Source organism: Peromyscus maniculatus, chromosome 7, assembly GCF_049852395.1.
Source record: "Peromyscus maniculatus bairdii isolate BWxNUB_F1_BW_parent chromosome 7, HU_Pman_BW_mat_3.1, whole genome shotgun sequence".
In the NCBI taxonomy this organism is placed as follows: Eukaryota; Metazoa; Chordata; class Mammalia; order Rodentia; family Cricetidae; genus Peromyscus; species Peromyscus maniculatus.
This window is the reverse complement of record NC_134858.1, coordinates 63,096,260-63,591,650: the sequence shown is the minus strand read 5'-3', so window position 1 is coordinate 63,591,650 and position 495,391 is coordinate 63,096,260. Positions and strand designations below refer to the sequence as shown.

General features: G+C 43.2%; 8 protein-coding genes, 1 long non-coding RNA gene, 1 other non-coding gene and 1 pseudogene across 33 annotated transcripts in view; 5 read left to right on the top strand and 6 right to left on the bottom strand.

Annotated features, from left to right (window-relative positions):
- Positions 1 to 13,847: 13,847 nt before the first annotated feature.
- Snx22 (sorting nexin 22) lies at positions 13,848 to 17,029 on the top strand. Its single transcript, XM_006979349.4, has 7 exons — positions 13,848 to 14,007; positions 14,356 to 14,439; positions 14,817 to 14,921; positions 15,402 to 15,496; positions 15,817 to 15,849; positions 16,042 to 16,109; positions 16,418 to 17,029. The coding sequence occupies exons 1-7, from the start codon at positions 13,933 to 13,935 to the stop codon at positions 16,492 to 16,494; spliced, it is 537 nt and encodes a 178-aa protein (XP_006979411.2). The 5' UTR covers positions 13,848 to 13,932; the 3' UTR covers positions 16,495 to 17,029.
- Ppib (peptidylprolyl isomerase B) lies at positions 16,989 to 23,628 on the bottom strand. Its single transcript, XM_006979319.4, has 5 exons — positions 23,433 to 23,628; positions 22,204 to 22,317; positions 20,775 to 20,868; positions 18,074 to 18,258; positions 16,989 to 17,327 (listed from the first exon to the last, which is right to left on the bottom strand). The coding sequence occupies exons 1-5, from the start codon at positions 23,565 to 23,567 to the stop codon at positions 17,205 to 17,207; spliced, it is 651 nt and encodes a 216-aa protein (XP_006979381.1). The 5' UTR covers positions 23,568 to 23,628; the 3' UTR covers positions 16,989 to 17,204.
- Positions 23,629 to 47,207: 23,579 nt separating this feature from the next.
- On the bottom strand, positions 47,208 to 181,253 carry Csnk1g1 (casein kinase 1 gamma 1). 11 transcript variants are annotated; one of them, XM_015998006.3, is made up of 14 exons: positions 180,950 to 181,253; positions 144,936 to 144,984; positions 132,664 to 133,061; positions 122,693 to 122,733; positions 115,735 to 115,804; positions 93,024 to 93,175; positions 90,736 to 90,970; positions 83,365 to 83,450; positions 81,493 to 81,577; positions 81,078 to 81,226; positions 79,052 to 79,159; positions 72,646 to 72,756; positions 55,644 to 55,750; positions 47,208 to 47,739 (listed from the first exon to the last, which is right to left on the bottom strand). In XM_015998006.3, exons 3-14 carry the CDS (start codon positions 132,842 to 132,844, stop codon positions 47,685 to 47,687), a joined length of 1,380 nt encoding a protein of 459 aa, XP_015853492.1. In that variant the 5' UTR covers positions 132,845 to 133,061; positions 144,936 to 144,984; positions 180,950 to 181,253; the 3' UTR covers positions 47,208 to 47,684. The 11 variants fall into 11 exon arrangements, 7 of the variants coding, with proteins under 7 accessions (XP_015853492.1, XP_015853494.1, XP_042137089.1 ...); XR_013052796.1 differs by lacking the exons at positions 47,208 to 47,739; positions 55,644 to 55,750 and adding exons at positions 57,522 to 57,761; positions 73,928 to 74,077 and having other exon boundaries at positions 72,549 to 72,756; XR_013052795.1 differs by lacking the exons at positions 47,208 to 47,739; positions 55,644 to 55,750 and adding exons at positions 57,522 to 57,761; positions 73,928 to 74,077.
- An 11-nt stretch (positions 181,254 to 181,264) lies between these two features.
- Positions 181,265 to 257,672, top strand: Trip4 (thyroid hormone receptor interactor 4). Of its 7 annotated transcripts, none has more exons than XM_076576535.1 (13): positions 181,265 to 181,673; positions 206,401 to 206,570; positions 207,877 to 208,010; positions 211,114 to 211,326; positions 213,109 to 213,187; positions 215,645 to 215,774; positions 218,135 to 218,350; positions 221,873 to 221,978; positions 224,076 to 224,257; positions 227,509 to 227,633; positions 230,324 to 230,415; positions 249,766 to 249,868; positions 257,372 to 257,672. In XM_076576535.1, exons 5-13 carry the CDS (start codon positions 213,181 to 213,183, stop codon positions 257,437 to 257,439), a joined length of 1,029 nt encoding a protein of 342 aa, XP_076432650.1. In that variant the 5' UTR covers positions 181,265 to 181,673; positions 206,401 to 206,570; positions 207,877 to 208,010; positions 211,114 to 211,326; positions 213,109 to 213,180; the 3' UTR covers positions 257,440 to 257,672. The 7 variants fall into 7 exon arrangements, with proteins under 7 accessions (XP_076432650.1, XP_076432648.1, XP_076432647.1 ...); XM_076576533.1 differs by lacking the exon at positions 181,265 to 181,673 and adding an exon at positions 189,255 to 189,388 and having other exon boundaries at positions 207,880 to 208,010; XM_076576532.1 differs by lacking the exon at positions 181,265 to 181,673 and adding an exon at positions 189,255 to 189,388.
- Positions 187,324 to 199,323, bottom strand: Pclaf (PCNA clamp associated factor). 2 transcript variants are annotated; one of them, XM_006979322.4, is made up of 4 exons: positions 199,192 to 199,323; positions 198,845 to 198,925; positions 196,496 to 196,661; positions 187,324 to 189,307 (listed from the first exon to the last, which is right to left on the bottom strand). In XM_006979322.4, the coding sequence occupies exons 1-4, from the start codon at positions 199,235 to 199,237 to the stop codon at positions 189,262 to 189,264; spliced, it is 339 nt and encodes a 112-aa protein (XP_006979384.1). In that variant the 5' UTR covers positions 199,238 to 199,323; the 3' UTR covers positions 187,324 to 189,261. The 2 variants fall into 2 exon arrangements, with proteins under 2 accessions (XP_006979384.1, XP_076432653.1); XM_076576538.1 differs by lacking the exons at positions 187,324 to 189,307; positions 196,496 to 196,661 and having other exon boundaries at positions 198,484 to 198,925.
- On the top strand, positions 208,504 to 208,667 carry LOC121831255 (U1 spliceosomal RNA). The gene has a single exon (XR_006074629.2). It is a non-coding gene; the product is annotated as a U1 spliceosomal RNA (small nuclear RNA).
- A 5,636-nt stretch (positions 257,673 to 263,308) lies between the features above and the next one.
- Znf609 (zinc finger protein 609) lies at positions 263,309 to 410,798 on the top strand. Of its 5 annotated transcripts, none has more exons than XM_076576529.1 (10): positions 263,309 to 263,441; positions 297,337 to 298,210; positions 368,951 to 369,176; positions 397,920 to 398,007; positions 399,320 to 401,660; positions 402,829 to 403,195; positions 408,059 to 408,234; positions 408,484 to 408,700; positions 409,496 to 409,574; positions 410,042 to 410,798. In XM_076576529.1, the coding sequence occupies exons 2-9, from the start codon at positions 297,464 to 297,466 to the stop codon at positions 409,567 to 409,569; spliced, it is 4,236 nt and encodes a 1,411-aa protein (XP_076432644.1). In that variant the 5' UTR covers positions 263,309 to 263,441; positions 297,337 to 297,463; the 3' UTR covers positions 409,570 to 409,574; positions 410,042 to 410,798. The 5 variants fall into 5 exon arrangements, with proteins under 5 accessions (XP_076432644.1, XP_076432645.1, XP_076432646.1 ...); XM_076576530.1 differs by having other exon boundaries at positions 408,619 to 408,700; positions 410,042 to 410,181; XM_042281148.2 differs by lacking the exon at positions 263,309 to 263,441 and adding an exon at positions 276,523 to 276,737.
- LOC121831187 (U6 spliceosomal RNA) lies at positions 314,563 to 314,652 on the bottom strand (annotated as a pseudogene).
- A 4,591-nt stretch (positions 410,799 to 415,389) lies between the features above and the next one.
- Oaz2 (ornithine decarboxylase antizyme 2) lies at positions 415,390 to 428,550 on the bottom strand. Its single transcript, NM_001291405.1, is given in 5 exon segments — positions 415,390 to 416,593; positions 416,801 to 416,886; positions 417,665 to 417,840; positions 419,059 to 419,216; positions 428,324 to 428,550. Coding segments are annotated over 5 exon segments (570 nt in total). The 5' UTR covers positions 428,344 to 428,550; the 3' UTR covers positions 415,390 to 416,462.
- A 14,866-nt stretch (positions 428,551 to 443,416) lies between these two features.
- On the bottom strand, positions 443,417 to 477,207 carry Rbpms2 (RNA binding protein, mRNA processing factor 2). Its single transcript, XM_076576528.1, has 8 exons — positions 476,822 to 477,207; positions 453,530 to 453,607; positions 452,935 to 452,973; positions 452,098 to 452,160; positions 451,625 to 451,775; positions 451,020 to 451,168; positions 444,793 to 444,862; positions 443,417 to 444,549 (listed from the first exon to the last, which is right to left on the bottom strand). Exons 1-7 carry the CDS (start codon positions 476,891 to 476,893, stop codon positions 444,800 to 444,802), a joined length of 615 nt encoding a protein of 204 aa, XP_076432643.1. The 5' UTR covers positions 476,894 to 477,207; the 3' UTR covers positions 443,417 to 444,549; positions 444,793 to 444,799.
- Positions 477,208 to 477,819: 612 nt separating this feature from the next.
- Positions 477,820 to 495,391, top strand: part of LOC121830883 (uncharacterized) — a 29,576-nt gene continuing 12,004 nt past the window's right edge. For 2 of the 3 annotated variants that reach the window (XR_006074182.2, XR_006074183.2), the window contains exon 1: positions 477,820 to 478,696. This is a non-coding gene — a long non-coding RNA (uncharacterized LOC121830883). The remainder of the gene's footprint in view (positions 478,697 to 495,391) is intronic. The other variant, XR_013052794.1, reaches the window with a different exon arrangement.

The window sequence follows — 495,391 nt, the reverse complement described above, 5'->3', positions numbered from 1 at the left end:
CATTTCTTAATATGTATATGTTCTTAAGTGTACAAACATGTACCAGGTGTGTGCAGGAGCTCATGGACGTCAGAAGATAGCGTTGGGTCCCCTGGAAATGGAGTTACAGGTGGTGGTAAGCTACCATGTGGGCACCAGGAGTCGAACCTGGGTCCTCTGCAAGAGCAGCCAGTGCTTTTAGCTGCTGAGCCAACTTCCCAACCCCTCAGCTCCCAGTCTCAGTCTCAGAATTATACCTTCCTGAAACAGTCATTTCCAACCCTGTGGATGGGCGTGGACGGGAAAGGATAGGTGTGGACGGGCGTGGATGGGCGTGGATAGGTGGTGTGAGAGTTCACTGAAGATCCTCATGGACACTTATAGGAACTAAGTACTAAAGACAGCTATTCATAGATGTCCGCCATGGCATTGTGGACAGCTGCAGAGACTGAAACCAACCTAAATGGCCGTTAGGAAGGAATGAATGGGGTATGGTACAACCATGCTGTTAGATATTACATAGACATTAAAAGTGATGGCTAGTTGTATTCATTGACAAGGAAAACATTTTTGAGTGAAAAAGGAAGGAAATAGAATTACATGAACAATATGATCCACATTTAATGAAACTATATTTGGAAGGGTATTGATTGAACTGTTTAGTTACCTCTAGAAATGGAAATTTTCTTTTACTTTTTTATGTCATTTTATATTGCTTAAAATTTCTGTATAATCAGAAAAAGTGACTTTCACTATTGAGGATGAGTTGTGGACATCTTCAACATATGTAAACTTTCTGATAGGAATGGTACATGTGTCTTCTTAGGCATTGGTCCTTTCTGCCTTGTGTCCTGTAATCCCCAAAATGACCTCTTCAGCCTCCTAAGTGTTATCTGAAGACCATGGCCTGCTCCATATTATTACCTGTGGGTCCACCAGGCCACTTTTTCAAGGGATCCAGAAATCTGTGCTAATTTAAGATTTTTTTTTTTTGGTCCGGAGCTGAGGACCAAACCCAGGGCCTTGAGCTTGCCTACCACTGAGCTAAATCCCAAACCCCACTAATTTAAGATTTAATGGTCCCCACCATGGTCAGTAAGACTGGTGTTTGGCAACTTAGGCTGAGCCTGCATCCTACCTCATCATAGGTGCCTGTCCCATGAGATTTGCCTTCCACAGCCTCTTCCCTCGGTCCCTGGTTCAATTTGTAAATGCCCCTGTGGCTGTGATGACCAGACCTGGACAGAACGTTCCACCGGCCTAAGGCAGCTCAGAGGCAGCCAGCAGCTTATCTTCCAAAAGATATACTTCGGGTCCAGAAAAAACCCACAGAAAAACCCTGTTCAGTCTGAGACAGGACCTTTCCCTAAAGAGATTGGACAACTGTTTCCAAATGACTATCCCCCAAGCTTTAAAGCCCTCAGCTTCCCCTTGCATTATGAGTGGCTGTGTGAAGACCACAGGGGCCCAGCCAGCCTGTCTATCTTCTGGGGAACATCACCAGAAAAACACGGTGAGGCACAAGGCAGCCAGGGACATGTGCAAGGCAGGGAGCACAGATCCTCGACAGCCCTTGCCCGCTGTGGATCTGACAGTTAACTACAGTAAGAGGTGCCCTCTGGACACTGTGCCAGGCACTGCTCAGGCCGTGGGATGGCGCTCTGCCAGGTGGGCATTATCTACAGGAAGAGTGTGTCAAATAGTTTGCTCAAGGAAACACCCCAGAATTGAGAATTAAACCCAGGCCGGGCAGTGGTGGCTCGCGCCTTTAATCCCAGCACTCGGGAGGCAGAGGCAGGTGGATCTTTGTGAGTTCAAGGCCAGCCTGGTCTACAGCATTCCAGGACAGCCTCTACAGCTACACAGAGAAACCCTGTCTTGAAAAGAAAAATAAATTAAATAAACTCACTCAATGGGGAAATTATGAACAAGTCTCATTCTGGTACCAACTTGTCCTTATATTTGAGCATATGAGACCGTCTCCTGGAACGCTCACCAGGCCACCCGGTCCTGCGGTATTAGGAGGAGTCACAGCAGGACTAAACACGACTCTTGTTGCGCCTTGTGTGGGTCCGAGCTACATGGGAGGCTGAGGCAGGAGGATCATTTGAGCCTAAGAGTTAGTGGTCAGCTTGGGCATCTAGGCATCTCCAAAGGGACATGGGTGGGCTGGGGATCTAGCTGAGTGGTAGAACATGTGACTGGCATACCTAAGACCCTTGGTTCAACCCAGTATATGCAAAACAACCCCACTTTTTGAGAAGCCTCAGACAGCACCCTGTGGAATGCTGGGGTGTGAGGTAGGGACACCTCCATTCCAGACCTGAAGATGTGCAGCAGCCACAGACCCTCCTGGACTATTTCTGCCTGTTGTCCTCAGTTCTTACTCAGTAGTCATCTTCATGAAATAGAGTTACATGAGTGTTTCTCTGTACCCCAGACCCCATGGTAAGTACACTGGGGGGCTAATGGGTTGACTTAAATTGTTTTGCCAAAAATATCTATATGCCATGGAAAGTGCTGAAAGAATCCCTGAGTCCTGTCCCCTGTCCTACCTGGGCAGGGAAGAAGTGGCCGGCAGGAGTGATACTGTTGGCTGATGTCCTGGATTTTGCTTTGGGGTAACACAGGACATGCTCACCAAAGGTGCCACAGCCCTTTCTAAAACCCGCTGTCTTCCTTCCTCAAGCCCTGTTCTCACTTTGTAAAAATGGAGAGTTTAGACTACCTCTGTAGTTTAAAATGCTTAGCAAAACTTCTTAAAAGGTTTCTTACTCTGAAAGTCAACACTCATACGTAAAAATACTTTAAAATTTTTATTATTTTAAATTTAGAATGTGTAGACATTGGTACATAACTGTAAACCTAACATTTGGGAGACTGAGGCAGGAGGATTTCTGTGAGTTTGAAGCCAGCCAGGGGCTAAACATAGTGAGTTCAAGGCCAACCTGGGCTACATGGTGAATTCTTCTCTCAAAAGGAGGGGGCGAAGAGGAAATAGCTGAGTGAGTAAAAGAGCTAGCCACACAAACTGACAACCTGAGTTTGATCACCAAAACCCCCATTAAAAACAAAAATCCAGATGCAATGGTGTGCATCCATAATCCCTGCACTCCAGCAAAATGGAAGGCAGAGAAAGGAGACCCTCCCAGAAGCCTGAGGTCCAACTAGTCTCTAGGATGCAGCTAGCAGCAGAAACAAGAGAGCCCCTGTTCTACAATGTGGGAGACTAGTAACACACACACACACACACACACACACACACACACACACACACACACACACACACACGAGTAATTTTTAAAAATCAAGCTTGGGCTGTAGCCTGGTTGGTAGAGTGCTTGCTGAGCATACCCAAAGCCTTGGGTTTGATGCCCGGTGCTGCCTAAAACTAGACAAGGTAGCCTACAACTGAAATCCCAGCATGTCCCAGGAAGTGGAGTCAGGAGAATCAGAAGTCCAGGGTTAGCCACAGCTAGTTGGAGGCCATACAGGAGAGCCCATTTTTAAGAAATTAAATTAAAAATTATAAAATGTCTTTTAGCATGTCTTTTAGTGGTTCATGCCTTTAATCCCAGCACTCAAGAAGCAGAGGTAGGTGGATCTCTGTGAGTTCAAAGCTAGCCTGAGCTACAGAGTGAGTTCTGGGACAGTCAGGACTACATAGTGAAAAGAAAAGAAACAGTAGTGTGTGTGTGTGGATTTTTAAATAATATATATGTATGTAATATATATTTATAAAATCATATATATAGAAAATCTTTTAAATAAAATCTTTTAAAGACAATCAGTAGGAACAAAGCTCATCTGTTGAACAAGACCTGCCGGTTCGCTCCAGCCTGTCTCCAACACGTCTGTGCACGATGGAGGAATTGAAGCATTTAGCACTTGAAATAGTTGTATCTCCAACCTTTGAATCTTAATGTACTGAAAGAAATCAAATGAATCAGTAATAATATATTAGATGAACCATATTTGGTTACCAGTATCCCACTGGTTTATGGAATACAAAAATAGTAATTTTGTATAAATAAAAAAAAAATGCTAACATTTATTCACTGTGTGCCAGCCCCATGCTAAATACTTTAGCAGCATAATGTCATTTAACCCAAGTACAGACCTCCTGCAGCTAAGGATTCGGGTTGGGGATGGAGTCGAAGATTACACAAACAAGCAAAGCTGGGGTCTGCTGGAGCAGGTTAGACCCTCCCTTGCACAGGCAGTCCTGTGGAAGCCCCCTACCCCAGCGTGCCTATGCACCCCAGAAAAGAATCCAGCCTCTGTGCCCCGTGGCGCCTGCAGGCTGCAGCCCAGGAGCTGTTTGTTTTCTTAACAGGGTTAACCAAACCTCCTGAGCGCCTCTCAGCTGCAGAAGGCCCGCGGGTGAAAAGGGGCTTTGTGCGATGGCCACTGAGGGGAAGGGCGAGGGCCCCAGCCAAGGCGGGAGCAAAGCCAACCAAGCACCAGCATGGGGCGCTCCCCACCCCCCGGGCAGGAGCAGGGTTATGCTGGGGAGACACTCTTACCCTCAGCGTCTCCTGTCTATTGCTTAGTCCATGATCCTGCCTACGAGTTGTAACCTGTGGGCTCCATCCATGTCTGCGCGGTATAAGGAAGACTGGTGTGAGAGTCCAGAGACAGGCAGGTGCCATTTGGGTCCCAGCCGACGATTTTTTTTTTTTTTTTTAGTATGTTGAAGATCAGAACATGATCTGGAACTCACTGAAAATGCCACTGTCAGGCTCCTCCAAGCTCTATGCAGTCAGAAAATCTGGGATGAAGTATTGCTCTATAATAAGGGGGTATAAGATTCTAATGTGACCGACCATTCTGTGAGATGGCTCAGAAGGAAGGCGCTCGCCACTAAGCCTGATGACCCAAGTTTGATTGCGAGGGACCTGCAAGTTGTCCTCTGACCTTCACACTTGAGCTTGTGTGTACACAAATAAATAAAAATGTCACAAAACTTTAAAAAGCAGCAGAGTACTTTTAAGCAACTGTCACTCCACAGCTTGGAAATGAAGTTCACATGCTAGACAGAGATGGGGGAAAAAAAAGACAAGATCTGCCCTTAAAACATCTGTCCTTAAAACAGACTTTCTAGACAGAAGTCACTTTAGGGTTTACAGACAAATCATCTAAGTCTGGGACAGAGGAATCCTTCACACGCCCCAGTGGCCGATGTCCTTTGTAGTACTGCTCTGGTGTTGACACCATGACATTTATTGTTCTTTGGAGGAAAAGAATCCACATCACTTGTAGTGGCTCTGCAAAGATACTGTTAGTAAGTCCTCTGGGTCAAGGAGATTCGTGTGTGTGTGTGTGTGTGTGTGTGTGTGTGTGTGTGTGTGTGTGTGAGAGAGAGAGAGAGGGGGGGGGCGTGATGCTGTTGTTGATTGAGACAGGGTCTCATGTAGCCAAGGCTGGCTTGACACTCACTATGTAGCCGAGGATAACCCCTGTCTCTACCTGCCAAGCGCTGGGATTGCAGACCTGTGCCACCACATCCGGCCTCTTGCTTCCTGTTTGATTGTGCACTCTTGTTCTGTGGAATCTGGGGACCTAGGAGCAGGAAGGTTACTGCAGATGTGCTTACACCCCAGCTGCACTGATCTTCATTCTATAACTGGTGAGGAAAAGGCGCTGATTTGAAAATACCTAGTAATTTGGTTCAGCGGGTAAAGGCGCCTGCTGCCAAGCCCAATGATCTGAGTTCAATCCCTGGGTTCCACATGATGGAAGAGAAGACTGACTTCCCTGAAGCAGCCCTCTGACCTGTATGTCGTGTGCACCCTCTCCCACAGTAAATCAACATAACTTTTAAAAAGAGAAAGAATACTTGAAAATGGAGTAAGAATGAAATGCACAAGTCTGCCCAGAGAGACAGAGACAGAGTTAAACCCCGAAGTGAAGGTAGGAAGTGACACTGTGTCTCTGTCTGCCTGCAGCAGGCTTCTCCAGCCTTCAGCAATCCCTGGTCAGTAAGCTCTCAGGCCTTTCCCCCCCACCTCCCCCTATAGCCTTCATTCAACCCCCCCACCCACTTGTTCATCACACAGCCTTTCAGTAAACAGAGGCTTAGATCTGCGTGTGAGGGATCCTGCCAGAACAGAATACCCAAACCACACTGCCTTAGCACACCCAGGTAAGGAGACTGGACTGTGGCACTCAGTGGCAGCATGTGTGCTGTGTTTAGTATGGTCCTGAACTCAACTGGATGGGGGTGGGGGTGTTGGAAGGGCCTCAGAAGTAAGGTCCCTCTCATCTTTGCCCTACTGACTCCCCTGAAGTGGTCCATGAAAAGCAGGGTTTCTCTTCTACGTTATTTTAAACATAACATCAGAACCCATGGCCAGTGAGATGGCTCAGCGGATAAAGGTGAATGCACACCAGCCTGGTAACCCGAGCCCCGTGCCCTGAACCCCGGTAAAATATGAAAGAAGAGGGTGGACTGTATGCACTGTCCTCTGTCTCCCACACATGCACAGTTAGCACCCCTACCTGCAGACATCACGCACACACACCTGAAAACTAAACAGCAACGCAGGCAGCCCAGCCAGGGCATGGTGGTGGACGTCTGTAACTGCAGTATTCAGGAGTTCAAGGCCAGGCTAGGCTCCTCACCCCTACAGCTAGTCATCAAATCCAGAAAGATCATTCTTGTCAGGTCCGAAGGAAACTCCAACTTGGCCAAACTCCAAAAGGCAGTTCAGAAATGACAGTCTTGATTCAGCTGGATTGCTAAGAGCCTCGGTCAGCATTTTTCAGGAACCTGAGAAAATGAGCTTCTGCCTGCCAGAAAGGGCCACTTCCCTTAGCAATGTACAGGTAGTGACGTGTCAAAGCCCATGCTAGCCTCTAGACTCCTTCAGCCTCGACTCCAGGGTGCTTGTCACACATTTCCAAGTCTGTGCTAGCCTCCTGGGCCTCCTCACCTCCCGCACTCCTCCTCCACTCTGCTTGCTCCAGGCTGTTACAGGAGGTCCCCGTTCACTCCATACCATGGCCCCTAATATTCTCTCTCTTCCTATTTATTCTCTCTGCTGCTCTTGCTTCTCTGGCAGAGAGCACTGGCCACATGTCTGCTCTTTTTCCTCTCTGCTCTGGACTCTCCCAGATGCCTCTGGGTGTTCTCTTTCTAATCTACAATAAAAAAAACCTTCCCCCTAACCATGGAGCAGCCCTTTGGGTGGTTACTTCACTGCACCCTCACTTATAATTCTTTCCTTACTCCCCGGGAGACCCTCGTTCCAGAGTGTCCTGTCCCACACCCAGGAGAGGAGGGAGGAATGCCATACATACAGGAGAAGAATCTGAGCAGACAGGCCTCACTGCGTTTCTTCCTTTATCTCTCGACGTTACATCACATCCTTTGGTCAAATCTCATTTCCGTATAGCTGTCTATTGTAGCAGGAATCTTAAAAGTTCTTATTAATAAAATCAAACCTGGAGCCAAGTATTGGGGTCAACACTGGAAGATCAGAGAGATAGAACAAGCCACAGCTAACCTCACCTGGTCAACTTCCCAGCTGGTCCTGTTTCCTCAGACTGGAAGCCTCTGTGTCCTCATCCCAATGGCTCTCAGCTGAACTGTGCTGCTCGAAGCCTGAATGCTTAACCAGCTAAAAGCTTCTAGTTCCTGGTCCTCACGCCTTATGTATCTTTCTGCCTTCTACCATCACTCCCTGGGATTAAAGGCTCGCTTTCTGGGATTAAAGGCATGAGTCATCATGGTTGGCTGTATCCTTGAACACATGGATTTCTGCCTCTGGAATGCTTGGATTAAAGGTGTGTGTTACCACTGCCTATCCTAAGTATCTAGTGGCTTTTCTGTTCTCTGACCCCAGATAAGTTTATTAGGGTACACAATATTTTGGGGAACACAATACCACCACAGTCTATTTCTCATGAAACCCAAGCATAAAAACAAGTGGTTTTTCTTTGCTTTGTTGTGCCAGAGATTGAATCCAGGGTCTCATGCATGCTCTACCACTGAGCTACAGTCCTGTCCTTTCCACCCCCAAAATTTTCCCAGGATCTTTGGACCTTCACTTCTAAGGTATTCCATGTCACATCAAACTTTGACTAGGCTGTTGGCAGTATTTTAAGAGAAAAAAAAAAGTTTTATGTATGGGTGTCCACCTGTGCTCCTGTGAGTGCCTAAGAAGGCCAAAAGAGGTCATCGCATCTGGTGCTGGAGCTGTTGGTAGTTGTGAGCCACCATGTGGGTGCAGGGAATCGAACCCGGGTCCTCTGGAAGACCAGTCAATGTGATTAATTACTAAACTGACTTTCCAGCGCTAACCTATCTTTAGCTATAGGAATCATCAACATGATTCTTATAGGGTTTTTACTGCTGTGATGAAACATCACATCCGAAAGCACTTCCGAAATCACTGTTCATCATCGAAGGAACTCGGGGCAGGATCTCAAATGGCAGGAACCTGGAGGCAGGAGCTGATGCAGAGGCCATGGAGAAGCGCTGCTTCTGGACTTGCTCCTACGGCCTCCTACGGCCTGCTCTGCTCTGCCTGCTTTGTTTTTTCTTGTTTTTGTTTTTGTTTGTTTGTTTTGCTTTGTTTTTTGAGACAGGGTTTTTCTTTGTGTAGCTCTGGCTGACCTGGAACTCACTCTGTAGACCAGGCTGGCCTTGAACTCAGAGATTTGCCTGCCTCTGTCTCCTGAGTGCTGGGATCAAAGGCTTCTGCCTGTTTTCTTATAGAACCCAGGACCACCTGACCGTAGATGGCTTGGCATGCACCACCACCACCACCCCACCACCCCGCAGCTGGAGGCATTTTCTTAATTGATGCTCACTCCTCTCTTATGACTCGTGTGACATAAAAACTAGCCAATGGCCCTTTAATCCCATCGCTTGGGAGGCAGAGGCAGGCGGATCTCTGTGAGTTCGAGGCCAGCATGGTCTACAAAGTGAGTTCTAGGACAGCCAAAGCTACACAGAGAAACCCTATCTCAAAAAACCAAACAAACAAACAAAAACCTAGCCAAGAGAGTGGTGAGGAGAAGTGCCTCGCGCCCTTCTCCCTCTCCTATGCTGGAGACCCAGCAATACAGACCGGACTAACTGCACACAGAGTGATGTGGACGGAAGCCTCGTAAATTCACCAGAGGAGTCACGAAAAAGTGTGTTCCAGGTAGGAAAGAATGCGGAAGTTTGAAGAACTAGGAGATTCCGGTGAGCAGAGTCTGGTACCTGTCAGGAGGACTGAAAGTGAGATGGGTGGTGAGTGTGGGGCTGGAGCCATCTTAGACTGTGGCAGCGGGTGTGAGTCTCAGTCCCAAGTGGAACGCTGTGGGGAGGCAGGCGCTCTGATAGCAGTTTGTATTGTGAGGTAGAGAACCGGCCTTACACCCAGGAGAGAGACAAGGAAGCAGAGGCCAGGAGACAAAGGCCTCTGCTAGGAGGATGCTCTGAACACTGGGGTGGCCCCGTAGGTGAAAGAGACTTAGTGCCCCTTTGTTCAGTTCGGATACCAACATCCCACAGAGGAAATGAAACCCGAGCACTTCCCTCCCTGTGGCTCATTTCCCTTCCCGAGACCACACCTCCACCTCGCTCTGGGAAGTTTCGGCTTCCTGATTCCTGGGCCATGGTACCTTGAAGTTGGAGAAAGAGAATGTAGGACTCAGTATTGGTGAGCACCTCTGTGCTCACTTGTTGGAGCAAGGTGTCTCCCAACCTCAACCCGTGAGACAGATGCTCTGCCCTTGGTCCTACCCCAACACCTACTCCCAGGTATGAGCCTTGGAAAGGCAAGGCTTCTCACCTTCTTTCACAGGGCCTTCCATTGTGTGAAGTCCATGCAGGATTCCTTGGTACGCACAATAATTTTACAACTTACTAAAAATGGAAGCAAGTTGCACAGCAATGGGATGAAGGTGCTTGTTTATTTCTACAGAAAAAAAATGAAATATTGCTGGATATTTGATGCTATAGGACATAGGGCACCATCAATGTTGATCAGAGTTGATGGGTATTTTGAGTTTAAAATCATCAATGGTGTGAGCATCATTTCACATAAATACATAGTACAAAAAGTGGCGGAAGTATGTCTAGGGCCATTTCAGAAATTGTTGTAAATTCTGTCCTAATCCCAAGATAAAATTAATGTTTTCATTTTGAGACAGGGTCTCACTAAGTAACCCTAGCTGGCTATGTAGGTCAGGTTGACCTATGAGAGCAAAATTTTCTTCCATCAAAGGTAGCTAAGCCTGCTGAGGACAAATATTCTATAAATCTCCCCAACTTTGTAAAACTCCATGCCAATCTTTTGTTGTTGAGAAAGGGTCTTTCTAGGTAGCCCTAGCTGTCCTGGAACTTCTCACATAGACCAGGCTGGCCTTGTACTCACAGAGATCCACCTGCCTCTGCTTCTGGATTCTGCAGGAGCTAATGCAGAGGCCATGGAGGAACACCTCTAGCTTGCTCCATATGATTTGGTCAGTCTCCTTTTCTTTTTTTCTTTTCTTTTCTTCTCCTCTCCTCTCCTCTCCTCTCCTCTCCTCTCCTCTCCTCTCCTCTCCTCTCCTCTCCTCTCCTCTCCTCTCCTCTCCTCTCCTCCTCTCTCTCTCTCTCTCTCTCTCTCTCTCTCTCTCTCTCTCTCTCTCTCTCTCTCTCTCCAAGACAGGGGTTCTCTGTGTAGCCCTGGCTATCCTGGAACTCACTCTGTAGACCAGGCTGGCCTCGAGCTTTCTTTTCTTGTTTTTTGTTTGTTTGTTTTGTTTTGTTTGTTTTCTGTTTGTTTGTTTTTGTTTTTCAAGACAGAGTTTCTCTGTGTAGCTTTAGAGCCTTTCCTGGAACTCATTCTGTAGCCCAGGCTGGCCTCGAACTCACAGAGATCCACCTGCCTCTGCCTCCTGAGTGCTGGGATTGTTTTCTGTTTTGCTTGTTTTGAGACAGGGCCTCTCTCTGTAGCCTTGGCTGTCCTAGAATTCACTATATAGACTAGGCTACATCTGCCTCCCAAGTGCTGGAATTAAAGGTGTGGGCCACTACATCCGGCTATCAGTCTGCTTTTTTGTTTTCTTTTTGTTTGTTTGTTTGTTTGTTTGTTTTTTTTTGTTTTTTTTTTTTTTTGTTTTTTTTTGGTTTTTCGAGACAGGGTTTCTCTGTGTAGCTTTGCGCCTTTCCTGGAGCTCACTTGGTAGCCCAGGCTGGCCTCGAACTCACAGAGATCCGCCTGGCTCTGCCTCCCGAGTGCTGGGATTAAAGGCGTGCGCCACCACCGCCCGGCTTTGTTTGTTTGTTTTTAAGACAGGGTTTCTCTGTGCAACAGCCCTGGCTGTTCTGGAACTGGCTCTGTAGATCAGGTTGGCCTTGAGCTCAGAGATCTGCCTGCTTCTCTGCCTCTTGAGTGCTGGGATTAAGCCTTGCATCACCACTGCCTGGCCAGTCAGTTTTCTTACACCGCCCCAACCACGGTCCAGGGGTGGCACCATCCAGAGTGGGCTGGGCCCTCCTACATCAATCATTAATCAAGAAAATGCAGACGGGGCTACAGGCACTGATGGCAGTGTTTTCTCCACTAAGGCTCCTCTTCCCGATGACTCTAGCTTGTGTCAAGCTGGCAAAGAACAAACGGGGCACATACCTACACACTGCCATGTAAGAATGGCAGAGGAAATACTAAGTCTTTGTTTTTTGACTCAAATCACTATGTTTTTTTTTATAAGAGTAAAAATAATTGTACATTAAAACCACAGCATTTCATTAACAATCAGTAATCTTGAATTACAGCTGAAGTGTTGTAGGTAATCTTCATTGGCAGTGTGTACATGGTGTGGCAGCAGGCACAGTGCAAAGTATGCATGTTGTGAGCTCACAGCCAGGGCCGAAGTGACTTTTCAGGGTGCAACATGGGCAAGGGCTGCCAGACACACCTTAGAGATGTTGGAATTTGGATACATCTTTAGTTGTTGCATATTCAGAAACTTTATATTGTTGCCACCCACATCTAGTTACACAAATGTATTCGTCAGGGTTCTCCAGAGGACCAGAACCAATAGGGTGTATCTCCCCCCAACTCCCACCCCACGTGTGTGTGTGTGTGTGTTTGTGTGCGTGTGCGTGTGCGTGTGTGTGTGTGTGTGTGTGTGTGTGTGTGTATGAGATTTATTCGAGTGGCTTACAGGCTGTGGCCCATCTAGTCCAACAATGGCTGTCTACTAACAAAGTCCAAGAATCCAATAGGTATTCAGTCCATGACGCTGGATGTCAGTTGGTCTTCAGTGTACGTTGGGAATCCCAGCGTAGGCTCTAATGTGGGTGACAGAAAGCCTGTGCAGCAGGATCCGTGAGAATGAGGGCAAGTGAGCAGAAAGCAAAAGCTTCCTTCTTCCATGGCCTTTACATCGGCCGCCACGAGAAGATGTGGCCAGATTTAGGGTGGGTCTTCCTACCTCAGAGGATCCAGTTAACTAAAAATCCCTCACAGCTGTGCCCAGCTGCTTGGGTTTTCAGTTCATTCCAGCTGCAGCCGTGTTGACAACTAAGAATAGCCATCACATACCACCCAGTTTAAGAACGGAATACTTGCCATTGTGCTCCTGAGTGGTGGGAGCTCCCTGAGAGCTGAGTGAGGGTTGTGGATTGAGGTAGAAATAGAGACCATTTTTATTTCTATCACATGACGTAAGAGTTCTGTATTAAAATCCTACTATAGTCAGGCGGCGCAAGCCTTTAATCCCCGCACTCGGGAGGCAGAGGCAGGTGGATCTCTGTGAGTTCCAGGCCAGCCTGGTCTACAGAGTGAGTTCCAGGACAGCCAGGGCTACACAAAGAAACCCTGTCTCGAAAAAACAAAACAAAACAAAAAACAACTGAGTGAGGCTGGGCAGGGTGGCACGGGCCTGTGGTTCCATGTAATTGTGGGACGGAAGCAAGAGAATTGTTTGAGGCCAGGAGTTCAAAGTCAGCTTGAGCAACTCAGCTGACTTTGTCTCAAAAAAAAAAAAAGTTGCTTCTTTAGGGGCTTGTTCTACTAAGATGGGTGGGCAGTGATGGGTAGATAATAAAGGTAGCTACAGGGCAGGGTCTAAGGAGAGGAACTGTGGAAGGTTCTGGAGGTGGCACCAGGCTGCTCTTCTCTGCCCTGATAGTCTTTCTTGGAATGTAGTAGGATTGTTGGTTTGGGTTTGGTTTTTTGAGACAGGATTTCTCTGCACAGCCCTGGCTGTCCTAGAACTCGCTCTCTAGACCAGGTTGGCCTCGAAATGATCGCCTCTTCGCCACACACTAGTTTGAAGCAAGTTAGGGCTGCTAAGGTAGGATGGATGGCTGGGTGGATGGATGGATGAACAAATGAGGTAGGGTCTGTGGGTGCCTATCAAAGCTAGGACGGATCCCAGCCTCACCCAGGCATTGTCTCAGTTGGAGACTCTAGGTGGCGCTACCAGGGACCACCTGAAAGGGGAAGGCTGGGGTGACCAGGTTCCCTGAGAGCAAGGGTGGTCCTGGGGCGGACGCCCAGGCCTGGACCCTGCCTGTGCCCTCATCTGCCACTTCAGAATCCAGGGCGCTCAACAAAGACCAGGTGAAATTTAATCTCTGCTGCGTATCTGGCAGGCAGTAGATGCTAGGGAAATGTTTGACAAACGGGTGACTCTGCCGAGGGTTCCTCCCCCTGGTACCGCGAGCGACGTCACTAGACCAAGGGTGTTATCTTTTCGCTTCAGGACTTTGGTGAGCCAGGGAACGCCTCGGGCGGGGCAAGCCTGGGACTCAAGGGCGTGGTCTACTGGTTGGGGGCGGGGTCCTGGACAAGAGGGTGGAGCCTAGGCCTGAAGGACCACAAAATGGGGCGGGGCCTACAGTCGGGGGCAGAGCCTGGAGCCCGAGGGCGGGGCGACCTCGTAGGGAAGCCTGGCTGCCCTAGGGAGTTTGGGTGCCTTTGCGCGCCATCAAGGAGAGGCTGCGGTGGGGTCAGGGCGCGGATGCTGGAAGTTCACATCCCCTCGGTGGGGCCCGAGGCCGAAGAGCCCAGGCAGAGTCCAGAGAAAGGCCACATGGTGAGCAATGGATGGAGGGTGCGCGTGGGGATCCGCGGGAATATCCCCTCGACGAGCGCAAAGGGGACCCAGCATTCCGGGCTAGGACGTCCATCTCAAAGGTTCGGGGTTACTGGCTTTGCCAGTCCCTCAGATGATGGTCTGGGCTCTTGAGGGATCTCGTGGAGCAGAGGGGCGGGCCCGTCAGCCTTTTCTTTCAGGTGTATGTGGGGTGCGGGAGGGGTTTCCCTGAGCGGCCGCACGCCAACTCGTCTTTGTGCCTTTCGAACGCCAGAAAGTGGGTGCGTCTCGCGGCGCGGGTCCTGCTGCATCATTTGGACCCGCCGCCCGCACTCCTCCGCCCGCTAGGTGTTCCAAGTGGAGGTGCTGTACAGTGGACGCAGACACACCGTGCCGAGGCGCTACAGCGAGTTCCACGCTCTACACAAGCGGGTGAGGTGGCGTGGACTGCCCATCAGTCTGTCTCCAAGCCAGTCCCCTGGGTGGCAAACGAAAGGGCTCCGGTTCCAGCTTCTGGTTAGCCACCCCCATTACCGTCCCAGTCCCAGGAGGGTGCAGATCATGGGCAACTACCCAAGGACTGCAGGGCCCCTCTCGGGGAGGACGCAGTGGCTAGATCCCAGCTCAGACTGACCTTGTCTGCGTGCGTCCTTTCCACTTTCGGGCATGTCACGTCTGTCCCAACCACCTTTCACCAGCAGACCCAGGTCAGAGCTTAAAGGCACAGAGGGAGGACTGGAGAGAGGTCTCAGCTAGGTGGAATGGGCTCAAGGGCTTTGCTGGGATCTCACCTCGGTAACCGATGACAGATCAAGAAACGGTACAAAGTGCCTGACTTTCCCTCAAAACGCCTGCCCAACTGGAGGACCAGAGGACTGGAACAGCGCCGGCAGGGCTTGGAGACCTATATCCAGGTGTGCACAGGTCACCCGGTTGTCCCTAGCCTCAGGGACTGGGGTGACCCAGAGATGTGTGTGTGTGTGTGTGTGTTGTTGACTTGGTTGTTATTCACCATTCCAAGCTCTGTTTTTCCAAACAATAGTGAGTGTGAACTTTTCTACCTGGATTATTTAAAGTTTTGAATAACCCAACAGGTAGACACTTGAAGATCCTTCAGCCCTGGGGTAAGATTCTGTGTTATCTTCATGAGGTGTGTGTGGACTCATTCTGCCAACAGTGATAGGCATTATTGAACTAGCCTGCCCACTTTAAGGGGGCAGTCTTTGCAGTCCATACTGGGTCGTGAGCTTGGTCTGATAATGCTTGCCTCCACTGCCTTAAATTTCTTATTAATTTTGGAACAAGGGTCCTCAAATTTTTGTTTACAACGGATTGTATTGTGTAATAATTAGTAGCTGTATCTGATTCCAGTCATCTTCTGTCTTCCTCCCTAGGGTATCCTATACCTGAATCAGGATGTGCCCAAGGAGCTATTGGAATTCCTGAGACTTAGACACTTCCCCACAGACTCCAAGGCCAGCAGCTGGAGGCAAGGATGACCCCTGCTGGGGCATGACAAGGACTCTTTCACAAGCAGCTCGGAAAGGGTCCTGAAGGACAAGCTTTCTCCCTTTTCAAATGCTGGGCCCTGGCCTGGTTCTGATACATAGCCTCCCTTACCAACTTTCTTGACCTTGGTGGAGGGGCTGGGTTTTGAACAGCTTTGATGACCCCAGCCGCCTCCACCTCCGGAACTGGGCTTATTACAAAATAGAAGCAAGTCCCCTGGGCTATTCTGTGTCTCCACACCCCCTCACTTCCCCTGGGTACCCTTAAGCAGTTTACAGTGAGTGTTTCTCTTCTTTCCAGCACCCTGAGGGAATTCCTGCCTAGCGACACCAGGCAAGTCCAAGTCCTGCCCTAAGTGCCTGCTGCCCCCTGGTGGCTACATGCGAGGAGGCAGGCCAGCAACCTGTCTTCTGGTTCCTTCCTTTGTGGGTCCCTGCTGACTTTGGTCCTTAGTGTCCATCCCATGTGCGTCTGTGCGCTGCCACATCTCCACTCTCATGGTTCACAACTCTTTCCTCCTCACAGCTCACAGCTGCACCACAGACCCGTCATTGGCTTCTGTATGGACCCCTACATTTACAGCCCTTCCCCAGGTGAGGCACATCAGCACCTCCCTCCTACTGTCCTTTGGGGGCCACACTGTGGCTCCTGTAACCTGCTTTGTAACTTACTTCATAGAAACTATATGCTATACAAGCCTACTTACTTCAAGCTATACAGTTGGTTCACCCGGTCTCTGCCCGCTGGTGGCCTGTCTTCAAAAGCTAATGGGGACGGAATGTGGGCTGGGCAAAGCAAACAGTGCCTCCCTTTGGGTAGAGAGCTGAGTCTGGGCAGCTCAAGAGTGCTGCACGCCCAAGGCCTAATGTATGCTAACTCCGTTTCACTTTTTCTCCCACAGCACCTCTCCCGGAAGTGGTGGTGGACGGTGTACTCCAGGGCCTCTATGGCTTCAGCACTAGCCCAGCCGAAGGCTAACCGTCATCCTGCTCCATCGCCAATGTCCTGACTAGCCCAGTCTTTGGGTCACTTGTCAGGACAGTTATGTGCCTCAGTCCTAGGAGTTCCATATGAGAAACTGGGTCTTCCCTTGGACTGGTCTCAGGGTGTAACTAGCTGAGGCTCAGGTGTGCCCAACCCCACTCAAGGCTCTGAGCTCGGCTTGCACTGACAGCTGCAGTTGGTAGACCTCAAGACTCTTCCAAGTCAAGATCAAGAAAAAAGCATAAAGTCATTCCAGACACAGGCTGAGAAGATTCAGGTGTATTTCCTAGCCCAGCTTGGCAGGTGGCAGAAGCTACCATGAGGCTCAGTAGCTGGCTAGCCTGTGCCTGATGATTAGTGGGTACCACCTAGGCACATGCTTAGGCAGGAGCCCAAGGAAGGGGCATGCATCTATCGCCACGTAAGAGTCCTAGACATGCTGGGATGTACACTCGGGACAGGTGCTACAGACACAGCCCACACCTAAGTTATTAAAAAAAAGAAAACCCACTTTTTTTATTGATCAGAATTGATAATTTGATATAAAAACCAGGCCTGTGGAATGTGAGGGGTGTGAGTCCACCCCCTCTGATGGAAGCATTGGGGCCGAGTGGCATGGGGCCTGTGACTGGCTACCTTCACCCCTGGGGGGTGGTAATGGGACCTGCAGTACAGCCACTTGGAGGGATGGGGTCCCTGAGACTCTACTCCTTGGCAATGGCAAAGGGCTTCTCCACTTCAATCTTGCCACAGTCTGCAATGATCACATCCTTCAGGGGCTTGTCCCGACTGTCTGTCTTGGTGCTCTCCACTTTCCTCACTACATCCTAGAAAAGAAAGGCAGGAAAGGAGGAGTGGGCAGGGTGGAGGTCGAGACACACACACACACACACACACACACACACACACACACACACACACACACACACGCGGATGTGCGCGCCTGGGAGTCAGCCCCAAGTGAGTGGCTTAGAAGGGTTGAGACCCTCATGAGATGAACACAGAAACCCAAGGAACTGAAGGCCAGGGTGAATGCAGAGCATGATTAGCTGACCCAGTACCGCTCAGAGTGTCTGAAAATCCCTGATTCAGTGAACGACTGAACACAGGTCCTGGCAGCTGGACAAACTCAACAAGGTCTTCTGGACAGGCTGTCTGGGGTCTGGGAGGGCTTAGGACCTTGCGGCAATGGAAATGAAGGCTGAGTATCATGTATTTTCTTCTTTTTTCCTGATTGTGGTGTTGGGGGCTGAACCCAGGGCCTTATGCGTGCTGGGTTAAGCACTCTCTCATGCAGCCACAGTCACATACATGGACAGTCTGAAATGTGGTCTCACATTGTCCAGCCTGGCCTTGGACTTCTGAGTTCAAGTGATCCCCTTGCCTCAGCCTCCCCAACAGCTAGGACCAAGGCACTCGGTCAGGCTGTTTGTTCTTACACCCCCGGCCCTATGCCAGGCTGTGTCTGTGACTCAGGTGCCTGTGGGGAAGCTTTCCTACTTGAAGTCCTTGCCTATTCCAGCTGGATCCTTGGTAAGGACTAGCGGGGTTCAGCCCTCACTTTTAAACTTACCATGCCCTCTAGAACTTTGCCAAAAACCACATGTTTGCCATCCAGCCAGGATGTCTTGACGGTAGTTATGAAGAACTGGGAGCCATTGGTGTCCTTGCCCGCATTGGCCATGCTCACCCACCCAGGCCCGTAATGCTTCAGCTTGAAGTTCTCATCTGGGAAGCGCTCACCATAGATGCTCTTCCCTGGGGAGAGAATCAGTAGGTCAGGGAGTTGAGCCAAGGTGGGCTGAACCACAACAGATGCCCGGGTGAGGATCTATGGGACTCAGACTGTCCTGTCAGGCCAGGCGTGACTGGCAAACAAGGACCTGAAAACAGCCTTCCTATCTTCTACCCAAGCCATCGGAAACTAGACCACCTGGGGTACGAGGTCAGGCTGACTTGGGCGATGTACTATGAGTAGTTTTATGACTGTCATGGGACATAATATCTATCCTTGGCTGTGTCCTGAGGCCTATAGGGAGGGACTTTGCAAAAGAGATGCCTTGGTGCTATGCAGGATGCTGGGAGTGTGGAACCCTTCAGAAAAAAAAGGGCTGCTACAGCCAACCAGATTGCCTTTCCAGAGTCACAAGACAGGTGCAGCTGCAGAGCAGAAGAGAAGATGGGGTCAGCTGGGGAAGGAAAAGCAGGACTCAGGGCCGTTCTCTGGTTTCTTAAAAGCCAAGAGCCTCTTATCAAGACGAGCATAAAATAAAAAATGCTTATAAATAAGTGTCATCTGTGTGTGGGGTATGGGTCTGGGGCCATGACAGTAAGCACAGAGCTCCACACCCTTTCCAAGATCCTGTCTGCAAAGTTGGTTTCCCCATCAATGGACTGATGGGCCTGGGAAAAGTAGCATGGAAGCAGCATCTCTTCTTTTCTTTCTTTTTTTTTTTTGGTTTTCGAGACAGGGTTTCTCTGTGTAGTTTTGCGCCTTTCCTGGATCTCTCTCTGTAGACCAGGCTGGCCTCGAACTCAGAGATCTGCCTGGCTCTGCCTCCCGAGTGGTGGGATTAAAGGCGTGCGCCACCACTGCCTGGCGAAAGCAACATCTTCTAAGGCTGCTGAGACGGCATGCACGTAAGGGAACTTGCTGCCAGGCATGGAACCAACTCCTGTAAGTTGTTCTGACTTTAACATGCATGCAATGGAATGTGCTGGCCAGCCCCAGATACATGCATAGAAAAGGCCAGCTGTGACAGAGAATGAATGACACTAACCCCAGCACTTAGAAGACAGAGCTCTAGGAGTTCCAGGCCAACCAAGGCACACAGTCACTTTCTTTGGCTCAATGCTCTCCACTTCACCTGCATGCTAACCTTAGCTCTCAGCACATCTGTGTTCATCACACAGCTCCTCAGGATGCCCCAGGTTAGGACCTACCCTGGCCCGAGACTGACAAGGGAGATACAGTTGACTGTGCAGCCACTGGGGATGCAGAGAAGCAAGACTAGATTAGGTGGCAGGGTGGAAGTGAGGTGGCCTATTTATTTCCTGCAGTGATTCCTGGCTGTACACTGCTAACGCTTCCTATTTGAAAAACTTCCTTGGAAATCTTAGTCAACCATGGGATTTCAACTGCTCCTATTTCAATCACTTCCTCAAGACACAAGGAGCTCCCAAGTCTCAAGAAATAAAAAATTTGAAGAAATTTATACTTTAACCTTTATGATGGTAAACATAAACCACATTTAATCTTCTATCCCAGAACTTCCATCCAGCTGCCTTGCAAACAGTTAAGCTTCAAGCCCACCAATTTTTTTTTTCTCCGAGACAAGGTTTCTCTGTGTAGCCCTGTCTGTCCTGGAACTTGCTCTGTAGACCAGGCTGGCCTTGAACTCAGTCAGATCTGCCTGCCTCTGCCTTCCCAGTGTTGAGAATAAGTTTGCGTCACCACACCCAGCTTTTTTTAAGTTTAAGTGTATGTGGGTGTCTGGCCTACATGTATGTCTTTGTGCCACACCTGGGCCTGAGGAGACAAGAAGAGGCTGTCAGATTCCCTGGAATTGGAATTATAAACAGCTGTGAGTCACCAGGTGGGAACTGAACCCAGGTCTCTGCAAGAGCTGCCAGTGCTCTTAACCACTGAGTCACCTCTCCAGCCCCTGGTGGTTGATTTTTGAGACAAGTTCTCATGTTGACTGGGTTGTCCTTAAAGTTATCCTGGAACCTCCTGCCTTAACCTCCTAAGTGCTGGGGTTCCAGGCACATACCACTACAATTGCCTTGAGTTCTTCACGTTTATTTACTTTAGTGTGTGTATGTGTACTGGCGCACACGCTCATGCCACAGAGCATGCGTGCAGTCAGAGGACACCTTGCAGAAGTCGGTTCTCTTCTTCCAATGTCTGAGACCCAGGAATCAAACACAGGTCACTAGGCTTGGCAGCAATTACCTTTATCCACCTCACTGGCCTTTTTAATTTATATATTTATGCGCATATATGTAATACAAGCAGCAGGGTGTGTGGTACAAGCTACAGACGTGTATCAATGGTGGGCACCTGGAAGAGAACACAGCCTGCCTGACCCCACCTCCCTCTCCTTTGCACTGGGTTCTCTTTTCAAAGAAGGGTGCAGCTAATCTCCATGCAAGAGAGAGGCCGGCCTCCACAGCAGGCAAAAGAAGACACTTGGTTTAACGGGGGCGGCCTGGCCACCCCACCATGGGCACTACAATGTCAAGGCTCCTCTGTTCAGAGGATCTGAGGTTACCTCCTGTGCCATCTCCCCTGGTGAAGTCTCCACCCTGGATCATGAAGTCCTTGATGACACGATGGAACTTGCTGTTTTTATAGCCAAATCCTTTCTGGAAAAAGGGATGAGAGACAAGGAGGTAGCAGATGTCAAACTGTCCCCGCAGACATGCACCTACAGCGCTTCCGGATATAGACTTGGCATTTAATGTACTGAGTGACCAGCTACTGCAGGCCAAACACAAAGCATGCACGTCTGGAAAAGACCACATCCCTAGCCTCCACCCTTACGCAATTCCTGAAGGATGTAACCCAAGGTCCCATACTTTTTTTCCCTTCTCTGTTCTTCTCGTCCTAAGAAGAAGTGCAAGGTCTGGGATACATCTCAGCTGGCATAGTGTTTGTCCCAGCACGAACGCCCTCCTGGGCTCTACCCTGAATACTATATGAACTGAGCATGGTGTGCACACCTGTGATCCCAGCACTCAGGAGGTAGGGGCAGGCCTATCAGAAGCTCAAGATCACCCCCGGCTACACATCAGGTTCAAGATCAGCCAGAGGCTACACAAGACTCTCAGGAAAAACACAACAAAATGAGCAAAGACGTTAAAAATAGATAGAATATATATTTCCTTAAAAGTCTATGGTATGTCAGGCGGCGGTGGCGCATACCTTTAGTCCCAGCAAACAAACAAAAAAACCCACAAAAAGTCTGTGCCATATTCTAGGATCAAGTCCTTTGGACCCTTTCTTCTCCTTTTTAAAATTTGAGCCGGGCAGAGGTGGCGCACGCCTTTAATCCCAGCACTTTCTGGAGGCAGAGGCAGGTGGGTCTCTGTGAGTTTGAGGCCAGCCTGGTCTACAGAGCGAGATCCAGAACAGGCTCCAAAGCCTCACAGAGAAACCCTGTCTCAAAAAGCAAAACAAAACAAAAGGACAGCTCTTATTTTATTCCCACAGCAGTCACATCATGTGGACTAAGAACATTCAAATAAAATCAGATGTTAAAGATTAGTCTTCACACATTATAGCCAAACAATGACATGTTGGTCTAAGTTCTCTCCACCAGAAAACCACATCACCACCTCAGCAGTCATGGAACCATTTGGCACAGCTTCCTTAACTGTGAAACTACAAGTTTTAGCACTTTGGATTATTTTTGTGTATGTCCTGTGAATAGTTGTACAAAGCAGCAGGGGTTGGATCTTTGTATAATGCCAAAATCTGGGCCACGGAGGCTTTGAGTAATTCAGCAGTACCAGGGCCTTCTCCAAAAGTTAGGGACAAACTGGACCCCTTTATCCTTAATATGCAAAAATATTTGGTCCTCAGGGAAGCCAGTTAGTGAAGTCAGTGTAAGCCACTGCTGCAGACGGGTCACACACTGCAGTCCCTCCTACTTCCATCCCTGGTATGTGGAGTTGCTTACCTCTGTCCCAGCCACTTACCTCTCCTGTAGCTAAGGCTACAAAATTATCCACTGTTTTTGGAACGGTCTTCCCAAAGAGTCCAAAGGTCACTCGGCCTACAGGTTCATCTCCAATTCGGAGATCAAAGAATACCTAAGGAAAATGAACAAATGCAAGCTTAGCCTTTTAAAGGGTCCTTGGTAGATTAGGAAGGGCCCAAGAAATTACCCTGATGAGAGAGAGCTGTGGCTAAAGCCCTAAAGCTGTGGCTGAGTCTGATTTTGGCAGAGGCAAAAACCTCTGTACAAACCAAATGTAAAGGCTGGACAAATGACTCAGTTGTGAACAGCATCTGCTGCTTTCCCAGAAGACATAGCTTCTGTTCTCAGCACCCAGATGGTGGCTCACAATCATCTGTACACTGTAAAGCTCTAGACTTCCCCAACTCCATATTAGGGACTGATGAAACGGCCTTGCCCACTATAGGCAGGCAAGTGCTCTACCACCGAGCTAATAACCCCCCAATAGTTAATATTCTGAGACAGGGTCTTGCTAGATTGTAATCCTCCCAAGTGTCTGGGATTACAGACATAAGCCACAACACTTGACTTGCTGCATTAATCACCTCCTATCCTCACCCCACCAAGAGAAATGATTCCAGGCTGGCCAATGCCTTAGTGGGTAAATGTGGTTGCAGCCAAGCCTGAAGTCCCGCGAGACCCACATAATGGATAGAGAGAATCCACTCCCGCAAGTTGTCTTCTGACCTTTACAGTTACACTGTGGCTCGTATAAGTCCCTCTCCCCAGCAAGTAAATTATGTAACATTCTTAAGAAAGTTTACGTTCTCAGACTACAAAATAGCAATCTGTGCTCTTACAATGACTGTAGATGACAGAAACTGCCATTAAAAGAGGAAAATACATAAAGAGATCACTATGCTTGCAAGTTTAACTCTATTTACTGTGCGTGCTACAAAGTGTCCACAGTAAAAGAAGGGTATTGCAGGGTATGTGCAAAGGGCTGAGGTTGTTGGCACTGGCCGCAGCTGAGCATCCTCGGTCAGGGCGGAGGCTGGGGGAGTCCAGGTCATTCTTTAGTTTGAGTGGGTAGGGCGAGCCTGGCTCCAAGAGGTCATAGCCGACCCAAGGATGGGCTGAACCAGGACAAGGACGCTCAGGTCGGAACTACTGAGCCAGACCCGCTCAGGCCGGGGCCGGACCGCAGGCAGCGGAAGACAGGCCTCGCCGGGAGAGGAGATCCCAGACCTTGACTGTGACTTTGGGTCCCTTCTTCTTATCGTTGGCCACGGAGGGTCCCGGCAGCAAAAGGAAGACGACGGAGCCCACGATGAGGGCGGCGGCGAAGAGCACCTTCATATTGCGCTCCGAGAGGCGCAGCATCCACCGACAGCACAGAGAGCAGTCGCGGGAGCCCGGACCGGAAGAGGGTGTGGACACGCGGTGTGTGCGCGTTGCCGCCGGGGCTCGGGGGTGGACCTGGGGCTGCGGGAGGCCTCGCAGCGCGAGGAGCGCGCCACGTTCCCCCTGCGCTGCAACGCCGAGTGGTAGGCGCCGCCGCGGGCGGGGCTGTGGGTGGCTGCCACGTTACAGGCCTCTGATTGGATATGCGCCTCGCCCTCCGTCTGCGTCGAGGCGGTGCGCGGAAGGCGGCGTTGGGATTGGCCTTAGAAAAAAGACTACGAACCCCAGCATGCCTTGCGGCCCGACCGGCCCACCATACCTTCGGGCGATTGTCAGGCTGTGTAAAGCCCAGTCACTACCCAGTTGGTGGGTGGTCTTCGAAAACTCGACATACTTAGCCGAAGTGCTAGGGGTTGAATTTAGCGGCTGAGTTTTACAGCATCGCCTTCTATATCTTCTTCTATAATCTCTTGCCCGGGGACTGGGACTAGTGGCTCGCGCCTGCGATCCTAGCTTTGGGCAGGGTGAAGCGGGATGGTAACAGTGAGTTCAAGGTCAGCCTGGGCTACAGAGCTGAGTCCCAGTTCCTCTTGGGCTAGATAGAGTGAGACCTTACCTCAAAACAAACACGACCGGTCGTCGTAGCGTGTGCCTTCGATCCCAGCACCTGGGAGGAAGAGGCAGGCGAAGGTCTGTGAGTTTGAGGTCAGCTACCTCTACGTAGTGAGTTCTGTGCTAGCAAGAACTACATGGTAACACCTGTGCCTCAAAAGAAGGGGTCGAGGGGTCAAAAGGCGGCTCAGTGTGTGAGTGCTTTGGCTGCAAAACCAGAGGACCTGAGGATTTGGATCCAGCAGCCACCTAAAAGCAGACCATGGGCGTACGTTACGTACTCCTAACTAGTGCCGTAGGAGTGGTGGGTGTAGGTAGGAGAATCTGGTAGACTTGCCGGGTGCTAGACTAGTTCTTAGTCAAGAGACCCTGTCTCAGAAAGAACGTGGAGAATGATAAGAACAGTCAGTACACGCGACATCTTCCTTTGGCCTCTGCACACATAAACTGTGCGTGCGTACACACACACACACACACACACACACACTTCCATTTTTAATTTTTGACACATCACTACTCATTTTTCTCTTTGAATTCTGTGCTTAACCACTGTGTGAGCCAGTGCATTCTATTGTATAGTTTGGAATTTATTTTTTTTTCTTTTTTGGTTTTTCGAGACAGGCTTTCTCTGTGTAACAGTCCTAGTTGTCCTGGAACTCGCTTTGTAGCCCAGGCTGGCCTCGAACTTACAGAGATCCACCTGCCTCTGCCTCCCAAGTGCTGGGATAAAAGGCGTGCGCTACCACCACTCAGCCCCTATTTTTTCCTTTTTTATGTGTGTGTGATTATATTTGACTGGGTAGACATGCGATAGTATGCACGTGGAGAGAGTTGGTTCTCTCTTTACATCACATGGTTCTGGGATTTGCACTCAGGTACTCAGGCTTGGAGGCAGGCAGCTTTACTTAAACTGAGCTACATGGCCAGCTCCTGATTTTTAACTTCTTTTCTTTGCCCATTTTCTAAAAATAGACCACTTTGTTTCTTTTAGGAGGATGGGACTGTGTTGCACAACATCTGTATTCAGCTTCCTTAACCCTTCTCCAGGGCTCTGTGCTCAGGAAGTATTGGCTGGGATGGCTTTCCATTAATTTATGCGTGCATACATTAATATACATACAAACACTAATATATGCAAAGGCCTGAGGCTGACATTGGCTTTTCTTTTTCATAGAAAAAGATGCGAACCTGGGCTGTTTCAGGTTGTACCACACACGGTGTTGCTCCATTCTACAACACACATACTTTGAGAGCCTTACACACTGCTGATTTCAGTGAGATTGACCCTGTAGACTTGGCCTTTGAACCCTTGATCTCCAGTTGTGTCACTGTTTGGGCAGGTTTCGGGGGTGTGGCCTTGCCGGAGGAAGCATGTCAGGGGCGGGATTTGAGGTCTCAATGGCCTACACTATTTCCGGCTAGTGCTGTTTCCTGCTGGGGTTCTGGATGTGAGCTCTCAGCTCACATCTCAGCAGTTCCTGCTGCCATGCCTGCCGCCTTGCTGAGTCAGTGTCCTGCCATGATGGACTCTGATCCCTCTGGACCCCCAAGCCCTAATAAACTTTCTTCTATAAGTTGTCTTGGTCATGGTGCTTTATCACAGCGTAAAAAGAGCAATAGACATACCTAGAAAATAATGGCACTTTTTCTAAAAGACCTGTTAATCAGAAATAACTTTGTAGGAATTTCAGTTTGTCACCACCCAGGTTGTACACATAGCCTCGTTTTTATGGGGGTCCCTGCAATCGTCACGGCGGTAGTGAAATGATCTACTGAGGGGCAAGAATGAAACTTGGTTCAGCATGACTTACCAGTTGGTTCAAACTTCTGGAGTCTGACACCAAGCAGTTTATTTATCTTATTTGTTTATGTATGTATGTATGTATGTATGTATGTGTGTATGTATGTGTGTGTGTGTGTGTATGTATGTATGTATGTGTGTATGTGTGTGTGTATGTGTGTATGCATGTGTGTATTTAAACAGTAGAACCTTGGGGGAAAGTTTCCTCATGACGATTATCACAACAAAGCTTAAGGCATGGCTACATTGAAACTCCCTTAGAATGTGCATGTCTTTTGCAGAGCACCTGTGACCTCTTCCACAAGAATGGGCTCTGTTGACTGAGAAACAATACTCAGGATAAGGGCCAAGGGAGGAAGGGCTTATGATAAGCACAAGGATGAGTTCTATTGACTGAAAAACAATGCTCAGTAATCTGAGGGATTCTAGGTAAGTTTAGGCTGCATTCATAGAATAGCAAAAGATCACCAGGTTATTTCTTCTGTTGGAGAAAAAAGCCTTGTGTTTACAATTCTGGTTTCTCTGTAAGCATATGGACCTTGTGCCCTCCACACATTTCTCTATTTGGAACTATGTAACTTGGTCGGTATATGGTATGCATTTGAATTATGGGTTACCATTGATATTCGTTAACTTGTCCTCCTTTAAAATTTTTTTATTGAGCTGGGTTGTCCTGGTACCCAGTACCTTTAATCCCAGTACTGTGTAGGCAGAGACAGGCAGATTTCTGTGAGTTCAAGGCTGGCCTGGAAACAAAGTCAAGTTTCAAGACAGAGCAGCTATACAAAGAAACTCTGTCTCAAAAAAAAAAAAACAAAAAAAAAAACCCAAAATAAAATTTCATTCCCCCACTTTTAAAGTTATCTCTAAATCTTTGCTCTTGGGTAAGCAGTAAATACTGGGTCCGGAAGATCATTAGCCTAATTGAGGCAATTTTGTTTGATGAATTTTAAGGCCCCACAGCAAGTCCTTAAAAAGGAGGAATAATCCCAGCACTTGGGAGGCAGAGGCAGCCGGATCTCTTTGAGTTTGAGGCCAGCCTGGTCTATAAATGGAGTTCCAGGACAGCCGAGGCTGTCTCACAGAGAAACCCTGTCTCGAATACAAACAGGAGTCAGGGGCCAGCCAAGGCCGTGAAAAGGACTGAGAGCCATGGACTGTAATCCAACGTTTTATTAGAAAGTATTTATTTATGTTTTTGTTTTTATTTCTTTTTCATTTTTTGTAAAGTTGGTTGGTTTGGCTGGTTTCTTGGATAACTTTTGTTTGTTTGGATAGAAGCAACCCGTCTCCTCCAGGGTCACACCAAGTCCTCCTTGGGACATGGAAACCAAGTCTAAGCCTCTCAGCCTTGGAGGACTGCTTCTGTTAGAGACTCCCTGGGTACGAAGCCAGCGAGGGAGAGCTGAGGGTATCTGAGGTCTGCATCTCTCTGATTGTTCATCTGTCGTAGACACATTTATATAGGTGTTCTGAGGCCGTACAGTGGGGGAGACTGGAGGTACAAGCAAAGCAAGGTTCTGGGGGAGTGTAATAAGCTTCTGAGTTAAAAGTTACTAGCTGGGCGGTGGTGAGATCCAGGACAGGCACCAAAACTACACAGAGAAACCTTGTCTCAAAAAAACAACAACAAAAGTTACTGTGAGACTAGTGTTACAAGAGGCGAAAGGGGGAGCTGGCAAGTGGGCAATCTGTAGGGACAAGACCAAGTGATTTTAGTCACATTTTTCAGTGTAATAGTGGTTTGTGAGCGTGGACAATAGAAGACATGGGAGACGTGGTTATTGGAAGTTTTGTTCTTAACCTGACGTGTAATGGGGGGCAGGCTTTTAAGCAGATCCAGCAGCCTTGTGTCAGTTCAGGCTGGGTGTAAAGATCAGGCAAAAAGAGAACTCTTTAGGAACAGGAACTAAGGCAATTAACAAAGCCCCTGGGGCTGATAAATACAATGGGGCCATTGGCCACAGGAGATTCTGGCTCCCTTACCTGGAGGAAAAGGAGGGGAGGGGGATGCAACCAGAGGTTTATCCAACTGGGCTCTGGGGCCAATGGGGTGGAAGCGTCCATACAATCTGCTCTGGGAGTACACAGAGCACCCCAATCATGCCCAGTTGAATTTAATCTTATTCCCCATGGAGTAAATCTTTTGTGTCTATCAAACAGGTGGCAGTGTGTTGCCAATAGAAGGTCATCTGCATACTGGAGCAGAGTTGAATTAGAGTGTGACACCCTGAGTCTGTTAGGTCTTTTTGTAATGTCTCTCCAAAGAGTGTAGGCGAATTTGGAGTAGTCATGTTCAGGTTAGCTGTCTAGTCTTGGACATCGAATCAATCTATTTAAAGGCAAATATGGACTGACTAACTGATGCCAGGGGAATAGAGAAAAAAGTAGCCTTAAGATTCAGGATTATGGGGCTGGAGAGATGGCGAAGAGGTTAAGAACACTGGCTGTTCCTCCAGAGGTCCTGAGTTCAGTTCCCAGCAACCACAAGTTGCTCAAAACCATCTATAATGAGATCTGGTGTCCTTATCTGGCCTGCAGGCTTGCATGCAGGTAGAACACTGTATATACAGTAAATAAATACAGGAGTATATAGACCTGATGGCCTCGTAGGAGGTGACTGAGTAAAGTGGATGAATTTGGAACAGGGCAAACAGATAAGCTAGAATAAGACAAAGTCCAGGCCCGGGAAAAACTGGACCAATCAAGGATGAAGCCGTACTAACCACCACCCCCAAGAAATTTTGTGGGTTTTGCCTATAAAAACTAACTTCCCCAAGAAAGAGTAACTCCTCCCTGCCTCACTGCTAGTGAGTTGAGTTCCCTGTCATGACTTGAGCAGAATAAACCTTGCTTTTGCATTCTGGTATGCTCGTCCTCGGTGGTCTCTCTGGGGGTCACAATCTGGGCACAACAATGGCTCAGTGGTTAAGAGCACTGGTTGCTCTTCCAAAGGATCCGGGTTCAATTCCCAGCACCCACATGGCAACTCATAACTGTCTGTAACTTTAGTTCCAAGGGACCTGAAACCCATGGCAAAAAAAAACCAATGTACAATTTTAAAAAAGTAAAAATAAATAAAGAAAAAATATTTGGTTAAAAAATAATTGGAGGTCACCACAACACGAGGAACTATAGTAAAGGGTCACAGCATTAGAAAGGTTGAGAACCACTGATTTAAGGGATATTGTCAGACCAATATCGATGTGGCTATAGCCAAGAGACTTAGCTGGATCAGGGTCCCGGGGTCTGACTTTATTTTTGTGTGGAGTCTGGGAGAGCTAGAAGATATTTTAAAATTTCATAGATGATCTCTGCCCAGAATGAGGAAAGGGGAGTCTGGGACCATGAAGGAGTGACTTACCTGTTTTTGGCCCACACAGTTTTTGAGATGTAAAGAGATTATCCTTAATTGTGTTTGTGGCTCCTTGTACTGGTATCTTTTTATTGGTAAGTGGATTTTTAAAAAGAGAAACCTCTGTCCCAATGGATTTTTTAAAAACAGAAGCATCTGCCCCAGTGTCTATCAAAAACCTCATTAGGCAGCTTTCTATTGTTACAGTGACCAAGGGCTCTTGGAGGCCTAAGAGGGCAGAGGCCCAGCCCTTCATTCTGATTTACCGTCCGTCTGTCTTGTGGTCAGAAGGTTACTGTTTTTCTGGGTTTGGGATGGTTTGGATTTGTGTGTCTTTTTTTTTTTTTTTTTTTATGATATGCACTGAATGGGGGAAGAAGGAATAAACAGGAAAGGGGAGGACATGACTGCTCCTAGGTATGGTGGAGAAGAGGTTTGTTGTGGATAAAAGGTAGAGCATAGGCAGAGGCAGGGACATCTGGGAGAGTCCAGAGTGCACATGACCAGGCTGAACTCCGTCATGGGGGGAGGGGGAGGAAGGGGAACGAGGTGCAGCAGCCAGGAGGCCGAAGGTACAAAAGAGACCATTAACCCAAATGTCTGCATTATAGAGGGAAGAGCCTCTGAGGGACGGGCAGCCCAGCCCCTGGGCTGGAGAGTTCAGGGTAGAGGGCAGGGTGTGCCAGCCATACCCAGTAACAGGTAGGGATTGAGGGATGCTGGGAGAATCTGGTGGCCAGGTCCACTCTGATATGTTAAACTGGTCCTCAGCCTTTGTCCTTGTTTGAAACTTAACATGTTCTTTGATCCCTTTTCCGTCGGCCTGTGTTCCATTTTTTGTTTTGAGGATCTCTCTCTTAAACACAAGCACTCAGACTCAGATGAGTGGAAAGCAGCCAGCATAATCATTGTGTGTGGCTAGGCTAGCAGTCGAGGCTGCTTGCCTCTGCCTTTTAGTGTCTTGGTTATTGTAAACCTTTTGGGCTACTTGGATGAGCTGGAATGTATTTATTCCTGTTAAGACCTCTAGCTTTGCCAGGTGGTGGTGGCGCACACCTTTTATCCCAGCACTTGGGAGGCAGAGCCAGGCGGATCTCTGTGAGTTCGAGGCCAGCCTGGTCTACAGAGTGAGATCCAGGACAGGCACCAAAACTACACAGAGAAATCACGTCTCGAAAGACCTCTAGCATTTGGAAGTTTTTGCACATGTCTGGAGCTGATGGAGTAACAAAAGCCAAATTTAATGCCCTATTTTTTGTTTGTTTGTTTTTATTTGTTTTTAGAGCCAGTGGATTGTAAAGGGGTGTAAAATTTGAAAGCTTTTTTTTTTTTTTTTAATCATCCAAGAAATGCCCCAGATTTGAGCTCTGAAGAACCTCAGTAGTCTTAAAACAAGTAAGTGGGGTTTTTGGAGCTGTACCCTGAATTTAAGTCATAAGATACCAGTGAAAAGTGTCCAATGCCTGGGAACCTGCATGTGTACTGGACTTCCAACCAGGGCATTTGGATAGAAAAGCTGCCTCAAAAAACAGTAGCTTTTCAGCATCCGTACCAGTGACTTGAGACCAAAAAGCCTTCCTTGCCTCTGCCCCAATATGTTCCCTTTCCTCTGAAGTAAACAGAGTCAGGAGTTGCTGGCAGTCATCCCAGGTAGGGTATGGGGTGTTGAGGACAGGTTCCAAGATGGCAGTTAGGGGGCTTATCAGAAAAAGGAGCAAGGGGTCTGGGTCTTCCAGTTATACAGATCTGGATTAGAGAAAGGAACATCCATAGATCAGGAAAAGGGCAACACCCTCCCTCTAAGTCCTTGTCCCCTGCCCCAGGAGGAAGCAGGAGCCTCCTGCAAGGGAAAAACAGAGGCTGGGACCTGAGTCGGGCAGTCAAAGGTGGAGAAGAAAGTACAGGAGGCTGGGCAAATGGATCCCTCCATCAGAAGGCATAGAAATAACCACACAGGAGAGGAAACGGGTACAGATCCAGAAGGCAGAGTGGGTGAAGAGAGAATGGGGGACAGGGGGTGTGGAGGTGGCTAGAGTAGGGGAGGCCACGATGGAGCGATGGAGGGGCCTGGGGAGGAGGAGGAGGAATCTGGGAGAGGTGAGGGAAGAGGAAGATGGGTTGTAGACAGGGGGAAGGGAACCAGCCCAGCAGAGGTAGCAGGACAGTGTGACCTCCTGCTAGTGACGGAGTTTTTGTTGTTGTTGTTCAGCTCTGAGGGCTGAGGGCAGGGGGTGGGGTGGGGTGGGGCAACACTGAGATGCTCCAGAAAAATTCCATGACCCATGAGATGGGCTTGGAGAGTCGCTCTTTCAGGACTAAAAGGTTGATTCAATTTACAGCTTAGAGGGGTTGTTACAAACTGTTAGGGTAAAAAACAAATCTACTGTTAGTCTCAGATACTTCATGCTGGTACAGGTTTTTATGTGTTGATGTAAATTTAGAGTTATCTTTGCTATGATACATGTCCGTTTCTGCTCTTGTTTAAAGTATTGTTCAAACTACTGAATTTGAAAAGAAACCATAAAATAAGTTGGTTTTCTTCATTTTAAAAATAACTGATGATTCTTCACTGTAAAATGTTTATGTTAGAAATGAAATCATGCTCTTTAAAGAAGGGAGAATGGAGGTCCCATGTCAGATATCAAACTTATTTAAAAATATAATATATAATTAAGAACACAGGTTAATACTTAATCATCTTGTCACAGCCCTCTCGGTTACAGGGTTTCATATGATTGGCCTTCTATGAAATGGCTATTCAGAGTTTCATAGAAAAGTCCAAACCTGTTTCTTAAAAATTGTCAATATCACATCTATGATCTGTAAATGAAAACTGCAGTATACGTGCTCCTGCAATGTCTGAGGGTATACATGTATCTATGGACAGGGAAAAATGGTTATAAGATGAAAATAAAACTCTGGCCTGCAGAAAGCAATACTTCTAAAGAAGGTATTTCAGAAAAACATGGCTCTAACATTATATTTGGTATAAACAATGGTTGCCATCAGACCTAGAGCCTCAGCACTAGTATGGACTGGTGTATGATGACAGAAATATAAGGTTATATTTTCTTAGTCTCCTGTATATATTTTCAAAGTTAAGCTTAAAACAAGTAACTAGAGACAAAGCTTGTCTATTCAGAAATATACCTAGTAGATGGACAGTCCTCAAATGCTTGAGATCTGCAGAATATGGCCTTTAAAATGTCTAATAAAAAGCATATTAAATCAGACAGAGACTCCCAGATCCTAGCCATGACTCCCAAGGTCTCCAAAGAAGAACACAATGACTCTACCCACATTGTTGATAACACTGACCACTGGGCAAGATGCACCAGTGCGATGCCTGCCACCAGGACTCCACCCAGACTGTAGGACATTAGAGAGTTGAATGCCCCCCCTTTCCTAGACAAAGTAAGATCAGTCTTTCCCATGACCCTCTTCCATAGGAAAAATTCTGATCTTAGTGAGCCTGGCAGCCAAAGACTGATGCTGTCTTGATACTTCTGCCTCCAACACTATGGAGAGTATGGGGACCTGGGATGTCTAACTGGATATGGACTGCTCTCTCTCTCTTTCTAGACCGGGTTTCTCTGTGTAGCTTTGGAGCCTGGTCTACAGAGTGAGGCTGGCCTCAAACTCACAGAGATCTGCCTGCCTCTGCCTCCCAAGTGTTGGAATTAAAGGCATGTGCCACCACCGCCTGGTCATCTCTGTCATTTTTAATAGATTCAGAAGCGGCTTCTCAGATCTTCTGATAGTATTGACAACTAGGCTAACTATAACTTAGTCAGCTTAGCAGCATCAGGCAACCAGATTCTTCTTCAGAGCTATAACTAGCTTGTTAGCTCATTTTATATGTAAAAAATCAAGCCTTGCTTTTTCTAAAGCTACTAGGTCTCTTGATAAGAAAAGACAAACAGGTTTGCCTTACTCACAGGCTTCATATTAAGGGATAATAAACAGGCTTCAAATATTATTTGAAATGACTGTTCTCAATAATAGCTGCTTATGTGTCTGATAAATGATTGGATGGAAAAATATTAAAGTCTATGCAAGTTTTGAGGCTCTAAAGAAATGTTCTAAGATATGAAAGTTTAAGTAATTCATGAAGGTTTGAGTATGGGTCTGAGAAAGTAATTTAAGACAGGTCTGAGGATATGAGAGTTTATATAAGTTCTGAGGGTTTGAGATATATAAAGGTCAAAGGATAAGAAAGTCAGAAAATTATTTAAAATGTAAATACAAGTTACAAAGGTATAAATAGATGACTTAAGATATGGAAAATGCTTCATATTTTTAGAGACCCACAGAAGCTTCATCGTGAGAATGTACTCAGGGTCAGAGAATCTGGGCTTGCTTTACCCAGCAGGGCTGTGTAAGGAGATGATTTGGCCACGGGCATGTTTACCAGGTGTTTGGAAGGGTCTACACTTGGCTGTACAGTGTGCTTTGATCTTGCAAAGGGGAGGTCTTTTGCCTCTCCCTTGGCATATTATAAAAAGCCCTTCTGAATTAAGTTCTGGGCTGTTGGGTATTGACCCAGGCCCTCAGAAACTATCTTGTGTCTCTGTCTTTCTCTTCAAACTCACAGAGATCCACCTGGCTCTGCCTCCAGAATACTGTAATTAAAGGTGTGCACGCTATCTTTCTATCTGACATTTTCTCCTTCTGCTCTTCTCCACCTAAGAACCCTTCAAAATGTGGGATCTGGACTCCCACACAGATTTCTTCCCCCTTCTGTGATATTGTTATATTAGAGTTTAACATTAATAAAGTTCTGATAAGGTAATAGAGCAATAACTACTTACTGTTTGGGTCACAAGCTCAAGATTTTAGATTTATTTTGGTTGTCTTCTAAATATAAACTTAAAGGTTCTTCTCATCAGGCCAAAGACATCTCTGTCCAATTTATACCCATCTCTCTGGACAGAAGGGAAATGTACATGCTTTTAACCCAAATCTGTAGTGTTTGCTCAGACTCAAAGGTATGAATCTACTCCTGCTGTTATACAGATATCTGTTACCTGCTTTTTCTATGATATGGATTACAGAACAGATTGGTAATATTAATGTATCTAAAACTTTTTTTTTTTGGTTTTTTGAGATGGGGTTTCTCGGTGTAGCTTTTCGCCTTTCCTGGAACTCACTTGGTAGCCCAGGCTGGCCTCGAACTCACAGAGATCCACCTGGCTCTGCCTCCCGAGTGCTGGGATTAAAGGCGTGCGCCACCACTGCCCGACCATGCAACTTTTATGTCACTTTGTAAAATAAGAATTCATATAAGCTTCAGAGGATTGAAAAAGTCATAAACTTGGATACACTTCACACAGGTCAAAAGGACTCCAGATAAGTATGGTCTTTGTTTTCCCTACCTGTCAATTCCTGAGGATGGTATTTTTCTCTCTCCTGGTTTTGGGACTCCTCCCCTTCCCAATCACTAAGATTATGGACCTAAAAGTTCAAATAAGTTAATAAATTTTAACATCTGTTTCTAGTTTAAACTTATTTCAACAGGTTTCCACTTGGCTGGCAGAAACATCCAAGAATCGGCTGCTTATTATAACCTATTCCAAACTACTATAAGCCCTGGACTTGCTGAGAGCTGATGTGGACCAGTTCAGCCAGTTAGTGATTCCTGTCTCTACATCTGGGTCAGATAACCACATGCATCTGATAAATGCCCCATTGCCCAGTCTTTGACTAGCCTTTCAGCCCTCCTGGGCCCTGACAATGATGCCCCAGTGTCAGCTGGAAGTAGTTACAGAAAAGAATACATCATCCCATGCTCCCTGACCTTAATATGTTGAAATGCTGAGTCAACAGGAAACTCCCTGGCTTTTTTTAATGGGACAAAGTGGCTAATTTAATGCCCATTGACATGCCAGGAGAAAGGGCTCAGGTTTGTCAACTGACAGATTAACTAAAGGTTCTGCAATAAGACCCTTGACCTTCTTTATGCAGAACCAAAGAGGTATTATATGCCCTTAATAAAGTGTTATTTCTATATAAATCATCCAGGATTATAACCTGGTTGTACTACAGGGCCTTAAAAATGGCAATGGATACAGATGTTGCTGCCCTAGAAAAATCTGTCACACATTTAGAAGCATTGCTCTTCTCTCTAGCTGAAATAGCTATCTAAAATAGAAAGGGCCTTGACCTATTGTTCCTTCAACAAGGCGGCCTGTGCAAGGCCTTAGGAGACCAATGCTGCTTTATGTTAACCATTCTTAAAAACCCCATGGCCCTACTTAGAGTTTCCAAGACAGACAACAAGAAAGACAACAAAATGAAGGATGGTATGAATCCCTATTTAACTGGTCTCCTTGGTTAACCACTTTGCTTCCAGCCCTGGCAGGACCTTTAATGATCCTGCTTCTAGTACTCACTTTAGTCCCTGCCTCATTGATAGACTAACTGCCTCTGCCCAAACCTCTGTCCAAGAGAAGGTCAACAACATTTAGCTAATGGTTCTTTGGTCCTAATACCATCCCCTTGAACTCCTGGACAGGCAGGACCCATGACTGAGTCCTGTCATTGGTACTTGTGAAGGGGGGAATGTAGGGCCCAGTGCATCTTGACCACACTGTTGCCATGACAGGTTCAAGGGGGACCAGACAGAGTAGGCCTAAGTTTCAGTTTACTGTAAAACAACACCTGATTCCAGGAAGAAACACAAACTGACACCATCCAGGGATGGGCCAATCAGCATCCAGGGGGAAAATGCCTAACATTCCAACCATTATAGATAACACCAGATGTCCCTTAGCATAGCACACACCTATCCCCTTTTGCCAAGACACCCCTAGACAAATGTCAGCCAATCAAGGGTCCCAAACTTTGGAAATCCCCTCACCCCAATCTCAGCTATGATAAATCCCTTCCCGGACCAGGCTCAGGGCTCTCTGATCATACTGCTGTGTCAGACTGAGGCTCTAAGCTTGAGCTTGAATAAAGACTCTTTGCTTTTACATACAGATTGGAACTCTTTGTTGGTCTCTGGGGAACTCCGAGATTTGGGCTAACAAAAACAGCAGAATAATCCTTAGAGGCACAACCCTTAAATCAAGTGGGTGAGTTTTGAACAAGAGCCAACCACTGATCAGTATAAGGGAACTGATTAGGATGCATCGGGATCCCTGTGACCTTGAGTCAAATTGTCTTCACAGCTGTGTTCAGCGGGCTGGTAGGTGGCCATCCCATTTCATAAGAGGGCCAGTCATTCTCACAGTAAGTATGTAGACTTTATTAATTAATTAATTATTCCAAGTGCAACCTTGTACTCCTCCACAAACCCTTGGGAGAAATTTTTTAGCATACATCGAAGGGGTGAGAGTTTAGACTCGGTGGTCCCCATTTTAGGAGAAAATTTAAGTGACTTGAGGAAGTAAAAGATTAATACAACCAATCCAGCAGCTCTGGCAATGAAGAGATGATGGCCCCACGTAAGACCTGCCACATCCCTCTCTCTTGTTGTGGGACCTAGAGAGAATCTGGGGCCTGGAGAGGTGACTCCAGGAGCCGATTAGTATGACTGGAAATTTCCCATCCTGGAGAGGACTTTTTTTTTTTTTTTTTTTTTTTTGTCTTGCAGAAGAAGACAAACAACAAACAATGGCATATAGAGAGTGCTGCCCAGTGGCAGAATCCGGAAAAACAAACCAACCAACACAACCAACCAACCAAACAAACAAAAACCAAACAACAACAACAACAACAAAAAAAACAACAGAGGACACGCCAGTGACAGAACAATGGCGTGCAGAGGGTGCCACCTAGTGGCAGAATCTGGAAAAACCCAGCAGAATCTCAGTCAGCTACCCTTTGGATGACACAAAACACCAGCAACAAGATCAATCAATGAACATTTAAGAGTCTTTGACCTAGGCTTGTATATAATGTCCAGTTTTTTTGGGGGGAAGGTTGTTGGTTTGTTTTTGAAAAAGGGCCTTCTCACTATATAGCCTTGGCTGGCCTCAAACTCAAAGAGATCTGCCTGCCTCTGTCTCCCATGCTAGGATTAGTTGTGCCCGCCACTGCCTGGCTGATAAAATACTTTTCATATAAAACTTTTATTATCATCTTATTTTCAGATAGGGTCTTGCTATGTAGCCTAGACTGGCCTTGAACTTGCAATACTATCTCAGCCTCCCAACTATCTGGGAGTAATAAAGTAGAAACCAAGCCGGGCGGTGGTGGCGCACGCCTTTAATCCCAGCACTCGGGAGGCAGAGCCAGGCGGATCTCCGTGAGTTCGAGGCCAGCCTGGGCTACCAAGTGAGTTCCAGGAAAGGCACAAAGCTACACAGAGAAACCCTGTCTTGAAAAACCAAAAAAAAAAAAAAAAAAAAAAAAAAAAAAAAAAAAAGTAGAAACCAGCCATCCAGTTATATGCCCAGATAGAGTTGTTTCGGTGGCCATATATGCACATGTGATTTTACAGTGTACCACACAGTTGTATCTCCCATCTGTATGCATGTTCCTCAGCAGAATTACAGCCACAAAGGTTATTCCTTGGGGCTGGAGAGATGGCTCAGTAGTTATGATCTCTGGCTGCTCTTCCAGAGGATCAAATTTCCAGGACCCACATGGTGACTCACAATCACTGGAAAATTCAGTCCTAAAGATCTGACACCCTCTTCTGGTTTCTCAGGGGACCAGGCCTGCAAGTGGTGCATATGTAAGTAAAACACCCATGTAAGTAAAACAATTTTCTTTTTCGAGACAGGGTTTCTCTGTGTAGCTTCGCGCCCTTCCTGGGACTCACTTGGTAGTCTGGGCTGGCCTTGAACTCACAGAGATCCGCCTGGCTCTGCCTCCCGAGTGCTGGGATTAAAGGTGTGTGCCACCATCGCCCGGCATAAAACAAAATTTTAAAATCTTTTTTAGAAGCCAATATTAATACACATAAAAATTTTATAAAAATCTAAAAAACACTTTTGAAAAAAATTGTTCCATGAAATGGTTCTAGTTGGAAAAAGAGGTTCAGTGGGAGGGGGATGAGACAGGGCTATGGGGTGTGTGAAAAATGACCAAAACACATTATATACATGTGTAAAATTGTCAAAGGGAAAAAAATGAAAATGAATTGTGATTAAGACTAGTTTTTTTAAAAAATGGTTTTTCTTGTGCCCCCTCCCTCCCAAGACAGGGTTTCTCTGTAGTTTTGGTGTCTCTCCTGGATCTCACTCTGTAGACCATGCTGGCCTCGAATTCACAGAGATCCGCCTGGCTCTGCCTCCCGAGTGCTGGGATTAAAGGCGTGAGCCACCATGCCTGGCATAAGACTAGTGATATTTAATGGCAGATTAACATTAATATCATATGTAGTGCTTTTTGTATGTGTGTGGTGTGCATGTGTGTTGTAGGGCTATTATCACTGTGATAAAACATATAACCAAAGCAACTGGAGAGGGGTTATTTGGCTTACACTTCTACATCACTGTTCATCACTGGAGGAAGTCAGGACTCAAGCAGGGCAAGAACCTGGAAGGAGAAACTGATGCAAAGACCATAGAGGAGTGCTGCTTACTAACTTGCTCCTCAAGGCTTGCTCAGCCTGCTTTCTCATAGCTCCTAGGACCAACAGCCCAGGGGTGGCCCCACTCAGGATGGGCTGGGCCCTCCCCCATTAATCAGTAATTAAGAAAATGCCCTACAGGCTTGCCTGCAGCCAATCCTATGGATGACATTGTATCTTCCTCTATAGCTGTCCACTTATTCATTGAGGAAGGATCTTTCAGTTGAGCCCAGAGCTCAGTAATGCTTCTGGTCTGGCAAGCAAGCCTGATTTGGGGTTCCTCTCTGCCTTCCAAGTGCTGGAATTATATGCAGCTCACCAGTTTTTGATGTGGGTTTTGAGGATCTGAACTCACGTTTCCTCAGGCTTGTACAGTGTTTTATCTGATGAGCCATTTCCCTAGCCCAACAAATGTTTCTAAAAATTGCAAGTTAAACTGGGCATGGTGGCACATGGTTTTAATCCCAACACTCAGGAGGCAGAGTTAGGAAGATCTCTAAGTTTCAGGTCACCCAAGACTACACAGTGAGAAGACCCTGTCTCAAAATAAACCAACAACTTTCCCCTCAAAACAACTGGACACTATATACAGGCCTAGGTCAAAGAATCTTAAATTCATTGATGAATTTTTATCAAATTCTATCAACATTATCTTTTGGACACTAACTTTGTGTTTCTCACGCAAAAACCTCTCTGGTTCTGTTTCACATCCCATTTGTGTGGTCAAAACTAGCCTGCTTTAAAGGATGGTTTTCTTGTCCTGTAGTCTCAGAAAGACCATAGTACAAAAGGCTCCTCGATGTATTCTTTCCATAATTGTCATAATTGTCTGCACTGGGCTGGAGAGATGGCTCAGTGGTTGAAAGCACACACTGCTCTCCTAAAATTTGGTTCCCAGCATTGGGCAACTCACAACTGCCTGTAACTCCAGTTCCAGGGGGTATGCATTTCTTGGCTTCTGTGGGTACCCGCACATATAGACACAAAAATAAAAACCTTAAAAAGCAAAACTATAACTTTTGCTTCTCCTGACACTAATCTTCCACTCAGAATTCTTTTTTTTTTTGGGTTTTTTTTTTTTTTTTTTTTTTTTTCAAGACAGGGTTTCTCTATGTCGCTTTTGGAGCCTGTCCTGGATCTCACTTTGTAGACCAGGCTGGACTCAAACTCACAAAGATTTGTCTGGCTGTAGATGTAACCAATTGTCTTATTAAAATAAGAAACACAGAGTCAATGTAAAAGAGAAAGCCGAGGGGTCAGAGCTCAGAGATAAAATCTTACCTCCTGCAGTGCTCCTAACTTCCCTGAGAGAGAACTTCTTCCTGTTTGTCTTTAAATAGTCTTTCTGTTCTGCCTTCTCATTGGTTGTAAACCCAACCACATGACTGCCTCGTCACTGCCTGTAAGTACCGCCCTCCAGGTCTTAAAGGCGTATGTCTCCAATACTGGCTGTATCCCTGAACACACAGAAATCTACCTAGCTCTTCTAACCACCACGCTCTTGCTATGGCTCTAATAGCTCTGACCCCAGGACAACTTTATTTATTAACATAAAATTAAAATCACAGTTCAGTACAAATAAAATATCACCATATCTGGCTCTGCCTCCTGAGTGTTGGGATTAAAGGCGTGTGCCACCAGCGCCCGGCCCACTCAGAATTCTTATGCTGTCCTCTTTTGCTGCCACACCTCAACCTGTAACAGAATGCCTTTCCTACTTTTTGTTATTTTCTAGATCTCACAGAGATCCACCTACCTGTGCCTTCTGAGTGCTAGGATTAATGGTGTGCACTGTACTGTCCCTTTCCTCCTTGGTTAGTGTCTGGCCCAGGCCCAGGGATGTACTCTGAGAAGCTTGCACTCTAACAGTGTCCCTGTTTGCACGTGCCTCTGCTGTGTTCTCACTAAACCTTTTCTTCAGCACTTCTCTCAAACGGTCTCCTTATCACACAGGAAACCACCAGGGACAAACCATCCCTTCCCTTTCACAGTAGGTACCAGTTAATTCTTGCAGGAGTCTTCAGCTTCCCCCATGTGAAGTGATGGCTCTTGATGACCGGCTGTTTTCCTCCAGAAAAAAATTTAGAGGTGCTAGCTTCTGTCCATCACCTGGTGCCAAAAAGTACTTCCCAGAGCCAGTTTCATATCCTCGTTCAACAATAGTGAAAGACAAATTAAGTCCAACTAGCATAACCCTATTTCTTGAAGAACTCCCACCTACAAACTACAGCATGTGAGTGATGTCCTTGAACTTGGTATGTATCTATGGTGGCCTTAAACTGACCCTCCTGCCTCCACTTCCCAAGTGCTGGGATTACAGGTTTGTACCACAATTCCTAGTTTGGAATACTGGTGTATTTGTGTGTGTTCGCATGTGTAGAGGGCAGAGGACAACCTCAGGCATTGTTCCTCAAGTGCCTTGTGTCCTCTATTTGCTATTTTTATTTGTGTATTTGTCTCTGTGAGTGTATGTAGGTCTCAGTGGCCACAAGACAGCTTGGATACCTTGGAGCTACAGTTACAGGCAATTGTGAGCTGCCCAACATGGGTACTGGTACCTGAACTTGGGTCCTCTGTAAGTTCTCTTAACTGCTGAGTCACCTTTTCAGCCTTTCTCCTTCCATTTTTCTGAGACAAGGTCTCTTAATGGGGCTGAGGTTTGCCTTTGGGTTGAAATGGTGGGTGAGCCAGCTCCAGGGATTTGTTGGTCTCTTTCCTTCCAGCACTGGGATTACAAATGTGCCACCATACCCAACTTTTCACATGGTGCTGGGGACCAAATATGGGTTCTCATACTCATGTGGCATGCACTTTACCAACCTATTTTCCCAATCTTTAAATATTAAAAACAGAATAGTGTGTGAGGGGTGGTGGTGCATGCCATGGCACATATGTGGATGTCAGAAGACAACCAACTGCTGGTTCAGTCTTCTCCTTTTTTTTTTTTTTTTTTTTTTTTTAACATGGATTCTGAGGATGAAACTCAGGTTGCCACTTATACAGCAATTCCCTTTACTCTCTGGGCATTCTGCTGGCCCTGGGATATTTATTTTTAAAGAGACTCAATACTCAGCCCAAGGAATGAAGGCAGAATGCCAAAGTACCAGACATTATTATTATTATTTTTTTTAAAGACATATTGATTCCCACCAGTCAGTCCTTGCCAGATTCTTAGAAATAAAACCAGGGAGACTAAAAACCAACTAATGAACCAGGGAAGTAAATGTAGCCAAGAAAGGTAGGACATTTTATTTTACATACAAAAAGGGTGCAAACTGAGTCCTTTCCTCCCCAAACTGGGAAGAGGTATACTTAAAATCACATTTGTGTTGTCCATGACGCCCTATGAAATGGGCTACTCTGAGATAACACATCCAGACCCACATTCCATTTTCCCCAAAGGCTATTTCCTCTGCAGAGGAGTTCTCCTCAATGGTGTCCACATCTCTCTATTGGAGGAAACATTTCAAATACACTTGAAATCGACATTCATTTAAAAAATACTACAAGTTTCATTCTTCACAGCTGCGTTTTTTTTTTTTTTTTGACCAGTGCCAGGGTTTATGAAACATTATCTTTAAAAAAAAGTAAAAAAAAAGGCATTTAACAATAACTAGACACATCCACACATGAATTAAAATTGATTTCCACAGCTGATTTATACATTATCTACTTTTAAAAAATTGCAACCAATATCCCAACATCTTTTAAAGAGTACAATGGGTAAAACTTAAAAAAGACAATAAATTAGAGAGTGTAATCTATCCAATGGGAATTGCTGCATCAACATTTCTTTCCATTGGAGTGTTGGAGCATTTTTGGTTTCGTCTTTTCTGTGGTTCTCTGCTTGATAAACAGGGCTCCTTCCCAGAGTCAGCCTGCTCACTGAACTGAGCAGCTCACACTTGTCACACTGTCTCTGAGAACACTGAGGAACACACAGTTCCCAGGAGCCTGTGCTGTCTATGAGAGTAAAACACACACAGATGAGCACATATATCCATCTGTAAATACATGTATCCTCCAAGAAATGGCTCATGTTTCCTGAGACATTCCTAACAGATTGGTAAGCCTTCTAAAAGGCTTTGGTGCATGGGCTGGCCTGGGATTTGGTCTAGAGCTCTTGAAGAGGGGAACCAAAAGGTTTCACCTACCCTGGAAGGTGAGTTTGGGTTAGTCAGGATGGCAGTCGTCTGTGCATTGCTGGAATGACTGCAATGCCCTCTGGCTTATGACCACAGATAATCCTCTGCTCTGAGACCTTAAAGGTGGTGATGGCACCAGACAAGTGATTGTGATGGGGGGCGGGGCAGGGGCAGGGGATGGGGGAGGGTAGACAGAGAGAGAGACAGAGAGAGAGAGACAGAGAAATATCCTGTCTATACAACCGAGGTTTCTTTATAACATCAAGTTTGGTAATTCAACTAGAGATATGTGGAGTACACGTTCACTTTTTTTTCCCTTGATAAGCTGATCTGTAAATACTGGAGTGGGTTTCCTGGTTGTTGTTGTTGTTGTTTTTTTGAGAAAATATGTCAACTACTATTAACTATATTCAGGGATCTACTTACTATTTTGATACAATAAGAACTCTATTCTTCTGTACTTAGTTACCTGCAAAAGGAGTAGGACAAACACCTTAAGACTGGTTATTGGATCAGACTCCCAAGACTGGTGATGAAAACACTGTTCAGAACTCTACAAACTCACAGAAGGACCACAGTGGCCTCTTCTTTTTCATACTCAAAAACTAACCTCCTTAAAACAAAGTCCCCCAACAAACAAAGGAATTCTTATCTGAGTCCTACCAACCCATTATGGGGAAGGCTGGAGTTATTGGCCATCAACATCTACATGGGACTTCCTTGAAGTCTGCAAAATCAAGAAACCCAGAGATAAGTGCTTGTCACCCACATGGCCAATCCAGATGGGGACCTAATTACCCTGGCTCCCTGAGGGTCCCTGGAATCAAGCTGCCCACTTAGGGGCAATGGAGGGGATGGTGGCAGTGGCTGGCAAAGGCAATGTCGGTTGTATGACCATGCAAACCCCTGGTCTTAAAAACTCAAGCCCTGGCATGACTGACACTGGACAAAGCATTACCAGGGCAACTAAACAGGAATGGAAAACTGGTTTCGGTATGAGCATGGAAGAGGTGGCTGGGACACAGGAGTCATGTGGGCTTGGGAGACCAAGTTCCTCTGAGGAAATGCTTTCTAGGCTTCTGAGAAAGTTCTTCTCGAGAAGTGCTGCTATGTTTGCTCAACACGGAGGGGAATGGATTATCTTTTACATTGTTTTTTAAATTAAGGCTATGATCCTTAGCAACCACTTTAACATAACATTGCCATTGCTGTATACTTCTGGCATTACAAGTGGTTGCTAACATTGGACATCAACACTACATAAGCACTACAGCATACTTTTCCTCTGAACTAGACTGGAAGTTATTTTACACAAGATGGACACCATCTGGCTAATGGACATGGGCTGATTCCGAGTTCTTGTCCTTCACTAAAAAGGAAAAGGAAACACACTTTCAGAAACTTTAGGATCCTTGCTGTCTCCTGTAGCTTGTTCCAATGGAAATGGGAATTTTAACTGGAGACTTACCTACTCACCTAATTTACACATACCTTCACAGACCCTGTTTGCTCCTAGACAGACCCAAAATAGAAGAATGTTAATTAAGGCAGTCATGACTGCTCACTAGCTGCTGGCACATTCAGCGCAGCCTTGTGGGCAGTCTGGAGTGAGAACTCTGAAAATCCACTTCTATGATTGGACACTTTACACCTTGGTGTAACCTCTGGCCTGCTTCTACCCAAGTCTGCTCAGGCTGCAATGCCTCGAGGACAGCAAAGTTTGAGGAAATAAAACTCCGAATATTACAATATCAAATGCCCCTGTCCCTGGAACAGATGAATTAGTTTTAAGGGGAAGTAAATGCATCAATCCTAAAGAAAACTGTCCTCAGGTGTCAAAACTGAGATAGAGCAAGTGGATTTACATGAGGGGAGATGGAAGGAGTGCCTGTGCCCTGGGATCTGGCTGAGCTTGCAGCCAGGCAACCGACAGAAACAGGGATGTGTATGGAGCCTGACGTACTAGTGGGGCTGGAACAGATGAGCAGATTGTTTCTGGGGAATTCAGTATGTTTTAATTTTAAGGAAGATCTTAAGAGAATTGCCCAGCTTTGGGACCACCTTAAGAGTGTCAATGGCCTTGAAAGGTCACCACCGCCCTGCATGTTAAAGGGACCTTTGCTACAAAAACCAAATATCTAGTAAGGGATTTGTGGGGGCTGGAGGGTGCCAGCAGTGCATTAGGAAGGACCCTTTCCCATTCCCACAAACCACTCAAGTTCAACCCCTCAAGAGCTAGCCTATAAAAATATTTTAAGACAAAAAAGGAGTCTTAGGCCCAGCTGCAGGGCACCCTACCCTGCAGCCAAGCTGGTCACCGCCTTTGCTTTATTGTGGAAGCAGGGTTGGGGAGGCACTTAGTGGGACAGAGAGTGCCAGGATGCTCTAGGCCTTGCCACCATTTCCTGGGATGAGGACTTTTACGTTTCTGTGGGGGAAGTCAGAGTTGCCCACATGCCAAACTAGGGACTATGTAAATTTCAGCGATGAGCTTTAACTACTACATAATGAAAAAGAAGCAAATCCTAACACTCAAATTCCTTATGGGGAAAAGTGGTTTGACCTGACTTTTCCCCGCTACTCTGTTTCATGGACAAAGATATTTCTTGTAAAGAAATGGACAGGTGGCAATCTTTACAAATGCTGAACAGGTTTGAAGCCAATGAAGAGAGATTCCCTAGTCAAGGTCCAACAGAACAGGCAAGGTGAATAAACTCTGCTTCATTTGATACTATTTCTGATACATGTCCACAAAGAGCCCTGGCATCCCCCAGTCCTTTACATACATACACAGCAGAGTTCTCTGCTGCACTAAGTCACTAGCCAATGCCATGTGGGTAGCTCTATACACCCAGATACAAGACCTCTTTGCCCATGTGAATAATCCTTGCCACACTAGGGTAAGAAGCCACTGTTTGGAAATGCCACTAAAATGAAAACAGAACATGAGAAGAGTAAGCACCATACTGTTAACTATGCAACCAGTGATGCTTCATGGTGGTATGTCCAGTGAGGACGTATGGTGGTGGGCAGAGAGTGCAGTGGGGAAAACATGCTAATATATGGCTGTATTATCTGGGAAGAGTCTCTGTTCAATTGTTAAGATAGAATTTTAGACCTTTCATTACAGTTTCCTTTTCTCTGGAATTTCCCAGCATCAACCAACCTTCCCTTCCCTGCTTACTGCAGCCTCATGTACCAAGTTCTAAGCCTGCTGCTATGGACCTGCTCCAAGATCACCACAGACTTAATTTCTAAGGCAGACCAGCCTAGATGCTCTAATTTAGTCTTGGGGCGGACATGACATACTGATTTTCTTTTCCTGGCCCTAAGATGCTGCATCCTGAGGCTTCTCTGGCAGTTGGAAGGCAATTTGCTGCCCTCTTTTGTCCACTACTGGCAATATGGTGGTGGCTGTTTAGTCACTAATTTTGTCCTCCAAGTCAACAGAAAGTCACATGGCTATCTAGTAGGAAGTCCCTGGCAGTGGAGGAAACAGACATTTTGCTTTGTTGTTGTTATTAAGTATTTCCTCTCTGAGATGAGGTGCCTTCTGGTTGGTCACAGTCTGGCTCGGTGCTCATCCCAAGTGTTCAGGAGCTGGGCTTTCAAGCTCTAGGCTGATTAGGTCAAAGGGATCTGGTGGGGACTTTTCTCTGCAGCGGAGAAGATGAATGAAAATTCAAGTATGTTTCCTTGCCAACCTGAGAATTCACTCAGGATGACACAGAGTTTGGCTTCTTCTCTTCCATGTGCTGCAAATCAGACTCTTTCCATCATGAATATCCTCTGGACCCACATTTTCTCTGAATGGCTTGGCTGGCCCATCCCCCTTGAAACAGAAAAAAGCACCCCCCCCAATATAACCAGACACAATATGCATCTGCCATGTTGTTTATAAAACAAAAACAAAACCCCAAAAAACTAAAAGTGCAATAAAATCAGTTTCCTTTCCTTTGCTCAGAACCACAGGCTTGTTTTGCTACAGTCGGAGCAAGGGATTTGCTCATCAAAAAAGCTAAGAACGCCAACACACAGGGACAGTAGACTGCAGATTTCTCACAGCTTGTGTCCTACAGTGTAACTTCACGGGAGGGAGGGAGGGAGGGAGGGAGGGAGGGAGGGAGGGAGGGAGGGAGGGAGGGAGGGAGGGAGGAAGAGGAAGCCTTACTTGTAGACACACCTGGGAAGTGGAGAAGCCCTCCAGCCCAGGCTGCCATCTCCCTCCGACCTTCCTGGCCACACCACCAGCTTCTTGACCTCTCCTTTAACTTCGTAGTTCTTATGCTGGAGAGGTTGAGGGTGGTGCAGAACCAGGAGTAAATTTAGGAAGAGGAGGAAGAGAACAGTAGTCCTTGAGTTTTTGTGAATGACACCTTCACTGTAAACAATGGGAAGAGAGTCAACCAGAGAGCCCAGGGCAAGCAGTGGAGAAGCAGCAGCTCTGGACCCGCTCAGAGCTCAGCCAGAGGGATCGCCACTGGCCCACTTGGCCCTGGCTGCCTGCACTGGCTCCTTCTGGGGGCATCTGTCTTCTTCTTTTTGGTTTGGATCTCCACCCTCCCCCACAGAGGAGTCCTTTCCAATGAGAAATGGCAGGAGCTGCAGGTGCAATTGGAGCCAGAGTCCCCAGGACTTGAGGACTCCTGGGAGGCACTGGTCACTTGTGTCGCTGAGCAGTCTTCTTCCTTTTCCTCTTAAAGAAACAGCAGCACCTGGAGCACAAGAACGTTTAAGTCAGTCTAGAAGTTTCCAGCTCCAAGTAGATCTCTGCCTGCTTCTGCTTACTGCAGGGGGTAGGGTTGTTTTATGCTGGTGCCCACCCAGATGGCCGCCCATCATCTTCGGCACACATACACTGAAAGTAACAGGCAGCGTCTGTCAGAAGTTCAAGGCAACATCTGATTGCAGCCATTCCACCCAATTAGCAAAATGCTGCCCACTAGACATGGCTGCCACAGACATTCCCGATGAAGGGTGAAGAAGGCTTTGTTCCTAGACTACCATCAAACCCAGATACTCCATCTTTGTCTAGAACCAAGATGGAGGGTGCTCAGGGTAACTTGGAAATAGCCTGCACTGTATGCCCCTTGATAACAGCAGCTGTTCAGTGCAGCTCACTAGCCAGCAGGCAAGGGCTAAACTGAGGCAAATCAATCTCACACAAAGTAGGATATCTAGAACCTTGGCAGTCACAGGATGCCAAAGGACTAAAGACTTTCTATCTTGTTCTTGGCCCCAACATGATGCCTGGAGTAAGCAGAAGCTCTAGTTCATAAAGGGTAAATCTTTATCTCCTGACAGCAGAACAGGTGCCAATCACCCCAAGGGGACCAATGCCCAAAGCCCAGGAGCTAATCCTCAGGAAACTCTGGTCACAGGGAATCCCCTACTTAGTTCCCTAAGACTGCCACTGTTCCAGACAGGGTTAGCAACTGGTTTGTTTAAGGTGGAGGCTGAGGCCCCCCCGAGTGCCATGTCTTGGGGGAACAGCCTGCAGAAGAGTGGCAGCACTGGTCTACCCTAACCCTGAAGATGCCCTCCTTACTCCAGCCTTTGGACCAGGAGGTGTGGCTGTTGCTCAGGCACTAGAGAAGGGGATGTCAAGGGAGATGGCGAGGTTGATGTAAAAGGTATGTTCTTTCTAGAAATGTCAAATGGAAAATTAGGAGGTGGGCAGAAGGCAGTGGATGAGTCAAAGATGCCAGATGATGGAGGAGAATAAAGTTGTAAGTAGAGCTCAGAAGCTTGATCCTTGAAAGACGACTTTTTCTGAGAAAACTATCTTAAGTCTCTCAGCTAACGCTTCCAGGGTTCTTTAAAATGACTTTTATTACTTTATGTTATGAGTATTTTGCCTGCATGTATGTCTGTGCACCACATTGAGTGCCTGGTGCCCACAGAGGCCTGAAGACGTCAATAGATTCCTGAGGACTGGACTTACGGACAGCCGTGAGCTGCTCTGTGGTTGCTGGGAAGGGAAACTTGTCTGGAAGTCGTCTGCAAGAGCAGCAGGCGCTCTTCACTTCTGAGCCCTCTCTAGCCCACCTCCTGGGCTTCAGTGCAAGGACACTCATGAGAAACAGACACCACTGCTCCCTTTCCACCTCCTACGTCCTCCCCTGCAGCTGATCCCTCCTTTCAGACCCCTTGTGTTACTGTCTTTTCTAATATTTTCATCACTAAAAATCTGGATAAAGTTTTTTCTTTTATCTTTTGAGACTGGGACTCATTATTATGTAGCCAAGGCTGGCTTCAAATGTACAATCCTCTGGCCTCGGTTTCCCAGAGTTCTAGGATTTAGACTGAGAAAGTTTCTTAGAATGAAGAAATAAACATTTACACAGACAGCAATGTGAGCTTTCCAAGAATTGAAATTCATGAATGAAATGTGGAATTTTCAGACAGGAGTTCCTTCCTTCCTTCCTTCCTTCCTTCCTTCCTTCCTTCCTTCCTTCCTTCCTTCCTTCCTTCCTTCCTTCCTTCCTTCCTTCCTTCCTTCCTTCCTTTCTTCTTTTCCCTTCCTCCCTTCCTTCCTTCTTCAAGACAGGGTTTCTCTGCATAATAGTCCTGGAACTCACTTTGTAGACCAGGCTGGCCTTGAACTGACAGAGAGCCGCCAGCCTCTGATTCCTGAGTGCTGGGATTACAAGGGTGCACCACCACTGCCCTGGCAGACAGGGGTTTCTTCAGAGTCTTACAATATTTTCTTCAGAATCTGGCCATGGCGACGCATGCCTGTACTTCCAGTGCTTGACAGTGGAAGAAGGGCGAAGAGCCCAGAGTTATTCTTGGCTACTTATCAAATTTGAAGCCAACCTGGACTATAGGGGGCCTTGTTTCAACAGGTACATAGACTGTGTGTGTGTGTGTGTGTGTGTGTGTGTGTGTGTGTGTGTGTAGCCCTGTGTATATCAATAACATTTATAAGTACTATTAATAGGTGTGAACCAAAGTGGTAAATACAACTGGAAACTGAGTAAGTTATTTTAAATAAAAATGATCGCTGTCTTAAAATAGTCCTTAATGGAAACATTGGGGAAGAATTCAAGAAAAAAAATCTATACATATGTATTAGAAATGAACTTTTTTTTTTTTTTACAATTTTTTATTCATTTTATATGTATGGGTATTTTGTCTGCATGTATGTCTATGTACCATGTATGTGCCAGGTCAGAATATGGTGTTGGAACACTGGGACTGGAGTTAGAGATGGTTGTGAGTACTACTATGTGGGAGCTGGGAAATGAAACTGTTTGCTCTGAAAAGGCAACCAGTGACCTTAACCACCGAGCCATCTCTCCAGCCCCAGAAACATAGACATTTGCCAGATTGAATGTCCAGAACCTAGTATTTAAGTAGACAAGTCAAATCTTATGAAGAACTAGTATTTCAGCAGTCTTAAAAAAATTTATTTATTTATTTTATGTATGAATGCTCTACCTGCATGTACACCTTTATTCCAGAAGAGGGCATCAGATCCTACCATAGATGGCTGTGTGCCTCCATGTAGCTGCTGGAAATTGAACTCAGGACCTCTGGAGTGCAGTCTGTGCTTTTAACTGCTGATCCATTTCACCAGCCCATCAGTCTTACCTGTTTCAACTATGATTTTCAGTGGATTTACTGACTCTAAAATTAACCTCTATTCTTACTTTCTGTGTGGAGGACCCTAAGATGATGACTTTTATGTTTTCAAATAAAAATGTTAAAAAATAAAAAACAAAAAACAAAAACCATCTGAAATACTGGGCCCATTTCTAAGTGTCCAGTGGATTCTCTTACTTCCTCCAGGACAATCCATAGGAAGTAGCCTGCCCTTCTGCTGAACCAGTGCAGTGTACATGAGCAGAAGCTGTCATTCAGAGAACAGCAGCCATAGTTTGCATTTAGAGCCCTATACAGCTTCAGCAGGAGGAGAAGCTTTTAATTCCACCAACAAGGAAGGGGACCCCACAATCTGTTCTTAAAGGCTTCGGTTTCTATGGTGACCACCAGTAAAAGGATCTGGACTTGAGGCCAAGTCTACCAGTAACTCTGTACAGATATGCTCCTCTCAGAACAGGGTACGGACAAATAAGTCCCTTTGTGTCTTAGGTTCTCTTCCAGTTAATCCTTTACGAGTGACAGCCGAAACTGATCCAGGATTCTCCACACAAGCCATCAAACACTTGGCCACAGGCCTCTAACCTGACCCTTGCCTTCTTCCTGTTATTCCTGTACCATGTCATCTCTGCAGTCTCCTTGCGGTCTCTCTTCTTTATCACACTCTTTTTCTCCTCCTCTGCACTCCAACTGGCTCAAGTCGGCTGTGTCTAAGAAGTCTTCCTTGAGAACTCACAGGGATTCCTCACCCCTCAGTCTTCCGGGAACAGCATGAGAACTCTGAAGAAGGCCCTGCCTTTTACAGTGTATGACTCACTTTACAGCCAGGTGACAGTCACCTCTTGGGCAGGGCCCCCCTTCACGTGCCCTGTTCTTCCCTGCTACCCCAGATCCCCGACTTCTGTGCACAAGGTTGGATGAGCACAGCAGGACCTAAAGTATTCACAACTGGGATCATGTGACTGACACCTCACAGAAAAAAACAAAAAAACAAGACCATGACAACGTTAGATTACACAGACACATGAATAGACCAAATGTCCTCTTTGAAACCCTAACACTACCAATCATATTGCCATAAAACCCAACTGTCATCTTCAATAAATATCTATTCCTAGGCAAACCCCCGTGGACAATTTGGCTTAGTCAGGGTTCAGAAAACAAGGTCCATTCCAGTTACTGAAGAGAATTTTTCAAAATGAAGTAGTCAGAATCCAGCAGGCTATTGTCATAGCATAGACTATGACCTGATGTGCACAAACAGGGAGGGAGAGTTACAGACTGTCACTAACATGAATCCCTCAGCGATTTCCCTCCCACATCCCCGTATACCCTACATTTGTATTAAAGAAGCCTTTTCTGGAAGAAAAGACAGGCTCCCATAGCCCTGTCAACCAAGTCAACCCTTAACCCACTATACTCTCATCAAAGAAGAAAGGGAACAAATAAAAACCAGCAATGTCCAATCAACACCAAAATGTTGATTTTTTCTTTCAAGGAGCTCTCCTTTCTGAGAGACTCTTACTATAGATGAAAAATTAACGAAATCAACAAGGCATTTACAGATTTCCTCCAAACAGCCTACTTCTGCATTTCAAACCAAGCTGCCAAAGGTGAGATTATCTGGTGGTTATTGAAACATCTAAAACCTTATCTTTCTAATCTTGGTCCCTCTCCTTCTGATACTATTAGTCATAACTTGGGAGAAAAAAGTTCACTCATCCAAAAAAAAAAAAAAAAAAAAAAGAGGCAAGTTTAGATAATTGTGAGGTAATTTTTGGTAGGAGGGTGCAGTGATAATGAGGTGGGATTGAAAGAAAAGAAGGAAAAGATTGATTTTTGGGTACAGGCCTGCCTCACCCCACTCTGTGGACCTAATTCCCCCAGTCTGGGCGGCTAAGACATAAGGAGGTATATGGATTTCAGTCAGTGTCGCTAATACTCTGCAATCCCAGTCTAGACAGGTCCGCTCCCCTTGCATGTGGACTGGAGAGAGGGACTCACCACAGGTTGAGCATTTTCAGGCAGCTACAGAGTATATAAGGAGAAAAACACAGAAAAGGAAGAGAGAGAGAGAGAGAGAGAGAGAGAGAGAGAGAGAGAGAGAGAGAGAGATATTAGTCCGCGGATGAGATGGAAGTGGCTCCCTGTGAGCATGCACACATGCAGTACGTGTCTGTGTTTAGTTCCCTCCTGCTGAGGGAGGCTGAGCAGGCCACTTGGCCTTCACACTGAACAGGAGGCAGAAGCCCGACAGGATGATCAGTGTGGGAGCTGCATCTCAGAGGATGCAGAACAGAAAGAGTTGGTGGAAGCCTCAGGGTGGGCTTTCTAGGAAAGCAGTGACCTGGCCTGTGGGGACTCAAGCAGGAAGGCTGAACCATCTGGCTTCACACCAGGTCTTGTACAATGCTTAGCTAACTTCCATACTCCAGTTCAAAAAGCAGCAGCTAGCACTGAGCCCTTCGTAGGAAAAGCTGAAGAGATACTTTATCTTATTAGAAGATGAAACAGAGGGAATTTACCACTTCGAAATAAATACTAGGGAAGGACCTAAATTCTAATCACACTAATTCTCAGGAGAAACTGGGCCCACAATCATCAAGATATAGCCAAAGTATAGATAATAAAAATTCTTATACTCTTACTATCACAAAAATTGACCTAAAAATCATCTGCCCTCACATTCCTCCAACCATACTTCAACAAAAGTTGTCTTATACCTAAAAGAAAAGGGAAGTCAAGTGTCCATTTTTTTTTTACACTGATCAAAACCCTCATCCTGTGATTTTTGTTCTGCCTTTACATTTAACAAGCTGGGAAAAGGAACCTAAAACCAAAAGCTTGGAGGTAAAGATTTCACACTTTCCCTGTACTTGAGTTTAACTACAATAGAAGCAACAGCCCTTCTTATCCCATCAACAGGCTACATGAACAAATGGCACCATAGCTGTGTGTAATGAGGGCATGTTTGGGGGGACCTCATGTGTCTCTAGCTTTGACTTTTCCATGAAAATGATCTAGTGGATATACGGCTATCGTGTCCTTACTCCCACATATATCAACACAGATATACCATGTGCACATGGCTGTACCCTGACAGTTCCCTAGGCAAGATAGATTGGTAGCTCATGAAACCACTACAAAAACCAGTATACAAAATGCCCAAGCAAGGCTTTGAGTGACAATTGTCCAAAGACAACTGTTCCATTTAGATTCTACACTTTTCAGAAGGCCTAAACCTGGAGTTGGAGGCAAGAGGTATAATAGTCCTTTCTGCTAAATGGGAAGACTTTAATCTCTCTTTATATTCTAGTGTTTAGAATACGACAGAACAGAACACACCTGATTGAACTCTTTCTGTATGAATGGCCTCTATCTTTCACATTGAACACAAACACCACACTCACACACAGTTAGTATATACATTTACCAAAATGAAATGAAATGAATAGGTCCAAAATATAAATCTGTTTAGGGCCTAAGACTAAAGGTCAAAAGAACTTGGTGCTCAAAGTATAGTATTAGATTCAGATCTGAATTTCTAAAGAGCAGGTACAAATGTGAAATGGAGAGTGGGGTGGGGTGGGGTGGAAAAAGGTATGGCTCTCTTTCAAGATCAGAGCATGCAGAGTGTGGTAGTTCCCAATTTTGCCTGCATGTTAGAATTCCCTAAACTTTTACATATTTTCATTATCAGGCCAAATACTAATCAATTAATCTCAAATTTCTGGGTCCATGCAGAAGTATTTGTATTTTCTAACATACTCTAGGAGATTCCAAAGTGAGAGTTCAGGAAGTGGGAATACCATATAATTTATGGAGAACGGAAGAAAAAGTTATAGGCACCATTAAAATCTCCCAAGCCCCTGAGAAAGAGGACCATGTTTAATTATTAAAATAGTCTCTGCCTGGCATCACTTTCCCACCCTACACCTTGTCTCTAGGTATCACAAGATAGAGGAAGAGTTATCCTCATTCATGTTTTTATCTGTTAAGTAGGAAAAGACCTCCTAAGGGCCAAGTGAGCTCACCAAATAGATGGGCAAGAATACAACCATGCCAAGTACATCAGGAAAACAGACCGAAATGTTTGGTGACCCTGACTGATGCCCAGGTGTTATGGTCTGCACTAAAATATGTTGCTGATGTTCTTGAAGAGCTTAGAAGAAAGGCCACCCATGTCAGGATTGGCAGTAGTTACTGACTCCCGTCTCTCTAGCTTTCCCTACCTGATGTCTTCTTCAAGTTTAAACCTGGATCTGAGTTTGGGACAGGGAAAAACAGAAAGGAAGTGGTAGAAATGCTGTTTGTACAGCAGAATCAGCATTACCTTCCAGCCCAGAGTCTCAGAGCGTAAACACAGACCATGCAGAAGGCACCAAGGGGCTATGGGAGAGCACAGCAAGACACACACACATGCAGGAGAAGCAGACGAGGAAGTGAGCAACTGCCTTGCTTCCTTGGGAGCAGGGTCACTTCTTTGCTGTCCCAAGATTCTTGTATTTACAATTATCTTGCCTTGTCTGAAAATTACTTAGTTTTTCTGAGTCCAGACAATCTGAAAGTTTGTCTCCCAAACTCTTTTATTCAGAGCCACCAATCCAGAGTGGTTAGGCAAAAATTAGAAATGTGATTCTATACACCAAGGCCCAAGGTTTAACACATTTTTCTCTGTAACCCATAGGGAGCAAGAAGCTCTAGAGGCTCCAAGAAACTCGTGGCTCCTATCTACTGTAGCTTTCACTTTTAGTTCACTATGTCTTTTGTCCAAGGCAGCCTAGAAAAATGTAACTATCTGCCCAGAAACCAATATTAAAGAAGGGTGGCACCAGCCTTAATGCACCATGCAAAAAAATAAAATAAAATGGTCAGAAGAAGGAAGCTGTGGATACAAGCATGAAGATTCCAGTTTGTGATGAGCAGCACACTGAGGAGACAGAATAGAGTTTCCAACCCATGATAAGAAAAACCCTTTAAAAGACAACACAACCCCTCTGAAAGATGAACGTACTTAGCTTCCTCCACTACCTCCACCTCGGCATGAGCGGTGATTGGTGCATTTGAGTGAGCTCCAGTGGGGTCATCAACATTCAGCTCTCCATTGGTTGAGCTAACCACCTGAAACAGAGACAGACTGCAATAAGTACCATGGCTGTATGAAGTTCCTGCCTCCACCAGAGTAGATTAAGAGAGATTAGGTCTCACACTTAGGTACTAACCAGACAGGGTGTGGAATGTGTGTTTACTTGGGTTAAGGGAACACTGTCCTGATTTAGGGAGGGTTCCTAGACCTACATCATGTCAGAACACTTAACTCAATGATATCATACAATGATGACAATTAGCTTCATATTGAGTGCCTACTTTGTGCTTAGCACTCTGCTACACTATAGGTGTGTGTATATATTTAATCCTTAAAAATCCCTTACTTAATATGTCATAATTACTTGTGTGTATTCAAGTGTGCATGTGTGCACGAGGGTCATGTGTATGCATATGCCCATGCAGATCAAAGGTGAACACTGGTGTCATTCTTGAGGAACTTTCCACCTTATTTTGGGAAAGAGTCTCTCACTGGGACATGTAGCTTGCTGATTAGGCCAGGCTGGCTGGCTAGTGAAACCCAGAGATTCCCAAGCCTCTATTTCTCTAGTGCTGGGATTACAAAGGACAGGCTACCACTAGCTGCCTTGAAAAACAAGAGGCAAAACAAAACAAAAACCAAAAACAAAAACCAACAAACAAGCTGGGAGGTAGTGGTGCACACCTTTAATCCCAGCACTCAGAGGCAGAGGCAGGCGGATCTCTGTGAGTTTGAGGCCAGCCTGGTCTCTAGAGCAAGTTCCAGGAACCAAGGCAACACAGAGAAACCCTGACTCCAACCAACCAACCAACCAACCAACCAACCAACCAACCAACCAACCAACCAACCAACCCTAAGTTCTAGGGCTCCAATTCAAGTCCCTGTGGTGCAGTAAATACTTTACCAACTGACCCATCTCCCTGGCTCAATTACTTAAAACAAAACAAAACAAAACAAAACAAATTATACTTATGTGTATGTATGTGTTAAGGGGTCAGTCTCAAGTGCCACAGTGTGTATGCGAGGTTGGAGGATAACTTACAAGAGGTGGCTTTCTCTTTCTACTATGTGTTTCATGGCTGTTGAACTCAGGTCATCAGGCTTGGTGTCAAGTGCATTTACCTACTGTGCCATCTTGCTGTCCCCCGGCCCCAGTTATTTCCCTTTAATGGACAGGAATACTACAAAATGTCTTAACCAAGGGTTAAGTTAGGATCTATAGGCTTTTATGGTTTCCACCTGTGTCTGTCCACACAGTCTTTCATTTTTCAAAAATGTGTATAGTTCTGTATTGAAAAAATAACTGAGCCAGGCGGTGGTGGTGCATGCCTGTAATCCTGCACTCAGGAGACAGAAGCAGGCAGATCTTTGTGAGTACAAGGCTAGCCTGGTCTACAAAGCAAGTTCCAGGACAGCCAGAGCTGTCTTGAAAAACAACCAACCAACCAACCAACCAACCAACCAACCAACCAACCAACACCAACACCAACAGCAAAAAATCCCCACAAACCCTGTATAGCTACTTCTAGAGGTTAACTCATTTGCTCCCTTGACCATGGTGGGTAAATTCTACTACTCTCAGTTAATTATACTACATAATTATATACTTTGAGTAATGATGACTTAAAAAATAAATTCTCAAAAAGAAACCAAGAGTGGGCATCAGAAACCATAAATAATGGCACTTTCCTTGAGAAATTTCTTCATGGCTTTGATCACTGGTTTGAAGTTACTCAAACAAGAGTGCTACACCCTCTCTGTTGAGAAGGAAGACGGTAAAGACAAATTTCCCTTGGAAAAGCAGTCTTATTTCAATGGTCTTTATTTCAGGCTCACTGTCATCCTATGTCTCACTGACGGTCCCCGAACTGTAATTGATGGCTCTCATTCCTGTCATCTGGTTCACGGACCCGTTCAGGCTTGTCTTGCTTGTGCAGCTGCTTCTGCCACCTGGTTTCAGTTCCAGCACATGATTCCTGTTTATGTGGGTGCTGGGGATTGGGAAAAGGGACCCCGCACAAACCACTCTGCTGTTAAAGATCTTGGCTGAAACATGGGGAAGAACCACAAAATAGGATAAATGGTTCAGATAGCTTATGCTATTGGGTAATAACTTCATCTATTTGAGACTATTCTTATAGACTGATGTGAGGAATACATAAGGAGTGGATTGGGGACACCTTGTATATAATACTGGAGGAAGTAGGAAATAGTAAGAACTGCATTATAAAATTAGGCAGTGGGGGCTGGAGAGACGGCTCAGCAGTTAAGAGCACTGGTTGTTCTTCTAGAGAACCCAGGTTCAATTCCCAGCATCCATATGGTAACTCACAGCTGTCTGTAACTCCAGTTCCAGGGAATCCAACACCCTCACACAGACATACATATAAGAAGCAAAACACCAATGCACATAAAATATAAACAAATAAATCCTTAAAAAAAAATAGGCAGCCATGCGTTTGAATTCTAGCTCTACAGCTGTGGGTACCTGGGTAAGACCTTTAATCTTTCTGTACCCCAGTTTCCTGGGGGAAATGGGGAAAGAGTGATGTTTATTCTAATGGGGTTACCATGCAGGTAAGTGACAGTAAGTATTCAGCCCAGAGTCAGGGGATAGAGTAACGGCTCAAAAAATATTCATCTAAGCTGGGCGTGGTGCGTATGTCTTTAATCCCAGCACTCAGGCAGCAGAGGCAGGTGGATCTCCATGAGTTTAAGGCCAACCTGGTCTCCAGAGTAAGTTCTAGGATGGCCACAGCTACACAAAGAAACCATGTCTCAAAGAACAACAACAAAGAACAAAATAAAAAGATTCATCTTACTGATATTCTTATTTTCCTCAAGCTATGGGGTACTTACTAGCAGCTAATTTGCCAAAATTTCCTAAATGATCATAAAAAGGAAAGCAGGAGGAAATGTTTACTACCTTTGGGGCAGACAGAGTGAATGCTACCTACTTGTAATGTATAACCACCATTATTTCTACAAAAGAATACTTACTGGGTTTTTTCTTCTTCCTCCTTTTTTTTTTTTGGAGGGGGGCAGGAAGAACAAGGGTCTCATGCTATAGCTCTGGTCTGGAACCCACAATATAGCCTGGGCTATATAAACTCAATTTACTATATAAATTCATGGCATTGCTTCTGCCTTAGCCTCCACAGAGGTAGGATTATGACAGGTCTAGAGTATCATGTCTGGCCTTATTCTTGTTAATAAGATATGAGTGAGAAAATTACAATAATGATATATGGTTAATGAAAAAAAAAAAAAAAAGAACCCTACTACATTAAGACTTACCTGAGGAAGACTCAAATTTCTGCTAGTGATCACATTTAGTATCTCTGGTTAGTGGATAGCCTAACATTATGCATTAATTATACAACACAATATTTTCCCTTCTCTGCAAACAGGTTTCTTTTGAATCTAATTACAATTTCAAAAATTAGACAAATCCAAGACTTGGACTTTTCAAAAAGGATCATGTTATAAAAACCTTAAAAAAAAATCACTGGTGATTGATAATGATTAAAAGAGATTAAAGTGATAGATGATTAACAGTTAAGAGAGTTTGTTGCTCTTATAAAGGACCTGGGTTCAGTTCCTAGTGCCTACACTGTGGTTCACAATTATGCATAACTCCAGTTTCTAAGGTACCTGATGCCCTCTTCTGACCTCCAAGAGCACCAGGCACATGTGGTGCACTTACATTCATGCAGGGGGGGGAAAAAAAGGTAGGATTAAGAGACTAATGAATTAGGCATGGTGGTGTACACCTAAACTTCCAGGCCTTAGGAGCTAGAAACTGAAGGACCAATATGAGTTGGAGGCTAGCCTAGGTTATACAGTAAGATGTGGGTTAGCCTAGGCTACATAGTAAGACTGTCTCAAAACAACCACAATAAACAAACAAAACAGAGAGAGATTGAAGGACTGAAAGAGATGGGAGAGGCCAAACAACCAATGGGATGCAGGGATCCCGGTTAGATTCTGGACACTATAAAACTTTAAGGACAACTGGAATTTGGGCTGTTAGATATTATGAGATACTAATTTTTTTTTGAAAGGCAATGGAGTTACTGCTTATGTGAAAGAGTGTATTTATTTGTTTTTAGGAAATGTAGGTGGAAGTGTGTGGGGATAAGATACACTGTTTTAACTTTCAAATGGTCTAGAAAGTAAACACATATGCATGCAAACACACAAAATTAAAGTAAATGTGGCAGAATTTTAATACTTTCTTAATGGAGATTAAGGATAGTCCCAACTTTTCTGTAGATTTGAAAGTTTCAAAATAGAAGTTGGGGGAAGTCCAGTATAAAAGGCTGAGAAGGTTAAGGGATTGCAAACCACATCCTGCTGACTTCCTCAGTTCTGCTGTGATTCCTGGGGACATATTTTCTAGCACACCCAACTGTTAACACTGGTGAGTGGCTTATTCTATGAGCACAATGGTTACACATGAAAGTAGTCACCTGAAAAATTTCATTCATTCATTCATTCATTCATTCATTCATTTTTTGCACTACTGGGGAGTAAATCAAAGGCTATGTGTGCTCTAGGAAAGCACTGTAACTGAATCACTAATTCTTAATGAACTACTAAGGACCTAGACAAAATGATATGTAAGGTGTCTTGGCTAAAAGCCAAGTATAGGGGTGCATACCCCTATAATGTCAGCATTCAGGTATCTGAGGCAGGAGGATTGGAAGTGTGAAGCCAGCATGAGCTGCAGAGGAAATTCAAAGTTACCCTAGCATATTTATCTTTCTATCTAGTCAATCCTAATATGAAAGAATTAGCCGGGCGGTGGTGGCGCACGCCTTTAATCCTAGCACTCGAGAGGCAGAGCCAGGTGGATCTCTGTGAGTTCGAGGTCAGCCTGGGCTACCAAGTGAGTCCCAGGAAAGGCGCAAAGCTACACAGAGAAACCCTGTCTCGAAAAACCAAAAAAAAAAAAAAAAAAGAAAAAAAGAAAGAATTACTAGTAAGAGTCACTATGGAGAATTACCTGTGACTCTGGGTCAGAGTAAAGTCTTATACTTTATAATTTCTCCTCCCTGTGAATTGCTACTTGGCCTACAATCAGTGTCCTTAGGCAATCTAAGGAAGAGGCTAGTCTCACTTTATAATCAACAATCTGTATCAGAAAGCATATAATTTCAAACAAATCAGGCACAAAAGGAATGTTACTCCTGTCTCTACCCTTACACTTATCTGTATCTAAAACATGTGTGAAGCACATGATAGCACTCTGGAGGAAGAGACAGGATGACCGAGTTTGAGACTATCATGGGCTACATAGTGAGACCCTGTTTCAGAAAAACAAAACCAAAAAATAAAAGAACCTTAAAGAAAATCTTAGATAACATGTCTGGGTCTTCGCTCCATTGGTAGACCACTTGTATAGCAGGTACAAAGCCCTGGTTTGATTCCTAGCACCACATAAAACCAGGTATGGTAGCACATGCCTGTAATTCCGGCACTCAGTAGACAGAAGAATCTGAAGTTCAAGGTTATCATCTGTTACATAACAAGTTTGAGGCCAGTCTGACCCTGTCTCGAAAAATAAAAATCTGGGGGTTAACAGGTACTGAATCTTTGTATCTACAGCATGAACCTACTTCAAGTTTGCAAGAGTTTATATGACTATACTCCTACCTGGATGTGCAACAGGACAAATACTATTGTGACAGGGCTGGATTCAAACTCCACTGTTGACATTCTCTGTACATGTGTATAGGGCCACTAATGTTCATATTATCTACCATATGTTATATGGCAGTTAACTATGATATCTACTAGAGATCTGAAGCACCATAAAGAACTTCACAGATGTAATGAATTGCCACCCTTTTTCTTTTGTGAGATGGGGTCTTGTTAGGATATTCAGGTTAGCCTCAAGTTCCTGAGCTCAATTGTTCTTCCTGCTTCAACCTCCTGACTACCTAAGATTTTCCAAGACACCTGGCTCAAATTACTATTTTGGGGGGGGGGGTCTGGTAGTTTGAGATAGGTTCTTACTATATAGCTCTGGCTGTCCTGGAACTCACTACGTAGACGAGGCTGGCCTCAAACTCAAAGAGATCTATCTGCCTCTGCCTCTGCCTCTGCCTCCTGAGTGCTGGAACTAAAGGTGTGAGCCACCACAGCTGACTCGAAAAGTGTTTTGTCTTCTTAAATTTAGGCCTTTAAGAAGAGCTGTGGAAGCCGGGCAGTGGTGGCGCACACCTTTAATCCCAGCACTTGGAAGGCAGAGGCAGGCAGATCTCTGTGAATTCGAGGCCAGCCTGGGCTACAGAGTGAGTTCCAGGACAGGCTCCAAAAGCTACACAGAGAAACCCTGTCTCAAAAAACAAAACAAACAAACAAAAACACCTTACATTTTGGGGGTTGGGGATTTAGCTCAATGTTAGAGTGCTTGCCTAGCAAGCACAAAGCCCTGACTTCGATCCTCAGCTCTGAAAAAAAGAAAAAAAGAAAGAAAGAAAAAAAAAAAGGAGCTGTGAAATACAACAAAGATGAAAACCAAAGTGTCTTGCCCATTAAGTTAATTAGAACCAGAATGTCCACACTTTATCAGAACAAATGCTCCTTATCTTGGCAATTTGCAGTCCATCCAAGAGAGATGGTGTTAGAGGTTATCTAGATTAAGCTCAGCATGATTTCACCAAGTGCCTCTGCAGAATGAAAGAATGTAGAAACATGCCAGGCGGTGGTGGCTCATGCCTTTAATCCCAGCACTCGGGAGGCAGAGCCAGGTGGATCTTTGTGAGTTCGAGGCCAGCCTGGTCTACAGAGTGAGATCCAGGAAAGGCGCAAAGCTACACAGAGAAACCCTGTCTCAAAAAACAAAAAACAACAACAAAAAAGAATGCAGACACATATCTAGACATGGTAGTGCACTTCTGTAATCCCAGCATTCAGAAGGCTGAGGCTGGATGACTGCAGTCTGAAGGCTAATGTGGAATACACAGAGAGATCCTGCTTTGAAAAAAAAAAAAAGGGGGGGGGGACCATGCCAGGTATAATAGTCAATGTCTTTATTCCTAACACTTGGGAAGCAGACATAGTGGCTAGGAGAGATGGTGGAACTCTGAGGGAGATCCAGGACGGCCTGGCCTACATAGTGAGTCCCTATCTACAAAAGCAAAACAAAAAAGGAAAACAAGTAACAACAAAATTAAAAACAAAACACAACAAAAAACAAAAAACACAGGGACATCTGCTGTGCTAGAAATATTATTGATTTGCAAAAAAGCATAGTCTTGGCAAGAGTGGCAGCACATGCTTGTAATCGTACCATTCAGGATGTGGAGACAGCATGATAAGTTCACAGGTAGTCTTGGCTTCATAATAAGTTCAAGGTCAGTCAAGACTATGTAAGCCTCTGTCTCAAAAGCCCAAAAGTTTGTCTGGAGAGATAGCTCAGTGGTTAAGAGCACTTGCTGCTCCCCCAATGACCTGATTTCAGTTCCCAGGATCCACCAACATCAAGTAGCTCACAACTGCATTTAACTCTACTTCCATGGCATCTTGTACTCTTTTCTGTCCCTTTCAGGCACCTGAACATGTGGTACATATACACGCAAACAAATTTTAAAAAATGGGCTGGAGAGATGGCTCAGAGGTTAAGAGCACTGACTGCTCTTTCAGAGGTCCTGAGTTCAAATCCCAGCATCCACATGGTGGCTCACAACCATCTGTAATGAGATCTGGTGCCCTCTCCTGTATACATAATAAATATATCTTAAAAAAAAAAAAAAATAATAATAATAATTTTAAAAAAGTTAGTTAAAAACAAAATTATTTGATGTATTAATTTTCAATTATTAATGGTAAATCATTAATTTCACCCAAAGTCTTATTTATTTATTCATGTATTTATTCATTATTTACTGCAGTGTGAGGGACTGAACCCAAAGCTGTGTACATGCTAGATAAGCGGAATACATTGAGCTATACCTCTAGGTCTGTCATTTACTTAAATAGCTTATTTAGATATTATAACAAAATAGCTTATTTAGTGATATTATGACTATCATAGTATCCTAGATTATCATCATTTTGCTGAAATAAATAGCTCCCCAAACTCCTGAATACCAGTTTGGTGAAAGCTGCCCTTCTGTACTGGCAGCTAGGGTCACTCCAGGAGTCTCCTAACTTTTGATTATACTAGCAAGTCTCTTTGCTTCTTTGTTGGGTAGGATCTCTTTTTTTTTCCCCCACTTTTTAAAATTTATTTTTCTATTATCAGCTTGATACAGTATAAATTCTTATCCTAATTGTGAAATGTGTCTTGAGGCTTGCCCAGTAATTGAGTAAAACCAAAACTTATTATAAGCCACAGTCTGATTGTTCTTTGCTTTATATCTAGAATCCACTTATGAGAGAGTATACATACTATGTTTGTCCTTCTGGGTTTGGGTTACCTCACTCAGGATGATTTTTCTAGTTCCATCCATTGCCTGCAAATTTCATGCTGTCATTGTTTTTCTCTGCTGAGTAGTATTCCACTGTGTATACATACCACATTTTCTTAATCCATTCTTCAGTTGACGGGCATCTAGGTTGTTTCCAGGTTCTGGCTATTACAAATAGTGCTGCTATGAACATAGTTGAGCATGTATCTTTGTGGTATGATTGAGTATTCCTTGGGTATATGCCCAAGAATGGTATGGCTGGGTCTTGAGGTAGATCGATTCCCAATTTTCTGAGAAACCGCCATACTGATTTCCACAGTGGTAAAGTTTGCACTCCCACCAACAGTGGAGGACTGTTCCCTTTGCTCCACATTCTCTCCAACATTGACTGTTATTAGTGTTTTTGATCATAGCTATTCTGACAGGTGTAAGGTGGTATCTGAGTCGTTTTGATTTGCATTTCTCTGATGATTAAGGATGTTGAGCATTTCTTTAAATGTCTTTCAGTCCTTTGTGATTCTTTTTTTTTGAGAATTCTGTTTAGCTCTTCAGCCCATTTTTTAATTGGATTGTTCAGTATTTTGATGTCTAGTTTCCTGAGTTCTTTATATACCTTGGAGATCAGTCCTCTGTCAGATGTGGGATTGGGGAAGGTCTTTTCCCATTCTGTAGGCTGTCTTTTTGTCTTACTGACTGTGTCTTTTGTCCTACAAAAGCTTCTCAGTTTCAAGAGGTCCCATTTATTAATTATTGTGCTCAGTGTCTGTGCTGCTGGTGTTATATTTAGGAAGTGATCTCCTGTGCCAATGCATTCAAGAGTACTTCCTACTTTCTCTTCTATTAAGTTTAGTGTAACTGGATTTATGTTGAGGTCTTTGATCCATTTGGACTTGAGTTTTGTGCATGGTGACAGATATGGATCTATTTGTAATCTTTCACATATTGACATCCAGTTATGCCAGCACCATTTGTTGAAGATACTTTCTTTTTTCCATTGTATAGTTTTGGCTTCTTTGTCAAAAATCAGGTGTTCCTATGTGCGTGGATTAATGTCAGGGTCTTCATCGATTCCATTGGTCTGTATTTCGGTTTTTATACCAGTACCAAGCTGTTTTTATTACTATAGCTCTATAGTAGGGCTTGATGTCAGGGATGGTAATTCCTCCAGAGGTTGTTTTATTATACAGGATTCTTGTAGCTATCCTGGGTCTTTTGTTTTTCCATATGAAGTTGAGTATTTTTCTTTCCAAGTTTGTGAAGAATTGTGTTGGGATTCTGATGGGGATTGCATTGAATCTGTAGATTGCTTTTGGTAAGATTGTCATTTTTACTATGTTAATCCTACCTATCCATGAGCATGGGAGATCCTTCCATTTTCTGGTATCTTCTTCAATTTCTTTCTTTAGAGATTTAAAGTTCTTATCAAAAAAGTCCTTCACTTGTTTAGTTAGTGTTATCCCAAGGTATTTTATATTACTTGTGGCTATTGTAAAGGGTGATGTTTCTCTGACTTCTTTCTCAGCCCTTTTATCATTTGTATATAGGAGGGCTACTGATTTTTTTTTAGTTGACCTTGTATCCTGCCACATTACTGAAGGTGTGTTAGGACTGAATGTTCTGTAGATATCTATTAAGTCCATTTGAGTCATAACATCTGTTAGGTCCTTTATTTCTTTGTTAAGTTTCAGTCTGGTAGATCTGTCTTTTGGTGAGAGTGGTGTGTTGAAATCTCCCACTACTAATGTGTGGGGTTTGATGTGCAATTTAAGCTTTAGTAATGTTTCTTTTATGAATGTAGGTGCCTTTGTATTTGGGGCATAAATGTTTAGAATCGAGACTTCATCTTGGTGGATTATTCCTGTGTTAAATATGTAATGTCCATCCTGATCTCTTTCAAGTGATTGTAGCTTGAAGTCTATTTTATTAGATATTAGGATAGCTACACCAGCTTGTTTCTTAGGTCCATTTGATTGATAAGCCTTTTCCCAGCCCTTTACTCTGAGGTACTGTCTGTCTTTGAAGTTAAGGTGTGTTTCTTGTATGCAGCAGAAGGATGGATCCTATTTTCTTATCCATTCTGTTAGTCTGTGTCTTTTTATAGGTGAGTTGAGACCATTGATATTGATGGATATTAATGACAATCGTTAATTCCTATTATTTTTTTGTGGTAGTGTTGCATTTTCCTTCTTTGGTATTTGTTGGTGTGGGATTATCTATTGCCTGAGTTTTCATGGGTGTGTTTAGTTTCTTTAGGTTGGATTTTTCCTTCTAGTGCTTTCTGTAGGGCTGGATTTGTGGATAGGTATTGTTTGAATCTGGTTTTATCGTGGAATATTTTGTTTACTCCATCTATGGTGATTGAGAGTTTTGCTGGGTATAATAGTCTGGGTTGGCATCTGTGGTCTCTTAGTGTCTGCATAACATTTGTCCAGGACCTTCTAGCTTTCATAGTCTCTATTGAGAAGTCTGGTGTTATTCTGATGGGTCTGCCTTTATATGTTACTTGGTCTTTTTCCTTTGCGGCTCTTAATATTTTTTCTTTGTTCTGTATGTTTAGTGTTTTGATTATTATGCAGCAAGGGGACTTTTTTTTTTTTGGATCCAGCCTATTCGGTATTCTGTAAGCTTCTTGGATCTTCATAGTATTTCTTTCTTTAGGTTAGGAAAGTTTTCTTCTATGATTTTGTTGAATATATTTTCTGCACCTTTGAGTTGGTATTCTTCTCCTTCTTCTATCCCTATTATTCTTAGGTTTGGTCTTTTCATGGTATCCCAAATTTTTTGGATGTTTTGTGTCATGACTTTTTTGTCTTTAGTGTTTTCTTTGACTGACATTCTATTGTGTCTTCAGTGTTAGAGAGTCTCTGTTCCATCTCTTGCATTCGGTTGGTTATGCTTGCTTCTGTAGTTCCTGTTCATTTAGTCAGGATTTCTATTTCCAGCATTCCCTCAGTTTGCCTTTTTTTTATTGTCTCAATTTCAATTTTCAAATCTTGAATTGTTTCTTTCATCTGTTTAATTACTTTTTCTTGGCTTTCTTTGATTTCTTCCAATTTGTTGTCTTTTTTTCTTCCATTTCTTTAAGGTTTTTTTTTTAATTTCCTCTTTAATGGAGTTTTTCATTTCCTCTTTAAGGGTCTCTATCATCTTAAAGTCATTTTTAGGACTGATTTCTTCTGCTTCTTCTGTGTTGGTGTGTTCAGGTCTTGCAGATGTAGAATCAATAGCTCTTTATTTTTGCACTGGTGTCTACTCATCTCTTACTCTGCTCCATGTAGGCAGTGTCTGTGTCTGAAGGTGCCTCTCTTATTCTAATTGTTAGTCTTGGTCCACTAGGAGTTCTTGGTTAAATCAGTGCTGTTAGGCTCTGTTTCTTCGGGAGCAGCTTAGTCCAATCAGTGTTAGTGGGTTCTGTTTCAGGGAGCAGTTGTTCCCAGTTGGTGCATGGTGTGCTTATGGTTTCAGTGGTTGTTAGGTTCATAGGGGTTGGTTTTTTTTTTGGTGGGGGAGCAGGGAAAGGTAGCTGTCTGGTCCCTGGGACTCCGATGGGTAGGGCCTAGGGGCTACAGACCTGATCTGCTGGTTTGGAGATGGGGGCTTACCTGTACCCACTCGGTGTAGTGATCTGGTTCGGTGGCTGGGCAGCGCCTTCTTTTGTGTTCTCAGGTCATGTTTTGCTCCTTCGTCAACTCCTCAGCTGATCTTGTTTCCTCAGACTGCAGACTGTAGGATTCTGAATCCTCTCTTGAATGGATCTCAGCTGAGCAGGTTGTTTAGTAGGGTAGTCTCCCCAACGCCTCCAAGTTATTGGGTTTCACAGGACCAGCAACTGGGTCCTGAGTTGGCTTCAGACAGAGTGTTCAGGTCTGTTCTGGTTCCGTCCCACGGAGATGGCTCCTTCCCCGGATGCTGGGATTAAAGGCGTCCTTGTTCCAAGCTCTTAATCTCCTTCTTTAAAATAATTCACTAACTCCTCAGCGGGTAATAGTTTAGTTTCTGGTCTTTATTACGACCACTTCTTGGCTGCAGCTCTGCCTGCCTCTACCCGAAATTTTGTGGATTTAGTTCTCTCCTATTTTAACATGGACAAAACGGCTTGGGTAGGATCTCTTGTTCCCTAGATCCAGTCTATGCTTCCTTCTTGTTTTCACTCATCTTGGTAACATACATCCTGTGTAAATTCATATGCAAAGGTTCATGAAGTATAGAAATTTTAAGTTGGTTAAAAAAAAAAATTAGGGCCCTGGAAATTATTTTAAAGAAGCCCATACTCATTCTTTCAGCAGTCTTACTTTCCTTCTAAGTCCACCTTTTTCTCTTAAAAAATGTTAGTTTATATATTTATTTCAAATGGTGGTGAGGCACATACCTGTCACTGCATACATGTGAAGTCCGAAGATAACCCGAACTCACAGAGATCCACCTGTCTCTACCTCCTGAGTGCTGGGATTAAAGGCACGCACCACCGCCCGGCCTGCTCTGTTTTCTTAAGTTTATATTCAAAACTAATTGAGTTTTAAGATTGTTTTAATTTCTAGGAGCTTTCTTTCTAAACATTATTTACTATTATTTAAAAAAAATAATTTAAATTTATTTTGTGTGCATTGGTGTGAAGGTGTCAGACCCCTGGAATTGAAGTTACAGAAAGTTGTGAGCTGCCAGTGTGGGTGCCAGGAATTGAACCTGGGTCCTCTGGAAGAACAGCCAATGCTCTTAACTGCTGAGCCATCTCTCCAGCCCCTCCACCACTTCTAATATGAGCAGAGAAGCAAGGGTTATCAGGTGACGTCTCCACTCCTCCTTGAGGATTAACAGGTGGTTAGTGATTACTGTGGGAAGGAAGGGACATTTCTGTCAGTGTTGTAGGCACCAGTAAGTTGCCCATGCTCCTGTAAACAACTGGAATTAAACTCATTGGCATGCATTTGTGTACACACACACACACACACACACACACACACACACACACACACACACTAGTTATAAAGAAGGGGTTTGCAGAGTGAGAGAAACAGAGGGTAATGGGTGGTAAATACATTATATAATGTATGAAAATGTCATAGTGAAGCCAATTCTATATAATGTATGCTAATAAAACTTTGGAAGATGATTTACTTTTAATTATATGTTATGTATGTCCAGTATAGGTGTGCCAGTTAATTTTTTGTCAACTTGACACAAGCAAGGGTCATCTGGGAAGAGGGCCTCAATTTAATTGTTGACTGCTGTGGGATGGCCCAGGCTACAGTAGTCAGGTGGTCCTGGGTTGTATAAAAAGCAGGCTAAGTAAGCCAGCAGTACACAATGTTTCTTAATGGTCTCTGCTTTGGTTCTTGCCTCCCTCAGTGACTGCAAGCTGAAAGAAATAAACCCTTTCCTGCCCAAGTTTCAGGTCAGGTGTTTATCAAAGAAAGCCAACTAGGACAATGGGTATGCATATATGAGTGCAGGGAGGACCAAAAGAAGGTGTGAGATGCCCTGGAGTTGGAGTTAGGAGCCTGATGTACTGGGAACTGAATGAGCTTAGGTCTTCTGCAAGAGCAGCATGTGCTTTTCACTACTGAGCCATCTCTCCAAGGCCCTAATAAAAACTGTTGAAAAGAAGAGGGTGTGGGGCTGGAGAGATGGCTCAGCGGTTAAGAACACTGACAGCTCTTCCAGAGGTCTTGAGTTCAATTTCCAGCACCCACATGGTGACTCACAACCATCTGTAATGAACACCATCTGGTGTTCTCTTCTGGCCTGCAGACATATATATATACAAAATAAATATTTTTTTTTTTTTTTAAAGAAGAGGGTGCATATCAATTGACACCATGAGAACAGCTGGTCTTGACAACTCTGGATTATACTTCAGGATGACTTGGGTAGGCCATTTCAGTTGCGGGAGAGTAATGCTATTAGTACCCTCTAATTTTCTTTCTGGCTGGTTATATTTTCCAGAGTATATTCCTTTACTTCTTGCCTGGAATGTCCAGACCTAGCTTTTGGCTTTCTAAAGCAGCCAAACCAGTCAGTAAGGATACTACTCATCTACTCTCCCTGTTAAGCACTGTATCTTACCTCCAAGCATATCTCATATCCTTTAATCTAGAGCCCCACTTTAAAACAAAAACAAACAGCCAAGCAGTGGTGGCACACACCTTTTATCCCAGTACATGAGAGGCAGAGGCAGGAAGATCTCTGTGAGTTCGAGGCCAGCCTGGTCTACAGAGTGAGTTCCAGGACAGCCAGAGCTACACAGAGAAACCCTGTCTCAAAACAAACAAACAAACAAACAAACAAATGCCTTAGCTTCTTTTTTTAATTCGTCTTTTATAGAAGACATGTTAATTTCATTTTGAATATGATATGTAAATATCCTCAACTTTCAGGAAAAAAACTGTGTAACTCCCCAAAGAACTTCTCTGTGGCACTGACTGATACAGAAACTGTTAGCACATTGTTAATTTGGTAATTCTGAAGAGGGAAGCACATCCACTTTTCTACAATGAGAGATCTGTGCACTTTTAGATAATTCATTTTGTGTTGTGTTGCTATTTCACTGCTTTCTCTTTGTTCATTTGTTTTGGTGTGTGTGTTTAATTTTGTTTTTTTTGAGACAAAGTTTCTCTGCGTAGCTCTAGCTTTGCTGGAACTCACTTTGTAGACCAGGTTGGCCTTGAACTCATAGAGATCCACTGGCCTCTGCCTCAAAATGCTAGTCTGGAATTAAAGGAGTGCACCACCACTGCCCAGCTTTTTGTGTGTATGTGTGCTTTCTCTTTAATTTGATGTTATTTTGTCATGTTTTTCTATCAGAAAAATTACACCTTGTTCTTAAACAAAACTACCAATTTTTCCTTTGTATTTCTTCCTTAACAATTTTTTTACATGTACTGGCATTTTGCTTGCATATATGTCTGTGAACCTGATGCCCATGGAAGCAGAAGAGGGTGTTAGAGCCTCTGAAACTGGAGTTACAAATGGCTGTGAGCTTCAATGTGGGTGCTGGGAACCAAACCTGCGTCCTTTGCAAGAGCAAAAAGTGCTCTAAATTGCTGAGCCGCCTCCCCAGCTTTACCACTGTGGTTTTTTATTTTAGTATCAGCCACTCAGCATTTCCAGGTGTGAAGCATCAGAGTTGAACAAGAAATCGACCAGCTGTATGTCACTGACTTATGTCTTCACCCACAATGCCTCAGGTCCTGCCTGATGCTGCCCCTAAAACAAGGTGAGGCCTGTGCTGGAGGGTGGGAGGTGGGGGTAGGAGGATGCAGAATCAGATGGGATGGTCTGACCCCCACTTCCCCTCTCCAAATAAAGATTTAGTCTCTTGGTGAAGAAAGGAGGGAACATACAGGGATCTTTGCTTTCTTAGACTTCCAACCACTCTTTTTTAATATATGCCCTGCTAACACTCCTCCACTTAAAGAAGCCCATTCTTGAGCCTTTTGGGAAATTTTAAGGTGAATAGACTAAGATCCAATTTTCTCCTGCTATTTGAACTGTATTTCAACTTCCAACATTCTCTGCTGCTGTTACTGTTTTCCCACCTTTCTATAGACATATGCCTCTAAACAATTCTTGTTATTCTCTTTGTTTCTATCTATCTTCCTTCCTTCCTTTTTTTTTTTTTTTTTTTTTTTGAGACAAGGACTCTCTATGTAACCTTGGCTGGCTTGAGCACACTATGTAGACCAGGAGCCTTGAACACATAGAGATTCACCTGCCTCTGCCTCTTGAATGCTGGAACTAAAGGCCTGCACCACCACATCAATTTAAAAAGATTTCTTGCCAGGCAGTGGTGGCGCACACCTTTATTCCCAGCACTTGGGAGGCAGAGGCAGGGGGATCTCTGTGAGTTTGAGGCCAGCCTGGTCTACAGAGTGAGATCCAGAAAAGGCGCAAAGCTACCCAGAGAAACCCTGTATAAAAAAAAAAAACAAATGTATGTATGTGTGTGTGTGTATACACACACACACACACACACATAAATGCAGAGAGTTCATTTCTATACCTCAACTAGTGGGTCATCAGTATGAGAAAAATATTCAGTTGAATTTTTTTTCCTGGTTAGGATTTTAAAAGTTACACACAAAAAAAGTGAAGAGACAGAAGATATTCCTGGTACCAAACAGAAAAGAAAACCTCATGCTAGCCCAAATAAAAACAGAAATAAAGTACTGGAAGGATTTGAAGTTTCTGGACTTTATAATTCAGATACTAACACATTTCTACCTTGATGGTATTTTGCAGATCATGAGTAGATCAAGATTGTAGGGTGGGTTAACTCAATACAGAAATCACACAGATGTTTCTAAGTCAATGTCAAAAAGCAGCAATTATCTCAAAAAAAAAAAATGACTTTTACCAAAGTCCACTTAGATAGAAAATCAGCACAGAGATTATCAATTAAACATAAGCAACTCACCCCTGCTGTAAGTGGCCATCTGAAAGGAACCCAAACTGCAAGAGCAAGGCAACATTCTACTAGCCAGGCTGAGAAGGCCAGGGAAGACAGTAGGTACCTGTACTGAACCCCCATGGCGGTCTGCGGCCAAGTGAGACGTCAGGTATGAGGTATTGGTCTGCCGGCTGGGCTGGATTTCCCACTCTCCTCGGCGCTCTGATGATGCAGTCTGCTTAGGCATTAGAAGCATGACACCAAGATATGGAAGGAAAGGTAAAGCAACAGAAAGCAACAACAAAATCCAGTAATTAGTGCTCCTGCAGGGTGTCTGTCTGGAGCTTGACATTAACATTTGCTGCAAAGCACTGAGAAGTAGCACTGTGATTGTATTCATTTCCACTAATGAACCACCACATCAGTCGAAAGAGAACCTGTACTGAACAAAAGTAGAGAGGGAGCCAACCAAAAGTTGGGCATCACCCTTCAGCTTTCACGTTCGTGTAATTTCAGCAGCTAATAAGCAGATCAAATTCAGAAAGTTCAAAGAGTGTTGAGCAAACAGTCATACTCATAATTTCATTGGTTAAATAACTGAGCAGATAAAAGTTTTTACACGAGGAACCGAGACAATGTCATTTCCTTAAATAGGTAGCCTACTATTTATTTTCAAGATTAATGTCCATGACACTTTCTTTTTCTTCTTTCCCTCTTCCTCCTCCTCCATTTCTGAGTCAGGGTCTCACTCTGGTAACCCTCATTAGTATGGAATTCATAGCAATTCTTATACTTCAGCCTACCAATGCTGGGATTACAAGCATAAAACACTGTATCTGACCACAGGACATTTACTAAAGTGAACAGTGGATGAAATATGCTTTCATATTGAAATGAATGAACAAAGTATTTTTTTAAATTTTTTTGATAATTTTACTTATTAAAATTTTTTAGATCTGTTTTATATGTATGAGAGGTTTACCTACATGTATATATGTGTACCGTGTGCCTATGGAGATCAAAGAGGATGCCAGATCCCCCAGAACTGGAGTTACAAATGGTTCTAAGTTACTATGTGGGTGCTGAGAACTGAACCTAGGTCCTCTAAAGAGCAGCCAGAGATGTTAACCACTGAGCCATCTCTCCAGCTTCCAAAATATCTTTTTAAAGGAAGTTCATATGCCAAGAACAAGTAAGCACAGAAAGACAAAAATAAAGCTTATGATTCCTTCAGCCAATAGTATCTAATTTGGAATTAGAAACAACTTATTAATTGACATGACCAATGTGAATTACTTTCTTTTAGAAAGTAAAAGGGCAGATATGTATTCAACAAAAATAGGGTCTTCAATTAATAAAACCTCTTTGGACTGTTTCTATTTCTGCTGCTATCATGCCTTCTTTACCTGATTGTTGTTTAAGATCTCACACTACTCTGATCTCAATGAGGTGAGACTTTTCATTTTGAAGGAGCTGCACTAGGTACCTCTTGCCCTGGGCCAGATGGCTGAGGAGGTACTAACATCATGATGCACAGCTGTGGCAATCCTAAGACTCTGAAAAGTGAAAACAAGTCGTGTGAGAGGCAGTAGTGAGGAATTAGTAAATCAAATTTTAATTGCTGCTGATTAACAACAGCAGCAGGGGTTGGGGTGCAATATTGCTGCTCTACATGAACACTAGATAAGGAGCCTATAAATCTCAGAAATGCTGGTAGCTATAAATGTGTAGTCTATAAAGAAAATGGAGAAGACAGAGGAGGGGAGGAATGAATTAGAACAATGTACAATAACATACATATAAGAAACTTCCATTACTTTGTATGCCAAGTTGAAAAATTAATAAAAAATAAAAAAAAAAAAGGAGAAGGCAATAGCTTAAGGCTCCATACTAACTATCTCCCTCCCTCTAAGGATTTCATTGACAGGAACTCCTTAAAGCTCACTGGTAAGTCACCTAAAAGACATTTCCTATAAAGCTACAATTTACTCATCGTTATTAATAGACTATGAGGTCACATGGATAATAATAGCATTGTAAAAGATTCTGGCCATATTTGCTGTTATTTCCTGCAGAGATGAGGCGGTTCAATAAGGAGGTGGCTGTATTAACTTGCTTACTATGTAATTTCTACAAAGTGGGGTGGGATTTTGTGTTGACAGCACAAGAGTTCAAACTATTATAAACATTGCTTCCCCCACCCCTATGGAGTTTTTGCTAAGCTGCTCAGGCTGGCCTTGAACTGGCAAACCATCATCTCACCAGTGACCTGTGTAGCTGGGATTAGAGTACACACTACTCTGATGCTTCCCTTCCAATTATTTCTGTTGATAGATATTCATGTTAAGTTTTTCAAAATAGGGCTATTGTGTACAGCACAATTATACCATGTTATAAACTTAGTGACATTGTCTGATGCCTAGAGATAATAGATTAAATCTGTTTTTCTGATGTTAGAATAGATACAACTAATTTAGTAAAGTTTAAGTAGAATATTTAAGGACTTACACTATTATGTAATATTAGTTCTATAAAACTTTGTTTACTTTTGAGACAGGATCTCATCATGTAGGCCTAGGTTGGCCTCAAACTCATGATCCCTTGCTTTAGGTGTGTGCCACACAGTGCCCATCTTCCCAAGATTTAAAGGATTAAAGGGATTGAAGGGGATGGCTCAGCAGTTAGAGGACTTGCTGCTCTTGCAGAGGACTCAAGATCAGTTCCCAGTGCCCATACTGGGGCTTACAACTGTCTATAACTCCAGTTCCAGGGGCTCCAATGCCCTCTTCTAACCTCTGTGGGCACCAGGCACACACAAGGCCCAAAGACATACATGCCAACAAAACACTTATATGCATAAATTAAAAAAAAAGTGCCAGGCAGTGGTGGCACATGCCTTTAACCCCAGCACTCAGGAGACAGAGGCAGGTGGATCTCTGCAAGTTAATTGCCAGCCTTGTCTACAAAGCAAGTTCCAGGACAGCCAGAGCTGCAACACAGAGAAACCTTGTCTCAAAAACCCAACAAACAACAAAAACAAAACAAAACAACAAGAACAAAAACGTAAGAGGAAGGGTTCTCAAAGACTTGCCTCTATTTGAGGAACTATAGACAGTTAATAGTTGCTGGGGGACGTTTTCTTCTGCCCTGTAGCCACTGGTAAATTGCCCATTCCCCTGTCAGTAACCCTAATTAAATTCAATGGTCACCAAAAACAAAAGAAGATGTGGAAATTGGAGGGATGATTCAGCAGTTAAAAGCACTTTCTGGCTCTTCCAGAGGACCAGAGGGTTCAGTCCCTAGCACTCACACTAGGGAGCTCACAACTGCCTATAACTCCAGTTCAAGGAGATCTAATACCCTCTTCTGTCCTCTTCAGGCACCTGCATATACACAGAGTGTGTGTGTGTGTGTGTGTGTGTGTGTGTGTGTGTGTGTGTGTGTGTGTACACATAAGGTAAGTAAATCTTCAAAAAACAAAACAACAACAACAAAACCCCCCAAAAACAAAAAACCATGGTATGAAAGTAGAAGAGAAACTAGTTAGGAAGAAAGGATTAGTAGGTGTGAGAGGGGAAAGGAAAGGGTGATGAATAAAAATTGTCACAATGAAACTCATCATCATGTATAACTAACATATGTCAATAAAAACATCAAAAAGTCCATTTACTGGCCAGTTATCATTATTTTTCCCTCCGAGACAGGGTTTCTCTGTGTAGCTTTTGCGCCTTTCCTAGAACTTACTCTGTAGACCAGGCTGGCCTTGAACTCACAGAGATCCACCTACCTCTGCCTCCTGAGTATTGGGATTAAAGGCGTGAACCACCAGTTAGCATTCTTTATAGTGTTTTATGAACCAATTACTTCTCCATAAATGCTGGTTTTGTTCTACTTTTCTTGTTTTGGTGTGTGCATGTGTAAACATTTGTGTACATAGACATATGTTGCCTTGGTGATGTTTCCCCAGTGGCCATCCACATTTTATTTTCTTTAGGAAAGATGATCTCTCACTGGCTCTGAACTCACCAAGTAAGATAGGCTGGCTGGCTAGTGAGCCCCAGGGAACAGCCTGTCTCAATCTCCACACTACTGGGATTATAGGTGTGTGTCTGCCACCATTCCCAGGTGTTTTTGTTTGTTTATTTATTTGTTTTTGTTTTTTTAAGGTATATTTTGTGCTCAGAACCTAACTTGGGTCTTCTGAAGAGCAGCAAGTGCTCCTAACTGCTGAGTTAACTCTCCAGACCCCACCCAGCCTTTTTCACGTGTGTTCTTCAGAGACCGCTCAAGTCCTCAGGCTTGCAAAAGGCAAGCATTTTACTGACTGAGCTATCACCCAATTCCATAAAAGTTGTTTTTAAGAAGTTGTTTTTGAGTCACATAAAATTGGAAAAACAGGCTTGCACTAAGAATGTAGCTCACTAGAAGCACACTTGTGTAAGGTCTTCAGTTTTATCTTCAGAACAAAAATAAATAAAAAAATAATAATTTAAAATGAAAGAGGGCCAGGTGATTGTGACATGTGCCTTTAATCTCTGAGTTTGAGGCCAGCCTGGTCTACAGAACGAGTTCCAGGACAGCCAGGGATACACAGAGAAACTGTCTAGAACCCCTCCCCCCCCCCAAAAAAAAAAGAAAGAGAAAGGAAAGGGCTGAAATGCACATTTATTTACACTCACATGTGTGTGGATGGTTGAACCCAAGCTCCTGTGCAGGCTGAGCAAGTACTCTATGACTTATCCAGAGGTATGGATCAGTGCTCAAGTGTTTTGTGTGTACTATGTTTATGTCTAGAGGTGTATGTTTATGTGAGTGCAAGTGTACATACATGTATGTTTGCATGCGGAGGCCAGAAGACAATCTTTGAGGTCATGTTCCTCAGAAGTCTGCTACCTTGCTTTATGAGACATGGTCTCTTCACTGGGACCTGGGACTTGATGATTTTCACCAGGCTGACTGGTCACTGAAACCAGGGATCCTCCTGTCTCTGGGACTATAAGCTCACACCACCAAGAATACTCTGGATCAAAATTGAGTTCAGGGATTGAACTCATGTCCTCATATTTTAATTTGTTCTTATTTTTTTTCCCACATTTGTTGCCAAGTTAAAATAAAAAAGTTTAAAGCAAATTTTGTCATCCTCAGTCTTCTGTTTTTTATCCCAAGTACCTACTGAAGTTAAGGACCAATTCCCCAGCCTAGCATTTGGGGGGCTTCTTAGTTTTCTAGCCTTGATTCCTAGGTTTCCTTTATTAGATGTATAATGTTGTTGCTCACACTCTTTCTGCTTGTCTATCTCTATTTCTTTCAAGAGCATTTCAAATGAGGCATTTTTTTTTTTCTCCCATTGAAATAATTTACCATGCTCTGACTAGGGGAAGTATTTCCTTTGAATTCCAAATGAGACTGGGCATGATGGGCCATGCCTTTAATTCTAGCACTCAGGGGATATCTGTGTTTCTGAGGTCAGTCTGATCTACAGAGACCTTGTTTCAAACAAAAACAAAAACAAATTCCAAGTGGTAATACTTTTTAATGTTTATCTGTTCTGCCTTGTGCTATTACCTGGTTTCATGGCCTATCTACTTGTCAGATCTTTGGAAATAAGAGCTCACTGCTTATCTCTCTCTCCTTCCACCATGTGAATCCTGGGCACTGAACTGAGGTCATTAGGCTTGGCAGCAAGTGCCTGCACCTGCCAATCCCTAGCACAGACTATATAACACGGAAGTGGGGAAGAGTAAGGAAACTACTCAAGGGAGGAAACAAGACAGGGCAAGAATATTACTATGGAGCCCATGCTGGCCTCTACTTACAGCAATCTTACTGTTTCCAACTTAAAAGAACTGTGATTAAATGACTCCGTCCCATCACACTGAGCTCTAAACATAGATGAATCTTCTTTTGTGGCTGTGCCAGACTCTGAACCCATGGCTTTGTATGTGCCAGGCAAATACTCTAAGGTATCTTACACAACTTTCAAATCAACCTGGGTATGACTGCAACTGCGCAGGATGCAGTTTATAGCAGGTCAGCTGAAAAGGCAAATCATCACCCTTAGCACCCAGCAGAGAGTACAACTGGCATAAGCTCTAGACTCTAAGTATACCACGTGGTACATCTGCATGTCCAGCAGTCCTTTGGACCTTAGATCCTAACTCATAGCCAGTGATTAGGTCTCCTAAAAACCAGAGATCTCTTCAGGCCCAGATTCTTTTTTCTTTTTTGGAGACAGAGTCTCATTATCCAGCCATGGCTGGCCTGGAACTCCCTATGCAGACCGAGCTGGCCTTGAACTCACAGAGATTTGTCTGCTTCTACCCAATGCTGAGGATAAAGGTATGTGATACCACAGTTGGTGGGTCAGGCTCAGATTTACCATGCTCTGACAGTTGCTCCAATGTCATACTAAACCAGCTGTTTTTCTTAACTCCACATAAACAACTGACATAGAGAAGAGGGAGAATCTGAGTTTTAATAATAGCTATGAAGAAGGGTTATGATTAAAACAACTAAAACCTAACACATACCTGATTTCGAAGAGGCTGTTGTTGTGATGGCCGATCCCTGTGCGCGTGGCTTTCTCGAGTTATTGCGGATGCACCAGAATCGACATGAACCGATCCTACTGGAGTAGGCTAGAAAAATTAAAGTAAATGTCAAATGGGTAACCTGGCATGGTGTGCCACACACCTTTTATCCCAGAGTCAGAGTTGGGTGGATCTCTGTGAATCTGAGGCTAGCTTGGTCTATAGAGTGAGTTCCAGGACAGTCAAAGATACACAGTAAGACTCTGTTTCAAGCTGGGTGGTGGTGGCACACGCCTTTAATCCCAGCACTTGGGAGGCAAAGGCAGGCGGATCTTTGTGAGTCTGAGGCCAGCCTGGTCTACAGAGCAAGATCCAGGAAAGGGGTAAAGCTACACAGAGAGACCCCGTCTCAAACAAAACAAACAAACAAAAAGACCGTTTCCAAAACCCCCACCCAAAAGACCAAATGGGGGAAACAAGTTTAATGTAATCGTTCTACAAAGGGCAGCAGCATGTTGATTCTTACAGAGGGGGAATCAGTCTTTTGTTTTATTTACTAAAAAAAATTTAAATTTATTTTTATGTGTATGGGTGTTTAGTTGCATGTATGTATGTCTGTGCACCACATACATACATGCAGTGTCCATAGAGGCCAGAAGAGGGTGTTGGATTCCCTGGGACTGGAGTTACAGATAGTTGTGAGCTGCCACGTGGGTGCTGGGAATTGAACCCAGGTCGTTTGGAAGAGCAGCCAGTGCTCTTAATTGCTAACCATCTTTCCAGCCTACTGCTGTTTTTCTTTCAAATCATCTTGTTTTCCCGAATTTGGTCATTTGCAGAAGGGAAGGTAGTCTGGTCCTAAACAATCCATTTGAGAGCAGGCTACCTTAGGAAGTAGAATAACTGTTTTGCAGCATTATCTGTTAGCACAGTCTCTGATACTGTGGACTCTGGCCAGAACTATTAAATCCAAGTTTACTAAGGTGCTGAATTATATTCCTACAGAAGTCAAGTTCCTCTATAGCACAGACAGAACTAAACTGTGAATCAGTTAAAAGAAATGTGTAAAAATTGGCTTAAATTGTAGTATCTTGGGGTTGGGGAGATGTCTCCGTGGTTAAGAGCACTGACTGCTCCTCCAGAGGACCTGGGTTCAATTCCCAGCACCCACATGGCAGCTTACAACTGTCTGTAATTCCATTTCCAGGGGACCTGACCTATGGCAAAACACCAACGCACATAAAATAAAAGTAAGAATAAAAAAAAATTCTAGTATCTCAGGATATACATTATAATCTTTGAGGATCTGTTTTATTCTATGTGTATAAGTGTTTGCCTAAATATGTGTATGAACACCACATGTGTGTCTGGTCCTCACAGAGCAGAAGAAGGCAGGGCACTGAATCCCCTTGAACTGGAGTTACAGATGGTTGTCAGGCACCATGCAAACTCAGGGAACTGAACCTTGGTCCTTTGTAAGAATAGCAAGTGCTCTTACTTGCTGAGCCATCTCTTCAGCCCTCACAAGTCATAATCCAAAAACCAGATAACTCATTGATTGTTCTAATGACAGCAAACCATCGTGTTCCTTGGAAAAGGTTGGTAAATGCAAGCGATTTCCCCTCAAAGATATAAGCAGAAGGACTGGCAAGTAAAAAGATGGGGCAGTACCGGCCTGAGAAACTTTTTTTTTTTCCGAGACAGGGTTTCTCTGTGTAGCTTTTCACCTTTCCTGGAACTCACTTGGTAGACCAGGCTGGCCTCAAACTCACAGAGATCAGCCTGCCTCTGCCTCCTGAGTGCTGGGATTAAATGTGTGCGCCACCACCACTTGGCTTTTTTTTTTGGTTTTTCAAGACGGGGTTTCTCTGTGTGACAGCACAGGCTGTCCTGGAACTCACTCTGTAGACCAGGCTTCAAACTCACAGAGATCTGCTGCTTCCACCTCCTAAGTGCTGGGACTAAAGATGTGCACTATCACCACCACCCAGTAAGATTTTTTTTTTTTTTTAAAAAGGATACTTACAATAGGCCTTCCAACCCAATCATAGGCATAGTCAAAGGTGTAGCCTTTCCGTTCAAACAAATCTGTGAAGAGGGTGCGTAAATACTCGTAATCAGGCTTTTCAAAGAAGTCTAATCGCCTGACATACCGAAGGTAGGTTGCCATCTCCTCTGTTAAGAAAAAGGTAAAAAGCCATTCCTATTAGCTGAATGCCCCAGATGTTAGCTCTGAGCCATACAAGAGATATATGTACAGATTACTTGACACTAATGTTTTCTTTATGGACCAAATAAAAGTGATACCTTCCTTGGGCTGAATAATAATAAGAAAAAATGTAAATGATCTGGCCAACACCCGTTGGTGTTTATAGATACTGTGATATAACCTACTTCAAAGTGTCAGTCACACTGGCTATATTATCCTTTTAGCATCCTACCTGGAAAGTTCTCACAGAGAGCTTCGATGGGAGTATTCCTTTTGGTATCACCAATTTTTTGATATCTCTCTTTTAATGTATCAGCCTGTAGACAGTAAAGAAAGAAAATTATCTGGAAAAACATACTAAGTCAGTTAAGTTTAAACATGTTCTCAGGCACTGGGGTTATTCTTTTCAAGACTTTACTTTCAATTATTTGTGTATCTATATGTAGAATATGTGCCCAAGGAGGCCAGAAACACCACCAGTTCCCTGAAGTTAGAGTCACAGGTGCTGTGCGCTAACTGATGTGGGTGCTAGGAAATGAACTTGGGTGCTCCACAAGAGCAGTACATGCTCTTAAACCACTGAGGCACCTCTCTAGCCACCATAATAGTTATTTTCAAACTGGCAGGAATTGTTAGTGGATCCATTTTTTTTCTCTTTAACAAATAAGAATATATAGAAATTCTGTATTTAGATATACATAAACCTCTGCTGCTTTCTAGAAAGTTTCACTTGAAAATATGTTTAGTACTCTCAGGTGAGAAGGACAGAGAGGAGAAGAAAACAAAAAATGTTATGCATCAGTATTTTAAAGATTGCAGCAGCTTAGAAGACTCCCCTGGCCAATGAGAGAGCCAACAGTGACTCAGCCTTCTCCCTCTATGATCAGTTCCATTTCCTACTAGATGCATATACTAGTATTTGGTTGACATCTAAAGAAAGAACATGTTTTCTCAGATGAAATCTCACACATTTCTGTCAACTTTTCTGCTGTTAACTTATTTTTCTATTTCAAAGGAGAGAAAAACTACACATACATATATATTGTCAGAAGGACAAGAAGTGAAAAAATCCTTTAAATAAAGGTTACCAGGGTGTGGCTATTTGAAAAAACTCAATAGCAATGAGAAGACATACATTACTTGAGGATTATGGATGAGAGGTGTCAGGAGAGAAATTTAAGAAAAAAAAAATTTTTTTTAAGAGAATAGAGCTCTGGCTGTAGCTTAGAGAAAGAACACGTACCTAGCATGTACAAGGCCTTGTGTTCAATCAGAGAAAATGTCCTAGACAGCATAGGAAAATGAATTATTCTGCCTACTTGGAGGAAGGAGGTGTAGGAATACCTCAAATTATATAAAGGGCTTTAGGAAAAGTTATTTCAGCCAGGCAATAGTGGCACATGCCTTTATTCCCAGCACTTGGGAGGCAGAGGCAGGCAGATCTCTGTGAGTTCCAGGCCAGCCTGGTCTACAGAGCAATATCTAGGAAAGGCACCAAAACTACACAGAGAAACCCTGTCTTGAGAAAAAAAAAAAAAAGTGACTAAAACTATATGTTTGTAAGACATGGCTATTATTTAGTTACTTATTTACCAATGTATTTGAACAACAATGTTAAACCTCCATTTTTTCCTGCTATTTTAGTTGAGTCCTTTGTCTATGGAGGATGAATAAATATTTTCCAGTTCACCTTAGGAGCTTGGAAAACCATGCTGGCTTTTTTGGTAAATGTGTAGCAGCTGCTGTCATCAATTTGTTCTAGAACTTCCCTGATACCCTGGGAACACTCCTCCGGCAACATAATGATAGTGGAGGAGGGACACCAACATGCAGAGAAAACAGCATGGCCAAGGCCGGGAGGGAGTGAGGGGAGGATGATGGAAACCCAAACACAGAGAGGCAGGATTAAGATAAAAAGGTGAGGAAGCCAACTGTGAACAGACTGCAGCTCCCAAGGCCCAGGTGAACACTTAGAGTGACTAATGTCACTGATCCCTGCCTCTCGTCTGTGAAGCCGACCTTCCCCTTTGTGCTTTTAGAGACACCAAGCCAGCAGCCCTTTCCTTACCACCTGAGCAGAGAGAGAAAGCACTTTCAAGGATACCTTGAGTCCTTGCCAGGGTAGGCTGCCTCGGAGGAAGTACATGAACATATGGCCCAGGGCTTCCAAATCATCTCGCCGGCTTTGCTCTAAGAGGGAAGACAGATCACACATTATGTTTGCAGTTATTACAGCAGAAAGAGCTTTAAAACCAAGTAATCCCCCCAAGCCCTTCTGCTTTGGAAAGACTGTGCTTACTAATCTTTGTATACCTAAACCAGGAATAATATTTTAGATCAAAACTGAAAAACAGTGGGTGGCCTTCCTTTGTTGTTAACAAGTAAATAGCAAGTGAAGAGCAAATTCTAAATTAAGACCAAGGCCTAATGCTAGACAGTGGGTAAACCGCTCCTTACTCAGCATTGTTACCTATCTGAACGTGAGACACTACACAAACGAATCAGGACTTGTAACGTATGAGCTGCAGTTACCCTTTGGCTACCATAAGGGAAAGCTAGCAGCAGACTGGGCAGCTGAAGCTATTTTCAAATCGTCCGTCCCCACTGTCTAGGCCTCCAAAGACACAAGCTGCAGAATGCCTGGCACACATGTTTAGCACCCCCTGCCTCCACTCCCAGAAGGGTTTCTCTGTGTGATATCCCTGGCTGTCCTGGAACTCTCTCTGCAGGCCAGCCTGATTTACAGAGTGAGATCCAGGACAGGCACCAAAACTACACAGAGAAACCCTGTCTGGAAAAACCAAAAAACAAAAACCAAACCAAACCAAACCAACACCAACATCAACACCACCACCACCACCAACAAAAAACCCAAAAAAACAAAAACAGTTCAGTTTCAAGTCAGCAGAGAACAATCACTTCTTGGTTTCCATTTGTTCCATGTAAAACCCATAACCACTTAAAAACCCAGCAAGTTTGATACTAAGGTGACTTCTATGGATATACAAAACAAGCTACTATCCTTGGAACTTGACTAAAAAACAAGTTGTTAGTTTTTTCTCTCCTTTGAAATGGGAAGATAAATTACTAACTGCAGAAAAAGTTCACAGAAAGTTGTTTTTTGTTGTTTTGAGCTGAGGATCAAACCCAAGGCCTTGTGCTTGCTAGGCAAGCACTCTACCACTAAGCTAAATCTGCAACCCCAGAAATTTGTTATTTCACCTGAAAAAACATCTTTGGATGTCAACTGAATACTAGTATATGCATCTATTTTGAATTTACCAGTTATGGCTCATCACAGACATCTTATCATTTACTGTTCTTGTTTTACAGAGCTAGTACTGTAGGATATTTTGTTTGTGTTCTGACAAAGCCTGCCTGGAGGTCAGAGGGCAGAGCTAGCCACTAGTTAACCAGAGGCCAAGCAGTGGTGGCACACACCTTTAATCCTAGCACTTGGGAGGAGGAAGCAGGAAGATCAGAAGTTCAAGGCCACCCTGGGCTACACAAGATTGATCCAGTCTAAAAGAGAAACAGAGCCAGGAGGTGGTGGTGATGGTGGTGGTGGTGGTGGTGGTGGTGGTGGTGGTGGTGGTGGTGCCCGCCTTTGATCTCAGCACTTGAGAGGCTCAAGTCTTTGATCCCTGCACATGGGAGGCTCATGCCTTTAATCCCAGCATTAGGGAGTTAGAGACAGGATCACCCCCATTCAGTCTGAGGATTGGTAGAGGTAAGAACTCTCAAGTAGCTGCTGCTCTGCTTCTCTGATCTTTCACTCTAATATCTGACTCTGGGTTTTTATTGTTAAGACTAATGAGGTTCACGCTTCAAGCTAAGGTGTCATGTAGCACAAGGTGGCCTGGAACTGCTTTGTAGCTTGGGATGATGTAGCTCCTGCCTCTACTTTTCAAGTGCTAAAATTACAGGCATAATTTATGTGTTTACTTTTTGTTTTAGCTGAGTTTAGAGCTTCACCGAAAGAGATTATAGCTGAGCTTGGTGCTGCACACCTTTAGCCCTAGTACTAAATAGGCAGAGAGGCAGAGGCAGATGATCTCTGTGAGTTCAAGGCTAGCTTGGGATACATGAGACTCTGACTCAAAAAGGTGGGGAAAAGTACATAGGGAAACTAAGAGACTACCTTCAACTTGTTTTACTTTTTAAGACAGGCTGGTCTAAAACTCGTGGTCCTAATACCTTAGCCTCTCAAGTGTTGGGATTATAGGAATGCACCATAAAACTTTGCTAAGTACTGCCTTCAACTTGATTCTGATTTTTTTAGCAGAAAGTAAAATCCAAGATTGTTATCTAGGCTGGGAAAAATTATAAACTAAAATTACAACACAACATGCATAACTGTTGCCTCAAGTTATGTGAAGCTTGTACAAAAAGGCCTGAGCAGTGCTGGTCAAAACCTCATGGCTGGAGAGGAAACTGGCCCTAAGTGGGAAACCTACTACTGCTGTTTTGCTAAAGACACTTCAAACTGCCTTCTAAATTGTATGTTTATACCCATATATTAATGCTCTCAACTTTGGCCAGAGAAGTTTCTGAGAGACTTAATAACTTTCAAAGTTCTGGGAATAAGTGACTGCTGAGTATGTCCCCCTTATTGGGACATCGCTACCTCCAGCAGGACTCAAGGACCACCAAGGAAGAAGGTGAGGAAAGAATGTAAGCACTGGAGGATGGGGAAAGACACCATCGTTTAGATATGAAATGGCCACTGTACTCAGGGACTTACAGCAGCTAGTTACCTGCACAGAATCAAGCCAGTCAGTACTCCAACATGAGCGAGCGAGGTGTTTATGAAGCTCCACCACCAGCTGAGAAGTGACTGGCAACTGACGGCTGCTGGAGGAGGTGGAAGCCATTTGATTTCTGGGATATGGCTAATGCTCATGAAGGCAGCACTAACTGGACGTGGTGGGTCATTTAAAAGAAAAGGAGGAAGAAGAGGAGGAGATAAAGGTGAGAGGAACATGTGCTGGAAGAGTTGGGAGGTGAATAATATAAGGACAAATTTTACACACACACACACACACACACACACACACACACACACACAAATTGTTGAATAAATATTTTAACAAAAATGAATAGTACTCTACAGGGTAGGTGAAAATATTTCAACTTAAAAACTTTTTTTTTTTTAAAGATTTTATTTATTTATTACGAATACAGTGTTCTGTCTGCATGGTTGCCTATACACTAAAAGAGGGTATTAGATCTCATTATAGATGGCTGTGAGCCAACATGTGGTTACTGGAAATTGAACTCAGGACCTCTGGAAGACCAGTCAATGCTCCCAACCTCTGAGCCATCTCTCCAGCCGCCTCTATTCTATCTCTTTCACATGCACATACCACTGTATCTTGTTACTACTTCATATCTGCCTTCCCAACACTCTTCCTACCCCCAATACCTTCGAGGTCATCTTCTTCAACTAAGAGTACCCGCTTCTAGAAAAGGCAACTTTGTAAATAGTACTGTGATGGAAGGATGATTTTCATTGATTTTTTTGTTTTGTTTTCTTTTGTTTCTGAGAAAGATGTCTCACTTGGTATCCAGGATGGCCTGGAACTGACTATGAAGCTCAGGCGATCCTTGAACTTTTGGTGATCCTCCTGTCCCTTGCTTATAAAGAACTGAGATTACAGGAATGGGCCACTGAGCCTGAAAAGTCAGTTACTAATAGAAAAAGAAGACACCCATGATTGGGGCATAATTCTGTGCCTAGATCCAAAATCTCTAGGATTAAAAGAAGAAATGGGGGGGGGTCTTTAAAAGAATAAAATAAATCAGCAAGATCTCCAGACACTTTTGTTTACATGGGTTGTGTGAAATTTGCAATAAAATATTATACATGATTGAAAACAAGTAGTCAGACAAAAGTTTGTAACAGACTATAAAAAATAAGGACAAAAACAGTATGTGAGGTGAGCACAGCAGTGAGGGAAAGCACACTGAGGGAGTTTCTCACAAAGCATCATACCTCTCCAACTTTATTTATTTATTATTTATTTAGTTTTTCAAGATAGGTTTCTCTGTGTAGCCTTGGCTGTCCTGGAACTCACTTTGTAGACTAGGTTGGGCTTGAACTCACAGGCATCCATCCGCCTGCCTCTGCCTCCTGAGAGCTAGAATTAAAGGCTTGCGCCACCACCGCCCGGCCACACCTCTCCATTTGTATATTGTTTCCTGTATGTTATAGGAAGTCTCTTGATAAGAAAAAAATTCACTAGGTAAGTGCTTGAATTGTAGTTAAGTGAGCACTAGAGGGCGAGCTCTCCACAGATTTACAGATTTTTCAAACACACACTCACCCATCCAACCAAGAAAACCCATAGCTTTTTAAGTCCAGAGAAGGATAAAAGCACAGGTGTGGAACAAGAATAGAAAAACCATGGTACCCTAAGTCAGGTGTAAAATCTGGGTCTGGGTTCACCATTTCTATTAATTCAGTCCAATGAAATGAAAACACAGCCAACTCACCTACTTTGGGCCTCAGTTTCCTATATAAAAATAAAGTAGTCATTTAGATTATTTGAAAAGTAATTTTTGAGCTCTTAAATTTTTAAAATAATCAATGTTAAATCATTAGGTCTTAATTTTACTTTCCCCCAAGACAGTTTCTCTGTGTATCCCTGCCTGTCATGAACTCTCTCTGTAGACCAGGCTGGACTTGAACTCATAGGGTTTCACTTGCCTATGCCTCCTGAGTGCTGGGATTAAAGGCATAAGCCACCACTACCTGGCTAGGTCTTAGAATGTTAAGAATGAGAACCAGCATGTGCTTTCTCCATACTTGTTTGGACAGTCTGCACTTGTTTAATTCATTAATTCAACAAGGCCTCCTCAGTTTTCACAGTGGGTATTTGTTTTTAAAGAAGTTCCCATACTAGGAAATAAACAAGACACAAACATTTTAAAAAAGGCCCAGCCTTGGCAGCCTGGTGTGGTAGCACACACTTTTAATCCCAGTACCTGGGAGGCAGAGACAGGTGGATCTCTGAGTTCCAGGACAGGCAGGGCTGCACAGAGAAAAACCAAAAAAGGACACCAACATCTTTAATATGGTGGAGACTCACTTTCAGCTTATAAGAAAGATGTGCTTGCTTTACATGCACAACAGCCCAATTTTAGACTAAATGTTCAAAGAAAAAGAGCAATGTAGCCCCCAGTGGTCTCGCTTTAATTCTAACCATTAGGTAACACAAACTGGGCTGTCTCAATCAGTGGGAGGTAGCTCATCTGATGTAATGCCAGCTAGGAGGCCTTCCGATTTGTTCATTTCCATTACAAAATTATGAAAAGCAATCCTCTGAGTTTTTGACACTACATTTCCCAGGGTCTTTCTCCTTTATTATAACCTACAAAATATAACACATTTTAAAACCAGCAATACTAGAGCTCTGATGGAAACTTTTCTGATGTGACACCTGAGACAGTCTGTGAGTTTTGTTTGAGATAGGATCTCACTATGTAGCTCCAGCTGGCCTCAAACTCAGAGAGAGCCATCTGCCTTTGCCTCCAGAGTGCTGAGATTATCGATGTACACTACCATACCCAATTTCAAGAATTCTTGCCAGGCATGGTGGTACATGCCTTTAATCTCAAAAACTTGTGAGGCAGATGTGGAATATTCCTTTACACTGTGTGAACATGTCACTGGGATTTGTTTAATAAAGAAGCTGACTGGCCAATAGCTGAACAGGATAAGGGTAGGCAGGAGAGAGCCAAACTAAGAATGCTGGGAGGAGGAAGAGTGGAGTCTGGAGTCTCAGCAGACTCAGAGAGAAGCAAGACAGGCATGCCAAACTGAGAAAAGGTACCAAGCCACATGGCAAATCGTAGATAAGAAATATGGGTTAATTTAAAATGTAAGAGATACCTAGTAACATACCTGAGCTGTTAGTCAAGCATTCATAATTAATATTGAGTCTCTGTGTCAGTTATTTGGGACTGGCTGGTGGGAAAGAAAAGTATGCCTACAGGCAGAGAAACCCTGTCTCAAAAAACCCACAACACACACACACACACACACACACACACACACACACACACACACACACACACACAGAGAGAGAGAGAGAGAGAGAGAGAGAGAGAGAGAGAGAGAGAGAGAGAGAGAGAGAGATTTTTTTTTCTTCCCGAGACAGGGTTTCTCTGTGTAGTTTTGGTGCCTGTCCTGGAGCTCACTCTGTAGCCCAGCCTGGCCTCGAACTCACAGAGATCGGACTGCTTCTGCCTCCCAAGTGCTGGGATTAAAGGCATTAGCCACCACCACCCGGATTTTTTTTTTTTTTTTTTTTTGAGACAGGGTTTCTCTGTGTAGTTTTGGTGCCTGTCCTGAATCTCTCTCTCTGTAGACCAGGCTGGCCTCAAACTCACAGAGATCCACCTGGCTCTGCTTCCTGAGTGCTGGGATTAAAGGTGTGTGCTACCACTGCCCTGGCGAGAGAAAAATTCTTTACAAAATGGAGCGGAAAAACAAAATGTTATGGTAGGTTAGATTTGACCTGAAGAACACTTAGACCTCATGAAACCCCACTCTGGAGATAATTCTAGTGGCAATGGCAGCACATCAAGATGATGAAGTACCTTAGTATCATACAGGGTAGATGTTCAAAACACCGTGTAGAATAATAAAAGATAACCACCACATGGAATGACCCACTGGGCTAAACATTCTATCCAAGTCACATTTTGCCTGAATGTATGTCTGTATCATGTGTGTTCCTGGTGCCAAAGAGGTCAGAACAGAGTACCAGATCTCCAGAACCAGAGTTACAGATGGTTATGAGCTTCCATGTGAGTGCTGGGAACTAAATCTAATCCTCTGTAAGAGCAGCCAGGGCTCTTAACTGCTGACTCATCTCTTCAGTCTCCTAATCCATACTTCACTAACACAGACACAAGCCTGATGTTCTCCTTTTGTCTGCTCATATACAGAATTACACATGTGTAAATACAAGTCTCATTATTAAACCCACTCAAACACTACTATAATTTTGCAGTAATTCAAGTTCTTAAACTACTGAGGAATGAAGCATCAGAAAACACAGTTAAGGGCTGAAGAGATGGCTCAGAGGTTAAGAACACTGGTTGTTCTTCCAGAGGTCCTGAGTTCAATTCCCAGCAACCACATGGTGGCTCACAACCATCTATGATGAGATCTGGCACCCTCTTCTGGCCTGCTGGCATATACTCCAGCAGAACACTGTGTGCATAATAAGTAATCTTAAAAAGAAAGAAAAAAAAAGAAAAGAAAACACAGTTGAAAGAATTAAGTCTCCATCAGTATTAAGGTATTTGGGAACATCACTTACTTACCATTTCACTACTCTTAAGTACAAAAAGTCACTTACCTTGTGATGCAACAAATGGTACAAGTTGTAATGCACAATGTATTGCACCAAAAAGTGCTATTGAAAAAGAAAGTTGTTCACATGACCTGCCCCTCTAAACACACCTTTGCCCAGATGCGTGTTGATAGACATGTATCGTGCCGTTCCAGTTAAGCTTTTGTGCTCTCTGTAAGGTATGTGTTTTTTGGTTTCAGGATCAATATATTCCTTGGCCAGTCCAAAATCTATTATGTGTATTACATGCTCTTTCTTATTGCCTTGTCGGCCAATCAAGAAGTTCTCTGGTTTGACATCTCGGTAAATAAGATTCTTTGAGTGTACATACTCCATTCGAGAAAGCTAAAAGAAAGAAAAAAAAATAATAGAAATGCCTTGAAATAAGCAAAAGGGGAGGTATAGACCCAAAATGCTTCCTTTTTTTTTCTTTTTCTTTTTTTGAGACAGGTTCTCACTATATAGCTCTGGCTGGCCGGGTGGCGGTGGCGCACGCCTTTAATCCCAGCACTCAGGAGGCAGAGGCAGACAGATCTTTGTGAACTTGAAGTCAGCCTGGTCTACAGAGTGAGTTCCAGGACAGCTCCAAAGCTACACAGAGAAACCCTGTCTTGAAAAACAAAACAAAAAAAAAACAAAACAAAACAACAACAACAACAACAACAACAAAACAAGCTCTGGCTGTCCTGGAACTCACAGAGCTCTTCCTGCTTCTGGGTTCAAAGGCATGTGCCACTATGCCTGGCCCAAAATATTTATTCTTAAAATCATGCTCGCTTGCTTATTTACTGATTGATTAATTAATCTATTTATTTATTTACTTACATGATGTGGCAGCCAGATTATTTATTTATTTATCTACATTTTAGGGTTTTTGTTTTTTTTTAAATTTATTTGTATGTGTATGTGCCTTCCCGAGTTTACATGCCCCAGTTGTATGCATGTGCCCACAGGGCCAGAGGCTGTCATATTCCCTGGAACTGGAGTTACAGGCAGTGTTAGCAGTCTAATGTGGGTGCTGGGAACCAAATTCAGGTTTTGTGCAAGAGCAGTAACTGCTCTTAACTGCTATCTCCAGCATACCCCACCCCTAGTACTTTTTGTTACAAATATGTAACAACTATTCAGATTAGGGGAAAAAGGAGACAGTAGAATTTGGCTAAATTGGTAATACTTTACTTTACACACTGTAACTTGCAAACCTGCCCTCTGGGACAGGAGCAGTTACCACTTCACCTCCTGTCCACACTTTCTGTCTTCAGTTGCTCAGGATTCTTTAACCCCAATTTCGGTATTGAGGAAATAAGAAAACAGAGGCTTAGTGAAATTAATGCGAGCCTGACATCAGCTAGCCGGCTGGCAGCAGAAGGAGGATGCACAGTCTTTACGCTATATGGTGACCAGAGCTTGAAATAAGTAACTTTAACACTGTCTCAAATTTAATTAGATATTTCTATCTATAAAGTATTTCTACTTAGCGTAGAAAGGGAGACTTAAGTATTTTGAATTTGAAGTGTTTCCAAATTGCTTTTGGATAATGGTGAGACCATCACTACTTCAAATGAATTAAGATATACCTTAAGGCTGGAGTGGTGGTACACATCCACTTTAATAGGCAGGAGGCCGAAGCAAGAAGATCTAAAGTTCAAAGCCAGTCTAAGCTGGTGAGAACATCTCAACAAAACAAAACGAAAACTATCCAACATTTGAATTCTTCCCTTGAAGGTCTAAAAAACATCTCAAAGAGACTGTTCTAATTGCTTAAACTGGAACTAGTATGTAATTTGGCTGCAAAGCTTCTTGGCCAGCCCCAAAGTATTATGTAAGATGCCAGAGAATTAAACATCTCAGTTACAAGGTGACTTCTGAATGAATGTTAGTGCAGGGGGTAGTACCTTCAATTGTTTCTAGTTTTCAACAGTGAGAGAAGGAGGGCATGATAAAACCTTACAGCTATGTGCCTAAGACCTATAAATAAAATGCTGAAGCAATTACTTGAATGTGCACAACTCCACCTATTCGTCCTCTTTCTCCCTAATGTAAATTATATTCCTCCACTTCAGTTACAGAAAAGGTTCTGCTTCAAGGTGCAAATTCTTAAAATAGAGCAAACTGCAGATGCATTGTGACTTCTCTCAGTTAACACTTTTGTAACCCTCTAAGTTATGTGACCAAGAACTTACCTTAGTTGTTTGGCATATTACATACTGGCCAAGAGTCTTTGTGGCCAAATTATACACAGAAATCAAGCTAATAATAGTTCCTTTCAGAAGTCTGCTAGATTCTTCTAGCAGGCTATTAAAGCTGTAAAAACTAATTCGGATGTCACATCAGCTAAAGGCCCATAAGGATATGGGTAAGGGATCTATTTATCTTCTGGAATAGCACATCAACTCACCAACTGGATGGCTATCATTAACACCGTCTTCAAAGTAAACGTTCGGTCACAGAGGTCAAATAAATCCTCCAAGCTAGGGCCAAGGAGCTCCAGCACCATGGCATTGTACTTTCCACATGGTCCAAAATAATATACCTGTGGGAGACCTTCACCTGAAAGCAGGGGGTAGGGTGGGGTATGGGGTACAGAGTGGGAAACACAAAAACCAAAATATAAGACAACTGCATTAGCAATGAATATAATAAAAAGCAAGTGTAATCTGTGAGATTTCAATTTCCTTTCACAGTCCCTCCTGGAAAAGTTAAACTGAGTATAATAGCTTCAGTGGGAACCATTACTGGGTGGAAAAGGCTAAGTCATTGCACAATATGTTCAAAATAAGCAGTTATTTAATACCAGAGTGCCAAAGGCATTTCCACTACTATATAAAAGAAAATGGTCCCTGGTCCATTATTGGTTCAGAGTATAAACTATTCTTCCCAAAGGACGCTGAAAGTGAAGTATCATAAAAGGTTCCAAGGAAGCCTCACTGAGCTCGAACCCAGGCTAACAGCCCTTGTTCCATTAGCTGGTTTCATTAGCACTCCCAGTGCTTACTGCTAAAGCCACTGGGAGTGGTTTGCAACTGCTGCCCATGGAGAGTTCAGATTGAAGAGGCCATATCAAAGAGGTGCAGCCTGGCCCTAGGCCAGCACAACTGGCTTTCTTTTCACACAGAATCTCTATAGGGCTTTGTTTTCTCTCAGCTAGGAGTCAGCAGACACTTAGCATTTGGTTGCTGTTAATTATAAAAGGAAAAGGGGAAACTAAAATCTCAAAAGCTGCAGTTTTCCCAAATTTGAAATTCATAGATATGTGAAGCTAAAAATCTGGATTTTCTCACCTAAATAGCAACTTGTGAATGAATTCCTCTTTAAAGTGAATTATAAAAACAAGGTATTCAGTAAATGTTTATAAAATTACACATGAGAACAGTGGGTACTTAGAAAGCTGCAAAACATTAAAAAATTATCTCATCTAGCAGCAACATTTCCACCCCACACATGTATATATTATTCTACATTTAGGCTGGCCTCTAACTCAGAGCGAAACGCTTGTCACTGCCTCCCAAGTCAGAGATTAAAGGTGTGCACCAACACATCTAGCTCCATCTTTTTGTTGTAGTTGTTTTTGTTTTTTGAGACAGGATTTCTCTGTGTAGTTTTGGTGCCTGTCCTGAATTTTGCTCTGTAGACTATGCTGGCCTTGAACTCACAGAGATCCGCCTGGCTCTGCCTCCTGAGCGCTGGGATTAAATGTGTGCACCACCACTGTCCAGCTATTTTTAAAAAGAATTATTTTGGGGGCTAGAGAGATGGCTCAATCTAAAGTTAAAATTTTTTATTTATGTTTACCATGCATGTAAGGTGCCCATGGAGGCTAGAAGAGGGCATATGATCCAATGGAGCTGGAGTAACAGGTCTTCTGGAAAAGCAGGAAGAGCTCTTCACGGCTGAGCTGTCTAACCATCATTGTTTTTAATTAATATGGATGAAATATAGGCAGAAGCAATATAAATCTAACCATCCTTTCCTCCAGGGAAGGCCTTATGTATCCGGAGTTACTGTGATTCATTGCCGCAATGCATTCTCACATACCGCATTAATCTATCTTGTTCCTCTTAGACCCCAAACAACTTGAGTATTTTAATATGTTCATACCTAGTCTGTATCATCTACTGGGGTACTCTTGCTCCTACTAGTTCTGGAGTTACTTTTATTCTGTCTCCAAACAGAAAAAGGATTTAAACTGAATTGTCTTTTTTCCCCTTCTGTTGTTTTGAAGTCATTTTTCAAGATTTTAAAAACATACAAAGTGTAACAGTTGTTTCCAAGGAGTCTTGCTGAGAAAATCAATGTAGAACATTCTACCAAAGAGGTTAATTGCTTTTATCTATCAAACACAATAGAGTTTGGGAATATTTTATTTTATTAAGAAAGTTTTTATTCATTCCACATACCACAGACCCACCCCCATCCCTCCTCCTGCTCACCCCCCAAGCCTTCCTCCCCAGGTCACCACTCATCCCCTAAATATTTATTTATTTAGGGGCATTGATGTTTTGCCTATGTGTATATCTGTGTGAAAAGAGAGTGCCAGATCCCCTGGAACTGAAGTTACAGTCAGTTGTGAATGCCATATGGATGCTGGGAAGTGAACTTGGTCCTCTGAAAGAGCAGCCAGTGCTCTTAACCGCTGAGCCATCTCTCCAGTCCCGTGTTTGTTTGTTTCTTTCTTTCCTTTCTTCCTTCCTTCCTTTCTTTCTTTCTTTTTTCTTTCTTTCTTTCTTTCTTTTTTTTTTTTTTTTTGTTTGGTTTTATTCAAGGCAGGGTCTCTCTATGTAGCTGTGGAGCCTTTCCTGGATCTCGCCCTGTAGACCAGGCTAGCCTTGAACTCACAAAGATCTGCCTGCCTATGCCTCCTGAGTGCTGGGATTAAAGGCGTGTGCCACCACTGCCAGAGTTTGGGGATATTTTAAATTTATACTCAATTTAATAGTTTTTTTTAATGTCTCTAAAATTTTATTTCCCTAACATTAATATTATATTCCTCAGAGCTAGTTGTAGCAGGTCTGTTAGTTGTCTGGCAACAATCATTGTTTCTTTCTCCCTATTTACTAAAAGAACTTTTTTGTTGTGTGTGTATTTATGTGTGTGCAATGCCGATGTGTATGCATGTGTGTATACATTTGTGTGTATGCTAGAGTCAACCTCAGGTGTTGTTCCTGTCTTTGCCTCCCTAGCATTGAAAAGACAAGTGTGCACCACACTGTGCCTGGGTACTGGGTGAGGTGTTGAACTTTTTGGTCTTAAATTTACTGACTGACCACTGAAACTTCTGACCACTGCAAAAGCAACCTGCACAGTTACAATTAATTATAGAAATGGTCAATGAGATGGAAGCAGAAAATTCTGGGTAGGGTGGTTCTATCTAGAAAAGCCCTTTCAAGAGAGCTGATTCTAGTGGATGGGATACCTTACGGAACTCCAGAAGCCAAGGAGAATCAAAAAGTACCTTCAAAATACAATACAGCAACAGGAACAGATGCAGCAAACAAACAGCCTGACACCTGATGTCTGTGGAATAATCACACCCAGGCTGAATCTTCCACCCATCTATAGCTGTTTGTTTTTTTTAAAAAAGATGCTAGGGATTGAACCTTAGGTAAATGGCCTATCACTAAACTATACCTCTATAACTGTTTTTAGATTTTTCTTAATCTGAGCTACAGTTACATGCTTTATCTGAAAAAGAAAAACCAAAGCTAACCTTACTTAATAAATACACTGTTCCTTTACTTGGCTGAATTTTAAGTCTAGGCACACTATCCTCTTTTTAAACACAGGCTCCAAGTCAGGTCTACTTAGTTAAAAATGAGACTAATAGCTGGGCAGTGGTGGCGCACACCTTTAATCCCAGCACTCGGGAGGCAGAGACAGGTGGATCTCTGTGAGTTTGAGGCCAGCCTGGGCTACAGGGTGAGTTCCAGGACAGGATCCAAAGCTATACAAGAAACCCTTTCTCGAAAAACCAAAGAGAGAGAGAGAGAGAGAGAGAGAGAGAGAGAGAGAGAGAGAGAGAGAGAGAGAGAGAGAGAGAAAAGAAGAAGAAGAAGAAGGAGGAGGAGGAGGAGGAGGAGGAGGAGGGACGGGAGGGGAGGGGAGGGAGGGAGAGGGAGGAAGAGGGAGAGGGAGAGGGAGAGGGAGAGAGGGAGGGAGAGAGGGAGAGAGGGAGAGAGGGAGAGAGAGAGAGAGAGAGAGAGAGAGAGAGAGAGAGAGAGAGAGAGAGAGAGAGAGAAATAAGTTGCTTGTTCTCAACATCTCAACAACCTTCAATATCAAACTTAGGTATCCCCTTGTCACAAGTTTCCATATTTACTAAAAACTCAACAAAAGCATTTTTGGGTAATGCCTATAATTAATTTCTCTCTCTCTCTCTCTGGTTTTTCCATATAGGGTTTCTCTGTGTAGCTTTGGAGCCTGTCCTGGATCTCGCTCTGTAGACCAGGCTGGCCTTGAACTCACAGAGATCCGCCTGCCTCTGCCTCCCAAGGGCTGGGATTAAAGGTGTGCGCCACCACTGCTCAGTACCTATAATTTCTAACAATAATGTCAACAAGTTCTGCTAGAAACTTAAAAGAATGAGGAGTTCCTGTCTGCTGCAGGCAAAACTTAGGAAGGTCTTGTGAACTTTGGGATGTCTGAGACCATATCCAGACCACTGAGTAGCTTTACAGCATTTCTAGGGAGGTACTAGTTCCAAGACATTAGTGCAGAAAGAGTTCAAGTCAAGAGTTTTGTATCTAGTGTTTGCTTCTGTTACTACTTCTAGCAAATTCCTTTGCCCCCCTCTGTAGATTGGCTTTTTCAGAAGAATTTAAACTAGTTCCTCTTTAAATCTAAATTATGACTATAATTTCCTTCTGGCTACATCTTTGTAAGGCCAGAGAATCAGTATGAATTAAACTTAGATTCCATGTGGAGTAGCAATTAAAATGTAAGCTATCAGTGGTACATAACTAGAAAAATGTTCACCTGAAACATCTCTAAAACTTAAAACAGATGAAGTGATTTTGCTTCACACCTTCTGAATTAGACTCTCTAGGAGTAGAGCAGAAGCAAGCACTCTGTAAGTGATGGGCAGCCCCAACTAGAAGCTGCCACCTGGAGAGGAGAAACAAAGGGCATTGCTCTGTTTTATGACTTACACATTACTAGGATTCAGAAAATACAAACAAACCAGTTTCTACACAGTTCTTTCAGATTGGAACAACTGAACTTATTTGTCTATTAATTTAAGATTGTGTCTCACTATATACAGTCCAGACTGGCTTCAACCTTGCTTTCTTCCTGCCGTAACCTCCTGACTGTTGGCATTGCATGTGTGAATCACCATATCCAGCTTGGACACAATTCCTTTGAAAGGAAATAATTTTAAGATTATTTATTTAAAAGAATTCCTGGGGGTGAGGGCAGCTTTCTATGCCAAGTTTCTTAGATAATTACAAAAAATGGACTACCAAGCAGGAAATTTTCTTTAGGAGAAATAATTTAATAGAACTGTTTGTACAAAGAGTTGCGTATAAGTGCTATTCTGTATCTATGTATTTTGCATGGCTATCCATACAGTAGTAACAGACCTCCATGACTCTTGGCTAGAGATTATCATACAATAATGTTTTACCTACCCCTAGGCTGAATGCAAGTGAAAATCCTGAATCTTTCCCTCTTTTGTACAGTCATCTTCAATTCACTGCTTAATAGAATTTAAATTAACATTATGTTGTGGAATTCTTTAATAAGACCTGGAGTAAGTGTGGTAATATTGTGTACCCTAATAAAGCTTGTCTTGAGGATCAGAGGACAGAGCCAGCCACTAGATTAGACATAGAGGCCAGACAGTTATGGCACACACCCTTAATCCTATCACCCGGGATCTCTGTGAGTTCAAGGTCACACTAGGAATACAGTCAGGCAGTGGTTGGCACATACTTTTAATCCCAGTACTGGGAAGCACACACACGTTTAATCCTAGGAAGTGACATGGCTGGGCGGAGAAAGGTATATAAGACGTGAGGAAACAGGAACTACAGCAGTGGGGACTCAAAAGCTTTCAGTCTGAGAAAACAGGCTGAGGAGTTGGCAAGGTGAGGTTGGCTGTGGCTTGCTCTGCTTCTCTGATCTTTCAGTATTCACCCCAATATCTGGCTTAGGTTTTTTTTATTAAAAGACCATCTAAGATTCAAACAACAAGTAAGGACAGTATAAATGCAATACAAGCTATATACATGGTAAACAAGGCACTTCCTGTAGATAATTAGGGGAGAAATGGGATAGAGGAGATGAGCAAAGCAAATATGCACTGTATTCTTTGATTACAGCATATCAGAAACTAAAGTAGTTTTATATCTCTCTTTGTCTCTCTCTGAGGGGTTCAGGGTTTCACTATCATCTAGACTAAAGAACTCACTGTGGTCAAGGCTAGTCTTGAACTTGAAATAATCTTCCTGTTTCTGTCTTTTGAGTACTGAGGTGTCAGGCTTAAAACTACCACATCAGGCTAGCTTTATAACCTTTTATCTGCTCTGGAAATAATGCATTCATAAGTGAGGTCTCCCATTAAATCAGCCAAAGGTATAAGAACAGTTTAATCATAGGTTAAATCCTCAACAAACTCAAAGTGCAAGATTATATATCACATCATCCTGAGTATTTTTCCAGAAATAGCCTTTACATTTAGCAAAAGCATTTTCTTATAAATCCTGCCAGCCATATGTCTCACACATATATCAAGTTGTATAGCACAGGAAGTAAGGTTACAATACCACAGCTAATTATCAGTGTATCATAAATTTAATTTGTGTTAAACTTACAATACCAACACTAACTGCTTATTTATTATCCAAGCTGTCTAAGATACTGCTACCTAAAAAGATCCCATAATGCACTATGAACAGTAATTGCTCTAAGCAGAGATATTTTAAATGAACATCAGGCTGAGAACTTAAATAGAAGCACCTGAAATTTTTGGAATTGCCTTAACTTGCTTTGTAGACCAGGATGGCCTCAAACTCAGAGATCCACCTGCTTCTGCCTCCCAAGTGTTGGAATTAAAGGAGTGTGCCACCACTGCTTGGCTCTTTCTTTAAAAACAAACAAACAAACAAACAAACAAACAAACAAACAAACAAACAAACAACTATATTGTCTAACTGTGAAGCAAATTCTATCCATAATGAAATTCAGACAGAAACTTATATTAAAACTTCAATCTAGCCAAGCGGTGGTGGCGCATGCCTGTAATCCCAGCACTCGGGAGGCAGAGGCAGGCGGATCTCTGAATTCGAGACCAGCCTGGTCTACAGAGCTAGTCTAGGACAGGCTCCAAAGCTACAGAGAAACCCTGTCTCGGGAAAAAAAAAAAAAAAAACAAAAAAAAACAACCAGACCTTCCATCTAGAGGACTGCTGGGAGTTTGAGGCCAGTGTGTCTCAAAAACAAACCCAGACAAAAAAGGGCCTGGGGAGATGGCTCAGCAGGTGAGAGTACTTGCCGTGGAAGCATGAGGATAAATAAGTTCATATGCTAGTATGATTTATGGGACATAAGAAACAACACAGTAGGTGTATAATTTTTTTCTTTTTGGTGGGTGGTGGTGGTTTCACTATAGCCTAGGCTAATGGGAAATTCACTATGTAGCCCAGGCTGGCCTCAAACTCACAGTAACCATAGCTCTGTGGAGGATAGAGACAGGATTGCTGGGGCTGTCACCAGCCTGAGGTTCAGTAAAATGCCCTCCCCGAGGAATAAGGCCTTGGTGTGCATATGTGTATACACACCACACAAAAGCATGCATACATACACACACACACACACACACATACACACACACACACAAATGCACAAGAGCAACTAATACAAAATAATTATTAAAAATAAGTATATAAGGAGCTGGATGTGGTGGTACAGACCTTTGACCCCAGCACTATGGAGGCAGAAAAAGGCAGATCTCAATTCTAGGCCAGCAAGAGTTATATAGTGAGACCCTGTCCTAAAAATAATAATAATAATAATAATAATAATAATAATAATAATAATAATAACAACAACAACTAGGTATAGTGGCACATGTCTTTAATCCCAGTACTTGGGAGGTAGACAGGTGGGTCTCTGTGAGATTGATTGAGGTCATACTGGTTCACACAGAGGTTTTCAGGCCAGCCAGGGCTACATAGAGAAACCCTGTCTCAAAAAAAAAAAAAAGAAAAGAAAAAGAAATGCAATTTGATTTTTAGAAAGTACATATCATCAGTGACTATTTCTGAAGTCAAGCTCGAGAACACTGTAACAGGCATAAAGACCCTGACAAACCTTGCTTTGCTTTGTTTTAAGAGCCATTCAGTTCAAACAGTTCATTAGGCGTTCACAGCAAACGTTTTAGCCACTATAGATCTCACTACTCAGAGTTTAAGCTTAAAGAAAACAGTGCAAAGTATGGTGTATGCCTCCACTCCCTGCACTGTGGAGGCAGGCAGAAGCAGGAGGATTGTCCACGAACTCAAAGCCATCTAGGGGGACACACGGTGAAGACTACATAGTAAGACCCAAACCCCGTCTCAAAAAGCAAAACAGAAAAGAAAAAAGAAGAAGGGTAGGGAAAGGGAAAGGAGGGCAGTGGGGAAGAAAGCAAGCAGGAACTAAATGTAACCTTTAAAATGCAGAGTAACTTTACAGAAACAATGTACTGGTACAGAGATGAAAGGGGTGTGTGTGTGTGTGTGTGTGTGTGTGTGTGTGTGTGTGTGTGTGTGTGTGTTTAAAAAGGACAGAATTCCTTTGGCTGTGAAAAATGCAAGTCTGTATTATAAATCTGTTTTACATATAAATTGACTAAAAATGCTGGCGTAATAATAAAAACAGTTGACAGAGAACTGAGGAGTTAGGACTTCTCTGTCTTTCCCATAATGAGGTGTTTTACAATCACTATGTTCACAGGCCTCTTGGGAGCTGGAGTACTGTCAATACCAGCTCAAAGTTGTTGGGTGGCGTTAGAAGCAGTAAGGAAAGGCATGAGATGAGTGATAATCCTGACATTTCTAAACCACAGAGACTGAACCTCTACAGCTTTTCTATTAGGTAATCATGCTCACCATGCCTATGAACCTTTGAGCAAGTTTACATTTGTACTTGAATAAAGGAATTAAAACAAAGTCGATGATAAAATGGATTTTTTCAGTGGTAGCTAACACTAAAACAAACAAACAAAACCTTTTTTGCGGGGAGGGTGAGTTTGAGACAGGGTCTCTCTATGTAGCTCTGGTTGTCCTGGAACTTGCTATGTAGATCAGGCTAGCCTTGAACTCACAAGAGATCCACCAGCCTCCATCTCTTCAGTATTGGGATTAAAGGTGTGCACCACCATGCCCAGACTAAGGATTTAAAAAAAAAAATATTCACTTTCTTTTAAGAGAGAGTGTGTGTGCATGTCTGTCTGTCTGTGAGGGTGTCATCCTTTGGAGCTGGAGTTATAAGTGGTTATGAACCACTCGATGAAAACTGAACTCCAATTCTGCAAGAGCTGCACATGCTGTGCAGTACTGAGCCAGCTCTCCAGCCCTGTGGTTGACTGATAATGACAGACTACTAGATATTGGATTTCAAAAGGTACCTTGAAAGCTAAGAGATACTGATTCCTAACACACATGTGAACAATAACAACTAAAAAGTCACAATTCTAGAGAGCAGTTGGAAGGAATTAAAGGAAACATGAGGCTACCCAAAGAACAGCAACATTTGACGACTCATCTTCCTGAAAAACATGCCAAACTCCTATTATATTGTCTCTATTCATGTATGTCTTCCTTATGAACAGAAGACTATCTGTAGGCAGTAACTATGTATGTTAATAATAGTTTTTCATCAGTATCTATCACTGGTCCAGGCATTTAGCTGATTTGAGGAAAAGGAGCACTAACTAACAAATCCAATTTGATGAAAAATGATGAGTTTCTATTGGAACACATGCTTACCTTAAGATGCTATAATGCGCACACACACACACACACACACACACACGCAGCAATTCAAACTCAGCAGATTTTAAGTGTATATGGAATGCAAACTAAATGGATCCCATCCTCTGTCCTTATCTGGATTTCTTTGCATTTAAAAAAAAAAAATTCTTGCCAGGCAGTGGTGGCACCTTTAATCCCAGAACTCAGGAGACAGAAACAGGTGGATCTCAGTTTGAGGCCAGCCTGGTCTACAGAGCAAGTTCCATGACAGCCAAGGCTACACAGAGAAACCCTGTCTCAAAAATACCAAACCAAGTCAGACTAAACCAAACCACCCCAAAAGTTCTTTTGGGCTCAAGCCTCAGTTGGAAAGATTCAAATTCAAAGTAATTTAAGGTTGCAATCTTTTACACTTTGACTTTCTTCCATGATGGCTATTTATAGTTTACCTTGTGCTATTCCCTTAAATAGGTGAACATCCAAGCAAAATTACTGGTTTTAGTTAACAGCACTAAAAGCTACACTTAAAGGTCTTTACTCTTTAAACACCCGCAGAACTGAGCTTGCGTGCAAGGGTGGCAATCTCAGTTATTAAGGAAGCTGAAGAACAAGGATCACAGGTTCATGGTCAGTTAAACACAATGAAGACCCTGTCTGAGAAAAAGAAACAACTAATTAAACTATAACAAAAAAAAATCATATTACCTGTCCCATCTACAAAGATTATCTGAGGGTCTAATACGCAAAAAAAGGAAATTTGATTACACCCATCTCTCTCTGCCTTGCCTCTATCCATTTATAGATATACATTACTTTGGTTCTGTCTACATTGGTCTTCCATAATAAGAAGCTCATTCCTATCTCACTGGAATCTGACTCATCCTATGAAGAAAAATAAAAGCAATTTATTGATAATCCCATTTTACAGATGAGATAGATCTCCAAGGAACTCTCTGAAGTAACATGACCATGTAATAATATCGTAACAGTAGAACTCATGGAGATGGTTACTAAAGGATAAGGGTCCAGGTACATACAGCATGGATAAGCTGGGCAAAGGAACAGCTCATATCTAGGGCAAGACAGTACACAATTTCATCATTCCATTCAAATAGTGTGCAATTTAAAACTGAAGAAGAGTTTATTTCAGGAATCTTTCATGTAATATTTTCAAATAATGGGTACCTGGAAAACTGAACATTATACTTCTGACTTCTCACTCTTGTGAACCATGAAAGTCTCTTATCTGAGTTTAAAATGGGATTTCTAGCCTTCGCAAATGAAAGAATCCAGACAAACATTTATACAATACTAAAAAATAAAAATCCTTATTCTCAATTTTTTATCTATCTATCTATCTATCTATCTATCTATCTATCTATCTATCTATCTATCTATCCATCCATCCATCTATTTTATTATGAGGTGCTGGAGAATCAAACTCAGGTCTTTTGGTATACTAAGCCATGAGCTACAGCCGCAGCACTCATTTTTTTTGGCATTTATATAAACAAGTTTTGAATGTAAATTCTTTGAAGATTAAATGACAAGTCAAGGAGTATATATACTTCAACATTTTACACATGTGTCAGCTTCAATTCACTGTTGGAAATTTTCTGAGAAAAACAACTTAAAAGGGGAAAATGTTTACTCTGTTTTAGAGGTTTTGCTTTAACACTTTTGGGGCTTGTGGCAAGACAGAAGCATGCTGCTCTTGTCATGACAACCAGGAAGTGATGACATGGAAAAAAGTAAGTGTCCCAATATCACCTTCTGAATGTGTTATCTCAAAAGGTTCTGTCCAATACCACCACAAGCTGGTGTCCAAGCCCTAAAACATGAGCTTCGGCAGAACATTTCAGATCCAAATCTAACAGTATATAAAGCAAAATTGCTGGAGTTCTAAATCCTATTCTGTCTCTAGTGCTGGACCTGCATTCAACAGTTACTGCTGTGGTCCTATTACTTGGGGACTAAGCTGAGGGGTACTTGCTGTCCTCACACTGGAGTTAACACCTTTTATACTCAGTCATGAGTGTTTGAAGGAGTCTTTTCTTCTTTTTATTTAAAGTATTACTGATAATTCAAAACCAGGAGAATGCTTCTTGTGCAGTTTGTTTAATGCCACAATCAGAGAATCTCACTTATAGTATTATTTAAGTCTACTATAAATAAGGCTTTATAGTTTAGACAGGAGCAAAGTATTTTTCTTAATCATTTGTGTCAATAATCCATCAACCTCATCATCAGTGTTTTTGACTGTCATTGGGGCTTACATACTTATAAGGTAGTGAAACCCATAGGTTTTGTTCCTGTCAAGGTGATGTGACCCAGAGATCATGCCACCACTCTTAAAGTCTATGAATTAAAGTCTATGAATTTAGGTCACAGATAAGTAGATGTGATGTAGCAGAAAAGCCTGAGACCAAGACTTGGAAGGTAGAAGTCAGGATTTTAGGACTTGACTGTTCCACTCACCTGAGCAAGTCACTTCAGATCAATTACCTATAATTTTTACAATGAGCCACATTCACAGCTGTTCTGGGTCTCCAGACTGACAACCTGCATGGTTTATACAATCACAGAGTTCATCCTTATCCTATAGTGTTGGGTCTCAGATATCAGTTCTTTTCTTTGGCCAACTAACATAGTTAATAAAGGGTCATGCCATGTTGCTTCATTCCTGGAATGACAGGTGGGAATTCGTAGAACCACTATTTTTTTTTTTTTAAATCCAGACTTTCTTGGTGTAGACAAGATATATCAATTTTATTAATTTTTACTTTATTAATTTTGTTTGTTTTAGACAGGATCTCAACTACATATCCCTGGTTTGCCTGAAATTTACTATATGTATACCACTCCTTGAACTCGCAGAAATATGCCAGTCTCCGTCTCCAGAGCTAGGAGTCAAGATGTATGCCACCATATCTGGCCAAATTCATTTTTCATCTTTAATTCCTCTCATTTTATTTTACATATATAGCTGTTTTGCTAGCATGTATGCCCATGCATCATGTTATACAGTACCCTTAGAGGCAGGAAGAGAGCACTGGATTTCCTGGGATTGGAGTTACACATTGGGAGCAACCTGACATGGGTGCTGGGAACTGAACTTGGGTCCTCTGGGGGAACAAACTGTACTGAGCCATCTCTCTAGCCCCATTTTAAGCTATTTTAACTCAACAAAACCAACTTGAAAATTTTCTGGTATTTAACTTAGAAACAACCTCAATTAAGTTTTCTATAACTTCAGTTCTAAAGGATCTGACACCTCACCTAACCTCAAAGGGTTTCTGCATGTATTTGCTGCATATAAATATACTCAAAGGCATATACATGAAAAATAATTTTTAAAATTAAAAACAAATAATTAATACCAAATAAGTGATTTATAACTTTTTGAGCTCAGTAAATAAAACAACCTTATTTCCTGCTGCCTCACCCCCCCACCCCACCCTTGATCCCCAGCATCAGGTATCAGTCACTGATTGGACTTAAACACATCAGTTTCTTTAAACATTGGTTTACAATTCTTTCAGAGTTGATATGGTATAATCTTAGCACTCTCGAGACTGGAACAGGAATATAACAAGTCTGAGGCCAGTCTGGGCCACATAGAGAGTTCAGATCGGGTAGGAAGAGTCATGGAGTGAATGCCTGTCTTTCTGTACAACATAGGGAGATTTGGAATCTCCCTCTTTGTCCCCTCCCCATCAGCTTCTGCCACTTTCTCAAGAAAAGACAGCCACATGTTGATTTCTCTGAAGCTTGTCCCATTATTATTGGAACTCGGAGCAGCTTTTCATAGAGCAATGTCAGGTTCTTGCTGACTCATCAACTCATGCACATGTAGATTTAGGTTCTGCTCCCCAAGCAGAGCAACTACGGCATTGGCAGTGTTGCTTTTTCTGCAAAAAATATTCAAAAGCTCAGCTATCTAACCTGGAAGACAGGACTGTACTTTCTTTGTTTTTAAATGAGGATTACGTATTTCAAGCAGGCCACTTCTACAGAGAGGAGCAAGCCACGAAGGAAGAAAGTTTGACAAAGTCAAGTGTTAACCTCAACTCAAGGAGAAAGCTGCTTCTCTTGACAAACACTTGCTTCTCCTAAGCTGATTCTTTACCAACAACAGGGTGAACACAGTCTGTCTTGAAAGGGCAGCTTTCTGGGAGTACTCGCTGTCCTAAGGCACGACACTACACAGTAGTGTCCCCTCCTATTCTCCCCCTTTTTTCTTTCATGAGTGCACGAGCTAGGACGAGGGCTTTGCACATGATAAGCAAGGACACTATCATTTAGCTACATCCTATTCCCACATGGTTGTTTAAAATGTCTTAAGGCAGGTGGTGAGATGGTGTAACAGGTTGCCAAGCCTGGTAACCTGTGTTCCATCATTGGGACCCCCAAGTCAGAAAGAGAACTCACTCCTACAACTTGTCCTCTGACTCCACATGCACATGGTAGCATGCTTGAACACACACACCACACACACACACACACACACACACACACACACACACACACACACACACGTGTCTGAATTGAGATGTCTCCACAGACTCAAGCATTTTCAATACTTGGTCTCCAGTTGGTGGCACTTTGGGGATAGATTTAGGATAGAATTTGGAGGAAGTCCGTTCCTGGGAGTAGGCTTTGAGAAGTTAAAATACTTGTGCCAGTCCCAGTTCCTTCTCCGCTGCCTGCCTCCAATCTGAGACATGACCTCTGAGCTGCTGCTCCAGCAACCATTCCTGCCTACAGCTATGCTTCTCCATTGTACTGGTGACGGGCTTTTGTCACCCTTCTGGAACTGTAAGCCCAAAATAAACCCTTCCTTCCATAAGTTGTCTTGGTCATGGTGTTTAATCAGTGCAACAGAAAAGTAACTAGCACACACATATACACACCCCTAAACAAGACATAATATTTATTATACACAATAATATAGTATTTGCATAATAAACATAATTTTAAAAAATTTATATGTTGGAGTAGGAGAGATGGCACAGCCATTAAGAATATATACTGATCTTGTAAAGGACCTCAGTTTGGTAACTAGCACCCATGTCAGATGGATCTGGGATGGGTTCCCAGCACCCCACATGGCAGCTCACAACAGTCTATAATTTCAAGGGATCTGACTCTTGCTTCTAGTCTCAAGGGTATCGGGCACACATGTGGTACACATACACATATGTAGGAAAAACAATCATGTATACAAAATAAAGTGATAATTTTTCTGTGAACCCCCCTCCACCATTCTCTTGTCATACTGCCAACCATTTTCTCACAGTTCTTAAGCTATAGTCTTAGAAAATTTGTTCTTGGCTGTGTGGTGGTGACTATAGGATCCCATAACCCCTGAAAAAGCTATCAGATAAAGACTAGAAAGCTAACCTAAACTGGATCTGCCAATCAGCTGAAGCTGGGACATAAAGATCCTAGCCAGCTGGGCGGTGGTGGCACACACCTTTCTTTAATCCTAGCACTCAGGTGGGCAGAGCCAGGCGGATCTCTGTGAGTCGATCGAGGTCAGCCTGGTGTGGTGGTATTGTGTTCCCCAAAATATTGTGCACCCTAATAAACTTATCTGGGGTCAGAGAACAGAACAGCCACTAGATACAGAGACTAGAAAATGGTGGCACTCATGCCTTTAATCTTGGCATTCCAGAGGCAGAAATCCATCTGGATCTCTGTGAGTTCAAGGCCACATTGGAAACAGCCAGGCATGGTGACTCATGCCTTTAATTCCAGAAAGTGAGCCTTTAATCCCAGGAAGTGAGGGCAGAAAGCAGAAAGGTATATAAGGCATGAAAACCAAGAACTAGGCTGGTTAAGCTTTCAGGCTTTTAGCAGCAGTTCAGCTGAGATCCATTTGGATGAGGACACAGAAGCTTCCAGTCTGAGAAAACAGGATCAGCCGAGGAATTGGCAAGGTGAGGTGGCTGTGGCTTTTTCTGCTTCTCTGATCTTCCAGCATTCACCCCAGTACCTGGCTCCAGGTTTGATTTTATTAATAAGACTATTTAAGATTCATGCTACAGCCTGGTCTACAGAGCGAGATCCAGAACAGGCACCAAAGCTACCCAGAGAAACCCTGTGTCAAAGAAAAAGGAAAAAAAAAAAAAAAAAAAAGACTCTAGCCAACCCCGGATGGTGCTTAAATTTAGAAGTAATTCTGGCTGTCAAGATGGTGTCTTCTATCAAATGTTAGAAGCTGAAAAGGCTGGTAATGAGGGGAGAGAAAGGGAGATGAGGCAGGTAAGCAGAAAAAACTATGGAGAAAGATGAGGAAGAGTGTAGAGACAAGAAAAGTTAGACAGAAAGCCAGAGACAAAGCAGTTCTTTTCATCTCCAGAGGTTTCCCAAGCTCTCTGCTCCAATCCCTCAAGATACGGGTATTTTTCCTTTCTTAGTTTTCTGACATGTCCCTACAGTCTTCTAGTAAAGCTGAATTAGCTGCAATCAAAACAGTGATGACGACTCCATACATATACTGCTCATCTGTCTCCTCTTTATCCAAGTTTCTTAAGTGCTCATTATATGACAGGTACTATACTATAGATCTTCCTACAGAGTGAGAGAGAAAAAATGAAGGAAAGACACACCAGGCTCTGCCAGTATGGAACTCTCTGAGAAGAATAATACAGTAAGATCCTGCCTTAAGGAAAAAGAAAAAAAGAAATTAGTAAAATAAAGGACATGTGTGATGTGCAAAGGGACAACAACAAATTTAATCATGCATGTGTGGGCAGAAAAGTTTACAAAACTAAAACACTACTACAGGTTATTTTGCAAGTGTGGTTGCTGTTATATAAACTTTGTACTACTGCACAAAGTACACAGTGAATATAGCTGTATACTGATGTATAGCATACATACACATTAAACATATCCACTGAGCAGGAGCACATACACAAACCTAGTCAGAAGGGATTCTAAAGAAAACTGAAGATTTCTAAGACTAATTTTGATTATCTGTACTTTTCACCTTTTATGCTAACTTTAGAACCTAACCTCACACATGACTCTTACTGTTTCTCAATAGGTTTCTTTATAAAGAACTGTCACCCTTGAAATCCTAATGTTCTAAAAGAGATACCTATAAACTGATGTGATCTGTGACAACTTTGGTTGGTTTAGTTATCTGATGATGATGCTATCGCAACAGCTAAATGCCGTGAAATACAGTACTGTGAGAGTCACAGAGTTTTTGCAAAAAGCCTTGGAACCAGTGGCCCTGCAGCTGGCTTGCTACCAGAGCCCTACAGAAGCAGATGCTTAGTATAGGAAACATGGATGAAGCAGCCCATAGATAGGAAACTTATTGTCCAGCATTATTATCCTTGCTTTCAGTTTTTTAGTATTTTAATTGTTTTAAATGACAACATTGAACTTACTGACATCTTTGTCATAGTTAGGGTTACTATTACTATGATGAAACACCATAACCAAAAGCAACTTGGGGAGTGTGGTGGTTTGAATAAAAATGGCCCTAACAGGCCCACAGGGAATGACTCATTTAGGAGGTGAGGACTTGTTGGAGGAAGTGTGTCACTGGGGCTGGGGGTAGGCTTTGAGGTCTTGGATGCTCAAGCCTGGCCATGTCTCAGTCTTTTCCTGTTGCTTGCATATCAGTATGTAAAACTCTCAGCCTGTACACTGCCATGTTTCCCACAATGATAATAATGGACTGAACCTCTGAAACTCTAAGTCCTATTAAATGTTTTCCTTTATAAGAGTTGCTGTGGTAATGGTTTCTCTTCACAGCAATAGAAACCCTAAGCCAGGGAGGAAAAGCTTTATTTGGCTTACTTATCCTGAATCACATTGAAGAAAGCCAAGACAGGAGCTCAAACTGGGCAGGAACATGGAGGTATGGCTGAGGCAGAGGTTGTAGGAGGAGGGATGCTTACTGGCTTGCTCCTCATGGTTTGCTAAGCCTGCTTTCTTACAAAACCCAGTACAGTAGGAAAGTATTTTAAGGTGTGTTACTTTTGTTCATGTTGCATTTGTTTAACTCTATGAAGCTGTGTTACTGTGCCTGTCTAAAACACCTGATGGTCTAATAAAAAACTGCCAATGGCAAGGCTGGAGAAAGGATAGGCAGGGCTGGCAGGCAGAGAGTATATATAGAAGGAGAAAACTGGGAGGAGAGATCTAAGATCTAGCAGCCAGAGGAGGATGTGGACTCCAGGGGCCAGCCACCCAGCTACACAGCAAGCCACGGATAAGACTAAGATTTACAGAGGTAAGAACTGTCACCCTTGCCCACAAGAAAAAGGTAGTTGGGATAATTTAAGTTAAGGAAAGCTGGCTAAAAACTGAGCCAAGCTAAAACCGGCATTCATAAGTAAGAATAAGCTCTGAGTGTGTTTTATTTGGGAGCTGAATGGTGCCCCCCCCCCAAAAAAAAAGAGCCTAAAAACCACCAACATCCCAGGACCACCTGCCCAGAGGTGACACCATCTACAATTAGGTCCTCCTACATCAATCACTAATTAAGAAAATGCCCTAAGGCTTGTCTACAGCTCTATCTTATAAAATCATTTTCTTAGTTGGAGTTCTCTGCTCTCGGATGACTCTAGCTTGTATCAAGTTGACATGAAATGAGCCAGGACCCCCTTTTTATCCCATTTGTGTTTTACTCTCAAATCTGTACAAGGTAATTCAGTTTAAACGGCCAACTCTTTGAAGTATAACCTTTTTTTCCACTGATAAACGCACCTTAATTTTTAAATCAGAAAATATTTAATGAAAATACATACATAAAAAGACTAAGGTGACAGGTATAGTTATGTTCACCTGAAGATTCAGCTATTCAGGAGGCTAGGGCAGGAGGCTCCCTTGAGCCCAGGAGTTAGTGAAGAGATTAAAACTTTAAGATACTTTTCTGAAATGTAAATGTTATTTTCTCTCCAGGATTTTATATACAGTTTTACACACACACACACACACACACACACACACACACACACACACACACACCCCTTCATCCCCCTTTTTAGGTAGCAGAGTAGTAGGTTTAACTGAGCTGAAATTGTTGAGAGTGGACAAGATACTATTTGTACACTGGTTCGATATTAAAGAGTACAAAAAAATTCTTTGGTTACATTTACAGGCCACTTATGTTTCCAGATCTGAGAAGTGATAGCTACTATAATTCAACTTTTAATAAGAACTACACAAAATTCCTACTGGAACAGGCTTACATTCCAGAACTTTTTCAATGGAGTTTTTGTTTTTTTGGGTTTTTTTTTTTCGAGACAGGGTTTCTCTGTGTAGCTTTGCGCCTTTCCTGGAACTCACTTGGTAGCCCAGGCTGGCCTCGAACTCACAAAGATCCGCCTGCTTCTGCCTCCCGAGTGCTGGGATTAAAGGCGTGCGCCACCACTGCCCGGCTTTCAATGGAGTTTTTGGTAGCTTTGAACTCATAACAGATTAAAAAGATGTATCTTGTTTACTTAGTCCTTATAGAAGTAATTAGGATACTCCACCCAAATACCCTGAATTTGTACTTCATATCTCTTTTTTGCTCCTGAAGACAAATAATCATGAACTACTCACACAAGCAATAGCAGGATGAGTGTGAAAAGGACAAATGTACATACAGACAGAAGCTACAGTTCCCTGAAGTAAAATATGGCTCCAAGTGTTTACATGCTGAGAGCTCATCAATTTAACCAAATGCCTGATCAGGTGCAGGGAATTTACCATAAGTCCCTCGAGTACTTTTACTAAATATGTCAAAGTTATTGTTTAAAAGCATTATTATGGGGAACAGCAAGAGGTCACACAGGGTAAATCATTTGCCACACAAGCCAAAGGACCCATTTCTCTTAAAAAGATTAATTTTTATTACTTTTAAATCATTTGTATACATGTGTGTTTGGGTGTGTGCATCCGAACCCCAACGTTCATGGAGGTCAGAAGAAGGCATCCCATTTCTTTCTAATGGATCTTCCATCTTCTGTCTTGCTAACACAGTCCTGGTAATCATTATCTCCCCGGACCAACTTGTGAATGCTAGGATGACAGCCAGGTACCAACATGCCTGGCTCTCCATTAGATGCTTTTGCTATGGTTTCTGTCAGACAGTCTCATGTAGCTCAGGTTGGCTCCAAACTTTCTATGTACCCTGATCTTTATTTCCCAAGTGATGAGAATACAGGCATGTGCCATAACTTGTGCCTTTAATCAGACACTTGAAAGAAATTTTGTATATATGTATTTTTCCCTCCGATTACACAAAAAGTACCATTTTAATATTGTTTGGCAAAATCTTATCTCCTTATATTTCCTTCAATAATTTTTCTAGAATCATTAAAAATAACATTTCACCTTTGATTTTCTTACTTTTTAAATATCTGATAATCAACCTATCACACGGGGTGTTAAATGAAACAACATAGCAGCCTATCATGGTAGTCCATGCCTACAATCCCAGTATTTGAGAGGCTAGGTTACATTTAGAGAACTCTTTGACATATAGTAAAACCCAAAGTAGTCATTAAAAATTTAAAAAAAGCAGCAGGTGGTGGTGGCACACACCTTTAATCCCAATGCTTGGGAGTCAGAGGCAAGCAGATCTCTGAGTTCAAGGCCAGCCTGGTTTACAGAGCAAGTTCCAGGACAGCCAGAGCTACACAGGGAAACCCTGTCTCAAAAAAATAAAAATGAAACAAACAAACAAAAAATCAAAATGTTAAAATACATACATACATAGATAAATACAGGGGCTTAAGAGATGACTCTGTGGGTAAAGTGGATACTGTGAAGGATAAGGATCTGAGTCTGGATCTTTAGCACTACATAAATACTAGGCGGACATGGTGATCTAGCTGCAATCCCAGCCCTCAGGAGGCAGAGACAGAGGTTTCCTGGAGCAAGGGGACTAGCCAGATTCTCTAGATGTCACCCTCTGGCACCCACACATATACATTTGCACCTGCATATACATGTGTGCACAAATACATAAGAATATGCATAAACACACACATTTAAAAGATCAAATAAAAAAACCAAAGAAAATTTAAAATCTCCCTTAAAATATCCAAATATTTTATATATCACAGGCCTATGATAAATAATAGCAAAGCACTGGTGAGCACAATACATCTATTTATAAGGCTGCGACAAAACCTTGGTTCTGAACACACAAGCGTATGTGCTTTGGCTGCTCACACCTACTAAAGAGTCACAAATGCAGCCAAAACTTGGAACAAATGCTTATGATTATAAGATGGGAACACTGAAATCTTGTTTATCTTCTTTTAACTCATCTACTTTCAAAACACGTTTTCCCCTTTTTTGGTCATCCTAAAGGAATATTTTTATTAGTAACTTGGTAAAAACATAAAAAGACAAATTTGTTGAATAAGCCTAACTTTTTCCTGCCACTGAAATACTGACTACCCATCATGTGATTGAACTATGTCAGACCGTAAAATACACTTGAAAGCTAGAAAGATGGTTCAGCTGTTAAGAGTATTGCTCTTCCACAGGACCTGAGCTCAATTCCCAGCACCCATACTGAGTGTCTCACCAATGCCTGTAACTCCAGCTCTAGGTGATCCAATACCTTTGGCCTTCTTAGATATCTGTATTCATTCATACATAGCCCTTCCCACACCTATAAACAATTAAAAATGAATCTTTAAATCCTTTTTCCTTCTCATTTATTATGTATATATGTGTTTTGCCTCATGTAAACATGCAGAGCCTGCAGAGATGAGACGAGGGCATCAGAATCTCCTAGGCCTGAAGTTACAGAAGGTTGTAAACTACCATATAAGTAGCTTGGGCTATGAAACCCTGTCTGAAAATGAGCAATCCAACCAACATGGCCTTGGTGTTCTTAGAGAATCTATAAGGAATTTCAAAGAATAATCCATTTTTAAAATGCATGTATCAAATGCTATGATTTTTTGTTTTGTTTTGTTTTTCAAGACAGGGTTTCTCTGTGTAGCTTTGCACCTTTCCTTGAACTCACTCTGTAGCCAAGGCTGGCCTCAAACTTACGGAGATTCGCCTGCCTCTGCCTCCTGAGTGCTGGGATTAAAAGTGTGTGCTAACATCGCCTGGCTAATTCTATGAATTTTTAAATCATACAATTACTGTGGTTATATATGTGGTAATGTTATTATAAAATAATACAGAAATGTCAGAGAAGAACCAAGGACACGAAGAAATAATGGCAAGTTAGAAGGACTAAAGATAAGCATGTTTGGCAAATAAGTCATCAGGTGAAGAACTAACTTTTTCATATGAAGAAAAACAATGAATAACCAAAAATGATCTGGAAACCCTGAATTACAATTTGAGTGTCCTTCTGAACTTACAGTGTTTCTCAATGTATACGAGCTAGTTATATATGGAAATAAGTATGTATAATTATTTATTTATAAACAAACAACAATAAAATCTTACCAGTTTTATTCTCGGGCTAGGGAAACAAGCCTCAAGTTATACACATATCCTGAGAACTTAGTTTCCAGTTAAATAAAAAAATTACTTTATTATTATTATTTTTACATTTGTGGGTGTTTTGCTTGCACATATGTCTGTGCACCATATGTGTGCCTGGTGCCTGAGGAAGCCAGAAGAGGATGTGGGTCCCCTGGAACTGCAGTTACAGATGGTTGTGAGCCACCATGTGGGTACTGGAAATCAAAACTGGGTAGGTCTCCTGGAAGAGCAGCCAGTGCTCTTAACCACTGATCCATCTCTCCAGCCTATAAGTGGCTCTTGTAAATGAACAAAACAATGAGTAAACCCGTGTTGTATTCTAGGATTTATTTCAATCAAAGCTCTAAAGCATAGCATGCAAATGACGAATCCTTTCTCCCTTTTTTCCTCTGTTATATAAAGTTAGGAAAGGGACAGATCTCAAATCCTCACAGCATGTGTGTTTAAGCAGGTGAAAACATCTAAAGGTTGACCTGTGGGCAGGGTTACAACATTAACAATCCTCCACTCAACTGTACCTCGAGGAACCAGAGATCAAGCAGCTTTTGGTGGGCCACACTGATCACCTACCCAATAAACAGGAAGATCCAAATGGTGTAGGAAGGAGGCAAACCAAATAAACTTATTTTAGAGTATCCAACTAAGCTGTATATTAAATAATGGGAGGAAAATAAAGGGACTTACCTGTACTGCCAAGCTGTTTATAAAATCTGTACTCTAAATGAAGTTGTGGAGCGCGTGATTTTATTGGTTCCTGAAAACCAAGAAGAAAAACTGTGGTCAAATTTCAACAAATGAGCTTCTTTTCCCCAATCTTAGATTTTCAGAACGAACAGGGCTAAGACCCTTTCATGTTTCAGAAACGATCTGCATATAACAGTGTTCTTACCACAGTTGTCTTTGGAAGTACAGTCAGAAGAAGATGAGCTGAATTATATGTAACCCCTTTCACGGGCAGTCAAAAACACACTCTCCATGAGCCATCACTCAAGGGTAGCTCTCTTGGTGTAAAATACTCTCACAAAATGTGTACATTCACCCATTTACCTTCTTTCCTTCTTTTACTCCCTGCCAATAAATCACTATGTAGCCCAGGATGACTTCAAAGTCTCAACCCTCCTGCCTCTCTGACTCCTGAGCACTAGGATTATAGGTGTGCACTACTGTGCCTGGTTTAGACAGCAAATCTTTTTTTTTTTATTTGTTTCTTCGAGACAGGGTTTCTCTGTGAAGCTTTGCGCCTGTCCTGGAACTCACTTGGTAGCCCAGGCTGGCCTTGAACTCATAGAGATCCACCTGGCTCTGCCTCCCGAGTGCTGGGGTTAAAGGCATGCGCCACCACCGCCCGGCCCATTATGCCACTTTCATACACATAGATAATGGAAATTTCACACACAAACCCTACTCCCCTCTCTAGCATCCCATAGGTCCTCTTCTTTTTCCCAAATAGTTCACTTTTTACTTTATGTGTTGTTGTTTTCCTTCTTAAAAATCTAGATTTCATGTAAAAAAAAAAAACCCACAAAACAAAACAAAAAACCCCCATCTGGTTGTTATCAGTCTTTCTAACAAAAATGGGACTCTTTCATGCCTTCAATTCTAGCATTTAGAAAGCTGAGGCAGAAAGATCATCTACAAGTTTGAGCCTAGCTTGAGCTATATAATGAGTTACAGGACATCTTATGCTATAGAATGAGACCCTGACTAAAAACAACAACAAAACCTAAACCAAATAGAAACAATAACAATAATGAAGAGTTTCTAAATCTTTATAGAGACAGCAGGCAAACAACCACATATTGTGCTACGTCACACCTAAGAACTGGCTGGTTAACTGTTCTGAACAGATGTGTGGCACTGGCAAATAGCTAACAAGGCAACAGAAGGCCATCATAAAAGATGTCAATTTGGTATATATAAATGATAGATTTAAAAACTACTACAAGATGGTTCTGACCTCTTTTTTAAAAACTCATTAACAGCTAAGTGTGGTATCACCTGCTTTAATAGGCAAGCAGATCTCTGAGTTAGAGGCCAGCTCGGTCTGCATAGCAAACTCCAGGCCTGCTAGAGTTACATGGTGAGACCGTGTCTCAACAAAACAAAACCACCATCAAAGAAACAACCCCCCCCCCCCAAAAAAAAACAAAAAACTAACTAAACAAACAGAATTCATCATCAAGCCAGGCATGTCTTAGTATTTAAGATGATGAGGTAGGAGGTTCTTTGAGGATAAGCTGGAGTATATGGAGGGCAGCCTGGGCTACAGAATAAGGGCCTTACTAACAAAACTAAAACAACCACCACAACCAAAACTTCTTGAACTTGTACACTCAACTAGGATGCCTACTATCAAAGCAGAAAGGTAGTTTAGTACTATGGAGAAACTAGGACCCTTCTGTGTTGCTAGCCTTAATTTAAAATGGTGCAGCTGCCAGCACGCCCTCTTTCCTAGCACTTGGGAAATGAAGTCAGGAAGATCAGGAATTCAAGGTTATCCTTGGCTACAGACAAGTTTGAAGAAAGCTTAAATTACATGAGAGCCCACCTCAGAAAACAAAACAAATAACTAGAATGATGCAATTGAAAATGTTGTAGCCAATCAATTCTACTTCTGGGTATAGATGATAAGCATGTGGCACCACAACTGGTTTTATGTGGTGGGGGGAATAAAAGTCAGGACTTCATCCATGCTAGGCAAGCATTCTACCGAGTTACATCCAGCTCCTCAAACACATCATATTTTGGCAATAGCAACATTTAAAAACTTCTATTTCAAGATACACAATAAATTATTGCTATCTAAAAAAAAGTCTGGCTTTTTCCCCCCCAGACAGGGTTTCTCCGTGTAGCTTTGGAGCCTGTTTGGAACTTGTCCTGGAACTTGTTCTGTAAACCAGGCTAGCCTTGAACTCAGAGATCTGCCTGCTTCTGTCTCCCGAGTGCTGAGATTAAAGGTGTTTGTTACCACTGCCTGGCTTCATTCTATGTTTTTCTTAGGACCCAGAGTCTATAAATCACAGAACTCAGAAGTTTCTTTCAAATTACCTAATTCACTCATTCTTTGCTTTTAGGAAATTTTAAGCTAAATAAAGTCAGACATTGAGTATTTTATATTCTCAAGGAACTCCATTAAAGAACTCACAGCATCCAACACTCACTACAGTTGAACTTTGTGTTTCCCAAGATTATCATAGTTAATTAAGAGAAACACACATAATACCTGATAGTCCCTTGACTGCTCTCTTCAGAATGAAGGGACTCTTCATTTGGTTACAGGTTACCTACTTTATCACCAATAAAATAGCCAGTTACAAAATGTGTTAATAGCAAAACTACCAGCAATAATTTCATGAGAAACAGAGAAGACAAAATGAGATGGAATAAGAACAGGAAAACTACTGCCTGGAATCTCTAGAGAATGGCAAAGCACAAGGAAAATGAATTTAAAAACCTTAGGATCTTTACTTGAATTTCATGCTAGAAACCTTAGAGGAAAATATGACCTTTATTATCTTAGTTAATGAAGAAAACAACAGTTAATTTTCATAGAATTTGTGTTGACAGTGAACTTATACCTTACACATATTCATGAATGACAGTGTTTTGTTAATCACAGGAATGCACATCCTTCAGCTAGTCTCCTGAGCACATGGCTGAAGACTATTCAAGCATATGGTTTCAGGACCTGTTCTGGAAGCATTAAGAATAGAAAGCCTTCCAAACATACAAAGAGCAGTGTAGAGAAAAGTAGTAAGATGAGTAACTTGCTAAGTAGCTGAGAATGACCTTGAATTCCAGATCTTCCTCTACCTCCTGAGTACGAGGACTGCAGCTATGAAAGAGACAGACACATTGGTTTTTGTTGTTGTTTTTCCGCAGGCATGACCTCTCATTCTATAACCCAGGCTAGCCTAGAACTTTCCGTGATCCTTCTGCTTCACCTCCCAAGTGCTGAAATTACAGATAGGAGCCATCATGCCCGGTTACTTTGTATATGTGTTTAAGATTTACTTTATTTTTATTTATGTATATGTGTTTCTATCTCTGTATGTGCATGTATGCGGTGTTGTCTGTGAAGGCCAGAAGAGGGAGCAGGATCCCTCCAGGCTGGATTCCAGGCAGTTTTAAGTTACCTGACATAGGTGCTAGGAACTGAACTCCAGTTCTCTGCAAGAACAAGTGCTCTTTACAGTTCAGCCACCTCTGCAGCCCCTACTTTGCATATTTTAAACAGTCTTCAATTATTTATTATAATGTGTGTATAAGAAAGGGGTATATGTGCCTCTGTGTGTGTGTATGTGTGTGTATGTGTGTGTGTGTGTGTGTGTGTGTGTGTGTGTGTGTGTGTGTGTGTGTATGTATGTAGGTTGGAGGACACTTTGGGAAGTTGGTTCTTTCCTTCCACATTTATGCAGGTTCTGGGTATTGAACTCAGGTTGTCAGGATTGCATGGCAAGCATATACACCTTCTGAGCTACCGCAATTGGCTCTACTGGGTGAACTTTTAAATGTTCTTAAAAACTAAAGGAGCACTGGGCAGTAGTGGCACAGGTCTTTAATCCCAGTACTTGGGAGGCAGAGGCAGGCGAATCTCTGTGAATTTGAGGCCAGCCTGGTCTACAAATCCAGTTCCTGGACAGCTAGGACTGTTATACAGAGAAACCCTGTCTCGAAACAAAATAATAAACAAAAAACAAAAAACAAGCAAAAAATTGGAGGATTCCCTCTTTAAAAAAAAAACAAAGAAACAAACCTAAACCTAAAGGAGCAAGAGCTACAATGAAGATCCAAACAAGGCAGAATTGATGTGCTGGTATACACCTTTAATCCCAGTACTTGGGAGGCAGAGGCAGTTGGATCTCTGAGATCAAGGCCAGCCTGGTCTACAGAGCCAGTTCCAGGACAACTGCAACTACACAGAGAAACCCTGTCTCAAACAACAACAACAACAACAACAACAACAACAACAAAGAAATAGCAGTACAAAGTTTCCTGCAATTCTGTAACAGATGTTGCTTGCCTATGAACAGAGAGCTGGCCATCTGCCAGAATCACGGCTATTCTGGAACACACAAGCCTGCCTGAAATTCTAGATTAATGGCAGATGGCTCTCTTACACAATGAAAGGAGATCAATTACGATTGCTCTATGTCCCTTGAATAAGCTCAACATTAAGGGATGAAACTCACAGATGGAATCGCTATATTCTAAGTAGGAATTCTCATTTCAGTCTTGCCTTCCTGCCTTCCTCCATCTTTCTTCCTTTGAACTTCCAGGACCCCACGCAGGTTATACAGGCACTCTACCACTGAGCTAGAACCCTAGCCCCTAATTCTACTTTTTATATTGGCTATACAAAAGAGAATAAAGCTTAATAAAAGGAAATGAAGGAAAAGTGAAATGTCTGTCAATGATATTACTAATATGTTATAGAAACATATTTATATAGGTCAAAGTGGTATGAACTTGATAGAAGAAATCTAGACAGAAAGCCCCAAAAGAAGCCTTGAAAAATAAAGGGACAATGTCAAATATATAGTGGTAATACAGAAATTTAAAGGTACAAGTTATCACATTGTTTTGGTTTTTTTTTTTTTTTTTTTTTTTTTTTTTTTTTTTGCAAATGTTGTTTTGTTTTTAGTTTATTGAAACAGGGTCTCACTGTAACTTACTATATAGCCCGGGCTGACTTCCAACTTCAAATACTCCTACTTCAGCCTCCACAGGGCCACTAACACACTAGGCTTTGTTTGGAGGAGTGCTTCTTTTGTTCAGTAGCCTCAGAAAATTAAAGACATTTATTCTGTGTGAAACAGAAGAAGTCAAATGGCAAATGCACTAGAGTATACTTTCCCAGAACTAAACTTCTCTACAGAAAAACAAGTAGATAAACCCTTACTTGTCCATCTTAAAAGACATTTGACCTGCATCAGTACATGTGCTCTTTCTTTTCCTGCTCTGATTTCTCCACCAAGTCAAAGACCAACAAAAACCAGTGTAGTCACACAGTAATCCCAGCACCAAGGGTGCTGAAGCACAAGAGTTGCCATAAATTTACAGTCAGCCTGGCTACCCACTGAGAACTGGGTCAGCCAGGGCTACAAAGTGACCCTATCTCAACAAGAAAAACAAGCAGGAAAAAAGGGGAGGGGGCCGTGTGTGCTGGTAACATAGGCTGGTAGTTGAGTGCTTGTCCAGCACACATGAAGTCCCAGGTTCAAGCTGTTACAGCAAACAAGCCTGAGTATGGCGGCACAAACCTGTAGTCCCAGCACTTGAAGCAGAAGGATCGGATACCTCAGGTAACACTGAGTTTAAGACCAGCCTGAGTTACATGAAACACCTCAAAGGGAACAGAGCGGGGGAGTTTCAAAGAAATTGCCTGTTCTTAGTCCCAATACTTGTCTTCTCCTTTGGAGAGAAATTAACCTGGCAACTCTTTCGCAAAAGAATCCTAACAACCCACAAACTGACGAGCTAAATAAGATAAAAAGACTAAGCAGGGCCGTAGGGAATGTTTTTATGGGAGTTTGTATGGTTTGTAGAGACAGGGTCTCACTGTGTAACCCTGTTGGCCTGGAACTCACTATGAAGATCAGGCTGGCCTCGAACTCACAGTGATCTACCTGTTTCTGCCTTAAACTCAAACTCAATATAAACTCAAGGATGACACTGAACTCCTGATCCTCCTGTCTCCTCCTTTCAAGTGTTGGAATTAAAAGCATGTGCTGAAAACCATATGGTGCCATACCTGGTTTGGCAGGTTTTTTAAAGCAATGGTTCTCAACCTGTGGGTCATGACCCCCTCAGCAAACCTCTATCTCCAAAAAATATTTACATTATGATTCATAACAGTAGCCAAATTACAGTTATGAATTGGCAATGGAAATAATTTTATGGTGGGGGTCACTATAGCATAAGGAACTGTATTAAAGGGTTGCAGCATTAGGAAGGTTGAGAAACACTATTTTAAAGCATTGATGAGATAGTCAGACTTGGTTTTCTTTTGTTAAATATACTAATAAATGCCATACATTTAAAAAGCACATGTCACAGGGTAGTGGTGGTGCATGCCTTTAATCCCAGCACTAGGAAGGCAAAGGTAGGCAAATCTCCATAAATTCAAGGCCAGCCTGGTCTACAAGTTCCAGGACAGTCAGAGTTACACAGAGAAACCCTGTCTCAAAACAACAACAAACAACCAAACAAATAAATAAATAAATGACAAAAATAGATGGCAAGAAATGCTCATTGGTTTAGAGCACTTGTTCTTGAAGATGACCCAGGAACATGACTCAGGTTCAATTCCCGGCATTAGCAAGTTAGTTCACAACTATCCAGTTCCAGTTTTCTGGCCTCCATGGCACCAGGCATACACACAGTGTGCACATATACAATCAATTAAATTTTGACTCATCTTTGCTACCACTAGACTTGGTACCATTTATATGACATTACACAATATATAGTGTTTTATCATTATAACATCCTGATGGAGGAAAAATGACTATCTGGCATCATATGCACAGTAAAAACAGCATTAGCATTATTGTGAATGCCTACAACAACTTCCTGTAAGAAGACATTAGCAATGAAGGCATCAAAACACAAAGACCACAAACACACACATTCTACTCACCAGTTTAATGGCTACATATTCATTGGTGTAGAGATTTTTACCTAAGGGAAAAAGAGAATGTATATATTTAGTGACATTAGCTTACAAGGTCATGAGAAAGGTGGATTTTCTAACTGGTCTCCCATATATGAAGACAGAGCTAAGTGAAAAGCTAAACAGAGATAATGAGAACCAGCAGGACTAGGACAAAAACAGCTTGAGAATCTAAAAATGTAAGCTACACAAGAGACCCTGTTTTGCTTGTTTTAAAAAGGAGAAAACCAACCAAATCCACCCCCTCTTCTCTCCCTTATGGCCCCCCATACATGCAACCTTATTACTTCTCAATTATTATGGTATTAAGTGAACTGAAAAGAAATGCCACAATTTCAAAGATAGAAATTTAAACTTGGAAAAGGTTGGAGGCAGGAGAATCAGGAATCCAAGGTCATCCTTGGCTACACATTGAGTTTAAGTCTAGCCTGGGCTGCATGATCTCATGTCTCAAATCTCCCCCTACCTCTAGAAAATATTTAAGCACAGATCAGTAAGTAGTTAGGAGGTAGGATGAAATGAGAGATCTAATATTTAAGGAGAACCAAGGTGGTAGTTATGTGCACCAAAGGAATAAACCTGGATATTGTTGTGAACAAAAAGAGGAAATAAGTACTGTAGATGACAGAACAACCAGGGAAATCTCAGGAGTTGAATTTTCCCCTTTGACCTCCCTCCTCCACAAAGTTTCGAAGAACAAGCAGTATTTTAACAGCTGGAGAATGGGTAAGATCATTTCAGGGAGAGGAAACTGCAAAAACAAACAAAAATAAAGCAGGAGATGCTATAGACGAAGAGTGGTCCAGAGTCTGGGGGCTGGATGAAGACTGACAAGGAGAAGTTAAAACAAAAACTGGGAAAGGCTGTGGCTGTATTAGGAAAACCTTAATACTATTCTAGGTTTAAAACAAGATTTGGAAGTAATCACATAATCAGATCTATGACTCTGAAGGATTATGTATGAGGCAGCATAAAACTCAAGTAGAAAAGCAAGAGAGCAGAAGTACGGGGATGTAGCTGGATGACTTAACACCTATCACATCAAACACCACCATCCAAGTAAAGCTTCAGAGAATATACTCGAGCTCCTCACAGTCCTGTGTATTTGATGAAAACCTCGGCTAATAAATTATATAATGTGATGATGTAAAGACAAAAATCAGAAAAGTACATAGAAGAGTCTGGATAATAGAGGAGAAAGCACATTTGGGTACAACCAAGTGACCTAAAGAATAAAGGTCACTTCCTATATTTAAAAAAAAAAAAAAAAAATCCAGGTTGGGCATGGTGACACACCTCTAACCTCAGGAGTGGGGAGTCAGAGGGCAGGTGGATCTCTATGAGTTCAAGGTCAGCTTGGTCTACATTAGCATTTCTAGGCTAAGAAGAGCTATATAAGACCCTATCCTATCTCAAAAGAAAGAAAAAAAAAACCTGTGATTTCTTTGAACACTGCATTAAAAAAAATGGTCCACACTTTTTAAAAAAGTGGTCTGATTTTTATATTATAAATTCACTTTAATATACATATTTTTTTCTTAATTCTACAAGTGAAAAAAAAAAAGGTTATTTGTTCTGCAGCTTCCTGACCTATTAGGATACACTCCTGGGTGTGTGTACTGCAGAGAAAATGATTCACATTCGAGGCTACCCACAGGTTGTCTCTAATGAACCTTTCTGGCTTCTTACCATTTCTTCTCATGTATCATATTCTCTAATTGTTTGAGTCCAGTCAGAATATCAGGTTACAATTAGGGGCATTTCCTCTTTTGTTTTTAGTGTGTGTGTGTGTGTGTGTGTGTGTGTGTGTGTGTGTGTGTGTGTGTGTTTTGTGTTACTGGGGATAGAATTCAGGGTCTTCCACATGCTAGGCATGCCCTGTGCTACTACTGAACAACATCCTCAGCCTGAAAGATTTTTTTTCCTTTAGAATTTTTTCCTAGGGGGGGGACAGAGGATCTCATTATGTAGCCCTGGGCAGCCTGGAACTAGCTTTTTATATGAGGTTCAAGAAGCTTAATAATACAAATGAACATCTAGTTTCTAGAAAATTGTAATGTCATCATCATCATCCATCCCCCCCTCCCCCCTGCTTTTTTATAAAGACAGGTTCTCACTATATAGCCCTTGTCAGCCTGGCCTGGCCTTGAACTCAAGAGATCCACATGCCTTAGCTTCCTGAGTGTTAGGATTGAAGGCATGTACAGCCATGCCCCACTCTATCTATCTATCTATCTATCTATCTATCTATCTATCTATCTATCTATCTATCTATCTATCTATCTATCTATCTACCTACCTACCTACCTACCTACCTACCTACCTATCTATGTTTGGAGACAGGGTCTCAAAATGTTGCCAAGGTTAGCCTTGAACTCATAACAATTTTCCTGCTTCAGCCTCTCAAGAGCAGAGTGACAGGTACTGTCAGGTTTTTTCTTTCTTTCTTTCTTTCTTTCTTTCTTTCTTTCTTTCTTTCTTTCTTTCTTTCTTTCTTTCTTTCTTTCTCTCTTTCTCTCTTTCTCTCTCTCTCTCTCTCTCTCTCTCTCTCTCTCTCTCTCTCTCTCCCTCTCCCTCTCCCTCTCCCTCTCCCTCTCCCTTTATTTATTTATTTATTTATTTATTTATTTATTTATTTATTTATTTATTTATTTATTTTTTGAGACAGGGTTTCTCTGTGTAGCTTTGCGCCTTTCCTGGATCTCGCTCTGTAGACCAGGCTGACTTCTTTGAACTCAAGAGACCCGCCTGCCTCTGCCTCCCAAGTGCTGAGATTAAAGGCGTGCGCCACCACTGCCTGGCTGTGATAAATTTTAACCTGGAGCTATGAGCTCAATAAACCACTTCTCCCTTAAATCAATTTTGTCTAGGTATTTTATCACAACAACAGGAAAAGAAACTAAGATATTAATAAATATTGGAAATACTTTGTAGATATTTTATATTATGTAATGAAATATTTCTGTGAGTTCGAGGCCAGCCTGGTCTACAGAGTGAGATCCAGGGCAGTCACCAAAACTACACAGAGAAACCCTGTCTCAAAAAAAAACAAAACAAAACAACAACAACAACAACAACAACAAGAAACCAAAAAAGTCATCACAGCCAGGAATCATAGCAGCAGGAACTATCTTGAGGAGCTAGTTACTTGCATCCGTGGTCAAGAAAAGAGGCCTTCAAGACTGTGGTGAGTGAGGCACTTGCCATAACAATCTGAGTTCAATCCCTGGAACACACATTGTGGAAACTACCCTGACAAGTTAAGAGGTTGTCCTCTGATCTCTCTCTCTCTCTCTCTCTCTCTCTCTCTCTCTCTCTCTCTCTCTCTCTCTCTCTCTCTCTCTCACTCACACACACACACACACACACACACACACACACACACACACACAGAGAAAAAGAAATTAAAAAAAAGAAAGAAACAAATGAAATATCTGTATGCTAGTGTCTAGCTTGCTTTTTCCACTCTTTAACAGTCCAGGATCTGCTGCTTAGAGAATGGTGCCACTCACAGATGGCAGATAAGTGATCTCACCACAATTAACACTATCAAGAGAGTCCCCTACAGACACGCCCAGAAGCTCATCTCCCAGGTGATTCTAACTTCTGTCAAAGCTGACAATTTAACATCAACCATCACAATTGATACTTTCTCTCCTAAATCTTCAAATTTACACTATCTAATGCAACAATATATATAAGTAAGATTTTGTAGAAATCATCTTTCCAGCACTATGAAAGTTAGCCAGTAGTGAGGAAACTCCTAGGTTGGTAACAGATTGTTTTCTCCACATCCTTTGACTAAATAGTGTCTTCAGCAATAGGGTCTCTGTTCGTCTGTCTGTCTGTCTGTCTGTCTCTCTTTTTAAAGATTTATGTATGAGTGTTTTGCTCATGTTTATGTACCACATGCGTGCCTGATGCCCTTGGAGAGCTGAAGAAGACATCAGATTCCCTGAATCTGGAGTTATTGAAAGTTGTGGGCCATTATGTGGGTGCAGGGAACTGAACTCAGGTCCTCTAACTGCTCAGCCATCTGTCCGTCCCCGGCAGTAGAGTCTCATCTTCAAGTTTTAGAGAGTAGTCAAGAACAATGGCAATACATGGTAATGGGGGTAGGGGTGGGGGTGGGGAGCTGGAATATGGACTCCCACTGACCAACAACGTAAAAAGTGGTAACCATACCTGGCACTGGGTGTTATACAAATTGATATAACAATTTGTTATACCAATGGTGTCTAGGAGAAACAGACACTGTCCGCTGTTACAGGGTAGAACCTTTTAAACACCCCCTCTCTCCACACCACACACACACACACACACACACACACACACACACACACACACACACACACGTCTATGTGGAAGCTTCCACAGCACTAAGTTTCCCTATGGCTTTTCAAAAGGTCTTTAGTATTAGCTGTCTCTTCTCTACTCTGCCCTCCCACCTGTGCACACTGAGGGGGAGAAAAGCAATCAACCAGCATATGAAGCGTGAACCCTATGGGCTAAACAAGACCAAGTCAACCACAACACCAGAATGGATGTGGACGAGTGCAGGAACTCCTATCTTAGTTGAGCCACTTCCACAGATCCCGTACACAGATTTAAAAAAAAAAGTGTCTGCACACTCACATGTGCAAATGTGTGAGTTTATGTATACCACATGTATACATGCACCTGAGGAGGCCAGGGGACATTGGCTTCTCTGGAACTGAAGTTATAGGAAGTTAGGAACCACTAATGTGGGTGCTGAGAAACATACACAGGTCCTCTGCAAGAGCAGTAAATACTCCTAACCCCTCCAGCCACCGCGGTGACCCCCCCCCCTTTTGTTTTTTAAAGAGACAGAGTTTCTTAGCTGGGTGGTGGTGGTGCATGCCTTTAGTCCCAGCACTCGGGAGGCAGTGCCAGGCGGATCTCTGTGAGTTCGAGGCCAGGCTGGTCTACAGAGTAAGTTCCAGGACAGGCACCACAACTACACAGAGAAACCCTGTCCCGAAAAACAAACAAACAAAAGCAAACAAACAACAACAACAACAACAACAACAACAACAAAAAAGAAGGCCTGCACTACCACCTACAAAAGCCATGGTGATTTCTCCCTTCCTTCCTTCCTTCCTTCCTCCCTCCCTCCCTCCCTCCCTCCCTCCCTCCCTCCCTCCCTCCCTCCCTCCCTCCCCTCCCTCCCTCCCTCCCTCCCTCCCTCCCTCCTTCCTTCCTTCCTTCCTTCCTTCCTTCCTTCCTCTCTTTCTCTCTGTCTCTTTCTCTCTGTCTCTCTCTCTTTCATTTGTTTAGGTTTTTTTGAGACAGGGTTTCTCTGTATAACAGTCCTGGCTGTCCTCGAACTCACTCTGTAGACTAGGCTGGCCTCAAATTCACAAAGATCCGCCTGCCTCTGCCTTCCAAATGCTGGGATTACAGGTGTGCAACACCACCGCCCGGCTTGGTGATTTCTTAATTCCTTAATCAAATCTAAACTTTCTAAATAATAGAAACACATGTACATAGGAATTTAGGGACTATGAGCTACACACTTGTCAAAGCTAATATAGTCACAAGCTATCTTACTTGTTTATCCTATCGTCCACTCTAGTCCTTTATTACTAACTCCATTAAAGTCGTCTTTATTCGCTAGGTCTCCTAAAGCTAGTAAATTTTTTATCATGTTGACTCTTTTCTCTCAAACAACTAGTTTAGTTAGTTCTAAACTAAAAACTCAGATGCTAACTTGACTTATTCATCTAGCCTTTAAAATATATATAATGTGTATGGGTGTTTTGCCTGCATGTATGTCTGTGCACCACATGTGTGCAGTGCATGCAGAGACCAGAAGGTGTTAGGTCCCCTGGAACTGGAGTTACAGACAGTTGTAAACTGCCACATGGGTGCTGGGAATCAAATCTGGTTTCTCTTGAAAAACAATTAATACTCTTATTCACTGAGACATCTCTCCAGGCTTCCCGCCAACCACTTTTTTTTTTTTTTGAGTAAACATTATATATCATACATAATGAAAAGTTATGGATATGAAAACAAAGTGCTGAGATACAGCCACATCTTGGAACAGATTAAAGTACAATGTGGAAAGTAGCACAATTAGAGCAAGGACAAGATGAGATGATGGTATCTTCTTTCCTAGATGACTGCATCTGCACTATCTTCCTAAGATATAAACTAGATCTGTGTCATCCCTTTCTCTTCAGATCCTTTAGGATTCTACTCCACTGAATCATGGAAACACTTTAGTCTGGTCCCTCCTTGCCTAACAACCCATCTCTGGTTTTGCTTTGACTTCACATCTAATAACTCAGCCACTGATAATCAAGTGCTGACCTGATAATATGCTGAATATTCTCACAATACCTAGCACTTTTGCATCCTGCAACTGGAAAGAGTCCCTCCTTAATATCTAACAACAAAAATCCTTTTACAACTAACTCCTTTCTGAAACCTTTACTTATGTCTGCCGATGTAGTTTCTGTACAACTTGTTAACATATTTGTTTTATATTTTAGTTTGGTTTTCTGTTTGTACCTGGAGACAATGGTATCTTTAAAGATAGAAACCAGATTCTACTCTATGTAACCTTCCCTAAATTTGACATTAGTAAATATTCAAGAAACAGTTGAGTATCAAAATGTATTAATAAGGCAAGGAATAGAAGCATATCCATATATTCTAGCACCTGGAAGACTGAGGCAAGATACTACATAGTGAAACAATGTTTCTAAAAAATGAAGGCTAAAAAAAGTGAGAGAAGGAAGAGGAAAGTAGACTAATCTTGCCAGTATTTTTCTTTGGGTTCTGTATACTTAAACATTAAGGCCACCGATTACTACTACTGCCACACAAGGAAAGAAAAAGGAAGCACATTTTGCTCCTTTCAGCTAGCTATCTGACAATCGACTTAATAACTCATTAAAAATACTTGGAAAACTCCCTTCACTTGAAAGGAGAGGCACCATGACACACATTTGCAATGCCAGCATCTAGGAGGTAAAGGCAAGAATCACAGGTCTTTGGGGTGGTGGTGGTGGTGGCGGCGGCGGCGGCAGCGGCGGCGCACGCCTTTAGTCCCAGCACTCGGGAGGCAGAGGCAGGCGGATCTCTGAGAGTGTGAGGCCAGCCTGGGCTACAGAGTGAGTTCCAGAATAGCCAGGGCTGTTACATAGAAAAACTTGGTCTTGAAAAAACAAAACAAAACAACTCCCAAAACAAACAAACAAACAAACAAACAAACAAACAAACAAACAAACCAGCGGTCCAATGCCTGCCGAGGCCACACAGCAAGTCTGAGAGTGGCCTGAACAAATAAAACATCCCAATGAAGGAAAAAAAAAGATCAAGTAAGGAGAAACCACTAGCAGGTAAACAAATGAACAATTGTACTTTAGATAGTGATCAATGAGTTTTACAAAGGAACTGGGGCCCAGTGAGATGGCTCAGCAGGTCAAGTTCTTGCCATGCAAGAATGACCACACAAGTTTGATCCCTGAAGTTCCTTCCCCCATCTTAGTTTTTCTAGACAAACTTTCTTTGTGTGGCTCTGGCTGTGTTGGAACTTGATTTGTAGTCCAGGCTGGCCTTCAACTCAAGAGGTCCACCTCTGCCTCCTGAGTGCTGGGATTAAAGGCATACACTTCTACACCAGGCTCAGAGAAATAGTCTTTTTTTTTTTTTTTTTTTTTTTTTTAAAGACAGTGTTTCTCTGTGTAGCTCTGGCTGTCCTGGAACTTACTCTGTAAATCAGGCTGGCTTTGAATTCATAGAGATCTGGCTGTTTCTGCCTCCCAAGTACTGGGATTAAAAGTGGGCACCACCCTAGGGAAATTCCCAGGAATCCACAAGGATGACCCCATCTTAGACTACTAGCAATAATGGAGAGCATGCCTAAACTGGCCTACCCTGGTAATCAGATTGGTGAATATCCTAACTGTCATCATAGAGCCTTCCTCTAGTAACTGATGGAAGCAGATGCAGAGATCCACAGCCAAGCACCAGGCCGAGCTCTGGGAGTGCAGTCAAAGAGAGGGAAGAGGGGTACATGAGCAAGGGGGTGGGGGGCAAGATCATGATGGGGAAATCTACACAGACAACTGAACCAAGCTCGTGGGAACTCACAAACTTTAATTTTGTTTCTGTCCCCCCCCCCCAAACTTTACACCGACATCTGTGCATGGGACCGGACTAGACCCTCTGCATATGGGAGGCAGTTGTGTAGCTTGGTCTGAGGGGCCCCTGGCAGTGGATCAGGATCTATCCTTGGTGCATAAGCTGGCTTTTTGGAGCTCATTACCTATGGTGGGACATCTTGCTCAGCTTTGATGAGCCCTGCCTCAACTGAATATACTGGGCTTTGCTGACTCCCCATGGGAGGCCTTACCCTTTCAGAGGATGGGCTGGGAGGGGGGAGGCTGGGGGGGCAGTAGGAGGGACAAGAAGGGAATCTGTGGTTAGTATGTAAAATGAATAAAAAAAAAATCATAAATTAAAAAAAAAAAGTGTGTACTACCATGCCTGGCTCAAGGAAAAAACAAAACAACAACAAAAAATTAACCTAGATTTGTCTTTTTAATGGAATGGATTTTTCTATTTTCATGTAAATTTATAGCATAAATCTTAGACTTCAAGAAAACAAATTTCCAGTGCCACTAGCTAAGGATTTTCTTGGTCAGCATAGAAATTAAGCCATTTTTGGCTCTGAGAATACACAAATTTATGCATTAGAAAGTGCCTTTCAGTGGTAATTTTGTAGCATATCGAATACAAGCAGTTAAGTCAATCCACCAAGTAAATGAATATTTGCAAAAGTAGTTGCTGAAGCAACTAAGTAGTTGCTAGGAAGGCATATAGTGTGAAATTACCATCTTCTTCTCTCAGCATCTTAACCCAAACATGAACACATCTCTAAATATCACGGTCTTTTTATCATCCTAGTAAGGTTCAATGCCAGGCTGCTAGCCTTCTATAATTAAGGATAAATTCATTCTTAGCAAGGATAAATTCATTCTTAGCATCTTTCAATTCAATTCTGTACCTGGATATATATATATAACTAGTATAGTGATGTTTCCCTAAGAATTGAAAAAGATACTCATAGGCATAAAAAAAAAATTCTGTTTTCTTTTGCAAGATCATCAAAAGTAGCAGAGGTTTAAAGAAAAAAAAAAATCATCCCATGTTCCTAGCCTCACAATGGTCCAAAAGTCAAGGTTTCTTATGATGAATTTTCATAATAATCCATAGCTTCAACAATTATTTAGGGGCTGGAGAAATGGCTCAACAAGTTAAGAGTCCTTGATGATGCTCTTTCAGAGGACCCTAGTTTACTTGCTAGTACTCACATAAGGTGGCTCACAACTACCTGTAGCTCTAGCTCCATGAGATCTGATACCTTCTTCTGGCCTCCTTGGGTACCTGCACACACATAGACTATAATCACATGGACAAATGCATATAAATCAAACTAAAGTTTTCTGGGTTTTTTTTTTTTTTTTTAAAGATTCATCTGTGGGGTAGTAGTGGTGCACACCTTAATTCCAGCACTTGGGAGGCACAACCAGGCGGATCTCTGTGAGTTCAAGGCCAGCCTGAGCTACAGAGTGAGTTCCAGGAAAGGCACCAAAGCTACACACAGAAACCCTGTCTTGAAAAACAAAACAAAACAAAACAAAAATTTAAACATTAATAAAGACATAGTCTAACTTGATGGAGAATTAAAAATCGTATCACACATAAAGGGAAGCCTTGGATAATAGCATCATGACTGATAATAACTGTAACTCCCTTTGCAAAATCCTCATTTCTTATTCTAGTAAGTCCTACTTTCTCTAAAGTACCTACTAAAGCATCACCTGCTTATCTTGAAACACACCAGAGAATATGGTAGTCGTTACTGTTGTTAGTAGAAGTGACAGACATAAACAAGATCTTACCTAATCTCAGCTCTCCAAAGTTCCCACACCCTATCTTCTTGCCAACCCTGAAGTTGGGTCCCACCATGAGAACTCCAGAGGATGCTGAGGTGCCAGATGGTCGGGAACAGTGTGTATTCCTTTGTGCCATGGTTTTAGTTGTCCGTTGTCTGTCATCTTTTTCCCTGTTAGAATGGTCCATGATCCTACACGACAGTCTCTGAACAATGAGTGGCCTCAGTGTGTATACTTCTCTTCAACACAGAAGTATGTCCAAACCAACTGCAGTCAGAGAATGAGAATGAGTTTTGGCACCATATTTATGCTTCTAGTGTACTACCAGAAGATGAAAAACCACTGACGAATTCTTGAAAAACATGTAGTCTGTAGGTCTCAAGCACAGGAGGACGTTTCGTAACCTGGTAAAATACAGAAAAATACAGTTAAAAACTAATTGGAGGTGGGGTGGGGGGTTCGAGACAGGGTTTCTCTTTGTAGCTCTGGCTGTCCTGGCACTCTTTCTGTAGACCAGGCTAGCCTTAAACTCAGAGATCCTCCAGCCTCTGCCTCTGGAGTGCCAGGCCTAAATGCGTGCACTACCATGCCTGGCAAAAACTAAATTTTAAAGCAAACTGAGAAAGTCACTAACTAGAATGGATCCTATCCAATGGTAAAGCACAGAGATCTTCAAAGCTCCTTAAAACAAGTTTTGGTTTTATATCTTTTAACATGTTAGCCATCTGCATTAGTTTACTTATGAGTTAATGCAAGCTAAGTAAACTGCAAATAAGGAAGCTAAGGAAACACACAAAAGTATTTAACATGAAACATTTCTTTTAGTGATGTCCATATAACCAAAAAGAAAAATATTTGCTAAGTTGTTTTCTTTTTTGTTTTTTTGAGACAGGGTTTCTCAGTGTAGTTTTGGTGCCTGTCCTGGATCTTGCTCTGCAGCCCAGGCTGGCCTCGAACTCACAGAGATCCACCTGGCTCTGCCTCCTGAGTGCTGGGATTAAAGGTGTGCACCACCGCCACGCAGTGCTAGGTTGTTTTCTTAAATCACTGTGTATTTAGCAGAAAAGGTTAAAGCTAAGTTAAATAAACTATAGACCACTTAATTCAAAGCTCCTTTCTTCAGATTAGTCTAGAACTTACTAAAAATGAGGCTATTCAGTGTTGCTCTTCCCTCAGCTCACCATTTACAAAACATTGGCAGCAATCATACACTCAACATGCATAAACTGGCAACAGTCTCTCAGAGAAGCCCACACTTACACTTTCTGGTATTGTTTCTCTCCAAGTGCCTCTCTTAACTCTTATGCTTAAGCAGATATTAAACATATATTTCATAAAACCCCAACTCTGCTTTAAAAGAGAGAAATGAGCTGGAAGTGGTGGCACACACTATTAATGCAGCACTTGGGAGGCAGAGGCAGGAGGCTCTCTGTGTGTTTGAGGCCAACCTGGTCTACACAGCAAGTTCCAGGACAGCCAGAGCTACATAGTGAAACCTTGTTTAGAAAAGAGAAAGAGGCAAAGACTGACATGCTGCATTTTAAAAAAGAATTATTCATTTTTATTCTGAGTAGAAAAACAAATTGAAAATAAAGGCACAAAACTAAAATCTTAGCCTTCATCCCTATTAGAAATTCTCTAGTGTCTCATGTGAAAACCGAGCCCAAAAGTTGACAATAAGATCATTTTATTGCTATATTTGATAATACATGTACTTGTGATATTACGTTTTGGATTTCGTCTAGTGTCCTGGCTCATTACTCACACAGACATAGTTCTTTCCTAAGTGACCAGAAATGCCTCAAAAAACAGGGCCTCTATCTCACCTTTATTCTGTTATTTCCTCTCTTTTCTCTCCAAGGCATAGCATAAAACTACAATTTCTCCTCCCCAAACTCTAGGTCACACAAACCAAAATATACTCTTATCTTCCCAGCATTGAAAATGACCATAAAGAAATTCTCATTGACAGACAGTGGATCAGAAGACCACTACCCCTCGCACCACATTTCATGAGAACAGCCTCCTACCCAGAAAGCATGAATGCCACCGTAGAGAGGTCCAGAGGAATATGAACAAGAAGCTTCATTGGGTTTTCCCACAATTGGTATTAGATCATACTCCTTTTTGTCCAGTCATATTTCTACATGCTTCAATCATGACTATGCAATAAAGTCTCCATAACAACCCAAAGGGACAGATCCCTGTAGACACTGAGGTTCCTCAGAGAAGGCATGGAAGGCCTATTACCCCTCTCCCTATGCACCCCTTCACCTGCACCCATAATTTATGATAACCAGAAAATCATAAATTATGTTTCCACGAGAAACACTCAAAACAAATCAATCTAGAAGTGAGGGAGAAGGAAGCTATTTATGGCCAGTTGGTCAAAACCACAAGCAAAACAACCAGATTCAGAAGGGGAACCTCAACTCTGGGGAAGGACAAGTTTAAGGACTTATGCTCAAGCAATAGAATCTGATGTAGTTTCAAGGTTGACAGTGTCAGACCCTCTAAGGCCATGTCTCCCTCCACAAAATTGCTTACTCGGTGTGGAGAACCTCCATACCTTTTGGGTGACAGAGTCTTCTGTATGATCATTATGGTGTAACAACTGTTAATACTCTTTAAAAAAAGAAAATATGCTATCCCCCCTTTTTAAGGCAGGGTCTCAGGGATTCACTTGCCTCTGCCTTCCCAGTGCTGCAACTAAAGGTGTCTGATATTATGCCCTGCCAATCAATTTCCAGGTTACAACAGTTATCACTCGTATATAACAGGGCAAAGGTTTCTAGATCATAAGCTTCCTAAGCACACTTCCATTTCTAATTCCCTAGCAATACAATCACAGGTACAAAGCTACAAGCTGACCATGGACACATAATATATAATCCAATCCAAGGATATATGCTTATAGAATACTAGCTAAAACAAGCTTATTTTTATACTATTATGTTTTCTATTTGTTTTGTGTTAAAACTGTAAAATTACATTAGAATTTCCACAATACTAATTATCAATAAAGTCAATTTCCTACATGAACAATAGAACAAATCCCTATTTCTGTTCATTTCAAAATGCATCCAATATCTTCTTGTTGTCTTTTATACAAATCTCTCAAACAGTAATGCTGAAAGAAAAGGAAAATAAAATTGAAGATGCTTTATTTATATAGATCTCTTAATTGTTGAAGGCATGTGTATGTTAGAGACTGGCAGTTCCATTTTCTTTCCTTACATTACACATTGTTTCAGGACACAAATAGAATGTGAGGCCCATGTGCACATTCAACTAGCATATTTTTTAATAGTTTGTGTACAGTTACTAGTAGGTAACATAAAAACAACCAGATTGAAGAGAACAAAGTAAACATTAAATTTTATTTTAAAGGGAGGAGAGGAGCTTTAGATGGGGATACAGATCAATCATAGAATGCTTGCCTAGAATGGGCAAGAGCCTACACTTAATTTCAATTTCAAGGGCTTTTAGTTTTTCTTTGTTTTGTTTTTGTTTGTTTGTTTTTGAGACAGGGTTTCTCTGTGTAGTCCTAGCTGTCCTGGAACTTGTTCTGTAGGCCAGGCTGGCCTCAAACTCAGAGATCCGCCTCCCTCTGCCTCCCAACTGCTGGGATTAAAGGTACATACCACCACTGCCAAACTTTTTTTTTTTTTAAGGCTCCAAGGAAAGCAGAAAAAGACAAGCCATATGCTTCTACTACTGTATCATTTGCACTCTTTTATTCTTACCAGAAGAAAAGGGGCAGGAGAGAAACTATATAATAGACAGTCAATAGGTGTCTATTTTTCTAGTGAATAAATCATCAGTCATATTATGGTGAACACAATTATTTGAACCTGTATAGTCACATCAGCAAGTTAGGTAAGAAGCTTCAATTCTAAAGCCAAGCAAGGTGGTACACACATATAATCCCAGTACTTGGGAGGTGGAGGTAGAAGGATCAGTAGACCAAGGCCAGTCTTGATACACAACAAGTTTGAAGCCAGTTTGGGAGACATAAGGTGCTGTCTCAAAATCTACACAAACAAAAATACTACAGAACAATTTAACTACAAACAAAAGGCTTATAAGTCAGTTCTGCTAAAACAAAAATCACATAGCTTACTATATATATTTTTTGTTTTAGCTGAACTAAGAACATAATAAACCTAAGAAGTTACCAAGGTTGATTTTAGCCAAAATATATTTACTAGAGGGCTATTTTTAAAGCAAAGAAAATGGGACTAGAGAGATGGCTCAGCAGTTAAGAGCACATATTGCTCTTCTCAGGACAACTTTGGTTTCCAGCACCCATGGCAGTTGGCTTACAACCAGCTGTAACTCCAGCCCCAGGGAATCCAACAAACTCTTCCGGCCTCCACAGAAATATGTTACAGGTTCCGGTGCTACTGTTTCTCTTTTCCACAATTCCAACTGATGTCACCATTTTCATTATCTTCACTCCTTAACTCTCAGTCTGTTACAATACTATAGTTTTCAGTTCTCACATGTTCCACATTTCTTCATTTAAAGGGTTGTACTCAGAGTTGGAGAGATAGCTCAGAGGTAGAGAGCACTTGCTGTGTAACCCTGACGACAGTTCAGTTCCCAGCACCCACATAAAAAGCCAGGTATCCTGCAAATGTCTGCCGTTTAGTTCTGAGGTGCCTGACTCCCTCTTCTGGCCTCTGCCTTTTCACAAGCATGTGCACCTGTACATATACTCACTCACACAGACATATCCACACACAAATAAATTAAGCCTTTCAAATTGCTTCTACTTAAAAACAATACAAAACTCATCTTAGCTAGGCCTATGAATGCAGCTGAGTGGCAGATGCTTGACTAATATGCACAAGACCCTGGATTCAAGCAAAGTTGGAGATTTTACAGGTTATTTTGAAGTTCTAGTAATCAAGACACTAGAGTACTGGTGAGCTAAACAAACAAATCAAAGAAATAGAATAGATGCCCAAAATAAACTGATATCAATATGCACACACTTGTTTTTTTACAAAAGGACAAAGACAATTCTAGGAAAACCATACACATTCATGAGTATGACTGTGTGCATGCTCAAATGTATGCAGACACACACACACACACACACACACTCCAGATGTAGACATATACTTTTCTCAAAATTTAACTCAAGTTAAGGGTAGTGTTGCATGCCTTTAGTCCTAGCACTTAGGAGGCAGAGGCAGGTAGATCTTTGTGAATTTGAGGCATGCTGAGTCTACACAGTGAGATACTGTGTCAAAAATACCAAAACCAACCAAGCAAAAAACCCAAAAGTCCAGCTCAAAAATGGATCATAGACATAGCTGCATGTGTATATGTGTGTCTGTGTGAGTGAATGCCTTGTGTGTAGATGTACTCAGAGGCCAGAGCAGGGTGTTAGATCCCTTTGAACTGGGTTATAGATAGCTGTGAGCCACTTGATGTGGGTGCTAGGAACTGAACTCAAATGTGCAAGAGCAGCAAAAGCCCTTAACCATTGAGTCATCTCTCCAGCCCCCTTTTAAAAGTTAATTTTATTTTTTCAGTTTTTTGAGACAGGATCTCAGTGTAGTCCTGGCTGGTCTAGGACTCACTATGTAGAACAGGCTGGCTGTGAACTCAGAGTTCTATCTGCCATTGCATGTGCTGGGATTTAAAGGTGTGGGGTCTCAATTCTGTGGTCTCTAGTATAAAATGAGACACTGTCTTAGGGTTTCTAATGTTGTGATAAAATAACATGACCAAAAGCAATTTGGGAAGGAAAGAGTTTATTTCATCTTACAGCTTATAAATCCACCACTGAGGGAAGCCAGGGCAGGAACCTAGAAGCAGAAACTGGAGCAGAATCCATAGAGGAGTCCTGCTTATTGGCTTGCTTCTCACAGCCTGCTCAGCCTACTTTCTTATAGAATCCAGGACCACCAGCCCAAGGCGGCCTTGTCAACAGTGATTTGGGCCCTCCCACATCAATCAAGAAAATACTTCACAGGGTTGCCCACTGGCCAACCTGCTGGAGGTATTTTTTTCAATTGAGGCTCCCTCTTCCAAAATGAAGAACTTGTGTCAAGTTGACATAAACAGCTATCTAGAAAGTAAAAACAGTACAGAGAGGAAGAGAGGAAGGAAGAAGAAAGGAAGGAAGGAAAGAATTACAATTTTTATGATGCTGAGAATAAATTCAAATATATCTTGTCTGTAGAACATTACAATTTTTGAAAGGGGAGGGTAGATTTTGAAAAAGCACCAAACATACTAGGGAAAAATGCTTGTTGAAGAATAAAATGTATAGTTATGGTCCCACTAAAAAGCAAATCTAAAAAAAATATTGAATCCTTTTGCAAACACCCTTCTGTGGAATGTCTTCATGTTCTTAGAAGTCGAAGTTACATCAGAAAACAAACAACTGATTGCAAAAGAACAGGGTTACAAGAAAAAGAATGGATCTAAATCTTTCTATTTGCAACTGGGAAGATGCTGCTTCAGTGGGTCAAGTTCCTGTTGTGAAAGCATGGGAGCCTGAGTTCAGATCCCCAACCATGGTAAAAGCTGGCAGTAATGGGAAGTTAAAGATAGGAGGATCCTGAATACCTGCAGGCCAAAATGGTAAGCTGCAGTTCAGTGACAGACTCTTTTTTTTTTTTTTTTTGGTTTTTCGAGACAGGGTTTCTCTGTGTAGCTTTGCGCCTTTCCTGGAACTCACTTGGTAGCCCAGGCTGGCCTCGAACTCACAAAGATCCGCCTGCCTCTGCCTCCCGAGTGCTGGGATTAAAGGCGTGCGCCACCACCGCCCGGCTTAGTGACAGACTCTTATCTCAGAAAAAAAAAAAAAAAAAAAAAGAGGGGGTGGGGGAAAGAGACACCTAACACTGTCCTTTGTCCTCCACATGCACACTCTACACATGTGCAAATATGCATACCCCATATACAATTGTTCTCCTTTTTGAGACAGGTCTATGGAGCTCTGGCCATTCTGGAACTCACTATGCAGAGCAAGCTGGCCTCAAACTCAGAGATCTGCCTGCCTCTACCTCCCAAGTGCCAGCACTAAAGGTGTGTGCCACCACTCCCACAATTCAAAAAAAAAAAATTGTTTTATTTCATTAAAAAAAAATTAGGAGCTGGAGAGATGGCTCAATGGTTAAGAGAATTAACTGTTCTTCCAGAGGGCCCAGGTTCAATTCCCCGTACCCACATGGCAGCTCACAATCATTTGTAACTCTAATTCCTGAGGATCTGATTCCTTCTTTTGGCCTCTAAGTGTGTATACACCCAAAACACTCATACACATAAAATACGTTAAGTTAAATTTAATTTTTCTAATTAAAATTTTTAATTTTATTTTTTAATTAAAAATTTTAATTTTACTTTTTGACACAGGGTCTCATTACTAGCCCAGCCTGCCCTAGAACTCACTGTGTAGCACAGACTGACTAGGGATCCACAGCAATTCCCCTTGCCCTTGGCTTCTCTAGTACTAGGATTACAAATGTGAGCCATCATGCCCTGGCTTCATTATAAATAATCTTTTTAAAATAAATAACTTATTTATTTTACTTTTTATTTTTTTATAAATAATCTTAAGCAAGTGTAGCAGGAATCTTAAAAGTTCTTATTGATAAAAATCAAACCCGAGGCGAGTTATTGGGGTCCATGCTGGTAGATCAGAGAGACAGAACAAGCCACAGCTATCTCACCTCGCTGGATCCTCAGCTGGTCTTGTCTCCTCCGACTGGAAGCTTCTGTGTCCTCATCCCAATGGCTCTCAGCTGAACTGCTGCTGGAAAGCCTGAAGCTTAACCAGCCATATGCTTAACCAGCCAAAAGCCTCTAGTTTCTGGTCCTCACGCCTTATATATATCTTTCTGCTTTCTACCACCACTCCCTGGGATTAAAGGCTGGCTTTCTGGGATTAAAGGCGTGTGTCACCATGCTTGGCTATTTCCAATGTGGCCTTGAACTCACAGAGATCCAGAGGGATTTCTATCTCTGGAATGCTAGGATTAAAGGTGTGAGTGCCACCATTTTCTAGCCTTTGTATCTAGTAGCTGTCTGTTCTCTGACCCCAGATAAGTTTATTAGAGTACACAATATTTTGGGGAACACAATACCACCACAAGCAAGCATGTACTACTTCATTTTTTTATTGATTCTTTGGGAATTTCACATCATGCCCCCCAATCCCACTTATTTCCCAGTTTTTCCATGTCTGCCTTCCAGCTTTGTAGCCTCTCCCCCCACAAAAAAGAAGGAAAATACGAGAATAAAGATAATTAAAACAAAACAGAACACTTCACTCCTCTGTCTTGCTCCTCTCCATCACATATTCATTTGTCATAGAGGCCTTGGGAGCTGCAGTGTATCACACAGTCACTCTTTTGCCCAAGCAGCTTTACTTGCAAATGTTCACTGCAGTGAGTTGTTGGTCTGGTTCAAGGCCCCAGGCTTCTACCTCACCAAGGACATCCTGCTGTTACCCCTAGTCATGGAGAGCCAGGGGCTATGGTTCTATAGGACCGGTTCCTTTAGGGGCTCCAGCAGGTCATATATGGGGTAGGCCAATTCAATGCCCTGGATGTGGGCCTGGGTGGTAGCTAAGTTGGTCAGTCTGGGCCTCCACTGGAACCACCCTCCCAAGTGAGGGCCAGGGCCATCTCTCCTGTGCCCAAGTTATCAGGGCCAGTTCTCCCCAACATATGGTGAGGGGTAGCGTCAGCTCTACCATTGCAGAGGCCGGTGGTGTTGGGCCTCAGTTTTCCCAGGACCATCAAGGGTTAGGGACAGCTCTCCTGTGCCCACAACATTGGGGCCAGTTGGGGGAGGCAGCTCTCCTGCTGAGGCAGCTAGTGAGGGGCCAGACCAGCTTTCCTGTGTCCAGGCCACCGGGGCTCTCTCTCTGATGGTCCCCAGTGGTAACACTGACCCTGGCTGTAGTAGGACCATGAACCTACTATATATGGCCCTTGGCTGCAGCAAAGGCCTGGACATCACCATGGCCTTGGGTGGCAGTGCAGGCCACTTGGATCAGTAAGGCCCCCAGCAGTAGTGGCATGGTTCTCAGACATCAGCATGGCCTCAGGTGGTAGCCCAGACCTCGAGCATCTGTATGGCCCTCAGTGGTAACATGGGCCACGGACATCAACACCAACCCTGGTTGCAGTAGGGCCATGGACCTAGACATGACCCTTGGCTGCAGCTCGAGGTGTGGCCATGGCCCTGAGTGGCCTCAGGTGGCGGCCCAGACCTCAAGCATCCAGATGCAGGGCTTTTGGTGGCAACACAGGCCATGAACATCAACACAGACCCTGGTTGGAGTAGAGCCATGGACCCAGACATGGTCCCTGGCGGCAGCACAGGCCACTCTTCTCAGTCTGTTCCTCACTGCCATTGCATCTTTGGTTCTGCTTCTCTCTAAGGTGCACAAATTGCTCTCTCACTTCTCCTTCTCTCCCATTTCTCCACCACAAACCTGTTCATCGCAGCCCGCTCGCCCGCCTGCCCACCTGGGCTGCTTGGCACTTGGCAGCCTGTCGGCAATGGAAACTTTTGTCCTGGGCTAGAGAGACAGCTCAGAGGGCTGGAGAGATAGCTCAGGGTTAAGAGATCTTGCAAGCTGTTCCAACAGACTTGAGTTTTACTCCCAGCATTCACATTGATTTTAACACATAACTACCTCTAACTCCAGCTCTAGGAAGTCCAACAAACTTCCGGCCTCCACACCTACCTGCTCATCTGTGTATGCATGCATGCAAGTGTGCGTGTGTGTATCTCAAGAGTGAGCACACAAATACTTTTAAGAAAAAAATTTTTGTTTTGTTTTGTTTTGCTTTTTTTTTGAGACAGGGTTTCCCTGTGTAACATCCCTGGCTATCCTGGAACTTACTCTGTAGACCAGGCTGGCCTCAAACTCACAGAGATCCATTTTTTAATCTCGTCAGTTAATAAAAAACAAATTCTGGGCCAGGTGGTGGTGGCACACACTTTTAATCCCAGCATTTGGGAAGCAGAGGCAGGCAGATCTCATTAAGTTCAAAGCCAGCCTGGTTTACAGAGTTCCAGAACAGGCTCAAGAGCCACACAGAGAAACCCTATCTTAAAAAAAAAAAAAAAAAAAAAAAAAAACAACTACTACTACAACAAAAAACAAATTCTGGAACTGGAGAGGTGGCTCAGAGGTTAAGAGCACTGGCTACTCTTCTGGAGGTCCTGAGTTCAATTCCCAGCAACCACATGAAGGCTCACAAGCATCTACAATGAGATCTGGTACCCTCTTCTGGCATGCAGGCATACATGCAGGCAGAACACTGTATACATAATAAATAAATAAATATATCTAAAATAAAAAAAAATAGAAAAGTAAAAGGAAACAAATTCTAAGATGAGGAGGCTGGGAAGATGGGTCAGTAGATAAAGTGCTTGCCCCAAAAGAATGGAGATAAGAGTCCTGATTCCGAGCACCACGTACATAACCAAGTATGCATAAGCAGCCCACTCTTAATTCCAATGCTCGGAAGGCCTGAAGACGGGGATCCTGAGTGTAAATTGGGTAACTGGACTAGCCAGAAAGAAGAGACCTAGGTTCAATTCAGAGATCCTGCCTCAATGAATTCAGAGAACAGCAATCAAGGGAGATGCATGATGTCAGACTCATGCCTCCAAACACATGGGAACACGTGTAAACATGCTCATGTGCCCCATTTGGACATACATCACACACAGAGCCATATTTAATTATAAGATGAAAATTCCCTAGTTTTCTACTACCAAACTAGGAAAACAGGTCTATAGAACTTACCTTCATCTCATCTCAATGAGGAGCCTAAGGCAAATGACTTAGTAAGCTACACTGAACTCCCTCTCACCATAACTACCTCTGTCCTCTTCCGAGAACTTTTCCATTACAAAGACATTCTGTGATACTCATCTCCTGGTCATCATTTCCTATCTACCATCCTCTCTCCCACAAGTCCTACACACACACACCAAGTGCTCTGCTTCTACTCCTGTCTTCAACATGCAATAACTGCAGTTTTACTTTCAGCTCCTCAAACCAACTGAATCTTTGTCCTGTCATAGTAAGTCACATACATTTGAAGCTAAACCAAGAATACTTTCTAGCCCTTCTTTTTTGCTTTTTTGGAATGTTGAGAGTTAAATTGTAGGCCTCAAGCGTGCTAGGAAACATGCTTTTTCATCTTCATCTCCAGGCAAAGAGAATCCCTGTCTTGAAAAATCAAAAGGGAAAAAAAAAATGTATCTGTGTGGGAGTTTGCTCATGTGCATTCAGTTGCCCGTGGAGGCCATAGAGGTGTTAGATCCCTGGAGGTGGAGTTACAGGTGCTTGTGAGCTGCCTTACAAGGGTGCTGAGAACTGAACTCTGGTCCTCTGAAAGAGCAGTGCACGCTCTTAACCACTGAGCCATCTCTCCAGCCCTATTCAAAGCATTCTTAATTAAACTAACAAATATTTACAAAGTTCCTTCTAAAACTGGGATAGCACTGTTAGCAGGAACAGTGACCTCACATTTACAGTTGGTTCTGTTCTTACAGCTTAGAATATAGAAGGGACATCATAAAGGAGCACACACATAAAAGAACAACAAATGCTGAGATCGTGGTGTAAATTAGACGAGTTGCTGAAATAATGAATTTAAATTTGAAGACTGAATTTCAGATAGATGCTGGAACTACTACGGCTCAGTACAGAGGGTCTGCCTAGCACGCACAAAGCCTTGCGTCTGACCCTCAGCACAAGGTCTAAGGATCAGACAATGATGCTAAGGACCCTCTTGATTCAGCCCCACTAAGTCACCACTTTAATAGTGAACTACAGACAGAGTATCCAGACACAGGCAATGCCAGCCTAGAGATGAAAGGCTCTTGGCAAAAGGAGACCAACAAGGCAGGGCATCATAGTCAGAAAGGTGAAGAGGTAGCAGGAGTCCATTATTCAGTACTCTTTTAAAGGTCACTGAAAGCAGTGAGAGGCCTTTTAAGCAGGGAGTGACATATATACTTGAAAGGATATCAACTTGTAAGAGACATTTAGATTTTTAAAGATGATTAGCCTGGGTATGGTATCACCTCTTGAGCAGGTTCAACCTCCATGTGCCTGCTTTCTCAAAGAGTAATTATTGCTTTTCATAGAGGACACTGGGAACAGAGAAGACATGGTCACTGCTGCCTCAGCTAGTCCAATCTAGCCAGAAGAATGCAAAGCTTGAGCTCTCTTCCTTCTGCTACACTAACAAAAGGTTCTTACCCACCACTTACTTACTCACCCCTTCAGTCCCATTGAGTCAAAAGAGCACTGGCCTCACACCTGTCCTCCTGAAACAAACAAAAACAAACACATATAGAATGTTTTTAAAACACATTCACAAAGCTTTTGCTGGGCAAGCAAATCCTCCCTCCCTTGAGCATCTTAGTTTCTTCTATTTCTCACACTGAACATGCCCCATTATTTGAGTAGCATATTTACAATATACTCCTTTTATGGCAAAATTTCTTTAAGGGGTTAAATTTCTATCTTTAAAAAATTGATTTGTTGAGAAACATTTCACATACTATATGATCCATCTATATAAAAGCCAAGGGAAGAGGGTGTAGCTCAATAGGTAGAGTATTTTTCTAGCATACATGAGACCCTGTTCAACTCCATAAACTGAATAATAAGTGGGTGCGGTGGTAGACACCTGTAATCCCAGCACTTGGTAGGTGCGAGTGGGAGGATCAGAAGTTCACTTACCCTCAGTGAGACAATGAGTTGGGAGTCCAGCCTAGGTTTAATGAGACTCTGACTCCAAAATGCACACACACACCCAAAAAACAATAAATGTCATTCCTAGCATAGAGGTTAACTTTCAAATGCAGAGATTTCAAGTATACTATACCTTAGCTCACAGTTAGTACAAATGGCTTTTATTGAAGTCTTTGAAATTTATTATTATTGCATGTGCATACATGACCTATGTGTGTGGGGTACCATCCCAAGCATGTATGTGTGGAGGTCACAGGACAACTTCATGAAGTTGGTTCTCTCCATTTACTTTAACATTGTTTCTGGGCATTGAACTGAGGTGGCCAGGCTTATGGCAGGTGATTTTACCTGTTGAGCCATTTCATCAGCCCATTAAAGACTCTGGAACTGAACATTGAACCAAGAACTTTTGTGCAGGCTAGTCAAGCACTGTACCACTGAAACAGTGTATTCTCTACATATCCTCGGCTGTCATAGTACTCTATTTCTACTGTATGTGGCCTCAAACTCACAGAGATCTGCCTCTGCCTCCCAAGTGGTAGGATTAAAGGTGTGGGCCACTATCATCCAACACACAGCAATTCTCCTGCCACAGCCTCCTGAGTACTAAGAATACAGGTGTGCACCTCCTACCCAATTCTTGAATGTATTTGCCTGGTTAAACAGCTTTTCTAGTTGGTTTACTCATCTTGAGTTTAGGCTGGGGAAAGATTTGATGTCAGTGTTCTTCCTTTCTCTTGGCTTTAAAAAATATTTAGTTTGAGGCTGGAGAGATACTCAGAGGTTAAGAGCACTGGCTGCTTTTCCAGGGGACCCAGGTCCAATTTCCAGCACCCACATGGCAGGTAACAACTGTCTGTAACTCCAAGATCTGACACTCTATACAGACTTACCTGCAGGCAAAATACCAATGCACATAAAATAAAAGGAAATAAATTAAAAAAAAATAAGTATTTATTAGTCACTTAAACAGTTAAACATAAGTAATTTTGCCTGCCTGGCTAGAATGTGTGAAATTTTATTTATTTTCTTCTTTCCTATTAATTGCCATTATTTGCTTATTGCTTCATCTTATAGCTTATATGAAAGTGAGAAATGTATAGATTTCACTTGGTAATCTTAAAACAAAGCCTGCTCAGCCAAGTGAAGTGGCACATGCCTTTAATCCTAGCACTTGGGAGGCAGAGGTGGATCTCTGTGAGTTGGGGGCCAGCCTGGGGGTCTATGTAGTGAGTTCCAGAATGGCCAGGGATACATAGTGAGACCCTGTCTCAAAAAAAGAAAACAAAACAGACAAAGCCTGCCTTTCCCCAGATTTTATTCTCTGTATTCACATCATAGGATATAATAATAATAATAATTATAAAACTATGTTTGATAAAGATATTGGCCACATTTTAGAATGGCAATATCTAAAATATCTTAGTTCAAAGCTAGGAATGGTGGTACATAACTATAATCTCTGCAGGAAGCAGGAGTATTATGAGTCTGAGGCTAGTGTGGACTACATAGTGAGATCTTGTCTCAAAAACTCAAAACCAAAGCTAAATGTAATACAAAATTGTACTCCCAGCACTTGGGAAGTGGAGGCAAGAGGAAGAGGAGTTTGAAAAAGCATTTTTAAAAAAAGTCAGTCATCTTTAGCTACATAGTGAGGTTTGAAGCTAGTCTGGGTTCATAAGACACTGTCTCAAAAAATTAATAAAAAATAAAAAAACAGTAAAATATGTATTTTTATACAAACACATATACATATTGGTCCTTATATGCCATTACACTTAAATGTTCTAAGCATATTAGTTAAATCCTTCCACAAGCATCATCCTCAAGTCACAGAAGGAAACCAAGATGCTTAAGATCACAAAGCTGCAGAAGTGGAAAAGGGCGTCTGACAGCCTATCTCAATAGCCTCACTTATACAACTATGCCTTAAAAACACTTTACTGACCGATCATCAAACCCTGCAAAAAGAGAAGTATGACTGTCCCAAGACCACATACTCTTGTGGTCTAAGATTATAAATGAACCTCACCCAATTTCTTCAACTGATCCTTAAGATTCACTTCTGACTATGCAAAAATATACAGATTATCCCATGAGAATTCTTTCAGGAAATAGGGATATGTTTTGATGTGTAAGTACATGTATATTTTTGTCACCACAATGCTGTTGAATTAAAACAGAAATAAAATTTGTTGTATGTAGAACACTGCGTTATAGTGTATGCTGGGGGTGGTGGTGGTGGTAACTTTTGCACCCACAAAAGCACCTGAACCACAAGAACAGATGTAGGACTGAAGGAAGGACTCTTTGGGCCTCTCAATGTTTTTAGTACTTAGGAACAGTGGACACTTTTTTTTCTGTGCATCTTTTATAACTAAGTAGTAACAGAACAAATAAAAGTTTATTTTAATAAGAATGGAGCATCTTTTTTAAAAAATGATTTGTGTTTATTGGCGTGTGTGTGTGTGTGTGTGTGTGTGTGTGTGTGTGTGTATGCCATGTATGTGCATATCCATGAAAGCCAGACAGAAGAGGGCACTTGTGAGCTGCCTGACATGGGAACTGAACTAGCAAAGCAGCAAGTGCTCTTTTTCTTTTTTTATTTACATTTATTGTATGTACATTTATTTTACCCACAGTGCTAGGTTTCCTGGAACTGGAGTTACAGACAGTTGTGACCTGCCATGTGGGTACTGGGAATTGAACCCGGGTCCTCTGAAAGAGCAGCCAGTGCGGTTAGGAGCCATCTCTCCAGCCCCTCAAAGGCACTATTTTTTTTTCTGTAAGCATCTTTTATAACTAAGTAGTAACAGAACAAATAAAAGTTTATTTTAATAAGAATGGAGCATCACCTTAACTGTTAAAAAAAAAAAAAAGAAGAATGGAGCATCATGAAGTGGTCTTCAATCACATTTCACCTTTCTGGAAGGGAGCTATGGATACGGTCTCTCTCAGAAACAGCACAGCAGGCTTCTATTTGAATTTTTACAAATATATATGATCAGCACCTTTTGATATTTTCAGTAAAACTCACTCTATATTGTATCAACTGAGAGAAGTATGAGTAGGCAGCTCTAACCTAAAAACCAAGCGATCTGTCCTATCATCTATTAACACTACACTATTCTCACATTTAATGGCTTACCAAGAAAAACTCTGCAGCCCCAGCATCATAAGAGATAAATTTAATTTCTACAACAAATTAAAATAGTAGATAATTGGGTCCACAACTACTTTAAATATTATGCAGTTGTTTTGTTATTATTGATTTTGCTTCTGGGCAATTCTGGGGATGGAACCCAGGGAGGGCTGCATGCATGTTAAGCAAACACACTACCATTGAGCCCCACTCCCCAAACCCACTGCTACTTTAAATAATGGGTTTCAAAGCTCCATGATTATAACTACCTGCAACTACTATAAACCCTAGCGTTTAATCCACATCTCTCAGCTTTTAGAGTTTATAAAAACACTGTTTGAGTGCCTACTGAATACCATGTACTATACAATAAGGTGTGACTAAACTATTCTATGAGAAGTACTATTTTTCTTACCTTACACGACAGAAAGTTTAGAGATTAAGTTGTCTGACAGGACATGGCTAAGAAATGGCAGGGGAAAAAAAAAAACCTCAAAAATCAAATATGCTGGATCCCAAAGGGCCTACTTACATCATGTATATCATACTATATCATATTTTAAGCCCTTTCAATGTGAATGAAAATCTCTATCTCAATTTTGTTGGTCTTACTGTGGTTTAATTAATCAATTTTAGCTTTTTGAGACAGGGTCTGTTTACCAACCCCTGGCTACCCTGGAACTCACTATATAGACCAGGCTGGCCTCAAACTCACAGAGATTCACCTATCTCTGCCTCCTGAGTGCTGGGATTAAAAGCGTGCCCTCCACATCTGGCAGTTTTACTGTGATTTAAGACACGGACAGCAAAAGGAAATGTGTGCATGTATGTGTACCCAGGATTTTTATTTTATTTTTTAACACCAAGGATGGAATCCAGGGCCTTGGTCACGATAAGCAAAAAGAAATCTCTGCCACTGTGTCTGGCAAGATGTCTCAGCAGGTACAGGTGCTTGATGCCAACCCTGACAACTAGAGTTCAAACCTTGGAACCCACATGGTGGAAGGAAAGAACTGACTCATACAAACTGTCCTCTGACTTCCATATTAGCATGCCCCTCCCCCCCTCTCTCTACACACACACACACACACACACACACAAGCAATTAAATTTAAGTTTTAAATACTGTTTTGAAAGAAAGAAGAAAAGCAGCTAATATGGGAGGTTGTTTCGAAGTTGAAAATTTAGAGAATTTTTTCTGAGTCACCCTCTCTATCAGATCAGAGCTACTAGGACAAGTTGTGATATATGCTTAGCTGTGTTTTGCCTCGGTTAGTACATGACCTGAGTCCCATTCCTAGAATGCACAAGGCAGAAGGAGACGTGACTCCTACAAGTTGTCAAGTTATCCTACAATATCAACATGTGGACTGTGATGCACACCCATACATACATACATACATACATACATACATACATACATGCAAATAAATGTTGCAGAATATTTGTTTACACTGTGTGAAGATGTATTGCTGTGATTGATTTAATAAAGAACTGAATGGCCAATAGTTAGGCAGGAGAAATAGGCAGGATTTCTGGGGAGAGAGAGGAAGAGGAGAAGGAATCTGGATTACACCAGAGAGACTCCAGGACACTGAAGAAGTTGGACATATGGTACAGAGAAGTACCAAGCCATGAAGCAGAATGTAGATTAATAGAAACAGGTTAATTTGAGTTATATAATTTGAGTTGAGGAGAAGCCTAAGTAAGCTAAAGGCCAAACCTTCTTAATTAATAAGTCTCTGTGTCATTAGTTGGGGGCTGGTGATCCAAAGATAGTCCGACAAGAAAGCTTGCTGCAAACAATTTTTTGAAGAAATGAAGTTTCTCTATATTGTTTAGGCTGGTTCTGAACTCCTGCTTTCAAGGGAGCCTCCTACTTCAGTCTCCCAAGAAAGTGGAATTACAGTATCACTACTATGTGTAGCTTAAGATATATCTTAAATATTATCACTGAAATGATTTCATTTCTCAGAGATGATGCTACAAAGAATGATCAGCTTTAGTCCATCCATGACAGTCTGGTGGAAACTAGCTGGGCACTTAGAATTTGCCACATAGAAGGGGACAGAGAAAGAGCCAACAAAGAAAAAGAAAGGAAGACTGAGTAGAAAAGGTAAGAAAGAAATGGAGAAAATACCGCAGAGATAAAATAAATTAAAAATACAAATGAAATGCTTGTGAGTGGATTAATTATGCTTATGACATTATAGCCAATATGCTGATGTTTTAATTATAATCTTTGCGTGGGAGAATGTGGTTATGATCTGTTTAATGCTCATTATTTTCCAATAAATACTTACACCAAGCAATGAAAAAATTTTTCTAAGGCTTATTTTAATGCTTTGTTGTTGATTTTCTTTAGCACTGAGGATCAAATTCAGGGCCTACCATATGCTAGGCAGGCATGTATCACTGAGCCACACTCCCAGTCTCATGCTTAATTTCTTTTCCTCTTTTCTTTTTTGAGACAGGGTCTCATTTCTGTCTAAAATATAGATAGATAGATAGATAGATAGATAGATAGATAGATAGATAGATAGATAGATAGATAGACAGACAAAACAAACAAACAAATAAATAGTTTCTGGTATGGTCGGGTGGTAATACAGTGAATCCCTGTCTCAAACAAACAAGCAAATAAAAAGTATTTCTGATATAGCTGGGAGGTGGTGGTGCACGCCTTTAATCCCGGCACTTAGGAGGCAGAGGCAGGCGGATCTCTGTGAGCCCCTGGTCTACAGAGTGAGATCCAGGACAGCCAGGACTATACACAGAGAAATCCTGTCTCCAAAACCCAAAAAGTTTCTGATAAAGCACAATTTATACTAATCTACAAACATTCAAAACTTTAGTGTAATAATAATAGACCAGGAAATTTATATTTATTTTCAGATTATATACACAGTTTAAACATGAGCTTACAGAACAACAAAAGGATATTATTTTCCCTTTTGTTTTTGTTCTTTTAAAGCTGGGTCTCATGTAGCTCAGACTGGCCTCTAGCTAAGGGTGACCTTGAACCTCTTCCTTCCACTACTCAAGTAGGATTACAATGTGTGTCACCAGGCCAGAGAAGACAAGAATACTATTTTCTAAGACCACCACATTCAGTGGACTTGAAAGAAGTGCTTATACATGTTTTATGTTTGTTTATGTTTTTGCCTGCCTGAGTTAATGTACACCATGTGTACATATATGCAGGAGCCCTTGGAGTTCAGAAAAGAACATTGGATTCCCCTGGAATTGGAGTTACAAGTAGTTGTGAGCCATCATGTGGGTGCTGGGAACCAAACCTGGGTCTTCTGCAAAAGCAGTAAATATTAACTGCCTAGGTCTCTTCAGCCCCCAAAGAAGTGCTTTTAATTTAAAATCCAAGTAATGAGAATAGCCAAGTTTGAACTATTGAAATCATGTATCTAAGTGATAGTTAAACTTCACCAAAACATGTTCTCAAAGTTCTATCATTTCCTCCATTAGAACAGTTTTTCTATCTTTAATTCTTTAATGATACTTACAGAAGAATTAGTACAAAGATTCTGGTCAGTGATTTATTTTTTAAGTATTGTTAGTTAAGACAACCTATAAAGAAAATGAAATTCTGTTTTAAATACTTCTATGTGCCACTCCAGTATACATTATGTATGAAAAGGGTAGAACAACAGTGGGTTACGAGGAAAATATGTTTCTCTTCTAATAAAACAGTTTTCATTTCTGTATTCCTAAACACTTTCTTTAAGCCAAGTTATGCTAAAAGCAATTAACAAAAACTAACTTTCAAGGCTGAAGAGATAGCTCAGCAGTTAAGAGCACATAATGTTCTTGTAAAGGGCCTGGGTTCCATTCCCAGCACCCATGTCGAGCTGCTCACAACAGCCTGTAACTCCAGGGGGATCCAAAAAATCTTATAGAAACAAATAAACAAAAAACTCTATATAATTTTATCTGAGTGATGGGTTCCTCCCCCGATCTACTCAAGTAAAATAAAGATTCCTCACACAAGTTTGTGTCCAGCTTGGGCTACATAGTGGATTCTAAGCCAGCTAGAATACAAAGGAAGACCCAATCTCAAAAGAGATAATAAAAAACAACAATAACAAAACCAAACAACAACAAAAAACACTAACCAGGGAGCCTGGCAACTTTCTCAAATAATTGTTGGCTTTTAAAACTTCTTTATCATTAACTATCTCCCAAAGAGCCAGTATGTTTTTTCCATTAGCACTTACTTTATGATTGAGGATTTGAACTTTAAACTTTGATAAGCAACTCTTTGTCTTATAATCTTAATATTGCTGGGAGAGGGGAAGGCTGCCCGGGAAAAGGGAGGGAATCAGCCAGAGGATGGGAGGAGCACAAGGAGGCAGTTGAGGAGAGAGACAAATTAGAACAGAGCATAATGACACATTTGAAATGCCAAATAAAACCAAATACTTTGTATGTTAACTTAAATAATTTTTTTTAAAGAAAACAAAAAGCAGATGGAAGCAGCTCAAGTTTCAACTATTTCTGTTAATATCAGACTTACATACAACCTAGACCATGGCTTGAGTTCCTTGGACTTTGAGAGTCAGCTCACTTTCTGTTGTTGTTTTTGGTTTTTCAAGCAGGGTTTCTCTGTGTAGTTTTGGTGTCTGTCCTGGACAGTCCTGTCCTGTCCTGTCCTGTCCTGTCCTCCCCAGTGCTGGGATTAAAGGTGTGCTGCACCACCACCACCACCACCACCACCACCACCACCACCACCACCACCACCACCACCACCGCCCAGCGAGTCAGGGTACTTGTCTTAACCTACTTACATCATTTCAGAAGCTTAAAGGGGATATATCATTTTTGCATCACACACTTACATATTTCAGTGTAGCCTCACATTTTGCCTGTCATATCACTGAGCCTCCAGTACCAACATAAGGCTTTAACATAGTACCTACTGGATAGATTTATGATGCCTGAATAAATAGTACTCTTCTTATTTCACATATCCATCTATCACTACACATGATTGTGGCTTATCCAACTAGCAAATCAGATTTCTGCAACTCTATGGAAGAAGAGGCTCTTGTCTGTCTTATGTATGTATAGTACCAAGTATTGTGCACAAAAAAGCAAATAAATGTTTGGTTGAATTGACTGTTTTCAATTAATTTAAATTTACTTAAAAAGCACCTCCAATTAACTAGATTCTATCCTGTTGTTTTCATTTCTTATTCTAATTACAAGAAAATTAGGAAAGAAAAATCACAATATACATAAAACATACAATTAGTACTTTATATACATCTTACTTCTCTTCTTTCTTGTTTTAAGCACAAGTAGCCTATTGGGGTTAGAATGAACTACCTGTTCTCAATAACTATATATATATATATATATATATATATATATATCACTAAATATCCTGCTTAATCAAAATGTTTTACAAATAATTTAAGAATAAAAATGTAGATCAAGAAAAATTTAATATATAAAGTGTTTGGTGAGATAGCTTAGCAGTTAAAATCACATACCATTCCTGAAAAAGAAAGACCCAAATTTGGCTCTATGCACCTTTGTTGGTTCATAACCACCTGAAACTCCAGCACAAAGGGACCTGATGCCCTCTCTAGTCTCTGTGGGTGCTATACACACACACACACACACACACACACACACACACACACCCTACACACATAAAAAAAATTTAATTTGACATATGCAGGAATGGTGGTATATACCCAGCATTTGGGAGACTGAGGCAGGACCATCAGTTTGAGATTAGTTTGGGCTACATATCATAATTAATAGTAAAAAATACCAATAATAGCCGGGCGGTGGTGGCGCACGCCTTTAATCCCAGCACTCGGGAGGCAGAGCCAGGCGGATCTCTGTGAGTTTGAGGCCAGCCTGGGCTACCAAGTGAGTTCCAGGAAAGGCACAAAAGCTACACAGAGAAACACTGTCTCGAAAAACAAAACAACACAACAACAAAAAAATACCAATAATAATGACGGTGGGTATGGATATAACAAATCAGAAAAGCATCCATAACCATGCTAGGAATGCAGCTCAGTTGGTTAAGTGATTGCTTGGATACACAAGGCTCTGCCTGGATTCCCAGAGCTACATATACCAGGCTTGGTGATGCATACTTGTAATCTCAGCACTTGGAGGTAGAAGCAGGAAGATCAAGAATTCAAGGTCACCCTCAGCTACACAGTGAGTTTTGAAACCAACCTAAGCTATACAAAACTGTCTCAAAAACATCCACCACCACCAGGAAAGAAACAAAACACAACAGCAAAAACACTCCACCATATACTACTATATGATTAAGCTACACACACATCCTGGGCAAATATACAAAGGATTCTAAGAGAGCACATTCCAGAGATACTTGAACATTCATGCTTACTGCTGCACTATTCACAGTAGGTAGAGATATAGAACCAGACTAGATGTCTATCAACACACAGATGGATAAAGGAAACGTGGTATATACATACAATTGAATTGTACTCAGCTGTAAAAAGAAGTCAAATTATGACATTCACAAGAGAATGGATAGAACAAGAGATTTCATGGTAAATGAAATAAGCCAGAATCAAAAGGACATAAATGGCTTGGTTTTTCCTTACACGTGGAATCTGGATTTAAATTCTATATATAAGTAGGACATGAAAGTAGAAAGCAGTATGAAAGAAAAAAAAAAAACTACGGGTAGGTGGTGGTGGGAAAACAACAGAGTTGTCAATGCAATATAGTCAATGAGAGGACAAGGATGAACTATTGCAGGGGAACCAGTAAGAGGAAGAGGAGAAGGGCAGGGGAGGGCAGTTGGAGAATAAAAACCAAGTATAATGACATCTATAAATAAAACTTTAACAGTGAAACCTATTTCTTTATATGCTAACCAAATAATTTAAGGAAAAAAAACTTCTAAATTCTTCACATTCGTACCAATACTTACTACCTTCTTCTCTATATGTATTTTTTAGATAGCAGCCATCCTAAAAGTGATACATGGTATAATTAGGACACAAAGTATTAGGGAACATAGTAAGTAACTACAGAAAAGGGATATTTAACAAAGTGGTGATTAGGAACAGTGTCAAGGGGCTGAAGAGACACCTTAGTGGTTAAGAGCATTGACTGCCCTTCCAAAGGACCTGGGTTCGATTCCCAGCACCCACATGGCAGCTCACAACTGTCTTTAACCCAAGTTCCAGTGAATCCGATGCCCTCATACAGACAGGCCAAATACCAACACACATAAAAGTTTAAACAAACAAAAACAAAGAACAGGGCCAAGAAGAGACGGGGTGGGAGTTAAATAAGAAAGGAGGCTGATTTAATCTCAGCACTTGGGAGGGAGAAGCAGTTTGAGCTCTGAATTCCAGGTCATATACTACAAAGTAAGATCTTCCTTCAAAAACTACATGAAATTTGAAAGAAAGAAAGAAAGAGAGAGAGAGAGAGAGAGAGAGAGAGAGAGAGAGAGAGAGAAATTAAGAAAGAAAGAAAGAAAGAAAGAGAAAGAGAAAAAGAGAAAGAAAGAAAGAAAGAAAGAAAGAAAGAAAGAAAGAAAGAAAGAAAGAAAGAAAGAAAGAAAAAGAAAGGAAGAAAGAAAGAAAGAAAGAAAGAAAGAAAGAAAGAAAGAAAGAAAGAAAGAAAGAAAGAAAGAAAGAATGCTGTGTGTGGTGGCACACACCTTTAATCCTAGCACTGGAGGCAGAGCCATGTGGATCTCTGTGAGTTCAAGACCAGCCTGGTCTACACAGTGAGTTTCAAGACAGCCAGAGCTATATAGAGAGATTATGGATGAAAAAAAAAAAAAACCCAAAGAAAGAAAAGAGAAAAGAAGCTGGGCCTTTAATCCCAGCACTTGGGAGCCAGAGGAAGAATTGCTCACAAATAGGAGGCCAAATTAATTTACATAGTGAATTCCAATTCATCCAGTGATACACAGCAGACAAAATTTCAAAAATTAAAGGTGTGGCAGCACACACTTTTAATTCAGCAGAGGTAGGCAGATCTCTGTAAATTTGAGGTCAACCTGGTCTACATGACAAGTTTGGGGCTACACAGTGAGACTGTCTCAAGAAAGGGGGGAAGACTGCAGGGAAAATAATTGACAATTACAAAAACATATGGTCAAGAGAGTATAGTTTCTAGCATAGAAGCTCTCAAACCATGGTCCTATGGTCAACAGCATAAGCATCTTCTAGTAATTTGTTTAAAATGAACGTTCTGGAATCCCATGCAAGAAGAGTTCAACTGGAAAGTCTTGACAGTACAACTTTAACAAAACTCTCCAAGGGATTCTGATGTACACTACAAACTTAGAGTCACAGGGCTAGTCCCATCAGAGAACTAGAATTACATCTAATTAAAGGAAGTGGTAGCATGTGCTTTCAAGTGCACAGGGCCTTTAATATATATTTATGTTATATTAAATTAGGAGCAAGAGCAGAGAGAGTACTCAACTTCGGAGGCCCTGTTCCTCTTAATTACCACTGCTCTCAGGAAATGAAAAATATATTCTTTTAAGCTTTCCAAAAAATATTGACAAAATATGACTGTATGCCATGCCCAAGAACCACTAACCTGTGTCTACATTTTTTTGGTTTGCTTTCTTATTGGTTTTGGTGATGGGTATAAAAGCCAGGGCCTTGCATATGCTAAGTACATTCTTTACCACCACAAATTTTGATGTTACATTGTCATTATCATTCCTTCCATCATGTTTTCTACAACCCTAAGAGTTATTAAGTAATTTTAAAATTATAAACACTGTTAAAATCAATTAAACAGACAGCACTGTTTCTCTGAAATTTTATCTTTGGTAATTCTTTGAGATCTTTCAGGGGAATATTCCAGCAAAAAAAGACTGGGATTTACTCTCTCTTTTCCTAGAAACAATACCAAAATTATTCACTTGAAACATTACTCACTTGAAAGAAGTCTTAGCCTAGAATTTTTTTCAACAGCAAATAGTGTCCTAAATCTTTTTGTTGTTGTTGTTGGTTTTTTGAGACAGGGTTTCCCTGTGTAACAGTCCTGGCTGTCCTGGATCTCGCTCTGTAGACCAGGCTGGTCTGAAACTCACAGAGATCCACCTGTCTCTGCCTATCAAGTGCTGGGATTAAAGGTTCAAGTCACCACCTGCTGGCTAAGTGTCTTAAGTCTCAATCAGGGCATTTCCAATTATAAATGCCCAGGGCAAACTTCCTTCTCCCTCTAGTCACAGTTAAGGTCAAAAGGGAAAAGTTCTTTGAGCATTTCTCTTTGCTAGGCTAATTTTTTGGGGTGAGGAGAAGGGTTCGAGATAGGGTTTCTCTATGTAACAGCCTGACTGTCCTGGTACTCACTCTGTAAGACTAGGCTGGCCTGGAACTCACAGAGATCGACCTGCCTTTGCCTCCCAGGTGCTGGGGTTAAAGGTGTGGGTTGTTTTTCTGTTGTGTTTTTTGCAGAAGGCATACAGCCTTTGGAAGTAATTTTAATTTTTAGGCAAGTTGCTCTCTGGTCTTTCTCTCTACATTATATTTGGCTCCTTTTGTTGACTTCTGAGTTCTATGAGTATCTCCCTTCAGATATAGTCTTGCTAGTCAGCTAACTTCAAACTCACTGAGTAGCCCAGGCTGTCTGTGATCTCCTAATCTTAGTTTAGCCACCCTACAGCTAGGCATTTACCTCCACACTTGTCTCCCACTCACATCTCTTAAAAACTTAAAAGGTCATTTGGAACCAGGAGATGCCCTGGGGAAGCAGGTGCTTGGTGACTAAACAGTCATTTTAGTATTTTTTCGCTTGCTCCTTTCAAAACAACAACAACTATACTTTTTAACATTTATTTGTGTTGTGTCTACTTGCATGGATGCACACCATGGGTGTGTCTGGTGCCTACAGAGGTCAGAAGAGGGTGTAAGATCCCCGGGAACTAGAGTTACAGATGATTATGAGTCACTAGGCGGTACTGAGAATTGAACCTGAGTCCTCTGCAAGAGCAGAAAGTGCCCTTAACCACGGAACCATTGCTCCAGCACCTTAAAAAAAAAAAACAACAACAACAAAAAGCCAGGTGGTGGTGGTGGTGGTGGTGGTGGTGGTGGTGGCGGCGGCGGCCAGGATGTTTCATAGAGAAACCCTGTCTCAAAAAACCAACCAACCAACCAACCAACCAACCAAAACTTTGACCTCAAACTCTATCATTCTGCCTTCACCTCCCAGATGCTCACATTATAGAAATGTACCAACACAAGGAAGACCACCATTGCAAGGGGTTTCCTATATTACTGGAAATAAATCGTACCTATTCTTAGTACAATAAATGTTAAACTGCATTATGGCAGAAGTTTGAAAATTATTATGCCCTATCTATATTCCCATTTTCTCATTCTTTTCTTTTTCCATCTTTTAAGATGTTTCCTACCAAAAAAAAAAAAAAAAAAAAAAAAAAAAAAGCCGGGCGGTGGTGGCGCACGCCTTTAATCCCAGCACTCGGGAGGCAGAGCCAGGCGGATCTCTGTGAGTTCGAGGCCAGCCTGGGCTACCAAGTGAGCTCCAGGAAAGGCGCAAAGCTACGCAGAGAAACCCTGTCTCGAAAAACCAAAAAAAAAAAAAAAAAAAAAAAAAAAAAAAGTTTCCTAATTTACTAAATAACTACTGTGAAGTGTTAATTTCCCTAAGGTCCCTCAATTTTCTCAACATGTATCATGAAATTATAAAATCTTTTATTATGAAATACTAAAACCTGGTATAATTATAGACAAATAAAATAGAAGAACAGAGAAAGCGATTTATATTAGAGTAGTGAAATTCTCATTTTCCTCATTATTCTTATTACATTATTCATTCAACAAAATAAGTATCACTACAATTTTAAACTGGCTAGCTTCCTTTTCTACTCTTGGTTAAAAAATTTACATACAAATATGCAACTTAACTCCATTCTTTTTTTTTTTTTTGGTTTTTCGAGAAAGGGTTTCTCTGTGTAGCTTTGCGCCTTTTCTGGAACTCACTTGGTAGTCCAGGCTGGCCTTGAACTCACAGAAATCCGCCTGGCTCTGCCTCCCGAGTGCTGGGATTAAAGGCGTGCACCACCGCCGCCGCCCGGCCTTAACTCCATTCTTAATACATTCTCTCCTGTCATTGTTTTAGGATGTGGTTAAATTTCTACTGGTATAGAAAACTTAAACAATCACTGTGAAGCGTATCATACAACAGATTTTATTTTAAAACTACATGCATCTCATTCTTCATGGCCTATCAAAAATTACTCCGAAATATATTTAATGGCCCAAACCAATGCAATCCCAATATTGCAATGTGCTAAGAAAGGAAATGTTCTGAAATCACTAACAAGTAAATGACTATTATTTCAACATATCTCTGTTATAGAGAAATAAGAATGGTTTCACAAGATCAAGGGTAGGGGAAAAATACTGACTCACAGAAGGTTTGAAATAGTAGAGCAAGGGCAGTAAATCCAGAGAAATAGGAATATCAGAACATATATGCCTCGATTTCTTTATTGATAAAATAGGAATGACCACTATAGAACAAAAACAAACCTAATCAGAGATGTGGGACTACCCACCAGGAATTCGTTACCCTTATCCCCGTTCCTTCTGTAAAACAGCTTCAAGGCAGCATATGAAAAGGCAGAGCTTATTAAATGAAACCAGTTAGACACAAAATACCCATAATTTAATAAGAGACCTCGCAGCCGGGCGGTGGTGGCACACACCTTTAATCCCAGCACTCAGGAGGCAGGGGCAGGCGGATCTCTGTGAGTTCCAGGCCAGCCTGGTCTCCAAAGTGAGTTCCAGGAAAAGCACAAAGCTACACAGAGAAACCCTGTCTCGAAAACAAACAAACAAACAAACAAAAAAAAAAAGAGACCTCTTCTCAGATCCATACACAGAGCTGAAGGAGTTGGTCCTTGTGCATCTACATTAAATTAATAACCCTGAAAAGAGCTTCAATTTGTTTTATTCTGGCTTAGATGCTAGTTTACCTTTGTTCTGTGAATAGGGCCAGAAACTTTTCCTTTCTTTTCTGTGACTCTATACTGAATTTGTTGTTTTTTGAGACAGAGTTTCGCTGTATAACAGCACTAGCTGCCCTGGAACTAGCTCTGTAGATCAGGCTGGCTTTGAACTCAAAGAGATCTGCCTGCCTCTGTCTCCTGAGTGCTGGGAATAAAGACATATGCCACCACTGATCAGTTTATGCTGAATTTTTAAGGCTCTTAACATGACTTTTAAGTCTATGTGCAATACTAAAGATAGTAATAAAAATTGGGGCTGGGGCTCTAGCTCTATTAGTAGAGTGCTTATGTAGCATGCATGAAGCCCTGGGTTCAATCCCCGGCACAGTGACACAGTGCAGTGCGATCTAGGCCAGGCAGGGCTACATGAAACTGTCCAAAAATTGAAAAAGCAGTATGACAAGCAATGCAATCGAGTACAAATAAATGGCTTGCCTTTAGCCTGCCAATCCAGATTACCAGAACCATTAGATGAAAAGTACTTGACTAGAAAATGACCCCCTCAACTAAAAATTGGGTGGAAAAAATAGTTTAAAAGAAGCAAAGGAAAAAAACTGCCAGTAACCTGGAGCACCATTACATGAGAATAAGAGACAAGCAGGAACAGCAGTTGAGCACACACTCACAAGTCTTGAGTTCAGTCCCCACCACCAAAGGGATAAATATTATCAGCTATATTTCAAAATTTTAAAAGCACTAAGTGAAAAAACAAAATGAGTAAGAGTTGGCAAGATGGCTCAGCCAATAAAGGCGCTTGCCACACAAACCTGACCATCAGAGTTCAATCCCTGAACCCCACAAAAGATGATGGAAGGAAACCGGGCAGAGGTGGCGCATGCCTTTAGTCCCAGCACTTGGGAGGCAGAGGCAGGCGGATCTCTGTGAGTTCGAGGCCAGCCTGGTCTACAGAGAGAGATCCAGGAAAGGCGCAAAGCTACACAGAGAAACCCTGTCTTGAAAAACCAAAAAACAAACAAACAAACAAAAGATGGAAGGAAAGAAGTGATTTCCAAAAGTTGTCTTTTGACCTACATATGCACACTGTATCATACATGTGCCAGCACACACACAGAGACAGTATATGTGTAAAATAGGTGTTTCTTACAGCAATGAAAGGAGGGAAAAAAGACTGGACCACCATGAACAAGCAGAGGAAAATAAAAACCCCAAAGTCACATTTTAGCACTACTTCTGGAGACATTTAAAATCAACCCCACTCTACTGTTTGCTCAGAAGTTATATTACTTAGTGGAAACAACGAATACCCAGGAAGAGTCCCATGATCTTCAGCCAAATTCCTTGATCAAGGATATAGTATGATGGAGGCTGTGGAAATGGCTCAGTCTATAAAATCTTAGTGAAAAAGCATGAGGGCCTGAGTTTAATCTCAGGGACCCAAGTAAAAAGACAGGCATGGTGGCACACGATTATAATTCAAGTGCTGGGGAAGCAGAGGCAGATGAATCATTAGGGTTGATTAGATAGCAAATCTAGCCTAATTAAGTGGTAAGTCCCAGGTCCCAGAAACAGAGACACCGTCTATAAAACCAAGGTGGGAGAGAGCCTATCAGTTAAGAGCAGAGGACCTGAGTTCAGTTCCCAGAACTCACATCAGACAGCTCAGATGCCTGTAACTCCAACTATAGGGGACTCTAACATCTCTGGCCTACAAGGACATCTGTACTCATGTACACAATCCCACAAATATACATGAAATTAAAAAAAAAAATCTGAATGTGGTGGTTCATGCCTTTAAGCCCAGTGTCTAGAGGCAGACGCAGGTGAATCTCTGTGAGCTCAATACCAACTTGCTATACAAAGTGATTCCTAGACCAACAGGGCTACAGAGTGAGACCCTCTCTCAAATGAACAAACAAATAATCAAACAAAACCTTTGGGGCTAGAAAGATGACTGAGCCATTAAAAGCACTAGCTGCAGCCGGGCAGTGGTGGCACACGCCTTTAATCCCAGCACTTGGGAGGCAGAGCCAGGTGGATCTCTGTGAGTTCGAGGCCAGCCTGGGCTACAGCGTGAGTTCCAGGACAGGCTCCAAAGCTACAGAGAAACCCTGTCTCGAAAAACCAAAAATAAAAAAAAATAAAATAAAATAAAAAAAAAAAAGCACTAGCTGCTCTTCCAGAGGACCCAGGGTCAACACCCAACACTCACATGGTGCCTCACAACCTTCATTTCCAGAGGTTCTGACTACCTCCTCTAACCTGCATGGGCACCAGGCACATATATCGTACACATACATGCATGCAGGCAAAGTACACATACATATAAAATAAAATAAATAACTCTTAAAAAAAATTTAAGAAGAGCCAGCCTTGGTGGTGCACACCTTTAAACCCAGCGCTTAGGAGGCAGATGGATTTCTATGAGTTCAAGGCCAATGTGGTAGACATAGTTCCAGGCCTGTCAAGACTACATAGCAAGATCCTGTACAAATAACTAAAACAAATAAATAAAAGCATACATACTCACCTTGCAGAGGACCCCAGTTTAGTTCCCAACACCCACATTGGACAGCTTATAACCACGTGTACCACCTGCTTCAGGGGAGCTGACACCCTCTTCTGGTCTCTGAGGGCATATGTGCACACACACACCAACACACACATATAAATACAAATTAAAAATAAATCTTAGACTGGAGACATGGCTCAGTGATTAAGAGTATTTGCTACTCTTCCAGAGGGCCTGAGTTCAGTTCCCAGCACCCATATCAGGCAGCTAATAACTATAACTCCAGCTCCAGGAGGATCCAACACCTCTGGCTTCCACATGCACATGTACATACAAGCACACATCCCTACACATAATTTAAAGTAATAATAATTAAAAGAAAAAAACATGGTGGAAAGCTGCTGCAAAAAGACATCTGAGATTCACCTCTGCCTCCACATGCATCTGTGTGATGGAGGCAGGAAAATCAGCACGCTGAGTTCAAAGATAGTCCTGGCTATGTAAAACTCTGAAAATCATTAACAGCAACAGTAACAAAATTTAATGACAGTACAGGCTACCTGAAACTCTGTCTCAAAAGTAACAACAGTGACAATACCGAATTCCACAGATAAACAAACGAACCCACAAAATATCAAAGTATCAAACTTAAAATTCCTCTATAGTATATAGTATAAAAAAAAGTATTGATACTTTGTTATAAAGTTTTAAAACATTAGAGCTTTCAGTAATGACTGTTTTAGCTTTGTAGTACCCTACAATAGTTAAAAGTCTTGAAGATCTATTACTGTTCCTAACAGTTGAATTATTACTATTTAGAATTAAAATCATATTTTCATAGAAACAACCCAAGAGTTCTGTGAAAATTACCCCTATTTAAAAAAAAAAAATGTAGTAGCCTGGTAGTGGTAGCTACTACTTGGGAGACAGAGGCAGGCAGATCTTTGAGTTTGAGGCCTGCCTAGTCTACAGAATAAGTTCCAGGACAGCCATGGCTACAAAACAAAACAAACAAACAAAGGGTAGTGAAGTTAACAAAAACAATGCTTACTATGAAAACAGGAGGACTCAAGTTCAAATCCTAAGCACCCACCTAAAAGGAGGCAGGCATGGCTGTGCTTGCCTGCAACCCAGCACTGGGCAGCAGAGAGAGGTGGATCTTGAGAACTCACTGGTCAGATACCTAGCCAAAAGAGCGAGTTTCCAGTTTAGTGAGAGTCTGTCTGAAGGCAGTAAGGTGGGTAACAGAGGAAGATACTTGATGTCTTCCTGTGGTCTCCACATGCATGGGTGCACCCCCCCCACTCACAGTTAGTGCTTTTACATGCACATAAGAAAAATAAACGTTACATCAAAAGTAATACTATTGTATCTTTTATACCTCATGACATTACAACTGTTACATTAAATTCACAATGTTATAAAAAAACATCATGTATATGTTATATATGCTATAGTTGTATATGTTACAGTTTTGGAAAAATTAAGTTCCATATGGTACTGTTTCTAGGACTAGCCCTTTATTATTACATGACTAAATTATGTACATGGAACATGTCATTTTTTATTGAGCACACCACAGAATTATCTCAACTAGAAGTGTAAACTCTTTTTTGGTCACTCCAGTTAAAATACAATGAAATTCTACTTTTATGGCTGGTAATTCTAGGAGAGGGATTTCCTAAAAAATGTAAGGAATGTACTTTGAGTACTGAGGACTAAGTAGAGTTGATGTTTGGCTCTCCTCAAATAAAAACATATCTGATGAATTAGAATAATTCAGTATACCCTAATATACTTCAGTATGAAAAGAAAAATATTCAAGAAATCTAAAGTTGAACAGAAAAGAATGTCCCATGAAGAGGAATAGAATGTTGATGAACTTAGGACTAAAAATTCTGAATTCTAAACATAGGTAAGCCCCTGACGCAAGTCAACATTTTTCAATCGTAAATTGGTGGGACTATTCAAATGTAAGTTATAAAATGCTTGAAAAACATTTAAGAAGTTGTTTGTTTTAAACTAAAGAGAAAAAATTCACTGTCCTAACCTGCTCTACACACAGACAAATACCGATGGCTCTGAACTCAGTACCGGTAAGTGTGGCAACTTTTATTGAAAGTATGCTTAGTAACTGCAAGGCAGTATTTCAAGGACTAAGCTCAGTTTAATCACAGCTGAGTGCATAAAGACATTTATGCTGTCAGTGCTGTCCTAACAAGAAGCTCAATTTCAAGCTACAGCCCAGCCTCGTCTGTGAGAAAGCTAAAATTTCAAGACCAAAAGAAAATTGTTAACTATATAAAATACAGTAAAAAGTAGATATTCTTTATTAAATGCTAGTTATATTTAATGATCTCATATTTCTAGAGTCGATACTCAGCTCCTACGTTAGCCAATAAGGCTAAGAAGAGTTGTTAATGGCCGTGCTAGGCACTATAAAAATTTCCTAACGCAAAAATAGCCAAACCTAGCACAGTTTCTCTCTGTGTCTGTCTGTTTCTCTCTTCTGTTGTGGAATATTATTTCTAACTAGGTAAAGATGTGTTACATTTGTTTATGCTGCAGAATACTACTTTAACTATGTGAAGGTGTGTTACATTTGTATATGCTGTATTTGTTTAATGATGTAAAGATGTGTTGCTGTTTCACCTTGCCTGCCTAAGGCCCTTGATTGGTCTAATAAAAAAGCTGAATGTCACCAGTAGCTAGGCAAGACAGGAATAGGTCTTATACAGAGAGAATAAGCAGGAGGAGAAACCTAGGCTTGAGAGAAGAAGAGAATGAGGGAGAAAGAGAGGGACACCTGGGGCCAGAAGCCAGGCAGCCGCCAGCCAGCTACGGAGACAGCAGGAAAGTAAGATATACAGAAAGAAAGAAAGGTTAAAAAGTCCTGAGGCAAAATGTAGATAAAGAAAAATAGATTAAAATAAGAGCTCAGATAAGGCCGAGCATTCATAACTAATAATAAGTCTCTATGTCATGACTTGAGAGCTGGTTGGTGGCCCAAAAGAAAAAGTCTGGTATACTCTCTCTGGTGACTTTTCCATTTTTCCTTTTCTGTATTTAAGGAAAAATTTTCAAAACACTAGCCATTTACTAAGCTAATGGGATAGATTCAATAGTCACATACAATAAATGACTTTAAAATACACTTTGGAAGCACATTCTACAATTATATAATAACTATTAAGGAGAAGGGAGTGTCCAGAAGAGAAATGAGTAGGAAAAATAACTGCAGAAAAACAATTACAAAAAGAGACAGAAACAAACAAAAAAAGATAAAAAGATAGAAAATAAAAACTAAATAGCAAAAGTCCTCCCTCACAAAATACTTTAAAGTTCTGTATAGTCCACATGGGTGCACACATGGCACAGCACATATGTGGAGGTCAGAGGACAACTTGTAAGAATCAGTTCTCCACTCCTCCACTGTTGGTGGGAATGTAAACTTGTACAACCACTGTGGAAATCAGTATGGCGGTTTCTCAGAAAATTAGGAATCGAACTACCTCAAGACCCAGCCATCCCACTCTTGGGCATATAACCAAGGAATGCTGATTCATACCATAAAGATACATGCTCAGCTATGTTCATAGCAGCACTATTTGTAATAGCCAGAACCTGGAAACAGCCTAGATGCCCATCAACGGAAGAATGGATGGAAAAAATGTGGTACATATACACAATGGAGTACTACTCAGCAGAGAAAAACAATGAAAGCATGAAATTTGCAGGCAAATGGATGGAACTAGAAAAAATCATCCTGAGTGAGGTAACCCAAACCCAGAAAGACAGTTATGGTATGTACTCACTCATTGGTGGATTCTAGATATAAAATAAAGAACAATCAGACCACAAAAAAAAAAAAAAAAAAAAAAAAAAAAAAAAAAAAAACAAGAATCAGTTCTCTCGTTTCACCATGTGGGTCCTAGAGATTGAATTCTGGTTGCTAGGCTTGGGGCAGGTACCTTTACCTGCTAAGCCACCTCACTAGCCCACAATTTTTGTTTTGTTTTGTTTTGTTTTTGAGACAGGGTTTCTCTGTGTAGCCCTGGCTGTCCCAAAACTTGATTTGTAGACCAGGCCGGCCTTGAACTCAGAGATCCATCTGTTTCAGCCTCCCAAGTGCTGGGATTAAAGGCATGTGCCGCCACCACCTGGCTCACATTTTTAAATATGTATGTGCAACGTACCCTTGAGAGATGATAGGCCACAAAGCACAATCTATTTTAAAATATTTTAAGAGACAAACAATACAAAATATCCTTAATAATCACAAAGGAATGAAATTAAACAACAATTAGCAAACAAAAACCAGAGAATTCATAAATATATAAAAGCTAAAAGACATATATTCATGACCAACAATCCCAAGAAGAAATCACAAGGAGGAAATGAGACAATTAGAACTCAAGAGGCTAAGGTAAGGTGGTATCACACGCCTTTAATCCCAGCACTCCGGAGGCAGAGACAGGTGGATCTCCATGAGTTCGAGGGGAAAAAAAGGACACAATGCACTTCTTAGGACTTACACATTTTAACCACCTTGACCCAAGCTTACCAGCCCCATCAATAGGACAAGTATCCAAGACCTACAGACTCTCAGGGGTCATTTAACCCAGTTTACAAAACCAGAGGGAAGTAAAGAATTCCAGGTACACAGTAGTAAATGTCATTTCAACTACTTAACCATTTAAAAGACATGCATCCAAATGTTAGACAGCAAGTCTCATCGATGTAAAATCAACCAAATCATGAATCCATACAGATACAGAATCAAGTATATTTTGCTGATTCTGTGTACTGATCCCCATGTCTTCTAACATGTCAATGACTAAGAGGTTAATAAGTCTGTGTTAACAATTCTTTTAGCCCAGTGGTGGTGGTGGTGCACACTTTTCATCCCAGCATTTGGGAGGCAGAAGCAGGTGGGTCTGAGTTTGAGGCCAGCCTGGTCTCAGAGCTAGTTCCAGGACATGCAGGGCTGGCTACACAGAGAAATCACTTCTCAAAACAACCAAAAAAAATTGTATTTATAATAAATTTCCAGCTGATGCTGATGCTGCCAAGTAAGAAATGATACCTACAGAGGATGGTGTCAAACACCTTTAAACCCCAGCAATCGGAAGATAGAGACAGGGGTCGCTTGTGAGTCAGAGGCCAGCTTGGTCTGCACAGCAAGTTCCAGGCCAGCCAGGGCTACACTGCAAGACTCAGTCTCAAACAAAACAAAACAAAAATCAAACAAATATGTTCAGCTGCACTCAGTGGTACAGTGTTTGTCTATTATGCCAAGGTTTTGGGCTCAATACATTTTAAGAGACAGATATATCCTTTACAATTACAATGGGATGAAATTAGACAATCAACAAACAAACAAACAAAAAAGGCAAATACATAAAAGCCTATAATTCCAAGAATAAATCACAGGGCAGAAATTAGATAATTATCATTCAGGAGGTTGAGATAAGAGAAAAAGTTCAAGGCCACTAGCACCACTTAAAAAAACAAAAACAAAAATGCAGACCATAGCCTTTACTCCTAGCACCCTGGAGGAAGGGGCAGGTAGATCTCCATAAGTTTGAGGCCAGCCTGGTCTACAGAGTTCCAGAATAGCCAGGGCTACAAAGAGAGACCCCCATCTAGAACCACCTCCACCACCCCTACACCCTCAAAAAACCAAAACACAAACCCAGACCCTATTCTGCCACCTACATTTACTTCTCCTTATATTATAAATAGTATTTGTTGGTTGTTGTTGTTGTTTTGGGTTTTACCAAATGTATCTTGGGATGTGCCCTATTAACCCTCCTTTTCTTCAGTTACTCTAATCCATTTTCTTACCAAGTCAAATCATAGTCATCCTCTAAGTCTATGGTTCTCAATATTGCCTGTCCACTGCAAACACCTGAAAAAACTTGGTCTTCAAACATTTGGTTTATTGGGGTATATGTGTGTGTGTATCTGTCTGTCTGTTAAGTCCCTGTGTGTGTACACATGCCTCAGAGCACACGTGGAAGTCAGAGGACAACTTTGTGGAGTTGGGTCTCTCCTTCCATCCTACACAGGTCTGTGGCCAGATAGAATTCAGCAGGCACTTTACCCTCAGGCCTTCTCACCAGATCCTGGACAGGCTTTTAACATCTGTGGATAAAGCCCAGCCTAGTGGTGCACACCCATAATCCCCACACTCAGGAGACTGGAGCAGAAAAAAATTGAGTTTGAGGTCAACGTGAGCCACACCAAAACATGAAGAAATACAAAAATTCTGTCTCCAGAATGAATGAATGTATTTTCCCCTGGATGAATAAGTTTCCCTGGGTGAATTTCTGGGGGGTCCCTACCCCACCCCAAGACAAGGTTTCGCTGTCAAATAGTCCTGGCTGTCCTAGAACTCACTCTGTATACCAGGCTGGCTTTGAACTCCCTGGGTGAATTTAATGAACAATCAGAGTTGAAATTCTCTAGCCTGGCTCTCCTTCCATAAGAATTATCTCCCCTTTATATTCCTGCAGTACTCAGAGATTATATGAAGTTTGTACTTAATTGTTACTCTACCTTTGAAGTCTTGTTTCTCCAACTTGATCAATAAAATACACACCACATCTTCATTTTTTTTATCACTATAGTACAAGGATAGTGATGGATATGTGGTAGCAACTCCAGCACTAGTTCTTCATTGAGTATTGATTCAATTTAGAATTCAGGGCCTGGGCCTGGAGAGATGACTCAGAGGTTAAGAGCACTGGCTGCTCTTCCAAAGGTCCTGAATTTAATTCCCAGCACCCACATGATGGCTCACAACTATCTGTAATGAGATCTGGTGCCCTCTTCTGGCCTGCAGCATACATACACTGTATACATAATAAATAAATCTTAAAAAAAAAAAAAAAAAGAATTCAGAGCCTGAAAATATTTCTAGTATATTCAATTATTCAATTCAGGAAACTATGTTCTTTCCTTTTTAAATATAGTTATGCAACAAACTCATTTTGAGGCCATTAACTCCTTCGTTCCCTAATAGATAAACTGGAGAGAAAAATATTAATATACCAAAATGATATGAATAATAAAATAATTAATAGTTTCCAAATGGCTTCGTAAGCTACTTCCTTAGAGCAAATGGCTTTTCTAAATCCATTAAAGAATGTTTCAAAACAATTAAAGAATCAAAGCACACACATTTAAAGACTCTAAAGCTCTGAATAGTTGTATGATGATTTGTTTTCTCAACAGATGTGCATCCTTCAAGCCCTGAATTCACCAGATGCATATTAATCTCTACTTTCAGTTTTTACATAACACCCATTCTAGTTTTATAAATACACTATCACATGAAAGCAAAATTCAGATGTTGCTTTATGGCATTAAGTATTAACAGGTTATTCCCACTATACTAAAAAAAATACATTAAGATTCATTTTAATACAGCCAAATGTTTGTTCACTAAGTACAGGCTATGATAATCTCACCATTATTTTTGCACTTGCTGATTTCTATCTAGAATATGAAACTTAATTTGCTAGAAACAAAAGCTGATGCCACAGGCCTGTAATTCCAGTACTGGGGAGGCAGAGGCAGGTAGATCTTTGTGAATTCAAGGCCAGCCTGGACTACATGAGACCCTGTCTCATAAAAGAAAAGAAAGAAAAATACTACAATAGTTTATAAAGATATTTTTAAAAAATATATGTGAGTGTACGAACCATGTGCAATCCTGGTGCCCTCCGAGGTCAGGAGATAGTGTCAGATCCCTTGTAACTGTAGTTACAGAATGTTATGAGCTGCCATGTGGGTAGGGGAACTGAACCTGGGTCCTCTACAAGAGTTGGGAGTGGTCTGAACTGATGAACAATCTCTCTCGCCTCAATAGTTTAAAATGGCCTACTTAAATTTCTGAGGAAATGTATGTCTTATAAAAAAATGATACCTTTACTAATTTTTTTCAAAATTTAGTTATATCACAAACAGCACTACAGTGGAAGTTAGGAGGCCTGAAATTCAGTCCCATTCATTAAAGAGCTACACAACTCTAAGCAAATCACTTAGCTTTCCTGCACTTAAGTGTCACAGCTGGAAAATGAATGTGTCTAATGTAACCTTCTCCATGCTTCCTTTTAGCCTTATGATTTCAAAATATTTTTTGTTTTTAAGTTTTATTTACTATGTCGATGTATGGTAAGTATGTAGCTGAGCATGTTTCATGGCATGTGTGTAGAGGTATGAGAACAACTTCATGGAGTTCTCTCCTATCTTTACATGGGATCACAGAATCAAACTCAGGTCACCAAGCTTTGGTCTTTAGGCCTGTGCAGCAACACCTCTCTGGCCCAACTTCATAATGTTTGAAACTGAAGAAACAGAAGCATTAACCGGATGGATTCCATTAAACCCAGTGTGAGCTTACATACTGATTGATTTGGAGAGCTTCTATCTCTGAAGAACCTAGGGGCTTACACACAGATAGTTCCTTTAGTCCATTATTAACTAAGTAAAAACAAAGGGATGGTGACATGGTTGAATTGGTAGAATATGTGCCTAGAAACACAGCCCTGGTTCCATCTGCAGATGACATAAAACTGGTCATGGTGGAAAATACCTGTAGGTCCAGCACTTGGGAGGTACAGGCAGGAAGATCACAATGTCTTCTTCCTCTAGCAATTTAGAGGCCAGCATAAAACTGTCTCAAAAATGGACCAAAAACCCATGAAATACAGTGCTAGTAAACTATTCTTGCACTGTATCCTAAATGAACAAAATATTTAGATGTTATGATACCAACTAAGGTTAAGATGTTTTTGGAAAACAAGGTGTAAGAGGACAGGACAGTTATAAAGCCAACTACAAGAAGATCTGGCTAGTTAAGTGAACACTTAAGCTATGTGAGAACGGTCTTAGAAAATCATTCTATTGCTTTTAGAATCAAGATTTGCAACCTTAGTGATTTGGCTCAGGGCAAGAATACGTGTGATCTATCAGATCCAAGGCCCAGGGTTCAATGTCCAACACTAACAACAAACAAAAGACCAGGAGAAAAGATGGAGTATCCACAGGCCAAAATAATAAAGCATAATTCTTATACCTCTTACAAAAGTTAACTCAAAATTGATCACCGACCTAAATATAAACAGCAAAATGATAATATGTAAAGAGAGTACAGGAGAAAATCTTGTGCTCAGCAGTAACTTTATAGATTCAACACCAACAGTACTATCCATAGAGGGAAATTTACTTAGACTTCATAAACATTAAAAATGGGAGGAGCATCCCAGCACTCAGGAGGCTATCCCAGCACAGCAGAGCCAGGCGGATCTCTGTGAGTTTGAGGCCAGCCTGGTCTACAGAGCGAGATCCAGGACAAGCACCAAAACTACATAGAGAAACTCTGTCTCGAAAAACAAAAACAAAACAAACAAAAAACAAACAAAAAAAAAAGGAAGGAGGGAGGATGGTGAAGAGAAGGGTCCCTGATTATGAGCACTGGCTCCTCTCCCAAAGTATCTAGGTTCAGTTTCCAGCACCACACAGTAGCTCACAATCATCTAAAACTCCAGTTCCAGAGGATACTTTCTTCTAGACCCAACAGACACTGCAGAAAGGAACATGGTGCACACATGATACATTCAGGCAAAACTTACACAAAAATAAATAAGATCTTTTTAAAGATTAAAAATAGGCCAGCAAGATGGCTCACTGGGTAAAGACACTTACCACTCAAGCCAGATAACATTAGTTCTATTTTGGGGACACAAGCAGAGGTGGGATAAGACAACCAATTACACACAGGTACACTCTTGCACATGTCCACACATCATACACACACATACATACAAAGTTTTCTTTTCTATGTGCACACCTGTTTGTATGTGCACTATGTGCAGTGTCCCCAGAGGTCAGTAGAGAGTATTAGATCCTGTGGAACTAGAGTTATAGGCAGTAGTGAGCTACCATGTAGGTGCTAAAAACCAACCTCAGGTCTTCTGTAAGAACAGCAAGTGCTCTTAACCACTAAGCCATTTCTCCAGCCCTAAATAAAATAAACTGTAAAATTAAAAAAACAGGCCAGTTAGATGGCTCAGTGGGTTGCTGGCAACCTGATGATCTGAGTTCCATGCCCAGAATGAACAAGGTGGAAGTAAAGAACCCACTCCTAAAAGATGTCCTCTGACCTCCACATGAGCACTATAGTATGGGCTCCCAAGCACACACTAGTATTTTCTTGTTTTGAGACAGTCTCCCTGTTTAGCCCTGGCTGGCCTGGAACTTGCTATGTAGGCCAGGCTGGCCTTAAATTCACAGAGATCCATTTACTCATGTAATGGTGTGCTTCTCTCTCTCTCTCTCTCTCTCTCTCTCTCTCTCTCTCTCTCTCTCTCACACACACACACACACACACACACACACACACACACACACACACACACAAATTTTTAAAAGTTAGGCCAGACAGAAAAAAATTGAAAAAACATGATAAAGGATTTGTATCAAAATATGTATTATAGAATAAAACATAAGGAAAGGAATTGGGAGGATGGTTTATTGGTAAAGTACATGAGGATCTGAGCATCCATTTTTATTTACTTTTAAACCAATCAAGCTCTGGTGATGTATGCATTTAATCCCAGCACTAGGGAAGCAGAGGAAGGTGGACCTCTGTGAGTTCCAGGCAGCTAGGGCTACAAAATAAGACCCTGTCTCAAACAAACAAAACAAAATATCCAGGAACAGCAACTCACATCTGTAATTCTAGCACAGAGGAAGGGAAAAGCAAGAAGATCCCTGGAGCTCTTTGGGCAGCCAGCCTAACCCAATAGGTGAGCCCTTGAATCAGTGAAAAGACCCTGTCTCAAAAAATAAAGTGGAAAGGTTGGAGAGATGGCTCAGTAGTTAAAAGCACTGGCTGACCTCTTCCAGAGGACCTGGTTTGATTCCTACCACCCATACAGCAGTTCACAACCGGCTATAACTCTAAGGGGTCTGACAGCCTCCTCTGGCCTCCAAGGGCCAGCATACACTTGATGCACAGACATACATGAAGGCAAAACACCCATACACATAAAACTAATTAAGTAATTAAAATAAAAAGAGAATAAGTGAAGACAGTCAGCACTGACCTCTGGCCTCCATATATACATACATATGTGAGTATACATCTATATCCCAGAACTTGAGAGATGGAGGCAGGAAGATGAGTTCAAGGCCAACCTATTAGTACATTAGAGTCTTTCTCAAAAAACAAATAGCATGGTATGACCCATCAGTCCCAGCACTCAGGAGGCAGAGGCAGGCAAATCTGTGAGTTCAAGGTCAGGCTGAGCTATATAGTGAATTCCAGGCCAGCCAGGGCTACAAAATGAGACCTTGTCTCACAGGGGCATGGGGGAAAGAAACTGTAATGGTAGGTATTTCTACAAGCCATCAAAACCAAAACCTTCAAAGGTAAAAACATATCCTAAAGGAAATTATGGACTGTAGTTAACAACACATCCACGTATTAACTAGCTTTAACAAATGTACAGTACTAATGTAAAATATGAGGTAAAATAAGAGGTGAAACCATTAAAAAAGGAGACATATATAAACTCTGTACTTCCTGCTCAATTATTCTGTAAGTCTAAACTATTAAAAAATATTAATAAAAAAAGGAACTGGGAACACACACAAGAAAAACACAGTGAGGCATACACAGCTATACAGGGAAGAAGGTACCACTGTAAACTACAGAAATTCTAGAAAAGTAAAAACAAAAAAGTCAATACTCCCTCCATTCCCCTGGCATTGACCATGCCTCTGTTTACTGGCATCTACATCAGAATGACCACTGGGAAATGGACAAAAATTCAACTGGGAAGCTAGAAGAAACTGTAATGGTTACTGATTTAGGAATCTGAAACGTAATCTGATTATCACAGACACACTGAGTGCATGTACACACTCCTTTCCTCATTGCCAATCAGAAGTATTTCATAATTTATTAAGAGGATGTAAATCAGCTTGGCGGGGGTGGTGGGCCTTTGTCCCAGCATTTAGGAAGCTGGAGCAGGCGGACCTCTGTGAGTTCGAGGCCAGCCTGGTCTACAAAGTGAGTTCCAGGACAGCCAGAGCAGTTAAACAGAGAAACCTTTTCTTGAAAAACAAAAAAACAAAACAACAACAACAACAAAGAAAATGTAAATATACGATACTTTTATTGAGAAGCCCAGAAATCCTTTTACTGAATAAGGAGTTAGTGTGTGTGGTAGAAATGAACATAGATCCAATGCTACATCTCCTAGAAAATTTATGCAGCATTTTGATGTAGGCATCAAACTGTAGCATTCTGATTTGCCCAAGCACTAAGAGAGGTGCTGTACCAAATCCTCTTTGGTGAAAAAGGCAACAGCTATTTTGTCCACCCACCTTCTCTGGCCACGCTGTAAAAGCCAAAAGAAAATCCTTTCCCAGAATGTCTACACCTCCATTGTGACAGGCAACTAAAGAACAATTCCTATCCCTGGCATCCCAGCCCCCACATAACTACACTGCCCACTTGAAGCTTCTGAGTGAAGGACAGACTACAGTGGTGTAGGGATAGTCCATCTGTCTTCCTACCTCACCAGAACATTCCTGCTGGAGACAAAGCATGACTCTCTTCTGTCCAGATGGCTCTCTCTTCAGGCCATTTCTGGGATACCACATTAGTTCTCCTTTACAGCCTATCCAAGATGCCTGGGTCTCTCAGGCCATACTAAGTACCAACTACTATAACCTCAGCAAGGTATGCTTTTTCTCAGTTCTGGAAATCCAACAGCCCTTCCCTGTGATTTATTTAGATTCAAATGTGACTAGCACCTGCCTGCCAAAATAATCCAAATTGAATTGGGCATAAGTTTTGGATGAAAACTAAGCCATAGTATATAGGTAAGGAAAAACTATTACTACAAGGAAAATTAAAGAGGGTTTTTCACTAAGTAAAAATTCTCAGCAGACTTCTTTTTTCTGGTTGTGATCAAGTGAATAAAGATTTATTCTAACACCATTATTTATTCTAATACTCTCCTTTTTTATATTTCATTTTATTGTTATGTGCATTCGTGTTTTTGCCATGGGTGTCAGTGCTCTTAAACCCTGAGCCATCTCTCCAGCCCTCTCCTTTAAAACAACAACAACAACAACAACAACAACAACAAAAAAAAAACAAACAAACACAGCTTTCACCAAAATTAGACTATAGTAAGCAGGAATAACAAAAATGGTTTATTAATACTGGGTCTGATGGCACAGGCCTGAAATCTTAGCACTTGTGAGATATCAGCAGGAGGATCAAAAACTTAGGGCCAGCATTGGCTATATGGCAAGTTTGAAGCCAGCTTGGGCTACATGAGGCCCTGTCTCAAAATACCAAAACCAAACAAACAAACATTTATCCAGACAATAACAAAGATGCAAGACACTAACTCATGCACAAAAAATGTTAAATAATTCAACAATTACCTTTAAGCAATGCCTGCTATTGTACTATAGAACACCCTAACAATCCAAGTTACTTAGTTACACATTCACTCATAGTTGACGTTATATAATCTAAATCTACTAAAGGTTTATATTTCTGAAAAATAATCTGATGAATTCAAAGCCATAAAACATGGGAGGGGAGAGGAAAGAAGGAATGTGAAACAGATGGCATCTAATTTTTTTTCCCTTAGTCCATCTTGAACACAATCCCAATAATGTCAAAATCCAATTTAGCTTTCTAAATAAGTAATCTATAAAACTTAAAATGGTAATTCTCAAGTAAATTCACTCTTTTTTCTTCCCAGCTTCTCACAGATTCTATATTAGGCACGAATGGGTAGAGTCAGCTATTAAGAGAAAAACTATCATTTTACAAATTCAAAGTTCTTCCAGGAAAGTCTATTATGTATGTAAAGCCACTGAAGCAGTTTTTATCAAAAACTGGTCACATTAAAATCTAGCTACAGGGGCTGGAGAAATGGCTCAGCAGTTAAGAACACTGACTGCTCTTCCAGAGAACCTGGTTTCCATTCCCAGCACCCATATAGCAACTAACAACTGTCTGTAACTCCAAGATCTGACACCCTCACACATGCATGCAGGCAAAACACCATGAAAATAAAATAAAAATAAATAATTGTAAAAAAATGTAGTTATATTGTCTTTTTTCTTAAATAAAGATTAATGAACTTGATAATCTAAATAATTATCTATATAAAATACACTGTAAGATAGAAACAAGCTCAGGAGAGAAGAGTCACTTGGTTGGAGTAAAAACAAAGTATTTTCTGAACCTTTAAAAAAAATTTTAACATTTCCACAGTAACTTTTATTTCTGATTTAACAGCACCACATCATAATTAACTACTTTGCTTATTCTACAATTCTCCTACATGGTATGTATGTACAAATGTATGTATGTGTGTATGTTTCCCTACATATAGCTCCTCTATCATGCCTAAACTTTTAAGATCATCAAAGATACGCTCAAAGAAGGGTCAGTAATTTTTAGATTCTCTCACAAGCAAATTCCACAACTGACAACTGCAAAATTGGATTGGTCACATACTTATTTGTGGAAAAGATCACCAAGGAAAGTATCTCCAACAGTTTTGTATTTGTGGCATATAATTTTGGCAGAATTTTTCATACCAACAGCTACTATCCTATTCCTTATATGAAAATAAATGAAATATTAACATTTTAAAAGACAGGTAAAAAATGGGCACTGCTAATAGCAAAGACAATGTGACCTTAACTTTAAGATTCAAAAAGTGATGAAAAATAACAATTCAAAAAACATAGCAAACCCCTAGATTTATAATTAACACTGTTCCCTTAAAAGATCCATTTAGAAATTTGAATCATCTTACCAAAAATCAACAATAGCAAAACATAATTTCAACTCAGCTTAAAACAGAGATATTGAAAATTTCTCTCAATTTTACAAAAAAAAAAGAAAAAAAATGTACAAACCTCTCTGAAAGGTCACACTGAATTGGAAACCTTGTACCTACTTTTCATGCAAAAAATATTAAAGGGAGTTATTTATATTCAGCCTCTTTTGAATATAAACTACATTTGAAATGTTTTAAATTACTAACCACAAAGGAAACCCGTTAGCTGAAAATCCGACATAATCTGGGTGTGGTAGTGTCTGCTTTTAGTCCCAGCATTCAGGGAGCAGAAGCAAATGGATCTCTGTGAGTTCCAGGTAAGCCTGGTCTACAAAACAAGTTCCAAACCAGCCAAAGCTATACAGTGAGACCCTTTCTCGAAAAGAAAAGCCAAAAATAATAGGTTACATAGAACTATTACTTTAAATCCACAAAGCAAATAAGTATATATCGTTTTCATTTTCTAAAGTATTTCTACATTCTGATAACTAATGATTTAAAGGAGAAATTTATTGTGTTTTCATTTATTTTATAGTTTATATGTAAGAATTCTCTAGAACTCAGATGAAGTAGTATACAGCTGTAATACCAGCACTCAAGGGGACAGAGTATCTCAAGATCAAGGTCAGCCTGACTTATATGCTGAGACTGTTTCAAAAACAAAACAGAACTAAATTTTGCTAACATTATAAACTAAATCTAACTAAGATGATTCATGCAAATGATGTTGACCTTAATCTTAAAATTACAACTATATTCTATTTTATGTTACAAGTCTAATTGCCTTTAAGACATATGATGTTAAGATTTAAATAAATTACTTATAAATGTTTTTCATTTCAATCCACGCTATATACAACTGCAGTTTATCTGAGAAATATCTAGAAAATGTACTTTGGTCATTTCAAGAAACAAACAAATAGTATTTACTACATGCTTTAAGAAACTATTGAAGCCAGGCGATGGTGGAGCACGCTTTTAATCCCAGCACTTGGGAGTTTGAGGGCAGCCTGGTCTCCAGAACAAGTCCCAGGACAGCCAATGCTGTTACACAGAGAAACCCTGTCTTGAAAAACCAAAAAAAAAGGAGGGGGGGAGGAGGACACTGCTGTTCCAAAGGACCTGGGTTCAATTCCAGCACCCACATGGGAGCTCACAACTGTCTGTAACTCCAGTTCCAGGGGATCTGACACCTTCACACCAATGCACATAAAATAAAGTTAAATAAACTATAAAAAAAGGGAACTATTGATAATTGCATTTTATGATACTTATGATAAATTTTTAGGGGCTAAAGTTGTAGCTCAATAGTTGAAAAGCATTGTATGTGTGTGTGACCCTTCTGGGTTGGATGCTCAGCACCACAAGAAAAAATAATAATAAAGCTGGACATGGTGGTGCAGGCCTTTAATTCCAGCATGGGGAGGCAGAAGCAGGTGGATCTCTGTGAGTTGAGGCCAGCCTGGTCTACATAAGACCAGCCAGAGCTACATAGTGAGAGCCTGTCTCAAAAAGACCAAAATAATAATTTTATATACATATATATATACATAATGTATAGAACCCCTCAAATTCTTGTTGCATACTCTTCAAATATTAGCCCGTTTCCTCTTCAAAATCCCCTTCCACTAAGTTGGGCTACCGTAACTATGTATGATTAATGACAATCTTGAAATTCAAAGGTACTTGTTTTAAACGGAGTTATATAAATAATTACCTCTCATGACACTGATTAAAATTTAACTCCTACTTGTGAAGACTGAAACTCTGCTATAGTCTATGACTTGACCAAGGTCAACAACTCACAGAAAGCACAGGCTGGGTTCATTCCCAGAATTATCTTTCTCAAAGCCAACATTTCCACTTGAGTACAATTATCTCCTTAAAAGATTAAGAGATAGCTCAACAGTGTAGAGGGACTCTCTTCTCTCCAAATGTTCACTTGTTATTCTAAGGCATATATCACAAAACTACCTCCAATTCGGTCACTTAAATATAAATGAGGAGAATATTTCTTATTCGTTTAAACCACAGCAGGTTTACTGGCAGGTGAGAAAGAGGTTGGAAAAGGCTTGCCTCAACATGTCTCATCTAGACCTCTATATGGATTTCCGTGTGTGTGTGTGTGTGTGTGTGTGTGTGTGTGTGTGTGTGTGTGTGTGAGCGTGTACATTTATAAGGCTATGTTTGAATAGTTAGATGCTTTCCAGTATTGCACTTTTCTAAGAAAATTCATACCAGATACACATCGGTCTGGGAGACTGCTAGAATATGCCATTCTTGTCCTCTGCAAATATCCGAAATACCATCCAGGAGCAACAAACCCAGTTCCACACTCTTTTCTTTTACGAGGTAATGCGTGCCCACTTGGGGGACACCGCTGCTCTAAGGGCGCCCGGGCGAGGGAGCAATAAAGGAAGAAGCGGGGGAAGCGCACGGAAGTTGGGTTGAGGGAGGTCTCATTACCCACTCTTCTGCCCTAGCTCTGCCAAGGGCGGCTCCGAGATGCCCAGCAGCCACGAAACCCCCACAAGCTCTCGAAGCCCGGCTCTGTCCCAGCAGAAAGGGTCCGGGACGCGGACAGCGTCAAGTGTGGGATGACCACAGCCCCCCGGCCAAGTCCATACACCCTGATTTTGGTCTGAGATGATGCTCCCCGCTCCTTCCCCTTTCAGAGCGGGCACTCCAGGTGGGAAACTCCCGGTTTGCATTGGCCGAAGTCGCCACCTCAGAAAGAGAGCCTCTTGCGACCGGGTCTCACCGGCCACCCACAACTCTTGGCTCGCCAAGCCCCTGGTCCCCCCGTCCCGCCCACGCCACCTTCCACAGACAGGCCCGCGCCCCACCCGGGATCCCGGCGTCCACCGCCCCGCCCCGGCGAAGGGCCCCCCCAAAGCCCCTCTCTCTCTCTCTCTTTCTCTCACACACACGCGCACACACATCCACACACATCTCCGCAGATCCGTCTCGCAGACCCGGTCGAAGCCAGAGCACCTACCTGTATCGGCCGCGCTCCGAGGTTCCAAGGGGGCGGGCGCGGTCCCCTCCCCGAGACGCCGAGTGCTTCTCTCAGCCACCCTTAAAGCGACGGCTTCGCTTTCCCAGGAGCGGGAGGGAGACGAGGAGGCGGAGGGGGTGGGGGTTAGGAGAGGAGTTGAGGGGCGGCCGAAGCCAAGCCGGAAGTACTAATGCTGGCCCCACCCACCTCCCGGAGCCGCAGAGCATCCTGGCTCTCCTGATAGGACAAACCCTCAGCAGTCACTGAGAAATTCAGACCACCACTTCCGGGTCGTCCATGCTGCAGCCCCTCCTTAGCAACAGCGTGGGGTTGCTAAGCGGAAGTGCCTGTAATGATACCCACCCCCATTTCTTCGGGGACTGTTGGGAGGTGGGTCCGGAGCTCCGTGCTGTCGTCGGGAAAGATCCTTCGACCTTTCGTTCACAGTGATGGGCCAAGTAAAGGCTTCGCTGCCGCAGGTAGCAGGCCTGTCTGTCTGGCTCCCTCGGCTGTTCGCCAGCGCCAGCCACACTACACACACCTCCCCGCCCCTTCTCGAATCCTAGGCCAACTCAGCGGCTCCTCCCAAAGCTCCTCTCTCAGGTCCCTTGCGTGAGTTTCTCCTTGTCTAGCAAGCATCTCCCTCTGGTGGATTTCCTGTCATTTCAACCAGACTTTTGCACGCATGTCGATGTTCTGAAACGGCCCAGAAGTCGAATAGAGGGTAAGAAAAGTTTTGTCTTAGCTTGTCTTCTTTAAAAAAAAAAAAAAAAAAAAAAAAAAAGATTTAGCGTATTTATGTGTAACCTGGAAATAACCTAGTTATATCTAAGTGGGGGGTTGGGGGGGACGGTCCGGATAAATGGACCAGGGGAATTTTTTTTTTTATTCCCTAAAACAGCGAAACAAAAGACCAAAGAATGCCAGTAACCAAGGTTGAGTAGGAAGACAACTAATCCTCCCTTCAGAATAAACCATCATACCTATACTGTGAACAAGAAATGGTCCATACAAGAACCTCATTTAGGCTGGGGATGTAGATCTATGGTACAGCCCATGCCTGGCGTGCACAAGGTCCTTAGTTCGATTCCCAGGCACTGTAGAAGGGGGAGGGGCAAAACCTCATTTTAAACTGAACATGATAAGTAGGACTGTAATGCTCGGGCGCCAGAGGAAGAGAGAAGAGGATAGGGGGTACAAGGCCTAGGCTACATGGTGAGTTGCAGTTTTAAAACATTTTACCTAGCATGCCTCGGGCACTAGGTTCAATCTTACATTTGAAAAAACGGGTAAATGATTGTTGGGCAGAAGCAAACAAAATAATGCTCCCTTTATAAAATGGCCCATATAATTATTGTCATTACATATTAAGAGAAACCTGGGGGGGGGGTCATCATGTGACTTTATTTTTTGAGTCAGGACCTCACTATGAAGCCCTGGTTGACCTGAAGTATGTGGACCAGGATGGCCTTGAACTCAAGAGATCCACCTGCCTCTGCCTGCTGAGTGCTGGGATTTAAAGCTTGTACCACCAAGATGGACTGGCTTTGGCTTTCCTATCTTAAGTTTAGCTTCTGAATTTTTCTCTGTGCCAGTGAAAACATTTGCAACTTCAGGCCCCAATTTTATTGGCCACAAAATTATTGGTAGACTATTGTTCACCTCAGCTAAGACAGAAAACTGGGTTTAGTAACTTAAAAAGAAACACCAGGTCTGTTCATTTCCTGGACTCATAGGATGGCATTAAATTGATTCATCCTAGGTAGTCAATTCAGCAAAGCTTTTAGGAAACCACTTTAGGCTCTAATGTACCGGTAGTAGGTTGTTTAACAAACGTAAAATATTTCCACCTCCGCCATCATCGTGAGTACACATTGAAACACACAAACACACACACCTGGCCCAAAGCGATGAGTGATAAATGTGTTACCACAGTTAAATATTTCAACTGCCAATAGGTCTAAATACAAACGTTTAAATTTTAAAATAAAGACAAATATGAGCCCAATTGCTTATGATGTACCTAAAGAACTATAACATAATTATGGTTTCAAACAAAAAGATGTGGCCTACAGAAATTACTGCCTCATTAAATAAAAGTAAGTTATAATCAACCATGAGCATAAACTAATATGGAAATGCACCTACCTTTGCATAACGCATCCACTGCCTGAAGTGGTTTATAAGCAGCATGTAACTACTTTGCTAGAGCTTGGGGCTTTTTAAAATTCACTTTTCTATTAGTGTATGAAAACCTGGGTTGAGTCCTAAATGACCACGTGAGCTTTTGTAATGCTTTCTTTTTCAACACACTCATTGCGTGGAGACCTTGAAAGGTGAGTAGCAAAGTCCTAACCTAAAACTACATGTGTGAGTTTAACTATGCATTTATAAGTTTATAAATATTACAGGACTCCATATTCTTTTTATTATCATATCTATTTGTGTGTAGGTGTTGCTGCCTTTGTACCACTGTCAATGTGGAAATCAGAGGCTATGCCGAAGGAGCCCTTCATCCTTCCACCATGTTGATTCCAGAGATTGAGCTCGGGTTGCCAGGCTTGGCATTAGCAGCAGTTGCCTTTCCTTTTGAGTTATTTGGCTGGCCCAGAATATACTCTTAATATGAACTGTAAAACAGTACTATGTGTATATGCTAGATCTCAATTGCCTTCGTAAGCCAGTACAGTACCTTCATCATATATGTTTACTGTGGGACTTCCAGCCTAACAGTGTCATCTTTGTGGCACCACCCTTCCCCCCAGCTGAGGACTGAACCCAGGGCCTTGCCCTAGTTAGGCAAGTGCTCTAACACTGAGCTAAATCCCCAACCCCAACAGTGTCTTTTTTAATTCACTTTTTAATTGTTTTATTTTTATTTTTTTTATTTTTTTAAAAAAGATTTATTTATTTGTTATATATACAGTGTTCTTCCTGCAGGCCAGAAGAGGGCACCAGATTCCATTAAAGATGGTTGTGAGCCACCATGTGGTTGCTGGGAATTGAACTCAGGACCTCTGGAAGAAGAGCCAGGGCTCTTAACCTCTGAGCCATCTCTCCAGCCCCTAATTTTGTTTTATTTGTAATGACTTAAATAATTAAATTGAGCATGGTGTCTGTAATTCCAGCACTTCAGAAACTGAGTTAAGCCAGGTGGTGGTGGTGGTGGTGGTGGTGGTGGTGGTGGTGGTGGTGGTGGTGGTGGTGCATGCCTTTAATCCCAGCACTTGGGAGGCAGAGGCAGGCGAATCTTTGTGAGTTCAAGGCCAGCCTGGGCTACAGAGTGAGTTCCAGGACAGGCTCCAAAGCTACACAGAGAAACTCTGTCTTGAAAAACCAACCAAACAAACAAACAAAACAAACAAACAAACAAAAACAACCAGAAACTGAGTACAGAGGATTGACATGAATTGTAACCCAGCCTGGACTAAACAACAAAAAGAACAAATTTGGGAGCCGGAGAGATGGCTCAGTGGTTAGGAGCACTGGCTGCTCCTCTAGAGGACCTGGGTTTAATATCCCAGCACCCACATGGCAGCTCACAACTGTCTGTAACTCCAGTTCCAGGAGATCCATGGCATCAGGTATGTACGTGGTGTGCATATATATGCATGCAGGCAAAATACTCATACACGTAGAATAAGTAAATCTTTTAAAAAAAAAATTTAAAGTAAATTTGGTGGGGTTTTTTTGGGAAACTCAATACTTAGAGTAATTAGTGCTGAACATTGTTAGAGTGCTAAATATGGTAGAATACATGTATTGTCACCAGCACTCAGAAGACAAAAGATCAAGTTCAAGGCCAATCTGAGTTATAAACAATAAAACAAAATAGGTACTGCTAGAGTTCGTCTGGTTTCTCTAAACATAAAAAAATACCAAACTCGGGGCTGGAGAGATGGCTCAGCATTTAAGAGCACTAGCTGCTCTTCCAGAAGAACTGGATCCAATTCCCAGCATCCACATGGCAGCTCACAACTGTCTGTAACTCCAGTTCCAGGGGTCCGACAGCCTCACACAGACATACATGCCAGCAAAAGACCAATGCACATAAAAATAAATGATTAAAAATAATACCAAACTAGAAATGAATAGTTTATGATGAATATTCAGGGCCAGTAAGAAGAAATTTAGCCAAATTCACTATTTCTGTACTTAAGCAATAAACAATTGAAAAGATAGAAGTGATTCAGAGAAACTCAGGTATGTGACAAACAATAAAACGTTAAACCTGAAGAAGAAAAGGCTAAATATATAACATTTATTTTTAAATAACTGAAGGTTGACATGTAGAATAGCATGTTCTTTCAAGAATGGACCAAAAATAGATGAGTTAAAATGACTCAAACTCAACATTTTTTACAATTATAGTTGTTGAGTGATAGGACAGTCCATTCATTGAAGAGTTACTAGTTGGCTTGGGTTGAACAAGATGGCTTCTAACAATCTTCCAAATCTGATTTGATGACAGTCTCTTTCATGTCTGTACACTATTCTCAAAGTAAATATATATATGATAATGTTGGTTGGATAAGATCCTCCTAAACTTCCAGTTTTTCTAAAAAAAAAAAAAAAAGTTAATCTGGAAGATTCTAAGTATAGTAGAATTAATAAGCTGTATATAGGGAAACTATCTCAAAATGGGGTGGAGGGGAAGGGCAGAAAGGAGCTGGAGAGACGGCTCAGTAAGTAAAGGTGTGCTCCCTACCAAGTCTGAGGACCTGAATTTTTGATCATGGTGGAAACCATTGACTCTTACAAGTTGTCCTCTGACCTTTATGCATATTCAAAACATCTACACCTATATATATATATATGTATATGTGTGTATGTATGTGTATGTATATGTATACGTATGTGTGTATATATATGTATATATACGTGTTTATGTATATATGTATATATACGTGTTTATATATATACATACACACACATACATACTTATATACACTGTAAATAAATCCAGTACATTACGTTTTGGAAATAATTATACACATCAAAATTTGACCTCATTAGGCTCACCAGCATAAGTAGCTCTACTAGTGAAAAAGAGCAAATCAGATTTCAGAGCTACTAAAATCTGACTTTAAAAGACTTAGTTTAGGGGGTAGAGAGATGCCTCAGCGGGTAAGAGCACTGGTTGCTCTTCCAGTCATGAGTTCAATTCCCAACAACCACATGGTGGCTGATAACCATTTATAATAGGATCTGATGCCCTCTTCTGGCCTGCAGTTATACATGCAGAGCACTCATACATAAAACATAAATAAACTTCAAAGAAAAAAAAATACTTGGTTTAACCTACTTCTTAAAAACAAACCTAAATCAGGCAATGGTAGTGCATGCCTTTAATCCTGGCAGAGGCAGGTGAATCTTGAGTTTGAGGCAAGCCTGATCTACAAAATGAGTTCCAGGACAGCCAGGGCTACAGAGAGAAACCCTGTCTAGAAAAACAAAATTAGATAGATAGATAGATAGATAGATAGATAGATAGATAGATAGATAAAAATAAAACAAATAGGCCGGGCGGTGGTGGCACACTCCTTTAATCCCGCACTCGGGAGGCAGAGCCAGGCGGATCTCTATGAATTCGAGGCCAGCCTGGACTACCAAGTGAGCTCCAGAAAAAGCGCAAAGCTACACAGAGAAACCCTGTCTCGAAAAACCAAAAAATAAAAAATAAAAAAATAAAACAAATAACAAAAACAAAACAAACTTACCCCTTTGGCCGGGTAGTGACACACACCTTTAACCCCAGTACTTGGGAGGCAGAGCCAGGCCTGCATGGTCTACAGAGTGAGATCCAGGACAGGCACCAAAACTACACAGAGAAACCCTGTCTCCAAAAACCAAAAACCAAACCAAAACAAAAAACAAAAGAACAACCACTTACCCCTTTGTTTAGGCAACTATAATCCCATCCCTTGGAAAGATGAGGATAACTGTCTCAAGGTCAAGACCAGCCTGGGCTACATAGAGAATTTCAGTTCAGCCTGAGCTTTGGTGAGACCCTCTCTAAAGCTAAAACATGGGACTAGGAGTGCACGCCTTTAATTCCAGTACCTCTACAGAGTGAGTTCCAGGACAGGCTCCAAAGCTACACAGAGAAACCCAGTCTTGATAAACTGAAAAAAAAAAAAAGGGGGGGTGGGTGGGGTGGTCTAGAGAAATGGCTCAGTGAGCACTTGCTATTCTTGCCGAAGACTCAGGTTCAGTCCCCAGCCCCCACTTGACAAAAACTGTCTCTTCACTCCAGGTCCAGAAGATCTGAGGCCCTCTTCTGACAACACACACACACACACACACACACACACACATTCACACACGGTCCACATATATGCATGCAGGCAAAACACTCATAGACAACAAAATAAAAATAAATCTTTATTTAAAAAGCCAAAACCACAAGCAAAAAAAGAAACAAGAAACATAATTTTCAAAGTACTGAGATTAAAAGAAGTTCTGCTTAATGTCTAAGTGTAAAAGACAAAAAAACAAAAACCCAAAATCTATAATCAGCTGACCTGGCCTCACATGATATGTAAATTGATTTAAAAAATGACACCAATACTTGTATTTGTATTTGGAAATAAAATAGTATAGAGGATAGGAAACACAAATGGATACTGTATTGTAAAACTGAGCATTTATTTTAAACAAGTTTCACAAAAACATGGTTAATTTTGAAAACGGATAGTCTGTCAGTAAACAAAACACAATGAGAAAGTCAAATGTATCAGTTAACAGGGTGGCACATACCTTTAATCCCAGCACTTGAGAGACAGAGACAGATCTCTGTGAGTTCAAGGCCACCTTGCTCTACATACTGAGTTCAGGGCACTTAGAGTCTACATGAGATCCTGCCTCAAGACAACTACTACTATACCTGTCTCTTCAATAACCTCAAGTCATCGTGAGAAATGAAGAGAAAACTGACTAGAGACCTAAAACTTCATTTATAGCATGATTTTTTCAAATATTTTATTTTCAACTTAAAAAATAGAGGCAAAACCTGGGCATGGTGGCAAAAGCCTTTAATCCTAGCACTCAGGAGGCAGAGGCAAGTGGATTTCTGAGTTTGAGAACAGCCTGGTCTACAGAACAAGTTCCAGGACAGCCAGGACTACATAGAGAAATTCTGTCTCAGGAGAAAAAAAGAACAAATATACATATGCAAAAAGGTAATATTTTATTATACTAAACTGAATATATATCCAAGAAAAATTATTCTTTTAGTGCTGGAGTGATAGATTAGAGGTTAAGAGCACTGACTGCTCTTTCTAAAGGACCCAGGTTCAGTTCCCAGCACCCACATGGCAGCTCACAACATTCTATAATTCAGGTTCTAGGAGGTCTATCACCCTTACACAAACCTACATGTAAGCAAAACACTAATGCACATAAAATAAATAATTAAAAATAAAAAAAAAAGAGCAAGCCAGTAAGCAGCACCTCTTCATGGCCTCTGTATCAGCTTCTGCCTCTAGTTTCTGCCCTGCTTGAGTTCCTGCTCTGACTTCCTCCAAAGATGAACAGTGATATGGAGGTGTAAGCCAAATAAACTCTTTCCTCCCCAGCTTGCTTCAAAAAAAAAAAAAGAAGAAGAAAGAAAATTTCTTCTTTTAATGTATCTATGGAATCTTTGTTCCTGATTCCATTAGTATTTTGTTTTATTGAGATAGGGTTTTTCTGTACAACTGAACCTGGCTGTATCTGTAGATGAGGCTGGCCTCCAACTCAAAGAGATCTGTCTGCCTTGGCCCCCAGAAAGCTGGGATCAAAAGTGTGTGCCACCACATCCAGCTAACATTCCTTAAAAAGCATACAGTTAACTTTTTCAACATTTTATCTTTGCCACCCCCCCATTTTGAGAAATGACAAGAGATTAAATTTAATTAATACTAATTTTTTAATGTGAAAACAACTAAGCCGACTTTTTAAAGCAAAAAAGCCATAACAATACAGCACTATTTCAATAATGAAGTGCCCATAAAATGGTATTAGTACAAAGATCTAAGCAAATCTCAAAGACTTAGATTAGTAATTAGAACATCACGCAATATTTATTTTAGCAAGAAGCTTAATGGGTAAAAGAAGCAACATATGATAGTATAAATTCAAGTATGCAATTATAATTTACAAATTATAAAAATTCTCCCTTTTCATAGCCAGTTGCTTTTGAATGGTGAAATTTTAGCGCCACCCCCTTAACTGAATGCCTGCTCAACAAGCCAACTGAACAAACACATCTACCCAAATTTGCATCCCAGAATACCTAAGTAAACTGTAGGCATTATTCAGGAGAATGAGTTCTATTCATTTTCGTCATCTGTGTGATCAGGTTGCAAAGGACGTGCTCTGTGAAGAAAAGAACTTCAGTCACTCAAGTATCAACTGTTTTGGAAATCAGAACATTAATAATGAAGTAGGTCTGCTCAAGTAAGTAGAAATGAGAGAAAAATTAAACTCCAGTAATTAGCAAGTGTAAACAAACTCCAAAAACTAGTGCAACAAAACTTTTTTTTAACACTATTCCCTGTTATTTCATGGAATCAGCATTTTTCTTTTACTTTTTTCTTTGGGAGCCTGTCCTGGATCTTGCTCCGTAGACCAGGCTGGCCTCAAATTCACAGAGATCCGCCTGCCTCTGCCTCCCAGGTGCCACTGCCTTTTTCATTTAGGACATGCTGTGAGTTTTATTTCAAAGGACCCAGGTAAGCAGTGTGTGCCTGTACTCCCAGCACCGAAGGAAGCCGAGGCAGTAAGATTGCCAAGAAAAAAAAAGTCTGAGGCTGCTCTGGTCTGCATACCAAGTAGCAGATCAGCCAGAACTAGGTGGTAAGACCCTGTCTCAACAAAACAAGAAACAAACTGGAGAGGTAGCTCGTTCATTCTTGAAGAGGACACCAGTTCAGTTCCCAGCACACACATCAGGCAGCTCTCAACTTCCTGGAACTCCAGCTCCAGGGGATCCAATACCTTCTTTGGGCCTGACAGGTACCCACGTGTGTGCATGTGCGCGCGCGCGCGCGCACACACACACACACACACACACACACACACACACAAATGAAATAAATATTACAAAGTGATAAAAAATAAAAATGCATATCTTAATGTGTAACTCCTGCACTGGGAGGCTGAGGCACGAAGACTGCTGAGAATTCCAAGTCCTGCTTGGATAGCACGGGGAGTTCTGGGACAGCTTGGGATACATAGAGTCTACAAATAAATAAATAAACGGGGCCTTAGAGACTGCTCACAGGTTAAGGGCGCTTGCTGCTCTTATAGAATACCCAAGTCCAGTGCCCTGGACCCATTGGATAGCTCACAATGGCCATAATTCAGTCTCAAGGGACACAGTGCTGTCTTCCGGCCTCCCTAGGCACCTGAACTCACCATGCACATACCTATAAACAGAATTTAAATCTTTAAAATAGAAATATGATCAAGGGCTGGAGAGATGGCTCAGCGGTGAAGAGCAATGGCTGCTCGTCCTGAGGTTCTGGGTTCAATTTCCCAGCACCCACATGGCAGCTCATAGCTGTCTATAATTCCAATTTAAAGGATCTGACACCCTCACATAGGCACACATGCAGACAAAACATCAATGCACATAAAAATAAATCTTAAAAAAGATATTATCAAATATATGTATAAAACTGTTAAAAATTATTAAAAATATCTCATTCCCACAACATTGGTTTTAATGTTAAGTGGACTAATAAATAGAATATAACCTGTTAATAAAAATTTCATGGTATACAAAGTAAAAAGATTCATTTGTATAGAGAAAAAAATATAGCAAACAAATTGCCATATTCTTTGGGCTACATGGATGTATTCTTTTAAAAAATAACCTCTAAATCATTTGGTAGGCTATGATAATCACAACATTTGAATAAATGTACATTAATATTAATCCAAAACCATTCTGTACTTACCATCCTTTTTATAGTAAGTCAATTAAAAACTTTCTCATAAATCACAATTTTCTTTTAGAGTTAACAAAGCTTAGTGATATTTACTCTAAAATCCTTAGTTTCCAAGTGAGATAATGAGATCCAGTGAGCCTGAATGGTCATAGACCAGATACTAAAAGAAGGAAGCTATAACAAAGTATTCAGCCTTGGTATGAGATTACCATTGCTTTGTGTACTAATAGATTATGAAAGGTCTTCATTGTGTTTTCCTGGAAATTAAGACAAACACATCATGACCCAAACTTCCTTTTTGCAAGGCCTGATTTTCTTTAGGCATAATAGTTATGTTCAAGATTTATGTAAATGGCGCTGAAGAGACTTCTTGATAGGTAAAATGCTTGCAATGCAAACATGAAGAGCTGAATTCCATCCCTTCAGAATCTACATTAAAACGCTGGCACAATGTCATATGCCTGGAATCCCAGTGCTGGGGAGGCAGAGACAGGAGGATTTGAGGCTCACTGGCCAGCTGTCTAGTCAAATCAGCATGCTCCAGGTACAGGGAGAGATCCTGTCTCAGAAAAATAAGGCACAAAGTGATTGAGAAAGACACTTGAAGCCAGGCTTGAATGGTGGCACACACCTTTAATTCCAGTACTTGGGAGACAGAGGCAGGTGGATCTTTCGAGTTCAAGGCCAGCCTTGTCTACAGAGTGAGTTCCAGGACAGCCAGGACTACACAGAGAAACCCTGTCTCAAGAAAAATAAAATAGAAAAGGAAGACACTCCATGCTAACCTATGGCTTCCACATGTACAAATGTATATGCATATCTATGCACATCCAGACAGACACACAGACAAACACAAAACTTAAGCAGATGCTTGCTGTACTCATCACAACAGCTAAGATATGAACTAGCCTACAGCTGTGTCAATAGATGAATGAACAAAGAAAAGTTGACACATCTACACAATGGGATTTAATTTCGCTACAAAGAAGAATGAAATGACATTTGGAGGCCAGAGAGATGGCTTTGTGGTTAAGAGTGCTTACTGTTCTTAGGGGCTGGAGAGATGGCTCAGAGGTTAAGAGCACTGGTTGTTCTTCAAGAGTGCTTACTGCTCTTGTAGAGGACAGGAGTTCATATCCAGCCCTCACATACGCTACATAAGTACTCCACCATGGAACTATATCCCTTCCACTGGCTTTGGTTTTTTGAGACAGTCTCACTATGTACTGTAGGGTGACTTTGAAGTCATGATCTGTCTCAACCTCTGTAATTAAGGCATGTGTCACCATGTCTGGCTATTGCTGATTTATATTATAGATTAAACTTGTTTATGAGACTATATAATTTCTTTCCATGTGATGGAAAGTCATTTTTTGTCTTATGTTTGTTTGTTTGTTTAGTGACAGGGTCTCAGGTAACCCAGACTGACCTGTGTAGCTTTTAAGTATATATGTAAGAAAGATGAGTTGTGGGCTGGAGAGATGGCTTAGGAACCAAGAGCACATACAGAGGACACAGTTCAGCACCTACACCAGGTGGCTCACAAGCACCTGTAGCTCCAGTTCCAGGGAATCCATGCCCTCTGGCCTCTATAAGTACCTGCACATATGTGGTATACATAAACTCATGCAGACACATACATATATGCATAAATAAAAATAAATCTTTTTTAAAATTACTAATTGAGCATGATGTAAAATGCCTATCAAATGCATTATCTTTTTTTTTTTTTTTTTTTCAGTGTTAAGATGTTGAACCCAGGGCCTTGCACTGACAAGTCTCTGTCACTGACTGAGGCACATCTCCAGGCCCAGTCTCATCATTATGGCAGCCAAAGCAGAACAGAGTACAAGGCTCTAGCTCCAGAATGATTTCAATGCAAACCTGGGTTACCAGGTAGAGGGTTATTACTCGGGAAGCAGATTCAAACCCATCATTGCCCCAATGTCACTTACTGTACAAAAAGCTAAACGCAGCCAAGTATGGTGGCTCGCACTTCTAATCCCAAAACCAAAGAGGCAGAGATAAGGTAGGAGAGTTGCCACTTGTTCAAGGCCGACCTGGGCTGCAGAGTGAGACATCTCAAAAGGAAGGAAATGAAGGAAGGAAGGAAGGAAGGAAGGAAGGAAGGAAGGAAGGAAGGAAGGAAGGAAGGAAGGAAGGAAGGAAGGAAGGAAGGGAGAGAAATGAAGAAAGGAAAGAAAAAGAAAGAAAGAAAAAGGAGAGCTGGGCAGTGGTGGCACAGGCCTTTAATTCCAGCACTCAGGAGGCAGAGGCAGGTGGATCTCTGAGTTCCAGGCCAGCCTGGTCTACAGAGTAAGTTCCAGGTCAGCCAGGGCTACAAAGAGAAACCTTGTTTCCAAAACAACAAAACAAAACGGGGGGGGGGGGGGGGGGCCGACACAGAGTTAAATGACTTTAGCACAGTGGTAAAACTTATCTAATGCTTACAAGTCCCAGAGTTCATATGTAGCACAGAGAGAATGGCAGAGAAGAGAATTTACGGTAGTATCTTGTACATCCTTCCAAAGTACATGTAAAGTCTGAAGTATTTTCTCATTTTCTAACTACTTTATAGGCCTTTTGGTTTAGTGAACCATACAGAACACTGAATCTCCATTCCACACTGCACACTTTTTCTCTAGATCAAAGTGAAATTATTTTCAAGGTGGACTTTTAATGATCCATATTTCATAAACCACATTTAATGAAATCATTAACCAATGTTCAGCATTGTCTTTTTTTTTATTGTTACATGTGAAACTCCAGGAGATTTACGATTGGTGTCCACCATCTAATTAACCCTTGAGGTGATCTTCAAGGCAGTCCAGTTTGAGCTTCTCGGCATTTTCTGTGTTACTAACCCAGTGGGATGAGTAGCTGTGAAGACCTGGTTGTTTTCCTTGCAACACTGGATTTGCAGGTGCCACTTGGTCCAGTATTAGAGTGTGATCTGGTTTGAGGCTCTTAACGGATAAGACACAGAAAGGTAAGCAAGACCCCAAGGATACTGGTTATAGCTTTTAGGGAGCTGCTGGAGGATACCACGGTGGTGGTGGCTTCGGGGGCATCAGTTTCATAGTAGGTAGGGCCGGCTGTGCTGGTTAAAGGGACAAATGACTCAACCTGCATAGGAAGGACCACAAGGAGCCACAGCCCCAAACAGAGTCTGACCGCCATCCTCTCGCCCCTGAGGGTCAGGGTGCCGAGTGTCCAGCTTGCTGCTTGTTGAGCTGGAAGTTTTCTAGGCTTTTGGCTGGGGTGGAGATTACAAACTAGGTCTTACTTTCATGGAGACATCACAATGACAGTGTCATGGTGCCACACCCTCTTTCTACACTCAAGTCCTTTTTTGGTTTTGTTTTTTGAAGCAGGATCTCAGGTAGTTCAGGCTAGCCCCTCAATCTCACAAGTCTTTCCTTTAGAATTAAAGCATTTTTGAAAAGGAAATAGTGGGCAAGACATGTTGGTGCACACCTCTAATCCAGCACTCAGGAGGCAGAGGCAAGTGAGTCTCTGAGTTCCAGGCCAGCCTGGGCTACAGAGTAAGTTCCAGGCCAGTCAAGGCTACATAGCAAGATCCTGTCTCAAAAAAGAAAATGAAAATGTGGGGGCAGTGAAATGACTCAGCTGGTCAGCTTGCTTGTCATTTGAATCTGGACCCCTGAGTTCAACTCCTGAAACCCATGTAGAAGTGGAAAGAGAACTGACTCCTTAAAGATGTCCTCCGACCTCCACACGGCCTCCATGGTGTATGCCTTGGTTTCAATACTTACAAACCTCCAAGAATTCAAATACTTTTTTTCCTAATTTTTTTTTTAGGTGCAGAGTAATGAAGCTAATGCCTCAAACATGCTAAGTTTTCTCCACTGAGCTACATCCCCAGCCCTTTTTTTTGTGATTTTTTTTTTTCAAGACAGGGAGGATTTCTCAGTGTAGCCCTGGCTGTCCTGGAACAGTATAGACTAGACTGACTTGGAACTCAAAGAGACCCACCTGCCTCTGCCTCCTTAGTGCTGACATTCAAAGCATGGGCCACCATGCCTGGCTTTTTTTTTTTTTAATTCTTACTAAAGTGATAAATGTTGATTGTTAGAAATTGATGGTAGGTAGCATGAGACAAGATTTTTTTACCCAGATAAATAATTATTGATACTGTTATATTTTTGTTATATTTTGTTATAAATATTGTTATATTTTCTTATAGTGTGTGTGTCTTGCAAAGCAGATTGTACTTTGAAAAAAAAAGATTTTATTTTTATATACATTTATTTTATGGGTACATGTATGTTTGTACCCAACTGTATGTATGTATATCACATGCTACAGGAACCCAAGTAGGTCAGAAGAGGTATCAGGCCCCCTGGTACTGGAGTTATATACAGTTGTGAGCTGCCATGTAGATGCTGGAAACCAAACCTGAATCCTCTGTACATGCCCTTAAACACCAAGCCATCTCTATAGTCCCAGATATTATACTTCTGTATCCAGAATTTTAGCTCAATCACTAGCATTCTCATTTCATTAATCTTAAAAACAAACTGGCATGGTGGTGCCTCTAATCCCAGCATTCAGAGGCAGATGAATCTCTCTGAGTTCAAGGCCAGCCTAGCCTACATAGTGAATTTCAGGACGGCCAGAGCTACAGAAGAGGCCCTGTCTCAAAAAAGTCAAAAAAATAATTTAAAAAGCTCAGCCCTAGTTTGAAGAATTCTTAAGGATTTATAGAGAAGGTACCAAAAAAAATTACAGAATTCTATTGATTGTTTCTAGAGTGATTTCTGTTTATATATTATATATATTAATTATATTTATATATGTTTATTATATATTTCTCATGAAAGTTCAACACATAGTATTATTACTTGTTTTGGTACTGGAGACTAAACAGAATGCATGCACACTAAACTGAGTTACACCCTCAGTTCCTAACTAGTAATTTTATGAGGTATAAGGGGCTCAATGGAATTCAGACTAAATGAACTGCCATAGAAATTTCTTTTTGAAAAAAAAAAAAGCCAGAAAAAAAGGAGCAAAAGGAGGGAAGAGAGGGAAGGAGGAAGGTAGGCAGACTATCAAGTGTGGTGGCTCATGCCTCTCTTCCCAGCACTTAGCAGGCTGAGACAGAAGGATTACAAGAAGTTCAAGTCTGTCCTGGACTACATACAGAGACTGTCTCAAAAAAACAAAACAAGCCGCGTAATGGTGGTGCACATCCTTAATTCCAGCACTCGAGAGGCAGAAGCAGGAGGATCTCTGTGAGTTTGAGGCCAGCCTGGTCTACAGAGTTCCAGGACAGCTAGGGCTGTTAAACAGAGAAACCCTGACTCAAAAACCAAGCAAACAAACAAACAAAATAAACAAAAAGTAAAAACAAAAACAAAACTGTAAAAATTAGAGAATAATAAGTGAATAGGAATCAAGCCTCTTTAGAGTAAGTAAAAATTAATTTTTGAAAGACATTTGAAATTTCAGAGTGACATAAGAAAGTTAAAGCATAGTTTTTCTTTTCTTATTGGCTTGAAGAGGAACTTTAAAATTACTCACTATCCCATTTGTCTTTTATTTTTAAGGGGACATTTTCTTTGTCTTCCAGAACATAAACACTTACTTTCTCTTTGCTGTTCCTAAGCCACTGCACCCGGCTTCTTCGGGAGGAAGCTGGTTCTCTTTTTCCGAATCTTTCGGGGACAGCCTGAAGAACTCTCCGATGCCTTTTTGCCACTTCGGAGTTGGGCGCACACAAACTGGGTTCCCTCCCGCATACTTATTTTCAGCTATAAAATAGAAACAGAACTAAATAAAAACATATAATTGCCTTTCTTTAATATCAGACTCCCAGAGGTATTAAGTAATATAACAAACATCTTAAATTAGAAAAATCAAGCTGGCGCGATGCTCAGTGGTAAAGAACACTTGTTTCTTTCAGAATACTCAAGTTTGGGCTGGAAAGAACTGATTTCCACAAATTGTCCTCTGAGTTCCCTATGTGTGTAATAGTGTACAAATCCATGCATATATGAACACACACACATACACAAACACACAGACAATAAATATATGTAATAAAAATAATTTGAAATGAGAATACTACAATTTCCCATATTTTTTGGCCTTAAAAACACAAATCTATGACCATTTTTATTTCATTGGCAGAGTCGGGGATGAGTCAGTATTTATATACCCCAGGCTGGCTTCACATTCATTCTTTAGCTGATGCTAGCCTTGAATTCCTGATCTTCCTGCCTCTACTTCTCAGATGCCGGGGCTGCAAGCACATGCCACTACACTAAGCCACTTCTTGTTTTCTTGATTATTCTTGTGAGACAACATATTGCTAGGGCCCCTGGTATACCTGGTGCTCACTTCGTAGCTCAGGCTGGCTTTGAATATACAGTAGTCCTCCTGCCTCAGCCTCCAGAGTACTTAGGATTAAAGCCATGCACTTTTTGCCAGGCTGCTTAACACATATTAAGGACCTATTCAGTTAGATCTAGTGATTTAGCAGTAGGCTAGACAGTGGGAGGTGGCCTTGATAGAATTAACTCCAGTTGTACAAAATATAAGACATTCTTTATATGTTTATCTACTTTCAAAAATTTTGTCTACTACTGTATTATCTGAAGAGGTGAAAATAGTAAATATTTTCTAATGAAATTTTTAGATTTGGTGAAAATTGAGGGCTGTGTACGGTGTAGTACATGCTTGTAATCCTAGCACTCCAGAGACTGAGGCAGGAGAAAATCAAAGCCAATCTGGCTAAATGCACATAAAGATCCTATCTCAAATAAATAATGGTGTATGGTGGTGGTGGTGGTGGGGTTGGGTTAGCATAAAAACCATGAATTATCGGGCATGATGGCTGACTCCTGTGATCCTACCTACTCAGAAGGATAAAAGCAGGAGGGTTTTAACAGCAGCTGGGTAACATACCAAGGATCCCATCTCAAAGAAATAAAGCAGGGTGTCGGTGGTACATACTTGTAATCCCAGCAATCAAGAGAGAGAGGGAGAAGAGGGAGGGTGTATGGATGTGGCTCAGTAGTGTACCGAGCATGCACAAAGCCCTGGGTTAGAGCTCCAGCACAAAATAAACCTGGCATCCATGGCACATGCATGTAACGCCAGCACTGGGGATGTAGAGGATCAGAAAGGGGGCTAAAGGACCTGGAGTTCAAGGTTATTCTCTGTATGTGGAAATTTTGAGGCCAGCCTGGGCTGCATGAGACCGTGGAAGAAGGAAGAGAGAGGGAAAGAGGGAGAAGGAAAGGGAAGCAGGCGAAAGGGAGGGAGGGCGGGAAGGAACGGAGCAGTGGAGGAGGGAGGGCAAAGAAAAGCAAAGAGACACTTGTACTGCACAGTGTGGGTGAAGATGTAGCTCAGTGGTAGAGTGCTTGCCTGCAAGGCCTAGGGTTCACTTCCCAGAGTTGCCCCCGAGGCCTAGGGTTCACTTCCCAGAGATTTCCTGCACAGTTGGATAGACAGACAGGCAGGCAAACAAGCGCGCGCGCGCGCGCGCGCACACACACACACACACACACACACAATGTGGTAGTACTGTCAACTATCACTCTAAATCTAATGAGGAGGCACTTAAGTAGCCTCCAAGAAAATAGTAACCGTTACTATTAAGAAAAACTAAAAAACACTATTCAACAACAACAACAAAATAGGTTTAAAAAGAAACTGTCCCTCACCGCTAAGACTTGAGAGTTTTACATGAGACCCTCACACCCCTAACCAAGCCTGCTGAAAGAGCAAGGCCCCCTTAGAGAGCAAGGAAGAAATTTAGGAGTGAGAATGTCAAAGGAAACAAATTCCAGAGGAAGGAAACTAAATAAAAAAAAATAAAAAAAAGTCCACCGTGGGTCAGGGCCTCCCAGTTCAGGGCCGCTGTGCCAGGCCTGACCTCCTTCCAGGGGTGTTCTTTTACCTCCTAAGCTTCCCGGACCCGTCCTACCTTTTCTCGACGAACACGATGCAGAATTGGTGACAAAGGTGGAAGAGCCAAGCACCTTCCTAGGGGCTCGAGAGGCCACCACTGCAAAGAGAGGAAAGGGTGGCGTTCAGAAGAGGCTGGAGAGCTCGGACCCTGGAGCTTTGTTCTACCAGGCCCAGCCTAGCGGACAGTGGGGTGATGCCCAGTCCCAGAACGACCTCGCCCGGTCCTCGGCAGCTCCCTTAAGGTGAGGGCCTGGAGCCTGCCCCCTAGCTGGGCTCGATGGGGGGTGGGGGGCAGCCACGGGCTTCTCCATCCCAGGGACAGGCTGCCTGGGGAGCCCCCAGCCCCGCGCTGCATCCCTTCACCTTTTCTGTAGGCTCCTGGGACGTAGTTTGCTTTGGTCCGCACCATGTTCCTACAGGAAGAGACAACTCGCTCCGACGCTCCAGCTGCGGATGTCTTAACTGGACAAGAACCCGAAAATGACGTTCCCGCCACAGTTTAAATGGTTCTCTTTCCCGCGCGCTCCAAGCTCTTGAGAACCGTGGCTCTTATTGGTTCCGCGCCTTCACCCTGAACCAATTGGCAGCGTCCAGCGGGTGACAGCCTCGAGACCAGGCTTTGCTGGCCAGTCCATCAGCCCCAGGGGTCGTGATTCGTACCCACTCCTAGTGGGCGGTACCAGGACTCCAGGGGTGCGCCAAGTGTGGGCCCCGAGGTAGGTTGTGAACTAGCCAAGTGGGTCGGCTTATAAAATAAAACATAGTAAAGATAGGAATTGCAATATTTCTTCAAAAGTTACCACAGAGTTAAATCCATGGTGATTAAACCCTGAAAGTGAAAATAAAAATTAAGTGGATTTTTAGATGCAAATCAAAGCTAAAGTTTAATATCCTTAATATCTACAGTGTTTTAAATTAACTTTCTGAGGTGGGAGAAAGGAAAACGCAATTTAGTTTTTTACAGTGTTTTTAAAAAACGTTTTCAGATCACGTAAGACTAAAAAATTGGACAAATTGTCCATACACACATAAAAATGAATAAACATGGCCACAAAGCTAAAAATCTGCTAAGTGTAAAAAGACTACAGTTCCAACCCACGTGAGAATAATGCTATAATAAAGAAATCATAATATTTTCTGACCCTATGCTTCAAAAATCATAATATTCCTAAGAATTTGTCTTTGTTCTGAATGTCATGCACGGAGCGAGAGCATTTGTGCTTGCTGCAGGATGCTTCCCACTAACACTTGTTTGAAAGGCCACCTTCAAAGCATAAGTACAGAGCTACTTCTCTCCAGTGAATTAGGCTCGAACAGCAACAAAATCTGCTCCGGACCTTAACCAAACCAACAATTCATGGTGTTATACAACCTACAGATTTCAAAGCCAGGCCTAGTGAACCTTGTAATCTCAGCCCTGAGGAGGCAGTGAGTTCCTTGCCAGTCTGGGCTACACCACAAGGCAAGGAAAGGGACTAATGGGAGGGGAGAAAAGGGAGGGCAGGGGAGGAGGGCAGGGGAAGGGGGCAGGGGAGGGGGAGGGGAGGGGGAGGGGAGGGAAGAGAAGAGAAAGAAAGGGAAGGGAAGGAAAGAGGAAAGGAGAAAGGAGAAAAAGAAAAGAAACAAAGAAAAGAAAGACACACACACCCTGGAAAAAAAAATAGAGGAGAGATGGCTCAGCAGTTAAGAGGTTGCTCTCTTCCAGAGGCCCTAGGTTCACAGGTTCAATTCCCAGCACCCACATGGCCTCTCACAACTGTCTGTAACTGCAGTTCTAGAGGATCTGACACCCTCACACAGACATACATACAGGCAAAATGCTAATGCACATAAAATAAAAACAAATAAATCATTTAAAAAAGGAAAATAAAGGGCTTAGACAGTCATTGAATTAACATGATAATATTAGCAATAGTAGTTTATCTTAACCCTGGAGTGTTAGATTACAACCAAATTCCCACCAGAAAAATCAACAAGCATTCCTTTATTGTCATTTAGCCTCATGAAAATGCACACTGGCTCTTAAGTGGCATTGTTTCCTTTTCAGTTAAAGACCTTCTACTCAGGTCTGAATTGCTTAGTTAAGCTCACATTCCAGAGTCCTGCAGAGAAAAAGGACCTAGAGAATGTGTCTTTTCTCTTGCATTTCTACCAAATGGCTAGAGAGAATGTCAAATATACCTCTTCATACATGGACAATCTACATATTATTGTAGTTGTGATTGTTTTTTGTCTTTTAACACAAATGATGTTGATGAGGGATGCACGTTAGAGAAAAACACACACAAAAAAGGATGATACTTACCAAATGTTTTTAATTAAAAGGCTACTTTGGGGGCTGGGAATGTGACTTAATTGGTAGGTACAGCACTCACCTAATATACATAAACCCCTGAATTTGCTCCGCAGCACTACATAAAGATAGGCACGACGGAGCATGAGTGTAATCCTAGCATTTGGGAAGCAGAGGCATGTGGGTCTCTGAGTTTGAGGCCAGCCTGGGATGCATGAACCCTGTCTAGAAGGATGGGATGATGATGATGATGATGATGATGATGATGATGATGATGATGATTGGGGCTGAGGCAGAAGCAGGAGGGTGTCTGTGACTTGTTTACATATGGAGTTCCAGAACAATCAAGGCTACATAGAGAGACCCTGTCTCAAACAAAACAAAAAGATTGCTTTGGAAAAGGCCTTCTTTAAAATTAAATAAAACAGAATTGTGTGACTTAAATATAAACATCTTGAAAACCTCACACATTAAGAAAAGTTGCGGCAGAGCTGGCAAGATGGCTCAGCAGGTAAGCACTCTTGCCATCTAACTGGATGACTTGAGTTCCAGTCCCAGGATCCACAGGTAGAAGGAAACTTGTGACTCCTGCAAGTTGTCCTCTGACCTCTACCTGGGTGCCACAGCACTGAAACACCCCCGCCCATGTACAAAATAAATGTCTTAAAGGAAAGTTACAAACATTTTCAAGAAAAGGGGAACAGAAAAGTTGTGTATTATGTATTAATGGAATTTGTTTAAATTTATACCTTGCTACAGGAGATGTGACCCAATTAAGTACAGTCTTTACCACTGAGCTAAACTATGGGAGTGAATAAATATAGAAGAGTAGATGATTTGAATAAACTAGAATTAAAAATGAATGCATCAGATTTTTATGAAAGGATAAAATTTATTCTCACCATTAATGAACATTGACTGTATTTTGCTTTTTTTAGAAAAGCTGGTGGGCCAGCAAAATGGTTTAGAAGGTAAAAGCTCTTGCTGCCAAGCCTGACCACCTGAGTTTAATTCTCAGGACCCACACATACAGTAAAAGGGAAGAACTCACCCACAAGTTCTGTCACATGTGCATTGTGCGTTTGTGGTAACCCACAGACATATACACACATGGACAAACACACAAATAGATATGATAATTTTTTAAAGATTTGTTTATGTATATTGATGTTTTGTTTGCATGTACATCTGCAGACCAGAAGAAGGCATCAGATCCCATAGATTCTGTGGCATAGAAGGTTGTAAGCCGCCATATGGGTTCTGGGAATTGAACTCAGGACTTCTGGAAGAACAGTCAGTGTTCTTAACCGCAGGTCCATCTCTCCAGCCCCAATATGATAACTTTTTAAGACAGGGCATCACTAGTAATCCTGGCTGCCTGGAACTTACTACATAGACCAGGCTGGTCTTGAACTCACAAAGGTCTCCTTGCCTTTGCCTCTTCGAGTTCTGGGGTTAAAAGCATGTGCCACCATGCCCAGCTAATGTAATTTATTTTTTTAAGTTTTTTTTTTTCCCCCGTATGTGTAAGTGCCTGCATGTATGTCAGTGCACCACCACATGCATGCCTGGTGCCTGTGGAGGCCAGAGAAAAAGGGTGTGGGAGTCCCTGGAATTGGACTTCCAGATGGTTGTTAGTCTTCATGTGTAGTGGTGTGATTCTAGTCTCAATTACAGATGGCACTAAAAATAAGCACCACCATCATCAGAACAAAAACTACTACAGTACTTACAAACAGCCTGCAAGGAGTGGAGTTTTTGTTTTGCTTTGTCTGGCTGAGGATTGAACCCCGAGATTTTCACATGCTCAGCAGGCAGGGTACCACTGAGCTTTATGCCCTGTCTCCCTCCACCTTACCTCCTTTCTGTTTTGAGACAAGGCCTCGCTAAGTTACAAAGACTGGCTTTGAGTTCACTTCGTATCACAAACAGGCTTTGGATTTGTTATCTTCCTGACTAGAGCTGTTGTAAATGTTCTACATTTGGAACCCGACTAAATTTGAAAGCTGTACCCATCCTTCGGGGTCCTACTTTCTTTTATTCCCATTACAGCTCTTCTATAGGTGCATATATTGTCTTAGCACAATTGCCAATATACTTTCTGGAGGTACACCTGTATGTGGAAAAATCACTCAAGCGCAGAGCACCCCCCCCCCACACACACACACACGTGTAAACAGACCCGGAAGCTGATAGAAGCCGGAGGCGGCCCAAGTAGGCGGGATCAGCCTCAAAGGTGGTGCGACCGAGCAGGGCGGTGCAAGCTTGCGGAACCCTAGGCGGCGAGGTCGCCGTTGTGAAGGGAACTAGTCCGGCGCAGGACGAGAAGCTTTTGCAGCCCAGCTGGTTCCGGTTGGGGAAGATGGCGGTGGCTGGGGCGGCGTCCCTGGAGCCGCTGGTACACTGGTGCACACAGCAGTTGCGGAAAACTTTCGCCCTGGATGTCAGCGAGGAGATCATACAGTAAGATGGGTTCCAGGGACGAGGCGGGAAGCAACTTTGTGGTACGACCCGGTAGGGCGAACCGGAAAGCCAAGAGGACTAAGAAGTTGATAAGAAATATGATAAAAGGGGCTGCCGAGGGACTTTAGTGTTTGAATTTTAGCCTCCACTTTTTCAGTTTAGCCCCTACATCAGTATGTCAGACCATACGCACTTTCCTAGGAAACTGACAGCATCGTAATAATTAGACCTGTAGGATTGTCTCGGGTGGCTCTGTTGACTCCCCATGGGAGACCTTAATTTGGGGGATGTGGGGTGGCTAGGAGGAGGGTGGAGGGTGGATCTGTGGGTGGTATGTAGAGTGAGTAGAACATTTCTTAATAAAGAAAAATGAAAAAAAAAAAAAGATTGTCTCGGGAACTGGTTTGCTTACAGATTGTGTGGAGAGTGAACAAATCAAGACTCGCTTTCTAGAAATTTCTTACTCTGAACGTTGTAGTTTGTATCAAACAGAATCCATAATTTACATGGGGACAACATTAGTACAGTATAGATAGTTCTAATTGGAGAGTCACAGCTTCGGTTATCTGTTGCCACTTAATCAGTTTTGGAACCTTCAGCAAATGAATTTACTCTTTTATAACTCCCAGCCCTTTATTTAGAAAATGAATAATTAATAGAGCTTGCCTTTAAAATTCTTATGAAACAGATGATGATTATTTAATATTTGCTTGAAATAACTAACTTAATTTGTTGCTATAAGCCAGTCTCTGGGGCAACCAAGATGATATAGACAAATTGGGTTTACTGTGTTGACGAGTTCTGCGATGTGAAGAAGCTGAGGGTTTTCTGGGAACACAGAATAATCTTTTCAATACTAAATAAACTATCCAATAAAGGATATGGATTATGATTTGAGACTCTTTAAAATGTACTGGAAAAGATGCCTCTCACCTGAGAACAAAATTAGCAGAAGCTGAGGTTCAAAGTATCCATGTGGAGGGAAGATTACAAAAAGAAACTGGATTAATTGCTATTCCAGAATTATAAGAAATACGGTCAGTTTTCTGAGGCTGAGAGAAATTAGTTTTTTTTCCTTTCTTGACAAGTAAGAGTTCAGATAACCTGAGTGTCTTAAAGTTGAAACTGTAAGTATGGCTTACCATTTGCTTACATTTTGAAAACATTATAAGTTAGACAGAAGCCTGCTGATCATAAGCATTCAGGCTACGCATGCTATAATATTATTTAAAGTACTTATTAAGTGTTCACTAGTTGGCAACAAGCTATTACATCAGGATGAAAGCAGTTGCTGGGCTTTGTTTGACATTTAATTGAGAACAACACAGATGTAATATTGTAAGAATGTGGATAATTTCATATGTGTCTTAAATATTAAAAGAATTTTGGTTGTTGTTTTTTCAAGATAGGGTTTCTCTATGTAGCCCTGGCTGTCCTGGAATTCGATCTGTAGAACAGGTTGGCCTCAAAATCACAGAGATCCACCTGCCTCTGCTTCTTGAGTTCTGGGATATGCCACACTTTCCAGCATAACTTTCTAGTTTTTTTAAAATGTAATTTTTTTTTTTTTTTTGAGACAGGGTTTTTCTGTGTAACTCTGGCTGTCCTGGAACTCACTCAGTAGAACAGGTTGGCCTCCAACTCACAGAGATCCACCTGCCTCTGCCTCCTGGGTTCTGGGATTAAAGGTGTTCCAGGACAGGCTCTAAAGCTACACAGAGAAACAAAAACAAACAAACAAAAACAAAAACAAAAAAAACTTTTAAATTATTTATTTATGAATGTGTACACACATTTGTGGGGTCAGAGGACAACTTGTGGGAGTCGACTCTCTTTTTCTACCACTTAGATCCACCAAACTGAGGTCATTAGGCTTGGTGACAAGCACGTCTACTTGCTGAGGTGTCTCATCATCCCATATTTAACCTTCTGAGAGATACTGTCATCTACAAAATTCACACTTCAGAATCATGTGATAGAGTTAGCAAAAGGAGGGGGCCAAAAATTTTGTGTTGAGCTACATTCATAGCTGTCCTGGAGTGCATGAAGCCCATAGGCTGCAGTTTCCACACACCTGTTTCTAGTACATGTGCTTCCAAAGATGGGACAGTTCCTTCTTTACAGTTTATTTATTTATTATGTATACAGTGTTCTGGTTGCTGGCAATTGAACTCAGGACCTCTGGAAGAGCAGCCAGTGCTCTTAACCTCTGAGCCATCTCTTCAGCCCCCAATTCCTTCATTTTTAAAAGATGGATTTATTTTATGTGTGTGAGTGCTTTGCCTACGGAGGTTTGTGTACTGTGTTTGTTCCTGGTACGCACAGAGGTTAGAAGAAGATGTTGGATCCTCTGGAGTTGGAGTTACGGAGGATTGTGAACCACCATATGAGTGCAGGAAACTGAACTCATGTTCTCTGCAAGAGCAGCAAGTGCTCTTAACTGCTGAGCCATCTCTCCAGCCACACAAATTTCATAAAATCCTGAGAAACAGTAAATGCCTACCGTGTAAGTTAGATTATGACCTACTTGAAGCCAGGGTCTCTGTCCTCATCAGATTTATATCCTTAGCACCTAGCATAGTACATGGCTCAAAGTAAACCCTCTTAATAAATTAATGAATGCTTTTTGTTTGTTTGTGTTTTTGAAGTAGTGCTGGAATTGAACCCAAAACCTCATGTGTGCTAGGCAAGTTCTGTATGACTAAGCTACCCTCAGCCCTGATGAATAATGTTTAGTACCTTCATCCCTGTTATGATTTCTGAAAGTCATACAGTAAGCTATTCTTGTTTCAACAATTTCTGTCTTTACCTCTGAGGTATGTTTTGTCAATCGAGAGTGCTGAAGAGCTGCGAGAGTACGTGACAGACCTTCTCCAGGGGGACGAGGGGGAGAAAGGCCAGTTCATAGAAGCTCTTATCGCCAGATGGCAAAAGAAGGAGCAGGAGTTGATTTCCGAGTCTTTTCAGCAGGGCTGGAAAAAAGATGGTAAGTTAGCGTGGTAAAGTGATAATTGAAGTGTTATTGGTAAGTGCTTGGCTTTAAAGCTCACTGTTTTCTGCCACAAGGTATTACTTGTTCACAGCTAACTTAAACAGAATCTTATGTGTACATGTTTTCAGCTTAGGTCTATTCAGTTAGTAATAAATATTGCTCTAACCTATCAGGCTTTTTCTGTCTGCCTCTGCCTCTCAAGTACTGGGATTAAAGGCATGTTCCACCATGCTGGGTACCAGCCACCGTTTTTAAATTAAAAAAAAAAAAAATCACAAAAGAATCCATTTCTAGGCACAGTAATAACTTCAGAATAATTTCAAAAAGTTACAAATGGATAAAAGAAATATCTTTCAAGGGCTGAGTCTTACCCAGTGATAAGACATTTGTCTAACGTGTGTGAGAGCCTGCGTTCAATCCCTAACACTACAAAAAATTATTTTTATAAATATACTTTTTAAGATGTCTTTCTTTTTAAATTTATTTATTTGATGTGTATGAGTGTTTTGCCTGCATGTATGTCTATGCCACATGCATCCCTGGTGACCTTGCAGAACAGAGGACAGAACTGGGTTCCCTGGAACTGGGGTTTCAGACGGTCTGAGTTGCCATGTGTGTGTACTTGAAACTGAGCCATGCCTAGCCAGTGCTTTTAACCGTTGAGCCATCTCTTCAGCCCTGTTCTTTTTGTTTTGTTTTGTTTCGTTTTTTTCTTTTCTTTTTCTAAGACAGGGTTTCTCTGTACAGTCCTGGCTGTACTGGAACTCATTTTGTAAACTAGGCTGGCCTCAAACTCAGAGATCTGCCTGCCTCTTCCTCCAAGTGTTGGGATTAAAGTCAAGCACCACCACACCCGGCTCCAGCCCTATTTTCATAAATATTTTTAATGATGTGTGTATACTTGAGTGAAAGTATTGACTGATTATGAATGATATTTATATAGCACAAATGATGAACACCAAACTAAATAATATGTCATTATTACACAGTGTAAAATATTACATTATTAACTTCCATTTAGTATTATTTGGGTTCTCCTTTTTCTTTTTCTTCTTCCAGTACTGGGGATCCAATCCAGGGTGCTTGGCAAGCACTCTCTATCATTAGCTCTGTTCAGAATTATTTATTATTGACCACCATCATGAAGATGGTTTAATTTTGAATTGAGAGTAGTTCTGCTTGATTTTGTGTCTTGACTGTAAATATTAAGAATTACCTTCAGGTTTTACCTACAAAAACTAAGTAATAAACCTTGCTATTCTCTTTCTGTATTGTGTGTATTTTATTTTATTCTGTAAAGAAGTTTTAGATACACAGAGATCAGTAGACCAGCTAAAGCGGAGTAGGAGAAAAGGAAGAAACAAACAGGAAGTTCCTACATTTCCTGAACCTGATCCAACTGTAGAGGTCAAAACACCTTTAGATTTAGCCAAGGTAAGTGCTTACAAAATTAAGCTTTTCCTGGCTGTGTGGAGAAGAGGAAATGACTAATATGTTTCAGAGACCAAGTGTAGAAATTGGTCTACCAAGGTGGTTTTTAACAAATGGGTGGGTTTTAGGGACAGAAGCTGACATACTTCTTTCTGTGTGGTGTGGCAGACCTTTTTCCTTTTGAGATAAGGCAGCGTGTAGCTCAGGCTACCTCTAACTTGCTGTTATCCTTGAACTCCTTCTTCCTACCTCCCTCTTCCAAGTTCTAGATTACAATTGTGTGCCACCACTCTCTACAAGACTTATTTTATTTAATACTAAGGATCAAACTTAGGACCTTGTACATGCGTGTGAGACAAGCACTCTGCCTCTGAGGTATATTCCTAGCCCTGGATGGATAATAATTAAAAAGCGCCCTACTTTCGACTTCAACATTTGAGAGGGCAGTAAAAACTAAATGATTATATAGTTCTTGCTTTTACTAAAATTGCCAGGCCTGTTTACCTAGCAGGGGAAATACCATGATCACAAATGTGGTTTTCCCAGCGCCAGGCTTATCCATTGCACTCTGGATGTGTTGACCTCTGTGATTTTCACAAATGTGGGAAATTCAACTACATAATTTGTGGTGGTGAGGAATTGTGTTTGAACTCTCCCCTGCATCAAAACAAACAAATACGAAACAAAACAAAAACCTCACAAAAACACCCCCCAAAACAAACAAACAAACAAACCAAACTGTTAGGCAACTGAGAGACCAAGGCAGGAAGATTGAGAGTTCCAGGCCAATCTGGGCTACTTAGTGAATTCTAGGCCAGCCTGGAATGCATAGTGAGACTCTACCTGAAAAACAAGAAAAGATAGATGAATAGTATTCCTGTTTTGAAAGTTTTCTCTTCTACCATTATTATCATTATTCAGTCTTCAAAACTCATTAATAACCATGCCTAGAATTCTCTGTGTATTCCAAGCTGTCTTTGAACTCCAAACCCTCCTGTCTCAGTCTTCCAAGTGCTCAGTTTATAGCCACTGTACCCAGATAACTGAAACATTTATAGTCAGCACAACTTGACAAGGTAAATGTCCCAAAAGAAGAAAATGAATTAATCTAAGGAGTATGGTACCATGCATAAAAAATGGGTGAGAAGTGGACATGGTGACCTCAAGCCATAATCCCAGTGCTCAGGAGTCTGAAGCAGAAGTTTCTCACATTCAAGGCCAGCCTAGGCTGCAGAATGAAACTTTTTCTCAAAAAGCTAAAAAGTGGGGCCTGGAGAGATGGCTCAGAGGTTAAGAGCACTGCCTGCTCTTCCAGAGGTCCTGAGTTCAATTTCCAGCAACCACATGGTGGCTGACAACCATCTGTAATGAGATCTGGTGCCTTCTTCTGGCCTGTAGGCATACACACAGGCAGAGCACTGTATATATACATAATAAATAAATCTTTGGGAAAAAAAAAAGTAAAACTAAAGCAAAAACAAGGGGAATGAAATTTACAAAAGATTACCACAAATGAACAAAGAACATATAACCAATAGTTATATAAGGGTATTTAAACTCACTAGGAACCAGGGTGACCAATTCTTCATACTCCTAGTTTGTTTTGAACTTGTTCAATTTTAGTACCTAAAGTCTCTCATGCCTTTGCCCCAAGGCATGAACAAACCAAGATGTGTATACTAATCAGATAAATACACATTAAATCACTGAGATATTTCCTATTAGATTGTCAATGATTAAAAATAAAATTAGAGTTTGGCAGCATGCATCTAGAACTATAGAAATGTTTATATATTCTTTACTTTGAATCCCTATCCCCCACAGCCTTGTGTATGCTAAGGAAGTACTTCAACCACTGAATGACACCAAGTGCTATGTTGTCTTATTCTAATGGCTAAAGATGTTGCACACCTTTTCATGTTTGTATTGATCATTTGAATACCTGTTCTATGAAATTCCTATTTTTATTGTGTTATCTTTTTTCTTATGTCTGTTTTTCTCCCTAGTAATAGGGATTGAAGGTAGAGCCACATGCATGCTAACCATATGCTGTGCCAAGAGTTACACTCTGTCTCTTTTCTTATTAATTTCTAAATGAATAAGTTTCCTACTGATTTTTCTTATTTTAGTGATTGCCTATGCTTTGAGATCTGTGAATGTGAATTCAATAACCAACACAAGAAAAGAAAAAAAGAAAAAATAGGGCTGAGGGTGTAGCTCACTCACCTGGTAGACGGCTTGCCTGGCGTGCATGAAGAAGCCCTGTGTTCTGTCCCTTGCACTGCTTATCAACTGAGTGTGTAATCATGTGCACCTGTGATCTCAGCACTCAGGAGGTACAGGCGGAAAGATCAAGGTCGTCTTCTAGTTTGAACATAATAGTTCAAGCCAAATGTTACTAAAAAAACAAACAAAACCCAACTCACTACATTTGGGTGATAAAACATCTGCATGTGCAATATTAAATATCTCAAGGGGCAGCAATATGGCTCAGTGGATCAAAGTGCTTGCCACCAAAACTGATGACCAGAGTTCAGTCCTCTAAACTACATGGTAGAAGGAGAGAACTAACACCTGAAATTTGTCCCCTGACCTCCACATGCACACTGTGGGATATACACACTCATACATGTTTTTACACTTGTAAAAATTCCTTTTGCCGGGCAGTGGTGGCGCACGCCTTTAATCTCAGCACTCGGGAGGCAGAGCCAGGTGGATCTTTGTGAGTTCGAGGCCAGCCTGGTCTACAGAGCAAGATCCAGGAAAGGCACAAAGCTACACAGAGAAAACCTGTCTCGAAAAATCAAAAAACAAAAAAACAAAAAAAGAAAGTTCCTTTTAAAAACATATGACGCTGATTTAATTGCTATATTTACCTTGCTCTAGGCATATTAGGTGATTGAGAGCTACTAACAAATAAAACAAGTGCTAGAAAACAATTACCTTGCTTTGATCGGGCCCCTGACTATAAGTAATCTGTATCCCCTTCTTTAGTGATGTGTGGACAAGTGTAAGGTGTTACTGAACAGGACTCAGGCTTTCGATTCCTCCTTGGCTCTTTTTGTTGTTGTTGATCAGTGCCCCCGTGGTGTCTTTGTACAATTAGGCACAAGAAAGCAACAACTCGGTGAAGAAGAAGACGAAGTTTGTCAATTTATACACAAGAGAGGGACAAGACAAACTTGCAGTCCTGCTTCCTGGTCGCCACCCATGTGACTGCCTGGGCCAGAAGCACAGGCTCATCAATAACTGTCTGGTCTGTGGGCGGATCGTGTGCGAGCAAGAGGGTTCTGGCCCCTGCTTATTCTGTGGCTCTTTGGTAAAGTCCTTCTTTCCTGTTCTGTTTTTACTGGGTGCCCTGGGGTTGATTCTTTTTTGTCAACTTGAGTCATCTGAGAAGAGGGGACCTCAGTTGAGAAAATGCTTTCCTAAGATTGGCCTATAGGCAGTCCTGTGGAGCATTTTCTTAACTGGTGATTATTGTGGGAAGACCCTGAAGTTGTGTATAGTGCCACCCCTGGGAAGGTGGTCCTGGAATATATAAGAAAACAGGCTGATGTATGATGATGTTTGCCTGTAATCCCAGCACTTGGGAGGCAGAGGCAGGAGAATCTCTGAGTTTGAGGCCAGCCTGGTTTATATAGTGAGTTCCAGGCCAACTAGAGCTGCAGAATGTGACCTTGTCTTTAAAAGAAAGAAAGGGAGGAAAGGAAGGAAGGAAGGAAAAGGCAGATAGGTGGGTGGGCAGGCAGAAAGCAACATTCCTACCTTACCTGTCAGTTCCTGCCTCAAGTTCATGCCTTGAGGTCCTACCTTACTTCCCTCAGTGATGAGCTATTACCTGGAAGTACAAGATGAGATCAATCCTCTTGGGGGCTAGAGATGGCTCAGTGGTTAACAGTACTGGCTGCTCTTGCAGAGGACCTGAGTTCAATTTCCAACAGCCACATGGTGGCTCACAGCTGCCTCTACTTCAGTTCCAGTTGGGCTTGATGCCTGCCTCTGACCTCTGCAAGACCAGTCATACTTAGGTTGAACAGACACACATGCAAGCAAAACATTCAATAAAAATAAATAAGGATATTAAAAAAAATAAACCCTTTCCTCCTACCAAAATTGCTTTTGGTCATGGTGTTTTATCACAGCAATAGAAACCCTAAATAAGACACTCTGCTTTGAGTTAATAATCACAGCCATTCAAATCCTCTGTCGTTTCTCTTAGGAAATTTCTTCCCTACAAAGTTTAATGAAATCCCAGCACTCTGGAGGCTGAGGTAGAAAAGTGAGTTACTACATAACTAGGCTGGCCTCAAGCTCCCTGCGTAGCCCAGGCTCATTAATAACCGTCTTTGAGCTCCCTGTATAAACCAGGCTAGCCTCAAGTTTGTGGTAGTCCTCCTGCCTCAGGTTCTCAAGTACTGAAGTACTGAGGTTACAGACCTAGGCTATCATACTTGCCTCTGATTCTTTCTTATTTTATGTGTATAAATGTTTTGCCTGCATGTATGTCTGTGGACCACATTTGTACCTGGTCCCCTCACAGGCCAGAGGAGGGAATTAGATCCCCTGGAACTGGAGTTACAGACACTTTACGAGCTGCCATGTGTGTGCTGGGAATCGAACCCAGGTCCTCTGGAAGAGTAGCCAATGCTCTTAACTGCTGAGCTATCTCTCTAGCTTCAAGCTTCTGGTTCTTTCTAATAAAACATCTCCTTATAATTTCTATTGTCAGATTTGGAGTTTATTGTTAGAAGGAAAAGCTTTTGAAAAGTGCCATGATTTTTTTTCAGTATTCTCAACAGAAGCAAATATTTTTCCTTTGAAAGTAGGTATATGTATATTTATGTGTATAGACATATATTATTTTAATATAAATATATATATATATAATCATCTAGTTATTTAGGAATATCTGCGGCAATGAACTTTTTGGTTTTTTGAGACAGGGTTTCACTGTGTAGCCCTGCTGTCCTGGAACTCACTGTGTAGACCAGTCTGGCCTTGAACTCAAAGATCTACCTGTTGAGGCTACTTTTTATAGCATTCCAAGCAAGCAATATCTTTCAACTGCTGAATGATAATTCTTGCTTCTTCTTTATAGGTATGTACGAATGAAGAACAGGACATTTTACAGCGTGACTCAAACAAAAGCCAGAAACTGCTAAAGAAGCTCATGGCAGGTAAATCTCAGGTTTCTTTCTTGCTTTGTTTTTTCATCCTTTGAGATAGGGCCTCACTATGTACCTCTGGCTGGCCTGGAGCTCACTGGTGCCAGAATTAAAGGTGTGCATCATTGCCTGGCAGACTGTTTTTTGTATGTAAGGGGGCCTCCCTTATTCAACAATTCAATTTTTTTTCTTGGTTTTTTGAGAAGGGTTTCTCTGTGTAGCTTTGGAGCCTGTCCTGGAATTCTCTCTAGACCAGGCTCAGATATCCTCCTGCCTCTGCTTCCAAGTGCTGGGGTTAAAGGCATGTACTGACCCCTCCCTATTTCCCCCACCCGCCTGGCTCAACAATTTTTTTTTTGCTGCTGGTGATTGAAGCTAAGCTATGTCTCAGCCCCTCAACAAGCATTTTTTTAAAACTTCCTATTAAAACTGTATACCATTGAGCAGCAAAATGAGCAGTAATGTTAGATTATAACCCAAAGAAAAAATTCATATCCATATTCATTCTGTAACAAATGATTAAACAATAAGGAAGAGAGAACTCTTACAGAAGATACTGAATAATGAAGTAGAAAAAAATGAGACTGATAGAAAGAAAGTCACCATCAGAACATGAATGACAGTTCGAACTGCTGTGGCCAAGATGTTATGATGGTGGGTTGAAAATTTAAGAATAAGGACATGGAAGATGAAAGAGACTGAGGAGATGCCAGATGGAAGCAGGCTAAGTTACAGCTAAATGCTGGGACTCTTGAATTCTATCCTAGAACAGAAAAATGATAGTAATGAAAATAATTGTAAATTAGTTAATAATAAATTGTATTGATTACTATTAATTATGTTACTAGTAATTAATAGAATTATGCTGATGCAAGTTCTCAGTGATGTCTTGTTTTTGCTTTTTTTATTAAGAAATTTTTTATTTATTTTACATACTGCTTTTTTTTTAAAATGATTTATTTGTTTTATGTACATTACTGTTTTTTTTGCATGTATGTCTGTGTGAGGATGTCCATTCCCCTCAGAGGCCAGAAGAGTGAATTTGATCCCCTAAAAATGGAGTTACAGACAGCTGTGAGCTGCCATGTAGATGCTAGGAATTGAACCCAGGGCCTCTGGAAGATCAGTGTTCTTAACCACTGAGCCATCTCTCCAACCCCCAAAATGATGAAACTATATTTTTTTGTTTGTTGCTTGGTTTTTTTTTAGACAGGGTTTCTCTGTGTAGCCATGGCTGTTCTGGAACTTGCTTTGTAGACCACATTAGCCTTGAACTCACAGAGATCTGCCTGTCTCTGCCTCCTGAGTGCTGGGACTAAAGGTATGTACTATGGTGCCAGGCTCTCAGCTCCAATTTTTCAGTTTTAATCCTTATAAAGATAAATGCTGACATCCAAGGGATGAACATATATAGGAATTGTACTCTTTTTTCTAAAAATGTTGTGTTTTATTTTTGAGAACATCTGACAAAAATGGTTAAGGACCTTTTTGCTAGGGTGACACATACCTGAAGTATTATATTTGGGAGACTGAGGCAGGCGGATTGTTGGAGTTTGAGAGTTTCAGACTATCCTGGATAACACAGCAAAACTCTTATATACTAAAAAATAAAAATAAAACAAAATTGAGCTGGTGAGATAGCTCAGCATGTAAAGGCACCCTCTGCTGAGAAAACTGACTCCCACAAGTTCTCTGCCTTCCATGTGTGCTTCATGGCTTGTACACAGACAGACAGACAGACACACACACCCCGCAAAACAAATAAAATATAAAAAGAAAAAAGTTAAGCTAGGCATGGTGGTGCAAATAAACCTATAACGACAGCATTCTGGAGTCTGTGGAAGGAGCATGGCATGTGTGAAACCCGCCTGGGACACATAGTGAACTGAACATAGGCTAGACTGTTTTTAAAGACATTTTTTTTTTGGCCTCTTTGAGAATCCTTTTCCTTTTCTTTTCTTCAGAGAGATAAGATCTCATGTAGCCCAAGCTACTCTCTTTTGTTGTGGTGGTGGTTGTTGTTTCGGTTTTGTTGTTGTTGTTGTTTCGGGTTTTTTTTTGTTTGTTTTTTTTGTTGTTGTTTTTGTTTTGTTTTTTGTTTGTTTTTGGTTTTCAAGACAGGGTTTCTCTGTGTAACAGCCCTGACTGTCCTGGAACTCACTCTGTAGACCAGGCTGGCCTCAAATTCACTGGGATTAAAGGTGTGTGCCAAGACCGCCTCGGTAAATTTCTTTAAAGAAGAATAAACCAAACATACCTTTTTTTTTTTTTTTCTTGACAAACTGTTAGTATCAGATACCACTTGATGTTGGTTGGGCCTGACCTGAAATGTTTCCATTTCATTAAATGCCTCAGATCATCAGGCTGGAACTAGATCTGCAAATATTTTGTTCATTGCTGCACAACAATACAACAAATTTGTTCTATAAGAGAGAGCTGAAACTATTTGTTTTTCTTATTGAATTTCAGGGGCAGAAAATTCTGGAAAGGTGGACATCTCTACCAAGGACCTTCTTCCTCATCAAGAATCTCGAATTAAGTCTGGTTTGGAGAAGGCTATCAAGCACAAAGAAAAGCTGCTAGCGTTCGACAGAACTAGGTATTGTGGGCTAGACTAACGTGCTAAGACAGAAACTCACCCATAGATTCTCACCATTCGGAGGGCTGGAGAGTCAGTTCACAAACTAAGAGCATTTGTTGCTCTTGCAGAAACCCAGGTTCAATTTCCAGCACCTGTGTGGCAGCTCTCACTCATCTGTAGCTCCAGTCCCTGAGAGATGCCCTCTTCTGATGCCTACAGACACTCGGCAGTCACTCACAAAGAGCACACACATACATGCAGGCAAAGCACACAAAAAGTCATAAAATAAATACTGCTTTGATACTTGATACCTTCTTGGAGTGGAGTGTGAAAGGGCTCATAAGAAAGAAGAGCTAGCTGTATTGGGGGGTTTTATGGCATCTTGGCTTTTCTTTTTGTTTGACAGGGTTTCACTATGTGGACCTGGCTGGACTAGAACTCACTCTGTAGAGCAGTGTGGCATCCAACTCAAAGATCTGCCTGCTTCTGCCTCCCAAGTGCTAGGATTAGACACCACACCTGTCTCTTCTAAATCTTTTTTTTTTTTTTTTAAACATTCTGCACAAAGAACTTACAGATCACATTTATTTATTTAGTAACACATTATCTAGTTGTTGGGTAAAAAATTTTGAAGACTATATTTTCAAACCAAAGAGCAGCTATGTTAAGTAAACCATGTATATTGCAGAACAGTATAAATATTACACAGAGAGCACACAGATTTTTGTGCTAAAGACAGAATTGAAGAAAGTTTAAATTAAGCAAAAACCAAGCCAGGCATATTGGTGTATGCCTCTAATCACAGCACTTGGGAGACAGAGGCAGGAAGACAGATCTCTGTGAGTTAACACCAGCATCATCTACAGAGTGAGTTCCAGGGCAGCCAGGACTACATAGAGAGACCCTGTCTCAAGAAAAAAATAATTATCAAAAACTTCAGGTAATAAATATTTAAGATTTTCTGGTTTAACAGAGTTTTTTTGTTGTTGTTGTTTTTGTTTGTTTTGTTTTTTTAAATAAGGACTAGGGTCTCCATGCATTAGACTTTTGTAAAAATAAAATCCTGGCAGACACGAGCTGCATTCTTTTTACTTAATCCAGAGCCCCAGAATGTATTAAGCACATCTATGAACAATGTCAATTCCTTAAACTCCCAGTACAACCCTCCAGATGCTGACTGTTACACACTCTTTGAAACCACACTGAACCAAGACCCTGTGCTAGAGAAGGCACTGGAACATGCCTGGAGACTTTATTCATGAATTCAGCAAATATTTATTGAAATTGTATTTCTAGCTCTAGGAAGAGCCCGACAGACTTCTGAACCCTTGCCTCAAAGAGCTCACTCTCTAGAGCAGGGCTGCCCAGCTCTCACTCAGTTACTGCCAGCCTTTAATTCACCATACAAGAGATGCTGAGACTAATTTCCTCTGTCAGGGAAAATACAATCTTTTTAAATTTTATTAGTGGGGAGCGGAGATGGGCACACATCAGATTGTGTCAAGGCCCGTACCAAATCTTTCAATACAAAATCATTTTGTACCCTGAATATGAATGTAATTTAAATGTCTTCCTTATGCTTATGTGTGTCAATAATTAGTCATTATGGAGAAACTCGGTCTTAACTAGGTTTATGGTTTTGGTGTATTCAATTTCTGTGAGCTCCAGGTTTATTTTCTGTAGAATGATAGGAGGGTTAAGTTGTCAGAATTCCAGCCATCAAGTTTCTTATCATTACAATCTTAGAACTTGGGCATGTATTAATGAAGAACTAGAGAGTGAGGAGGAGGGGTATAGAAACTGTTACAGTAATAGATGAATAAAATACCCTAAGTGTTAATAATTAAGCCATAGGATTGAGATTTCAATGCAAACACCAGCAGACAGACGGGTCTAGAGTAATAAACCAGACCCTAATGAATTGTAGATGGGGTAGGATATTGAGTAAGTTACTGGAATAACAACTGGTATTGGACAAAACCAAGGTACATCTCGGTCATCAGGTGTAACCTTTGATCCACAGCCGGGAGGGCTGGAGCTTGAATGGAAGGGTGTGTAAAAGGTTGGGCTTGTCAGAAAGGAAGGACAGTGAATTATGATGGTATGTCTTCCACTGCCTGAGGCTGATTAGTTCTAGGAGCAGAACTGAACCTTGCAGTAGACATAAGATAGACATTGCAGCTTCAAGTCAGGAAGAGCTTAGCCTGATTTTAGAACATTCTGGCCTTTCATAGTTGATATGGGAGCCTCCACAATAGCAAAAGTTAAGTGGTAATTAGTCCATATTTGTCAACCCATGACCTACTTGCTGTGTGTGTGTGTGTGTGTGTGTGTGTGTGTGTGTGTGTGTGTGTTCTTTCCACCTTTTTCCTGCTCAGTATCCGAAGGACCCAAGTCATTGATGATGAGTCAGATTACTTTGCCAGTGATTCTAACCAGTGGCTGTCCAAAGTTGAGCGAGAAGCCCTGCAGAAACGAGAGGAGGAGCTGAGAGAACTCCGACATGCCTCACGGCTCTCTAAGAAAGTCACCATTGACTTTGCAGGGCGGAAGATCCTAGAAGATGAAAATCCACTAGCCGATTATCACAGTAGGTAAGTGGGAGGCCTCCGGGGAGTTGGGGGGAGCTGAGAACAGGGGCAGTCTGACTGTGAAGGGTTTCCCTCTAATGGATCTGGTGTTTGGTTTATTTAAAAAATTATGATGCCCGGGTGTTGGTGGAAACACCTTTAATCCTAGCACTTGGGAGGCAGAGGCAGGTGGATCTCTATGAGTTTGAGGCCAGCCTGGTCTACAGAGTTCCAGAGCTACACAGCCAAAGCTACACAAAAAAGAAACCCTGCCTTGGAAAAAAAAAAAAAAAAAAACCAACAACAAAAAACAAATAATAATAATGATAATGATGATGACAGCCCAATGTGTAAAGCTCTTGCTGCCCAGTCTTAGGGCCGGAGTTCACATCCTCACAACCTGTGTGAAGCCATTGTGCAGTACCACATGTCTATCATCTCATTATTCCAATGGCAACATAGACAGAGATAGAATTGCCAGAAGCTCATGGGCCAGTTAACCTGGTGTGTGCAATGACAAACAGCAAGGAAAACTTGTCTCAACCAGGACAGAAGGTGAGGATCAACAACTCAGGTTGTTCCCCGACCTCCATTATACGTACTATGACACATATCTGCCCATACTTTTACACATACATACATGCACACATCATACACAAAAAGATAAAAATAAAGAAATAAAAATGATGGAGGGCCAACAAATTAGCTTGGCAGGTAAAGGTGCCTGCTTGCTAAGCCGATAACCTGAGTTTGCTCTCTGAGACCCATATGGTAGAGGGAGGGAACCAGCTCTGCAAGTTGTCCTCTGATCTTCACACACATGCTATGGCACATGCATTCATGCACATTCTCACACACAAAATAAAATTTAAAAAATGCTAATGATGGTGGGTTAGAAATATATTTCAGTTGTATAACGTGTCTAATATGCACAAGGCCATAGATTAACCCAGGTACCATACACATACACAAATAATTTTATAATGAAGGAGTTCTGTATGGCGGCATATGCTTGTAACCATGGTACTTGAGGGACTAAAGACACAGGATACATAGTATAAGGCTAGCCTGGACTACATACTGAGTTCCAGATCAATCTGAGCTATATAGCAAGACCCTGTTTCACAAATAAAATAACAAAATAGTAAAAACAAAAATAATAAACCCTAGCATTACAAAAAAGTAAAGAAAATGTTTAAGGCTGGGATGGTAGCAAAGTGGTATAGCACTTGCCTAGTATCCTTAAGTCTAGGCCACATTGTTTGCCAAAATATCACAAGAATGATCTCTAGGTCACTTACTAATATTCTTTCCCCTTTGAAACCTCTTGATCTGGGCTGTCATAATCTACATCATTCTTCTTTTTTTTTTGAGCTGAGGCTCTAACCCAGTACATTGGGCTTGCTAGGCAAGAGCTCTACCACTGAGCTAAATCCCCAACCCAATCTACATCATTCTTAGCACCACTGTCTTCCATGCTTCTACTAGGAGCCTTAGTTAAAGCATTCAACTACTTTTCTAGTCCAAAGTCCCAAAGTCTTCCATATTCCTACAACCAACAGCATGATTAGGCCTATCACAGCAATACCCACTCCTGCTACCAACTTCTGTCTCAGTCACTGTTCTACGGCTGTGAAGAGACACCATGACCAAGGCACCTTATGAAAGGAAGCATTTAACTGGGGGCTTGCTTACAGTGCCAGAGGCTTAGTTCATTATTATCATAGTGGGGAGCAGGGCTACATGAAGGTAGGCATGGTGCTGGAGCAGTAGCTGAGAGCTACATCCTGATCCACAGGCAAAGAGAGAGAGAGAGGCTGGGCCTGGCATGACTTTTGAAACCTCAAAGCCCATGAGGATCAGACAAAGGACAGATCTCCTGTAATTGGAGTAAGACAGTTGTTAGCCACCATGTATAACTAACACCAGAGGGAGCCTAGGTCCTTTGGAAGAGCAATCAGTCCCCTTAACTGCTAAGCCCTTTCTCCAGTTCCATAGAACAATTTTCTGACAAATATATTTTTATTTGAATTCATGATTAAGCTCAATCTTTTCTAATAGTTGACGCTTTGCATTATGTGGTGCTTCAGAATTATCACCATTACTCAAAAATGTTGGGTAAGCATTCAGCAGGCCAATGGAATACAGCAGTAAGTAAAGCATGGCAGTGGAGTGGATTAAAAAACCCTTCTCTGGGTCAGGGTATTCCTCCTTCCAGGGTATGATCTCTTTTGATCTATAGTCAGGCACATTATCCATTGAGCCACTGGCCTGCAAAGGTATGATGTCTTTTTGTTTTGGGTTTGTTTGTTTGTTTGTTTGTTTGTTGAGACAGGGTTTCTCTGTGTAGCTTTGCACCTTTCCTGGAGCTCACTGTGTAGCCCAGGCTGGCCTCGAACTCACAGAGATCCGCCTGCCTCTGCCTCCCGAGTGCTGGGATTAAAGGCGTGTGCTACCATGCCCGGTTTGTTTTGTTTTTTGAGACAGGGTCTCACTATGTAGTCCTGACTGTCCTAGAACTATGTCACTATGTAGAACAGGCTATCCTGGGACTCAGAGAGATCCTCCTGCCTACACCTCCTGAGATCCTGATTAAAGAGGTAAGCCAGTACTCCTGGAATGGGTATGCTGTCTTAAGAGCCAGAGGATTCCTGTCTCTGTCCTTCTCTGCCTCTCTCTCTCTTTCTGTGCGTGTGTGTGTAGTGATTATTCACACAGTACATGTGAAGTTTCACTACAAAACTTTAGAAAAAGAAGGAAGCACTGTGTGTTGGACAAGTAAGAGTCCTCTTTAAAAGTTGTGAATGTTGGAACTAGAGAAATGTCTCAGTGGGTAAGAGCCCGTGCTGGGCTTGCTGAAGACCCAAGTTCAGCTTTCAGCACTCACCACCTGTGACTCCAGCTCAGGAAATCCAATGCCTTTGGTTTCACATGGCATTCACATGGACATATTTACACACAGACACACAAATATATACATTGTTTTCGGGGTTTTGTTTGTTTGAGACAGGATCTCTTCTATGTAGCTCTGGCTGTCCTGGAACTCACTATGTAGACCAGGCTGGCCTCAAATTCACAGAAATCCACTTGCCTCTGCCTCCCTAGTTCTGAGAATAAAGGCTTGCACCACCACATCCAGCAATACATAGATCTTAAAAAAGAACAGAAACAGAACCTTTTGTGTCTTGAAGCGAGAATAAAGTCCAGATTAGTATGGAGGAGAGGAAGGGGAACTCCAGTAGGCAGAATAACTATGGTTCATTTAGTAGATGAGTTGTAGAATCCTCTGGGTTAGGCTATTGCTAGACACCTTTTCTAATCTTAGCATGATGTTGATCTTGTTAAGTAGATGAATGAGTAATGTGCCCTACCTATTTTCCTTAGAATTCTTGGTATAAAGAGAAAGAAGGTGGAGTTGGGAACAGGGAAGGTTGTGCATGTCTACAGATAAAACTTTCAATTTCAATTTATTACTAAAGGTTGCAGGTGGTAACTGTGAGCATAGAAGATGACCAGTTATTGCCTCCTTTTGGTTTGTTATCACAGACTAGATGAGACAATACAGGCCATTGCCAATGGAACTTTGGATAGATCCTCTGAAGAGCCTTTGGGAGTGTTGGTAAATCCCAACCTGTACCAGAGTCCTCCCCAGGTTAGTGAATGTTTCCTCTGACTGATAATGAGACAAATAGTCTGTTTCATAGGCCCTTAGATACCAATTTCCTCTCAACATGCCCTTCAACACTTAACCTTGCCCAATATTTTTCTAATTTTTATCAAAACATTTCTGATAAGATGCTTTGTGTTATCTTCTGAATATTGTCATTTAAATGTTTTTATGGAGTCTGGTATATTTTTGTGTGTTTTTAGGTATGGTATATGCAACTCTGTATGTATGTTTGCATGTGTAGGGCTGATGTGTATGTGCATAACATATGTGTATATGTGTGTGGAAGCCAGAAGCAGACATTGGGTACCTTCCTCTATCACTTCCTACCTTACATCTTGAGATAGTACATAATGAATATGTTTTTAGGGCCTGGGAGTATACTCAGTATAGCTCAGTAGTAGAGTGCTTGGCTATGTATGAGGTCCTCAGTTTAATCTTTAGCACTGGTTGAGGGAAAGGATTTTAGAGCCTTTGTCTTCTTGCTTTGGAAGAAACACTAGCCATCCTTTTTTATTGTCACAACTTGTTAGTTTCCTACAATTGCCTGTGCCCTCCAATTAAAATACCTGTAATTCTCTGTTCCCCTTTATAGGGTGAGAGCCTTGTTTACAGCAGTGTTCCACCTTTTTTTTTAGGGCACAAGTCATTCATTTCAGAGTAATAGAATATTTCATACAATCAGGGGTTGGAACTGCTGCTCCAACAGCATCTGTTTAGCTTTTTATGGTACCAGTATGAGACTCTGAAGTATCTCATGAGGAGTTATGGACCAAAATGTTGACCCTGTCTTGGAAAATTATCCAGAATCAAACATAGGTCATTAATAAGTACAAAGTGGAAATAATTACAAGTCTTTTTGTCCTGGTCATTATGTATTTTCTAGAAGAAGGTAGAATTGTAGAGACTTCAGCATTATATCTATCCTTTAAGATGGGACATGTGGGTGAGGATGGTGATTCAGCAGATAAAGGTGCTTGACTCTTCGCCTGAGGACCTGAGAATACTAATTCCATAGGTTGTCCTGTAGCTAGAGTTTTCCTGCCTTGCCCACAGTCAGGACAAATCTTTGTCACCCGCCAGTCCCACAGCCGCTCAGACCCAACCAAGGAAACACAGAGACTTATATTGCTTATAAACTGTATGGCCGTGGCAGGCTTCTTGCTAACTGTTCTTATAGCTTAAATTAATCCATTTCCATAAGTCTATACCTTGCCACGTGGCTGGTGGCTTACCAGCGTCTTCACATGCTGCTGGTCATGGCGGCAGCTGGCAGTGTCTCTCTGCCTCAGCCTTCCGCTTCCCAGAATTCTCCTCTCTCCTTGTCCCACCTACTTCCTGCCTGGCCACTGGCCAACAGTGTTTTATTTATTGACCAATCAGAGCAATTTGACATACAGACCATCCCACAGCAGTTGTCCTATGGCTTCCACATGGGTGCTGTAGCATGCATTACCCACTCTGTCCCCAAAAACGCATGAATGAAATGTAATTTGGAAAAAAACAAAAAACAATAGCTTGGTGTGGTGATTCCACCTTTAGTCTTAGCACAGATCTAACAGGGCTAACAGATCTCTGAGTTCAAGGCCAACCTGGTCTACATAGTATGTTCCAGGTCAGGTGGAGTTACATAGTGAGACTCTATCTTAAAAAAACAAACAAAATGCTGCAACCTTGTTGCCATGTTTGGTACTCCTAAAAATTTATAACATCTCTATACTTTTTGTTCTTATTTAGAAATGAGATCAATTTTTCTTAAGAGAGAGAGAGAGAGAGAGAGAGAGAGAGAGAGAGAGAGAGAGAGAGAGAGAGAGAGAGAGAGAAGCTCCCTGAGCAATGGCACAAACTTGTAATCCCAACATTTGGGAGATGGCAGCAAGAGAATCAGGAATTCAAAGTCATTCTCTGCCACATATCAAGTTTAAGGCAAGCCTAGAACTTGAAACCTTTTCTGGGAAAAAGAAAGAAAGTGACACGTGTGTGACTCCTTTTCACCAGCATTAGTCGCTTTGGTTCACCTTCCCTGAGTTTCCTCCCTTGTCAGCACAACGGTTTCTGTTTTGTGTGTTCTTTCCCATGCAGTGGGTAGACAACACTGGCTCAGCCCCACAGAAGAGGACCCCACTCTCAGCAGGACTAGAGCACACTTTACATCAGCACCAGCTGCGAATCCAGGACCAGGAATTCCAGGAAGGCTTTGATGGTGGCTGGTGCCTCTCTATGCATCAGCCTTGGGCTTCTCTCCTTGTCAGAGGGATTAAAAGGTAAGAATTGAAGTTCTTAGGGCTAGAGAGATAGCTCAGCGGTTAAGAGCACTGGCTATTCTTTGAGAGGTCCTGAGTTCACTTCCCAGCAACTACATGATGGCTCACAGCCATCTATAATTCGATCTGGTGCCCTCTTCTGGCATGAAGTCATACATCAGACAGAACACTGTATACATTTTTTTAAAAGTTTTTAAAAAAAGAGTTGGAATTCTTACCTTTTCAAAATAATTGAAAGTCACAGTCTTAGAGTGATAGACGTTTGACTTAGAATTGTGAATTGGTGCTCCTTTGTACCCGTCTGCTGGAGACTTAGATAGTGTTCAATGCATATAACTCTAAACATGGCTAAGTATGTTACACAGCAGGGTAGCGGTGGTGCTAGGATGTGCGCCACCACCACCCAGCTTACTGTGTTTCTTCTTAATTCATATTTAAACTCCCCTTTTCTTCACTTCTATACATGGAAATAGAAGGTTGTAAAAATGAAAGATAGCCAGTGGCGGTGGTGGCGCACGCCTTTAGTCCCAGCACTCGGGAGGCAGAGCCCTGTGAGTTCGAGGCCAGCCTGGGCTGCAGAGCAAGAGCCAGGACAGGCACCAAAACTACACAGAGAAACCCTATCTCATAAAAACAAAAAATGTGAAAAATAGCTAGAAAGAGATCATATATAATCTTACTCCCTAGAAACAGTTAGCTGCTGTTAGTGCTTTGAAATGTTTCTTTTATCTTTTCTTTTTTTTTTTTTTTTTTTTTTGACATGGTTTCTCTACAGAGCCCTTTCTGTGCTGGAACTTATAATGTAGACCAGGCTGTCCTCGAACTGAAATCCAGAGATCTGCCTGCTTCTGCCTCCAGAGTATTGGGATTAAAGGTGTGCCACCATGGCTGACTTAGAATGTTTATTTCCATTGTTTTCCTATGTGAATCAATACTTAGTGAGACCATGTTATATATTTTGTTTGGGTTTTTTATTTCATTTATCATTTATACTGTGTGCTCATTTTTCCCTTCCTCTTCTAGAATTTTATATGCTGGCAATGTCCTAATATTTATATGTTATTTGTTTACTGATATGTATGTATATATTATATATGTATACATATATTAGTGTATATATTAGTTATGTATGTTAGTACATACTTCTTTTGAAATAGGGTTTTAGTTTCTAAAGGAGTAGTTGTGAATCCCAGGCTAGTACTTTACAGTTCACAAATGAAGACACTGAGGCAGGCAAAGGTAAGCTAGATGCTCTGACTTACAGAACCAGACTTCGGGTTTTCAGTGTTCCCGCACTCTTCTGTTTCGGCTGCAGTTGTTCTCTATTTAGAAATGGTCATTTGTGGGTGTTGTTAACGTCTTCCCTCCTTGGTTTACTAAGGTGCACCAGGCACTTTCCTCCCCTGAAAGTCATGCTTTCTTGCTTTGGCTCTGTTGCTTGACAGTCGGTCCATGTGTACAATGCTGTTAGTACAGAGAAGCATGAGTCTGCTTCTCTTTATGACAGCCAAGCCCTCAGATGTCTGTTCTCATTCACTTCCTGTTTCCTTTCGTCCTTTTCCCATGTAGGAGATGGAACAGCATACACTCCTCAGCTTTGGGAGTCCAAATGCTTTTGTTCTCTCCTGGTTTGGGTCTGTTATGTGTCTTTTCTCATGCAAAAGAACAGGATGAACAGCATCTGTCACATAATCACTCACCCTCTGGGAGTCAGTGGGTGGTTCTTTCATGCTTGTGGGACCATTTTCCCAGTACTCTTCAGGTTATTTGGCCAGAGGGAAAACATACATTGCTTCATTCCCTGTAATGATCACTCACAGTGTATCTGACATTCTTAATTCATCTATATTGGAACACTAAGAATATGTGCCTGGGGCCTGGTGGTGGTGGTGGTGGTGGTGGTGGTGGTGGTGGTGGTGGTGGTGGTGGTGGTGGTGGTGGTGCACACCTTTAATCCCAGTACTCAGGAGGTAGAGGCAGGTGGATCTCTGCTTGGTGTACAGAGCAAGTTCCAGGACAGCCAGAGCTGTTACAAAGAGAAACCCTGTCTTGAAAAACCAAACCCCACCCCCCACACCTCCAAAAAAAGAATGAGATTGGGGTAAAGATGCTTGTTACCAAGCCTGGCAAACTGAGTTTGATCCCCCAGAGCCCACATGGTAGAAGAAAACCAGCTCCCCAAAGTTGTCCTCTGACCTCCATTTGTGCCTGTACATATACATATATGCACTTAAATAAATACATGTCTTTACAAAAAAAAGAGAGAGTGCTGTAGAGATGGTTCAGTGGTTAAGGGCCCTTGATGTACTTCTGGATGACCCAAGATAAGATCCCAGAACAAATATCAGATGGCTCAGAACCCTTTGTTGGAGCTGATCTTCCTTGGGTCTCTGAGGACATATGTGACATATATACATAGAGACATACGGACATACACATAGTGTCTAGGGACTCACTAGATATCGCTGCCTGGCCAGGAATTCACCCTGTAGACCAGGCTGGCCTCAGACTCACAGAGATCCTCCTGTTTCTGTCTCTCAAGTGCTGGGATTAAAGGTGTGAGCCACCACACCTGGCCCCTGACACTAAGTTTGATCCCCAGAACTCATAATGGAAGGAGAGAAGCAACTCCTCCAAGTTGTCCTCTAGCCTCCATAAGAAAGCCGTGTGTCATATGTGCCCTCCCTACAAGTAAATAAATGTAATAACTTAATTATAAACTTGGGCTATAGAAATCCCAAGACAAGTAACAGTTGCGGATCTGAATTTCAGAGATCAGGTGACAAATAAGAGTTGAGAGAAATGACTAATGGTGAAGTCAGGAGAGGTTATCGGACAGAGTTCAGTTCAACTTTAAGGGAAAGGTATTGTGGGAGAAGTATTGCTAACAAAAGAATCCCTCTTGGGGCTGGAGACATGGCTTAGAGATTAAGAGCACTGACAGCTCTTCCAAAGGTCCTGAGTTCAATTCCCAGCACCTACATGGTGGCTCACAATCATCTATAATGAGATCTAGTGCTCTCTTCTGGCATAAAGGTGTACATGCAGGCAGAACACTATAGATATAATAAATAAATAAATAAATCTTAAAAAAAAGAGAGAGAGAGAGAAAGAGAGAGAATCCCTCTTGATGAAGTATCTTCTTTTGATCTCTTGGTCCAGTTGGATAATTTGCCATAGGATTTGCTGTATATTATGGGATCTTCAAGGAAACTAGAATTTAGAGCCTTCCTATTAAATTTGTGTTTAAGGGTGGAGGGCAGATCCTGGTATACGGCTCACAGAGGAAGACTTTGGATAGCAGCCACCGGCAAAAAACCCTCCCCTCAAGAAGTCTCAGAACTCCAGGCTACCTATTGTCTTCTTCGTGGGAAAGGTAACAGCCACATATGTACTCGGTTTTCAGTCTCCCTTTTTCCTGATTGTTCATTCTCCTATTTCCTTCTTCCTTTGGCTTTTTCTTGTGTTAAAACCTCACATTTATCTATTAGTTTGATTTGGAGACAGGGTCTCTCAGTATAGCCCAGCTGCCATGGAACTCACTATGTAGTTAGGCTAATTCAAACTCAAGGTGGTTTTCTTGCCTCAGCCTCCCAAATTGTAGGATAAGAGGTATCAGCCTCCACACTCAACTATTAATGTGTTGAGTGATAAGTCACAGATGCCTATTCAAAGCATTAATTTCTCTAAAAACTCAAGACTGTGTATGGTGGGACATAGCTTTAATCCCAGCACTTGGGAGGTAGAAGCAGATGGATCTCTCTTGAGTTTGAGGCCCATTTGGTCCTTGTAATGAGTTCTAGGCTAGCCAGAACTTCATAGTGATACTCTATTTAAAAAAATTTTTAAATTAAAAATTAGAAAATGTAAATAAATATTTCACAAACCAAAAGAAATCAATCAACTAATCTTCATTTTTTAAAAAATTTTAGTTATTTTATAAGTTTTGTCTGCTTGTAAATATGTGTGTGCAGTGCCCATGGAGACCAGAAGAGGGTGTTAGATTCCCTGGAACTAGAGTTGCCAATAGATGGTTGTGAGCTGTCGTGTGAGTGCTAGGAACTGAACCCAGGTCCTCAGGAAAAGCAGCCTTAACTACTCTTAAAAAAAAGTGCTCTTAACTACTGCACCATTTATTCAATCCTTAATGGGAGATTATCTCTCTGTCTGTCAATCTATCTATCTATCTATCTATCTATCTATCTATCTATCTATCTGTCTATCATCTACCTATCTATCTATCTATCTATCTATCTATCTATCTATCTATCCATCTGTCTTTGAGACAGGGCCTTATGTATACCTTGGTTGGCCTGGAACTTGATATGTAGACTAGGCAGCCCTTGAACATGCATAGATCCACCTTCTTCTGCCTCTTAAGTGCCGGGACTAAAGGTGTGAGCCACCACACCCAGCCAACCAGCTAGTCTTAGTTGTGTAATCTGAGAAAACCTTCCATCTGTTTATTGTGGAAATAAAATAAGTGATGGGAGATAAAGTAAGAAAAAACCCACATAAGAATTTCGTGAGGCTGGAGAGATGGCTGGGTGTTAAGAGCTCCTTCCGCTTTTTGTAGGGGACCCATGCTGGGCAGCTCACAAGCGCCATAACTCCACCTTCAGTGGACTCTGACACCTCTGACTTAGGTGGGCACCTGCACTCATGTGCACATACCTGGACACATATGTACATATAATTCCAAGTAATAAAAATAATTCTTACTTTTAAAAGGAATTTTAGCTCTTGGGCACCTTGTGGTCCCTCCTATTCTGGCCCATACAGTTGTGAAGACAAAAGGAAGATAGTTATAGAACCACCTTTGAAAGTTCTGAGAAACCATCTGATGCAGTCACAGTCAAAATGCATAGTCCTTAAAAACACATTTCTGGGGCTGGAGAGATGGCTCAGCAGTTAGGAGCACTGACTGCTTTTCTAGAGGACCTGGATTCAGTTCCCAGTACCCACATGACAGCTCACAGCTGTCTGTAACACCAGTTTCGGGGATCCTGCACCCTCACACAGACACACATGCAGGCAAAACACCAGTGCACATAACAAAAATAAATTTAAAAAACAAATGAAGCAAAGCCCCGATGTATACCTTTAATCCTAGGGAGAGACTGGTGGATCTCTGAGTTAGAGGCCAGCCTGGTCTATAGAGCTAGTTCTAAAATAGCCAAAGCTACATAGGGATACCCTGTCTCAAAAAAAAAAAAAAAGAAAAAAAAGAAAGAAAGAAAGAAAGAGAGAGAGAGAGAAAGAAAGAAAAGAAAAAAAAGATAAAAAGATGACATTTATTCTTCTGTTTGTTTTATCATACTTTTTATACTTTTATGTTGTTTTTTTTCTCATCACCTATAGCTGCTTTTCTTTTTTCCTAGAACACTGTATCTCCTGTTCTAGTTTTATTTCCTTGGCTGTGATAAAATTCTGTGACCCAAAGTAACTTAGAGGAGAAAGGGTTAAAGGTTTGTTTTAGCTCAGAATCCCGGGTTTTAGTGCATTATTTTAGGAAGCCACGGTGGTAGGAACTTGAAGCAAGTACTCCCCTCATAGCCACAGTGAAGGAGAGTCAGCCACATCTCAGCTGGCTCTTCCTCGGGTACCTTGCTCCACCCTCACATGACTCAGGACTCTTCTTAGAGAACAGAGCTGCTGGTGTTGACCGCCCGCCTCTCACTGAGACTCCTCCAGGACTGTGGGTTGTGTCGGTCGAGAGTCAAAGTTAACCATCACACCCCCGGACTCTAATCCCGTCCATTTGTGAGTATATTAGAGTTAAATTGCTCAGAATTAACTAGAGAGGCCTTGAACCTGATGTTATATGGAGGATTTTTCTAAAGTAAAAAAAGCTTCCAAATTTAGCATGTAAATAGTAAATTAAGCTAGTCACTCACTAGATTTTTGCTAAAATACAAGCAGTGTGCCATACAAAAAACTTCACAGTTTTCCTTTGCTTCTACAAATAGATGGAAAAGTTATATGTTCAGAATTCAAAGCAGATTCCTGAGTTCCAGGGTCACAGAAAAGAAAATTTGTCCAATCCTTTTGTTGTTTTCTATTTAGATTTGGAATTTCCGAATGACTATCCGTCAGGTTGTCTTCTGGGCTGTGTGGACCTAATTGATTGCTTGTCCCAGAAACAATTTCAGGAGCAGGTGAGTACTGAGTTCTTCTTGTGGGCAGACACGTGCTTACTAGTATGACAGGTTCCTGTCCTTTTATTTAATGGTTGCTGCCTTTTAAGCCACAGCTGCCCGAATCAGCAGCTGCAGCTCCACCGCCCCCAGCAGCGATGAGGCAGCAAGGCCCGCAGCGGAGGGAGTCTGTTCCCTCAGCTCCGACTCCTGCAAACAGGCTGAATAGCAAGTAGCTCACCTTCTCTCCTCCTTCTCCTCCAAAAAGCCCTCATGCCTCTCCTCACCCTCCTTATAAACCCTTTCTCACCGGGCTTCTCCCTACCACTTCCTGTCAGCTATCACTGACTCAGCCTCCTGACCGCAGGTGAATTTTGTTTCATCAAACACATCTTTGCATCATTAAACAAATGTTCCAGAGCACAAACAAATGTAACACACCTTGAAATAATAGTCTACAACAGGTTCTCGATCCTCATAGCAGACTATTCTGAAGACAGTAAGGTGCTAGCAATTTAAACGGAAGAAGAAAGGTCTCTCTCTGTCCCCCTCTTTCTTTTCTGAGAGACTTGTGGCCCAGCTCAGGCTGGCTTCAAATTCACGGTCCTACTTTCTCTGCCTCCAAAGGAGTCTGCCGTGTTGTATCCTGCTTTGTTTTGTTTTGAGCCATATCCCAGGCTGAACTGGAACTTACATACACCCCTTGAACTTGTGGTTCTGCCTTGGAGCGCTGAGATTACAGGCATGCAACCACCAGCCCCAGCTTCAGGACAGACCATGTTTGAGTGTACACTGGAGGGCGAATAGCAGTAGGTCAGAAACAGAAGCACTAGGAGTTGGCTTGGTTTCCAGGGCATGGGGAAGTAGCAGAGCTGCATTTCTAAAAACACTGTCACACAGTCCAGGAAAGGGAGTGTAAGGCCTTCATCCTTTCTTTACGCTTTGCTCTCTAGGTTGGGCGGAAGGGTGCACACCTATATCCCAGTGCTTCGGAGGCAGAGGCAGGCAGATTTCTGTCAGTTGGAGGCCAGATCTACATAGCAAGTTCCAGACCAGCCAGGGCTACAGAGTGAGGCTCTATCTAAAAAAAAAAAAAAAAAAAAAAAGCAAAGCAAAAGTTCTTTAAATGAAGAAACTCTAAAGTAACGCTTTTCATTTTGACTGGATGGTGGGTGTGGATAATCTGTTTTGGCTTATCCTGAAGCATTTCTTCCAGACCATTGAACTCATGATAGGCAAGTGTGTTTGAACTTGGTTTGATTTGTGCCATGTTGGGGTATGTTTGTACAAGTGAACATACATATGTATTAAATTCTTTTAAATCTCTGAACATTAAATTGACACGCCACAAACACGTTGTGAACAGTAGGGGGCACCAAATAACTTTAATTCACTGGGAAATTCCTCAAATGTAGAGTTTGGGCTCCGATTGGCAGGACTCAAAAAATGGCCAAATCCATCCTTGAAGCAGAAAAAGTCTTACAGACCATGTTGTTTTCCTGTTCTTTGAGCACTTAATTTAAGCATTTGGGCTTCTACTGCTGTGCCTGAGAAACGTACTTCTCCTTAGTTTGACTCAGTAAGTCGTTTTTTCCAGGTGTTTGCTGCCGCCTTTTTCTTGCTGTGCTGGATGAACCCAGGGCTTCATGCATTCTAGTCAGATATCCCAACACTAAGCTATGCCCCCAGCCTCCCAAATGCTTCTTCCTTCTTTCCTTCCTTCCTTGCTTTCTTTTTGTCTTTCTGTCTTTTCAAGACAGCATCTCACTGTGTAGCCCTGACTGTCCTGGAACTCACTCTGTAGACCAGGCTGGCCTTGAACTCACAGAGATCCGCCTGGCTCTGACTCCTGAGTGTTGGGATTAGAGTCAAGTGCCACTACACCAGCTCCCCCCATTTTTTTTTTTTTAATTTATTCTTTCTAGCCACCTAACTCTCTCAATACTTCCCTTGCAGATTTTAGCCAGCAATTCTTATCTCCCTAGATTTCTTGATATTTTTGTCAGTTTGTTTTTATTTTGGTTTGGTTTTGCCTTTGGGTTTGATTTTGAGACAAGGTGTCACCATAGTAGCCTAGGCTGATCTTGAGCTTACAGTCTTCCTGCTTCAACCTCACAAGTGCTAGAATTAATTTTTTAGAGGTGGGTATTTTCTTTGTTTTTATTTTACGTGTCTGTGCACCACATCCAGGCAGTGCCCACAGAAACCAGGAGAGGGCACTGGAGCCAGAGATACTGCAATTGGAACTGGAGCTATAGTTGTGAGCTGCCAGGCGGGCGCTAGGAACTGAACCTGGGTCCTTTGGAAGAACATCCAGTGTTCTTAACCATCTCTCCAGCACCCCCAAGTGCTGGGATTATCGGTGGCCACCACCATCCCTGGCCTGTCTTTCATTTTGATTTTGCTTGTTTTGTTTTCTCCTTTCTTCTTCTCTCCTCTCTCCTCTCCTCAAGACAGAGTCTCATGTGCTGGGACTGCCAGGTATGTGCCACCAAACTCTGCTATGGTTTTTTTGAAACTGGGTCTTAGCCTAGGCTGGCCTCAAACTCCATCTCTAGGTGTAGATTATCTGATCCTCCTGCCTCAGTCTCCCAGGTGATGTTATAGGTATGACCCCAACACCCAGCACTGCCAGTGATTTTCTTAGGGCTGCCTTCTCTGTCTCTTCTGTTTACTTACGTGCCCACTGCATGCGTTTGGGTGTGAGGTTGACGCCCGTTCTTTTGCTCTGCCCTTAGCACCCAATCTAGACCCAGACAAAGCATAGGGATGTGGAGGCTTTCATCTCCAGGCCATGGCACCTCTACTTTTGTTTTCTTTCCACCTCTGTTCGTTTCCATGTCATGGCCCTCCCTTCCTGCTATGGAAATAAACATACTCGTTTCTTTGCTCTTTGTTATGATACACTACCCAACAGAAGCAACTTGAAGGAGAGAAGGTCAGTTTGGGATCATGGTTCCGAGCACACAGTGGGAAAGGCTTGGCCTTAATGTCCAGTTCTTGGTGGTGCAAGCTTGCACCTACTGCTGCTCACAGCGGGGCAGATCACGAAGCAGAGAGAAGGACCACAGTTAGGGCTGTAACCCTCAAAGGCCCCCTTCAGTGATCCATCTCCACCCTCCAGGCCCCCACAGCCTCCCAAAAGAGCACCAGCAGCTGGGGACCACATGAGTCTAGGGGGGACATTTTTAAAATTCAGACCATAACAATGAAAACTATAATCTTAATGTGTGGGGTATTCCTGAGGGTTGCTGTCATTAGAAATCTAATTAACAAATCTTGTTTTCTCAAGGATACTCTTCCTTCGGGTCAGCATGATGCCTCTCCTTGAGCTTGGGTTTATTGTGTGTTATGTACTGAAGTTGCTGAGGACAGTATGAGAAATGCCAGATTCTTCCCACATGTTCCATGATGGAGATCCTGGCAACTCTCCTTACCGAATGCCCTTAGGTATGCCATGAACTTATATCAAAAGGCTAGTTGTTAGGTTTCATGGAACATTGAAATCTCTCATACGCTTTCCTCGTGGTCATTAGCTTTTCTGTGGCTTTCTCCATTACTTTCTGTGTTTTGAGAGTATCATATGAATATGTTCAGAGTAGATAATAACTTAGTTTTGTGTTTATTTGAGACAGGGCCTCACTATGTAGCTCTGACTGGCCTGGAACTCTCTGTGTAAACTTCTCTCTGTGTAGCCTTGAACTGTCTCTCCTGCCTGTGTCCGGGGATGAAAAGCACGCACCACTCCCTGCCTTATTTTTCTTATTATCTATGTGTGTGTGCACGTGGGCTTGTGTACATGTAACTTATGAAGCCAGAGGTGTCAGAGTTCCCAGGAGTTAAAGTTATAGGCCGTTGTGAGCCACCTAACTTAACCACTGAGCCATCTCTCCACTCGAGTGGATCCTGTCACTTTTAGAAATGGTTGCTGTCTTTTGCCCTCACCCCGACTGCCAGCTTCTGTGTTTGGCTTTACCTGAATTCTGGGGACTCAAACCCGGGTCCTCATGCGTTAGCAGCCAGCACTTCACCACTGAGTCAGCCCAGTGTTTGATCTGTGGTGCTGTGGAGTAAACCCAGGACCTTGTTCGTTCTAGGCAATTGCTCTACCAGTCTGAGCCTAAATCCTATTTCTAAGTAAATGAGTTGGTATTTTGGGGAAATAGCCCTATCCTAGGATTTCACAAAGTACTTCAAGTAGGTGTTCCCTGAAATTAGTGTACATCTGGGAAACATCTTTGGATTAAACAAATCTGTTTACCATAGAGTTTCTCAGAGCCTTTAATATGCAAGTAGGAATTAAGACTCTCTAAGAGGTAGACAATAGAATACAGTGTTCCTAAACATTTTCCTCCCTGAAGCAGTGTTGGTAATCAGCCCCAGGACCTGGCACAGTGGGCAAGTGCTCTACCACTGAGTTACTGCCCAGGCCCCCTCACACACACTCATTGCCTGTTTACATACTACAGAGCTGTGTCTAAGCGTGCACAGTTTGGGATGTACATGGCAGGCTTTTCTTTACCCTCTTAAGTTCAGCTTACTGAACAACAACCATCCAGGAAACAGTTTCTACCCTGTGTCTTCAGCATTGCAACGTGGATTCTTATCAACCAGCTGAGTCGAATTTTCTTTGAAAAACTGTGGCACTAACAAACTTTATGTCAGCTGAAACTAACTTCCTATGTGACTTGGAACACATTTTTTCTTCAGCATACTGTTGCTAACATTTTCCTTCCCCAGAGAAACTTGGTAATTTATTTCTGACCTCACATTCTTGGACTGCCTTTGATAAATTAAAATATACTAAGCTCTCACTATTTTTGGCATAGTGTGATCATTTAGTTCTCTAAAAAGAATAAGAATAGCAAAATTTGTTTCATAGTACTTTTGAAATCAAGTGCACTACACTCTAAATGGTCTTTTAAAAAGTATGTGCTGAACAGGCTTACTTTTATCTCTTTAAAGCAAGTTTAGCCAGCATGGCTAATTTATACCGGGGGCGAAGGGGGAGGTCTCACTAAACCCTCAACCCTCCTCTGAGTAATGACAGAGGACGAACCCAGACAGGGAAGGAACGCACAGAGAAGGCTGCCGGCTGACTGGGGAGATAGGTAGATGAGAGCATCTCCTCCGAGCGAGAGCGAGCGTCTCCTGTGTTCCCTGGAAGGAGCCCCTGCTGTTTGCCAGCATTTTATCTGCCAGCAGCAGATGTGAGCCCTCAAAACAGCAGGGAGGATGCTGACTGCAACTCTGCATCAAGGCTGCGGTTTGTAACCTCAGCAGTGAGGCGGTTAAAACTTGTTTTTTTTTTAACAAAGCCGTTTTGATTGCCAAATCCATAACCATTAGCAGCTGTGGTTGTGAGCAGTTCTCCAGACCTAACAAGTTTTCAGACGTGGAGTTGAGTTGGTGGCCTTTGTTTTTACGGATCTGTGTTGTTTGTGCTATTTATATCTCTGCCTTCAAAAGAAATTCAGATTTGTCTGAAATCTCCAAGGTCATTGATTATTCTGTTTCTTCCCAGCACAGCCCATTCCTCTCGTGCCAGCTTTCTGTTAGTCTATTTGATGTTACGGTTGTTTTTTTATAACAGACCAGACCCTACCTTCAAGGAATTATGCTCCGACTATTCTGCTGGGTCCCTCTATCTTATCGTTGACACCAAGAGTAGAATTGCTGTCCTCTTAGAGAGAAGGATATGAGTTCTTCCATCTTCTTGAAGATTATCTAAGCACCAGGAGGAGGTAGTGCGCCTTTAATCCCAGCACTTGAGAGGCAGAGCCAGGAGGATCTCTGTGAGTTCGAGGCCAGCCTGGTCTACAGAGGGAGATCCAGGACAGGCACCAAAAATACACAGAGAAACCCTGTCTCGGGGGGAAAAAAAAAAAAAAAAAAAAAAAAAAAAAAAAAAAAAAAAACCCTAACAAAATCTAAGCAACATAGATGTCTGGAAGACTGCAGATCTTACTTTGTATGGAAATCACTCACTGATGGGTCTTCTCAATCTGAGAAGAAGTTAGAACATGAAGGAAGTAATGTTCAACATTCAAACCAGGCCTTGGCCCTGAAAATGCCAAATCCCTGATTCTGTTTTTCAGTTTGTGAGGGAAACAGGGAGCGTTGGTGTATGCTAGTACTCAAGGAGCCTGAGGCAGGAAGAGCACTGAATTCTACACTTGCCTGGGCTACATAGTCTCATAGTAACCAAAAGAATAAATGAAGAAAGTCTGAGGAGATGGGGTATACCTCAGTGCAGAGTCCTGTCAGCCCCATCAGTGGCACTCTCCTATCTATCTGTCTGTCCTCCTGACAAAATCTGCCTGTGCATAGACCAGAATATTCCTAAGAGACCTTGAGGGCTGTTATCTAAGATGCCAGAAGAGGCTATCAACCCCCTGGAGCTGTAGTTACAGATGGTTGTGAGCCACCATGTGGGTGCTGGGAATCAAACCTGGTTCCTCTAGAAGAGCAGCCATCTCTAGCCTCTGTAATAATTTTTTTTTCTTTTTTGATATGAGGTTTCTCCATGTAGCCCTAGCTGTCCTGGAACTCCCTCTGTAGACCAGGTTGGCCTCAAACTTAGAGATCTGCCTGCCCCTGTCTCCTGAGTGCTGAGATTTAAGTCATATGCCATTATGCCCAGATTCTTGTCATAAATTTTGTTTTTGTTATATATATATATATATTTTTTGAGCTGAGGTCCTAACCCAGGGCCTTGCGCTTGCTAGGCATGCGCTCTACCACTGAGCTAAATCCCCAACCCCTGTTTTTGTTTGTTGAGACAGGGTTTCTCTGTGTATTTTTGGTGCCTGTCCTGGATCTCACTCTGTAGACCAGGCTGGCCTCGAACTCACAGAGATCCACCTGGCTCTGCCTCCAAAGTGCTGGGACTAAAGGCATGTGCCACCACCACCTGGCATAAATTTTTAATAGTAACTTTGTAAAGATATTTATTTATTGGATGGAGGGAAGAGAGGGGGATCTGTGGTTGGTATGTAAAATGAATAAAGAATTTCTTAATAAAAAATGGAGGGATGATAGAAAAAAAGATTTACTCATTATGTATACAGTGTTCTACCTGCATGTGTTCCTGCACACTAGAAGAGGGCACCAGATCTCATTATGGATGGTTGTGAGCCACCATATGATTGCTGGGAATTGAACTCAGGACCTCTGGAAGAGCTGCCAATGCTCTTAACCTCTAAGCCATCTCTCTAGCTCAATAATAACCTTTTTTAAAAAGTTTTTTATATATATATTTCTGTTTTTTTTCATATTTATTTTATTTCATGTTTGAGGATTTTGCCTGAATTGTATGGATGCCCGGTGCCTATAGAGATCATAAAAGGGTGTTGTAGCCCCTGGATGTGGGACTGTTATTGGTGAAATTATTAAGGCCACTCCACGTAGTTAAAAGGAAGATTTATTTAGTGGGTGACTTACAAATGAAGGGATAGGTAGATCGCGGGGGTCTGGGGAAGGTGTGTCGCAATCCAGCGGTGTTCTCTGGAGCTCTGCTCAGTCAACCTCTACCGTCTAGGGTCCAGGAACAGAGAGAGCGCTGGCCCATCCAGGTCTCGGGTCTCCAGATGCCTCCCTTGGCCCCGCCTCGTAGGCATGACAGTTGCCAGAGTCTCAATGGGGGTTGGAACTTCCAGATCCAAGCTGGAACGGCTACCCACTACAGACTGTAAGATGGTAAATCGCCCTGTGAGAGCTAAGAATGAAAGTACACCTCTGCAAGAGCAATAAGACTCTTAACTGTTGACCCTTTTCTCCAGACCTTATTGATTTATTTGGGGGATTGGTTTGATGACTTGGCAGTTAAGAACACTTTTCCAGGGGACCCAAGTTTGGTTCCAAGCACCCATCCAGACAGTTTACATCTGCTTATAACTCCAGCTGCAGGGAATGCAACACCCACTTCTGGCCTCCATGGATACCTGGGCTCACATGTGCATATGCCCATATACAACCACATATGTATATAAATGATATATAACTATATTTCAGAGGGAGGCAATCATTGCATGTGTGTGGAGATTAGAAGACAACTTGCAGGAGTCAGTTCTCTCCTTACACTCTTTGATTGAACTCAGGTCATCAGGCTTAGTAGCAAAAGCCTTTATCCAGTGAGCCATCTTGCCAGTCCAGTAGCTTTTACTTGATAGTGAACATATAATTCTTAAGATTTTTCTTATGTGCCAGGAGTTGGTAACGCACTCCTTTAATCCCAGCACTCAGGAGGCAGTAGCAGGTAGAGCTGTATGTATTCCTGACTAGCCAAAGCTACATAGTGAGATCCTGTCTTAAAACAAAACAACCCCCCCTCCAAAAAAAAAGAGAAAGGAAAAATATTTTCTTATGTAATTATCCATCCATCAATAAATATTTGGGTGCTGGTATAAGTCAGACACCATTGTGGATACTAAAGGAAACAACGTAAATCAAGCCTAGGTTCTGCCCTCCGATACATGAGAGGTCACTAGAGAGTTGTGCTAGCAATCAAAAAGTGAAGATTGGTGTGTTTAGTGTTTTCTGTGATGCTAGGATTAAACCCAGAGCCTCAAACATGCTGTCCAAGCACTGTGCCACTGAATATACCCCCTGCCCAAGATAACCTGTAAGAGGCCAGAGTTGCTGGGCATGGTGGTGCATGCCTATAATACCAGCACTCTTCAGCCTCAGGCAAGAGGATTGCAGGACTGCAAATTCAAGCCTGGGTTGCATTGTGAGATTTGAGAGTCTGAGAAGGGTGGGAGGTGAGAACAAGGTGGTGGGGGAGACTACCTTTCAGGACTTGAAGGGGGGAGATATAATTTCTAGTAGGAAGAGATTCCACATCTTTGTATTCACTTTGGAGAATGATAAAAAATTATCACTCTCAATCACCAAATATGTGCTATACTCATTATGTATGTGTATGTTATTTTCTAAACCTCACAACAATTTGGGGCAGACATGATAGCACACACTTTTTTTTTAATCCCAGCACGTGAGAGGCAGAAATAGGTGGATCTCAGTAAGTTCAAGGCTAGCCTGGTCTGCAGAGGAGTCCTGTGCCATCCAGGGATATGGAATAAGACCCTGTGTCAAAAACAAAACAAGATACTGGAGAGATGGCTTAGTGGTTAAGAGCACTGGCTTCTCTTCTTGAAGACTTGGGGTTAGTTCCCAGCACTCCCACATGGTAGTGCACAGAGTCTGTAACTCCTGTTTCTGGGGATCCAACATCCTCTTTTGGCCTCTGTGGGCACTGCATGCAGTCCTGCGCAGACATACATGCAGACAAAACAGCATATTCCAAAATGAGAAGATGATGGCCGCAAAGGCGCAGGTGGGAAGTCGGCTCTGTGTGACTAATGTGGCAAGCCCATCTGGTGGACAGTGTGAGCGAAGAGGAAGCCGCGAACAAGATTGGAAAGTAGGTTGTGGTCAGATGGTAGATAGCCCTGGATGACAGAGCACAGAGGAAAGATCTATTTGTCTAGTGAGCTGGGAAATGTGGAGGAGTGTTTTGAAAGCTTTTATGAAGCAATAAGGCGCTGAGAGCCCTGCCTGAGAAGAACTCACTGGCTGCAATGTGGAGGATGGATTGGAAGATGAAGGTGGGAAGACTTGCGGCGGTCCAGGGTAGGACTGTCTAAAGATCTAGTTCATGATAGAACCAGCAGAATTGGACTGGGGAGGCACCTGATGTTGGGAGAGTCAAACATTTCATGGGATAGGGTAATGTTACCTCTCACACACCAAGGCGTAGTCTTCTGTGTTATCCAAGTGACAAATTTCGTCTCATATTTTATTACTCAGATTATTATATAACCATATATTCAGTAAGCATTAATGAAGCAAGAAGAGAAAAGAAGTAACTATCAATTGTCATATGACAGGCACTGAGATAAAGACTAAGGATCAGAGTTTTAAGATAATGTTCTATTTCCTCAGGATGGGAGGCTAGTTGGTTGATTGATTTTGTTTTGTTTTGTTTAATTTTTGATTTTGGTGGGGGGCATGGTCTCATTTGGTCAGTTTGGCCTCAAACTTCCTATTTAGCCAATGCTGCCCATGAATTTCTTTCTTTCTTTCTTTCTTTTTTAAATTTATTTATTAAGATTTTTGAAGATTTATTTTTTCTGAGTGCTCTGTCTGCATATACTCCTTTATTCCAGAAGAGGGCATCAGTTTACCTCTGTAGATGGTTGTGAGCCACCATGTGTTTGCTGGTAATTGAACTCAGGACCCCTGGAAAAGCAGCCCGTGCTCTTAATCTTGAGCCATCCCTCCAGCCTCCCCTGTCCATGAATTTCTTATCCTCCTGTGTCCACCTTCAGATGTTGGGATTGTAGGCATTTGCTTCTTTGCCAGGCTTGCTGTGTTGCTCAGGCTAGTTCTGTGTATGCTCTGGAGTTTGAGATTACCAGCCCACACTACCATCCCTGGTTCCTCCAGTTGCTTTGAAGGAAAATGTAAATGAGAACTACTTTTAAAATTGTCTTTGATTTATTCTTTAATAGTTTCATACATACATAGAACACGTCCTGATTGTAGCCACTACCAATACTTGCAGTGTTTATCCACGAACACGTTTGCTTTCAGGATGTGTACTTTAGACCTGCTGTGCTTGTGGCCACCATCTTTACCAGATGCTTGTCTTCTCTTCGTCCTTACCTCACTCAGTCTTGGGGTCAGTTTTCAGCTAACTGGATTTCAGAGCCTGGTTTCATATATAATGTTGTAGTTTCCCCCAAAGTTTAAACCCAGAAAACCTACAGCGAAGATATGTTCTTGTCAGTGAATTGTTTCTTGACTGTTTGCTTTTGCTGTTTATCCTCAGGAGGCAGGTAAAAGATCTATAAGTCATGGGGCTAGATCTGTGACTCAGTGGTAGAGTGGTTGGCCAGGAGGCACAAGAGCCTGCTTCAGTCACCGTACATACACACACACACACACACACACACACACACACACACACACACACACACACAAGTTCACTTTGGGGTTTGTTGGAAGGAGTGACATAATTAGGGAGTTATTGATCATTTTAATACAAGGACTAAGTGGGGGCTTGCAGAGTTGAGCAGAAATTTTTACTTGGCTCTAAATCAGTAGTAGTTGCCAAAAAGTACTAACCTTCTCCTCCCTGTTATGAAAATGACTGGTGAACAGTTTCCCCAGGGAGGAGAACTAGCTGTTTGGCAGTTAGTTACCTGTTGTGTTAGACAGCTGTGAACGTTATGAGGCACGAAAGAGAGGCAGGGCCACCTCCACTGCCCCTCAGGCTGGAACTGGTGACAGAAGTCTCTGTAGACCGAAGCAAAAGCACCTGCCAGAGTCCTCGGCCCAGTTTGCATCGTTCCTTGATTATGAAGCTCCTATCTCCTGAGCTGTTTATTATGCTCGGTCAGTGGCCCGTAACCTAGCATCTTCACCAAACTGGATGTGACGTCACAGCTTATTCGTATTCATTTCCCTTTTAATTTATCTTTGCTAAGTCTACTGTATTTTCATCTTTGTAAATCTCAGGCCAAAGGTACAAACCGCTCTTTTTTTTTTCTTCACAGTGCTGGCCACTAAGCTAAGGGCATTGTGCATCCTAAGAAATCACCTTTGAACTGTATCCCCAGCCCTGCTTTTACTTTCTATTTTTGACCCAGTCTCAGTAAGTGGCCCAGGCTCTCTCTGAACCCCAAACTTGTGCTTTCCTGCCTCAACCTCTCCAGTAGCGGGATTAGAGGCCCACACAGCCGGAGCCAACCAAGTACTCCTTAATGTGTAATGTGGTCATAGGATCCAGGTCTCAAGGACTGGGATTGTGTTTTGAGATATGAGGCTCATCCAGACGGACTTCTCTCTAGTGACCCCACCCCAGTGGCTAGCCAGTCTGTGCTGCTTTGGTCCTCGTTTCTCTTTCTTGTGAACACGTGGAAGTGTTCATTGACTACCTACTGTATGCTGTGTCTGGTCCTAGCAGAAGGAGGCTCAGAGGACATCTGGTGTCTTCCTCTGTCATCCTCCTTTTCTGAGACAGATTCTCCCACTGCACTCGAGGCTTTCAGTACTCAAGTCCTATTTCTCTCACAGCAAATGCTCTTAGCCATTGAGCCGTCTCTCCGTCCCTGGGGGTGGGAGGTGTTGCAGAAAATGTCTACCCATTGAAGCTTTCATCTTAGTAAAGGGGAACAAAAATATGAATAATTTATATGTTATATGTGGTAAGTTCCATGAGGAAAGATAAGATAGGAAAGAGGGTTCAAAGTGATACATTTATAGGGTGATGGGTGCTGTGATTTCACTTTGTTTAATTTATTTATTTTTGTTGGTTATCAAACCAGAGCCTTGTGCATACTTGGCAAGCACTCTACCACTGACTTTGAAATCGTGGGGTCAGGAGAGATTTACGTCAAAGTTGACATTTGAACAAAATCCTGAAAGAAGAGCAAGATGAAGCCGTGCAATGAGGCTTTAAAAACATTCTAGAAAGCCAGGTATGGCAGTGAACTCAATTTCTGATACTGTGGGTCATAACCCCTCCTGCGGGATTGTGAAAGTGAATGTGGTGTCGAGAGAAATGTAGCAACAGTAAAAGACTTCTGTCATAGTGAGGGTTTCTACTGCTGTGAAGAGACACCGTGACCACAGCAACTCTAATAAAGAAAGCACTTGACTGGAAGTGCCTTACAGTTTCAGAGGTTTAGTCCATTATCAGCATGGCAGGAAGCATGGCAGCATGCAGGCAGACATGGTGCTAGAGAAGGAGCTGAGAGTTCTACATCTTGACCAGCAGGCAATAGGAAGTGCACTGCCTACTATACAGCATAGCTTGAACATAGGAGACCTCAAAGCCTGCCCCTGCAGTGACACACTTCCTCCAACAAGGCCATACTTCCCAATAGTGCCACTCCTTGTGGGGGCCATTTTCTTTCAAACCACCACAGCTTCTGAACATGCAAACACCAATAATTAATTCAAAAATCAAGTGAATATAGCTGTTTCAGGCAGAACCCACCCATGCTATATCAAATAACTTCCTCATAGCCTTGGTACACAGTTTGCATTGTGGTTGTTATAACACACAAGGCTAACAACCAATGTTGCCTGAATCTTCTTGACTGAGACTCCAGACTGCTGAATTGTAGTTATTTCTACTATATGTACAGTTTTCTTCTGTTAAAGAAAGACTTTAATTGTGGAAAATAAAAACCTTTAGCCGGGCGTGGTGGCGCACGCCTTTAATCCCAGCACTCGGGAGGCAGAGCCAGGCGGATCTTTGTGAGTTCGAGGCCAGCCTGGGCTACCAAGTGAGCTCCAGGAAAGGCGCAAAGCTACACAGAGAAACCCTGTCTCGAAAAAACCAAAAAAAAAAAAAAAAAAAAAAACCTTTAATATTTCCTAGCATCATTCCTCAGCACATAAATAACAAATTAGTATATCTTTGGATTGGATTATGTTAGAATATTGATTCTTAAAAGTGCTTGTTTGAGTTGCTGTCTTGATTTTCATAGAATATTTAGAGAATTTTTTTTTTAAAGATTTATTTATTTACTTATTATGTATACAGTGTTCTGTCTGCATATACACCTGCAGGTCAGAAGAGGGCACCAGATCTCCTTATGGATGGTTGTGAGCCACCATGTGGTTGCTGGGAATTGAACTCAGGACCTCTGGAAGAGCAGCCAGTGCTCTTAACCTCTGAGCCATCTCTCCAGCCCCGAGAATTTTTAATTTGTTTATTTTTTTTCATTTTTGTTTGTTTTTTGAGACAAGGTTTCTCTGTGTAGCCTTGGCTGTTCTGGAACTCACAGAGATCTGGCTGCCTCTGCCTCCTGAGTACTGGCATTAAAGGTGTGCACCACCACTGCCAGGCTTTTTAATTTGTGTGTGTGTGTGTGTATGTCTGTTTGAGTATATGTCACGTGTGTGTGGGTGCCTACAGAGGTCAGCAGAGGGGCATCAGATGCCCTGGAGCTGGAGTTGCATGCAGTTGTGAGCTGCCCAGTGTGGGTGCTGGGAACGAATCTCAGGTCCTGTGGAAGAGCAGAGGCTCTCCTACCCACCGAGCCATCTGTTTAACTCCTCATGACAGTTGTTAAGTGGGGCGGGAAATTAGCCAAGTGGTTAACACTTGCTTTAGAAGCTTATAGACCCGAGTTTGGCTCTCTGGCACCTTCATAGAAATCAAGCATAGTGGTCGATGCCTGTAACCTCGGCACTGGCAAGGCTGTGACAGGGGATTGTGAGTTCAAGGCCAGAGCCTTGTGAGACAAAATGAAGTGCTGGACATATTTTGTAGATTATATTTTGTAGCTATAGTTACAGGGTTTTCTAATGACTTGGCCTGGTAAATGGACGGATGGATGGAATTGCCTTTTTTTTCTTTTTTTCTTGAGTTTCCACTATGTAGCCCAAACTGACCTCAAATTTATGAAACTCTCACTTCAGACCAACAAGTACAGCATACAAGCATCAAACCTGGAAAAGTAACTCACCCTAATTTTTCAAAAAGGTTTTATTTATTTATTTGTGTGTGTGTGTGTGCACGCGCGCGCGCGTGTGCTTGCTTATGCCTACAGGGGCCCAGAGGCCAGAATAGGTCATCAGATCCCCTGGAGCTGGAGTTACAGGCAGTTGAGCTGCTGGGAACTGGATTCTAGTCCTCTGAAAGAGCAGGAAGTACTCTTAACCCCTAACCCAGCTCTCCAGCCCCTAACTTTAATTTTTAAAATTTTATTTTTATTATGATAAACCTTCTATAAGATAGACTTTTCCATTTTGAACATATTTAAGTGTTACAGTATACCATGACATCAACTATATTCATAACAGTATTTAGTCACCATCACTACCCATCTCCAGAACTTTCCTATTATCCTAACCACAAACTCTGTATCTATTCAGTAATTACTCTTTCCTCTCCCATCTCAGTCCTTGATTACCTCTATTTTACTTATTTCATTTTTTAAATTATTTATTTTTTAATTTTATATGTATGTGTATGCATGAGTGTATGTATGTGTATGCATGAGTGTATGTATGTGTACCACATATGTATATGAGCCCACAGAGGTCAAAACAGTGTGTTAAATCCCCTGGAACTGGAGTTACAGGTATTTGTAGGCTGCCTTGTGAGTGCTGGAACCAAATCTGGGTCCTGTCTTTCCAGGCACTCCCTTCCCCTCCCCTTCCCTCCTCTTTTTTTCTGTTCCCTTCCCCTTTATTTCCTTTCTTTCTGTCATGTGTGCTTGCATATGCACAAGCACTTAGGTTATGGTGCATGTGTGGAGGTCAGAGGACATCTAGTACCTTTCTTATCCTCTTTCTTTTGAGACAGCCTGTGTACTGGAATTGTCCATGTAAATTCAGTAGGTCTAGAACTCATAAAGATCCATCTACCTCTGCCTCCAAATGCTGGAATTAAAAGCTTGAGCCACCACACCTAGCTTCGTCTACCTTTGCGTGTGGGCTTGATAAGTGCTTTTACCCTCTTGCCATCTAAGTGCCCCTATTATACTTTCTATCCATGTGACTTGGCCTCTTCTAAGTATCTTATTGAAGTAGATCATGCAGAATTTGTCTTTTTGTGTCTTATTTCATTTATACTGTTTCCATGGTTTGTCCACGTTGTAGAATGTTTCAGAATTTTCTTCCTTTCTCAGACTGAAAAATACTCTGATATAGGTAGATTCTACATATTCTGAATATTGTTTATTCAGCTGTCACTGGGTTGTTAGATAATGTTGCTTTGAACATTACTGTACAAATACCTGTGTGAGATTCTTTTCATTTCTTTTCTGGCTACTGGGGATAATGATAATTCTCCGCTGAACCTTTTGAGGAGCCTCCAAACTATTTTCCACTGTGGCTGTACCACTTTCCATTTACACCTGCACTGCAGAAGGTTCTAGCGTCGTCATACCTTTCCTGCCATCTGCCTCATGCTTTTGTCACATGTAGCCATCTTAGTGAGTATGAGATGGTGTCTCAGATTTTTTGTTTTTGTGTGTGCATGTGGTGGGGCGTACATTACAATGCATGCATGGAGGTCAGAGAACAACTCAGGGCATTTGGCTTAGCAGTAAGTGTCTTTCCCTGTTGAGCAGTCTTCCTTATGGTTTTGATTTGCATTTCCAGGACCTTGGAAAATCTTTACAGACTATAAATGCAGGGAAAGATCTCTGCTACTCTGCAGCACTTTAAGGCTGGAAGAGGAGAAACAGCCAGTAAGTAGGAAAACCAGGAAGAAAACGATACCCTGGAAGTTAAGTGGGGACCATGTTCAAGATAGGAATAGAAACTTCTGTCAGGTAGAGATATAGTTCAATGTTGGAGTATTTGCTTACCATATGGGAGTCTTTGGGTTTGATCCTAATACCATAAAGATGTATGCGCTAAATAAATGCGCTATCCAGATGTGGTAGCACATCCCTAATTTAATCCCAGCATTTATTTGGGAGGCAGAGGCAGCCTGTCAAATTCTCTTTTTTTGTTGAGACAAGGTTTCTCTGTATAACCCTGGCTGTCCTAGAACTTGCTCTGTAGACCAAGCTGGCCTCAAACTCAGGGATCTGCCTGCTTCTGCCTCCTGAGTGCTGGGATTAAAGGCGTGAGCCACAACCGCCTGATCCACGATAGTATAATTAAGATGAAAACCAAGAACTGATCATTTAAGTTAGCAACATGGAAGTCAGCAGTGACCTTTACAGAAATAATTGCATAGTAGATTAAGAATAGCTGGTTATTGTGCACACCTTTAATCCTAGTACTCACAGAAGCAGACAGATCTTTGGAGGCCAGCCTGGTCCACATAGTGAGTTCCAGGACACCAGGGCTATGTAGAAAGAACCCTGTCTCAAAAACTGAAATAGGGGTTGGAGTAGTTAAAGCACTGGCTGCTCTTCCAGAGGTCCTGAGTTCAATTCCCAGCAACCACATGGTGGCTCACAACCATCTATAATAGGATCTGATGCCCTCTACTGGCAAGCAGAGCACTCATACATAAAATATAAAGTAATAAAAATTAAAAACAAACAAATAAATAATAAGTACAGGGCATGGAAGTGGTTCAGTGGGTAGAGGCTTGTGGCTCAGTCATGATCGCCGGAGTTCCATCACCACGTAAGAAGCCAGATGTGTCAGCTCACATCTGCAGTCATAGCTCTGGCTTTGCCCAGGGGAGAAGAGTGAAACCTATGAATGCAGTTCAGCATCAGAAATAACAAGAGAGACCCTGGCCCCGAAACAAGGTGGAAGACAAGAACCAGCTCACACGAATCTGTCTCTTGGCCTGCACATACTGGTTTTCTTCAGTCCCCCGTCAATCTCTTTGAGAGGAAGTTGTCCTCAGAACCTGGAGCTCATTGATTTAACTGGGCTTGTTGGCCAGTGAGCTGAATGGATCTTTGTTGTTGTTTTATTATTTTTGGGGGGCCCTCCACCCAGCTTCCAAATAAATTACACACGGAGGCTTATCCTTAATTATGAATGCCCAGCCTTGGCTTGGTTTAGTTTCTAGCCATCTTTCCTTAATTTAAATTATTCTGACTACCTTTTACCTCTGGGCTTTTCCTTTTCTCTAATTTCTGTAAATCTTACTCTTACTCCGTGGCTTGCTGTGTGTGTGTAGCTGGGTGGCTGGCCCCTGGAGTGGTCCTCCTCCTCTGGCTGCTAGATCTTAGATCTCCCTCCAGTTTTCTCCTTCTCTATGTACTCTCTGCCTGCCAGCCCCGCCTGTCCTTTCTCCTGCCTTGCTATTGGCCAGTTCTTTATTAGACCAACAGGTGTTTTGGACAGGTTCACAGAGTTAATGCAACATGAAAAAAGTAACACAGCTTAAAATTTTCTACTACAGATCTTCACTCGCCTCAGTGTGCCTACTGATCCATCCTCCCAGCTCCTCTTTTGTGAATATTTTCATTTTTTTGATGAATATGACTTTTGTGGCTGATACTTGATATTAAGTTCACATTTTATCAGGATACATGCCACATCTGCCTCACTGAAGGCCGTGTTCTATGGGGAGGACCAAACATTTGGAAAATTCTCTGTGATTTTCCCACAGCATCACTTACACTCTGGATAGTGAGGTCAGTAAAGAAATTTAAGCATTCATGCTTCCACCAGTTATAGACACATTGGAATTTTCTGTGAAACCGCTGTCTAATGTGGACTGTCAGGCTTTCTCTTTCTTTGTTTCCTTTAGACAGGGTCTCATTATACAGCCCTGGCTGGCCTAGAGCTCACTATGTCGACCATGTTGGCCTCAGACTACAGAGACCAGCCTGTCTCTGCCTTCTATTGCTGGGATTGAAGATGTGTGCCAACACGCCTGGCTTCCCCAGCCCTGTGTTTTGTTTCTTTGTTTATTGTCATTGTTTTTTTGACACAGAATCTTATGTAGCATAGACTAGTCTCAAACAAACTATGTAGCCAAGGCTGGCCCTTAACGCTTCTTCCTCTTACTTCCATTAACCAAGTGTTGGGACTACAGGCATGAACCACCATGCCCAGAAAGACTCTTGGATCTAGACCTTTAGATTCTGAGAGGATAGATCTTAACGGGTGAGTAAGAGTAGAAAATAATGTTCTATTTTTGATAGTAGTTACTGGGAAAAGATCTTCTTTGGTAATTAAGTCTGATCCAGATGCCTATCAGTCATTTATCAGACATGTAGGTTAGACATCCCAAGATAAAAACAATGAAACATCAGATCGTTTGGGTATTTCTAGAGAACATTTCTGCCGATTTATAATGGTTATCTAACCTGTCATTATGTAGCTAGCATAGTCTTTGGGTTCCATGTCTGCATTTGCAAAATAACAAAAAAGAAACCAAAAAACAAACTCGTGAGTATTCATGTAAATTTGTGTTGTGATATGACTTCAGAATTGTTCTATTGATTATCTGGAATGTATCCAGCTGAACAGCCTTTATATGTCATACCTTTCAGAATGAATCATCTTCCTTCCCCTGTGAGAAGATGGTTGTGTATACTTTTTCTGACAGAATTTCCTTAAGTCTTCCAGGACATCCATTGAGTTGAACCTAAGGTGCTGCCCAGCGTTCCAGGAGATCTGAGACTCTCATACCTGCCTTTGTTAAGAGTAGTTAGTTCTCATCCTCCTGGAGAAATGTCAGGCATCCTTTGTTTAGGAAGCTGATTCCACTCTAAGAAGCCCGAGATGGCAGGCAATAGATGTAATACCATGTTCAAACCTTAGAAAGCTGGAGTTCAGTTATTGTTGAGTATGGCCCCCTCCTGGTCTGTGAACCAGAGAGTACTGTCGTCAGGATTGAGGTAAAATCTGGGCTCTTCCTTGATCTCCTTAAAATGACAAATCTGTCCCAACTAGCCTGAATTTTTTTTTATCTTTCAGTTCCCAGACATCAGTCAAGAGTCTGATTCTCCATTTGTTTTCATCTGCAAAAATCCCCAGGAAATGGTTGTGAAGTTTCCTATTAAAGGAAATCCTAAAATCTGTAAGTCACCATCTTTGATGATCTCATTTTCTCTTGCATCTTACTTGTCTAAATTTCAAAACACTGTTGTAGTAAGCTTTATTGTCGGCTGCCAGCTCACAAATAACAACACGGATACTTCTCAATTATGAAAGTTTGACCATTAGCTTAGGCTGGTCCCACTAGCTCTTATAACTTAAATTAACCCATTTATATTAATCTATGTTCTGCCATGTGGCATTACCTCATCTCCATATTACCCATTTCCTTCCTCCTTGTCTGGTTGTCAACTTCGCCTTTCTCCTTCTCAGAATCCTCTCTGTCCCCAGAGGTTCCACCTAACCTCTTCCTGTCTAGGTATTGGCCATTCAGCTCTTTATTACACCAATCACAATGACACATCTGCATACAGTGTGAAGAAATATTCCACAACACACTGTTCTTCTGTGTCTGGTGTCGTCCTTAGCAGTGGAAGATAATTATGTTTATTGAAATTAATGTTATATTTACTATAGTTTAGCTTTTCCAAAGTATACCTTGGTGTACAGTTATTGGCATGGTGGTGAGTTGCTCTAAACTTTTCATCTAGGATTCTATTCCATTAAATATTAAAAAAAAAAAATTGCTGAGCATGGTCACATATGCCTGTAATCCCAGCACTCAGAAGGCAGAGGCAGGTGGATCTCTATGAGTTCAAGGCCAGCCTGGTCTACATAGCTAGTTCAGGACAGCCAGGGCTGTTACACAGAGAAACCCTATTTTGAAAAACCAGAAGAAAAAAAATTAAAGGTGCTGGAGAGATGGATTAGTGGTTAAGAGCACTGGAAGTGCTGGGCGATGGTAGCACACACCTTTAATCCCAGCACTGGGAGACAGAGGCAGGTGATCTCTGTGAGTTCGAGGCCAGCCTGGGCTACAGAGTGAGTTCCAGGACAGCCAGGACTGTTACACAGAAAAACCCTGTCTCAAAAAAACAAAAATTGATGAGTGAATGATATTACAAGTCTATAATCTCAGCATTTGGGAGGCTGTGGCAGGAGATGATAAGTTTGAAGATAGCTGTACTTTATAATAAGACTGTCTCAAAACAAAACACTACAAAAAAATGGCTTGTGTTAGCTGGGTGTGGTATAGTACATATCAATAATCCCAACACTAGGGAGGTAGAAGCTTGAGGATCAGAAGTTCATGAGAATCACACTACATAGAGATTTCCAGGGCAACCTATGCTGTTACAAGGAAAGCTTGTCTAAAAAAAAAAAAAAGCCAGGAAGGCTAGCCTGAGGTTCATGAGCTCCTGTCTCAGAAAGTTAATTCTGTTTATTTAAGATTTATTTTTATTTTGTGTGCATTGGTGTCTTGCCTTGTCTGTATGAGGGTGTTGGAGCCCTTAGAACTGGAGTTACAGACAGTTGTGAGTTGGGAATTGAACCTGGGTCCTCTCGAAGAGCAGCCAGTGCTCTTAACCTCTGAGCCATCTCTCCAACCCCAAACTGTAAAAAATGACTGACTTATGTCTTATGAAACACATGAAAATCTCTGTGAGGGCTATCGGAATCATGACGTAATGCTTTTCCCTTGTGACTTCTTTCCCACTTGTTGTACATGACTTGATATGTTTTGTTTGGTTTGGTTTTGAGACAGTCTCACTATGTCTCCCAGACTGGCATAGAATTCACAGCAATTCTCCTGCCTCACCCTCTTAAGTGTTGAAATTACAGATGTGTATCTCCAGGCTTAGTGATTTTATTCTTCTAGGTTCTGTGATAGAGGATGTGGTTAAACACTGAAATGCTTTAGCTAATAAATGTAAAAATATTGGGGAAATGCAGAAAACTAAAGATTATTTCTACTCTGTGAAAGAATGTATTGTACCTTCACTATATTGGCCCAAGTCTTTGCCAGTCTCATAGCCCAGGCTGGCATTAAACTTACTAGGTTAGCTAAGAATGACCCTGAACTCCAACCCTCCTGGCTCTACCTTCAAAATGCTAAGATTATAGGTGTATACCATAATGCCCAGCTTAGAGTCCACATCTTAAAAAGACTAGGCTCCAGACCACTGTGGTGGCTCAACTGATAGGGATGTTCACTGATGAGCCTAAAAACCCACGTTTGAGCCAGGCGGTGGTGGTGGTGGTGGTGGTGGTGGTGGTGGTGGTGGTGGTGGTGGTGGTGGTGCACACCTTTAATCCCAGCACTCAGGAGGCAGAGCCTGGTGGATCTCTGTGAATTCAGGACAGCCAGGACTGTTTCATAGAGAAACCCTGTCTCGGGGAAAAAAACAAAAACAAAAACAAACAAACAAACAAACAAAAAACCAACCCATGTTTGATCTCCATATGGAAGAAGTAAAGAATCTAGTCCTGCAAATCTTCCTTGACAACGTGTATACAGTGTTACATGGGCATGCATGTGCCATACAAATACATATATGCATATATGAATACATATCTACATACATACATAACATGTAAAATAAAAGATAAGGCTTAAGGTTGCCATACTGTCTGTCCCTTCCTGTAAGAATCTTGAATTCTTTGCTTTATCAACCCTAGTTAGCTTACGAGTTCCTGCTCTTAAGAGTCATTTTGTTAGATGTTACAGATATGCAAGGTCCTGGATTGTTAAGAGTTCACAGATTGCTGACGCTAGTCTAGCTTTCTTAAGCAGCTCAGTTAATAAAAGAATTTTTGATTCTTGGGAATGGCCTAGAAATCCTTGTTCCCTGACATCTGGATTTTTAGTTGTATTAACCTTTTTCCACCTTATTTTTGAGATAGAATATTTCACTGAACCTGGAGCTTGCCATCTTGGCTAAAGTAGTTGGCCAGTGATTCCCTGGCATCCACCTACCTCAGCTCCCCAGCACTGGGATTGCAGATGCCCGTCACCATGCCAGCTTTTCCATGGTGCTGGGATCTGATCTCAGGTCCTCATGCTTGCAGAGCAGGCATGCTACCCACCGGGCCGGCTCCGCAGCTATTATCTATAGGTTCCAATCCACAGACTCGGCCACCCAAATATTGAAAACAATGTGGGGAAAATGTTGGGTCTATACAGACATAGGCAGTTTTTTCCCTTGTCATTATTTCCTAAGCAATAAAGTGTAACAACTGTTTCCAGTTAAGTTGGCACATATGTGTAATTCTGGTACTTGGGTCATGGAGGTAGAAGGTCCTCCGGAAGTCCAGGCACATCTTCAATGGTACAGCAAGTTGGAGACAGCTTTGGCTAGGTGAGAGATTTTCTCACAACAAAAACCAGGGCTGGAGAGATGGTTCCATGGTTCATAGCTCTATTCCTTTTTTTTTTTTTTCGTTTGTTTGTTTGTTTGTTTGTTTTTTGAGACAGAGTTTCTCTGTGTAGCCCTGGCTGTCCTAGAACTCGGTCTGTAGACCAGGCTGGCCTTGAACTCAGGCCACCTGCCTCTACCTTCTGAGTGTTGGGATTAAGGGTATGCGCCATCACCACTTGGCTGAGTTAAGAGCTCTTGATGCTCTTGAGGGGACAGAGATTCCATTTCTAGCACCCATATAGCAGCTCAAAACTGTCTCTTACTCCAGTTCCAGGGCACCTGATACTTTGTTCTGGGCTTTGTGGGCACATACATACACATAGGCAAAAACACTCACATAAAATAAAAGTAGATCTTAAAAAAAAACAAACAAACCTGGGCAGTGGTGGCACATGCCTTTATTCATAGCACTCAGGAGGCAGAGGCAGGCAGATTTCTGTGAGTTCAAGACCAGCCTGGTCTACAGTTCCAGGATAGCCAGGACTACACAGAGAAACCCTGTCTCAAAAATTGTCTCCCCCCTCCCTTTGCAAATCAAAACAAAATTATTCACAAAGCATTTACATAGTATTACGTATGACAATCTATAGAGAATTTAAATTATACAGGAAGATGTAGAATGTATGCAAGCCTCATACCATCTTTTTTTTTTTTTTTTTTTTTTTTTTTAAAGATTTATTTATTTATTATATATACAGAAGAGGGCGCCAGATCTCATTACAGATGGTTGTGAGCCACCATGTGGTTGCTGGGAATTGAACTCAGGACCTCTGGAAGAGCAGTCAGTGCTCTTAACCTCTGAGCCATCTCTCCAGCCCCTCATACCATCTTATATAAGAGACTCACATAACATCTATGGAGTTTGATATTTGTGAGGATTCTAAAGCCAAAACCCCACAAATACAAAGACAGCTATTATTTCAATTAGTTGATTAAATGACTTAGTGTATGTAAAATACTTAGCATGGTGCCTAGTCTGTAGAAAGCACATGTTAACTATAATCTTTTTTTTCCTTCTCTTTCTTTTTACATTGGTGTTTTATATGCATGTATGTCTGTGTGAGGGTATCAGATCCCCTAGAACAGGAGTTACAGACAGTTGTGAGCTACCATGTGGGTGCTGGGAATTGAACCTGGGTCCTCTGGAAGAGTAGCCAATGGTCTTAACCGCTGAGCCATCTCTCCACCCTCTAGCTATAATCTTTTTTTTTTTTTTATCATAACTGGTTATTTTTATTTGTATATGCCTCTAGGGAAAAATTATGTTTTTGCCACGTGCAGCTTGTCCATCACATGTGGTTTGTCTGCCACGTTCAGCTTGACCTTGTGACTATACACTTTGCTCATGTGACTCATATATATTAATTTTAAATGTCGAATGTCATTTCTTGAAGGGGGAAGGAGGTCTTAAATACAGGCTTACAGCACAATGGGAGGACCCCGGAGGGCAGAAGTTCGCTACTGATGTTTTACAATCTTGCATCTAAGCTGTTAACGCCCATTATTCAGGATACACAGACAAGGAACTTCCCTTAAGCATTCAGGAGGGTGGCTTAGCTATAATCTTAACAACTCTGTGAGTTAGTAGATCCCCCCCCCTTTAGTTTTTACAGTTGAGTAAACAGGTTTAGGGAAGTTGTGAGGGTTTGGGTTGTTGTTTGCTTGTTTGTTTATTTTAAGCTTACAGCACTAGATTTTCCCAGGTGGTCTCCCATCCAGTTACTAACCAGGCCTGACCCTGGTTAGCTTCCAAGATCAGACAAGATTGGGCATGTTTAGTATGGTATGGCCATAGACGGTTTGGGGTGGGTTTTGTTTTTTGTTTTTGTTTTTGTTTTTTTTTTGAGATAGGGTCTCTAGGGTCTTACTGTATAGTCTAGGTTGACCTCAGATGCACTGTGTAACCTAGCCTGACATTGAACTCAAGGCCGCCCTGCCTCACTCTCTTGAGAGTTAGGATTGTAGGTGTGAGACAGCCCCTACAAATTATATTTTATTCATGTTTCTGATTGTTCTTCTATTCCTTGTTCGTTATCTGATTGTCTCCAGGAACAGATTTCCAATTTAGATTTTATTTTCAGGACACAATATAATGGCACTGAAAAAGGTCTTTAGTAGTATGTGGTACATCTTTTTCTTTTAGTTGAAAAAAGTTGAGGATAGAAATGACTAGGTAACATCCTTATCATTACACAGCTAGAGGAATCTGAGGAAGAGGCCTGAGTAATGAGTCTTCAGAGCTATGGCAATACCAAGAAATGAGTATCGAAGTCTTCATTAGATTCTAAACTCTCACATAGCTTGTCCTAAAGTCTGAAGAAGACTTGATGTTTACCCCTACCTTAGTACTAACACTTTTTATCCGCTGCTTTGGATTACTTAGTAGTCTGTTATACCAAGGATTTAAAATTTGCATTATTTGGCTTTGTTTTCTGTGCTTGTTTGTTTTGTTTTTGAGGCAGGGTCTCATATGGCCCAGGTTGGCCTTTCATTCACTGTATAGTGGAGTCTGGCCTTGAACTGTTAGTCTGTTTCCAACTTCTGTTTAATTTATTTGATGGAAGTGTTTATTGACCACCTACCAATTGACAGTCACTTCAGTACTACGAGGGAGACAAAAGAAAATTTGTCTTGAAATAGGGCTCTTTGCCAGCTTGCTGTCACGTTCACATTCCCAGCTAGGCAGCGTATAGGATGAGAGAACTTCTAAATCACTGGGAATGCCCCATATTCTAAGGCCCAAATTAAAGTCAGCAGTGTTGTGACCATTGTGGACAGCATTCGGGTAGCACAGGAGAAGGTGCACTGCTGTTCTGGAAGCAGGTGCAGCCCTGAACCACTAGGGAAAGAGGCCTGAGGGAAGCTTGTAGGGCTGAGGCTGGTTCTCTCCAGTATCCTTGTGCAGTGGTCAGAACTTGATTCTTATCTTAATTGGACAAGTAAGGCCACTGAAATCCAGAAAGGCTGAATGACTTGTCCGGTTTGTACAGGTATTAACTAGCTTCTAGTGAGTGCTCTTTCTGTCACAGCGATCGCTCCACAAGTGAAAAGAACACCATCTGAGTGGCAGTGGTGTTCGGGGTGTGTGCCCACAGTATACCTGGCTGCCCTGTATCCAGGACTCTTTATTTTATATTTTTAGTGCTAAAACTGAAATGAAGTATTTTCTATTCTTAGCATCATCACCAGTGTCACTATTGACTTAACTGAGGCTTTTTGTTGGAGAAAAGAAATTTGTAAGCTTTTTTCGAAGACCAGACAAACAGGAACTCTAAAATTTTTCTTCGTGAAATAGATGCTTTCAAAGGCTTCTAGCACTGAACTAAGCTATATTCTGGTAGATGGAGGAGTCAGTTCAAAGATCACATCACTGAAGGACTTCTCATTTGGATCACTTGAGACACGAGAGGGCTTTGTTTTGTTTGTTATTTTTTGAAGCAGAGGCATACTATGTAGCTGACTGGCCAAGAACTTGCTATGTAGACCAGCCTGGTCTGGAATATACAGGATCCTCCTGCCTCTGCCTCCAGAGTACAGATTATAGCAAAAATCATAACACTAGGTAGTTCTGCTTGTTTTCTAAGTTTAACACTTAGAAGAGCCATATAATCTCTGACCTTTACCCCCCTTAACTGGTGATAGGGACCCTTTGTCAGGAAAGCATTTATGTGGATTCTACTCCACTATTTCAGGTCACTCCCCCTGTTAAGTATGAGGCAGCAAAAGGGTGAGCTGAACTGCTTTTCCCACTGTGAGGGAGGGTCATCCTTTGTACTCAGCTAGTTAACAGGTCAGTGGAATGGGTTTCCCACTGTGTGAAGGGCATTTCTTTGTGGCATGCCCTTATTCTATCTTCTCTTGTTTTGTCTCTGCTTATCTACATGTCTGTATTCTTAAAAAAAAAAAAAAAAAAAGTCTGTCTTAGTATCAGACACCCTAAAGTACAAAATTAGAAATAATATTTAGATAAATATTTTCCTCTCCCCCCCCCCCCCCCCGTGTGTGTGTGTGTGTGTGTGTGTGTGTGTGTGTGTGTGTGTGTACAGCATTCCCACTGCTTTCTTCTTAGAAAATAAAACTCTGAAGTTTGGAAGTGTCCAGCATCCTGAAGCAAAATAATTGAATGTGACAGGAACACAGTAACCAGAAGACCTCGGAGGCCAGGAAAGATTTGCAATGCAAATATAAAAATAAATAATGAGTGAGACTTCTTTTTTCTCTTACAGGGAAACTGGATTCCAAGATCCATCAAGGAGCAAAGAAGGGGTTAATGAAGCAGAAGAAAGCTGTCTGACCCAGGAAAAAAGGAACCATACAGCATAGTGGAGTCTTGGGGACTAAATTGCCATCCGCTGGTCCTTTGGGATTGAAGTGGTAGAAAACTGAAGGCTTGATGTGACACCAGGCTTCAGCCTCTGAGGATTTAAACTCTAACCAAATCTGTATATTTTTCTTACAAGGTGGGATTCTTTATGTAGTGGGCCAAAAATCTTTGAATACATTATTTATAAAAACTCATTTTAAAAATTCTAGGTCTTTGATATTTTTCTTGGAAACAAATTCAAAAGAGAAAGGAACAAAATGGAAATTATTTTCCTTTGTGAGATTTGTATTTGTAGTTAGGGAAATCTTAATCTAGGTTAACAATTTTACAAGAGATTCTTGAATTAAAAAGTTTTTCCTCGAAATAGAATAGGAAATATGAGGATGTTTGAGGAATCTTTGTTTAATATAAGCCTATAGTGATGTGAAATGTTCTTACCAAATGTTCTGCAGTTGACATGTTGAGACTGTGACCCACGCTTGCCTGGAACTCACAGCCGTCCTCCTGCCAAAGCCCCTTAAGTGCTATATGTACAGACCAAAGCCACCATGCCCAGCTTCTAATCCAAATCTGTCGGAGTGAAAAGCTAGAATTACCATTATTAGCAGATTTTTTTGTTTTGGAAGAGATAACATGAAGATACGTTTTTTGGAAAAGATAACACAAAGACATACTTCCATTTGTTCTTTAGTTTGAGAGGTCAGGACAAGAATAGCTTAGACTGGGAAGCAGGAAGCTTGCAGCCACCTGCTAAGGCAGCCTGAAGCTGCCTTGTTGATTTTGCTGGTGTTGCAAAAGCATCACGCAGATGGGACAATTAGAGAAAAATTGGAAAATACAATCCTCTCAGTAAATACATCTAAAACCCTCTAATGTTGAAAGCAAGCCTTTTTATACCATCAATATCCTGAAAAGCTGTGACTGGGAAAACAAGGGTTGGTTTCAAGTGAGGGTTTTCGCTGTCCCTTTAGCCCTTCTCAGGAAGCCTTGTTTTGAGGCTCTTCCGGAGTGCTATTGGAATCTCAGTTGCCTGATCCTAGGAAATTCATGATCTTAATGGTGTGTGCTCTGCTTTTTCTAAGACACCACTACCATCCTGGGGATGCTGGGCTCCTCCAGCAGTTTGTGTACTTGACATAAAAGAGAAAGAGTGAGTGAGGAGGGGAAAGTACCTTGTATTATGAAAAAGATGAATTTCCCTTTCTTTAATCCTTCATATTCAGCATTTATTTGCATTGAAATGCCTCCACTCAGTACACATTGATGTTCACTCAACTGTGAACTCTTGCTTGTTGCATAGCATTGCTTCTGCAGAGCCTGATCACTCTGGATTCCCAGGGAGACTAACAGATCCTTGTTCCAACGATGCACACATGCAGTCTCTCTCTCTCTCTCCCTCTCTCCCTCTCCCCCCCTCTCGTTCTGTTGGACCTCCCTGGAGAGAGTGGAAGAGGACAGTGAATGGCACTTACTAAGGTGGGGGTGTCTTTTTGGCCTCCGCAAACCCTACCATTATTGAAGGCATTGCTCTGTGCACCGTGCAGTTAATAGTTTACCAAGCAGTGGCTCCTTGAATTCCTGCTGAAGCTGTCTCGCTCTCTTAATATCAAAATAAAGCTGAAAGGTAAGAGGGGAAAGAGAGAAAAAAGTTTCTCTGCTTTCTTCATTTGAGGACAGCCTTCACACAGAAGATTCTGGATTGATTTTTGTCTGTGGATAATTTGTGTGGACACCTGAAAAAATTCAGGAGCTTCAACAGATCAGGTCATCAGGTCCTGTAAACTTCTCAAGTTTACAGGAATCCACCTCAGCTTCTAAACTATGTAGTAGAACCATAGTAACCATGAGTAAATGGCAGAGCTGCTTGGAAACTCCTCCTTCTCACGGTCAGGCTGGGAAAGTCTGTCTTTAGTTTATGATCACGTGGTAGTGGTAGTATGAGGTCTCTCTTCTGTTTGCTGAAACACCAGGGAGGAAGTGTGGGAGAAGCTTGCGGGTAGATGGCCTCAGTTGCTCACTGATGAATAGTGTCATTTAAAATCTGATGGAAATTCTTCGCTGCCTGGGTGCAGACTTGTCCAAGAATAGCCTGTTAGTGCTCTGTGACACTTACCCGACCCTGTGGCTCTCGCGCAGTTGGGCCTCAGGAAGTTTTGAGCTTCTGACTTGGTTTTCTGTTGCACCTTCTATCTATATTCCCTTTTGAATGACTGAATCCAGTTGCTATTCATTTGTATAGTAAAGGAATTTGCTTTTTTTTTCCCAGACAGGACTCAATTTCCTTTATATGAGTAGGGTGTGTTTGAAATTGGGGACTTTGTCAGATTTGATAAGGCTTTATCTTTAGTGTTATATTCCAGTAGATTAAGAATCTTGCCAAGTGTGGTGGTGCACACCTTTATTTCCAGCACTTGGAAGGCTGAAGCAGGTGGATCTCTGTGAATTTCAGGCCAGCCAGAGCTCCATACTGAGAGCCTGTCCCACGGGAATAAAAAAGGAACTTGTTTTTTTTTTGTTGTTGTTGTTTGTTTTTTGTTTTTTGTTTTTTTTTTACTTTTGCTTTTTTAGCTAATACAGAGAAAGAACAAAGTGTTCTATCTTTTCTTTTCTTTTTTTTTTTCCGAGACAGGGTTTCTCTGCATAGCTTTGTGCCTTTCCTGGAGCTCACTTGGTAGCCCAGGCTGGCCTTGAACTCACAGAGATCCGCCTGGCTCTGCCTCCCGAGTGCTGGGAGTATCTTTTCTTTTTAAACTGGAATTTTATTGGAGACCCATTTTTCCCCTAGCTGAAAATGTGAGTAACTTTGAAGATTACTTTTATAAATAATTATAGTTATGGGCTTCTGTGAGTTATGACACTTAATCTCTTTCCATTTTAATTACTGTCCTACAGCCCATTTGTGGTGGTCATTTAATTTAGTAAATTTGTTTAATGCCTTGGAGGGCCTAGCCAAGATTAGATGGCATGGGGCTATTCACCTGGCCAGCTCATCCACTAACCTAGAGAAATCAGCTAACTTCAGTTTCTTAGGTATGGAGAGAGGGAACACAGTCCAGTGCTAAAGGTTTTCTTCCTCGAGACTCCAATAGCAAGCACACATCTGCTGTTCTCACCTTCTGTGAATGTGTTTGGGAGGAGGTGAGCCAAGTTGAAGGCTCCATCAGCCACAAGGGATCCAGCCTGTGGAGAGCTTTCTACTTTTACCCTGCAGAAAAGAAATAACATAGCCACAGTGCCATCCTCTGTCACAAAAGAACTTGTATAAATGTCCATTTACGTGTGTGAAATGTAAACTGATCAGATGTTGAATTTCAGTTGTGAAGATGGGATAGCCCAGAAAGGAATCCCAGTAAAAAAAAAATACCCTAGATTGGAGCCAGGAAAAAAAAGAGGGAGGAAGGTTTGGCTAAGCCCACAGAGAGATGTGTCAGGAGAGAATAGTGATCATGAGGAGAAAAGTGAAATGTGAACGACTTAGGAAGAGTCTAGTCAGGCATGGTGGTTGCATGCCTTTAATCCCAGTATTTGGGAGGCAGAAGCAGGTGGATCTCTAGGGTTGTGCTGTCTAATATGATAGCCACTGGCCATGGGATGTTTAAATTTGAATTAAATTTGAAGCAGAAATTCAGTTCTTCAGTCACTGTACCTGACTTAAGTACACTGTACCTTACTTAAGTACAGGCGACTAGAACCGAACAGCAGGGGGCAGGGTTAGCAAAGTCATTCTGTAAAGGGTCAGCTAGCAAGTGGCTTAGCTTTATAAACCAGTCAGCTCTGCTGTTGTACTGCAAATACATCCACAGATGATGTGACTAAGTAAGCTTGGCTGCCTACAACCAGTATAGTCATTTCATAATTTTTTGTTTGGAGACACTTTTTTTAAAGACAGTCTCTGTGTAGCCCAGTTCAACCCCAGGCTACTCTTGAATTTTAGGTCTTCAGCTTCAAGCTCCCAAGTGCTGGAGTTTGAACCACCACACCCAGATAAATATAATTTTTGTATTGTAAAATATCTTCTTTTGTTTATTACTTAGCTATTTAAAAATATCTTCTTTTGTTTATTACTTAACTATTTAAAAATATAAAAACTAATTTTTAGCTCACAGGATTTACCAAAACAGGTGGTGGCGAATCTGACTTGTTCTATGGGACACGTTTTGCCAATATTTGCTTTGCAGACACAAGAAGTCAAAACTTAAGATTCCCTTACTGTTTGGTACATCAGATCCTTTCAAATTTTTTCAGTAACTTTCAGATTTGAGAGCTTGCTCTGACTAAAAGCTAAGTAGAACTGCCCCCCCCCCAGTTTTAGTCTAGTTCAATATTTAACACTTAATCAAATTACAGAACTGCTTTTTCTCTCTGGTAAGTAAACCCTCATTCATAATATCATAGAGTGTAGATTGGAAATTCTTCTGTCACCCTGAGTCAGTTCTGTCCTTGCACTGCCCAAAAACAATGTGAATACTGACGGACCAAAAGGGAATTACTTCTTCCTAGACTGGACAGGCTTAGCGTTTGTCTTTAAGCTGCCAGCCCCTCCCACCCTCCTCTCCTTTTTGTGAAGACAGAGATGGAGAGTAAAGGGACTTTATGACCCACTCCATCTCTAAGTCACATGCTATTTTGAATGGCACTATTGAAGGGTGCCTTAGAATAAGAGAATAAGGAGCCATAGCTGCACAGCTGAATGAAGTCGTCAAGGGCACAGGAAGGACATGATGGAGTCTAAGTCGGGCTTCTTGAGAATGAAGACAGTTTGGTTTGCTATGCTATGAGGTGGAAATTTTAGGTTATGAAGACTATTTCGTAAGCAACTGGTAGGAGGGCTCAGTTGCTCAAGGACAGAGTCTACTGTGTAGGAGATGGTGGGATGGGCAATCTAAGATGGATAACAGATAAAGTCACAATAGATAGAGATAGAATGGTGGGTTGGAGGGTAGAAAAGGACTCAAGATAAAAAGCCGTAAGATTTACTGATACTGGATGGTGAGATGGAAAGGGACACAGAAAGATTTAAAAATGGGTATTATGTAGAGGAAAACAAATGGTAGTAAAAAGAAAAAAAAAAAAAACAACCTGACAACAATGGATAAAAAAATCTGCGGGCCATTGAGATGGCTCAGTGGCTAAAGGTGCGTGCTGCCAAGTCTAGCGACCTAAGTTTGATCCCTGGAAACCAAACAGTGGAAGGAAATAATCGACTCCCGCAAATTGTCCGCTGACCTGCATACGTGCGCCACGACACGTTCCCCCCTCATACAATTTTAATTAAAATAGAGTTTGCCGAACTAAGCCGCAAAATGGATGAAACCATCAAGAGCTGTGTACATGTCTTTATGGGTATTCATGATCAGACCCCGTGGTCTTTCCTCTTTCCACGGTTGAAGGACATCTGTATTTAAGGGCTAACGCTTCTCCAGAGACTTCTCAGTGGGAAGTCTGATCCAGCGCGAGTTCTCTCACCAGGACAGAGCTTTGGGTTCAAGCTGTGGAGACTGGGCTTCTGAGTTTGTCTTAGTTTCAACCCGCCCGCCGGGTTTTCCAACATTCTGGCCTCAGGACTCGCAGCAACCGCGCATTTAGAGACCCAGGACTTGGCTCCTGCATCCAGGTTCCGGGTTTCCTCGCGTACTCGCCAGCTCCAGACTCCACAGCGCACGGAATCCGGATCCCAGAGCACGAGAATCCAGTGTCCGGGTCTTCCGGGCTGCTCTGGTTGTCCCGGATCGCGGCGGCGGCGGCGGCGGCGGCGGCGGAGGTGGCGGCGGCGGCGGCGGCGGCTGAGGGACCCGCGGCCCCGGACACAGCGGTCCCGGCCAGGCGGGGCGGAGCGGCGCGGGGAGGGGCGGAGAGCCGGGGAGGGGGAGGGGCCGCGGCCCGGATGGCGGCCCGGGACGCGTAGCAGTGGCGGCTCTGCGGCCCGGGGCCCCGGGCGGGCGGAGGTGGCGGCTCCCGGGACCGGCCGCGCGGTGAGTCCTAAGCTTTGTGTGGAGCCGGGGCTGGGAGGGAGGGAGGGAGGGAGGGAGGCGACGCTGAGGAAGGCCCGGCGCCGAGGGGCGCGGAGGGCGCCGGGGCAGCGGCGCCGGGCGGAGGAAGTGGGGGGTTGGGGGGGGCCGGGGCGGAGCGAGGAGGTGTGTGCGGGGGGAAGCGGGGTCGTTGCGTGGGTGGGGGAGGGGGCCCGGGGTGAAGTTCAAAGCGTGGCCGGGGCGGTTCGGGGCTGACGGTGACGGTGCCCGGGGTAGCCTCTGCTCTGGCCAGGTGCTAGGGCCACCAGGCCAGAGAGTTTTCTGCGGCTCTGCTGAGGGGGGCCCCCGGGGCGACCGGGCTCGTCGGGGGACTCAGGGGAGCGTGGGGAGCGGAGGGATGAAAAGCAGGACGTGTGCGCGGCCCGGGAAAGAGAGCAAGGTGGCTGGGAGCGTGCAGTCCGTAGGTTGTGGGTGTGTGCCCCTTCCCAGGCTTAGGTCACATTTACTCCTGTCCTTTTCTTCAAGATGGAGGGATCTCCGGGCCTGGACTTTAAACTGCTATCCCTGTACCCCCGGGAGGGTTTGAGACCCTGTCCTGTTTGGAAAACCCACGCTGCCCTCTTTTTCCCTTTATGTGTAATTACGGCTGGATCATCTCGGTGCTTTGCTCAGATTCTCCTTCCTCCCTCCGGGGTTGAGGAGGAGGAGACACATCTGACCAATTAATGTGTGTTTGTGAAACAGGCAGCGGCAAACAGTCATTTCAGCTTCTAGGAATTAGGCTCACACAGGGTGGAGAGAGCAGAGCCCTTCAGGGGGAATATTTCTGAACAAATCACAGATGATTAAATTCTCTCAGAAACCGCTTCCCACCTAGATGAGAGTGGGAGAGATGGGGGAGAAGGCCTGTTTGCGGCCATGTGTCCAGAGCCCCAGGGGTTGGGGAGAGTCCCTAAGCCCCCACAGGCCTCTCTTTTCTGTATTAGGCTTTGCTCTGCAGCCTTGAGTTAATTTCACCCCTGCTGCTTTGTCTTGGGGGAGGGAGTGCTGGTTTAGGCTGCTGTGAGGAGATGGACTGTTCTGCCACACAATAGTCTTGTCATTTTATCGGGAGTGCTACCCCAGGGCTGAGAACTGTTGCAGCAGAGATAAACCGGTCCCTCTCACCCGCCTATTGTGTACACAGTGAAGGTCATAGGTTCAAGTCTTGTCTGAGAGCTTTGGATATGCTCCATCTCCCAGGCTCCTCAGTGCCATTTTCTTCCTTTTCCAGACTGGGGCTTGCCATTGGAGGAGGCCAGACAGAAAGGCTCTTCTTTTTTGAGTGAGGAACAATGCAGAGCTCACTGGCACACATTTTTCAAAAGAATAGAGGATGCCAGCCATGTTGTGCCTGCCTCTTTGGTTAGCCTGTAACTAAGTTGTGGAGGAATAGCATCTGGGATAGGCCACCCTCATGCTTTGTGGCAGACCTTTGAGGAAGAAGACTGCAAGAGTTCTATACTTACATAAAACACCGTATTTAAATGTTTCTGTATAGAAATGGGACACTCATGCAGTGATTTTTGTTTGTTCCCTTAGGAAAACCACTAAAGATCAGTGTAAGAGTAAGATTGGAAGTCAAGGACAAGCGCCCCCCAGCCCCCTATAGGGACTCATTAGTTGGCCAGGCTGGCCTCTAACTCAAAATCCTTCTGCCTCAGCCTCCTTATTACACTCATGCACCTATGCCCTGCATCCAAATACCTTTTTAAATGGTGACTTCCTGGTCGATAATTACATAACAAAAAGGCCACCCAGTTTGCCTAAGACAAACTTTGAAAACAAAACTTTCCCTTTATAATTCAATTCTTAATGAAAGAAGATGGATCAGGTATTGTGTTGTGGAGAGAAATTTACCACAGAGAGGGACTGTTAAAAATGTCATTTGGATCTAGGGGCATTAGCGAACAGTGGGAAGAAACTTCCCCGGAAGAATCATATTCTTAACTGTGTCATGAAAATCTCCAAGCAGTGTTCTGGTACAGTTGTGTATGTGTGTGTATATATATCACACACACACAGACACATGACAATTATAGTGCATATATATACATACATACATATCAATATTTGATACATGTCAATATTAGAAAATAAGTTTTCATGCAAGACCTTAAAGAAAACTTTTAAAAGATTAGCAATAAGATTAATTGTAAAGGGATTATATTCAGTATGCAGTGTACACAATAGCTGCCCAACTGTTGTCCATAGTTGATCTTGAATAGGGACTTTAGCCTTTGGTTTTGGTAAAGGTCTTTCAAAGACAGTAAGTGCTAACTTTGCTCCCTCTCTCCCTCCCTCCCTCCCTCATCTCATCTCTTTAATAATGATGGCCTGCCACTTAGATGTTGGGACTTTGATAGGAAAGAACAGGTTGTTTTGACACTTTATTTATTTATTACTATTTTTCTGTCGGTGGGGGTGGGGGGAGGGGTTAAAGACAGTGTTTTTCTGTGTAGCCCTGATTGTCCTGGAACTCTTTCTGTAAATCAGGTTAGCCTCCAACTCAAGAGATTTGCCTACCTCTGCCTCCGGAGTGCTGGAATTAAAGGTGTGCACTACCACCTCCTGGCTCCTCTTAATTTTTGTTTTGTTTTTGTTTTTTTGAGACAAGGTTTTTCTGTGTAGCCCTGGCTGGCCTTGAACTCAGAGATCCACCTACCTCTACTTCTGGAGTGCTGGGATCAAAAGTGTGTGCCACCACCTCCTAGGTCCACTTAATATTTTTGGTGGTAGAACCGTCTTTAAGCCTTACCTGTTGTCTTAGGCTATTTTCAACTGTATGTCCTTGGCTTCTTAGTCTGTCCAGTTAAACTGAATTCAGGGGTTTTCTTCTTGGGCTGTTGGCGTTGCTTTCCTGGGTGGTGTTGGGTGCAGGTGAAGGCAGAGAGAGCCTCACATTAAATTTGCCTTGATTAGATTTAGTAGTTTCAGAATTGGACTCCTGCAACCAGGAATCTTTTTTTTTTTTTTTTTTTTTGGTTTTTCGAGACAGGGTTTCTCTGTGTAGCTTTGTGCCTTTTCTGGAACTCACTTGGTAGCCGAGGCTGGCTTCAAACTCACAGAGATCCGCCTGGCTCTGCCTCCCTAGTGCTGGGATTAAAGGCATGTGCCACCACTGCCCAGCCACAACCAGGAATCTTACATGAATCTTTTGAGTGTGACCATCTCTTTAGACAGCATTTTGAATGACTGTCTTTCAGAGGTCACTCTGAATTCTTCCCCTGCAGCCTCTTGGTAGGAAATATATCCTTGTGAGAGGTCTAGATAGCTGGACACATTGGTGCTTGTGTGTGGTTATGGAAATATAATTTTGGCTCCGGGTAGTATGTTGCAGTTAGCATAGAGCAACTAAATGCCTGGAACAGGATACTTTGTTGAGGGGGTTACTGATTGCTCTGTGAGGTGGAAGTGCCACTCCTTAATGACTTGACTCTTAGACTTGTGCCTGAGCTTGGGCATGGAGGACGCCTACTCACAGGAATATTTGTTCTCCAGTAGTTGGCCACTCTGCTCCCCTTCTTGACTTCTTTGTCAAATATCTTAGTACGTCTACTGCTCCAAAGGCAGCTAAGCAATTCTTATTTTCATTGTGGAAAATCAGCATGGATGGGACTAATGCCAGGCACATGAAGCCACACTGAAATAAGGTAGCCTTTGGTTATGTGGCAAGTTTTCTTTTCAGTAGCTTAATTCTGTTGACTATTTTATTATTATTATTTTTATATAGACATGCTTTATAGTGGACTACTTTATTTTTTAAAAACATTTTCCTTTTTAAAAATAAAAGAACAACAATGAAAAAATAAACGGAATACAAAAACCACAGTGTGTTATATAATATCTTCATATTACCTCTCTGATAAAAGTTGGTTGTGACAGGCAAAATGAAGACAGGTGATGCTGATTGGCAGGTTCTGGGTCCACTAAGTGTCAGTGAAGGACTCTTTTCACTAGAGAACAGGTAATTCACCAAAGCACCTGCCTAGCAAGGCATGTGGCATCGGCAGCAGCTGTGCAGCTGAAGAGGGATTATTGAGCAGGTGGCTGAAGAATCACATGCCACAGTGACAAGAAAATACTCAGTCCTGTGTGGTTTAGGCTCCGCTCACATGTGTGAAATTGCACTTTGTTTCCCGTTTCTTAATGCCTATTGTTGATTTGTGAGTGAGATGGTAATGGAATAGAGAAAAGAGATTCTTTTCTGCCCTACACGGCCCCATTGTACTTCGGGAAGTTCTGGCTTTATGCCCCATGAAAGGGAAGGAAATAGTGGTAATTCAGTGCTTCTAGGACTTGTTTATTAGAAGGAAATGGGAAACAGAAAACTCTTCGCTTTCTTGGTGATGAAAAGCTTCAGCCTACTGGGAGGATCCCCAGCTGGTGTTATGCAAAGGATGCAATCGACTTTGCTGTGCTAGGTCCGCCTGAAGCTCCTTACCAAAGACATTTGCATGCTTTTATTTTACGAATGTCACTTCCTCCATGAAGTTTGCATTTCTTCCATTTGCCTTCTTTAATTTTTAGGGATTCCGCCCCCCCCCCCAGTACCTTTATAATAACTTTTTTCCTGATCTTCCTAACATCACTTGTTAAAACCAGATTATCACCAGAGGACCAAACGATGTTAAAGAACTATTTCTATTAAATATTTTCTTTAAAAATAAAATAAAAGCAACTATTGCATTTCCTATGACTTGGAATAATACTTATATTTTGAGAATTTCTGAAAATTTCCTTTAGATTGTTATCACCACCTTCCGTTAATATGATTTTCCTTTTCCATGTTCATTGAAACTGTTTGCTCTCTCATCTCATTTTGAGACAGTGTCTTGATATGTAACATGGGGTGGCCATGAACTCGTGATCCTCTTGTTTCCTCAAGAGTTTCTTCAGCCTCCCAGAGACTGGGATTACAGGCATACACCACCACCCTTGGTGCCAGACTAAAATTATGAACAAGTAACTTGACATGTATTTTGTAATAATTTCCTTGTTAGGTCACAAGCGACATGGGCCTTCTGTCATGCACACATACCCAGGAGTGGGTTTGCCCAGTAGAATTCACAGTATTGGTCAATAGTTAATTGAAAGGAAATAGACTATTAAGTGTTTTAAAGTCCAGATGTCTTTCTCAGAGAGAGAGAGAGACAGAGAGACAGAGAACCTTCTCTCCTTCCATCCTGTGGGATTTGGGGATTGCATTCAGGTTGTGGACTTGGAGAAGCAAACACTGCCATGGGGTTTGTGTGAATTGTTGATAAAGCACCATGTCCTCTCCTCTCATTCCCAGTACTTTGATTCCTTGTGCTGTTCTTCCTCGCTCATCACTCATCCCTCTTCTTTCCTGAAGACTTCTCCAGCCGTGTGGAAACACTAATGACTGCCCTAGTACAGTCACAGCCCAGCTCCTCCACCCCCTTCCCTCTCACCTCATGTCTTCCTCCCCAACTCCCTTGCTCTAGCAGCAGTAAGTAGTTGAATTGCAGTCTTGTGAGCAGCCAGATCAGTGAGTGAGACACATCTAGATCCAGAAGGGCTGCGTTTTCATGATTCCCTGGCTGTTTGCTCTTGGATCAGAGTCCTAGAAACAAATGGCAAAGCCTCATTAGGTCATAGCTAGTCCAGGACTCAGGGCAAACCTTGGGTTTTTCTCCAGTTGCTGTGTGATACTTTTTCTACTTTTTTCTCGCAGGTGAGAGCTGCCTGATGCTAGGCAAGTTCTGAAACTGCCTTATTATGCTCTGTGATATTAGTGTCTGGCCATTTTATTCTTGTTTGATTTCAAAATAGTCTTTCAGCTTCAGTTGTTCTTGACTGTTGGCCTTATTTATGATTTCCTTTTGTAGTTATCCATGTCAGAAAGGCCACTCACTTTTCAGCCTTTTAGTGCATCAATGTCAAATACTTACTTATTACTTATATATTTGCAATACTGAGGCTTGAACCAAGGTCCTCTATGCTAGGTAATTAACCTATTTCTGAGCTATATCCACAGCAGCTTTCTAGTAGTATCATTCTCGCTGTGGCCCCCTCTTAAGGAGGGGGCACATTTGATGGACACATAGAACATACATTCTGACATGGAGTAATTAATAAAGTAACTGAAAATATGTGCCAGGTTTGTATCCTTTAATTCCTATTCAGTATAAATAAATGTCTCTTTTTGTTAGATTTAGGGGCTACTTCTGTTCTAACAATTTTGTTTTGTCCATTTTTATTATTTGTGTGTATGGGTGTTTTGCCTGCATGTATGTATGTGTACCACATCCATGCCTAGTGCCCAGGGAATCTAGAAGAGGGTGTCAGTTTCCATGGTACTGCAGTTATAGACAGTTGTTAGCCTCCATGTGGGTGCTGGGAATGGAACCTTTGTTCTGGAAGAGCCCTTTGTTCTAGAAGAGCAACCCATGTTCTTAGCCAATGAGGCATCTCTCTAGCCCCTGTCTCCCCCCCCCCCTTTAAGATGGAGCCTCACAGAGTATTTCAGGCTAGCCTCAAAATCACTGTGTACTCCCTGCCTCAGTCTCTTAGGTGTTGAAATTACAGACTTGATCCACCAAGCCCAGTTTTGTCTCCCTTATAGTGATGAATTTTGTTAGTTGATTTGGCTGTGCTTGGAATCCAACCCAGGATAGTATGTATAGTGCAGGTATTGTACTACTTAGCTCCAGACAAATTTTATTCTTATTTAAATACTTTTGTTAGGTTTATTTTATGTGTATGAGCATTTGTATATATGTAATGTATACCATGTGTGTATCCATTACCCTCAAAAGGTCAGCAGAGGACATTGGAACTAGTTATGGGTTGTTGTGAACCACCATGTGGGTCATGAGAACTGAACCTTGCTCCTCGGCAAGAGCAGCAAGTGCTTTAAACGACAAACCTTCTCTTCAGCCCCTGTTTATAGTTTTTAAAGTCCTTTTTATTGACTTAAAAATTACATTTATTTATTTATTATTTAATTTTAGCAGTTTATTGAGAGGGGTGTGTGGTGTCTACCACAGTGCACAAGTGAACTTGGAAGAGTCAGTTCTGTCCTTCCCCAGTGTGGCTCAAGGTGACTGAACTCAGGTTTTGTTAGGCTTTTGGCAAGTACCTTTACCTGCCAAGCCATCCTACCGGGCCACGTTTTGTTTTTGTTTAGCTTATTTACATTTAAGATACTGTCTGAGCTGATTTTACACATACACACACACACACACACACACACGCACACGCACACGCACACGCACGCGCACGCACACGCACACACATACGCGCGCTATATTTGTTTATTTTACTAGTGTCAGTTTTCAAAGCATAGAGGGGGAAAAACCCACAATTGGGAGTCATAATATCTGGGTTCTAATTATTGCTTTGCCTCTTGGTTGTGTGACCTTGTGGAAGTCACTTTTTTTTTCTTTCTTGTTTTGTTTTTCAAGACAGGGTTTCTCTGTGAAAGGCTGTCTTAGAATTTACTCTGTAGACCAGGCTGTCCTAGAACTCACAGAGATCTGCCTGTCTCTGCCTCCCGAGTACTGGGATTAAAGTTCTGTGCCACAACTGCCCAGGAAGTCACTTTTTTGTTTTCACTTTTCTTATCTGTAAAGTGAACACATTGGACGAGATTGTTATGGTTCCTTTTGGCTGTAAGATTTCTAGCATCAGAAATGGTTTCTGTGAGTAGTTTTTTATGGCTGTGTCAAAAGTAGTTATTGTTCAGGAGTGCTAATGCATATATGTTTAGTTCTAGCTCTTAACTCCTGTTTGCTATGTCTAGAAGGCTATACTTTTTCTTTTTTTTTTTAAAGACAGGGTTTCTCTGTGTAGTTTTGGTGCCTGTCCTGGATCTCCCTCTGTAGACCAGGCTGGCCTTGAATTTAAGATCTGCCTGGCTCTGCCCCACCTAGTGCTGGGATTAAAAGCGTGTGCCACCACCGCCTGGCCAGGTTATACTTTTTATTTAAGCTGTTTTAAAAAATGTTTATGTATGTATTTTAAATGACTTATTTATTTTTATTTTATGTGCATTGGTGTTTTGCCTGCATGTATGTTTGTGTGAGGGTATTAGAACCCTGGAGCTGGACTTACAGACAGTTGTGAGCTTCTTTATGGGAATTGAACCTGGGTCTTTTGGAAGAGCAGTAAATGCTCTTAATGGCTGAGCCATCTCTCCAACTCCATTAAACCATTTTTTGGAAGGGTAGTGTACTTTCATTCTGCAGGCTCACCATTTTGCCACTTATATCTTTTTATCTTTTCTTTTTGAGACAGGGTTTCTGCCATGTAGCTCTGGCTGTCCTGGAACTCAATATATAGACCAAGCTGGCTGTGAACTCAGATCTATCTGCCTGCCTTCCAAGTGTTGGGATTAAAGGCATGTGCCACCACACGAGGTTCACTTACATCTTTTTTAAGACATGGGAGTAAGAGACAGGGTGCAGAAAAAGGACAGTATTTACTTTGAGGAAGGGAAATCCTATCTGGAAGGGCTTGCCTGGTATCAGCAAGAAGTGACTTCAGGATGCTACCTGATATTTTGCATATGAAATCTTTGTGCTTAATGGACTTGGATGTGGAGTCTAGTTGGGCATTTTTCTGTCGAGACAGTTAGTGAAAACCTACTTTGAGGTAACTTCTTGTGACTGAATATGAATTACTCACGATATTTTGTTTAGAAAATGAGATGATGTGGGTTTTTTTGTTTTGTTTAGTTGCTTGGGGCTCCAGCCCAGGGTCTTGTGCTTGCTTCCCACTGAGCTATATCTTGAGCCCTCAAATAATGAAAGGGAATAAAATTGCATAACCAAGTTATTTCCCCAAATTAGGATTTTAGCAGCATTTTCTAAATAATCCTTAGATTTGGAACTTACAATAGCAGCTGTTTTTGTTGTTTTATTTTGCTGTTTGTTAAATATTATGAAGATGATGGTCTTTTAATCTTTTGTTGTTAGGGGGAAAGCACATGGTGGTTATGGTATCTTTGCGTGTTGGAAGTAGCACTCACTATTTTAAATTTGTCCTTAACCTGATTGGTCTGGAAGAGGAATACTTGGTGGACAGAACTGTTGTTTGTTTTCGATTCAGTAGAGTCATGATAGTGCATTGCTCTATCTGCAGCCATCTGTAGCATGTGACTGATTTTCAGGCAAGCTAATGGTTATTTGGGAAGTGTTTCATTTAAATGTGTGATTTAAAATATTTTATATTTTTATTTGTTTCTTTTGTTGTTTTGAGACAAGGGTTCACTTTGTAGCTCTGTCTAGCCTAAAACTTGATATTTAGACCAGGCTGGTCTTAAACTTTTGATAATCTGCCTTCTGAGTACTGAACTTACAGTAATGTCCCAGCATAGAATTTTATAATTAGTTTTATAGATAGGTTTTTATTTTCTTTTTATAGTTTAAAAATATTTTATTTGTGAATATGTGTACGGGTGTGGGTCTGTGTGTAAGTGTGTGGAGAACAGAGGCATTGGATCTGGAGTTACAGGTGGTTGTGAACTGTCTGACTTGAGTCCTGAGAATCAAACTCCTCTGCAAGAGCAGAGTGTGTTTCTAACCATTGAGCTGTCTCTCCAGTCCCTCTCCCCTTTAAAGATTTTTAATTACTTTTATTTATGTATTCATTTTGTGGGTGCTTATGTCATGGCAGGCATATGGAGGTCAGAGGACAACCTACAGGAATGGGTTCTCTCTCTCCTTCCACCATATTGGTATGGGGGAGGGGGACTCAGTCTGTCAGGCTTGGCAGCAAGTACCTTTGTCTGCTGAGCCATCTCTCTAGTACCTATAGATAGATAGTTGGTTGTTTTAATTGTCATGTGGAGCAGAGAGAATGGCCAGGTAGTAGGTACCACACACCCTAATCAGACCACAGCATGGACTCCAGATCCCTGTAGTTAGGGTGCATTGGGTGCTGGTACCACATTGCATGCTGTTGCCTGTCTTTTCTTAGGCTGTAGGTTAATATTTGTAGAGGAAGGCAGTGGTATTTGCTTTCCTCTGTTAAAAATACAGCTTACAGGTTTTTGGTATGTTGTCAGCACTATTCCTAGCAACGTTTCTAGGTGGCATTTTGTATCTGATTGGGGAAATTCCGTCACATGAAGTGAACTGGACATTAATGAGTAAACCATGTAAACTTCAGTTACAGATCCTGAAGTTTGGTGTGATGCTTTGGTCAAATACTTAACCTTATTCTAGAACAAGATTTGTTTCTAGAGCAGAGTCTTAAAGAATGGTATCAGAAATAAACTGTAATAGAAGAGAAACAAAATTGTGAGATCTAATGAGGTTCATAAATCTAGATATATAGGAAAAAACTATTTTCCTACTTGGCTTCTGCTGTAATAAGTACTTGCAGTTCAGAATTTCGGAAACTTGTATCTTTTGTTACTGTTCTTCCAATTGCTGTAACTCAGACATCCCAACTCATCTCATCACTCACGAATTGTCTGTTTTCCATTTACTTCACTTTTTTATTTTAATGTGTACTGGGTGCTCATGCCCATGGAGATGGTTGGGGGATTAAATCCCCTGGGACTGGAGTTAACAGGGTATAGGGAATCCGACCCAGATCCTCTAGAAGAATATCTAGTGCTCTTTACTACTGAGCTATCTCTCCAGCCCCCTTTACCTCACTTTTTTTTCTTATCTGACCTAGCTCAGGTTTTCATCTTCTGTACATTTGTGCAGTAATCTCATGGCAATGTTCTTTCTATGTTCTGTACTACATGGTGCTGCTATATATTTTTATTTCTTGAGTACTTCGTGTGCTAGGACAGGCATGGTCCCTTCCCTGACCTATTGAGACCTATAGTCTAGTGGGGGAGATAGGCAACTAATGAATATATAATTATGAATCGAAATGCTCTAAAAGAAAATCATTTTGTTCTAGAATAAGAAACACAGAAACCCACCATGGATTTTGGGGAGGCTGTTTTATTTCTTTCAGTTTTAAGTATTTTTATTTTATATGTATGAATGTTTTGCTTGCATGTATGTCTGAGCACTACCTGCATGCCTGATGCCCACAGGTGAGAAGAGGCATCAGATCCCCTGCAACTAGAGTTACAGATGGTTGTGAGTCGCCATGTGGGTGCTGGGAATCAAACACATCCTGTGCTCTTAACCACTGAGCCATTGCTTCAGCCTTCCAGCCTCTTCTTTTCATACTTTTTTTTTTCTTTTTTCTTTTTATTCTTTTGAGACAGTGCCACTATGTATCCTTGGCTGGCCTGGGATTCTTTGATCAAACTCAAAAGGATTTGCTTGCCTCAACTTCCTGAGTGCTGGGATTAAAGGTCTGCACCACTATGTCCAGCCTAGCATATTATAATTTGGCACATTTTTTTTCCTTAAAAAAAATAACCCACTGGCATAAACCAAAATATAAAACTATTTGCCAGGCCATGGTGTCTCACACCTTTAATCCCAGCACTTGGGAGGCAGAGGCAGGTGGGATCTCTGAGTTTGAGGCCAGCTTGGTCTACATAGTGAGTTCTAGGACAGCCAGAGCTATACAGAGAAACTGTCTCAAAAAACCAAAATAAATAAATTGTTTTAAATTATTGTGCATGTGTGTGTAGTAATTTTAAATTATTGTGTGTGGGGGGGGGTTAATTTATGTGTGCGTAGGTACCATTGTGTACATGTTGAGGTCAGAGGACAGTTTTGTGGAGTCAGTTCTCTTCTTTACCTAGGTTCTGAGGATTGAACCCAGTTTGCCAGGCTGTGGGGCAAGTGCCCTCTACCCACTAAGCCATCTTGCTGGCTTCTAGGCTTATTTCAGAGTTTGTCTTGATCAAACATGGCCTTCCTCGGCTTTAATTCATGTTTCAGTCTACCCATATCTTTTTATAGCCATCCCAATGACTTACCCTGTATTTTTTCAGTCTGTTTCTTTTTTCTTTTCTGTTGGAATACCCTTCTCTGCTTCTAAGGCATTCACATCCCAGTCTATCCCTTCCTTCAAACTAGTACAGTTCTTAGTCTCTTTTCTGAAGCCTTTTTTTTTTTCACCCACATTACTTCTCATTCTATCTCCAGAACTGATTTCATTTTTCTCTATGTCTCTAGGATTTTTTGGGGGGGGCGGGTGGCTAAGATCTCTATTAGAGTACTTTATCATATGCTGCCTTAAATGATAATTATTTGTGGATGTTTTTTTCTTCCTGCCTCATTCCAAGTTCTGTAAGACAGCAATGTCTCCTCTGTTCTTTTGTCCCCATAATTCTTAGCCCAGTGCTTTGAATATAACTATGCATAATTAATGTTTTCTGAATTGAATTAGACTTAGACTTTGAAAAAAAGAAACTTCATGTGTTGTTTTTTTTCAAACTCCTTTTGTACTAAAACAAATTCCATTCAACGCATTTTATGCCAAATTGAATAAACTAGGAACAAGACAGACTGTGAATGGCTTAAGAAACCCTTCTGATTCAAGGGCAGGCTTTGTTACCTTACGGCCTATAACATTGCCCACTCCATGTATCCTAACTTGGAGGAGTGTGTGCAAGGTGGGCCACTCACAGGAACTAGTCTGGTTCTGCTAGAGAATAGTATTGGGTACTCTGGATCTTGTTGACCTTTTTAGGGTTTTGTTTGTTTCATTCCATTGAATTCCTGTTATATGTGAAATCTTGTTGTAGCTTCCTAAGATCTGTCAGTGAATAAAGTAGACCAAGACAAAAACCAGCCACCAATGGACTTTACCTTTGTGAGTGAAGATGTTTTGCTCTGTAGTCCAGGCTGGCTTTGAAGCATTCCTCCTGCCTTGCCTTCTGCAGTGCTGGAATTACAGGCTTGAGGCACCAGGCCCAGCAGATTGTATCTTCTAAAAGGAGATAAGAATAAGCATAGTAAGTAATTATATAGTATTAAAAGGTTGAGAAATGATGTAAGGGAAATGGAACAGGGTAAAGGAGGCTGGAAATGTAGAAGGGTTAGATGGGTAAAGTAGGAGGTTAGCAGCTTTTAATAAGATTGGTTGATGCTGGTGTGTTCCTGGATGGTTATAGACTCCTCAGATTGATAGCTGCCTTTCTGCCCAGCAGAGAGAAAGAGGCAGTATCTGCAGTTGTTCAAGACTCCAGCTGACTGAGGGGAAGTAGCTACTTGTTAAATCTTTTCTGCTGCCTGGCATTCCTGGAAGTTAATCACAGTGACAGTTGCACACAGTTGTGTCTGGAAGACACCAGGAGTAAGAGCAGTTCCCTGAAAATGGGATTTGCTCAGCTGCTGAGTAGGCCTTGGGTGTCTGGAGTTGTGGGTAAGTAAGGCCTCTGAATTTTCTTCCTTCTTAAGGGGAAAAGGCCAAAAATATGACCTTCCTTCTTCCTAGTGAGGCTTCAGCAAATTTGAGTTAGTTTTTTAATCTTTTTTGTTTTGTTTTCATTTTTTGGAGATAGAGTTTCTTTGTGTAGTTTTGGTGCCTGTCCTAGATCTCACTCTATAGACCAGGCTGGCTCTGAGATCCAGGCTGGCTCTGCCTCTCGAGTGCTGGGATTAAAGGTGATTGCCACCACCACCTGGCTAGTTTTTTAATCATAGCATTTGGGAGGTGGAGGCAGGAGGACCATGAATTGGAGGTCAGCTTTGGCTAGCTTTTGGCTCCCTCGTGAGTTCTAGGCCAGCCTGAATTACACAGTGAGACCCTGCATTAAAAACTAATGCAATGGCTCACAGGGTAAAGACACCTTTAATCCCAGCACTCAGGAGGCAGAGGCAGTTAGATCCCTGAGTTCAAGACCAGCCTGGTGTAGAGCATGTACCAGAACAGCCAGGACTATACAGAGAAACCCTGTTTCAAAAAACCAAACGGAAAAAACAAAAAGAAAAACCCAGAGAATTATTTGATAGTCTTAGAGGCTGTGGGGAGAGAAAGGGAGTCTTGAAAAATCACAGAAAAAAAAAAAAAAAAAACAATTGGGTGCAATCTAGATATTAAGCAAAAGCAAAAAACAAATTTGACATTTCCTTTTGAATAATTGAAGGTAAAGATTTCTTTATTTTGGGTTTTTTTTTTTTTTTTTTTTTTTTGAGACAGTTTTTCTGTATAGTCCTGGCTGTCCTGGCACTTGCTTTGTAGGTCAAGCTGTCCTGATCAACACATGGGTTATATAAAGCAAGACCCTGTCTCAAAAACAAACAAAAAACAAAAAAGAGCAGATGACTTGGCTTGAGGAAGCAAAGGCACTTGCTTTGCCATATCTGACAACCTGAGTTCAAGCTCTAAAAAACACATGGTGGAAGGAGAGACCTGGTTCCCATAAACTGTCACCTAACCTCAACATGCACATGCCTACACAAGGAGAGCTGCTAGAATAAGTAGTAATAGATGTTATCTGTGCTTTTCCTTGATTATTACAAGAATCCATGCATACATTCATATGCATGGTCATGCCACGGTACATCCATGACAGTCAGAGAACAGTTTGTGGGAGTTGGTTCTCTTCTTATCATGTGTGTCCTAGGGATCAAACTCAGGTTGTTAGGCTTGGCAACAAGCATCTATACCTCTTGAACCATCTTGCCAGTCTGTTTTTTAGGTTTTATTTTTCCCTATATACCATGGGAACAATGGTACAGTGGCTGCTGCTTTTTAAGATGTTACCTCCAAACATCATCTTGATGACCATAAATTCTGTACAGAAGCTTTTAAGTAATGGCACTGATCTTGTTTAACATTTGAATAAATACTTTTATGTTTTTAATTGTTTTCATTTGTATTTGTGGGGGGGGGAGCTCTAGTTCTGTGACGTACATGTGGTCAGAGGACAGCTTTGTGAAGTTAGTTTTTTCTTTCTACTTGTATGTATGTTCCAGGGATTGGCTCAGGATTTTTATCTACTGAGCCATCCTGCCAGCCTAATAAATATTTTTCTCATTTTTTTTTTTTTTTTTTCTCTAAACAGGGTTTCTTTGGAGCCTGTCGTGGAACTCGCTCTGTAGATCAGGATGGTCTTGAGCTCACAGAGATCCGTCTGCCTCTGCCTCCCGAGTGCTGGAATTAAAGGCGTGCGCCACCACTGCCTGGCAATAAATGTTTTTCATAAGTGAAATATTAAGGGTCTGAAAGCTGGGCTGTGGTTGCGTATGCTTTTAATCCCAGCACTTGGTAGGCAGAGGCATGCGGATCTGAAGTTCAAGGCTAGCCTGATCAACATAGTGAGTTCCAGGACAGCCAGAGCTACACAGAGAAATCCTGTCTTGGGGAGGGGAAAAAAAGGAAAAGAAAGAAAGAAATATTAAGGGTCTGAAGATCTGGTTCAGTTGGTAAAATGCTTGTCATGTAAACATAAAGACCATAGTTCAGATACTCAACACCTATGTAAAAACTGGCCAGTAGCACACATCTGTAACCTCAGTACTGTAGTAGGTGTGTGTGAAGATAGGTAGATCCCTGTTTCAGTGTGCAGTAGAGAATAATAGAGGAAGACATTTGCATCTTCAAGCACATTTGTACACATACATACACATAAAAGCTCAATATTATGATTCTTCTGTGACATAAAGCTTTGGGGGAGGTGGTTGATATACATGCAGGTGTGTGCACAAGCATTCTATCTTATTCCTTTAGCGAAGGGTCTCTCTGTGAACCTGGACTCTAGCAAGAGTTTTTCACCTAGACTGGCAGCCAGTGAGGCCAAGCAATTCTTTTTTTTTTTTTTTGTTTTTTTTTTTTGTTTTTTTCGAGACAGGGTTTCTCTGTGTAGCTTTGCGCCTTTCCTGGAACTCACTTGGTAGCCCAGGCTGGCCTCGAACTCACAAAGATCCACCTGTCTCTGCCTCCCGAGTGCTGGGATTAAAGGCGTGCGCCACCACCGCCCGGCTTAGGCCAAGCAATTCTATTCTGTCTCTGTGTCACTCAGTACTTGAGTTACAGGAGTATATGGGACCATGCTTACATAGCAAGCATTTCTAACTGCTGAGCCATCTCTCTCTCTCTCTCTTCTCTTTCTTTCTTTATTTAATGAGACAGGGTCTTGTGTAGTTCATGCTAATAGAAACTCACTGTGTAGCCTGAGGTGACCTTGAACTCTTTTTTTAAACTCAAGGACTATTTTATTGGCATTTAAAAGAAAAATAGTACAGATTAGGTAAAAATCCTGGCAGTCACTATGAGGAGAGATAGAGAAAAGGTCTTACCTTTTAAGCTCAACATGGAATAGAAATAGAGATAGCTTATTAAGGAAGGAAAATGTGTTCCCAAGAATGGAAGTGGGCTATAGTGAGCTGAGGAACAAGCCGGGAAGCATGACCTTGAGTTTTTAATCTTCCTGCTTCCACTTTCCTAATGGTAAAATTATAGAAATTCACCACCAAATGGACAAGAACTTTAAGCCCTTTGAGATTTTATTTCAGGAATATATATGAGTGAGATGAAACATTGGTGAACCTCAATGTGCAAGAATTGAATAAAAAAATAAGCAGAAAGTCTCAAATACTTTCTCAGGATGAGTAATTTCTAGCTAACAATGGTAACTCCCAAATGAAACTGGAAAGTCTGGTGAGCGATTCTTAGAAAAATTGGGTCAATGTGCTGCCAGAGAAATAATGCTGGGCATCATTAGGAACAGAATTAGAACTAAATAAAAAAAAGTTTCCCTCTACATAAAATTAAGACTTTTTTTTTTTTTAATATGTGGCACTGCCTTGTTCTGGTTGAAAATACTTCGCAGAATTAGTGGCCAAAGAATGTGAAGATTTTAATAACATCGTTGGGGGGGGGGAGCGGTTTAAAGATTTTATACTTTGCAGGATTAGTTGCCAAAGAATGTGAAGACTTAATATCAATATGCTGGGGGTGGGGGGGGTTGTTAAAGACTTTTATTTTATTTGTATGTGTATGGGTGTTTGCCTACACACACACACACATACACACACACATCTTGTGTACTCGGTGCTCATGGAAGTCAGAAGAGGGCATTGGATCCCCTGGAACAAGAGTTAAAGATATGTGTGAATTGCCATGTGGGTACTGGGAATTGAATTGGGTCCTCTCTAAGAGCAGCAAGTGTTTTTAACTACTGAGCAGTTTCTCAAGCCCCTAGCAGTTTTTAAATTTTTTTCTCCTTCATCTTGCTGACCGTTGAAACTAGGACTTCATGTGTGCTATGATACTATGCTTGCCTATTCCAGACCCCAGAGCTTGCATTTGTTTATTCATTCATTCAGAGACAGGGTTTCACATTCCTCTGACTGGCCTCAAACTTACTATATGTCCCACAGTGACTCTGAACTGGTTCTCCTCCCTCAACTTCCTTAGTGTTGGAATATCCACACTTGGTTTATATGGTGCTGGGGGTTCAACCCAGGATGGTGTGTGCTAGACAATAACTCTTCCAACTGAACTACATCTGAAGTCCTTTTTATTGCCAGTTTTTAAAATGTTGCCATCCCGGGAGCTGAACCCAGGTGCTTTCACACAGCACTCGGTCTATACTGCACGGCATTCATAGCATCTCAGCTTTTCAAGAGAATATTAAGCCCTGTCAGCCCATAGAATGAACCTATAGGTTTGATCACCAGTTCTTAGTGTCCTTCCTATATTTGATACAGAATTCCCTTTCAAGTCAGAAGTAAATTTATTGTACTTAAATAGCTATTCTTAGGAATGCTAAGTAACTAAAATGTGTTAACTCTAGAATTGGAAAATTTTAAAAATAGGTTTTTGAAACTTGTGTGAGAGGAAGAGAGAATGTGTGAATGAGGATGCATGTGTGCCACAACCCATGTGTGGAGAGGTTAGAGAAGAATTCTGGAGTCAGTCTCGTCTTCTATCTTGTTGAGGTATGCTCTCTTGTTTCTACTGTTAGGCTATTTACTTTTAGCCTAGCTGGCCCATGAGTGTCCAGCCGATTCTCCTGTCTCTACTGCCCCTCTGTGTAGGAGTGCTGAGATTATAGGTACATACTGTTCCATCCAGGTTATTGTGTTATTTTTTTTTTTGTGTGTGTTTTTTAAAATTTTAACGAATTGAAATAGATACAGCACATTCTCCCTTTCCTTTCCTGCCTCCAGCCCCTCCCAGTTAACTTCCCTCCAACTCCTTTCATATTTCCCCTACATTCTCTTTGATAGCCTTTTTTATTATTATTGTTACATATGTATGTGTATGTAACACACACACACACACACACACACACACACACACACACACACACACACACACACCCCGCTGAATCTGTTTCTGTTGTTCTATATATGGTTCCAAGGCTGACCACTCTGCATTGAACAGCCAGTGAGGAGGCTCACCTCTACCAAGGGCTAACTCTTTTCCTCCCAGCAGTCATTAGTTGTCTGAGTTCTTTGTCTAGGGATGAGCCCCTGCAAAAATCTCCTTTTTTCACATCAACATGTCTTTTTTTTTTTTTTTTTTTCTTTTTCTTTTTTCGAGACAGAGTTTCTCTGTGTAAAAGCTCTGGCTATATCCTGGAACTTACTCTATAGACCAGGCTGGCCTCAAACTCACAGAGATCCACCTGCCTCTGCCTCCTCTGTGCTGGGACTAAAAGTGTGTGCCACCACCACCCAGCTAACACGTCTGTTGATACTGCCATTGTTCCAGTCTTGTTTATGTAGCCATTTCTAGGAGAGACTGTTTCACAGTTGGTATCCCGTTATTCTGGCTCATACAATCTTTATACCCCCTCTTGTGCAAAGTTCTCTGAGCTGTGGTATAAATGTGTTCGTTGGGTCTGGGCTCCCCATGATCTGTTGATCTCTGCCTTGTGTCCAGTTGTGGTTTCCTGTGATGGTCTCCATTTGCTGAAAAGAGAGGCTTCTTTGATGAGGGGTGGTGGCTGCACTTAAGGAAAGGTGGCTCCTGCACAAACAGCTTGATTTTTATTTTTATGTTTATTTTATTTTATATGCATGGATGTTTTGTTTGCATGGATGTCTATGCACCACATGCCTGCCTGGTACCTGTGGCAGTCAGAAGATAGCATCAGAGCCTCTGGAAGTGGCGATAAAGGTCCTTTACAAGAGCAGCTAGTGGTCTTAGAGCTCTCTCTTGAAGCCCTACTATATATAATGTCTTTTTTATTACTTAGGAGCAGCTCTGTTGAACTAAAAGTTAGGACAGTGACGCAGAGCTTATGCCATAACCAATAGACCTGGAGGAGAACAAAGCAAGCCAGGTGGCTTTGCTACCAAGGGAGGCCAGAAAAGGATCTCTGGTATGAGGAGACATTGACTAAGATTTTTAAATGAGCAAAGTCAAGTGCAGAGTCTCTCCTGCAGAGTTAAGGTGTGGGCTCCCGGATCTCCAGAATTATTGGCTCCCACCAAAATGAGCAGGCCAGTATTAAGACATCTGAGGTCAAAACACAGAACATTTCTGGTGAGAGCTCACTCTGCTTCAGAAAGGGTCCTTTCTTGTTATATCTTCATGTGATGGAAGGAGCAGAAGAGACTACTCCCATTTCCCCCCCTCTTTTAAACATGGGTTCTGGGGATCAAACTCAGGTTATATCTAGCAATTTTACCCACTGAACCATCTTGCCCATTTCCAGGTCGGGTTTTTAAAGACAGGGTCTCACTTAATCCTGCCTCCATTTCCCAGGTGCTGGGTTTATTACTGGTTTTGACTATTTAAAGTAGAAAACGAGAAAACGTAGGTTTTCTTTATTTGTTGTTTATACAAACTAATAGGTTTCTTTATGGCATTTTTATGCACATTCCTCTTTCTGGTTTTTGAGATGGGGCTCATGTGTAGTATAGTGTTGGCTAGCCTGGAACAGTATGTGGATTGGACTGGCCTTGAACTCAAGAGATCCACCTCTGCCTCCCCAGTGTTGGAATTAAAGACATAAACTTCCACTCTTATTCATACTCCATTTTGGTTGATGCCCACCCCATCTCCTTCCACCTCTCCACCTTTTATACTTCTCCTCAGCGTTCTTCTTTTTATATGTATGCATGTGCTACACTTGCTGCCACTTTTCTTAAAACCTTTCTTCCTTCCTCGTGTTTCCCTTTCTAGTTTTATGGCCTCTACCTACACTCTAGTGTAAATACACTTATATAAAGAATCATAGGGCCATGCATGGTGTGACACACACCTTTAATTCAAACATTTCAGAGATAGAGGTTGGTGGATCTTTCAGTTTGAGGCCAGCTTACACTACACAGTGAGTTAAATAACTAAGTGAATGTATATACTAAAACAGTTAGGTTCTGTAGATGAGAGAGCACATGTGGTATTTGTCTCTCTGAACCTTACAAACTATATATATATAGTACAATACTGTAATACTGACATTGTTCAGGTTTACTTGCATCCATTTATGTGTACTTATATGTATGTTTACTTGGTTCTATGCATTTCTTTAAACTTTTGTTATTGGTGGGGAAGGGTCATGCACCTTGTGGAAGTTGTTTCTCTTCTTCTACTGTGTGGTCCCAGGGATTGAACTTTAGGTTGTCAGGCCTAGCAACAAGTACCTTTACCTGCTGAGCCATCTTGATGGCCCATTATTTTCTTTGTTAAGACAGTGGCATCTCATGTAGTCCAGGTTGGTTTCAGAGTCACTCTGTAGCCAAGGGTGGCCTTTACCTCTCAAATAGTAGGATTACAAGTGGCTATCACCATGCCTGACTAGTATCATGCCATTTTATCATGTGGAAGGTAGTAGTGTACCCAATACCGCAACATAAGGGTCCCTCATAGTATCCTTTTATAGCCATATCTACCTTTTTTTTTTTTTTGCTGTCCCCACTTCACATCTTCCACAAAAACTGTGTGTGTGTGTGTGTGTGTGTGTGTGTGTGTATGTATGTATATGTGCTGTGTTATTTTTGTTGTTATTTAGCACTGGAGATTGAACCTTGTGAGATGGTTTTTCTCCTATTTATCTTACTCTTCCAAGCATGGAGTGGACGGACTTTCTAAAGGAAAACCAGGGGAGCTTTATCTACCATGCAGGAATAAAAATGCAAAAGGGAAAGTAGGATACCAGAATGCCAACCTCGTGAGCTCACAAGTGTTGCAGCTCTGTGCCCTGGCAGGCTTCAGGCGCTAGCCAAGAGTGTCAGCACATGTTACAGCACAAAAACTCTGTTGGTTCTCAGAACGCTGGCCAAGAGCAGCCCCTCTCATCCAGTCAACAGAAAACAGGCCACTGACAGAACAACAGGTCTTTTGTTTTGTTTTGAGACAGGGTCTCTCTATGTAAGCTCAGGCTATCTTGGAACTCTCTATGTAGATCAGACTCCAGCTGACCTTTAACTCAAAAATCTGCCTGCCTCCGCTTCCAAGTGCTGGGTTTAAAAGTGTGTGCCACCACATACAGCTAGTAAGTCTTGAAGGCTGAGCAGGAACAGATTCCTTCTAACCATTCTCAGCCTGTGGGTCGGCCCTTGGGTGGGGGGAGCGGTCAAATGATCCTTTCACTAAGGTCGAGTATCAGATAATACTGAATATCAGATATTTACATTATGATTCATGACAGTAGCAAAGTTACAGTTAAGAAGTAGCAACGAAAATAATTACATGGTTGGGGTCACCACAACATGAAGAACTGTATTAAAGGGTCGCAGCGTTAGGAAGGCTGAGAAACACTGTTCTAGGGGGAGCAGGTGCAGGGTCTCTTGTAGCTGGAGCAGTGGGAACTCAAGCAAATTCCCTTGCTGGAGGCAAGTCTTCAACAAATATGTTTCTGACCAGCCTTGGGCACTCATCTTTCTCTGAAGACCTGGAGTCAGCTGAGAGATGGACTCTGAAGCCTTCTTTTCTTCTGCCTCTAGTGATAGAGCAATTAGAAGAGTGTCTAGCGCCTGCACATTGTTATATAGAGCCAGATGGGCCTTGGTTGGCTGGATGTATGTGTATCTAAATGAGGTATAAAATGGGACAAATCAGGAAAGAACTGTCAAACCCTAGAGAGGGAAAGAGAAAACCTGCTAAGACCTGAGGGTGTTCTAATTTAGGATGACTGCCCTAGTCCCCTCTCCAGCCTTCAATAGCAAAGCACCTGTGGGAAAGTGGAGAGCAAAGGGCCAGAAAGCACCAGGGTTTTCCGGTTGACTCCAGTTGACCCAAGGCAAAACCAGCCTGTTGTGCCTGAGGTTTGTGCTTGTTTTCAGCTGCTGGAGCCTTCATTCCCAGCTGCTTGCAACAGTTGCACTCTACCCACAGCAGTCCAGTTGTTTCAGGCTATCAAGCATAGCCTGCTGCATTGGTGATGGGGGTGGGGGATCCTGCATTGGTTCCATTCCAGCCAGGATGTTTTGTGCAGCTGCAGGGAGTGGGCACCTGGCTGTCAGAAGGTTTGCAGCTCCTCTGTTTGCCTATGTTTGCTGCTGGGAAGATCCAGTTGACTTTGCACCCAGGGTTTTTGAGCCCCAGCTACTGCTTCAGACTTGCGGAGGGTCCCCACCTACCCTGTCACTAGAATATCACATATGCGAGGCACTCTTATCACTGAGTTATTTTTATTTATTTTTTTTTAAAGATTTATTTATTTATTATGTATACAGAAGAGGGCACCAGATCTCATTATAGATGGCTGTGAGCCACCATGTGGGTGCTGGGAATTGAACTCAGGACCTCTGGAAGTGCAGCCGGTGTTCTTAACCTATGAGCCATCTCTCCAGCCCTATTTTTAAAATCTTTATTTATTCATTTAATTCTTATGGCATTTGGCCTGCAAGTATGTCTGTGTGAGGGAGTTGGATCCATTGGAACTAGAGTTATGGACAGTTGTTAGCTGCTATGTGGGTGATGGGAACTGAACCTGGGTCCTTTGGAAGAGCAACCAAATGCTCTTAACTATTGAACCATCTCTCCAGTCCACCCACCCCAGATATACATGCACAAAGCTATCTATCTTTACTTGTTCATTAGTCTGAAACAGTCTCACTAAGTAGCCCTGGTTGGTTGGAAACTGCTATGTAGTCCAGACTATGTAGTTCTGGTCTTCAATTCAGAGTTCAGCCTCTCTGAGTGTTTGGATTAAAGACGAACACCACCATGCCTGCAAAATGCACAAATCTTGTGTACATCTTTTGTTTAGCCATATAACCACAAATCAATACCCTGTGTAGGACTTTCCTAGTACTCGACAGTGTTTGCTCATGCTTCTTCCCTTTCAGTGTTGACCTTCCAGACATGACAAGTTTGACAAATGTATGCTGTTAAGTCTGATAGAATTTTTTTTTTTTTTTTTTTTGGTTTTTTGAGACAGGGTTTCTCTGTGTAGCTTTGCGCCTTTCCTGGAACTCACTTGGTAGCCCAGGCTGGCCTCGAACTCACAAAGATCCACCTGCCTCTGCCTCCCGAGTGCTGGGATTAAAGGCGTGCGCCACCACCGCCCAGCTAGAATTTTTATATTTATTGTATATTTAAGTATATGTCCATTCTTTTGAATGCTAACTTAAAAATTATTTTTTCTTTCCTTTACAAAAAATTGTTATGTGTATCTGTGTTTGCTTGCATGAGTTTATGTATACCATGTACATGCAGGAGCCCACAGAGGCCAGAAAAGGGCATTAGATCCCCTGGAACTGGAATTACAGACAGTTGTGAGCCAACATGTGGGTATTGGGAACAGTCCAGCAAGTAAGCACTCTTAACTGTTGAGCCATGTATCCATCCTCTAATTCCAATTTATTTATTTATTTATTTATTTATTTATTTATTTATTTATTTTTTATTTATTTATTTATTTATTTATTTAAGGCAGGTTCTATCTATGTAACCTTGGCTGGCTTATGTAGATTAGGTTGGTCTAGAATTCAGACATTACCTGCTTCTGAGATTAGTCTTATGCCACCATTTTTTTAAAAAGTATATACAGCCAGACTTCAATTTTTAATTGGTTAAGTTAGAACTTTTTGACTTTATGATTATGAGAAATTATCATAAATTATAAATTTTGAGAAATTTAATAGAGCCATATTCCAGACTCTATCTTAAAAGATAGAAAGTGCCAGATGGCGGTGGCATATGCCTTTAATCCCAGCACTTGGAAGGCAGAGGCCGGCAAATCTGAGTTAAAGGCCAGCCTGGTCTACAAAGCAAGTTCCAGGACAGCCAGGGCTGTTACACAGAGAAATCCTGTTTCAAAAAGCAAACAAAAGATTTTTTAAAAAGTGAGAAAGAAAGCAAACTATATTTCAGAGTATGATTTTGATGTTTATCTCTAATTGGACTGGCAGTATGTGGTCCACTACTCTAAGGATTTTCAGGAAACTGCTGGTGGGGTGGGAGGGGGGGTCGGGGGTTGCAGCTCTCAGTAGCCACTCAGTCATGGTACTAAACAGTTGTACTTTATTGGTATATTGTGGGGTTTTTTTTTTCTTTTCCTTCCTTCCTTCCTTCCTTCCTTCCTTCCTTCCTTCCTTCCTTCCTTCCTTCCTTCCTTCCTTCCTTCCTTCCTTCCTTCCTTCCTTCCTTCCTTCCTTCCTTCCTTTTTGGTTTTTCGAGACAGGGTTTCTCTGTAGTTTTGGTGCCTTTTCTGGCACTCAGTTGGTAGCCGAGGCTGGCTTTGAACTCACAGAGATCCACCTGGCTCTGCCTCCCGAGTGCTGGGATTAAAAGCGTGCGCCACCACCGCCCGGCAGGTATATTGTGTTTTAAGCCTTCATATTCAGCCTGAAGATGAAGCATACTAAATGTACTTTGGTCATGAGGAGATTATCAATTTTGGGTGGCTTTATTGGGCTATAACCTCTTGTAGGTCAAAGAACTATCTCTACATGAGGGTTCACATGAGTTGGTTATGTTTAGAACATGTGGTTTTAGAAGCAAGTATGCATAGATGAAGCAGAAAGTTAACAAAGTACTAAAGAACAATTAAACATTTTGAGAAGCCTAGGACCTACTTTGTTTTGTACTCTTCCCACAACGGGTTGTTGTTGGTGTGGTTTGTTTTGTGACAGAGTCTTACCATGTGTCCTAGTTACCCTGGAACTTGTTATGAAGCCAAGGCTGACTTCCAGTTTGTGATCCTCTGGTCTCAGCTACCCGAGTGCCTAGATTGTATGCATGTACTATCATGCCTTCCTCCCCCATCCGTGGTGTTGGAGCTGGAATTCAGGGCCTTATCCATGTCCCATCCAGTGGGACAAGTACTCTCCTACTGAGCCTAGCTCCCTCCTACGTCCAATAATAATAATAACACCATTTTTTTCTTTGAGGAAAATATAAAGGGCTATGTAGCCCCTTTAATTACAACAGAAGCAGAGTAGCAAAGGTTTTTGTTGTTGTTATTTCAGATAACCTTTGCCTCCTGCTTTTTGGCCTACTTACAGGTCTTGATAAACCTTTCCTATGTGGGTCAATTTCACCAAGTAAATCTCTGGAGAATTGAGACTGAATTATCTACAGGTTTAGTATACTGTTTATCTTGTGTGAGATACTTATCCTGGCACAAAATGATATTGACAAACAACCAAGGATCTGTACCTGAGCTCTGTTGAATAGCTTTGTCCTGGTGGAAATGTCAGTTGCTCGTGCGAAATGAAACAGGTCAAGCCTCATAATCTTTGTCTGAGAATAGAAGCTTGTAAGGACCATAAAGCTATTCATGAGCTGCAGCTTAGAAAGACTTGGAGACAGAGGTACTACAATTTTACTCTGCTGTCCTTATATGACACATGGTCAGATGAGCCCAGTTGATTGGATCTGTCTTGTCAAATTGGTACAGTTAGTGTATTTTTTTTTTAATGGTTTTTCTAGACAGGGTTTCTCTGTGTAGCTTTGCACCTTTCCTGGAACTCGCTTTGTAGACCAGGCTGGCCTCGAACTCACAGAGATCCACCTGCCTCTGCCTCCCCAGTGCTGGGATTAAAGGTGTATGCCACCAACTGGGCTAGTATATTTTTTAAAATCTAACTTCATTGGTGATATATGGCAGAGAGCTATGTTACTTGAGGAGATGACACAGTTCCTTTGTTATAGTAATTAATGTAATAAATTAGTGTAATGTAAGGAAGAGACTTAAAGGGAAATCCAGTTGATTAGTAAGTTCTCCTGAAGTGTGGCAGGTGGAGAGGGAGATGCCTTACTCTTCTCTCTGAATAAACTCAGGATGGTTTACATGTTGTACTATCCTTACCGCAGGCTACCTGAGGTGATGTGGTTTCAGTGCAGCATCTGGAATTCAGGGAAAATAACACAATGTGATACCCTTCTCAGCAACTTCATTGTATCCCATTGATTTATTTTAAGTTTTCTATGCACATACCCATATTGAACTTCATACAGTTTTTATTTGAAGGCCTGTCATGTTAGGTCGACAATCTAGTGGGTTGGAAGAGCTTGATGAGAGAGTCCAGATGTGTTAAAACCATGAACTTTGTACATTGAACCTGAGAGATTTTTATTTTGAGGTGCTGGGAATTGAACCCAGAGCCCTATGCATAATAGTTAAAGTACTCTATTACCAAGCTGTGCCCCTAGCCTGGGCCTGAAAGATTTTGAAACAGGATAGAACCTGTCAGTGATTATAGTAAAAAGGTCTTCTGAGTCACATCTGGAGTTAGGAATAGTGTGGGGTTGTTATTTTATTAGCATATATTAAATATGCAATCGGTTTCATATATATATGTATAATGTGTTTATATTTATACCTACTTACCTTTTGCCTCCCCTCCCACTTTGTTGATCCCTTTCCCATTCCCCTTTTACTTTGATGTCCTTTTTTTTCTTCATTGGCTTTTTTTGTGAACCAAGGAATTTAATTAAGGTTACTTATGAGCATCGGTTAGGGGTCATTTAGGGAGGAACGGACAACTTACCAGTGGCTATACCACTGAAGAAATGTCCACCTCCACCTCCTGAGGATGATCTTGAACTTCTGGTCTTCCTGCCTCTACCTCCCAAGTGTTGATTACAACACTCAGTTCATGGGGTGCTAGAGACTGAACTCAGTTCTTGAAGGCCTATGCTTTAACCATTATGTTACTGAGACCTAAGGGCAAGCATTGTAATAACTGAGTTACATCCCAGCTGGCTAGGAATTCTTTAAAAGGAGAACATGTATCAGTCTGTAGAAGAAGAAATGATTGTCATTTCCCTTCATAGGACTCAAATAGCTATCAATACAATCTGTAATTTAATTTGTTTTAAAACAATTTTATAATTTTTTTCTTTATTTTTTTGTTTATTTATTAATTCTAGTTTTTCAAGATAGGGTTTTTCTGTGTAACAGCTTTGACTGTCCTGGAACTCACTCTAGACCAGGCTGGCCTGAAACTCATAGAGATCCAGCTACCTCTGCTTTCTGAGTGCTCAGATTAAATTCATGTGCCACCACCCTGCTTTTTACTTTTTTTAAATTCTGTAGATGACCTGTAGCTAAGTAAGGTAGCATATTCTTATAATCTCAGTACACAGGAAGCAGGAGGATCTTGAGTTCAAGGCAAGCCTAGTACCAGTAAGACCTTATGTTTAAAAAACAAATAAAACAAAAAAAAAAGTAGGGCATAGTGGCACATGCCTTTGATTCCCAGCACTGGGGAGGCAAAGATAAACCTGTTCTAAGTTCCAGGCCAGCATGGGCTAAATAGTGAGATACTGCTCACAAAATAAATAAATAAATATAAGGGGGGGGGGGGCTAGTTGACTAATGAAATAATGAAGTATAACTATAAAATAGTCCTCTGCATGTTCAGACACCAGGACTTTATGATATTCAGTCATTGATAGTTTTGAATTGTCTTTTTTAGTTTTATGTTTCCAGAATATGCTTAGCACATGGTGGATTTTTCTCCCATTTCATATAAGAAAAATTAATATTTAATGATGAAGTTTGCTTAATGTCAGTGGAAATTCAAGTTCTGAAATCATATTTCTCCTTTTAAAAAGATATTTTTTATTTATGTGTACATATCTTTGTATGCCACATTTGTGAGAGGGCCTACACAGACCAAAAGAAGGTTTTGGATCTCTTGGAGCTAGTGGTACAGCTGTTTATGAGCTTACCAGTGTGAGTACTGGGAACTGAACTCGGGGTCCTGTGGTAGAACAGTATGTATTGTGCTGAGCCATCTCACCAGCCCCTGAAATCACATCTCCTGATTCTTAATTCAGTTTGTTTGTTTTTTAACTATGTTAACCAGAAGTGAATATAGTGTTATTTTTGGAGAAGAGTGCCTTGCTAGGTGGCCCTGACTGCTGCTATATGTGTGTGACATGAGTTTTGTAAGAAAACTATGTACACTAAAATGCAGCTGTCACTTGTCTAGGTCAAAGTCTGTAAGAAAATTTATCTAGGGGCCTGGAGAGATGGCTCAGCAGTTAAGAGCACTGACTGCTCTTCCAGAGGACCCAGGTTCAATTCCCAGCACCTGCATGGCAGTTCACACCTGTCTGTAACTCCAAGATCTGACACTGTCACACAGACATAAATGCAGGCAAAACATACATGCACATAAAATAAAAATAAATTAAGAAAAATTGTTTAAAGCCCTAAAAAGAAGAGAGGGTAGCACTGTATGCTTTATTTTCTGCCTAGACTGGATTATGTGTGAGTAGTTAACAAGGAAGAGAACCCTCTCTTTGAATCCTTCTAGGGTGCTATAGAGCTCTATCTGGCTAGAAAGAGAAGTACTCTCATTATGCTTATATGTAAGTATGGCTTAAGTAGTCAATTTGCCTTCTGGACAAGAGCAGTGAACTACTCTTATCAGTTTTACCCTTCTAGGAGACAGATCTGATTTATTCCTGTGGTAGACAAACAGTATGACCCGTGACAGATATCCTCAAAACATGCAGTTGATAACCTAAAGTGTGTGGTTTATGAATTTATCTCTGAGCTGTTAGGCCAAGAGATGTATTTGGGTTCCAAATAGGAAATGGAGATCTGGACTTAAGTTATGAGCTTTGGGTGGGTATAGAGATTGAAGAGTGGTTGTTATGACCTTCTTGGTCCTTTAGCCAGAGCCATGCAGAGAGGAGTTTCTTGGTGATATGTGCAGAAACAGCACAGATGACACACACTGACAAGTCATGTGGACAAGTGATATCAGAGGATCCTAAATAGGGAAATGGAGTACAATTAGAAGAGAAGCAAGGAGAACAGTCACAGAAGTTTGTACGTGCTTTGAGACAGTCTCTCTATAAGGTATTGGTTGTCTTGATTCTGCATTTTTTCATCCATGGAAGCAAGAAGTCACTGCTTTTCATTTCCAGCCAGCTTGATAGTTATCCTACCTCCTAAGGTTAAACATCTCTGCAATGACCTGTCAGAGCTGATTATTAGCTGTATAAAGCCAGGGATGCTGTAGGGAACAGATGGGAAATGGTTTGGCTGCTGTGGCCAAGGCTAATTAAAGAATCTTTGGCAATTTTACAGTGTATATTTTGAAATGTACCACCAAAGTTACTATGAAGCCTGCTGAGTTTTGAAAGCTGGGTTTCTGAAAAGTCACCTGGTTGAAATAATGTAATGCTTATGCAATTTTTTATTGTCAAAAATAGGACAAGAGCTCTCTAAAAGAACATCAGGACCACTAGAAATCATTCCTTGGAATATGTCTTTATTTTATATTCTGGACATTCAGAAATTATAGATAGTTTTCTAGAAGAAAAATAACTTTTTAATAGGTAAAGATAACTTTTAGTATTTATATGGAATCTTTCTTCAGATTATATAATGTAGTATTTGTATTTATAAGAATTGTTTACATTTATGGAACTGATTTTAGTGTTCTATGTAATTTCTGACAAGATAGATAGATAGATATGTATGTATATGTATATGTGTGTATTCTTAAATAATTGAAAACAGGGCTATAGAGAAGGCTCAGTGGTTAAGAATACTTGCTACTCTTGTAGAGGACCCAGGTTCAGTTCTCAATACCCACAAACATCCATAATGCCAGTTTCAGGGAATCCAGTGCCCTCTTCTGGCCTCTGTGTGCACTGCATGCATCTGGCGCTGTGCATGCGCATGTGTGAACACACACAGGCAAAACATCAATATACATAAATAAATCTTTTAAAAAATGAAAGCAAACTGTTTTGAAACATTAAAAACAACTCAACATAAAACTTTATATAATTTTTGTTTGTTTTGTCAGCACTGGGATTGAAACTAGGACCCTGAACATTTGGCCCAACTGATTTCCTTTTTAAAAATGTCTTGATGTGGGGAGGGAATGGGAGGAGAGAAGAGAGGGGAAACTGTGGTTGGTATGTAAAATAAATAAATTAATTAAATAAAATTATTTTCCCACTTAAAAAATGTTTTTGTTACTTTTAAGATAGATTTTCACTAGGACGCACAAACTGGTCTTGAACTTAACTCTAGTCCAGGCAGTTGTCAAACTTGTGAGCTTCCTGCCTCATCCTCTCAAGTAGCTTTGCCAACCGACCCAGTAGTATAAGATTTTTAAAAGGATTTATTTTTACAGCCAGGTGTGGTGGTGCATCCCTTCAATTCCAGGCAGAGGCGGGCAGTTCTAGGGACAGCCAGGGCTACACAGAGAAACCTTGTCTTGAAAAAAATAGAGATTTATTTATTTTGTTACAGCTTCCAGTAAAAGATTATCTTACCTAACAAATTTTCTATTCAAAGTTCTGTAGATTTCTTTCCCTTCTCTCCCATCCCCTTTTTGTTGTTTATTTTAATAGACCATATCTATTGTAACCCAGGCTGGTCTTTTGGGGGGAATGGAGGCGGGGGCTGTTTCAAGACAGGGTTTCTCTGTGTGGCCTTGGCTGTCCTGGAATTCGCTCTGACTCATAGAAATCTGCCTGCCACTGCCTCCCAAGTTCTAGCATTAAAAGCATGAAATACCACTGCCTGGCTGTTTTTTCCTTTTTTCAAAACCATTGATTTCATAAAGTCAGATATGGTGGTCACATGCCTGTAAAATTCCAAGTGTTCTGGAGACTGGGACAGGAGGCTCATAGTCAGCCTGGGCAACATAAGCAGATCCAGTCTCAAAAACAAAACACAACAAGAAAATGAAGTGTGGTGGTACATGCTTGACATCCCAGCCATGGGAAGGCAGAGGCATGAGGATCAGGAGTTAAAGGCTATCCTCAGTTGCATATCGAATTTGAAGCCATCTTGGGGTGCTTAAGATTCTGTCTCTAAATAAATGAATTTGCTAAACATTTAGTGACCATTTTCAGTCTGCATGCAAGGTCTTTGTTCTACTCAAGGTGTTATTCCTGTATTTTGCCTTTGATAGGTTACTTTTCTCCCATTTATTTTAGTCTTTTCAGCAGTACTAAATGGCATCTGTTTCCTTTATTATTTTCTCTCTATTGTTCATTCTCTTTGTATTCTGGAAAAATAACTTTGCATGCTTATTGCATAGATTCATCTTTGTGCTTTTTTGATTGCTCTGGTTTTAATTGGTACTGAATTTCGTTTACGTGCATCTTCCTTTCTTTGTGTGTAAGCAACTAGGCAGCGCTTTACCACCCTCTCCCATAGTGGTATGTCCTTTTGTCCTTTCAAATAAGTTGCATCTTTTCATTTCAGACTGTTGCCTTCTTAATGCTTTTCTTCCTTATTGGCATACTTTATCCTGCTCTTACACAAGTCAGCCAGGATAGTGAAGAAAGAACTGTTAGCAAGTCCCAGTCATTTTATGTTTGTACTTTTCTTTTCTCTTCTCCACTCTCTCTTTATTACCATCCTGTTTTCTAGAGAAAAGTCACTTAAATCTAAGGAAAGTTATAGTGGTTTTCCAAGAGTAAAACAACATGAGGTCATTCAGTGGCTAAATTGTACACTAATAATAATACAGCTCTGGAGATGGTGAGTAAACTCTTAATTAATGTGGAGTAGATGTTAAACCTAGCAACAGTTAAAGAGATTGCAGAGGTGATACATTATCAGTTGGGGAAGATCTGTGCTGTAATAATACTCTGTAGTGGGAATTCAATTTAGCATTCCCTTTCCTAAAAATGCCCTTAGCCCCTTGCAGGAGGATTGCTTTTAATACTAGTTCTGTTGCTTTGTTCACTGATTTGTTGTTATATTCCTAACATTCGTTTAATTCCTGGTACATCCTAGGGTATAAGTTTTTTTTTTGTTTTGGGTTTTTGTTGTTGTTGTTGGGTTTTGTATTTGGTTTTTCCAGACAGGGTTTCTCTGTGTAGTCCTGGGTGTCCTAAAACTAGCTCTGCAGACCAGGCTGGCCTCAAACTCAGAAATTTGTCTGACTCTGCCTCCTTAGTGCTGGGATTAAAGGTGGGTGTTATCACTGCCCAACAGGAAATAAGTTTTAAGAACGTCAGGTGAATGAATTAATATCTGTTATACTACTCTTGAAAGCCAAGTCTTCTTGAGTATTAAAAATTCCAAATAGTTCACTAAAAATTCTTTAGAATTCTTAGGTCACTTTGAAAATCCGTATCTCTCTGACTCTTCAAGGGTTATATTTCCTTTACCTTTAATGGGATAATTTTTCTTCTCTTAGCTGTTACATCCTAGTTTCCCACTCTTACTTTAGCTCATCCTATAGGAAGCAAGGTTTATGTAGAATTAATATTTGCTAATAAGTAGTAATTGATGACTGTTGACAATAAACTTTCTACTTAGGTAATGGGTCTACTTCTCAAATCTAAAGCTAAATTACATATTAAGATATATTACTTCTTGCTTAAAATCTCAGTTACTTATATGTGTTCACTTGGTACAGCCCTATTCTAGAATGACTTTTTTTTTTTTTTTTTTTTTTTTTTTTGCCTAAGGATCCTAGTTTTGTAGACACTGTTACGACGACAGACTAGGTGGCAAGTCACAGCTTGCCTTGTCTGTGTGAATCATTTACTTGTTACATAATCACTTTCCAGGATGCTCCACAACACAACTGGCTTGCTCTTTATACACAACTGTGTTAAAGTTTGTTTGTTTTTTCTAAACAGATATAGAAAGATAGTACATAGATGAATATGCAAGAACAAACTTTTGGCTTTATCATCAAGTTCTACCTGGATGGTTCACATTGGTTGCTGGGTTTTCTAGATGATGTTTCTCTCTAGGTCTCCTAAGCCAGAAGACAGTGGAGAGACATAAATTATTCTTTTAAAGCCAATCTCTGTTCCATGTGGGGTAAAGCCTTAGTGTTTTTCAGTCAGTTCTTTAAATCTTGCTATAACAAAGTGGAGACTTATTCTACTTTTGGGAGATAGGCTTTCAGCAGAGTCAAGGAAAACATTTTTCTTTCTAAATATTTTAGCAAGAAAGGCTATATTGAACCCTGCTTTGTAGACATGATTTCCAACCTGGAGTTTGATTAGGACTTTGTAACTTCTCTGGGCTCAAGTCATAGGTTGAGTCCCCTCAGAGAGTAGTTTGCTCTGGTTGCAGTTACACACTGAATTTGCATTTTCCTTAGTTCTGCTTTTTTTTTTCCTTTTCCTTAACCATAATAAAATTAAATTAAAGCTTTTTTCTTTAATGCCACAATGACAAAGAATCTGTATACTATTTTTAGGAGAGATTGGCCCTATTAGTAGAGAGCTGTTAAGGCTTTTGCTAGATCATGTTCTGAGTCACTGATAATTCAAGCAGCCAGCAGAAAGGGGGTGTGAGCAGGGTTGTTGCAGGCAGCTTCAGTCTGTGATGTGCTGGGGCCTGTACTGATTCAGACAGAATTGCCGTTTGGCAGTGGAGCAGAAAGAAGTTAAGTCCTCCAGGAAGGGGGAGCCAGCTGTGGATGTAGGTCTACTAGTTAACGCCAGAGTCTAGGGCCAACTAGAAATACTGTATGCTTCCCTGTGGAGGTTGAGTGGGAATTACCTTCTCTAGGTCAAGTGTGGCATGGGTGGAAATACAGCTGAACTTGTATGAGAGCCACACAGAAAGGGTCTGTTTTGTATGGGAGTTTATTTCAGGCTATTTCCTTGCCTGTATTGTTTTCTTTAATAGCTTTTTAAATTTTTCTTTTTCCAGCAATGATGGTGTCCACTGGACATGTACTGACCAAGGAGACAGATCTGAGAACATAGCTGAAGCTGAAAATAGGAAAGCTGGGGGCAAGGAAGAGCCTTGAATCTTGAGGTGGGACGTTGACTCTAAGATGTCCTTGAGCAGTGGAGCCTCCGGAGGGAAAGGAGTGGATGCAAACCCGGTTGAGACATACGACAGTGGGGATGAATGGGACATTGGAGTAGGGAATCTCATCATTGACCTGGACGCCGATCTGGAAAAGGACCAGCAGAAACTGGAAATGTCAGGCTCGAAGGAGGTGGGGATACCAGCTCCCAATGCTGTGGCCACACTACCAGACAACATCAAGTTTGTGACCCCAGTGCCAGGTCCTCAAGGAAAGGAAGGCAAATCGAAATCCAAAAGGAATAAGAGTGGCAAAGACACAAGCAAGCCCACTCCAGGGACTTCCTTGTTCTCTCCAAGTGAGGGAGCAGCAAACAAGAAAGACGCGCAGGGTCGCTCTGGAGAGGGCACCAACGCAGGAGGCCTGGCTGCTGCTCTGGGCCCCAAGGGCTCGGAGAAGGCTGCTAAGGCGTCGCGCAGTGTGGCTGGCTCCAAAAAGGAGAAGGAGAACAGCTCATCTAAGAGCAAGAAGGAGAGGAGTGAAGGGGTGGGGACTTGTTCGGAAAAGGATCCTGGGGTCCTCCAGCCAGGGCCCTTGGGAGGACGGGGTGGTCAGTATGATGGAAGTGCAGGGATGGATACAGGAGCCGTGGAACCACTTGGGAGTATAGCTATTGAACCTGGGGCAGCGCTCAATCCTTTGGGAACTAAGCCGGAGCCAGAGGAAGGGGAGAATGAGTGTCGGCCACTAAAGAAAGTCAAGTCTGAAAAGGTAAGAGGTGGCCAGGTCTGGCTGCCCACTGCCTGTCAGAACTGCCCTGGACTAACTGCCAAGTGTTGTGTGCACTCTGTGGGAGGCTCATTAGTTTGTGGGTAATGACCAATTACAAGGTCAGAGCAGCTGGTAATGATAATGTGCTCTTGTTCCAAATGAAAGGATTCCCTACAGAGTCATTTACAGCAGGCTCAGACCTCTTGGAATACGATTTCTGTTTGGGGGTCAGCTACTTGGTAGAATTTTCTCACACCTTGTTATTGTCACATGTCAGACACTTGTTAGAGGCTGACATTAAATCTTTGTGTGATTTCTTGCTTGGCTGAAATTTTATTATCAGAATCATAATAGTTGATAAATGTAATGGACTTTTGGTTACATGTTTAAGCTGATTTTTTTTTTTTTTATTTAACTTTACTTACATTGGCGTCAGATCCCCTGGAACTGCAGTCACAGACAGTTGTAAGCTTCCATGTGGGTGCTGGGAATTGAACCCCATTCTCTGGAAGAACAGACAGTGCTCTTAACTGCTTGGCCATCTCTCCAGCCCCTTGAATGATGTTCTTAATGGTACTGCTGGGTCTCTGGCAGTACAAAGAGTTAATTGTCATGGCATATCTGCTAAATGTTCTATTGGTAGCTACCAAAAAACAAAGTGCTATAGATACCAGTCTAGTAAACAAGGGGCAGGGCGCACTGAGTCTACTATCAGCATTAATCCAGCCTTAGCAGTTACTGTGGTAGCTTTAGAAGTTTGGCCTAGAAATTCTTTGGCCCCTGAAAGTATTGCTGTCTGCCAGTTATCTCCTGCAACCATCGGAAATCAAAGTCTCCTGGTGGTTTTATTGCTGCCAAATAGTTTAATGATACCTCCCTTCTGCTTGACTTGGAAGCATAGGTGCCTGCAGCCCCAGGAGGCATTAGGACCAGTCCCTCCCTCCAGGAAAGTGATCTTAGTTGATGTTTCAGGAAATGAAGCTTGCAGGGCTATAGTAGAATAGTTTCCAGTCTAGGGTCACCTCAGGCTGCCTCAAACTTGAGCAGCCTACAGTTTCCTACAAAGCAGCTGGCCTGTTGATGAGCTGTTCTTTGGCGCTTGATTTTCTGCTTTGCTCTGCTCACCCTATGCATTCAGCTGATCGCAGCAGATGCGGCATAAATTGATTTCTCTGTAATTACATCAGCTGCAGCAGGGAATACCTATTTCCATATGTAAGTGTTAATAAATAAAGGCTGGATATATGTATTTGGGTGGTGGTGCCCTCTTATTGCCTCGATTTTAGTGGTAGCATGTGCTTTTTTTGCTCTAGGTATTTTGGTCTTTGTCTTTGGCACATCTGTAGCTTTTAGCAACATCTGGGCACTTGTGGTAACAGGGCTGTGAATTTCTTCCAGTTACATAACACAATGGTTGATTCCCTTTTGCCAGTGGCAGCTGCCAGAGAGGCTGCCTGTGTTTGGGTGGCAGATGCTGCAGTCCACCTCGGCAGAGTCAAGTTCCAGCTGGTTATTGGCATGGTTCATCCTGTGCTGGCTGTGATTTGTCATTTTCTCTGGGGTGCAGATGGATAATGCTGTTTTAAAGAGGCCTGGGAGTACCAGGAGTTCTTGCTACTGTTCCAGGCCTATTAGACTGTTCTCTACATCTGGCTTCAGGAAGTCCCCCCCATGTATCCATGTTCACGATCATTGTCCTCCTGTGTGGAAAGGTGCTGCTGAGGGTGGTCTTCATCTCCTCCTCGTCGTTTAAAGTACTTGTGTTGGAATCTTCTAAATTCAGTTTTGGTCTGTGGGTGAAAGGATTAATATTGCTTAGCTTTGTGTTGTGTTCATGATTTTCTTTAAGGAAGAAATGGAATCTGTTTTCTTTTAGAGGTGCATAGACTGTTTAGGTGACCATCTTTAAGCTAAATGGCCTGAAAGATACTGTACCTTTAGCTGTTACATCTTGGTGCTATCGAGTTTTACTCCTTAACGTAACTTGATGTAAGCTTTACCTCCCTGGTAGACTAAGAATGGGGCAGTCAAATGAGAGATAAAAGGGAAAACGATAGTGCTTCATATTTCGGGAGAAAATAATTTCTGGGAAGTATTTTGAGAAGCATACAATTTTTTGTACAGTCCAGTGTTACCATAAGCACAAGTTTACTTTTTGTTTGTTTGTGATTTTTCTTTTGGTACAGATCTTATGCAGCCACGTCTTGCCTGGAACTTACTGTATAGACCAAGCTGTTCTTTTTTTGGTTGGTTGGTTCTCTCTCTCTCTCTCTATTTTTTCTACCTCCCTGGGTTTCTCTGTGTTGCCCTGCTCTGGCTGTCCTGGAACTTGCTTTGTAAACCAAGCTCGCCTCAAACTCAGAGAGAGATCTGCCTGCCTCTGCCTCCAGAGTGCTGGAACTAAAGGTGTACACCACCACACACGGCTAGACAGGCTGTTCTTAAATTTGAGGTAGTCCTCCTTCCTCTGCCTCTACCATGCCGAGATGACTAACATAAACCGCTGAGGCTGAATCTGTTTTCTAAAAATCCTTACCTTGTACTCTGGAACCCCATTTGGACACACTTACTCAAAGGTGCTTTATTGTATTGTCTTTGGTTAGTACAATATTTAAGTAAATGTTTGGAAGTTGCTAGGAGATGAACACACTCTGCAAGGACAAAGCATTTCTGGAATGGAAAGAGGGGAGGAGTCAAAGTGAAAGAAAGGACAGGGTCTGGGGTTGTAGCTCAGTGGGCAGTGGTTGTTTGCCAGAATGCACAGGGCCTTGGACTCTGAACACAAAGGTAGGGAGGGAGAGGTAGATAAAAAAAGAACAGAGAGCTTTGCAGGGGGCATCAGCTTTTGAGAACTTGGAACCCCAGGGTGTTGCATACAATAGCTGCTCAGGGAGGGTTGATCAGTGCTGTAGTTTAATTTGCAAACAGTCTTTGAAACCTCTTCAAGATTTTTTCCCCCTGAAATATGGGCTTGCCTCTGATATAACTGGTTTGGAATGTTACTTTTTGTAAGGACAATCAACAGAATCCAAACAGCAAAACATGTGTGATGTAATCAAGCTGGGAGCTATCATGAAGAGGAGAAACTCTAAATGTGGAAGATATCTTGACTAAGGCATCACATCCTCTGCTGTCTTTTTTTCCCTTCAAGATTTATTTATTTTTATTTTATGTATATGAGTGTTTGCCTGAATTTGCCTGTTTTGTCTGTGTACATGTATTCAGCACCCTGAGAGGCCAGAAGAGGTATGAATTCTCTGGAACTGGAATTATAGATAATTGTTAGCCACCCTGTGGATTCTGGGAACTGAAATTGGGTTCTTTGCAACAACAGCAAATGCTCTTAACCCCTGAGCTATCTCTCCAGCCCCAATTGCCCCCTTTTCCAAGTAGGATCCAGTCTGAGGTACTAGTTAGAATTGTCCCCTGTTGAGTACTAGCTAATCAGGGGTTGAATATTCAAATTACCTACCCCAGGGCTTTCTCTATGAAGATAAGTGTCTGGCATTGTGACTGAGGAATTTTCTGTTCTGAGAGGCTGTGTCTTCCCCTCAGGGAATCTAATGTTTGCTCCACCACATCTTCCTGGCAGAGTTGACTGGAGAGACTGAGATGGCTCTTAGCAGCCATTGCTGCCCTGAATTGTTGAACACTCCTGAAGAGATGGGGGAGGGAATGTCGAGGAATAAACACGTGGAGCCCCTGGCTCCTGCCTGCTTCCTTGCTTTTGACTTGATTGATAGGTTGTTAGGTTAAGGATGGAAGGAGAGGTGGGAGGAGGAGGAGGAGGAGGAGGAGGAGGAGGAGGAGGAGGAGGAGGCCTGTCTGAGTATCCTGAGCTCACTGCTTTTGTCCACACTCGGACAGGCAAGAGAAAAGGAATTCACAAACACGACGGCAGTGATCTATCTGTGCTGACTGTCAGGGCGCATGTTCAGGAGTTTCAGATGAGGCATTAATTTAAAATTTTCTTCAAGTCAGCTCTAGTGCTTAGGGTCTAGAATTTTGCAATCCCAGTCTTCCTTTTTCTTAGCAGTTGCTTTTTATTTTACACTCTGCTTTGGCAATGTTTGGGTATCAGCTTCTGTCACTTTCAAAATGCTTTGCTCATTTACCACTTTCCTCATTAGTTTAGAAAACAAAAGGAACAGTTAAGGGTGCTGTTAGCTTTTGTGCCTTCAGATTTTGGGTTCTATCTTATGTGTGTTCACCAACCTTTGCCCTTGGTTTCCCATTCTAGTTTATGCCTTCCAGCTCATTGCTTTTATGTTGCAATCCTTCATTGTTGCCCAACCTAGGTCAGGTCTCTTATTCTTTCTGATCCAAGGCTTTCCTAATGCCTTCCTCCTAACTTGCTGTTCTTTTCTGTTCTTGACAGTATAGCAGCCAGCCTTGTTTCCTGAAGCCAAATGTCCTAAAGCATTTTCCTTCACTGAAAAAATACAAAGCTGATTCTTAAGTGGGCCCGACTTGCATTGTCTAACTGCAAGCATAATTTATTTTTATTCATCATCTCTTGTTTTACTTATGAGTGTTGTAATTCAAGGAGAGCCCAGAGAAAGATTATCTTGTCCAATTTCCCCATTTTGAAGACAGGAAGCTAAGACTAAGAGAGGTCATGTGACTTTCCCAGGCTCTCAGATTGGGACAAGGCCTAGCATGGAAGCTTTTTTTTTTTTTTTTTTTTTTTTTTTAATTGCTATTTGGGAGATTTTGTCTGTTTTTTTCTTTTGAGTCTGGATCTTTGTGCCTAGTGAGCCTTGAATTCACTTTGTATCCCAGGCTATCTCAAATTCACAGCAATCCTTCTTCCTTGGTCTCCTGAGCGTGGGGATTACAGGTGTGAGCTATCATACCACATCTGTTTAAAGCCAGGTTTGTTTTGGTTAGCACCATGGGGGGTGGGGAGTGTGTGTGTGTCTGTGTGTGTGTGTGTCTGTGTGTGTGTGTGTGTGTATGTGTGTGTGTCTGTCTGTGCGTGTGTCTGTGTTTCTGTGTGTGTTGTCTGTGTTTCTGTGTGTGTGTCTGTGTTTCTGTGTGTGTTGTCTGTGTTTCTGTGTGTGTGTCTGTGTTTCTGTGTGTGTGTGTGTGTGTGTGTGTGTGTGTGTGTGTCTGTGTGTGTGTGTGTGTGTGTGTTTGTGCAGAAACTTGAAGGCCAGGTGCCCTGCTCTAGTACTCTGCTTTATTCCCTTGAGACAGGGTCTCTCAGTGAACCTAGAGGTAGCCTGACAGTCAGCAGCCCTGTCAGTCCTTCTGTCTCCTTCACTCCACAGCTCTGAGGTTGCAGGTGTGTGCAACACACACACACACACACACACACACACACACACACACACACCCATACCTGGCTTGTTCCCTGCCCTGCAAGGGTGCCGAGATACAAACCAGGTCCTTGCACTTTTACAGCCAGCACTTTTACCACTGAACCATCTTTCCAGCCTTTGGAACACCAAATTGTATGGTTTGTATTTCTCTAGGTTTCTTTTCTTTCCTTTCTTTTCTTTTTTATCAAGGCAGGGTTTCTCCGTGTAACCCTGGCTGTTATGGAACTGGCTTTGTAGACCAAGCTGGCCTTGAATTCAAGACATCCACCTGCCTCTGCCTCCCAAATGCTGAGATTAAAGGAGGGCACCACCACCTCCCAGCTTATTCTAGTTTTCTTAATGAATCTGTAATTGTCGCAGGAATTCTTTATTGACCCATATTAAAAGCTTAAAAATTGGATTGTAACTTTCAAGGTACCCCATAACTGCTCCTACTTGGTTTTTACAGTGACTTTAACATCATAGACACTCAGTAAACAAAACATCTTTTGTTGTTGTTTTGTTTTTCAAGATAGAGTTTCTCTGTGTAGCCCCAGCTGTCCTGGAATTCACTCTGTAGATCTCAAGTTCAGAGAGCCACCTGCCTCTGCTCTGCCTTCCAATTAAAAGGCATTCACCACCACCATTGGACAACAAAACATCTTTGAGTTTAGGGTTCTTAAATAGGTGATGATATTTGTAAAGAGTTAGCATTTATAGAGGAGTGGGTATGGTTCAGTCTGCAAAGTCTGCTTACCTGGAAAGCACAAGGACCTGAGTTTGATCCCCAAAGCCCATGTAAAAAGTCACACTACCAGAACACACTTGAAACCCCAGTGCTAAGGAGTAGAGATAGGCAGATCCCTGGGGCTCACTGGCTACCTGGTCTAGACATATTGGTGCATGCTAGGCCAATGAGAAACCCTGTTTTAAAGGAGGTGAACAGCGTTCCTGAGGATAACTCCCAGGATTGTCTTCTGGCTTACACGCACGCATGCACGCACGCACAGGCACACATACCTGGACACAAATGGAGGAAAAAAAGAATGACCATTCATAGATAAGATAGGGAATAATATGTCTTTTATAGGAGAGGGATAATTGCTTTTAAACTGCTTTTTTGAACTTGACTCCTTAAGATATGTATATGCCAAAATATTTCTTTCAGCCAAATTTTCACCGAAGTCATTGAGGCACTGCCAGGTCCTTTTTTTAGTTGACATACATTAATTGCATATCTTAAGGAGTACAGTGTTAATTTGATATATTTATACAATGTATAATACCCAAGTAAGGATAATTAGCATTTCTATCTTCTTAAACACCATTTCTTTGTGTTGGAAACCTTCAAATTCTCTTCTTCTAGTGCTTCAAGCTATAATGATCCTATGTTATGTAGACTTTAGAATTTACACATCCTGTGTAACTAGGAGTTATATGTGATTCATACAGTTCTTCATCTAGTGCTAGCTCCTTTCCTGTTTGGCAGTTACATCAGCAGATGACCCTATCCAGTGCTGCTTACCGGAACACATCACTGTTAGGCAGATTGTCGAGGATGTTATGAATAGTAATTGTTCGGGTTTTATTACATATTTATTTACTTGTTTTGGGGGGATGGGGCATAGATGGAGGTCAGAGTACAAGCTCTAGGAGTCAGTGCTCTCCTTTCACCATGTGGGTCCCAGGATCAAACTCAGGTCATCAGGCTTAAAGCAGATAATCTTTCTTGACTTGCTGAACCATCTTCACTGGCCCAGATAGTACTGTTGTTGTTTTTTGAGACAGGGTTTCTCTGTGTAGTCCTGGCTGTCCTTGAATTTACTCTGCAGACCAGGTTGGCCTCGAACTTAGAGATCAAGTCAAAGTGCTGGAATTAAAAGTAAGTGCCACCACTGCCTGGCAATAATACTATTTTATAGAGAGAAGATAAGCTGTTGGATCCCATTGTTCCTTCCCTTCATGTATTAAATGACTATGTCTTAGATTCTAGCTACCACACTTAGGGATGGAATATATCTATTGATATGTAAAGCAGAGATGGTCCCTCCTTTCTTAGAGCTAACAGTTTACCAACTGAAGTAGAGCTTCTAAAAATATACACATAAAACCTAAGTAAGTATGGCTTTCAAAATGTAAGATGTTGGGCTGGCAAAAATGGCCTAGCAGTTAAATTTATTGTCAGGATAGCCTCACTACCTGAGTTCAAACCCACCCCTGACCCCACACCCCTGCTGCCTCAGAACCTACAGTGGAAGAAGAGAACTGGCTCCAGAAGTTATCCTTTGACCTCTGTATTTGTTCTGTGGTGTGCCGACAGTCATGGGTACCTATCACATCACATGCACACACACATACACAACAGGGGTTTGGCTTTGTTTTTTAAGTGTGAATTGTTGACCTTACACCAGATCTACTGCCTAGTTTTTTGGATAAGGACCCAGAAATCTTCACTTTCAAGTCTGTCCAATTAATTGCAGTATACATTAAAGAGCTTTTGTGAACCATTGTACATTTTCTTTGTGAGGTATGAGGTACATATTGGGAGCCATTTCTAATTTCAAAACCAGCTTCAATGTAAATTGCACATTGTTTTATGTATGATTTTATGATTAAGAGTAAGTATACTTTGGAGCTGGAAAGGTTAAGGGTCCCTGCCAAGTCCAGTGACCTGAGTTTGATTCTCAGAGCCCACATGGTAGAAGAGAACTGACTTTCAAATTGTCCTCTCATCTTAACACCTAAACCATGATAAATGCATGTGTGCACACACAGACACACTCACACTCCTCCCTTTCTAATTTTTTTTTCTTATTTGAAGAATGTGCTCTGTAGCCAGACTGCTGGAGTTTGTATCTCAGCTCTGTACTTCCAAATCTTGACCAAGGTACTTAACTGTTCTGCGCCAGCTAACACGTGGAAAATAAGAATATGCACATAGGTTATTGCAAGATAATTAGCTGTTGGGCCTCATGGCACACATCTTTAATCCCAGCACTGGGGAGGCAGAGGCAGCAGATCTGTATGTGTTCAAGGTCAGCATGGTCCCCATAGGAAATCCTAGGATAGTTAGGGCTACATAGCAAAATCTTGTTTACAGAACAAAAAATTACATTAGTTGACTCAGAGAAAACACTTAGAATGGTATACTTAGAATGTAACACATAGGCAGCATTCAGTAACTGTTAGGGAAAAAAATGATTTACGTTGAAGTATATGTCAGTCTGTCCTGGGCAATAATGGTCTGAAATATAACAACAGTCCACTGCACAGGAAGCCCAACAGGAACAGATAAACATATTGGCTAAGACTTTTCAGCACTATGCCCAGAAGTAGTTCCAAACCTGGGCTGGGAAATTTGCATTCTGGTGCTATGTTCTACAGCCTCAAAAGACTAAAAATAGGTTTCAGAGGTATTGAAGTAGCCTCATTGCATTTCAGATTTCATGTGAATTGCATTTCTTTTTGGCCAAATCCCTGGAGTGGTGTTGGGTATGTTGGATGGATGTTGTTGTGTGTCTGCCAGGATATACTGTCTCATGGCAGAGCATGGAAGAACAGTGCTTTTGTTGCTACATATGCGTGCAAGGAAAAATAAAATCTAAGTCTTGGTCCTTAATTTTCCTTCCCTGGTGTGAATTTGTATTTTTGCCTTTTGGGTACAAGAGCTTTTACCAGCAGGGCTTATCCAGGGAGGCAGCAGGGCCTGTGCTTTCAGGCTAGAGGTGGCAATAACACACACAGCTGAGAGCTGCCACTGCTGACTGCCTGAGCCCTCCTCTCTGTGGTTTGCACTCTTGAAGCCATGCTTGAGTAACCTGCCTCCAGAGCTGCTGACAGGGCTGTGTTCAGAGGCCTTGGAAATTACACTGTTCATTTCCTTATCATCCTCTGACCTGCGGTGCAGAGCCTTCTGGTGCAGGAACAAGGCATAAAAAATCCAGACAGCTTCTCGCCAGCGTGTGTCAAGAGCTACAAAGAAGGAAATTGGACTTGTTCACTTAAAAACCATGGGGTTAGGCTTTGATTTTTGGATCCTGCTGAGAGTTATTTGTGTGTGAGAGCATGTTTTATCTGTATTTGTATAGAATGATTCTTTACATGGCAGTGCTATGGAGGAGGAGTGTCTGAAGTAGAGAGTGGAGGGAAGATTGCTTCCCTCTTCAGTTAATTTCCCAGTTGTACCATTGGAGTGGGCTTGGAAGAATTAGCATCAGGAAGGTGCCAGTCCATGTTAATATTTTAAAGTATATTTCTCTTGATACAGTTTAGTCATGGATGAGAGCACCCACATAAGAAATGTCCTTGGCTGTCTGAGGAGACATTTGTATCAAATGCTTTTCCCTGAAGTTACTCATCCTAGATGATATTAGTGTCAGTGCTTATGTTGCCTTAGACTTTAGCTCTGTCTCATTAAGAGGCAAAGTTCATGTGAGATAGAGAACAGAATTCGGGAAGAGAATTAGGGAGGGTAATTTAGAGCATTTTGAAATTTTCTATTTATAGGACAAAGTTATGCTTAAGGGGGCTAGAGAGTTAAAGCTTAGCCGTTAAGAGCACTTGCTGCTCTTGCAGAGGATCCAGGTTCAGTTTCCAGTTCTCAAATGATGGCTCACAACCATCTGTAACTCCAATTCCATAGAATTAGGCACCTTTTTCTGACCTCCGTGAGCACTGTGCAGCACATACTTGCCAAACATACATACAGACAGAAACACCCATACATATAAAAATAAGTATTAAAAATGTAAGTGAAAATGAAATTTACCAAGAACTATTATTTATTTATATTTATTTATTTATTTATTTATTTATTTATTTATTTATTTATTTATTTATTGTTTTTCAAAACAGGGTTTCTCTGTGTAGCTTTGTGCCTTTCCTGGATCTTACTGTGTAGCCCAGGTTGGCCTCGAATTCACAGAGATCCGCCTGTCTCTGCCTCCCGAGTGCTGGGATTAAAGGCGTGCGCCACCACTGCCCGACTAATTTATTTATTTTTATCTCTTTATGTGCATTGGTATTTTGCCATGGGTGTCAGATCCCCTGGAACTATAGCTGTAGACAGAGCCATCTTTCCAGCCCATACCAAGAACTTCAAAGAGCAAAAAGTAGCCCTGGGGGGCTGGAGAGATGGCTCAGAGGTTAAGAGCACCGACTGCTCTTCCAGAGGTCCTGAGTTCAATTCCCAGCAACCACATGGTGGCTCACAACCATCTGTAATGAGATCTGGCGCCCTCTTCTGTATACATAATAAATAAATAAATCTTTAAAAAAAAAAGTAGCCCTGGAGCCGTGTGGTGGTGGCACATACCTTTAATCCCAGCAGTTGGGAGGCAGAGGCAGAGGCATATGGATCTCTGAGTCCAAAGCCAGCCTAGTCTAGAGTGAGTTCCAGGACAGCCAGATTTGTAGCTCTGGCTACAGAGAAACCCTGACTCGAACTCCCAGCCCCCATTTCCCCACCCCTACACCCCCTACCTCTACACCCACACCACCCACCCCCGCCACTACACACATGCACGCGCGCGCGCGCACACACGCACACGCACACGCACACGCACGTAACCCTGGGCCATATATGTAATAGTTCTTTTTTCGCTTTGCTGTACATATTATCTTTTCTCTTCATGACAAATTGAGGTGCCCCAAATTGGGGGAATTATCTAAGGGTTTGGAACTTCAAAACATTTTCACTTTTATTTTATTTGGGTGTGTGTTTATGTGTACTATAGTGCACATGTAGTGGTCAAAAAACAATTTGCAAGAGTTGATCCTCTCCTACCCTGTGATTCCTAGGGATTGAACTCAGGTCAGGCAGGGTTTCTATCCTAAGCCATCTCACCAGCTTAGGGTTTGGAACCTTGAGATCAGAAGAAAAACTCCAAATACTTTTTCAAGCTTCCCCTTCCTCAGCTGTAATGTAAGCACTCACCCCTTAGAGTTACTGTGACGGTTAAACAGACAAGGAAGCTTAAGCACTCAGATGCTGTTAACTATGCAGAAATTATCTCCACAGTTGTATGTACACAGTCGTCTGAGGCAGGAGGATCACTTGAGCTCCAGGAGTAGTTGTAGACCAAATTGGGCAACATAGCAAGACCTTTTATCAAAAAACAAACAAACAAACAGAAGACCTGTTTTTAATGTATTATTCCTAGCTGTGAGCTACAGAGATAGAAGTTTGTTATCAAATTAAGAAGAAAGGTTATCCCTAGCGCCCTTGAAAATTTATTGCTTGAAATACATAGCAGGTATCATTTTATGATAGCTAGTATAATACTGTAACTCCTACTAATTTCCAAGACTTGAGAGAGAGATCCAGAAGATTTAGAGCTATTGAGGTTTAGGTTGATATTTGGTCGATTAGTTCACTTAACAGTGTTTTGGACTCTTTGGTAAAGGTCATTTGGAAGAATCACATCTCTTGCTTAGCCATTTCCTTTAGAACCAGTTTTTTTGTATTTAAGTAACTCCTGAACTTTCTTCCTTCTATTTGAAATGAACATAGCAGAAGCCTTTAAAAAAATAGTGTGTGTGTGTGTGTGTGTGTGTGTGTGTGTGTGTGTGTGTGTGTGTTGGTGTGTGTGTGTTGGTGTGTGGGTGTTGGTGTGCGTGCCACAGTGCATAGTGAAAGTGAGAGGGCAACTTCCCTTCCACCTTCATACTGGTTCCAGGGGTCAGATTCAGGTCACAGGCTTGGACACCCAGTGCCTTTAGCACTGAGCTTTCTCACTGGCCTTTTGAGGGATTAGCACAAGTAGCCTAAATAGTAGAGAAGAATGAGTATCAGGATACTTCTTTTTGTCAACTTTTCTCTAGCTTCAGGGGGGGAAAAAGTCAGGTCTGAAGCAGGTCATTCTTCAGTTTGAAGTGTTTGTTGTCTACTAGGAGAGTACAATTGAACTGTGTCCCTGGGAAAACTCTAATTGCTTTTAAACTTAAGACAATTGAGTGTTGGCCCTCGTGACAAATACTGGATTATGCTTTGATGAATTTTCCTCTCCGGGTTCTATTTTTGTTTGGTAATGGACTCTTTAAACAAGGTTTTCATAAACTGGTACCCAGTGCGCTCAGCTCAGAGTTGGGGTTTCTGGATGGTTTGTTCATTATTCGGGGACTTAGAAGTGCTCTGAATTAGAAGTACTCTGAATTAAATGTCAGTGAAAGCAACAGAATGCTGTAGAAAGGAGACACATGGCACATGTTTACATTGCACCAGCCAAAGTAACGTGGCTTGGATAGATTATTGTTCAGGCTACAGAGGTCTCTTAGTGCTTAGATTTCTCAATTTAGGCCACATATTAGAATCACTTCTGGAGTCTTTTAAGTTTGTGGGGCTTTTAATGTTCCTCTCTGTTAAAACCCATTATTCTTTGGAAGCATTCTACATAGGTTCTTTACCATATTGTATAATTGAGATTGTAATTTAATTACAACACTTCTCCCTTCCCTTTCTTCCCTTTAAACCCTCCCGTACAGCCCTCCCTGCTCTCCTTCAAAATCATGGCCTCTTTCTTTTTTTTAGTAAATTTTTTTAAACATTTATTTATGTATACAACATTCTGTCTCTATGTATGCCTGCTCACCAGAAGAGGGCACCAGATCTCATTACAGATGGCGGTGAGCCACCATGTGATTGCTGTGAGTTGAACTCAGGACCTCTGGAAGAACAGCCAGTGCTCTTAACCTCTGAGCCATCTCTCCAGATCTTTTAAATCAATTTTTATTGCATGCATATATGTATTTGTACATACATACATAGTCCTAAATATACCAGTTGAGTCCATATAATGTAGTTTTCAGGGCTGTCCATTTGGTACTGAACAACCAATTGATGTGCCTTTCCCAAGGGAGGACCACCTCACCCACTCCCAGCTTAACTCAGTTGCCTGTAGTCCTTTGTGTAGGGTTAAGTCCTTATGGGCTTTTCCCTGTCCGGTTTGACGTGTTTGTTGGTGTCCTCCTTATTCAGCTCACTTTTGGGCAGTCATATTTGTGAGACTTTGTAGGTATTGCTTCTGAAGTAATAAAAGACACAGTCTCACAGCAAAGTCCCTGACCCTTGACCTTCTGGCTTTTATAGTCCCCAGGGAGCTCTTTTTTTTTTCTTTTTCTTTTTTGGTTTTTCAAGACAGGGTTTCTCTGTGTAGTCCTGGCTGTCCTGAAACTCGCTCTGTAGACCAGGCTGGCTTCGAACTCACTGAGATCCGCCTGCCTCTGCCGCCTGAGTGCTGGGATTAAAGGCGTGTGCCACTATCGCTCCCCAGTGAACTCTTAAAGTTGCCTTTGCCATTTCCAAACGGGGCTACCCACCATAGTTCAGATGCCGTTTGCTGTTCAGGGTGTCTTATATCATATTCTCCTTCAGCTGTCCTGTTTCAGCACTTGATCTGCATATAGCACAGGGCCAGTTGTTTAGGAGTACAGTTATAATGAGCCCAGGTTTGCAGTTTCATCATTATTAGGAGGAATACTGAATTAAGGCCTAGTGTCCATATCAGCGTTACTGACTCAATTTTAAAATAGACAAATTTGAAGCTAACTCATTGCTTTATTGTTTGTCATGGCACTCGGTTCAATCCAGACTGGACTCAAACCTAATACTGGGTTTATAGGTATGCATCAACACAGCTAAAGAAAATCCTTATGGCTACTTGCCACAGTCTGGCAATTTATATATATTTGTTGTTGTTGTTAAGTTGATTAAGAGAGAACAATGCAGATTTTGATAATCAAAATTTATTGCTGATCCCAAAGCAGGAGATTGGATTTTTTTTTCCCAATAAGTTTGTGATTATATTTTTGTGTTTATTATGGACAAAGATGTCTCCTGAAAGTTTGTGACATTCTAAAATAAAAGAAAGCTGCTATAAGTAAAGATTTTATTCCTGCCTGAGTCTGCTTTTGGACATAATCAAACTAAGCATGCTGTTTTAGGAAGACAAGCCATTACCTCAAAGAAATAGCAGAAATCCCTAATATCTTAGTTTTTTTGTTTTGTCTTTAGTAAACTTAATTTCTTTAAAGTCCAGAAGAGAATTAAATGTTGTGAGCTATAAACTATTTTCTACTAGTGTATTGTTTGCTTGCTTTGGGGTTATTGTGTTTGTTGGTTTATTGGTTGGTTTGTTGGTTTGTTTACACACGGGGTCTCCTGTAACCCAGGCTAGCTCTAGAGTCCCTATATAGGAAGATGACCTTGAACTCCAAATTCTTCTGCCTCTGCCTGGCTTCATTGCTGAGATTTTAAGTGTCTGTCTTAAGGAAGAATGATTAGAATTTAATAACAGAGATGAACAAATACCTAAATATACTGTGAAGTTGTTTTAAAATATTGTGGAATGATAGTTTCGGTGAAACTAACGTCCTTATGCAATGAATTTAAAACATATCTTTTAGCACTCGTATATGTATTATTTTTACTCTTAGAATTTATATTAATTCTGTTCTCTTGATGAGTTTTTAACAAGATTTTTGTAGTATCTCAAGTGCATACATACCACTGAGTAGGAGGACAGAAAATTGGCAGTTGTGTGGTGGGGGAATCATCGCACAAAGTGACTACACATTTGTATACACCACATTAGAGCAGATCAGTTCCACCCTCTGCAGATTCCCAAACATCTGGTGGAATGTCTGTTTTAGACAGAGCGTGCCATAAGGCATTTCTCCTTTTGCTTATTCATATGTGCTTGGATTGAGAATGTTGGCATTTGAAATCAATCTCAGAAAGAGGCTGGCAATTTTTTTCCCCTCTAGTATCTCTTGTCCTTTCCCACCTCTTAAAAATAACAGGTGGTAAAAGTTGTAGTGTAATATATTCAGTCTGGAATTGGCCTTCAAAGTTACTTAAGGTAATGACATGCTAAAGATTAGCACACTGATGCCATAAATACAATACACAACCAACTTTTTTTCCTCTAGCATTAAAAAAAAACTATTATTTCTTCAGTTTCAGTCTCATGTAAAGCTGGCTTTGTGTTTGTGAACAGTATTGACGGACAGTATCCATTTATAAAGTCTAGACTTTATCCTAAACCAAGCAAAATACTTGTGTAATAGGTGCATAGGGAGTTGGGATGATAGTCAGTGTGGTATTGTGTTCCCCAAAATATTGTGCACCCTAATAAACTTATCTGGGGTCAGAGACAGAACAGCCACAATATTAAACATAGAAGTTAGGCAGTGGTAGCACACGCTTTTAATCCTAGCATTCCAGAGGCAGAAATCCATCTGTTCAAGGATACAGCCAAGCATGGTGACTCACTCCTTTAATCCCAGAAAGTGAGCCTTTAATCCCAGGGAGTGATGGTAGAAAGCAGAAAGGTATATAAGGCGTGAGGACCAGGAACTAGAAGCTTTTGGCTGGTTAAGTTTTTAGGTTTTGAGCAGCACAGTTCAGCTGAGAGCCATTCGGATATGAGGACACAGAGGCTTCCAGTCTTAGGAAACAAGATCAGCTGAGAAGTTGGCCAGGTGAGGTTAGCTGTGACTTGTTCTGGTTCTGTCTCTCTGATCTTCCAGTGTTGACCCCAGTACCTGGCTTCAGGCTTGTTTTTATTAATAAAGACTCTTTAAGATTCATGCTACATCTCAGTAAAGTGCTTGCCAGGTAAGTAAGCATGGAGACCTTTGTTCTATTTCTAACGCACCCATGCAGAAAGCTGGGTGTGATTATCCTAATGCTGAAGAAGCCAGAGACAGATAGATCATTGGGGTTGGCTGGCCAGCTAGCCTAGTCAGCAGCAAGCCCAGGCCATAATAAGAGCCCTATCTCAAAAACAACAACACAGGGACCTCAGGCCTCCACATAGACCCACAAATACATTCACACACAACAAACACAAGTTAAAAGAACAAAGAGGAACAGAAACTGGATTAGGTTAACAGTCAGTTCAGATCTCCTGTCTATGGCTCTGTCCAGGGTGTATACTTAATGGCTAGACTATAAAGCCCAAACTGTACAAATAGCTGAGGACTGAACCCAGGGCCTTGCGCTTGCTAGGCAAATGCTTTACCACTGAGCTAAACCCACAACCTTAAAAAAAAAATATGGAACGCTTCACGAATTTGCGTGTCATCCTTGCACAGGGGCCATGCTAATCTTCTCTGTATATGTGCTACGGAAGCAAGCACATGGCTGTGTCTTATTACAAGACTTGGTGTTTGTTGTATATGTTTATCTCTGTACTAGTGGCAGCTTTTGTTTGTTTTGTTTTGTTTTTTGTTTTTCGAGACAGGGTTTCTCTGTGTAGCTTTGCGCCTTTCCTGGAACTCACTCTGTAGTCCAGGCCGGCCTCGAACTCACAGAGATCCACCTGCCTCTGCCTCCCGAGTGCTAGGATTAAAGGCGTGCTCCACCAACGCCCGGCTAGTGGCAGCTTTTGGACAAGGCATTGCCACTGTCATGTGGGGCTGGAGAGGTGGAAATTTTCCTGATGAAGAACTAAGTAGAAATGACTCTCAGTGTGGCATAATGTCTTTATTGCATGGGGAAAGAAGAGCAGACTTTGCATCTGCTAGGGAAGCAGTTTGGCTAGACCAGAGCACAGTTTCCAGAACTGCAAATTCCAAGTGCTGATTTGAAAAGCACCAGGTAGTTGCTTCTTGTCTTTTACAAAATGAAGCTGCTTTCCTTTCTGTGGAGGTGTGTGGGGAGGGTAATGCATATTTTACCCAGGGCCTTCACAGTATAGCTAAGACTCTGCTACTGAACTCTATCCCCAGACCTTGAAGGAGGTTGTTTTTGTTTTTGTTTTCTCTTTCTTTCTCCCCATCCCACCCCCCAAAAAATGAGCAAAGCCAGACATAGTGGTGCATACATTTAGTCCTGGCACTCAGGAGGTAAAGGCAGGTAGGTCTCTATGAATTTGAGGCCAGCCTGGTCTACATAGTGAGACCCTGTCTCACACACAAAATAATGCTTGGTCTGAGTGTTTTGTCTGAATGTGTGTGTGTGTTACTGTTTGCTAAAGCGTCCTCTTACTTGCAGTACTCTTTCTGGAGATAGACCGCTGTGGCCGCTTTATGAATGTGTATGATTTATGCAGTTTTTGCTGTAAATGTTCTGTTTCCATAGAAAGTAGAATTCTTTGAGTATAGAGCCAGGCAACCTGTAACTGTCAAAGTCTGTCTAGGTTTTCATTCTTCCTAAATGCCTAAAAATGTGACATTTGTGGTAGGGTAGAAAGGCAGGGAGGAAAAATAAGTATGAGAATGTCACCTTCAAAAACAGTTTTGGCTTGGTGGTGGTGGTGGCGGTGGTGGCACATGCCTTTAATCCCAGCACAGTCAGATCTCTGAGAGTTTGAGGCCAGCTTGGTCCACAGAATGAGTTCCAGGACAGCCGGGGCCACACAGAGACACTCTGTCTCAACAAACAAACAAACATTTTTCTTCCAACTTCTTCACTAGGGTATTGGAATTGAAGGTTTAGAGATAAACTCGGTAAGGTAAAGATGAGTTGTCCACAGCAGCAGCTTCCTTCCCAACTTCCCTGTTGTGTTACCACAGAGGAGAGGATGCCTGCTCTTAGTCACTCAGCCATCAATGACCCTTTCATCTGATGTCCACTCAAGTTACTTCTGAGAGGGCTTGTTTTCTTTATCATAAAGTCCTTAAGTTTATCTTCAGTTTGTATGGCTGCTAAGCCCTTCTGTATGGGAGAATGTAGTTTCTAAGAGAAGTTCTTGGATGGGGCCCAAGCTAAAAGTAATAGATGAAGTCACCTACCTCAGTGTCTTGAGAGGAATCCAAGAAAAGGTGCTGTTTTGAAGCTTGAATGATCCTATAAAGAGAGGGCAGGTCTTGAGCCAAGCAGCCTGAGGTGGTTACCAGCTCAGACAAGAGCTGGCTTGTGCCAGCGAAGTCTCTTTCCCTGCCTCCAGCGGTGACTGAAGGGAGAAGTGTGGCAGGCGCTGGGAGTCAGAGGGTCGTTTGTGGCTTTGGCTGCTGTGTGACTGGAAATGGAGTAGGAAGAGTTTGGAGCTGGAAAACACCCCCCACCCCCACCCCCCACCCCTCTTTACTCCCTGTTTTATAGCTTTTCTAGGACAGCCTTTTAGTATTCTGGTTGCCAAGACTGAAGCCAGGGGGGTTAATTAGGTAGAATCGAGACCCCTAGCCTTTTTGAAAATATCCTAAGCAAGAGTTCTATTTATTTGAAAGTATTTAAGTTTTCCTAAAATCCCAGTCTTTTTTCTTTTTTTTTTTTTTTTAATATTTATTTATTATGTTTACAGTGTTCTGCTTGCATGTATTCCTGTAAGCCAGAAGAGGGCACCAGATCTCATTACAGATGGTTGTGAGCCACTATGTGGTTGCTGGGAATTGAACTCAGGGCCTCTGGAAGAACAGTCAGTGCTCTTAACCTCTGAGCCATCTCTCAAGCCCTAAAATCCCATTCTTGTCCGGTTGGGTGTTTTTTTTTTTTTAAGGATTTATTTATTTATTATGTATGGTGTTCTGCTTGCATGGATGCCTGCAGGCCAGAAGAGGGCATCAGATCTCATCATAGATGGTTGTGAGCCACCATGTGGTTGCTGGAAATTGAACTCAGGACCTCTGTAAGAGCAGCCAGTGCTCTTAACTTCTGATTCATCTCCAGTCCCCTCAGGTTGGTTTTTAAAAAGAGGATAGACAGTTATTGTGGCCAAGCCAAAGAGACTAGTAAGACCTCAAGTTGGGAGCAGGATAAGCTATCTGAGGGAAAAGGAAGCACAGCACTGATGTGGGAAGGAGATGCCACTGTGCCTGTGGACCCAGTTTCCTCTATTTCGTTTGTTTGACTTTGCTATGCTGAGGATTGAACCCAGCCAGAGCCTTGCACAAGCTAGGCAAGTGCTCTTCTATCAGTAAGTCCTGCAACCAACAGCTGCCCTCACTGTTGCATCTTTTATAATTTAATTACATTACTGCATGTGTGTGCTGGGGAGCACCGCAGGCACTAGTGTTGAGGGTAAAAGCAGTCTCCTGGCTTGCTTCCACTGTGTGAGTCCAGGGACAGAGCTCAGATCACGAGGTTTGATGATCTAGCCACCTCCTCCCCACTCCCCACCCCTGTTAGTCTTTACTGGTCCTGGCAGCCACCAGAGTTTGCTCCACAGGGTTGTGGGCTGGAGATCATTTCTTAATCCCTGTCTTGGAATACCAAGCTCCAGCTGTGCTATCTAGGCCCTGGGATAACTGTGAGGCATTTGGTCACTGTAGACAAAAGCCTGTTTTGTCAGAGAGAAGATTAGGGCAAAGTACAAGCATTGCTATCTCTGATGCCTTCAGGGCCAACGGTCTATTTGGCAAGAGGGGATGCCTTGACCTTGTGAGTTAACAGCAACTTGTTCTTTTGTTTCTTTGCTGTTTTCTACTAAAGAGGGTTCAGCATTCAGGCTTCAAAACTTACCATTAATGTTCTTAAACTTTTTTGAGAAGGCTCAGCAAGTGAAGGTACTTGTTACCAGTCTTGATGATCTGTGTTCAATCCCTGGCACCCACATGGTGGAAGGTTTTCTCTACCCTACCCATGCATACTGTGGACAACACACACACACATAAAGTGTAATACAAAGTTTTAAATAGGGGCAGCTGTTGGTTGTAGGCATAGCTCTGGAGAGCACTTGCCTATCATATGTACACATACATACACACGAAATAACTATAAAAAAGGATTGTAAAAGTAGTGGATTAGTGCCTTACAGAAAATAACTGTCAATGTGCAGAAAATAAAAATCATATTTAATTGGGTCTAATTGTTTGTTTGTTTGTTTGTTTGTTTGTTTGAGACAAGGTCTTAAAAGCTAAAACTGTTCTTAAACTCCATATATAGCCAAGGTTGGCACTGAACTTCTGATCCTCCTGTCTCTGCTTCCAGAATGCTGGGGTGAAGGGTGAATGCCTCCCTGGGTGCTGGCAGGCATTATGCTGCTCTGTCACTGACCTACAACCTCAGACCTCTTCTTATGTTTTACTTTGGAACAGGAACCTACTAAGTGACCCAGGCTAGCCTAGAACTCCCTCTAGGCAGGCCTTGAATTTGTAATCTAACTTCCCTCAACTGGGATGACAGGCTTCCATACTAAGTCCAGCTGTGTTTTTAATCTTGGAAGGAATTCTGTAATTTAGTAGAACTGGTGGAGACAATTGGTTCAGGACTGGTTTGGGCGTGATTTATACCTCATGAATCTCATTCTCTTTCTGTAATCATCTTTAACTTTTCTCATTAGAAAACTCAGCAAAATCTCACTTGGCTAGATCTTATTACACTTGATGAGATCTCACCCTGAAGTCTGAAATTCATTTTCTTTATTTATGCTTTTATAATTTGTCTCACAGTTTTTACCTTTGTTGTTACTGTGTTCAGAAGTCTGGGTGTTTATTTTTTTTAAATGGTGGTGGTCAGTAAGTATAGGGGGTAAGTAGTTCTTTTAAATGCTTGATGTTTACTTCTTAGGAGTAGGAGTCTGTGATATCTGATCACTTAGTAATTTGCTTTCATTAAGGAGCTAGTCAGGAAATAGTCCTGAGAGCTCTTGTATAAAAAGAAAAGAGCTGCCAGTTGTTATGTAGTGAGGGCATGATAATGAGGGAGGCTGAGGCACGAGCAGCATGTCTTAGGCTAGAATCCAGCTTGAGCTACATAGTGAAACTGTTTTCAGAGGGGAGGGGAAGTGGAGGGACACAGGAACAGGAAGGATTCATGGGATGGGTAGAAGATGCACTTTCCTATGGTATTATGACAAACTGCTCCATAGGAACCTCACAGTAACATTTCACTTAAGGAGGCTCTACAGAAAGGAGTTCACTTGGTTTTTGTATTGTATTTTGTGTGACTTTATACTTTCAAGCTTCTGCTTATTAGAAGTTTAGATTTATGCTTAACTTTTAATAGGTCTGTGGTAAGAAAACAAATTTTGGTTGAGTAGAGAATATGTTTTAAATCTACTGTACTGTTTTATGTTAAAAGAGGACAAGAGGGCCTGGAGGGATGGCCCAGCAGTTACGAGCATTGGCTACCCCCCCCCCAGAGGGCCCAGGTTTAATTCCTAGCACCCTCATGGTGGCTCACAACCATCTATAACTCCAATTCCAGGGGTTCTGACGCCCTCTTCTGACCTCCTTGAACACTAGGCTCACCCATAGTACACAGACATGTGTACACTCGAAACCTTCACACAGAAGAATAATATATTTAAGAGTGTTTGTTACCTAGGGTTTTCCTCCCTTGAGACCTCTCCTGCTATCCAGAGTTCTATTTTCCTTTTCCCTTTTAGATTTTTTTGCTTTTGTTTTCTGAGACAGGGTCTCACTCTGCAGCCTTGGCTGGTCTGGAATTCACTATGTAGACCAAGCCAGCCTCAAACTCCTGAGCAATAGGATTAAAACCATGCAGCACCATCCCCAACCGTACTCCCTCCCCCCTTCTGAAACAGTGTCTCACTATACAGCCCTGGCTAGCCTTGAACACCTCATGTAGATCAGGTTGGCCTCAAACAGAGATCCACTTGTCTGTGATTCCTGAGTACTGGAGTTAAAGACATGTGCTGCCATACCTAGTTCACTTATTATTAAGGGGTTGGGGGCGGGGGATTGAGAGACCATGGCTCTCCACCTGCCGTGGGGCAACTCTCTGGAGTCAGTTCTCCCCTTAAATCATATGAAAGCCCTTGGTCTTGGTGTCAGGCTTAGAGGCAAGCTCCTTAACCTAGTGGGCCTCTTAGTTGGCACTTGAAGGGCAAGAGTCAGTCTAATCTGTGTGACTGGCAGTCTATTAAGTCATCAGTAAACAGCTGTTGAGTGTGAATTTATTTAGTGTGACTTGGAAATGGCTAGAAGGTATTTTTCAGAATAATATTCCCTGCTAACTTGACTGCAGTTCCTTTGGGATTTGAAGGTTTCACAGTTTCCCATTAAAGCACACACACTGGAGAGAGATAATACTTACAACTATTATCAACAGCCATCTTAGGGGAAGTAGCTGCTTTCTAATCTGAGAGAGACCTTGCAGGCTAAGATTTGGGTGTAAAAGAAAGCAACGGGGCACAGAGTATCATGGCAGCAAATGTTGCTGATCCCTTTTTGCCTCAGAATTACTGTGTTTGTTTTATTTTTTGAGACAGGGTTTCACCGTGTCCTGGGACTGGCCTTCTGTCCTGGCATCCCAGTGTTTTGATAAAAGGTGTGAGCCACCATACTCAGCTTTACTGATTGTTTTCTTAATTTGTAATGAATGTCATTCCTCTGGGCACACCAGAGCTCTGTTTAGGCACATTGGTTCTGCGATGCAGCCATAGGATTAGAGCACATGGAAGTGAGTCAGCTGCTGGGCGTGGTGGTGCGCACCTGGTGTGCCAGCACTGAGGAGGCTGAGGCAGGATGATGACGTTGGAGACCAGCATGGGCTATATAAATGAGTTCAGACTGTATCCCTGGGTTTTGTTTTTTGTTTTGCTTGGTTGTTGTTTTTATTATTAAGTTTTTGTTTTGCTTTTTTTGTTTTGTTTTTCAAGACAGAGTTTCTTTTTGTACCCTTGGCTGTCCTGGAACTAACTCTGCAGACCAGGCTGGACTCGAACTCATGGAGCTCTGCCTGCCTCTGACCCCCCAAGCACTAGCATCAAAGGCATGCGCCACCACTGCCCAGCCTTTTTTTTCCTCTAAAGTCACTTTGATTAATTGAATATCTGCGTTGGTTAGGTTATTTAGCACTTTGTGATTATAATGGACATGACAGTAGTCTCACCATCCACAAATAGTTAATAGCTTTATATTAACTACTAAGAGAATATTCTGTACCTGATCTCTAAATTTGACAAGCTCTTTTGCCAGTGAATGTCATCTATTAGTTACCTAGAGGATTGTTGAGCACAAGAAAAGATAATAAATGAAAAGCACTGAAATGACTAAATAGACACCGTGTGGATATGCCAAGGTATGCTCATGGTGTTTTGGTTTGGTTTGATTTTTGGTTTTGTTTATTTTTTTTTTTCAAGACAGGGTTTCTTTGTAATACCTCTGGCTATCCTGGAACTCAAATCTGTAGACTAAGCTGGCCTCAAACTCACAGAGATCCACCTGCCTCTGCCTCCCGAGTACTGGGGTTAAAGGTGTATGCCTCCACCACCTGACTGTTTTTTGTTTGTTTTGTTTTGTTTTGTTTTGTTTTTTGAGGCACAGCTTCATGTATCCCAGGTTGGGCCCGAACTCACTGTATAACTGAGGAATGACCTTGAATTTGTGTGTGATCTTTTTGCTTTCACCTCCCTCGCTGGGAATATAGCATGTTGTGTACCACAGTGCTGGTGTATGTGGTGCTGGGGCTCGAACCCAGGTCTTCTTGAATGATGGGTAAGCACTTTGTCAACTGAGATGTATCTCCAGCTGCCTCCCTCTCTCCCCTCCACCACCCTGGAGCTGAGAACCAAACCCAGGGCCTTGCACTTGCTAGGCAAGTGCTCTACCACTGAGCTAACTCCCCAGCCCCTCTTTTCTTTACTCTATCCCACTGTTTTTTCTCAAAGCACTAGCCTGTCTGGTTTACTATTTGTGTGCTTGTGTTTATCATCTTGTTCTCCCTGCTAGAATAAAAGTTTTACCAGGGCTGCTGCTTTTGGTTTTTGATTTTGGTTTTATGCATGTCTGTTTCCAAAACACCAATAATAGTACCTGGCCTAATAAATATTAGTCAGGTTATAATTCAACAGTCCAGGGTTATTTGAAACTGGAAAATATTTTCTCTGTAGAAAATAGTAAAAATGATCATGGTTTTTTGTTTGTTGGTTTCCTTTTGTTTTGTTTTGTTTTGTTTTTTCTTTTTTCAAGACAGGGTTTCCCTGTGTGGTTTTGGTGCCTGTCCTGGATCTCGCTCTGTAGACCAGGCTGGACTTGAACTCACAGAGATCCTTCTGGCTCTGCCTCTGGAGTACTGGGGTTAAAGGCGTCACCGCCCGGCCTGTTCATGTTTTAAATAACTTTTTAGGTTGTGTCACTGAAAGATATAGTGGAAACCCTGTGAGTATCCACAGGACAAGTTTATGGTGAGCTTCATAGTCAGATGGCCCTTAAGTAGGGGAACCCCAGATGCCACTATCCTTAGGTCTTTCCTTATGGGTTTCTCAGTTTCTTTCAAAAAGCCTCTTCCAATTCTCCTGGAGGGTGAAGACTTTCTGATTTTCCTGAGCCAAGTAAGAGAGGTGTGCAGGTTCAGCGTTTAGTATTCAGCATTCTCTGCCCGTGTTTAATCTCCTTATTTTAACTATAATATTCATGTTTACTATGCTTGAAGCACTCTAGCCCAGAGATCCTGTGTGAGCTACTTGAGAGAATTAAACATTTAATCTCTTGAATGGAGGAATATGTCTGAGTGAGAAAAATTAAGGATCAAACTGCTTCTTACCCACTTTTAATCAGCTTTATTCATTCTAAATCATCAGTTCTGAGCCTGAATTAGTAGATGCTACCAGTTCTTAGGTTTTGGGGAAAGAGTCTGTAGTTTATGATTTTCTCCACTGCAGGCTTAGTATTCACTCTAGCAGCCTGGGGTGGCTTAGTCTCTTATCCAGTCAGTTGTTTTCCAGGTTCCACAGTGTTTCTGTCTTCAACTCCAACTTCCCTTCTTGTGTGTTTTCTAAATCTTTTATAATAGTTTAAGGATGCTTTTGTGTATTATTGCAGCCTTTCTTTTTAAAAGATACTTGTTTTTCTTTTTGTTTTGTTTATATTTATTAAGTATATGCTTGTGTATTGAATGTAGGCACACACATGTGTGAGCAGAGGTAAAAGGACAATTTCTACCAAGTGATTCCATGAGTGAAACTCAGGTTATCAGACTTACCTGAGAGACGTCTCACCAACCCTCCAGCCAGCTAGCCAGCCTGCCTCTCTCCCTCCCTCTCTCCCTACCTCCCTCCCTTCCTTTCTTCCCTCCTTCCCTCCTTCCTCTTTTTCTTGCTTGATAAAGCAAGGGAGTTGAAACTCAGGGGCTCACACATTGCAGGGTAAGGGAATGTACCACTGAACTCCATTCCCAGCACCACCACCCCCATTTTTAGTTGACAAATTTATTGAGATAATTGTGGTCACAGGAAGTTTTTAAGAATAGAGGAGTAAATTATTTCAGTGCTTAGTTTCCCCTAGTAGTATCTTGGGGGGGGGGGGGGGGTGTTTAGTTTGACACAGAGTCTCACTGTGTAGCTCTGTATGTCCTGGAACTTGAAATGTAAACAGATTGGCCTCAAACTCACCGAGATCTATGGCCTCTGCCTGTAGCTAGAGTTTTCCTATCTTGCCCACAGTCAGGACAAATCTCTATCACCCGCCAGTCCCACAGCCGCTCAGACCCAACCAAGTAAACACAGAGACTTATATTGCTTACAAACTGTATGGCCGTGGCAGGCTTCTTGCTAACTATTCTTATAGCTTAAATTAATCCATTTCTATAAATCTATACCTTGCCACGTGGCTCATAGCTTACCAGCATCTTCACATGCTGCTTGTCCTGGTGGCGGCTGGCAGTGACTCCTTCTGCCTTCCTGTTCTTTCTTTTCTCCTCTCTGTTAGTCCCGCCTATACTTCCTGCCTAGCCACTGGCCAATCAGTGTTTTATTTATTGACCAATCAGAGCAACACATTTGCCATACAGAACATCCCACAGCACTTGCCTCCCAAGTGCTGGGTTTAAAGGCATGCCCTAACACTTTCTGCCCAATAGTAACATTTTACAAACTGCTGCTAACTATAATATTACAGTATGGATGAATTTCATATGGATGAATTACAGGCTACAATATTACAATATGGATGAATTTCACCAATTTTATTTAAATTTGCCTTATTAAACTTGTCCATCTCTATATTTAGTTCTGTATAATTTTATCACATGGATAGATGAGATAGATTTTTAGTTTTTGTTTGTTTGCATTGCATTCGCTTTTATTTGGAAAGCTTTTTAATAATTATTTTCAATTAAGTGTAAGTATGTATGCAAGGTTATGTGCACATTATTGGGTACTAGAAGCCAAACTTGGATTCTTTGCAAATTGACTATCAAGAATCTGAACATTGAAGCACCACAGTGATCCTTGGTTTGAGTTTTATACTGTACCAACCTCACAGGCACATGCACACATGCACATTTACCCCATCACTAATCCCTGGCAACCACTATTCTATCCTCCATCTCCATTTTTAAATATCTGCTATATCCAAAGTTATCTGAGTGAAATTATACATTATTATCTTTCGTAAATTTACTAAAGTTTTCTGGAGATTTATCTAGGTATTGTAATTTATTATCATTAGAGAGAGAGAGAGCGCGAGCGCATGTGCACACATCTAGAGGTCAGAGGACGAGTTAATGGAGTATGTTTTTTCTACTTTATTTCCTTTGAGGGTTGATTATACTCTATGGTATGTAGGTACCCCACAATTTGGACTTCTTTCCTCTCATCCATCTTTCTCCCCCTCTCCCATCTCCCTCCCCGTACATGCACACTTGTGTACATGTGTGCAGATGGAAGCCAAAAATCAACGTTGGTGTCTTCCTCCATCAATTTTTGTTTGTTTGCTTGTTTGTTTTGGTTTTGGTTTTGGTTTTTTGAGTCAGGGTTTCTTTGTGTGTAGCTCTGGCTGTCCTGGAACTCAGAGATCTGTCTGCCTCTGCCTCCTGAGTGCTAGGATTAAAGGTGTGCACCACCATTGCCCAGCTTCCTCCATCATTCTTTACCTTAAAAATATTTTAATTTATTGTGTGTATATGCACACAAATAAGTAAAAGTAATTTTAAAAAATGACCCCAAACTGTATCCTCTTCATTTATCCTCATTTCTTCTGGTTTGATTGAACAGCCTGGTTGTTTTTGTTTTTGTTTTGAGACAGGTCTCTAAACAGCTGTGACTGTCCTATAACTCACTGTATAGACCAAGCTGGCCTTGAACTCACAGAGTTCTGCCTGCCCCTGCCTCCAGAGTGTTGGGATTAAAGTCATGTGCCACTATACTAACTATATACATAATGCTTCAGAATTCTGTTCTTTTGTGCTTTTTCCCAACTTCCTTATCTACCATTTCTCCTTTATTTAGTGATAATAAAGTATGGCAGATCCTCAAGCATGCCATCGTTTCCATGAATGTTGATATTTTTTCCCCTTGGGTTTTTTGTTTTTATTTTTGCTTTTCAAGACAGGGTTTCTCTCTGTAGCCCTGCCTGTCCTGGAACTCACTCTATAGACTTGCCTGGTCTCAAACTCAGAGATCCAACTTCCTCTGCCGCTCAAGTGCTGGGATTAAAGGCCTGTGCCACCGATTAGCCCCCTTGATTTTTTTTGTAGATCTTATGTAGCTCAAGCTAGCCTTATTTAAACTCTAAATTATGTAGCTGAGGCTGGCCTTGAACTCCCGATCCTCCTTCCTCCACCTCAATTACTGGGATCATGCATATGTGCTTCCATGTCCCCTGCCTATTTATTTATTTATTTATTTATTTATTTATTTATTTATTTATTTATTTATTTATTTTTATGTGCATTGGTGTTTTGCCATGGGTGTCAGGTCCTCTGGAATTAGAACTACAGACAGTTGTGAGCTGCCATGTGGCTGCTAGGAATTGAACCTGGGTCCTCTGGAAGAGCAGTCAGTGCTCTTAACCACTGAGCCATCTCTCCAGCCCCCTATTGATCCTTATTTACTATGCTTCTCTCTGTGCCCCAACTCCCTCCCAACTACCCCCAGGGCTTTGATCTTTGTAGGCAAACATTTTGCTGCTAGGCTTCATTTCTCACTTTTCTGGGTTTTATCAAATTTAAAAGTATCAAGCTGGGTGGTGGTGGCTCACGCCTCTTTAATTCCAGCACTTGGGAGGCAGAGGCAGGTGGATCTCTGTGAATTCGAAGCCAGCCTGGTTTACAGAACAAGTTCCAGGGCAGCTAGAGCTACACAGAAAAACCTTGTTTCCAAAAACAAACAAAAATCACTAAAACCAGGCCTGGGCTACCTATAATCTTAGCCATTTGGGATGCTGAGGCAGGTCTATTGCTAATTTAAAGCCAATTTAGTAAGACCCTCTCAAGATTAAAAAGAAAAAAAATTGGGCATAATGGCATGTGCCAATAATCCCACCACTCACGAGATTAAAAAAAGGTCATCCTCAGCTACATTGTAAATTGTGGCTAGCTTTAGATATGTGACAGTCCCACCTCAGGGAAGTATTAACAGTTGACTGCTTCTGGGGCAGAGAGAGTCCGTATTTTTAAGGGTGTAGCTGCTGACAGATTGACCGAACTCCAATAGATGGCCCTATATGCCCAGGAGTATATAGTCTGCACAAATTGGACTTTGGGCTATTTTTAAGAAAATAAAAAATGCTAGGTTGGTAGTGGCACACACCTTTAATCCCAGTACTTGGGAGGCAGAAGAAGGAGGATCTCTGAGAGTTCTAGGACAGCCAGGGCTACACAAAGAAAACCCTGTCTCAAAAAACCAAAGAGAACAAAAGAAGGGGGGAAAACCCACTAAATTGGGATACAGGGAAGAAGTGGATTTGGGAGGAGTTAGAAAGAGGAGTAGGGGTAAATATAATCAAATTCATCTTATGAAATTCTCAAAAGACTTATTTAAAATATTTTACAAAAGTAAAAATGGGTCTGGGAATATAGCTGAGTAGTAGGGAGCTTGCTGGGCCCTCACTCAGTTCTATCCCTTGAACTTAAACACAGAATCATTAGTTTTACTCTAGGAGGTCCTTGTTTCCCCAGACTTCATAGTTCGTGTCATGACATTTATCACACCATATAAGCTAAATTTTCCTCCTAAGTGTTAGGATTACACAAGAGCACCAACATGGCTGGAATTCTAAGTTGGTGCTTTCTCCTTGTTGCCCAGACTATCAGGTTATCTGTGTTGTGCTACATGTTTCAGGGTGGTTCATGGACATTGAATATTATAGAAAACCGTAGTATACCTGTTATGACAGAGCTGTGTCAGCTATAATAAGGAGGTAAGATTAAGACTGGCTAGTTAGCAAAGTTAAATGAGACTAGAAACTTACCTCTAAGGGCTGAGGATGTAGTTCAGTTGGTGGAGTACTTGCCTAATATTCAGAAGTCCTAGGCTCAGTCTTCAACACCCTGTAAAACTAGGTACCTGGAGTCCCAGCATTTGGAAGGTGGAGGAAGGGAGAACAAAGTTCAAGATCATTGTTGGTCATGTAATGAGTCTGAGGCTAGCCTGGGCTAAATGAGACTCTTTAGAAAAAGAAAATAAAGAGAAGAAACTACTTTTCTCTAGAGTTTCTCTAGCTATATTTTCAGCCCATTCTTTTGCAATCAGCTCTGCTTAATAAAAGGTGGGGAGAAGGGTAGTATGATGAGAAAAGGATCCAAATGTAATCGAACATTTCCCTCCCTCCCAAGTAACTGCTTGGGAGCTGCTTTCCAAACAACTGACTCAGAGACTTAATGTAAATAATAAATGCTCACTGATAGCTCAGGCTTATTACTAACTGGCTCTTAAAAGGTAACAGGGGCCCGACAGTGGAGGTGCACTCCTTTAATCCCAGCACTCAGGAGAGAGAAGCAGGTAGATTTCTGTGAGTTCCAGGAAAGGCTCCAAAGCTACACAAAGAAACCTTGTCTAAAAAAAAAAAAAAAAAAAAAAAAAAAAAATTACAGGGACCTCAAGCTGCCTAGAGAGTCATCCAACGTTCTTCTGCAACATTGGGCATCCAACTCTGGCTACAGGCCTAGCATATCTGACAGACTTTCCTATGAAGCAGGGAATTCTGAAGGATTGCCCTACCTTGTCTTGGCAAAGTTTGGCAGTTGCCTTTTTTTGTGTGTGTCCTGCTAGTCCAGTTTGGACAGTAACTGTCAGCAATTGAGGCAAGGGCAGTTTCTTTGCCCACATGCCTAGCTTTTGCCATAAAGAAAACAAATTCCACATGGAGTTTCTTCGATGCCCATCATCCTCTCTGGAGTACATTGGTGCTGCCAGGAACAGACATGTTTCACTGTCATGAGAAGTCTAAAGTATTAAAACATTTAAATGCCATGTTCTGTGGGTCTTTGAAGTGTTTGAAGATTATGTCTTTGTATACCTAGAAAACCTAACTAACATGACTATGAGTTTGACTACTATAGATGACTATTAGTCTGTATTCCTTAATTATATATTACATTTTTAATTGAGTTGTGTAAACATAATACCTTAAACAAGGGTAGAAATATACATACAGTATAATAAAAATAACATTAAATTTGTATCAATGAATTAAAATCCATTCCAATGTAAAATATTATGAGATTAACAGTTCTTTTTTGCATTAAAGTAGATTCAATAATCCCCCTCCCCTTTTTGGAGCTGAGGATTGAACCCAGGGCCTTGGTTCTCTACCACTGAGCTAAATCCCCACCCCAATCTACTCCCTTTTTAATCATTTTTATATCATATCCCCCTTACTTCTTTAGAAAGAGATTGACTAGAACCAATAACAATTTATAACCAACCCCCTAAACAACAACAAACATCTATAATCTATTTTTTGGGAATGTGAATCTAAATTTCTAGACTACTTGTTGATTGGGGGTGCTGGTAATTTTTTTGGGACCCTAGTAAAATTTAAGATAATTGTTAAGTCTTGGCTATAGTATTCTGTGAGATTTGATCATCTCAGTCAGTATCCTTGAAATTGTTTTGGACGCTGGATCATCTGGGCCATTGTTTTTATTGGAGTTTCCTCCATTTGCTCTTTTCTCAGTATGGCATTCTCATCTTGCTTCTTCCACATCTGCTGGCTTCTCCAGACTCCGCCCTTCATCTTCCCAGCATTTTTAGTTTGGTCGCCCTGCCTGCTTCCTGCCTGGCTACTGGCTAATCAGTGTTTTATTAAACCAATTCAAGTAACAAATCTTTACAGCGTACAAGAGGATTATTCCACCGCATCCAAATACATAGGAATTTTTGTTGCTTGTTTTGGTTGTACTGGGGACAAGATTTTAAAAATCCATTCATGATGATATGTCCATATAATAAAAGTCATAGATTTAGCCGGGCGTTGGTGGCGCACGCCTTTAATCCCAGCACTTGGGAGGCAGAGCCAGGTGGATCTCTATGAGTTCGAGGCCAGCCTGGGCTACCAAGTGAGTCCCAGGAAAGGCGCAAAGCTACACAGAGAAACCCTGTCTCGAAAAACCAAAAAAAAAAAAAAAAAAAAGTCATAGATTTAAGTGTATAGATTGAATTTTGATAAATGAATGTATTTGTTCAACCACCATCTAAGCCAAGATATAGTTTAGCTCCTTTCCCACCCCAGAATGTTCTCTTGTGTCCTTCCCAGTCACCTTCTCTATTACAGTCAACTTCTAACCTAATCTCTAGCACTGTAGATGAGCTTGCCTAGTCTAAATTGTGTATAAAAAGAATCAAGCAGAATACTTTCTGTGTCCAGCTTTTTTCACTAATGTCCTTGAATGACATCTCTGTTGTGTGTTTAATGATGCTTGCTGTTCCTTCCTCTTTTGGTGATGGTGTATGATTTCTAGTTTGGAGTTTTATAAATAAATCTTGGAGTATACACTTTTTTAAAATGATTTATTTAGTTTTATTTTATGTACATTGGTATTTTACTTGCATATATATGTCTATGTGGGGATGTCTGATACCCTGGAGGTAGAGTTACAGGAAGTTGTAAGCTGCCATGTGAGTGCTGGAATTGAACCCAAGTCTTCTGGAAGAACAGCTGAGCCATCTCTCTAGTCCCTGAATATCCACTTCTACAATGCTTTTTTTCCCCCCATCAAAACTGGCTTTCTCTGTGTAGCTTTGGAGCCTGTCCTGGAACTCACTCTGTAGACCAAGCTGGCCTGGAACTCACAGAGACCCGCCTGCCTCTGCCTCCTGAGTGCTGGGATCAAAGGCGTGTGCTCGGCTATACATTGCTTTTTATAAACAGACGAAGGGTTTCACTTTTCTTGGGTAAAAATACTTAGGAGTAGAATTACTGGGTAGCTGAACTTTTAACTTTATAAGAAATTAATGAACTGCTTTCCCAAATGGTTGCACTGTTTTGCCTTCTTACCAGCAATGTAGGTCAGTTTCAGTTACTACAAAACGCCGTCATTGGTGTAGATGTAACCAACCGTCTTATTAAATAAGAAACACAGAACCAATGTAAAAGAGAAAGCCAAGAGGTCAGAGCTCAGAGCTAAAACCTTACCCTTCCTGCGGTGCCCCTACCTCTGCGAAAAGAGAGCTACTTTCTGTGTGTATGTCTTTAAATAGTCTTTCTGTTCTGCCTTCTCATTGGTTGTAAACCCAAACACATGACTGCCTCGCCACTGCCTGTAAGTACAGCCCTCCAGGTCTTAAAGGTGTGTGTCTCCAATGCTGGCTGTATCCCTGAACACACAGAGATCTACCTAGCTCTTCTACCAAGTGCTGGGATTAAAGGTGTGCGCCACCACCGCCCAGCTCTTGCTATGGCTCTAATAGCTCTGACCCCCAGGCAACTTTATTTATTAACATACAATTAAAATCACATTTCTGTACAAATAGAATACCACCATACTTTGGTATTAGTCTTCTTAATTATAGCTATTCTAGTTGGTGTGAGGTAGTAGCCCATTACAATTTTAATTTTTTTATATTTTGGTTCTTCCTAGATATTTTTAAAACATACATTTTTATTTGTTATTGTTATATAGAAAGGCAATTGCCTTATATATATCTTCTTATCAACCTATATTAGTTCTTTTAGAAATTTTTATAGATTTTTCAGGATTTTCTACATATGTAGTCACAGAGTTGATGTTAAACCTACTTTTTTTTTTCTGGATCAGACAACTGAACCCAGAGCCTTGTACTTGCTAGGCAAGCACTCTACCACTGAGCTAAGTCCCCAACCCCAAACCTACCTTATTCTAGTTCAAGTAGTAAGGATAGGTTTCATATGACCTATCAGGCATGTCTAACTTATTCATATTTTGGCTTGGTTGTGATCTGAAAAGTTCATGTTCTAGAACCTTGCAAACAAAATTCATACAAAAAAAAATGTTTTAAGTATGTGTGCAGTTTTGTGTTGGGCTACATGTAGTCAGTAGGCCACACATTGGACATACCTGATAGATTTGTGGCTTGTTGATTTTCTGGGAGCCTTTGTGTACATGCATAGTAAAAATTGAATATCAAGTGGTTGACTATAATTACATAATAATCATATGTAGGTTTCGTATGGCAGAAGGTAAAGATAACCTTGCTTGCTGGGCACACGCCTTTAATCCCAGCACTTGGGAGGCAAAGGCAGGCAGATCTCTGTGTTTAATGCAAGCCTTGTCAGTATGCAAGACTCCCGAAAACATGCACTTCCTGTTTTTATTTTTGTTAGGTAATAGTATATCCTTCTGAGGTCTTTGGTGTAGTTGAGGACTACATAGTTATAATTTCCTTAGTTATGATAAGAGATAAGTTAGATATGAAACCTTAGACTCACAAATATAAGATAGATACGATATCTTCTTTAATATTGTAACTGTAATTCTTGCTTGATAATTGTTTTGTTATATGTAATTTTTTTTTTTTTTTTTTTTTTTTTTTGGTTTTTCGAGACAGGGTTTCTCTGTGTAGCTTTGCGCCTTTCCTGGAGCTCACTTGGTAGCCCAGGCTGGCCTCGAACTCACAGAGATCCGCCTGGCTCTGCCTCCCGAGTGCTGGGATTAAAGGCGTGCGCCACCAACGCCCGGCCTGTTATATGTAATTTTACTATGTGAAAGTTAAAACCTTCCTTTTTGAAAAAAAAGAAAAGGGGAAGTACTGTGGATATCGCTCTGTATAAATAAAATGCTGATTGGCCAGTAGCCAGGCAGGAAGTATAGGCCGGACAAGGAGAGAGGAGAATTCTGGGAAGTGGAAGGCTGAGGCAGAGAGATGCTGCCAGCCACCGCAACATGTAAAAGATACTGGTAAGCTGCGAGCCATGTGGCAACTTATAGACTAATAGATATGGTCTATAAGATATAAGAACTGGATAGCTAGAAGCCTGCCACAGCCATACAGTTTGTAAGCAATATAAGTCTCTGTGTTACTCAGTTGAGTCTGAGCAGCTGTGGGACTGGCGGGTGAGAGAGATGTGTCCTGACTGTGGGCCAGGCAGGACTAGAAAACTCTAGCCACATCAGTACAGCAAATTCTCCACCAGCCAGAACTACATAGTAACTCTGTCTCATTTTCCTCCCTTTTGAGACAGTCTTCTTATGTAGCTCAAATTGACCTTGAACTTGCTATATGTTCTAGGATGCCCTTGAATTTCTGATCATCTTGTCTCCACCTCCCAAGTACTAGGGTTAAAAGCCATGCACCACTAGCCTATTTGTGTGTTGTGGTGATCATCCATCTCAGACTTCATGTATGCTAGGCAAGCATCCTATCAACTGAGCTGAGGAATCATCCTATTATCCCCAGCCCCAAGGAATATTTTCATATATGATATCTTTAGCTATAACGTGAAAAAAATAACCAGAGCATAGATGATTAGCAGGACAGACTATCCTTAAACTGTTTTTCTCCATTATATTCTTTTTCATTATTATATATAATATATATATAATTTTATTTTATATTTATTTCGTGTGGGTGACAACCTTATGAGTAGGCTCTCTCCTACCTTATATGAGGTAAGGTTTCTGCTGCTGTGCTTCATACTTGAGACCAGCTGGCCTGTGAGCTTACAGCCAGTTCTGTCTCGATCTCCCATCTCATCACAGGAGTACTGAGGTGGTGCTTCACAGATGGGTGTTACATCTGGCTTTTTACATGCATTCCAGAAATCAAACTTAGGTTGTTAGGATTGCTCAGCACATATTTTTATTCTCTGAGACTATGAACTATTTTTATGTGGGACTTCAAATCTGTAAAATTTTCATTTTAGTCCGAGATCCCTTGGTTTAAAGATAGATTGAAAAGGTGATGGTAGGGAGCTGGAGAGAGAGCTCAGCTGCCTAACTCCAGCTCTAGGGGGATATCCTATCTCTGACCTCTGTGGGTACCTGCACTCACATGCACATACCCACATACAGATACATACTTAAAAATAATAGAAATAAATCTTAATTTAAGAAATGGTAATAGTAGTGAGACTTAAGAACTGTACCTGATAAGTAGAAGGCTAAAAATAACCTTTAGGTTTGTCAGCAAGGAATGGAGGTGAGGGAGCACTTGAGAGTTTAAAAGTGGCTAGTGACAATAAGCAATGGATAAGAAAGATTGGCCAAGCCATAGAGAAGAGAGCAGCATTGCCCAGTCAGGACTTGAGATGTCCTGCCTCTGAGCATTTAAAGCCTTGGAAACAGATCTTACACAAGACTAGAGCTCCGTAGCCATCTATCTTTAGACTCAGCCTTCCTCTTATCTTCCAGGTCTTTTGTTTGGCTTCCTTTTTAGCTGGGGATCCTTTGGCTCTCTGTAGCATCAGATGCCGTTCCATTTAAATAGTTTATTTCTTGTTCATGTTCCTTTCTTACATAGGGAAAACCCTTATATTCTACTCCTAAAATCAGACTGTGCTTCAATACTCATTATTAAATCCTAACATTGAAAACTCAGTCCCTTTTTTCCAGCAGGTTGTCTCTTAAATTTTCTGTCCATCTGTGTACATTATGCTCATTTTTTGGGGGAGAGGAGTAAAAGAACAGAGATGGAAAAGATTTTGCAGTGGGCTGCCAGGAAAAAGGAATAAAAATAGATGAGATGATGTAGGCTAAAGCGATGGTTCAGTGGTTAAGAGCACTGTGTGCGCCGGGTGGCGGTGGCGGTGGCGGCGGCGGCGGCGGTGGCGGCGGCGGCGGCGGCAGCGCCACCGCCGCATGCCTTTAATCCCAGCACTTGGGAGGCAGAGACAGGAGGTCTTTGTGAGTTCGAGGCCAGCCTGGGCTATAGAGTGAGTTCCAGGAAGGTTATAAAGAAGAAATTGTTTTTTGTTTTGAGGTAGAATCTCACTGTGTAGTCCAAAGCTCAAACTCACAATGTTCCTCCTGTCTCAGTCCCTTAATAAGCACGAACCACCATATTCAGTTTAAGACTTTTTAATTCACTAGTTTAGAGATACAAGGAACAGGACAGAGATGACTGAAGTCTACAGAGTATGCATTTTGAGTATTAAACTTCATGTGTTTTTTTCACGCAATTTGAAAGATTTCTTGGCTTTATATGAACCTGTGAGCTTAAACAGGAGAACAGCAGCTTTAGAATGAGTGTAGGCCTGATGTCACTATGCTTTTATTTAAAAGTCCTGTAGAACTCACTAATCAAAATTCTCTTGTTGTTTTTTTTAAACCTCCTGAGTGCTAGGATTCCAAGCCTGTCCTACCATGCCCAGTTTATGCTATGCTTGCGATTGAACCCAGGATTCTGTGCATGGTAAGCCAGCATTCTGCCAGCTAAGCTGCACCCCTAACACTAAATTAAAAAAAACAAAAATGTAACCAAAGGCCACAGGTCCTACGTATCTGACCATGACTGTTCATTCAATTGATCTTTTCTGCTGTTACCATCCATAGAGACATTTTTTCTGGCCATGCATCAGTTGGTTCCTTAGCCCAGATGCTCCCATAGTGCTGACATATTCAGATACCATCTAGAGTGAGAGGGACACATAGAAAAGGTTTAGTACAGAGCTGATACAGGCAGATAGCTCATTTGATGAAGAACTTGCTTCACAAGCATGAGGACCCAAGTCCTGCTCCAGAAGTGAAAAGCCTGGGTTCGGTGTCATGTGCTGGGGATTTCATGTCAACCTTGACATTTACATTTGAAGAGACTTCGTTTAGAAACATTGACATCTTCAAGAACATAAAACAAGAGAAGGGGCAAAAGTTGATTATCACCCAGGTCTGTGTAATTCCAAAGCTGCACCATGCTCGCGTGCCCCTATGATTTAATGTGATGACAGCATTAACGTAAAACCCACTGGAGACTCAGATTTTACTCCAAAGCACTTATAATACAGCTACACCCATTTTTGGAGTTCTGGCTGAGCAAAGTTTAGATAGATTAAATTTTCCAGTTTTACTAATGAAGTTAGACAAGTAGGAGTTTTATTCTTTGTTTTTCCAGGCTTGTCTCTTTGCGGTATTTGGTGGGAGTGGTGAGGGGGGGTTTCAAAACAGGGTTTCTCTGTGCAGCCCTGGTCATCCTGGAACTCTATCTGTAGACTAGGCTGGCCTCGAACTCAGGGATTCACCTGTCTCTACTTCCTGAGTGCTGGAATTAAAAGTGTGTGCCACCAAAAAATTGTTTGCAGTAATTTAAGAAACAGCATAATTTAACTGTAACTTGAGTTTCACATTTATAAGCAGAACCTAGCAAAACTTAATATCACAAGCAGATAGTGTGTGTTTGGGTATGTGTCTTTCTGTGTATCTGTGTCCAGAGGAACAGAGAATACTTACTAAGCAAATTAAGTGAGCTTACGGCCGGGCGTTGGTGGCGCACGCCTTTAATCCCAGCACTCAGGAGGCAGAGCCAGGCGGATCTCTGTGAGTTCGAGGCCAGCCTGGGCTACCAAGTGAGCTCCAGGAAAGGCCCAAAGCTACACAGAGAAACCCTGTCTTGAAAAACAAAAACAAAAACAAAAACAAGAAGTGAGCTTACTTTTGATGTCTAATTATCTAAAGGAGAGAGTAGCAATCTATTTTTAAAAAAGGGTTATGAAGATAATTCCAAATTAGTATGGAAGCAAATGCATATTCCCATACTGTGCGGTTGTCCTTCTGACTCTAAGAAGAGACAGGGTGTTTTAGAGAAGCTGCCTGTATGATGCATTAACTGGAGGTAATTACAAAAGTCATTTTGTGTTATGTGCAGTGCATGTTGAATCACTACTTCTTTGGTCTCTTAAAGCTATGGGACCATAGCCAGGCGGTGGTGGCGCACACCTTTTAATCCCAGCACTCAGGAGGCAGAGGCAGGAGGATCTCTACAGAGAACCCCTGTCTCAGAGAGAAAGAAAAAAAAAGTTATGGGACCACTGTTATAAAGGAGAAGTTAATAGTGAAAGCTCACTTAGACTTTACTACAGTGCTGGAAATAGAAGGTTGGGGGTGGGGTGTGTATGTGCTCATGTGTGTACCTGAACATGCATGTGTGAATGTCAGAGGACAAGACAACTCACATGTTGGTCCTCCACTTCCACCTTGTTTGACTCCGTATGCCAGGTTAGCTAGCCTTCAAGGTTCTAGGGATTCCCGTCTCTACCTCCTATCTTGTCCTATGAGCACATACAGGATTACAAACGCCTCTTACTATACTTGGCACAGGTCCTCACATCTGCACCTCCAGTGTTTTAACCCCTGAGTCATCTCCTCAGCCCTAAGTTCTTTGTTGTTTGTATTGTAGGTGGGTAGTTGAAAATAGGTCTAATTATAAAGTATTCCAGATAGCCATGATGACAAGACAGCAAATCCTAGCAATCTTGCTCTCGCTCCCACTACACCCCCCTTCCCCTTTTCTTTTGAGACAGTTTCTCACATAGCCCAGGCTAGCTTCAAACTATATGTAGTGGAAGCTGGCCTTAAAGCTGTCTCTTCCTGCCTCCTCTTCCCAGATGCTGGAATTGCAAGTGTGAACCACCACACATGGCTTCTAGCTACACCTGGAAAGTCTAGTTCATTGAACATGTTTTAGTAGAATGAAATTTTAATTGATTCACAACTTACAATTAAATGTGAGTAAAGGAAACACACACACACACACACACACACACACACACACACACACACACACACACGAGATGGAGAAAGGTTTAAAAGGGGAGGCTCTTCAACCACTGGTGAAGAGTAGGAGATACGGTGTTTCCCAGTTTTACCCTGGATAACCCTTACTGCAGCACACTAGTTCTGTACTGCTTTTTAGAGCTGGTGACACCCACGGAGTATAAAACTTAGGGGTATGGAGTTCCGTTCTGCTGGAGGCAGCAGTCGACTTCAGGTTTGAGTATTATCTCTTAGTGACACTCAGAGGCAGGCAGCCTAACGCAGCTGACAGAACAGAAGGCTTCGGTGCTCAGCATCAGGAAATTTGACTCTCAGAAAGAGTGAAAAATCAGAATTCTCTAGTGTGTGTTAGCTTCTGATGCACATTCATAAGAAGTAAAGGGATGGAAAGGAGCTGATTAAATAGTGTTGTGAGAAAATATTTACAGATCTGTTTATTTTTTAGACATGTATCTTATGTGTGATTGTTTTGCTCATATGCAGTTCCATGTATTACGTGCATTCTGGAATTAGAGTTATAGGTGGTGGGTGCTGGGAATCAAACCTGGGTCCTTTGCAAGAGCCGCCAGATCTCTTAACTATTGAGCCATTTCTCCAGCCCAAGAAAAAATATTTGTGAACAATGTATTTTAAAAAAATATTTTAAACACCTTATACTTTAATTTTCATTTTATGTGAATGAATGTGTTGCCTGCATGTATGTCTGTGTACCACATGCATGCAGTACAAGGCCAGAAGAGGGCATTGGATCCCCTGTGACCATAGCTATAAACGGTGGTGAACCTCTATGTCGGTACTGGGAATCAAACTCGAGTCTTGGAATAGCAGCCGTGAGTGCTCTCAACAGTTGAGTAGTCTCTCCAGCCCCTTTTATTATCTATTCTTTTAGTAGGGCTAATGTGGACTGGTACCTCTTTTAGAGAAACTAATAGTCAGTTAAAACCTTTACCAGGACAGTTTTCCAGACATTGTAGACGGACTGTGATAAGATTTGTTCTTCCTCCCACTAATCTTCGAACAGTTTTAAACACACAGAAAAGTCGAGAGAAGTAATTCATCACCTTAGACCTAGACCGAAGAAATAGTCCAATATTTACTTCACACCTGGCCCAGGGTCAGGGCGGTAGCTGTTACTGTCCTTCCAGGGTCCCCAATAACTTAACAGCAACCCCATGAGTTGGGTGCTTTATCTCTTCTACAGATGGGAAAGCTGAATGACAAAGGTTAAGCCAGGAAACTGGACAAGATTCAAATCTGTGGTGTTGAGTCTTTATTTGGTCAGAAATGCCGAAGGATGTTAGCTTTTTTGTTGCAAATGTCCTTTTGATAAAGTGACATTTAGGCTAGATAAGAATGAAGTAGGAGAAGGCAGATCTGTGAAGGTGTACTCCAAAAGTATTGAAATGTTGGAAAGCTTGGATGATGACTTACTATACTGCAGAATTGTTTGCACCACTTATTTAAATGATTTGATGAGCTGGGTATAGTGGTGCACACCTTTAATCCCAGCATGTGGGAGACGCTGCTGTGAATTAAAGGCCAGCCTGGTCTACATCTACAGTTCCAGGGCAGCCAAGCTATATAGAGAGACTGCGCATGTGTGCGTGCATATTTATGTCTGTGTGTGTGTGTGTGTGTGTGTGTGTGTGTGTGTGTGTGTGTGTGTCCCAGAAAAAAAAAAAAAAAGATTTGGTGAAAAGTATTCCATGGACTTCCCACTAGACTACTGGTGTTTAGACAAAAGAAAAGCCAATGAAACTCTTTAGATTTTAGTAGGTCTGGGTTTCTGACTGCTCCTTTTATCACATAATCATCACCCTTCCCTCTAACTTTACTCTCTCATTCTACAGGTACCTATCAATGCCTGCCATATGTTGGCACTGTTCTAGGTGCTATGAATGCTTTAAAGACTGTTACCTAAGGGTTGTTCAATTATGTCTTGTATCGTGAGCTAAGAGGTAAAGGAAACTGTAACACAGGTCATGCTTTTCTAATTGACTGCCTGGTAGTTTGGACTTTTCTAATTTGCTGAAAAAATCCTCATGGACATGACAGGCCTGACTTCAGCCAAGAATCATTGAACATATATCCCATCCTGGGAGTGAGAGGTGAAAAAAAATACATATGTAATTTGGTATAAAATAAATTAGATGGGACTAGAGAGATGGCTCAGTGGATAAAGGCACTTATGGCTTAGCCTAAAGACCTGAGTTCTGTCCCTGGAACAGACCTAATGCCTTCAAATTGTCTTCTGACCTCTACACACACTCTATAAATAAATAAATGCAATAAAATTTTAACAGTTGCATGGAATGTTAGAAAATGACAAATGTTGTGGAGAAAGTAAAATAGGGGTGAGATCATAAAAAGCTAATGGAAGCTGGGCGGTGGTGGCGCACGCCTTTAATCCCAGCACTCGGAAGGCAGAGCCAGGCGGATCTCTGTGTGTAGCCTGGGCTACAGAGTGAGATCCAGGACAGGCACCAAAACTACACAGAGAAACCCTGTCTGGAAAAAAAACAAAACAACAACAACAAAAAGCTAATGTGGGTGTATGATTTTTTTGATTCTGAGTTTAGCCTTTAACAGCTGAAACATCTCTCCAACCCTGGGTGTATAATTTGTAATGTAAGTATTCAGGAAAAAGATCCCAGAGGTGAGGACACTGCTGTGTGCAGTTCTGTCGAGGCCTTATCCTCTTCAGCCTTTTGTTCTTGATATATTTTGCTGAGATTTCTTCCCCTCGACCCCTGCCAAAATTTTCCCTGGCTTTTTATCTTTTAGGCTTGTCTATTTGGCATTTAATTTTGCCTGTGTATATTGTTTCACTGTGTTCTAGACAGCACTGTGCTGGGGCTTTAGAGTAACCCATACATAAAATGACTATTAAATTTATTACCATTGGAGACATTGGGTTTTTTGAGACAGTCTCATATGACCCAAGCTGGTCTAGAACTCACAGGAGTCCTGAGTGCTGGGATTACAGGCATGCACTACCACACCTGGTCCAAGCAGACTGTTTTTAAATCAAGGTTATTATAGAAAATCCAGAATTTTCTGGACTTGTGACTTAATGGTGAATGTGAGGAAATGAGGGTACCTGAACATTATCCTTCTTAGGGACTTGTGACTAAGAAAGAGTTCATCAGTTTCTATCCTCTGTCCTCGCAAAAGACCACCAATGTTTACTGATACTATCTCAAGTCCCCTGTTGACTAAGGAGGTGACATTTAATGTTTTAGCTCTTGTGTTTCTTTCATGCTAATTTTTTTGGCACCCAAGGTCACATTTGAGAATTTACTTTCTCAAGATTTCATTGTCATTTTTTAATCTTACTATTTTTCTTGCTATGATATAAAAAGGACTATAACTTGGAAAAGGAATCTGCAGAAGTTAAATAATAGAGGTCCTGTCTCACCACTTCCTAGGCCCAGTACTTGCATGCTTTTGATGAATCACTGATCTTAGTATTTAGTATTCATGGATGCTCATATCCCAGTATTATGCAAGCACAGACTCTGCCCAAGAGACCCAGAAGCTAAATCACACACTTGATCTGTGATTTTCTTCCTTCCTCACCTTATTGGTGGCCATAGAATATGGGAGATAAAACTGTGTGCAAGAGGAAAGCTAGACTGTGTCACTGCTGCCACCTGGGGAGTTGCCTGGAAGTTCAAGTGCACGGCTTTGCTGCTTTGTGCAGCTGCCGTAAACAAGCTGCTCTCCTCAGATGGTCCTTTCCTCTTTGCCCTAATGCTGTCTCTCTCTCTTTCACTAATTACTTAGCAGTTGCTGGTGTAATTCCAACTAGTTGTGTCTGCAGCCTTTGCTGTCTACTGGCAGTGCTCTGTCTCTGAGGTCTTCATCGTACTGCTAGGGATGGGTGAACATCTGATTTTGAAGCAAGGAGAGGGAGGCACCCAGGGCTGCAGTAATGAATTTCCCTAAAAGCAGCAGCTTGCAGAGTTGGAGTTCTCTTGACACGCTAATCATTTTATTAAACCAGCCCTATCCCTCTGTGTGCTGTTCACTAATGGGGCTTGCATTTGGCAGCACATTATATAGAAATGATTCCTGCTTGACTTGTTGCGGTTGGTGATATCGAAAGTGCCTTTCATTTTAATGTAATGTTTTAGTTAGGGTGTCTATTGCTGTGAAGAGACACCATGACCACAGCAACTCTTATAAAGGAAATCATTTAATTGTGGTGGCTGGCTTACAAGTTCAGAGGTTCAGTCCATTGTCATCATGGTGGGATATGGCAGCGTGCAGGCAGACATGGTGCTGGAGAGGTAAGTGAGAGTTCTACATCTTGCAGGCAACAGGAAGTGAACTGAAACACTGGTCATGGCTTGAGCATGTCTGAGACCTCAAGCCCACCTCTGCAGTGACACACTTCCTCCAACAAGACCACACCTACTCCAACAAGGCCACACCTCCTAATAATGCCATTCCCTTTGGGGCTGTTTTCTTTCAAACCACCATACCTGGAAACAACATGAATGACACTCTCAACATGCAGAAGAGTCAAAGCCAAATTCAAGGGTTTCTGTGGAAAATAAAAATCTATAGTTGCCGGGCGGTGGTGGCACACACCTTTAATCCAAGCACTTGGGAAGCAGAGGCAGATGGATCTCTGTGAGTTCCAGGCCAGCCTGGTCTACAGAGTGAGTTCCAGGACAGCCAGGACTGTTACACTGAGAAACCCTGTCTTGAAAAACAAAAAAACAAAACAAAACAAAACAAAAATCTATAGTTAAGAATTGGGGATATAACTCAGCTGATTTCACAATCTCTCTCTCTCTCTCTCTCTCTCTCTCTCTCTCTCTCTCTCTCTCTCTCTCTCTCTCTCTCTCACACACACACACACACACACACACACACACACACACACACACACACAATTAAGAGAGAACAGATTATTTCTTGAAACTGGACAAGCAAGAAAACAGATTCTTGGGCTAGAAAGATGGCTCAGTGCTTCAGAACACTGGCTGTTGTACCAGAAGACCCAGGTTCAAATCCCAGCACCCATATGACATCTAACAACTGTCTGTAACTCTAGTTCCAGGGACTGTGATGCCCTCTTCTGGACACTTGGGGCACTAGGCACACATGTGATACACAAACATACATGAAGGCAAAACACCCATATATATAAAATAAAACAAATCTTTTGCTTTGGTTTTTTTCAGATAAGGTATTGTTGTGTAGTCCAGACTGGCCTGGAACTCTCTGTTTAGTCCACTTATAGAGATCCTCCTTGCCTGCTAGGATTAAAGCTGTTTACTACCACACCCGACTTAAAATAATCTTTGTTTTTGTTTTTCAAAACATGGTTTCTCTGTGTATCCCTGTCTATCCTGGAACTCACTCTGTAGACCAGGCTGGCTTTTGTTTGTCACAGGGTATTCTGTAGTCAGTCCTCCAACTCACTGTGTAGCTGAGGAAAACCATGAACTTCTGATCCCCCTACCTCCACTTCTCAAGTACTGGGATTTTCAGGCATGCTAAGCAACTACCTATTAAGTGAGCCACATTCCCAGCACCTTTTCAGACTTCTAAGCTTAATAAATTTATGCCACTAGACTTTTGGTAATATGTTTGAGTGGCAGTAGAAAGTGTATGCAACTATGGAGTTATATTTCATGTATCTTCACGTGTATTCAAACTCCCTTATGCCTTTGTATTTATGCCTGAAGAGTACATTTTCCTATCTCTTGTCTACTGGCAATGAACTCTGTCTGTTCTTTTAATTTAGAACTGTAATTTCTCCTTGTTTTGGGGACTAGAGAGATGACCCAGGAGTAAAGAATGTGAACAACTCTTTCAAAGGACTGGAGTTTAATGTTCATTTCCCACTTTATGCTCATCATTACTTTTCTCCAGCTCCTGGTCTGAAAATTCCAATTTTCAGATTTGACTCCAGAATGCTAGATTACACATATGTGCCTGTATGTCTGACTTTTAGCACCTAATGTTCTTAATGGTTCATCCACATGAAAGCCTTTATCAGCACATTCAAGTCTCCATGTTTGTGGGTTTCACGTCTGTGGATCCAACCACTCAGAGTTCAAAAATATTTGGGGTAGGAACTTCAGAAATGAAGAACAGACAAAAGATTTGAATTGTCATATACTAGGTCCTCCTGCTGTATTCATGCATGTGAAGTGATGTGTAAGCATCATATTTGATCATACTAGTGAGCTGAAGTATATAGGAAGAGCCAGGCATGGTGACACACTTGTAACCCCAGGGCAGGAAGATTGCTGCAAGTTCGAGTCCAGCCTGGTCTATATAGTGAGTTTTGGACCTGCCAGGGCTACATATCTTTGCATAGTTAAAAAATATTCCTCAACACCATCTTTTAACTAATAATCATCCTAATGGCTTTGAAGTGGAATCTCATTAAAATGGTTTTGATTAGGCTTTAGCATTCTGAGCATTTTAGATATTTAATACCTGTTTGTATTTCTTCTTTGGAAAAATACCTATTTAGATCTTGTGCCCAGTTTTATTTGGTTTATATTTTTATTGTTGAATTATATGAGTTCATTATGTGTTTTGAATAAATGTTCTTTATCAGATTTATGAATTTCAAAAATTTGTTTCCTGGTTGTCTTTTCACTTTCTTGGCATTTTTAATCCTCATCACACTTGACCTTTCAGTAGGTTTGATTCCTCTAGCCTTTTATGTACTTCTTTGTGTTGCTACCAGAATACTGTGTTCTAATTTTTTTCTTACCTTAATATGTGTGTGCTTCAGCACAGTCTCCTTTGTAGCTTACTTTTAAGCTCTCCAGCTCCTCAACATTGATGTACTTGCCCCAGAGCTCAGTTCTCAGGTGCAGTCACACAGTCTTTATCTTCTCTGCTCTCATTTATAAACTGACAGCTTGAAAGTTACTCTAAGTCGTATACATTAATCTACCTACTTGACATTTTCACTTAGATATCTGATAGGCATTTCAAACATAATGTATACAAAGCCAGACTCCTGATTGTCTCAAACCCAGTCTTTCCTCAGTCCATTTTTCTAACAACATGGGCTGCAGAATTACAGCTAAATCTTTATTTTCATAGTGCCCCCATCCATTCCACCAGCAAAGCCTACTGACCAATGTTTAATATATTTTTTAATCTAGCCTGAACTCAGTCTCTCCACTGCTACTTCCAGGTCTAAACAACTGTTTAACCTCTTCTGAACCATTGCAACAGCCCTTACTTACCCTGTGTTTAGTGCTCTAGAGCCCTTTTCAGTATAGCTACCACAATAATCTTTTTTTTTTTTTTTCCTTTCTGATTTTTCAAGACAGGGTTTCTTAGTATGGTCCTGGCTATCTTGGAACTCTCTCAATAGACCAGGCTGGCCTGGAACTCATAGAGATCCACCTGCCTCTGCCTCCCAAGTGCTGGAATCAAAGGCATGTACCACCACCCGGCCATAATAATCTTTGTCAAATAATAGGTTATGTATGTCATCTTTCTACTTAAAACCCTGTAGTCATAGGTTCCTGTATTATTGGGGGGGGGGGAAGCAGTCTTTTAGTTACTTGGGTCATCTAAGCTCTGTGTCCATTCTGATCTAAATATTCTCTCTCTTCCTAACATACTGGCTTCTTTATTAAAATAAATTTTATTTTATTTTTTGGTTTTTCGAGACAGGATTTCTCTGTGTAGCTTTGGAGTCTGTCCTGAACTCGCTCTGTAGACCAGGCTGGCCTCAAACTCACAGAGATCCGCCTGCCTCTGCCTCTTTGCGCTGGGATTAAAGACATGTGCCACCACCACCTGGCACTAGCTTCTTTAATATTCATGAAATACTCAAGATATCCTTCTCTTACAGCCTTTGTACAGGCTGTTTTCCTTCTGGCTGTATACTCTACCCTTTATTTACACACATAGCAACGGCAGTGACATATAGAGTCCTAGTGGAGGCTAAAGACAAAAGGCAAATTCAGTACTACTGACCTGTCATTAAATTGTAATATTTTGCGTTGTGGATCCTCCTCCACAAGTATTAAGGATTGACCGTATAGTTTTGCACATGCTAGGCAAGGACTCCACCACTGAGCTGTGTTCCAGTTCGCTTTTTCACTTGGTTTTTTGTTTCTTTTTGTTTTTTGGGTTTTGTTTGTTTGTTTTGCAAGGCAAGAACTCTCTTGTGTAGCTCTGGCTGTCCTGGAACTCACTCTATTAACCAGACTGGCCTCGGAACTCAGAAATCCACCTGTCTGCCTCTTGAGGGCTCGGATTAAAGGTGTATACTACTATATCGGGCTCTAAGATTTTTTTGTTTGTTTTTGTTTTGTTTTGAATCAATGTAGCCAGAAAATTTCTCCAGTCCCACCCAGCCCCAAGGTCCCTCAGCCACTTATAAAATAATCATTCAGAGGCTTAATATTAATTACCAATTGCATGGCCTATGGCAGGCTTTTTGCTAACTAGCTCTTATAACAGCCCATTTCTATTAATCTATAAGTTGCCACGTGGCCATGGCATTACAGGTCTGCTGGCATCTTGCTGCTACTTTGGCAGCAGCTGGCATCTCTCTCTCCTGCCCTTTCTTCTCTCCATATATCTGCTTGGATTTCCCGCCTGCCTCTAAGCTGCCTTGCCATAGGCCAGTGTAGCTTATTTATTAACCAATGATGTATTACAACATACATTCACAGTGTACAGAAAGACGTCCCCCAGCACTTCCCCTTTTCTGTCTAATCAAAAAGGAAGGTTTTAGCTAGACATCCCCCCTCCAAATCAGGGTCATGGAGCCAAGGGTGGCCTCCGTTGCAACTATATAGCTGCTTCCTCCTTCCCAAGTGCTCTGAGTTCAATACTCCCGGTCCCACTATACCCACTTTTCTCCTGTTGCTTTTTAGTTTTAAACATAGTCTTATCCAGTGGCCCAGAACTTGTAATCTCCTTGCCTCAGCTCCCCAAGACCTGGCATTAAAGACCTCCATCAAGCCTGGCTTGTTTTTTATTTTCAACATCATTGAATTAATGCTATGATGAGAAAGCACAGGAATTGTATCAATAGGTTCTTTGTTGTTGTTGGGGTTTTTTTGTTTGTTTGTTTGTTTGTTTTGGTTTTTTGAGATAGGATTTTTCTGTGTAGTTTTGGTGCCTGTCCTGGATCTTGCTCTGTAGACCAGGCTGGCCTTAAACTCACAGAGATCCACCTGCCTCTGCCTCCCAAGTGCTGGGATTAAAAGTGTGCACTATCACTTTTCGAGTGTGCACTTTTCAAGAAACCCAGTTTGGGGGGGTGGGGGGAAGGAAAGGAAAAGAAAGAAAGAAAGAAAAAGAAAGGGATTATGGGAGGTAAATTGGGGGGTGTCTTATAAACAAAATTCTCATCTTGGTTTGACCCACAACTTAAATTTTTTACATTAGTTGTCTTTAATTTTGACTTTTCCATATGTTGTTAACAGAGGGCTGGAGTTGTGGCTCAGCTGGTAGAGTGTTTGCCTCGCATACAGAAAACTCTGGATTCCTTGCCAAACACCACATACAACAGGGCAGCACTTGGGAAATGGAAGCAGACGGATTAAATGTTCAGGGTCATCCTCAGCTACATCCCACTTTAAGGCTATTCTTAGCACCCCAAAATATGTTGTAGACAAAAAAGCATTTGTAACATTGTGCAAGGTATGAATTCTGTCAATTCCAGAATGTTTTTCTTCAAGATATTTTCTTTCCTTTTTGACCTTTTTCCTCTATGAGTTATTGCTTCCTATTGTTTTCTAGAAAAGATTCCAGAAGGAAAATACTTTGCTGTTTATTCAGTATTTTAGGAGGCAGTGTGAAGAATAGAGGATAGCGGAGTTATAAGAAGTGTTTCTTTGAAGGAAATAAGTTCATCTTCCACCCCCAGTTGTTGCAATCTCAGCCTTGTCTGAACATTTCAGTGTCCTGAGGTCAAGGAAGATAACTTCTTTTCATTTTTTCTTAGTTTTGAATTGTGAAATATGTCCTACACTGCTTCACCAATTATTTGGTATTATCAACTTAATCTTTTTCCATTATAATGGGTACATAGTACTTTCTTAAATATGACCAAGAAGAGTATGGTTAATGACAATGTGAGCACCTATGCTGTTACATACTTACACTAGCTACTTTTATGTCAACTTGACACAAGCTGGAGTCATTTGGGAAGAGGGACTCTCAGTTGAGAAAATGCCTCCATACGACTGGCCTACAGGCAAGTCTGTAGGGTATTTTTGTAATCAGTGATTAATGTGAGAGGGTCCACCATTGTGGTGGTACCATGCCTGGAAGGTGGTCCTGGGTGCTATAAGAAATCAGACTGAGCCAGGTGGCAGTGGCACACGCCTTTAATCCCAGTACTTAGGAGTCAGAGTTCAAGACCAGCCTGATCTACAAAGCAAGTTCCAGGACAGCCAGGGCTACAAGGAAACCCTGTCTTGAAAAACTTTAAAGGGGGTGGGGAGGTCAGACTGAGCAAGCCAGTAAGTGCCTCTGCATCAGCTCCTACCTCACTTTTACTTTTATTTACTCGAACCAATCCAGTTTGGTGGCTAGAAATCATAGAATCTCTTTCAAGACCTGAATAAGACTTATAAATGAAAATCAAAGAGGAGGAGATCTTTAGAACAAGGCTGTGGGATACTAGAAATATAAAAATCACTTAAAAATAAACCATCTTAGTATTCATAGGTTGAAAGATACTGTAGATGTAATGTAGATGTAATTCTAAACTGTCTTATTAAATAAGAAACACAGAGCCAAATAAAGAGTTAAAAGCCCAGAGATCAGAGCAGTAACCGAGAGCTAAGACCACCTTATCTTACCACTCGCTGCTGTCTTTCCCCTCAGAGAGACACCTTCTTCCTGTGTCCTGTCATTTTATTGCCTTTCTGTTCTGCCTTCTCATTGGCTATAAACCCAACCATATGACTTCCTCGTCACTGCCTGTCTATACAGACCTCCAGGTCTCTATGGTTCGTACTGAGATTAAAGGTTCAGGTCACCAATTAGCTGTGTCCTTGAACACAGAGACTCTGCCTGCCATGTGATCGAGATTAAGGGCGTGTGCCACCATCGGACTTTTGCTTAATGGCTTGCTCTTAGCTCTGATCTCCAGGCAACTTTATTAACATACAAATAAAATCACATTTCAGCACAAATAAAGTATCATAAGATACTACCTCATTGTCTGAATAAATGCATCTTAACTATTTGAATATTTATTATATTAAAAATACAATAATCTCTCACATATCATGCTTGGACTGATCTTAGTCCAAAGATACTGATTACTTACTGCCCTTATCTTACTCACATAATTTCAAAAGGGCTTCTCATTCTCAGTGTTTTGTTTTTTATACTAAAAATACTTGTCTGAATGTAGAAGCTACTATTTTAATGGATGCACTTGTAATAAAGCCCAAGTTAATAGAACTGCTGTTGAGGAGCGCTGTCCCCTGACACTCATACCAGTTTGAATTGAGCAAGATTAAAATTTAATACAATGTTAAAACTGTTCTCAATGTCTCGAGATTGTAACCCTGGCAATTAAGCAGGCTGAGGCAGGAGGATTGAGAGTTTTTTGTGTTTTTTTGTTTTGTTTGTTTGGTTTTTTGAGGGTTGCAGATTGAGTTCAAGGCTGTCCTAGGTAATTTACTAAATCTAATCTCAAAGTAAATATTAAGAACAGAACTAGGGATGTAACTCAGTGGAAGATTACTTGCCTGGCATACATAAGGACTGAAGTTTACTCCCTAATATCATAATCAATCAGGTAGTCATCAATCAATAAAGTTTACAGAGAATATAGTACTCATGTTTTACTAATCTCATAAAGAAATCAAGGCAGGGCCTGGAGAGATGGCTTAGCCATTAGAGATTAGTCCTTGGGGCTGGAGAGATGGTTTAGAAGTTAAGAGCACTGGCTTCTCTTTCAGAGACCCTAAGTTCAATTCCCAGCAAGCACATGGTGGCTCACAACCATCTATGATGAGATCTAGTGCCCTTTTCTGATGTACAGGCATACATGCAGACAGAACACTGTATACATAATAAATAAATAAATCTTTAAAACAAAAGAGTTTTTTTAAAAAATGTTTAAAAGAGAGAGAGAGAGAATAGGCCTGAATGCTGGACAAGAAATTAGGGCAAAGAGAGCAAGAATCAGCTCTTTCCTTCTCCCATGTGGGTTCTGGGGAGCAAACTCAGGTCATCAGGCTTGGCAGCAATTCCTTTACCACTGAGCTCACTCACGGCCTCTAATTTCCAACTCTTTCTCAGCATGGTAGCACATGCTTGTAATCTCAACACTTAGGCAAGAGGATTGCTGAGCGTTCCAGGCCAGTCAGGAGTATGTAGTAAGACTGTGTCAAAAACATCAAAGTTAATTCATCCCAACACCTGACCTGTTCTTAGCCTGAATTTGGTGCTGATAGCTGACTTCCATGCCACGCAACAGTACTAAATGTTTTTTATATTTTTCATTTAATTTTTAAAAATTATTTATTTTTATTTTATGTGCATTGATGTTTTGCCTGGCATGTCTGTGTGAGGGTGACAGCTCCCTTGGAACTGGAGTTTATAGACAGTTGTGTGCTGCCATGTGGAAGCTGAGAATTGAACCCTGGTCCTCTGGCAGAGCAGCCTCTAAAGTTTCTGTTCTTTTCAATTTGTTTTGTTTTTTGAGGCAGGGTCTCACTATGTAGTTTTGGCTGTCTTGGAATTCCCTATGTAGACCAGGCTGGTCTCAAACTCACAGAGATTCACCTGTCTCCCGAATGCTGGAATTAAAGGCATGCACCTCTGTACCCAGCTTAGTTTCTCTTAGTATCAATCATATCCATTCCCTCTACTCTTTTCTAAAATGTTACAGTTCAAGAGCATAGTTTTATGTGAGATTTTCCTTTCTGTAGGGTTAAATTTATAAATAAACTGGTTTTTAAATTTTCATACTGAAAATAGACTCATACCCTGATATATTGTAGGGATTTGGCAAGAAAAGCTAGCCTTTTAGAAAGCTCTTGATGATATTCACAGTTAGTGTCACAGACAAGTGACAGTGAAAACTGAGACTAATGGTGCTGGTATAAAATTAGGTGTGGTCTGTCAGGCCTCATGGTGCAAGCCTGTTATCCTAGCTAGTCTAGAAGCCAAAGTAGGAATGTCACAAGTTCAAGGCCAGCCTGGGCAACTTAGCAGGCCCTGTGCCAATTTTTTTTTTTTTAAATGAAAAAAATAAAAACAGAGTGAGCTGTGGCATATTTCTAGTTTGCTAGAAAATGGAAGGACTAAGTTTGGGCTGATCTCAGGAGAAGATGGAGAGGAACAAAAATACTACATATGGCCCCATTTAACTTACAAACTTAAATCCTTCCTAGCTGCCAACTACTTGATGTTTAGAAATACCAAACTCTACTGGTGGTGGTGGTCTACATTTTAATCCCAGCATTGCCCAGCAGGCAGAGGCAGGTGGATCTCTAAGTTCGAGGCCAGCCTGGTCTATAGAGTGAGTTCCAGGACAGCCACGGATACACAGAGAAACCCTGTCTTGAAAACAAAACAAAAACAACTCCTGCCAGGCATGATGGCTCACACCTACAATCCCAACACTCGGAAGGAACACTGTGATAGGAGGATTGCTGAGAATGACAGGCCAGCCAGGGCCGCCTGGCATGCCCCTGCCTCAGAAAAGGAAGTTGGGAGAAAGGATCAATCTACTTGTATGCAAGGAATTCTATACTTTCATTGGTCTGACTTTGCAGGGACTCTGACTCTGTTCAGTATGTGCATTTTAGAGCCTTAACTGAACATTATCTATGAAGTGACACAGGTCGTGCATATGACCTCCTCGGGTCTCCATGTGTGCATGTGTCTGTTTGGGATACTGTCAGCCTAGGAAATGAGTCCAGAACCATTGTAGACCTGCTTCAGCGAAGGTAAGCCATAGTTGTCAATGTCAGTTTCCATGTGACAGCCCGACAAACTCCAAAATACATAGGTTTGGAGAAAGATGTGATGAGGTTAGGTCTGCTAGCTAAAGGGAAATAATGCAAGTTATTAGCCCTATTCTCTCTCCTGTAAAAGCCAAGTAAATCTTATGAGGGGCGTCTCAGAGGGACAGAGACTCAAGACAGCTTGACATGTTTGTCAGTAGAGGGAACAAAGGCACTGTGTGCTCAGAGAAAGGACTTTGACACTCTCTCTCTCCCCCCCCCCCCCCCCCCCCCGGAGATGTGGAGATCAGAGGCAGCCTCAGGTCTCAGCCCCCTTCTTCCACTTAGCTTGAGACTGGATGGATCTCTGCTGGTTTTCCACTGTGGACACCAGGCTAGCTTCCCTCAATTCTCCTATTTCACCCTTCCATCATCTAGAGAGGTGCTTGCTTTACAGCCTTACCCAGCCCTGACCGGCTTTGACATGGCTTCTAAGGATCCAACTAAGGTCATCATGCTTATATAGCCAGCCCTTTATCCACTGAGCCGTCTCCCAGCCCTTGTGTGGAATGGCAGTCAGTAGAAAATTGACCCTAGTTGTCTTAGTTAGGGTTTTTATTGCTGTGAAGAGACATCATGACCACAGCAACTCTTATAAATGAAAACATTTAATTGAGGGGGCTCGCTTACAATTTCAGAGGTCCAGTTCATTATCATTATGGAGGGGAGCATGGCGGCACGCAGGCAGATGTGATGCTGGAGCTGAGAATCTTACATCTTGACTCAGAGACAACAGCAAGTCGACTGACTGTCACTCTGAGGGAAGCTTGAGCAAGAGACCTCAAAGCCCGCCCCTACAGTGACATGCTTCCTCCAACAAGGCCACACCTCCTAATAGTGCCTTTCCCTTTGGGGGCCATTTTCTTTCAAACCACCACACTAGTATTATAGTAGCTCAAATTTTCCTAAGAACTTGGATAAACTATCTGTATACCCATTACAGTATTTTTTTTAAGATTTATTTATTTATTATGTATATACAGTATTCAGTTTTGCATGTATCCCTGCAGGCCAGAAGAGGGCGCCAGATCTCATTACAGATGGTTGTGAGCCACCATGTGATGGCTGGGAATTGAACTCAGGACCTCTGGAAGAACAGCCAGTGTTCTTAACCTCTGAGCCATCTCTCCAGCCCCCATCACAGTATTTTTATGGTTGAGAAATAATAAGCCACTTGAAATCAATGAATAACATTTGATTAGCTGCATTGTTGGTTTTATGACGTTTGTTTGTTTGTTTGTTTGTTTGTTTGTTTGTTTGTAAGTATGTGTGTGGATACACACACATGTGTAGAGGTCTGATGACAGCTTGAATAAGCTGGTTCTCTCCTCCCCTGGATTTCAGCTCAGGTCATTCAACTCAGGCTTGTGTTGAGTACTTTTACCACTGAGCCATCTTGCTGATCCTGTTTTTTTTTTTGAGATACAGTCACATAAAATAACTCAAACTAGCTTGAAACTTGTAGTCCTGCTTCCTTAGTCTCCCAAGCACTAAAATTACAGAGGCAAGCCACCGTATCAATTTTGACTAATTGTTTTAATGTTGCCCATTCTCTGCGCCTCCTGAGAGTCAGCAGACACATTTTACCCTGGGTGTGTCTAATAGGAAGTGGAACATGGACCTTCCACACATGCTAAGTTCTTTCCTGTCTTAAAGGTTCGTGTAGACTGTTCTGCTTATTGTCTGCCCTGTGGTTCTTCGTGTGACTGGCACTTCCTCATCTTGGGTCTCAGTTTAAATTCTGCTTCTTCAGAGATACCATCCCTGGCTGTCTTATGTAGCTCCCAAGGGTTCCTTATCCTCCCTCCCTTCCTCCCTCCCTCCCTCTCTTTCTCTCTCTCTCTCTCATTCTTTGTTTAGGGGGGTTTGAGTGATTTAATATATAGTCCCAGCTGACTTGGAATTCACAGTCCTCCTGCGTCAGCCTGGAATCACAGTGGTAAGACGAATGCCTAGCTCTGGTAGTTTCAATTTCTATGTATTTACTGGTCTCTTCCAGTGCATGATATAAAAGCTTTCCAGGGAAAGAACTCAGTAATTGTTTGATCAATGATCAAACACTTATATCCAGGTCTTGAAAAACACTGAGGTTTGGGATCCTCCTATCTCTCCTGACAGTACACATAGCATGAGTAGTGAAGAGAGGAGGCACTTACCTACAATGCTGCTGGGTCTCAGGCAGCTCTGAGTTAATATTTTATTATCTCTAGTCTTCAGCTTGTCATGTCTTGTTTTTCCTCTTCTCTGTGGCTTGTCACCCTCCCACTTGACTCTGACTCAGATTCTTCACACTAAAAGGATGTATCAGAGAAGTGAGGTGTCCCTGAGAGCAGGGAGGAAGGATGGAATGACAAGAGCCACCAGAAATCTCTTTCAGAACTCTAATCACTGCAAGGTCACAGTTTAAAGTCTAGAATGAGAGGGACTTGAGTGCCTCTTGTTCTTGCTCAGTGCCCTCAGTTGGAGTGCTTAGCTGGCAGGCAGACACCTTTTCCTCCTCAGATACTGTCAGAGCAACATGAAGGTCAGGCAGAGAGAGACAAATGAGAGCAGCTCGGGGAAAGAGGTTACCACGGTAACAAGCAGGCAGGCCTGCTATTTGGAAGCAGGCCTAATCTTTCTCCTCCTTCTCAGTGCTGGAAGATGGGTATTGTGTAGCTGACCTGCATCCTTGGGGTGGGAACCATAATCCCTTTCTGACAGTTCCTAGTGACATTGGAATGAGCTGCTTTGCATTTTAATTTGATAAACAGCAGCCATGGTTTTCTCAGAAGTGCTAGAAACATGGCTTTTTCTGGCTCTGTTCCAGGCAGAATTCTGGTTGCCACAGAGAGGAGTTTAGAATTGCTATTTCTCAATAAAGATTTTGGATATTTGCATATTTGTGAAATATGCCCGTTGGTTCAGGACTAGAATCAGACTTAGGCAGGTTGTTCTTGGGCTATAAATACATGTATTTGCATTTTGAAGACCACTATGGATCACGCCTTTAATCCCAGCACTGGGGAGGCAGAGTCATTCAGAGCTCTGTGAGTTCGAGGCCAGCCTGGTCTACATGGTTAGTTCAGGACAATCAGGACAATGTAGAAAGTCCTTGTCTCAACAAACAAACAAAAAGACCACTGAGATACTGTCCTGCTACCCAGCAGGCATGCAGTAGATATTTATATTCTCCGATCTCATATTGATGCTCTGTGTGCGCGCGCACACACACACACACACACACACACACACACACACACACCCTGAGTTTTTGTTGTTGTTGTTGTTGTTGTTGTTGTTTTCGAGACAAGGTTTCTCTGTAGCTTTGGAGCCTGTCCTGGAACTCGCTCTGTAGACCAGGCTGGCCTCAAACTCACAGAGATCCACCTCTCTCTGCCTCCCTAGTGCTGGGATTAAAGACGTGCACTACCACCACCACCCTGAGTTTTTTGAAATAGGGATCTCACTATGTAACCCTGGCTGGCCTGTATCTATCTCGGTATACTAGGCTTTCCTGCCTCTGTCTCCTAAGTGCTGGGATTAAAGGCATGTGCCACCTCACCTGGCCCTTACGAGTATGCCCCATCTTCTCTTTTCCTGCCTTCACATTTCCTATTAACTTAGTTCCTTTTTCTTGTAATAAAACATACATAAACCTCCTTTTCCTCTCAAAAATAGATTTTAAACAAGAACAATAAATTTCAATGTAATAATAATAATAACAACAAAATTAAAAAAAAAACAGAAACTAAAATCACCTAGGATCTCATTACTCAAAATGAACTAGAATATCCTTTTAGACCTCCACTTTTGAAGATTATATAAGAATTATACTCCTGTAGTGATCAATTTAACATCACTGGACTGCTCCACACTGTGTTAAAACCTTTTATCTTTTTAGTCACTTAAAAAAATAGGTTGTGGTTACCTGTCCTTTACAGTAGAGATTTTTATTTGATGAACACTTAGATTGTTTCTGTTGTTGCTGATGAACACTTAGATTGTTGCTTTGTTTCTATTCAGCTATAAAATAACAGCATTGAAAAGATGGGCATGGTGGCATGTTCTTATAATTGCAGCACCTGGAAGGTAGAATCAGGAGGACTTTAAAGTCATCCTTGTCTGCATATTGAGTTCTAAGCCAGCTTGGGCTGTATGTGACCGTATTGAAATGATCTGTGTATCATAAATCTTTGTGTATCTGTCCTGTCGTCTCACAGGGAGAGGGTGGGGGGCTGTTTAGACAGGATCTCACTGTGTAGCCTATTTGCCTTGAACCCAGGACCCTCCTCTCTCTGCCTTCTAAGTGCTGAGCTTACAGGTATGCCCCATCATACCTGATCTCTCTTGGTTGTTTGGTAATGGTGGTAGTGGTGGTGGTAGTGATTTATTTATCCGTTTTGTTTTGGTTTCAGGTTTGGCCTGGAACTCATTTATGTAGTGGATGTTGGACCCCAAAGTTTAGGGTCTCAAGTGGGCGCCCCAAGAACCCAGACTCCAGTCCAGTTGATGCAATAGCATGAGGATTTATTTAAGCTTCTATATAGAAGGGCAAACCCCACTCCTAAGAGCAAGAGCCGCATCTTACTGCAGCCACATGGGGGTTTTTAAAGGAAAAACCCACAAAAGCCATAAGATTACAATTCCATACAATTTCGTTTCACAAGATCGTGGTCTGGGTACAGAGTGATCACAGAGGGGGTACAGTTACGTCAACGGGTACATTCTTCCTGAAACCTCAAGGGGTGTATCAGGGCAGGAGTAGAGTTTACACACAGGTCATGGTGGTCCTTCCTGGAACACCTGCAACTATCCCAGTCACAGTTGAGCACATCTCTTAACAGAAATCTCTTTACATTGTTATATGGTTGCAGGGGAGATTGAACAATGGCTAAGTCAGCCTGCTCTTGGAACTAGATATTTAGTTTCTCATTTCCTGGTGCTTGAAGTTTCTCTTTTCCTGAGGCTTGGGGGTGTAAGCCTGAAGGGTTAGGGTCTTTCAGTGGAGAATGACTTTGAACCCTAATCCTCCTTCTGCCTCCCAAGTGCTGGAGTTACAATCATGTACTGCCACACTTGTCTTAATTTTTTTTTAAACAAGATTAATTTGCTTTACTAGAGAAGTACCAAATAGCAAGTGTCCTCTTAGACAGAATACTTAAAGTTTTGATTGAGTTGAAATCTCTTAAGTCTAGATTAATCATAGTGGAAAATTTAGAATTTGCACTCAAAATCAGTGATCTTGTGTCTAAGGTACTAGGTGGAAGAGTACCAGAAAACCACAGCCAGCCAGCTGTCCACATTTTCACATGTGTAGGCCATAAGGCTAGCATTGACAAGAACTAGAAGCCTAGATTGTGAGCTGTTTACATTTTCCTTCCTGCACATAGCTAGGTTTCTGTGGAATAGAATGGCATAATGGAAAAGAAAATATGCTCAAAATTAAGGTATCCTTTGGCTCATATTCTGGCCTTGTGAATTAATAATTCAGTATTTATAAGCATTTCATTTCTTGGTGTGTGTGTGGTGTCTGTGGCTGTCTGCCACATTTAGGTCAAAGTGGACATTGAATCCCCTGACGTTGGAGTTACAGGCATTTGTGAGCCACACAAGATGTGTGCTGGGAACTGAACTTGATTCCCTGGAAGAGCAACAAGCACTTTTACCATCTTTCCAATCCCTAACAAGCATTTCGTTTGACTTTCTCTCTTCTGTCACTGCTATTATCTATTTCATAGGACATCATGAGCTACGTAAGGTAATATATATATGCACAGTCGGCATACAGAAGTCTAGTGTTCTTACACCTATCATGATTTTTTTTTAACCTGGTACTGATGACTTTGGGGACTTAACTTCTACAATTAGAACTTCTCTGTTTAACACTGGCCCGTTTTCTTATTGTTGCTTTTATTATTTTTCTTTGCCTCTTCCTCTTTCTCCCTTCTACCTTTTCCTTTTCTTCCCATTCATCTCCATGGTGCTAGGAAAACAACCCAGGACTTCGTGCAGCTAGGCAAGTATAGCGCCTCTGAGCTAGACTGCCAGTGCCAGCTCCTCTTCTCGTCTTTAAACCCTGTCTTCTCTTAGTTCTTGTGACAACCATCAATTTTTTTTTTTTTAATATATATATTCCTGAATGGGTTCTGGAACCAAATGGCCTGAATTTGAATCCCAGCTTGATTGTTTGATGAGTGTCTTTACTGTGTTAGTGAGCGTACTCTTGATGTATCATATACCCAAGAAAAAGAAAAACGTTCACCTAAGGAAAATGTTGCTTTGGCACATTGCTTTAGATATTTCTGCCCATGATCCTTTGCTCTAGTTGATTTTGAGCCTATAATGAGACAGTACATCTTAGTGAACAGGATGTAAAAGAGGGGATCTGCTCAAAAGATCCTAATGTGAAAAGCAGAAAGAAAGAAATTACCTTTGAAAACATAATTCCCAGTGGCATTAAGATCTCCTTCACAGCTGGGCAGTGGTGGTTCACGCCTTTAATCCCAGCACTCTGTGAAAGGCGGATCTCTGTGAGTTCAAGGCCAGCCTGGTCTACAGGGTGAGTTCCAGGACAGCCAGTGCTACACAGAGAAACCTTGTCTTGGGGGTGGGGCGGGGAACAAACATCTACTTCACAGTTTGCACCTACACTTTCCAATAGTGCCAAATGGAACCAAACCTTTAGCAGCTACTTACTCCACCCAGCCTTAGCATATTCATGGTGTGTGTGTGTGTGTGTGTGTGTGTGTGTGTGTGTGTGTGTGTGTACATATGTGCGTACATACTCATCTGCAGTGCATATGTGGAGGATTGAGGCAACTTCTGAGTTCATTTCTCTCTTTCCATGTGGCCTAAACATATATTCATGTTTAAAAGCAGATGCAGGGCTGGAGGTGCAGCTCATTTGATAGAGTGCTTGCTTAGCATGCACACAGCCTTGGGTTCAGTACCCAGCACCACGTAAACCAGACATAGTGGCACACACCTGTAATCCCAGCACTCAGGAGCGGAAGCACGAGGATCAAAAGTTGGAAGTTATCTTTAGCTACATAGTGAATTGGAGGCCATCCTGGACTACATGAGATCTGGCCTTTAAAACAGGAAAGGCAGCTGCTAAAAGTAACTGCCCCAGGCTTCAAGGAATAAGTGACATGTATGTAAAGTGTTTTCACAAGTGTTTGCATACCCACTTTATAATAAGCAGTAAACTTTGCTTTTGTCACCGTGGTTATTGTCAATTTCAGACTTTCTCATAGTCTTTCTTTCTGGACTTATTCCTTTAACATTGCTGTTCTCTTCCCTGTTTTCTGTTCTCCATGTGTAATTAATATCTGTAGCCAGTCAGTAGTGGCACACGACTTTAATCCCAGCACTTGGGAGGTAGAGGCAAGCAAATCTCTTGAGTTTGAGGCCAGCCCGGCCTATAGAGTGAATTCCAGGATAGTCGAGGATACACAAAGAAACCCTGTCTCAAAAAGTGTGTGTGTATGCACGTGCATGTGTATGCCTTCCTGCCTGCCTGTCTGTGGCTATCTCACCCAAGCTAGCGTGGAGCTTTTATTATCTACTGTCTCACTTGTCTCTTAAGTTCCTGACATGTACATCCAGCTACTTACACTTCCTCGCTGATTCTGTCCAAGTAATGAATTTGTTGTCCATGCTACTGATGCTGTTGTCTTCTTGCATGCCCAGTTTGTGGTAGTGACACCGGAAAGCTTAAAACCAGCCCAGATGTTTCTTACATCCTGGACATCGAGTTAATCACTGGATATTTATTCTGCTTCTAATCTGTAACTTTTCACTAAAACTACCTCTGCCTCCGTTCAGGTTGTCATTTCTTCCTTGGAGTGTTACAGTGGGCTTCTAATTGGCATCCTTGCCTTTCATTCGTCTCTTGAAAATATAGTAAAAAAAGGGAAAAAAAGTCTGTGGTGGAGACCAAACCCAGGGCGATGTACATGCTAGCCAAGTGCTCTACCGCTGAGCTGTATCTCCAGCTCTAGCACAGTAAAAGTTTAAAAACATAATGGATCGTGTTACTTTCCTGATTATCATTTTGCATTGACTCTACCCTGCTAGAAATTTCCCACTCTTCTCTCCAGTTCTCCTGACAAATTACTGTTGCTTGCTCTGAGACCATGTATTTGGTATTACATCCAACCAAAGTAACCTAATTTTCCTGATCTTTTTGTTGAATTTGCCCCTTAAGATTAAGCTGAAGGGCTTGCCTAGAAAGTACATTGCCCTGGGTTTAATACCCAGTACTGCAAAAGTAAAAAGAGAAATTAAAATGATGCAGTTAAAATGTTGCCTGCCCTCTGTTCCAGATAGATACAAGTGATTATGTCCTCTGTGTAGGGACCTCATTTGCATCTACTACATTCCTTTAAGGACTTGTTCATAATTGTTTTATCACCTGTGACCTAGAGGCAATAATCATAGTGCATTCACCATTTACTATACTGTAGTACTTATATCATCATAAATATTTAATGATGTTGAATAAAGAGAGGGATCCAGAAAAAGAATGGAGAGGAATAAAATTTAGTTCTAAGCAAGGCATGCTAGATGCCTTCATCTTTCCACCTCCTTTTAGCCCACTAGAGTTATTAGATTAGTGTGCCTTGATTTTTATCAAGGTACTGGGGAGGGAGCTTATAGAAAGAATATCAGATGTTTGATACTAGGGTGGAGGTGGTGTGTCACAAGAATGCCTTTAGTCCAGTCTTGTTCCACGTGTTTATTCTAATGTAAGTCACTAACTAAAAAATACTCTTAACTTATGGATGATCTAGTGGTCCAGTCTTCAGCAGTGATAGAAAGTGGCTGAAGCTAGTTTAAACTATTGGGATTTTGTACATTCTAAGAAATGGGCTTTACTAGCTTCAAGTAAAAGCTCAAATGTCATCTGGTTTCTGCCATAGCTGTGTCCCTGTTCTGCTTTGCCTTAGGCTAGCTTTCTTTTTTCTTTTTTTCATTTTTTATTAAGGTTTTTATTATCTTTATGTGTATGGGTGTTTTGCCTGTGTACATATCTTAGCATCATGTGTGTGACTGGTGCCCATGGAGGCTAGAAGAGGTCATCAGATACCCTGGACTGGAGTTAAAGATAGTTGTTAGTAGCCATGTGGATTCTGGGAAGTGAACCTGAGTCCTGTGCAAGAGCAGTTAATGCTCTTTCCCTTCAGCCCAGGAGAGATTTCTTTATAGGCTAGGTCAAGTGGCCTCAAGAAGCTACAGATATTAGTGTTTATATCTCAAGGTACCAAAGGAAAAAATAGTCTAGAGCTGGAGAATCTATTCCCTGCAGTTAGGGTATACCTGGGCCTGCTCCTGAGGTGGAGTGTGGTCATGGGGTGCACTTCCTGCCGAAAAGAGAAATGCCTTTTCAGGAAGGGAAAGAAAGCCAAGCCTGAGCCAGGCATAGCTTTGCAGACTTGTGATCCTACTGCCGGGAAGATGGAGGCATGAGGAGAATGCATTTGAGGTCAACTAGGGCTTCCTGAGACCTTGTCTAAAATAAAGAAAGAAAATGTATGAGCTGCAAGATGACTTCCTGGATAAAGGCATTTACTGTCAAACCTGACAACCTGAATTGAATCCCTGGAACCCACATTGTGGAAGGAGAAGACTGACTCCTGCAAGTTGGTCTCTGACCTCTATACATTATGATAAGCACAAGCACACGCTCTCCTTCACACAATAAACAATTTTAAAATGAAGAAGAAAAATTTTTTTAAATTTTAAAATGAAGAAGAAAAAAATTAAAGTTCAATCTGAACCACTGTAAATACTGGAGATGCTATCTGACCACTGAATATCTGAAAGAGTTCATAGTGCCACAAGAACCCTAGAAAGATGTGCTTAACAAGACATTGTTATTACTGTTATTATTGGTTAGTGTTGAACTTTGTGTATACTGGTACTGTCTACAAAGCATTTTATCTTCAGTTAATCACGATGATGATGATGATGATGATGATGATGATGATGAAGAAGAAGAAGAAGAAATACACCTTAATGTTTTATTTTATAGAAGATATAATGTATATGACATCCATTATATAGCAAAGCATGCCCATAGTCCCAGCTTCCAGCTTCTTGGAGGAGTGAGACAAGAGGATCATTTGAGCCCAAGCATTCAGCCTGGGCTCCATTGAAAGAGAAGCTCTATATCTTAGGGAAAAGAAGGGACCAAGAAAAGGAAGGAAGGTAGTTGTAGTATAATGAGTCTGTGACTACCCAGCTATTTAGTAATACAGTTGAGATTTCTACCAGTCTATCCTTTAGTTTACGACAATTTTTCTGTTGCTTGTAATAAAAATACCATGACCCAAGTGTCTTATATAGGAAGTTTGTTTTGGATAGTGGTTCCAGAGGAGAAAATGCTTATCATGTCAGGGAGCGAGGCGGTAAACAGCAGGCATGGCAGCAGGAAGAGGATGCTGAGAGCCCATATCTCACCCACAAGCACAAAGCAGAGAGCAAATAGAAGTGGAATGAGACTATAGACACTCAGAGCCTGCCTACCCCAGTGACATACTCCTGCAGCAAAGTCACACTTCACAATCCCTCCAGAAAACAGTGCCACCACCTGGGGACGAAGTGTTTAAGTGCCTGAGCCTATGGGGGACATTCTCATTCAAAGTACTACAACAATTATATATAATTTGCGCTACATGAAATTCTGTCTCAAACAAACATGTTTTTATTGCATGCCTTTGTGTGGGAGAAGAGCCATAGCACATGTGTGGAGGAGTCAGAGGACAGTTGAGGGAGTTGATTCTCCCTCCACTGTGTAGAGCTATGTAGAGCCTGAGGATTGCCAAACACAGTTCATCAGGTTGGCAGTAAGTACCTTTACCTGCTGAGCCATCTCAAGGGCCCTCTGTGTATTTTTTATTTTTAAAAAAGTACAGAAACAGCCTGGTAGTAGTGGTGCACGCTTTTAATCCCACCACTAGGGAGGCAGAGGCAGGCGTATCTCAGTGAATTCAAGGCCAGCCTGGTCTACAAGTTCCAGGACAGTCAGGAATGTTACACAGAGAAACCTTGTCTCAAAAAAACCAAGGGGATAAAAAGGACAGAAACTTGAAAAACATGGATAATGAGAAGTTTGAGAAGCTGGACATAGTGGTACTGCCACAACTGTAATCCCAGCACTAGGAAGATAGCATCAGGAGGCTCAGCTCCAGGTGGAGCCCAGCCTAGTCTGCATCATGAGTTTGAGACCAGCTAGAATTATGTAGTGAGAACCTGACCTTAAAAAGGAGAAAAAAAATTAACCCATTCTGTACAATAGTTGTCATACCACTTGAAGTTTTAGCTCTATACTTTTAGCTTATATGCCAATGGTGTCTCACGATTAGTTAAGGGCTCATTTAAAAGTGTATTTTAGTTGATGACTTCTGATTTCAGGCAAGTCTTATTTATCCTTGGCAGTTGTCAAATAAATGGGCACTAGAGAAGATGACTTCCCTTCCTCTGTCAGTTTTGTCCGTTGTTTGTTTGTTTGGGTTTGTTGAGAGCAGGTCTCAGTGGTCAAGGGGGTGCAGAGGCTAGAATTTGCTAAGGATAACTTTGGGCTTTAATCCTCTGGCTCTGCCTCCCACGTACTGGAATTACAGATCTGTACCATTATGCCCAGCCTTAACATCCTAATTCCAAACAGTCTTGTCTGATTATTCTGAATAAATCTGAGCATCTATCCTTTCTTGCTCGAATAAAAAGGGTTTTCTTATAGCTACTGCAGTTGGCCAGTATAACTATCTGCCTTTAAAAAAAAAGGTTTATGTTTAATCTTTAATTATGTGTATGTGTGAATGTCTGTATGAGAGTACAAATGTCTGCAGAAACCAGACATCAGATTCCTTGGAGCTGGAGTTAAAGGTAGTTGTGATATCAGTGCTAGGAACTAAACTTAGGTTCTCTGCAAGAGCAGTATACTATGAGCATGAAGGTGTGAAATTCACATTGTGACGGGAGAAAAGAAGAAGGTCCATCTCAAATACTTCTTTAGAACATTTTCTACCCCAAAACTATGCTGCAGCCTTGAACAATTTTCTCCATCCATGCTTCTCATGTGGAAGTTGGTTGAAGTCAGTGTATAATTACTTTTTGTGGGGAGATAATGACTTTGGGCTTTCCATGTTATTCTCTCTGTCCCGGTCTCTGAGCCATCTGCCTGTCAGCACCAGGAACCTTAGTGGATGTTATTAAACTAATATGGAAAAGTAAACTAAAAAGAAGTATCATCAAAAGATACAAGAAATGAACTTTAGGAAACTTCAGATTTGTTCTTGAAATTCTTGGTCTCTTTTCAGGCTCTTGCTTGTTTTGTTGTTTGCCTAGCCATGTAGCTGGAGCCTGGGGAGGCATGGTAACATGTCCTAGCACTTCAGAGACCCGACTTACGTTTAGTGATTAAGACATATGATGGGGGCTGGAGAGATGGCTCAGAGGTTAAGAACACTGGCTGTTCTTCCAGAGGTCCTGAGTTCAATTCCCAGCACCCACATGGTGGCTCACAACCATCTGTAATGAGATCTGGCTCCCTCTTCTGGCCTGCAGGGATACATGCAAACAGAACACTGTATACATAATAAATAAATAAATCTTTTTTTAAAAAAAGACATATGTTGATCTTAACTTTTTATATCTCTACTCCCTATTTTCCCTGTTGTTGCCAATCTCTTGACAATCTCTGTTTTGGGGTCTTAGATACATGAAAAAGATAGCAAGGGAGTCATTTTCTGATTTTTATTCTCTCTTGGAGAGTGATAAATAAAGCATAAATGTGAAATACTGTCAAGCCATCTAAATTGTTTGTTTTTGTTTTTCAAGACAGGGTTTCTCTGTGTAATCCTGGAACTTGCTCTATACACCAGTCTAGCCTCAAACTCACAGAAATCTGCCTGACTCTGCCCTTGAATGCTGGGATTAAAAGCATGACCCACCACCACCCGGAGACATCTAGATTGTTAGATGCATATCACAGTGCTACTTATAATGCATTATGGCTTAATGTAGATTCTAAATGTACCCAAATGATAATTAACAGAGCTGGTATTGTAATTAAATACTGTAATTCTCTGTGATCATTCTTTAGATTTCTGTTGGAAAGGAAGAATAACTTTATAAAGCCACAGGTGGATTTCTTCATTTTCCCATCCTCAAACTTCCCTTCTAATTAAATGCATAATGAAGTAAAGCCATCTTCCATAGTGATCCAGAGCTCTGCTTAGTAACTGACCTGTAAGGGTAGTTTTGGTGTATATGTGCTAGTGAAGTCCTGAGGTACAATAGCTGGAGGCCCTGGTTCAATCCTCAGTACTTCATAAAACAATGCAGGAGGCCCTGGTTCAATCCTCAGTACTTCATAAAACAATGCAGGAGGCCCTGGTTCAATCCTCAGTACTTCATAAAACAAAGCACAGTGACACCTACTTGCAATCCCAATACTAGGAAGTAGAGGCAGGAGAATCCTCAGCCACATACTAATTTCAAGACTAGAATTTTCAAAAGAAAAAATCTTTGGAAGCTGGTGGTGGCTTATTCATATAATTTCAGCATCATGGAGGATGAAAAATTAGGCAGGTGGATTGTGATAAATTCAAGGCCAACCTGAATTACACAGCAAATGCTGTGACAGCCTGGAGCAGAGTGAGATTTTATCTCATACCACTGAAAGAATAATAGGAAATTATTATTAATAATAATAATAATAATAAATAAATAAATAAATTATTAGCCAGGCATGGTGGTGCACGCCTTTAATCCCCATCACTTGGGAGGCAGAGGCAGGCAGATCTCTGTGAGTTTGTGGCCAGCCTGGTCTCCAAAGTGAGTTCCACGACAGCCAGTGCTGTTACATAGGGAAACCCTGTCTCAAAAAAAGAAAAAAAGAAAAAAGAAAAAAAAAAAGAAAGGAAAAAAATCCTAGGGTACAGAAGTTCAGCTAACATTTTTGTTGAACTGTTCAATAGCAAAGTTTCATATGATATACTGCTCAGAAGCATCAGTGGCCATTTACATCTTACATTGATGTTTTCTGTATTTCTCGGTGCAGATCTAGAGCATACGAACTAGTATGTCTTTCTGGGATAGGAGAGAGCAAGAGCAGATGTCTTTCTGGTGACTTCCTGTGCCTGATGGTGCTGTCTCAGTTGTGGAATGGATGGTCAACAGAACATGTGCAAACAAGGCTATCTACAAGTTCACAGAAGGTTTTTTTGTTGTTTGGGGAGGTTTGTTGATTTTTTTTTTGTTTGTTTGTTTGTTTGGCTTTCTTTGAGATGGGGAAGTGTTGAGACAGGGTTTACTACAAACGCCTTTGTAGCCCTGACTTTCTCATAAAAAGAACAGAGGTGTTGGCAGTGGTGGCGCACACCTTTAATCCCAGCACTCAGGAGGCAGAGGCAGGTAGATCTCTGTGAGTTCAAGGCCGGCCTGGTCTACAGATAGCCAGAGCCTGATACTCTAAGAAACCCTTTCTCAGAAAACAAAACAAGAACAGAGACACAGAAGTAGCTGGAAGGAAGATGGTCTGTATATTTTGTCTCTGACTTTTCTAGTAGTACCTCTCAAAGGCTTTTTTTTTCTTTTCTGTTTTTAACCATGTTTCTGAAAGAGATAAAGGTTAGAGCGAGATTCCAGCACTGTAAAGCAGTAGTAGGCATATTCCAGTTTGCATTTTCTGTGTTTTTAGGTCAGTGTCTAACGTCCTCCTCTATTTCTCTCTCTCTCTCTCTCTCTCTCTCTCTCTCTCTCTCTCTCTCTCTCTCTCTCTCTCTCTCTCTCCCCCTCCCTCCTCCTCCCTCTCCCTCTCTCTTCCTCCCTCTTCCTCTCCTCTCTCTCTCTCTCTCTCTCTCTCTCTCTCTCTCTCTCTCTCTCTCTCTCTCTCTCTTTTCTTAAGACAGGCTCTCTAACTGAACCCGTAGTTTTCCATTTTGACTAGCATGGCTGACCAGTAAGCCCTCAGGACCCATCTGTCTCCACTCCCCATTACTGGAGTGAAAGACACACCTCCACACCCAGCTTTTTTCAGGGTGCTGGGGATCTGAACTCAGGTCCTCATGTTTACGCTGTGCCCACTGAGCCTGTTCCCCAGACCCTATGTATTTAGTTTGTTGTTGTTATTGTTTTTTAATAGAGACAAAGTCTCATTGTACAGCCTTGGCTGGCCTGGAACTTACAGAGATCTGCCTGCCTCCGCCTCCAGAGTAATTAATTATAGGCATACATCATCATGCCTGGCTTGTGTGGAAAGTTTAAAGGGTCTTTCAAGGACCTACCACATCATAAAAAGAAATTACAAATTTGTGATTTTCAAGAGAGCAGAGCAGAAGACTCATCATACAACTTGTATTTCCATTTCATTTCTATGGGGAAAAAAAGTGTTGGTGTGTGTATGAATAGAAAGATATGAATTTTTTTTTGCTGGGGGGGGGCTCTCCAGGGACCAGAATTAGTCAAAGAATCAATGCATGAACATTCTTTGAACTCTGGAAGTTTTGATCTGCAGTAGTGGTAACTTTCTAAACCAAGAAACCAGAGCCAGCTACAAAATAAATGAAGGCAGTATCTTTAACAGCTTTAAGACTGATTTTTTTTTTTTTTATCCAAGTCTAGGAAGGTGTATGTAGGGGAGAGATAGTTTATAGTCAGAGTGGTCATGAAATAACATCCCCAAACCAGAATTCATCACAGAGCTGTCCAGCAGCTTGAACTGTGGCTGTGTGTGTAGCTCTTTCCAAAGGTCTCCATTTAAAGACCATATTCAGCATTCTTGTTAGTGTGATCTCTTGATAGAATTCATCACCAGATGTAAGCCAGCTGAAAGTCTTTCATAAGGGAAAGGAACCAAATCCATAACTAATTTTCCAGGCTTGCTGATTAATGTCTTGTGTTCAGAGGAAATCAGTTTATATGTATATTAAGTACTTTTTTTATTTGAGACAGGGTTTCTCTGTGTAGCACTGTCTGTCCTGGAACTCACTCTGTAGACCAGGCTGGCTTCAAACTCAGAGATCTGCTTGCCTTTGCCTCCTGAGTGCTGGGATTAAAGGTGTGCACCACCACCACCACCACCACCACCACCACCACCCGGCTATGTATTAAGTACTTTTTATGTGCAGGATACTGAGTTAGTATTTGAGCATTATAGACTCACCATTGGTAATTTGTCAACTTGATATATGCCAGTATTCAAACAGTAAGGAAGGCCTGGATAGGTTCAGTAATGAGAGTGCATGCTGCTCTTGTAGAGGGCTAGAGTTAGGTTCCCAGAACAGGTTGAGTGGCTCACAACTACCTATAACTCTAGCTCCAGAAGAATCTGACACCCTCTTCTGTCCTCCAAGGGCACCCACAAACAAACTCAAACACATACTTAAAAATGAAGTAAGGGGGGATTTGAGGTTTACTCAATAGTAAAGCTAGTAAGCACAAAGCCTTAGGTTTGGTCCGAAGCTCTAAGGGAAAAATAATATTAAAGAAAGAGGCTATAATAGAGGTGGCTCGGCAGTTAAAAGCACTCACTTGCTCTTGCAGAGGTCTGGAGCTTGTTTCCCAGCAGCCACAGGGTGACTCATACCATCCATAACTCCAGTTCCAGGAGATCTGACCCTCTGCTAGCCTCTGTGGGCAACACACACACACACACACACACACACACACACACACACACACACACACACACACTGCATATACATACGAAGTAGATTACTAGTGTTCAACTGTTTTGTGTGTGCATAATCAGTTGTATCTTCACACTGGTATAGACTGGCTTCTGCATGATAGCAGCACCTCTATGTCCTATAGACAAATTTGATGTTAGTGTCCTACTTAAAGATGCTCTGCTCACTAGCTAATCACTGCTACTTTGAGGTTCCGAAATCCCCATCAGATTGCTCCCAGCCCTCTTATAACTTGTAAGTTTTCTCCCTAAAGTTGTATCAAACCTTCTAAGATTCTTGGGAATCATACCTTCCCTAAATCTGGATTCTCTTTATCCCTAGCTTGGAGTCATTGATTTTAACCTGATAGGCTGCCCGGTGCTAGTAGAAGTATAACGGTGTCAGTAATGCTCGCCTCAGAAGCTGGGAAGTAGAAGTCTGTTTGTCGTTTTGTTTTGTCTGGTTTTGGTTATTTTTGTGTAGTGCAGTCCGAACTCAGGATCTACCTGCCTAGGAGGTAGAGGCCAAGCAGATCTTTGTGAGTTTGAAGTGGTCCTGGTCTACATAGCTAGTTCCAGGCCAACCAAGGCTACCTAGGTGAGGGGGTGGGTGGGATGACACATGCAGGCAGGAGGATTAGTGTGAATTCAAAGCCAGCCTAGGCTACAGAGACTCTCAAATAAAAGAAAGTAAAGCCAGACACGGTAACACATGTGTAATATCAATATTTATGAGGAGTTCAAGGGCATCCTTTGCTAGCTACATAGGGAGTTTGAGGCCAACCTGGGTCACATTGGACCCTTTTTCAAACAAAAGTAAGTAAATAAATAAATGAGATGAAAATGTAGCTTCTAGCCTATGATGTCCTCTAAATCACAGATTTATAGTGGTATTATGAGCTAGAACTTGAGAGGAAGAAACAAGTCTTATATTCAGAGCACCTACACTCTGGCAGCAAAATATGTGGGACCAGATTAAATACAGAAAACAGTATGTCCTCTAATGGTCTTCCTGTGTCTCAGCTAGCACTTTCTCTTTTCTCACAGATGGAGTCCCCCGTCTCCACCCCAGCGGTGCTGCCGCTGCACCTTTTAGTGCCAGTGGTCAATAATGACATCTCATCTCCCTGTGAGCAGATCATGGTCCGTACCCGATCAGTTGGAGTCAACACCTGTGATGTGGCTCTAGCTACAGAGCCTGAGTGCTTAGGCCCCTGTGAACCTGGAACCAGCGTCAACCTTGAAGGCATCGTGTGGCAGGAAACAGAAGACGGTAAGTCCATCCCTTCTCAATTGCTTCTGCAAAGGAGCCCGTAGAGGCTTACTGTTGGAAATATTCCCAAGCAAAAATAGAAACATTGCCAAGCACTTATAAGAGAAGTCAGTGTCTGCATCCTCTTGGCAGTACCCACACAAAGGGTAGTAGCATACTTTTTAGCACGCTTTACCATTCCTAGAGATGATTTGTTTGTTGTTGTTCTGGCAATTGGAAGTTGGCAAATGTTCTAGCCCTGTGCACATCCTTAGCTCCAGTGACAGCGTCTTAGATTATTTCCCTTTTATAGCTCGTAAACAATCATTTAATAAACACTTGCTGTGTCATTTAAACTATGTCTGTACTCTATAGCCTCCCTTAATTTTCCTATGGGGATTTAGATTACAGGTGGAATTGTCAGTCAGACTTTAAGAGAACACAGTAATAAAAAGGCAGTTGAGGAAATCAACTTGTTTGTTTTGTTGTCTTTTTTAAATGTGTGTTGATGTTTTGCCTGCATGTATGTGAGGGTGTTGGATCCCCTGGAACTGGAGTTAGAAAAAGATTTGAACTGCCAAGTGGTTGCTGGGAATTGAAACTGGGCCCTCAGAAGAGCAGCCATTGCTATTAACCACTGAGTCATCTCTACAACCTCCCCGTCCCCCCTTAAGACAAGGTCTCATTATGTAGCTCTGGCTGGCCTGGAACTGCCTAGACCAGACTGCCTCTGAATACATAGCGATTCACCTGCCTCTACTTCTGTTGGGACTAAAATCATCCACCACCACAAATTGCTTGGTCTTGATTTTTTAAACATGGTCTCATGTGGCCCTTGCTGACCTCAAACTTGATATGTAGCTAATGATGACTTTGAATTCTTGATCCTTCCTGCCTCCAGTTCTCAATAACTGGGATTACAGAAGTGCATTACCATATCTGACACTCTTAAATTGACTTAATGTTGGCACAGTGAATTTCAAATTCTCCCCCACCCCCTTTTTTTTAATACCTGGAGTTACAGCCAACTCCTTCCTCCCACTGGTTGCCTCACTGCCCAGCCACCTACACACTTGATGTTTCTTTCCCTTAGTGCGTATAGTCTGTATGGGCCCAGTCAGTGGGATCAAGTTCATGTAGTCTTGTTTGGGGCTTTCACTAAGCAGCTGGCTTGCTATAAGCTGTGGCTGCCCAAGGCTGCCATGCAGACTTCTTGTATGTTTCGTTTGCCCTGGAGAACAGAAACTCCTCTGTTTTGGAATTTCTCAAACCTAAACAAAAAGGAATGGGAGTGCAAAGATACTTAACCAGTCACTTCAGATCCTTGGTAACATTTAGTGGCACTCTGAGTGCAAGAATCAAGTTTTCATCAAAGCATCAGTGGTTGGAGAATGCAGGTGTCGGGAGTCCCAATGTGTCCCGGCACCAGTACCCAGACTTTGAAGGAGTCCTCACTCTGCATTTAGAGACCAATAGGAGCCCAGCTAATTATCTCTGATATTACAGAACTAACTTGTTAGTCTGCATTTTATTCTGGCCATTCTCATAGTATTTTTGTTGTCATTCAGAATTATTGAAAATTCTCCATGCAGTAGATGCTAATGTATTTCAGGTAAAAAAGATACTCTGGATATGTATTTATAGTGTGTATTCTGGAAATAACAAAATTAGATGTTTAACTTTTAATATGTAAGACTGAGAAAATGGCTCAGGAGTTAAGAACACTGGTTGCTCTTCTAGAGGACCCAAGTTTGATTCCCAGTACCTACATGGCAGCTTACTACAGCCTTCTGTAACTCCAGTTCCGGGGAATCCCTATTTTGGCCTCCTTGGTTTCCAGACACATACGTAGTGCAGATACATATGAAGGCAAAATATCCATACACATAAAATAAACTTTGAAAAAATAAAGTATAAAAAGATGCCTGTAGCAGACAAATTTTGTTGGGGTGACAAATGTGTTTGGATAACAATATCTTTTTATATTTTAATTTTAATTTTATTTTAGGTATATGGGTATTTTGCCTGCATGTATGTCTGTATATCACATGTATATAGTACCCATGGAGTCCAGAAGAGGGCATGGGGTCCCCTGGAACTGGCCACTAAGGAAGTGCCTCAGTATATTGAAAAATACATCATTTCCTGCTTATATGTTCTACTTTTCTTTGTGGTGATGACTTTTCTCTGTGGACAAAATATGAACCTGGGCTGGAGAGGTGACTCAGCGCTTAAGAGCACTGGCTCCTTTTCCAGAGGTCCTGAGTTCAGTTGACAGCAACCACATGGTAATTCAAAACCATCTAATGGGATTGGATGTCATCTTCTGTCTGAATCCCTCTTCTGTTCTGCAGGCATACATGCAAATAGAGTGTTCATATATATATAATAAATAAATAAATCTTAAAAAATATATGAGCCTGGGGGCTGGAGAGATGGCTTAGCAGTTAAGAATACTGACTGCAGCCGGGCGGTGGTGGCGCACGCCTTTAATCCCAGCACTCGGGAGGCAGAGCCAGGCGGATCTCTGTGAGTTCGAGGCCAGCCTGGGCTACCAAGTGAGCTCCAGGAAAGGCGCAAAGCTACGCAGAGAAACCCTGTCTCGAAAAACCAAAAAAAAAAAAAAAAAAAAAAAAAAAAGAATACTGACTGCTGTTTCAGAAGACCCAATTTTGGTTCACAACACCCAGTTAGACGACTTACAAATACCTATAACTAGCTCCAGGGATCTGATGCCCTCTTCTGGCCTCCATGGGCACCTGCATACATGTGGCATACTAACGTACAGACACACACATAAATTTTAAAAAATATATTTTTTTAAAATAGGAACCTGAGAAAATCTTTTCAAGAGTGTGAAACAAGCACTGTCACTCTCCCAACAATGATGAATATTTTTTTCTTTGAGGATGTCTACGTTCTGTCCCCGCCATGGGGGTTTACTTTTGCAGGGCTGGAGTTACAACCTAGGGCCTTTTACATGCTGTGCAAACACTAAACCACTGAGCTATATCCTTACTCTGCTGTCTGTATTTTGTTTGTTTTATTTGTGTGTATCATGTGGTGTGTGTGTGTATCTGTAAGTAGTGCGTGCATATGTGTGCAGGTGTGCACGTGTGCTACATGTGCAGAGGCCAGAACAGGGACATCTTCATGTCTTTTCTTCTTTTATTGTCTTACTGCCTCGAGGTAAGGCATCTCCCATACCAGAAGCTCAGTTATTTGCAAGGTTGGCTGGCCAGTGAACTCTTCTTAGGTTTGTTCCCCCCCCCCCCCCCCCCCCCCGCCCCTGCTCGAGTTACAGGCATACACAGTCATGTCCACCTCTTTTTGTTTTTGAAGTAGGGAGTTCTATAGTCTGAGTTGCCTTCAGACTCACTATATATCTATCCAGCCAAGGATGAACTTGAATATCTGCTCCTCCTGTTTCCACCACCCCAAGTAAAAAAATAATTGTTTGAGGAGGCTGGAGAGATGGCTAAGTGATCAAGAGTACTTGCTGCTGTACCGTGAGAACGAGTTCAAATCATAGAACCAGCACCAGGAACCCCACAGATACCTCCAACTCCAAGAGAAGAGATCTGATCCCCTTTCCTGGCCTTTTCAATCACCTGTGCACATAGCATACACATGGACATAGGCTTGCACATGTAAACACATACATACACAGATAAAAATCTTAAATAATTGTATGACCAAAAAGAAGCAAAAGCAAAAGCCAGGTGTGGTGACTTTGCCTATAATTTCAGCATTCTGTAGGCTGGGACAGTAGGACAGCTAGCTCAGGACCAGCCTGGGAAAGACATTGTAATCCTCCTGCCTCTGCCTCCCAGGCATTGAGACTGGGCATGTGTCAGCATGCTGAGCTATCTAGAATGATTTCTTTGCATCTGAGGTACTTTGAAGACAGCAAGGCTGACACTACATAAGAATTCCAGAAGGTGCTATGGTTCATCCTTTTTTGGACAGCAGTCCTAAGCAGAGGTGGTGTGATGAAAGGAGCATGGGAGTGAAAATTTAGAGACTTCTGTGTTTCTACCACTATTGTTGTGACCCTTGATTAGTTACTTTCTCCTAGCTGTCACCAAATAATAAGAGGCAGCCTAACTGGCGAGAGGGGGGCGGGGTGTTACAGTTTGAAAAGGGATATAGTCAGTCATGGTCTGGAAGCCATGATGGCAGGATCATGAGGCCATTGGTCACCTTGTGTCAGTGTCAAGAAGCAGACAGCACACAGGAAGCAGGGTCAAGATGTGAAAAGCCAAGGCTCACCCTTCCTCTAGCAAGACTCCGTCTCCTGAAAGTTCCACAGCCTTCCAAACTGGCACCACCAGCTAGGGCCCCAGTGGTGAGATGCATGAGCCGGCGGATGCCATTTAACCCTCCAGCTACAACAGGCTTTTGGAAAAGGTTGTCAACTCCTAGCCTTAATGTTAATTCATACTACATTTTTGAATTTTACCTTCTAGCTGTTAGCTATACCAAAAAGAACTCAAGAATAATTTATTATATTTACCCAGATTGGTATTCCAAGAGTCTGTCCACTGTTCACTTCTCCCTGAAGAAGATTTGGTAATTCTAGAGCCAGTTTGCTGCTATTCTGTGAAAATAAGTGTTTTGCTTGCGTGTATGTATGTGGACCACGTACATGGTGCCTGTGGAGGTCAGAAGAAGGTTTTTAGATCCCCTGTTGTGGAGATTATAAGCTCCATGTGGTACTAGGTCCTGAACTTGGGTTCTCCGCAAGAGCAACAAGTGCTCCGAACACTTGAGCCTATCTCCACCTCCCGTTCTGACCGTTGTAGTTAGCACTCCCAGTCCTTTGAATTTACATGTCATAACAAAACCTCCAGCTGTCTTCAAAGATAGTGTATTCGCAGAAACGTAAGGATGAAGAAACCGCAGAGGCAGACATGAGGATATGGCATGTTGAGTAGGCAGCCCCTTCCTGGCTCTGTTACCTCCCCAGCTGCCTCTCAGACATTTCTGCTTGTGGATGATTTGTGTGCTGTATTCTTTTGTAATTTTTTATTTGAAAATTTTGCTGTTAGGGATTTAAAAAAAACCTGCTTCGATAAGCATGTATGTATTTAGATTAATCCTCCCACCTCATGTAGAAATTACTCGTACAATATCTTTGGAATTACTCTGGTCTTCATTTACCAGACTCTCCATTAAAAAAATAATAAATTATAATCCATAAAAAATAATAAATTATAATGCCCTACAGCCATGTTTCTGAAGCCAGAGTACAACTCTTCTGCATGCCAGTGAGTATGAAAATCCACACAGTAACACTGATCTGACTTCCAAAATGAAATTCTCATGTATGGTATATATTCAGTTTTCCATGTGTGTTGTAGTACAGTACAAATATTTCTGAACCAAAGTTATAGAAAATTGTGTTCCAGAACATATGCTATTTTTAGTTAGCTCTTTGGTCTTTGGTAAATTAGTTTCTGTTTCTATATTTCCGATTTACAAAAAAAAAAAAGAGGGATTTAGACTAAATGATTTTACTCTCTATTAGAGTTTTGGGGTTTTTTTTTTTGTTGTTGTTGTTGTTGTTGTTGTTGGTTTTGTTTTTGAGAACTGTCCGAAATTAGCCTGTATTCACAAGTGAGAACCTGAAATGTGCCAAGGAACTGATGAACTAAATTTTTAAATTTTCATTTAGCCAGGTATCCTGGCACACTTATGACCCCAGCACTCAGGAGGTTGAGGTAGGAAGGATTTGAGACCAGCCTGGGCAGCATAATATGACTATCTTATTAAAAAAAAAAAAAAAATCTAATGATGGGGTTGGAGAGATGGCTCAGCAGTTAAGAGCACTGGCTGCTCTTCCAGAGGACCAGGGTTCAATTCCCAGTACCCACATGGCAGCTCACAACTGTCTGTAGTTTCAGTTTCAGTTCCAGGGGATCTGATACCCTCACACCAGTGCACATAAAATAAAACCAAACAAGTTATTTTTAAAAATCTAATGAAATGTAGAAATGGATGGTGCATCTGCTGTGGTCCAGCAGTGGGAAGGCTAAGGAAGGAAGAGTTGATACAAGGCCAGCTTAAGCTGCTAAATTAGCAAGACCCTGTCTCAAAGAATAATAAATAAATGAGTAAAATTTAATTTCAATAGCCATATATTGCTAATAGCTTTGTTTGGAGTGTGTGTGTGTGTGTGTGTGTGTGTGTGTGTGTGTGTGTGTTTTTACACGTGTGAAAGTGTGTGTGGTTACACGTGTGCTCTACAAATAAAGAACATCAGTCAGGGTGACAAGATGGTTCAGCACAATGAAGCATGACAACCTAAGTTCACTTCCCAGAACCCACAGTGAAAGGAGAGAACCAAATCCTGAACATTGTCTTCCACAAGCGCGCGCGCTAAGAATAAAGAACGAACAGTGATTTTGTGAGAAAACGGTGAGAACTGAAAAGCAGCTGACACCTATACAGACCCAGGGTGACTTCTGTACTCCGGCTTCTGTTGGGCAAACAGTTGGCCCTGTCTCAGACCCTGGCTGAGCCTTGCTCTTTGGTCTTGGGTTGACCTTTTCTCTCTCAGGAGTGGTTTTGCTTATCATGAAGTTTGGCTTGCTTGTGTAACTCCACTAAGAATCTGCTCAGTGGTTCTTCATGCTCTTCTGTTTACAGGTCTTTATCCTTCTCAAAGGAGAAAGAGCCCTCCATGACTCTTCTTTTAAGAAAGGGGTAGTTACCCTTTGTGATTCTGGTCTAGCAGAGTTTGTGTATAAACTGGCTTTTCGGTATTTGTCATGGAAAGGAGTACTTAGCGACAATGAATGGCCTTGCTTCAGGCTGCACTCACTGGAGAGAGATGGTGTGGAGTGACCAGTCTTTCTCCACTGCTTAGCCTAGTGCAGACTGGCTGGATCCATGAAAGCCTCCCAGCCATTGTCTGGCACCACAGATCTTCATAGCAACAGACCATAGCAACAGCGGCCACACAAAGGAAACATTAGGGATCAATACCTACTGTCTCCCACCCCTCCCCCACCATCCAGCAGCTTCCTCCCAGGGGGTGCTTTAGGACACGTGTTTTTCCATACCCTAGTGTTGTGTTATCTGTCCACTATCATATATTTAAATCCTGAAGCCCCAAGAAAAAATTTGAGTCATAGGCTCTTTTGAATTTCATTTTGCAAAATAGACTACTAATCTTCAAGGGTGAAAGACATATTCCTTTAGTGCACTCTATCCCACCTGTCTCACCACACACACACACACACACACACACACACACACACACACACACACACACACGACCCCCCAACACACACCAGCAGAGTACGGGGAGGCCAGGCTGTGGGCTTGTGAATAGGAAAGTTATTTTGGAAATGAGATTCTCCTCAGATCCTGTGAAACATGGGCCTATTTTGTACTAATGTCAATTTTTTTTGTTTTGTTTTTTGTTTTTTTGTTTTTCAAGACAGGGTTTCTCTGTATAGTTTTGGAGCCTGTCCTGGAACTAACTCGGTAACCCAGGCTGGCCTCGAACTCACAGAGATCTGCCTCCCGAGTGCTGGAATCAAAGGCATGCGCCACCACCGCCCGGCCTAATGTCATGCTTTACAAGTCATTTAGTTCCTAAAGCTTAAGTGTTGAAGTAAGTGACACGTAGGCCACAAACGCAATTCTGACATGGCCTGTTCTAGCCTAGCCCTGACCTCACTTGAAAATCAGAGCTGTAGTGTTTTCTTGCCCTGTTGGGAAGTTCATATTGTTAGTCTGTGCTCTGCTTTCCTCCTTTGTAAAGAGAGAAAAAAGGTTGGACTATATTGTATTCCTTGTAGCTCTTAATATTTATGCTTCTGTGATTATTTGTGTGGGACAGAAGAGGGACAGTCCTTGTCCGTTTTTTGTAATGAGATCTAGATGTTGGATCCTTTGGCCTTGGTGCTTACACTGCTAAAAACAGGTCGTGGCCCTGCCCCACTCATAAAGCTGCTATAGCAGTGATGAGCAGAAGCAATCAACAGACTTGGCAACTAGCCTTCTCTCCCAGGGCAGTAGCTTTAAACCAGTTCAGGCAGAGCTTTGCTCCCAGACTGCTGCTGCATGTTACTGCGGCTGCTCCTGCTTCTTAATGAGATGAGAGAGAGGAGAAAGGGAGAGATTTTCACACTTCTCTACCTTCCCCTCCTTTCCTCCTCTTTCTTCCTGCCTTTCTTCTCATTTCCTCTCCCTTTCTTCTCCCCCTCTCCCTCCACCTATAAAACAAGAGACAGGTCTCTGCCCCTTCTGATACCTCCTTCTCCCTTAGGCTTTACAGAACAAAGTCGTCACCAGGCATCAACTTTATAATGTAGTCAGCTGGAGACAATTTCCCCGGGATAGGGTGGGAAGGTAGCTTATTCCTCCTGGCATGAGACAGCATTGCTCAATGGCCTTATGATATGTCTGCCAAGGCTTAGGCTTTGTTAGGCCACTCAGGTCTCTCTGTTCTGAGTTCAGTTACAGTGAGGAACCAGGCCCATGTGCTTTCCTAGGGAAGCCTGGAAAGTGTATCATTTTTTGGTCTTGCTAATTGCTTAAGAGATTTTTGTTTAATGCACTGTCCCAGTGCTTACTCCTGCCAGATCCTTTATTTCTTTCAGTTGTTGCCTTCATGGCCTTCTCCATAGTAACAAGGTAGAGGACAAAGGGGCTAATGGTTAAGACGTTGAGTAGACGCCTCACTCCGTCCTCCATTCCCCAAGTTGTTCTCTATTTTCTTTTAAGGATATCGTTAAAAAGCCTAAAAGACTATAGAATAATTTTCTACTTCCATTGAGCTCATAGTGAAATGTAATGTTTGACCCTGAAGTAACTGAGAGAATAGCTTTCCTAGATACCCCTCCTCTCAGGAATTCACACATCATTTAATGTTTAAAATACTTGAAATAATGCATGTTATCACTTACCAAATTTCCCTCTGTTTTTCATTTTTTAGCTCTCTCCTTAGAATTACATTTTAAAATCTTTAGAATCAGCTATCAATGTGAATAAAGAATGGATGAAAAAATGACTCACCCCCATCCCACCCCACCCCGTGTGCTTTTGCATCAGATACTAGACTGCTCTGCTCCTGGCCTGTAGATTTGGCCAGTTGCCTAAAGAGCAGAACTGGCCCATATGTCACCAGATCTGCCACTGCCTGCTTTGTTACTTTCCTCACTGATACACAGGAGTCACAAACCCAGATGTTTGGGGTTTATCAGCAGGTCTGATTGAACAGCAGTGTAAATATATACATGAACCATATGTGTACAGATGATTGAACTTGCAAAGTGAACATACCCTATGTTATCAGAACCGAAATGAAGAGACACAGTATAGTATCGTCAGAAAACCTCATTTCCCTTCCCATAACTTCGGTTCCCTCCCATCAGTCCATCAGCCTGACTGCTGATGTCGTAGTGTTGCCCATTTTGAAGTGTACATGCATGAAATATTGCAGTATGTACTTTTTGATGTTGAGCTGCTGTCATTATACCAGGGAGACTCAGCCATGTTCCATGTAGTTAACTTTTTAAAAGATTGATTGATTGATTGATTGATTGATTGATTGATTGATTATGTATACAGTATTCTGTCCGTGTGTATGCCTGCAGGCAAGAAGAGGGCACCATATCTCATTGTAGATGGTTGTGAGCCACCAAGTGGTTGCTGGGAATTGAACTCAGGACCTTTGGAAGAGCATCAAGTGCTCTCAACCTCTGAGCCATCTCTCAAGCCACCCCACTGCCCCCATGTAATTAACTTTTAAGACCCGGTTTCCCTGTGTAGCCCTGGCTGTCCTGGAACTCACTCTGTAGACCAGGCTGGCCTTGAACTCAGAGATCCGCCTGCTTCTGCCTCCTGAGTGCTTTTAACATGCTAGAATGGTGGTGTTCTTCATCCTAGTCAACACTTGACTTTGTTCTTTTCCTTTAACCCTTGTAATTGGAGTCCTTCTAGATGGTTTACAGTAGCTTCTCAGTGAGTTGTTAATTTGCTTTTCCCTGAAGAATAATAAAATCTAGCATCTTTTCTTGTATTTATTGACCTTTGTAAATCTTCCATAAAGTTTCTTGTAAGTCTTTTGTCATTTTTGGTGTTAGTAATCATGTGGTTTGTGTATACTGGCTGTGAGTCTGCTGTCAGCTACATGTTATAAAACCCTCTGTGTCTTGCCTTTTCTTAATGTCATGCATATAAACTCTGTTTTTATGAAATCTGGTTTGTCTTTATTTTTCCTTTTGTTATTAATGCTTTTTGTGTCCTGGATACAGTTTTGCCTATTTCAAGATAATCTCCTAAGTTTCCTCTGAGATCTTGATTTTTTTGTAATTGATTTTTTTATTTAGGATTTGAATTGAGAGTCAAGGTTTTTGTTTTTAATCTTGTGGGTATATGATTGGTTCAGCACCTCATGGAAAGCACCACCACTGCACAGAGGAGTCACATTTGCCTCTAATGGGGAAGTATCGGGAAGGTGTTTCAGCTCTCTTCTTTGCACTCATTGTATTATTCATTCTTCCATGAATACCACATGGCTTAACTACACCTTTATAAATCTTGACACCTAGTGGTGTATGTAAGTCCTCTCTCCAGCTGGGTTGTACTTCCTTAAGATCTTCTTGGCTGTTCTCAGCACTATGCATTTCCACATAAATGTTAGGATCAGCTTGTGATTTTTTTTTTTTAAGTGAAAAAAAAAAACCTGCTGTGATTTTGATTGGGATTACATTGAATCCACAGATTAGTTTGGAGACGATTCAAGTTTTATCCTTCTACTTAAGCTAAAATTAGTTACTGATCAAACTGAGCTGAGGTCACTGGTAGCATTTGGGCAGCTTGATTGGAGCAAGCTCTTCCCACAATCCCCAGTCCTCTGTCTGAATCAGCAGGGTGAGATGGTGGGTGTGTGCACTGTGCAGATGTCCTCCACCTGGTGGGGTGCTGCCGTCACTACTGGTCTCCACCCACCTTGACCTGGGCTTGGGTCTAGCAACTACAATTTAATGAGGCCTAGTTAAGGTAAAATGTGACTGATTTAATTGATACTTAATCTGCCTTTGAGGCTATATTAGTTTCCTAGTACTCCTGAAACAAATCAGTAAAAACTGGCTGGCTCAGAACAGCAATGAGGTATGTGCTCCGTTCTGGAGGTGAGAAATCTGAAAGTGTCTAGAGCCTCCTCACTCTCGCAGTTGTTCACAGAAACATTGCTTAGCAATCCATGATGTTCCATGGCCTATGGAGGCATCACTCATTTGCATGCTGTCTTGCTTCTGTGTCTGTCCAGAGTCTCCTTTTCATAAGAAGACTACTTGTAGTGTCCTGCTAAAATTCTAGCACTTGGCTGTTAGAAGCAGGGCATGTAGATGTTTAAAGTCAGCCTTAGCTAAATAGTGAGTTCAAAGCCAACATGGGCTGTATGAGCTGTCTCAAACAACAAAGATACTATTTTGAGGTACCTTGGATTTGAATATGTATTTGAGAGGAAGCACAATTTAGTCCATAACAGGAGCCTTTCAGTTGTCACAGTCTGGAAAAAAGGAAGGATGTCTAGAAACAGTTTCTCTCCCTGCCCTGGAAACTTGGATCTTCCTTCTGTGTGCAGTATGGAGAACCATGGTTTCCCAAGGCCCTGGGACAGATGATCTGCCCTCAGACCCCAGCTGTTGACTGTATTTCTCTCTGCACACTGCTGTTCCCCTTCCTCGGCACTGAAAGTTAGCCTCTTAACAAGCTGTGAACCTGCCACGCAAAGGTTACCGGAAAGAGAAATAGGTTTTAGAAGCTGGTTGTCCCTCTCAGCTTTTGACTGGAAAAGGATCAAAAGAAGAGGTACCTCATGTAAGCCAGCCCTAGCCATGTGTTCACCCTGGGTCCTCCTGCTAGATCGTAAAGCAATAAAGCTGCAGACTGTGTGATTCCATCTCAACCCCGGGCAAGTGTTTCCTCAAAGCAGTTGCACTGAGATATGACTTCTTACTCTAGGGATTTTCAGAGAAAGAGTCCAGCTAATAGGATGGCCTCTAGCCATGGCTAGCGTATGTTTATCCCTCAGCAAGAGAAACTGGAGGACATGCAGTTCAAGGGTATGTGAACTGATCCATGTTTCACTTCTGCAAAATTTCCCAGTGTGAGAACTTAGCGATAAAATGAAGAATGCTCTCTGATCTTCAGCCTTCTTCCAGAGGCTCTCCATCCATCCCCACAGACATTTAGAGTGTTGTGCTCTGACCTTTCCCCATAACGGATCTTCTGCTTCTGAAGTTCTTCGGCCTAAAATGCTCAAGTGATAAAAGTGATGGCTGTTTGGTATTTTAGGACTTTCTTTAGCTTATCCAACTTGAGAAGATTCCAGAAATAGGGACTAAGGGTTTTGTTTTCTGTCAACCCTAAATTTGAAGGTAGACTATGTTAAAGTCAATCTTCACCATTTTCTACAACAATATTCCCAGATTTTGCTGTATATTAAAATATAGAGGCAGGGATTTTAAATACAGATGTAAGTTTTACCCAGTTAGTTGAATCAGATTTCTATGGGTGAGTTCAGGTGTTGTTTTTTAAGATTTTTCACGTACTTCCACTGTGCAGGAAAACATTGTCACTCACCTCCACGAGGTTGATACATTTCTGTAGAATATTCCCAAGTTCCTTCCGGATCTCCTCGGAGACTTCCTGTAAAGATATTCCTGAAGAAGTGGCGAACAGTGAAGGTTCTCTTGGGAAGGTGTCTTCTCTAAAGGAGCAGCAGCCACACCTATGCCTTTATAGTTGTAAGTTTGGAAAACCCATATATTTGATTTTCACAGTCAGAGTCATGAATTGAAATGGATAGGTTGCCAGAGTAAATGAGATAAAAAACCTTGGCAGTTGCCAGCTGAGGTTCTGGCTGCATGAAGTTTGGGAGGGCATAGGAATTGGTGACATAGCAGCCTGGGCAGGACGGTGCCATTAGTGAGGGGATGCCATTAGTAAAGGGACCGCCATACCAGCATGAGCACCCAACAGAGTTCTAGCCCACCAATTCACGGCTCAAAAAATGAGGTGGATAGCTCCTGAGAAGCAACACCCAAGATTGTCCTCTGGCCTCCAATCCACATGTGCACACCCATGAACTTACACATAAGAAAAATTAATAAATCTTGCGGTACTTGCACATAAAGAATTTATAGCATGATAAAAAACATTATCTCTAATAATTGTATTGCAGTAGACAAATTTGAAGCTAGAGTTTGCCCTGAAGTTTGGTAGTTTCTAGTGGTTTCTGTATTATAGCCCTGTGGCAAACCTGTTTTGTTTTGTTTTAAGTGTGGTTTCAGACAAGTGTGCCAGTGGTGCCAAAATGATGGGTATTAGTTACTTTTGTGCAAAACTCTCTTTATTTCTCAAATCTACTCACTCTCTCTTGTGAATTTCTGGCTGCATTTACGCTTTCTTTACGTCTTTTCTTTGAACTTTTATTCTGGGAAACAGTGCTCAGAAGTCTGTACGGCCTAGGCTGATCATAGTGGCTCACAACTCTAATGCAGCACTGAAGATGTGGGGCAGGAGGTTGTCAAAAGCTCTAAGCCAGCCAGGAGAACAAAGTGAGTTCAAGCTCTAACCTGTGATGGAGTAAGACCAACCACAAAAGGGAAAGAATGGGGAGGGAGAGAATGAATGAGGTCAGAAGCTTATATATTTTCTAATCACATATCAAAGTTGAATATTAGATTAAAACATACCAGAGATAGTTATGGAAAGTAAAGCAGTTCCTACATTCCCCCATGTGGGCTATTGTAGTCGTGGTAACTGGAGCCTAAATCTGACTCCTGAGTCCTAGCCAGTTTCCCACAGCGCTCCTTGCTCCAAGCCAAGGTAAAGCTGTGGCTCTGGATTCCCAGAAACTATGGATGATCTCCTCCTCTACCTGCTTGTTTGTTTATTTTTGAGACAGAATTTCAACAATGTAGCCCTGGCTGTCCTGGAACTCACTCTGTAGAGCAGGCTGGCCTCAAACTCACAGAGATCCACCTGCCTCTGCCTCCCTAGTGCTGGGACTAAAGACATGGATCATCACCTCCTGGTTTCTACCTGTGTTTTTGAGAGAACTGGGAAACTTGTTACTGGTATTGGTTGGGAGTAGAGGTTTTTCTTAGGCTGCCTTCTCCTTTCTTCACCACATCTCTTGACATTGGCAGACAGATATGTGGCCATTCTTTAGATAGAAATCGGAGGGCTGGAGAGAGGTCTCCACTCTTCCAGTTGTTCTGGGTCCACTTCCCAGCTCACAGCCAACTGTGTCTACTTCCTGAGAATCTGACGCCCTTTTCTGGTCTCCAAGGGCACCAGGCACACATGTGGTGCACAGACAGACTTGTCGGCAAAACATCCATACACATAAAAAAGGTAAAAAGAAAAAGGTTGGACCAACGCCAACACCGTAAGTAGGGTTTTAATCATTGTGTTGTGGATGGAAGGATCTCTGTTGTAAGAAGTGTAAGAGAGGAGAGTGTATCTTACTAGGAGAGCAAAACTGGTGGCTGTTCTGACCTCAGGAGAACAAGAGTACTGAAGGAGAGTTTGACAGCTTTGTAAAAATGTAGGTATTCATGCTCACGGTTAACCTAGCACTGATACTGGGCCAAGCTAAGCAAATAGAGCTTTCTAGGGTACCTTCTTATTTTTAAGTGAAAAGTTTTGTCTGGATTTTGTTTTGCTTGGGGGTGGATATTTAAAAAAAAAAAAAAAAAAAAAAAAAGGCCAGATGTGGTGGCTCTTGCCTGTTCTGTCCTTTATAAGGCTGAGGCAGAAAGAGTGCCATGAGTTCAAAGCCAGCCTGTGCTAGAAAGTGAACCCTGTCTCAAAAAAACTAAATAGAGTCACCCAGAGATGATACCTGTTCCATACACATACATTTTTCTCATAAGCAGATTAGGATCCTTTTCTCAATGTTTTGAGGTCTTTTTTTAGAGGAATATACCATGAACGTGTTCTCATAAGGTTAAATGGCCTCTGTTAACATTTTAAGTAACCACATAGCATTCTGTGTTAAGGATTTATCAAGATTGATTTAGTTTTTACATTATTTTCTTTATATATAATTTTAAAATATAATGTCTACAGTTTTCTGACACCTCAAAATTTGAACTTTATGTTTCTTTTTTTTTTTTTAAGAGACAGGTTCTCATGTATCCCAGGTTGGCCTGGAACTCAGTATGTAACTTAGGCCAACCTCGAACTGCTGCTGACCTTCACCTCCTGTGCTGGGATAACAGGTGACCTGGTGCTGAGTGTCAGCCCAAGGATGCAAGCCTGCTAAGGAAGCACCCTCCCCACTGAGCACCTTGTTCCTGGCCCCGCACCTTGTTCCTGGGTCATCAACAGGCACCCCACGGACAAAGTCTGTTTCACAGTAACAGCAGCAGCTTTGCCTGTCAGAGTTTCTGTTCCCCACTGTTGTTTCCTCTTTCTCTCCTGTGCTGCCTGTTGCTTAGTGGATACTTCCTTTTGATTCCTGTGTCTTCTGCTGTGTAGCCTGTTCCTTAGTGGATACTTCCTTTTGATTCCCGTGTCTTCTGCTGTGTAGCCTGTTCCTTAGTGGATACTTCCTTTTGATTCCCGTGTCTTCTGCTGTGTAGCCTTGCCTCTGCCACCTGGGCGCAGCTCTTCTGCTGCTGTTTTGGTTGGTTTGCTCATTGTTTGTTTCCTGGTAGAGAGCTGTCAAACATAAAATCAATATCCTGCTTCTCTGCCAAAAATAAACCCGTAGTTGTTGGGGTCACTCAAGCTAGTCCACAACTGTATTCTCAGCTGTAGTCCATAGAGTGGGTAGTGTTTTACACCAGGCAGTACGAACCCCCGAGAGCTGAGAAAGTGTGTTTTTACCTTGTGAGTTAAAAGGAGAGCTGTAGCTGGGTGGTGGTGGCTCATGCCTTTTAATCCCAGCACTTGGGAGGCAGAAGCAGGAGGATCTCTGAGTTCAAGGCCAGCCTGGTCTACAGAGCAAGTTTCAGAACAGCCAAGACTACACAGAGAAACCCTGTCTTGAAAAACATTAAAAAAAAAAAAAAAAAAAAAAAAACAGCTGTTGTTGTTAGAGCTATACTGATATACTGATTTGGATTTGGTCTGGCTGACTGGGCTGCGTTTAAATTATGCTGCCTTTTGTTTTGTTTGAGACAGGGTCCTATATAGACCAGGTTGGCCTCAATGACTTGCTGTATAAGCAAGGATAACCTAGAACTCCTAATCTTTTACCACTAAGTCCTGGGTGTTTGCATCATAGGCAAGCCACTATACCTGGCTGTTTGTGCATCTTATTTCTAAACATTATAACAGTAGGATGAAGTGCTCCGAGCCTCTCTTTCCCCATCTTTTATTCCCCATGTAAAGTGGGAATAATGGTACACTTTGGGGATTATAAAAATTAAATGTGAGGTAACATAGAGATGATGCTTAGTTATCAGAAATGTCCTCTCCTGTCTGAAACTCTGCATACATATTTTGTGTATCGCTGGGCTTGGAGAACCCTCCCGTGTCTTTCGTGGTATTATACTGGGATCTGAATCTTGAGTAGATATATTCTGCATGTGAGAATAGTTATGTTCTAAAATCTTCTATTGTATCATTTCATAGTACAGTGATTCTCAACCTTCCTAATGCTGCAACCCTTTAATACAGTTCCTCATGGTGTAGTGATCCTAACCATAAAATTATTTTCATTGCTACTTCATAACTGTAATTTTGCTGCCATTATGTAAATGTAAATATCTGACGTGCAGGATATCTGACATGCAAGTCCTGTGAAAGGGTTGGAAAACCCAGGTTGAGAACCACTGTCTTAGTGAAAGAAGAATATTTATCCCAAAATCTATAGCAGAGTTTGTCTGGCAACAGACAGAAATATAAGTCAAAGTCTGAAGCCCATGAGACTGGAGAGATGGCTCAGCAGTTAAAAGTACATACTAGTCTTGCCGAGGACCTGAGTTTGGTTCACACCACCCGTATCAAGTATCTCTCAACTGCCTATAACTCTAGCTCCCGAGAATTTGAAGCCCTCTCCTGGCCTCCTTGGATCCATGTACTCACATGCACAAACCCACATAAATAAAATAATAAAATAGTTTGTTTGTTTGGTTTTTGGTTTTTCGAGATGGGGTTTCTCTGTGTAATAACCTTGGCTGTCCTATAACTTGTTTTGTAGACCAGGCTGGCTTGAACTCACAGAGATTCACCTGCCTTTGGCTCCCAAATTTAAAAAAACAAAAAAAAAATTTTTTTTAAGCTAGGTGTTGTAAACCAAGTACACTGGAAAACGGAGGCAGAAAGATCGTAGGCATGTGCACATACATGCACACACACAGTCACACACAGCAATTAGAGGACAACTTTCAGTAATGAAATCTCCCCTACCAAGTGGTTCTCAGATTCCAAACTTAGGCCATCAGGCTGGCCTTTCACTGGGGGCCATCGTGCTAGCCTCTGTCTACTTTTTTTCTTTGGGTTTGTTCTGGAACAGCCTGTCCTGGACGTAAGATCTTTTTTCATCTGGCTTCTGATTGCTAGGATTACAGGCATGTTCAGCTATGTAAAGCCCTGTTTACCATAAAATGGGCAAAATGACACAAATTGACATTGTTACCAAGTAATAGCAAACAGCTTTAGGCTCCCTTTAAGATTTGTGGGGTGAATTTTTACATTTGCTTTATATATGTGTGTTCATGTAGGAAAAATTTTTTATCTTCAAATAAGGGTGTGCAAATAACACAACCAAATAGTTTTCTTAAACACTATTACTGATACAAATAATTAGAAGATGCCATATAATTGAGAGCCAGAGGAGGCTAAATTATAGAAGTTAGTTAATCTTTGACTTTTTCTGAAGCAGTGACTCTGGGTACAAGGCAGCTAAGTAAACCACTGCAAGTCTTTAACTAATTGTTTGTAATTAGGAAACTAGGTAGCTTCCTTCAGTAAGTGCCTGCTGATGTGAAAAGGCCTATAGAGGTTTGTCACAGGAGTCTTCCAGACCCCACTCTGTAGCTGTAGGTAAATTGTTCTCCTACGGCAAGGAGACGGAAGCTGTTTCGTTTCTGTTCATGGCATATGTGAGTTCCTGTGCCTTATTCTCATGAACCATTGTCACCACCACTGCCAACTCTGTGTACTGGAGTTCAGCCATTCAGAATTTGGTTTGTGTTTGAGACTGGGTCCCTAATAACCCAGGCTGGTCTTGAACTCACTGTGTAGGCCAGAGTAACCTTTAGCTCGTGACCCTCTGCCTCTGCCTTCTAAATGCTGGAGTTGTAGCCGTTCATGGCGTGCCTGGCTCTGATTTTTTTTTTTTTTTCATAACATAAGCCACGATCGATGTACGTTTCTTCTGTCCTACAGTACTGCAGGTAGTACTTAGTACCGAATGTGCACTGCAGTGCCTCCGTGACTGGGCACAGTCCTACTTGGAAACTTGGGCCTCCTTTCTTCAGATTCCCAGCATAACTGAAGTAAGAGTTGTTACAATAAAGTACATACAGCCGGGCGGTGGCGGCGCACGCCTTTAATCCCAGCACTCGGGAGGCAGAGGCAGGCGGATCTCTGTGAGTTCGAGGCCAGCCTGGTCTCCAAAGCGAGTTCCAGGAAAGGCGCAAAGCTACACAGAGAAACCCTGTCTCGAAAAACCTAAATAAATAAATAAATAAATAAATAAATAAATAAATAAATAAATAAATAAAGTACATACAACAATAGATTCAATTTAATCCTGTCTTTTAAAAGTATTACTAGTCTTGCTGAGCATGGGGCACATACCTTGGTCTCCAGTGCTTGGAAGACAGATGCAGGCAGATAGATCGCCATGAGTTGGAGGCCAGCCTAATTTACATAGTTCTAAGACAGCCAAGGCTATGTAGAGAAACCTTGCTTCTCTCTCTCTCTTTTTTTTTTTTAACTTATTACTAGTCTTGACAAGTGGTGTTGCAAGACATAATCTCAGCTACTCGGGAGTCCAAGGCAAGAAAAATCAAGAGTTTGAGACCTGTCTGGGATAAATAGCGAGACCCTATCTCAAAAATAAAAACAACACATCTTACTAGTCTTAAAAGAGCCTCTTTACAGTTGGGTGGTGGTGTCACACACTCGGAGGCAGAGGCAGGTGGATCTCTGTGAGTTCGAGGCCAGCCTGGTGTACAGAGCGAGTTCCAGGACAGACTCCAAAGCTACTCAGAGAAACCCTGTCTCAGAAACCCAAAAAGAAAAACAAACAAAAAGAGTCTTTCTATTTGGGCAGATTAGAATATTCATCAGCTGCCCTATGGGCCCTCTTCATCTTCCAACCTGGTAAGTAAACATTACCTGTGGTAATGTCATCTGCTTATCTTTTCTCTATTCCTTCGCTCTGTATTGTAAATACTGTGAAAGCAGAGAGAAATTCATTCAACCCTACCTTCATACCCACAGAGACACACCAATAGTCCCAATAGACAGCTCAGCTGATAAAGCACTTGCCATTCAAACCTGATGAACTGAGTTTGATCCCTAGACTCTGCATGGTGCAGGAAGGAGCTAACTATACAAGGTTGTCCTTTGACCTCTACAATCATACCATGGCGTGTGTATGCTCACACACACAGTAATAATAAATTTAAAATATGTATTTTAAAAGCCACACATAGAATGTTGCTTTAACTTAATAGTAAGCTACTGCAGTCTACATTATCTGTGATTTTAACTTCTTAAAAATGCCCAGAATTTTTCCTAGACTGGGATGTAAAGGGCTATGAAATCAGTAGCAGAGCCATCAATGGGCTAATTATATAAATTAACCCCCCTTTTATATACATTTATTTACTTGCTTTGTTGGGGGGGGTGCATGGGACTGTAAAAGTCAGAGGACAGCTTTTAAGAGCCAGTTCTTTCCTTTAGCATTGTTGGTCCTGGGGCTCAAATCCAGGTCTCTGGGCTCAGCAGCAAGCACTTTTACCTCCCTGAGCTCTCTCACCAGCTCTTACCTCTTACAGATGACAGTTTGGTTGCTCCAGCACCATCTAGAAGAAAGTCTAAAAATATTTCAAATGCTGTTTTACAGCTTTAATACCACAGTTCTTTTCAATTTAATGTCACATCATCTTTAACTAAATATGTCATGATATAGTAAAGTATAGATCACTCAGGCATTCTTCACTGTCCTTATTTGTGCATAAAGCATGTCGTTATTTGTGTATGAGTTTATCCCAACTGTATTACAAGATGCATGAGAGACCATGTTTTTGTGTGTGCATACATATGCGCGAGTTTGCATATTGGCGAGTCTGGTGTGTTTGTGTGGTGTACGCAGGCTCGGGTGTCCTGCTGTATCAGTCTTCACCTGTCACCTTGAGTAGGTCTCTCACTGAACCTAGTGTTAGGCTGGCAGCCTGCAAGCCACAGCATCCCTCATTGTGCTGGATTTTCATAGGCATGTGCTGTAGTCATGCTTAGCTTTTTACGTGGGTGTTGGAATCCAAACTCATGTCTTCATGCTTTAACAGCAAGCTCTCTTACTGAACCAGCTCTCAAACCATGTCTTTTATTTCTGTTTCTCCATACCTACAAACTATGGTGAGGAACTCATTAGTTATTGATTATTAAATGATGACTGTAGATACTACAAACTAGATGTAATATAGCAATATAAAGTCTTCAGTCCCCAGACCCACACAGTAGAAGAGACCTGCCTTCTGACCTCCATGTGTGCTGTGCTACATGCACACAACACAACACACACACACACACACACACACACACACACACACACACACACACACACACCAGGCATAATGGTACAAACCTATAATCCTAGCTAGCACTTGGCATATGAAAGCAGGAGGATCAGAACTTTGAGGCCAGCCTTGGCTACATAGCAAGTGCAAGGCTAGCTCCATAGCTAGCTGTAGAACATGGGCTAAGTAAGTATGTGATAAGGAAGCCGCCGAAAGCAGCCTGTATTCCTACCAAATTTGAAAAATGTGCACTTTATATGTTATCTTTAAACATCAATAAACATTTAAAAAAAACATGGCTGAGGATCAGCTGTTTGGAGTTGTTTGTGAGCATCAGCACAAAAGTCAAAATGTTTGTCTTAAGGGCTAAAGAGATGACTCAATGACTTTGCAGAGGACAAGGGTTCATTCCCAGCACCCACAGGGTAACTTAAACTGTCCACAACTCCAATTCCAGGGTATGTGGGATGATCTTCTGGTCTCCGTGGTCCCCAATTATACACACAGTATGTATATATACATATATATATATGTATATGTGTGTGTGTCTATATATATATATATGTAGGCAGAATACCCCTACACATAAAATAAAAACAAATAAATCACCTGGCAGGGTGATACATACCTTTAATCCCAGCACTGGGGAGACAAGTGAATCTCTGAATTCAAGGCCTGCTTGGTGTGTAGTGAGTTCCTAGCCAGGCAGAGCTACATAGTGAAACCCTGTCTCTCAAAACATGTTTTTCTTTTCTTTTTTTTTTTTTCTTTCTTTTGGTTTCTTGAGACAAGGTTTCTTCTCTGTGTAGTTTTTTGGTGCTTGTCCTGGAACTCACTCTGTAGCCCAGGCTGGCCTCAAACTCACAGAGATCCACCTGGCTCTGCCTCCCGAGTGCTGGGATTAAAGGCGTGCACTACCACCGCCCGGCCAAGTTTTTATTTTCTATGACTTCTCTGAATGCATTAGCCCCAAATCTGTAGCAACTGATAAGAGTTTATGTGGAATTAGTGCTTGAGGAAACTCTTGAGAGGCTCTTCCTGTGATGGCACAGCCCCAGCCCACCACAGCATGGTCTCTTCTTGTGTGTTGTCTCTCTACATCCTTTGGGATTTCCTTAAATCCTCTCCTCCCTCTCTGGTCTGCACAGACTGTGACCACATAGTCTATGATAGACTATGGTTTGGGGTTTTGATGTAAGGAGAAAGCCCAGGGCCTTGTGCCTGCTAACCCTCTGCTCTCAGCTATGACTCCAACTCCTTTGCATATATGTCTGGGGGTTGGGGGGGTCCTGATGTTTTGAGGAACTGTTTTAATTTTAGTTTTGGTTTTAGATAAAGGCCTCTCTATGTTGTATAGGCTGACCTTGAACTCCTGGGCTCACGTGGTCCTTCTACCTCAGCCTCCCAAGCAGATGGGATGAATGCATGCCATTACATCTAGCTAGTGGGTTTTGTGGTTGGTTGGTCAGTCTTACCAATGATTTTATGTTTATCCATTCTATATCCTAAAAATAGAATGAAACTTTCAGTTCAATAATCATGTATCTCTGTTCTGTTTTGAATCTCCAAGTAGTACTTAGCACAATGATGGAGTATAAGTAATCACTTACATTGGCTAATTTCTTTTTTTCTTTTTTTTTTTTTTTCTGGAGCTGAGGACTGAACCCAGGGCCTTGCACTTGCTAGGCAAGCGCTCTACCACTGAGCTAAATCCCCAACCCCAAGGCTAATTTCTTGAAAGCAGTGTTTGAAGTAGATTAATCTGACAGTAGCTTACTAACTGGATTGATGGAACTGAACCTGTGGTCCTTAGCAAAGGCAGTCTAATTCAAAGATGCTGAAATAGTCTTTAGGTGAGTTAGTGAGGGCTCGACCCCCCAATGGTTGTGGTAGAGATGGAATGGAAGACATTACAGAGAGATCGCAGTGTCAGTGGACAGGCCAGGGTGGCTGGCTCTTACCAAACACCTCAGAAACTCAGTCTGTTTCCTTCTTTTCAGCCCGTTTTTCTTTCCACTGTGCCAGGCCCCAGATGCCCAGCTCTCTAGCTTACACAGTCATCCGTGGCTCCTCGCAAGGAGCCATGTAAGGGTGTGGCTCAGTGTCGAGTACTTGCCCAACAGGAATAAATCTGAATTTGATGCCTAGCACGTATACCCCCAGAAGTGGGGGAGGAGATGAGGAGGAGGTGGTAGAGGTAGGGTGAAGAAAGGAATTAGTTCTTGTAACAGGAAAAATGCACAACTAGATCCCTTAAAAATGCCAGCTCCAAGTTCAGGGACTGAGTCTTCCACAAAGGGTTTTTTTTGTTGTTGTTGTTTTTTTTTTTTTTTTTTTTTTCTCTGTTTTTGTTTTTTGGTTTTTTTTTTGTTTTGTTTCTGTTTTTGTTTTTGTTTTTGTTTTATTTTTTGAGACAGGGTTTCTCTATGTAGCTTTGGTGCCTGTCCTGGATCTCACTCTGTAGACCAGGCTGGCCTCGAACTCACAGAGATCCACCTGCCTCTGCCTCCCGAGTGCTGGCATTAAAGGTGTGCACCACCACCGCCCGGCATCTTCCACAAAAGACTAGCATGTAAAGTGACAGAAGAGGACACCTGACACCCCCCTCTGGCTTCCGCAGGTGGATACAGATGCACACCCACATATACACATATCAGTATATTACATACACACACAAAATTTCCAAAGTAAAATAATAATGAACCATGCATGGAGGCACACACCTCTAATCTCAGCATGTGGAGGCAGAGGCAGTAGATCTCTGTATGGTCAGCCTGGTCTATATAGTGAGCTCCAAGCCAGCTAGGGCCACACAGTGAGACTGTCTCAAAAAAAAGAGATGGCCTAGTGATTAGGAGCTCTTCCTACTCTTGGTCAGGACCTGGGTTTGGTTCCCAGTACCTACATGGTGGTTCACAACTGTCTGTCACTCCACTTCCAGATGATCCAGTGACCTCTTCTGACCTCTGTGGGCACCAGACATGTATGTAATACACATACATGCAGGCAAAATACATAAAATGTTTAAAAAGAAATAAGAAGAAAAAAGTGAGGTCTAGTTCTAACCCCCTGTGGGAAAGAGGGTGCCTTGGCACCTTTCTTGTGTCTGACTCAATAAAGATGATAATGACTGCAGAGAGAGACATAAAACACGGTTCAAAACAGAATTACTATCTGGGAATATGCCAAGACTTTGTTTTGTGAACACTGAAAAATTGGAACCACTCAAAAATGGAGACCTGTTTTTCTTCCTTTTTACTGCCCTAAAGCTTGTGTCTGTGGAGAAAGGAGGTCTGCGGAGTGTTATTTTTGCCTCTCCTTCCTGTCCTCTTATTCGCCAGCTGTCTCAGCTCAGAACCTCGTAGGAAGTGTTACACTTCAGCAGAATGTGTTTCCTGTGACATTTCAGGAGGCTCCATTCTGTCTTCCATGTTAGAAGTGTTCCTCCTCCCTGTCCACTGCCAGCTCTCTTGACTTGTCCCCCTTCCGTTTATTCAGTACTGCTAAGTTTGCCGAGTATAACAGAGGAAGAAGTCATGTTTGTAAACGTGTTCCACCCAGCTGTTTGAAGAATAGAAACAGCGTCCATCTACTGTGTCTGTTCTCGGTGCAGCTGTGCTCATCCACCTCTATAAGTGTGTCCCCTGTCTCTGACCTGTTTTGGTGGTGGTGGTGGTGGTGGTGGTGGTGGTGGTGGTGGTGGTGGTGGTGGTGGTTGGCTTGTTTTTGTTTTGTTTGGAAGTGGGGGAGACAGGGTCTCCCTATATAGCCGTGGATGTCCTGGAACTCAGAGATCTGCCTGCCTCTGCCTCTGCCGGGACTAAAGGTGTGCGCCACCATGCCAGGCACTGTTCTTGTTTGAACTAAGCAGAGCAGCCTAGCACTAAGGGGAGACATCCAACTGACTCACGCTGCTAGTACAGAAAATTTAGCTCACTTACTTTCTTAGAAAGTGGTCTATTTTCATAAGAAGCCAGGGTCTTGGAAAAGGATGGAAGTCCTATCCTTCCTTCTCTTAGGATATCTACCCCCTGCAGACTTAAATGTCATTTATCATAGGTAAGAGGAGAGGTAAATGGGTAGTCTAAGAAAATAGTGTGAGAAAAATAAGAATCCATTAGAGATAGCTGTGTCTTGCCTAGAATCCAAAAGATGTGACTTCTGCTAGTGACTTTCACTAAATTATTTACCCTTTCTGGCTGGGTGGTGGTGGTGCATGCCTATAATCCAGCACTCGGGAGACAGAGACAGAACTAACCATCCCTATTAGTTTGAGGCCAGCCTGGTCTACAGAGAGACCTTTCTTGTTCGGGGAAATTATTTGCTCTCTTTGGACTTTGATTCTGATTTCCTTTCTGTTGTTTTGCTGTAGGCAGTGTCTCCTCCAGTGGAGAGTGGCCTTGACCTTTTTCCCCTTACTGTATTTATTACTGTGTGCATGCATGTGCCGCAGCACACGTGGAAGTCAGAGCACTATTTGAACGAGTTGGCTTTTCTCCTTCCACCATGTGGGTCCCGGGGCATGAGCTCAGATTCTCAGGCTTGACAGCAAGTGCCTTTACTCACTGAGCCATCTTGTCAGCAGCCCAAACTGCTGCTGCTGCTGCTGCTGCTGCTGCTTTGGTGGGAGTGGGGGCGGGGGGAGGTCTCTCTACATAGCCCTGGCCGTCCTAGAACTCACAGAACTCCTCCAGTCTCTGCCTCTCAAGTGCTGAGATTAAAGGCATGCACTACCACAGCAAGCTTGCTTTCTCCTTTTTTTTAAATTACATTTTTATTTATCTGATCTCCAACATTAGATTGTAGTGGCACATGTCTGCACTTGGAGACAGAGACAGGAGGATAAATTCAAGGTTACCCTTTACTTCTTGGCTACATAATAAACAAGTATGAGTTTGTCTCAAAAACAAACAGTTAACTCAGAAACCATAAAAAGTTAATACACATAACAATGCAAAAGTAAATAATTTCTACATATCATTAACTGCCACCACCAGTTACTGACCCGCCGAGGAAAGAACTGATTCATGTTAGGAGACTTTACTCTGGGATATTAAAAGTTACAATTAAGAAAGAGGCTAGTGGGACTCAGCTGTTAAGAGCAAGTGCTGCGCTTGCAGAGGACCTGAGTTTGGCCCCCAGCTCCAAGTGTCACATCGCACATGCCATGTAGCACTGAGGGGTATGTAAATGAGCACATTCTCTCTGAAGCAATTTGCCAGTATTTTTTTAAACTCCCAATAAGCACGCCCTGTGATTAGCAATTTTACTTATATTTATCTTACAGACATATTTTTGTTAAACAAAGCTAAATCATTTATTCAAAGGTATATTTTGCTGTTTATTTGTAATAAGAGAAGAATGGAACAACCTAATTGTCTATGGGAGGAAATAGTATAATTCCAGGACTCAGAAGTCAGGGGTAAGACGATTGGGAATTCATGGCCAGCCTGGGTTTGATCCCTAGAACTAGTAGTGGAAAGAGAACTAGCTCCCTTGACTTATTCTGTGACCTCCAAATGCACACTCTAGCATATGCAGACGCACACAAATAAATGAATGTTTTTGTTTCTTTTTAATGAAGTATCCCTCCTGTCATTGTTCATTAACCTTCAAGTTCCTTACCTAGAAACATTCAAGGATTTTCCTGCAGGATTTCACAGTGGGTAAAGATGCCTGCCCCCAAGCCTGGTGACCTGTGTTCAATCTACAGGACCTACATGATAGAATGAGAGAACTGATTGCTGCAAATTGTCCTCAGTCCTCTCCATGTACACCATGTGTACCCTCTCTCTCCAAATAAATCTACAGTGAAAAGTGTATACTCTTCCTTAAATGATGCCATACACCGCACTGTTCCACACACTACTACTACTGTCTTTCCTGTATATAATCTTTCCAGACAGCACATGGAGAGTCTCAGTGTCTCTCTCTCTCTCTCTCTCTCTCTCTCTCTCTCTCTCTCTCTCTCTCTCTCTCTCTCTCTCTCTCTCTCTCTCTCTCTCTCCATTTTCCCTTTGGAAGAACTAGGAATCATATCCAAGGATGTTTGTGCCAGGGAAGCTACATCCCTAGCTCACTTGGGCACACGTGCTCCCTCTCTTGTTCTCTGTCTATTTTTGTTTTTTTCAAGATAGTTTCTCTGTGTAACAGTCCTGGCTGTCCTGGAACTCACTCTGTAGACAAGGCTGGCCTTGAACTCCCCGATCATCCTGCCTCCACCCCACAAGTGTCACCACCATGGTGTGCACTACCATGCTCAAATTTCAGTGTTTTGGATTTTTAATGCTCTTTGAATTTAGGAATATTGTTATGTCACGTGTTCAAAAGCCCCTTTCCCCTTTTGTGGGGGATGGGATGGAGAAGGGGGGGGTCCGTGTGTCCTAGGCTATCCTTGCGCTAGCTGTGTACCTGAGGATGACTTTGAAGTGAAATTGCTCCTAAAACCATCTTCCAAGTGCTTTGGTTATAGGTTTCTGCTCCAGCACCCAGCTTTATATGGTGTTAGAGATTGAGCTAGGGTTTTGTGTGTGCTAGACAAGCACGCTGCCAAGTGAGCCACATCCCTGTCCTCCAATTCATCTTTAATAAAATGAACAACATGTCAAGATATTTATTGTGACATCATTTAAGAGTGAGGCTGGAGAGAAAGCACAGTGGTTAAGAGGAAGAACGTACTGCTCTTCTAGAGGACCCACGTTCAGTTCCGAACACCCATGGCTTCATCAGGCACTTGCAGTCACGTGTACAGACACACTCATAGACACATAATTAAAACATGATAAAAATTAGCCTTTGTTTGTTTTTCTTTGGGGGGTGGTTGTTTTTGTTTTTGTTTTGAGACAGGGTTTCTCTATGTAGCTTTGGTGCCTGTCCTGGATCTCACTCTATAGACCGGGCTGGCCTCGAACTCACAGAGATCCGCCTGGCTCTGCCTCCCAAGTGCTGGGATTAAAGGCGTGTGCCTTTTTTTTTTTTTTTTTAAATGTACCAAAGTAAAAATGTACAAAACAACCTAAGCTGTATACCCCCCAAAAATGTGTAAATTCTGGTTAAATCATACACTGAAATACTTGAACTTAGTTAAAGTAAATACATTAAGTAAGGCATGGTGGCACATACATAACTAAGAACCAGCACTCAGTAAGAAGGGGCAGAAGGATCAAGAGTTCAAAGCTATCCTTGGCTAGAGAGTGTTTGAGGCTAGCCTGGATTATATAGCAAGACACTGTCTTAACAAAAACAAGGGAGGGCAGAGGGTGTAGCTCAGTCAGTAGAATGCTTGTCCAGTATGAACAAAGCCATGAGTTCAGTTCTGAGCACGACATAAATCTGGGTGTGTGGGGACCTTCCTTCCTGTAATCCCAACAGTCAGAGGTAGTGGAAGGACGCTCAGAAGCTCAAGGTCATCCTCAGTTATATAGCAAATTCAAGGATAGCCTGAGATCCATGAGACTGTTCATAAAAATAAAAAATGTCTTGACCAGGCTAGGAAATCTCTGAACTACTGTCCATCAGTAGGCAGTTCCCATGGGACTGGTCTGCTACTGAAGCACCACTGAACTTTCATAGAAGTCAGAGAGCTGCTCATGAAGAATCTTCTTTGTAGCCGGGCAGTGGTGGCGCACGCCTTTAATCCCACACTCGGGAGGCAGAGGCAGGCGGATCTCTGTGAGTTCGATGCCAGCCTGGGTCTACAGAGCAAGATTCAGGAAAGGCACCAAAACTACACAGAGAAACCCTGTACAGAGAAACCCTGTCTCAAAAAAACAAAAAAGAATATTCTTTGCAGTGGCCAGCAAATTCGTCTCATCCAGCCGGGCGTTGGTGGCGCACTCCTTTAATCCCAGCACTCGGGAGGCAGAGCCAGGCGGATCTCTGTGAGTTCGAGGCCAGCCTGGGCTACCAAGTGAGCTCCAGGAAAGGTGCAAAACTATGCAGAGAAACCCTGTCTAACAAAACTAAAAAAAAAAAAAAAAAATTCATCTCATCCATACTACTTTCTTTCTTTTTTTTTTTTTTTTTCCAGGGATGTTGGTGGTAAATGTGACATGGAGGAACAAGACATACGTAGGTACACTTCTTGACTGCACAAGGCATGATTGGGCACCCCCAAGGTGAGCACATACAGATATGTAATTTATGTTAGTCTGATCCCTCCACATAATTAATGAGTCGTTACTTTATCTTATTAGAGTTGGCCCATTTGGCCTCAAACTCAAGCCTCTTGAGCCTCATCCAACTCCAGGCTCCTCACTAGCTTGAGCCAGCACACGGGTTATATCCACTTTTCTTCCCTCCCTCCCTCCTTGCCTTCCTTCCTCTTGGGGACAAGGGTTCATTCTGTTACCCGGTCTTTGAACTCACTGTATAGGCCAGGCTGCCTCAAACCCAGCCTTCTAGATGCTGGGATTACAGGTGCTTGTCTGAGTTACTATGCCTGGCCTTATTTTCAAGTTGTAGTTTGATTTTTATTTTTTTTTATTTGTTTTTTCAAAATTTATTTATTATGTATATAGTGTTCTGCCTGCATGTATGTCTGCAGGCCAGAAGAGGACACCAGATCTCATTACAGATGAGATTACATGGTGAGCCACCACCTTGTGGTTGTTGGAACTTGAACTCAGGACCTCTGGAAGACCAGCCAATGCTCTTAACCACTGAGCCATCTCTCCAGCCCCCAGTTTGATTTTTAAATTAACATTTCCAGCCAGCCATAGTGCTATGTACCTGTAATTCCAGCCCTTGGTGGATACAGAAGATCAGGAGTTCAAAGCCAGTTTCAGGTACACAGGGAGTTTGAGGTTAACTTAGGTTACATACCTTGTTTCCAAAATGTGTGTGATAAGATCAACATTTGGGGGCTGGGATATTGTATGAGGCCTAGGGATTCACTCTCAAAAGCATAACAAAAATAAAGATAGAGGCCTGGTGGCGGTGGCGCACACCTTTAATCCCAGCACTTGGGGAGGCAGAGACAGGCAGATCTCTGTGAGTTCGAGGCCAGCCTGGTCTACAGAGTGAGCTCCAGGACAGGCACCAAAAGTGCATGGAGAAACCCTGTCTCAAAAACCAAAAAAATAAAAATAAAAGTAAATAAATAAATAGAAATACAATAAAAATCACTAATATTTCAATGTCTCTTCAATACCTAATGTTATTACTCAGTGTGCTAGGGCTTGAGAAGCCTAAAATATGGTGGAATGATCCAGGAGTAGTATGCAAATGACATCCTAGGAAGTCAAGAGAATGGCTGTAAGTATTCTGTAAAATGGAGGGCAGCTTTGACTCCTTATTGAGTTCCATACCAGCCTGGACTTCAAGAAAGCAAGGCTGAGTGTAGTGAGTGACTCTTGCCGTGAGGCCTGGCTCATTAAAACAAAGATGTTTCCCCTTATTAATATCCTGTCCTGTTTGTCCTTTGCCAAGGTTCTGTGACTCCCCCACCAGTGACTTGGAAATGCGTAACGGTCGAGGACGAGGCAAGCGCATGCGTCCCAACAGCAACACGCCTGTCAATGAGACAGCCGCAGCCTCCGACAGCAAAGGGACCAGCAACAACAGCAAAACCCGGGCAGGAGCCAACAGCAAAGGCCGCCGGGGCAGCCAGAACTCCTCAGAGCATCGTCCCCCAGCTAGCAGCACCTCGGAGGATGTCAAGGCCAGCCCTTCCTCAGCTAATAAGCGGAAAAACAAGCCTCTTTCAGATATGGAACTGAATTCTAGCTCCGAGGACTCCAAAGGAAGCAAACGTGTCCGCACAAATTCCATGGGCTCAGCCACCGGGCCACTCCCTGGGACCAAGGTGGAACCCAATGTTGTGGACAGAAATTGTCCCTCCCCAGTCCTGATTGACTGTCCCCACCCAAACTGCAACAAAAAGTACAAGCACATTAATGGACTTAAATATCACCAAGCTCATGCCCACACGGACGATGACAGCAAACCGGAAGCTGATGGAGACAGTGAGTATGGAGAAGAGCCCGCCCTCCATGCGGACCTCAGCGGCTGCAACGGTGCGTCTGTCTCACAGAAAGGATCCTTGTCCCCTGCCCGCTCAGCTACCCCCAAAGTTCGGCTGGTTGAGCCTCATAGCCCTTCCCCTCCGAGCAAGTTCAGCACAAAAGGCCTCTGTAAGAAAAAACTGAGTGGGGAGGGAGACACAGACCTTGGGGCCTTATCCAATGATGGTTCTGATGATGGACCCTCAGTGATGGATGAAACAAGCAACGATGCCTTCGACTCTCTGGACAGGAAGTGTGTGGAAAAAGAAAAATGTAAAAAGCCCTCCAGTTTGAAACCTGAGAAGATGCCATCCAAGAGCTTAAAGTCAGCCCGGCCCATTGCCCCTGCCATACCCCCACAGCAGATCTACACTTTCCAGACGGCCACCTTCACAGCAGCAAGCCCTGGCTCCTCCTCAGGCTTGACCACCACAGTGGTCCAAGCCATGCCCAACAGCCCCCAGCTCAAGCCCATTCAGCCCAAGCCCACTGTGATGGGGGAGCCTTTCACAGTCAACCCTGCCTTGACCCCTGCCAAGGACAAGAAAAAGAAAGACAAAAAAAAGAAGGAATCATCAAAGGAACTTGAAAGTCCTCTGACCCCTGGGAAGGTGTGCCGAGCAGAAGAAGGTAAAAGCCCGTTCAGAGAATCATCAGGGGATGGAATAAAAATGGAGGGGCTTCTCAATGGCTCCTCAGACTCCCACCAAAGCCGGTTAGCGAGTATCAAGGCTGAAGCTGATAAGATTTACAGTTTTACAGACAATGCCCCCAGCCCTTCAATTGGAGGCAGCAGCCGCCTAGATAGTACTACCCCAACCCAGCCCCTAACTCCCCTACATGTAGTGACCCAGAACGGTGCTGAAGCCAGTTCAGTCAAAACCAATAGTCCTGCCTACTCTGACATCTCGGATGCTGGGGAGGATGGGGAGGGCAAGGTGGACACTGTCAAGTCCAAGGACCCTGAGCAGCTGGTTAAAGAAGGGGCTAAGAAAACACTTTTCCCCCCTCAGCCACAGAGCAAAGACTCACCTTATTATCAAGGCTTTGAAAGTTACTACTCTCCAGGTTATGCGCAGTCCAGCCCGGGGGCTCTCAACTCAAGCAGCCAGTCGGGAATGGAGGGCCAGGCCCTCAAGACAAAGAAGGATGAGGAGCCGGAGAGCATCGAAGGGAAAGTGAAGAATGATGTCTGTGAGGAAAAGAAACCTGACCTGAGCAGTTCCAGTCAGCAACCCTCTGTCATCCAGCAGCGGCCCAACATGTACATGCAGTCCCTGTACTACAACCAGTATGCCTACGTGCCTCCATACGGCTACAGCGACCAGAGTTACCACAGCCACCTCTTGAGCACCAACACAGCCTACCGGCAGCAGTACGAAGAGCAGCAGAAACGGCAGAGCCTGGAGCAGCAGCAGCGGGGACTGGACAAGAAGGCGGAGATGGGCCTCAAAGAGCGGGAGGCGTCACTCAAGGAAGAGTGGAAGCAGAAGCCGTCAATTCCGCCAACTCTCACCAAGGCTCCCAGCTTGACAGACTTGGTGAAGTCAGGGCCAGGCAAAGCCAAGGAGCCGGGAGCTGATCCTGCCAAGTCCGTCATCATTCCCAAATTAGATGACTCATCAAAACTCCCTGGCCAGGCCCCTGAAGGCCTTAAAGGGAAGCTGGGTGAGGCCAGCCACCTAGGCAAGGAGGCCTCTGAGGCTAAGACAGGCACTGAGTGTGGCCGACAGGCAGAGGTGGATCCAATACTCTGGTACCGACAGGTAACTGTTGTGTGTCAGGAAGTAGAAACACTAGTAAACTTTCTGGGCCCCACAGATCAGCACTGTCTTGTGTAAGGGTTCCATAGAATTAGATTAGCAGGAGAGTTGTATAATTTTAGGAATTCTGTACATTTTAATGTTTAAAGGGTATTTTCCCCTTAAATGGGAAAGAAGGACTAATGAGACAGTTTGTTTTGTCTAGAGTTGGTTGAGCCTTCAGAAGCAGAGCCAGGACAAGACCCTAGGCATCCTGACTCCTAGCCCAATGTTCCACTGTATAGTTCCTTTGGGATGAAAGCATACAGTATTCAGCTAACAGATGTCTTTACAAAGGATTCTATGGTGTCAGCTAGGCTGCACATGCCTGTAATCTTAGTACTTGGAAGGCTAAAGGCAGATTGTCATGAGTTTTTAGCCACACTGAGCTGCATAGTAAGTTGAAAGCCAGCCTGCGCTACATAACAGGATCCTGTTCTCTAAATAAATAAGTAATATTTAAAAATTAAAACTAATGGGGCTGCAGAGATGGCTCAGTGGTTAAGAGTACTTGCTGTTCTTCCAGAGGACCCAACTTCGCTTCCTAATACCCACATCAGATGGCTTAGAAGCTCCTGTAACTCCAGCTCCTGGGAATCTAATGCTCTCTTCTGGTCTCTGCAGACAGCCAAACCTGTTGCAGATTTTAACTCAGGAGATTTAGAATAATGTCTTCCCTTTACTCTTGCTATTAGTTCTACCCTTCCTGACAAGAGTGGCAGTGGTAACTTTGCAAAACAAAACTTGTCTTATTCCTGGAGTCATTGCCCCAGAAGTCTTACGTAAAGAGCACCCACTGACGGCTGTGCCTTTTCTTCCCCATAGCTTGTCTCCTTAGGCTTGAGAAAGTGTTTTGCTTTGTTTTGAAGTGACAGGGTCTCACTGTGTATTCCTTACTGGCTTAGAACTCTCTGTAAACTAGGCTGCTCGAACTCTGAACGATCTCTCTGCCTCTGCCTCCCCAGTGTTGGAACTAACAGTCTTTTTGCAAACATAATTGGTAGAAGCCACGCTGTCACTCTGCCTTGGGTGCTGTAATATTCTGTTCTGGTGTTTCTGCTGGGACCTTGGGTTTGAAAAGGATCTTTTGTGTGTGTAACACTACTCAGCACTTGTTCTGTGGTTTTTGCAGGAGACAGAGCCCCGGATGTGGACATATGTGTATCCTGCCAAGTACTCAGACATCAAATCAGAGGATGATCGGTGGAAAGAGGAGCGGGACCGGAAATTAAAGGAGGAAAGGAGTCGGAGTAAGGACTCGCTTCCCAAGGAAGATGGGAAAGAGAGTACAAGTACTGAGTGCAAGCTACCCGCCTCCGAGGAGTCCCGCCTTGGGAGCAAGGAGCCCCGGCCAAGTGTCCATGTGCCTGTGTCCTCCCCGCTCCCCCAGCACCAGTCCTACATCCCCTACATGCACGGCTACTCTTACAGCCAGTCCTATGACCCCAACCACCCCAGCTACCGGGGCATGCCTGCTGTGATGATGCAGAACTACCCAGGTATGGTACTGAGTGCTGGCTCTGCTGCTCTCGGGGGAGGGAGATGAACAGATTTCCAGTCCAGGGCTTTGTTGCTTTGGTTCTAAGTGTCAGTGAGACTGGCTTGGATGACAGTCCTTTTATTTTCAATGTGCACCTGCTGTGAAGTTGCCACTCTGACCTTAAATGACCCTAATTACAGTCGGAAACACCACCTCTCCCATGCTCCAGCTTTTCTAGATTATCAGTACACCACAGCCAGCTTCTCTCTGCTGGAATTTCTTTCCACATGCACTCTGATTTGTGCTGTATGCAAGGCACTGTGGGGAATACTAAAGAAATAGAAGCGACTAGTTCCCTCCGCTCAAGGACCTCACAGCTTCATACAGCAGGAGCCATACATGTGACACATGCGATTCAAACCAGAACAACGCAGGCATTCATTCATCTTGGAGGCTCTGCTCAGCTGGGAGATCAGAAAGCTGGCAGGGATGCAGAGCAGAGAGCAGTTTGAAGTCAGCTGGGGGGATGTCCAGTAGGCTCAGCTTGAGAAAAATTCGTTCTTACCCTGCTGACAGTGAGTTCTCAGTAGGTCAAGGTTTAATGTTTTTAACTTGTTAGAAAAAAATGTTTGTCTTCAGCTCTCCTCACTAGAGCCCGATAGGATTCCTCTGGGGTGGAAGGGAGCTTCAGGTTTGTTGTTGTTGTTTTGTTGGTTGGTTTGAGGTTGGGAAGGGAGCTTGTTATTATTGTTTTCCTGAGACAGGATTTCACTCTGTACCCCTGGCTGGCCTGGAACTCACTGTGTAGAACAGGCTGGCCTCGAACTCAGAGAGCTCCACCTGCCTCTGCCTCCTGAGTGCTGGATTAAGAGGAGCATGTACCACCGTGCCTGGCCATAATGTAGTCTTCTGGCACACACACTCAGTGTCCACCGATAGATCAGTCCAGGTAATGGCATCCCCCGTGTGCAGCCTTGTCTTCCCCTCTTTGGCGCTGTATGAAATATGTAATAGGTTTCCGAGATTGTAGCCACTCACTGAGCTGCAGTACACGAGAATTGATGCCTTCTGTCTGTCTGGACATCTAGACTCCAACCTGCCCTACTCGGCCCTGCCATCTGCAGCTTCTATTCGTTTTCATTTAGGTCCGCCTGAGCACTCACAACTCCCAGCCGCCTAGAGCATGTAGTCTTGACTTTCTGCTGGCATTATTATAGGATAAATTCTAAATACAAATAAGCTTTTCAAACAGATACAGGAGATCATCTCACCCTTGTGGTACACCTTACCATCTATATAAAAATAAGAGTTCCGCCGGGTATACACGCCTTTAATCCCAGCACTTGGAAGGCAGAACCAGGTGGATCCCTGTGAGTTCGAGGCCAGCCTGGTCTTCAGAGCAAGATCCAGAACAGGCACCAAAACTACACAGAGAAACCCTGTCTGGGGGAAATAATAATAATAATGAGTTCCATTGGTTGAGGCACTGTCTTGAATGATTTATGCACCTTTTTACTTACTCTGGTATTTTTGTAGTTGAGACAGGGTCTTGTTATGTAGCCCTGGCTAGCCTATAATTAACTATATGGTGTAGGCTAGCCTCCAACTTTCCTCCTCTCTTCTTGCCTCTTCTACTCCTAAGTACTGGAATTACATGCATATGCCACCCCACCCCCCAGCTTGTGTATGTTCTTGTGCATATGTATGCATATATGTGAAGGTCAGAGGTCAATGTCACTTGTCTTCTTCAGCTGCTCTCCAACTTATTTTTTGAAACAGGATCTCTCACTGAACTTGGAGCTCACTGATTATGCTAGACTGACTTGCAGTGAGCCCCAGGGATTCTCCTGGGTACCTTCTTCACAGTGCTAGAATTATAGGTCCATAGTCTTTGCTTCTACCATGTTGGTTTCAGGGACCAAACTTGGTTGTCAGCCTTGGTAGCAGGTGCCTTTACCTACTGAGTGAACCCTCTGTGGGTCTTGTTTTAAGATTTTTTTTTATTTATGTGTATGAATGTTTGCCTGCCACGTGCATGCCTGGTATCCAAGAAGGCCAGAAAAGGTGTTACGTCCCCAGGAACTAGGGTTACAAACCACTCTGAGCTGTCATGTGGGTGTTAGAGATGCAACCTGGGTCCTTCACAGTAACAGAAAGTATTCTTAACCACTGAATCATCTCTCCAGCCTCACTGGTTTTGAGACGTAGTCTGGCCATGTAACCCCGGCTGACCTTGAACTCATCTTCCTGCCTTGGCCTTCTCAGTGCTTCAAGTTCACATTGCTTGTTTGTTGGCTGCGTACTCTGAACTAGAATTAATGTGTAGTGCAGGCTAGCCTCCTTGAAACAATCCTCTTACCTTTGCCTCCCAAGTACTGGGAGTAAAGCATTATACCTAGAGCTCATGATACCTTTTTGTATTGGTATCTTTTTTTTTTAGGTTGATGTATGAATGTGTGTGTGTGTGTGTGTGTGTGTATGTGATACGTGCATGTAAGCAGAGTGTTTGCAGAGGCCAGAAGAGGACATCAGCTCCCCTGGAGCTAGAGTTACATATGGCTGTGTAATGTGGGTCCTAAGAATTGAACCCAGATCCTCTGGAAGAATAAGTGTTCTTAACCACTAAACTACCACTCCAACGCCACTACCACCACCACCCCTTTTTTTGTCTTTTTTTTTCTCCCCGAGATAGGGTCTTTCTGTGTAGCCTTGGCTGTCCTGGAACTCACTCTGTAGTCCCGGCTGGTATTGAACTCAAAGAGTTCTCTCTGCCTCTGCCTCTAGACTGCTGGAATTAAAGGCGTGCACCACCACACTGGCCTACCACCCTTTTTTTATTTTATTTTATTTTATTTATTTATTTTTATTGGTTGTGATACTTTTTTTCCCTTTTATTTTATTTTACAATACCATTCAGTTCTACATATCAGCCACGGGTTCCCCTGTTCTCCCCCCTCCCACCCCCTCCCCTAACCCCCAGCCCACTCCCCATTCCCACCTCCTCCAGGGCAAAGCCTCCCCCGAGGACTGCGATCAACCTGGTAGACTCAGTTCAGGCAGGTCCAGTCCCCTCCTCCCAGACTGAGCCAAGTGACCCTGCATAAGCTCCAGGTTTCAAACAGCCAATTCATGCAATGAGCACAGGACTTGGTCCCACTGCCTAGTTGCCTCCCAGACAGATCAGGCCAATCAGCTGTCTCACCTATTCAGAGGGCCTGATCCAGCTGGGGGCCCCTCAGCCTTTGGTTCATAGTTCATGTGTTTTCATTCGTTTGGCTATTTTTTTTCAATAATTGAATGAAACCGAAATTTATTATAAGCCACAGTCGTCCTAGGGACCTCCATGCTATATATATAGCCTCCATGGTTCTATGGGTTGTGGTCTGATTGTTATTTTATATCTAGAATCCACTTATGAGTGAGTACATACCACGTTTGTCTTTCTGGGTTTGGGTTACCTCACTCAGGATGATTTTTTCTAGTTCCATCCATTTGCCTGCAAATTTCATGCTTTCATGGTTTTTCTCTGCTGAGTAGTACTCCATTGTATATATGTACCACATTTTTTTCATCCATTCTTCCGTTGACGGGCATCTAGGTTGTTTCCAGTTTCTGGCTATTACAAATAGTGCTGCTATGAACATAGCTGAGCATGTATCTTTATGGTATGAATCAGCATTCTTTGGGTATATGCCCAAGAGTGGGATGGCTGGGTCTTGAGGTAGTTCGATTCCTAATTTTCTGAGAAACCGCCATACTGATTTCCACAGTGGTTGTACAAGTTTACATTCCCACCAACAGTGGAGGAGTGTTCCCTTTGCTCCACATCCTCTCCAACATTGACTGTCATTGGTGTTTTTGATCATAGCCATTCTGACAGGTGTAAGGTGGTATCTCAGAGTCGTTTTGATTTGCATTTCTCTGATGATTAAGGATGTTGAGCATTTCTTTAAATGTCTTTCAGCCATTTGTAGTTCTTGTTTTGTGAATTCTCTGTTTAGCTCTTTAGCCCATTTTTTAATTGGACTGTTCAGTATTTTGATGTCTAGTTTCTTGAGTTATTTATATACTGTGGAGATCAATCCTCTGTCAGATGTCGGGTTGGTGAAGATCTTTTCCCATTCTGTTTGCTGTCTTTTTGTCTTGTTGACTGTGTCTTTCGCCCTGCAAAAGCTTCTCAGTTTCGAGAGGTCCCATTTATTAATTGTTGTGCTCAGGGTCTGTGCTGTTCCACCCTTTCTTATTATAAAGAAAAATAAAGTCTCACTGTGTAACCTGGCTGGCTTAGAACTCCCTCTGTATGGACCAGACTGGCTTCAACCTCACATAGATGTACCTGCCCCTGCCCTCCTGTGTGGTGGGGTCAAACTTAGGTCATCAGGCCTAGCAGCAAGTGTTTTTACCCACTGAGCCATCACCTGGACCTTGTTTTGTTTTGGGGGGCAGGATCTTGTCTAGGCTCACATTTTACTCACAATTCTGCCCCAACCACGGCACTGTTGGGATTACAGATGTGTGCCATCGTGCGTGACTGATACATTCATTCTCAAAAAGCTTGTCACTTTATTCAGGGTTATTCAGTCCAAGGCTGTCTGACTAAATCCTTTGATCTTTCAACTTTATCATGTGACTCTGAGATAGCATCATCAGGAGCCATAGGAGATCTGAGAAGTCAGCTGTGGGAAACTGAGTGCCATAGTCTTTATCCCTTCACCTGTTCTTCCTATCGAGCTTGTTCCGAAGCCAGGAGTGTCCTCCCAGAGATGCTGTGGTTGAAGGTGTCTCAGATGATGCCTAAGAGAGCTGATGCCACCCGCCCACACTCACTAGAGCGCTTCCTTCTGCCAGCCTTTCTTTGACTGCTCCATCTCTCTTTCCCTAGGTTCCTATCTGCCTTCCAGCTACTCTTTCTCCCCCTATGGCAGCAAGGTCTCAGGTGGCGAGGATGCTGACAAGGCACGTGCCAGCCCCAGTGTGAGCTGTAAAGCCAGCTCAGAGTCCAAAGCCCTGGACATCTTGCAGCAACATGCCAGTCACTACAAAAGCAAGTCTCCCACGGTAAGTGGGGCATGCAGCCCAGGTCCTGTCCAAAGACCAAGAAATCAAGATCCACAGCATGGGAGAATTGGGCAAGTTCAGGTTCTGACCACGGTGCAGCTTGGCTGACTTGACATTGACCCCATGGGAGCACCCCCTTTATTTATAAAAACCCTGCATTTTTAAGACTCATAATGTAGGGCCCTGGTTAGATCACTAGTGTGTATATATCTCATTATAGTACCTTTATGTGTTTCCTTTCCTTTCCAGATAAGTGATAAAAGTTCTCAGGAGAGAGATCGGGGAGGCTGTGGGGTAGTTGGGGGTGGTGGCAGCTGTAGCAGTGTTGGGGGAGCAGGAGGTGGTGACAGGAGTGCCGACCGGCCCCGCACTTCCCCTTCCCAGCGTCTGATGTCCACACACCACCACCACCACCACTTGGGCTACTCCTTGCTCCCAGCACAGTACAACCTACCCTATGCCGCAGGTAAGGCTCGCGTCCTCGTCACCTCCAGTTTCGTTCCCTTTCAGTTAGTAGCGCCTGTAGCAAGGCCCCTCAAACCTGTAACTTGAGATGATTCCCACCACTTGGCATGTTGAAGCAGGAGCATAAAAATCAATTCAAGGAGGGCCGTGAGATGCCTTGGTAAAGCATTTGCCTTGTGAGTGTGGGGACCTGAATTCAGTCCTCAAAACCCATGGAAAAAGACAGATGTGGTGGTGCGTGCTTGTACTACAGTGCTTAGGTGGGAGGAAAATCAGGCAGATCCCACTAGCCTAGCCTACTTGGCAAAGTTCCAGGCCAGTGAAAGACCTTGTCTTCAATAAAAGGTGGACAGCACATGAGAAATGGCACCCAAGGTGTCCTGTGACCTCCACGCTCACGTGTGCAACACACACAGGCATGCTCGCTCATTCGCGTTGTGAGATGGACCCTGTCTTAAACAAAACACAAAGGAACGTCCACTTTGTCCTGAGTTCCAGAGTCCCTGCAGTAGGCTGACATGTATTTCCTCCCTGGGAGCTTGGGAACATCATCTTCAGCAGAGTAAGGAACAATGGGTGTTTCCACTGCTGAAAAGCAGCAGTTGAAAACCAAGCTGTACCCTCGCCCACTAGATCTGGCCAAGTATCAGGGTTGTTTGGTTTTCTGTCAGCACCCCAAAAATTGAGTGGCGCTAGGGGAACCTAAAGGGAAGTTCATCCCTATATTCAGCCTACTGGTGGAGTGTGGAGGGCGATTTCCTGAGTGCCACATTAAATGTGTTCTCTGCTTGCCCAGGGCTTTCGTCTACAGCCATTGTTGCCAGCCAGCAAGGCTCAACTCCCTCACTCTACCCACCCCCCAGGAGGTGAGAATGGTAAGTAGCTTTTGTTAATTTGGGGTAACAAATTAACAGGAGTAGCTGCTACCTGGATCACAGAATCCCTGTGGTGCCCAACTGAGGGGTAACAGTGTGAGGTCAGTGGTCTGGAAAAGGCCAAGCCTGTGGCACCAGCCTCTTCCGAAGCTGTGTACATCTGAGGGCCTGTGGAGGAGGCCGCCCCAGCTGGCTTTCCCTGCAGTTCTTGGTGTGTGTGTGTTGGGGGGGGGGGTTGTTTTTTATTTATTGTTGACGGCGGTGCATATGTGCAGAGGTCAGAGGACAACTTACAGGGAGTTTCTTCCCCTAGATGGAGGATGGAGCTCAGCTTGGGCTTGGCAGCAAGCACCCTTGCTCACCACACCATCTCACCAGCCTCAGCTCGTTGTCTTAGAGCGCCATCTTGTGGGTGTGAGACCAAGCAGGCCACAGTTACCTGTTGACCTGTCATTTTTCCTTTGCAGAACACCAAGTGCCCAGGTGAAGTCAGCTTCGTGGGCCAGCCTGGCTCATTTGAGGTGGTGCTGGAGATGCCATTTTACCATCAGTTACACGGTGCTGATCATCCTGTTTGCCATTCCTACCGTGACTGAAGGCAGACCCTTGGCTATCTCACCTCCACGTGACCCTTCCTCTTCCTCAGGAGCTGAAGAACTGGTACTTTGCAAAAATATTTATTCTCTCAGCCACAGTTAAGACTGTTGTGGCGTCTGTGGAGATGAAGGCATAGGAGCAACGGAGGGAACAGAGCCTCATCCCAGAGAAGTCCCTGCTCTGTTAACCCAGCCCCTAGTCTACCGCCAGAGCAGAACCCTACACCGCCTGGGAGGGACCCCAAGCCTGGGGTAAGGTCTGAAGACAGCACAGCGGCCATGTCCCTTGCATTGCCATTACCACCATCAGGATCCCCTGTCTCCTCAGTGGTTTGGGCCCTGGGAACTGGCAGCACGTGGAGAAATTAGAATCTCAGGAAAGAAGTTGGGGGCTGTTTTCCCTGTGACTGTGAAGACAAGGTCTTCAGGCATGGAGACATCCTCCTCTAATATGAGCACAGATGACCGCTCAGAGCCTAACCTGTAAAGGGAGAGAGAGTAAGGCGTTTGCCCCACCCCTCCCCCAGAGCCTCGTGCTCCTGTTAGGCAGAAGGTAGGGGTTCTAGCACCAGCACAGGGTTCCCTGGGGATGCTGGGAGGAGCTGGAGCATAAATGGAGTCTGTGAAATTGAACCTGCTTCCTCACCAAAATTCCTGCCGCTTTTCATCTCCCAACTCCTTGCCCTTTCTCTTTTAACCCCTTGGTGCCTTTTCCAGGGGCGGGGGGGATCCCCATACTGACCTCTTCTACTGCTTGGCTCTTACAACTCAGGCAGAATAGACTTCTCAGCATGGGTAACCTTGGAGTCTGCCACATCACTTGAGAGCATGAACCAGAAGGCAGGCTGTAGGAACACCCAGCAGTTCTTGGAGACATTCAGTCTTCTGAGTATCTTTCTCATTTAGGGTCACAAATGTGTACAGCCCAGTTCCTCTGTCTAAAGGTACATGATTTTATACAGTTCACTCTGTAACTCCTTGTGTGCCAATATGAGGCGTGTTTTTGTAACACACATTTTTGTTTTAGGGGCCACTGGCCAAGGGGGGTGATTTGCTCCTTAGACCCGGAAATAGCATATTCAAGCATTATATACCCAAGCCACAGAGTAGACACAGTGGGATGAGGCTTTGGAGTGCAGACATATCTCTGTTCTCCTGAGCTGCAAAGTTGTGTGCTGGGAAAGTGATGACCTAGCTTTATTGGAGTCACTTCTTCCCAGAATGTGGGATGCTTTTTAGCTCTCTGCTATTGCAGGGTATCATCCCTTTGTTCCCCTCCCCTCTTGTCTTTACCCTCTGGGCTGCAAGAGAGAGGAAGATCTACAGATACCAGTCTGGGCTAACAGGGAGCTTGTCACAAGAATGTCAGAAATGACACTTTGAGGATGGCTGACTTCTTTGGGAGAGTGAGGTGGTGGGAGCTGGTAAGCACAAAGCCCAAGGAAAGGTGGTTCCCAAGGACCTGTGAGCCCTCCCTGTGTACAGACAGGCTTGGGTTGTTGGCATCTCCTACCTACACACCTTTCCCGTTTCCAAGTCCTTATTTTTGTTCAAGCTGGGTTCTGGGCACTTGGAAAAACTTTTGTTTTCGACCTGCTGGCCGGACCCCAAGCAGCCCTTCCCTCGTCACCATCGTCCCCTGTGCCCATGTTGCCCCAGGAAGCAGTACTTTGGGCAGCGACCCCCTTTCATTCATGGAAGTAGATATTGGAGACACCATCCTACCTAACCCATTACCCATTCTAAGAGGGTGACTGGCTTTCAGCCTGATTATGCCTCCCCCAAAACTCCAGTGAATAGAGCCAGGTGCCCATCTGTTCCTGTTTGTTTCTTAAATACTGTTGGTGTTTTGTATGTATCTGTGGCACTGGCTTGCAATGTGCTTTGTACATATTGTAAAGGAACCATTGGAGCAATTTTCTTTTTCATTGGGAAGGCACGACCTACATTCCTGCCTTTTCTACTTCATTTTATAACAGAGGCTGTATTTGCAAGACAGCCTTAGGTCCTGCAGAAGGGAACAGCTCTCTCCCCCCTCTCTCTCTCCTCTCTCTCTCTCTCTCTCTCTCTCTTTCTCTCTTTCTCCAAAAAAGTCAGCTCTTTGATCCCTCTATCCAAGTGCCCCTTGAAGAACAGGCCATGCCCTGCAGTGAGATTGGCGGTAGAAAAATGACCCTGTGTTCTCAGTCTGCTCCTCCTGGTCCCTATCCGAGTCCAGTCTTCTCTCCCTGAAATGGTGTCACACAGCTGCAGCTGTGGAGATCCTGACTAGTGCCGAGAGATTGGCTGTCCACCTCCACACTCCACAGGGGGAACTACCTGTGACACCTAGTCAGAGACAAGATCTGGTCCAGTCTGCCAAGCCTCTCACTGAGCCACCCCTGCCCACGCCCTTGGTGTTCAGTAATCTCTGAGACCCATGTGGAGAAGCTACAAGTAGGGGCCTCACCCCAAGAGGGCAGCCACAGCTGGACAGCTGCTGCCTAGGATTCCTGTCTGCTCCGTCACTGGTGTGCCAGTTCCCTCCAGCTCTTCCCTGTCTTGTACATGTACATGTGCTCTCCACTTGGCCTACACTGTCCACACGTCTCAAGGTCAAAGAACAGAGAAGGGAAGAGGGTACCCTCTAAAGTAACCATTTCATGCATCTCCTCTCCAGGCTCCAGGGTGGGGTGGGGCTTAGCTTAAGGGAGTTGGGACTGCAGAAGGGCTAGAGCACTGGATACAGGTTTGAGGCCTCCTCGTCACTCACTACCCCATATACCCTATCATTGTGGACTCTGATGCCCGCCCCTCAAGATTCAGCTGGGCAGCTAGCTGGCCCATAATTCTGGGCCTTTGTCATTTATTACTAGGGCATCCTAGGAAACTTTCCAGTGATTCCCTGCCATGGCCCTCCCAGGCCTCGTCCCCAGCCCCTCCTGCCCCAGCCCACCCGCTTGCCTTGGTGCTCAGCCCTCCCATTGGGAGCAGGTTGGGGCGAGCTGGAGGCCCGGGCTGGAGGGGCAGTGTTGCTGTTCATAGCTTTTGTTCCATTGGCGTTGCTCTGTTGGATTTAATTTCAGTCTTCCTGATTCTTCCCTTCTGTAAAGTGTACATTACCAAGTTCCTTGTTTTTTTATATACATATATATATATATAAATATATATATATACAAACTGTACTCTTTTTGCCTTTGTACATTCAGGCAAGAAGAGAAAATAAATCTTTTTAAGAGACAATCACAAATCTGTGAGGGCTGCTGGTTATTTCTCCTGGATTTGCTGCTGAGCTGCTGCTGCTGCTGCTGCTGCTGTCTCCTCCCCTAGCTACTCTGTCCCCTCGGCTTCCCTGTCTCTCTCTAGTCCTGCTCCATGTGCATCCTCAGCGTCCCCTCGACTGGCTGACTGTTGAATCCAGTGTGCAGACTACTTTCCCTTGGAGCCTTTTCCTGCCCAGCATTGTTTTCTGGCTTGGCCACTGGCTGATTCTTTATCCTGGCCTCTTCTTTTTACCCTTGGATCCCATTCACCAAAGTGGCTTTGGACCCCTGGGTACTCTGAGACCTGCCTCTCAGAGGCCCTGACTTTGGACATTCATTCCTCTATGAAACTATGCAGCTGGGAGCTCTCTGCCTGAGATTTTGCACTACTTAAACCTGCCTGGGAGTTAGAATGGAAGGTTTTAGGAACAAGTGGGGAAATGACCCCCCAGCACTCTACCCCACATAAACCCCACCCATCCTAGCCTCCAAAGTCTGCTGGTCCAGGAACCATTCCTGGACTCCGTTGTTACCCTATGAGATCAAGGGCTAAGGATTTATTGATAAAAGCTTTTGATGAGACTCTCAAAGAGTGGTACCCTTCAGAAACACAGCCCAGCCAAACCATGTTCAGGCTTTCTCTTTTCCTGACCTTCCTCCTCCTCCCCCTTCTCCACTTTGTCTCTACTTCCTTTTCTTAATTGGCTTTGGAATTGAAGTATATTTTTAAATTATTTGTTGTATTTATTGAATAAAGTTTTTAATGTCCCTGTTCTTACATTTAGACTAAAGTTTGCCTTTCACGTATCTCCCTTTCCTATCCCCCTCTTCACCATCCCCAGATTTTCTACCTTCTAAGTTGCTTTTTCGAATGAAGTGCTGCTGCCTACTTCCCATGATTAGGTACTGTCAGTGGTGGTCTTCAACAGCCCAATTTTTGTGTGTGACGGGTAGGTATATAGTTTCCAGGTCAGCCCAGTTTACTGGCTGTAAACAGGAAACATCAACATACAGCAGCAGAAACTGTTTCCTCAGCTTTGCAAGCTTGGGCTGAAAAGTAAAGAACTGAGAGAGTCTTGTTTCTTTGTTAGCCCTGTTGATTTGCAAATGGACAGCTCAGATTTTACAACTGAATCATGACCTCCCTTGCTACCTCTAGGAGTCATCTGTTTGATGGAGGGTATTTCCACACCAATTCTAATTTCTCACTTTGAAGGGATATCATGTGCAAGTGGAGCCCAGGGTTAGTGACATGGCTAAATAAAACACAGGTAAGCTCCATGAAAAAACAAGTTGGAAATGGGTCAAGTGTATGGAGAAACTAAGGGTTGACTATAAGGGACTTGCAAATCCATAGGTAGAAGAACACGGCCTTGAGGGGAAGGGATTTAACATGCATGCATGGGAAGAAACCTGTTAAGTGAGGTGATGGGAGTGCTTAGCCCCCTGTCCAGGACCAGAGAAATGAGTCTTCACTGCTAGTGGTAAAAATGGACTGGAAGACATGCCTTAGGAACACTGGGCTCCAAAAGGAGGAAATGAAGAAGGAGAAGAATGTGCTGTTTCTTTCAAAGACCTTAGAGCCACTGCAGAGGCTGAGGCAGGAAGATCGCTACAAGTTAAGGCCAGAGCTATAGCGACCTTGAATCAAAAGAGAAAAAGGGAAAGAAGAAAAAAAAAAAAAAGACTTCAGGGATAAAGTTAGGCAAAACCATGAAAATCTAAAACCTAGTGTTAAGTCCCAGCCTTCTAATAACAACTGGAATTCTGGGTTAGCTGCTACCACACAGGAAAGTGTTATGTATACACCTCTCTCCAAGGGCACTTAGTGTCTCCCTAGCAACCCCATGTTTCAGTGTGACCTGGCCCCAGAGACGAGCAGGCCTTTCCCTGGGAAGTGTGTATCACACCTGTATTATGTTTAGCTTTGGCAGTGGTAGGGAAGTTGGTCCTGATACAGAATAAAGAATGACCAACCACAACTTTAAATCAGTTTATTGACACAGTAACACAACACACTTGCCTCCCTGACACCCCCACACCCAATGTAGATCTCTCTCCCTTCTTTTCCCTTTAGAACACGCTGTTTGGTGAAGCAGTCAAGGACAGGCCACTTCTACAGTCCAGCCTACCCTGAGCCCGGCAGAGCAGGCACTGCTTGGAGCCTGCTGGGAGGCAGGCAGTACTATGCTTGGCCAGCCAGAGGCATCCAGCCCCTAAGAACAGATTCCCCCACAAGCCCCAAGCCCTGAGTTTACTAACTAGGCTTCCTCTCAGCTCTTGCTAGAAAAGAGATCTTGGGGCCCGGGCCATGGAAGCAAGAACTCCTGTGGTAACTTGGGATGTAGTTAGGCTAGTTTCTTAAGGCCCAGGCACCCCAAAAAGCCCTGGTGGTGGGGGGTGAATTTCAATGCCCCTATTTAAAATGCACTGGTAACATTAAACAGATTAAGCCAGCTTAACCAAATGCCAGAATAACACTAAGCTGTAAAGAAAGCAAGGTCAGACCTGCTTACACCAGGCCAGACACAAAATGCCAAGAAGCCCAAGGTGGAGTGTCAAAAACAACCCAAGGACACTGCCCAGGAGCTAAAAAGCCTATACTCAGGAGCCCCTGGGTGACAGGAAGCAAAGAAAGAAAATACCTAAGTCTTAAAAACCAAAAAAAGAAAGCCCAACCGCAAGGAAACCCGAGCCTAACAGTGCTGCCCACCAGCCCCTGCCCCTGGACCAGGCAGTCTCTCCCCCTCCAGGCAATTTCCTCCCCTAGGCTAGATGGAGCATACCATAGAGCAGTTTAAAAAGCTTCTAATGCCAGTTCATAAACATCTTCATTTACTATTGGTGATTACATGTGAATAATATGCTTATACTGTTCTTTATGGAAAACAATTTCAACGAGTCAACTCCGAGAACACAATGGGCAACCCTCAACCTGAGCCCTCAATGTCCTTCCCTAGACAGCCAGAAACACTCTCATCTGTCCCAGGGCTGCCTAACTTCCCCTCTTGCCCCACTGTGGCTCTTGGGCAAAGCATCCTCTGTGACCATTAGTCCTCATCAGACAAGTTCTGGTCCAGGGGGTAAACCATGAACATCACATCTGGCCGAGAGGGGACACAGGGATGACCTGGACGCACAATCTCAAAGCCCAAGAAGCTGAATGTCTTCAGGAGTGGAGCTGCAGAAAGGAATCACAGAAAGGGGAGTCTCAATCCAGGGAAAATCCCAAAGACGGAACAAACAAAGGACTAGGGCCTCAAGTCCTCTCCCCCTTGGCCATACCTCTCCCGGTTTGTAAGGCAAGTGTGCACAGTGCACAGCCCTCTGCTTCCACCCCAGGCCCCACTAGCTAGGCTGTAGGCCTCAAATGGTTTTGACTGCTCACCTCTGTCTTCCCGGCCCTTCCTGAAGCAGATGAAGACGTAGTTCACTTTCATCTTCTCCTCAGCAAACTCTAGCAGTGCTAATAATCTGCAGAAACAAAGAACTGCTCAGGTCTGTCCACTGCCACCTCCGCAGACCTCCACCCCACCCCCACAAAAGGGCCTCTGGAGCCTAAGAGCCAACAAGGTTGATACAGAATCTCCAGAAAAAGGACGCCAATCTAGAGCCCTATATTAAGAGCAAAATAAGTCAGGGGTGGGGGTGGAGGTGGGGGTGGGGTCTCTCTCCCTATAATAGAGTTCTTCACCTGTACCTGAAAGTAATACTGTCTTAACTAGTGCAGGTCACAGGACAATGTGGGGCCTTCAACAGAACCCAGTTCACTGTGCGTATTACACTAGGCCCAGGTGTGGTGGCGCACGCCTTTAATCCCAGCACTGCAGAGGCAAAGGCAGGTGGATCTCTTGTGAGTTTGAGACCAGCCTGGTCTACAGAGTGAGAGCCTACTTCAAAAGAAAAATTGAGGTCAGTTAAGAGAATTGTTCTGGGACTGACGTTTACAGATAGGCCGCTTAGAGAGCAGTGCCCAATCCAATGAAATCCTGCCCCTCTACCTATATTCCCTGGAACTGCACCTTTATATTGTGGCTCAAGGGGAACCTGACACCGCTGATTAGCTGGTGGGTAACTGGTTAATATATTAACGGTTTGCTTTAATTGTATCTAGAGCAGGCCTGATTTACTGGCTAAAAATAACCTATAACAAAGCGTTATCTACGTGGAGAGTCTAGAGCTAAGGAAGAAGGTCTAGACTCCCCTAAAAAGCTGCTCTCCCCAATAACCATTCTCTTTATTGTCTCCTTACCCTTCTTTGCTCCCATCAGCTAATAATCCATCTGGGATTTCTATAAACAGGCTCTGGCTGGACAGGACTGCGTCCCAGGAAGAGACTTTCACCTCGGTGACCTCATACTGGAAATGGACGATGTGAGGCTTCCCATCGTTCACGGGGAGGTCCTGGGTTACAGTGAGCTTCTCGTCCTGAGAAGGAAGGTTAGGGCAGAGGACAGGATCACTACTACATGCTACATCCTATGTTCCCTAAACCAGAGGGTGCTGCCATCCCTTGAACCATTCTCAGGGTCGCATGGATCATGGGGCATGTCAGAAATACAGACCTCCTTCCTTGTGAGCCCACTGCAGCCACTTCTAAGAATGGCTGCTAGTGGTAAAAGCAGCACTTGGTTGGGAAAGAAAATCTTTACTAAGAACCAAGTGCTAATAAGCACTGTGCAAAGTACTAGTCATGTATTAATATCTCCACCTTAAATATGAGGTAACAAGGCAAGAGCAATTTAGTAACAGGCCCAGTTGAGATTAAAACCTAGGTCTCCCTGACCTGAAAGCCTGTCAGGGCTTTGCCTTCCCTCTCTAAGAGAAAATGTCAAAAACAAATGAAATTCCAGGACTGTTGCACTGGAGACTGAGGCAGGATTATGAGTCAAAGGCCAGCCTGGAATACACAAGACCATTTTGTTTTGTTTCTTGTTCTTTGTTTTTGAGAGAGGGTCTCACTATATAGCCCTGGCTGGCCTGGAACTCCTAGAGATCCACCTGCCTTTGCTCCTTCCTAAGTGTTGAAATTAAAGGCATATGCTACCATGTGTGGCCTAAGACCTTGCCTTTAAAAAAAAAATTTTTTTTAATAGCCAGGTGGTGGTGGTGCACGCCTTTAATCCCAGCACTCTGGAGGCAGAGGCAGGCGGATCTCTGTGAGTTCGAAGCCAGCCTGGTCTACAGAGCGAGATCCAGGACAGGCACCAAAACTACATAGAGAAACCCTGTCTGGAAAAACCAAAAAAAGAAAAACACAAAAATTTTTTTTTACATGAACGATAGCTGCACATTGCAGTACACACCTGTAATCCTAGCATTCAGGAGTTAAAGTCAAGTCTCTGCACACAGAACTCCGATGCCCTATTAACTTTCCATTCCCAGCCTAAGAAAGAAGCTGGACCAGGTCCTGGGCCTCAATCAACAACAGATTAAAAGACAACAAATAGTACTAATGTTTTTCCTCTAGGATTTCAGAAAAGGCATAAAGCAGCTTCAGTTGAAAAAAGTTATCAGTTCCCGTTTTCCCTCAGTCACCCTATCACCTCTGCCTAAGAGAAAATTAAGGGAAAATTGCAGGATCGGAGTGAGCTCAGTGGGATCTAGAAGGCTCCACCCAAGCTTCTATACCCAAATCCTCCTTACCTTATATATTAGAGCTGAGAGAGAAGGATCCCTGCCGCCCCCTCGCCCACCGGGGATCTTCGACAGTGGGTGAGGGGCATCAGGAGCACCACAGAGGCCCTGGAACAATGTGCCTGCAGCACTGGAGCTGGGGACAGTTACTCAAAGGCAAAATACTACTGCAAGAGACAGAAGGTCAGACAGTAAACACCCAGACATTAGCCCGTGCCCCTTCCGCCCTCCTGCTCCCTAAACAGTATTCTAAGGCTGCACCACTGCTCAAGGTTTTTCTACTTAAACTTCCAGAATGCTGTTTTTTTGGGTCAAGAGGCATAAAGAGTCCCAAAAAGCCAAGGGAGTATCTGACCCATCAAACATCTGTGAGTTCTGACACAAATCTCCAGCCTCATGTCCCCCAGCCAGTCTCTCCTTGAACCAGCGTGCCTTAGCCACCTATGTGGTACAATCACTAAGCCTCAAAAGGAGTGGCAACATGGACTGGGTACTAGGGGCTGAGAAACTAACAAGGCCACTCACTTTCCCATCCTCATTTGCAAAAAGGAACTGCAGTTAAAAAAAAAAAAAAAGCCCCAGATTGTTCTAGGTTTATGAATGAAACTAAATCTTAGATTTAGCTCCAGAGTATCATCATGGTCTGTCTCTGATCTGCCACTAAATTCTGGGCCTTCCACTTTCTCAGGTAGGACCTTCTTGACCTACGCATGAGAACACGGATGACACTGACACTGTCAAAACATACACAGGTGTAAGGAAAGGGGTGTCTGTGCCGAGCCCTGAATAAGGAGCCAAGACTCAAATGGCTTACAGATGTTTAAAAGCTCTCCAGGGCCACCACGTGGATGCCCTATCTGGTAGCCACTTTAATCTTCAGACAGACACAAAAGGGTTTCAGATCTGCTCCACTGCCCTCTTTGGTTCTGATTTAATGGCAGGGAAAGAGATAAACTGTGTGCATCATGACTCAGCAACAGGCCTGTCCCATAGCCACAACATAACACACTACCACAGGGGAACCAGGAGCGAACAGGAATGCTACAGCCAGCACACACAACTGCAGAACTGATTTGTTGTTGTTGCTTCTGTTTTTTGAGACAGGGTTTCTCTGTATAGTCCTGGCTGTCCTGGAGCTCGATTGTAGGCCAGGCTGGCCTTGAACTCACCAAGATCCATCTGCCTCTGCCTCTCAAGTGCTGGGATTTAAGACGTGTGCCACCACTGCCTGGCTACAGAACTGTTTTTTTTTTTTTAGCAATGTCATGCTGGCAACTTGAATAACAAGTGTGGTACATCTACACTACAGAAATCAACATATACTGGAAATTGGGGTTTTCCTCTCTGAAACGGTGTGTGGCATATTGGTTGTTCTTTCAAATGAAAAGCAACAAAACTAAATATACCATCTAGTCATTTAACCACTAACTGGCCTGTATCAGCTTTCTAGTTCAGGCAAGAAGTCCAAGCCCACCATGGCTCAGCTCTAAGGGATTCCAACTGGGGGTCTAAAAGCATATGTAAATGAGAAATGGAGTTCCTGGGGTGGCATCCACATCTGCAGATGGTTATATATACCTACCTCCTGCCTCCTGGAAATCCTCAGGGAATACTTCTCAACTACCTTACCAACAGCTACTGGACAGGGACAGGAGTTATTTTCTACTTTACACAAAGTTATTGTGACTTCCCCTTCTAAAGTGGTAAGGAGCGGAATAGCATTGTTCAGGCAACCAAAGGGAAGAAAAGGAAAAGCACGTCAGGAGTTTGCTATGGAAAGACACAAACCCCATCTGAGGCTTCCCTTCTCCACCCTTGGTTGAGGTTCTGTGGGGGCACCAGAAGACTGGGCCCTGGAGAAGCTAGCTAACTGGCTGGCCAGCTTACAGTGACTGGCAGAGCTACCCCTAGGACTGGGCAAATCAAATACCCTCTGTGACAGGTAAGAAGGTATCTTGTATACTAGAACTGCTTGGGTTCACAAAACTAGATCACCAAGGCCCTTGTAATTCTAGAATTCTGCTGCCAGACTTCTGCTTGACTGACCTAACTGAACTTAAGCCCCACATTCCAACCAGCATCCTGATTCTTACCTAATTCACACTCAGAAATGGCAGAAACCAGGGGCCACCCCAGAAAGGATCACAGTATGGGGGCAGGACACAATCTTCGTTTTCCTAGAAATAACTCCTGGAGCCTGCATCTTTTCCTACACTAATCTGTGATACTTCTGGTTTCTTTATATCTCCAAGTAAATGCAATAAAGTCCACGCCTTGGTAACAGATCACTTCCCTCCACACACACAAGATCATCACATACAAACTCTGCTATTCCCCTGTAAAGAGCCTGCAGAAGGCATGTGTGTACACAGGGATCCAGGTCCAGTTCCCTAACAGAAATAACTGAGTAGACATGAGTTCATAAAAATTATCTTCACTGTCCATTATAATGCATTGATTAGTTACTCAAAGTGAATGGCAAATTACTATACACTTAAAATACCTGATTGTCATTTCTGAAGGGAAGGGATGAAGGATGGACAGCAACTATGGGACATGAAATTGCCTAGCAACAACCACCTTTTCTGATACTGAATTTAATGTTCAATCAAGATACCAAAATACAGTAGCCCTAGCTGTCCTGGAACTCACTCTATAAACTGGCCTTGAACTCACAGAGATCCACCTGCCTCTGCCTCCACAGGCATGTGCCACTACCATCCATAAAATGTGGTTCCTTAAGACAAGTCTTTGATACAAAATACAAAGGCTTTCATAGTCTGTTTGTTTCTAGGTTTTTTTTTGTTTTCCAGCTTTTGTCAATCCTTCCACAGATTTTAGTTACTCCACCAGGGGGCAGAAATGGCCCAATCCCTTCCACAAAAAAACAAAATCCAAAACCGAGGACTTCTGTTCATTCTAGCACGAGATGAGAGAGGGCTCAACAGGTAACGATTTGCCACTAAGCCTGATGACCTGAGTTCAACCCCCATCCCACATGGGAAAACGAACAGGCTTTGACCTCCTTTACACTATACACACGCGCACACAATAGATGAATGAACTTAGCATTTTTTAAAGAAGTTTAAGGCCAGAGGCTGAAAAGATTAAGTCAAATGTATTATACTGTACCCAACATCCAGCTGGCCCAGTAGTCCTGTTTTTTAGAAGAGAAAATAGACCATATTGGAAATGAAGGTGTCAGGGATCCACATCCAAGGCAACTTCCAAGACATGGGAGCTTAGAGCTGGTACTGTGCCTGTTTCCTCAGCTGTTAAAGAACCTGCCCCTGGAACCACACCTCAGATCATCTAGTACCATATACAGTTCACTTACTGTCTATAATTCACACCATCTGTGAGCTGAGTGTGCATGCCTGCCTAGTAAGCACGGTTCTAGGTTTGATTCTCCAGCAATCAATACATCGATGAAATGTCCTTAGCAAGCCATGATTTCATATGACTACCACCATGTAGTATATGTAGCAGATGTATATCTGGGAAATGTTGGTGCTAAGTCAAATTTTTATCAGATTTTTAAAATCTTGACAGCATTTACTAATTAATTAAAAGAATTAACCTTATTTTTTCCTGTGTATGTATGTTGAAAGAGGGTCTCGAGCCAGGCGGTGGTGGCGCACGCCTTTAATCCCAGCACTCGGGAGGCAGAGCCAGGTGGACCTCTGTGAGTTCGAGGTCAGCCTGGACTACCAAGTGAGTCCCAGGAAAGGCGCAAAGCTACACAGAGAAACCCTGTCTCGAAAAACCAAAAAAAAAAAAAAAGAAAAAAAAAAAAAGAAGAAAGAGGGTCTCATTTAGCTTTTGCTGGCCTCAAACTCACTGTGTACGTGAGGATGACCTTGAACTTCTGATCCTTCTGCCTCTACCTCCCAAGTGCTGAGATTACAGGTGTGCACCACCACACCAGATCTATCTTTAAATACAATGACAAAGGACTTCTGGATGCTGGAGATGTAGCTCAGTGGTAGCATTTGCCTGAAATGTACAAAGCCATTTTGTGGGTCTGAGTGAGCCCCAGGACCACAAGGAAAAGGAAAAACTCAACAAGTGACTCATTTGTAGCCCCAGGTCTCTGGAGGCTGAAGCAGGAGACTGCTATGAAGTCAAAGCTAGCCCAAGCTACACAGTGATTATGGACGGTGAGACCCTGTCTCAAAAAACAAAAAAAACTTCCAGCTCACTTTGTCATCCCACCCCCTTCTCTTTTATTTTTAGTCTGCACAAAGCACAACCTAATCTAACAAATACCTGGAATTCAAATTCTCTGATAGTATAATTTTTCAATCCAATGCAGTGGTCTCCTCAACCCAGTCAAGTCTCCCTTTCATCCCCACTGCCTGTCAGAGACGATCATCTGGCCTTGGTAATACCAAAATCACACTCCCTGTATTCTACATCATTCTCTCCACTTCTTCTGATCCATTCATGTCTCAGGCCCTGCTTTACACAACACCCAGGGCACCCTCAGTTCCCTCACCCAGGCTGCTTGTACCCTAAGACTTGGAATATCTCTGATGAGTAATCCTTACGTAAAGCAAGACTAATCCAGAGCTACAAGCAACTTAGCAAAAAGGACCTAAGAAGAAAGATAGAATGCATCAGCCACCTTCAATCTAAGGTGACCACAAAGGCTGATTTCCAACTGTCAATTCCTCTCAGTATCTGAGAGAGAGGCTTTGACTGGTGCCAGGCATAAGTCACTAAGTCACTTCACCAGGGCTGTTATATGCTCCAAAGGGAGTCTACTTAATCAGCATGATTATAAGAAAATGACATCACCACTCTGAATCATAGGCTGAAAGCAAAATTGGGTTTTGGTTGATTTTCCACAAGAAACATACATCAGATGGCAGCCAGAAAATCTGTGCCCCTGATGTTTGCTAATCGCACAGCTAACTGGTACATCTGCCAATGGCAGACACCACCGTATTGCCACCTGTGGTTGCTGGATAGCTAAGCAACTGTACTATATTATACAGTACTTCAAGACATTTTTACATTTTACATTCTTCAGTGTAGTTTATACTTTTAGCTCTTCACACAGTCCAACCTCCCCTCTGAGGGAGAGCAGGATTACATCATTGTTTATATACTATCAAAGGCCTAGGAATTTTCATAAATCTTTTCTTACACAAGGCATTTGCTGCTGCTAGCAGGAAACTGTCTTGCTCAAATAACAAAATTCTTGCTCATCAACTGAGCCATTACAGTCTACTCTACAACTTCCTTCCTGTCTTTTTTTTTTTTTTTTTCATTGTTGTAGTTTGCAAAGTCTTATTGATCATGTAGCCCTGGCTGGTCTCAAACTCACTATGTAGACCAGCTTGCCTTGAAACTTAGAGATCTGTCTGCTGATGCCTCCAGAGTGCTGGGATTAAAGGCATGAGCCACAATGCCCAGCCATATCACTTTTAATGAACCTTCCAAGTCATGGCATCAACATGAATCACCACTGTATACCAGTTTAAAACAGAATGAATGGCTTCGTCCAGAAACACTCATTTGTAACATGCCTCTGCCCTACTCTTCCGTCTCCTTCATATATATATGCACAGCTCTAGGGCTAAATTTGGATTTCTTGGCAGAATGGGGAATTGCTATTAATAGTCCCCATTGCTTTCTAAAGCGTACACCCAATGTAGGGGTATTTCTGCCTAGACTAGCTGCCAGTCTCTCTACTGCCCCACACTCAACAAGCAAAACTGCTGAGAAAGGGGGAATAAAAAGCCAAACTATCTGGGAAGAGAAATTCCATTACAGAGGAAGGCAGTGAAGGTACTGTTGGTAGCCCTGAAGTGCTCTTGGGCCCTCCCTACCCCTAAAAAACCACCTGTGGAACCTAATGTTTCTCCCTAATGCCCGTCACACAGATTGACTGCAGTATGGCTAACGAAGCCAGTGTTGACTGTACCCCACATACTGCGCTGTCACAGGGTCCCCACAGGCCCTACAACTCCAGGCAGAGAAAGGTCACAAAATTTGATTTCCTCTTCAATTTAAACCTATTGTTGAAAACACATAATAAAGGGGTCTTGTACTTGCTCTTCCTCCCTCCCCCACCATCAGGAATTCTGACATTTTGGAGATACTAATCTGACTGCTAGAAAGGAAGCGCCTTGTTTTCAAAACACTGCCAACTCTTCTGCAACAATTTCTTCCAGGAAAGTAGGCCTCCCTCTCCTGAATTTTTCACTGGGGCCAGGGAAGTTGGAAAGCCCATCCCCCACCCAATGGGAACTAAACTCTCAGCCAGCTCCCGACACTGCACATTGAAAACACCAACACTGCCTGGGAAGAGCATCCGGCTGTTATCAGCACCCGTAGTTAGGACTCCAACAGGATTCCTTTCAGAAAGTTAAGGGCCAGCAGAGAAGACTGGGAAGGACACTATGGAAACAAGATTGCCATAAAGCAAAGAAACTAGACACCCTGTATACCCCACCCCACCCCCAGGCCAAAGGAGATGAGCCTGATCCAAGGACCAGCTTGCCCAGGCCCTGGCAGGCCAGCTGACTCCTCCCTCTACCTGCCTCACATAGCCAAGCCCCTCAAATTACCAACACACTAAAGCAAGGGCCCTGGGGACAAGAGAGCCTGTTTTGCCACTTGGGCAGCTGGAAGAAACCTTAAGCTAACTCAACCCTCTTCTTTTTACATGTAAGCACATTGGCTAAGTGAGGCATAATTGGAACTCAGCTAAGACTCAATTAGTGAAGGCCCCTAAGTGTTGGTTTCAAATACTCCAAGTCTAGCTCAAGCTGCAAAGGACTTGGCACTTAGACCCAATCAGTCCAAAGGACTCCTGAGAGTGACTGCTGAAATGCCCCACTTCCAACCCCCAGAGAAAAACCCCATTTCACAGATCCTCAAACCTTGCCCTCCATCCTCCGCACACACAGCTTTCCAGACCACAACAGCACCTTTTGCATCTTGCATCATCCAAGTATACACCCACCTCCTGAGCTGGGAAGGACTGGGTAAATGAAAATGGAATCAAAGAATGGACTGTAGTGAGGGACCTATATGGAAAGTCTCTGAAAAGGAAAAGAAAAAAGCAGAATGGGACCATAGGCAAAGAGCATTTGGCAGGTTGGTGATAATGGCTCCAACACAACCATAACAAACCAGGAAATAGGGATTAAGTTTCCTATATGGAGAGAAGAAATGGGGATAGGATAAGGTTTTGAGAATTGGGAAAAGAAAATGACTAAATGGAGCAATAAAGGTAGGAAGTAAAGGAGAATTTCCTTTCTTATTTTTTTTGAAAGACAAGGTTTCTCTGTGTAGCTCTGGCTGTCCTGGAACTCACTCTGTAGACCAGACTGGCCTCGAACTCAGAGATCCACCTACCTCTGCCTCCTGAGGCTGGGATTAAAGGCTTGTGCCACCACTGCTGCTTTTTTTTTTTTTTTCCCAAGACAGGGTTTTTCTGTGTAGCCCTGAACTCACTTTGTAGACCAGGCTAGCCCCTGAACTCACAGAGATCCGCCTGCCTCTGCCTCCTGAATGCTGGGACTAAAGGCGTGTGCCACCACCACCTGGCCAGTTTCCTTCTTAACAGAGGAAGACTAAGGAATCCCTAAAGATGAAGCCCTTGTAAGTAGAGGAAAGGCTGCCACTGCAGGAATGTGATGAGAAAGGCCAAGCCTTCTTAGGGTGAAAGCGACAGTATTTTTCAACCCGGGCTCTACCTGAGAATTAACTGGCTCACCAGGCTCTACCCTAGGCTAAATGGAGTAATCTGTGAAGGGGAAGAACAGATAACTGTCATTGATTGATTGATTGATTGATTGAAGATATACTGAAATGTGAGGAAAACAGTTGGAAAAAAGATAGTGCTGCCGGACAAGTGGGAACGAGAAGGCTACCAGATCATTTAGGGTAAAAGGAGCCCAAGCTCTGAGGGGAACATCAACAAATAAAGATTGCATTTGTAAGAGGAAGCCATGTCTGGTTGTGGAGCATTGTGGCACAGTTTAAGGAACGGATCTGCTTGCTGAAGGTCAGAGGCCATAAAAGTCCAATATGGGGACAAAAGATCAAAATGAGTTTCCAAAAAGTTTTGAAGGGGTCAGCAACAAGCCCTATGGGAGAAGGGGGGTGTGAGGAGTCATATCTGAATTGCTGTTGGAAACCACTTTAGTAGATAAGCTAGTGGGGTTAAAAATCATGAAGAGTTGGAAAATTACGGAATATTTTGGAGAAGAGAATCTGGGGCAGAAATATGGGCTATCTGGGGGAAGTGGAAAAAAGGAGAAAGGGAATAGAGGGATGAGTTCTACCTACTTTGGTTGAGAGGGTAGAGGATAAAAATGAAGAAATCCACTCCATTTCAAAACAATGTGCCGCCCCTCTCTTCAATCCACGGGGGAAACTGGGACTGGGCCTTTAAGTAGGCAAAGGCTCACAGTCCTGTTCTGAAGGCCCTGGAGCGAAGTTTAAAGATCTTCCCAGGAAAGGGGACAGGCTAAGTCGTGTGGTGTAAGGATTTTAAAGATGGGGGTCCAGAAGAGAAGGCAAGAGAGTCCCAAGTAAGACTTTATGCTGTTTAAAGGGTTGGAGTATGTAGAAGAAGGGAGTTGGGGACATCATTAAGAAAACAGGATGGAGGGCAGGAATGGAGTCCAAAGTGTTTGAGAAATAAAAGGAATGAGGTCCCCAGACAGGAAAATGGGGCCTAACTGCAGAAAGATGGGGAGGGAAAGTGGGACGGACCAAGGGGTGACTGGACACCCACAGGAGGGTGGGATTGGAGGTAAACTGCGGGACAGAGCCCACCTTGGCCAGGCAGGGCAGAGAGAGGAGTCTGGCTGGGGTGCAGTTTTCACTGGAGAACGGATTTAAAGCGATTCAAGTGACTTGTGGAGGAGTCAGAAAGATTTAGGGAAGGTAGAACCAATTCGGGGGCTATGTGGGAGAAAGCCCAGGATGGGGGGGAAATGGGCACCGTTCCGCTGGGCTCAAGAAAAAGGGGCGACTGGCTGGGTCCACGTTTGGGGGTGGGGGGCCGCTTTGGGCGAGAAGGAAGCCCGGAGGAGGGGGATGGGCCGGGCTGGAGGAAGGGGGTAAAGGACGGAAGGAGGCCCAATTTCAGGGCTGGGGCTAGGTGGCAGGGGTGGCGGCGGGGGCCCGTGGGGGCGGACGGAGCCCCCCGGGGGCCGGAGACTGGCTGCCCTGGGGCGGGGGGGAGAGAAGGAGGCCTCCGGAGCTGCGGAGGGCGGGTGGGGGCGGGGAGCCTGCGCCGGGCCGTTACCTGTCCTGGGTGTTTATCATCCTCGGTGGCTCTGCTCAGGGTGGGAGGAGGCGGCGCGGGGAGTGGGTAGGTGGACGAGTGGGTGGGTGTGGGGTCGCGCGCGCGGGCCGGTCTCTGCGGGCTAAGTCCCTGTCAGGCCGCGGGCCGGGAGCCCTCCTCTTGCCTCAGCGAGCGCCTGCCTCCAACTGACCCTCCCCGGCCGCCGCCGAGCAACCGCCCCGCCCCCGAGTGCCTCATCTGCATAACCCCACCCCGGCGCCGCTTGGTGTCCTGGGAAACTGGGGCCCACAACAAAGGGCAGAGCGCCGCCCCGCCTAGGCGCAGGCGTACCAGGCTGGCGATCGTCTTGGGAAGAGGGGCGGGAGCCGGGGCCAGGGGGTGGGCAGGGGGTTTGGAAACCGGGGAGCTCAGCTTCGGCGGCCGCCAGTCTTCCGTTTCTGCTTTTTGTTTGTTTGTTGTTTGTTTTTTTTTGATACACAGTCTCAAACTAGCCCGGGCCAGCCTCAGACTCACTGGAGGAGGATGACCTTGAGCCCTCGATCTCCTGCCTTTACTTCCCAACCGTTCCCCAAGTGCTGGGGTTCACAGGTGTGCCCCCACCATATTGGGCACTTGCTGCTTTTGTGTGTGGCAAAGCCGGGCGGTGCTGTTTGTAAACCCGGGGAGTGTATTTCCTTACACAAAACAAAATCTGAAATCTAATACAGTATACGTTAATTAGCACCACTTCCGGTATGAATCTAATCCCGTCTTTTCCTTCCATTCATAATGCAAATTAATCTGCCAAATGACTTCGAGCACCTTTACCGCCCCAGTCATCTTGCTGGCTCCCACTGTCAGTTGGGAAAAAAAAAAAAAAAATCCATTTTGGAGACAGTCTCAAGTCGGCCCCCACCCTACCCCCACCAGCTACTGACCGAGCACACTGTCATCTGAAGCCATGATGCTAGGCTCCTCATTAACTTGTTGACAGTTGCTTCCAGTCACAATCAATGCAGGCTACTTCTATCAATCATGCAAAGCTCCTAGTACACTGCCACTGTCTTGACTGGTCCTCTAATCACAGATTAGTGGCAAAAGGTCAGTCAATAATGTACACACCCCTCAAATTCCAGCCACACTCACAGGACAATCATGGGCTTCAACCTCTGTGCACAGCCAACTTAGACTGCCATCAATGGAGACTGGGTAACCCTTAAAGCCCAGCACTTAGGAGGCAGGGGCAGGTGGATCTCTGTGGGTTCCAGGCCAGCCAGGGCAACATAGTGAGACCCTGTCTCAGAGAGAGAGACAGAAGAAGGGGGGGGACCACTCTCAGACCACAGAGGTCACCTCAAGTCACCCATTCAGGTAAAGTTCAGTAAGCAGCTACTTACTATGTGCTTCCAGCATGGCTAGGCGTCCAGGAATACTCCATAATGAGCTAGGCAATGTGTCTACTTTGGATGTCACAATTTGGTCAGAGACAGAGGCCATCACAATATGAGGTAAGGACTCAGTCTGAGGGAAACCGCAGAGAAAGTAACGCGTGGGACAGTTTGAAGAAAGAGTGGGTAGTACTCCAAAGTTCCGTGGTCACCGAGACCTCCATTTCAGTACAGCCCCAAATCACAAGTGACCCCATCAGAGCCCTCTCAGGCCCCAATAATTCTATTGCACAAACAAAACTTTAATTTTTAGATCATGAGAATACCAAGAGGGTACAGAAGATGGAGCTAAGGTTTTTTTTTTTTACTGAAGTGATAATTGGTTATCATCAGATACTCAGATAGGAATGTTCTCTTCCTCTACTCTGCCAGGCAGTGGTGGCACACATCTTTAATCCCAGCACTTGGGAGGCAGAGGCAGGTGGATCTCTGTGAGTTCGAGGTCAGCCTGGTCTACTGAGTCCCAGGACAGCCAGGGCTATACAGAGAAACTCTGTCTCAAAGCTGCCCCCCTCCCCAATAAAATCCTCTTATCTTTTACCCTTAGCTATCCATGCCTACTCTTTCAAGTTCAAGTCAGGTTAGTTCTAACATTAGCACATAACAATTGGACTATTAAACCTAGTTCCACCCACTTGGCCAACCCTTCTGGTCCCAGAAGAGCCTCACCTTTGCCAGCCCATCCTGGGCAAGTTACCCTGTGGTCTGAAGGGCACTTTCTGCTTAATCGGTTGGCAAATACTAAGAGCACACTATGTCAATAATACCAACCAATACCAACTATTTACTAAGCATTTTTTTGTGTGTGTTTGTGTAGAGAAAGATGTTGTGTATGTGTATGTACATGTTCCTGTGTGTGCAGGTCCATCTGGGGTATATGTGCATATATGTAGAGGCCAGAGGACAACCTGCGGTGATACTCTTCGGGTATCAGCTACCTTATTTGCTTATATTTATTTATTTATTTATTTATTTATTTATTTATTTATTTATTTATTTATTTTATTTATTGGGACAAGGTCTTTTATTGACCTGGAGTCCACAAAGTAAGCTAAGCTGGCTGGGTCACAAAGCCCCTGGGAACCCCACCTTCCCAGAGCTGGGATTGGCAGTAAGAGCAAACCAGCACTGATTTTTCTTCTTTTTTTAATTTTAGCTTTTGGAGTCACACTCAGGTCCTGGTACTTGCAAGGCAAGCACTTTACGAGGGAAGCCATCTCCCCAGCTCCTAAAGCACTCATTTTCACAGCAGCTTTTAATGTTTCTTGAATGGTGAAGAGAATTACTGTGCCTGTTAATATTTACTGAGGACCTATGTACAGCAACTTACTTGCTTGATTTCCAAACTATCAGATGAAGTTAGAATTCACATCCAAGGTTGTCTCGTTCACATGGGAGAAGTCAGAAGCCTCTGCCACTGTTGGCACTTTAGGAAGTGACATCTTCACGCATCCAGGCCAGTAAGTGAAACATCACCAAGATGGGGAGCCACCTTCCTCTACCTACACTGTCCTGTACAACTGCCCCTATCTATTTAGATTTCAATTAACTAAAATAAATTAGGGTTTGGGGTACAGCTCTGTGGTAAAATGCTGGCCTAGCATGACATCCTGGGTTAGACCCCTCTCCAAACCAAAATGCCTTAGGGTGCAACATGGTAAGACAAATCTAAACTGATCTGCTTGCCAGATCTGCCTGTGTGCCTCTGAACTACTCAGGTCTTTGGATGTCCTTTCTGCCCTGTGTGAAAATGAGGGATAATGGCTCAGATGGACGATATAAGTGAGCACGTGACTCCGTGTCTAGAAGAACCTCATAAACGTAAATCCAGCCCTACTACTCTCTAGAAAGGACAAGAGTGACAATGTCCTTGAATGCTTATTGATGAAAAAAAAAAAAAATAAGGCCAACAAGGGTAAGAAACATTTTACAAAACCAGGTGTTTGCTCATTTTACCTATCCAAGGCTATCTGCATGGCAGAGGGCCCCGGCCAGCGGCCCCACACCTATAATCAGTTCTTTGTTCAGGCTCTCTGGGATGAAAGCTCCAAGACTAAAAAGAAAAAGGAATTACTGTGTAATTAAATCCTCTGACCTTGAACTCTCTTAACTTTTTTGTAATTTTTATTTTTATATGCATTAGTGTTTTGCCATTGGTTTTGGGTCCCCTGGAACTGGTGTTACAGACAGTTTTGAGCTGCTATGTGGGTGCTGGGAACTGAACTCAGGTCCTCTGGAAGAACAGTCAGTGTTCTTAACCACTGAGCCATCTATCCAGCCCTGACCCTGAACTCTTGATCCACCACCACCACCACCACCACCACCACCACCACCACCACCACCACCACCACCAAGTATGGGATTACAAGCATGTACCTGGTCTTTGTAGTACTGGGATTAAACCCAGGACTTCATGCACGCCAGGCAAACTTGCTACTATCTGGGCCACACCCCCCAGCCCTAAAATCCATATTTAAAAATCTCTGAGACTGGCCTTGAACTTGTCCAGCCAAGAATGACCTTGATCAACCTGCCCCCACATCTCAAGTGTAAGATAACAGGTGTGCATCAACATGAAGGCTACTTCATTTTGAGATGGGTTCTCACTACGAAATCCAGGTGGCCTGGAACTCTTGAGCTTTATTATCCTGCATCAGCAACCAAGATGAGAGGTATGTGCCACCACACCAGACTTGAACCTGGCAGGTTAGGGAACTGAATACTGAAACTGGGAATGATCCAGGAGTCAGCCTTGAGAGCAGAGCAGGGTTCTTAGTCAAAGGCAGAACACTATTTTAGACCAACAGGAAGAACACAATTAGTGGTTCCCACCACCCTCCCAGCCCAAGGAAGCTGGAAATGACGCGATGACTACCATCTGTCCCTCTGAGAGCCTGAGAGCATTTCTATGAGCCTGGTTGAGAGGCCTGGCTTGGTCCAGAAGGGAATTCAACCTTGACATAGTGAGAAAGGAACGAGAGAAGAAGATACTGGTGGCCACCCCACCCTGGGGAAGAGAAACTGAAGAGGAGGAGGATGTGTTCCCCAAGGGAGGTCTCCTAGCAATGAAGAGGCCGGAACATGAGGCCGCCCAGGAGCAGCAGGGCAGCCAGGGGTCAGAGTCCATGGCCTGCTGAAGACCTGTCCAGGCCCTGGGCTCCAGGCATGGTGCCCATTCTCTGATCTGCCACATTGTTTAGCAATTTCCTCCTCTGAAAGCAAGGGGGGCGGCCAGGGAGGGGGAGCAAGGTTTGTATGGCCAAGAGCAAATGGAGCAGAGTGGGTGGGGCTTCCACAGGGAAGGGGCCTCGGTCCATTCCCATGACTGGCTGCCCTTCCGGCTGCTTGGGACTGTGGGACTTCGTGGGAAAAGGTCTTGGTAGTGCTAAGTACAGTAACTATGAGTGTGTGTGTGTATCCTGAGTGTGCATCAGGCACATTTTCCACTCGAGCCATAGGACACTGCCCTTTGAGAACTAGTTACCAGAGTATGTTCCCACGGGGCTCTGTCCTGAGAGAGGCACAGAAACCCGCCCCAAAGCCTGAAAGACACTAGGAGCCACAGGACCATTCTCGGGGGAATCTCTTAGCTCCTGGCGAATACAGATCGCCTGATTTCCCTGGACTAACAGGGATGCTTCTAGAACTTCCACGCTTCCCAGCAGAACTCTTGTAACTAGCTGGGTGCTGAAAAACAGATGGGAACTGAAGGGGTCCAGGGGCCAATCAGCCAGCCATTTATTTCCACAACATCTATGAGGAAGCTTTTCATAACCAGTGAGATAGCGGAGCTGCGCACAAGCCCACAGACGGACAGAAGCCCAATGCTCACCCTTCAAGCAAAAAGCTCTAAAATGACTCCATCAAACAGTACCACACAGGCCAAAGGCAGCTCCGGCCCCAGCTTGTTCGACTAACCCAATGTTTATTAACTTTTTGAGCCAAAACAGAGATTTCACACAGTAATCTACACACTAATGAAAAATACGGCTGAAATGGACATGTGATCCTAGTACTGGGGAGGCGGAGGTGGAGGAGGCGGATCTCTGTGAGGTAGAAGCCAGCCTGGTCTACAGAGTGAGTTCCAGGCTAGCCAGGACTACACAGTGAGACCCTGTCTCCATCAAAATAAAGTACCAATGAAAACAAGGCTAACAATGTCCCCTCTTCCCCCAGGCCTGGACTTGTAATTCCGGCACTCAGGAGGCTGAAGCAGGAGGATTCTGAGTCTGAACTTGGGCTGCATGATAATATGACACTGTTTCAAGCCCAGTAGAGGAGGGTGCACACCTTCAGTCCCCACACCCGGGAGGCAGAGGCAGGCGGATCTCTGAATTTGAGGCCAGCCTGGTCTATAGCTTGAGTTCCAGGACAGCCAGGGATACACACTGAGAAACCCTGTCTCAGGATAAGAAAAAAAAAAAAAAAAAGAACAAAAGAACACCGTTTCAGAAAAGCCCACCAGAGGCTGAGGGTGTAGCTCAGTTGATGCAGCACCAGCCTCACCTTCGTGAAGCCTTGCACTTGCTCCTCAGCACCAGTGTTGCGAAGATTCCTTCCCAGGGTTGGACGTAAGCAACACCTCCCTTCCTCGGGTCCCAATGACAGGCAGAGACACAAGCGCACCAAAGTCCACTCGGGGAAGCACAGGTGAGGGTTTACTTACGAGGGGCGTGGGTCCTCCTCCTGTCATAAGTCTTTACCAAAAAGGGGTGAGGGCTTCGTGGTAGCCACAGAGCCCTTTCCCCAGGCTTCCCCAGCCAATACCCTCTAGAGCCGCGGTTCTCAACCCACCTAACAACGCTGCGACTCTTGAATGCAGTTCCTTATGTGGTGGAGACCCCCCAACCATGTCATTATTTCATTGCTATTCTAACTGTGATTTTATTACTGCCATGAATCATAATATAAATACCGGGTATGTGACCCCGAAGGGGTTTCGACCCACAGGTTGAGAACCTCCCTCCAGTCCAGCTGAGGTCACAATTAAGGTAGAGTTACATACAGCTGGGAGCAGCTGGATACTCAGGTGAGGGTCTGTGACCCTATAGCTGGATATAAACAGCCAACAAAGCTGGATGTGGTGGTGGTGCACATCTTTAATCCCAGCACTTGGGAGGCAAAGACGGATGGATCTCTGAGTTCAAGGACCCCTTGGTTTATAGACTTCTAAAACAGCCAGGGCTACACACAATAATCCTGTCTCAGAAGCCCAAAAATGAATGATTAGCTGGGCTAATCATTTTGAAAGAGGGCACAGCTGAACTCCCCAAGAAAGTGAGTACTTTGCTCAAAGAAAAGTCACAACCACCAGATAAGCCACGAGTAATGGCAAATGCGCGTGGTCTCGGCACTGGGGAGATGAAGGCAGGAAGATCAAAAGTTCAGGGTCATCGCTGGTCACATGTTGACCTGAGCTACACGAGGACACACACACACACAAACTCCTGAGACAACAGCTGATCTGGATGAGTAGTAAACAAACATCTACTCTTGAGGCTGGAGAGACGGCTCAGTGCTTAAGAGCATTCACTGCTCTTGCGGAGGACCAGAGTTTGATTCCCAGCACTCAGGTCAAGCAGCTCACAACTGCCTGCAACTCCAGCTCCAGGCAGATCCAACACCCCTGGCCTCCACGGGCACCTGCACTCACTTGTACAAAACCACACACAGACCACACACGTAGACATAACTAAAATAAATCTTTAAACATAATGAATGAATACCTACTCTTGGGGCTGGAGAGATGGCTCAGGGGTTAAGAGCACTGGCTGCTCTTCCAGAGGTCCTGAGTTCAATTCCCAGCAACCACATGGTGGCTCACAACCATCTATAATGAGATCTGGTGCCCTCTTCTGGCCTGCAGGGACATATGCAGGCAGAACACTGTATACATAATAAATAAGTAAATAAATCTTTAAAAAAAATACCTACTCTTTTTGGACATGCTTGTGCTACCCATTCGTCCCCTTGCCCACAGTCCACACCGTTCTCCATCGCCCCCAGCACTGAAACTGAGAATGAGCTACTGTTGCTCATTACACTACCATGATCACAATACTCTGTCTTGGTCAAAAGTTAGGACATAAAGTCAGGTGTAGTGGTACCTGAGATGTGGAGGCAGGAGGACCAGGAGTTCAAAGTTATCCTCAGCTACAGAACGACTTGGAGGCCCACCTGGGCCAGAGGAGACCCTGCTTCAAAACAACAAATAAAAAACATGACCAGCAAAATAAGTCATCAGGTAAAGCTGCCTGTTGCCAAGCCTGACAATCTGAGTTCAATTCCCAGGACCTACATGGTGGAAAGACAGACCCAATCTCACACACATGTGGATGGAATCAGTTCTCTCCTTTCCCAACTTGGGACTCCATCAAACTCAGGTCTTCAGTCTTGGTGGCAAGAAACTTTACACAATGAACCATCTTACTCAAAATAAGTATAATTAAAACAAAACAACAACAACAACAAAAAATAAATAAAAAATAAATAAATAAATAAATAAATAAATAAATAAATAAATAAATAAATAAATAAATAACCCACCAAAGAAACCAAGAGAATGGCCTGTTTGGAGACAGTGTATCTATAAACAGACATTGCTATGACATGGAGCCTTCTCACCTTCCAGCGTCCAAGTGTCCACCTGCCAATGCAACACCACAGACCTTGTGCCAGAATCAATTCCCCTACCCCCAGCTCACAGTTCTCATGTTCTCAGAGAGGAAATCCCAGTTACGAGGCCCAAGGGAGTAATGGTAAAAGTCTAGTAGTGACCCCTAACCCCAAGCTACAACTCCTTAGCTAAGCCTTTGTCCCCACACAGAGGACTGCAGCAGCGCACAGAACACGTGGGAATCCATCTGAGGAGTTTATGCCCCAGAGATCCAAGGTCAACCTTGGGAATGTGGTGAGGAGCCCGTCTATCATGAAGCTTTACTTCTTTATGAGATTATAATCTTGCATAACTTGCATATTTAAATAATAAGCTAAGGGTTGGAAAGCTGTCTCCGTGTTTAAGAGCACTTGTTGCTTTTGTAAAAGACCGGGGTTCAATTCCTAGCACCCACACAACAGCGCACAACTATCTCTAACTCTAGTTCCATGGGATCGGATTCCCTCTTCTGACCTTAGGTCACTAGGCATGCACATGATGTATAACAAACATGCAGGCAAAATACTCATACATATAATAAAATAAATCTAAGGGAAAAATGCCAGAGCCTAGTCCCAGTGATGTAACCTCAGCGTACTCCACAGTTTATCTTAAATTCCTGCCTTTGGTCTACTGACAGTTTTCCCATCATGCTCTGTTCTGTCCTTCATACATAATTTTTCTTCCTTCTGTGCAGAATGCCTCCTCTCTGTCCTTTACCAAATCACCTCAATTACGAGCACACACAATCATACTCAGCTTCATGGCCATAGTCTTTCAGCCATTTGCTTCATGCGTACCCTGATTTTTTTTAAATCACATACCCATCCAAACCACATGCATTGGCTCACACCTGTAATCCCAACACTTGGGAGGCTAAACAAAGATTGCCTTGAGATCCTGACCAGCCTGGGCTACAATGTGAGAACCTTTAAAAAAAAAAAATGGTAGTGATACAATACCCCACCCCACACATACCCTGCCAAGACAGTGTCTCTACAGAGCCCTGGCTGTCTTGGAACTCACTATGTAGACCAGGCTGGCCTCAAACTTAGAGATTTGACTGCCTCTGTCTTCCAAGTGCTGGGTTAAAGGTGTGCACTACCATGCCTGGCCCAATAATACAATTCTTTAAAGGGCATGGTGGTACATGCCTTTGATCCTAGCACTGAGAGGTGAAGTCGGAAGGATCAGGAAGAGTTCAGGGTCATCCTCAGTTACATAGTGAGTGAGTTCAGGACCAACCAGGGCCTTGTACGGTCCTCAACCCCAGCCCCTAAAAAACAGAAAACAAAACAAACAAATGTACTCACCTGTAAATAACCAATCATATTCAACATCCCGCCTCTGTCCTCTGGAGGCCTCTTGACCACACCCCAAAACATCCTTAGAATCCCATGTCCAGTTCTTCCTCCGAGGTCAGCACTGATGTGGGTAATGGCAAGAGGCTTAGATAACATGGTCTTTGTGTGTGGTTCTTTGCCAGATTTAGAAAGTTACTGTGGAGGGAGGGGGGTGCCTGGCAAGCACAGGGATGGCTTAGCACCTGAAGGCAGATTTTTGTCCAAGGACTTCACTGCACAGAGTGGAAACTAAATGTTCTTTGAACTGCAGGTACAAAGTGACAAGCACACAGGTTAACCCATACAATGACTTTCGGGTCCTTTTTGTTTTGTTGGGCTGTTTGCTTGGTTACCAACAACCAAAATTAGGAATTTTCACATTAAATTCTGAGTGTCTTTCTGTAGGAAAACTATTAAGCCACATGTCATAGTTAGGGTGTTACTGCTGCTGTGAAGAGACACCAGGACCATGGCAATTCTTATTGTAGACCCGGCTGTCCTGGACTCGCTCTGTAGACCAGGCTGGCCTTGATATCACAGAGGTCCTGAGGGCTGGGATTAAAAGGTGTTTGCCTAACTCAGAGCTTTGGAACAGAGGCTCATATAGCCCAGGTCCAGATCAAGTCTGTCCTAGAGGAAACAGCCTAAGTGGCTTTGAGCTCTTTGGCCATAAGAGGGCACCAGAGTCTCACGGTTTAGATAACACCTCAGCTATTACCAGCACACTGAAGAGAACGGAGAAACCTCACCTTCCACCAGGCAAAGACCAGGGCCAGAGATGAGACACACCAATCACAAGTGAGCACGGAGTGGAGGCTTGAGAAGAGACAGGCATGGCAGTCAGGCTAGCTCCTGAAGGCAGGAGCCTCAGGGACCACATAGTAAATAAAAGGTCATCCTGGGTTTACACGAAATCATCTCAAACAAGCAAGCAAGCAAGCAAACGAGCAAACAAAAAACCCAACAAAACAACCAAAACTCAACTAAATTAAAAAGAGCAAGTGACTTCCAGGGGCCACAGCGTCTACCATGCTTACAGACACAGGGTAGGGCCATCCTTAAGTTTCCTGTAAAGGACACGGCACTGGCATCTTCTGTGAACGCAAGCCAAAATCCTGACTCGAAGACACAAGGAAGGGGCCCAAAGCCAGAGTGGGCTCGGTTCAATGCCCGACTGCGGCCATCAGTACACAGCACACATGCAAACACACAGCGGACGGCGAAGGTCTTCGCTCCGGCTTTTGCACCTTGCTCCCCTTGAACACGGGCATCGCAGCTCCTACTCCTTCTTCCCTGAGCAGAGCTGATTTCCAGGAGACAAGCTGCAGATCCTAGGAATGTGAATCCGAGTTCGGATAGACACAGAGGCATCAGAGAAGCCTCTCATTCAAGTGACCCCGTCCTGGGAAGCTACGGACTCCCTTAGCCCAGTCAGACTCTGGCATGGTCGGGAAGACAGGTGGGAAAACGGCAACCAGGGGGAGAAGACTTTTGGACCACTTGCCTGACTCTTCCCATTCCTGGGTATTCCTCCCTCTGTGGGATTTGGAAGGAAACATTTATTAGTGGGTGCAGAAGTGTGGCCACTGTGCACGTGTGGAGGTCAGAGGACAACTTGAAAAAGTTGCTTCTCCTTTTCCACTACATGGGTCCCAAGGATGAAATTCTGGATGCCAGGCTTGGTGGCAAACACCTTTACCTGCTAGACAGTTCCCATGGGAGCTTTTACCTTCAGTTTCCCTAGCTACAGAAAGTAGATGAAAATACCTTTCTTGCTTCAAAGGACGTTGACGGTGATCACAAGAGACAGCACAGGCACCCACTGTGCACCCCGCATCAGGCAGGAATGTGTGATCCTGTTCCTCCGGCTATTAGAATCCTGAGAGCCCCAGTGGCTTCTCAGAGGGTGTCAGGTGGCTGGTGACACTGAGAAGGTAGAGGCAGAGGCCAGTTTGGTCTACATGGCAAGTTCCAGGACAGCCAAAGTTGCACAGTGAGTTAAGACTCTATCTCAAAACAAAATGAAGAGTATCAGGATGGCCCAGTGGTCTAAGGGGCCAGACTTCAGTTCTGTTCCTCAGTGGCTTGTGAGGAGGCCAGGGTGCGACTCAGTGGTGGAGCAGTGTCACATCCAAGGCCTTGTGCTGGTGACCTCTCCTCTTTTGTACCCTGTGAAGATTTGTCACTCAGACTGGTTTAATAAAAAAACTGAATAGCTGGGGCTGGAGAGATGGCTCAGCGGTTAAGAGCACTGACTGTTCTTCCAGAGGTCCTGAGTTCAATCCCAGCAACCACATGGTGGCTCACAACCATCTGTAATGAGATCTGGCGCCCTCTTCTGGCCTGCAGTCATATATGCTGTATACATAATAAATAAATAAATCTTTAAAAAAAAAAAAAAAAGCTGAATAGCTAAGCAGAGAGGAAGCTGGGAAGAAGGGCGGAGGCTCTGAGAGTCGCCAGCCAGAGACAGAGGAAGCAGGAAAGCGGCGTGGACAGTACAGAGTAAAGGTAATAATGCCATGAAACAAAAAGTAAATTAATAGAAATGGGTTGTTATACGAGCTAGTTAGAATTAAGCCTAAGCTGTTGGCCGAGCTTTTATAATTAATAAGTCTCTGGTGTCATGATTTGGGAGCTGGCAAGAGGGACTGAAAATGGGTAGTTAGTGTGGTGTGAAAAAATCTAAGGACACACTCTATGATTTCTGGGCCTCTGGCCCATTTTTACCTTCCCCTTTCTCCCAAGTAGAACATTAGATGAGAAAAAAAACAAAACAAAATGCAACTTTCTTTTTTTTCTTTTTCGTTTTTTCCAGGGTTTCTCTGTAGACCAGGCTGGCCTCAAACTCACAGAGATCCTCCCACCTCTGCCTCCCGAGTGCTGGGATTAAAAAAAAGGTGTGTGCGAGCCACCACTGCCCCGCTCAAAATACAACTTTCAGTGACAAGCACGGTGGCTGATGTCTACAATCTCAGCACTGCAGAGGCTGAGGCAGGCTAATGCAAGTTGAAGGCCATCCTAGAATACATGGTGAGCTCCAGGCCAGTCTGGGCTGCAGAATAAGACTTTGTATCAAAACATACACACACATACACTTCAATGACTATAACCCCTGACAAGAACAGAGTATGTAAGGTGTAATCAATCTACACTTTATTTTTTTGGTAAAAATAAAATAAATGCCAGATATGTTGTCACGTGCTTGAAACTTGGTACTTGGGAGGCTGAGACGGCAGGATTACCATGAGTTTGAAGTCAGCCTGGGCAAATTCCAGGCCGGGAGATAAAGTGAGCCGCTAACTCATTGAAGGCTATGGTAACTCCTTCGGGCACTTTCTATAGCTATCTTGAGGTGCTTAAGGTCTGTTTCTCAAGGATTATCTACAAGCTGACACAACTCCTAAAGACCAAGTCTTCAATCAGACTTCAGGAAACTATCCGGCCTGCTCAGCCAACTACACACCTCTGGCCCCACATTGGCTGGGTTCTGGCCCGGCACTGATTCCCACCACAGCCCGGAGCCTACAAACCAACTCTCCTGTAAAGGTCCTACGATAAGAATTGCCATCACTGAAAATTGCTGACCAAACTACAGAATCTCAAAAGGACGCAGGCGAACCACGCCAAGTTCTCATGGGGCACAGGGGCTGCAGCCAGAGTCCTCTCAGGCATCTTCAGAACTTGGTATTCCTTGCCTCTCTGGTCCTTTAAGAAGGGAAGAAACCACGCCCCTGCTGTCTCAAGTTACTATTGCTGTGATAAAGACCATGACCAAAAGCAACCTGGTTAGGAAAAGGCAGGCCACAGTCCACTGAGAAGCCAAGGCAGGAACCTGGAGGCATGATGAATCAGAAGCCACGAAGAATGCTGCTCTCTGGGCTGCTCACCATGGGCTGCTCAGCCTGCTTTCTTGTACAGCCCAGGACTACTGCCCAGGTGTGGCACTGCCCAGTATGGGCTGGGCCCTCCCACATCAGTCATGATTTCAAGAAAATGCCCTACAGACTTGTCTACAGGCCAATGTGATGGAGCATTTTCTCAATTCCCTCTTCCCAGAGGATCCCGGCGTGCGTCAAGTTGACAGTACCTAATCAACACTCCTGCCATCAGAGACCAGGACACACCTGCAGGCTTTTTCTGAAGAGCACAACACAGGCATTCTGGGCAAGGCTGCTTCTGAGCCCAGCTTTACCGTGCCCTCGCCAGGTAACACCTCAACTATGGGGTGGCTCTGCCTGTCAACTCAAACTCAGTCCAGATGTGACATTCCACTGAAGCCTTTCTGCAGAAGCCCCGCCCCAGCAAAGAAACAGCTGGAAAGGCTGCAGGATCTCTCCCTTCCTCTCATCAGATCAAGGCCTGGGCCCTGCTCAGTAAAGCATGAAGGAGTCTCCTCCTCCCTCCCCCTTCTCCCTGGAAGCCACAGGCACAGGGTACACTTTTAAATTATGGAGTAGCTTCCTCTGCCCCTCTCAGAAAGACCCAGGCGCCCCAACTAAATAATTCAGCACCTTGGGAAGACCCAGTGGATCCTGACACAGCTGAAGTAGGTCAGGCCATGGCTTGGCTCTGGGAGGGGGCTGTCAAGCACACGACAGCTCCTTCTCCATGCTGGAAGGAGCTGCAGGCTAAGAAGGCCCTTGCTTGCTTGGCAAGACCACATACCAGTGAGGGGTACTACAAAGACCTCATTCCTTCCCTTCCTGGTACAAGTGCAGGTACATCCCCTCCCGAATTTCCCTCTGGGGTTCAGGTCACCTGCCCACCTGCACCCCAAGTTACCCTAAAGCCTGTGTTTGCCTGTGCCCCTCCTACCCACTCAGCACCTAGATGCATGTCAGCCCTGATGCATATGTCAACAGTTAACACCCTAGACCCAAGCCACACAAGAGAAGGGGTCAGGTGCTCGAGTCATCCGAGGTGCAACCAGGGCCAGCAGCCACAGCCACTGGCCCCACCCTCCAGGACCAGGATGGACCAAAAGCAAACTGAGGACCGCAGCCCTCCAGTAGGAGCTGGAAAAGATCTCAAGCCACTTCTCACATTAAACTGAAACACCGTATCACAGAGGAGCCAGGGCGGCCACAGGCCTCCTGATCACCCTGTCCACGACAGCCCAGACTCTCTCAGCACAGCCCACCTCGGGGACCTTCTCTCTTCCCAGGTATCAGCCAAGAGTACAGGTTAGTTTAACCTGCCATGGGCAAGGTTTACGGCTCCCCTCTGTCCCCCCAGGCCAGCCTCACAGGTGTGCACCAAGATCAGACTCTAGAGAGGGAAGCTAAGCATACCAACTTTATTTTTTTTCTTTCTAGAGGGCTTGAGAACCACAGGGCAGGAGGGTAAAGGCAGGTAGATAAAGACACACTCAGGTCCCTGACTGGGTGTGGGAACTAAGGCTCTCTGCCCTCAGAATTCCCGGACCAGGAGTGAATTCATCACACATGGGAGGACGGACAATGGGCACCTGTATGACCCCGGTGCGGGTCATTCCTCACTCTGGGACTGGTTCCTCAGCTAACGAGGGCAGCAATGACTGTAGCCACTCTGAGGTATCCCCAGCAAGACAGCCACCAGGCCAGGACCGTTTCCCGGGTTCCCTCTGGTCATCCCCCAGCCTGACAGCCTGGATCCCATGGAATGTACAAGCAAAAATCAGAGCACAGTCACTTCAGGTTTTTATTTTGCGTTTCATTACGATCCAGTTTCACATTCTCACAGGGTCAGCAATTACAACGGCCACCTCCAGACATCACCCACAGTCCGAAGCAGCCGAACATCCGAGCTGAGGTTAAAGGTAGAGCACGGACATGCTTGTAAAGTAAAACAGAATTGCACAATTTATCCTTCAGCTCATTCTTCTTAAACCAATGCCCGACACAAAGGCTGATCGCTAAGGAACAGAACACCCCCTCCCCTTCTTCTTCACGCTTCAAACTAAACATTAAACTTATCCGACAGGCTGAACAAGGTCACTTCAATAATTAATGGTAAACACATGAAAAACCCTTTATGATCCATAAATATTTTGTTACATAGGGTACAAAAATACTTTTCACGTTTTGGTTGGTTTCAGAGTTCAGGAAGAATGAGGAGCAGTGGCCGGGTGGGGAGTTCTGGGGAGCTAAGCACAGGGGAGGCTTCTGAGGCCGTCAGCCCTCTGGACAAGGAGACGACGCAGGACTCTGATTAAGTGAAAGTCAGAGGCTGTGGATCTGCTGCTAGATGAGGATGGAGTCTGCAAGTGTGTGGTGTGTATGTGTGTGTGTGTGTGCACGTGCGCGTGTCTGTTAGGAGCAGGGTCCTTCAAGTCAGAAGTGGCCGCAAGGCTCAGGCCTCCCTGAAGTAGGGTGGGTGTAGGAGTCAGGAGTGGAGAGAGACCAGGCTTGACAAGCCTCCAGTGCCAAGACCTGTTGCTATGGCGACAGTGTGGGAACAAACCGTACACTCATATGCACAAGTTTAAGCGTCACAATTCATAAACATGCAAAATTAAATGTCCCTTTTCCTTGACGGGGAACTACGGAAGTAAGTTTGAGCAGGAGGTCAGGCTGTGCTGGGTTCCCATTGAGGCGGGCAAGCTGGGCCTGGGGGTCCCAGTAAGAAGGCCTCCGGATCCTCCTGGAGGGCCTTGGAGAACTGAGGAAGAAGGAAACAAGAGCCGTCCACTGAGTCGGGCTTCAGATTCACAGTGTCTAGAGGGAAGCAGCAGTTCCGCACAGGCCTCGGGTGGCAGTGAGGGCAGAGAGCCCCGCTTTGGCCCCACACAACCCAGGACCAACTCCAGGGTGACAAGACCTGGAGGGAGGGGAGAGAGGTGGCCGTGAGCAGAGAAGGACAGGAGCTGGCTATGGAGGCCAAAAAGGGGGGTGCAGGGTAACGGGAAGAGGACAGAAAGGAAGCAGCCGCCGCCGCCGCCGGTGCCCCTGTGAACGCTCAGGAGCCAACAGCCCTGGCAAGCTCTCAGGACCAGGCAGAGAGGACCCACGGCCGTGTGAGCAGCCAGCATTGGGGATGCTGACCTCAGAAGCCAACACTTACTGAGGAACTAACAGAACTGGCGGTACTTCCATCCTTGCTGGGTGGTATCTGAGGAGGGGTACCAGCGCACCTGCAAGAGAAGTCACTGTCAGGGTACACTTACCAGCTGCTCACCTCAGTCCTCAGCGGGAGCCAGGAGAATGTGAACAGAGTCCCTGCGGCTGTCCAGGCTGTCCCTGATCACTTGGCAGAGGCTGGGCCTCTAAACATCAGCTTCTTTCTCCTGAAAATGGGAAAACACAACCTGGCCTGCCTCCTCTTGAGGGTCAGGGTTCCATGAGGAGGACATGTCAGCATTTGGACCCCACATGCACACGCATGCTTTGGCATGCACGAGGAGGTCATATAGCACAACTTGTGGGCATCAGTCCCCTCCTTCCCCACAGTCCCCAGGGACTGAAGTCGGTGTATTAGGCTTGATAGGCAAGTGTCTATCTGCTGAGCCATCCTGAAAGGCCCTAGGGTTTTGGTTGGGTTTTTCTGTTTTTGAGACAGGATCTCATGAATCCCTGGACTTACTATAGACCTAAGAATGGCCTTCCATTTCTGATCTTGCCTCCACCTATTGAGTGCTGGGATTACTGGGTGTCTGTGTCTGTCTTATGCAGTGCTAAGGACTGAACCCGGGCTTCATGCGTGCCAGGTAAGCACTCTGCCAACAGTGTTGCCTAGCCTGAGAAATTCTCAACAGGAGAACGAGCTTGACACATTTTATGCTGTTTCTTTGGATCTCTTTTTCTTGGCCCGCCCAGGAGACAGGGTCTCTCTGGTGTGTCCCTGGCTGTCCTGGAACTCGCTCTGTAGACCAGGTTGGCCTCCAACTCAGAGATCCACCTGTCTCTCTCTGCCTCCCAAGGGCTGGGATTAAAGGCTTGTGCCACCACCTCCACCCAGCTTGGATTTATTTCTTGATCTATCTACAAAATGTTTATGGCTGTAAACAGCAAGCAGGACAGGAGGTAAAACACTAAAACAAAAAACAGTGTGGTTTTCAAGGTGCGGGTCTCCACACACAGGTCCTGGCCTTTCTTCAATGCAGCCATTTTTGACTGCATTTCCATTTTTCCCATACTCTCATAGGCTCATAAGTGCAGAGACTTGAAATTCCTACTGAGGTTTCAGGCAGGAGGTGACAGCTTCAGGTTATCCTTGCCTGGGCCTGCAGCTACCTATCCTGGCAATCACAGAAGGACCCACACACAGGCCAGCAATCCCAAGGCTGGATTCCCAGAGACTGGTCAATAAAATGGCATGGATCCCTCTCTGTGAGCTAGACATCTGGCAAGGACAGCTGCCAGACAAAGGCTTCAGGGAAGGCACCTGCCCCAGTCACACACGGCAAAGGAGGAGCATGTCAGCTCCAGCCTGAGCCAAAGCTGCCTGCCTGGGGGAAAGTGGGGTCTGAGCATCCAGGAGAGCCTGGAGTCCCCTTAGGAAGAGTGGGACGGTACTTAAGAGCCACTGTAGAGAATGGGTTAGAAGCTGGGCATTCAGACAACACCCATGAAGCTGCAGCAGGCAGACCCAGATGGCCCGCTTGGCTGCATCTGATTCCCGCCTCTTGGGTAAGCAGAAAGGGTATGACCAATGGGCTGAGGAAACTGCCCTAGGAACTGCTCCTGGGACCCTCCAGACTTTACGTGTTGCTTGTAGAGTCCACCATTCGGGCCATCACAGCCTCCCGGGAGGTGACAAGAAGTTAGGGGCTGGTTATCCTTACACTTGCGCACCTGGCACAGAGCAGAGCAGGCTCTTCCTTCTCCTGGCTGACAGCTATAAGGGAGGAGGAATTCCTCTGGCTCTTTGCTGGGCTGGGAATACCCTCTGAGTTGGACACCCAGCTAGACACAAGCTAGTTTTTCACAAGCAAGGATAAGAGGAAGAAGCAATACTGCCACCAGCCAAGCTCCGGGCTCCAGCCAGCTCAGAATCTCCTCATGGGCTCTGCCTACCACCCTTCACCCAGCTGGAGTAGCCCCACAATTAGTGCCTGACTGGCTGGGAGCCCATGGGACCAGACATAGGAGACTGGAAGGGAAGCCTTAAGAAGCCTCCCACTTACCCTCTTCCGTATAAAGGAGCTGAGGCCTCAGATAGCTGCTTGAAAGTCTCCCCATACTTACTCCACAGGAGCTCCAACTACAGCAGTTCTTCAGCCCCAGAGTCAAGATGTCTTGGGGGTATTTATGGGCCCAGGACAGCCAGGCCTCTGGTGCACAGGGAATGCACTTGAATGGATGCACTCAGTGGGGTTGCTATAGAACATTTCCTGGATGCCTGGCATATGCCAGTGGCCTGGCTTCCACTAAAAGCAGCCCAGTCTCTTTCTGCATCTCCTCTTCCTGCTCAGCTCATGACATCCTCCCGGCCCAGGTCTAGCATGTGAGGGACCCTGTAGCCATCATCCTCTCAGGGCCTTCAGCTGTTCATAGCTTCCTGAGAGGCCACCCCTGTCCTACCTAAGGGCTGCTTCAAACCAAGAAGTGAGCATGAGGACACAGCCTCAGTCCCCTCTCAGATCTTAGGACCGAATAAAAAGATCTACCAAAAAGGAATGATTCTACATGAGAAAAAATATGAATAGTCAATAAATGTGGGAACCTCATTGGCCAGAAAATCAGCTACAGTAATACTTCACCCAGGACCAGTGAGATGGCTCAGTGGCTAAAAGCATAGGCCCGTTGACCTGAGTTTGGTCCCTGGAACCCACAAAAAGGTGGAAGGAGAAAACTCTCCACAAAGTTGGCCTCTGACCTCCATACATACGCCATGGTACCCATGTCCACACACAAACATCATCATCATCATAACAGTAAATTAAAAAACAAAAAGAGCGGAGCTGGAGAGATGGCTCAGAGGTTAAGACCACTGGCTGCTCTTCCAGAGGTCCTGAGTCCAATTCCCAGCAACCCACATGGTGGTTCACAACCATCTAGAGTGGAATCTGATGCCCTCTTCTGGCATAAAGGCATACATGAAGATAGAGCACTCATACATAAAAATAAATAAATGAATATTTAAAACAAAAAAACAAAAACAGCAACAGCGAACCTCAGTCCTTGCCTGACAAAACTGTGAGGTCTGCACTAGGACTTCATATTGGTCTAGGAATTCACCACTAGGAAAACCATCAGGCCAAGTGCCCACAAATGGAGAGTCACCTCACTAGGTCCTGTCAGCAGTTCATAACTCTCAACTTCTTTGACACCTGTCTGAAGCTGGTGCATTATACATCGATATGCCAGCCAGGAACCTGGGCACAAATCCAGGAACTGATGTGGAAAACTAACTGTCCAAAGATTAAGTTCCAGTGGGCACGGTGGCCATGCTTTCGACGCTGGAACTCAGGTGGTAGAGGTAAGAGAATGAGGGGTCTGAGGCTGGGCTTGGGTCCATGGAACTTTGTCTCAAAAATCCAAAAGAGACAAGATTAACTGAACAGAAAATTTTATGAAAAGACTCACATCCACTGACTTATTTATATACCCACTCCCAAATCTATAATTGATTAATTTACCATCATGTATTGGTGTGAGCATGTGTGCCAGTGTGCGTGTGGAATCAGTATTCTCCTTTCACCTTTCTGTGGGTTTCAGGGACCAAGCTCAGGTCACCAGGCTTGGAGGCAAGCACCTTTACCCTCCTGGGTCATCTTAATAGGCCCAAAATTTATTTTTTAAAAAAGAGACAGCCATCACTGGGCATGATAGCACATGTCTGTATGTCCAGCACTGAAACAGAGGCAGGAGGATTGCCATGAGTTTAAGGTTTTTTGTTTAAAGGGGGAAAAAAGGGGGAAGAAAAAGGTTTTCCTTGGAGTATGATAAGCCAATGTTAAAAGAAACCCATCCTGTCTGGTTTTCTCCCCTAAACACAGATCTGTAGGAGCTTAAATGATTTTGAGGTACTTGCCGAGTTATGTGGTGCTGAGTTTCCATTCACAAATTTCACTTAAATTGTCAAGAGTTCTATTACACAGACAACAGGCAAGGGAGTCTGTGGCCACACGTGCTTTGTGCTTTTGTGCCTTCTTGCTTACAAAGAAAGTTTTGTCGTTGTTGGGACAGAGTTTCAATGTAGCACAGGCTGGCTTCCAAATTTGTTATGTAGCCAAGGCTGGCCCTGAACTCCTGACCCTCCTGCCTCCACCTCCCTAATGCTGGGATTACTTACAGGCAGAGGCCACAAGGCCTATCTCAGCTGAAGAATTAGTTCCTTTCAGGGCCCTCCTGCAGGTCTGGTCTGTGCAGCCACAGGGCTATGGAAGCTGGGGTGTGTCCCGCCGGGAGCAATAGCGGATATGAGTTCCCACACCTTCCTGCCTTCTATTTTTAGCTGCTACCTTTTCTCAAGGTCACCTTCACTTTTCTATTGGTCCTCTGGGTCAGGACCTCTCACTTAGGCTCAAAGTGTCCACTTCCTTATTCAGACACTTCTGGAGGAGCACTGTCACGGACCAAAGTGCACAGGGAAAAACAAGTATCACTCCACGGAATAGACTTGCGTGCCTATCACGACGCCCTCATGGTCTCTTTTACTGCTGGGAAAATGGGTGTCCAGTCAGTGTGAAGAGCAAGGTCAGAACTAAAGACTGTTTAGTCATTCGTCAGGCCCCAGAACAGACCACTGTGCTTTGGGGTGGCCTCCTCCCTGCTCCCAGAAAGGCTAGAAGACAGCATCTCAGGCAGACACAGACCTCCAGCCAGACAATGATAATAATCCTCAGCAATCAAAAACACCAGTACTTCTGTAGTACTTTATGCTGATAGGCTGGGTGTGATAGAGGTATGATGTATCCTAGCAACCCAAGATGGAGGCAGATCAGGAGTTCAAGGTCATTTCATCCTAGGCTACATGAGACTATCTCAAAAAGCACAAAGATAAACGATAAAAGGGGACCCTTGAGATGTAGCTTAGTGGTAGTACTTGCTTAGAATGTATGAGGCCTTGGGTTCCATTCTGAGTACTGTGTAACCAGGGTGTTGCCTGCCTGTTACCTCATCACTCTGGAGGTGAAGATGGGGGATGAGAAGCTCAACACCAACCATCCCGACCCTTGGCTACACAGTGCAATCAGAAATCAGCTTGGGCCGGGCGGTGGTGGCGCACGCCTTTAGTCCCAGCACTCATGAGGCAGAGGCAGGTGGATCTCTTTGAATTCAAGGCCAGCCTGGGCTACAGAGTGAGTTCTAGGACAGGCTCCAAAGCTACACAGAGAAACCCTGTCTCAAAACCCAGCCTGGAATATGGGAGACCTTACCATAAAAACAAACCCAAACAAAAACATCACAAAAACCAGAATGGGGTGGGTGGGGGTGAGGGTGGCAATCTTCAGTAAGTACTATTTTCTCCATTTAACAAGGAAATCGAGATCTGAGGTTAAAGGTCACACAGAGGTTGAGTAATGGGGCCAGGTTCTGGACTAAGCTAGAAAACAGCAGAGCATGGGCAGGAGCTGGGAAAGGGGCCACGGAGATTACAGAGTTCAGAGACTAGCAGCAGGGTAGCACTCCCAGCAGGCAGAACAGAGGAGTGTCTCCCGGGTTCACTTGACAAACCGATGGCTCCTGAACACCTGACCCAGTCAGCCTTTTCATTTTCTAACTGAGCACATATGGGCCCAAAGCTGAAGATCATGTAGCTACTGCCCAGGCAGGACCACGCAGCTACCTCCATGTGCTCTTTTCTTGGTAGTACAGGGAAGCCCCATGCTGGATGGTGGCCAGCAGCAGAAGCAACAGTACTTGACACCTATTCCGGGCCCAGCCTCTACTCTCTAACTTCCCCACAAACAGCTACTGTCTTTTTTCTGCCCCAGTGCCCAGTCCCCAACCTGTAATCCCAATATTTAGGAAGGTGAGGCAGGAGGATTACCAACAGTTCAAGCACAGCCTGGCCTACACAGCAAGATTGCCAGGGCCTGAGCTTCCAAATAATCCGAGAAGACAACAGTTTGTGGGGATATTTTTGAGACACCAAGTCTCACATTTTAGCCCAGGCTGTCTTAAAAATTCCAGCAATCCTCCTGCCTCGGTTTCCTAAATCATAAGATTACAGACAGGAGTTACCAGTCCCGGCAGAAGACGACGTTTCTGTTGCCACAGCCCCAGGGACAGGACAGGTGGGCAGATCCCGCTTGTGTGTGTGTGTGTGTGTGTGTGTGTGTGTGTGTGTGTGTGTGTGTGTGTGTGTCTTGAGCCTTCTCCTCCTCCACCCAAATGGCTTACCTGAGCATGAAGGGCAGCAGCAGCGGCAGTGGCAGTTGGGTAGGTGAGCGTAGTATGTGAAATGGCTGGGGTCAGCTCTGTGGTGTAGAGCGGGTAAGGGGCCCAGGCCTCTGGGGGTGCAGGAATCAGGGCAGCCCCCATCAGGTCATCTACAACGGGAGACAAGAGCCTCCATCATCAGAACGCTGATCTTCCCCTCCACCACTCCCTTTCAAACAGAGAAGGGGACCCAGCACTGTAACTGAACCCTAGTCCCCATGTCCCGAGACCAGGAAAAGAAGCCCTGTGAACTTGCTTGGCACTGACCAATACCCTATTTCTGGAAGATCTCAAGCAAGCCATAGATAGAGCCTGTATTTAAAAAAAGAGAAATCACAAAAAGGCTTCAAGGAAATAGCATAGCCCTGACAGCCTAGGAGCTCAGCCTTCCTGAGTCTAGAAAAGGCCGCAGAAGAGGAAGTAGGCTGGTACGTCTCAAGGTGGTGGCTACAGATGAAAGAAGGCCCCAGAAAAGGAGACATGACTGAATATATGCAGTTTAAGGAGAACCTGCTGGCCTGAGCCAAGTCAAAGGACAGGAGAAGGAAGACCAGAGGCTCACTCACAGGGGTCCCGTGCAATCAAATGTGCTCCTAGGGCAGGGTGGACATTGGTGGGATTTGGTGTTGCTATTAGCTTGCTTTTGGCCATCTTGGTGTTAGCTTTGGCAAACTCTAGCCTCAGGGTCTGTGGGTTCTCCGGATCAAAGCGAATACCCTAGATGGGAAGAAAAGGAAGAGAGACTCATACAAGGACCCATCTTGTCAACTGCCATCAATGCAAAGGACTCCAGTAGCAAGCTTGCCTAGAAGCCTTTTGCACACAGGGCTACAGCTGAGGGGATACTGCTGACCTTGTGAGTATTGACACTCATCACAAATCAGGCAGCCAAAGATTCTGCCCTGGGATGGATGGGAAATAAAAACCCAGCTGTTTATTGAGATGTGCAGTAGAGGAAGATCTGCAGTGGACAGGACGGGGACAATCGCTGCTTCAGAGGTCTGTGGGTCAGAGAAAGGCATGTTCTCTGTCTACTCACATTCAACGCATTTTTGGCTGCTTCTGCTCCTGCCCGGCTGTCAAAGATCACAAAACCAACAGGCTAGTAGGAAGAAACAAAGAACATCCTTGCATGCCTCCTGGCCTTATGTCTCTGCTCACCCCCTCTCCTCCCACCAGTACCACAAACATGAAAACCCATCACCTCATTGGAAAAAGTATCTGCCCTGCTGGTTAGAGAACACAGCAGAAATAAAGCTCTTACCCCTAATACCCTCCCCTAAGGTAAATCAGGAAGATTCAGGATTCATAAGCATCTACGTTAAGTCTCCCTTCTGGGTACCACACTATGAAAGGATGCCAACACAGCACTATTCCATGGGTCATTAATATCATTAACAACATCACATTACCTTTTCTGCAGCTTTTTTTTTTTTAAGCCGTACTGAGGATTAAACCTAGGTCTGGCACATGTCTGGCAAGTGTTCTATCACCACAACTCCAGAAGCCTTTGCAAATGCATGTAGATAAAGTTGAAAACTTCTGAATTCAAACTCCCAGTGGCCCCTGAAGGCTCTGGGCTCTGGCCTCCTGTAGGAGGTCAGAGCTCAACTACTATGTCTAATGTCTTCAGCCTTGGGGGCCAGGCAGGCTGTGGTTCCAGAATGCCAGAGCCAGACAAGGCCAGAGGCTGACAAGGCCCAGCTGGCTGGAAAAGAGGAGGAGGGAACTGTGGAGGCTGCCCTTCCGTCAGCACAGAAGCAAGACAGCAAGGAGCGAGGCTCCACCTTCAGATGCCTTCAAACAGTAGGAAAAAGGTTTCAGTCCCGCCAGCAGTTATCCTGGGCTGGGAGGAAAAACCCAGGAGAGAAATTACCTGTCTTGAGGTGAGCTTGATCAGGGACCCTTCATAGCCCTGTGGAGAGAGGTGGCCATTCAGGGATGGGAAGCTATGATTGTGCTAACCCAGCGCTGACTCTCACATCAGCCTCATCCTTCCTCAGCGGTCCCCTGACTCATTCTAACACTCCTCCAAGGCAACCCCCTCCCCACCGGAGCGGAGTTCCTGCTGCCTTTGTGTTCTCAATCACATGGTACAGCAGGACCCAGGGCACTCCTGTGTGCTCTACTAACTTGTAATTCGAGCGCAATTGCCTTATCCAGTTTCCTCAGCTTCAAATTAAAAAAAAAAAAGAAGCAGCAGCAGCTACACCAAATCTCAAGAATTCCTCACATGGCAAAGTCTGTTAAGATTCTTTACCGTCTCCACTTTACAGATGAGTAAATAGAGGTTCGGCAGGGCCGAGAAACCGGCACAAGATGAGATTCAGCAGAACCATCATAGAGAGAGAGAGCCAGGTGTGTGACCTCAGATTCTGATACACCTTTCTGCAGTTCAATCCACAGCAGAGATTCATTCTTGCTGCTCAGCCCTGATCCTGGGCTCTAGGGGCTTCTGGGTCCTGACTCACCTTGAACGGCCGGAAGAGCAGGTAGAGTTCTCTAGGCTTAATATCCACAGGGAGGCCACTGACAAACAGTGTCCGGACCTGGAGACAGAGACCACAGTGGTCAGGATCAGGGGGGACAGGAAGGAAAGGGTTGTTCATCCACAAGGTAGGGCTTACAGAGAAACTGAGTATATCCTAGGCCTCTTTTACACATACAGTTTCGGGGCTTTGAATCTGTCAAAGCTTCCCTTAGGCTTCACCCAACACCTCTGGGCAAATCTCCTGGCAACAGAGGCAAGGCAAGAGAGCCTTGGTACACAAATGTAGCATCCTTTCTCAGACCAAAGACCACAGCCCCACACCCGAGAGAGAGTGTGTCTCACTCTGCAAGACAAGCACACAAGAATGTTATGATTTTGCACGTGCTACACAGTCACAAGGACCAGAGTTTGGGTCTGGGCACCCACATGAGCTGGACATCCCGGGAACACCTGTACGTACACCTCTGAGAAGGATGCAGACAGAAGGATTACTGTAGCTGGATGGCTTTCCGCCTACGTTGAGGAAATAAGTGGAGAGTGACAGAGGAGGTCACTAACACCCTCTTCTGGCCACAAACTCACACAGACATGTACATACACACAAATAATAATAATAATAATAATAATAATAATAATAATAATAATAATAATAAAAGTTGTAGCCGGGCAGTGGTGGCACACGCCTTTAATCCCAGCACTGGGAGGCAGAGCCAGGCAGATCTCTGTGAGTTCAAGGCCAGCCTGGTCTACAGAGTGAGTTCCAGGACAGGCACCAAAACTACACAACTACACAGAGAAAGAAACCCTGTCTCAGGGGAAAAAAAACAAAAAATTATCAATCAATGACCAAAAAAAAAAAAAAAGGTGTTATTTTGCTAGAAGATACTCATGTACCCTTGCTGGAAAAGCTCTGGTCTGAAGAGAGGCAGACACACAAGGTGTTTCTCTTATGCTCTGGAGTGTGAGTGAAGGCAGGTGGGCTGCTGATCCCTTGGGTCTTCTGTTTTCTGCACTGGACTCTATAATCTTGTCTCTAAACCCAGCTAGCGCTTAGCGAATGCTATTAAAAATTTACTAAGGACCGAAGAAGCCTGGTGATGGTGATCCACACCTTTAATCGCAGGCAGAGGCAGGCAGATCTCCAAGTTCAAGGCCAGCCTGGTCTACAGAGCTAGTTCCAGGAAAGCCAGGGCTATTCAGAGAAGCCCTGTCTCCAAAACCAAAAACCAAACCAAACCAAACCAAATGGAGCTGGGTATGCTGGCACTCACAAGTAATACCAACACCGGGAGGTAGAAGCAACAGGAGCATGAGTTCAAGGTCATCTTTGGCTACAGTGAGCTCAAGGCCAACCTCAGCTACAAGAGACCTTGTCTCAAAACAAACCAAAAGTTTACTGGATATGGGAACAGGTGACAAGTTGGAAATAAATCAATTATTGCAATGGGGTTAAAGGCTAGCCACCTTGCCCTTCTGGGTTTGTTTGTTTTTGAGGAGGCCTCTCTATATGTCCTCTCTGTCCTGGAACTCAATATGCAGATCAAGCTGGTCTTAAAATTCAAAGAGTCACCCGCCTCTGCCTCCTAAGTGCTGGAATTAAAGGAGCACCACCCAGCTTTTACCTGGATTTAAAAAAATATTTTGTTCGTAGGGTTGGTCTGCCTGGATGTATGTATATGTACCACATGCATGCCTGGTACCCCCGGAGACCAAAATGGGGTATTGCATACTCTGGAACTAGAGATACAGAAGTTTTTGAGCCACCATGTAGGTCCTGGGAATTGAACTCAGGTCCCCTGGAAGAGCAGCCAGTGCTCTTAACTACTTGGATATCTCTCCAATCCCAGACCCGGCTTTTTGTGTTTTGTTTTTGTTTTTGTTTTTCAAGACAAGGTTTCTCTGTGGCCCTGGCTGTCCTGCAACTCACTCTGTAGACCAGGCTGGCCTCGAACTCAGAGATCCACCTGCTTCTGCCATCCGAGTGCTGGGATCAAAGGCGTGCACTATCACTGCCCAATTGTGACTTGACTTTTTTGTTTGTTTGTTTGTTTGTTTTTCGAGACAGGGTTTCTCTGTGTAGCTTTGCGCCTTTCCTGGAACTCACTTGGTAGCCCAGGCTGGCCTCGAACTCACAAAGATCCACCTGCCTCTGCCTCCCGAGTGCTGGGATTAAAGGCGTGCGCCACCACCGCCCGGCATGACTTGACTTTTTAATGTGCATTCTGGGGATCATAGCTTTAGTCCTCAAGCACACAAGGCAGTGTTTTGCCTGTTGTCTCTACAGTCCTGTATCATATGTTGAGTTTTGAAAAGTAAAATCTTGCCAGGTTCCCACAAGAGTGTTTGATGCTGTAATGAGTGCCCTCCCTGTGGCTACTAGTTGGTAATGAAGTCAGATCTAAATACCGGGTTTTATCCTGTGACTCCTGGCTTCCTGAACCGCAGGCAGAGTACCTGAGATGACTGGCAGAACTGTTTACCTTATCCAACTTCTATTTTTGTCCCATTTATTTCCTTTTGTGGTTCTAGAACCCTGTATATGCTAGGCACTGAGTTACATTCCCCCCCCCTTTTGTTTATTTGCTTGTTTTGAGACAAGATCTCTCTACAGAGCCCTGGCTGTCCTGGAATTCTCTGTTGACCAAGTTGGCCTTGAATTTGCAGAGAGCTGCCTGCCTCTGCCTCTCCAATGCTGGGATTAAAGGCGTGCATGCTCCACCATGCCCAGCCAGTTCCTAGCTTCTTTTTGTTTTTGTTTTTGGATATAGGGTTTCTTTGTGTAATAGCCCTGGCTGTCCCAGAAGTCCCTTTGTACACCAGGGTGGCTTTGAAGGTGTGAACCACGACACCCTGCCTACAGTTTTTAAACAGCCTTCACCCACTCAGCCATCTCACTGGCACAATCTCCTGGTTTTGATACATTAAAAACACATCTCTTATTCATTCATTTATTTTTAGATAATTATTCTTGTGGGGTGTGTGTGTGTGTGTGTGTGTACACATACACCTGTGAGGAAAGAAGAGAACATTGAGTCCCCTGGAACTGAGTTACAGGTGTAGCTGCCGGACACAAGTACTGGGAACTGATCCTAGGTCCTCTCTCTGCAAGAGTAACAAGTGCTTGTAACTGCTGAACCATCTATCTCGCCAACCCTGTAAAAACACATTCAAGGGCTGGTTTGGAAAGGCTCAGTGGATGAAGACACGTGCTGCCCAGGCTAACACCTTCAGTTTGACCTCTGGAACCCACACAGAAGAAGAGAACCGATACCCACAAGCCGTCCTCCGACCCTGCCCCCGTGCGCATCTGTGGCATATTTGTAAACACAAAGTAAGTGTAAAATTTTTTAAAAGTTAAAAACCAGAACCACTTTGAGATTTATAATATCACCACTGGAGAGGCAGAACCAGGAATATCAACACAAGTTCAAGGCTTACTTGCTCTACACGGTAAGTTTCAGGTCCGCCTACAAGTCACAGCTTGTCAGGCTAGAGAGGTGGCTTAACAGTTAAGAGCGCTCCTTGCTCTCATAGATGACCTGGGCTTGGTTCCCAATGCCCACCTGATGGCTCACAACCATCTGTAGCTCCAATGCCAGAGGATCTACTGCCCTCTTCTGGCCTCTGAGGGCAACACACACACACACACACACACACACACACACACACACACACACACACACACTGCTCATAAATACAAGCACTCTCAGGGCGTTGGTACATGCCTTTAATCCCAGCACGTGGGAGGCAGAGCCAGGTGAATCTCTGAGTTCAAGGCCAGCCTGGTCTACAGAGTGAGTTCCAGGACAGGCACCAAAACTACACAGAGAAACCCTGTCTTGGAAAAATAAATAAAACAAACAAACAAATGATAGACAAATAAGTAAATGCAAGCGCTCATACATATAAAATATATCTAAAAAAATTATCTAAAATATGACATATATAATAAAAATCCAGGTAAGTAAGGCTTCCCTGCAAACCTGACTCCTGTTCTGAGCCTCATCTCATACTCCTATGTCCAGCATCACCTTCTTACCTCCCTGTTTAAGAAAAAGGAGAGGGTTGGGGATTTAGCTCAGTGGTAGAGTGCTTGCCTAGCAAGTGCAAGGCCCTGGGTTCAATCCTCAGCTCCAAAAAAATGAAAGAAAGAGAGAGAGAGAGAGAGAGAGAGAGAGAGAGAGAGAGAGAGAGAGAGAGAGAGAAGAAAAAGAAGAGAAGCTGAGACTGTAACTCAGCAGGTAGTCTTGCATAAAAAACCCCACACAAAGCAGGTGCTGCTAACCTGTCTGCAATTCCAGCATTAATAGAGACAGAAGGATCAGAAGTTCAAGGTCATCCTCAACTACACAGTGAGTTTGAGGCCATCCTGGGCTCATGTAGACCCTGTCTCGGGGCTGGGGAAATAGATGGCTTATCTATTAAGAGCACTGGCTGCTCACAACTGTCTGTAACACCAGTTCCAGGAGATCTGACATCCTCACACAGACATACATGCAGGCAAAACACCAATGAACATAAAAATAAAATAAAAATCTTAAAAGACACCATCTTAAATTGGAAAAAAAAAAAAAAAAGGAAAATACAAGCCAGGCATGGTAACTCATGCTTTTAATTCTAACACTTGGGAGGCTAAGGCAGAAGAATTGCTCTGAGTTCAGGGTCAACCTGAGCTAAAACAAAAAGCAAGACCCTGTCTCAAAAATTAAAAAAAAGGATGACTCTCCTTTGAAACCCCACGTCCACACTCTTGGGTGCGTCTTGACGTTTCTCTTTTTGTTTTGGTAGTTTTTTGAGATACTATGTAGCCTTACCGGGCATGGAATTGTTACATTGACCAGGTTGGCCTCAACTCACAGAGATCCATCTACCTCTGCCTTCCAAGCACTGGCATTAAAGGTGTGTGCCAACATGCCCAGCCACCCCTCTCTCTGTTAATCTTTGTGCTTAGAATCTATATTAAAATTGCCAGCACCAAGAAGGCAGAGGCAGGAAGATCTTTGTGAGGTCAGCCTGGTCTACAAAGCCAGTTCTAGGACAGCTAGGGCTGTTACACAAAGAAACCCTGTCTCAAAAACTAAAATAAAATAAAATAATCTACACTTAAAATCCCTTTTAATATACTCTAACTGCTTCCAAAACTTAAAAAAAAAGAAGAAGAAGAAAGAAAGGAAAAAAGCTTTCATTCCCTACCTACAATGTAGCATTTCCTGAAAGTATTTGGTTGCCCCATGGTAGGCCACAAGGAAGAAGGAACATGCTCCAGGGCTGGAGGGATGGCTCAGTGGTTAAGACCACTTGCTGCTCTTGCAAAGACCTCAGTTCAGCTTCTCCTACCCAAATCGATTGTCTCAAAATGACCTGCAATCCAGGCCAAGGGAGCCCTCTTCTGGCTGTCACCAGCACCTGCATGCACACAGTACACACACAGACAAGCAACCACACACTCATAAAATTCAGGGGGGAAAAGTGCCTTATGTTCTAATGAGGTGGTAGGTATTGAACAACCAGCTTTTGGGAACACTGATTTGAATTAGGAACCTGAAGGAGTGCAAAGTTTCTCCCTCTCCCCCCCACTCCCTCTCCCTCTCCCTCCTTCCCTCCCTCCCTCCCTCTCCAATAGAGTCAAGATTGTCAAAGAAAACCAATCCTGTAGCTGCTGGTTACCATGTCACCACACCCACCTACAAGAGAGTGACTCTCAGCCAAAGGTAGAACAAACTTCCTATGAAATTTTGCCAAGCACACACAGCAGGGCCTCTGGCCATTTTGGATGCTTTTTTTTTTTTTATTCTTGGAGACATGGCATTTTACCTGGGAGAAGGCTCTTTACATTCCCCAGTCCTCAGAGCTCTGTACCCCTGTATTACCCCTTTGCCCTGTCCTTTGGGAACCACACAGCTGAGGCTCCAGGGTGGGCTAAAGTGTGTTCTTGGACTCAGGCGCCTCTCTGCCTTTTGCTGGCAGGGTTTAAAATACACAAGTAAATCCCCAGGCACTAGTGACTCACCTAAGGTCACACAGAAGACCACTGACTCAGAAAAATCCAAGTCTCTCTCGGCTACACAGTCTGGCAAAGAAGACACCTGCTTTGGGTTACCGGGAAAGGGTAAGGTCTCAGTGCCAGCCCTCAGAGTAGCTTGGGGTCTGTCCCAGCAGATTGAGTGCAAGCTCTCTACCAGAGAGTGGCACCTCAGCAGTCCACTTTTCCTCCCCAGAGCAGCCCCACAGAAACTTCCACCTCAGCCCTCTCCAGAGCCCGCCGATCTCAGCCCAGGCTAATTTTAATCCCTCCCTCCACAGCTCTTTGACCGGACCTCCCCAGAGGCCCCTTAAATAGCACGTTCTCAGCACCAAGTTTCCTGCTTCGCGTGGGAGTGGGGCATGGGCTCAGGGATCTTTCCTTATCTCCAACTCAGATCCTCCTTCCAGCCTTCTCTCTGGGCCACAACCCCCCTTTCCTCTGGTTTCCATTGTTGATGTTCATGGCTCCCAGCACACCCCTGATTACCCTGACAGAAACAAAGCAGTTCTAGATTAGGTGACTGGTCCCATATGCCAGGTCACAGGCCCTTTGCAGAATCAAGTTTGGGAGGCTAAGTCACAGGAAGTATAACCTGAGCATCCACCCCAGTCAATCACATCCTTCTGTCCCCTTTGTTCAGAGGAAAGTTAGAAAGGATCGATAACTGGTCTTTGGTTTTCGAGACAGGGTTTCAATATGTATCTTGGGCTGACCTTGGAGTCACTGTGTAGCCCAGCTTGACTTCGAACTCACAGCAGTACACTCCAAGAATTGGGATTTTAGGTTCGTGCCACCACAATCAGCTTTGCTAACTTTTATGAAGCATATAACTTGGTTCACTAAGGAACAGAGTTGAGTGAGACCCAGATACCCAGACTGCTGTCTGTGCCACCAGCAATCCACTTGGGCAGTTGCATTATTAGCCCATATACCTGGGTCTCCTTCCCAAGCTACTTATTCCAGATGTTAGGAAAGCCAGAGTGATGAGAAAAGAAAAGCAAAAACCAGCAGACTAAAGGTAGAGAGAAGTATGAACTCAACAGGCTGGCACACAGTACACAGTACACAGAAAACAGTGTCTGGAACCCACCAGTGGCCTGTTTCCACCATCAGATCCTACATAGCCCCATGCGATCCAGGTCCCCATTTCATGGTAACTTCTTGTGCTGTTCCCTCTCATCCTGCCCTTTTCTTACTTATTATCAAGAGATCATCCATCCTTTAGGCTGGGTTTACACACACACACACACACACACACACACACACACACACACACACACACCATTCCTTCCCTGAAGTCCTGCCATGGTCCTTAGCACCCTTGCCTTGTATCACTCCCACAAGTCTAAGCTGATCTGGCATCCTGACTACACAAAGCCTTAGAGACAAGAAACAAGTCTCAAAACTTGTGCACCATCCAAAGCGTTGACTCAGGTCCTGTCACTCAAGACTTCTCCCCTTCTTCCATATTCAGTTCCTCTAGAGAAACTTACCCAGAGACCAGATGTGGCCCAGCAAGGCAAAAATGGTACTACAAACAGCAAAGACAGCAGGCTATAGCTAGTTGGATGAGAGTTTGCATCTTATCTTTAGACTTTATTTAGCCTAGGAAAGCTGCTCCATCCTTGTGAATGTTTCAATCTACACAACACAGATAACCACCACAGAGACCAAGAGCTACCCTTACTCTATGAAATCATTTACCTCCACAAACTCTTACCTGTGAGCTACCAAGAGCCATCTGTTTATCAAGGTCGTCTAGTGAAGCTGGATCAGACCCAGGTCAGTCTAGAGCTGGCAATGTAGGTAGATGACTAGCCTTAGGCAGTCACCAGAATCTTTAGCTTCTCTCTTCTCCAGAGGAGGCAATAAATACTCCAGGTTTAAAGCACCAAAGAGATCACTAATTTAACTTCTTCACTTAACAGATGAGGGGAAATGAGTGTGACAATTGAGCTGTTGAAGGCAGTGTGGATACTTCAGTACATGCAGCCTAACCAACCACTCCTGCACCCCAGGCTATCATGACCTATTCCTCCTATGACACTTTTTGGTGCCAGCCTCAGGGAAACTGGGCCATCAGGAGACGTGACATACAGACCAGGATTTGGCACTAACAGCTAGTTGATACCACAATAAAAAAGGTCAACTGAAGAACTCATGCCCTACCTATTCCATAGTCTTATAACAAGTGAACACGAACGAACACACTCACACATGCACACCCCTTCAAATTATTTGAAGGCGGCATTAGGGGTAGGTTCACACCATCCCCAGGAGGGCAGAAGGTACCACACTTGTTTTCTTGGGACTCTCTCACACATCTCTTCTGGAGAAGCAGCAACACAACCAAGGGACTGTCTCCTTTCTGTCCCGAAAGGCAAAGATTAACTACATCACTTTTAGAATGGCACCTTCAGGCGGCGGTGGCGAACTGCTAATTCCAGCACTTGGGAGGCAGAGGCAGATAGATGGATCTCTGTGAATTCAAGGCCAGCCTGGTCTACAGAGTGAGTTCCAGGACAGCCATGGCTACACAGAGAAACACTGTCTCAAAAAAAGGCAATAAAAAAAAAAGAAGGAAGGAGGAAGGAAGGAAGGGGGGAGGGAGGGAGGGAGAGAGAGAGAGAGAAAGAGAAAGAGAGAAAGAAAGAAAAGGAAAGGAAAGGAAAGGAAAGGAAAGGAAAGAAAAGAGAAAAGAAAAGAAAAGAGAAAAGAAGAGAAAAGAAAAGAAAAGAAAAGAAAAGAAAAGAAAAGAAAAGAAAAGAAAAGAAAAGAAAAGAAAAGCAGAGTGGCTCCTTCAAGGCAAACAAGAGCAGGCACAACTAGACGCATAGTTACATCCTCAGCACAGCTACAATATAAGTTTGCAGTTGGTGGAAGGGTGACTACAGAGATGGATGGAGAACCCCTGGATGGTGCACACTGAGAAACAACTCTCCTAGTGGAACCTGTTCAGGATGGTGTGCCCATACACCACACTACAGAGAAGGTCCTCCAGCCTCTCCGTCAGCCAAGAGGAGACCGACCTTACTGGAGGTCCCAGCTGAGTCTAGGGACCCAGCAACCCGCCCCACCCCCCAGAACTTCATTTCTGCCCAAAGCCCTTGGGACTCCCAAAAGTGCTCTTCTCCTCGACTCTGGGAGTGTGGCAGTGGAGAAGTCCGACTTCCACCTGCTAAGTCCACACCACAGGCTATCGTTTCTTGGCCAACTTCTTGGGACTCTCGAGAAGGGCTAAGTGCTCTTAAGCTCCTTTTTCCCGTCAGTGCCGATATCTGACACAGGACAGAGGCAGTTCCCTACTGCAAGGTCTTCAGGGTGGAAACTACCCCTCTTGGTAAGCAATTTAAAAGATTTGTTTGGTTTGGGTTTTTTTTTTTTTTTTTTTTTTTTTTTTTTTTGAGACAGGGTTTCTCTGTAGCCCTGGCTGTCCTAAAACTAGCTCTGTAGACCAGGCTGGCCTCAAACTCAGAGATCTGCCTGCCTCTGCTTCCCGAGTGCTGGGATTGACAATGTGCACCACCACAGTTACAAAAGGAGATTCCTGACCACACTGTCTAACCCTAGACAAAGGTGTCTTCTTCCTGTTGTATGTAGCCTTTCTGGCCAGATGTCAACATTTTTTGTTTTGTTTGTTTGTTTGTTTTTCTAGAAGCAGGGTATCATACAGTATGGCCTTAAATTTCTGATTCTCTTGCCTCGACTTCCTAAATGCTTCCTAAAGGTCTGGCTACAGTTCACTTTCTGAAGAATAGTTAGAAGGGCTCTAACAAGCCCATTCAGGTCAATGAAGGTTTTCCTCCAGACAAACAAACAGTTGTTTAGAGAGATCACCCTGGCCAGAGAGATGGCTCAGCAGTTAAGAGCACTGGCTGTTCTTCCAGAGGTCCTGAGTTCAGTTCCCAGCACCCACATGGTGGCTCACTACTATCTCTATTAACTGTAGTCCCATGGGATCCCAGTATCCCCTCTTCTTGTATACAAATGCACATGCAGACAAAACACTGGAGGCAGCCTGATGGTCAAGAATCAAACAGCAGCTGCTCAGACCTCCCTCCTCTTAGGGGCTCACACAGGGTCCTAAAAGGGGAGGTGGGGAGTCCCCTTCATTAGAGGAACTATACTCAGAAATATGATAGGAACCGAGCTGCTCACTAGGTGTGTGTCCTCTTCTGTAAAAGAGGGACAGAGCTGACACCGAGGATTCCTAGTCTCCCTGTTTTTTTCTGTTTGTTTTCTGAGATGGGGTCCCATGGACTCCAAATTGGCTTCCACCTCCCTATTTGTTGAAGATGACCTTGAACTCCTGACCTCCTGCCTCCACCTCCCAACTGTATACTCAGCTTCTTTTCTACACAACTTTTTTACACCTCACAAAGACCTCCTTCATACCAAGCATTAAACACTCACTGCTCAATTACTGTGGCTAAGAGGATGGGCTCCATAAATGCCAGATTTTATTATCGATGGAAAGAGTAAACACTGCTTTCAAAAACAATGTGACACACACGGCCATTAAATCCTCTTACCCTTTAACTCTGAAGGACAACCACAGCCTTCTTCAAACCCCAACCTTAGTAAAGCCAAGACAGGACCTGGGATTCAAGGGATCGCTATGTAGAGGACCAAGCCTTCTTCCTTAAAAATGTTGCTAAAGAACACCAGGGCTAGCCTGCAATTCAGAAACCCACCAATCCGCTGGGCAGCCGTCTGCCCTGCATAAATCCTTGCCACCAGGATTGGGACTCAGGGAGAAGGCACACACAGGAACACTTTGACTTGACAATAAAAATAACAAACGAGGAGCTGGAGAGATGGCTCAGAGGTTAGGAGCACTGGTTGTTCTTCCAGAGGTCCTGAGTTCAATTCCCAGCAACCACATGGTGGCTCACAACCATCTGTAATGAGATCTGGTGCTCTCTTCTGGTGTGCAGGCAGAACACTGTATACATAATAAATAAGTAAATTTAAAAAAAAAAAATTTAAAAAATAACAAACGAGATAAAATTTACACACACACAGAGTTACTATGCAGAACCCCTCTCTATATATGTATGAATATGTATGTATGTATGTATATGTATGTATGTATGTATGTATGTATGTATATATGTATATATGTATGTATGTAAGTAAGTATAATTTTATATAATTCTAATATATCCCAGGCTGGCCTCCAACTTGTTATGTAGGTGAGAATTACCTTGAACTCCTGGTCTTCCTGTCTCCATCTCCTGAGTGCTGGAGTTACAGGTGACAGATGTGTGCCATCACACCTGCTAAAAGTCTTTTTTTTTTTTTTTTTTTTTAATTCAATCTTGAGCTGGGTGTGGTGGTATACACGAGGCTAAATCGGGAAGGTTGTGGGCTCCAAGTCAGCCTGGACCACATACTAAGACAGTGACTCAAAAAAGTCAAGAAATAAGCTGGCATGGTGGCACATAACTTTAATCTCAGCACTCAGCAGGCAGAGGCAGACGGATCTCTGTGAGTTCAAGGGTAGTCTGGTCTGCAGAGTGAGTTCCAGGACAGTCAGGGCTGTTATACAGAGAAACTCTGTCTCGAAAAACAAGCAAACAAAAAAGTCAGGAAATAAAAAGAGACTAACATGCTGTGCCACCACATCAGCAATCTCAGCATTGGAGGATGGGGGGCAGAGGCAGGAGGAATTCTGTGAGTTTATGGCCACTCTGGTCTACATAAAGAACCAAGACAGCTAGGACTACATAGAAACCCTGCCTCAAGAAACCAAAAAGGGAAAGGAAGAAGGTCTGGAAGAGGGCTCAGCAGTTAAAAATGCTAGGGTGGCACATGCCTAGTGATCCAAATTCAACCCCCAGGACCCAGTGGTGTGCATTACTAATCCCAAAACTACTACAGCAAATTGTAAGGAAAATGGTCCTGAAGCTTGTGGGATAGCTCGCCTGATGTATGAAGTGCCACAGAAACAAGAGAAATAAAATTCTGTCTCAACAAGGAAAGGCAAGTGACTCCCAGAGTTGTTCTGATTGCTTCATACGTTGTGACCACCAACCCCCAACACACACACACAGTAAAAACTAAAAGATCATTTTAAAAATGGTAAGAGAAAAACACAAAATTATTCCGTACATCTCTTTCGTTTGTTTGGTCTATCTGCAGTACTAGGGATTGAACCCGAGGCTTTGTGCATGCTAACCAAGTGCTCCCCCACTGAGTTATCCCCAGAAGTCTTTTAGCATCTCTAAAAGTCAGAATTCCAACTGGAAAGGGAAGGCTGCTGAACCATCCACTCCGTCAAGTTCCGCCTACTCACGGCTGGAGCTAGGGCTCCCAGTGTCATCTGGATGGAAAACACTACTTAGAAGGGGGAGGGGAGAGGAGGGAAATCCAAACTGGGAAAAACAAGACTCTTGTAAGCCCTTCCCACATCCTTCCCCCACTCTTCGCCCTCAGCAGTAACCTAAATAAAGAATATTTGAGCTGGAAGATACTGTATTTTTAGATGAGAAAACCAGGACCCAGGGGTCCAGTGAGCTGCTAGCAACCACTGCACATGTGAAAAGTAGCTTTAAGGTCACCGGGTGCTTGGCTCATCAGTCTGGAAATGCCCATTTCCAGACCTTGATCGTATTATGCCAGTCTGCTTAGACCCCAGTGGGAAGCAGCCTGAGGCACCCAGGGACAAGTAGCTCTCAACTTCTGACCAAAGAAGAGAGTAACAGTACCTTGCAGGACACTGATGGGGGGCGGTTTGATGCTGTGGTTAGTCCTAAGCACATCTGGCTTAAAGAGGTGAAAGAAGCCAGCCAGCCATGGTAGCTCACACATATAATACCAACACTCTGGAGCTGAGGCGGGAAGACAGTCAAAGAATTTGAGACCCACTTGGGAGTTCTTAGACAGTCTAAAGCTGGGCTTGGAGGCACACACCTTTGTTCCCAGCATTGGAGAGGTGGGCTGATCTCTTTGAGTTCCAGGCCAGCATGGTCTATACATCAAGTTCTAAGGTAGCCAGAACTATACACACACACACACACACACACACACACACACACACACACACACACACACACACATTTAAATAAATAAATGAATGAACGGACAAATGGACAAATGGGTAGGAGGTAAAATTGACAAGATTGCCACCTCCAAAAACAAAAACACTCAACACCTTATAAAGATGTCATTCTAATACCTGGATGTGAAGTGATCACCTCAGGAGCAACTCCACTGAGAAGAATCAAGACACTGGACTTGGGCTTCCCCTCCTGACCAGAAGGCAACTGCCAACCAGACTCAGACATGCAAGGAAAGCCCTAAGAATTATCAGAAGCCTAGGGTGAAGTCCCAGGCCGTTTCACCAGCTAGGACAAGTGGCTGCAGACCTCCCTCCTAGCTCAGCTACAAACATTCCCTCACTCCAACATTCCAAAAACCCAAAGTTGTCCCTTTTTTCCTTTCTAGATGGTCTGTCACCATTTGTCCCACACAGGCCCTGAACTCAGCCATCTAAATGATTCTCGCCCTCAACCTCTCAAAGCAACTAGGACAGCAGATACATGCTACTGAACCCATATTACCAGACCTTGTTTATGCACTGCACATAACGCAGTAAGAAGAACAGTAAAAGAATCACTGCCGACTCCTCTCATAACGGAAGGGAGAGAAGGCGATTAAGACTCAGGGTAAGAGCCGGGCGGTGGTGGCGCACGCCTTTAATCCCAGCACTCGGGAGGCAGAGCCAGGTGGATCTCTGTGAGTTCGAGGCCAGCCTGGTCTACCAAGTGAGTTCCAGGAAAGGCGCAAAGCTACACAGAGAAACCCTGTCTCGAAAAAACCAAAAAAAACCAAAAAAAAAAAGACTCAGGGTAAGGGCTGGGCATGGTGGCACAGGCCTTGAACCCCAGCACTCAGGAAGCAGAGGCAGGTGGATCTCTGTGAGGTCCAGGCCACCCTGGGATACACAGTGAGCTCCAGCCTTACACAGAGAGACTATCTCCAAACACAAACAAACCCAGGGTAAGATGCAAGCATTGCCTTTATTCCTCTCCTGAGAGCCTCAGTGCTTCCACCTGCCCACAGGAAAGCAAAGGGGGTGCTGTACAAAGGGACAGAGAAGGCAAAACTGAGAATAAGGCAAAAGCCAGGCGGTGGGACTTCAGGCCACGCTGGGCCCAGGGCTGCGAGGGGAGGGGGTCACTGCTGGGCCAGTGCTGAGGCTGCCTGGTGGACACCTCAGGGCAGCCACACCCTGACCTCAGTGGCCAGAATTTTTTTCCTTTGCTGTGCTCCAGGGTCGAGTAGGATTCTGCTTAGGTCCCAGGCTTGGGCTTGGCACAGCAGCTACTCTCACCCCTCCCAGGGAAAGAAGGCCCTGAGTGGGGCCACTTGACGCGGGGTGGATGGAATGTAGCAACATGGCCCGCAGACCCAGGACTTATAAGGCACTAAGAGAGGACGCAAGGAAAAGAGTGAGCAGTATACAGCGGTAGGCAGTGGCTGTGAACCTAGAGACACAGGCTCCCTGGAGCCCAGTGCTCTGAGAACATGCTTCCTCTGCTTCCTATGGAGCTCTGGGGTGGCTCAGGGGCTCCCTAACTCACTAACCAGATCTTCTCCAGGCACTTCATCCCACAGCTGTCAGTGACCATCACTAAATCAGCCCTGGTGGAAAGACCGAGGCCTCCGTGTCTGCCCTATCATTCTGACCGCCCCGCAAACTCCAGCCCCCGATTACATGTCCTCAGAGGCTGGCTGTGAGGGTGTATTCCGACCCACACTTTGTGGTTATACCCATCCATATGAACCATCCACACTGGCTTGTGAGCCTGACGCCCCTTTTGATGTAGCAGGTGAAATAGGTACTGGCCCCCATTTTTCAGACAAACCAGCTCAGGGATTAGATGGCCTGTGGCCTAGAGTTGCCTGGACATTTTGGGGCTCTTCCCCTCTAGGCTGTAAAACATACCCTAGAATATTGACTACATAGAGTGGGAAGGGCAGGGACCAGGGACAATCCAGCTAAGGTGACAGCAAGTTATCTAAGGGGAGAAACACAGCTGGTCGTGTATAAAGTACTATGTAAGGCTTCAGACTTCATCCTCTAAGCCAGCCCTGGCCTCAGGAGAGAAGGCTTCATGTTTTATGAACACAATCAGTCAAAGCCTGTCATGTGCACTGACCTATGTCTCATTCAGAAAACTAGAGCTGACATGAAGTGCCACGCTGTGCAGAGTGGGTGCCACAGCAGGATGCTGGAGACAGATGCAATGGGTCCTGAATGCCATGTGGCCCCAGGCAAAACCAGAGGCCACAGCCAGAGGCAAGGCTCCCTGGGCATTAAAGGAGGTCTCCCAAGTCCACCTACCGCCCCACTCCCGCTGCTGCTGTGTGATCAGCTACCATGATCTATCACTCGCCTATATGCCTAGCGGCTCAGCCACTGTTCTACGGCTGTGAAGAGACACCATGACCAAGGCGCTCTTACAAAAGAAGACACTGAATTGGGGCTGGCTGGCAGTTTCAGAGGTTTGGTCCATGATCATGGATCATGGCAGGAGCATGGCAACACACATGACATGGGGTAGTTGCTGAGAGCTACATTCTGATCCGCAGGTCAATAGAGAGAAAGAAACACTGGGCCGGATGCGGGCTTTTGAAACCTCAAAGCCCACCCCTAGTGACACACTTCCTCCAATAAAGCCACCTCCTAATCCTTCTAATCCTATCAAAGAGTTCCACTCCCTGGTGACTAAGCATCCATACGGCAAGGGGTGGCCATAGTCAGATCGTGGAGAGCTGACATGGAGCTCAATGTGGCTAGTGCTTATGACCAATAGCAGAACAGAAGCAAGCAACGGCAGGGCAGGCCACGCCACGCCACCACACAGCAATTCAGCTCCGTTCTGGATGGCTTTGAATCAGGGACTGCCTCCTCCCTCTCTATTGGTCCAGGACCCAATGGGATAAGTGGCTTAAAACAAAGAAAAGGCGGAATCTTCCATCCATGCTGTGGCCCTACTTATGGAACTTAGCAACACCAACCCAGAAGGTGGAGGAAGCCAGCATTTTCAAACACTAAATGGGGTATCCTGCCACTTTACTGAAGGCGTGTTATCAGCTGCAGGAGTTCCTTGGTAGAATTTTTGGGGTCACTTATGTATACTATCATATCATCTGCAAATAGTGAAAGTTTGACTTCTTCCTTTCCAATTTGTATCCCCTTGATCTCCTTTTGTTGTCTTATTGCTCTAGCTAGAACTTCAAGTACTATATTGAATAAATATGAGGAGAGTGGACAGCCTTGTCTTGTTCCTGATTTTAGTGGAATCGCTTTGAGTTTCTCTCCGTTTAATTTGATGGTGGCTTTTGGCTTGCTGTAAATTGCCTTTATTATGTTTAGGTATGTTCCTTGTATTCCTGATCTCTCTAAGACCTTTATCATGAAGGGGTGTTGGATTTTGTCAAAGGCTTTTTCAGCATCTAATGAGATGATCATGTGGGTTTTTTTTTTCTTTCAGTTTGAATATCTCTATGATGGCAGCAGTCACTTGAGAGCCAGACCATTCATTTCTTTAATTAAGATGCACACAGCAGTCTGTGGCAAGGGAGTCCCATGTCTGAATGACTAAGGGTTATGACTCCTGTAGAGACTTTAAAATATAACTGAGTCGTTTTCATTACTCCCAGACTATGGCAATTCTAAACATGTATGACAAAATCAATCTTTCGGCTGGAGCTGATCCCTCACCTTCCACTGCCGACCAGTCTTAGGTTGCCACCAAACCAAGAACAAACGGCCTGGACTCATTCATTAGGTCCCTCTACTTTTGGGACACAAACATGACCCAGAGCACAACCCTCAAAATTTGTGGTTGCATGATGATGATTTAAATCCAGCACTCCAGAGCAAAGGCAAGCAGATCTCCGTGAGTTTGAGGCCAGCCTGGTCTACTTAACAAGTTCTAGTATTACTAAGGCAAAGACCCTGTCTCGAAACAAAACAAAAAAATTTTTTTTTTCTTTTTGGGGGGCCGCAAGGGTAGATGCTCAGACACAGGATATCTGATTGGCAAGTACAAAGCTCTGGGTTTGATCACCAGCACCAGGAAAAACAGCAACTGATTACAGACACCTTTTCTGCTCTTCCCCACCCCACCTCACCAGCTCTAATGTAAAGCAGAAGAGGTACAATATGTGGTTAAGCACTAACTCTAGACTCACCACTTAACAGCCCTGTGAAAGCAAACCTCTCAGCTCGGTTTCCTCTTTTATAAAAGTGATAATGTAAGGACTTGGCAGTGCTATTGTGAAAGCAGGAATTAAGATGGAGAGATACTCAGCACAATGCCCGGGACACACACACACTGCAGACAGGCTTACTCCTAACTATCTCCCTCTCTGAGCTGAGAAGACAGACACATTCACAACAGCCCCTAGACAGGAGAGGAGACTGACCTCCTCACAGAATCCTCCTGGGTCCACTTGCCTGGGTCACGCCTAGGTAAGTGCCTGCAAGTATAGAAGACTTCCTTCCCTCATACTGAAAAGCTTGCCAACAAGCACCAAGATGTCCCACCGTCTTTTAAATGTGTTGTTGTTGGGGGAGGAGGTTGTCTTGTTGTTTGGGGGCAGGGGTTCTTTGTTTTTTGTTTTCTCTGTGTAGCCCTGGAACTTGCTGTATAGAAGAGGCTATCTGCCTGCCTTTGCCTCCCAAGTACTGGGATTAAAAGGTGTGGGCCACCATGCCTGGTCTTTTGTGGGAAGAAAGGGTCTCAGTAGCCCAAGATAATCCAACTGTGGTGGTCTGAAAAAGAATGGTCCCCATAGGCTCATATATTTGAATACTTAGTCACCAGGGAGTGGCACTATTTGAAAGGATTAGGAGGTGTGGCCTGGTTGGAGGAAGTGTGTGACTGGGGGTGGGCTTTGAGATTTCAAAAGCCATGCCAAACTCAATCCCTCCCTCCCTCCCTTCCTCCCCACCTTGCTGCCATGCTTCCCATTATGATGATAATGGACTAAACCTCCTAAACTGCAAGCAAGCCCCTAGTTAAATGCTTTCACTTTTTTCTTTTATATGAGTTGCCTTGGTCACAGTGCCTCTTCACGGCAGGGGAACACTGACCAGGACACCAACTTACAATATAGCCAATGACCTTAACTCCCATCCCTCTTGTTCCCGTCCCAAACGCTGAGATTTGAAGCATTCAACACCACATCTAGCTTTGTTTGCCTTTGGTGTGTGTACTGAGGCAGGCTCTTGCTCTGTAGCCCTCACTGGCTTAGAAATCCTTATGTAGCTGGCCTTGAACTTGAGACAGTCTTCCTGTCTCTACTTCTTAAGAGCTGGAATTACATGCATGAACCATCATGAATATCTTTCAAATGTTTCTGATGTCAGAGAAAAGAAAAGGGGAGATGGGGGGCCCGGAGTGATGGCGCAACTGTTAAGAGCCCTTACTGAGCCTGCATGATACCTAAGTTCAATTCCCTGAACCCACCTGTAATTGCAGTCCAGAGGATCTGATGCCCCCTCCTGGCCGACATGGGCACTGTACTCACATACAATGACCACACATATACTATATACATAACTAAAACATAAATTGGGGGGGGGGAGATGCCAAGCCACACACTTAACAGAAGAATTCCTTTAGACCAACAGTTCTCAACCTTCCTGATGCTGCAACCCTTTAATACAGTTCAGTCCCTCATGTTGTGGTGACCCCCCACAACCAAGAAATATTTCTATTGCTACTTCATAACTGTAACTTGCTACTGTTATGAATCACAATGTAAATATCTGACATGCAACCCCAAAGGGGTCATGACCCACCATTTGAGAACTGCTGATTTAGACTAACCTTCACCTGTCCATCCCTGCAGGCCTAATACCCTCCTACTTACCCACACCTCAGAGAGGAAGATTAAGCTCTAACTTCTAAGAGGTGTCAGGGACCTGTTTCCTGACATCCTCTGACACCCCAGCCATTATGGGAAAGGAAGGTAGCAACCATAGGTTCAATTGTAGATACCTTGACCATCATTAACTCCTGACATTCTACAGTTTATAACTAGGTTAACATAAAACTTTTTACAAGCTGGGAGTGATTGGCACATGCCTTTAATTCCAGCATTGGGGAAGGAGAAGGAGGAAGAGGAGGAGGAGGATCTCTGTTAGTTTCAGGTCATCCAGGGTTAGATAATGAGAACCTGTCTTATGAACAAACATCTTTAAAGTCTTAGAAACTTATATCCTCAACTCAGGAATCCAAATATTATACTTCAATGACCTAAGGATGCTTCCTAATTAAAAAGTACTATAGATTAATCCCAGCACCTGGGAGGCAGAGGCAGGCCAAGTTCTAGGCCAGCCAGGGCTATTAAAAACAAAATTACTGTAGGGACTGGGATGCAACTCAGTGACAAACCCCTTGCTTAGCATAGGTGATGCCTTGTTATCAATCCTTAAAACAAAACAAATACAAAAAGTAACTATAGCCAAGTCTCCAAACTCATCAAATTACATGTTGGATAAATGTAGCTTTATCAGTGTCAATCATACTGCAATAAAGTAGTTTTCAGCAACACTGAGTGTAGCAGCACATATCTGAAATCCCAGTTTTTAGAAGGCTGAGGCAGGAGGTTCAAGAATTTGAGGTCATGAGGACTGAGCTACATTGTTTCAGGTCAGCCTAGCATGCTAAGCCAGCCTGGGCAATGTAGCAAGATCCTCTCAATATATAAACACCACACACAATGCTCTCCAGAGACACTAATACCTAGCCATCCAGGACAATCACTAGGATTATCCAGTAGAATCACTAGAATCTAAGCAGGATTTTCAGAGTCTATGTGACACTATCTGGTACTCCATCAAGGCCCACCTGGAAGAGGATATAGCCTTAGACCAAACAGTAACTTCAGCTTCTCCCCTTAATTCCTCACTGTCCTCTTTAGCCTCCAAAGGATATCAAAGCTTTTAACACATCTGCTCAAGTGCAAGAAAATGGCAGCTTCCTCCCTCCTTCACATGCTCTCAGGCTTTTCATGATGTGGCGTTTGCTATTTCTCCACATAGCAAACTCCTGGTAGTTACCGAAATAAACCATGAGGTCTCATAACCCATGAGACCCTGCTCCCCAGCTTTGCTTTTGAAATACAGCCTCACTACGTAGCCAAGTTAGCCTTGAACCTAGGATTCTCCTGTCTCTGTCTTGGGAATCATCCTTTGACCTACGCCATACTTTTTGGAATGCCCTTTCCACCCACTACACAACCTCCTACTCCACTCATCCTCATCTCAGGGAGAGCTAACCTCTAACTTCATGGTGTCACTGTGGTGCCACTGGATTAGACATACCACCACTGCCAGGCAAGTCCTCCTCACACACACAACCCGCCCCCACCTGCAACCTTTCATCTGAATCCCAGAGAAGGAACCTGATGCTCACAATATGGATGAAGCTCCTTGGGTAGAGCAAGAAGCAAGCAGGGAAACCTGACTGACTGTAAGAGGCAGTTCAAAGTAAGGGATTCCTCCTAGCACTGAGGAAATGCATCATTCTCCTGCAACCTGGTACCCTTAGGAAATGAGATGTTAAAAGGACAGTAGCTTTTACTTCTCTAGGCTTGTTATAGCTAATCAATAGATGATTAGGAAGAGCCAGTTTCAGCCACAGCAGCAAATCACCAATGTTAACAGCATTATCTGGATGATGGTTCTTAGGGATTGTAAAACTGACTGCCTGGGACCCTCTAAACTAAAGCAGACTAGTTTCCCCCAAGCAACCAAAAGGAGACAGAGCTGAGAGTTCCTGGGCTACTGGCCAGAATGCTGCTGAAGGAAGGGAGACTGGAACTGAACTGGACACCAAGAGATCACCAAGCCCCCAGTTTTCTTATTTAAAATTTTTCAATCATATTTTAATGGTTGTTATGTGGTGGTGGAGAATGACTGTCAGGGTGCATATGTCGAGACTAGAGGACAACTTCCAGGAATCCATTCTCTCTCTCCACCATGTAGATCCCAAGGACCAGGTAATCCGGCTTGGTAGCCAACGCCTTACCCAGTGAGCCATTTCACCAGTTCTATTTTATTTTAAAATATGAAATGCTTCATGAGATTTCATTTCTTCTTCAACAGAGCCATGCTAATCGGCCCTTTATTATTCTAATTTTAGTGTATGTGCTACCCAAATGAGGACCTGCTGACCACCAGAACTCTGCTAAACACTAAATCCAAGCCCATGTCCCTCTGCTGGTACCACTACAAGACTCTGAATCATCAAGGCTATAGCATACCCCAAGGCCCATAGGAAAAGTGGTGACTCTACTTTTTGAATAGCCTCTTTCCCAGAAAGGGAATTTTGAAAAGCAGCCAAGGCACCAAGGTGGTGGTGGCCCAAGCCTTTAATCCCAGCACTCAGGACACAGAGGCAGGAGGATCTCTTTGAGTTCGAAGCCAGCCTGGTCTACAGACTGAGTTCCAGGGCATTAGGGTCTACACAGAGAAACCCTGTCTCGCAAACAAAACAAAACAAACGAAAAAGTAGACAAGGCCCACACACTTCTTCCAACTCTTCAGTGTGGCCAACGTTTAATTCCCAGCCAGAACCGTGGGGTCTGAGGATCTGGTCAGAGTTCCAGTATGAAGTCCCTGATGAAGGCCAGCCTTTTAAGAGATGCAAGACTGGGGTCGATCCTTGCACAACTTGAGGAACCACTGCCCCCCATCCCAATTTCAGCACAAGGGATGAGAAAACAAGCTGAGATCACAGACACACCAGCTAACAACACTCAGCACTCAGCACTCCCCCAATTCTCACGGGAGATTCTAAAATTCAGGTAGCTGAGGATGGGGTCCTGCAGACACTAAGGTCCAGAGGCCAAAGCTAACAGAAACCAAAACCAGCCGCCACTCCTGCTACTCTAGCCAGAGAGATGCCAGACCCTCCGTTCCCATCGCTTGAGTGAAGTGAATCCTTGCATGTAATTCTCTGCCTCCGTGTGCCCAGAGCAGGATCCAAAACTGGACCATCAAGACATCAGGTCCCTGGTGCACTGAGGCTGGATGCAGGCCTCTGCTGCCCAACAGGAGGCCATTCGGTGGCAAACCATAGCACAACCAGCAAGAAACATGAGGGCCTCTTCTGCGGTTTCTACCCCAGACCAAAGGGAAGGGCGCTAGGGCTGGATAACTGACCCTTGGTTTCCTGGGCGAGAGCATGCCAGGGCGGGGCAGGAAGGGTCTCTCAGCCCCGAGTGACACAGCACAGCCAAAGGAGCTCCTTAGGAGCCCAGAAGCCTGGCTAATTCTGCCTGCCTGCCTGCCTAGCCTCCATGCGCAGGCATCTTTAAAGTTTTTATCCCCCACATGTGCGTCGCCCTCACCAGCCCATGAAACCGACAGGCGCTGGTGGGTCCTCGACGCGGTCTCACTACCCCTTCTTTTCAGCACAGGGCGGCTGGACAAGATGATGTCACCTCTCTTTCAAGGATCCCACCCAGGACAGTTTGGGGTCCCGGCTTGGCTACTAGGTCAAAGGGCGAGAACAGGGGAGACTTGGTGTTTCCAAGTTCTCTCTTTCCTGACTGTAATTAATTAAATTGCCGGCTCATCTCTGCAGAAACCCAAGTTAACTTGGAGGCGAGGCAAGCCCGCCCGCCCGGCCGCCTGCCCACTAAGACTACAGCTCTCGAGAACCTAGGCGCAGGGCAGCTGGCCCGGCCTCCAAGGTCACGGGGAGGGGTCAGGGTGGGAAAGACTGAAGGACGAGCACGTCTCCCGCATGCCCACCTCAATAACCCCTTCTCAGCTCCTTCCACCCGGGGATGGGGCGGCGGGGGGGTCCAGGCCACCCATGAGGCGCTCCTCGGCCGAAGCGCGCGCGCCAAGCCTCCAGCGAGGACCCGGCGTGGGGAACGCGGGCAGCGGGCGGAGGACCCGTGCGGGCCCCCCGCGAGCCCACCACGGGGCCACCCGGATGGCGGCCGACGCGCGCAGCGCCCTTCCTCGAGCCCGGGAGGGCGGGCAAGACAATGCCGGCGCCCGCCGGGCCGGTCCAGGCCGCACGCCCCCGCCAGCGGGACCGGAGTTGGCCCTCCCCGGGGGCGAAGGGCAGCGGCGGGAAGGCGCCGGGAGCGGTGGCCCGCACGGCCTCGCGCCGCCCCGGGCCCCGCGTGCCCTCCTCCCGCGCCCACCCTGCCTCCGCGTGCACCTCACGCGCGCCCAGTCCCGGCCGGCGGCCGCACACCCACCTCCTCCTCCAGCGGCGGGCCGCTGGGGCCCGTGCCGGTGCAGTGCTCGACGTCCGGCTTCACGCTGCTCATGGTGAGGGGGAGGGAGCGTGGGGAGCGGGACCGCGGGGCCCCGAAGTGGGCAGGGGCGCGGCGAGCGGTGCGCCCCCCGAGGAGCGTGCGGGCTCGTGCGGAGACGGAGGGCTGCGGCGTCCAGCTAAGGAGAAAGGGAGGAGGAGGAGGAAGGGGGGGGTCACATGAAGTTTGGAGGGTGCGGGAGGCGGCCGAAGCGGAGGGGAAGGCACCGGGAACCCGTGCGCAGCCCGAGCGGCCGCCGCCTCCGGCTTTTCACTGCGGCCCGCGAGTGCGCCCGCGGCGGCGGCGGCAGCGGCGGCGGCGGCGGGGGGCGGGCGCCGGGGGAGGGGGCGGGCGCCGGAACCGGCCTCAGCTGGGGCCCGGCCCGCCCCGCCCCCGCCCCGCGGTCTCCGGGGGAACGCGCAGCCAATCCCCGCAGCCCACTGCGGGCTCGCCCCGGCCCCGGCCCCGGCCGCCGCGCTCCGGCCTCCCTGCCTCTCCGAGCTCCGGCGGGCGGGCGGGCGGTTTCCCCTCGCCGCTTCCTCGGCCGGCCGACCCCCCCTCTCCCTTCCTCTCTCCCGCACCCGGCTCTCGCCGCCGCCACCCCCACCACCCCGCCGCCGTCCCCTTCTCCGAGGCGAGTTTTTAAACTTTGATGAACTCTTCCAGAGAACTTTTCTTAAAGGAGCCGCGCGGGGTTGGGTGGCGCGGGAGGTGCCCGGCACGCTGCATCCCCAGCCAAAGGCGGCGGTGCTCCTGGGTTTCAAACCCTGACGTGGGGTTGGAAGCTGTCATGGGCGCACACATACACACACGCACACACACACACACACACACACACACACACACACATTCCCGTGGGGGTCCAGCCCGGCGCGTTCCCCTCGCGCGCGCGGCGGCGGCGGAGGGCCGGGTTCTAGGGGGGGGAAGGCGGGGAAGGGGGAGGGCGGCAAACACCTGATCTTGAGCAAGGCACCGAGTGGTTCTGCTGAGTGACCTTGAGGAAATCACTTCCCCTCTCTGGCCCGAGGCGTCCAGCCCCGAGGGTTGGGAATTAGACTACCAAGTCTCCCCCCTTCACCTCCCCAACTCTAAGAGGAGGGTTAGGGAGCCTACTCGTTTTCACCTACAGGAAGAGGTACCTCGGATGACCTAGAAGGTTCCGTTCGTTACCTCCACCCCACTTTTAAGACTCCTCACGTCTCGCTCTTTTTCCGCTCCAATTCCGAACCCCTGGGGTGGGGGAGGGAAGAGCGGGCTGACGCCTAGGGCGGGGTCACCCAGACTCCCACCCCGCGGTGGCCGGGGCGCGGCCTTAGGGTCGGATTTTTCCCCCCGGCGGTGTACATACTGACCAGGACCGTCTGCTATTCTGCAGCTAGTAAAAAACCCGCCCCTACCTGAAGTTGCACTGGGAGAGCCGTGGCCCTGACGGCCCTGCGGAGCCGCCGGAGCCTTGGGGTCCTTTCCTGTGCCCCCCACCCCCGCCCCGATCATGCTTCAGCAGCCAGAGCTGAGAGGGGAGGGGAGCTGGCCCGGGTCAGGCGTCCCCGGGTGCGATCTGCTGCCCCGACTTAACGTATGGAACTGGGGTCTTAGTATCGGGATTTGGGGCGGGAGCCCGCGCTCAGAGGCGGTGGACATGAAAAGCCTTGGTTTGCACCCCTGTACCAGTTAGGAACCTTGACCCTGGGCAGTGGCTTAGACCCTGAGAATTTCCCTGCGCCGACCTGCCAAATACAGTTAGCTCCATCACGCGTGAGGGCTGAGCTGTGGCCGACCTCCCTGACAGCTTTGTCGTCCTAATACGTCATCTCACAGGTAAGTAAATTGAGGTTTTTGCTGGTGATATATGCACCCATTTGGGAAATACTCTTGAGCCCCTACTGGGGCCTGGGGGAGGGGTACTCCATTCTTCCCAGTTTTCGTCCTTCCCGCTTCCGGCATCTCCAGGTGGTACCAATCTTGTGAGTCCTCAGATACCTCTACCACATTTTCCCCTCCTGCAGATCTTCCCATAAGGCCCTTGATGTCTTCCTTGCCAAAGAGGAATTCCCATTCCTCCCTCCCCTTAGGATCCTGCTGTAGAAAAATCTTCTGTAGCTCGGGCTTTTTCCAGAAGAGAAACACAGTTTACTAAACTTAGGTATCCCTATAGGATTGATTTGAATTTTTCTTTTTTCTTTTCTTTTCTTTTTTTTGTTTGTCTGTTTTTTGTTTTTCAAGACAGGGTTTCTCTGTACTGGCTGTCCTGAAACTCACTTTGTAGACCAGGCTGGCCTTAAACTCACTGAAATCCACCTGCCTCTGCTTCTGCCTCCCAAGTGCTGGGATCAAAGGCGTGGGCTACCACCACCCAGCGATTTGAATTTTTTTAATAGAGAGGCATCTTGTGGTTAAGGGCTCCATTTTATAGATGAGGAAGCTGAGACCCCAAAGAAGTGACAGATGAGGCATGGGCCCCCATCACTGCATTTTTCATGTTAGGAAACTGGTAATGTTTTTTAAAGTAATACTTCTTTTCTAATGCTAATACACACTTTGTAAATACTAAAAACTCTGAAAATGAAGCCCAGTCCTGCCATCTGATGCACAAGGTTATTATATCCTCTAGTCCTTTCTCTCTGCATACTTTAAAAACCAAAATTCACCCTATTCAGAACACACACTTTACACTTTTCTTAACAGATTCTTCACTCAATTTTTGGTGTCCACCTCCCCATTTTATTGAGACAGGGCCTGTTTTGTTGAGTAGGTTGAACTCTTAATCCCTCTGCCTCTGACCCTCAAAAAATAGGATTACACACATCTAGCACTTCCCTTGAAATTATTTGTGGAGTTGGGGCATATATGTCATGATACTTGTGTGGAGGTTAGAAGACAATTTGAAGATGTTGGTTTCCTCTGTCTCTAGGTGAGTCCCAGGAATGGAACTCCAGTCTTTAGCCTTGGTGGCAAGCACTTTTCCCAGCTGAACTGACTGGCTGGTGCCTTGTCCCTCCATGTTTACAGAACAGAGCTGGGGTGTAGGACCAGCTTGGCATGCATAAAGCTCTGTATGCAATCTCTAGCACTGGGGGAAAAGAGTAATTGCTTAACTCCCATTATATATTATTGTTTGTTTGTTTTTGTTTGTTTGTTTGTTAGTTTTTCAAGACAGGGTTTCTCTGGTAACAGTCTTGGCTTCCTGGAACTCACTCGGTAGACCAGGCTGTCCCTGAACTCAGAAATCCTCCTGCCTCTGCCTCTGAGTGCTAGGATTAAAGGCGTGTGCCACCACCTGGCTATATCTTATCTTTTATGTAACATTACTATCTCTTGTTAAATATTATTTTCATTTTCTTTTTTTTTTTACTTGCTTTCATAAGCAACACTTAAATAAAAAAAAAAAAAAAAAGAATATTCTTTGCTGGGTGAAGTGATGCTTGGCTTTAGTCCCAGCACTGGGGAGGCAGAGGCAGGTAGATCTCTGAATTTGAGACTAGTCTAGTCTCCAGAGTGAGTTTCAGGACAGCCAGGATTACACAGAGAAACCCTGTTGGGGGGTGGGGGGAGGACGGCAAACAAAAAAAATCTCCTTTTATGTAAGTGTATGTGCCTGAGTATATGTAGTGCACATGTGCATGCATATGGCCACAGGGGTGGGAAGACAGAGTCAAGAGTCCCCTGGAACTTTGGATCTTCTAGAAGAACAGCAGCTGCTCTGGAATGCTGAACCGTCTCTCTAGTCCCATAAATAAGCAACACTTTATGAGGATTCATGTGTATGTGGAGGGAGTGTGTAGCTGACATGCCTGTGTGTGTGCATCTGGAGGCCAGAGCAAGACATCAAGAGTCTTTCTCACTCAGTCTCTCTTTGCTGGGTCTCACTGAGAGGGAAGCTCTGCCACTTCCACCATGCTAAGGAGCTCTCAGAATCTGCCTGTCTCTGTTCCCCAAAGCTGGGGCTGTAAATATATAGCCATGTCTGGTGTTTTACATCCATGGTGAGGATTTGAACTTCAGCTTGCAGAGCAAGGCTCTTACCCAGTGAGCCATTTCTCCAGAATCATCAAGATTCTCAACATGTCAGGAGAGCTTCTGTATGTGTGACACCTCTTAAGCACTTTGGAAGCAACTGTCTTTTCTGGGCCCCACAACCCCTGGAAATGTATCTCTAACCGCAAAGAGACTTGGAGATGAGGGAGACCAGAAGGCTCAGCCCGGCCGCTATTCCCTGTGTGTGGTTAGGATTTTCATACTGCCTACAGGTTCAGTCCTCATCTGGATGGAAAAGGCAGTTGTGGGAGTACAAGTCTGCCTTCCTGCCTGGAGGATGGGAACTTTCCCCTGTGTCCTCCAGCTGTGACCTCAGTAGCTCAGCCTCTGAGCTGCTCACATTTCTGTTCCCTGCAGTCCCCCCACTCCTGCTTGCCCTTCCTCAGTTCCCACCCTCCTTTCCACATGCTCAGTGCCTTCCCTCTTTTGACCTGGGAATACCTTGTTTGAGAATCCTGCCTACTTCCTAGTTCTTGGGAGTATCTGCTGGAGGAGTAGCCTCCCTGAAGAGCTTGACCAGTGCTCTTCCATTAGTAAATCTCCAACAAACCTATGAATAATACTAGGGCTGCTTCTGGAGGATGCTTCAGGCTTATCTGGTGCCTAAGCCCCTTTCTTGGTTTTCTATACATATATTTCTTGTTATTTATTTACTTATTTAGCCCTGACTAGAGCCTGTCATGTAGACCAGGCAAGCTGTCTTCAAACTCAGAGATCCACCTGCCTTTTCCTCCTGAGGTCTGGGATTAAAGTTGTATATCACCACTCCCAGCCACAATACTTCTTTCCTTTGTTTTTTTGTTTTTTGTTTTTTGTTTTTTTGAGACAGGGTTTCTTTATGTAGACTTGGCTATCCTGAAACTCCCTCTGTAGACCAGGCTGGCCTCAGAGATCAGCCTGTCTCTGCCTCCCAAGTGCTGGGACGAAAGGCATTTTCAGCTGCTGCCACCACCACCACCACCCCGGCAATATTTCATTCTTAAGAGTAGGAAAAATTCCAGACACCAGCTACTAGAAAAGAATGAAGAAAAAAGTAGGAAAAAAATCAGATAACCTCACTCCTGAGCAGTGCCACCCTGTTGTATCTGGACATTCCAAAGCAGATTGGGAATTCTGACTTCAATTTCTCTACCATGAGATATCCTGGGTGTAACAGAGGTTGAGGATGACCTTGAGGTTCAAAGGATGGTGTTTCTGAGGCTTATTTTCTTGGTTGCTGACGGGGTTTAAGTTCCCACCTTTTAGGTGAAGTAGGTCCTGGGGGGGAGGGAACAAGAGACTATTTCCCAGGTTAAAACAGATTCTCTAATCCCCTCTTGTTCCTGCACTCTATTTACACATTAGAAAACTGGGCCTCAGAACTGTTGGAGGAACTCTCCTAGCCCTTAGGAAATATTGTTGGATGTCAGGGAAAGGACCTGAGTTTCATTCTCCAGCACCTTGGTGATCCCAGTGCGGAGAGGCAGAGAATGGATTCCTGAGACTCACTGGCCAGCCTGGCCTTATCAGCCAGCTCAGGTCCAAGGGAGATACTCAGACAACATGGTGAACTGCTCCTGAGGAATAAACGTCCCTTCACACTCTAGTTCCAGCACAGGAGGCAGAGGCAGGCAGGCCTCTGAGTTCAAGGCCAGCCTGGCCTACATAGCAAGTTCCAGGACAGCCAAGGATACAAACACAGGGCTCTGACTGTGGAATGTTGAGCAAGCCACTAGCCAAGTGTCAATAAATAAGCTATAAAATGGAAATAGTAGTGCTTGGTTGCAGGAATGTCAGATAAGAGCCAGTAAATCTGGGTCATTGTGTCTCAGAGTCTCTGAGACCTCATCCTTTATTTTATTTTGCTTCTCTTATTCTGAGCCACTTTGTGAACCTGGATCCCAAGTTCAAATCAAAGACAAACACTACTACTCCCAGAGTAGATTTACCAGAAGACCTGAGTCTGCATTCACGTGACCTGGCAACCATTTCTAAAGTAAAACTAGAGATACCTCTCAGAGTCTCCAGAGGGTCACTCTGGTTTCCTGAGTATTGAATGAGCTCCTAACCCTGACAGTTCATTGATGGCCACAGAGTCCAAGGCAATGGGAGGCATGATAATGAGGTCAGGAGAGGGATAGACTAGGAACTTCACTCCAGGTCCAGACTTCTAGAAAGACAGTGTCTTCTCCCAGCACACAACAGAAGGTATTTACTGCCTCTCTCCACCATTGGCTGGAAATTAGGAGACAACCAGAAGAGAGAGATGTGTCTTTCATCTTTATCTCCAATCTGTGACTTCTGAGTGCCTTCCCCGGGTCCTGACAGGAAGAGTTCAGGAATGACTTGTTGAATGAGGGAAAAGCGAGTGTTCAGGGGTAAGGCTTGTGGTTCAGTTGGATGCTTGCCTGGCATGCTGTGGTGGTTTGAATGCTTGTGTGTCCTATAGGCTTATCTATTTGAGTATTTGGTTCCCAGCTGGTGGGTTATTTAGGAAGGATTAGGAAGTGTGGCCTTGTTGGAGTAGATGTGTCGTTGGGATTTGCTGCCTACAGATCAGGGTCACGTCTCAGCTACCGCTCCAACACTGCCCCCCTACTTCCCACCATGATGACGATGGACTAATGCTCTGAAACAATAAAGCAAGCCCCCAATTAAGTGCTTTCTTTTAAAAGTTGCCATGGCCATGGTGTTTCCTCACAGCAGCAGAATAGTAACTAAAACACATGCCCAAAGTCCTGAATGTGGTTCGAAGCACTGCATAAACTACTGTTCTAACAGCTCAAGGTCAACCTCAGCTGTACAGTGAGTGTGAACCAACCTGGGCTACATTAGAGCACATCTCATTTTTTTTTTTTTTTTAAGAGAGAAAGAGGAATGGAAAGGAAAGCTAGTGTTCCTGTGGAAAAATCTCTAGAAGCATTCTTTTTAAATTACCATATCAATGACTGCTTCCCCTACCTTAAAATGGGAGCGTAGAATTCCAGGAACGTGAATGGGAAAATTATACGGGCTGAAGAAATAATACAAGCCAGTTGTAGTGGCTGCCTTTAATCCCAGCATTGGAGAGGCAGAGGCAGGTAAATCTCTTCAGCCTAGCCAGGGCAACATGGTGACACCCGGTCTCAGAAAAAAAGGAGAATCCAGAGAAGTCCTAATAGGGGTGTCTGAGCGCCCAAAGGTTTCTGTCCTCAACACTGACAACCCTCCTTAGGGCCTTCTCTCAGCAGCCAGCACTTGTGAATTCCTGTGTAGCCACAGTGGTCTTTGCAGAGAGAGAAACTGAGGTTCAGTGGCTGACATCGAGTCCCTTGAGTTTACACACAAGATACTGAGTATCAGTTTATGTTTCTGTTTCTCCCCAAGGGTCAATTCTGGTGTCACTCCTCGGGAGCTGTTCATCTTGGTGGGTTTTGTTGTTTGGTTAGGCTAGGATGGTGGGCCTTCATCGCCCAGTCATGAGACTATAAGCCTGTGGAACCACACCTGGCTTTTTAGAGGGATTCCAAGGATGGAACCTTCAGGTTTTTAGGGGTTTTTTGTTTGGTTCTTTTTTTGGGGGGTTGGGGGTCGTCAGGCCCTTCCTGTGTAGCCCAGGCTGGCCAGGAGCTAACAATCCTCCTGTCTCTGTTTCCCTTTCTATCATCAAAAGCAGATGGTAAGTTCTGTGATTTCAAAGTGCCCCCTCCGTCCCGTATTGATGCATTGGAAACTTACTCCCCAAATTCATATGTTAATAGTCCTTGTATGTGATGCAGCCCCAGGCTGCTGAGCAGATTCTGGTGCCATGTTCTTGGACTTAGCAGTCTCCAGAACCATGAGCAAGGTGAACTTCTATTCTTTGCAAATTATCTAATCGAGGGTATTTTGTTAAAGCAACACATCGTGAACCAAAAGGGTCACTAGAAAAACAATAAAGGTGATCGGATCTTTTTCCTCGGGAAGCTGAGGCAAAATGGTCTGAAGTTGGGGCCAAGAAGGAAATTTTCCTTCTAGGAAAAAAAAAAAATCAAATTAATCAAAGATCTTTTCATACGGACCTCTAAGTGATTTTTTTGTTTTGTTTCAACAACTCTCTGGTTTTGTTTTTGCTTGAAATGGGTTTTAAGTTCTGGCATCCATTAAACAGCACTTGCTAAACTTTTACTGGCTATTGAGTCCTTCCCAGGGAACCAAAGGTCAGTGAAAATACCTCTTTGGCCTGCTTCCCTGTGTGACTCCATGACCTCCACCCTCTCAGGCAGACAAATTACAGAACTGTTCACCAGGTATGGCAGGCTGGCCCTACTAGCCCAAGTTCCCAAAAGCCAAAGGAGCTGATGTGGGGGTCATTGCACTTGACCAGCGTCTTAGTTACGGTTTCTGTTGCTATGAAGAGACACCATGACCATGGCAACTCTTATCAAGGAAACATTTAATTGAAGGGGTTAGCTTACAGTTTCAGAGGTTCGGTCCATTATCATCATGGAGGGGGGTGGAGCATGATGACAGGCAGACAGATGTGTAGTAGCCAAGAGTCCTACATCTTGTAGGCAACAAGAAGTCGCCTGAGACACTGGGTGGTATCCTGAGCATGGGAAACCTCAAAGCCCGCCCTCACAGTGACACACTTCCTCCAACAAGGTCACACCCACTCCAACAAAGCCACACCTTCTAATAGGGTCACTCCCTGTGAGATTATGGGGGCCAGTTACATTCAAACCACCACAACCGGTGGGCGGAGTGGCAATCTTGTGGGTCCTGAGGCGCTATAGAAGATGAGGGGGGCAGGATGAAGACAGCATGACCCCTTCCCTCTGAAGGTGTCAGTGCAACCTCTGGGCCCCCCATTTTTACTCCCATCAAGGGGAGGTCACACTCATTCTCTCCAAGAACTTAAAAGGCAGGAGGGCGGAGAGAGCAATACCCTAACCTAGGTATCTCCTCAGTGGAGCGTACAGGGAACTGCAGGTCATAGGATCTGTCAAGGGTCATAGATATTATCTAGGGTCAGCTGACTGCATTCTTACCTGCAGATCAAATTTTTTTTTTTATTACTATTCAAGTGTATGTGTCTGAGTCTCTGCCATGTGTGTGGAGGGCAGCCGAGGACATCCGAACCCCTGGAGCTGGAGTTACAAGTGGTTATGAACTTTCTGACGTGGGTGCTGGGAACTGGAGTCCGTCCTCTGGAAAAGCAGCAAGCTTTCTTAACCACTGAGCTGTCTCTCCACCACCCACAATTAGCTTTTGAAAAAGGCCAATTCCCTGGCCACATCTAAGAATATATCTAGGGGGCTGGAGGGATGGCTCAGAGGTTAAGAGCACTGGCTGCTGTTCCAGAGGTCCTGAGCTCAATTCCCAGCAACCACAAGGTGGCTCACAACCATCTGTAATGAGATCTGGTGCCTTCTGGTGTGCAGGCATATATGTAGGCAGAACAATGTATACGTAATAAATAAATCAAATATGTGTGTGTGTGTGTGTGTGTGTGTGTGTGTGTGTGTGTGTGTGTATTTGCCTTAGAAATTTCCTAGTAACCCAGCAACCAGAAGCCTAGGGCCTAGATCCATTTGTCTACACCAAACATTTGAATTTCCACCAAAAGCTAACCCTGTGTCAGTCAGAAATGGGGGCGTTCATAGTTCCCACACTATGTTTCTCACACTGTTGCACCTTCAGCCATGGTTACAGAAGAACTTTCCAGATTAGCATTTGTTGAGTACTTGTCCATTGATTCCTTTTTGTTATTTCATTTGGTTTTTCGAGGCAGGGTCTCACTATGTAGCTCTAGCTGACCTCACTGTGTAGACCATGCTGGCCTAGAGCTTAAAGAGATCCACCTTCTTCTGCCTCCCAAATGCTGGTATTAGCTCCCAAAGGCATGCTCCACCACTGACCAGCGTCCATTGACTTCTTAGCATAGTAGTTAAGCTTTTGAGTTCAGGATGGAGATGGACCTGTACTTGTTACACATAGTATTTGTTTCTAGGGCTGTAGGGAAAAGACTAGCCACTCAGCCTCAGTTTCTTCAGTCATGAAATGGGCACAGTACCCGCCCCATACGTTTGTGTGCGGTCAAATGAGACAGTATATCTGGCAAAGGCAGGCCGTTCTCTAGTTCAACCCAGCTCTGTCTCCCCATGACTTCACCCAGCTTTTCCCTACGTGATACAGACAGGGCAGCCCTCTGCAGAGAGCAAGCCCTCTTCTTTACATCTGACCGTGGTTCCTGTCACCCGAAAGCATAATTGCCCCCTCCTCTGAACTGCACTAAAGAGAGAGAAGTATTTTGGGAGGGGGATAGTGTCCAGCTGGGCCAGGCCTCTGGCAGTTCCTGGAGAGTGCAGGCATCAGAACAGCTCCATTAATACCCTGTAGACAACAATGTTCTGCAGAGAGAAAAGCCGCTGGGCCCTGCTAGTAGAAGACCACCAACAGAGCTGTGTGCTGGGCTCTCACATCCGAGCCCACCTACTCCTCGTTACTGCTCTGTGAGGCAATTTTTCTGTTTTACATTTGCAGTACAGAGAGGTCAAGTAACCTGCACAAGGATGCACAGCTGTGCCTGTCAGGACTGGAACTTGAACCCAGGGTGCCCCATGTGTACACTCCTGAAACAGAGTGCAAGAAGCGAATTTAATCTGAACTGATATCTCTGAGTCCAACTTGCAGTTTCCTTCCAGGAGTTATCTAGAGAAAGACTTGCTAATTTCTTATCTCATAATAATAATCTCCTGTGTTTATAGTACACTCCTCTTCCATGAATATATATCCTCTTTTCTATTTTGAGACGTCATCAGTGTTTCTATATGAATAAAACCTACATGTAGGTTAAGGATAGCCAGCTTGGGCTACATGAGATTTGTCGGGGGGAAAAAAAGTCCAAATAAGCGAATACTGTACAAAATAATATTGAAAACAATTTGAGCCAACTACAACAGCATATCCCTGTAATCCCTGCACTCCAGGAGCTAAGGCAGGAAGATTACAGGATTAAGACTAGCCAAGATATAGAAAACCATCACAAAGAGTTAAAATATGTGATTACTGTTGACCAGTAGGGACTGAACAGGTAACTCAGTGATAGACTGCTTGCCTTACATGTCCAAGGCCCTGGATTCTATTCCCAGTGCCAACAAAACAAAACAAGAAACTAGATATGATCCAACAATTCCAATGCTGGTACGTGCTTCAAATAACTGATGAACAGTTTCTCCTCAAACAAACCCTGTATGTGAGTATTCCTACTAGTAAAACAACCCAAATGTTTGCCACCTGGCAAATTCATCAACAAAAAGAATTGATGTGAACACCCTGAAAAAATATGGGAGGTGAAAAAAGCCAGAGTCAAAGATCACATTGTACGATTCCGTTTATAAAGAATATCCAGTCCGGCGGTGGTGGCACATGCCTTTAATCCCAGCATTCGGGAGGCAGAGCCAGGTGAATCTCTGTGAGTTCGAGGACAGCCTGGTCTATAAAGTGAGTTCCAGGAAAGGCGCAAAGCTACACTTAAAAAAATAAAAAATAGGCTGGATGGTAGTGTCGCACGCCTTTAATCCCAGCACTCGGGAGGCAGAGGCAGGAGAATCTCTGTGAGTTCGAGGCCAGCCTGGTCTACAAAGTAAGTTCCAGGAAAGGCGCAAAGCTACACAGAGAAACCCTGTCTCGAAAAACCAAAGAAAAGATAAATAAATAAATAAATAAATAATAAATGATAAATAAATTGTTAATAAATAAATAAAAATAAAAAAAACAAAACAAAGCAAAAATAATATCCAGAAAGAGGCAAGATGCATGTTAGAATTTGCTGGGAGCTGAGGAGATGAAAGCTAGGTGTGGTTTGTTTGGGGGTCTATTCTGGTGGAATGGCAGTGTTGTGCCGCAAGACAGAAATGATAAGTAAACAACAATGCTCAAACTAAAGTTCTGTAGTTTAACATAATTAATATAGGGTGACTTGGTGGGGAAAGGCACTTGCTGTTCAGCCTGACGACTCAAGTTCCATCCCCAGAACCCACATGGTGGAAGGAGAACTGCCACCTTAGGGTTGCTTCCACAGGTGCAGGGCATGGTGTGCCTACCCTAGAGTCACATCATACAACAATAAATATGAAACTTACAAGACAAAAAGATTAACTTTGTGTTCAGTGAATTTTACTTAGTCTGATGAAGGGAATATTGATCCCTAAGATCATTAAATCTTCCAACCCCTAGCCTTCCAGCAACATTTACATATATATGGCTGGGATGCCAGAAACATCTACAGACCTTTGTGTGTGTGTGTGTGTGTGTGTGTAGTTTTAATGTAAATGTAGCAGCTTGTATACATTGTATCTTTTTTTGCTTGTTTTTTGTTTTTCAAGACAGGGTTTTTCTCTGGCTTTGGAGCCTGTCCTGGAATTCACCCTGTAGACCAGGCTGGCCTCGAATTTACAGAGATCCGCCTGGCTCTGCCTCCCGACTGCTGGGATTAAAGGCGTGGGCCACCACAGCCTGGCATAGACATTGTATCTTGTTTCTTTTTCTCAGCAAATAACTTGGTGGTGAGTCTGTATCTGGAATTTGTACTGGCCATAATGCTATGTTCATTCAACTTCCATTTGATGGACGTTTTCTGGTTGATCATCTAGCTTATCCAAGTTGTCAATTAGGTTTCTCCCCCAATCTATTGCTATTTTTTTGTTATTGTTTTTTTTTGGGGGGGGGGTTGTTGGGTTTGGTTTGGTTTTGGTTTTTCGACACAGGGTTTCCTTTTGTAACCCTGACTGTCCTGGAACTCTGTAGCCCAGGGGCCTTGAACTCATAGAGATCTGCCTGCCTCTGCCTCCTGAATTATGGGATTAAAGGCATGGGCTGCCACAGGCCAGCTATTTTTTGCTATTTTCCACAAAGCTGCTGGGTTTTACATTTTGAACATTCCTTTTGGTCTTTTCTTCACCCGTTTTTTTTTTTTCCCTTTTGCATCACTGAAGATTGACCTCAGCCTCCTGTTTTTTTTTGTCTCTCTCCTCAGTGCCGGCCATGAACCCAGGGCATTCCAGGCAAGTGCTCGGCGCCCTCCCCCCACTCAGCTACAGGGTCTCTGCAGCTGCAAAAATATTGCCTGTTTGTTGTACACATTTCAAAGAACTCTGAAGTTCATATACCAAAGTGGGAGAACCAACCGTACCCCAGTCCCGTTCCCCAGAACTGGATCTGCTCCTTCTTCCTCGGCTTCCCTTCCGAGGCAGCTGCTGGCTGCTGGCCTGCAGCACTCACACTCCCCAGAGCTTTTCCTGTGCACAGCCTTGTCCAGCGCTGCAGCAGCAGCAACAGCTTCCCTGGTTCCTCCTCCTGCCCCACCCCCACCCCATTCCTTCCCTCTTCTTTTAAAGAGACTTTCCCCCAGTCTCCCTTTGTTCTCAGGACCGGAGTTGGAACTAAAGTTTACAGTCATATATGACTTGTTGGGTGGAGTGGCTCATACCTTATCTCTGCACTTTAGGAGGCTGAGACAGGAGGATTGCAAGTTTGAGGCTAGTTTGTGCTACATACTGAGACCCTGTCTTTTTTTTTAAAAAAATACCAACTACAAAAAAGTACATATATGTGTGCATAGACATACATACACATAATGGCTTACAACACCAGACTCAGCAACAGCTGGTTCTAGCTAGTCTTTTCAGAACTAATACTGGGTCCATAAGATGGCTCAGCAGATAACAGTGCTTGTAGCCTGGGCACAGGAGTTAACTCTTTATACCCTCACAATGGAATCAGAGAACCAGCCTGCACCAGTTGTCCTCAGGACCCCCACCCCCACCTCCCACATGCATGCTAGGGCACACACAGTAAATGTTTCAAATTTTTTTTTTTTAGACAGGATTTCATTGTGTAGATCAGGCTGGCCTCCAACTCACCAAAATCTGCCTCCCAAGTGCTGGGATTAAAAGTATGTTACTGGTGGTGACACACACCTTTAATCCCAGCACTCAGGAGGCAGAGCCAGGCAGATCTCTGTGAGTTCGAGGCCAGCCTGGTCTACAGAGCAAGATCCAGGAAAGGCACCACAACTATACAGATAAACCCTGTCTCAACCCCTACACACACACACACACACACACACACACACACACACACACACACACAAAAGCATGTTACAGGCTTAGGGGGCTGGAGAGATGACTTGGGGGTTAAGAGCACTGGCTGCACTTCTAGAGAGCCTGAGTTCAGTTCCCAGCAACCACATGGTGGCTCGAAACCATCTAAAGTGGGATCTGATACCCTCTTCTGGAATCAAGTCAATAAAACACTCATATACATAAAATAAATAGATACATCTTTTTTTAAAAAAAAAAGAGGAAAGGTGAATAAAACAGAAGGCTCAAGGAAGTCAAAAAGTGATCCTGTCTGATTCTTTTGTTTGTGGAGGTTTTCTTTTGTTTTGTTTTGAGATGGGGTTTCTATGTGTACATCATGCTGTCCTGGAACTCGCTCTGTAGACCAGGCTGGCCTCGAATTCACAGAGATCCACCTGCCTCTGCCTCCTGAGTGCTGGGATTAAAGGCAATCTTTTAGTTTGTTTAGTGTTCATTGGTGTTTTTCCTGCATGTATGTCTGTGTGAGGGTGTCAGAAACCTTGAAACTGGAGTTACAGACAGGTATGAACTGCCATGTGGGTCCTGGAAATTGAACCTGGGTCCTCTGGAAGAGCAGCCAGTGCTCTTAACCACTGAGCCATCTCTCCAGCCCCAGTACAGGCAAATCTTAAAGAGGCATTTTTTTCAGTAAGATTCCCTGTTCCCATGGTGACATCTGGGCCAGAGCTGCTGCTGAAGGCCATGTCTGGGTCTGTGGTCCTGCTGTAGCTGAGGTCTGTGTTGATGTCTGTGGCCTGTGTCACCTTAGAGGGCCATAGGAACCATGGGTGATGAAATCAGAGGGCCATACTGTTGCTGGAGAGCTTCTCTCCAGGTTCCCCAAGCCCCGCAGTCCCACAATCCACTTATAAAATAATCACTCAGACGCTTATATCACTTATAAACCGTATGGCCGTGGCAGGTTTCTTGTTAACTGTTCTTTTATCTTAAGTTAACCCATTTTTATAAATCTATACCTTGCCACATGGCTGGTGGCTTACCAGAGTCTTCACATGCTGCTTGTCCTGGCGGTGGCTGCAGTGTCTCTCCTCCTTCTTCCTGTTTCCCCAATTCTCCTCTCTCTTTGTCCCACCTATACTTCCTGCCTGGTCACTGGCCATCAGTGTTTTATTTATATAGAGTGGTATCCACAGCACCATACGGAGCCAGCCCTGTCCTTTGCTGGCCCTGAGACTCATGAGAGAGCTGTCCCCCAATGCCGAATTCCGGAGAGATGGTCCCACTCCTCACCACAGGAGAGAGAGAACTGACCCTGAAGGCATGGGCATAGGGGAGCGGGCGGCCCCAGTGGCAAGGACTGACCAGCTCAGCTCAGCTACCACCCACGCCACAGTTGGGCCTTGGGTTGGCCCACTCTAACATCTACCCCATCCAGGACCTGCTCATGAGGGACTGGTCCTGTGGAAAGATACTCTCAGTATCTGCAAGATTATGATATCAGAGAGGTGTTTCAGTGAGGATCCAGTGATGATGGTGTCGCAGAAACCAGAGGCCTTGCACCAGGCCAAGGACTCATTGCAGTGAACATTTGCAAGTAAAGCTGATTGGACAAAAGGGTGGACTGGGTGACACGTCACAGCTCCCGATGCCACCAGGACAAACGAAGTGTGGAGAGGTGGGAAAGATGGAGGATCAAAGAGGTGTTTTGTTTTGTTGGGTTTGTGTGCTTGGTTTGGTTTGATGTTTTTTTTTCTTTCGGGGGAGATACAGGGGTGAAGGGACTGGGAGGTGAGAGGAATTAGGGTGCATGATGTGGAATTACCAAAGAACCAATAAAATTATGTTAAGTTTAAAAAAAAAAAAAAAAGAGCCAGGCGGTGGTGGCACACGCCTTTAATCCCAGCACTTGGGAGGCAGAGGCAGGCGGATCTCTGTGAGTTCGAGGCCAGCCTGGGCTACCAAGTGAGTTCCAGGAAAGGCGCAAAGCTACACAGAGAGACCCTGTCTCGAAAAACCAAAAAATAAAAATAAAAAAAAATAAAGATTCCCTGTTCCCAGATATGTCTAGGTTTGTGTCAAGTTGACAAAAACCAACCAGGACACATCTGTATAATTATCACCCTAAAGAGCTAGTTACACACGACTCTGTAAGCCACAAAACCACATGTTTGTTACAGCCACTACAGTCAACCCTTGTAACCTTAGTAGGAAAGCAGCCACACGGAACAGAAAAACAAGGGGCATGGCTAGGTCCCAGGAAAACATACCACCAGGCTGTGCATACACCAGTGCCCTAGAAAGCGTGTAACATGCCAGTACACAAGAGTGCTCTGTGTATTATTACCTCCTGTGTCATAAGAGGCTGGATAGATCGCTCTTTACCCATTGGCTCTTAGACCCCATCCAGACTCGGGTGTTTCTTCATGCCTCTCCAGAACCCTCATAGACATGTAAGTGTGTGGGCCCAACTGGAGAACAAGGTGTTTGGTTGGTCTGGTTGTTTTTGAGACTAGGGGCAAGGTCTCTCTGTGTAGCTCCGGCTATCCTGGAACTCCCTATATAGACCATGCTGACCTTGAACTCACAGAGATCCACCTGCCTCTGCCTCCCGAGTGCTGGGATTAAAGGTGTTTGCTTCCATGCTTGACTAGAGAACGCGTGTTAAAAGCCTGAAGGGGCTGGGGAGATGGGCCGGTGGTTAAGAACACTTGTTTTTCTTGCAGAGGACCCAGGTTTAATTTCCAGCACCTACATGGTGGTTCATAACCATCTGTAGTTCCAGTCCCAGGGGATCCAGTGCCCTCTTCTGGCCCTGGCAGGTACTGCATGCATGTTGTACACAGACACATGCAAGCAAGCAAACAAACAAAAACACCAAACTTAAAATATGAGAGGAAGAAAAAAAAATTAAATATCTGTATCTGTGTTATTTAGAGGTATCTTACTATATTATAATTTTTTTCCTTTTTTATTTTTTAGACAGGGTCTTGTCGTGTAACCTTGGCTAACAAGGAGTCCCATATATAGACCAGGCTGGCCTTGAATTTATAGTAATCCTCTGGCCTCAGCCTCCCAAGAGATGAGGTTACAGGCATGTGCCATTCAGTACACACACACAAACATCCTTTTCAGAGACAGAATCTCATATAACCCAGGCTGGTCTTGACCCTACTGTGCAGCTAAGGATGACCTTGATCTCCTGATCCTCCTGCCCCTACCTATCTCGAGTGCTGGGATTAGCAGTGCTTGCCACAGTCTCCATCTAGTCATCTGGCTAGTGTCCAGGGTATGAGACCACCTGGTAGGATTCTCATTGTGATGCTGTGCTTTTGACCTCTACAGTTCCAATTAAGTGTTTGGTCTTGTGTCTTTTTGTTGTTTTTGAGACAGGGTTTCTCTCTGTTCTGGTGCCTGTCCTGGATCTCAATCTGTAGACCAGGCTGGCCTCGAACTCACAGAGATCCATCTGGCTCTCCCTCCTGAGTGCTGGGATTAAAGGCATGCGCCATCACTGCCCAGCGGTTTTGAGTCATTTTGTTTGCAGTGCTGAGGTGGAATATGAGGCCGCAGGTGTTACACAGTGCTCTGCCCCGCTCTCTTTTTTTTATACATATGGAATATGTCCAGTTGTGTACATGTTCTTTTTTAGCTCTCTGACTTGAAACCCTGGCCGCTGTGTGTTCTTTTCAATGAAGAGGGGCTACTAGAACGCTTTCTTCCCAGGCTGAGATCTGGAAACTGTTTAGGCAACACGAAGGGACATTCATAGAACTGACCTCACTGTTTCCTACTGAGCAGTCACTGTTTTTTCCTTGTCTGGCTTTTCGTGTCTGGAGAATCCTTGTTTCCCAAATGCAGTGGATGGAGATGGTATTTTGTGTGTCTTACATGGGAATATACATCATCTGGACTGGAAGAAGAAATACGTGTTTGTGGGATTTATGCTTACTTTTGTTTGCTGTGTTGGTTGTTTTCAGAAATGGTCTGGCTGTGTAGCTCAGGCTAACCTTGAACTTGAGGCTTTCCTGCCTTGCCTCAGTGCTGTGAATATAGGTGTGCGCCACCTTGTCTGGCTATGATCCTTTTTTCATTTGCTCAGTTGGCATTTATTAGAAAGCAGTTTGCCACATGCCCATTTTACACTGGTCTTAAGGTTCTGCAAACATCCAAAGCTTTCCTATCAGGGCTTTATATACACCCTTTTCTCTCTCTAGAATGTTCTTCATAGCCATATATCCCTTTTGCATGTGGAAAGAGGCCTTCTTAGCCAGGAAGTGGTGGCACATGCCTTTAATCCCAGCACTCTGGAGGTGGAGGCAGGTGGATCTCTGCATTCAAGGCCAGCCTGGTCTACAGAGTGAGTTCCAGGACAGCCAGAGCTACACAGAGAAACTCTGTCTGGGTGGGGGTGAGGGGTGGGGGGAGAGGCTTTCTT

Bases quoted from the DNA above. Each gene is read 5' to 3' on its own strand.
- Snx22 (XM_006979349.4), top strand. From the start codon at position 13,933: ATGCTGGAAGTTCACATCCCCTCGGTGGGGCCCGAGGCCGAAGAGCCC. The intron at 14,922-15,401 runs GTGTGCACAGGT...CTTCCTCCCTAG, and splicing joins GCTTGGAGACCTATATCCAG to GGTATCCTATACCTGAATCA. The intron at 16,110-16,417 runs GTGAGGCACATC...TTTCTCCCACAG, and splicing joins CATTTACAGCCCTTCCCCAG to CACCTCTCCCGGAAGTGGTG.
- Znf609 (XM_076576529.1), top strand. From the start codon at position 297,464: ATGTCCTTGAGCAGTGGAGCCTCCGGAGGGAAAGGAGTGGATGCAAAC. The intron at 401,661-402,828 runs GTAACTGTTGTG...TGGTTTTTGCAG, and splicing joins CAATACTCTGGTACCGACAG to GAGACAGAGCCCCGGATGTG. The intron at 408,235-408,483 runs GTAAGTGGGGCA...TTTCCTTTCCAG, and splicing joins ACAAAAGCAAGTCTCCCACG to ATAAGTGATAAAAGTTCTCA.
- Csnk1g1 (XM_042281155.2), bottom strand. From the start codon at position 132,844: ATGGACCATTCTAACAGGGAAAAAGATGACAGACAACGGACAACTAAA. The intron at 93,176-115,734 runs GTAAGTCCCTTT...CCCTGCTTTCAG, and splicing joins TAAACAGCTTGGCAGTACAG to GTGAAGGTCTCCCACAGGTA. The intron at 79,160-81,077 runs GTAAGTATCCTT...TAATTTTTCTAG, and splicing joins ATTGGGTTGGAAGGCCTATT to CCTACTCCAGTAGGATCGGT.
- Ppib (XM_006979319.4), bottom strand. From the start codon at position 23,567: ATGCTGCGCCTCTCGGAGCGCAATATGAAGGTGCTCTTCGCCGCCGCC. The intron at 18,259-20,774 runs GTAACCTCAGAT...TTCTCTCCCCAG, and splicing joins CAGGGGAGATGGCACAGGAG to GGAAGAGCATCTATGGTGAG. The intron at 17,328-18,073 runs GTAAGTTTAAAA...TTTCTTTTCTAG, and splicing joins GCAAAGTTCTAGAGGGCATG to GATGTAGTGAGGAAAGTGGA.
- Rbpms2 (XM_076576528.1), bottom strand. From the start codon at position 476,893: ATGAGCAGCGTGAAGCCGGACGTCGAGCACTGCACCGGCACGGGCCCC. The intron at 452,161-452,934 runs GTAATTTCTCTC...TCTTCCTACTAG, and splicing joins TCAAGCTCACCTCAAGACAG to CCTGTTGGTTTTGTGATCTT. The intron at 444,863-451,019 runs GTAAGCCATTTG...CTTCTCTTGCAG, and splicing joins CTGCTGCCCTTCATGCTCAG to GTGCGCTGGTACCCCTCCTC.
- Pclaf (XM_076576538.1), bottom strand. From the start codon at position 199,237: ATGGTGCGGACCAAAGCAAACTACGTCCCAGGAGCCTACAGAAAAG. The intron at 198,926-199,191 runs GTGAAGGGATGC...CTCTCTTTGCAG, and splicing joins CCCAGGAGCCTACAGAAAAG to TGGTGGCCTCTCGAGCCCCT.
- Trip4 (XM_076576532.1), top strand. From the start codon at position 189,255: ATGAGTTCTATTCATTTTCGTCATCTGTGTGATCAGGTTGCAAAGGAC. The intron at 211,327-213,108 runs GTAAAGTCCTTC...TCTTCTTTATAG, and splicing joins GCTTATTCTGTGGCTCTTTG to GTATGTACGAATGAAGAACA. The intron at 227,634-230,323 runs GTAACAGCCACA...TTTTCTATTTAG, and splicing joins TTGTCTTCTTCGTGGGAAAG to ATTTGGAATTTCCGAATGAC.